The sequence below is a fragment of the Camelina sativa genome, chromosome 16 (assembly GCF_030686135.1).
Source record: "Camelina sativa cultivar CO46 ecotype springtype chromosome 16, ASM3068613v1".
In the NCBI taxonomy this organism is placed as follows: domain Eukaryota; kingdom Viridiplantae; phylum Streptophyta; class Magnoliopsida; order Brassicales; family Brassicaceae; genus Camelina; species Camelina sativa.
The window spans coordinates 26502920-26913384 of NC_141895.1; the positions used below are offsets into that span (position 1 = coordinate 26502920).

At 35.3% G+C, this 410465-nt stretch overlaps 84 protein-coding genes, 6 long non-coding RNA genes, 1 other non-coding gene and 13 pseudogenes across 186 annotated transcripts; 64 read left to right on the top strand and 40 right to left on the bottom strand.

Moving 5' to 3' along the window:
• Nucleotides 1-2244: 2244 nt before the first annotated feature.
• On the top strand, nt 2245-3200 carry LOC104752123 (protein GLUTAMINE DUMPER 4). The gene has a single exon (XM_010474193.3). The coding sequence runs from the start codon at nt 2545-2547 to the stop codon at nt 3022-3024; it is 480 nt and encodes a 159-aa protein (XP_010472495.1). The 5' UTR covers nt 2245-2544; the 3' UTR covers nt 3025-3200.
• Nucleotides 3201-5617: 2417 nt separating this feature from the next.
• LOC104752124 (ADP-ribosylation factor 1) lies at nt 5618-8030 on the top strand. Its single transcript, XM_010474194.3, has 8 exons — nt 5618-5933; nt 6042-6080; nt 6185-6247; nt 6810-6828; nt 6955-7066; nt 7411-7458; nt 7620-7750; nt 7865-8030. The coding sequence occupies exons 1-8, from the start codon at nt 5831-5833 to the stop codon at nt 7896-7898; spliced, it is 549 nt and encodes a 182-aa protein (XP_010472496.1). The 5' UTR covers nt 5618-5830; the 3' UTR covers nt 7899-8030.
• An 860-nt stretch (nt 8031-8890) lies between these two features.
• LOC104752125 (zinc finger protein CONSTANS-LIKE 3) lies at nt 8891-10394 on the top strand. Its single transcript, XM_010474195.3, has 2 exons — nt 8891-9793; nt 9896-10394. The coding sequence occupies exons 1-2, from the start codon at nt 9197-9199 to the stop codon at nt 10202-10204; spliced, it is 906 nt and encodes a 301-aa protein (XP_010472497.1). The 5' UTR covers nt 8891-9196; the 3' UTR covers nt 10205-10394.
• Nucleotides 10395-11027: 633 nt separating this feature from the next.
• On the bottom strand, nt 11028-12678 carry LOC104752127 (peroxidase 18). Its single transcript, XM_010474196.2, has 4 exons — nt 12245-12678; nt 11975-12154; nt 11702-11867; nt 11028-11616 (listed from the first exon to the last, which is right to left on the bottom strand). The coding sequence occupies exons 1-4, from the start codon at nt 12479-12481 to the stop codon at nt 11201-11203; spliced, it is 999 nt and encodes a 332-aa protein (XP_010472498.2). The 5' UTR covers nt 12482-12678; the 3' UTR covers nt 11028-11200.
• A 1414-nt stretch (nt 12679-14092) lies between these two features.
• On the top strand, nt 14093-16202 carry LOC104752128 (protein TIC 55, chloroplastic-like). 2 transcript variants are annotated; one of them, XM_010474197.2, is made up of 3 exons: nt 14093-14655; nt 14783-14885; nt 14972-16202. In XM_010474197.2, the coding sequence occupies exons 1-3, from the start codon at nt 14264-14266 to the stop codon at nt 16091-16093; spliced, it is 1617 nt and encodes a 538-aa protein (XP_010472499.2). In that variant the 5' UTR covers nt 14093-14263; the 3' UTR covers nt 16094-16202. The 2 variants fall into 2 exon arrangements, with proteins under 2 accessions (XP_010472499.2, XP_087348026.1); XM_087491900.1 differs by having other exon boundaries at nt 14116-14655; nt 14969-16202.
• A 1772-nt stretch (nt 16203-17974) lies between these two features.
• LOC104752130 (protein TIC 55, chloroplastic) lies at nt 17975-20231 on the top strand. Its single transcript, XM_010474199.2, has 3 exons — nt 17975-18694; nt 18823-18925; nt 19004-20231. Exons 1-3 carry the CDS (start codon nt 18291-18293, stop codon nt 20123-20125), a joined length of 1629 nt encoding a protein of 542 aa, XP_010472501.1. The 5' UTR covers nt 17975-18290; the 3' UTR covers nt 20126-20231.
• LOC104752129 (zinc finger CCCH domain-containing protein 22) lies at nt 20165-22507 on the bottom strand. Of its 2 annotated transcripts, none has more exons than XM_010474198.3 (4): nt 22278-22507; nt 21792-22073; nt 21431-21491; nt 20165-21299 (listed from the first exon to the last, which is right to left on the bottom strand). In XM_010474198.3, exons 1-4 carry the CDS (start codon nt 22401-22403, stop codon nt 20284-20286), a joined length of 1485 nt encoding a protein of 494 aa, XP_010472500.2. In that variant the 5' UTR covers nt 22404-22507; the 3' UTR covers nt 20165-20283. The 2 variants fall into 2 exon arrangements, with proteins under 2 accessions (XP_010472500.2, XP_087348027.1); XM_087491901.1 differs by having other exon boundaries at nt 21431-21519; nt 22278-22502.
• Nucleotides 22508-26774: 4267 nt separating this feature from the next.
• LOC104753976 (agamous-like MADS-box protein AGL61 pseudogene) lies at nt 26775-27456 on the top strand (annotated as a pseudogene).
• A 990-nt stretch (nt 27457-28446) lies between these two features.
• LOC104753977 (F-box/kelch-repeat protein At4g39753-like) lies at nt 28447-29787 on the bottom strand (annotated as a pseudogene). Its single transcript, XR_015585377.1, has one exon. The product of XR_015585377.1 is annotated as an F-box/kelch-repeat protein At4g39753-like (transcript).
• Nucleotides 29788-34916: 5129 nt separating this feature from the next.
• Nucleotides 34917-36695, bottom strand: LOC104752131 (uncharacterized). Its single transcript, XM_010474200.3, has 3 exons — nt 36278-36695; nt 35395-35544; nt 34917-35260 (listed from the first exon to the last, which is right to left on the bottom strand). The coding sequence occupies exons 1-3, from the start codon at nt 36473-36475 to the stop codon at nt 35183-35185; spliced, it is 426 nt and encodes a 141-aa protein (XP_010472502.1). The 5' UTR covers nt 36476-36695; the 3' UTR covers nt 34917-35182.
• A 2749-nt stretch (nt 36696-39444) lies between these two features.
• Nucleotides 39445-40663, top strand: LOC147925985 (uncharacterized). Its single transcript, XR_015584714.1, has 3 exons — nt 39445-39644; nt 39730-39767; nt 40194-40663. It is a non-coding gene; the product is annotated as an uncharacterized LOC147925985 (long non-coding RNA).
• A 1745-nt stretch (nt 40664-42408) lies between these two features.
• On the top strand, nt 42409-42993 carry LOC104752132 (putative steroid-binding protein 3). Its single transcript, XM_010474201.3, has one exon. It carries the CDS (start codon nt 42506-42508, stop codon nt 42809-42811), a length of 306 nt encoding a protein of 101 aa, XP_010472503.1. The 5' UTR covers nt 42409-42505; the 3' UTR covers nt 42812-42993.
• A 4323-nt stretch (nt 42994-47316) lies between these two features.
• Nucleotides 47317-50937, top strand: LOC104753978 (L10-interacting MYB domain-containing protein). 4 transcript variants are annotated; one of them, XM_087491903.1, is made up of 8 exons: nt 47317-47891; nt 47971-48121; nt 48206-48552; nt 48643-48793; nt 48880-49217; nt 49286-49436; nt 49682-50094; nt 50253-50937. In XM_087491903.1, exons 1-8 carry the CDS (start codon nt 47559-47561, stop codon nt 50760-50762), a joined length of 2394 nt encoding a protein of 797 aa, XP_087348029.1. In that variant the 5' UTR covers nt 47317-47558; the 3' UTR covers nt 50763-50937. The 4 variants fall into 4 exon arrangements, with proteins under 4 accessions (XP_087348029.1, XP_087348028.1, XP_087348030.1 ...); XM_087491902.1 differs by having other exon boundaries at nt 47318-47891; nt 50238-50937; XM_087491904.1 differs by having other exon boundaries at nt 47364-47891; nt 48629-48793; nt 50238-50937.
• Nucleotides 50938-51793: 856 nt separating this feature from the next.
• Nucleotides 51794-53215, top strand: LOC104752133 (F-box protein DOR-like). Its single transcript, XM_010474202.2, has 2 exons — nt 51794-51921; nt 52031-53215. The coding sequence occupies exons 1-2, from the start codon at nt 51904-51906 to the stop codon at nt 52976-52978; spliced, it is 966 nt and encodes a 321-aa protein (XP_010472504.2). The 5' UTR covers nt 51794-51903; the 3' UTR covers nt 52979-53215.
• On the bottom strand, nt 53197-54772 carry LOC104752134 (uncharacterized). Its single transcript, XM_010474203.3, has 5 exons — nt 54587-54772; nt 54398-54493; nt 53896-54018; nt 53597-53636; nt 53197-53421 (listed from the first exon to the last, which is right to left on the bottom strand). Exons 1-5 carry the CDS (start codon nt 54707-54709, stop codon nt 53348-53350), a joined length of 456 nt encoding a protein of 151 aa, XP_010472505.1. The 5' UTR covers nt 54710-54772; the 3' UTR covers nt 53197-53347.
• Nucleotides 54773-54948: 176 nt separating this feature from the next.
• LOC104752135 (uncharacterized) lies at nt 54949-58442 on the top strand. Its single transcript, XM_010474204.3, has 12 exons — nt 54949-55329; nt 55706-55834; nt 55928-56020; nt 56134-56213; nt 56305-56418; nt 56652-56725; nt 56897-56973; nt 57114-57197; nt 57292-57384; nt 57475-57582; nt 57709-57780; nt 57870-58442. The coding sequence occupies exons 1-12, from the start codon at nt 55024-55026 to the stop codon at nt 58248-58250; spliced, it is 1611 nt and encodes a 536-aa protein (XP_010472506.1). The 5' UTR covers nt 54949-55023; the 3' UTR covers nt 58251-58442.
• A 6059-nt stretch (nt 58443-64501) lies between these two features.
• On the top strand, nt 64502-66313 carry LOC104752136 (putative WRKY transcription factor 60). Its single transcript, XM_010474205.3, has 5 exons — nt 64502-64777; nt 64873-64938; nt 65166-65465; nt 65649-65765; nt 65868-66313. The coding sequence occupies exons 1-5, from the start codon at nt 64721-64723 to the stop codon at nt 66135-66137; spliced, it is 810 nt and encodes a 269-aa protein (XP_010472507.1). The 5' UTR covers nt 64502-64720; the 3' UTR covers nt 66138-66313.
• A 680-nt stretch (nt 66314-66993) lies between these two features.
• LOC104752138 (protein MAIN-LIKE 1) lies at nt 66994-69134 on the top strand. Its single transcript, XM_010474206.3, has 5 exons — nt 66994-67205; nt 67303-67959; nt 68048-68197; nt 68281-68667; nt 68757-69134. The coding sequence occupies exons 1-5, from the start codon at nt 67122-67124 to the stop codon at nt 68991-68993; spliced, it is 1515 nt and encodes a 504-aa protein (XP_010472508.1). The 5' UTR covers nt 66994-67121; the 3' UTR covers nt 68994-69134.
• Nucleotides 69135-69613: 479 nt separating this feature from the next.
• On the top strand, nt 69614-70795 carry LOC104752139 (putative glycine-rich RNA-binding protein 1). 2 transcript variants are annotated; one of them, XM_087491906.1, is made up of 2 exons: nt 69614-70171; nt 70268-70795. In XM_087491906.1, the coding sequence occupies exon 2, from the start codon at nt 70337-70339 to the stop codon at nt 70673-70675; it is 339 nt and encodes a 112-aa protein (XP_087348032.1). In that variant the 5' UTR covers nt 69614-70171; nt 70268-70336; the 3' UTR covers nt 70676-70795. The 2 variants fall into 2 exon arrangements, with proteins under 2 accessions (XP_087348032.1, XP_010472509.1); XM_010474207.2 differs by having other exon boundaries at nt 69698-70056.
• Nucleotides 70796-71357: 562 nt separating this feature from the next.
• LOC147925986 (uncharacterized) lies at nt 71358-74672 on the top strand (annotated as a pseudogene).
• A 3933-nt stretch (nt 74673-78605) lies between these two features.
• On the top strand, nt 78606-80270 carry LOC104753979 (chaperone protein ClpB4, mitochondrial-like). Its single transcript, XM_087492831.1, has 6 exons — nt 78606-78875; nt 79033-79223; nt 79297-79351; nt 79467-79617; nt 79718-80011; nt 80134-80270. Exons 1-6 carry the CDS (start codon nt 78606-78608, stop codon nt 80268-80270), a joined length of 1098 nt encoding a protein of 365 aa, XP_087348957.1.
• Nucleotides 80271-80477: 207 nt separating this feature from the next.
• Nucleotides 80478-81559, top strand: LOC147925987 (chaperone protein ClpB4, mitochondrial pseudogene; annotated as a pseudogene).
• A 38-nt stretch (nt 81560-81597) lies between these two features.
• On the top strand, nt 81598-81873 carry LOC147925988 (chaperone protein ClpB4, mitochondrial pseudogene; annotated as a pseudogene).
• Nucleotides 81874-84558: 2685 nt separating this feature from the next.
• On the top strand, nt 84559-85230 carry LOC147925989 (chaperone protein ClpB4, mitochondrial pseudogene; annotated as a pseudogene).
• A 71-nt stretch (nt 85231-85301) lies between these two features.
• On the top strand, nt 85302-85793 carry LOC147925990 (chaperone protein ClpB4, mitochondrial pseudogene; annotated as a pseudogene).
• A 126-nt stretch (nt 85794-85919) lies between these two features.
• Nucleotides 85920-86875, top strand: LOC104753980 (chaperone protein ClpB4, mitochondrial-like). The gene is made up of 2 exons (XM_087493423.1): nt 85920-85999; nt 86674-86875. The coding sequence occupies exons 1-2, from the start codon at nt 85920-85922 to the stop codon at nt 86873-86875; spliced, it is 282 nt and encodes a 93-aa protein (XP_087349549.1).
• A 1533-nt stretch (nt 86876-88408) lies between these two features.
• LOC104753981 (chaperone protein ClpB4, mitochondrial-like) lies at nt 88409-96681 on the top strand. 2 transcript variants are annotated; one of them, XM_087491907.1, is made up of 12 exons: nt 88528-88638; nt 89361-89554; nt 89687-89932; nt 90014-90121; nt 90208-90300; nt 90714-91307; nt 93851-93922; nt 94018-94168; nt 94259-94570; nt 94671-94936; nt 95138-96049; nt 96187-96681. In XM_087491907.1, the coding sequence occupies exons 1-12, from the start codon at nt 88605-88607 to the stop codon at nt 96496-96498; spliced, it is 3294 nt and encodes a 1097-aa protein (XP_087348033.1). In that variant the 5' UTR covers nt 88528-88604; the 3' UTR covers nt 96499-96681. The 2 variants fall into 2 exon arrangements, with proteins under 2 accessions (XP_087348034.1, XP_087348033.1); XM_087491908.1 differs by lacking the exons at nt 93851-93922; nt 94018-94168; nt 94259-94570; ... (1 more) ...; nt 95138-96049; nt 96187-96681 and adding an exon at nt 92542-92822 and having other exon boundaries at nt 88409-88638; nt 90714-92428.
• On the top strand, nt 93246-93799 carry LOC147925991 (chaperone protein ClpB2, chloroplastic-like). The gene is made up of 2 exons (XM_087491909.1): nt 93246-93521; nt 93602-93799. The coding sequence occupies exons 1-2, from the start codon at nt 93246-93248 to the stop codon at nt 93797-93799; spliced, it is 474 nt and encodes a 157-aa protein (XP_087348035.1).
• Nucleotides 96682-102168: 5487 nt separating the features above from the next.
• On the top strand, nt 102169-104584 carry LOC104753983 (uncharacterized; annotated as a pseudogene).
• A 25-nt stretch (nt 104585-104609) lies between these two features.
• Nucleotides 104610-105289, bottom strand: LOC109129610 (uncharacterized protein At4g04775-like). Its single transcript, XM_019238067.2, has 2 exons — nt 105077-105289; nt 104610-105010 (listed from the first exon to the last, which is right to left on the bottom strand). Exons 1-2 carry the CDS (start codon nt 105245-105247, stop codon nt 104732-104734), a joined length of 450 nt encoding a protein of 149 aa, XP_019093612.2. The 5' UTR covers nt 105248-105289; the 3' UTR covers nt 104610-104731.
• A 508-nt stretch (nt 105290-105797) lies between these two features.
• LOC104753984 (formin-like protein 18) lies at nt 105798-112841 on the bottom strand. Of its 6 annotated transcripts, none has more exons than XR_015584817.1 (17): nt 112189-112841; nt 111083-111786; nt 110763-110984; nt 109075-110417; nt 108866-108992; nt 108656-108727; nt 108405-108503; nt 108228-108269; nt 107837-107917; nt 107693-107743; nt 107513-107594; nt 107293-107387; nt 107116-107187; nt 106906-107017; nt 106753-106821; nt 106566-106632; nt 105798-106434 (listed from the first exon to the last, which is right to left on the bottom strand). XR_015584817.1 is itself a non-coding variant. In XM_087492032.1 (17 exons), the coding sequence occupies exons 1-17, from the start codon at nt 112259-112261 to the stop codon at nt 106292-106294; spliced, it is 3459 nt and encodes a 1152-aa protein (XP_087348158.1). In that variant the 5' UTR covers nt 112262-112841; the 3' UTR covers nt 105798-106291. The 6 variants fall into 6 exon arrangements, 2 of the variants coding, with proteins under 2 accessions (XP_087348158.1, XP_087348159.1); XR_015584819.1 differs by having other exon boundaries at nt 108656-108735; XR_015584818.1 differs by having other exon boundaries at nt 106901-107017; nt 108656-108735.
• Nucleotides 112842-115194: 2353 nt separating this feature from the next.
• Nucleotides 115195-116527, top strand: LOC104753985 (early nodulin-like protein 14). The gene is made up of 2 exons (XM_087490546.1): nt 115195-115574; nt 116008-116527. Exons 1-2 carry the CDS (start codon nt 115391-115393, stop codon nt 116358-116360), a joined length of 537 nt encoding a protein of 178 aa, XP_087346672.1. The 5' UTR covers nt 115195-115390; the 3' UTR covers nt 116361-116527.
• A 227-nt stretch (nt 116528-116754) lies between these two features.
• On the bottom strand, nt 116755-119807 carry LOC104752141 (putative protein phosphatase 2C 21). Its single transcript, XM_010474208.3, has 10 exons — nt 119360-119807; nt 118881-119003; nt 118708-118771; nt 118329-118437; nt 118084-118237; nt 117735-117984; nt 117562-117638; nt 117431-117483; nt 117286-117340; nt 116755-117201 (listed from the first exon to the last, which is right to left on the bottom strand). The coding sequence occupies exons 2-10, from the start codon at nt 118995-118997 to the stop codon at nt 117013-117015; spliced, it is 1068 nt and encodes a 355-aa protein (XP_010472510.1). The 5' UTR covers nt 118998-119003; nt 119360-119807; the 3' UTR covers nt 116755-117012.
• Nucleotides 119808-123750: 3943 nt separating this feature from the next.
• LOC104752143 (phospholipid hydroperoxide glutathione peroxidase 1, chloroplastic) lies at nt 123751-125580 on the top strand. The gene is made up of 6 exons (XM_010474210.3): nt 123751-124108; nt 124284-124360; nt 124472-124533; nt 124890-125008; nt 125088-125255; nt 125351-125580. The coding sequence occupies exons 1-6, from the start codon at nt 123854-123856 to the stop codon at nt 125378-125380; spliced, it is 711 nt and encodes a 236-aa protein (XP_010472512.1). The 5' UTR covers nt 123751-123853; the 3' UTR covers nt 125381-125580.
• Nucleotides 125503-127514, bottom strand: LOC104752142 (CBL-interacting serine/threonine-protein kinase 16). Its single transcript, XM_010474209.2, has 2 exons — nt 126756-127514; nt 125503-126330 (listed from the first exon to the last, which is right to left on the bottom strand). The coding sequence occupies exons 1-2, from the start codon at nt 127448-127450 to the stop codon at nt 125655-125657; spliced, it is 1371 nt and encodes a 456-aa protein (XP_010472511.2). The 5' UTR covers nt 127451-127514; the 3' UTR covers nt 125503-125654.
• A 3114-nt stretch (nt 127515-130628) lies between these two features.
• On the bottom strand, nt 130629-132420 carry LOC104752144 (uncharacterized). Of its 2 annotated transcripts, none has more exons than XR_015583927.1 (2): nt 132083-132261; nt 130629-131985 (listed from the first exon to the last, which is right to left on the bottom strand). It is a non-coding gene; the product is annotated as an uncharacterized LOC104752144 (long non-coding RNA). The 2 variants fall into 2 exon arrangements; XR_002035989.2 differs by lacking the exon at nt 132083-132261 and adding an exon at nt 132287-132420 and having other exon boundaries at nt 131393-131985.
• A 5942-nt stretch (nt 132421-138362) lies between these two features.
• LOC104752145 (ribonuclease H2 subunit A-like) lies at nt 138363-142468 on the bottom strand. 3 transcript variants are annotated; one of them, XM_087490235.1, is made up of 10 exons: nt 141932-142468; nt 140932-141068; nt 140624-140722; nt 140460-140531; nt 139740-139863; nt 139563-139650; nt 139314-139451; nt 139137-139224; nt 138943-139063; nt 138363-138808 (listed from the first exon to the last, which is right to left on the bottom strand). In XM_087490235.1, the coding sequence occupies exons 3-10, from the start codon at nt 140706-140708 to the stop codon at nt 138634-138636; spliced, it is 891 nt and encodes a 296-aa protein (XP_087346361.1). In that variant the 5' UTR covers nt 140709-140722; nt 140932-141068; nt 141932-142468; the 3' UTR covers nt 138363-138633. The 3 variants fall into 3 exon arrangements, with proteins under 3 accessions (XP_087346361.1, XP_087346362.1, XP_087346363.1); XM_087490236.1 differs by lacking the exon at nt 141932-142468 and having other exon boundaries at nt 138363-138484; nt 138623-138808; XM_087490237.1 differs by lacking the exons at nt 138363-138808; nt 138943-139063; nt 141932-142468 and having other exon boundaries at nt 139565-139650.
• Nucleotides 142469-144361: 1893 nt separating this feature from the next.
• LOC104752146 (stromal cell-derived factor 2-like protein) lies at nt 144362-147157 on the top strand. The gene is made up of 7 exons (XM_010474212.3): nt 144362-144460; nt 144796-145424; nt 145544-145684; nt 146005-146145; nt 146511-146560; nt 146656-146785; nt 146927-147157. Exons 2-7 carry the CDS (start codon nt 145317-145319, stop codon nt 147011-147013), a joined length of 657 nt encoding a protein of 218 aa, XP_010472514.1. The 5' UTR covers nt 144362-144460; nt 144796-145316; the 3' UTR covers nt 147014-147157.
• Nucleotides 147158-149876: 2719 nt separating this feature from the next.
• On the top strand, nt 149877-154423 carry LOC104753986 (ASI1-immunoprecipitated protein 3-like). Of its 3 annotated transcripts, none has more exons than XM_087493475.1 (6): nt 149877-150042; nt 151864-152093; nt 152404-152466; nt 152540-153268; nt 153728-153811; nt 154041-154423. In XM_087493475.1, exons 2-6 carry the CDS (start codon nt 151896-151898, stop codon nt 154083-154085), a joined length of 1119 nt encoding a protein of 372 aa, XP_087349601.1. In that variant the 5' UTR covers nt 149877-150042; nt 151864-151895; the 3' UTR covers nt 154086-154423. The 3 variants fall into 3 exon arrangements, with proteins under 3 accessions (XP_087349601.1, XP_087349600.1, XP_087349602.1); XM_087493474.1 differs by having other exon boundaries at nt 149901-150042; nt 151843-152093; XM_087493476.1 differs by lacking the exon at nt 149877-150042 and adding an exon at nt 151415-151464 and having other exon boundaries at nt 151843-152093.
• Nucleotides 154424-160026: 5603 nt separating this feature from the next.
• LOC104752148 (uncharacterized) lies at nt 160027-161672 on the bottom strand. Its single transcript, XM_010474213.3, has 2 exons — nt 160890-161672; nt 160027-160596 (listed from the first exon to the last, which is right to left on the bottom strand). The coding sequence occupies exons 1-2, from the start codon at nt 161438-161440 to the stop codon at nt 160449-160451; spliced, it is 699 nt and encodes a 232-aa protein (XP_010472515.1). The 5' UTR covers nt 161441-161672; the 3' UTR covers nt 160027-160448.
• Nucleotides 161673-163283: 1611 nt separating this feature from the next.
• LOC104752149 (chaperone protein ClpB4, mitochondrial) lies at nt 163284-168039 on the bottom strand. 4 transcript variants are annotated; one of them, XR_015584816.1, is made up of 11 exons: nt 167474-167984; nt 166925-167381; nt 166550-166745; nt 166387-166441; nt 166159-166309; nt 165587-165895; nt 165408-165493; nt 165174-165357; nt 164013-164942; nt 163452-163752; nt 163284-163376 (listed from the first exon to the last, which is right to left on the bottom strand). XR_015584816.1 is itself a non-coding variant. In XM_010474215.3 (10 exons), exons 1-9 carry the CDS (start codon nt 167747-167749, stop codon nt 163465-163467), a joined length of 2982 nt encoding a protein of 993 aa, XP_010472517.2. In that variant the 5' UTR covers nt 167750-167929; the 3' UTR covers nt 163284-163376; nt 163452-163464. The 4 variants fall into 4 exon arrangements, 2 of the variants coding, with proteins under 2 accessions (XP_010472517.2, XP_010472516.2); XR_015584815.1 differs by having other exon boundaries at nt 163284-163752; nt 167474-168039; XM_010474215.3 differs by having other exon boundaries at nt 165174-165493; nt 167474-167929.
• Nucleotides 168040-169656: 1617 nt separating this feature from the next.
• Nucleotides 169657-180165, top strand: LOC104752150 (CHD3-type chromatin-remodeling factor PICKLE). Of its 2 annotated transcripts, none has more exons than XM_019238354.2 (31): nt 169657-169823; nt 170413-170558; nt 170663-170800; nt 170889-171043; nt 171154-171315; nt 171584-171798; nt 171890-171985; nt 172094-172230; nt 172326-172538; nt 172628-172735; nt 172899-172949; nt 173042-173141; nt 173272-173414; nt 173523-173626; nt 173724-173862; nt 174670-174839; nt 175212-175278; nt 175363-175485; nt 175689-175798; nt 175938-176019; nt 176599-176793; nt 177175-177322; nt 177413-177515; nt 177659-177733; nt 177881-177945; nt 178053-178129; nt 178586-178716; nt 178822-179161; nt 179244-179376; nt 179450-179523; nt 179604-180165. In XM_019238354.2, the coding sequence occupies exons 2-31, from the start codon at nt 170418-170420 to the stop codon at nt 179958-179960; spliced, it is 4152 nt and encodes a 1383-aa protein (XP_019093899.2). In that variant the 5' UTR covers nt 169657-169823; nt 170413-170417; the 3' UTR covers nt 179961-180165. The 2 variants fall into 2 exon arrangements, with proteins under 2 accessions (XP_019093899.2, XP_087348036.1); XM_087491910.1 differs by having other exon boundaries at nt 169720-169898.
• Nucleotides 180166-180911: 746 nt separating this feature from the next.
• Nucleotides 180912-184126, bottom strand: LOC104752152 (two-component response regulator ARR12). Of its 2 annotated transcripts, none has more exons than XM_010474218.3 (6): nt 183688-184126; nt 183044-183196; nt 182486-182866; nt 182318-182394; nt 181246-182220; nt 180912-181154 (listed from the first exon to the last, which is right to left on the bottom strand). In XM_010474218.3, the coding sequence occupies exons 1-6, from the start codon at nt 183812-183814 to the stop codon at nt 181080-181082; spliced, it is 1788 nt and encodes a 595-aa protein (XP_010472520.1). In that variant the 5' UTR covers nt 183815-184126; the 3' UTR covers nt 180912-181079. The 2 variants fall into 2 exon arrangements, with proteins under 2 accessions (XP_010472520.1, XP_087348037.1); XM_087491911.1 differs by having other exon boundaries at nt 180912-181148; nt 183688-184102.
• A 4030-nt stretch (nt 184127-188156) lies between these two features.
• LOC104752153 (putative defensin-like protein 298) lies at nt 188157-188718 on the top strand. The gene is made up of 2 exons (XM_010474219.2): nt 188157-188283; nt 188370-188718. Exons 1-2 carry the CDS (start codon nt 188235-188237, stop codon nt 188633-188635), a joined length of 315 nt encoding a protein of 104 aa, XP_010472521.1. The 5' UTR covers nt 188157-188234; the 3' UTR covers nt 188636-188718.
• Nucleotides 188719-190250: 1532 nt separating this feature from the next.
• Nucleotides 190251-191919, top strand: LOC104752154 (deSI-like protein At4g17486). Its single transcript, XM_010474220.3, has 3 exons — nt 190251-190661; nt 190979-191266; nt 191344-191919. The coding sequence occupies exons 1-3, from the start codon at nt 190523-190525 to the stop codon at nt 191637-191639; spliced, it is 723 nt and encodes a 240-aa protein (XP_010472522.1). The 5' UTR covers nt 190251-190522; the 3' UTR covers nt 191640-191919.
• Nucleotides 191920-193857: 1938 nt separating this feature from the next.
• LOC147925992 (uncharacterized) lies at nt 193858-195418 on the bottom strand. Its single transcript, XM_087490275.1, has one exon. The coding sequence runs from the start codon at nt 195132-195134 to the stop codon at nt 194073-194075; it is 1062 nt and encodes a 353-aa protein (XP_087346401.1). The 5' UTR covers nt 195135-195418; the 3' UTR covers nt 193858-194072.
• Nucleotides 195419-197776: 2358 nt separating this feature from the next.
• Nucleotides 197777-198488, top strand: LOC104752155 (large ribosomal subunit protein eL39z/eL39x). Its single transcript, XM_010474221.3, has 3 exons — nt 197777-197908; nt 198019-198122; nt 198224-198488. Exons 1-3 carry the CDS (start codon nt 197906-197908, stop codon nt 198270-198272), a joined length of 156 nt encoding a protein of 51 aa, XP_010472523.2. The 5' UTR covers nt 197777-197905; the 3' UTR covers nt 198273-198488.
• Nucleotides 198489-199771: 1283 nt separating this feature from the next.
• On the top strand, nt 199772-200407 carry LOC147925993 (uncharacterized). Its single transcript, XM_087491915.1, has one exon. It carries the CDS (start codon nt 199858-199860, stop codon nt 200080-200082), a length of 225 nt encoding a protein of 74 aa, XP_087348041.1. The 5' UTR covers nt 199772-199857; the 3' UTR covers nt 200083-200407.
• A 1-nt stretch (nt 200408) lies between these two features.
• Nucleotides 200409-202922, bottom strand: LOC104753987 (putative receptor-like protein kinase At1g80640). 2 transcript variants are annotated; one of them, XM_019238478.2, is made up of 8 exons: nt 202197-202922; nt 201985-202124; nt 201797-201860; nt 201604-201700; nt 201409-201511; nt 201106-201224; nt 200939-201028; nt 200409-200766 (listed from the first exon to the last, which is right to left on the bottom strand). In XM_019238478.2, exons 2-8 carry the CDS (start codon nt 202016-202018, stop codon nt 200638-200640), a joined length of 636 nt encoding a protein of 211 aa, XP_019094023.1. In that variant the 5' UTR covers nt 202019-202124; nt 202197-202922; the 3' UTR covers nt 200409-200637. The 2 variants fall into 2 exon arrangements, with proteins under 2 accessions (XP_019094023.1, XP_019094022.1); XM_019238477.2 differs by having other exon boundaries at nt 201985-202117; nt 202197-202465.
• On the top strand, nt 202464-202887 carry LOC104752156 (uncharacterized; the record flags this gene model as incomplete). The annotated part of the gene is made up of 1 exon (XM_010474222.3): nt 202464-202887. A coding segment is annotated over one exon (297 nt), but the record flags the coding sequence as incomplete, so codon positions are not given.
• A 768-nt stretch (nt 202923-203690) lies between the features above and the next one.
• On the top strand, nt 203691-206806 carry LOC104703053 (uncharacterized). Of its 2 annotated transcripts, none has more exons than XM_087491914.1 (5): nt 203691-204355; nt 205777-205830; nt 205920-205982; nt 206073-206144; nt 206249-206806. In XM_087491914.1, exons 1-5 carry the CDS (start codon nt 203966-203968, stop codon nt 206423-206425), a joined length of 756 nt encoding a protein of 251 aa, XP_087348040.1. In that variant the 5' UTR covers nt 203691-203965; the 3' UTR covers nt 206426-206806. The 2 variants fall into 2 exon arrangements, with proteins under 2 accessions (XP_087348040.1, XP_087348039.1); XM_087491913.1 differs by having other exon boundaries at nt 203773-204355; nt 206076-206144.
• Nucleotides 206807-207088: 282 nt separating this feature from the next.
• On the bottom strand, nt 207089-209317 carry LOC104753988 (hydroxyproline O-arabinosyltransferase 2). The gene is made up of 8 exons (XM_087491912.1): nt 208781-209317; nt 208633-208700; nt 208246-208447; nt 208065-208162; nt 207894-207963; nt 207733-207804; nt 207520-207633; nt 207089-207429 (listed from the first exon to the last, which is right to left on the bottom strand). The coding sequence occupies exons 1-8, from the start codon at nt 209174-209176 to the stop codon at nt 207370-207372; spliced, it is 1080 nt and encodes a 359-aa protein (XP_087348038.1). The 5' UTR covers nt 209177-209317; the 3' UTR covers nt 207089-207369.
• Nucleotides 209318-211198: 1881 nt separating this feature from the next.
• LOC104752160 (uncharacterized) lies at nt 211199-214200 on the top strand. The gene is made up of 9 exons (XM_010474225.3): nt 211199-211516; nt 211886-212082; nt 212180-212361; nt 212456-212740; nt 212829-212887; nt 213018-213054; nt 213133-213204; nt 213288-213612; nt 213697-214200. The coding sequence occupies exons 1-9, from the start codon at nt 211411-211413 to the stop codon at nt 214066-214068; spliced, it is 1635 nt and encodes a 544-aa protein (XP_010472527.2). The 5' UTR covers nt 211199-211410; the 3' UTR covers nt 214069-214200.
• LOC104752158 (uncharacterized) lies at nt 214151-216610 on the bottom strand. The gene is made up of 8 exons (XM_010474224.3): nt 216263-216610; nt 215894-215978; nt 215745-215813; nt 215517-215629; nt 215328-215439; nt 215089-215232; nt 214729-214903; nt 214151-214501 (listed from the first exon to the last, which is right to left on the bottom strand). The coding sequence occupies exons 1-8, from the start codon at nt 216312-216314 to the stop codon at nt 214376-214378; spliced, it is 876 nt and encodes a 291-aa protein (XP_010472526.1). The 5' UTR covers nt 216315-216610; the 3' UTR covers nt 214151-214375.
• A 253-nt stretch (nt 216611-216863) lies between these two features.
• LOC104752162 (uncharacterized) lies at nt 216864-221638 on the top strand. Of its 2 annotated transcripts, XR_015584719.1 has the most exons (3): nt 216864-217445; nt 217663-217799; nt 221093-221638. It is a non-coding gene; the product is annotated as an uncharacterized LOC104752162 (long non-coding RNA). The 2 variants fall into 2 exon arrangements; XR_015584718.1 differs by lacking the exon at nt 221093-221638 and having other exon boundaries at nt 217663-217955.
• On the bottom strand, nt 217995-220960 carry LOC104752161 (protein PHOX1). 2 transcript variants are annotated; one of them, XR_761900.2, is made up of 3 exons: nt 218663-220960; nt 218337-218567; nt 217995-218257 (listed from the first exon to the last, which is right to left on the bottom strand). XR_761900.2 is itself a non-coding variant. In XM_010474226.2 (2 exons), the coding sequence occupies exons 1-2, from the start codon at nt 220794-220796 to the stop codon at nt 218404-218406; spliced, it is 2298 nt and encodes a 765-aa protein (XP_010472528.2). In that variant the 5' UTR covers nt 220797-220955; the 3' UTR covers nt 218334-218403. The 2 variants fall into 2 exon arrangements, 1 of the variants encoding a protein (XP_010472528.2); XM_010474226.2 differs by lacking the exon at nt 217995-218257 and having other exon boundaries at nt 218334-218567; nt 218663-220955.
• Nucleotides 221639-223002: 1364 nt separating the features above from the next.
• Nucleotides 223003-223643, top strand: LOC109129621 (putative defensin-like protein 80). The gene is made up of 2 exons (XM_019238110.2): nt 223003-223140; nt 223385-223643. The coding sequence occupies exons 1-2, from the start codon at nt 223077-223079 to the stop codon at nt 223558-223560; spliced, it is 240 nt and encodes a 79-aa protein (XP_019093655.1). The 5' UTR covers nt 223003-223076; the 3' UTR covers nt 223561-223643.
• Nucleotides 223644-225194: 1551 nt separating this feature from the next.
• LOC104752163 (uncharacterized) lies at nt 225195-225781 on the bottom strand. Its single transcript, XM_010474229.2, has 2 exons — nt 225549-225781; nt 225195-225472 (listed from the first exon to the last, which is right to left on the bottom strand). The coding sequence occupies exons 1-2, from the start codon at nt 225712-225714 to the stop codon at nt 225420-225422; spliced, it is 219 nt and encodes a 72-aa protein (XP_010472531.2). The 5' UTR covers nt 225715-225781; the 3' UTR covers nt 225195-225419.
• A 1784-nt stretch (nt 225782-227565) lies between these two features.
• LOC104752164 (uncharacterized) lies at nt 227566-228039 on the bottom strand. Its single transcript, XM_087491916.1, has 2 exons — nt 227897-228039; nt 227566-227804 (listed from the first exon to the last, which is right to left on the bottom strand). The coding sequence occupies exons 1-2, from the start codon at nt 227994-227996 to the stop codon at nt 227668-227670; spliced, it is 237 nt and encodes a 78-aa protein (XP_087348042.1). The 5' UTR covers nt 227997-228039; the 3' UTR covers nt 227566-227667.
• An 883-nt stretch (nt 228040-228922) lies between these two features.
• On the bottom strand, nt 228923-231568 carry LOC104752165 (hydroxyproline O-galactosyltransferase HPGT3). Of its 4 annotated transcripts, none has more exons than XR_015584722.1 (12): nt 231194-231548; nt 230998-231061; nt 230860-230909; nt 230592-230776; nt 230447-230510; nt 230284-230364; nt 230029-230152; nt 229815-229902; nt 229686-229736; nt 229520-229591; nt 229300-229412; nt 228923-229218 (listed from the first exon to the last, which is right to left on the bottom strand). XR_015584722.1 is itself a non-coding variant. In XM_010474230.2 (12 exons), exons 1-12 carry the CDS (start codon nt 231328-231330, stop codon nt 229196-229198), a joined length of 1044 nt encoding a protein of 347 aa, XP_010472532.1. In that variant the 5' UTR covers nt 231331-231568; the 3' UTR covers nt 228923-229195. The 4 variants fall into 4 exon arrangements, 1 of the variants encoding a protein (XP_010472532.1); XM_010474230.2 differs by having other exon boundaries at nt 230284-230356; nt 231194-231568; XR_015584721.1 differs by lacking the exon at nt 229815-229902 and having other exon boundaries at nt 230284-230356; nt 231194-231563.
• A 74-nt stretch (nt 231569-231642) lies between these two features.
• LOC104752166 (ER membrane protein complex subunit 7 homolog) lies at nt 231643-233911 on the bottom strand. Its single transcript, XM_010474231.3, has 7 exons — nt 233690-233911; nt 233466-233515; nt 232912-233011; nt 232623-232686; nt 232410-232526; nt 232218-232326; nt 231643-231983 (listed from the first exon to the last, which is right to left on the bottom strand). The coding sequence occupies exons 1-7, from the start codon at nt 233782-233784 to the stop codon at nt 231889-231891; spliced, it is 630 nt and encodes a 209-aa protein (XP_010472533.1). The 5' UTR covers nt 233785-233911; the 3' UTR covers nt 231643-231888.
• A 125-nt stretch (nt 233912-234036) lies between these two features.
• On the top strand, nt 234037-236524 carry LOC104752167 (3-isopropylmalate dehydrogenase 2, chloroplastic). 2 transcript variants are annotated; one of them, XM_010474232.3, is made up of 11 exons: nt 234037-234410; nt 234514-234643; nt 234743-234854; nt 234939-235014; nt 235130-235218; nt 235311-235397; nt 235490-235606; nt 235703-235810; nt 235898-235951; nt 236043-236195; nt 236307-236524. In XM_010474232.3, the coding sequence occupies exons 1-11, from the start codon at nt 234197-234199 to the stop codon at nt 236379-236381; spliced, it is 1215 nt and encodes a 404-aa protein (XP_010472534.1). In that variant the 5' UTR covers nt 234037-234196; the 3' UTR covers nt 236382-236524. The 2 variants fall into 2 exon arrangements, with proteins under 2 accessions (XP_010472534.1, XP_087348043.1); XM_087491917.1 differs by having other exon boundaries at nt 234075-234410; nt 234514-234854.
• A 1575-nt stretch (nt 236525-238099) lies between these two features.
• On the top strand, nt 238100-238823 carry LOC104752168 (uncharacterized). Its single transcript, XR_761902.3, has 2 exons — nt 238100-238228; nt 238611-238823. It is a non-coding gene; the product is annotated as an uncharacterized LOC104752168 (long non-coding RNA).
• A 662-nt stretch (nt 238824-239485) lies between these two features.
• Nucleotides 239486-246100, bottom strand: LOC104753989 (uncharacterized). 2 transcript variants are annotated; one of them, XM_087491918.1, is made up of 11 exons: nt 244544-246057; nt 243903-244367; nt 243511-243812; nt 242630-243343; nt 242263-242541; nt 241951-242112; nt 240928-241866; nt 240608-240823; nt 240219-240479; nt 239740-240121; nt 239486-239646 (listed from the first exon to the last, which is right to left on the bottom strand). In XM_087491918.1, exons 1-10 carry the CDS (start codon nt 245889-245891, stop codon nt 239783-239785), a joined length of 5025 nt encoding a protein of 1674 aa, XP_087348044.1. In that variant the 5' UTR covers nt 245892-246057; the 3' UTR covers nt 239486-239646; nt 239740-239782. The 2 variants fall into 2 exon arrangements, with proteins under 2 accessions (XP_087348044.1, XP_087348045.1); XM_087491919.1 differs by having other exon boundaries at nt 239486-240121; nt 244544-246100.
• A 1427-nt stretch (nt 246101-247527) lies between these two features.
• LOC109129549 (WAT1-related protein At2g37450-like) lies at nt 247528-250855 on the bottom strand (annotated as a pseudogene).
• LOC104753991 (uncharacterized) lies at nt 250244-254618 on the bottom strand. Of its 3 annotated transcripts, none has more exons than XM_087491920.1 (7): nt 252642-254618; nt 252072-252518; nt 251708-251994; nt 251181-251618; nt 250800-251020; nt 250563-250724; nt 250244-250482 (listed from the first exon to the last, which is right to left on the bottom strand). In XM_087491920.1, exons 1-5 carry the CDS (start codon nt 253372-253374, stop codon nt 250940-250942), a joined length of 1986 nt encoding a protein of 661 aa, XP_087348046.1. In that variant the 5' UTR covers nt 253375-254618; the 3' UTR covers nt 250244-250482; nt 250563-250724; nt 250800-250939. The 3 variants fall into 3 exon arrangements, with proteins under 3 accessions (XP_087348046.1, XP_019093880.2, XP_087348047.1); XM_019238335.2 differs by having other exon boundaries at nt 250800-251081; nt 252642-253867; XM_087491921.1 differs by having other exon boundaries at nt 250800-251081; nt 252072-252670.
• Nucleotides 254619-258098: 3480 nt separating this feature from the next.
• Nucleotides 258099-259054, top strand: LOC104752170 (uncharacterized). Its single transcript, XR_002035832.2, has 2 exons — nt 258099-258333; nt 258725-259054. It is a non-coding gene; the product is annotated as an uncharacterized LOC104752170 (long non-coding RNA).
• A 401-nt stretch (nt 259055-259455) lies between these two features.
• LOC109129658 (putative defensin-like protein 137) lies at nt 259456-260498 on the top strand. Its single transcript, XM_019238190.2, has 2 exons — nt 259456-259555; nt 260105-260498. The coding sequence occupies exons 1-2, from the start codon at nt 259495-259497 to the stop codon at nt 260281-260283; spliced, it is 240 nt and encodes a 79-aa protein (XP_019093735.1). The 5' UTR covers nt 259456-259494; the 3' UTR covers nt 260284-260498.
• A 492-nt stretch (nt 260499-260990) lies between these two features.
• LOC104752171 (uncharacterized) lies at nt 260991-263434 on the top strand. 2 transcript variants are annotated; one of them, XM_087493542.1, is made up of 9 exons: nt 260991-261303; nt 261404-261478; nt 261648-261734; nt 261920-261976; nt 262259-262351; nt 262606-262678; nt 262796-262871; nt 262968-263058; nt 263144-263434. In XM_087493542.1, exons 1-9 carry the CDS (start codon nt 261253-261255, stop codon nt 263264-263266), a joined length of 726 nt encoding a protein of 241 aa, XP_087349668.1. In that variant the 5' UTR covers nt 260991-261252; the 3' UTR covers nt 263267-263434. The 2 variants fall into 2 exon arrangements, with proteins under 2 accessions (XP_087349668.1, XP_087349667.1); XM_087493541.1 differs by having other exon boundaries at nt 261142-261303; nt 262259-262355; nt 262610-262678.
• Nucleotides 263435-264162: 728 nt separating this feature from the next.
• Nucleotides 264163-266366, top strand: LOC104752172 (E3 ubiquitin-protein ligase RSL1-like; annotated as a pseudogene). Its single transcript, XR_015585359.1, has 4 exons — nt 264163-264573; nt 264827-265565; nt 265690-265905; nt 266003-266366. The product of XR_015585359.1 is annotated as an E3 ubiquitin-protein ligase RSL1-like (transcript).
• A 7511-nt stretch (nt 266367-273877) lies between these two features.
• Nucleotides 273878-276136, top strand: LOC104753993 (E3 ubiquitin-protein ligase RSL1-like; annotated as a pseudogene). The gene is made up of 4 exons (XR_015583378.1): nt 273878-274271; nt 274595-275340; nt 275426-275681; nt 275775-276136. The product of XR_015583378.1 is annotated as an E3 ubiquitin-protein ligase RSL1-like (transcript).
• A 3425-nt stretch (nt 276137-279561) lies between these two features.
• On the bottom strand, nt 279562-281113 carry LOC104752173 (F-box protein DOR). The gene has a single exon (XM_087489780.1). The coding sequence runs from the start codon at nt 280993-280995 to the stop codon at nt 279697-279699; it is 1299 nt and encodes a 432-aa protein (XP_087345906.1). The 5' UTR covers nt 280996-281113; the 3' UTR covers nt 279562-279696.
• Nucleotides 281114-283673: 2560 nt separating this feature from the next.
• Nucleotides 283674-285278, bottom strand: LOC104752174 (F-box protein PP2-B11-like). Its single transcript, XM_010474236.3, has 3 exons — nt 284842-285278; nt 284319-284437; nt 283674-284237 (listed from the first exon to the last, which is right to left on the bottom strand). Exons 1-3 carry the CDS (start codon nt 285082-285084, stop codon nt 283826-283828), a joined length of 774 nt encoding a protein of 257 aa, XP_010472538.2. The 5' UTR covers nt 285085-285278; the 3' UTR covers nt 283674-283825.
• Nucleotides 285279-286845: 1567 nt separating this feature from the next.
• On the bottom strand, nt 286846-291900 carry LOC104752175 (receptor-like protein 8). 6 transcript variants are annotated; one of them, XM_087491926.1, is made up of 6 exons: nt 290569-291900; nt 290358-290426; nt 290087-290158; nt 289941-289994; nt 287210-287255; nt 286846-287144 (listed from the first exon to the last, which is right to left on the bottom strand). In XM_087491926.1, coding segments are annotated over exons 1-6 (429 nt in total). In that variant the 5' UTR covers nt 290756-291900; the 3' UTR covers nt 286846-287143. The 6 variants fall into 6 exon arrangements, with proteins under 6 accessions (XP_087348052.1, XP_087348051.1, XP_087348050.1 ...); XM_087491924.1 differs by lacking the exons at nt 286846-287144; nt 287210-287255 and adding exons at nt 287748-288427; nt 288533-289139; XM_087491925.1 differs by having other exon boundaries at nt 287083-287255.
• A 326-nt stretch (nt 291901-292226) lies between these two features.
• On the top strand, nt 292227-292299 carry TRNAR-UCU (transfer RNA arginine (anticodon UCU)). Its single transcript has one exon. It is a non-coding gene; the product is annotated as a tRNA-Arg (tRNA).
• Nucleotides 292300-295434: 3135 nt separating this feature from the next.
• Nucleotides 295435-300368, top strand: LOC104753995 (topless-related protein 4-like). Of its 12 annotated transcripts, none has more exons than XM_087493346.1 (15): nt 295435-295855; nt 295997-296176; nt 296467-296580; nt 296663-296855; nt 296988-297052; nt 297130-297309; nt 297673-297831; nt 297917-298130; nt 298587-298694; nt 298793-298984; nt 299071-299193; nt 299286-299381; nt 299454-299651; nt 299744-299919; nt 300000-300368. In XM_087493346.1, exons 1-15 carry the CDS (start codon nt 295767-295769, stop codon nt 300175-300177), a joined length of 2265 nt encoding a protein of 754 aa, XP_087349472.1. In that variant the 5' UTR covers nt 295435-295766; the 3' UTR covers nt 300178-300368. The 12 variants fall into 12 exon arrangements, with proteins under 12 accessions (XP_087349472.1, XP_087349482.1, XP_087349473.1 ...); XM_087493356.1 differs by having other exon boundaries at nt 295446-295855; nt 296992-297052; nt 298814-298984; XM_087493347.1 differs by having other exon boundaries at nt 295455-295855; nt 298814-298984.
• A 790-nt stretch (nt 300369-301158) lies between these two features.
• Nucleotides 301159-303882, top strand: LOC104752176 (putative clathrin assembly protein At2g25430). Its single transcript, XM_010474240.3, has 2 exons — nt 301159-301545; nt 301682-303882. The coding sequence occupies exon 2, from the start codon at nt 301708-301710 to the stop codon at nt 303661-303663; it is 1956 nt and encodes a 651-aa protein (XP_010472542.2). The 5' UTR covers nt 301159-301545; nt 301682-301707; the 3' UTR covers nt 303664-303882.
• A 2253-nt stretch (nt 303883-306135) lies between these two features.
• On the bottom strand, nt 306136-308812 carry LOC104752178 (uncharacterized). The gene is made up of 4 exons (XM_010474244.3): nt 307997-308812; nt 307753-307905; nt 307251-307547; nt 306136-307174 (listed from the first exon to the last, which is right to left on the bottom strand). The coding sequence occupies exons 1-4, from the start codon at nt 308300-308302 to the stop codon at nt 306287-306289; spliced, it is 1644 nt and encodes a 547-aa protein (XP_010472546.1). The 5' UTR covers nt 308303-308812; the 3' UTR covers nt 306136-306286.
• Nucleotides 308813-310639: 1827 nt separating this feature from the next.
• Nucleotides 310640-314675, top strand: LOC104752177 (receptor like protein 21). Its single transcript, XM_019238147.2, has 6 exons — nt 310640-311193; nt 311361-311516; nt 311602-311670; nt 312020-312091; nt 312221-312295; nt 312399-314675. The coding sequence occupies exons 1-6, from the start codon at nt 310785-310787 to the stop codon at nt 314537-314539; spliced, it is 2922 nt and encodes a 973-aa protein (XP_019093692.2). The 5' UTR covers nt 310640-310784; the 3' UTR covers nt 314540-314675.
• Nucleotides 314676-315186: 511 nt separating this feature from the next.
• On the top strand, nt 315187-319492 carry LOC104752179 (receptor like protein 21). Of its 4 annotated transcripts, none has more exons than XM_087492143.1 (7): nt 315187-315414; nt 315699-316026; nt 316348-316503; nt 316592-316660; nt 316777-316851; nt 316981-317055; nt 317186-319492. In XM_087492143.1, exons 2-7 carry the CDS (start codon nt 315765-315767, stop codon nt 319345-319347), a joined length of 2799 nt encoding a protein of 932 aa, XP_087348269.1. In that variant the 5' UTR covers nt 315187-315414; nt 315699-315764; the 3' UTR covers nt 319348-319492. The 4 variants fall into 4 exon arrangements, with proteins under 4 accessions (XP_087348269.1, XP_087348270.1, XP_087348268.1 ...); XM_087492144.1 differs by having other exon boundaries at nt 315385-315444; XM_087492142.1 differs by having other exon boundaries at nt 315390-315552.
• Nucleotides 319493-320254: 762 nt separating this feature from the next.
• Nucleotides 320255-323560, top strand: LOC104752180 (receptor-like protein 8 pseudogene; annotated as a pseudogene). Its single transcript, XR_015584868.1, has 4 exons — nt 320255-320742; nt 320898-320966; nt 321167-321238; nt 321323-323560. The product of XR_015584868.1 is annotated as a receptor-like protein 8 pseudogene (transcript).
• LOC147925994 (receptor like protein 21-like) lies at nt 320442-321590 on the top strand. The gene is made up of 6 exons (XM_087492833.1): nt 320442-320742; nt 320898-320966; nt 321083-321097; nt 321167-321238; nt 321323-321417; nt 321519-321590. Exons 1-6 carry the CDS (start codon nt 320442-320444, stop codon nt 321588-321590), a joined length of 624 nt encoding a protein of 207 aa, XP_087348959.1.
• A 273-nt stretch (nt 323561-323833) lies between the features above and the next one.
• On the bottom strand, nt 323834-324440 carry LOC147925995 (protein DOWN-REGULATED IN DIF1 11-like). The gene has a single exon (XM_087490215.1). The coding sequence runs from the start codon at nt 324405-324407 to the stop codon at nt 323940-323942; it is 468 nt and encodes a 155-aa protein (XP_087346341.1). The 5' UTR covers nt 324408-324440; the 3' UTR covers nt 323834-323939.
• Nucleotides 324441-326840: 2400 nt separating this feature from the next.
• On the bottom strand, nt 326841-330112 carry LOC104752181 (EIN3-binding F-box protein 1). The gene is made up of 2 exons (XM_010474246.2): nt 329651-330112; nt 326841-329317 (listed from the first exon to the last, which is right to left on the bottom strand). The coding sequence occupies exons 1-2, from the start codon at nt 329673-329675 to the stop codon at nt 327447-327449; spliced, it is 1896 nt and encodes a 631-aa protein (XP_010472548.2). The 5' UTR covers nt 329676-330112; the 3' UTR covers nt 326841-327446.
• Nucleotides 330113-332459: 2347 nt separating this feature from the next.
• LOC104752182 (uncharacterized) lies at nt 332460-334344 on the bottom strand. 2 transcript variants are annotated; one of them, XM_087490034.1, is made up of 2 exons: nt 333977-334344; nt 332460-333207 (listed from the first exon to the last, which is right to left on the bottom strand). In XM_087490034.1, exon 2 carries the CDS (start codon nt 333192-333194, stop codon nt 332574-332576), a length of 621 nt encoding a protein of 206 aa, XP_087346160.1. In that variant the 5' UTR covers nt 333195-333207; nt 333977-334344; the 3' UTR covers nt 332460-332573. The 2 variants fall into 2 exon arrangements, with proteins under 2 accessions (XP_087346160.1, XP_019093745.2); XM_019238200.2 differs by lacking the exon at nt 333977-334344 and adding an exon at nt 333617-333968.
• A 1951-nt stretch (nt 334345-336295) lies between these two features.
• LOC104752183 (putative sugar phosphate/phosphate translocator At2g25520) lies at nt 336296-337899 on the top strand. The gene has a single exon (XM_010474250.3). The coding sequence runs from the start codon at nt 336525-336527 to the stop codon at nt 337566-337568; it is 1044 nt and encodes a 347-aa protein (XP_010472552.1). The 5' UTR covers nt 336296-336524; the 3' UTR covers nt 337569-337899.
• A 1386-nt stretch (nt 337900-339285) lies between these two features.
• LOC104753997 (uncharacterized protein C115.02c-like) lies at nt 339286-342692 on the top strand. 4 transcript variants are annotated; one of them, XR_015584725.1, is made up of 13 exons: nt 339286-339599; nt 339672-339808; nt 339893-340035; nt 340121-340266; nt 340384-340463; nt 340545-340802; nt 341059-341169; nt 341252-341374; nt 341458-341579; nt 341672-341829; nt 341905-342032; nt 342241-342382; nt 342470-342692. XR_015584725.1 is itself a non-coding variant. In XM_087491928.1 (13 exons), exons 1-13 carry the CDS (start codon nt 339476-339478, stop codon nt 342551-342553), a joined length of 1761 nt encoding a protein of 586 aa, XP_087348054.1. In that variant the 5' UTR covers nt 339286-339475; the 3' UTR covers nt 342554-342692. The 4 variants fall into 4 exon arrangements, 1 of the variants encoding a protein (XP_087348054.1); XR_015584726.1 differs by having other exon boundaries at nt 341106-341169; nt 341667-341829; XR_015584727.1 differs by having other exon boundaries at nt 341106-341169.
• Nucleotides 342693-343092: 400 nt separating this feature from the next.
• Nucleotides 343093-345422, top strand: LOC104752184 (adenine nucleotide transporter BT1, chloroplastic/mitochondrial). The gene is made up of 3 exons (XM_010474251.3): nt 343093-344049; nt 344256-344417; nt 344657-345422. Exons 1-3 carry the CDS (start codon nt 343462-343464, stop codon nt 345131-345133), a joined length of 1227 nt encoding a protein of 408 aa, XP_010472553.2. The 5' UTR covers nt 343093-343461; the 3' UTR covers nt 345134-345422.
• Nucleotides 345394-351268, bottom strand: LOC104752185 (putative cellulose synthase A catalytic subunit 10 [UDP-forming]). The gene is made up of 15 exons (XM_087491927.1): nt 351245-351268; nt 350406-350775; nt 349746-349944; nt 349471-349643; nt 349293-349362; nt 349006-349195; nt 348642-348908; nt 348150-348495; nt 347912-348049; nt 347693-347818; nt 347369-347581; nt 347008-347272; nt 346730-346923; nt 346292-346642; nt 345394-346203 (listed from the first exon to the last, which is right to left on the bottom strand). Exons 2-15 carry the CDS (start codon nt 350484-350486, stop codon nt 345625-345627), a joined length of 3192 nt encoding a protein of 1063 aa, XP_087348053.1. The 5' UTR covers nt 350487-350775; nt 351245-351268; the 3' UTR covers nt 345394-345624.
• Nucleotides 351269-354995: 3727 nt separating this feature from the next.
• Nucleotides 354996-358315, top strand: LOC104752186 (uncharacterized). 2 transcript variants are annotated; one of them, XM_010474253.2, is made up of 2 exons: nt 354996-355357; nt 355993-358315. In XM_010474253.2, exon 2 carries the CDS (start codon nt 356156-356158, stop codon nt 358157-358159), a length of 2004 nt encoding a protein of 667 aa, XP_010472555.2. In that variant the 5' UTR covers nt 354996-355357; nt 355993-356155; the 3' UTR covers nt 358160-358315. The 2 variants fall into 2 exon arrangements, with proteins under 2 accessions (XP_010472555.2, XP_010472556.2); XM_010474254.3 differs by having other exon boundaries at nt 355038-355357; nt 356001-358315.
• A 300-nt stretch (nt 358316-358615) lies between these two features.
• On the bottom strand, nt 358616-359463 carry LOC147925996 (uncharacterized). The gene has a single exon (XM_087493359.1). The coding sequence runs from the start codon at nt 359234-359236 to the stop codon at nt 358616-358618; it is 621 nt and encodes a 206-aa protein (XP_087349485.1). The 5' UTR covers nt 359237-359463.
• Nucleotides 359464-359823: 360 nt separating this feature from the next.
• On the bottom strand, nt 359824-362022 carry LOC104752187 (uncharacterized). Its single transcript, XM_010474255.3, has 8 exons — nt 361844-362022; nt 361629-361757; nt 361380-361495; nt 361189-361270; nt 360885-360944; nt 360684-360791; nt 360386-360431; nt 359824-360196 (listed from the first exon to the last, which is right to left on the bottom strand). Exons 1-8 carry the CDS (start codon nt 361931-361933, stop codon nt 359964-359966), a joined length of 864 nt encoding a protein of 287 aa, XP_010472557.1. The 5' UTR covers nt 361934-362022; the 3' UTR covers nt 359824-359963.
• Nucleotides 362023-362130: 108 nt separating this feature from the next.
• On the top strand, nt 362131-364402 carry LOC104752188 (pentatricopeptide repeat-containing protein At2g25580 pseudogene; annotated as a pseudogene). The gene is made up of 2 exons (XR_015584728.1): nt 362131-364053; nt 364230-364402. The product of XR_015584728.1 is annotated as a pentatricopeptide repeat-containing protein At2g25580 pseudogene (transcript).
• Nucleotides 364403-365127: 725 nt separating this feature from the next.
• LOC104752190 (uncharacterized) lies at nt 365128-367387 on the top strand. 4 transcript variants are annotated; one of them, XR_015583385.1, is made up of 7 exons: nt 365128-365347; nt 365455-365530; nt 365747-365817; nt 365905-366003; nt 366420-366471; nt 366898-366986; nt 367217-367387. It is a non-coding gene; the product is annotated as an uncharacterized LOC104752190 (long non-coding RNA). The 4 variants fall into 4 exon arrangements; XR_015583386.1 differs by having other exon boundaries at nt 365455-365817; nt 366086-366471; XR_015583383.1 differs by having other exon boundaries at nt 365455-365817.
• Nucleotides 367388-367682: 295 nt separating this feature from the next.
• On the top strand, nt 367683-370579 carry LOC104752191 (uncharacterized). 21 transcript variants are annotated; one of them, XR_015584744.1, is made up of 8 exons: nt 367683-368002; nt 368139-368551; nt 368632-368961; nt 369101-369382; nt 369449-369546; nt 369858-369936; nt 370025-370122; nt 370225-370579. XR_015584744.1 is itself a non-coding variant. In XM_010474263.3 (4 exons), the coding sequence occupies exons 2-4, from the start codon at nt 368150-368152 to the stop codon at nt 369529-369531; spliced, it is 1236 nt and encodes a 411-aa protein (XP_010472565.2). In that variant the 5' UTR covers nt 367683-368002; nt 368139-368149; the 3' UTR covers nt 369532-369694. The 21 variants fall into 21 exon arrangements, 2 of the variants coding, with proteins under 2 accessions (XP_010472565.2, XP_010472558.2); XR_015584740.1 differs by having other exon boundaries at nt 370240-370579; XR_015584742.1 differs by having other exon boundaries at nt 369101-369374; nt 370240-370579.
• A 1760-nt stretch (nt 370580-372339) lies between these two features.
• Nucleotides 372340-376739, top strand: LOC147925997 (potassium channel AKT6-like). 2 transcript variants are annotated; one of them, XM_087491929.1, is made up of 12 exons: nt 372340-372894; nt 373035-373400; nt 373590-373647; nt 373732-374049; nt 374167-374412; nt 374502-374600; nt 374686-374718; nt 374798-374983; nt 375072-375266; nt 375387-375462; nt 375565-376143; nt 376326-376739. In XM_087491929.1, exons 1-12 carry the CDS (start codon nt 372665-372667, stop codon nt 376607-376609), a joined length of 2670 nt encoding a protein of 889 aa, XP_087348055.1. In that variant the 5' UTR covers nt 372340-372664; the 3' UTR covers nt 376610-376739. The 2 variants fall into 2 exon arrangements, with proteins under 2 accessions (XP_087348055.1, XP_087348056.1); XM_087491930.1 differs by having other exon boundaries at nt 372393-372894; nt 374686-374722; nt 374802-374983.
• A 202-nt stretch (nt 376740-376941) lies between these two features.
• Nucleotides 376942-378588, top strand: LOC104752194 (uncharacterized). 3 transcript variants are annotated; one of them, XM_010474268.3, is made up of 7 exons: nt 376942-377290; nt 377455-377497; nt 377605-377697; nt 377783-377845; nt 377941-378036; nt 378121-378198; nt 378312-378588. In XM_010474268.3, exons 1-7 carry the CDS (start codon nt 377148-377150, stop codon nt 378396-378398), a joined length of 603 nt encoding a protein of 200 aa, XP_010472570.1. In that variant the 5' UTR covers nt 376942-377147; the 3' UTR covers nt 378399-378588. The 3 variants fall into 3 exon arrangements, with proteins under 3 accessions (XP_010472570.1, XP_010472571.1, XP_087348057.1); XM_010474269.3 differs by having other exon boundaries at nt 377024-377290; nt 377605-377685; XM_087491931.1 differs by having other exon boundaries at nt 377069-377290; nt 377586-377697.
• Nucleotides 378589-378846: 258 nt separating this feature from the next.
• LOC104752195 (V-type proton ATPase subunit c''2) lies at nt 378847-380267 on the bottom strand. The gene is made up of 4 exons (XM_010474270.2): nt 379941-380267; nt 379778-379855; nt 379393-379563; nt 378847-379288 (listed from the first exon to the last, which is right to left on the bottom strand). The coding sequence occupies exons 1-4, from the start codon at nt 380060-380062 to the stop codon at nt 379123-379125; spliced, it is 537 nt and encodes a 178-aa protein (XP_010472572.1). The 5' UTR covers nt 380063-380267; the 3' UTR covers nt 378847-379122.
• A 2569-nt stretch (nt 380268-382836) lies between these two features.
• LOC104752196 (putative protein phosphatase 2C 22) lies at nt 382837-385450 on the bottom strand. The gene is made up of 4 exons (XM_010474271.3): nt 384880-385450; nt 384406-384612; nt 384095-384306; nt 382837-383625 (listed from the first exon to the last, which is right to left on the bottom strand). Exons 1-4 carry the CDS (start codon nt 385066-385068, stop codon nt 383049-383051), a joined length of 1185 nt encoding a protein of 394 aa, XP_010472573.1. The 5' UTR covers nt 385069-385450; the 3' UTR covers nt 382837-383048.
• A 3213-nt stretch (nt 385451-388663) lies between these two features.
• LOC104752197 (protein CHLOROPLAST VESICULATION-like) lies at nt 388664-389615 on the top strand. The gene is made up of 2 exons (XM_010474272.3): nt 388664-389014; nt 389108-389615. The coding sequence occupies exons 1-2, from the start codon at nt 388923-388925 to the stop codon at nt 389469-389471; spliced, it is 456 nt and encodes a 151-aa protein (XP_010472574.1). The 5' UTR covers nt 388664-388922; the 3' UTR covers nt 389472-389615.
• Nucleotides 389616-391006: 1391 nt separating this feature from the next.
• Nucleotides 391007-395018, top strand: LOC104752198 (uncharacterized). 2 transcript variants are annotated; one of them, XM_087493054.1, is made up of 6 exons: nt 391188-391331; nt 391507-391749; nt 391938-393400; nt 393611-393731; nt 393926-393985; nt 394234-395018. In XM_087493054.1, the coding sequence occupies exons 3-6, from the start codon at nt 392022-392024 to the stop codon at nt 394855-394857; spliced, it is 2184 nt and encodes a 727-aa protein (XP_087349180.1). In that variant the 5' UTR covers nt 391188-391331; nt 391507-391749; nt 391938-392021; the 3' UTR covers nt 394858-395018. The 2 variants fall into 2 exon arrangements, with proteins under 2 accessions (XP_087349179.1, XP_087349180.1); XM_087493053.1 differs by having other exon boundaries at nt 391007-391331; nt 391507-393400.
• A 1247-nt stretch (nt 395019-396265) lies between these two features.
• Nucleotides 396266-396607, bottom strand: LOC147925998 (uncharacterized). The gene has a single exon (XM_087492834.1). It carries the CDS (start codon nt 396605-396607, stop codon nt 396266-396268), a length of 342 nt encoding a protein of 113 aa, XP_087348960.1.
• A 392-nt stretch (nt 396608-396999) lies between these two features.
• On the top strand, nt 397000-398475 carry LOC104752199 (GLABROUS1 enhancer-binding protein). Its single transcript, XM_010474273.3, has 2 exons — nt 397000-397545; nt 397626-398475. The coding sequence occupies exons 1-2, from the start codon at nt 397297-397299 to the stop codon at nt 398274-398276; spliced, it is 900 nt and encodes a 299-aa protein (XP_010472575.2). The 5' UTR covers nt 397000-397296; the 3' UTR covers nt 398277-398475.
• A 20-nt stretch (nt 398476-398495) lies between these two features.
• Nucleotides 398496-409998, bottom strand: LOC104752201 (protein TIC236, chloroplastic-like). Of its 6 annotated transcripts, none has more exons than XR_015584292.1 (23): nt 407751-409998; nt 407288-407486; nt 407148-407207; nt 406815-406919; nt 406366-406506; nt 406110-406172; nt 405726-405956; nt 405555-405638; nt 404699-404856; nt 404097-404607; nt 403635-403805; nt 403470-403529; nt 403072-403194; nt 402466-402741; nt 402251-402316; nt 401945-402076; nt 400919-401725; nt 400511-400791; nt 399991-400247; nt 399611-399882; nt 399338-399529; nt 398976-399248; nt 398496-398871 (listed from the first exon to the last, which is right to left on the bottom strand). XR_015584292.1 is itself a non-coding variant. In XM_087491208.1 (23 exons), the coding sequence occupies exons 1-23, from the start codon at nt 409655-409657 to the stop codon at nt 398725-398727; spliced, it is 6387 nt and encodes a 2128-aa protein (XP_087347334.1). In that variant the 5' UTR covers nt 409658-409897; the 3' UTR covers nt 398496-398724. The 6 variants fall into 6 exon arrangements, 4 of the variants coding, with proteins under 4 accessions (XP_087347334.1, XP_087347333.1, XP_087347336.1 ...); XR_015584293.1 differs by having other exon boundaries at nt 407153-407207; nt 407751-409845; XM_087491208.1 differs by having other exon boundaries at nt 399644-399882; nt 400087-400247; nt 407751-409897.
• Nucleotides 409999-410465: the final 467 nt, after the last annotated feature.

Consider the following 410465-nt stretch of genomic DNA (forward strand, 5'->3'; position numbering starts at 1 on the left):
ACGTGAACAATCGAGACCATGTAAAATTTTGCGCATGATACATCTTTCAACAGATATAAAGAGTTAAATACATAAAACTTTGTTCATAGGTAAAATACATAAACAATCGACAACACTAACAACACAAGATATTTAGTATAATCTTATCCATATCTTATGATGGAAAGATGAAATCACCAAGAGAGAGAGAAGCATTTAGATCACATCTGAGGCACCAATTGAGAGAATATGGAAGATGAAGACGAGAAGCACATATTGGTTTGTTGGGACTTTAACCCACAATGCTCATTCCCTCTCGTCCTTTCGCTATCATTTCTGTCTCTCTTATTATTGTGCAAACATTGTCATTTACCACTAAAGCACCCAAATGTGCTATTTCACTGTGCCTCATGTCGTCGCACTAATATCTTGTGGGCCTCTATAATCATCACAGATTATTGCCAAAACAAAAAAAAATCATCACAGATTTCTCGTTATATCCTGACGGGAATAAAGTGACGATACTAAATATATTATATAGTATATACATATATATATACACTAAACTACCATCTAATACTGATATGCATTTGTTTAAGCACTTTTAGAAAAACCTGATCGGTTAAATTTGTTTATTACTGAGTAAAAGTTTTTCGATCATTGATTTGTTCAAAAGTGATTTCTGGTAATCACCGATCATAACTTTTGTTGAAAAAAAAAATGAACTCAGATCAATTTCATTATTCAATATTTGATGTTTACTGCCATCTTAATGCATCGTATCAATGCCTATATTTCAGAGGTAACTGAAAATAAGAGTTAAGTTTTTTTCATAATTAATTCGAATATATACTCCCTCCATTTCAAAATATAGGATGTTTTAGTTAAAACACGCATATTAAAAATAATTATTTTTAAAAAATTGAACCAATCATAAACAAGACTGTATAATATAAAATATAAAATTAATCTAAAAGTTGAAAAAATCCTATATTATGAAACAAAAATATTTTTTAGACATTCTATGTTAGGAAATGGAGGTAGTATCTGACATCCAAGCGTGAATACGTAGATGATTCCAAAATAGGCCTTCGTAAATATTTGTAAAGATTGCGTATACCATATAAACTTAACAGAAAGAAAGAAAATAGTGTGGTCCTTTGAAATGGACCGATCATCTGAAATACATAAAAGTTTAACGCTGGGACACAAATAGGCACCTGATAACTTACATATTTATCTGAAGACAGCTTTTTTGGACTATTGAGCAGCTAGCTATACCTGGTGCGGGTAGTTGGTGTGACAAGTGAGTAACAGTTGGAAACACAAAATGCCCAAAAATGTATATAGCTCCTTAAAAGATTGTAAAAGATTTAAATTGTTCGACTAAATTTAAGTTCTAAAAGCAATTTCAAGTATTTTTTTCTAAGTATTTCAAGTGAGTTCAAAAACTTTGGTTTTTTTTAACATTTTTCAAAAACTGTTTTAAGATGCTAATTTGCTCTTTTAATATGTCAATTGGATAGTTTTAACTCTATTGATGACTTTTGTATTCCTATAATTATTGCTAAAGAAAATAACACATAAAACTATCTGGTGGGCTCAATCGATGGCGAGAAGCCGAGAACCTTGATGTTGCCGCAACTTTGTGGTTCTTGAATTTTCCGGAGTCTTTTGCGTATTTAATTTTGTAATATATATATGATTTAATAAATTAGGTGTAGGTAACATTCTGTCACAACCCGATTTCTCGTGATTTGATTCGTGCGACCTTAGCTCGTAAAAGATAAATAAACATACCATTAGGAGTAGGAACGTAAAAGATCAAACTTATAACTTAGAGAAAGAAAGTAAAATTTTATTAGAAAATACTTGGATAATTATAAATGACCCATTTAATTATATACAAATTCACCTATACAATGGATCATATGGATAGAATCGATATAATGGTAGAGATCGATTCTCTGGATCCTCCTAATTATATTGGATATTATACTTCTTCTACAAGGCTTTCTGCTTTGTCTCCAAGGCTTCTACAATATTATAGTTTCTTCTCCTAACCTTCTACAATACTCCAGAAAATGTAAAAAGAAACAAGACTTAAAAATACATAAAAGCCTAAGCTCTCTAATTCGATAGATCAATCCGAGTTTATGCAAAAAAAATTAAACGTAACAGTACATTATTATTATTTTTAAAACAAGCACTTTACGTACATGTATATAAGTATATATGTGTCCCTAACAAAATAAGTTTGACATGGCATGCATATGCGGCAAAACTAAAAGTAATAAACCACTTGTGACAAAATACAAAAAAAAATGCTTTAATTCAGATAATTAAATATTCGGAGTAACTCACTTTCGTTTTCCTCAGGTAACTTCTCACCTATAAATATAACACCTCATCGCACTTATTTCATTCATCTTTCCAGCTTTCTTCTTTTTCTTCCATAAAGTCAGAGTGATAAAAATTAAAAAAAAAAATAGTTAGAAAATAAAGAAGAGAAGAAAAAAAATCTGAGAGAAACAGAAGAATTACACACACACAAAAAAAAAAAAAATGAGGCCATTGAGCATCAAACAAGCATCGGTAGATGTTGTAGCGAGACATGCCACGTCAATAAAGACACTCGAGAATCACGGACCGCCTCTGTCGCCGTGGCACTCCCCGGTGCCGTACCTTTTCGGTGGTCTTGCGGCTATGTTAGGACTCATAGCTTTCGCTTTACTTATCCTCGCTTGCTCTTACTGGCGCTTGTCCACCTCCGGTGATGACTCCGGCGAAGGAAACGGTGGAAGAGTCGACGAAGGGAAAGAGAGTCAGTCTGGAGTGAAGGCGGAGAGCGTGGCGTACGAGGAGAAGATTCTTGTCATAATGGCCGGAGATGACTTGCCGAGGTTTTTAGCCACGCCGGCGGCGAACAAATGCATGTGTGGTCACGAGGGTAATATGGTAATTTCAAAAGCGGAGGATGGTGGTGCTGCCGTGGAGAAAATGGGTGAGAAAACGAAAGGAGATGAAGACACAACGAGTCACTGAGCTTTTTGTTTTTTTTTTTCTTCTCTCAGTTTTTTTTTTTTTTTGGATTTTACATTTTTGCTATTAGGTCTTTCTTTTGTTGTTGGGGGATTTTCTTGGGAAATTTTCCGAGGAATGTAAATTTTACTGAGAGAAAATTTTGAGTTATGATGATTAATGAATGTTTTTGTTCGTAATTTCTTATTCAAAAGCTTCCAAATGTTTCAATGGAAACGTGAATAATCCTATAAACACTGTAATTTTTATATACTTATATTCATATATGAATTAAAATACATTCACCTTTGTTTACGTATATATTCTCGACATTTTCTTTCTTTTTTCTTCCAAAGATATTCGTTTATTTACTTTTTGTTTTTCATTATGAATTTATTAAAATGGCCTGGTGTCTCCTCTGTGTAGACGTTACTTGCATTTGTGTATTTTTCTTGCCAAAGAATAGTTGTTTGTACTTTGTACTGATGATGGTGTACTTATATCTGAGAATGTGTGCTTGTAGACACAAGAAAGAAGAATCAAATTCTTTTCTAGTTAAACAAAAAATTAAAAGCACATTTTATGGTATTTTATGGTATCAATCCAAAATAATTCGATTACTTGCCCCGTTAACCTACTTTGCATTTAATTTGACAATGTCCCATCAACAAGACCAAATTTTCTTCTGTTCTCACGCTATTAATGCAGAGAGATTTTGAAGTGAAGTGCACTCCACACAAACGTCAAAAACTTAATTTATGCATTATTTTCAATCAAAATTGTTATCTTGATATAGTAACGGCTTTTTGCCAACTTAAAACTCGTCGATTAGATAGTGATTTAAAATAATTCAAATCAGAATAATCGACTTTTAGATATTTAAATTTTATACATAAGTAGTAATATATTAAAACCTTCAGGCTATATAGACCACTGATTTTAATATTTGTCCATTAGTAGCAGCTAATTAATTTGAATACGTTTGTTCTCTAAAACAAGGGAATGGGACACGTGTCATAAACAGAGGCAAATATGAAAGCAAAGACAATGATTCTGTTTTGACTTATTTGTCACTTGCTGAGCTGTCTCTAGAGGCGCCGAGTAGCCGCGTCTCCCGCAAGAAAGTTCCAAAGCAATACTATAAACCATCTTAAACTTTGTGCAGCATAAATAAACATACAAAATAATTAAAGGAGAACGAACAATTTACTTTCGCTTTTTCCATATAATATGATCATAGTTAGTAGAGTATGAGGTTTTAGTTGTAGAAGTTACATAGGGATGACAATGATGCTCGATTATAAAATTTCTTACTTTGACATAGGTAAACTACAGACTGAAAAGCTTATATTTAATTTTAAAATATATTAAGTGAACACTTGTGATCCAAATATATTAATTTCATGATTAGTAGGATGTAATTTATTTTTTATTTATTGATTGAAATTTCATATTTATTAAGTTATAATTAATCAGTCATATTTTATTAATTAATTCAAATTATTTCGTATGTATCAAAAATTCAAAACTATGAAATTAATTAATTTATAATAATATAAAAGTATTTTCTTTAGTGTACATTTAGTGTTGTCGTTTGATATAGAAAAAAAAAGATCAATGTAACACTAAATCTGATGTTTTTTCCAACACCAATATTTTGGTGTTGTGAGTGGAGTTACGTTTAATATGGAAGAGGTTGAATATGATATTTTGATTGTTGTATGTTTCTAGCATATAATTCTTATTAACCTCAATGTTATACGCTTTAGTTGTTTTCATTTCCCTATTAATTTTGTCTTTTAGAGAGATTATTCCTGTTTCTTTTTGATTCCCTAATCTAGAAGACCACTTTTGCACCTCACAAATGGAGGATCCAAACCTAGTCAAGCTAGGAGTGAAAATTCTGTTGATAAATATTGATACATGCTAGTGTACTTCTAATTAAATTTTTAAAAGAATTAGTTATTCAATATTTATTTAATTATGAAAATATTAAGAGATTTTTTCTTATTATGAATGTCCATCCATGTATAACTACAAACCTACATTACAATCAAATTAAAATGTTATTATCCAATACATATTCTTTTTTTCATTATGAATAGATACAAAATATGTAGTGATGTTAAAATGAGTCTACCTTGCCCATTAAAGCAGAATTAAGGCTCTGCCTCTTTAGTAATATATCCTTTAGAGTTTAGACCATTTATGCTACCCTTTTAGACCTTGCCCATTTATCTTTGTTGTTTTTCCTAGTGCCTATTTAAGCCTGTTTATGACTTTTTTTTTTTTTTCTACAGCTCATAAAGTCATAATGATCTCGACCAAAAAACGCAATCAACCTCTACGAAATCCATGGAAAACCAACATCGCTTTTAAAAACTCAAACACTTTCTTTGGCGGATATCATGAAGCTTTAGGACATCACTCAACTCAACCGAAGGGGGCATTCTAAGAAAACCTATATGCCAAAGCGCATACGAACGACCAACCACATTTTTCTTACTAGCAATCATCATCAATCATGGCCGAGCGATGTGTAGGAAGGTAGCCTATAGATATAATAATGGGCTGGAATGATAACATTAAAGCCCAACACAAAGCCTCTCTCTGGATCAGAAACAACGAAAGAGAGAGAAAAAAAAATGAAATAAACAAAAACGTATATTTCTCGTCCTTCTCGGGATTGTTTTTTTTTTTTTTTCAGTCATCGCATAAACTCACATAGAAGGAGAAAGATCTGAGAGGTCGAATGATCCAAGAGAAGAAATACAATCTCTCTTAGATCGTTTGATCTGATTCGAAACGAAGAAGAAGAAGAAGAAAGAAGATGGGAATCCTATTCACGCGGATGTTCTCTTCCGTGTTTGGCAACAAAGAAGCTCGTATCCTCGTCCTCGGTCTCGACAATGCTGGAAAAACCACAATCCTCTGTATAAATCACTACCTTAATCTTTCGCATTTCGTATCTCTATTGACACATTCAGTGACTAGGGTTTTTGATTCGATCGTTGATTTTTTTGATTCTCTGTGATTTCCAGATCGGCTACAGATGGGGGAAGTTGTCTCTACGATTCCGAGTATGTTATCTATCTCTCTCGATGTTGTTTAAACTATGGATCTAGTTGATGTGTTTTCAGAATTGTGATATTGTGAGGTTGTGATTTTGATCTGATCTTTGCAGCTATTGGATTTAACGTTGAGACTGTTCAGTACAACAATATCAAGTTTCAGGTCTGGGATTTAGGTACGTTTCTTAGAATGTCTTTGCATCGGTAAACTTCGAATTTGAGCTACTAGGAAGGATCAAACCATTTTCTGATGGAATCAGTTTGAGATTCTCTGAGTTACTTAGTATTCTTTCCAAGTTGACTAGCTCCATGTTATACGATCTTCATTGACACATTTGAATGATTGGAATGTTTTTGTTTGAGTGATTTGCCTGAAACCATGATTAGGATAGTCCTTAGATTATATAATTCTTCATAATGATAAGTAGTTGTGGTAGATTGGACTAGTATTATTCATGTTATTACCTCTTTTATGAGTAAGCTTGAAGACGCAGACGAAATTCTCTATATTTGAATATGGGTAACAAAGAGTTCTGTATTATCTTAAAAGGTGATGGATTGATGATAAGTAGCACATTTCTTGCTATGTAGTTTGTTGATTGTTTTGCATAAAATGTATGTTTCTCTTGCTGTTTTAAATACTTACGTATGGTATGGTTGCTATTTACGATTTACATTTTTAATAACTAAATTGTTTTGGCGAAACACAATAAATTAATTACTACTTTCTTGTGACAGGTGGACAAACAAGCATCAGGTAGCTAAATGAACTTTTTTCTCATTTTCATTGCATATTCTGTGTGAAGGCATGATGAGCAGAAATGGCTACATCAAGATTATACTAGTTTGTGTTTTTCCCAAAATTTAATGGTTATTTTGACAGGCCGTACTGGCGATGCTATTTCCCGAATACACAAGCAGTGATCTATGTTGTTGACTCGAGTGATACAGATAGAATCGGGGTGGCGAAAGAGGAGTTTCATGCAATTTTGGAGGTAAACTACTGCTGCGGCTTCCTTTTCATACACTGCTGTATTGTTTTCATGTTAGACTTCTTGCATCCAAAATTAATCTAGGAGAACCTTTTTCTGCCAACGTACAATATAAAGAAATACAATCTTTGCTCAATTGCGTGTATCAAGTATTCTTAAATTATCAAATGAGCTTCGAGTAGTATCTAGGTTAGTGCTGGATGGAAAGGAAAAAGTGATCATGTCGCTCTGTAGATCTTAGAATCTATCCTTAAACTGTTTCATTATGCAACAAAAGCTCACAACGAAGTGTACCTCTGCCACTGTCAGCATTTGAATCTGACTCTCTTGTCAATTGTCTTTTATAGGAAGAGGAATTGAAAGGTGCGGTGGTTCTGATATTTGCAAACAAGCAGGTTAGTAGTATCTAATTTTTAGATCTTCTGATAAATTTTGACTGTTCGCATTGGTTTTCTGTTGCTAAAAAAGCTTTAGTTTGTTTGCATGCGTTATAAACACTTCTGCTGAAAACATCTACAGTAATCTGGTCTGAGTTTTCTTAAATCTGACTAAACAGGATCTTCCTGGTGCACTCGATGATGCGGCTGTTACAGAAGCTTTGGAGTTGCATAAGATAAAGAGTCGTCAATGGGCAATCTTCAAAACTTGTGCTGTGAAAGGCGAGGGACTTTTTGAGGGATTGGACTGGTACGCACATTCTGAAACTGAGCCTAACCATTTATTTGTCCTATTACTGAAAGTGAACCCATTTCGTTATGCGTTTGTTCTCAAATATTCTACTTTCTCCATCTTGGTCTTCAGGTTGAGTAATACGTTGAAGTCGGGCAGTGGCTAAAATCATCTTCATACACCAATTGGTCATCCCTCAAAGAGTGTATCTTCGATCATTTATACTTATTGGTTTGTTTAGTATGTTTTATCTTAGTTCGTCATCCTATGAGTTAATATCAATGACATGTTCACTTAATATTGTCTCTTTTTTGTTGTTGGTGTTTTGTTTCCTTCTGAAAAAAAAAAACTCAACGAGGATTTTTGATTGAGACCCATAAGGGATACAACACCTTTTAACATGAAATTGAACTGATTTTAGACGAAGCACTGATAGGCGTCCAAGTGATGTTTTGTCGACTTGGACTAATAAGCTCAAATGTTGAACTGTTAAAGAGTCTGAATAATGTTACATTTGTCTGCTCCTACGGCTTCTCTTTCTGGATATTTGCTTGTGTTTGTATGAAATTCCTAATTTGGTTATGTTTGTATAAAAATTCTGAATGGAAAAAAACTAAAAAAAGTTTCAAGTTTGCATGTGTTGAAATAAGATACGAGACAGTATTGAAAAAAATCTCAAGCTTGCATGTGTTATAAATTGCCAATTTGATTGAATTTTGCAATTCCTATTATAGTGAACTGTTGTTGAGCTTGAAAACACATATTTAAGTCGTCTGACTAAATTATTGGGTTTGGTTGTTAGATACATCAGTTTGGTTATGTATTTATATATGTACAAATATTTGGTTCTGTTATCTTTTAAAAAGAAAATTTGGTATAGTCTAGGTTACTTTGCTCTAAATTACTTTAGAAGTCAATAAAATGACCAAAAATGACAAAATGGTCGGTTTGGTTTATTTATTTTTGGTTCTAGTGATCGAGGGCTTTAAGTTATCTATATCTGTTCTTGATGGTCTCGTCCAGTGAAAAGCTTTTTTTTTTTCCGCCCCAGTGAAAAGCTTTTCTAGTGATGATACTAGTAATGACTTGCATACTGTACACAGTGTTACTTGTTTATCCGAATTTACTTCGTTGCCGACAAAAAAAGAAGTAAAAGAAAATTCCGAACTTTCCATATGTTCCTTTTGTGAAAGTTCCGAAAGGAAAATAAAGCACAACCTTTCACATCACAATGACTAGGCCCACTTCTCCTCAATGTCTCACTCTATTCGGCTAAGGTTCGCTAACGTGTCATCTACCTATTCGTTACTCTCAGATCTCCATGACCCAGCGCGTTCCATACAATCGCCACTTCCACAGCACCAAGAGTCAATTAGAGAAAAAAAGCTGACTCAGTTCAATTATTAAAATAATCAAAAACAGTAGAGAAGAGAGAGAGACAGAGAGAATAAAAAAATAAAATCAATGGCGTCGTCGAGGCTGTGCGACTCATGCAAATCGACGGCGGCGACTTTATTCTGCCGAGCTGACGCAGCGTTTCTCTGCGGCCAATGCGACGGTAAGATCCACACAGCTAACAAACTCGCTTCCCGTCACGAACGAGTCTGGCTATGCGAAGTCTGCGAACAAGCACCAGCACACGTCACCTGCAAAGCCGACGCCGCTGCTCTCTGCATCGCCTGCGACCGTGATATCCACTCAGCTAATCCGCTCTCTCGCCGCCACGATCGAGTCCCGATCGTTCCGTTCTACGACGCTGTTTCGGGATCTGCCAAATCCGCCTCCTCCTCCATCAATTTCGTTGACGACGACGGTGGTTACGCTGACGTTAGCGTCGAAGCTGCGTCGTGGCTTTTGCCTAAAGAAGGAGGAGTCGAGATCTCTAATTTGTTCTCCGATCTTGAGTATCCGAAGATGGAGGTTACGTCGGAGAATAGCTCCGGTAACGATGGAGTCGTTCCTGTTCAGAACAAGACGATGTTTCTCGGTGAAGATTACTTCAATTTCGATCTCGCTCCTTCCAAAACTTCTCAACAAGGATTCAATTTCATCAACCAAACTGTACGATTACGAATCTTCTGATCATGTTTAAGATCTAGATCTTGGAATTTTTTTTTGGATCTGAGTGATTTGTTGTTGTGGGAATGATTTTTTTTGTTTTAGGATTCGTCGAGATCTTTAGATGTAGCATTGGTGCCTGAAAATGGTGGAGTTACGGCGGCGATAGCGACGGTGACGACGCCAGTTGTGCAGTTGTCACCGGCGGAGAGGGAAGCTAGGGTTTTGAGGTATAGAGAGAAGAGGAAGAATCGGAAGTTTGAGAAGACGATTAGGTACGCGTCGCGTAAAGCTTACGCTGAGATGAGGCCGAGGATCAAAGGACGTTTTGCTAAGCGTACAGATTCGAGAGGTGAAGATGGTGGTGGAGACGTCGGAGTTTATGGCGGTTTCGGCGTTGTTCCGAGTTTCTGACCCTACCGGTTAAAGAAACTTGGTGGTAACGTAACGGTTAATAGAAGATTAAAATTACTATAATGTTTTCCTATTTTAATCAGGGGCTAAGTTATTAGAATATTGTTGTTTTTAAACAATTAATTTTTACCATATTTTATAGTAGTAGTTTACTTGAAGTTGAACTAATAAATTTTGATTTACTATCTCAGTAAACGATTTTAATATATATATAAAAATACTGGTACTATATAATTAATTTTTGTCGACATATATATAATTAGTCTTAATATCAAGGGTTTGAATTGAACATAAAGATTATCAGAAGCAAATTGTTGTCTTGTTTCTGTCGAGCTGTCTACCAGAAGTTGCCAGTTTGTTCTAAATCTCGTTATATTCTTAACATGTTTTACTTTATAAATTTGCATATTCGTTAATTTTGAATTACAATCTAAAATTGTGTTTTATGTGTAATTAAAAAATAAAAAATGTCATAATCAAACGTCTACACTAAACTTGGATGAGTTGATTTGTTTTTAAAGAAATCTTGTGGGGATATAAAAGTTGAATTTTGATCGTTAAAATTTGGGTTGTAGAAAGATAGATATTAGGAAAATAGAAATTTAAGAAAATAGAAATTTATCGTTCATATTACAAGACGTTCATTAGTCTTTTTTTTTTTTTTTTTTTTGGGCGAAACATTCATTAGTCTATCATTAAACAACCTCTTGTACTCTTTTTCCAAACCAGTGTGTTTCAGCACATGAAAACAATATAAACCTGCACTACTAGTTTTGTCAACACATGAAAATCCTTGATAAGTAAATTTTACTTTCTGCCACTCTTTCAGTAAAATACTGTGGAGTAATAATTAATTTTGATTTTTGCTAAATTCGTATTTGTCTACATTGAGCTGAAAATAAATAAATAAAGAAATCGTATTTCACTATTAAATATAACTAATACACTATTTTCCAGTTGTGCTCCCCTCTGTTTAGAACTTGGTCTCATCTTCTTTTAATTAACAGCAGAACAAGAACGTCTGATCTCACCTTCTTCACCAACTCGCACACCTATCACACTCATCTTCATAAACGACTCAGTCCATCTCTCGAAGAAACTCTCCTGATCATTTGCAAGAATCTCAACAATCTTCCTCGTTCGATCATCTTCCATGAGAACTGAATCCGTCTGAAACAAACCCTTGTGAGCTAGCAGATTCTTGTAGTACTGATTATCGAACGTCGAAGATGTCTCTGGATCGTTTTCAACGACCGTGGTTGTCGGATCCAATGACGATGAACACTTGTTCATAAGTGTTTGGGCATAGGAGTTATCAAGAGACGAGTCTATTAACTCTAAATTTCCTTTGGGATCAAGCTTAAACCTACTGTTGAACGTGTTGCAATGCGCAGCTCCAATAGTGTGCGCTCCTGAGACCGTAACATAATCGAATTTTTCAGACGTGTTTGGAAAAATAAAACTCTTCTTCTTCGAATATCAAGAAACAGAACATACCAGAGAGGACGACTATATCTTGAATAGATAAGCCTTTAGAGGAAAATATATTGATCATTTTATCAACTGTGAAATCGGTATCGATGATGTTTGGTCTGACGTTTGCCGCCATTGAGACCGTCCCGTCTCTTCTCCCTGTCGGTATCGGAACTACCGGTCCTCCAAGCTGTCCGAAAAATAGTATTCACAACAACAAGAAACAGAGTTTTTAAAAACCAAAAAAAAAGAAACAAACAGTTATACTTATGTATGTGAATTTGATGAACTTCTTACAGCTTCTACTGCATCTCGAGCAGCAAGAACAAGGATATCAGCGCAAGACACTGTGCCTGGACAAAAGATTTCAAGAACATTTTTGATGCTTTCTATAACAGCGAATCCTCCTAGAGACGCGTTACCAGGGTCACTTCGCTCTGTACCGTTCCCTCGAATCAAGACTGAACCATCACAACCCTAAGACAGCAATGACGACAAAAAAATCTCAGTTTAGTGGAAACGCCTTGTTACGCAAGTAAGAGGTGGCCTTGAAGCAATGTAATATACCTGAACGAAGCAGTCATGGAAGATGAGGCGGAGAAGCTTCCCAAGGACTGATGGATCAGAGGAAGAAGCAGATCTAACTGTGTTCCTCACGATTAACTCAGCTCCAGGGCAAGAACCGGCGTAGAAGTTGAAAGAGAGGTCAGCTACTGAGGAAGAAATAAGCAAAAGTAGTGGAAGACATAGGAGAAGAGAGAACAAGGTCGATTTTGGTCTGCATGAAGAAACTTGCAACGCCATTTTTTATTTGTTTGAAATGTGTCTATCTCAAGAGAGGGAAAGAGAAGTTGTTTAATCTACCCAAAGAGAGAGAAGCGGTAGTTGTTGTGATAAATGATAACTGTAATTGCATGTGTGTTCGTGTCAGATGGAGAGAGAAAGAGTCAGGGATGGTTGAGTCAGGAGAATTTAATGACGGTATCTTTACTCTCTCTTATGGGAGAGTCATCATCTATGCCGATCATCAATATGCAAAACAAGATTTGTATTTTTAGTGTTAATGCCACAAGTTGAAAGTAGTGAATCCAATCACTGCAAGTAGGAGATCAGGAAAAGGAACCCTGAAATAGTATATGAATATTTTCTTCAGCATTGTGAAAAAGAAACTAGACAACTTTTTTTTGTGTGTGTACCTTTCAGATATTTCTTCTTTTGAATGAAAAATAACTCACTCTAATCATTTAAGGGAATTCATCTTTTTTTTTCTTCTTTTTTTTGGCTTGTTACAGTAGTATATATCACTTTTGTAGAGAACTGAAAGAAAAAAGAGAGTCTATAAATAGAGAAATTGTACAAAAAGATCATGTAATGTGCCTTGAGAAACTCTTCAAATGTATATATTTTACAAGGAAAACAAAAATGACAAGCGAAGGAGAGATTTGGATTTGCTATATATAAATACAGTCTATCTGATTTTACTCACGGAGAATGAAATGTTAATAACTAACCAGTACTACTACTGTACTACTTACCAGTTACCAAGTACGGAATCATAGATCCGCTAAGGTCCAAGAACCATTAACAATAAAACAATTTTTTGTTGGTAGCCTTGTCCAAGATTATTACCATGTAGTTTTCAAGTTTGCGTATCATATCAAACCTTAAAGGGGTCATTCGGAGGGCTCTAACCTGATTTCGTGTAAGAGGGAAACCACAATTGAATTTTTAGTGTTACCGCTACTCTACTAGTCACTCTTCAGTCTTCACCATATAAAACCTCAGAGGGTCCAGGCTCTTACTCGATTTCTGGAATCGATAGATCATCAAACCCATGCAAATTAACCCCTTGATGCCCAACTTTTGTCTCTTATTAGTTTACGCTTTCTTTTATTTCATATATTTACTCTACTTGCAACCGTGACACAAACCAAAACCCTCTTTTATATTATAGTTCTAGCTTTACGTCGTTCTGAAGGACTTGTATTACAACTTCTCTCTGTGGAACTGGATTCTTAAATACTACTTCATATGATTCACTGTGCACTTGCAGTAGTCTGCTCTTTTGAGGTAAAAGATTTAAAATGAAAAACAATACCACATCAACGATTTTACCATTAACAATTCTTTCCGACCATACTAGATTCCCATACAAATGAAAGTGTAAAAGTAGAAAACCAAAAGTCACAGAACCAAACTAGACACAAAAAAATACCAGAATATGATTAATTCTTTCCTTCGCATTACCAGAAATTTGTATAGTCTAATCCACCTGCAGCCCCCTAGACACAAATCTCACGGAAACATTTTAATCTTGGGGACTGTTTTTATTGCCCAGACTCTCATTCAGTTTATTTGTCATCACTCATCCGCTTCTGTGCCACCAATATAGGCTCTGATGTCCTCATTTAACTAGTGTTTAGAAACAAAATAACAATGCACGTTTACAAACCGACACCGTTTTCTCTAAATTTTCTACTTCTCATATATGTGGTGGAACGAGGTCCAACGCTTTGGACAAGCAAACCTTTATGATCTATTTAGCAGAAGCGCAATGCCATCGATTCTTGTAATAAAGAGTCCGCCATGGCTGTTCCTTTTCTAAGCTCCTCTCTTCACCTCACAGCTACTTCTCCAATCCTCTTCACTAAAGTAACAACAACACCCATAATCCACAGAACAACATGCACAGCACCGACGAAACCCCGTTTCCATCTCCTCCGCCGTTCCGCCGCCGCCGGTACCGCCGTGGTTGATCAGACAGAAGGAGGAGGAGGAGAGGTTTTTATAAACCCTGAAGAAGAGAAACGTGTTGAGGTGGCTGATTACGATTGGAGGGAGGAGTGGTACCCTTTGTACCTCACCAGAAACGTCCCCGAGGATGCGCCGCTTGGCCTCACCGTCTTCGATAGCCAAATAGTTTTGTATAAAGACGGCGAAGGAACATTTCGCTGTTACGAGGATCGTTGTCCTCATCGGTAAGTGATTGATCTAGCAACCACTCGTTTTTTCTGATCTCTACAGAATCTTAGTTACTTGTTGGAAATGTAGAAAAGGACAAAGATTTCGTTTTTTTTTTACTAGTGTGAGTTTTGTCTTTTTAAGGTTGGCTAAGTTGTCTGAAGGACAACTAATTGATGGGAGATTGGAATGTCTGTACCATGGTTGGCAATTTGAAGGAGATGGCAAATGTGTCAAGATTCCTCAGGTTTATTTGTTGTTCACTGATTTTGCTACTGACGTTTATCAAATTTTGGAGATTTTGTATTCACTTGATGTTTTTTTTTATAGCAGCTTCCTGCAAGTGCCAAGATTCCAAAGGCGGCTTGTGTGAAGACGTACGAGGTGAAGGATTCACAAGGAGTTGTATGGGTTTGGATGTTAACAAAGACATCTCCTAACCCTGAAAAGCTTCCTTGGTTTGAGCATTTTGCTAGACCTGGTTTTCGCGACATATCCACTACTCACGAGCTTCCTTATGACCATTCCATTCTTCTCGAGAATCTGATGGATCCGGCTCATGTCCCTATTTCTCATGACAGAACTGACTTCACTGCTAAAAGAGAAGATGCGCAGCCTCTGGTTTTTGAGGTCACCGAGAGAACTAACCGAGGTTTCGCAGGGACTTGGGGACCGGCGAAAGACGGCGGGAAGGGTAGTAGTCTACTTCGGTTTGATGCTCCATGTGTTCTGCAGTACAATCGAGAATTTGAGGGGAAGGACGGGGTGAAGAACTACTTTTCAGCGCTGTTTCTTTGTAGACCTACAGGGCAAGGGAAGTCTATGATTATTAGTAGGTTTGGGGTCACGAAAAGATCACCATTGGTTTCAGTGTTCCCTCAATGGTATTGGCATCAGAATGCCTGCAAGATCTTTGAACAAGACATGGGGTTCCTATCGTCTCAAAACGAAGTTCTGATGAAGGAGAAAGTACCAACTAAGGACTTGTATTTAAATCTCAAGTCATCGGACACATGGGTTGCTGAGTATAGAAAGTGGATGGACAAAGTTGGTCATGGTATGCCTTATCATTTCGGGCATAGGACCATATCTCTCCCCAAGGTTCCTCCTGTAGTGGAACATGCCCCAGCAGGGCTCATTGCAGCTCTCTCAGCTTCTTACCCTGCAAAAGGAGGAATTGGAACTATGCACGCTCCCAATTTGGCTAACCGGTACTTCAGACATATTATCCATTGTAGAAGCTGCAGCAAAGCGATCAAATCTTTTGAGCTCTGGAAAAATATCCTCTCTGCCACGGCAGTTGTTTTGGTGACTTTGGCCATTCTGGTGGTTAGTAGACAGTGGAAGGCTGTCCTGTTAGGTTCAGCAGCATTGTGCTCAGCCGCAGCTTATGGTTGCTTAAGAGCTATAGAACTAAACACCAATAACTTCATTAGAACACACAGAAGACTATGAAAATGTATATTGGTATGTCTTTCTTCTTCCAACATGTATTTCATGGAATACCATTTTGCTTGTAAACTCAACTATAATTCATTCAAAAGGCTCCAGTGTTTGCCATAAATCATACAGTTTAACCATGACAAGGTTCTATGTTCTTTTTTTTTTTGGTAGGCACAAGGTTCTAAGTTCTTGATAATTATGAATATGATGTCTTTGAAAGTAGACTAGCTCATCATCTAGATCTTCTAATTATCTTATAATATTATTGGATTGTGTCTAAATTACACTGGCCTAATTTAAATCCGGATAAATATATTAATTTATAGCTATTATTAATTAATTTACCAAGTATATTAATTTATAGAGGTTTACCGTACTTCGTGTATTTAGGAATTAGAACTACGTATTAAAGTTGAAGTCGAAAAAAGAAAGCGTCGGTATTTGTATATATCATATATGTATAATAGATAAATATGCTTTGCTTTGGTTATTTCAGTTATGCTTCAGTTACTCCGTTACTAACCAAAACCGATTTCTAAAAGATATTAATATCCAGTCGGTTATTCAATGATATCTAAACTCAAATCGAAGCCGATTTTTCGATTCGGTTAATTGGTAACCAGTTTTTTTTTCTCAGGCCTAAAATGATCCATCTAAAAATTAAATAGCTATTTGATAGTAAAAGGAAACAAAGTCTATCATATTAAATGATGATCTATCTGCACTAGACAAAGTTTTTATTTGATCATGATCAATCCAGAAAAAAACATAATATATAATATTTATGTTCTAATAATATAAATTAAAACAATTTTAATTCTACTTACCTCGTAAAAGCTAAAGTGGTAAAGATATCATGTTAATAACGTATTATAAAGAATAAAGAAAAGACAATTATAAAGAATAACGTATTATATATATAATCCTTCTATATGTATAATAGTATACACAGGACCGGCCGAAGGCGATGATGCCTAAAGCACACCAGAACATGGTTGCCCCTTAATCCCAAATAAAATTTTCTAATAGGAAGTAAATAAGTTTGCAAAAGACACCGAAAAGTTCACTTGTTTAAGAAAAAAAAATTATACACAAACATCAATACATTACTTGTTGACAAAAGAACAAAAGAGAACACATAAAACACATAATCAACGAATAACTGAAATTGCATTATCAGATTACACACCAAAAACACAAGCAATCCAGGAAATGTCACATTATCAAATGGACAAATAGTTAGTGGAGACTCGATCTACGAAGGTTAAATAGGAGTTAATATAATCACTTATCACTTTGATGTTTGAATTACTTGTAACTTGTAAAATTATGACTATTCTGTATGAAAAAGAAGAAAAAAAAAACATTGTTGCAGTAGCGTTTGATGGTGCTTGATGATGTTCTCTTAATTCTTTCGGCGAAATTTGGAAGAAGAAGAACATGAAATAGGAAAAAAAAATCTTATACACTGTAAAAGCAAATATAAGACCCACTGCACTATTAATGGAGCTTATCAAACTTTGCTGCCCCTAAAATGTCCACAATATTTGGCCCATAAAACTCTTGTTTTACGGGTTTTAGGTCAGGACTGGCTCTAGATACACTAGTATGAACTATGAAAATAGAGAGATCGAAAGAGTGAAGTGAGAAAAGTAACACTTTTTTTTTCTCTCTCTTATTCTTGTATGAACTATGAATATAAGAAATTAACTTTTGAGCCTAAGTAAATATGATAGAAGACATTATATAAAGTAGATAAGCGTAAGTGATGGATTATCACCTACATAATTATCCATATATAACAAAACAAATATAAGACTTTTCAAAACACGCAAAAGCGACACCATTTTGCTAACTTTTCAACATCTCATATGTGGTGGAACGAGGTTCAGCGGTTGGACAAGCAACCTTAAAGCATGAGAATCGCTCGTCTCTCAGACTTGGGTTTCTCGGCCGACATATGTCAACACAATTTTAAGTATAAACACAAATTATATTAATATTTATTGGAAATTAGCTATAAAAGGCAAGTGTCAGAAACTTGTAAGTAACGTTTATGCTGTCTTCCACTCTCTCTCCTCCTTATTCTCTTTTTTTTCCTTTATAGTTTATTCTGATAGTGATAGACTCTCCTAAATATCATCGATGCTCTTTATGATCTATTTAGCAGAAGGGAATTTTCATCGATTCTTGTAATAAAGAGTCCGCCATGGCTGCTCATTTTCTAAGCTCCTCTCTTCAACTCACAGCTACTTCTCCAATCCTCTTCACTAAGATAACAACACCTATAATCCACAACCAATTCAACCACAGAACGACATGCAGAGCACCGACGAACCCCCGTTTCCATTTCCTCCGCCGTGCCGCCGACGCCGCCGTGGCTGATCAGACAGAAGAAGGAGGAAGAGGAGGAGAGGTTCTTTTAAACCCTGAAGAAGAGAAACGTGTTGAGGTGGCTGATTACGATTGGACAGAGGAGTGGTACCCTTTGTACCTCACCAGAAACGTTCCCGAGGATGCGCCCCTTGGCCTCACTGTCTTTGATCGCCAAATAGTTTTGTATAAAGACGGCGAAGGTACACTTCGCTGTTACGAGGATCGTTGTCCTCATCGGTAAGAGATTGATCCAGCAAACAACAACTTGTTTTCTGATGTCTACAAAATCTTTGATTAGTTGCTGGAAATGTGGAAAAAGACAAAGATTTTGTTTTTACTTGTTTGAGTTTTGTTTTGTCATTTAGGTTGGCGAAGTTGTCTGAAGGACAATTAATTGATGGGAGATTGGAATGTCTGTACCATGGTTGGCAATTTGAAGGAGATGGAAAATGTGTCAAGATTCCTCAGGTTTTTTTTTTTTTCGTTCACTGAGGTTAATCAAATTTTGGAGATTTTGTATTCACTTGATGGTTTTTTTTATAACAGCTTCCTGCAAGTGCCAAGATTCCAAAGGCGGCTTGCGTGAAGACATACGAGGTGAAGGATTCACAAGGAGTTGTATGGGTTTGGATGTCAACAAAGACACCTTCTAACCCTGAAAAGCTTCCTTGGTTTGAGCATTTTGCTAGACCTGGTTTTTTCGACATATCCACAACTCACGAGCTTCCTTATGACCATTCCATTCTTCTGGAGAATCTGATGGATCCGGCTCATGTCCCTATTTCTCATGATAGAACTGACTTCAGTGCAAAAAGAGAAGATGCTCAGCCTCTGGTTTTTGAGGTCACCGAGCGAACTAACCGGGGTTTCGCAGGGACTTGGGGAAAGGAGAAAGACGGCGGGAAAGGGAGTAATTTACTTCGGTTTGATGCTCCATGTGTTCTGCAGAACAATCGAGAATTTGATGGGAAGGACGGGGTGAAGAACTACTTTTCAGGGCTGTTTCTCTGTAGACCAACAGGGCAAGGGAAGTCTATGCTTATTGTTAGGTTTGGGGTCACGAAAATGTCACCTTTGGTTTCAGTGTTACCTCAATGGTTCTCGCATCAGAATGCCTGCAAGGTCTTTGAACAAGACATGGGGTTCCTATCGTCTCAAAACGAAGTTCTGATGAAAGAGAAAGTACCAACTAAGGACTTGTATTTAAATCTCAAGTCATCGGACACATGGGTCACTGAGTATAGAAAGTGGATGGACAAAGTTGGTCATGGAATGCCTTACCATTTTGGGCATAGGACCATATCTCTCCCCAAGGTTCCTCCCGTAGTGGAGCATGCCCCAGCAGGGCTCATTGCAGCTCTCTCAGCTTCTTACCCTGCAAAAGGAGGAATTGGAACTATGCACGCTCCCAATTTGGCTAACCGGTACTTCAGACATATTATCCATTGTAGAAGCTGCAGCAAAGCGATCAAATCTTTCGAGCTCTGGAAAAATATCCTCTCTGCCACGGCAATTGTTTTGACGACTTTGGCCATTCTGGTGGTTAGTAGACAGTGGAAGGCTGTCCTGTTAGGTTCAGCAGCATTGCTCTCAGCCGCAGCTTATGCTTGCTTAAGAGCTATAGAACTAAACACCAATAACTTCATTAGAACACACAGAAGACTATGAAAATGTATATTGGTATGTCTCCTCTACCTCCAACATGTATTTCATGGAATACCATTTTGCTTGTAAACGCAACTATAATTCAAAAGGTTCCAGTGTTTGCTATAAATCATACAGTTTAACCATGAAAATTATGTTAACCTGGTGCAAGGTTCTATGTTCTAAAACTTGACCCATTTCTTCTCTTTCTCTTTGATTTCTACTGCATTGGAGGCAGCTGCTTGAGATGCTAGTGTACTCGCCAATGCCTTTCGGACTTGGTTCAGTCTTTTTGTCGCAGCATCTGACACGACTTGATCTTTCTTGTTTCTGTTGACCATCTGTTCTAGTTTCATTAGTTCCACCTTCAAGTCCTTGATTTCGTCTTGGTATGCAACCAAAGCTTTCCTGTCTATTGGACCACTGTTTTGCTTCTTTTTTACGGACTCCATCCTGCTTACTTTCTCATGGCTTCTAGGAAAAATTTGTTCGTTGATAAAGCTAAACAAATCTGGCTTCGATTCCTCTTTTTGTTTCGCTGCTCTAGCTGCTTCTGCAAACTTCTTCTCACGCTTCGTTTTCCCACCTCTGCTCCTTTTCTTCTTCTGCTTCTCGCTTTTACCTTCTCCGTTTTTGACATGCTCAAGAGCATAATCCAGCGACCGCTTTGCTGGAAGCACTTTTACTAAGACAGGATTTAATATCCCTTGACCAGAGGCACCAAGACCCATCCCTTCACGGTAACCCATACTTGCCATCATCTTCGAAGCTATTCCTCTGGTGTGATTCTCCCACTTAGCAAATAAGGCGGTGTCAGTTTGGACGCCTCTTGGTTGATTTGTGCTTTCTAGAAAGCCTATGCCTTGTGGAGACTCTTCATCATAATCACTTGAAATAGATTCGCCAGAATCTGAATCACCACTCCCTTCTTCGTTCTCCTCCTCCTCTTCCCCGTCATCATCAGTCATCTGAGCGTATTCTGACAATGCCATAGCATCAGATCCTAGCTTTGCGGAGCTTCCATCATCTCTGAAAACAATTCCGCCAACTTGCAACTCATCATCCCATGATTCAAGTTCAGCCTTCCTCCATATGTCGTCTTTACCGCCAGAAACGGCCCAAATCTTGGAGCCTACCATCGATTCTTTCCACTCAGTCTGTGCATAGTTCTTCAGAGAAGATAACGGCACATCTAGTCCTGCATTGATATCTTGCAGTTAATCACCAGAATGACAAATTGACCACATTCCCGACTTATAAAATCCTAATGTAGTGACACTATACACATAAACAATAGCGATAAATCATCTAATCAAGCGTGAATCATACCATGTGATGAACGACAAGAACTACCAAACCGACACCTCTGTTGCATGAAAAACTTGCACATCTGAAATAGTGCGGTGCAGCGTTAGTATCTGAGACACAAAAACAACAATTGCACAAATAGCAACATTAACAATCTCAAAATTCATAGCCATTTAATAAACGCTTGTAGCAGAACCTAATTAAGCTACAAAGACAAGCACAACTGAGGCTTTCAGTAACCACTAGCCACCATAACTTTCAGAAACCCAGTTCGTATAACTATTGTAACACAAACTAACCAATAGCTCATGCGGATAACAAAAAGAACTGAGGAAAAAGTACCAAACAGATGAGACTGAGTAAAAGACTACTAATTTCTCACCGTCATACTCTCAGATGTGGGTGTAAGGAAAGAGATCTTGGCAGTATCAGAGCCTTCAAACCCAATAATGCGACCATTATACCAACGACCATCAGTATGTCGAAACCTACATTGCGATCCATCCAAATCCTTTTTCTCTGGCTCCAATTCATTTAGATGCTCTCCAGCATCACGACTCAACCCATTCAGCACTATATCAGCTTCTTGCAATAACCGAGCACGCTTTAAGTGGAAAAGCCCTTCCTCTGTCTCCTTGATTGCTTGGAGAAGTTCTTCATGAACCTTGAGAATAACCAAAACCACACACATGAAAGTAAGAATACAATCAGCATTCGGCTAATCCATACATAAACTATAACTAGGGATCATAAAATTGTTAAACTTTAGGGGGTATTGGTAGTGATAGAGATAGTAGTGAGTTACGAATTGTGGTAATCTTAGTTCTACAGATAACTAGGGATCTGATTTCAGAGAAGAAAAATTTACCGAGAGGAGTTCGGGATTAAATGGGTCAGAAGCTAGGGCTTCGTCGATGGCGGAAAGAGATTCTTTTTGTTCATTGAGCTGAACGTCAAGAAGGTCTTCAAGGGCTTTGTCTTCTTCGCTCGCCATGGGAAGATGATTCTCTCTCGAGGAGGAGGAGAAGGCCAGAGACGAAGAAGACAAAAGATGTCAAAAGAAGAAGAAAACTTCTTGGTTTATGTATGTACCGACCCGGAAACTTAACCGGCTTACATTTTATTATTTTCTCTTCTTTTTTCATAAATCTTTTTTTCTTTTCCATAATTTGGTTTAGCTTTGGGTTCGGTGTATGATATCGGTTCCGGTCAATTTACTTGGTTTTGTTTAATTTTTAGTTATTTCGGTTTGATTTGTTCTTTTACAGTATTCGGTTTTGTGTTTGGTTGGTTTTCAATTCAGTTTACCATGGAGTTGAATTCCTAAAGATTTAAAAGATGCAAATGCAAGTTTTTTTTTTGTGTTTTTCTGAAGACATTATTTAAATGATCTTTCATCATATACCTCTAGCAAAAATCATTTAACATATTCAACCAATAAAAAAATACTGCAGAATTTAAATAATCAAAAATTATTAAATTAATATTAAAAAGTGCATAGAAACTTCAGAAAATAAAAAAGGCTAACAGATTTTATATATTCATAATAACACTATGAGTAACATCAAATTTAAATTTCATTAATAAGTATAAACACTAAAATTATGTAAAATATAAATTTTCATATATTCATGTACTTTTTTGGCTGGAAAAACTTCATTAAATACAAAATTTATTACAAAGATATATACGACATAAATATTGTAACAATTTTTATTATATACGAATATCACTATATACGTATATCACTAATGTATCATTCTATATATGTGGGCTATGTTAAATTCGAAGGTTGAAATGTCCAATCTACTCCGACCAATTTTAATACGCACATATCATCTTGGACTAGACCGATCCATCCTATGCTTAAATGTAATTTTGATGCAGCTTTTGATACACACAGTCACACTACTACAAAATGCATGGATAATCAGAGATCATCAGGGAGCTGCTCTGGTTTGGGGAACAACGGCTCTATCTCTATCTCTCAGTTTGCTCTAGAAGCAGACGCATATTATCAACATTAAAACACATGCATGGATCCAGGGTTATACTTCGATGATTTTTAAAGAGACTGTGAAACTTTAGTTAAAATCATCAATGGTCACCAAGTGAATGCTACCATTTTGAATGTGATTCGGGATATTAATCTTTAGAGATCAAAATTTCATAACTTTGTTTGTAATTTTACAAGAAGGTCATATAATGTAGGTGCTCATACTCTTGCAAAGTTTGGTTGTCAAACTAATGATTCTTATGTTGAGTCTGTAACAAAGCCTAGTTGGCTCCTTGAACCCGTTTGTAATGATTCTGGTTAAGTAATATAGTATTCTTTTTGAGTAAAAAAAAATTCGAAAGTTGAAAGTACACATTTTTAAATCAGCGTAAGCATAAACTATTGGACTTAGATGATATTCCATTTGATTAGTTCGTCAAGAATATTGAATGGATGGGATATAACATTTGTAGGCCTATACACATAATTTGTAGCATTACGTTAATCCAAGTTATAAACGGATTATGTTACCAAAATATCAAATTTTGGTTTTTATTTGCTCGAATTCATTTATACCAAGAAATTTGGAATTACTAAAGAAGTGAGCGAAATTTTTAACTACCTTTCAAGTCACCATACCGTTAAACAAAAAAAAATATTATTGCAGTTATCTTCATTTTGTGTCTAAAATTTTAGCTCAGAGACATGTTGGGAGGACAATTATGAATCATTACAGTAATAGATCTCAGACTGTCCTCCGCATGGTAATAGAAAGTAGACAAAATACAAGATGAAGTTGTTAGAAATGCTTCTGATGTAGTCCATCTCTCTCTTCTCGTATGATCTCTTTTTCTATCACCCTTTTATGGAACATGTTTAACCTTATGTTAGGAATGGATGGGACACAACATTTTTTGGCCTATGCACATAATTTATAGCATTATGTTAATCCAAGTTCGTATAAATGGATTATGTTACCAAAATATCAAGATTTTGGTTCTTATTTGCTCGAATTCATTTATACCAAGAGATTTGAAATTACTAAAGAAGTGAATAAAATTTTGAACTTCTTTTCAAGTCAGCATGTCGTTAAACGAGCAAAAATAAGTATTATTGCAATTTGATCAACTTTTCAATAGCTGCGGGATTAATAAGTTTTAAAGGTTTCGAAGATGGTGATGACATATTGGGTAAGCCAATTAATGAAAAACCTATAATATGTCATTTTCAATTATTCTCACTATAGAAGATTCAGTTTCAAACACTTCAAAACTTGAAATATTAAAGAAATAATATTCTATGTTTTTTTCACATTCTTATTACAAATCCCATTACCCTTAATATTCTTTGTTTTGTTTTCAACTTTATATTAACTATTCTTTATTCTTCCCTTAATATTTACACACATTCTTGTGTTTTTTTTTTCTTTTTTCTAAACCAAATATCGTCCCTATATATAAACAAGAAGGGTGGTCATATTTTGGCAATTTGGATGATTATACATTTATACCCTTCAAATATCTTACACATACCATGTCAAGCGAGTGAGACCTTAATTACTCTTCTACTTATTAAATCACAAATAAGCTATATATATATATATATATATAATAGAGATTTTGATTTTCAAATTTAGTTATGAACGTAACGGTGATATGTCAAGTGATAGATTGACATGTGTCAAAATTAGTTGGTAACGTGATACATGACAAATTATCAATAAGAAATTACGACATACGTAAAAGAAATATTCTAATTTTTAATTTATACGAATGATTGAGCTCGCTGATTCACAAACCATTTACCAAGTCAAAAACTACATCACACTGTACTTTAATTTTTCCAAGAGAGCCACAAACGCATCATGTAGTAAAAAGACAAGCTTGTGAAAGTTTAAAGTCATTGGAGTATGTATAGAGGACGTAGCACGTCTAACGGTTGTGCTCCAGAAAAATTAAAGAGCTAAAGAATTTTCGTTTGTCGTGCTAAAAATTCGACAGATTCATTCTCTCATTAAAATTGTTCTTCATTACGTTAACGTGTTATTTCAACAAACGTTTAGATCACGTAACGTTAGAAGAAATATACATTAGTAGAAACTTGTATATATAATATCCTTTTTAAAAAACAAAAAGACTTGTATAGTGTTTTACTCAGAAGCCTGGAAGAAATTGACGTGAAATAATGATGATATATGATTTTGTATAAATGATAGAACATAACAGAAGAATGCATGGGAAACAGCCTCCATCTAGCTGCGACTAAGCTCATCAAGAACATTGATAATATAGTCTCCAATCGACTCTCTACATTAACGGTCCAGGGCAACGGCAAGGAGCAAGTTGGCCGATGCATTGCGAGAATAGTTCGCAACAAGGCGTGTCTAGCTAATCTTCTATCCATAAGTTATGTTTTTTTTTGGTCAAGTAATTTATACTTACGAAAAATGATGCATCTAATGTTAACATATATATTTTGAATATAATTTTACATTCGTACAAAAAAAAGAACTATTAGACTCTAATTTAAAATGAGTTTCAATGACAAATTACTGTTTCTTTACCAAAACAAAAAAATGAGTTATTTCTTAGTAGTTAAAATTTAAGAAGAGCACTGTTGTCATACTTTTCGAGATTCAAATATTAATTTTTGTATTACATTATTGTGTATACATATGTTTATTAAAAAGAAAAAAAAAGTAAGCAACAACATATATAAATAACTTATAACACTACTTTTATTTTCATAATAGTTTAACATGTGTATATATACGTTTTGATTTACAACCTTTTTTGTAACAGAAAACCCCCACTCATAAGCACAATCATCCATTTATACAGACAATAATAAAAGTTAGGAAAAAAATAATTGCATTACCAAGTAAATATTATTATAACTTACACAAATCTTGGAATTTTATTATCTATCCGCAAAATTAAAGACAAAACCAGTAATTACAAATAGATGTTACAAATATGAAAACAAATGACCAACTTTGCAAGTTGATCTCATAATAATGCCACGCTAGACTCACTCATTAGGACACAACCTTTTTTGTAACATAAAAGAATCACTCATTAGGACAATCTTTCATTTTATACATATGACAACTATAAAAAGTAAAGAAAAAAAAATATCATTGCATTACCAAATTAAGATTTATAACTTACACAAATCTTGATATTTTATTATCTATCCACATAATTAAAGACAAAACCAGTAATTGCAAATGGATGTTACAAAAATAAAAATAAATTACCAACTTTGCAAGTTGATCTCATAATAATGCCACACTCTAGAAAGCATGTATATAAACAAGCATTCTCTCCACCAAATATACCAACAAAGAAAGGAAACTAAAACCCGCCACTAAAAAAAAAATTATGATGTCAAAGAAGAAAGAAACCATCGGACGACAAAAAATTCCAATGGTTAAGATAAAGAAAGAGAGCCACAGACAAGTCACGTTCTCGAAACGCAGAGCCGGTCTCTTCAAGAAAGCTAGTGAACTTTGCACGTTGTGTGGTGCAGAGATTGGGATCATCGTGTTTTCTCTCGCCAAAAAGCCTTTCTCTTTCGGTCATCCGAGTGTTGAATCTGTATTGGATCGTTACTTGTCCCGGAACAATATATCCTTAGCTCAGACTCAACAACCGCAAGGGAACCCTGCAGCAGGCTGCGAACTGAATATACAGTTAACGCAGATTTTGAGCGAGGTAGAGGATGAGAAGAAGAAGGGTCAAGCAATGGAAGAAATAAGAAAAGCGAGTGTGAGGCGGTCGGTGATCAATTGGTGGGAGAAACCAGTAGAGGAGATGAATATGTTTCAGTTACAAGAAATGAAACATGCATTGGAGGAGTTGAGGAAGACGGTTGTGACAAATATGGCCTCATTTAGTGAGGTGAAAGAGGATGTGTTTGGTTTCTTGGACAACAAAGTGACAGCTCCTCCGTACATGAACATGTCGGCTGGTCTTTCAAGTATTTATAATTTTGCCAACGGAAATGGTTGTTTCTGAGTCCAAAATTGTTTTTATTTTTTGTTTTTGGGTTGCATTAGTATGAAAGTGAATCAAATAACTTGTAAGCTAGTATCTTGCTAGCTTATTTTCTTTTTGAAATTAGTTTTGTTGCCTTACAACCACAAAAATGATATTGATAAAGGAATTAATGTGAAAATATCAAATTTTTTATTAATATTATTCGTTTAAACTACTTGAATGGTCGATTATATATATGTTAAATGGATTTAAGCTTCTTTTGGGTATAACACATATATTTGAAAAAAATTAAAGGCATATCCGACAATCAGAACAGAGGAAGAGATGCATTGCTCATAATACGGCAACAGTCTCACGTCTAGTATAACAAGGAAGCAAACTCTATAGCTAGAGAAAATGGTATCTTCGTATTCACAAGGTACTTTTTTCTTTTTTTTTTCCTTTTCTTAGTAGCACCAGAAGGGAAGTGAATCAAATATTTTATAGGCTCATTAAATTTTCAGATTTTTTTTTCTTTAGTAACATAAAGAAAACTCTTATATATATGTACGTATATGCTAAATTAAATGGATTAATGTTATGGGATCAAAGCTTTACTAATGTTATCTAGTTGAACTACTCCAATGATCGATTATATATATGTTAATCAGGTTGAATTTTCACCGAGTTTATGGTGCGTTTCATCATTTTCTGGAATGTTCTTTGGCTTAATTCGTTTTTGTGATTGTGTATTCCACTTAAATGTAAACTATGTATCTACTTAGGTGACTTATCAATGTTGTCTAAGCCATCTACTCATGCATGTCAGAGCGTTTCAAGAGTATCGCAAAAGATGATTTTGATTTCTAGACTTGTCAAAATGTTTTACTTTTATTGCTTTGGTGTGGTTTGTGAATGACTAAGTGAGTTAAATCACGCTATTTAGAAAGAGTATATTAGAAGTCGAATGATACAAAATTGATTAGACATTATCTAACATAGTAGTCATGCATGACATGTATATTTGAAACAATTGATCGTGATACTGATAAATATGGAGGTAGACAGAAATTTTAATCTGGGCATGTAGCATAAGACGACGACAATCCCACGACAGAGACTACGAGCATCGAATAACTTTAGTGATAATACCTGAATATATTCCTCATTGATGTTACAAATGATTTAAGCGAGAGATTATACTACTAGGAACCTTAAGCATAACATGTTGGCAAATGATCAAGTCAGTATCACTGTAGAACGCAAGAAGCGGTATGAACTAGGAACCTTAAGCATAACATTAGACCATTCAACTTTCCCCCAAACCTGACCATTTTTGCGCTTTTCAAACGCAATCAGTGCACCCCAAATATTCTTCTCTTCACAAATACGACGACGAGGCTTCGTAAACTTGTCCCACAAGAGTAAGAGTTTTCCATTGAAGTTAACTGTATCCATCAAACCACTACGACGACTTTGATTCAGTGAAGAAAGACCCTTGACAACTCTCCAATCACTACATTCTTTGTCATACCACATAAAACTATTGGGACGGCAAGAGTACCACACATTATCTACCACACACCTACTACCAATCTCAAGTACTTTGGCTGCAGCGTTCCATTTACCTTGTTTTGGATCATAAACAGAATCCTTGCTCTCATTGCTCCTAACGTAAAACTTTCCTTGGAATACTTGTATCCCTCTAATCATTGTAGAGAAGCGGAGCTCGGGATTAGGGTTCGGTAAAGGTTTCCAAGTTTGAGTCTTTGTATCGAAAACCTCACCCCAAGTATCATTCTCACCAAAACCTCCCATTACATATATTTTCTCATCGAAGAGACAAGCAACGTGATTGGCTCGAGCTACAGACATTTTGGGAGCTAAACGCCAAAAGCAAGCATCCTTTTTACGAACCAACATGTCACGAGACGGAGGATATCGTTGTCTGAATGCATAGACATCTAAACCAACATTAAAGATAAGCAATGGTTGAGAAGCATAGGAAGAAGGTACTTGTACCAATGTAGACTTCTCTTCTTCTTCTCCTCCTCCTTGTCGTCGAAATCCTCAGGTTTGATCCAGAGCGAGTACCAAGTAGGAAGAGGACGATCGGGAAACTTTAAGCAGACGTAAAAGAAGGGCTCTTGTGTTTTGTGGTGAAACCGAGCGTGGTTAAGATCAAGGGATGAGATGAGAGAGCGAAAGGTCTTGGAGACTAAGGAGAGTTTCGGGTAGTAGGATTTGGATAAACGGGATAAACAGTTTAGGATGAGAACATCTGGGAGTGACAAAAAGGATAGAGGAGGTGATGGATTCGATTTCCTCTTTTTCCATGGCGTTTCGGCTAAGGAACTCGTTGCCGCAGAGGCGGCGGTGGTTCCTACCCAGAAGTAGATCATTAGGTTAAAACAGAATTAGGGCAATTCCCCTCAACACGATTAGGGCTTATAAATGTCTTTTATTTTTTTTTTAACTTTAAAAACATTTTTTTAATAATATTAAAGGTTAAGAGTAGCCAAAGCCCAAACCAATTAAAAAAAATAGACGACTTTTCCCCTCAATTAACAAAATTCATTTTTCTTGTTTTTTTCTCGTCTCTTCAAACCATGCTACCACCCACAGAACCTTTCTACTGTAAGATATCTCTATCTCTCTCTCGCTATCTCTTGAGATATTCTGATCGATCTGTCATGCTAAATTAGCAAACTATCGGATCCAATCGTCGATCTGTGATTGTGTTTTTTTTTTTTTTTTTTTTCGTTTTGTGAATGTTTTATGCCTTGTTCGTATTGTCAAACCTCGCTGCGCTACTCGGCAATGCCCTTACTTTTGGCCTTGAGAACCCTTTGGTGGCTCAAGGATACTTCTTTAGCTAATACTAATCTATGAAAGGATTTGATGTTTCATCTGTGTTTGTGTTTGTGTTTGTTGTTGCATCTCACTATGTTTTTTTTGCGTTTGTCACTGCATCTATGAAAACATTTTGATGTAAAAAAACAAAAATAAGTTAAGGAAAGCCTTTATAAAGTTATTCTTATTTTATAATCCATTCGAGTAACTATCACCAAAGTTAATGACCATTGAGTTCATAGGTTATATAGCATGACGATTGATCATAAAAACCTTTTATCTGTCAAGATTTTCTTCTACCACTGATTTGTCGGTTCTGATCTGCCCATAGAGCCACGCCTAAAAGAAGAGATAATTCTTAAGGTATTTTGGTTTAAGTCTTTGTTTTGCTGAGCATGATTAAAACATTAAAGTTTGTTGATGGCCGGTAGACTGTTGTGTATGGTCTTTGTTCATTTTAGCTTTCTCTTTTGTTTCTTAATGAGCATGGTTAACACTTGTTGTCATACTTTTGCTGAGTTCAAACTGTTATCATAAGTTATAGACTTGAAATGTTTCCTATTTGTGAGTGATTCAAAGGTTAAGGTCGATCTGTAATTGCAAATATCAAACCTCGTTCTGTGATTGTGTTTATGCCGAAACGTTTATGCCTTGTCCGTTTTGTCAAACCTCGCTGCTGCTCGGCAATGCCCTTACTGTCCAAGCTGCGGAAAAACCCTTTGGTGGCTCAAGGATACATCTTTAGCTGATATACATTAATCTATGAATATATGAAAAGGGATTTGATGTTTCATCTGTGTTTGTTGTTGCATCTCACTATGTTGTTTTGCGTTTGTCACTGCATCTATGAAAACAATTGATGTCAAAAAAAAAAAAAAGGTTAAGGAAAGCCTTTATAAAGTTATTCTTATTTTACAATCCATCGAATAATTTATCACCAAAGTTAATAACCATTGAGTTCGACAGCTTATGGCATAACGATTGATCATAAAAACCTTTTAATCTGTCAAAATTCTTCTTCTACTATTGCTTTGTCGGTTCTGATCTGCCCATAGAGCCACACCTAAAAACTTCCAACAAAAAGTTAATAGAAATAATTAAACCATTGATTTTGTATATTAAACCTCACTGATGTTCTATACTAGATCATGAATCAATCATTTAAACACATTTTTTGTATCATTATAGGAGGAAGAACTTGGGCGTCCCATGTCATTTGGAGAAATGTTTATGAAAACACATACAAGGACATGCATATAGATCTTTTGTTGATAGAAAGAACAAACAAGTTGTTGAGGCTTATGAGAAGAGAACATGGAAAAGAGAATGTCTTGGATGAGGCTGGTCCAGAAACTTCAGATAATTCGTATCAACAACCAACTCATCTGACACTCACCCTTTAGGTAAAGAATGAGATAATTCTAAAGGTATTTTCGTTTAAGTATTTGTTTTGCTGAGCGCAAAAGCTTTGTTCGCTGAGCATGATTGTACTTTGAGTTTGTTGATGGCTGGTTAATTTTCTTGTATGGTCTTGACAATCTGATCTCATCTTAATCTTTAGAGTGAATTATTTGATAGTAAAATTATTTGAACACTTCCATTTCACAAGAGTGTTATTTTGACACATTTCACACAAGTTAAAGAAAACATTGAATTAAACATATATGCCCCTATTTAATAAAAAAATTAGGGCAATTTACGTATATTAGCCACATAGTGAGTTTTTTAACTACCTTTGGTCAAAGTCAAATACATTTTTCATACATTAGCCATTAAAAAAATTTGGACAAAAAAGTCCTTGTATGAAATTATACTTATGTGTATGTTTAGTTAGAATTTGGTTCGACTGTAAACATATCAGTTAGCTGTCACGTACAATACAAGAATTTTGTCACTACAACTAAAAAAAAAAAATTATAATTATAATTATAATTAAAATAATAATTTTATTATTTTTCACCACTAAAAGTTTTCTCATTTATCTCTTTTCACGTTTATTATTATTTTTTATTTTTATCAGTTTGAGTTAGAATTTTTTTTTCTATTTTTTAAGATCTATTTTGATATATTTATTTTAAATTTTAAATTTTAAATTATTATTCATTTTTATTATGAATTGTGATGTTAAAGAAAATTTTAGATATTAGAATTACCATGTACGTACATACTAATAATTTGTATTATTATGTGTACGTACACATTAATAATTTGTATTATTATGTGTACGTACACAGTAATAATTTGTATTACTATATGTACGTACACAATAAAATTTGTATTACTATATGTACGTACACATAATAATACAAATTTTATTGTTTACGTACACAATAATAATTTGCCAAAAAGAAAAACAATTAGTTCATCTATGGAGATTTGTAAACAGTTTAAATCTTTACTTTCGGTTAATAGTTAGTAGTTAAGGATATGATATACAAAATTATATAGTATACATATTTTAAACATAAGATATTAGATAGTATAGATATATTATGGCAATTTACTTACAAATTTTAATTAAAAAAAAATTGACTCAGAACTTGTTTATTAGTATAATCATTCACATATATGGTTTATAGTTTGCAATTTCAGTTTACGAAGTCCTACTAAAATTTATTTTAACGTTTCATCCTAAAACATGTAGTTTGACAAATTAAACTTGCAACATGATAACTAATCCAATTCAAAAAAGTAGAATGACAAGGACATAAAGTAAAGCTAGGAAAGAGAAATTAGCTCAAATGCCCAATACCATGAGAGTGTACGTGTTGGAAAAAGCATCGATGAATTTGGAGAATGGTGACATTCAACCATCTAATGGTATACATATACACAACTCAGATACGTACACAACATAATGTGCACAACTAACTATATCAGACCCACCAATTAAGTTTATAATGTACACAACTAACATACGTACACAACAACATAATAAATGTTTGGTACACAGACAAAAATCAAACTAAGAAAAAAGCCTTGGATTTACACAAATTCAACCTAGAGTACAATCGATATGTTGTGCCAAACTATGTCAAATCCAAAAAAAAAAAACATATCTAATGTACAATATCTCTTTACGTACACTACAAAGGAATATATTTTTGGTACACAAAACAAATCGATTTGGAGTGAAATTACATTATAATCTCTATTCGCCGGACACCACTAACTGAAATTATTCTCGCTAAAGTGTTCTCGCTACAATAAAACACACATAATTATAGCTACTTTTAATTATAACTCTTTTTCTAACTTTTAAGATCTATTTCATTATATATATTTTTTTCTTTAATTTTTTTGAATCATGTTATTAAACAAGTTAAGATATTAGTATTACCATTACCATGTACGTACAAAGTAATAATTTGTTTGTTCATGTGTAGGTAAACATTAAAATAATCTCTATTTGTTTGTTCATGTGTACACATTAAATATTACGTACACAAACTTCACAATAGTAGATAATCTAACGTACAAACATACATTTTCACATAATTAATATTACGTATACCGTAAATTGCATACACGTACACAAAATAAATTCTCTAAAGGGTGAAATTGTAAATTTGCAATCATTTTCAACCTGAGTATCCTCTTTTGCAACCCTAGTTTTGTAGCGGTAATTCACAGTTTTTTTCATAATTCTTTGGTTTCTTTATTTTAATATTTTTTAGACATAAATCTTGTAAATCTAGCATATATTAGCATATTTAAATTCAAAAACGAGATTCTGGAATGCTACCTCTCCTCTTCTAATTTTCTTTGGATTACTCTTCACCCAATTTTCCTGGAATTTAGTCGTTTGTTGCTACTAATTATTTGTTGAACAATCAATTATTAGCTTTCCTATTAGATGGTTTGAGAAAATAAAATACACAAAGATTTTTCACTAATTTCCAGAATTTTTTTTGGTGAAGAAGTCAGTTTTTTGAACTACTGTTTACTCTTGTTCTTCTTTCTTTTTCTCATCTCATAAATATATATATATATATATATATATATATATATATATATATATATTTTATAAATTGAAACAGTGCAACAGTTGGTTTGTCCCCATATAATTAATTATTTTAATCAAACTGGATTTCAATACATCAGTTGGGTAACAAAATTAAAGTCTAATTGCTCAGTTACAGGGTATAGTTGTCTTATTTTTACTAGGTGGCTAAAACCTGGAAAGCTTTTTTGAGTTTGCCTATTATTTAAAAAATTAATGGTTTAAATTTAAAGATAACTTTTAGATAAGGATAAATTAAAAAAAATTGTATAAAAATTACATTGAAATATACAATGACATTCTTTGTTAAACCACAATAAAACTCTAAAAATGATTTTTTTTTTTTTTTTTTGAACCAATAGAGTAAAAAATAAGGTGTTGATAAATCAAACCATTGTAAACAATCTTTTATAGTTAAGGAGTATATTTATTTTGTTTTCATCTTTTTCTCTCTCTATATATATATCTAATTTAATTTCTGGCTCGTAATACTTGATTTCAGTTTCACCTTCGTATGTTCTTTTTGACATTTATTTAAGTTTTGTAACTCCGGTAATCTAAGTTTATTGGTGACCAGACCAAAAAAAAAAAAAAATGCAAATGGTTTACGCAACCACATGAAAATGTAAGATAAAAATTACTAAAGCGATGCTTTACTAATCGCTACTATTGTACTTCGTTGAAATATGCTCTATCTAATGAAATCGTAAAAGTCACGTTTGTTGATTACAAGAAATCTTCATGTAGCCCTTTGGTTATTCATAAAGAAATGAATAAATGAACATATACCACATACAAACATAATACTTGTGAAAAGATATACGCATATCTAACTTAAGATTCCACTCGAACCAATATATAGTGATTGATAGACACATTTTAGCTCCACAAACAATCATTAAAGATTAAAACCCTCACGTAACTTGCTTTTCGCTCTTCAACTACGACGGCACTGGAGGCTTTTCTAACCACTTGGCACGAAACCCAGTTCCTTTGCAATCCCTACAGCAAGCAGATCCCTGAGACCAATGAACGAATCGAGTGTTCATACTTTTGAAGATATATAATCAGGAAGACACATCGGGCAAGGTCTATACTTTTGAGGACAAAAAAAACGATTAACCACTCTGTTCTTTTATGTTGGATTACAAACCTGTCCGGAGCAGATCACGCAAGAAGTATTCCTTGAGGGTACTTGGCAAAGCATGTTATCACCGAGGATGAAGAATCCTGTACCCGCACACCATTTGCATTCAACATGACCCTTTGAATTGCAAGATGAGCATCCAACAGGACTTGGTTGCTGCAGTGATTAAACAAAAGAGAAACAAAGCAAATAATTGAGTCACACAACACATATAAATCTTGTAACACATAGAAACAGAAGCGATCTACTGAACTCTTAAGAACGGTACACGAGTTCAATGTTAAACCTTGACGAAACTGCAAATGCTAGAAGAAATTAAGGCTTCCTAATCTTAATTTGTGGATAGATTCTTTGCAATCAATGGAAGAGAATAAGCAGATAAATCCAACAAACAAGCTACAAAACTATAATGTGCATTGCGAGATATTAGTCAAGCAAACCTCATCCCTCAGAAGCTAACGTGTTGTCATCATATGTCACAAACCAAATGAACTGTGAACACAAAATCTTTGATAAACATACAATACAACTTCTTCTTGCCAGAAACAAACCCAAAGGTACATAGCAAAATCACAGTGTTTTTACGATATCAAACTGCTCGTACAAAAAGGCCATTTAAACATGCTGATTCTATAATTCACCTCTTAATCTGGATTTAACCATATCTCATTACAAATCCAAGTTCTTACAATCTCATACGAAACTGCAATTAGCACTTTCAATCAAACATGACTACAAAACAGGTATACATAAGACACAAATCATACAAAGCAAGTACCAAGCATGAAAAGGGATCAGTTCTTCTTTTTGTAATTACTCAAGAAGGATCAACAAAAACCAAACGAATCAAGATTAACAAGTAGGGAGCAATCGGAGAGAAAAACAGAACCTGTGAGATAATCCAAGCTTGATCCATACGCTTGGCGAAATTTGAAGAACTCTCAGGCGAATCCACCGCCGAAGCCTTGACGTGAAAGCGGCGAAGAGCCGGTACAAAACCTAGCTTCGTTCTCCTCGGAGAGCTCCATGGTGGATTCAAAATTGGTTTTGTTACGAGGTGTGCATCGCAACACATACAAATCTCCATTTCCTTCTTCTTCTTCTTCTTCTTCTTCTTGGCCGAGAAGGTTGAATTCAGAGGTTTAAAATTTGTCTTTGCAATTTTGTTTTGTTTTGGGTATACCAAAATTGGAAGACGAGAGGAGGAGAAAAGTCTCCGAACAAAGAAATTGGTTTAATTGTATGGGCTCATTAAAGTCCGGTCTCGTCAAATGACCGATTCAAATATCTCTAACCAGAAATGAAATACGTAATCTTCGCATTCAATGTGTATTCCTAAATAATCTCATTTTTCAATTATTCAACCATTTCATTTTACCAAGTTCAATGTTAGCCAAATTAGTTAACATTTATATGTTTCGATGCAACAACAAGATGTTATTTGTAACAAGTAGTTTTGTTGGTTGGTTAATTGGTCACATTTTATTCATGAAATGGGTTGGATTGGTATTAGTCTGGATACAGCAAAATAATTCTATTAAGTCTAATGCACTTATTAGATCTATTAAGTATAAGTTGCTTGTGTCAGAATTGAGAAATTCTATGGCTCGAATCTTTAGTATTCTCTTATTTATTACATGTGTTTACTATTTAGGCAGAATACCATCACCCATTTTTACTAAGAAACTAAAAAGAACCTCAGAAACGGATAGGACTAAACAGGACCAAGAGGTATCCACTGAAGAAGCTCCTTTTCCTTCTCTTTTTTCGGAAGAAGGGGAAAATCTGGACAAAATCGATTAAATGGAAGAAATCCGAATGAATGGAAAAGACAAAATTAATAAGGATGATGAATTCCACGTTCGAACATACTATAAAACAGTTTCTGAAAATCTAGATGGAAATAAAGAAAATTCGAATTTAGAATTTTTCAAAATAAAAAAAAAGAGGATCATTAAAAAAATCAATACATAGGACAAATATAAGAACATATAAGAAGAGATGCGACTTCCACCTATATATTTTGTTACTTCTCCTACAAAGAAACTTGTAATACCTACCCCGTTTGTAATTCCATCAATGATTCGTTTATCAAAAAAATTCGTTTGTGTTGCTAATCTTCTTATACTTTCAATGAAAGATGTTTTAAAAAAAGCATCTATGTAACCACGATTATATGACCAATTATATACAAAATTTATTAGTTTTTCCCAACGAATTCGTTTAGAATTCCATTTTTGAAATGAATTAAGTAAGGTTAAATTTAATAAAGATGAATAAAAAGGCTTATATAAACAGTATGCTATAAATATTCCAAAAAAAGCTATACTGACTGAAAAAGTTGCATTTCTCAAAAATTCATACCAATCTACAAAATTTTGTGAGTTTTTATGCAAAAGGTTTATTGACTGCGTGAATAATTTTGATAATATATCAAAGTCTATTCCTTCTTGATTGAAAGGAATTCCTATGGCTCCAATAAACAAAGTAAATAAAAGCAATATAAGCATAGGAAATAGAATAGTATTGTCTGATTCATGGGGATAATAGAAAGTTCTTTTATTAAGTCCAAAATTTTCAACAGTAATAAAAATTTGATTTCTTACATTATTACTAATTTTATATGTTTTCTTGCAAAAAAAAGAAGCTCTTTTCGTATTATTCATTGTTAATAATGGTACTAACCCAAAATTTTTATTAAGTCTTTACCCCATAAAGAGAGTGAATAGAAGGAGCTACTTTTTTTTCCACTGTAATTTAGAAAATAAGTGTTTGAATGTCCTTCGAAAGTAAGTAAATAAATCTGAAACATATAAAATGCGGTTAATCCCGCTGTTGAACAAGCTATTATTGCAAAAATTGGCGAAAACTACAAATTGTCAGTAAGAATTTCATCTTTCGACCAAAAACAAGCAAGGGGGGGAATACCACAAAGAGAGAGTGTTCCTATTAAAAAGGCCGTTTTTGTAATCGGGACATGTTTTGTCAAACCACCCATAAGAATCATATTCTGACTTTTATCGGGAGAATATCCAACTATAGCTTCCATTGAATGAATAATGGATCCAGATCCTAAAAACAACAAAGCTTTTGAATAAGCATGAGTAATCAAATGAAATAAAGCAGATCGATAAGACCCCATACCTAGAGCTAACATCATATAACCCAGTTGAGACATTGTAGAATAGGCTAAACCTTGCTTAATGTCTTTTTGAACAAGAGCTAACATGACCCCTAAGAGTACTATTATTATACCTATCAAAGATATTATATACATTATAGAAGGGATAACTATAAAAAGAGGAAGAAGCCGAGCTACAAGAAAAATTCCCGCCGCTACCATAGTAGCAGCATGTATAAGAGCCGAAATGGGAGTAGGGCCCTCCATGGCATCAGGTAACCATACATGAAGAGGAAATTGTGCGGATTTAGCAATAGGACCTACAAATAATAGAAATGCACACAAAGTAAGGAATAAGAGATTTACTCTATTATTTAAAATTAAATTATTGAATATTTCGAACAAATCCTGAAATTTAAAACTGCCAGTTATCCAATAAAGACCTAAAATTCCTAATAAGAAACCAAAATCTCCTACATGATTAGTTACAAAAGCTTTTTGACAAGCATTCGCTGCAATAGGTCGTGTGAACCAAAAACCTATTAATAAATATGAACACATTCCAACTAATTCCCAAAAAAAAATAAATTTGGATCAAATTAGAACTACTAACTAATCCTAACATTGAAGTATTAAAAAAACCCATATAAGCAAAAAATCTCAGATATCCTTGATCATGCGACATATAATTGTCACTATAAATCAGAACCAAAATCCCAACAGTTGTAATTAATATTGACATAATAGAAGTAAGTGGATCGATAAAGTAACCGAACTCAAAAGAAAATTCATTATTTATGGTCCAAGACCATACATTTTGATGAATGCAACTTAGAAAAATTTGTTGAATAGATAGATAGAATGAAAAGATCGTAACTATACTTAACAAAAATACTAAGAAAAGTCCAGATGCGGCGAAGGTTTTTTGTTACTGACATAAACCGTCGGTTGGAGAAAACAGGAACATTTACAATGACTAGGAAAAAGCTGTTCCAGTTGGTTGGAAGGTCTAATTCTTATCTGGCTGATGTGATTCTGAAGCTTGGTCTGTTTGAGAGGTAAAGAAGTCGAGAGAGGGAAGAAGAATGGATGCCCTGTCTTGGACAAAGCATCCGCAACAAGGATCTTTTTTAAGGTAACCTTTGTCATTGCATGTGTGTTGTGTAGTTTACACGTTTGAGCATAATCTATCGAATAACGAACGTGGCGTGATTCATCAGATGTGTCCGAAAATGGGTATTCAATCGAAAAGTTCAGGGTGAGTCTCGCTGCTTTAAATTCTTTGTACTTTATAGTGTTCTGGGGTTTGAGAAAGTATTCATTTTTTTCTATGGAGAAAGTTAGATTCCTAGGACTTGAGAGTTCAGGGGTGAGTTACTGTCTTTACTGTACTTTTATAGTGTTGTGGGGTTTGCGAAAGTATTCATTTTTCTATGACAAAAGGGTCAATGGCTAGGACTTTAGAGTTTGGGGTGAGTTACTGCCTTTATTGTACTATATAAGTGTATTGTGTTTGAGAAAGTATTCATTTTTCTATGCTTTAAGAGTTCCGGGGGTGAGTTACTGCCTTTATTGTACTCTTTAGTGTTTTGTGTTTGAGAAAGTATTCATTTTTCGATGGTGTAAGTTCGATTGCTATGACTTGAGAGTCTTCTGTTTCTGATTTTTTTGGATGCTTTTATAGGCGCGGAGAACAAAGGCGTCTTTCATTATTCACAAGCAGGCACAAAAATGGGAAGAACAAAGATGCCAATGAGAAATCGAACAAAGAAAAGCTCAAATGTGTATCATTTCCGCCAGGGGCAGATGCTATTCTACATGACTTAATTACTCATTATCCACCTTGTGACGGAGACACTGCTGCCACATCATTTAACAAGTACTCCGGGCACTCGGGTAAACAAGGACAATGGAAAGATGATTTTTTCGGGAAACCAAAGATTAGCAGTGAAGAGATTCTAGAAATGGTGGCGTCTTTGAGTTCTAGACTTAAGAAGGACAAAGCTCTTAAGGAGGTTAGGAACACCCAGTTGTTGAGATGTATTTCTTTTGTTTGAAAGGACTGTAATATTGATTCCTTATCCAGAATACAGACTGAGAAGTTATAAATCATGCCAAGTAGCAGCAAGTGAAAGGAAATTGTTTTTGTTGATTTATGTTACAGATCGTGAAGCTGCGGTCAAAGATTCCCATCACTTCCTTTAGAGACGCAATTAGAAGGTTCTTTTTTTTTACACCAGATGTTGGACATGTAAATTTATGTTACCAAGCTAATTATTTTCCTTATAAATTAGTTTTATTTTAATCAAACACATCTTTTCCTTTCAGTCTGCTACTACCATAGAAGGATCCACATTCAATGTTAAGTTTGTAAATTCTGTCGTGATTCCTTATCAACAAAATAAAATAATAAGACAAATTTTGCCACCCAAGAAATCGGAAATTCACTTAGTTTACGCCCACACCACGAACTGAATTGGACTCCGTCAACTGTCTCCTCAAGATTAATAAAGAATCCTCGACAATCAAAACCATAAACTGTAATCGGAGGATGAAAATATTGCAAGCCAAGTCCGTACAATCAGAGGATGAAAAAATGAAGAAGAAAATAATTACAGAACACTTTGAATTGAGAACATAACCAAAAAAATCTAAAAAACAGAATAAGTTAGACCCAATACTAAAAAACAAATAGGCCCATCAAGTGAAATAAAAAGCTTTCGATAATTGCCTATTTAATGAGCCATTTTAACCAAATGGTAAATGAGATAAAATACTACCAGAATTCGGCTAAAAAAACTCAAACATTCCAAAAATTGCCAAAAAAAAATATAAATTTTTTGTCTAACCAAAAAAAGAATTCAACTTTTGTTGACTTTCAAATATAATAACAAACTTTTCATTGACTTGCAAAATCAACATGCCGTTTATAAAAGTTAATAAAAAATTTAACGTCATTAACAACACGTTCACTGTTGGGATTAAATCATACGATGCCTTTTTGAAATTCTTAGTTTTTAGAAAAAACAACTACATTACCAAGGCTCTAACTCGAGATCTGAACGTGCATAAAAGAGAATGTTTTCATGAAATATATAGGTTTTTTTAATAATATACCAATGAATCTATATAAAATTTTAGTCAGGCCTAATTAGCATACAACCTCGCGCAACGCGCGGGTTCTCATCCCTAGTGTAATATAATAAGTATGTATTAAGCCTGGATATGGCATAACAAGTACAGATCAAGTAGATTTGGTGGTTTTAAAAAAAGCTGTGTTTTTTTTTTTGTAAACTATTGCAAGTAGATTTAGTTTTTACTTCCTCTCAATCGAATTTTAGTTCTCGTTGTTACCCATTTCGACGAATAACAAAATGGTTTCAAAATCTTAAGAAATATGCTTATTAAACCGAAGTAAGTAAACTTATTTTTTTAATTAAAAAAAAAGTAAATCATGCACCAAACTAGGAAGTGAAGACCAAATTTTTTTTGATGAAGTTTATAGTTTTCATGGACATCAAAACAATCTCTGATTTCGGAGAAAGACCAATGAATATGATTAAGATTTAATTGGTAAAAACTTTGGTTTAGCGGTTTTGATTCAGATTTTTCTAATGTTTTTGAAAATTGACTACCTTCTTAAGGTTATTAACTCCAGAAATTTCAATATTTATTAATTGAACTTAGTTTCAATTTTTTTTTTTTTTGCAGGAATATATACATAATTTTACTATTTTAAATAAAATTTGCAGTGATAGAAAAACTCATTTTCAATTTTTTAAAAATTACCAAATAATGGTATTTTGCAATTTACTGTAAATTTATTCCAGTTATTAAAAAATAAAAAATGATAAAAAGATATATATATATATATATATATATATAAAGTTATTCTGCTATAAGGATATGCCTAAAAATATATCTCTCAACCTTTTATAAATTTTATTTGGTTCTTTCCACAAAAACATTCGATCCAAAAGCGTAAGAAACAAAAAAATGGAGTTCACCGCAGAGCAGCTAAGCCGATACAACGGCACCAACGAATCATCACCGATCTACGTCGCAATCAAAGGCCGCGTGTTCGACGTCACCACGGGAAAATCCTTCTACGGCCCCGGAGGCGATTACGCGATATTCGCCGGAAAAGACGCGAGCAGAGCTCTAGGTAAGATGAGTAAGAAGGAAGAAGATGTCTCTCCTTCTCTTGAAGGTCTCACTGAGAAAGAGATGAACACTCTCAATGATTGGGAGACGAAATTTGTAGCAAAGTACCCTGTCGTTGGCCGTGTTGTCTCCTCCTAGATCTGGGATTTATGATGATGACATGTAACTATGGTATGGTTGTGTGAGGGGATTTTGTGTGTGTTTGTATGTTTCTGATTTCGTATGTTTTGGATCTGATCGTTTTTGATGATGACGGTTTGATACAATGAACACATTAAGTACCAAAATTGTCTAATTGGAATAAATTGGTGTTGATCTTACTTGTTGAATTTGTTGCTCTTAATCGAATTGGATTGATCTGTGTTGAAGATTGATGATATGTTCAAGGTTACGGATTTGGCAATTTTACTTAATTAGAGTTTGAGAAAGTTAAAGTTAGCATCTTTTAATTTCTGTTAATTAATACGGTCTTCATATTCTCTCGTTCTAAGGTTACTTTTGTTGTGATTTGGAGTTGAATCTTATATGTTCGATGGGAGATTGGTGTAGTTCATATCTTTTTACAAACATTTGGGAGCTAACTGTGCGGGGTGAAAAAAAAATACTGATGATTTCTGAAATCTGAGCAACATCAAACTTACCGGATTACAATGCAAAGTAGGCTGTTATCGGTTTTCGATTCTCTCTTACAAGTTCAAGTTTGTTGTCAATTATAGAAAGTGGAATCTGATATTTTGGTGTTTTGGGTTTTGAGATCTGAAAGAATGTAGAGAAACTTAAACCACATAGAGAGAGGCCTGACTTGTGAGTTCATTCCAGTTTAACATCCCCAACTCTATGTAACATCATTAGTTAAAGCTAATAGATAACGGGGAAGAACTTAACTGATAATCTAAACCCGCACTGCACTAACAAATTTGCATAAAACCAAGAAGGGAAGTTGTTGGGATATATGAAAAATAACAAAGGGTCTTGTATTACAGAAAATAAAAAACAAAAGGAACAAAGGCAACAACCCAAAAGTAAAAGAGCTATATGTCTATTGTTTAAGATCATCTCCAATGGTTTACTTCATTTTTTTTTGCTCCAATAGTTGCTCTAATTCTTGCTTTAAAATAAATAATTTAAGTATATTCTATCTTAATATTCTATTTTAATTTCTAACATAGTCCTTTACTTTTAAAATTTGCAAATTTTACTCACTTAGACCATCTCCAATGGTTTTCTCTATTTTTTTATTCTCTATAATAGAGGTGAATTTTATTTCAACCCAGTTCTATTCTTACTTAGATATTGCTATTTTTTCCTGTATATATATATAGGGTAACTCTATTTTTTTTCCCTATAAATAGAGGATAATATAACAATCTCTATTTTAAAAGTGAAAATAGAGCTGTGTTAGAGCAAATTTGCCTCTAAAATAGAGATTACTATAGTATATCTGTCTCTACATATAGAGATAAATATATAGATGAGTTGGAGATGCTCTTAGTTATTTATTCTAAACAAATATCAAATACATTATGATTATTAAAAATAAAGTTTCATTACAAAACATAAATTGAAGATAGAATGATACAGTTTTTGTTTTTAAAAAATTTGTTTAATTTATTAACTATGATTTTTAATTTAACTTTATCTAATTATTAACTATGTAGGCTGCAAATGGTGATTAACAAACTGAACCAGCTGAATAGGTTAATAATGATGGGTTGAATAAAAATGAGCTGAACCATCAAAATGAGCTGAAGAAATTGAATGAGCTGAAGAAGCTGCAGAGAAATAAATTAGTATGTTAAATGGTGACCATTAAGTTGAATAGCTGAATACAAAAATATAATATTAATAATATCTCTATAATAGTATCTGAAATTATATATTTTAAATATAAGAAATATATTTTTTTAAAAAATAATATATTATTAGTTTTTATTTGGAAATAAATTTTTATTGCATAATATTATTACTAGAATATCTTTTATTCCTAACAAATAATTTTAAATTATTTAGTTTAATATTGAACATTAAATAATGTGAAAAAAATTTGCAAACAAAAAATATAATTAGATAGTGATGATTCGTTTGTTACATATTTCAAAATATAAATATATGTATATGTTAAGCTTCTAACTAGTAAACTCCATGAACAAAAGCTTAACCTTAGGGAAACTCCATTAAACCTCCATTAACATGTAAATGCAAACTCAAAAGGTTCAATAACTCTCAGATTACAAGATAGAAATGAAGAACAAAGTGAAAGATAAGATCGGCAACCCTCGCTCACATCCCTCGGGTTCCTCTCTTCCCAAGCAGCCTCATGTCGGCTAACCCCTCACAACATTCATCATATCCCCTTGTGATGCTTCCCCTCTTTATTTATATAGCTTAATCATCTTCTAGGTTCTTCTTAGCCTCCTAGGCAACTTTCCTCATCTCTCACGTGTGAACTTTGTTGCACATGATCCCAAATAGATTCAGCTCTCCTCACACGTGTGACTATCTCTTTTACAATTCAGTCCCTGCATCTTATCAGTATAATAATTAAAAAATATAAATATAATTTTAAAAACAAATTTTTAAACTCACCATCTTTAACTTTCCTAGATTATCGAAATAACAATCTAGATTTCCACGTTTGTTTTGTTAATTGATATTTTTTTAAAAGCTAAAATATTAATTCAAATATGTAAATTGAGACAATGTAATTTTTTTTCTAAATTTTCCATTTCATTTTATGGTTGAACAATTTTCAGCCAAAAAGTGCTATTTTTTAATCATGGGATGGAACCCAATAAATTTAAGTTGAAAACATATTTATCTTAAATGGTGAGTGTTTGGTTGAACAATGTTAAAAAACATTGTTCAACTCATTCAACCAGATTGAAAAATACAACCATTTACCGCCATAATTTTGTTACGGTAATAATAACAGCATCTAAAGAAAAAGAAAAAACACTTATGTTAATTGGGCTTTATGTAAGATTACGTTTTGGCCTAGATGACAACAAATTAGGGGTTTGAACTTCGAACCATACATTTTCTTTGTCGACGATACTTAATTTCTCGCGAAGCTGTTCCAATTTGCGATATTTCAATCAATGGAACCATCTCCGTTTGTATCAAAACCTCTAAACAAAGCCGGATTGAAACTGAAAAATTTCCGGCGAACTTTGTTGATCTTTAATCTCGCTCTTGCAGGTTAGTCGAAAACTTTTCGTTTATGTGCATAACATGTTTGATTAAATGCCCAGCTGAATTTTTTATTTTATATGATCCTATTCCTATGTTTTAGTAATTTACCACGAAACGAGACTATTTATAAGCAGTTTTAACTTTTAAGTAGTAAGTATGTTATATTGTTTTTTGCTAACTTTATATTTCATTGTTTTGGGTTAGGCGGCTTATATATATACAAAAACAGAAGAAAGGAAAGCAGAGAGTGCAACACCAGTCCTAGAGAAGAAAGAAGCCAAACTGGTCCTTGAACCTGATCTGCTGTTTGAATTTGCACAGAATTAATTGGTTACTGTCACAAAACTATGGATTGATGCCATTTTTACTGCTTCGATTGTTGACTCTAAGCAACATATAAATTGAATAAGATTTTCATATTTTATAAGAAATTAGAATATATATCATTCCAAAGCAAATTAAGCTGTTATTGGTTTTGGTTTCGGTAGTCATTCAAAGCCTACGGATATTTTCAGATGGTGTCTAATATTTCTTAAACTCCAATGTTAGTATGACACTGTTTCTTGAATCTTGAATATACGTTTAACCACACGATATTTTAACTAATAAAGATTGAGTATTTACGATTTTGGTATTAATCATTAAAAATATGATCAGTATTTGTTTCTTAACTATCGATACTTTTAGAGGTTAGTTGTATAATTTTAGAAAACATATCATATATATGAAAATAATTCGGATTATATCTGATTCTTTGCTTGACGAATAAGCCGAGGAAGCAAAATCAAGTTACAACTTACAAGCATAAAAGATAAGAATTGTGGGATTACATCACATAAGGGTAAGCCTACATTTTCCTTTCTGAAGGATACTTAATTTCTCGAGCTATTACGGTTCAACGAGAGCCGGATCGATACTGACAACTATCGGCCACCAAGCTATGATCATGTTCATTAATCATTATTATCGGTACTACAGGTTAGTCTAGTTAGTACTTAGTTTAACGTACATAATATGACACATGATACGCTCACAATGTCGCAATCGTCATATACTGTAATAGCAAATCTAAAAAAACTTTAACTCAAATGTCACATAGAGGGTTTGATTGGTAACCCCGCACCACTTTGGTATAAGGTGTATTGCTTCGACAGTTACCAATCACAAAAGCGATATATATCAAAAGGCAAAAGCGTTTCTTTTGTCCAGCTGGCATGCATATATATATATATATATATTTTTTTCAGTTTTACACTATTTCATAACAATTTATCCTTTTACCTTACATATAAAAAAGAAATGATTTGGTTCAAAATGAGTTTGTTGATTTCTAAGATCTATCTTTTATTCTTCTTAACTATGGATCGAAAAAGAAATTTTTTTTTCTCTTTTTAAAAATTTGTTGATAAAATCGATGGCTTTATAAGGTAAAGAATGGCTCACCTACTAATAGAAAAGGCCCATAAGTTATATTATATAAAAAAAAAAAAAAAAAGGCGAGAGAGAGACGAAACAGTGGAGCCAAACAGATACACAATTCAGGATTAGGGTTACTCTCTCTCCCAAACTCTGCCCAATCTCTTCTCTCCGCCGCGCGCAACTGTAACCGTTTCCTATATATATATATATATATAGACACACACTTGTTCAATCTCACGCTCATCGTCTTCGTTGTGTGATTTCACGAGCTAAGATGAGTGGTCAAGTCACTTGTTGCAACGATCGAACGAGAATGTACTGGACTCCGACGATGGAACGATTCTTCATAGATCTAATGTTAGAGCATTTGAACAGAGGAAACAGAACAGGTCACACTTTTACGAAGCAAGCTTGGAACGAGATGCTTGGTGTATTCAACTCCAAGTTTGGGTCTCAGTACGATAAAGACGTGTTGAAAAGCCGGTATACGAATCTGTGGAAGCAGTATAATGATGTCAAGAGTCTTCTTGATCATGGTGGTTTCGTTTGGGATCAGACTCATCAGACTGTGACTGGTGATGAGAGTTTATGGAGTTTGTATCTTAAGGTCTTGAAAAAAAATTTACATTTGGATTTTGGATTTGGTTTATTTGATTTTGAGTTGTGTGTTTTTGTGATGTTGACAGGCTCATCCTGAAGCTCGGGTTTACAAGACGAAACCGGTTTTGAATTATAGTGATTTGTGTTTGATTTATGGGTATACGGTTGCAGATGGGAGGTATAGTAGGTCAACTCATGATTTTGAGTTTGAAGATGAGGTTAATGGAGTCAACATTGGTGTGTGTCTATGTTCTTTACTGAATTCTTGTTTGATGTATACTTTTACTGTTGGATTGGTTACAATGTGTGTGTTTTGTGTAGGTGAAAGTAGTGGCAGTGTGGTTCTCCTCTCGAGTAAAGAAAGCTCGAAAACTGAGTGGACTCCGGTTATGGACCAATACTTCATTGAGATTATGCTTGATCAAATCGGTAGAGGTAACAAGAAGACTGGTAATGCTTTCAGTAAACAAGCATGGACAGATATGCTTGCTTTGTTCAATGCTAGATTTAGTGGTCAATATGGTAAACGAGTTTTAAGGCATCGGTACAACAAGTTTTTGAAATACTACAAGGATATGGAAGCTATTTTGAAAGAAGACGGTTTTTCTTGGGATGAAACTCGGCTAATGGTAGCTGCTGATGATGCTGTTTGGGATTCTTACATCAAGGTTTTTAATTCTTAGGCTAATATATCTCTTTTTTTTTGAATAAGCTTTGTTCTTCAGTCCATTAGTTTGAATCTAGATGTGATGAGGCAGGAGCACCCACTTGCTAGAACGTATAGGATGAAATCTTTACCGAGCTACAAAGATTTGGACACAATATTTGCTTGTCCAGCTGAGCTAGGGACTATACCACATCCGGTCCAAGGAAAAGATCATAGAGATGATGGTTCGGCTGCCCAATCAAGTGAGTTAAATCTTATCTAGGTCTAAATTTTTTGGATTAATCCGACTGTGAGAGGTGCCTAGAGTAAATAAATCTTGCTTCTGCAGGTGGGACTAAGGCAAGCCAAGTGCAGCATTCTGACCGCACAAGGACATTTTGGACTCCTCCAATGGATTACTATCTAATTGACTTGTTAGTGGATCAAGTGAACAATGGGAACAGAGTTGGGCAGACTTTCATAACAAGTGCTTGGAATGAAATGGTTACAGCATTCAATGCCAAATTCGGGTCTCAACACAGCAAAGACGTTCTGAAGAATCGGTACAAACACTTAAGGAGGTTGTACAACGACATAAAGTTTCTACTCGAGCAAAATGGGTTCTCATGGGATACAAGGAGAGATATGGTGATTGCAGATGATGGCACTTGGAATACCTATATACAGGCATGCCACATTCTTCTTCTTTTAAGATACTAGTTATATGGTTATGCTTACAACTAAAACATGTGTAGGCACATCCAGAAGCTAGATCATATCGAGTTAAAACTATTCCGAGCTATCCAAATCTTTGCTTCATTTTTGGGAAGGAAACGTCGGATGGGAGATACACACGCTTGGCTCAAGCTTTTGATCCCAGTCCGGCAGAAACTGCGCTGATGATCGGTAAGCTTCTCCTATAGCATTTTCTTTTCTTTGTGATTCAATGCAAAGTAAAAGTTAAAGCTAATCTGATTTTTATTTTCTTTTTTTTTTTTGAAAAAAAATCATTGTATTGTCTTTATCTAAGTTTTATAACTCTATCGTTGTGCTCTCTATTTCCTTTGGATTCCTAAAGCTGTGTATGTGAGACTAGCTATGCAGAAGTGATTAATGACTGATCCTTTGGTATTCATATGAATCCTTTTCAGAAAATGGAAGCACAGATGGGTTTAAAGATACTCTGGGGGAAACTCACAGTTTCCAGATGGTGGTTTATTCCAGCAACGAGAAAAATGATTACCTCTGTAGCAATACCGGTCCTCCTTGTATAGAATGGACACAGGTCATGGACTGCTGTCTTATTGATCTTATGTTAGAGCAGGTGAATAGAGGAAATAAGATTGGTGAGACATTTACAGAGCAAGCTTGGGCTGACATGGCAGAATCCTTCAATGCAAAGTTCGGATTGCAGACTGACATGTTCATGCTGGAGAATCGTTACATATTGATGTTGAAAGAGCGTGACGACATCACCAGTATCCTCAATCTTGATGGCTTTACTTGGGATGAGGAGAACCAAACCATCGTTGCAGAAGATGAATATTGGAAAGCATATATCAAGGTAAGGCTTACTAATGATACTCTTTTTTTATTTGATCATGTGACACTTTTGGGGTTCTGTCTTTGCTTTCTTGTTCGATAAAACTTGTTCTAGATAAGAGAAATATGTTAAGCTGAACAAAAGGTTTGATTTTAAGCGATTAGTGTCTGATTTTGCAGGATCATCCAGATGCAACTATATATAAAGGCAAAACCTTGGATAGTTACGGCAATTTGTGCAAGATACATGAACATCTCTCCCAAGATAGTTTCAATTGTGAGAATCTAATGATAGAGTTGGAAAGCTATGGCCATGAGATGGAAATAGTCAATGACTTTAGTTCACCACACAAGCAGCAGAATAAGCGACCTAATCCAACAACTCCACCTTTGGAGCTAACAACTGTACATAAGGCTCAGAAGACCGGACTTGAGACGAGGAAGCCTCTGTTTGAGGCAGAAGGTGATGATGATGGTTGCACAAAGCCAATTCCTCGGAACGAAATTTACTCAGGAATAGGAAATGCCATTGATGCATTGCAAGCTTTGCCTGATATGGACGATGAGTTTCTGCTGGATGCTTGTGATCTTTTGGAAGATGAGAGGAAAGCAAAGACATTCTTGGCTTTGGACGTCTCGTTACGTAGGAAATGGCTGGTGAGAAAGCTTCGCCCTTCATCTAAATTTTAAACCAATGGGTCTCTCTCTCTTTGAAGCCAATCAGCAACCAAGTTATAAACCAAGCTTTGAGCACAATACAAGATTAGTTTCTGTAAGGTTTTGTAAAAATAACAATCTTTGTTTTGGTTCAAGGGTATTGTAAAATTGTGTAATGATCTTAGATACTAACGCATAATTTGGATAATATGCAGAGGCTGATCAGAACATAACCATACACATGAACATCATCAATTGGTATGAACAATAGAATAAGAAAAACTATTGATGTCTTCGTTATCTGCCTCGTATGTCTCTCCCACAGTATCAGAAACAAGAGGCAGCATTCACGAATAAAACACAAAAGTGCTCGATCAGCGAGAATTGCAGTTCATAAAATTTACATAACCAATTTATTTGCAGTGCATCAAAAAAAATATGGTAATACTGTAATTTTTTTTATCTTAACATCTGAGCAAACTTTTATTAGACTGTAAATGGATGGTACAAATAGTTTATCAACCATGATGGTGGTACAGAATAGTTGTGGTACAACTACAAGGGATCCAAATCAGTAACTTTCTTCACTAATTTTGACAGCGCTTGTTTATTTTTGTGTTTATAATTTATTTTATTTTTTAATCCCACTACACATATTCTTAAGAATTATAAAGATAATTAATTATATATGTCTAAAAAGCTTAACTTTCCGTCAAAGTTCGAAAGGTTATCTTTAAGAAAGCTTATCTTCCTTAAACTACAATGAGTGGGTACACTAGCAAAAATGTTTAGTACAAAAGTTATACTTATCATTGAAAACGTTGAAGAATACATTTAAAAGAAATTGTTTTAAAAGTACTAAAAACCTTGATTTGCAGAAAACAAATCATCATTGAAAGTTTCAAGAATACAGTACATTACCTTTTATTTATAAAAAAATGAAAAGAATGTTGTAAAAGTTTCCAAAAGAGACCGGAGCATGGTAGGTAACACTTGCAATGATGCTTGTCGTAGGTTTGTTAAAGCAAAGGCTGCTTCATGCTTCGTCTCTATCAATTAGTAGTGGCAATGTAGTATATACATACAGCTTTGGATGGCCTTTCAGTTCCATTGCCTTCTTCTCTTTCCTCTTCCTCCTTAAGTTTAATACCTCTCTAGTTCATTGACCACAGCCATGGCTCAGATTCCACAGGTTTTTTTTTGTTTGTCTTTGCTTTAGTACTGTGATTACAATATTTTATTTAGTTGGTAATTAGTTTGCTTTATCTTATTTAATTGATTTTCTGACCAAATCTTGACAGTTTCTGTTCGCTTGCCAAGAAGAAGTAAACAGTGACGTGACCTTTTTCTCCTTGCCGCCTCAGGCTCAAAATGTTGCTGAGAACGCACCTACTGCAGCTACCAATCAAGTCATGCATCTTCCCTTGAATGCCGTGAATGGTTCTAATGAAAAATTCAATTCCATCAGAGGATTTGTTTGTTTTATATATCAGCGGCGTCTTGTAGATGGAAATATCGAACATGTGCAGATGATATGTAAACCTAACACTCAAGAATCCTCAATCTTACCGACTATGAACACTACTAGGGTTCGTATGATGACCTATTACGGGTATGATGAAGTTTATAACCAGTTGAAGGTTTTGTCCATGACTTGGCGAAACGGTATGAATTATGATAATCATCAAGTTCTGACTTTTGGACCTGGCAACGCATGGAGAACTATCCCTTGCAGCGTACCCCATCATTCATCAAAGAAAGGGATATGCATCAATGGTGTTTTGTATTATCCAGCTATCGATATGTCTACTGATCATGATATGATAGTTTGCTTTGACGTAAACTCTGAAGTGTTCAGCTCTCTTCCAGACATCATGGAAACAATGATTGAAGCAGTGAAGTATGGGTCTTTTATACACTACAACGGTAAATTAGGTATACTTCAGTCTGAAAACATTCTTGGTGTTGATAATACAAGTACATACTTTACGATGTGGCTTCTAGATCATGAAACGCAGGTATGGGCTCATCAGATATATGAGTTCCCTGCTTCGTTTGAGGATACAGTTGGAGAGGCCATGTTAAGGTTTGATGGAATGATCACTCTAACAAATGAAGTTGTGTTCTCGTCTTACTATCCTTCCAACCCGTTTTACCTTTTCTACTACAATATCGTTACAAATACTTTCCGAAAAGTTGAAATCGAAGGAATGGAGGCCTACAACTACCGTTACACCTTTCTGAACTAAGTCAAGGTCTTAAAGCTTATGCAAGTGCTTATGTACTTCATAACTTCAGACTTTGTTTGGCTCAATGTTCTCATCATATCATCATCATCATCACACGATCTTATTGGATATGGCTGTTTTCTGCATTGGACTTTTTATCCCTTTCCTTGTTTACTCTTTATTGTAAGGTTTGGCTTCTTTTCTTGCTTTGTACTCTCTTCTCTTTAAAAGCAATAAACTTGTGTGTGTGTTTTCGTACTTGATATTAAATTTTGCAACCAAGATAAAACTCGAGCACAAGGAAATACATAGATACAAAAATCTAGGGCACAATTTTGATTGTATGCAGTGGTTGTGAAAATCTAAAGATAATCATGAAAATGAACATACTCAATTGGTATGAACAATAGCAGAGAAAAGCATCTTATTGATGTCTTCTTTATCTGCCTCCCCTATCTCCCCCACTGCATCAGAAACAAGAGAAGCATATGTAAACACAAACACACAACAGATTGAAGAACTTGATCTGCAAGAATTGCCATACATGGCACCTAGTCTTTATACGCACACATAGTCTTTATAAGCACACATGCATAAATGTCAATATTTCAATGATATTTAATGGCTTGTCCTGGTTACCTGTTCTCGATCTAACTTGTGTTGTCCACTCGTCGATAATCTGGTCAAAAACAAGAAATGAAACAAGCAAAGAGATTATGGAATGTCTAAAAAGCCTCTTTGATTTTAAAGGTATACAATACAGAGAAGCTGAGCATTAGATATTGATATTGACTGTGGGAAGGTTAAAACTTTGCACAAGCAATTTATTTGCTAATAATGTTCTTGCCATCTTCTCAACGTTTAGCATTGGGAAATTGCACAACCCCGAGTTGAGCAAGACAACAACATAGTACCAATAAAAAAAAAGGAAAACGAACCTGATTAAAATCAGCCAATGCATCATCTGCATCACCATTTGTTGATTCTCCCAAGGATGCATTCATTTTCTGAATAAGGTTGCAATTTCCAACAAGTGTTGTCTGTGCCTTATCAATCAAATCCTGTTATAACAAAATCAACAGTCACTTCTATAACAGTCAAGCTCTGTTTTAAAATGCCTAGCTTTGCAAAAGCCTTAGCAGATCTGACCATCGATGACAGCTATTGAAACTCCATACAACAAAATTTTACCATTTCTCATCACAGTCAATAAAAACTCATCCTTTTGGTTCAAATTACAAAATATCTAATCCCTTGATTGCACAATAAACTGTCTACAACAAAATCAACCCTTTCTCCATTGGAATCCATAAAAATCCCATCTTTTGTTTCAAATAACTTGGAATCACTAAGATTGAATCGTTCATACACAGATTCCTACTGCTAAAATCTCCACTTTTCCTAATTCAATCAGCCGTTACGAGACACACACACACGAACCTGTTTAGCAGACAATAGCTCCAAGCATTGGTCTTTAAGAACAGTCACATCTTCCTGCAACTTCTTCATTCTCTGAATCAGCTTCATCGGATTCGCCTGCGACCCAACAGTTAGTTATTTCCGAGCTTGGATTCAAAGTATTGAACTTTAAAACAAATTCGAGATTCCAGAATCGAAAATTCCACTTACGTTATCAGGATAAGTCTGCTGGAACTCCTTGTCGAGCTTTGAATGCAAAACAGTAAGATCATGAGAAGCTCTCCCTAAAAGATTTATGAGATTATCAACAGCTTGATGATGACGATGACTCATCTTCTTCACTCTCTCCTCTCCTCTCAGTTTCCCCCTCTCTTTGCTCTGTTTTAGGGTTAATCTATTATGTTCTCCCGCCTCTTCTCACGGAAATAAAACAATACGGAGTTCTTACGTTAACGTTAAAAACAACACAGAGTTCTTGCGTGAACATTAAAAACAACACGACGTTTAAAATTCATTAGACCAATCCAAAATCGAACCGGTCTTGTAAACCAAATAACCGATACCGGTTTAGTGAGAAAAAGGGTTTTATACTCTTCTTCCTTTGATTCTCTCTCGCCGGTAATTTCGCCGCCTCTCTGAAGGAAACGATGGAGGAAGTAGTCGTAGTAGAAGCGCCACCACCGAGTTCTGCTCCGGTTATTGGATACGTAGAAGAGGTTGAAGAAGATGATGAAGATGATCTCTCGTTTTCTTCAGATTCCGATATCGCTGAAGCTCTAGATTGGCTAGACGGTAAAGACGATGACGAGCTGATTGGTGGTGGATTCTCTCTCCATGCTCGCCGTCCTAATGCTCACGGTGGACATGGTTCACGACCTAACTCTAGTTCTCTTCAACCTATATCTAATAAGGCTCAGAAGCTTACTGGTCACGTTCGTGCTTCTCCTTTGGAGGTATAAATGTTTCTTATCTTGGGTCTTCGATTTGTGTGGTTCTTTGCAAAGTGATCGACTTTATTATCAATTGGTGTTCATAGTATCTGAAATTTGATATTTTGCCTTCTCCTGAGCCATTTGTACTTGGTTCTATTGATTTTGAGTCATTAGTATTTGAAATTTACTGTTTTTAATCCGTATATTGGACATTAACGTTTAGAGTTTGGAATGATTTTGTCAAAGATTATAATTTGAAAAAGCTTATGGATTGCTCATAATCTCTTGCTCAAATGAACATTTAGGTTATAGGATTTTTATGTTCAGGGAGCTTTTGTACTTGTAAGGTGGAGAACTATGTGGTTTTATGATTGATTTAAGATGATTGCGGATGTAGGGATGGGAAGGAAGAGTACAAGTTGGGATGTCGAATTCTGTGACAACTGCGATTCGTGGAAGTTTAAGAGAGACAGAAATTGGTAGAAGCAGAAATACTGATAAAGCGGACCGAGCAACAGTTGAACAGGTGAGGTTTTGATTGTTATAAAAAAATTCGGGTCTGGTCATTTTGAGTGTTTAATGTAATGTGCTGATGTTGTTCGTTTGCTCTTTGTTCCAGGCTCTTGATCCAAGGACACGTATGGTTTTGTTTAGAATGCTTAATCGGGGCGTGTTCAATGATGTTAATGGTTGTATTTCGACAGGCAAAGAAGTATGTCACCACTACTTTCATATTCAATGGTTTAGTTATTTATTAACAGTCACGAAGATGATGTGTTTGGATTTCGTTGTTAACAGTGCTCTCTTTTATTATTTATCTTACAGGCTAATGTTTATCATGCCACAAAATCTGACGGTTCAGAACTTGCAATAAAAGTGTACAAGACATCCGTTCTAGTTTTCAAGTAAGCTTATAAATGTTGTTTATCGTTGCTTCAAAGAAATTTAACTTGATGATTTTGTTTTTGACCCCATTTTCAACTTTGATGATTTCAGGGATCGAGATCGATATGTACAAGGAGATTACCGTTTTAGATATGGGTACTGTCGCCACAATCCCAGGAAGATGGTGAAGACGTGGGCTGAAAAAGAACAGAGAAATCTTAAGAGGTAATTCCTATTATTTTTTGTTGGTGTGTGCTGAATAATAGTACTTACATGAATTAGAATAACGAATCTTGTCAGTCATCTCTGATCTACTGATCCATATTGAATCTAGTTAATTTTGGTTCACATATCTTGTTTTCCAATTAAAAGCTGGAGATGTACTCGCTGTTTTTCAATTATATGTTACAATAGTTTTGTAACTCCTTGGTTGGTTTATATTCGTGCTTCATTGGCAGGCTTCATGCAGCAGGAATTAGATGTCCAGCTGTTATACTTCTACGCCTTCATGTTCTTGTGATGGAGTTCATAGGTTCGCTCTAATTCATTATCTTTTCTTTTTGGTCACTGATTCCAGGCTACTCTTCTCTGTTTACTCTGTTTCATTAACATATTTCAATGAAACAGAGAAATGTTGACGTAAAGATATTTCCAGCTACCTAATCAAATAGACTAATATTGTTTTATTTATTTATATTTGCAGGGAGGGATGGTTGGGCTGCACCGCGTCTCAAGGATGCTGCATTATCACTAGACAAATTACGTGAATGTTATCTAGAGGTATGTCTGATTTTCTCGCAGAGAAAGTCCAAAGTGTCTTATGGTAGTACTTTAATATCAGGTGGCATTACAGCCATAGTTAATCTCTTCAGGATCTCATCACTATAAGTAACTCTAACATCTTTTCGCTTGCATTTCAGTTGATAATTCAAATGCGAGTATTGTATCAGAAGTGCAAATTGGTGCATGGGGATCTCAGTGAGTATAACATACTTTATTTTGAGGTGAGTTTTGAGTTATTTGTTCATAAAGGATCTCTGAGGAAACAAAAGCAAAAGTTTTTAAACAATAGAGATGATATCATCTTGACTTTTTCAGGGCCACCTTTATATTATTGATGTTTCTCAATCTGTGGATCTGGACCATCCTCTTGCCCTGAATTTTCTACGGGAAGATTGTGACCATGTCTCAGTAAGTGCGAATAGTAGCATGATTTAACAATACGTACTCTGACTGGGAAAAAATGTCTGATGTGTGCATTGTTTTGACATTCACGCGCAGGATTTTTTCAAGAAACATGGTGTGGCTGTTATGACAATAAGGGAGCTATTTGACTTCATAGTGGATCCGACAATAACAGACGAAAATGTTGATAGCTATTTGGAAGAGGTAATGTATAACTTTTTATTATATGTTACTTTTGCTTTTGAATCAGTGGGGAGCTTCATGTTTAAAGCTGTAACGTTTGTATTGGTAATGTCAAATTAATGTAATGAAGTATGTGACAATGAGCAGGTCCAACAAAAAGTTATAGAGCGAGGAGAGATATCCGTAGAGGATGAAATCGCGGATTCAGTATTCATGAAGGTTAGTGAAGTGTATCCAGTCATCAAAACTGATGTGTGAAGCTATCTGTAGAATCATCTTTCTTATTGGTTTTGTTATGATGATCACAGTCATACATACCGAAATCTCTGGATGCTGTGAACAATCCGGAGGCTGACGTGGCAAAGATAACGAGCGGACAGGACACAGGAGACATGCTATACCAAACGATAACGGGGCTTAAGGATGCTCTTCCTAAAGTAAAAGATCAGCAAATAGAGGTGAATGCTGAAGCAGGGGAAGAGGAAGGAGAAGAAGATGATGAAGAAGAAGGAAGCGAAGAAGAAAGTGAAGAGAGTGAAAAAGAATTGGGTCCCGAAGACAAGAAAGCTGCAAGGAAAGAGCACAAGAAGAAAGTGAAAGAAGAGAAACGAGAGTCTAGGAAGAATAAAACACCCAAATCTGCCAAGAAGCGAAAGAAGAAAATTTCTAAACCCCACAAGACTCGTTAAGTGGAACAACAGGTTATCATGTTTTGACACCCCCCTGGTTTTTATTTTATTTTACAATTATTATTTAAAGTTTTGTGTCAAATTTTGGGAAATTGAGTATTGGACCCCAAGAGCTTCATTAAAAAACAGTAAGTTCTTGTAATATTTATAGTACGATTATGAATGATTAAACCCGGAACAGGCTTACTACTATTGTTTCGAGTAAAGGACTAAATACTGTAATGCACTTTGACGTAATTAATGCAATGTAAGTTAGGATTACATAAAGATAAAAATTGAATATGCCGGTCACCGGTCAATGACACGATGGGTCAAGTCAATCGAAAGGTCTAAGTTTTAAAATCAAACCAAATTCAGAATACGATAAAAGAGAAAACAGATAGGACCTTACAATGCAAGTTAATGTAGGGGAGTACTAATTTTTCTTCGACATGGGACAGCAGCCGAAATTGTTGATTTTGAACCGATCTTTTATTGTTTTCTCCGATGGCAACAAAATTATAACAATTCGATTGCGATTTAACACCTAACCTATTTTAATTTTTAGGACAAGTGTTTCGAAACAAGACAACGTATTAAATACAACTTAATTTTTTTTTTTTTTTTTTTTTTTGTAAATACGTAAATACTATTAATTTGTTAAAGAATTTTCCTGTATTTTGTATTTTACACAATTTCATTTTATTTATTTACAGTCTTTTTGTTTTTATGTTCTGACCAGTTTCGTTTACTTCTTTTTTTGCTACAATTTTTTGGTTCTTTCCAAACTCTTCTCATCTTTTACTATCTTTCCTTGGCCTGTTTAAATTTGTAGGTTCTTTTTGTTGTGTTTTGTAGCTTTTCAGTCTTTTCACTGTTCATACTCGAATAATAGTCAATCAGAAAATCATAAAGTAGTATAATAACTTTAATGTTGGTAGCTAAAAAACCATTATCACTATAGAATCAGAACAAAGAACTTCAAGAAAAATAAGAACAGAATATAAAAGAATTACTCTCTTTTATTAATCATTAGAAAACTTTCTCAAAACCTAAAGCTCTCTCTTATTATTTCTCAAACTTATACATAATGCAATATCTCTGCATCTCCTTTTATATAAAAACCTTAGACAATATTTCCTTAATCCAAACAGGAAAACTAACTTATTTTATATATCTCCTAAAACTCCAATATGTATATTTAGCTTTTCTCCTAAATATACTCTTCTTGGGCTTCAAGCTATTTCAAGCTTAACCCAACAATCTCCCTCTTAAGCTTGAAATCTTCTTCACTCATATCCTTCAAGCCAATGAGTTCCCTCATCTCTTTATGCTTAACCCTTCCAAATGCTTTTGTTAAGATGTCCGCCCTTTGCTCATCTCCGGGAACATGCTCAACTTCAATCTGTCCATTCTCAACACATTCTCTTATGAAATGGTACCTTGTGTGTATGTGTTTGCTTCGGCCATGGAAAACTGGGTTCTTGGTGAGGGCAATTGCAGACTTATTATCTATACGAATAACAACCTTTTCTCGTGGTAACTCGGTGATCTCACTTAGTAAGTCTTGTAGCCATATCACCTGTTTTGCCGTCTCTGTAGCTGCCATGAACTCAGCCTCACATGATGACAATGCAACTGTTTCTTGTTTCTGAGAACACCAAGAAATCAAACTCCCTCCAAGATAGAATACATGGCCGGTTGTGCTCTTACCATCGTCCGGATCCACATTATGACTACTATCACTAAACCAAACAGTTTTGGAACTGGATCTTGTGAACTTGAGTCCTAGCATCAACGTTCCCTGCAGATACCTTAAAACTTGCTTCATCGCCACTCCATGGGACTCCTTAGGATTATGCATATATCGACTAAGTACTCCTACACTGTAAGACAGGTCTGGTCGAGTGTGAAGCAGATAGCGAAGACATCCCACAATTTTTCTATAGCTCGTGGCATCAATGTCTTTCTCCTTCAAAGCCTTTGATAATTTGAGTCCAGCCTCCATAGGTGTCTGCGTCAAGTTACACTTCGACATTCCAGCTTCCTCTAGGATTTTAGATGAATATCGCCTTTGACTCAATGTTATTCCCTCTCTGTTTTGGCATACTTCAATCCATAGATAATAAGTCAGCTTACCAAGGTCACTCATATCAAATTTTGACGACATCTCTTTCTTGAACCCTTCTATGGTCTTAACATTGGTCCCTAAAACAAAGAGATCGTCAACATAAACGGCAACCAGAAGAGTATCTTGATTCACCTTTCTCCGATAAACCGAGGGTTCCTTTGAACACCGTTTGAACTTAAGCTCATGGAGAACTTGATTCAAATTATCATTCCATGCTTTTGGAGCCTGCTTTAGTCCATATAATGCTTTGTTGAGTCTATAGACTTTGTCTTCACTTCCTTTCATAACAAAACTCTCCGGTTGCTTTACATAAACAGTCTCCTTTAAATCTCCATGAAGAAACGCCGTCTTAACGTCTAAGTTATGGATTTCCCATCCATTAGCCGCTGAAAGACTGATGAGGAGCCGTATTGTCTCAATTCTTGCCACCGGAGCAAAAACATCTTCATAGTCTATCCCATACCTTGGTATGTATCCTTTGGCGACGAGTCTGGCTTTGTATTTATTAATGCTTCCATCGGAATTCCTTTTAAGCTTAAAGACCCACTTTAAGCCTATTGGTTTTTCTCCTTGTGTAAGTTCAACAAGATCCCATGTATAATTTTTTGTGATCGAATGAATCTCATCCTCACACGCCTGCATCCAGTTTTCCGATTCTCTTGCTTCCTCGAAGTTGTATGGTTCATTGTTGAGACACATTAACAGATGTTCTCCTTCTTCCTTGGCAAGTAACACGTAATCATTGAGATACTTGGGTCTACGTATCTCTCTTTGTGACCTTCTCAGCTCAACAACTCCTTGATCATCATCCTCGCTACCATCGTCTCTACTTTCGATAGCATCTTCTTCGATACTTCCAATCTCTCTTTTAACCATAGTTTCTGATTGGACATTGTTATTGGCGGTTCTACCAGCTTCGTCAAGCTCTTCTTCTCGATAGACTTGCTCTGTTTCTTGAATACCATGGTTCCCGTAAACTCCAAACTTGATCGTAAACTCTCCAGCTTTATTCTCCTCAGCTCTGTTTTGATTCCAGTTCAAGCCCTTTTCTTCATCAAAAATAACATCACGGCTTACGACTATTCTCCGATTTTGTAGATCATACATCCTATAAGCCTTTGATCCTGGTTCCGTACCCAAAGAAACCAACATTCGCGTTCTATCATCCAGTTTCTTTAAGTGCGGTACCTCTGTTTTTGCATACCCGATGCAGCCAAACACTCGGAGATGGTTGATATTGGGTTTCTTCGATCGAAACATCTCATATGGAGTTTATTCTTTGAGTGCTCGTGTAGCAATTCTATTCAAGAGGTATGTAGAATGCCTCACAGCTTCTCCCCATAAGTAATTCGAAACTCGCATATGCTTGAGAATACTTTGAGTCATCTCCATCAACGTCCTATTCCTCCTCTCCATAACTCCATTTTATTGTGGAGTATAAGGAGCTGTGAGATGTCGTTTTATACCCGAGTTGGCACAAAACTCATTGAACTCTATTGATACAAACTCACCTCCTCTGTCCGTTCTGAAAGTTTGAACGTTCAATCCTGTTTCTTGCTCCACCATACTTTTGAACCGTTTAAACTTGTTGAAAGCCTCACTCTTCTCCTTCAACAGAGTTATCCACATATACCGTGAATAGTCATCAATGAGCACAAAAATGTATTTGTTTCCAGCCATTGTACTCGGTGTTATGGGACCACATAAGTCACCGTGTATCAACTCAAGTGCTCTAGTTGCTCGATAAGTAGTGGCTTGCGGAAATACATGCCATGTTTGTTTTCTGAGAAGGCATGATCCACAGATTTCTTTCTCAAGCACAACATGTGGTACTCCTATCACAGGTTCCTTTTGTATCATGGACTTCATAGTCTCATAGTTAACGTGACCCAACCTCACATGCCATCTACTTGAATCGCTTGTTGTCATAGAATAAAGGCTTATTTGATCTTTAATCGCCATTGTTACCTTGTAAAGCCGATTTCTTGATCTCACTGCCTTGATTAGCAACTTTCCATCTTGATCATGCATAGTTAAGTTGTCATCTATCATTCGTATGTCACATCCACACTCAGTAGCTTGTCCAAGACTAACAATGTTACTCTTCAACCCCGGAATGAAATACACATCGGTCATTGTTTGTAGCTCTCCATGCCTATCAACAAACTCAATCAACCCCTTATCTTTGATGTCTATTCGAGAGTCATCACCAAACCTCACTTTACCCCGAATAGATGTGTCTAGTTTCGAGAAATATCTTTGGTCCCCAGTCATATGATTGCTAGCTCCATTGTCTAGGTACCACGTATTTTCTTCTCCGCTATTCGTTTCATACTTGCTTGGCACAACCTTCTCTTCATTGAGATATACTACCTCGTGTATCATAAGTTCGTCGGCTTCCCTTGTACTCTTGTCATCACTTTCTTGAGCTTCTTGAAGTTTCAGCATTCGATCAGGACAATTAGAGACGAAGTGACCAGCTTTATCACACCGATAGCAAACTATTCTTGAAATATCTCGTCCTCCATTATAGCATCCCCGGCCTCTTCCTCTGCCGAGAAACCGTCCTCCTCGTCCTCTGCCTCGATACTCTCCCTTGAATTCACGCTGCTCATGAGGTGATTGAGATTCCATGTTAGCGTACATCAACTTACTCTGTTCTTCCTGAGCCTCCTCTTCTTCAGCGATGCGTTCTTCATAAGTTTTGAGACGTCCAACAATGTCTTTGAAGCTAGTGTTCTTAAGGTCCAAAACTTGCTCAAGCGAGGCAATGATATGTATGTATTTTCTGCGAGGAAGACCCTTCAAGAATTTCTTAACAAGCTTCGATTCCTCAATATCCTCTCCAAGTGATGCCGATTTCGAAGAGATTTCAGATAACTTGCCAGCGAAGTCATCTATTGTCTCAGTATCCTTCATCTTCAATCGATCAAACTCATCCATTAGAGTCTGCAACCTTGCCTCCTTAACACGTTCTGCTCCCATGTGCCTTGGTTTAATGGCTTCCCACACCTTCTTTTCCGAATCTAGCTCTCCTACTTGTAGAATAAGTGCCTCCGGGATTGATTGGAACAACAAAGCAGTAGCCATGTTATTCTGATCAACATCTCCTGTTGGATCTTCGATAATATCCCAGACCTTATGAACTTTAAGTAGGATCTTCATGCGCATAACCCATACCGTGTAGTTGGTAGAGGTTAGCATAGGACACTTGATCGAAGGTGAACTTCCTTCCTTTAGGTTTGTTGTCGCTGTGTTTGATGCCTCCATAATCTCTCCCATGATGTCTTACGAAAAAAAAACTTTGAACAAAACCTTGAAAAACTTTCTAGCTCTGATACCAAATATAGAATCAGAACAAAGAACTTCAAGAAAAATAAGAACAAAATATAAAAAAATTACTCTCTTTTATTAATCTTTAGGAAACTCTCTCAAAACCTAAAGCTCTCTCTTGTTCTCTCTCAAATTCATACATAATGCAATATCTCTGAATCTCCTTTTATATAAAAACCTTAGACAATATTTCCTTAATCCAAACAGGAAAACTAACTTATTTTAGATATCTCCTCAAACTCCTAAATATATTCTTCTTGGGCTTCAAGCTATTTCAAACTTAACCCAACAATCACAAGCACATTAGACATTTGGTTACTTCATATACTTTCCTTTCTCTTTAAACTTTTCTTAATATTAAATCTGATTAACCAAATATAAAATCCTTACGTTAAACAAAATCAATTTGGACTATGATCATTTTTTTGTTTATTGTAATCACAATTTTATATTTTAGATAGTAACAACCAAGTGATAAAATTACATTTTATTATTAGAAATTAAAATTTTATTTTTTGAGATTCTTTAATGTTGTAAAGAATCATGTTTGAGTTATAACCAAAATATGCAGAACAAAATGAAAATGGAATGATCATGTTAACAAATGTGTTGCGGATTATTTTTGTATATTTTCCGGCACTGTAAAATGACTTTCTCAATCACCCATCTAGATGGGTTGTTATAAAAAATAGACAATTTGTTTAAATATATATATATATATTATATATTTTGAATTTATTTTGTACTAACCCTATAAAATTAAATCATGGTTTTATATATAACTTTCTTAGAAGTTTTTCAAAAGAATAAATAAATGTATGGACACCAAATGGTCCAAATCCCTCCACGAGCTCTTACTTAATAATTGATAAGGTCACACATTACACTCCCTCCACTTACTACTTTTACTATAAAACCCAAAGGAGACCAAATCTCTCGGCGAACATGGATTTGGTCTTCTTCGCTTTAATCTTTAGTTTCTTTCTCACGTAACACTAATTATTTGTTCTCTCGTCTACCAAAATTTATGGACTATGATCCCAACACCAACCCATTTGATCTCCATTTCTCCGGTAAACTTCCGGTGAGTTTCATCTTTCCACATCAATCTCTGCTAAATCGGAGTTGTGCCCATCAATCTTGGAGGGTTCATGTTTCGTTTCTCTTTTTGTGATTCAGAAACAGGAAGTCTCGGATTCGGGTTCTGCAGATGTGAAGCCAAAATGGTTAGTGAAAGACGACGAGGTTGGTTTTCTTTTCATTGAACACTTGGTGTGCATCTTTAAACATTAGATTTTTTTTTTTTTACTCACTCAGTGTGGTTATGGATGAATAGATTAGTTTAGTTAGCTCGCTGATGCTGAAATCAAAGCTTTGTTCGTTTAGGGATTTAGTTTGGTAAATGCTGATTTTTTTTTTTTTTTTTTTTTTTTTTTTTTTCATTTTATGGTTTTGTGAATTTTGAATTGAAGACATGTATGTTACAAGAGGAGCTAAACCGGGTTAATTCGGAGAACAAGAAGCTAACCGAAACACTAGCCAGAGTCTGTGAGAAGTACTATGCTTTACAGAATCTTTTAAAGGAGTTGCAGAGTCCTGAAACTGTCAAGTTTCAGAAGGAAAAGTTAACGAAGAAACGAAAACAAGACCTGGATGACTTTGTAAGCTCCCCTGTTGGACTCAGTTGCGGCCCAACAATCGAAAAAATCACCAGCGATAAAGCAACAGTTTCAACCGCTTACTTCCATACCGAGAAGTCTGACACTAGCTTGGTAAGTTGATAAGTTGTTTACCTGAATATTGTAGTCTCTACAACAAGTATTGTTCTATTGTTGGTGATAGTAAACGTATGTTTTAAAGACGATTTGGTACTTTTTTCATAATCCATAGTCTTGTTCTTATTAAGCACCTTTGAGTGTACCAAAACGAATGTTTTTTTGTGGATATACTTGTAGACTGTGAAAGATGGATATCAATGGAGGAAATATGGGCAAAAGATTACGAGAGATAAACCATCTCCTAGAGCTTACTTCAGATGCTCGTTTTCACCGTCTTGTCTGGTCAAGAAGAAGGTAATTTACATTGAACTCCGAGTTTAAACTTGTTAAAGAGCACTTTGATATTTAATTGATTAAGATCTCTAGTGGTATCTGTGTTTGTGTGTGCATGTGTAGGTGCAACGAAGTGCAGAAGATCCATCGTTCGTGGTAGCCACCTACGAAGGGACACATAACCACCCAGGCCAACATGCAAGTGGATCTAGGACGGTGAAGCTTGATCTAGTTCAAGGTGTTCTTGAACCAGTTGAGGAAAAGAAAGAGAGAGGCACGATTCAAGATGTCCTGGTGCAACAAATGGCTTCTTCTTTGACCAAAGATCCTAAGTTCACTGCAGCTCTTGCGGCTGCCATATCTGGGAGATTTATAGAGCAATCAAGAACCTGAAAGTTCTGTAGAATATATGATTTTGTTTTTTCTATTTTATTGCTCATCCCAGTTTAAGGAAATGTGGGTTTTGGGGTGATATTGATTAGGAGATAAAGACGTCAAGTCTAGTAGTGTGTATATTTACATCAAATCAAAGTATCCAAAAGGACCAAAATCATACACTGATTTTCAAACGGGAAAGAATCAAGCACAAGTCAGTAAGTCATGATTACCTGAGTGTTCCGGGAGTTTTGATGCTAAAGAAGGCACAGGACGGTAAGTTGTGTTTGCGGACATGTGGAGGTTGATCAGAAGTCAAATGTCCAGATTGTAAACTTTAGTTGTCTCAGATTCAACTCAACTTGGCCTCCGGTTCAGTCGAAGTTGATTATGGTGATGGTCTGATGGACAATTTGGTTGACGTCCGAGATAAGAAAGAGATACAATGTTTTCGGCTTTGAAAAGAGATACCTATGATCTGGATGAAACTGAGCCTCGTCTGCAACCTCTTTGCATTCTATGTTTCTGTTGATCTCCTTTCTTCTTGTACTCTTGTTTAGACGACGCCATTGCCCACTGTAACTTGTAAAATCGGTTAGAAACAACTTGCAACCTCAAGATTCAATAGTATATATATATTGTGACTCTATAAACCCACTACGACGTACTCCTCATCAATCAGGTAACTCACAAATTGAATCAAACCTGCTGAACTCCTCGTTCGATTACAATTTTTTTTTTTTTTTTTTTTTTTTTTTTTTTTATATCAATTTATATGGTTTACATAATCGGTTTAACATAACCAAACAAAAAGAACCGGTACAGCATCACGAGCCAAAAAAAAAAAAGAAAAGTATTGAACCGAGTCCAATTAGGGTACTCCTTAATTAGAGGTTAGTTCAGTTGTTGAGAAATTGGATTCGTGTCTTTGAGAAAATTCACAAATTTGTTTACGCATTCGTTCGTAGTTTTGTGTCTGAATTTGTGAGTTTAGGATTCGCCATGGACATCGATGTCGGACCAGTTGATCCATCTGTCCTCTACGAACAAGATCTCCATGTTTCTTCTGCTATTTGGGAAGGACAGGTTTGGCTTCTTTTTTTTTCCCTCATTCCCTTTTCTTCTTCCTCAAAATTTCAAATTTTGAATTTAGGGTTCATCTTAATCTCCCATCTTTCCTTAGGAACGAGGTCTTCTTCGTTGTCAAGAACACACTTCATTACTTCATCAATGGAAACTCACTGACGAACAAATCAAACTCGTGGACAAAGCTGGTTTCGGATTCTTCCGCAAAATCGGTCCAATGAGTCTAAACAATTCACTAATCTCTGCACTCGTTGAGCGTTGGAGAAGAGAAACCAATACTTTTCACCTTCCTTTAGGAGAAATGACTATAACCTTAGATGAAGTTGCTTTAGTACTTGGACTTGAGATTGATGGAGATCCAATTGTTGGTTCTAAAGTAGGTGACGAGGTTGCTATGGATATGTGTGGTAGACTCTTAGGGAAGTTACCATCTGCTGCTAACAAAGAAGTTAATTGTTCGAGGGTTAAGCTTAATTGGCTTAAAAGAACTTTCTCTGAGTGCCCTGAAGATGCTTCTTTCGATGTAGTTAAATGTCATACTCGAGCTTATCTCTTGTATCTTATTGGTAGTACCATTTTTGCTACCACTGATGGTGATAAAGTCTCTGTTAAGTATTTGCCTTTGTTTGAGGATTTTGATCAAGCTGGCAGATATGCTTGGGGAGCTGCTGCATTGGCTTGTCTTTACAGAGCGCTTGGTAATGCTTCCCTTAAGTCTCAGAGCAACATTTGTGGCTGCTTGACATTGCTACAGGTTGGCTGCTATGTGTTTCGTTTTGTGTCCATTTGAGATTTCAATATCTTTAGGAAAAGTAACATATTATTGTCTTATGTATGTATAGTGTTGGAGTTATTTTCATCTGAATATCGGTAGACCAGAGAAATCCGAAGCGTGTTTTCCTCTTGCTCTTCTGTGGAAAGGTAAAGGGAGCAGATCCAAAACCGACCTATCTGAGTACCGCAGAGAAGTAGACGATCTTGACCCAAGCAAGGTAAACCCCTTCAGCCTTCACTTCATCCTTAAGAATTTGTTTATGTCTCTTCTCATGTTAATCGTTTGGTTGTGAAAATGCAGATCACTTGGTGCCCATATGAAAGATTTGAGAACTTGATCCCACCACAGATTAAAGCCAAGCTGATCCTAGGGAGATCAAAAACGACTCTTGTATGTTTCGAGAAAATAGAGCTACATTTTCCAGATAGGTGTCTGAGGCAGTTTGGGAAACGCCAGCCGATACCTCAGAAAGTGAAACGTCGTGACAGAAAGAACAGGCGAGTCGATGACTTGGACACGTCAATGAGTCTAGCATGCGAGGAATGGACTGAACGTGGGGATCACATCATGGACAGTCCTGGAGGCAGCAATGTGGTCGATGATGGAGCGTACATGGAATGGTACGCTCGGATTAGTATCACCAAACTTTATCGAGAAGCGTTTCTCGAGTCCCAAGTCATGAATATGGTAAATAAAAAGGATGAATATTTATCATGTGGTTAGACGTTTTATAATTGAAACCCCGCAAATTGATTTACATTGGTTTATTTGTGTAGATTGCTTGCATGAGGGAATTTGAGGAAGCTGCTTCAGGGATTTCGATGGAGAGATTGTCTCCGGTCGAGAGGGAAGTGATGGAGAGTGTGAAGGATACATTCTCTAATAACTTGACGTTTGGAGGATGGCAAGAAGTGGCTGTTAATAGTGGTTATGGGAAGCGGAGGCGTCGGAATGAACAAACACCAACGAGTGGTAATGATATTTCATCTCTTCTGCTTCAAAAGGACACATGAAATCTTTTTTTTATGTATTAGATTTATTTTTCATCTATGAAACGTTGCAGTGTTTATGTATACTGTATATAGTATTGGCTATTTGGTTAGAAGGTGCAACAACATAACTTCAGTTAAGTAACAATGTGTTTTTAACTCTGATACACAAACTCTGAATTTCGGCCAATGGCACGTAGAACAAGATGCAAAGGAATGGTTAGGTTCAAAGGACTACATCAACAATTTATCTCATTGACATTTGACATGGTACAGTTCCAACAAATTGAAGACCCCAGAATATTGGGTCAAATCTATATTAACGATGGCTAGATGTCAATGGCACTATCCCCTCCAAAGCTGAATGGATCATACGAAATGGAAATGGTACCTATCTTGGTTCAGGTCAAGCTTGAGAGAAAACAATGAATCCTGTTGAAAGCAAATTTTAAGCTCTCATGATTCCAATGCAACAAAGGTCTGATTTGAAGGAGACAATAAATAATAAGTGGTAATTTGTTCTTAAATATATTGGATTAACTTTATAAACCATCCCTCATCGATTAAAGAAAAAAAAACAAATCCGACGTGCAAGAAAGTACAAATCTTGTTGTTGTATATTTTAATGATGCTGTCTTTTCCAGTTCTAAGATCGAAACACATGTCCTTAGTGAGAGTCCCCCACCCCACACCATCAGATCAGCGCAAGATTTTAATTTCGCATTCTTGTTGTGACGTGGACCAAGTCATGAATGAACCGTTGCATCCAAGAGTGTGTTTGTTTGGTAACAGATTTGTGTTATCACTATAACCAAACACACATGCCTAAGCACCGAGTCAACGAACGAACCATGGTTTCACGGGCTTATCTATATAGAAACGTCTTCTCTTGGCTTGGGCTTCGGACATAGTCATCATCATCTATTCCATCTTTCTCGTAATTCCCGAAAAAAAAATCAAGAATCATAAGGATATGGCTTCTGCGGAGAGCGAGTACAGGTGCTTTGTCGGAGGCTTAGCTTGGGCCACCGACGAACAGTCTCTGGGGAGGAGTTTCAGCCAGTTTGGAGAAGTTCTCGACTCCAAGGTCCGTTAAGACGACCCGGATCCGAAATTCTGACCCGAATCCGTGTGACTCTGTTTTCTCTATCTCTTTGTTACTCTGTTACTATGTTACTTTCTCTGTTACTTAACCTCAATCGGTACGTTCATCATCGAAACAATCGTCCGATTTTGTTGTCTTTTTATAATATCTGTTTCTTGTTTCTGTGATTTAACTCAGACGTTTTCTGGATCAGATCATCATTGATCGTGAGAGTGGGAGGTCTAAAGGGTTCGGATTCGTGACTTTTAAAGATGAGGATTCGATGAGGACTGCGATCGAGAGAATGAATGGTCAAGAACTTGATGGTCGTAGCATCACTGTTAACGAGGCTCAGGCTCGTGGTTCTGGTGGTAGTCGCGGTGGTAACGGCGGTGGATATAACCGTGGAGGAGGTGGTGGTTATGGAGGATCTGGTGGCGGTGGTTATGGAGGGGGTGGTGGCTACGGAGGTAGACGTGATCAAGGTGGTTATAGTCGTGGCGGATACGGTGGTGGTGGTTATGGAGGTGATCGTCGTGACGGTGGTTACGGTGGTGGAGGTTATGGTGACGGAGGTTACGGTGGTCAGGGACGATCTGACGGAGGAAGCTGGAGAACTTGAGCTTTGTGTCTTTCACTCTTTTGTTGTTTACTTTTGGTTCTGGATTTGGTCTTTGTTTATTTGGTTTCTCATGTTTAGTTTCATACATAAAAACAAAATAAAAGGTTGATGCTTTTGGTTTTTCCCACGTTCAAAGAGTTAGGTTGCAGATTGAATCAATTCAAAGTTAGGGTCCTATGACTGTTCTTTAAGAATTGGTAAGAAAGTTAGGGTCCCTTTTCACACACATATAAACATATATATATATATATATATTATGTGTAATTTACATATTTCTTGAAAATTTATATTTGATATAAAGTTTTGAATCCGGTTTAATCGGGGCAAACTAGATTGAAACTCATACATGTTATTGTAAGACATAATTATTGTATTGGTAAGTATGTAAAAAGTAAATTATAACGTAATTAGATATTTGCTGACGTTGTCAATGATTCCACATATCCAACAAACATGACCATAACTTTACTTCCATATCCACGAATGCTCACAATTTTTCAGTATTTCTCCACTTGTTTACAAAAAGAAAAGTCACACAAATCATTAGTATCAATCTCAACTTTGCGTTTTAACTAAACCACTCTTGTCAATGACAACGAATTGTAAACCTGAAATGTGTTTGAAACTGGTTCATTTTGTCGTCAAACAGTTTCATTCAGGTCGAAATCAGTAAGAATAAAACAAAGGAAAAGCCATCTTCGATCTGAATGAAACTGTTTGGCGACAAGATGAATCAGTTTCAAACACATTTGAGGTTTACCATTCGTTGTTATTGACAAGAGTTATTTAGTTAAAAGACAAGGTTAAGATTAATATTAATGATTTTTGTGACCTTTTCTTTTTGTGGACAAGTGGAGAAATACTAAAAAATTGTGAGCATTCGTGGATATGGAAGCAAGGTTCTGGTCATGTTTGTTGGATATGTGGAAGTGGAAATTTGGAATCATTGACAAGGTGAGCAAATATCTAATTACGTTATAATTTACTTTTTACATACTTACCAATACAATAATTATGTCTTACAATATATCTATATTTGAGTTTCAATCTAGTTTGCCCAGATTAAACCGGATTCAAAACTTTATATCAAATATAAATTTAAAAGAAATATGTAAATTACACATAACTAATATATATATACGTTAATATGTGTGTGAAACATAAGGGACCCTAACTTTCTTACCAATTCTTAAGGGACCCTAACTCTGACCTTTCTTACATCCTATGACTGTTCGTAGAAAATAGAGCCGGCTCTTAAGTTTACGAAGACCACAAGTAAATGAACAAAATGGACTGCTCTTGCATATTTTTATTATAAAAAAATAAACAAAAAAATGCCAAAACAAATTAGATGTTAAACAAAAAATTATTAGTTATTAGTTTATTACGAAAGTTCAAAGACATTGCACTCTCATTAAACAAGATCGAACCACTGCACTAAAGATTTTTTTTTTCTGAAATTAATATAGGACCCGAAATTGTCTATATTATTTAACACCGCAAACAAATGTTTCATAGACTTGTTCCATTGGTTTGCTTTGCATGAAAACATCATTGGTAACAAATCAGACAAGAAAATATCATTGGTGCACGGTTTAGCGAACATGAAGCACGTCAATCACTGGAGTTTGTAGAATTGAAAAAGTTCAGTAGGGTTGTCAAATCGAAAAAGGGTGTTTCACAATGGAAAAGTGAATAGTATTGGATACAATATTACATGATAAACAATATTTTTTAATTACACTGGAAAAGAGAAGATAATAAAATACAGATACATCTCTCACACTCACACTGTTCCATTATACAATATACAATGATAAGATAATTTTATGAAGAAAATATACAGAGTACTAAAGAATGTGTGAGAACGTATTGTATATGTATCTTATGGTGGTACATTACAAAATTTACAAGTGTATAGGAAGTGATTAATGAATTTCTTGTAGTGTTGGAATATAAATGGGATGACTTATGTGCTAGTTGGTACCACAAAATACTTCTCATTCATAAAAGTACATAATTTTAATAAATCGATAATGATTTTCAAAGGTTTCCTCTAATCATCAAAAAGAAAATCTTAAAATTCGTTAGAGGTTTCACAGTTTCGACATCACATTTTAGATTTTTTTTTTCATTTCCTCCCATAAGTTTGTTGTCCTTAATAAACTCATGCAAGACATCATTAATGATGTTGAACATCTCTCTTATATTGTTTTTGTTAATATCCCTATGATTCAAAGATTTTGTAGCCTCTTAAATACGAACAACAACTTGAAAACTCTTATAACTTCTTTTGTTCATTTATCGAAGAAGACAAACATTTAAGAGAATGTCTTTAATCTTCCGAAACTTTTGTACCAATGTTATCGATTTATCGTATAAAATGCTTATAAAAGTTGCTTGATGCCCAAGAAGAAAAAATTCTGGCTTGTGTTCTACTGCTTCATAACTTAATTGCTAGGATCATGTAACTATTTTTGCTGAGTAGAAATTGAGCAATAGAATGGCATTGACCTTAAATCCATCAAACACTTAAAAAGAAACAAAATAAGTTCAATATCTATTTGAAATCACCAATAGAAGTTTATTATTATGGTTCCTCACACGGTATCCTTAAATGAAATTGACAATGAAGCACATCTTTTAAAATTTTAGAACTTGAGTTATTGAAAACAATCATTTAGGGGTATATTGTCCCAATTAGAATTCAACAGTTAAGCCCATCCCTTATGTTATTTTGGTATAGTGTCCTAGTAAATAAAATCTTATGCGGCATCTTGATACATGTAAAAACTTTAATAAAACTCATAATTTTATTCCTCGAATCAGTCTTTCTGTTGAAAATTAACAAGTCAATGAATGTTTAAGTCATTAAGATAACCTCCCTACAAAAATATGAAGCTTTCGTACTCCTGTTATCAAAGAAATTGTTGGAGAATTGCTTAGGTGCCTAAAAAATAATACTTTGGTTTTAAAATGTATTGTTTTAAACCTCTAATTGTTGAGATCGAGTATAAGTCAAGCAAATTGACGTTATTGAACTTCAACTGAACAAATTATTTTTTCTAAAGTTTAAACATCCAGTTTGGAAACACCAATATAAACTTTACTTTTAAGATGCTTTGTAAGGTAAACCTAAGTTGACATGCAATTAAGCACATTTTTTTAAATATCAGAACTTAAGTTAGAAAGCAACCATTTATACAAACCAAATTGTTACATTGATAGTTGATTATTTTGATATGATGAGATTTCTAGAACTTAATGAAAAAGATAAAGATAAATGTAAATTTGGATTAGATAGAGTTACTTCAATGATGTAAAGGTGACAGTTCCTAAATATGAGTAACTTGCATTTCCTTTTCCTCAGGGAGTCTAAAATTTGTATCATTGGAATTACTTGATCTGAATTCACATTTTCCCTCATCCTTTGCACAAAACTATTATGAAATCTCATCATGTTGAGATACTCAATTTTCTATGCAAGAACTTGGCTCTCGAAACTCTGCATTCAAGCTCATATATCTATAAAAGCATTCTTGAAGATCAAATTAATGGTGTATCTTAAAAAACAACTAAATACTAATCATCTATTTGTGCTTCCAAAATGGATGTTAATTAACTTTTGTAAATTTTTTTTTGTTGAATTGAAGGTCCATGACATCATGTTGTTTGAGATCTACTCGGCCAATGCTAATACCCGATCTAAACTATTATAAGTTTTAATGCAATAGATTTTAAACCAAAGCATTATCTTCCTAGGCGCCAAACAATTTTCCAACATCGTCTTAGATAACAGTGGCACAGAAGCTTCATATGTTTGTAGGGGCATCACTCTTAAACATTCTTATCTTCAAAAGAAAAACTAATCCAAAGAACGAGATGATGAGTTTTATGTATCAAGACGCCAAATAAGATTTTACTCGCTGGGACACTATAACAAAACAACAAAAAGAAAGTTCTCAACATTCTTAATGTTGTTTTACTGAGTTTATAAAGTGCAACCAGAATAGAAAAAAAAATAAGAAAGTTTTGTGAATGTATTAATGATGATACAAGAGAGATTACTTTAATGAAGTAAGAACACTAACAAGTTTAACTATAATAAAAAAAGAAGAGTTTTTTCTTGAAGCCTGAGGTTGATGGTCGTTATAGTGGGAGACTGAAAGAAACTTCGATGGAAAGTGTTTCAAAACCTAGTCTAAGCTGAGAAAGAAGAAGATTGACGAAGTAATAGGGTTTATACAAATATGGATTCTTGAGCTGATTTTAAAGAGTTTATACAAGTGTCTTTGCTACAACAATATCTAATATATAATTTTTAAAACTTTCGTGATTCATTTTTTTTGTGGCATCCATCAGATCGCTCTTGCTGATGCGACAAGGATTATTATGTTCGACGTTATCACTAATCCTTTTATAACTCAACATGTCATATAACTGACTTATAAACTTATAGTAGAGAAAGAAAAAAATACCAATTTCTTTTGATATGTGAAATTCAAGACTCCACCTTTATGAATAAAAGAAGAAAAAAAAAACTTACTTGGTCAAATATACTATAGATCTTTTGTGAAAGACATGAATTGGCGACAAAAAAAAAAGAAGAAGAGATGAACTTATAAAAAGTTAAGTTGATTGATAAGTTGCATCAGTTTCTGGTGAGTATTTGAAGCAACTGTTTATCAAAGGTAGTGATGTTTGATTGATTTGCAATTCATTAGCTTAATCAAGTTATTTAGTTTAAAGAATATATAATCGTTCATACTCTAATAAAAAATAACTCAAATTACGATAGAAAAATCAACAATTAAAACTAACCTTTAGTGTGTGACATCGATTTTACCCATCATCCGAGAAGATATAGGATAGTAATCATCAGACGTTTTCTGACGACAGAACCAACTTTGTTTCCCGTAAATCCAAATTTCAGAATCTATCTCTCTAACGACCGGAATTCAATCTTTGTTTCCAGATCGTTTACATATCTTTTCTATCTCGGTTTCTCAATTCTTTTTTTGGGAGCAATGCGACAACCCTTAATGCGCCGATGAGAGAACTCCTCGATGCGGTTTTGACAGAGAGAAAATGACTTGTTTTTAGTTGTTATCTATATCGTATATGATGTGTTTATATAAAAGAAAATAAAGAAAACAAAAAAAAATAAATTACAGGATAAGGCTAATTTTTTTAAAAAAATTGAGGAAATACACCATTTTCGAATATCGGGTTTATATTTTTAGGTTTAATTTATTCATTTTTGGGGTTTATTAAAGTATTAGGCTATAAAGTTAAATAATTATGATTTAGGGGGTTTAGTTTTAGATTATTTAAATATATCTTTATGACTCTTTTTGTCAACAATTTTTTTAAACTGACTCAAAAGTGTTATTTGTTATTATTATTATTTTTTATACTCAAAATTGTTATTTAGTCAACTAATTTTAATACAAATACAAACTTAGCTATTTAGTTAGTACCAATAAAGAAAACATTGTTACAAATTCATTGTAGTCAACAAATTACAATAGGAATTATTCTGGCTGTTCTTTTTCTTGACTTGACTATTCTTTAAAGTGATAATAAGTAAAAATATAGATTTACCACAATTTAATTGTTTTCACTTCTAACACATATAAGCTTACTAGGAAAAACACTAAGAAAGATTTTTTTTACTAGTAAAAGTACTTTTATATACACTTATAATAGAATATTTTTTCTTATATATTAATTATTAAAACCGTAGTTATAAAATTATTTGTAAATTTTTTAATTTTGGAATATAACTTTTGTGATAGTTATAAGTTTATAACATTATAAAAGAAAAAGTTTTAGTAAATCATATGCTTAGATAGCTCAGTTCCATATAATGCATGTGTTCAAAATGGAGAGAGGAGGGTACACGAAAATTTTAATAAAATATGGCTTGTTGTTGTAACATATAATTTTGCCAAAGCGAATTCGTAATCAATTTTAAAATTTGTATGGTAAAACCTTAAAAGTACTGGACAACAATAGCTTTATAATTCATTAATTCCTTATTACTTTTTTTTGCACGTTATAAACTACATATGACATTGCCAAATAATTACAACATGTATCGGCTGTTTTCAAAAATATATAGTTGTAAATAATGTCTGTTTGTGATATGCGTTACATTTTGTAACTTCCAGTACACTTCTTGTTTTTTTTCTTTTGTATAAAACTATTTTGTATGCCAGCTACTTACAACATGCATTTGACGTTTCAAAAGAAGATAAGAGTTACATTTACATTTTGTCTTCATATATTCTCAATTTGTGATAAGCGTTACATTTTGTCTTCATATATTGTTTATGCCAGCTAATTGTAACATGCATTGGCTGATTTAAGAAAAAGATAAAATTGTAAGTAAATGTCTATTTTTGATAAGCGTTACATTTTGTCTTCACTTCTTTTCTTCTAACTTCCAAGTCTAGACACATTTTTTTGCTTCCCCTGTAGAAAAACTTTTCTTTCTTCGGTATATGAAAACAGACAAAATGTAAATGTAACGCCTATATTTTTATGACATATTACACTAGATACAAAATCTGTTACAATTTAATATTTACTTTTGTATTATGTGTGTGTCCAAAATGAATATAAGTAAACCCAAATTCAATTTTTCTGTTTATTACAAACACTTTCCTAGTTTAATATATGAAAATCAAAATAGCCGCAAAAATTTGATCTAAATTTTGAGAAATCGTTATTAATATTTTTTTTGATGCATAAACAAATAATATAAAACTGATGTAAATTTAAAAAGAACGTTATTTAAAAAAATCTTCATTAAATTGGAAATTATAAAATAAGTAAGAATTTCAATAAGTTTAAATCTCCATTTGTGATAAGCGTTACATTTTGTCTTCATAAATTTTTTATTCCAGCTAATTGGAACATGCATTGGACGTTTAAAGAAAATAAATAAATAATTGCAAGTAAAAAAAATTTAGTTGTGATAAGAGTTACATTTTGTTTTCACTTCTTTTCTTCTAACTTCCAAGTCAATATAGTCATTTCAGTTTATTATTAATTTAATACATTCTATATAAAATCTTTTACAATTTAATATTCCTTCTGTCATTTTAACACATTTCACCCTTTGTGCACATTTCAAAACCAGAATTTTGGTTCATGGGCATTACAATAACTAAAAGGTTCCGGTTCGAAGTCCATACATCTCCTCAGCCCTGAGATTAAAGCAGATTCTATGGTCTTGTTCCAAGTGCCACTCGAACCAGCGCCCTCTAAGTTTTTGCTGCTGCTTGTAACTTATTAAAAGTATTAAATAGATGAAAACAGAGGTTAATCCAACGTTATGTTTGTTGCTTTTGACATTGTCTTCTTCAGCGGATTTATTTTTGGGTTCAAACTCATAGCTCCTGTCATCATATCAGACTAATAGTTGCCGCTGCATCTACATACATTGATCCGGACACCACATTCAACAATCTCGTCGAAAGTCACAGCTGAAAATTTTATAATTTTATTTTAGGTTGGACCTTTGAAAATTCAATATTTCAATCTATCACATTAGTATCTCGAACATGGATTTAAACAGAATTACGTCAAAATATCTTGATTTAAAATGCAAACTTAGTTTTAACAGTGTATATTCTGCAGTTTTATTCATAGTTGGTTGAATCTTTTATATTAACTAAAAAATAAAATTATTTAAATATAACATTTACATTTTGAATAGGAGACAGTAAAATTTATGCACGGTTCCTTACCTTATGTAAAGCATATACTATTACAAGTATAAGTAAACCTCTTGGGCTTTTCTTTCGGACCGCATATAAATTTGAATTATTTTATTTGAATCTAATGTAGTATATAAACCTAATCTATAAACTTTATTGCTTCTTCTCCAAGCATCACGAAGTAAATACCCTAAAACAAGTCAATGGCCTCGAGGAGATTGTCGAAATCTGCTGCGGCAGCGATCAAGGCACACAATCTTTTGTCAAGGCCGTCCCTCCACCTCCGTTCTGGCGCTATCTCTGCCTCGGGACACTTCAGCTTGCCTTCTTCCTCTCCCAATTCAATTATTTTCCGGCCTAACGTTAACAGCTTCTCTTCGGTCACTCAAGCCGCAGCTCATGGCCAACTGTTCCCTATTTGTTTACAATTCCCTACTCGGCGTTTTTTTTCCTCGGATACCACCACAGCTAAGGTTCGTGGTCAGTTACGTGTGGATTTTTACTTTACTGTTAGGGAGTCAAATTTGATCGTTACTACTGTTCATAAACTCAATTTCTTTTTTGGTGGTCCCTTTATTATATTATCTTCCAATCATGGTTATTATATTGGCGTTTTTCTTGTATATTTAGACTGGTAAAGATGGTGCACTGTCAAAGTATGGACATGATTTAACTGAGATGGCCTGCCAAGGTAAACTACGTCCTGTGATCAGACGGGATGATGAAATTCGGAGTTGCATCCAAATACTATGCAGGATGACAAAAAGCAATCCTGTTATCGTTGGTGAACCCGGTGTAGGCAAAACCGCTGTTGCAGAAGGGTATAACTCTCAAAATTAATGTTTCTCTACTCATACTTAGTAAATTTTACTAAGACATTTTTAACCTTGGCAGGTTAGCGCAGCGAATTGTGCGAGGGGATGTCCCTGAACCTCTATTGAATCGGAAGGTTCTTTCCTGGAAACTATTTTTAGATCCATTTTTCTCTTTATTTAAAGGGATAGACGAAAAATTTTAACATATTTTTTTTTGGCGTGGTTGCTTCATATATACATATATTGTAGCTGATATCTCTCGACATGGGTTTGTTGGTTGCTCATGTCGTATATACGGGAGACTTTGCAAAAAGGTTGATAGAAATACAGAAGGAAGTAACTGCTTCTAATGGGTATACAATCTTGTTCATTGATGACATCCACTCTCTTTTTCGTGAAGGTGCGCCCTTTCACTATTTAACCTTGTTTACTTGTCATTAGAAAAAAAACTGCATATATCCCCAGTTGAGGGTTAATGTTTTGCTTCTCTGTATATATAGCGTCTAGTCGTGTAGGCCTCTTGAAAAAAATGCTTGGAAAAGGTGAACTACGATGCATTGGTGCAACCACGCAGACTGAATACCGAAAATACATAGAGAAAGATCCAGCTCTCGAGTGTAGGTTTCAGAAAGTGTTATGTGATCAACCATCTGTCGAAAATACCATCTCGATTCTTGGTGGGTTAAGAGAGTTGTTTGAGTTTCACCATGGTGTTAAGATCTCATATGGTTCACTTGTTTCAGCAGCGGTTTTGGCAGACCGCTACATCACTGAACGTTTTCTGCCAGACAAAGGTATAATAACATATATATATATATATATATATTACCAGTTTTTGTTCTTGGGAATTATATATTTTGTTGGCCAAAACACATACCTCAAGACTAGTATTGTTAATTTTACTTTTTCGTTTCAGCTATTGATCTTGTTGATGAAGCTGCTGCAAAGCTGAAGATAGAGATTAGTACTTCTAAACCTACAGAAGTCGATATAATAGACAGAGATGTGATCACACTAGAGATGGAAAAGCTTTCTTTGAAAAAAAGATACTGATAAAGCTTCTAAAGAAAGGATACAGAAGATTGAGAATGATTTGACCACACTCAAGGATAAACAAAAAAAAATTAGTGAGCTAATGGAGCAAGAGAAGTCTCTAATTACCAAAATACGTTCAATTAAAGAAGAGGTAAAATCTCTAACTAATTATGCTTTGATTATATGAACATTAATGTCCTCCTAAACATATTTTATGTTTAATAGATGAATGGAGTGAACCAGGAAATTGTATCAGCTGTTTGTGATTCTGATCAAAACAGTGTTGATGATCTTAAGTATGGAACACTTCCGTCCCTCCAACCCCGGTTAGAAGATGCTGAGAAGAATCTCAAGGATTTCCGAGAGTCTAAACAGTCACTAGTCCGAGAAGAGTTGACAGATCGTGACATAGAAGCAATAGTAAGCAAGAGGACTGGTATTCCACGATCAAATCTTCAGAAATCAGAGAGAGAAAAGCTGGTCATGTTGGATCAAGTGCTCCATGAGAGAGTAGTCGGTCAAGACATTGCTGTACAGTCAGTTGCAGATGCTATCCGTTGTTCGAAAGCTGGTCTTTCTGATCCTAACCGCCCTATTGCTAGTTTTATGTTTATGGGTCCAACAGGTGTTGGTAAAACCGAGCTTGCCAAGGCTCTAGCTGGATACCTTTTCGACAACGAAAACGATATAGTGAGGATCGATATGAGTGAGTACATGGAAAAACTTTCAGTCTCACGGCTCGTTGGTTCACCACCGGGCTATGCGGGTTACGAAGAAGGTGGATTATTAACTGAAGCTGTTTGGAGGAGACCTTACTCAGTTGTTTTGTTTGATGAGATCGAGAAAGCTCACCCTGATGTCTTTAATGTCTTGCTACAACTACTAGACGATGGAAGAATAACTGATTCTCATGGGAGGACAGTAAGTTTCACAAACTGCTTTGTAATAATGACTTCTAACATAGGATCTCAACACATACTTGAGACTATTCGCAACAAAAATGAAGATAGCGAAGAAACTGTTTATGAAATGATGAAGCAACAAGTTGTGGAGTTAGCAAAAGAAACCTTTAGGCCAGAGTTCATGAATAGAATTGATGAATACATTGTTTTCCAACCCTTGGGTTCAAGAGAAATATCCAAAATCGTGGATTTGCTGGTATACTACTCTTCTTTTTTTTTTTTTTTTTTTTTTTTTTTTTGTATTTAGTTTTCACAATTTTTATTTCAATCCATATATTAGTTTGTGCATATATACTTCGTGCCCGTTGCTCTATTCGGTTTTTCTAGTTGTGCAGTTTGGCATAACTGTATTGTTAATTTGTTATTACCATTTGGTGGTGCAGATGATACGACTGAAGAAGAGGTTGGAACAGAATAAAAAAAATCTTGAGTACACAAAAGAAGCGGTGGATCTCATTTCTCAGCTTGGGTTTGACCCTATCAATGGGGCAAGACCGGTGAAGCGAATAATTGAGAAGATTGTGAAGAAGGAAATCGCCTACAAATTTTTGAAGGGACAATTTTCACAGGATGACACAATACTTATCTATGCTGACCAGTCTAACAACAAATTGGTCATCAAGAAGATGGATAATAATGCTCATGTCAAACAAAATTAGACCATTCGTGTTTTGTTCTATGTTTTTTAGATTCATGACTTTAGTGTTCTGTCTTCGTCTTCGTGCATAAGCCTTGGAATAATGTATTAAGATTAATCTATGGATCGTTTGTATTGACATTCTAGTGTTGTACTATTATAGTGCACCTTCTCTGGAATGACGCGGATCTTTCTCTTATGTGGCTTCCGATATATTGAAATCTTTATTCTTGTAGTTTTCGTATTAATTCAAGATTGATACAATAACAGATTATTAAATTAACCATGACTTTTTTACAAATAACTCAAAGATTTGGTGGACACATCAATCTACTGTATAGTTTTCGTTAATTGTGTTATTATAAAGTGCACTTAACATGAAGTTCTTGCGAGATGATCGACTAAAATCAATTCTTTGAAATGTACTTCGGTGACATAACAACTGTAACATTCAAAGAAGATGTTACAGTTGTACACCAAGTTTGATATCACACTGATTTCAAATTTAACTACATTAAAAATAAAAATAAAAATAAACTATATGAATTACCAAATTTTTTATATAAAATTAACACTGACCGAAAATGATATTAGTCAACCATGTTGAAAATTGTCTAGTAACTTTCCGCTTAATCGGATGTCACTTGTCTAGTTGCTAAATTGTTTACCACATCTAAAAAATAATTCTTGTCGCAAACCGATAAAATTGTTATTCATGACACATAAACTAAAATTATTTTTTCTTTATATTGAAAAGTACAAATTTCCAGTTTATTACACTATTTCTAAGATTATATAAAAAAATATATATATATACATACAAAAAATGAAATCTTCTGAGACTTCTTTTGTAAACTTTTATTTTCTGGTTTAGGCAACCAATCTTGGAGTTATTTTCTAAATTAATGTTTGGTTGAAAAAAAAAATGAAATAATTATGGTGAAAGAAATTTTGAAACAAAAGAGTAATTTAGTTAAGCATGAAGCCATGAACCCTTACTTTAGGTCAACTCTTTTTGTCCGTTTTTTAAATTATCAATTGTTTCATGTAAAATTAATTATCCCAAACAACAACAAAAATATTTTTCTAATTAACAAATTCAATTACAAAATAATTCTCTTCTATCATATAAATCTACACATAAATCTACACAGTTCTTTGCCTTTTCTCCAAGAATCCTAAAGTTAAAAAAAACAAAACAAAAAAAAAACAAAACAAAAACCTAAACCAAATCCATGGCGTTAAGGAAATTATCGAAGTCTGCTGCCTTAGGCATCAAGGCTCAATATACTTATTCAAGTCCCTCTCTCCTCCTCCGTTCTCGAGCTATCTCTGGCTCTGCTTACTTCAGCTCGCGTTCCTCTTCCAATTCATTTCTTCTCCGGCCAAATTCCTTCATCGGAAACTGCTTCATCCCTTCGTTCACTCAAGCCGAAGCTCATGGCCAACCCTTCCATATTTCTTTTCAGTTACCTTCTCCGCGCCACTTCGCAGCTTGGGTTCGTGGCCAGTTACAAGTGGCTTCTCAGTTTCTTTCAGTGTTACTGTCAAGTTTGATCCAGTTTGTTCATTATGTCGTTTTCTATATGTATAGACTAATCAAAGTGGAGCACTTGAGAAGTACGGAACTGATTTAACTGAGATGGCTAGACAAGGAAAACTCGATCCTGTCATTGGACGTAATGATGAAATTAGGCGCTGCATAGCGATATTGTGCAGGAGAACAAAGAGCAATCCTGTTATCGTTGGTGAACCTGGTGTAGGTAAAACTGCTATTGCTGAAGGGTTAAAGGCTTGCAATTATATATCCTTTTGTAATATCTCTTGAAAACTTTTACTAAGAGATTTTTTAAACCTTGTTTCTTTAGGTTGGCCCAACGAATCGTAGGCGGAGATGTACCTGAGCATCTCTTGAATCGAAAGGTTCTTTCTTGGACATTATTATATTGCTCCAGTTTACGTTTCACCTTTTCAATAATAAATGAAGAGGCAAACGAAAGATTTTTAACATTCTTGGCTTGATTACTATATAATATAATGTAGTTGGTATCTCTCGACGTGGGTTCAATTGTTGCTGGTACACAATATCGAGGTGATTTTGAGGAAAGGTTGAAAGCAGTACTAAAGGATGTAACTTCTTCCAATGGGCAGACAATTTTGTTCATTGATGAATTTCACACTCTTGTTGGTGCAGGTGCGCTTTCATTAGTATACCGTGTTTATTAGTTTTTATCTAAATGCTTTTTTTGTAGAACCCAAATTAAGAGGATAATATTTAATGGTGAAATTGTTACGCTTGTGTAGGACGTACTAAAGATAGTGCAATGGAAGCGAGCAACATCTTGAAACCAATGCTTGCACGAGGTGAACTACAATGCATTGGTGCAACTACGCTGACCGAATACCGCAAATACATAGAGAGAGATCCAGCTCTGGAGCGTAGGTTTCATCAAGTGTTATGTGATCAGCCATCTGTTGAAGCTACCATCTCGATTCTTCGCGGGTTAAGAAAGCGTTACGAGTTACACCATGGTGTTAAGATATGAGATGGTTCCCTTGTTTCGGCTGCGGTTCTTGCAGACCGCTACATTACTGAACGCTTTCTGCCAGACAAAGGTACCTAACTTGCACCTTCTAGAAAAATTATTTTGTTGGCCAAGAATGCATGGCTTTGTTTCAAAAAAGTGAAAAGTTCTTTGTTTCAGCTATGGATCTTGTTGACGAAGCTGCTGCAAATCTTAAGATGGAGACCACTTCTAAACCCTCTGAACTAGATGAAATAGACAGATCCTTAATTACTCTAGAGATGGAAAAGCTTTCTTTAAAAATGGAAACTAATAAAGCTTCAAAAGAGCGGCTACAAAAGATTGAGAATGATTTGAGCACGCTCAAGGACAAACAGATCAGATTCAATGAGCAATGGCAAATTGAAAAGTCTCTTATTGCTAGAATACGTTCATTTAAAGAAGAGGTAAAATATATATATATCTTCCTTAATATGGTACAAAATACTTGACCTAATGTCCTCTAAAACATATTCAATATTGTACAGATGGATGAAGTAAACCAGGAAATTGAGTACGCTGTATGGGAATCTGATGAAAAACGTGTTGATGAACTTAAGTATGGAACACTTGTATCCCTTCAACTCCAGTTAGAAGAAGCTAAAAAGAACCTCGTGAACTCTCGAGAGTCTGAACTGTCACTAGTCGAAGAAGAGGTAACTGACCTTCACATAGCAGCGATAGTAAGCAAGTGGACTGGTATTCCACTGTCTAGTCTTCAGCAATCTGAGAGAGAAAAGCTGGTCATGTTGGAACAAATGCTCCACAAGAGAGTTATAGGTCAAGACTTGGCTGTAGCCAGTTTTATGTTATAGGTAGCAGATGCTATCCGTTGTTCGAAAGCTGGTCTTTCTGATCCTAACCGCCCAATAGCCAGTTTTATGTCATGGGTCCAACAGGTGTTGGTAAAACCGAGCTTGCCAAGGCTTTAGCTGGATATATTTTCAACAATGAAAACCCAATAGTGAGGCTAGATATGAGTGAGTACATGGAAAAACTTTCAGTCTCACGGCTCGTTGGTTCACCACCGGGCTATGCGGGTTACGAAGAAGGTGGATTATTAACTGAAGCTGTTTGGAGGAGACCTTACTCAGTTGTTTTGTTTGATGAGATCGAGAAAGCTCACCCTGATGTCTTTAATGTCTTGCTACAACTACTAGATGACGGAAGAATAACTGACTCTCATGGGAGGACAGTAAGTTTCAAAAACTGCTTTGTAATAATGACTTCTAATATAGGGTCTCAACACATACTTGAGACTAGTCGCAAAAATAATGAAGATACCAAAGAAGCTGTTTATGAAATGATGAAGCAACAAGTTGTGGAGTTAGCAAGACAAACTTTCAGGCCAGAGTTCATGAATAAAGTTGATGAATAATCGAAAATCGTGGAGTTGCAAGTAATTTACTTTTTTTACACATTTGCATGGTTTTATTTTTTTTTTTACTTTTTTTATTAGCTTTGGTTTGGCATAAAATTTTATTGGTTACCATTGGTGGTGCAGATGATACGAGTGAAGAATAGATTGGAACAGAATAAAATTAATTTTCAGTACACAAAAGAAGCGGTGGATCTCCTTGGTCAGCTTGGGTCTGTGTTTAAAAAAGCGTCGCCTAGGCGCGCCTGGGTGAGAGGCGAGGTGATTATAAGGGTGTAGCGCTTCTAGTAGACGAGGCCAGGCGGTAGACCAAAGGCGCTCGCTTCGGGACGCCTTGCCATGGAGCCCGCCTCATCTCGCTTAGCGCCTGCAATTGTAATAGGTAATATATAGTTAAACCTCAATATCTTCTCAATATTTTCTCAATATTTGCTTACTTAAAATGTTTCTAGAATGATTTTGTTGATTGCCGTGAATTTATTGCTAGAAGCCCTAAACTTTTGATGATGATGAGACAGATTTTTAGGCTTTGTGTTTAAGTTTTAAACTTTCGTTGGATTTGCTTCTACTTTGTTTTCATTTCTCTGTTTCAGACTCATGATTGGCTTTGGCTTTGGCTTTTCCTTTGTTTTCAAATCTCTGTTATAACTATTATTGGGTTTCTCTCTTTCTCTATGTTTCAATTTCAAATGATAAGCTATTGGTTTTAGACTCAGGTTGTGCTTACATGGTAACGAATCGATAATTTATGACTAACTTTATGTCTGTTTTTTGCAGTTGCGCCTCATACACCAAATGCGTGGGGCGAATCTCGCCTAGGCGCAGGGCGCCAAACCTACCCTCTGTCGCCTCACCTCGCCTCTCGCCGTTTAAAACACAGGCTTGGGTTTGATCCCAACAATGGTGCAAGACCAGTGAAGAGAGTGATTGAGAAGATTGTGAAAAAGGAGATCGCCGTAAATGTTTTGAAAGGAGAGTTTGCAGAGGAAGACACTATTCTTCTGGAAGTTGATCACACAAATAAAAAACTGGTCATCAAGAAGCTCGAGAATAATGCTCCCATTGAAGAAATGGCAGCTTAAATTATACAAACAAAATTAAACTAACGCTGTTAGAATAAATTATAACTCGTTTTTCCTATGTTTTGTTAGACTTTATAAATTTAGTGCTCTGTCTTCTAAAACGTACAGATGATGATGTTTAAAGGAGTTTGGTCGAAAGCACATAGAACCATATCAACTTATCCGTTTGTACAAGGTGATATTTTGAGATTTTTTGCTTCAAGAATCAACTACAATAGAACCTCTATAAATTAATACTCGGTAAATTAATAATCTCTATAAATTAATACTCGGTAAATTAATAATCTCTATAAATTAATATATTTATTCGGTCCCAAGTTGGGACTACTGTAATTTTATACATAATTCGATAATATAATAAGATAATAATTTTTTGAAAATTATTTGTAAATATATGGTTCCATCAATAATAGAAATTAATAATTATTTAAAATTATCTAAATAGAAGTGTATATATATATATACACATTAATTTTTATTAGAGTTCATTTTTAATATTTTTACTATATAAAAATCTTTGAGTACTATCTTCAAAACATGATAATTGTTATTTTCATTTTAATTAATTTTACAAAAATATTAATTATAACGATTATATCTTATTTTAAATTTTTTTACCAAATTAGGAAAATCTCTTTAAAATTAATAATTATTAATTTATCGAGAAATTAAAACTTCTATTAATAAATTATCATTAATGTGTTATTAATTTATAGAGGTTTTACTGTACTTCAGCTAGTCAATGCAACTAAGTCGACTTTGTTATTGGGCTTCTGAATTGGCGGTTATTTGTTGTGGGCCGGGTCATTTGTTTGGGCATTCATGAGTTATCAAAAACAAAACAAAAAACTATGTCATCCATGTGCATGGAATGTGACAGTTATTTGTTAAGTGCTTAAACCATCTCCCATGGTATATTTGTTAAGTGCTTCAAATGTATTCTTCATACATGTACTGGAAAATAGCTGTCAAATCTTTTCTTGTAACTGCTAAATAAATTAAAAAAAAAAAAATTCCTTGTCAAATGTAGCTATAACTTTTCCACAATTTTCTTATTACATTAGACACAAAATAATAATAAAAATTACTATTTACTTCTTCTTTTATTTTGGGAAAATATCTACTCTCTCTTTTTGTGTTATATTTGTATCCAATTAAGAATATTTTTTTCCTTTCCTGCTTATGGATTAAATTTAGTTTTCTATAAAAATAATAATAAATAAATAAATGTAAAGCAAAAACAAATAAGAGAAAGAGTATCATAGATTTAAAACTATATGTAGTAACCAAATTATCCAATAACAAATAAGTTAGTTGTTAAGTGAATATGATAATCAAATGGTATTTCAAATGTCGAGCGCGGTTTACAAATTATAGTATTTCAAATGTTCCCGCGTAAAAAAAAAATCACAATATCTATCGGTCGTTGTATAAGTAAATTTATAGATTGTAAAAATCTGGTAATAAAAAGTGACTTATACTAAATTTAAACATTTATATATATATATATATAGATATATATATTAAAGGATTGTATTTTATGTTTTATTTTTCACTTGCTTGTGTGGACCAATCAGTAATCCTTTTTTCCCATCTTAATCCTAATTTTTGATATAAATCAGTAACTAGAGAACCACTAGTTTTACATATCATAAAGTTTTTGTCAAGAAGAAATCTCAAAAATCTGAGAAACTTTAGTTTGAGTTCTAAACCTCCATTTCGTTTCAATATGGATGGAAAGAGGAAGTCGTCACAAGAAAAAGGTATGGATCTTTGTTTTTTTTTTTGTGTGCACCGGTATAGATCTTTGTTTGTATCTATGGATTCATCATACATATTACTTGCAGTTTAGTATTGTCTGATACTCTGATTTTTGTCGGACATGTCGACTGTAGTTGTGTCTATACTATCTTTTCGAGTATATTTTCAAAAAAAAAAATAAAAAAATAAAAAAATAATGATGTCCTTTGAATTCTTTATTTTTTATTTTAGAGAGTGGTCGATGCTGTTCATCCGATTTTTTTTTTCTGTCAACAATAGTCTGAAATTTGATTAGGAGCTTATCAGATTGTTTTGTCTAGACCTGGATATTCCGGTTTGGGGTATGTATTTCGGATTTTCGAGTAATTTGATAAAATGGTTCTACACCTATTTGGGTATTTCTAGTTTTTGGGTCGGATATCGGATAGTACCCAATCAGATTCGGATATCCGATCTTAATAGATTCTAAACCCATTCATATATTTTAAAATTTTGAATATGGATTTGGATCGAATTTTTTGGATCGGGTTTCGGATATTTTGTCCATGTCTAGTTTTTGTCTGTCAACAATACTATGGATAAGAATTTCTTACATGGGAAACTTGTGTAAATATGTGGGAGGCCATTAGGATAATGATTCATTGATTGTTAAGTGATTTGTGCCATATAATTATAGTTTACAGATTGAAAAAATGTAAATAATCACTCTATTTTATATGTTCAGACCTATGTCAAAACGACAACAAAAAGATAAACTTTGGGACACCAGAAAATCAAAAAGCCGATGGAAGCGGTTGCGATGATATTGTAGCCCATGCTTTCAACGCACCAATTGTGTGTGTTAACTTGGAAGAAAATAAGCTTAGCGGCCGAGGTGATAGCAATGATAACGGGCTAGCAAATGATTCGCGTTCAGATGTAAGTGTACATATATATCTCTATATAATAAGAAATGTGGGGATAACAAAAATATTTAATTGTTGTTATGATCTTAAATCTAACATAAGTTCCGTACTCTATTTATTTTTATGTTACTTTTCGTATGCGTAGGAAAATCAATTGGTTGAAGCTTATGTGAGAGGTGATAAAGAAACAAATATAAGTCAAGACAAAGGAAAAGCCATTTTGGACGAAGCTGTCGACGGATTAATGGACGTGCCAATCGTAGATTTGAGTTCGGAAAATGATAGACCTAATAATCGTACCATGGGAAGCTCATTTAAACATGCCATGGTTGGTGGTAGCAGCAGAGGTGGTAACAGTGGTAAAGGGCTAGACAACAATATCTGTTCAGATGTAAGTGTACATATCTCTATATATAAGAATTCTGCGGTAGTGAAAGTCTTTTGTTGCTGAATTAGTTTTTATTATGTGTAGGGAAATGAATTGGTCGAAATCCATAAGAGCAAAGACAAAAGAAAAGCCATCTTCGACCTGAATGAAACTGTTTGGCCAGAAGATGAACCATTTTCAAACATATTTGAGGTTTACCATTTGTTGTCATTGACAAGAATTGTTTAGTTAAAATTGAGATTGACACTGATGATTGTTGTGACTTTTTCTTTATGTAGACAAGTGGAGAAATACCGAAAGATTGTGAGCATTCTTGGATATGGAAGGAAGGTTTTGGTCATGTGTGTTGGATATGTGATATCATTGACAAGGTCAGTAAATATATAATTACGTCATAAAATAATATATTCTTTTTACATGATTAGGATATTTTAAAAATTAAACCAAAAGCAACCGTATTTGGATCTAAGTTCAATCTAGTTTGACTGGATCAAACCGGATTCATAAAGTTTTATCATATATAAAATTAAAAATAAATATATTTTACGTAATTAATATAAAAAATATATGAAACGTAATAATTTGTATAGTTTTATCACCCAGTTCACGAGTTTTTGAATGTTTTTTCTTATGGTTCAAAAAGCTATTTGGTTTTAGAAAAATCACCAATTGAGTTAGCAGTCAAGGCTCTGACTGTAAGCTCAATGCACATTAAAAAAAAAAAAACTGTTTGATTAGATATTGCTTATTGACTATTATTCAATATAATTTGTTATACGATCAGGGTCATCCGGTGCCACCCGGGTTTGGATCGAATAACTCCAGAGATGTTAACCCGGCGGGTTTAGGAACTGGCATTTACCCTCACCCGTTGCACCAAAGTTGTATGGATCTTCGTCACATCGAGATGTTCAACTTTTTATGCAACAATTTGGCTGTGGAAAACCCAAATGGATGCATTCTAGCTCAAGCTCCTGTTTCTGAAAAGACATTCTTGCTTGTCAATTTCATCTCTGGTTACCTTGCGAAGCATCCAGATAGTAAAATTCTCTTCGTGCTTCCCAAGTCGATGTTTGATTTTTGGAAGAGCGAGTTTGAAGAAATGAAGGTAACTGACGTAATGCTGCTAGACTTCTACTCGGCCAAGGCGAATACCAGGTCTCAGCAACTAGGGGTTTTAAACCGGTGGATGATGAGTAACCGGAGTATTATCTTCTTATGCGGCAAGCAGTTTTCCAATATCGTGTTTAAGAGCAGTAGTGGTGTTGAAGTAGAAGCTTCAAATGAATGTAGGAGTATTCTCGTAAATGTTCCTTCACTGGTCATCTTTGACAGAGGAACTGATCCCAAGAACGAGATGATGGGCGTTCTTAGGGATGTTGCTCGTATCAAAACGCCAAAAAAGGTTCTACTCACTAGCACGTTATACCATACCAACATAAAGGAGGTTTTCAACATTCTTGATGTTGCTTTCCCTGAGTTCCTGACACATAACCAAGCTGGGAAACAAGTCTCAAAATTCTTGAAGGTTGAATCTTACACTCATGATCAACCTTTAATGGATTTGGAAGAAGCTTTGCTTAGTCAAGATTCTGATCATGGAGACAAGATTGGTTACTTAACCGAACTAAGGATGTTGACTAACAAGATCATCTACAATCACAATGGAGAGTTCCTTCATGAAGACCCGGGATTGATGGACTTCACGGTGGTCTTAAAACCAACATTAAGCCAAAAGTCAGCATGGGAGGTTGAAAAGAAATCCAAAACCAAGGGTTTCAAAACATGCTCTAACTTGAGTTCAGTCACGCTTCACCCGGTGCTAAGTGCTTTCTCAGATCGTGCTAAGGGTCTTCCCGCCCCTAACAAAGATGAGATGGATGAGATTATCAAGTCAATCGACGAAACAGATGGCGTAAAAACCAAATTCTTCTTGGGTTTGGTGAAGTTATGCGACTATACAAATGAGAAGATTATTGTCGTGAGCCAATATGTCATCCCATTGATATTTCTCCAGAGGCTTGTGGCTAAGATTAAAGGCTGGGAAGATGGCAAAGAAACCTTCATGATTAAAGGTGACACCAGCCATTCTGCTCGTGAAATGTCAATTAATCAGTTCAACAACTCGTATGATGCGAAGATCTTCTTTTTATCAATCAAAGCATGTAATGAGCAGATGGCTCTTACTGGTGCAACAAGGGTTTTAATGCTCGACGTCATCTCCAACCCTTGTATTGCTCGACAAGCCATAGAGCTGACGTATCGTCGAGGACAGCTAAAGAAAGTTTATTCCTACAGGCTGGTGGCTGCGGACACATCAGAAGAAGACGAAGAGATCATCGCAGCTCGGAAAGAGATCATTTCTGGAATATGGTTTGATGGCAAGTCTTATCCCGTTGATGGCAAATTTTGTATTCCGACCATCGATGGAAACTACAGCAATGACTACCTCCTTGGAGCTTCGTATATGAGGGACGACATCAAAACCATATACAAAAGGTTGGTTTAGGGTTTAAGTTTATGATTTATTGTTAATTCGGGTTGGGTTTTTTTTTGTCTATTTGGATGTTCTTAACCAAAAATATTATGTGTTTGCTATTATTCGTTTCCAGGTAAAATAAGAGGCGAGCTCGCATGAAACTGATACAAGTCAAGTCAACAATGACTCTTTTATTTCTGTTTTTTTCTCTCTCTGCGACTGCGTTGGCTTTTTGCTCTGTTTCTTACTTTCTTTCTCAATCGCCCCTATGACTCTTTTTATTTATATGGATTTTATTTTGTTTTGAAACAGAAAAACGGTTGTTATAATAATTCTGGATTGTCGATTTATGTGTGAAAAAACCATATTCATTCTGTCTTTTGTTAATCCAATTTTAAAACTTTTGGCACAAAATATATTAAAACTGATGATATATGCATTATCTTTTGTAATTGACAACTTACTTTCTCAATCAAATTAGCATTTTACATGATATTTTAGTATCAGAGAAAAATTATAATTGAAATATTCTTTTTTTTTTTTTTTTCTTTGCTCTTACGATTAATTGGAAAAGTTACAAAAATGAATTCTTCTTTATGTTTCTGAAATTTTTTTTTTTAAAATATAGGTTTCTGATATATTCTTCTATTTCATTTTAAACTTTCTATTTCTCTACTAGACAAACGTTTCCTTTTTAACAAATGTACGAATATTTATTACACACTCGTTTGCTTTTGCTTCTTCACCAAACACTAATTTGCTTCTTCTCCAAGCATTCCTAAAACATCCTCTTTTAAAACACTAAACCAAGCTCCTCCTTGGTCAATTCATCTTCACATGGCGTCCAGAAGATTGTCGAAGTCTGTTTCTGCAGCCATCAAAGCACACAATGCTTTTTCTAGACCTCTCCTTCCACGTTATCGCGCTATCTCTGCCTGTGCTCAATTCAGCTCGCGTTCCTCTCCCAATTCCTTTTTCTCCCGGCCAAATTCCTTCATTGGAGTTCCTGGAGACGGTATAACTTCGGTCACTCAAGCCGCTTTTCGTGGCCAACTGTTACCTCTTTCTCTCCAGTTCCCTTCTCTGCGCCGCTTCTCTGATAAATCAGATCAGGTTCCTTGTCCATTTTAATTCATTAGAAAAGGGTGGTTATTATATGTAATAAGGTGATATTTTTTTCTTTCTATATGTAGAGTAATGATGAAAAGGAAGCACTTGTAACGTACGGAAATGATATAACAGAGATGGCTAAACAAGGAAAACTCCCTCCTCTCATTGGACGTGATGATGAAATAAACCGTTGCATTCAAATACTTTGTAGGATGACAAAAAGCAATCCTGTTATCATTGGTGAACCCAGTGTAGGCAAAACCGCTATTGCAGAAGGGTAAGGCTTTGTACTTATATCTATCCCTTAAACTTATGATTGTATGTACTGAGAGATGTTAACCTTTTTCAGGTTAGCCCAGCGAATTGTAAAAGGAGATGTCCCTCAACCACTCTTGAATCATAAGGTTAATCACTTTTTTTTTGGGTTTTTTTTTTTTTTTTTACCTTTTCTCCTCAAAGGGTGAGAGCAAAGATTGTAAACTGTTCATTTGTAATGTAGATTATATCCCTCGACATGGGTGCACTGATTGCTGGTACACAATATAGAGGAGAATTTGAGGAAAGGTTGAAAGCAATACTGAAGGAAGTAACTGCTTCTAATGGGAAGAAAGTCTTGTTCATTGATGAGATCCACACTCTTGTTGGTGCAGGTGACCTTTTCATTATCAAACAATATCTAAATTAAATGCACCATTGCCTCAACAGTTGACTGATATGTTATTAGTATTATCCTTATGTAGGAGCTTGTGAAGGTGATTCAATGGATGTGAGCAACCTATTGAAACCAATGCTTGGAAGAGGTGAACTGCGATGCATTGGTGCAACTACGCTGACTGAATACCGCAAATACATGGAGAAAGATCCAGCTCTGGAACGTAGGTTTCAGAAAGTGTTCTGTAATCAGCCATCTGTTGAAGATACTATATCGATTCTTCGTGGTTTAAGAAAGCGGTACGAGTTACATCATGGTGTTAAGATATCAGATGGTTCCCTTGTTTCAGCAGCAGTTATGGCAGACCGCTATATAACTGAACGCTTTCTACCAGACAAAGGTATACAAACTTACACCTTCTTCTGATTCGATCTTGGCATGTTTTTCTTGGGAAATGGTTTTGTTTTGTATATAAAGATAAAGTTTCTTTGTTTTTTCAGCTATTGATCTTGTTGATGAAGCTGCCTCAAAGTTGAGGGTTTCGACCACTTCGAAACCAACTGAACTCGATGAAATAAACAAAGCTGTGATCAAACTGCAGATGGAGAAGTATTCTTTGAAAAGGGATAATGCTAATGCTTCTAAAGAACTTCTACAGAAAATGGATAATGATTTGACCAAACTCAAGGATAAACAGAGAGAACTCAGCAAGCAAAAGGCGGAAGAAGAGTCTCTCATTACTAAATTACGTTCATTTAAAGAAGAGGTAAATTTCCACACTATGGGTTATTATGTTACTATCATACTTAAATATAATTCTTAAAATATAAGAAACCAAAAAAAAAACGTTCGACCAGTTTCTTCTTATGTATATAGTAGTTGTAGTACTTGTGGTGGTTTCTTACGTTGCATGATATAAATGGTCAACATTAATGAACAACTAAACATGATCTATATTGTTTTACAGATTGATAAATCCGCTGAACGTGAATGTGGTCTAAACCGTACTGCTGAGGTGAAGTATGGAACACTAATGTCCCTCCAACGCCAGTTAGAAGAAGCTGAGAAGAATCTCACCAATCCCGGAGACACTAATCAGTCACTGCTACAAGAAGAGGTAACCGATCTTCACATAGCAGAGATAGTAAGCAAGTGGACGGGTATCCCACTATCAAACCTTCAACAATCAGAGAAAGAAAAGCTAGTTTTCTTGGAAGAAGTGCTTCACAAGAGAGTTTTTGGTCAAGACAAGGCTGTCGAATCGATAGCAAATGCTATCCGCTGTTCAAAGGCTGGTCTTTCAGATCCTAACCGTCCTATTGCGAGTTTTATGTTCATGGGTCCAACAGGTGTTGGTAAAACCGAGCTTGCCAACGCTCTTGCTGGTTACCTTTTCAACACTGAAAACGCGATAGTGAGGATCGATATGAGTGAGTACATGGAAAAAAACTCAGTCTCACGGCTCATTGGTGCACCTCCCGGTTGTGCTGGTTTCGAAGAAGGTGGTCAGTTAACTGAAGCTATTCGGAGGAGACCTTACTCGGTGGTTCTGTTTGATGAGATCGAGAAAGCTCACCCTGATGTCTTCAATATCTTTCTACAGATACTAGATGACGGGAGGATAACTGATTCTCAAGGGAGGACCGTAAGTTTCAGAAACTGTTTTGTAATAATGACGTCTAATATAGGATCACACCCTATACTTGAGACTTCCCGCAACAATAAAGATAGCAAAGAAGCAGTTTATGAGATGATGAAACGACAAGCTGTGGAGTTAGCAAGACAAACTTTTAAGCCAGAGTTCATGAACAGGATTGATGAATACATTGTTTTCCAGCCGTTGGATTTAACAGAATTATCCAAGATCGTCGAGTTTCAGGTACTTTACTTTATATACACACTACTGTTTAATACAAATCCTCTCTTATTGGGTTTATAGGCCTAGGCTATTGAGTTTTGGCTTTGGTCCAGTTTGGTTTGTGTTTGGTATAAATGTAATGTTACTATTTGGTGCAGATGAGACGAGTGAAGAATTTGTTGGAACAAAAGAAAATAAAACTTGAGTACACAAAAGAAGCGGTGGATCTCCTTGCTCAGCTTGGGTTTGACCCAAACAATGGGGCAAGGCCGGTGAAGAGAGTGATTCAGGAGATAGTGAAGAAGGAGATATCCTCAAAAATTTTAAAGGGAGAGTTTACAGAGGAAGACACTATTCTTCTAGATGTTGACAAGCCAAACAACAAATTGGTCATCAAGAAGCTCGAGGGTAGGGCTCCTGTTGAAGATATCTCTTTTTCTAATGATGATCATGTCTTAATTAAGGATTAATTATATTTGCCGACAAAAGAAAATGGGAACATTTTTAATCAAATGTTTGAGCTGTGACTAATGAGATAATTTGTGGGTTAAGTTGTAAGAATTATTTGGGGTTCACAAGAGTATTAATCAGTGTGTTCGGGTTTTTACTTAAATTATTAAATTTTATATGATCGTAAGGAAAGATATTTTATGTCTTCCGACTGTATATAACGGTGCTAGAATATAATCAAAAGGAAAGGTAATTGCACTGTTTTTTTCCAACAAAGGTGTATATTGAAATTGACCGGTAAATTCAAGTAGTTCTGAAAGTTTTTTTTTGCATGAGAAACGTTTTCATTAGAAAAACCCGCTTTAGAGCTTCATGGCCAGTTTTTCACAGGGTTTCTACCTATTAAAAGATTAAAAAATAATTATAAAGTAGGAGAGAGAATCATAAATGGTTTGAAAAACTCTGAAAACTTTGAGCAAAATTCATATGATACTTGATTCTATACAATTGGTTAAATAAATATTTTATAATCTATTTATTTTTTAAATGTTTTTTACAATATAATTAAAATAATATTTATGAGATACCTATAGAGTTTCTTAGCGAAAAAGACGATCTTAGCATTACATATAAGAGCTATGCGAGGCGAAAGCAAAAAAAATATATATTATATGATTTGGGGCCGGAGGTAAAAAAAAAAAAAACTATATGCACATAATTGATGAATACATTGTTTCCAGCCGTTGGATTTAAAACAATTATCCAAAATCATCGAGTTTCTGGTAATTTAAATTATTTTAACTAAAAATTTGTGCCTAATATTATATATTAGTTAAAATTAGAAATAAAAGTAAAAATTTACATAAAACTCAAAGTTTTATTTATATATATTACCGAGCTAATATTTACTTTTGGAACCATCTCAAGACAACTGTTTTATCTTCCTCTAGAAAAATAAAATATACGTGAAATATTGAAACTCGTTTAATATACATTTCTTAGTAACACCTGCATTGTAGTGTAAATGGATGTTTTTTTTTTGTCAAAAAAAAAAAAAAAGATTCTACAGTCAACATAATTTAAATTACTTACCTATAAAGCCCATAAAAACATTGTTACCAGTCAATTTTTTAAAAGTGGATGCACATTTATTGTAGTCAAACTAATATAATAGGAATTAGTCATTTTTTTGTTGACTAGAAAAAATGAATTATGCTTTGTAGTATTATTTATTTATATAATCACAACTAAGTTTTGTGTAAAAAATAAATAAATAAATGTAAAGCCAAAAGCAAAAGCAAAAGTATTAAATTTGACCATATACATAGTGTAACATCATGAGCCTGAATAGGTGGGAGTCGGTCCATACCAACAAAAATTTTAGGGTTGGTCGATTTAGTTTTATATCGCCCGGTTTAGCGGGTATTGGAAAAACCCTAAACTTCTCCTATAAAAGATTGGCGCCCTAGTTGTTTTGTGGCAGAAAAGCATGTGGCCGCCTCCTTTAGAGAAAGAGAGAAAGAGTTTTTGGGTTGTGAGATCAAGTGATAGAGAAAAGAGAAGAGCTTTTCTTGGTTTGGTTCTTGCTTTGGTGTGTGAGAAGGAGATCATAGTGTTGTTGTTGCTATGTTGGGTAGTCTTTGTCCAGATTTCGTTCTTGTTTTGAGGTGAGTGTATGACACCATAGCTTATCTAAGCGTTAAGATTGCTTAATTTGTTGTTTCTATGATATATGTGGATTGATTCCTTTGTTTATGTGTTTTTGTTGGTTGGCCTTGTATGGTTGCTTGTGGTTGTTTTTTCGTTGGGAGAACGAAGTGGTGAAGAATCCGTCGTCGAGGATCACTCGGTATTTCGTTAAAGGATTTGGTGTCGACTGACATCAAGGGTGGGTATCAACTAACACTAGCCCGTGTTCATGGTGGAGTTTGTGTTGGTGTCATTTGACACCATGGGAGGATGTTGGTATACACCAGCACGATATCAAGGAAGTTTGGGAGGTGGGACGAACAACACAAAGGGTGGGTGTCAATCAACACCAACAACCAGTAGACGTGCTATGTGTTCTGATTGCTCTGGTTTGATTGATTGTTTTGATTTATTGATGGTAATCTTAATTGTTTGTATAACTCAGTAGATGAGTGGATTGCCTCAATAAATATTTTTGATAATATTTAAGTATCTTTTTTTTGTTTCAGGCAAAGAAACGATGTGACCGTGAGATCATGGTAAGGAAGAGGGGATGTTCTAGGGTCTTAGTTTCATTTTGTTGATTATTTGTTTTTGAATATTTTAGATTATTGATGGTTTTGCATCTTCTCTAATTCCTGATTTGTTGGTTTAATAATTATCATTTAAGTTGGATTTTGGTGGTTAGTTTATTTTGTTATGGCATAATTCTTTATTGGAGGAATTAGTTAATAAGTATAGGATATTTAAAAAATGGTTGTGGTTGTTTCATATAGTAACATATTTATCTAAATAATAAATAAGTTAGTTATTTAGTGAAAAAATAAATATTAACGGTATTTTAAATGTCGCACATAGACCATTTCAAATGATAGTATTTCAAATTTTCCCGCATAAAAAAAATAAAATAAATTAAAATAAAGTTAAACATTTTATCAATATTTTTTTTATAATAATAAAGTTTTTTTTATAATAAAGAAATATATTTAAGATATTTTATCTGCTGGTTTGATTGGAAAAATAACTATGTTCTTTTTCATCTTATTCCTTGAGTAGAGAACATATATCTGTACATATAAGAACGTTTTTGCTTCCACTAACATATCTTTACAGAAAATATATAGCAAATCTAGAAACCATAGTTTGAGTTCTATAGAGGAGGTTATATCACAAAACAAGGTATGGATAGTTTTTTAATATATATATGCCTCAACATATTATATCATGTAGATTCATTTATACATATATTACTTGCAGTTTAGACTGTTTAGTATTGTCTTAAAATATGGTTTTTGTCGGAGATACGGTTGTTTCTGTATTGGTAGTGATCGGTGAACAAAAACAAACTATTACAAGTGGTACAACTTTGAATTTTTACCAATCACAAAAATTTTACCAAAAACTTTATTAAAAACTTTACTCTCATCTTTTTTTGTACAGTTTTTTCTTACAGCTTTGCACTATTCTGTAACAGTTTACAGCTTCAGCTTACAGCTTCAGCTTACAGCTTTTCTGTACAGCTTTGGCTACGTTACCAATCAGAGCCATTATCTTTATAAAGAAATCCTTTTTAAAAAGATGTTAATTCTTTTTTTTTTTTTAGATTCCTAGCTCTTATCTATCTGATTTTGTTTCTTTGTCATCGTTTCAATAACGTGAGGTTTGGTTGTTGTTATGATCTTAAAGCTAACATAATTTTTCATGCTTAATTTGTTTGATAATTAGTTTCGATTATTTGTAGGGAAATGAACTGGTCGAAGTAGTAAGGAAAAAAATATGAGTCAACACAGTACAAAAAAACATATTCGACCTTACGAAGCCATTTTGCCACAAAGAGGTTAATATTTGTCATTAACAATTTATTTGGTTAAACAGGAATTTGAGATTGGTATTAATAATTTTTTTAGATATGGAAGCAAGCGTTTCGGTCATGTTTCTTGGCTTGGGTATGTGATAATCCAGGTACTATCACACAACAAGGTTAGTGATAGTAAAGTCATTTTCTTTTGATTGGTAAAGAGTAAAGAGCAGTAGTAGTTTGTGTAGGTAACTAAAACTCAGAACTTATGTCTTCTTTTTCTTTTTATATAATACTTTTCCTTGATGTTCTGAATCATCTTCAGAAACTTTAAAAACCCTAAACCAAACAAACCATGACGTGTGTTTTTCCTGACATTTGTTTTCTCACAATTTATAGGTGTCTGTATCTTGTATTTCGTTCTAAATTGGTTGGTTTGTTTCCGTTTTTGAGAACTTTTATTAGCATACCTTTTGATCTCGTTCATTTTTAAAGGAAAATTGTGACTAGGATTTTTTGCAATTTATCTATCTTTGAGCTCTCTACCTTCAGTTTTTATTTAGTTTGTTTTTTCCTTATATTTTGATGATATAGATTACTTGTGATAAGAAAGACAAATGGTGGGTAGAAAGAAGAAAACCAAAGTATATGACAAATTAAAATGTCAGTGGATGAAGAAGATATGTTATATAAATTATTTCTAATATCAAAGGTTCTTCTTAAGTGCCTTAACATTTATTCATCCACCGACACTTTGTCAAATTCTTTGGCTTTTTTCTTTCCACCCACCATTTGTCAACCTTTACACAACTAATATGCATAATCAAAATTTAAGAAAAAAAAAAAACTAAACAAAAAATTGAAGGTAGAGAGCTCAGAGACATATCTATTGCGAGAAATCCTTTTCATAATTCTCAAAAAAAAAATGAACGAGATGAAAAGCGATATTAATCAAAGTTCTCAAAAACTAAAACAAAACCAACCAATTTTGAATGAGATATACAAGATAAGAACACATGTAAATTGCAACAAAACAGATTGGGAAGAACACACGCCAAGACTTGTTTAGCTTATAGGGCTTTCAAGGTTTCTGAAGATGATCTAGATATCAATGAAAAGTATAAAAAAGAAGAAGAAAGCAAAAGATTTTAATGTCCGCTTCTATGTCAACTTGCTAACACATTCCCATGGAACTACTACTACTCATATTCGTTGTGTCTCTCTACACTAACAACTACTACTACTCTTTACTCTTTACCAATCAGAAGACAATGACCACAACATTTTATAAACTGAACCTGAAGCAACCGGAAAACGTTTGGTATTGGGTCTAGTCTAGTTAGACCGAAACCGGATTCACAAAGTTTGTTTATCATTAATACATATATTGCATTCTAGGGGATTATATAAATTTGATATCGATAAATATGGATTTATCTTAACAAACAAAAAAAACAGAACATTGAACAAAATATACCAAACAACATATTTAACAGGTATTTTATTTTAAGATATTGTTGTCTAACATTAATTATCTGTAACTTTAGTTATACTTATTCTATTCTATTAATATTTACTTTGATATGCTTTCTAAATATAGGTCTGTATTATGTAGATATGTGATTCACTCTTCTTTTTTTTGCTTTTATTTTCAAGAAAAGAAAATGATATACATATTTTAAATAAATAAAAAACTGAAAATTTTAAACTACGTGCGAAAATATGATTAATTAATTGAAAATATTAAACTATATACATATCTCAGTCTTGGACACTGATGATAGGGAAGAGGCACAAATAGAGATGATTTCTCAGTAGAACGAGTCATAACTCATACAAGGGGCCGACGGTTTATTTCCCCACGAGAAGTATTGTATCGAACCAGATAGATCTCGTTCTTTACCCTCGGTCTATATGTCCCCGAAATAAAATTTCGAAAGCTATATTCCCCCGATCCAAAGTTCGAAAGCTATATCTCCCCAATTCTGGATTATATTGGTTTACCGTCTAAACCTGAGACCAAACCAGATATGTCCCGAATGTAAACCAGATGTTGAACCAGTTTGATGCACAAACTTAGATTAAACCAAACCCGACCCGATTTCGACCCGTTTATCTTCGATTTCACTATCCATTATCCCCAAAATCCCTAAAACTAAAAATCCCCAAATTTGCGAAGAACCCTAGATCGAAACCCAATTCTTTGCTTAGATTTCTTTGGGAAAACAGCTTCAATGGCGATTGTCCTTTCAGATGCTGACTTTGGAGGAGATTTCGATGAAGAAGCACATGACAGAGATGAATTTCACATCGACCAGTTGGTGAATGAGTTCGTCGATGAACCACCAGTCCGCCATGATGTGTATCCGGAGAGTGATACCGATGAAAACGGTGACAGTACAGAGCCAGTTCATACACATATCAGGCGCGGTGATGGGCATTTGTACGATAAGCAGACATTCTTCAGTGGAGTCGCTTTCAAAGAAGCAGTGACGGACTATGTTCTCAGAACTGGAAACAATCTGAAGCAATACAGGTATGATAAAGATAAAATTGGCTTTATATGTGTTGGTTGTAATGGAGATGATGGTTCACGGTGTGAGTGGAAGGTGTATGCCGCAATTCTGCCAAGTGATAAGATGTGGAGGATTGGAAAGTTTAATGATAAGCATAGTTGTATCCCTAATGGAGAATGTGAGATGTTCAAGGTTCCACATATAGCTAGGTTGTTTCTTGATAAGATTAGAGATAATCCTGAGTATTTCATGCCAATGAAAATGGAAGAAATCATAAAGGAAAGGTGGAAGATTAGTGTCACTAGGCATCAATGTCAGGCCGCTAGAAAGAAGGCACTAATTTGGATTGATAAGGAGTATGATGAACAGTTTGCTAGATTAAGAGATTATGCTGCTGAGATATTAGAATCTAACAAGGATTCACATGTAGAGGTTGAATGTGTGACGACTGATGATGGGAAAGACATGTTCAATAGGTTCTATGTTTGTTTTGACAACATAAGAAGAACATGGAAAGAGACTTGTAGGCCTCTAATAGGAATTGATGGTTGCTTCCTAAAGAATAAGGTGAAGGGACAGCTTTTGGTAGCTTTAGGTAGGGATGCAAACAATGGTATTTATCCAATAGCATGGGGGGTGGTTAAAGTTGAAAACACAGACAATTGGGTTTGGTTTATGAAGTTGCTAAAGACTGACCTTGGATTGAATGATGGTGATGGCTTTATACTGATTTCTGATAGGCAAAAGGTAATTTCTTATCTCTTGGCTTGTAATTGATGTTGATAGTTCTTTTGTTTATGGTAACTAACAATGATTATTCTTATTGTTTAGGGATTGATCAAGGCTGTTCAGCTGGAGTTACCAAAAATGGAGCATCGAATGTGTGTGCAACACATCTATGGGAACTTGAAGAAGCATCATGGTAATAAAACCCGAATGAAGCCATTATTGTGGGATTTAGCATGGTCTTACAATGAGGTGGATTACAAGCGGCACTTTGAGAGGATCTACTGCTATGATACTAGTGTGTACAATGATGTCATGAGGACAAATCCAAAAAGTTGGTGCAGGACATTTCACAAGATTGGGAGTTATTGTGAAGATGTTGATAATAACCCCACAGAGTCTTTTAACAGCTCCATTAACAAGGCAAGAGAGAAACCATTCATTGCTATGCTAGAGACAATCAGACGACTTGCGATGGTGAGGATTGCCAAAAGGTCTGCAGAATCTTATTCCCACACAGGTAATTTCCTCATTTTTCTTATAAATGATGATGTTTGTTTATGGTTGTACACGATAATGATTGTGTATGCTTGTTTGCAGGGATTTGTACTCCATATGTTGCATTGTTTCTAGCTAAAGAGCATAAGTATGTATCTGAGTCGAAGGTCAGCTCAAGCACCAATGGAGCATATGAAGTAACGCATGGCTTAGATAAACACAGAGTCTGCCTGAAAAAGATGGTTTGTTCTTGCATGAAGTGGCAGATATGTGGCATCCCATGTGAACATGCCTATGCAGTCATCATCGACAAAACACTTGTAGCTGAGAACTATGTCTGTCAATGGTTCCGGACAGCTATGTGGAGAAGGAATTACACCGAAGGCCTCGTTCCACAGAGAGGTCCACGGTTTTGGCCTGAAACAAAGACTCCTAATGTGTGTTTACCAGATGAAGATAACGATCAAGCTAAAGAGAAGAAGACAAAGCCTCACAAAAAAGGAAGAAGGGTGCTAATGAGTCGCCAACTAAGAAGAAACCAAAGGAGAAAAAACGAATCATGCATTGTGGCATTTGTGGAGCAGCTAATCATAATTCTAGGTTCCACAAGAATGAATTTTCCAAGGTGAATGTATTTTCCTTTTCATGGTTTCAGTTTATGGAGCTTGTTTCGGTTTACTAATATTTCAATGTTTTATATTTGTTTTGCAGCCAAGTCAACCGGAACCAAGCCAAGGTTCACTCACTCAAGCTTAATCAAACTAGCTAAGTAGAAATAGGGTTCTAATTTTGTGGTTGCCTTGAATGTATTTTCGACCACATAGACTTGTAATTCCTATGTCTTTTGTCAAAAATTGAGATGTCTTTTGTTAACTGTTTTGTGAACGATTTAGGATTTCATTAATGATCATAACTTCTTAACTTTCGCTTCTCATTACCATCTCATAGTCTTTTAATAGCAACATATTACAACTGAAACAAAAACATAGCAACAACAAACTAAAGGAACAACACTCATCCCGTTCTTCAACCTAGTAGCTTAGTGAGACCAATCATGATCATACAAAAGAAGACTAAGACAATCATGATTTTCTTATGGCTTGCTTTGGCTTCAGACAAACCATCTTCAACCTTTTCAAATATCTCCTTCTCCATCTTCTCATAGACCATCTTCTCAAACTCAAACCTCTCTGTTCTGATCTCTTTCAGCTGCTTCTCAAGGTCAGCATTCTTTGCATTCAATGTGTCTATCTCATTGACAAATGCCTCATCAACCCATTTGAAAGTGTGTTCATCATTCCTAAGCTGCAACAATCCTAATGTTATACACGAAAACAGAAAAAAATCAAAAATAAAACAAAATCGACTTACCTTATTAGCTACGGCAAATTGACACCGATAATATCTCCTGTAAGGGTTGGAATCAGACTTCGATATCAAAGATATGATTCCTTCTCCGCACCAACATCTCTTTGGCACACCGATAGCCCTTCCTCTTCCCTGCAAACTAGATTCAGTGGAATTGGATGATACATTACTCATTGTGATACTCAAACTCGTAAATGAAAGAAGAAGTAATCTCAAGAAGAAGAACCAAGCTCAATAAAAGGAATCGATTATGAACAACGAAAATCGATTTTAGGTTTTATTTGGGGATTCTGGGTTTATGATCAAACGGGTCGGTTTGGTTTAATCTAGGTTTGTGCATCAAACTGGTTCAACATCTGGTTTACATTCGGGACATATCTGGTTTGGTCTCAGGTTTAGACGGTAAACCAATATAATCCAGAATTGGGGAGATATAGCTTTCGAACTTTGGATTCGGGGGAATATAGCTTTCGAACTTTTATTTCAGGGACATATAGACCGAGGGTAAAGAACGAGATCTATCTGGTTCGATACAATACTTCTCGTGGGGAAATAGACCGTCGGCCCCTCATACAAGTTAAAGCTCGTAGATTTCTATATCTAGGCCACAAGAATCAAAGCACAAAATTTTGTAGCTTTCTTTTTTACTGCAGAACTTGCGGTTTTTGTTGTCTTGGTAGTAGTAGTATTGAGAACAAATTTTGTAAATTTTAGAACACAAAAAAAAAAAAAACCCTAAATATATCATTGGATGTAAAATCATAAATGTTAGTAAGACACACACAGAACACTCACTCAATATTTACACATCTTATAATCCCTCCCAAAATTTATACACAAGTAGTTACATTTCTGTTTCTGTAGTAAACTAGGAAGGGACTCAAAACTCCTGCATAAGTTGTCACTCTAATACTATTCCCATCAAAATACAAAGCTAAAACTTCTTCTGCGTCTCTCCTTCATTACCTAATCACCGGATTCCAGCTTTTTTCTTGTTACCTACCAGAGGAACAAAGTTTCCTATTTTTTCTTCTAATCTAAAAGACTAAATCCAAAGCTGAGTCTTGTCAGATGATGAAACTATATCTGGGGAAGTTCTCTATATTTGGGTAAAAAACCCCGAACTAGGAGCCGCAACATGTAGTTTCCGGTTCCCAGGACTGCCAAAGGCAACTCAAGGAGTAGAAAACAACATACTTTTGTGTGTGCAGTTGTTTTTCAATTCTCATTGTACACACCTTTCTTAAGGTTTTCATTCTCTGCTTCCTTCTGTGCTCTCTTCTTCTCAAACTCGACTTGCTTGCAGTTTTCCTCATGTGACCGCACAAATATTCTAACAAAGTTTTGTAGAGTGGATACAACTGCAGATTCAAATAAAATGTAAGGAATTGGTCAGGGAAAAAAAGGACAAGCCTCCAAATACCAAATGGAGATGATTATGTAAGAAGAGAAGAAACCAAACCATATTAGTGAGTTTACATCAAATTGTTACCTTGCTCAAATGGGACACGAGCTGGATCTTCTCCAAAGTATAACGCCAATGCATCAGCGCTTCCACCCTAATAATACAATGAGAAATCAATAGTGGTAGCACCAAAGAATCCTTTACCACAGTAACGTAAAGTGGTTCAGAAAAGTAATTAAGACAGAGAGAAGGTAAGGAGCCAAATAATCCTTACAACAGTTGAATAGAGGGAAGCCAAGGACTTTACTTCTCCTTCAGCAAAGCTAAGAAACTCTTTCAAGTTCTGCATAAACAAGTAAAAGTGTAAGCAACACAAGCAATCAATAACTAAACAAGCTTCTTGAATATCTAATTAATTTTACCATACGAAAGTGTTTTGATATTTGACCATCAGTTTCAGATGCAGTAAACTCTTGTATAACTTTCTCCAAGCCTTTGCTAATTGCTTGCATCTCCTCTGCCAGGTATTTTAGTTGAATCTATCATCAAGGAATGTTTTCAGAGAGATTATCACCAAAGGCACAAAGTGAATTGAGGTTTTCTTCTTAAACGCCGAGCTAAGGAATAATTAAACTACCTTTGTTGCAGCCTCCAAGCTAACCAGGTCTTTTGGAAAATCAAGTAGCTCTGGAAGTTTCTCGGCAAGCACCTAAAAGTACAGAATATAGCATACTAGTTAAGAACAAAGAGATTTTAACATCAAACCCAAAAAAAAAGAAAAAAAAGAGTGGTAAATGATTGAAAAATCTCCTACCTTACAGAGATAATGCATCAGAGTCATCTTACTGTTGCGGGATCTAGTGTCAGTGAGTTTTAAAAGACTATCCAGGCGAAATCCGATAGCTGAGCCTGTCAAAAGAGAAGAAATACATAACTTGACATTGTGGAGGCCGAATTAGCTCTTGAATAGAAACAATGCCTCTCTCTAAGATATACACTATTTGGCAGTCTAACAGTAATAGATACATGCTCACCCCTTGCAGTCCCATGGTTCAATGCATTGCCCAAGGAAAGTATAGTTTGCATGATTCTTTTCAGTTTAGCCGAGCATCGAACCTGGAAAGTGAGACATGCAATAGAGTCAGATTGGAATATCACCAACATGAATATACAGTATGTGGTTCACAAACTATTTGCATGAAAAAACGACTTGCCTCATTTGCTGCACTATGTATGGTATTCAAACCTCTTCTAAGATCAGTAACCTGAAGGATAACAACCATTTACTGATATAAGATCCAGGTTTTTCAGAAACTAGAATGCATTACAAAATTACAAACTCCAGTCGATTCTCCTACCTGGGATTGGAACTGAATCTTGTATGAGAAAACCCTTAGCTTAGTCTCCACTCGAGGAACTTTCAGTAGTTCTAAAAAGAACTATCACCAGAAAAGTCAGAAAATAACTATCAGTACATCATCCAGAGATGAAAGTGAAATTTTTATGAAGGTATCACTCTCAATATAAACAAAAAATACTATTTGGTTTTCGACCCAAAACAAATACCAGGAAATCAATAACTTAAGAATAGTTCTGACTATTTATGTGCACATCTCTAAGATTGTTTGTTTGCATCTTCTTTAGAAGGAATGGTGGTTGGTCTGCCAAGAAATATGAGAATGGTCCTAGAAACTCGAAATGGAACACTCAGAAGATTGTTCAAATATGAAAGTGGAGCACTCGACTAACCTGCTCACACCGCCCCAAATTATCCTTATCTCCAGTGTAGCCCTACGGAAAGTAAGAAAACCAAGACAGGAGATGTATTACTCACAAAAGAAGCTATCGCCGGATGATAATAACTTCAAAAAATTTCGTGGTACAGAAGCAGAAAAAAATTGGATAAGAACCAAAAATAAATAATACCTTGAGCAATTCGGCTTCTTCTTTTGTTGGACAAAACTTAATTAGATTGTCAACTTGATCAACATCTATCACTGACTCATCCAATGCAAGAACAGAACTCTGTAACCCAAGATTTATTCCAATAAGAAAAATATGGTTTGAACAGCTCTAGCATAACAAGATGAGGCCAGATTATCCTTTGCATTTAATTAGCAGTGAAATGTAAGATAGACCGAGTCAAGAACTTGCAAGAAAAAAATATTTGTGCTTACCATCAAATCAGGCAAAGGTATTTTAACTTTGGAAAGCATAATCTCACAGTTGTATGCTCTTCTGAGCTCAATCTGCAAAACTAATAGACAAAGTTAGAGGACGAAAATAGAGTAACCGTCAATGGATCTTAATTTCATGTTATGAAACTTCCGAAATTAAAGGATTTACAAAAGTTCAAGAACAGTTGAATGCTCATTGCAATCAATTACCAGCTGCACTTTCTCAACTTTAGGTCGGGCACGTCGACCTGATTTCCCACCTTTACTTTCATTGTCAGAGCTAAGATTCACTGCTGAGAAGAGTTTCTCAAGCTCAGAGATATCAAAATCTGGAGCACTAGAATTAGAAGATGCCGGAGTTAGAATAATAAAGAAAATCATAAACTTGTATAAAGGATGTATTGAAGATATAACCATACGTTGCAGCTTCATCAGGTTTATGCGTTTCAGCCCATAAACTTCCTTGTACTGCCCTAGTAAGCTTTAACCAATGATACGGTTTCAAGTTGGCCTTTCTCGTTTGAGCCTGACCTCTAAGATTCTGTAAAATCCCACGGCCCTTTAAACCCAATGGTGGTCCAGGGACTGGAGGGATGGTTCCATTACAACCCCCATTATGAGAACGAGACAGAGGTGCAGGGGCTGGTGGGGGAGGAACAGGAGGAGATTTCGCCGCCAAAGAACTCGTGGGGACTCCTGGTCGAGAATTAGAATGCAAAGGTGGCGGTGGTGGCGGTGGAGGATTATTTGTAGCTATCGATTTCTTTGGAGGTAACGGTGGTGGCAGAGGTAAGGTTGAACGTGCAGAACGCTGAGGTTGTAGTTGAGGTGGAGGCGGAGGTGGAGGTGGAGGAGGCCCTTGTATTGCTATGGAACTGCTAGTGGAACTTGGTGAAGGAGTGGAGCGCAGAGAGGATATGGGAGGTGGGGGTGGAGGTGGACGAGACAAATTCCCAAGTGGCTTCAGCGATGGCAATGGTGGTGAAGTCACTGCTGCTTCTGCTGAAGGATGGCCATTTGAACGAACAGGTGTGGGCGGCTTTGAAAATTTTGGAGAAGCTTCTTCTTTAGGTAGTGATGGTGTCAGCTGATGCAATGTTGGTCGAAACGAAATTGAAGGTGAGGCTGGTGATGATGAAGTAGCATCTTCGCCTTTACATGAACCATGATCGTGTAATATTGAAGTGATCCCAAGAGTAGAAGGGGAGCTGTGAAATCTGGATACTGAAGCGGGTGATCCTAGCGTGGGGCTACGGTTTGGAAGTGGTGATGTCACTGGACTTTGGACCACTCGAGGTGAAATTATCTTCGAGTGAACATTTCTTTGGACTGAAACACGAAGTCCATGCGACTCATCAACCTTCTTAAGAATTGAATTCGGATCTGCATAAGACTTATGACCAGACACTGTATCTTTCTCTTTCCATTCAGGAGAGAATGCATCAGGACTTGAAGCAATATTTTCAGATATCATCAACTTGGTTTTCTCCTTAACTTTCTCAAGTGCCGATTCCAATAGGCTACGTGAGTCAGGGCTTCGAGGAGAAGAACCTGAATCCAGGCTTTCTTGAAGGATATTTGCTGCAGTTATTTGGTTGAAAACAGTCACAGCAACATCAGAATTGGGATCCAACCATTCAGCTTCACTAAAAATCTCCTGAACCTTAGCAAATGCTTCCATAGGTAGAACATCTTTTTCCTCCATATGCGACATATCAATAGAGACAAGATTCTTAACAGCATCCATCTCCGAAAATATAACCTGAGAGCAAACACACAGAATGCCACACCTTCATTAAGATAATTAGCTTATGTATTAACATAAAATGCTTCTAACAAATATGCCAGGCTCAAAAATTGACCTCGCTAATATTGATCTTTAACAGCTTAGAAAAATGTTGAAACCTTTAATGAAACAAAATGTATAACCTAAAATGCATGCATGAAAATCCTTGACTCAGAAAGATGTATTACACAAAAGTACTTCTAGACTAGTCTCATACTGAGCTCTCCACAACTTGCCATTTCAAGCTTGAACAACATGAGACTCTTTTAATGACCAAAAAAAATCGTATAATTATTAAAGAAAAGTAGGATAAGTAGTCACCTCAGCTCTGAAATCCTTGGGGAACCGATCCGTTGTGTTCCACAGTACATCAATATCATCACGGTTAAGTGTTAGAATATTTGATCTAAGAAACGCAGTATTGAACACAACCCGAAACATCATCTGTTCTCTCTCATGATCACTATCTAGGGTAATGCACTCCAGGACAACATCACCGAGAATATGGCAATGGATGTCAATCTTTACCAGCTCACAATCTGCCTGAAACAGAAGACGAAAAAGTTAGGACATAACGGTATGATAATATGGAGAGAGACTGAATGAATAAACAAATGGATTAGGAAAGCTCTCAGTATCACCTGCTTATATTGCCGAACAGCTTTGCTTCTCTTGGACATCGAGAACAGAACTTTTGAAGTCCGATCAGATGCCAAAAAAGGATCTTGACCATATATTCTGAATATGGGACGGCAACCACCCTCACCATCAAAATCAGGAATCAATCTAAGATTGACACAGGCTAATGTAAGGGCACGTTCTAGAGGTGGCCACTGTGACTCAACATCCCTACTCGAAATGTACTGAAGAAACCTCAATTGTGAAGGCAGTGGATTAAGTGGAGACATTAGCTGTAATAACTCACGAGGAGCCAGCTTATATATCATCTCTAGTGTTTTCTGTTCTCCACTAAACTGTTTGCGGTATAACAAGAGCGAAGCAAGCATAAAGGCTAAAGTCGGCCAGCCGCCAATCTCACAGTGCGACAATAAGATATTCTGTGGACTTAACAATAACCAACTTTCAGCAGACTTAAGAAAGTGATGAACCGTTTCCATTGTAAGCAAAGGGCAACCTTCATAATGGCGAGGATAGTCCATGATGGTCATGTCATACTCGGTAAGTACACTCTCCATCCGGCTTCTGCTGTCTTTATCTCGGAAATTAAAGACCATGAACGATGCACCTGGAAACTGTTCTCGCAGCTGACTCATTATGCGGCCTACATAGACTCTGTAATCTTCTTCATCTTCCAACATATCCGTGGTTAAGCAGCAATCAAAGACTGTAAACATAGACATCAAAGATCAGCAAACGTATAGTAGAGCAACCTTTTGTATCATTTTCACTGAAATGGTCTGATTTCTCAAGAAGCATAGGATAAGACAAGCAAAAGAATCTGAGAAGTCATACAACCTAGTGAACATACATAACCTTTAAAGAAACATATTAATGAGCTAAACATCTTAAGCTATCAAATGCTAGATTCAGTTCAATCAACAAGCCTGACAAGAAGTAGAAACGAAAACAGGACACACTACACTATGAACTTAGGCAGGAATAACTCGGTAAAAATCGAATCTTTAAGACCTAAAAACTCAAACTTTCTAAAAAAAATTAATACTCGAAAGGCTAAAGAAGAGCAAGAACGCTAAACCCAAGACTTAAAAAAGAAGGAAGAACATACCGTAAACCCTCTCAGAGATCTCAACCAAACCTTCAGGAGGCTTTCTGTGAAAGAACTTTCTAAACAACGCCATTGAGGAGATTTCTTTAAATGCTTTACCCAAAAAGGCAGAGAGACCACAAAAAAATCCCTAGAAATTATTAATCACCACCTACCAAATGAGACCCACAATTGCAGTAATTGCAATGGAAATTAAACCCAAATAACCAGAAAACAAAATACGAGGAAAATGTCAGGAAGAAAAGGAGGAAGCGTGAGATAATCTCCTTGTTGGGTCTTTAAGGAACAATGCGGTGTGGGTTTTGTTTTGTTTTCTTCTAGTTTGGTGGTTTGTCTTTACAAACACACTTTCAATTTCTTCTGTTTTGGAATTGGAAACTTAGCTTTCAATCAAAAACAGATGCTTTTGTTGATAGCTCTGCACATGCGAAAGAAGAAATGATGCAGACAGAGAGAGAAAGAGAGAGAGAGAGAGTTAGGTTATTATGTATAGAAAGAGAAACTAGGGTTTGTTTGACCAAGAAGATGAAGATGATAGATAGCTATGGCTGATTCATTTGAAACAGAGATTGGGAAAGAAAAAAAAAAACACACGAAAGGAGGACCCAAAGAGATCTGTTACTTTGTTTTAGGATTAGGACTATATGAGATACATGTCTTCCAATATTCATGTCTTTTTTGTGTTATAGAATATTTGTTTTATCTTATTTTTGTTTTCTTTCCTACTAAACACGGAGAAATACATTTAATTTATTAACCTTTTTGCAAATGGCTTCATTTAAATATTACTCATAATCTTTGAACAAGTACACACACTAGATTTGAAGATACCAGGTAGTTTGGTTATAAATAATTTATTAAAAAGAGAAGTGCCTGTTTTCTATGAAGTTTTTTTTTGTGTGGGATGATTTGTTTAGGCTATAAAATCCGATTAGAATGACACTAGGCAAAATATATTTTCTTAATGTCCCTATGGCTAGATGGACCAAATTCACCAAAACAAAACTTTAGTTTATAGGGTGACGCTAGACATGATACATGCCTTTAAATAGTTTCAATCAATGGCAAACGTTGCACAAACAAGTCAGTTGAACAAATGAGTTTATTATGTCTCGTTGGTAAATCTTAAATTGATGAGCCATTCGAGGGTCGATCATGCTAAAGTTCAACCAAATCGATCCCTTATATAATAAACACGCCTCTTGTAGATATATTGGGTGGATCTTATGCCTTGTTCTTATGGATAAAACTCATCTTGTATATTCGTTTTAGCACTTGACGATGGTTGAGAGGTGAAGACTTAATAGTTCCTACTTTGTAGTTTCTACTTTGGCCATCTTCTCTCCAACCTTTTGAACGACTAGTTGATCAACATGAACCTTCTTTGGTGCTTTCTAACACAAGTTAACATATACAAGTCCGACTCAAATGGGTAAGACATAAGGGCAGTGAGGATCTATTACGGCATCTCCACTAGCAGATACTAATCAAGAAAGTTGCTGAAAAAAATAATATAATAATGAGAAAGAAGGGAAAAAGTAGAGAATCGTTTCTTGAATTGCTTACATAAAAACAAATTGGAAATGTGTAATCTTTTTAATGGAAGCTATTAATGAAAAATAATAAATATATATATGATTAAAATAATACTTTTTTTAAGGAAACATTTAGTAGGTTGCTGTGCTGGTGATGGTCTTAGTTTTTTTTTAAATTTATTAATGTTTAACGGTTTATATAAAGCATAACTTTTTAACATTTAAATGCAAATTATGATATCTTTTTTAAGAATAAACTTAAAAAAGGAGTCAAACCAATATTTTTAAATAAAAATAGGACCAAATACTAAAATTTTAGTATATATATATAGTTAGAGCATTCATACCGGTGGTCTCACTATATATCTCATAATTTAAATAATTAGAAGTAATGATAAAGCATATATAAAAGAGAATAAAATATGTTTCTCTTTTGAGGGATTAAGAATTTTTTTAGAAACTCATTTGACATGTGGTTCTATGTAATTAGGCAAATCTTTTAGTTTAAAACTAAAATCTAAGTAAATGATTAAAGTATATTAAAAAGAATTAAAATACTATATATGAGAAATTGAGAGGGGTTTTAAACAATGTGGGTGCTCTAAGGGTGAAAACAAATTACTTTTGTGCTAAGACTCTAAATATTATTGGGCCAGGATTGATCATAGGACTGCATTTTACTTATGAGTATAGTTTTCTGCTTCTACCATTTTAGATCCAGTAGCTCGAGCAAACCATATTTTTTTGTAGTTGAAAGATCATATATTGTGGGGATTCCTTTACTTTCTTGTTTAAACGGGAGAAAAAGCATTGTTAACAGAGAGCACATCATCTAACAATAGTGTAGTGAACCGGATAGTGTTAATAAGGCGTAATCTAGTATATGATATGAATTTTGGCAATGTAGTTAGGTTTTCATGTTGATCTAAATTAATGTTTTTTTCGCATTCGAATAGTGAATTTTTGCATGCTTCTAAAATAAATCATCATTACGAGAGCGGCATACTAGACGAAAAGTTCCTGAATCCTGAGGGATCTTACCTCCCGAACAGTTCCCTTCCTTCGGCGATTGGTCTTTTACAAAAAAAAAAATCTTGTTAAAAATTTGGAAATTTATATTGATTTGTGCCAAAATAAATCTCTTGGGCCCAAACAATACATCCGAAATTGTAAAAGCCTAAAAGGTATATATGTCTTTCGTATTACCGAACAATACACTGTTTCTATACGGGTGAATGACTGGATTTCACTTTTTACTTTCGTTTTTTTCTTGATATTTATTTACTTTTAATTTTATTAATTTGTCAAAATTAAAAGAGCGAGAAAACGAGAAACACTCATAGCAATAGCATGGCTGACAACACACGACACATGTCAGTATCCATAATTACACGTTTCAAAATTTCTCTAACGGTTACATCACTCAACACCTCTTCCCAACGGCTACAGTAACAACATTTCTTTACCATTTCAAAATTCATTTCTTTCTTGACAAAAAAATAAAAGTAAATAATCTAACGGCTAGTTTTCGATTTTGCACCATTATAAAACATCACTAGAACCTCCTCGAAACTTCAACAATCTCCAAAACCACTCTAAAAACCCAAACAACTAAGTAGATCTTTATTTAGTTAACATTTTCAATACTCTGTTTCCATCTTCACTCTATGGCTTCTTCTTCTTCTACGCTTCCCCTAGCTATCTTCTCCTTCATCTTCTTATGCTCTCTCGCCGCTGCAAATGAAGTCACCGTCGGTGGTAAATACGGTGACTGGAAGATCCCTCCTTCCTCTTCTTACTCCTTCACTGAGTGGGCTCAAAAAGCTCGCTTCAAAGTCGGCGACTTTATCGGTAATTTCTCCTCCCCAGCTTTTGAGTTTTTTTTTTTTTTTTTTCCAATTTTGATGAAATACTAAATAAATAAAATAAGAAAAAACTTATATTTCTATTTTATATAGTATAGACCAAATTGAAAATTTTAATGATAGATCTAATGATAAAAAATATTGTGTCAGCCGGGGAAGCAGGAAAAGGGGGAATTAAGTGATTCCCCTTTTTTATTCTATCTTTGAAAGGTTAAAAAATACTATATGTTCATAATCTACTAATCTAATTAAGTTCATTTTTCAAAAACACGATAAAAATTTGTTCTGATTCATAAATACTCTGTCCTTACTACTAGATACACTGTTTTCTACTAAGAAGCTCTGTTTTCTACTAAGATGCTCTGTTTTCAACTAAGATGCTCTGTTTCTGACATAATCACTTCTGTATTTTGTTTCAGTTTTCCGGTACGAAGCTGGTAAAGACTCGGTTTTGGAAGTAACAAAAGAAGCTTACAACAGCTGCAACACTACGAACTCTTTGGCTAACTACACTGACGGAGAGACTAAGGTGAAATTGGACAGGTCTGGTCCATTTTACTTCATTAGTGGAGCTAATGGTCACTGTGAGAAAGGTCAGAAGCTGAGCCTCGTCGTGATTAGTCCTCGTCACAGTGTCATCTCTCCTGCTCCTTCTCCGGTTGAGTTTGAAGATGGTCCAGCTTTGGCTCCAGCTCCTACAAGTGGCTCAGTTAGGCTTGGTGGTGGTCATGTTTTGTTAGGTCTTGTTCTTGGTCTATGGGCTTGGTTCTAATTTGGAACCATGTGGTTTGGGGTTTGCTTTTTAAGATGAGCTTTTGGTTTCGAAAAGCTTTTTCTTTTAGTTTCTTTTGTTATGATGATTACATGTTGTGTTAGCTAAGTGGTCGTTGTACTTGGCTCATCGCTACTATTTTATTATAAATTTAATTTATTATAACTCGTCAAGATTGTCAGAAAATTAAGCCTTTTAAAAAAAAAGATTTGTCAGAAAATTATAAAAAAGATTGCCAGAAAATATTAAAAAGGAAAGCAAAAAAGAATCTATAAACATATTGGTTAAAAAAAACTATTCTCAAAAAATTAAATCAAGATTGCATTATGTGTATCATTTTCTAACTTTTATGAGACTATAGAAGAAAACATCATCAGAAGAAGCCATGTCCATGTGAATTTGAAACTATATGATCAACAAGAAAGCTATCTGAAACGACTATACAAAGTCATTTTTGATTACATGAACCGATGAAACAAGAGGTCTGTGTGACATACCAGAAGCTGGAAAATGAGAGTTAAAAACTGAAATCCCAAAAAAACGCCAGCTTCTCGAATCTAAGCCACTCAAAAGGATTTACAATGTTGAACCCAAAAGTCAATGATAAAAGAGACTTTCACAAATCTTCTTCCTCTTGGCTCTTTAAAGATATCTAGGTTGACGAGCTCGGCTCATCCTGGTTTGGTTCTGGTTTGGGTTCTTCTGGTTCCGTCTCGGTTGGGATAGGCTTCTTGAATTGAACCAAGATGATCGTCATATTATCACAACCTTCACCACTCGCAGTGTCTGGAGCCAAACATCTATCAGCAACTTTTTCGCATACCGTGGAAAGTTTTGTTTCCTGAAAGGTTTAACCAATGTTACAAACCAAGGCAGGAACAAAAACTGTAATAGAGAGAGAGTAGAAGGAAAGGGATTAGCTTACAGATTTTAACTGTTCATGGATAAAGTCCACTAGTTCCTGACTAGACATACAATCCCTGAGGAAGATGAGATAAATTCAAATTATCATCAAGAAACTAACTTATTATATATGTGGAAAATGAAACAATTAGTGAAATCTTTTTTACCATATTCCATCGCATGCAACAACAAGAAAATCATCATCATCACATAGGTCAATCTGAAGAGAGGATACAATAACAAGTCAGGTTTAAAAAAACAAAATCGAGCGGTAAACACTAAAAAGTTAGATTCTTACAGTGTTTACATCTGGATCAGCAGTAACCATTTGCTTTTCAGATGGTAAAAACTTATTCTGCTTGAATTCCATGTCACCTGTGAAGAAGAAGAAAGGATGTCTCGATTAAGATTACATGTAAAAACAGAAATCTCCAAGTAATGAAAGTGGCAGAGAAAGAAAAAAAAGCTTACCAATGGCTCTTGTCAGATTCAAGCTTCCATTGATTCGACCAGCGTGAATGAAGCCACCAGCTTTCAATATCCTTTCTTTTTCAACTTCAAGATCAGGCTTGTGATCTTTAGAAAGATTGTAAGCCTGAGCCTTCCTTGATATCACACAACGTGAGTCACCAGCATTTGCAACAAAGAGCTTCTTATCTTTAATAAGAGCTACACATGCTGTACACCCAGAATTTGGTCCCGTGAAATCAGAATGAGGACCCTGGATAAGAACAAAGGCATGGGTGCTTTAGAGGTCCCAACTCAATCATGTACAGAATACGGGAGAAGCCAAGTGAAGCAAGTTTATGAGAATACTTACATCCTCAAGAGGCCAACTATCGAGCTGGTTATTGTTGTCACCGCTTCTTGGTGACCAAATAAATCCTTCTATCATGCCACTAAATTTATTCATCTTGTCACCGAGTACAGCTAACTCTCGCCAACCTCGTTGTCCTTGCATCATGTCATCCATTCTACAATATTCACAATAAACGCTTTTCAGTGGAACACTCTTTTGTTGTAAAAGTAAATTAATATACAAGAATGTCAAAGAGGAAGTAAAACCTAAAAAATGCTCTTCTAAGAGATGTCTCTACGTCTCCAGATTTATATGCTTCATTACTGATAACCTGCTGGTGTAGATACTTGGCACAGAACTTTGCAACAACTTTACCTACAACATTTCATAGAAATTACTTTAAGTTTCATATGAAAAACGAATGTAAAGGATGAAACATCGAAAAATGTACCAAAAGTATATACTATAAGCAACAGTTTCCAAGTCTTTGCCATGGTCAAGAATCACAAGAATAACTTCCTTTCCCTAAGTACTTTGATAAATCTTTCATTCCATTTAGCTTCCAAATTCTAGCTTAAAAAGAATCTCAAACTAAATTAAACTGAACTAGATTACGATTTAGAAGCATAAACAGTAATTGCTAACCTCCATGGCCATCGTACACACCGAAGAAAGATGTCTTATCATCCAAATCAAGAATTGCAGCATGCTAGTAAAATCAAACCAGTTACAATCAAGAGAGTCAGGTACACAGATGCAAGGTTTCAACTTTAAGATGTTTCATAAGTTCAACAAGAAGAAAATAGTTATTGACTCACCGCATCTTCCATGGTAGCACGCCAACCTTGCATAGACGTTAAACCATATCCGAGCTTATCATTCTCACCATCTTCTGATAACTTATCAGTTTTCGGAGAACTTAGGTATGTACCCATCTCTTTCTGCCAAAAAGAACAACATCACTCTTGTCTCCACAATCCAAAACCCAGAAAAAAAACAAATAAAAAAGCTAGCTTGAACAATTCAGAATCTTGTACAATCCGTTTTCTAGCTCATTGACTTGTACAAGATTCAGAGTTGACCTATCAACTCAGAACTACTCAACAAAACAGAATCAAGAAAGGAACCTAGCTTGACCCAATCAGAATCCTACACAAATCTAATATCTTGAACATGATTCAGAATCGATTAAAAACAAGGGTTTGAATCGATTTGACCCAGATGCGAATATTTGACTATCTTGGATCGATAAAAAAAAAGATTCAGATAGTTATGGCGGAAGCTAGTAGCAACTTACATCTCTGGATAAGAAATATGAAAAAAGGAAGAGCCTTTTGAGAGATCTTCAAGACCAAATTCTGGAGTTTTAGGAGAATAAAACTCGATCGGGACGAGAAAAAGGAACAGAACCAACCACTAGAAAAATTTACTTGAGATCAGATGTACAATTCAATCCATAAGGACAAAAAAAGATAAGCTAAATAAAAAAAGGTCCCAATACAAAAAAGTGTCTTCTTTTATTTTTAAGGTCACACCATTTTTCTTGTTACTCGTTACAATAACTACTTAAACTAAAAACTTGAGATTTGTAATCTTTACAGCTGTTATTTGATTCATCATCACAGCTTCAAGAATACATTTGTGATTATCATCATATTACAGAAGAATTTAACTAATTGTGGATTTCCTCCATGTAAATTGTCATCTTCATAACTTTCATATAAACCGTTTTTTTGTGGCTGGCTATGTGTATTTTAAATATTAAAACATAAATATTAGATTTTCTTCAAAAGAAAAAGAATATTAGACCAAGAAAATATTTTCTTCTATGGTAGGGAAAAATTGCACACACAAATGAACATATGCCACTTTTACATGGCATTTAACAAAAGAGAAATATATTTAAATAGTACTCAAATAAGTTTTATAGACAAATATATCACACACTCCAAACTTCCTAAATTAACATATTTGATACAATTATAGTATTTCAAATTGTTTTTTTAGAATTCTGTTTTAGGTTTAAATTCTGTTTTAGGTTTAAATTCTCTATTATACATTTTTTTTTAAAATCAACCACAAATTAATTAAAATAAAACTCCATGATTGGTTGAATAAGCCGAAGGAAAAAAGTTTTCAAAAGTGACAATATGAACAAACGATCTGGTTGAATAAGCCAAACAATCAACTTGCAAATTACAAGAGCGAGAAATCTTAGATAATAAGAAAAGAAGAAAGGAGGTACAAAACAGGTGAAACTCATCTAGGAGGTTGGAGAAGTTTGGTCATTCTTCATGATCTTGCACCATTGCAACTAGCTTGCACAATCCAATTCGAAATTTAGACAATCTATTTTTCTCACCAAGATAACCTCCATGGTCCATAGTAATGCTTCCATCTTTGTATGAAGGGTCTTATGTCCACTTCTAACATGTGGGTCCATCCATATCTGACAGTTAGTTTGTTAAGTTCGAGAGCTTTTAAAGATTTGTTTAGTGATTCTACAAATCATTACATAATATTTCCATATGTTTTGTCTTTACTAGCATAGTTCAAACAATAATTTTTTGGAAAGTCATCCATCCTGAAACTTTCTCAGCTCAAACATGCTTAAGTGTGGAGTTCTTTGAAGACTGCTAACCGAATAGATAAGTGTATTTTGGTAACATAAATAGTCAAATCAATTCTTTTAAACTCTAGACAAACGGGTATCACAAAATACAGTAAAACCTCTATACATTAATAACTTTGGGACCATGAAATTCTATTAATGAATAGAGGTTTTAATTTCTCGATAAATTAATAATTATTAATTTTAAAGAGATTTTCCTAATTTGGTAAAAAAAGTTTAAAATAAGATTTAATCGTTACAATATTTTTGTAAAATCAATTAAAATGAAAATAACAATTATCACGTTTTGAAGATAGTACTCAAAGATTTTTATATAGTAAAAATATTAAAAATGAACTCTAATAAAAATTAATGTGTATATATATACCTATATTTAGATAATTTTAAATAATTATTAATTTCTATTATTGATGGAACCATATATTTACAAAGAATTTTCAAAAAAATATTATCTTATTTTTTAATTGAATTATGTCCAAAATTACAGTAATTCCAGCTTGGGACCGAATAAATATATTAATTTATAAAGATTATTAATTTACCGATTATTAATTTATAGAATTTCTATTGTATATATCAATTTTCCTTTCCATCACCATTCTCTCTATTTCCCATCACTGATCTCAATTATGTTCATTTCCATGTGTAATCCAACTTGTGGTCGTCCTTTTATTCCTAGATCTGATCGCGGGTTTATCAAAAGTTATAACATAGAACACTCCAAAATTTAGAGTAGAAATATCAACAAAAAGCTTTTCCAAGATGCTACCGGTGTTTAAGTTTTATTGTTATGTCATTTGGTTTGATAAATATCCAGCAATATTTTATGAATCTAATAAACCGAATCTATATTAACATTTTTGAAGTATATTTTGGTTTATGCTCTTAAAATTTATCTTATTTAATTTGTTTTTTGCAACATTAACCTCTACAGATTTTTCTAAAATAACATTTCTACTTAATTAACCCATATAAATTTTCCTAAAATAACATTCCTACTTAACTCAATTAATGGAACTATATTAATCGATCAAATTTATTTACGCTTATTGCCATATGCAACATAACACCATCATTTAAGAGATCGAGAAGAAATGTTCAAAACTTATTTTAATACATCTTTATGATACTTGAATGTAAATCGAGGGACTTTGAGAAACAAAAGATTACATTCTCGATTATACTTATGACGAAAATAACGTTCATAAACACGATAACCCATATTAAGAAAATCAAATTTTAGCAAATATATAACTTTGTAAGTAAGAAATACATTTATTTATGTATATATCTCCTTTAGAAACTGAATATTGTTCTGCATGACATTTTTGAAGTATAATTTGGGTTCTGCCCTTATAGTTATGATTATTATTTTTTATTTTATTTACAACTTTAGTCCTTAGTGTGATATTTACACACCTAATAAATATTATTTCCGCAATCATTCAATTATAGCAAACATAAACTAATAAACTCTAGACAATATAGCCAATGGAAACTAATTAAAAAAAAAAACTGAAATCAAATCTACATTTCTTATTCGTATTATACATTAACTCGATATAGTATAGAAATTAATTACTATAACAACTTAATGAAATATTTGTTGCCTTAATCATAAACCTTTTGCATTAATTCAAAATTGTCATATATATTTTTAGATTTTTTGCTTGCTTACCAATATATTATCGATCTCATATTACATCTAATTTTACCATCTTCAAAGAACTATATAAATAACGTCTCAATAGCAATACAAAAATGCATCAATTCATATACTTCAAGTAACCTTCCCGGTTGAGACACGTAATTTGGGTTTAGCGATAAACAGGTGCACACTTATTCCTTTATTAATTTATTGGTATAAAATGTTTATGCTTTCTTTATTTCATCTCTAATACCCTTCTTTTCTTATCTTAGATGGGTTAAAATCGATTTATTTGAAAAAAAAAATTGATTTCACATGAACATGCAACCTTCCGATTAGTGGATAATCAAAATATTTTTGTTTGATTTATTTCATATCTCCACCAATTTTTTGTTTTAGACTCCATGTAATTATGTACTTATGTCACAAATACAAGTTGAGAAAGAAACCAATTTTGAGTTTAGCTCACGGTGAGCTGCCCACCTTTCTAAGTATCCTCTTTATATTTACTATTGTATATATACTATCATTTTGCACTTACCAAGCTTTTCGGTTTTTGGTACACCCCAGGATTTTGCTTTGATCCATTTGTATATCTTTTCAAACAATTGAGAGTAAATTAAAGGAGCCTATGTTGAGGCCACAGAGGAGGAAAATATGTTGGAGGAGGAGAAAAGAAAGAGATACGTTTGGCGAAGTTGTTCATAGTTTTTGTTGAATGATAATTGTTTAATTGATTCCAAAGTGACTATTAAATGCTCTATATACTTTGTAATGATTTAATAGAGTAATATATGAGCATGATAATCATGTAATTTATATGATAATTTAGGATTTTTTTTCATGTAACTAGACTAATATTTTATTGTATATGTATTAACGAGTTGAATCTAAAAATAGTAAATAAAGTTGATTTAATTACGACTGTAAAAAACAAATCATCTTGAAGGTATACGGGTGAAATCCTAGAATTAACATTCAAAATACAATTATACAATATAAACAAAAAAAAGAAAAAAAATAAGAAATAAATAAAATTTAAAAAATTTTAGTTAAAAATTGTCTCGCGGTGTACCGCGGATTAAAATCTAGTACCGAAATATGTTTGCAACATATCAACAATTTTGTTATTGTGTTTATAACGGTATCTTTAATTACTCGAACAGTAACAATAAACAAAAAGTAAAAAAAAAAAAAACCCAAATTTTGATCACTCACTAGAAAAAAAATCAAATTTTGATCACTCACTAGAATAAAATAAACTTTCATCTATAAATTAATTAAAAAAAGTAATTGAGAATAAGATTAACAAAAGGATCAAGGATTAAAGTATAGAACCTCATTGAAGGTAAAAAAAAAAAAAAGTTATGGCTCAAAATCTGTTTTATTTTTTAATATGTTTTTGGCACTAATAATATAAAAGGCTCTCGAGTCTCTCGCCGAACAGCTCTGAGTGTATCCTTTAACTGGTCGAAAGCAAACAAAACTAAACTCGTCTCCGGTAAACCAAAATGGTTTCTATGACTGCTTCTTCTTCTTCTTACGCACCATTCTCTACAGTCTTCAACAGTTCGAGACCCAATTCATCTTCAACCTTTGTCATCCCTTCCTTCAAATTCTCCACCGGGGTGTCCAATTTCGCGAATCTGAGTAATGGGTTTTCTCTAAAATCCCCGATTAATCATGGGTTCCTCTTCAAGTCTCGTCCTTTCAGTGTTCAAGCTAGAGCTGCTGCTGAGAAGACCGTTCACGATTTCACCGTTAAGGTTTTGCTTCTTTTACTCTTTTCTTTAGGGTTGTGTCTGCCTCTTTACTAAAAATTGGGGGAATCTTCAAATTTGTAACAAAGCTTTACTGATTCATATTGTTACTGAGTTTTTAGGTTATTGTGATTGATTCTACTAAATCTGAAAAAAAAACTGAGATGTATTTTGGAGGCAGGACATTGATGGGAATGATGTTGCTTTGAACAAATTCAAGGGGAAAGTTATGTTGATCGTCAATGTCGCTTCAAGATGGTAACTTTTTTTTTTTTATCTTTCTTCATCCTCTTGATTGCGATTTCTTCTGTTCATAGTTCATGTAGAGGTTTCTGATGTTAAAGATTTGTGTTTCTATGAACAAAACAGTGGTCTCACATCATCAAATTACTCAGAGCTATCACATCTGTATGAGAAATACAAGAGCCAAGGTGAGCTCTAATTCTATAGATCCTTGTATCTATCATTCTTTGTGTCAATCAATATGTTCCGGTCCTATTCTTGCTACTGCCAATGTTACTAGTTCGCAGTTCAACTTAATATATTGAATTTGAATTGTTCTGCAACTTTTGAACTGCAAGTCAATTCAGTATCTTTGTTGGGTTGATGGATAATCTCAATCCATCAGCTCTTCATAACTCATTTAGATTACGAATCTTGTCTTTATGCATTTAGCAAGGGCATCATAACCAATCAACGTCTATTTTTTTGTTTTCCGATGAATTTTGTAGTGAGTAAGACAATACTACTAGCACATCACAAACCTTTCCTGTTGTTCTGATTACAGGATTTGAGATTCTAGCTTTTCCCTGCAATCAGTTTGGTGGCCAAGAGCCTGGGTCAAATCCCGAGATCAAACAATTCGCTTGCACCCGGTTTAAAGCAGAGTTCCCTATATTTGATAAGGTAAAGATAATCTCTAAAAACATTCACTCTTCTTTTCTGGTTGGTTGCAGATTAGAATAAAGTTTTGAGATTCCTACAGGTTGACGTGAATGGACCGAGCACAGCGCCCATCTACGAATTCTTGAAATCAAACGCAGGAGGATTCTTAGGTGGTCTCATTAAATGGAACTTTGAGAAGTTCTTAATTGATAAAAAGGGAAAGGTAGTTGAGAGGTACCCTCCCACTACATCCCCTTTCCAAATCGAGGTACGGTTAAGGGATAGATACTTCATGTTTCGGTTCATAGCGGTGGTTTGGTTCAGGGTTTGTGACCAAACAATTTTGTTTCGGCTGTTTTACAGAAAGACATCCAGAAGTTGCTTGCCGCTTAAACACTTTTGCTAATGAGATTATGAGAGAGCATATAGAGGACTGATGGTAAAAATAGCTGGAAATTGTGACATAAAGTTTCCGGTTATTGCTTGTATTATACCTTCCCATAAGTAATATATTATTTAATAAAGAACCAAAAAAACATTATTATTTTGTTACTTATAAAAGTTCTTGTCGATATATATATGCAATTTCACAATAAGACAGTCTCGCTCTCGCACATCCCATGCCAAAAATCAGAATATTACAGCTCATGAAGAATTATTTAATTATTCAGTTATCATTAGTGGTAACCTCATCTTCATCATCATCACCTTGCCAAGACCAGACAATGTCTTTAAGCGCTGGCCTAACGTCATCCTCACAGAAGAGGTAGTACTCCAAAGTGTCCCCGGAGGATTTGCAGAACTCGACGACAGAGACTTCAGGAGCAACTTCGAAAACTTCCGCCGTCACGGAGAGCCTCCCTTTACGGCCTTCTGTTCTCCTTTGTAGCTTCATCTTGCAGTCTTTGACATGTTTAACCCTCATGTTCATCTCACGAGCCGCCTTCTCCAGCCTCTCCTTGACGGATATCGCGGGGTACTTGGATGTGAACATCCGCTTTGGCTTCCTTTTTATCTCGAATAGGTTGGAGAGGTCGAAACCTGAAGACATTGAAGTGATGAATTGGAAAGCGTTGAAAGATCTTGGAGAAACTCCGTCGTCTTCCTCCTCCTCGTACCTGTCTTTCTTCTTTTTCTTTGCTGGTGGCTCCGGTGGAGATGGGATTGTTTCGTCGATTGAAAAAGCTACTGGTGGTGTAAAATTCTTTCGGAACCATGGAATCAGTTTGATCTTCGACATTGAAATGCGTTGTTCAGGATCCGGCACAAGCAATCTTGAGATTAGTTCCTTAGATTCTGAGGAAAACCACGGTGGGAACTCGCATTCAGCCTTGAAGATCTTCCTGTTTTATTATTATAGAATGCGCGAAAATGTTCAAATCAAGCAAGAAACAAAACTTTGATTTTGATTGGTTCACATTCCGGTTCAACAATACTAGTAAGTAATAACCAAACAAGAAACAATACTGTCACTATTTGACATGAAATTTGGATAACATAACGAATTAATATACCCAAAATTAATATACACTTTGATAACATAACAATGTTCATTTTTGTATCTATTGGAATAAGTTAAATTGTCCTATTCAAATAATTGACCTAATCAAAACAAAATACATATTTTTTTTTTAATTGAGAAGAATCTGGAAATCCAAGTCAAAGTGGACAGCCTTGGTTTTAAGTTCTCATTTGTCTTTTTAAAATGAATAAAAAAAATTAAACGGTTTGAATTGGTTAACCCAAAACCCGGTCAAGGCATACTTACGTGTACAATGTCATGACGTTTTCGTCGATAAACGGCAAGAAGCCAGCAAGGAGTGCATACAAAACAATCCCGCACGACCAAATATCCGCCATAGCTCCGTCGTATCCTTTATTCCGTAAAACCTCCGGCGCAACGTAAGCCGGCGTCCCGCACCGTGTATGTAAAAGGTCATCGCTGCTGCTACGTCTTCCACCTAGCCCTTCCGGCATCATCAAAGCGGAAAGTCCGAAATCCGAAACCTTGAGATCGCCTTCTCCGTCAAGCAACAGATTCTCCGGCTTGATATCCCGGTGGAAAACACCGCGGCTGTGGCAAAAATCCACCGCAGATATCAGTTGTTGGAAATATTTTCTGGCTAGATCCTCCGGGAGCTTCCCGTCTCTATCGATCATCTCGAAAAGCTCACCTCCGTTGACGTACTCCATAACGAAGAAGATCTTCTTCTTTGTAGCCATCACTTCACGGAGCTCGACAACGTTGGGATGACGGAGGAGACGCATGACGGAGATCTCACGTTCGATTTGCTCCATCATGCCACGACGCTTGAATGCGCGGTCTTTTTTGATGACCTTGATTGCCACGTCATCGCCGGTGGAGATCTCTGTTCCGTGATAGACTTTGGCGAAGTTACCGGTGCCGAGTAGTCTTCCGATCTCGTACTTGTCGAACAAGACAGTACGGTTTGATTCCTCCATTGTCTCTGCACTTTGTTATACTAGTTACAAGTATATGTGAGGATACTTATGTCAGAAAATTTGTGACTTGTTATATTTATAAGCAGAAATGATTTAATTTATAAGTGTTATCTACTTTGTTTGATATGCGACGACTAAGTGAACTGTGAAGAAATGTTCTGTCCTTATCTAAACAAACTGATGTGCATAAGCTCTGCCAGCGCAATAAAACATGACCGAAGCCAAAAGAAGCGAAGCGAAACTAAATCCGGAAATTGAATTCAGTTTTACTCGATCGGCTTTTTGCTCTTTGTATTGAGTGCTTAAAAATGGAAAAACATGGTTAAAGACTAGTATGATCAAAGTATATATTAAGTTATTAACAAAGTAAAGCATGTAAAAGAAATACTAAAGAGTGAATGGCCATTTCTAATTAGGAAGATGCAAAGATAAAAGAATAAGAGGAAAAATCACTCTAAATACAATATAAAAACATTAGGAATTTTTTCGCATTAGGATTTGCATAAATTATTAGAACATATATCCAAAAAAGAAAGAATTGAATGCCTCTTTTTATAAGTTTTAAGCTAGTGAAATTTGTTCTTTCAAATTATATATAAGACATTCTAAAAAGATTAAATTATTATTTCTGACATCAAATATATATATATATATATATATATATATATATATATATATATATATATATATTGATAAAGGGCTTTCAATTAAAATGAATAGTGACCATTACAAGCTATGACACTGAGTCATACAGTTTTCAATTAAAAGTATTTTTTTAACTATGTCCAGAATAAAAGTCCTCTTCAACTAGTTATAATAGTGTTCTTGCGTATTTCTGACACTATAATAAGTTGTGAAGAGTTTTCAGAATAGAGTTAAGTATTGATATACTAGTAGAGTATAAATAAGAAGAGTAAATCCCAATCCTCTTGTATATTGGACGACATGAAATTGACGTGGAATCACCGTTAATGCTACGCATGTTTTGATGTGGATACGCATTAATTAAAAATAGTAACTTATCCCGATAAAATTTCAATGAACTGTCTTTTTTTGGTAAGGCAAGATGTGACCTTTTCTACTTGGCCCTTTAATAATTTTTAAACATTTTTTTGACTTTTCATAGAGGATTTTCTCATTTTCTTTCTTTTCTCCCATATTTTTCATGCTTTGGAAGATCATATCGGAAAGTTAATCTCTCTCATACAATAGTAATAGTAGCTACCAAATCTTCCTTTTTGCATCTTGCGTTGTAAGATTCTTCATATTTTTCATACACAACGCTACAAAAAAAAACTCAATTTTGCTCAATTGTTTCTATCATTTATTTATATGAATGATTTTCATTAACTCGAGTACATTTCCATATGAAGAAAAAAGGCAAAAATATTGGCCAAAAATCCTGAATGACTTATTAAAAATAGAGAAAAATCTTCATGTGTAATCCTCAAATTCAATCCGATTTATAGTCATATTTAAAAGAATGCATGTAGCCGTTGTTTATTGAATTTGAAAGTATGTTTTGCTGAAACTCTCTTTGTTAGAAAAAGGTTTCCATAATTCGCCTACAAACTTTCTTCCTTCCTAAAGTATCCAATCTAACCGATATTTTATAACATATTGATTTTGGCCACCTTTATCTAAACTAAAATGAAGATAGATCGTAGATCAAATACTTTCACATAAAAAAAAAAAAATACATAACTCAATTAATTCTTAAATTTCATTGCCAAAAATGCTATAAATGGTCAACAACAAAAAAAAAATCACTGTCTTATAATGAACGAGTAGCCAAGATATAAGAATAACAAATAGTCATATTTTTCTCCTAATTCAACTAGAAAAATATAAGCAAACTTCGAGTAATTGAATTTTTTTTGTTTGCTGAGTTTTTTCTCGCTATTAGGTACATGTAAACAAATTCTCATGATAAAAGTAGATACTTGAAATCTGATACATTTACGCATGCACCATTCACAATCGAAATTTGAATATAGGGAGAAAAAAGAACTAAGGTAAATCTTATTCTCACTTGTGGTAACAAGATTATAAAGAAGAGGGAGAAAAAAATATCAGTTCTACCAGTCGCCACACTTGATGTTATGTGCTAACAAGAACTAATGATTCGTTGAAAATGAATGGATCGGACAGGGGAGTTTATATATGGCTAAGATATAAGTACTCATTTTAACGAACTTAAATAACAAATCCAAGAAACTTTGTGATATGTGTCATGATTTGGACCCACGATTAATGCCAAATTTGTTTTGTTCTTACGCAAGTTCATACTATAACAAAATATGTACTGAAAACGAAGGGTAACAAGGTAGTTTCACAACCGCTTATTTCATTGTTTTATGGCTAATGGCTAGATACATATGGGGCTGCATGCCCGATTTGTTTGTATTTTGTGGATCACTAGCTCGTCCAAACTAGCTACCAAAGCATGCCCGATTTGTTTGTATTTTGTGGATCACTAGGTCGTCCAAACTAGCTACCAAAACCCGACCATGCCATGAATTTCGTAGGACATCATTAATCAGTCCAACTCTATTAAACCGTGTATATATATAGTTGATTGTGAGTATACCGTAATCAGAGTGAAATGATTTGCCAAATTCAGCTAAATAAGCCATCATTTGCACCGAAAAGGTTTAAATATTGCATTACGTAGATTTTTTTTGACCAAATGTTTAGGTGTTTCTACTTCAAAAAGAATCTAAAGATTAACTTCAATTACCTAGCTTTTGTCCCGATAAAAAAAACCTAAAAATGTTGTTCGAGTGTATCTATATGTATTCTGCCAAAATACGGATCAATCCATATGATATAATTAGAGAAAGTTAATTAAGCTAAGAAGAATTTTATATGGAGCTTCGAAAATGTCTTGAACTAGATAAAATAAATTAATATATAAATTGTGTTGTTGATTAAACTCAACATGTCAAGAAAATATCCGACTGTTGAGTACATCTTAAAATTGTATAACTGTATACAGCTACATAAAAGAAAACTAATTGACTCTCGGAATGAATATATTGGGTGAAAATGGAAGACTTGTAAGAAAAATAAGTTTTGTTGATGAAACTTGGTGATAAAGAAGAATGCTTTAGTCTTTTTCTTTCAACGAATTGTATTTCTAAAAATGGTTTAATTTCTCAATGAACTAGGTCTCGGCTCTTAATTTTCTTATTTTTTTCACGTTTGCGTTAGCATATGATCAAACAGAAACACAAAGTCCACTGTCTTCTAAATTTCACAATCGATTCACAAATATCAATACTGACTTCAATTAAAGCTAGAGATGATGTGAGAAAGATGCAATCATCACCAAACTGCAAAGAGATACATATATTTATTCCTGCAAGATATATACACACACACACATATTTGACCACATAATCATCGTGATTTCAGTCCAACGACTCACTTACCCAAGAAAAATGAAAGGTGCAAACAGTAGGACAACAAATTAATTGTAGTGTTGATATTTTCTCGACAAACACCAAAAGAATTCAACAGCATTTAACAGTACAAAAGCGGAAAGACATGACACATCAACATGTGGCACCAATACAACAAATTCATACATTATGGGTTGTATTAGTTTGCATACAAAATGCGTGTTTTTTTTTTTGAAGCAGTTGCATAGGAACATGTTCTCAAATTAATCTAACAAACCAAACCCTTAAAAAGAATATTCTCACACTATTCATGTTCACAAATGTAACATGGAATCAAATATTATATATATATATAAATGTTAAGTACAACTAATGATATACTACCATTTAACTTTTTTTGTCAAATAATAAGCTAATCATGTACCTCATGGAATAAAAATGTACGAGCAAACCATTTAAATAACAAGAAGAACAACGACTCATTCTTATAATGCAAATATCATGACAGTACTCTTGCAACACGCAAAATTAGATGATATGATCGCGTGAATCAAATGACATATATATAGATATATAAAAGTATATATACAAAGGGAACTACTAGGGATTAAAACGCCTCGAGAGAGACAGAGAGGAAAAAGAAACGATATAATTAATATATACATGAATCGAGAAAAAATTAAGGACCATCCTATTAAAAAACTAGGTTACCATGCTAATCTAACTAAACCACGCGTTAACTCATAGATTAAGCTTTTTCGATAATACCCATCTCTTAAAATATAATGAATGTTTAAAGGCTAAAGGTCTAATCGAGCATGCAAGCAGATCGAACCAACATCTATACACAAGAACAAACCATCGTTTAGATCGTCTCTTTTTACCTTAATTTGGAGATGAACAAGAAAGAGAAAGAGAGATTGTATATGTGAGAGAGATTGAGACAAAGAGAACAAAGACAGGCCAAAGAGATCAACACCGGAATCTGACAGAAAGAGCAGTGAGCACGCAAGAGAAGCAAATGCAATGATATGCAAATTGCCTTTGAGTGCTCACTCTCTTCTGTCAGTTTCTTTGCGTTTCTTTTGTCCCAACCTTATTCACTCACACAATCCATCCAACTTCAGAGATCTACAAGATGAAACAAGGAACAAGAGTGAGACATCTGGTGTCAGATCTGAGTTTTATAACAAGAGAAGCAAAGAACCAAGAGAGATAAAGATTATACATATATGATAAGAAAAGAGAGATTCCAGTTAAGATAACCCTTTGGAAGATCAAATCTAGGGTTTTTTTATAATGTCTAAATCGAGGAAAAAAACATAACCAAAAAAAGCAAAAAAAGAAAAGAAAAAGAAAGAGAGTAAAGAAACAAAGATCTGATGAGAAGATAAGAGAAAACCTTATCTTTCTCTCTTTCAAAGAGTCTTACCTTTCTTTATGGCTTTTGTCGCTTTCTTTATCTCTCTTACATGGCAAAGGGAACAGATGTCTGGCAAGGCATTGAATTGAACAGAACATTTGAATTTATAGAGACCTAAAAATGGCAACCCACAAGACTCCAATGAACTTGAGATTTGAGAGTGAAGGTATGTATATAAGATTAGGGACGAGTTTGCCTTTTTCCCGTTTTTTTTTGGCCAACAATATTACCTCTAATATGACTATTTAATATTTATTAATGGTCATTTACTTCCTCCTTGCCCTTAATTTGATTATTAGTAGTATTATTTTCCTTTTAATGTCTCCTATTTCCTTTGTTGGCGGAAGACCAGCACCAACAAGCCCTAAAAAATGGAAATTATAGAAGGTAAATTAAACAAAGTGTACGAGTTGATAATAGTTACTAAATGAGAATTTTGTTTCAACTATTGAACCTTTCCCTTCAAAATACTAGCACCCCTCGTTTCTAATTAATCCAAGTTTAGAAAAGAAATTGGTTTAATCTTTTTAATTTTTTATGCATGCATGCATGCATTCTTATGAATTGTAAACTTAGAAAAAAATAATAGATGCATATACAGTGCCGATCCGGTATAATCGGATGCCCTATGTACAATCCAGTTTGGAGACTTTAGAACAAATTTTTTTTTACCTCTTATACTAAAGAAAAAAAAATTGGACCTAATTTTAATAGATTCAGACCAAAAGTTAATTTTTTTGAACCAAATTCATACTAAAATCTGAATTTTGGGACAAAATTTCTTTATTTTCTATAAAATTGAGCATTTTTTCTAGAGACTTAATCAAATAAAACTTAAAAAAAGGCTTTAATTATTAAAGAAAAAAAATGAAAAAATTTGGGACCCCAATCCTTTGCTTAGGTTGCTTCCCCTCTCGACCGGCACTGTGCATATATAAACCAATTAAATTATGTTTTTTTTTCTTTTGTCAAGAACCAAAAAAAACAAGACTTTTTTTTTGGTCAACAAACAGACAAAAATTTATGCTATATACTTAACAAAATGTCGACCAGATACCATTTACCTGACTTTCTATTAATGTTCATATATCAAATATTGGTTTCTATTAATGTTTTGGGGACAAGTTTCCCTTTTTGTTATTGTTTTGCCAACAAATTTTCTTATAATAGTCTCAAATAATGATTAACAAAAAGTGTCATTTTGAAAAATTTGTACGTATCTTTTATAAATAGATTTACACTTAAAAGCTTTGTCTTCTAATTAATAAAATTATATAAAAGGAGATTCAGTTTTCAAATTTACATTCGAAATATAAAACAACACTATTTGTAAAACAGAATAAAACCTTAAAATTATACTATTTGTGGAATGGAGGAGTAAATATATATTAATTTCCAATTACTGTATAATTGATTATATTATTTCTTTGTTTTTTTAATTATTTCCTTTGTTGGTAGAAGAGTAACAATAAGAAGCTCTCAAAAGTAAAATTGTAAAATTATGTGCTTTCTTAATATTCTTTTACTGAAGAATAATTATGTATAACACTTTAAAATAATGAATTCATGTAAGTACCACATTCACATTATCGTTTGATAGGTAACATTGCATAATAAAATAAAGAAATAAGTGAAAACTTGCAGAATGAAAAATCTCACAATGAAATTACAGAAAAAAGATATAATTGCTTGGATATATTTTTTGCAATGGCAAAATGTAGTATTACATAACCAATATATAATAAATTTTAAGTAATATTTAGTGATAAAAATATAGGAGTAAAAGATATTTCTATTTAAGAAAAATAGTAATGGAGTCAACAAAATATTTGTCAATTATATTTGGATGAATTTGAACCACTTAATCTTTTTATAAAATGGAGACTATATTTAGAATTTTGAGTTAATGGCTTAGTATATTGTTTGTACTCCACCACATAAGAATATGCTATCTATTATGAAAAACACCATTCATCGTCCCTGGTTAAAATTAAAAAATTTATATCTAACAAAATACTGATCACTTTATTCCATTGCTATTTACCTAATTAGAAATCCAATAATTACCATTTTTCCTTCAACTGGTTTTTCATTTTCTGCCACTAAATTGATTCTTTCTTTGTAGCAATAAAAATTTATATTAGTTATCGACCTTTATACTTGTTTTCTTCACAAAGTAAAGAAAACAATTTGAAGTAAAAGAAATATTTTCTTTTGCTTTGATATTGTATGATTGATCTATAACCATCGCAAGATATTACATTGTATCGGTTTTTATTTTTAAAATTTTAATTAACATTTAGTTGGCCAAAACTAATATATATTCAGCCATATATACTATATCTTTCAAAAAAATGCAACAATGAAATACTCCCTCTGTTTTTCAAAAAGTGTTATTTTGATACAATTAACACAAATTAAGAAAAAAATATAACTATACATGTTTGCCCTTATTTAATAAGTGATTAATGGTTTAAATTCAATCAAATGAACTTTGGGTTGAGGATAAATTAAAAAAGTTAATATATTGGAATTGTAAAGAAGAAAAAATATCTAGAATGAAATTCTTTATAAAAGAGAGGAATTACATATAATTATCTATATTAAAAAAGTTCAATGTTTTCATATTATTTTGGATTAATTTTTACATAATCTAAACTTAGTTATTATGCCAAGGAGAATGATTGCGGCTACAGCATCTTCTTCCAAACGTTGGCAACATGCATGCCAACATCTTGTCTCTATAATTGCATGCAAATTAAGCATTTGCTTCTCAATTACTAAATATATTTATAATCTAGGTGAACTAAAGACATATAGAACATCGAATATTATCTTTGCAGAATATTGAAATTTTTAGTTACACATTTTGCAATCGTGGTCGCATAAACTTCTATCGACTCAATCTAGATCAAATATATATAAGTAAAAAAATGTGTGGTGTTTTGTTTTTTTTTCAGTCCGACCAAGGTGTGGTGTATGTCTGATAACTTGACAGAAGTGATGTTGTCACTTTCAACTTGCACTGTGAAGTGATGATATGCTAATTTGGGCTTCAATTTCAAATCTTTAGATGATTAGTATTCTGGTTATTGTATAGTTAGTTCGAAGAACCATTATTTTCGCCGGTTATTATAGTTTCATGACTCTTAGTTGGGTCAGTCGGATGTATTGTCCGTTTTAGGTTTAAGATCCCAACAGTGAAAGCCGGAGAGACCAAGCTTTTCTGATGATGCATCTCTTGGTGTTGAAGCTATTGAGACAAGCTCTACACGTCGATCATGAGGATCTTTTAGTTGGGATTTGATCTGTTTTCAGTATTGGTTAGGTCTTCTCTGTGTAAGTATTTGTTTTTGTGTCATTAGGTCAATTTAGGTGATTTAAGAGATGATTTCACTTCGAATCGTGGTGTGTTATCTATCTCATTGTGGTTAAAAAATGCAATGGTTTTCGATTAGGTAGCGTTGGATCTGCTAGTGTTCCAGGATTGTACTTGATCAATCATTGTATTTGTTTTGATCCAAGTGTATAGAGGTGAATGTAATGTGCCTTTGATTTGGTTGTAACAATTAGGTTAATAAAAAATTGATGTTGAGTCAAAAAAATATAAGTAAAAAAATGTTAAAGAAAACTATAAAAGGAATAGCCGAATAGGTAACGAATAGATTCAATGGAATATGTCTCGAATACACCAAAAGAATACCAAAGAAAACAAAGATAAAGTAGTGAAGCTTTATCGAAAAAAAGAGAATAAGAAAAAATTGTTGGCATGCATTGGATGGAGGCATATTAAAGTGACGTGGTGTCACAATAAACCAGAGTCGCATGAAACAGTCTGACCGTTGATTTGAGACATTCATTCCCTACCGTTGGATCTGTCACTTTTACAAGACACCTTTCCTTGTTTTCTCAGACTTTTCATAGTGGCCAATGGACTTTTTAAATTAAAAACAGAGATCAAACAAAATTACTGTAGTACGATTAACTGGATATGATGAAACCGTGCATTAAATGGGTAACGATTGAATAATTATTATTATTTTTTTTTTGTCAAACAAGACTTGTATTTCATCATTCAATCAAACTCCTCAAGGGTAAAGTTTACAAAGTTTTCAAGCATAAAAGATTACAGTTAACTTCAAAAGGCATATATTATAATCAGTTGGATAAGCCAAAGAGAATTGGAGATCGCAACAAACAAGCTACAAGCTACAAGCAACGTCATGGTGTGTCATAAACACTTTCACAATCAAGTCAAGGGGTTTTGAAATAGTCACGATCAAAGATGATTCATATGACGCTGAAAAGTTGGGGCATGTTTGAGTACACTCGGTATTCAGATGGAGCAGGGATGAGAGATTGAAGGAGTTTCGGTAATCGTTGCTCTTTGGAGACAAGATCATAATGTCGTTCTTCTTTAAAATCATCTCCAACTCATCTCCATTTCTATCTGCAAACTCCATTTTAGAAAAAACCTTCTCCAACCCCACTCTATTTCCATCTGCAAAATGGAAATATCTATATTTGTCTCTATATTTTGAGACTTTTAATTTATTTCTCCATTTTGGAGTTGAATTTTTTTATTTGCAAATCAATCCCTTAAATTTATATAGATTTATAATTTATATCCAAATATAGTTAATTATTATTATTTTATACTTAAACTTATATATAATAATTTTTAAATTCTATATTTAACATATATTACATAGAAAATAGACAATACAAACAAAAGTACAAAATAGCATTACTACTGTTGGACATAATTTTATCATCATAAATAAATAAATATAATTTATTTAGTCAACGCATATTTTGCTGGATAAATTCAGCGTAAATAAGAGTTTATCTTATAAAAGGAAAATCTTCCTGATTAGTTCAAGGAACCGAGAATCTCGTGACTGACTCTGTCAAGCGACCAAGAATCTCGTGACTAACTCTGTCACGAGACCGAGAATCTCGCGACTAACTTCATCAATGGACCGAAAGTCACGCGACTAGATCTGTTAAGGGACCAAGAGTCTAACGACCGACTTTACTAATGGGCTAAGAGTCACGTGACCGACCCTATCATAGATAGAGTCGGCAAGCCTAAGACAAATCCTAAGGGATTAGGGCAAATGAGTCTCTATATAAAGAGAGCGGCCTCCATGAGAGACGGAGGAAGAAAAAAAGCAAGAGACCTAAAACACAAGACACACGACTCAACTCTAGAACGCAGCTAGGGTTTATACATTGATCGCTGTCTTGAATTCTTGTATTTGAGCTCGAAACTTTGATCAATAAAAACAACTATTCAACATATGTTTCTTGTTTCCGTAGTCTTTAAATAAATCGTTTATTTTTGTCCAAACAACTACCAATAAAATTTAAAATACATAATATGACTTAAACTAAAGATTAAAAATAACTTAATACAACAAACACTAATAATTAATGAATGTTGTGTAATGTAATGTTATTCAATAATAAATTTTAAATATAAATAACATGCTATTTTTTTTTTTTGCTAAAAAAAATAATTGGGTCAAGTTTGTAATTTTAATAAATAAAAAATCATTATATAAATTAATAATAAGATATAAGATGAATATTTTTAGAATATTCTCTTTTGGAGTTAAATATGGAAAAATAGGTCGGGGTAAAACCATCTCCAAAATAGAATTACTGCAAAATTGCAAAATAGAATTAAAAATGAAGAAATGAATCGGAGATGCCCTAACAATATTTGAAAGAATTGGGATGCATTATCACAAAGTGCTGGGTTGCTTCAGGATTAATCTTGCAACGAGAAATAATCGAAAAATTTATCCACCAAGTTTTGAGAAAAATAATGCCGTATCCAATCTAAAACTATCTCTACTGTTCTATAAAGGAATTTTCTACCTACAGTGAACGAGGAAATCAGTTTTCAAATTGGACTTAGCAAGGGAAGACGAAATTCAAACCTGGGCCTTATAACAGATGGGCTTTTCTTAGCCTTTTTCATTGTAGGTTGGTATGAATTGTAAATTGGATTGTAAGGGGGAGGAGTAGAGAGTTCTTGGATGGTCCGCTGTCTCCTTGGAGCATCTGGTCAATTTGGTTATCCCGCAACCAACTGGTTTTCATTAAAAAAAAAGCAATTACACATGAGGAGGCAGTCCAGCTAGCTGATTAGTAAAACATGCCAGAGTATTAATCGGCTTGACGATTCCCCTATTACCCCTACAAACAATTACAGAGGTTCAGAAAATGGACAAAAAGCTAAGAAAAATAACGAAACAACAATCACCAAGTGAATGAAACTAAGACACACTAGAGACAAAAAATAAGCTAAGATATCTTCTGGAAGCTGATTCAGACTTGTACTGGGATTAAAACTGAGTGAGTTGTTGGATTTTGCGAGTTTGGAAAAATTTGCAGCGCCCTTTTCCACTTGACTCGATTTCTTCGCTCCTACTCTCGCATGTTTTGAACCCAAAACTGCTTAGTTTCGCTTGTCGTTTGCTGTTACTTCCATTACCACTCTCTTCAGTTTCATCTGCTTCCCTGCTCAAGTGCACAAAACATTACATTCAGATTCTTACAACAGATTGAGATAAATGAAGTGTTTTAACAGATCTCCAAATGCTTGATCATAGCTAATAGAACATAGAAACAAACAGACAAAAAAAAAAACTAACCATGCAACTTCAACCTCTCCCTTCAAAAGTGCGGTGCAAGTTCCCCAACTGAAGCGGACCAGCGATGGGAATCCAAACACAGAATGTTTGTGTTGCACTAACCATGCCTTTGTCTCAGGATCTGAATTGCATTACAAACATATCAGAGTGTAAGTATTGCTTAAAACATAAATGATTTGAGGAAAGAATTGTACCTCCAGGATATCCAGAACCAAAGTTTCTGTTTATATCTTCTCCGATTTCCTCTACCAACCATTCTCTCAACGCTCTGTCTCTTGTCACCTGAGTAAGTAGTAGAAATTTAGTGACGTTTAGCAAGTGGAAAGCTTCGAGAGATAGATATTGACTAGCGAGAAGCCATAACATATCACCTTAGCCACAATACTTGCCCCACTAACAATAGGGAATAGACTGTCAGCTTTCTTTGAAACGACAAACTTGATTGAAGCAAACCTCTCCGACAATTTTATTCTGTATTTCTCGGGATCTCCCACAGTATCCAGATATGCCTGCAAAGGTAGTCAAGGGTTATAAAGCTTGAGGATATGCATATATGGTAAATAACTTGATCACTCAAAAGATGATGCATCTGTTTCCATCAAAAGCTAATCACCAATCACCTCTGTTAGAAAAAACCCCATGTCCAGTACCCTTTTGATAAGCCCCATCGCAGAGTTATGTGAAATCTCGTTTAAATTAGTCTTATTTCTGTAGAAAAACAAACCAAAGCTATAAGATATAAGAACCATATGAGCCTCTCAATCTATTAGCTTCAAAAACATTAAACTAGTACTAACTTTGCGAGCATCTTAGCTGAGAGTTCCCTGGGATCAATGACATCAACAGCCCATCCAAGAGAATTGTCAAGCTTTAAGTTTTCATACAATTCTTCTCTTTTCTCCTCTTTTAGAGTCTTTGAATCTGCAAGCATATCGGCCAAAGGCTTGAGGAGAACAAAACGAGGCAAGAGACTGTAAATGTGATGAAAAGTTTCATGCTTTACTTATCCCCTCCCAAATTGGAACGTCACAGCACATGGTTATACTCAAAATATACAAGCATTGTGCAGCAAAAACCTTAAGGGAAACAAAAAGTGCCAAGAGATTATAAATGTGATCAAAAGTGTCATGCTTTTTTACTTAAGATCTCGTCGCAGAACCATAAGATTACACTAACAACTGAAGGGTTAAACAATATAGAAACACAAATGTAATCCAATAGCAGAAGAAGAACCTACTCCATGCAATCTCAAACCTCAAAACATACATCTCAATTATTCAACACAAAGGCATAACAGCAAAGAACATTTATAAATGTGAGCAAAAGTCTCATGCTTTATGACACCCTCCCAAATTGGAACGTCGCAGTAATATATGCTAATACTAACAACTGGTTGCTTTTAAGAATTCCAAAACGTTCCACTAGCAGAAGAAGAATCTACTAATTGCATCATAAACCCAAAAAAGCACATCTCAATTCTTCAACACAAAGGAATACAATGTGAGTGTTATTTTCACCTGCAAAATGGAGAGAAGCGAGAGAAGACTGGTAGGAAACAGGACAATACATACATCCATACACCATGGGACCTATTTCGTCAACACAAATTAATCAGATTATTCTTCTCTCACTCACTACAAAGTTTAACAAGATAGATAGATAAGAGAAGATAGAAACTAACCTAGAACAGGACCCCTTCCGGCTTCGTCAATCCCAATGAGACAAGGCTGAGAAGCCCATTCTGGTGTCAAACAATCCGATCCCATTCCTTTTTAAAATCCTTTCAAGAAACATATGTAAATTGGAGTTTAGCCGCAGTTCTGGGCAGATTTCAAAACTAAAAAAAGCATTGAACTTTATGACAGACTAGTCCAGAAAAATTCCAACTTTACATGAAATAGTAAATCGCTTGTGCAGGTTTGGGTTACAAGGGATATTGAACGACACAAGCAATGTTGTGTGAGATGATAGTGGGAAGGGGAAACTCACCAGAAATCAAGAGACCTAAGGAAATCGGCGAAGATATTAGCGGCGAATAGAGAGAGTGTCGACGGTCGCTTCACGGTTCTCTAAATTACACTGCTTGCCGTTTCGTCGTAGCAATGTTGGTAAGAATTGCCTACGTGCTACAATTTAATACTGTAATTTTCAATCAAAAAGAAAACAAAAATTTGGGTGCACAAACCAAATAAAAATAATAAATATATATTCATAAAATTTCACTAATTCAAAAAGAAAAAAAAAATCAGAAAAATTCTTTTTTTTTTTTTTAGCAAAAATGAATTATATTAATGAATGATAATAATCGTTATACAACTGATTTGAAAGCTAATCAGGGGGTGAAAAACACTGAGTAAAAAAACATCAAAATTACAACCAAATTTTGCTAAATTATTAGCAGAGTTGTTACAATTTCTTGGAGTAAAAACAAAATTTGCAGCCCTAAATTTTGATGACCAACTCTTTATATCCTGAACAATGTTGTCAATTGATACTTCTAAGTGTTTGCCATTCAACATTTTGGTTAATGTCTATTTTATGCTATACACAAATAAATTTTAAAAAACTCATAAAATACCCATACACAAAAAAAATATTATGCTATTTTATAATGAATTAATGTTACAGTCTTACTACGTAACTTACATATCCAATGTATGATATGTATTGGTGTGATAGATTTATCGTATATCGAGATCAAGTAGTGCTTATATGATAATGTTTAGATTTATTGGTACAACGGAAGAATGAATCTTCGTTTATAAGATAATAGAACAAATATATTAAGTGGTTGAAGGTTTAGATTGAAATTGAGTTGAAACTGAAAAGATTGGATTCTCCCATTTAAGTATGAAAGTCATGGATTACATTGACATATTATAGCAGAAAGCACAAAAAACATTATTAAAGACACACATTATTAAAACATAAAGTGACAACCAAACATTATTGAAACGAATAAATGAAAATAAAAACATATTTGACTTACAATTAATTTCCAAATAAGTTGTGGTTCAACTTCTGCAATAAGAATTTGCTATGATCATCTAGATGCTCTTTTTCACTTAGCTTCGTAAACATCTTCATATTGCTAGTCATAATCCTATTTTTCATCAATTAGTTTGCCTCTTCTTGCCTCATGGCTATTTTGTCTAATCCTTCTAACTCTTGCTCCTTCAACTGTTTAACTTCATTCCACTCTTTGTTGACCACTTCCAATAATGCACCTTTACCTTTCTTTTTTGCATTTTTTGTAGCCACATCCCTCCCCATTGAATGAGCATTAGTTCCTGTAGAGTTGGAATCACTAGCATCATTATCGTGGGCTCTTTCACTAGTTCAAGAGACAATGTTCCCTTTTACGGTAGGTGGATAGTCTTCCTCTGTTTTGTTTCGACGCTCCCTAAACCGGTTGATGATATACCTCTCTTCAATTTCATACTGTCTTTTGTCAGCTTTGATATCAAAAAGAAATTCTGATGGATCATGAAAATTTATTTAGTAAGATGAGAGTTGTGATATTGGTACATTAATGGAAAAATGAGTCCCCATTTATAAAATAATGGAACCAACATATCAAGTGGTTGGAGGCTTAAAAAAAATTGAGTGGTTGAAATCAAATGGATTAGATAAGAATTGGATTCTCTCTCCAAAAATCATGGATTACATAGACATAATTTTTTTTTTTTTTTTTGGTCAAAAACATTGACATAATTAAAGCAGAAAACAACAAACAAATATTATTAAAGTCAAATACACATTAATAAAGCAGAAAGCGACAAACAACATTATTAAAGACAAACATACATTATTAAAGCAGAAAGCGACAAAACAAACATTATTAAAGCGGGAAATAATGAAAATACAAACATACACTTGACTTGCAATTAATTTCCAAATAAGTCGATGCTTAACTTCTCCTACAACAGTTTGCTCCGATCATTGATATGCTCTTTTCACTTAGCTTCATAAACATCTTAATCTTTTTAGCCAATGTCCTAAAAAATCTCATTGAATTTACTAGTTCATTATGAAAAAAAATTGTAAAAAATGGGCCGATTTTTGTTTATAAAAATATGGGCCACAAGCTGTTGCTTCACCACCTTTCCCTAAGAGCCAGTTCTGTTCTTGTAACATCTTGATTTAAGGGACATGAGGAGAAGTTTAAAAGATTTGATTTGACCACCTGAATAACCAAAGTACACTTATCTTTTCGGTCAAATATCCTAAGAGAACTCCGCAGTTAAGCGTGCTTATGCTGGAGTAGTTTCAATATGGATGACCTTCAGAGAAATGATTTTTGGAACCGTGAGAGTGAGGATAAAACACACGGAAAGATCATATGGTGATTCGTAGAATCAGTAAACAACTCATTTAAACATCTCAGATATAGCAAACCCACCGTCATATAAGGATGAGCCCACGGGCCGATAATGGACATGGGGTCTACTAAGACAGATGGGCCCATGAGCCATAAATGGATATGGGCCCACTTATGGTGGTGGTTGGGCCAACTAAGGCTCTATGGTGTAATGCCCCGACCGCCACCTCTTAGTGGGCCCTATGTCAAATCCTTGTACATGGGTCCACCTTCCTTAATGGGCCTCACGTCCTCTCACTAGGCTCGTGAGTCCATCCATATCCGACAGTCGGTTTGCTATGTTCGAGAGATTTTAAAGACTTGTTATCGTCCCTACAAATCACCACATGATCTTTCCCTGTGTTTTGTCCTTACTCGCACAGTTCCGACAGTCACTTCATGGAAGGTCACCCATCTTAAGACTACTCCAGCTCAAGCACGCTTAACTCTGGAGTTCTCTCAGGACCCTTGACCGAAAAGATAAGTGCACTTTTGTGGCATAGGTGGCCAAATCAATTCTTTTAAACATCTCCGCAAGTCTCTGAAACCGGGGTGTCACATAAGGCGTCGACTTCAATCTTAAATATGAATCCTAGAACTTATCCCATTAAACCATGCCAAGCCAAAAAAATTTAAAATAACCCAAACACTAACTGATCATTGGTGTCGACCGACATCCTCCATGATGTTGATCGATACCCAAACCGATAACCCAATTTACGGACGTTGCATGAACAACGAACATATAATTTTCATCTGAAACATATAACTTATACATTAGTTTACTAGTTTTTATATATTAATAACTTACATACCTTTTAATACATAAGAGAAAACATTTTTAAAAGAATATATAAAACATACCTTACTTAATCTCCTATATATTAATAGAGAAGTATTCTCAAAAAAAATGCTGATGTGTCGTCGCTGGAGAGCTCGAGACACCAATGAATTTATTGCTCTCAATTTTATGGATATTTACCCATAATTGCTATTGAATGATTAAGGATTTTTTTTTTCAATTAATTAAAAAATCAATAACATTATTAGATCTAAAATATTTTCAAAACCAGAATTTATTCAGCTATTAAAAAAAACTGATTTCTATTCACATATTTAAAATTTCCAAAATAAAATTATCACAATAATCATTTATAGGTAATTGACTTATTTAATGTAATTGGTATAATATTTCACGGGTGAATCATATTTTTACACAAAAAAAAAAATCTTGCATAGATTGAATTAAAAACGGATTATATATTTAGTTGATACATAATAGTTTGATCTAAACATAATCTCACAGGTTATATATTTGGTTTTTACACAAACAAATTTTAGATCTTCGATAATAGTTTTACTTATAACACTAATTTTATCTGCATAGATTTATCACACATATAATGCGGGTTGTTACCTAATTTATATTTCTAATTCTTTGATCCTATGAATTTGATGAATGAAATGTTAAATGACAAGAATCATCTATTTAGGTTGATATCTTCAAATAAAGTAATTGAATACACCCATCAAATTCATAGGATTGGCTAAATTGAGGATTCAGAAAGAAAAAGGGAAAAAAAAAAAACACATAAAACTAGTTTGCCTCTTTTGCAACATGATGCCACCATTCATAACACGCCATCTCATCAAAACGACACGTGTTAAATTGTCATTCGCCATCTAAACGTACACCTCCGTGTCAACCAAAAAAAATAGAGAAGTTACTATTAGACGAAGACGACGACGACCCTCTCATAAGCCACGACGACGAGAAAATTACACAGATTTTTTTGTCTCCGGCGAGATCTCAATCTGATCCTTCACGGTGGCGTCGACGTCAGGGCAACAACAAGCTCTCTCGAGAAGAAAGCCATTATCATCATCTTCTTCATCTCTTCCTTCGCCATCAGCAGCAGCTTCGGCTGTTCGAGCTCCTCCGACGAGGAAACCGAGTAGTCCTCCTGAGTATCCGTTTTGGCAGCAGAACTGGTTTATCGGTTTGCTATTTTTCATGGCTTTAGGATTCTTCTGCCTCGCTATCTTCCTTTACCTAAGTCTCGATCCTGATTCTGGTTACACGTCTGCTTCTGCCGCTGCTTCTGGTAAAGAAGGTGTTGAGGTGTGTGTGTTTTAGATCCCTAATCTGTTTCGATTGTGGTAACTGCATTTGTTGATTTTGGCTTTAAATTCCAATCGTGTTTGATCGTACTCATAAAATTATGTTTTCGCTGTGAATAGATTACTTATGGAAGTGCGATCAAACTGATGCACGAGAAGACTAAATTTAGACTGCATTCTCACGATGTGCCGTATGGATCTGGAAGTGGTCAGCAATCAGTTACTGGGTTTCCTGGCGTTGTTGATTCCAACAGCTATTGGGTATAATTTGCTTCTTTCTTTGTATCTTTGTTGCTCGTGAGCAGACGATTCTGTTCCTATAGTATCATGTGTAATTTAGATTGAAGCAACTAAAAGATGTTAGAACAGAACATTCACTTGCAATGGGTATATTTGAAAGTATTGAAGTCACTTTCTCATCTAGAAAGATTAGCCAATGGATTGGATGGTTTTTTTCTGAACCAAAGAAACTGTTGCATATGATGTTCATCTCACACTTTAAATCCCATCTGTTTAGTTTGAAGCTATGGTGGAGTAATTGATTTGATGAATCATCTTGTTATGGATTATTTGTTTTACAGATTGTTAAACCAGTGCCTGGGACTACAGAAAAACAAGGTGATGCTGTCAAGACTGGGGCAACCATTAGATTGCAGCACATGAAGACCAGAAAATGGCTCCACAGTCACCTGCATGTATCCCCAATCTCAGGGAACTTAGAGGTTAGTATTGTCTTCCGTTTAAAGTTTTTGTACTCCCTGATCTCCTAAACTTGGTTGTAAAAGAACTATCTGTTGTTTTAAAACATTTAGACTCGAAACACAGCTACATTTAGGAAATCAATATTGAGAGCTAGTGCTATACTGATTTCAATTTGTAGTTGCAATTTCCTTCTTGCTAAGCTTAGATGTAAAAGAAGTATCTGGAGTTTTTAAAGCATTTAGACTCGAGACAGCTAGGTCTAGGAAATCGAGCTAGTAGTAAGAGGAAGTTTACTTGTTGTGTGTCGATGTCAATTGTGAAGGACTATACTGATTTCAATTGGTGGTTGCATTCTCGTTCTTGCTAACCCATTTTCATGGTGCAGGTTAGCTGTTTTGGAGATGATACAAATTCCGATACAGGGGATCACTGGAAGTAATAATCCTAAAAGCAACTTTATATTCTCAACTAATGTTTTGTCTAATCCACATCCACCGCTGAAACTCTCGCACTTAACCATCTGCTTGTAGGCTTATAATCGAAGGAAGCGGGAAGACATGGAAACAGGACCAAAGAGTCCGTCTTCAACACATAGACACTAGTGGCTACCTTCATAGCCATGACAAGAAGTACCAACGTATAGCCGGTGGTCAGCAAGAGGTAAACTAAATATCTTATCTAACCCCGTGATCTCTTCTGGTTTAGTCTTCAAAGATTATTGGCAATGTCTTTAAAACTCATGATTAGATAGAGATATTCAACAAGCTTTAACATATCTGATTCGGTTTTTCGGGTACACAGGTCTGCGGAATTCGGGAGAAGCGGGCGGATAACGTTTGGTTGGCAGCAGAAGGAGTCTACCTTCCTGTTAACGAGAGCAGCAAGTAAAGGTGAAGAGAGCAATAACTTCTCTCGAGGACTTGAATCTCATCTTTTTACTATCTAAACTCATAAACAAGAAAATAGAGATATATTTGCTAATTTTCGATTGAGAATACTTTTAGTCGCACGGATATATATTGTTTTGGTAAATATTTTGCACCCTGAGAGACACCATCTCACCATCCTGAAAGTCCAACAGAATCTGTTAAACATATAGTTGTCTTTCTAAGAAGTAAGAAGCCATCAGCATTACATTTGAGACCCAGTTGCTACGCAGCTGGTGGAATAGGATCTATATCCCTTGGATGATCAATAGCCAACGCTTTTTGCCACGTTAAAGACTTGTTCTCTACAATCTTTAACCTATCGCGAATCTAATTATTGCTACTAACTTTTCATAAAAAAAAAAGATACTAAATGATCCAAAGAAAGCTCAACTCGAATTATGGATTCACCATCTGTAAACCTTTCTACTGATAAAATTTGTCAAAGAGCCAATGTTTGAAACGCTAGGATAATAACGTTTCTTCTTCTCATCCTCACTTAGAACATCTGTTACTACAATTTTTACTACGAGTTTATTATGATAAAGCCATATATGTAAAGTGTTCAGTTTGAGGGATATTGTAGTATTCAATAGTGAGGCTGTAACTACGACAATCTTGGGAGTGAGAATTAGAAGGATTTTATCTCTTTTACTAGGCTAGGTTGGATTTGGATAAGGAGGATGGGGAGCCGAATCATCCTGGGAACGAAGAGTCTACAATGAAGCTTATCTCATATTGGCTGGTTTTTTTCCAGAGTTGTTTGAATCTTTTTCACATTCTTGTAAATCTTGCTTATTGATTTCTAAAGCCGATTGTTTTATATTGATGATCCTTGCCTCCTTGGACCAAACGTCTACTGTTGCTTGGATTCTTCAACTTTCGAATGAAACAACCAATATATAGGTCTATGATACAACCGTGTAGAGGTCTTTCCTCCCTTCATATGACATATCCTAATTTGGGTTATATCAAGCTTAAACAAAATTAAAGGAGCATCTGTACTGCTTTTGTTTGTTACAAGTTCAACAAATTTACTAAGCTCGACTCCTAAAGAAATATTTTACCTATTGTTAGAACTTACATTGTTTTATATTGGTTTGATGTTTCCAATTTTATACCATGTGACTTACCTAGAGGGGATCAACTCGTGACTATAAGACGAGTGGCTTAGGCTAGTGATTTCTATTGCACATTAAGGAAGGGTGCTATGCTTATGGTCTTCCCAAGAAGAAAAGTCTACGTCATTATTTGTGGCATAGGAGGTTTGCGTTCGTACAGTCTCTACCTTTTTTAAATAGAAAAATATTTACCGAAAAAAAATTATGTGTAATTGTGTATAGTCTATCTATTAAATAAATTATGGTGTTATTGGACTAATTTTAAGTTAACAATATAGGGGCGTTTGTCTATTTGGGCCTTTGTGCCACCAGAAATTTCAAATTGGGCATTTTTGTCCGTTTTTCTAGAATTAAGTTTTTTTCGTTTAGTGAAATGACGAGTAAACTCCTCATTCTTCTCAAAACTTTGTCATCACCCTCTCCTTCACCTCAACTCAATAAACATCTCTACCACCAATATCATCTCCGCTCATAAATCCAACAAATTCAATTGATTTTTTTTTTGAATAAAAGAATCTAAACCCTAAGGAGATAGTGTATAATGAGTCCAAGGAGTCTACTTTTAGACATTGATTGAATCAATTAAGAACTATTTTTATCTCAAATTTTTTACACAAACTCAAATTTTTGATGTTATTGTTTACAAAGTAAATCAAAACCTCCAATTCATCTTCAAATTTAAACCAAGTGTGAAAAATACAATGTTTGTGATTGACAATTCACCACCATCATAGTCGTCATTCATATGTAGAGATCTCACCACCGTAAAAAATAATCATTATCACCGAATCTCATCATTGATTCATCATCACTTTTTGATTTGAAGTATATTTTCGGAGGGAATCAAGATTCGTCATCTCCTTATTGAAGAAACTGAGAGAGAGAGAGAAAAAAAAAGAGAGAGAGAATTGCAGTATAAACGAGATATAAATAGAATAGAAGAAAGGCTGGGAAAAAACTATATTCTCTAAAGATTTTTTGGTGTGGGCAAAGTTACAAAAGATGATCTTCTTTCTGTATTAGCTCAAGAACTGAATTTTTTTGTCTGATGTTGGGTGAGGCGAGAGAGACGAGATGACGAAGCGAGAGAGAAACATGATTTGCTTTTTGTGAGCAGAGTAGTTTTGTCATTTCATTTTTTTTAAAAGCCTAAATCTATAATTATAGGCAAAAAATCCTAATTGAATAATAATCTTCAAAATAAATGTTTATCTCGTAATTAACTCTAGCAATATAACACATGTCTTACATTGTTTTTTTTTCTTCAAAGCTAAAGCTACTTTTTTTTTTGGGTGACAGCTAATTAAAACTACTTCATTTGTATAATTTTTTACTGAACTGTTTTATTGAATGAATGGTTGATACAAATATGTCTACATAAGCTGAAGATAACATAAATATGAATTAGTCCATACTCTCCATACACAACTAATTCTTCACCACTCAATTTTTACGTTATTTTTGTACAGCTCACCTATCCAAATACATTGTAATAACACTAAATGTTTCCTGTTAATTTATTTTGCTTTTATTGCTATTTAGGAATTAATTATACTTTCCTCTAAATATTATTTATTAATTTCAAATTCTTCCTTTTTAACCTCTTTTTCTATCTGTGAAATTATTAAACACAGATATCTAGTATTCATTTGTGGAAAAAATCTAGTATTCTATATATATATAAAATCTAGTATTATATATAATAAAGCACAGTGAGGATTGATAAAACCAGTTTAAAGAAGAGAGGCACACAAAAACATTAAGAAAAACATATACTTGAGAAGCTCTCTTTTTGTGATATGAGTAGTTTGATTTTGTAATACGAAGCCGAAACACATACTCAAGCATTGGTGGTGGAATAAGGGATCAGGTACAATAATATGAATAATTGAACTGTTCTTTTTTTTTTTTTTGTACAAAGTTTTAGTCTAATTTTCTTGTTGGTAAATTTTGTGTTTTTGCTAATTTGAAGATTTTCAATATATCTTTTGGGTAGTATGATTGATTTTTTCTGGGGATTCCATTTTTAATCATTTATTTGATGTGATATGAAGTGTGTTTTTCATGTTCCTAATGATTAAATTTTTTTTGGATATACTTGTCACTATATGGATGTCAAATGGTCTAATGACTATGGACTAGACCAGTCCAAATTATAATGGTTCTTTTATGGTCACACCCAAAATCGAAACAAATTATATAGGCTTAAAAACAAATTTAGTCGGTAACAATTGAGCGAAGTCATTTAGATATGGGCCGTCCAATAAACATTAAAAATTATGGTTTTTTTTTTTTTTTTTTTTTTTTTTTTTTTTTTTTTGGGAGATTTTTTTGCCCTGTATTTATTTTTCTCAAAAATGAGATTTTTTTCTTTACTTTTTTTCTTTCTTAAAAACAAAATAGTACAATAAATTTTTATAAGTTTATTTTTCTTCAAAACAAACAATTTCAACATGTAGATAATTAAAGTTTTCAAATGGTAAAAAACATGTAAAAATGTATCATTCGTAGTTAGAACCATAAACACAAACTATGATTTAAATTCTAATTATGACGTATTGAAGTTATGTATCAACTTAAAAGTATGAAATTTAGTTTGATTTTGGATCAAAATACTTAAAAAAATAAGTATAACTAGCGACGATCGAGTTATGTTTGAGAGTTTTGGACTTTGGTTATACTTAAAAATACCCGCCACACATGGATAACTAAATTTCATATTTGTTAAAAATAAGCTTACTTGTCTCGTCCCGTTACTCGTTATAAAGTAGCAAGCTAGCGACGAGTTATGTTTGAGTGTTTGGTTCACTCTTGTTTTACGCTAGCTTGAACTCTTAATTCAAATTATAACCTTATTACTAGTGTATCATACAAAGAGATAGAAGTTTTGTCCAAAAATAATATATATATATATTAATATATACATAGAATGATAGAAGTTTGAGTGAGTCCTTATTTATTTGTCTGGGCCATTAATTTGAGGTTGGATTTTTTATTAGTGTTTAGAAATACCTGAGATATGAAAGATGTTTTTCATTTTTTTTTTTTATGTTTTTCATTTTTTCCAATGATATGAAACGTATATATATATATATATATTTGTTAATATATATATATATATATATATATATATATATATATCAGATACTAACAACTAGTTTTGTACACATAGTTTTTATAATTGAAAAAAAAGCCATTATGAAATACCAAATATTCGTTAAAATTTTATTTACTTGTGCGAGATTACTTGCCTCGTCCCATTAATTACCCGCTAAAGTGGCCAACTAACAAGGTATTTACAAGTTACTTTTGAATTAATTGATTCGCTTGTTATACGTTTGAAGTCTAATTCAGGTTGTAAGTTGTAACATTATTATTAGTTTAATGTGTATGTAAAGTATGATTGGGTTCTTTTGAAGTTTTCTGGGCCATTCAAGTTTAGGTTGCATACTTGATTATAAAAAAACCTTAGATATATAATGGTATTTAGATTATTAGAACTCTAGTTTCTCTATTTATTTTCTTACTATTCTAATTAATCATATATCTATAAAGATTGTGTTATGTTGATATCTCAAGTTACTCTACCATTCGTATAGTATCTCTTATATACTATACAATCATTTTGATGTCAACTCTTTTTTTCTTTTCTTGTTATCTTCAATTGTAGGGTGAAAAAAATAATTTTTAGGCTATAAATCAAAGTTAAGCTCAAATTTCAACATGACGCCCAAGGAAAAGGATCAGGGGAAGCGGAAGAATGATTGCGAGGAAATGCATGAGAAAAAGAAAACAGAGCTAGAGTGGAAACTTAAGGACTGTGCGCAGCCACTCGGCGATGTGAGTAAGATAACTGGCGAGAGACAAAAGAAAAAAAATCATTTCAAGGCATTCAAGTTTCATGACAAAGATTATAAGCTGGTGAGTTTTGTTTTGCGTTTTGATTTATTAATTTAAAGTCTTTGACGACTTATTACAACATTATTCTATTTGGTTGCAAATTGAAATATAAAGATATTTTAAGCGAATTTATAATATATTATTATTTAATATAATTTCTAATGATATTAGTTCTCTAAATCAATATAGATAAATTGATTAAAAATTAGAAATATAGGTGTATTAGTAAAGAGTTATATGAGACAATTTTTTTTGTTTGTTTCGTTTGTGAAATTTTTTCAACTGTTTTCAACTGCATTACCATTTAGATTATATATTCTTTCCCCTATAGGAGGATTCAGTGCTATTGGTTTCAGAGGACCCAGACCGCAAGCCCTATATTGCCATCATAAAGGTTAGTAATATATATATGCTGATATGTTTTTCAGTTTTTATCTTGTTATTTAATAAAATTGTTTGTTGGACAGGATATTTATATACCAAACAAAGAAAAATATGTGAAGCTTGAGGTACAGTGGTTTTATCGTCCGGAAGATGTAGATACAAAATCTATGGGAAATTGGGAATCCAAAGGTACAAGAAGCATATTCTACAGTTTTCATCGCGATGAGGTATTTGCTGAATCTGTGGAACACAAGTGTATTGTGTATTTCGTGCCAGAGAATAAGCAAATTCCAAACCGTAAAGAGCATCCTGGCTTCATCGTGCAAGAGGTTTATGATATTGTCAAGAAAAAGCTAAGGAAGCTTAGTGATGATGACTTTGACGTGCATCAAAAGCAAGAAATTGATCATCTTGTGGCAGAGACAGTTTTAAGAGTTGGTGCTCTTCCTGACATTGGGGAGGAAAACCAAACTACTCAGACTTCAAGTTGTAAAGGATCTGTCCAGAAAAGGTATATCAGAAAAGCTGAGAGAACAAGTCCTAAAACCAGACTGAAATGTAAGTCGATCTTGGAGGATTTTAAATTGTTAACTGGTAATTTGGATCGCAACAAGACATTAGATGAGCTTTTGAAAGCAGTTAAGCACGAGTGTCATACAAAAAAGAAGAAACATGATGGTAAATCTGATTATTACTGGCCAGATGATGTTGTTCCGGTTGTTCGAGCTCTTGAGCAGGTTTTGTATGATTCTTTTGGAGAAGATATGTCAAAGTATAAAGAAAAGTTGGAGATTCTGACCGATGAACTCAAGGTTAGTTTTATTCAATATCTCCTCCATTTTTTTTAGTGTTCTATGTTTTACATACCTGTTTAATGATCCTACAAATCATCATGTGATCTTTCTCCGTGTTTATCTTCACTCGCACGATTCTGCCAATCACTTCCTGAAAGATCATCTATCCTGAAATTAGTCCAACATAAACACACTTAATTGTGGACTTGTCTCCAAACATTTGACAAAAAGATAGTGCATTTTGGTGATATAGGTGGCCAAATCAATTCTTATAAATTTTTCTACATGCACCTCCACATTTCCTAAAACTAGGTGTTATAATATATGCAAATATAATCGCAAGAGATATTGAAGATTATTAGAAATTAGTGTAGAGGTGTTCTCACTTAGTTGAGATTATCATTTTAAGTTAACTTTTATTTCATTTATTTATTTCACTTTTCAGTTAACTGTGTAATTCTTATTGTTTGTCTGTAGGAATCTCGAGTGCTAGCTTGGCGAATTTTAGATGGCGAATTAAAACTTGAACAAGTTATAAAGATGACGCATTATGAGCTAAAGGTAATCTCCTTCATTCACAAATTTCTTCACGGTTCTTCACAACACCCATTAATGTTTTATTAGTTTGTGGTCGACATTATCATGTTTATGTTGAACCAACAACACTGAGGCTGAATATGTTTACTAGCTCATAAACTGGTTCATTATTAGTCACATCTTAAGTGATATATTTTGACATCGTAAAGTGATTCTGATTAGCTTTCTTTTTTGCTTGTTTTGCCGGGACTAGCGTGGTTTCACTTTTGATGAAATAACGGCCGACCTTGATGAGTAAAAATTGAAGAAAAATGCTCCAGTCTACCTCCAAAAGTGTTGGGCACAAAGGTTTTCTCAAAGATTAAAGAAGAAACTAAACATCAAAAAATATATTTAATGATATCTTGCTCTCCTTTAAAAAAAAAAAATCTTAATTGCTAGAAAGTTTCTTTCCTAAATTTTGTTTTTTCAAGATCATGAATTTTATTTCATGACGTATTATGTAACTTAAGTTGAACTATGTTTAATATTTTCTAGTCATACATTAATTTTACTTGTGTGACATGTATTTAGTTGAACTATGAATCAAAAGTCCATCTGCCATTGTTTTTATTTTCCGATAATTTTTTGAAATAATTTGATTGTGTATCTAAATTTTTATAGGAAATTTGAAATATACACTAAATTTTTCAAGTATTTGAAATGTATCTATATTATTGCACAAAATAACCTTTTTACCCTTAATTAACAATTAAACATTTTAAAAACGAAAAATATATAAATAAATGAATTTCTTTAACAAATATTTTTTTTTATATTAAGGTACTCATAATTTTTTTTTTTAAAAAATAGATAATGAAGAATTAATTTGCAAAGGATAATATTAATAAATAACTAAATTTAAAAATAAGATTAACTAGAATTTATTGTTCTGGATTTAAGTTTAGTAAAGATTTTAGATTAGTATTAATTTAAATATATAAAAGTTTGTTTTAAATTAGTTACACACATATTTAAATTATATAATTACAAACTAATAAATTAAATAATTACGAATTTCAGCCATATAATTCAAATGATTTAAATTTGAGCTGTCTTTGTAAAATATTTATTTAATTTTATTTTAAATTAAGTACTTTAAATATATATATATATAATTCACTACATAATTTTCAAAAAATTCCTTTATTGAAACTTTAAAAATTATAATTATATTTCAATATACTGTTTATTTTAACCAAAATTTGAATATAAGTTAAATAGTTTCAATTTTTTTTTACTTATTTGTTTTTTAAAAACATTTAAATCTAAAAAACTCAACAGTTCAAAAAATTCGATAATAAAAAAAATCAATTGAGATAAAGATAAGTCAATCTTTTAATATAAGTCAGCAATGGAAACAATTAAATCGAGAGAAAAAGACTATAAGTCGACAGTTCAACAGGTCAACCATATTATAAGTCAACGTAAAATGAAATAAGTCTACTAAGACCAAACAAATCAATGAAAAAGTTATAAATCAACAAACAAAACAAATAAGTCAACAGTATCAAAAATCGACTATACAAAAAAAACAATCAAACAAAATATAAGTCGATAGTTTTAAATAAGTCGATAGAAAATAAAATAAGTCGACGAAAGTTAAATTTTAGTCAACAGTTCCAAATATCAACCTTATTAATATATCAAGGTAGATTTTAATAATTCTACTATGAATAAACAAATCTACAGAATACAAATTTAATAAGTCTACTATTAATATATCAAAGGATCGACCTTAGAATTCAATCAACATTGAATAAAATAAGTAAAAAAAAAGAGATAGAAATTATAGAATCTTAAAATACTTATTTTTGAATAAATTCAAATTTTAGATATTGATTATTTTAAATACAGATAATACATTTTCTTCATTATTTTTGATTAAATAATTAATTACGTAAAAATATTTTTATTATTTGTATTTGATTATTTAAATAATGTTTAATAAATAAAAATGTATTTTTGTCCATTTTCGTTTTAAAAAGTGTAGCTTTCAAATAATAGTAATATTAAAGGTAATTTTCAAATTTATTTTAAAAAATAGTATATTCTTAAAAATGTCCCTAATTTTTTTAACCTTTGATGTCTTTATGAAGGATACGAGGGGAGATAGGATCATAAACCAAATGGGTGACAAAATTAAGTTGGTAACGAAGCAATTAAATAATGGGAGGATTGAAGGAGTGTACAGACTAAAAGCACGTCTTGTAGCCAAATGATTTGTGCAAGAAGAAGGGATTGACTACTTGGAAATATTCAGTCTAGTGGTTCGAACAGCAACGATACGTCTAGGCCTGTTAAACAACTTGACGTATCGAATGTTTTCCTTCATGGTTAGCTTCAAGAACCAATGTTTATGTATCAACCATCAGGCTTTGTTGACCCATAAAAACCAGACCATGTGTGTCATCTCACTAAAGCTTTCTACGGATTGAAACAAGCGCTAAGAGCCTTGTTACTTTCTTGGAATACAATTTGAGTCTTACAAGAAGGGCAGTTTCTACATCAAGCAGGCATGTCAGAATGCAACTCCATGCCAACCCCTCTGCCAAAACACATTGAGAAGCTAGATAACACACCGTTTGTTGAGCCTACATATTTCAGAAGTCTAGCCGGCAAGCTCCAATACCTAACAATCACGAGACCAGACCTTCAGTATGTAGTGAACTTTATTTGTTAGAGAATGCACGCCCCAACAAACACTGATTTCACTCTCCTCAAACGGATTCTCAGGTATATCAAAGGAACCCTCAACTTAGGTTTACCAATACAAAAACACAAGAATCCAGCTCTCTCTGCTTTTTGTGATAGTGATTATGCGGGTTGCAAAGATACAAAGTGTTCTACTACTGGTTTATGTATCTTACTTGGATCAACTTTAATTTCTTGGTATGCAAAAAGGCAATTCACAGTATCCAACTCATCAACAAAATCAGAATACAGAGCTTTGTCTATTGTAGCTAAAGAACTAACCATGGGTCTCATCTCTCCTTCGTGACATTGGCATTTTTCAACATCAGCCTACTCGAGTGTTCTGTGACAACCTATCGATCGGCTAATCCAGCACTTCACAATCGAACTAAACACTTCCATAAAGACTTTTACTACATAAGAGAATGCATGGCTCTGGGATTAATTGAAACTCATCACATCCCAACCACACTCCAGCTAGCTGATATTTTCACAAATCCGCTACCTTGACTTTTTTTTTTTATCTTCGCGTGTCTGCTTCACCTGTCACACCCACGCTAAATTTGAAGGAGAGTGTAGAGGACAATCTACCTAAACCCAAACCCAAGACTAAGAATTACAAGGCCCAAGCCTAACAACAACACAAGATGAAAATTGAGAAACGGTCGAAACAGAGGAGCGGAGAAGACACACACCCTTCTCTCATGGAAACAATCTCAAGCTTCTGGAATCCTCATCCAATAACTCACCAAGCACATTTGTCGTTTAAGGATAAGGTTGATTTAGTATTCTAGATTGTTTTGTAATTGATGTATATGTCAACGATGTAAAATACCCTAATTATCCAAGTTAAAAAAAATATCTTTTTCACAAAGCTTCTCTCCAAGTTTTCTAAGTCCATTTCATTGTTAAGGAGACATTGCTTGTTTTTTTTCTTTTATTTTGGAGTACACGCGATAGGTCTCCTGTCTAGTAATCGATTTCAATCACCTAAAGCCAAGCTTGTTTGGTTGATCATCCCTAGGTTTGCTTGGTCTTGGGCTTTACTTGTTTCTCGTGGGTTAGTTGCTTCTGGCTATATATGGGTTAGTTGGGGTCATGGGTTTTATCTCAAGGAAGTGTTTATTTTGACGTGTTGTCTGATTTAGGTTTGTATTCGATTAACCTCCAATTTTGTCGGTTCAATCTTTGACTTTAGTCTCCTTCCATCACTTTTTAAGTTTAGAAGAATAATTAATAGGTTTTCTCCCGACGATTTTTTTTTTCTAATAAAGCTAACCTGTGGGGATGTAATTAAACTCCGTAATTTAGATTATCATCGTTTGTTGTTTTCTAAGTTCGACGCGATCATTTTAGTTGGGTTATTTCTTCGTGGTTTCCTATATCATTGATCTCATATATATGTTTTCTGTAGTGGAACACTATAATTCTGCGACCATTGTTCTCCTGGTGTGGTTTCAAGATATTTATTTTTGGCTTTAGTAATTCATCATGTGTTTCCCGTGAATCAATTATATTTTTCGGAAAATTCTTATTTTCCATCAATTTTGTATGTTAAGATCGGTATTAGTACAAATTTTTTTGGCAAAGTATAGATCTTGTCGGTTCGAGTAATGTTTAAAAGAGAACCACTATTAAAAAAAATATATTTCGTATTGCACTTTTTAAAAATTAATTTTTTAAACATATTCTCTTATCAAAATTAGTAGGATTTGTTTCTGTATTGTTTGTTGTATATTTTTTTTGTACCAGTTATGTAATTTTATTATTTAAATTGTCATTTTTGCTATTTTATAGAATCTCATTCTTAAGAATAAATCTTTCACGTGGGGCCCCTTTCCCTTACCATTATGTAGGCCGGTCCATGACCATAATATTGTTACGTAAAATAGGAATGATTTAATGCAACAACAGATTGTTGGCTGATCCGCACCGACCTGATCAGATGTATCCTCTTCTATTATTTCATCATCAGTGGGATTTTATTTTTAACAACATAAAAAAAAAAAGTAACAATATAATTGAGAGATGTATTTACATATATACTTACACGTAATCGTCCTTACACTTGGTTCACATCGTCCTTGTCTCGTTTATATTGATCATCCATCAATAATATAACCTACAAGAATCATAAAGGCCGTATCAGGTACGCCAATACTGAATAGGAAATTACACTTTTAAATTGCCACATCAATTACGAAACTATAAACTTTTAATTTGCCACATCAACGGATTTAACATTATCTAACAAAATAAGTTTAAATTTTTGGAAAAGAATAAAAATTCAGTCAACTTTGATTCAAAAATAAATTGAGAGCTTTTTTGCTCAGTAATTGAGCCGACGTTCATAGTTGCTACTTGCCATGTTAAAGTTATATGTATGAAGAGCTCCTGAAAAATAAGGTTGGGAGCCAAATGAGAATGGTGAACCATCTTATATTTGAGTGCCAACACATTTTGAATCGCACCGTCTAAAACTTCTCGTTACCAATCGAATCCATAGTAACATAAGTACATATATAACCATATAATGTCCATGCCTATACACTTACTCAAGTAACAGTCGTGTCCAAATAGTAAATATATATATATATTTCTATCGTTTGTCTTTGTCGTATACACTTAAATTATAAAGTTAATAAATATGCACGTCTCCTTTAAAATATTCCATATTACTAACACTGTCTCCATCACACACAAAGTTGTGCATGTGATCTAAGAAGATACTATGATTTTTACACATTTAAGGAAGGAAACTTCAAAGTAAATTATATAACTGTATAGTATATAACTCGTATTAGGTTTCATACTACCACAGCATAAATAAAATTGAAAGTGATGTAAACAATTGAGACGTACGTCACGTGGCTTCCTTCTTACCACAAATAAGTACAGTCGAAGTATTCAATTCCAAACTCTACTTACAATAATAAACCAGTGTTAGGATCGCAATAACAATTCAATTAAACCCCTTTAAATCATTATCCAAAACAAAAAAAAAAACAAAAATACTACATTTGAATCAACGTACAAATTTTGGAGTTTTCCAAAATTTGTCTTTTACGTTAAACAACGTACGAAAATGGTCGTCGGTTCTTCGCAAATCCCACCAGTGTGCAACGAACATTGGTATCAGAAAGTCTTAATATTTTAAAGGACACTATTATCAGCACGATCCACGAGTGGACCAATGCATGTTTAATACAAAAAGAAACTATATAATATTTTTGGTGGACAATATTGTAACTTGCGTTAAATTGGGGTCTCTTCTTAAAATGACAGTAAGAAAATATAAAAACTTACTTGGTGAATGTGAAGATCCCAATCACACTGTACCATCCCTCACCTTCCTCAGAATTACAATCGATGCTACCGTAGTGTCACTGACCTAACAACCTTGGTTATAAAAGTTAACTACTATTTATGGCTCTATCCTAATTCCAGAATATTAAGAACTTATAAATGATAACATTTTCAATTCAAAAATGGTGATAAGAATTCGCTTTTTCTAATAGAAACCGTAGTGTCGCTTTTTATTGGACAATGATTAACGATGATTCGGTTAATAGATTACACATTTTTTCTTTTTGTTTTTGGATTCAAAAAGTTAAACTCTTTGAGAAATGTTGTGAAGTAACAAAGTCATGAGGTAAACGAGCTCTCTTCACAATCCTCGTCATGTTGCTCTGTAAACTCTGTTGCACCAACTGCTTCACTGCTTTTCTCTCATCACTCATCTTAATCTCATGACCTCTCTCTCTACCCAATGAAGACGAAGAAGAAGATATTCCATAGATCGGAGCTGAGACTTGCTTCCCTTTGTCCACCACTCTCAAACACTCTAGTACCCTTGAGGCTCGCTTTTGCGCCAATGGGCTACCTACAAGTGTTAGTTCAAGCAATGAAGATTCAATACCCGCTTCAATCATCGCTCTCCGATCTCCATACCCCCTTGTAACCCTAGGAAATTAGCGACAATAGCCTCGAAAACCGCTTGATTCCGTGGCTTAGACGACTCAATTATCTTCAACATTTTGTGAACAGCACCTGCTTTAACAATGGCTGCTTTGTTCCTGCATATGTCATTGAAACAAATGATTGAATTAAATGCTTCCAAATTATTCTTGGCTTAAGAAAAAAAAAAAAGCAGATCAAACCCCAAAAAAAGCAAAGAAAGTGACATCTCTCTAAATAAAAACAATTAAATTTTCACCTAAAAGAAGCAAACCAACAACAACAACTAGTCAACAACAACCAAAAATCATTCATAACTAATTTAAAAAAAAAAAAAAAAAATCTAAAAAATCGGAGAAAATGTTCTGAAAGTTAAAGAATTAGAAACATGCAATGCAATGAGAAGACTCACACATCATTGCCGATTCCAAGATTTAGAAGAGAGTAAAGCGAAGCCACTTGAGCATCTTCGATTAGTGAATCATCGTCGATCATACTAACCAAAGGAGGAATCGCACCGAGCATAGCAAGTGTCCCTCTCACTTCACTATCATCTTTTGCTAACAACCTAACCTCACTCGCCGCCGCTACTTTCTTCTCCGCCTCTGCCTCCGCAGCTTGTAAATCTTTAACAACACGTTTCAGAACCTCTAACGTTTCTTCCTTCTTCTTTGTCTCGACACCACTCTCAATCACTGCTAAGTTCAACAGATCGCAGAGCTTCTCTGTTTTCTTTGCTATATCTTCTCCGATCGTTGTCGATTTCGAAGGGTCTTCTTCTTCTTCTCCTCGGAGTTCACGTTGGTAACGAGAGCTACCGCCGCAGCTAAGGGCGTCGAAGATGATTCTACGGAATGACGATCCGGAGAAAGTGTTAACAGATGAGGAGGAGGAAGAAGAAGCGGATGGAATGCGGTGGAGGATGAGAGGATTGACATTGTTCCGGTGACACTTCGCCATCATCGCCGATCAGTATAGCTTGAGGAAGAGAGAGAGTTTGCTCTGTTTTTATTTGTTTGTTTTATTTGGAGGCGAAAACAGAGGAAATGTATGTTAGAGAGATTTGGTAGTTTTTTTTTTCCTAGGAATATTATTAAATTCTTCTTCGATATGAGATCTTAGTAGTTGTAACAGATTATTTTGCGATTTAGAATTTTTGCACACTCAAGTTTGTATTTTATTTTTAGAAAATGATAAATGACAACGGTACAATACATATATTATATTAGTATGAGAGATGTTGAAAGTTATTAATAAAATTACATTAATTGGGAGGGACTTGAGTTTGATTATGTTTTTACCCCAACACAAAATCGTTTCAGAACTTGTTTGATGAAATTAATAAATTAAAAAAAAAAAAAACTGAAAATGAAAATAGTAATTTAAAAAAAAAAAACTTTTTTTTTTATTACTTTAAGCTATTTATAGTTTTTTTTTTAATGTAAATGAAGACTATTTGCTTTTTCTAGTTGAGTTATTCACTTTTTTTAATATTAGATTTGTATTGTTGATTATAATTTTTAAAATAATATATGATTTAGTGATGTATTATATATGCTTCCAACATGTATCCCCTTCCTAAACTTTATGTATAAAAATTGTTTTCATATTTCCAAATGTTTCGCTTCCACATACATGTTTCGTCTGTTTCTTTAAATCACATGTTTTTCACTCATATCTATTTACCAACCATGAATTTGTTTCAAGACTTGAAAATTGCAATTTTTTTAAAACGACCAATCCAAAACTAGGTATAAGTTACAATTAGTCGCTCAAAAGATAAAAATTGAGGCTCATACTAAAAAGTGGTTTTTAATTTGATTACCAGTTACATGAATGTATGGTAGACAAAGAAAAATGTATTTGACTACTTTCTTAAATACAATAAATTAATGGTAAGTACAAAGAGATGATTAGTGTTAAAATCTGATATTTAGTCGGAAGTCGCATGCAGCCTCTCGAGACGAAGAAGTCGCTGAGAAGAAGCTTGCTGAAGTTGAGGCAAATAGCCTTGTGCTCAACTGGAGTCAGCTCGAGCTCCTTCCTATTTTGACTTCTCTTGAGAACGAGATGACTGATGATTTCTAGGTGTACTTAAGTTTCTCTCTTGTTGTATAAATCTATCATCTATGCACCTTTTGTCGACAAGTACTCAACAAATAGGAGTTTTATTTTTGCAAAGACTACTCCCACTGTCCCACATAGGTATAGATTATAAAAGATAGATAAAAATATATAACCGAAACCTATAGAAAAATAATATAGGAGGAAGGAAAAATACTATATACGTCTAAAATTTCAGAAATGTTGGCTCATTTCACAATTTCAAGAGTATAATTTTGAAAGAAAGAAAAATGATAACTAGAGTTCAATTGTTATTGTTTACAGTGGATGTACCAGGTTGTTCCCCCCCCCCCCCCCCCCCCCCCCCCCCCCCCCCCCCCCCGTTACAAGACATGACTGACATTTCGACATTTCGAAGTAACTAAACTAATAAATATGCTAATGCGTCACTAGTGAGAATACTAATACTTGAGTACTTGACTAAACATGAGACAAAGGAATTAATAAGAAAAACTATATAGATAAACAAATACTTCAATGTTGGAAGCTAAATTAAGAGAAGGATCCGATTCAATTCTGGCGACAAGAGAACGTGATTAATTTTTTTAATTAATCTAAATCACAACGTTTGATTTGGTAAGCTTTGCAAGTTTAATCTCCTTAATTGAAAAATCAGATCTGGAACAAACTCTATAATACACGTACCACATTGGTACGTACGTCCTATTAAACGCTTCATAAATGATCTTAACATCCATTATTCACCGCTCCAAGTTAATATTTCAAATGCTAATGTCGGTGTGTGTTCCCATTTACTTTTGTCGGCAAGAAGATACTAAAACATAACAATCCGAACCTGTTAGAAGTACGAATCTACAAAGGATAGAACAAAAGAGTTTAAAACGCTAACCCGAATAGTCTAATTAAGCGGCCATTTCTTCAGTGGAAACATTACTCTCGACCTTCTTGATAACCAATTTGTTGTCACTAGCCAAGAGGTCAACATCGACAAGAACTGTGTCTTCTTCAGCGAAATCTCCTTTTAGAACCCCAACTGCAATCTCATTCTCCACCATCTGTTGAATCATTCTCTTGACAGGCCTCGCACCATAGTTCGGGTCAAAGCCAAGCTGAGCCAGGAGATCCACTGCCTCTTGGGTATACTGAAGATTAATTTTCTTCTGTTCCAACCTATCCTTCACCCGTCTCATCTGCACGTTACACAAATGTTATAAGATACGTTACACAAGCTAATGTTATTGGAAAAAATAAATTGGTTAGTATAACACAAAGTGATACTTCCATTTTTTTTTAATTAAAAGTCAAACTAGTAAGAGAAGTGGATGTTGTAAAATAATTGGTATGAAGTATATGTGCACAAGCTATTAATAAATTGAAGAGTTAAGATTTTAGTTTTAAGATTTTGAAAACTAAATATGCAAAACAAAGTGAGTGTAAAACGGTTTGTTACCTGCAACTCTACGATTTTGGAGATTTCATTTGAATCCAGCGGCTGGAAAACTATGTATTCGTCAATTCTGTTCATGAACTCGGGCCTAAAATTCTGTCTTGCTAACTCCACAACTTGTCGCTTCATTATCTCATAAACAGCTTCTTTGCTGTCTTCATTGTTGCGGAGGGTATCAAGTATGTGATGAGATCCTATATTCGACGTCATAATTACAACACAGTTTTTGAAACTTACGGTCCTCCCTTGAGAATCAGTTATTCTTCCATCGTCTAGCAGTTGTAGCAAGATATTGAAGACATCAGGGTGAGCTTTCTCAATCTCATCAAACAGAACCACAGAGTAAGGTCTCCTGCGAACAACTTCAGTTAACTGCCCACCTTCTTCATAACCAACATAGCCAGGTGGTGCACCAACTAGCCGCGAGACTGAGAATTTTTCCATATACTCACTCATATCGATCCTCACTATTGCATTTTCAGTGTTGAAAAGGTATCCGGCTAGAGCCTTGGCAAGCTCAGTTTTACCAACTCCTGTTGGACCCATGAACATGAAACTGGCTATTGGGCGGTTAGGATCAGAAAGACCAGCCCTTGAACGTCGTATAGCATCTGCTACTGATTTTACAGCCATGTCTTGACCAACAACTCTCTTGTGGAGTACTTGTTCCAACACGACCAGCTTTTCTCTCTCTGACTGCTGGAGATTAGATAGTGGAATACCGGTCCACTTGCTCACAATCTCTGCTATGTCAAGATCAGTAACCTCTTCTCGGAGTAGTGACTCTCCAGACTGTCGGAAATTCGTGAGATTCTTCTCAGCTTCTTCTAACTGGCGTTGGAGGGACATAAGTGTTCCATACTTAAGCTCAGCAGCTCGGTTTAGATCATATTCACGTTCAGCAGATTCAATTTCCAGGTTAACTCGATCAATCTGTAAAACATAAAACATGTTGTGAAGGACATCAGGGTCGATATATACCAACATGATTAGCAACCACCATAAGTACTACAACCACCAAAAGTACTATACAGAACAAGAAACTGGGAGTGTCTTGCATGATATTAATTTTATTAGACGTTAAGCCGAAACGGCATACATATGTTCTTAGATTTCAAGAATGAACTATACTTCAAAGAAAACAGTGAGAAAGAAAATATTTACCTCTTCTTTAAACGAACGTATTTTAGTCATGAGAGACTTTTCTTTCTCCCATTGGTCACTAAGTTCAATCTGTTTCTGTTTGAGCATGGACAAATCATTCTCAATCTTCTGTAGCCGTTCTTTAGAAGCTTTGTCAGTATCATTTTTAAGAGAAAGCTTTTCCATCTCCAACTTGATCACAGCTCTGTCAGTATCATTTTTAAGAGAAAGCTTTTCCATCTCCAACTTGATCACAGCTCTGTCTATTTCATCTAGTTCAGTTGGTTTAGAAGTGATCTCCATCTTCAGCTTTGCAGCAGCTTCGTCAACAAGATCAATAGCTGAAACAAAGAACGTTCATCTAAGAAAACAATGCTATGGTCAAATTTTCCAAAGAAAACTAATAAAAATTCAGGGAAAGTGAATGTCTATACCTTTGTCTGGCAAGAAGCGTTCAGTGATGTAGCGGTCAGCCAGAACTGCCGCTGATACAAGTGAACTATCTGATATAGTAACACCATGATGTAACTCGTAACGCTCTCTTAACCCACGAAGAATCGAGATTGTATCTTCAACAGTGGGCTGAACACATAACACTTGTTGAAACCTACGTTCTAGAGCTGGATCTTTCTCTATGTATTTGCGGTATTCGGTCAACGTAGTTGCACCAATGCATCTCAGTTCACCTCGGCCAAGCATTGGTTTCAAGAGGTTGCTCGCATCCATTGCTCCCCCCATAGCTCCTAAACAAGAAATAATATTACCTAATTCGTCAGTTTAATCTTACCAGTAACAATGTACTAAAGTGATTTAATATATTAGTAGATCTTTACAAAATCTTAACCATAATTTTCCCTCTCACAGGATATAAAGCCTTTAGATAGAGATCCACCCAACAATGTTAACATGGACAGCACAATACTGTATATGCATACATGTTTTGTGTATAAAAAGTAGAAACAAAACATCAATATTTATAGCATGTTGATAGAATGAGGAAAGGCACCTGCACCAACAACAGTGTGGATCTCATCAATGAACAAGATTGTTTGCCCATTGGAAGCAGTTACTTCCTTCAGTACTGCTTTCAACCTTTCTTCAAAATCTCCTCGATATTTGGCACCGGCAAGGAGTGAACCCATGTCGATAGAAATCAACTAATGAAAACGAAACCAAATCAAACACGTTAAAATATTTCTTCAGCCTTTCTTACAGAAAACAGTAAACCACTAACCTTTCGATTCATGAGAGGTTCAGGGACGTCTCCTCGCACAATTCGTTGAGCTAACCTGTAAAGGTAAATCTCTTAACAAAATTTGTCTAAAGAAAGTATAATCATAACTTTTAGAGACTTCACAAAAGAAAAGAAAAGCACGGAATATAATTAAAAGTTCTACCCCTCTGCAATTGCAGTTTTCCCAACACCAGGTTCACCAATAATAACAGGATTGTTTTTTGTTCTCCTACATAATATCTGGATACAACGCCGGATTTCATCATCCCGTCCAATGACAGGGTCAAGCTTCCCTCGTCTAGCCATCTCAGTCAAATCATTTCCATACTTTTCAAGTGCTTCATATTTGCTTTCAGGATCTACATTACGTGATCAGAGTAAGCAAAAGTCATTAACTCAAAAAATAAAAGGACACACGATAACAAAACATTCAACAAGATCTCAATACTATCTTTTGTTAGCTTGAGTACCAACACACGTCTTACATCATCATCTTTCCAAAGTATTTTAAACTGAATTCCAAAAAAAAAAAGCTTACTTTGATCAGTAACTCGTTGACTACCGCGGACATCTTTAATAGCATCCTTGAGGGCTTGCTTATCAAGTTTCATGTTCTTGAAAAACTCTTGTCCAAACCTCATATCCGAATAATAAGCCAGCAGAAGGTGTTCGACGGATACATAACTATCTAACATCTCTTTCTTATACCTCTTTGCGTTTTCTAATATAACACTAAGAGATGAACCTAGTATCTGACCACTGGTATCACCTGTAACCTTTGGTTGTTTAGATACGAAGTCATCTGTAGCCTGAAGAACAGAGGAATTGTCGATTCCGGCTTTGGTAAATATCCTCCTAGCCATACCATCTTTTTGCTCAAGAAGAGCTTTCATCAAATGTTCTGATTCCACAATCTGTTGGTTCGAATTACGAGCTGCGTCAAAGGCATTGATAACCCCTTCCCATGCCATCTCCGTAAACTCATTTTGACTTGGCTACAGGAAAAAAAAAAACGACAAAATTAACAATCTTTGTTCCAAAAATTGAGGAGCTAATACTTAAAAAGAATGAAATCGCCAGCACGAACCTGAGCTGTGCTGGTGGCGAAGCTTCGAGGAGAAGGGAATTGTAAAGAAAGAGGGAAGAGTCGGGAGTGAGAAGCCGCCGCTTGAGTGACGGAAGAGTTGTTGTTTCCGGCGAGTCCGATGAACGAATTTGGTCGGAAGATAGAGGAATTAGGGGAGATGTAATGGTGAGCAGAGGAAGAGAGATGGCGAGAACGGAGGAGAAGAGATGGTCTTGAGAGAGTATATTGAGCCTTGATGGCTGAGGAAAGAGACTTGGACAATCTCCTTGACGCCATGTTTGAGGTGAAAATTGAAGGGATTGATTGATGTTTTTGGTTTTAGGGTTTTGTAAGAGAAGAGGAAGCAATTGAAGGGGAGTTTTTTTTTTTTTTTTACCTTTGGAGAAGCTTGGAGAAGAGGCAAAAGGAAGTTTGTAGAAGAAAAAGGAATTGTATTACATCGCGAATGTTCGATTCGGTGTGGGTTTTAGGAGAGTTAAAAGGATTTTAGAGCATAATTAAACTGGGTTTCTCAGACTAGTAGCTCTTTCCGGTTTAGTTTAACATGATCCATTCAGATTCAGAAACGACGTCCTATTTCGAATTCCTTTTGGTTTATAGTTTAACCAAGTGTAAACCACAAGCCCACAATTATTTTCAGTTTTTTTTTTTTTTTTTAATTTATAATTACATTTTTCTTTTTTGGAACACTTTAACTCTACTATTTTCAAACAATATAACTTCATAATCTACAATTGGAGCAAACATTTTGACATGATCACCTACAATTGGATACCGAGGAAAAACAACAAATGTGCATATATGCTGGCAAAAAAAGGACTCACGGGAAATTCTCCTCTTTATTATTATCGTTATGCACCCAACTTTTTACTTCCTCTGTTACATTGTGAAGAACATCTTCGTCATTAATAAAGTTAGGTGAGTTAAAAAAAAAAAAAAGAATAACTACTAAAATCTTTTTTTCTACAAATATTTTAAATTCATATATTATTCCCATTATATATAAAAGTGTTTGGCCAAACTAACAAAGTTTACATAGTAGACTTCAAATAATCAAATACATAGTAGTAGACTGTAACATAAAAGAGATGAATAAGTATTTATAAAAATAGTAGTTAGTGACACAATTCATCTATCTAGGCTATACAGACAAACAATAAGATCTTTAAATAACAATCACAAGCAATTCATGATCAAGCCAAACCACAAAATAACACATGTAAATCGTCCGATGAGAACTGGTGTCTACCAATACATGCCTTATATCGATTGATGCAATGCCCTTACGTCGACCAATGCACACCTTGCATCTACCGACACTCACATCAACTACTCGCGAATTATCGTGATTTGCGTCGACCAATACCCTTCTAGTGTCTATCGATGCAGATGCTCTAGCGTCGATTCCAGATGCCGTCATTGACTACAACTCTACCACTCGTCCAAGAACATCACAGCTACCAAACAAGGCGGTAGGAAACACGAAAAGCACAACAAACAATGAATCAGTTCACCAAATCACAAAAAAAAACATAGAAAATTGAGAGATTTCATGTTCAAATAAACCATGGTCATGCATTCAACTTAAAAAAAAAAAATCTGATTGAAAATCTACATGGCGAACATTGTTTTTGAATTTCAGGTTAAAGCAAAACACCAAACCAAAGTATCCTTTTATAGATTCTTAATTTATGTTTAATATTTTTTCAAGCGCTATAATATTGTTGGGCGATGAAGTATTTGTATATTCGCATGGCATCTAACTATAGATCTAATGGATGAACTAATGAATCCTTAACCATGCGTAGCCAGTATCATTCATAAATTCCAGGCATCATTCAATCATCCAACCAACCATAGATCTAATTCATTTAACAAGTTGTTCATACTTAACATATTAGGGATGCGCATAATTAATGTCGTATTTCATTTTTAATCTGAATACTCGTTTTATAAATGAAAAATGCATTATGTATAAGGTTTTGAATCCCGATTAGAAATGTGATAAGACTATTGGACTGATCTGTTTGGTGGGAAATGTTTTTCATTTTAGAGATAATAATGAAAATTTTCTAAATCTTATTTGGAAAAGAATAAAATCCTAAATTGTATTAGGTATGAAATATATGTATATATATATATATATATGTCTATATATATAATATTCAGATATTATTTTTAACAATATTGGAGGAAATATTAAAAAATGTGTAATAAAGTGTATTAAAAAGTTTGACAATAGCCCTAAGTTAAATCGTAAGCTAAATGTAAAGAATCATTCGTGTCTGATTATTCAGGTTTGGGAGTTACTTTTCTCCTTCTTCAAACAGATCCCAAACAAAATTCAAAGGTTCTTCTTCTTCTTCTTCTTCGTCTCTTCCACACTCTCATCTGCTTCACTATTTTTTTACTCATTCTACGACAAGTAAATTGCTTTTCAACTTTTCAATTTCCGTCGAATCAAGTTACTGTCTCTTTCAATTTCTTTGTACAACAAAGTTGAGAGTTTGAAAAAATGTCGGGTCTGGGTTTTGCAAAATTTTGAATCTTTTCATGAAATTGCTAAAATGGGTTGTTAATTCGAGTTATGGGTACTCACATTTGGAAACTCAATTGGGTTTTTGTTTGTTTGATTGTATGTTTGATTTGCTTAGGTATTTTGGTTTAGGGTTTTTTGGGTTTTTTTTTTCATTAACTCTCTCTCTTTCTCTTTCACAAGCTTCTTCGATCTTGCTCGTGTGGTTTTATGAATCGATTTTTTAGTAGCTGAACCATCCCTAGACTGTGATGTTTACTTTAGGTATCAGAGCTTAATTATGGAATTTTGAATCCAGTAGAAACTCATAGTTTGCTTTAGCCTCAGAACTGGCACTGAACTGATTACTTATGTTGTCTATTTGCGTTTGAGCTTACTGATGGGTGACATGTTTTGTGTGCAGAAAAAATGAGTAGTCTGGTGGAGAGGCTTCGTATACGATCAGACAGGAAACCGGTTTATAATCTGGATGATTCTGATGATGACGACTTTGTTCCTAAAAAGGATCGGACCCTTGAGCAAGTTGAGGCTATTGTCAGAACTGATGCGGTTTGTCTCTTATCTCGAGCTTATTGTTCTGCTTTTACTGCTGCTTATTCTGTCTTTTTGATTCCTTTTTTCTTGTTGTTGTTGTTGTTACTCTGAATGCACAGAAAGAAAATGCATGCCAGGCTTGTGGGCAAAGTGCAAATCTTGTAAGCTGCAATACATGTACATATGCTTTCCATGCTAAATGCCTAGTTCCACCTCTTAAAGATGCTTCTGTGGAAAATTGGAGATGCCCTGAATGCGTAAGATTTCTAATCAACGTCCACAGTTTACTTTGGGATGCCATATCTTCCATTTTCTTACATGGTAGAACTGTTTCTACATTTTCAGGTTAGCCCTCTAAATGAAATTGATAAGATATTGGACTGTGAATCACGTCCTACAGTATCTAATGAACAAGGTTCCTCCGAAGCGGCACCAAAGCCTTGTTATGTCAAACAGTATCTCGTGAAGTGGAAGGGATTATCATACCTTCACTGCTCTTGGTAACTGCATTTTGTTTTTTCTGTCTCTATGTTTGAAGATGCTTATTATCAATGTTTCTTGTCTGTGAACATTATAACACATGATATTTGTTTCTTTTGACCAATCGCAGGGTGCCTGAGAAGGAATTCCAGAAGGCTTATAAGTCAAATCATCGTTTAAAAACCAGGGTGAATAACTTTCACCGTCAAACGGAATCAGCCAATAACAGCGAAGATGATTTTGTTGCCATTCGTCCTGAGTGGACCACTGTTGATCGGATTCTTGCCTGCAGGTCTAGTGATGGAATTAATTCCTTCGTTTATTTATCTGCCAACTTTTTTTTACATATATAATTTTTTTTTCACCATACTTGTTATCTAATAAACCGAACCTTTGATAGAGTGCTGCTTTGTCAAAATACATTTAGATGTTTTTTCTACCAAATCTGCTCTCTATAAGAAAGAAGATGTTATCAAGCTTTCCTTACTTTTTCTTTTCAGAAGTTCCTACATTCTTAGTTGTTTTCTTGTGACACTTGCATTGTTTCATTTGTGATATAGAGAGGAAGATGGTGAGCTGGAATATCTTGTGAAATATAAAGAGCTATCTTACGATGAATGTTATTGGGAGTCAGAATCAGACATCTCAACCTTTCAGAATGAAATCCAAAGGTTCAAGGATATAAATTCTAGAACTCGCAGAGGTAAAGATGTTGACCACAAAAGAAACCCTAGAGACTTTCAACAATGTGATCATACTCCTGAATTCCTCAAAGGTACTTGGGTCACTATAATTCATATACTATAAATGTTTCCCATCTTTGGTATCTATAGATGCTATGATTATTTTGTTTTCTGTTATTGAAGGCTTGTTGCATCCGTACCAGCTTGAGGGACTTAATTTTTTGCGGTTCTCGTGGTCAAAGCAGACACACGTAATTCTTGCTGATGAAATGGGGCTAGGTATATATTCAATTATTCCACCCTTGTGGTCAAATAGATCTTTTCATATAATGTCAGAGGCTTTTGTTTTCCATTTTTGTAATATTGTGAGATTTGTCCTGTTTACAGGCAAAACTATTCAAAGCATTGCCCTTTTAGCTTCACTTTTTGAGGACAACCTCATTCCACATTTGGTAATTGCTCCACTATCAACTTTGCGGAACTGGGAGAGAGAGTTTGCCACATGGGCCCCACAGATGAATGTGGTATGTATGCAGTTATACACGCAATGAGTTGTGCCTTTGCGGAAGGTTTTTGTTGTTTGTTAATGAAATGGTCTTCGTGATCACTTGACGGGTAGGTTATGTATTTTGGCACTTCGCAAGCCCGAGCAGTTATCAGAGAACATGAGTTTTACTTTTCGAAAGATCAAAAAAAGATCAAGAAAAAGAAATCTGGACAAATCAGTAGCGAAAGCAAGCAAAAAAGAATCAAGTTTGATGTCCTCCTCACATCGTATGAGATGATCAACCTAGATACAGCAGTTCTGAAACCAATTAAGTGGGAGTGCATGGTAACTCTTATTCCCTAATGAGACATTATTTCTCGCACTCTTCTCTCTTTCTCTCTTTTATGCAGCTTAGTAACATTTTTTTGGGTCAGATTGTTGATGAAGGCCATCGACTGAAAAATAAGGATTCAAAGCTGTTCTCTTCACTGACACAATATTCAAGTAACCATCGTATTCTTCTGACAGGAACACCACTTCAGGTTCGTCATTTGATTTTTTTTTCCTGGAGTTTATACTTTCAATAGTTGTATCTGAGCATTAGTAGCGACAATTTGCAATGAGAACTGTTATATATGATCCTGCACTAATTTCTTACCTGATTAGTTGCAATATGTTACTGATGATTACGTGGTGCCTTTACAGAACAACTTGGATGAACTTTTCATGCTCATGCATTTTCTTGATGCGGGGAAGGTATTCCAAGGATGGCAAAGATATATAAATTCACATACTTTACAGAATTTTATATAGCTAACACATTTTATTTGATTGCACAATACTTGCAGTTTGCAAGTTTGGAGGAGTTCCAGGAGGAGTTCAAAGATATTAATCAAGAGGAGCAGATTTCAAGACTGCACAACATGTTGGCTCCACATTTGCTCAGAAGTATTAACCAAAACCTTTTCTTCATCTTTTTAGTGTAGATGTGTTTCAAAAGTTCGTTCAGACGGGATTTTTCTAAGCAAGAATTTTATGATCTTAACTATGTTGTGTCGTATTTTGATTGATTTTATAGGGGTAAAGAAAGATGTAATGAAAGACATGCCCCCAAAAAAGGAGCTCATTTTGCGTGTTGATTTGAGCAGCCTGCAGAAAAAATATTACAAGGCTATTTTTACCCGTAATTATCAAATATTGACAAAAAAGGGAGGTGCTCAAGTAAGTTCTTATTAATTTTTGTATACTCTTCAGATCCATATCCTAATTGGTGGGGTACAGGTCCACTGTAATTCGTCTGGTGATTGTGTTGGTCTGATTCTGTTTCAGATTTCCCTTAATAACATTATGATGGAATTACGAAAAGTTTGCTGCCATCCTTATATGCTGGAAGGTGTTGAGCCAGCTATTCACGATGCTAATGAATTTTTCAAGTAACATCTCATTTATCGAAAAATGATTATCTGAATTTGTTTATAGTGTCTGTTAAACTTTGCATTAACTTTTTCGTATATGTATGATGTATCAAAGACAACTTTTGGAATCTTGTGGAAAGCTACAACTTCTAGATAAAATGATGGTCAAGCTGAAAGAGCAAGGACACAGAGTTCTTATATACACACAGTTTCAGCACATGCTGGACTTACTTGAAGACTACTGTTCCCATAAGGTATCTGAGCTTCTTATATATATATATTCTGTTTCAATAGATTTTCATTCTTGTTTTTCTGTAGAACACCATTTTATAGAATCAACTCTACCTTTTTCTCGCTAGTCCTTAGGCAAAATTATGGAAATACAAGGAAGTAAGTCAAGCCTGTACTGAAATTTAGAGTTAAAGAACTCTGTGTCAAAATGAAAGAATAAGGACACAATTTCCACATATACAGTTACAGTAGAAATAACAAGTTTATAAGTACAATCTTCAAATATGTCAAATACACAGTAGAAATAGCAAGTTTATATATATTATACGTATTATAATCTTCAAATATGTTTACAATGTGCTGAAACTGTGTACAGAGTTCTCATATACACACAGTTTTGACATGCTGGGTTTACTTGAAGACGATTGTTTTTAGAAGGTATCTGTCCTGTGTATATGAGATCTCTGTATTCTTACTCTATTAGTTTGATACATTGTTCACATATACACTCAGTTTCAGCACATGCTTCTATATACATAATTGTGCCTGAGGACTCTATCTAGAAAAAAGTAGTAGAGTTGATTCTGTAGGTAGGTGCAATTACTTTGGTAGAGTTTATGGTGTAACCTACTCTGTTGGCGCTATAGCTTCATTATTCCCTCAAAGATTACATCTTTTGTTACTTGAAATGTCATTATCATGACTATTGCTGACGCATGCACTTGAGACTACTTGTTTAATCTCTTTCTATCACATTTTTTTTTTCTCTAATATGCAGTTATGTAAAATCCTTCATATGACTTAATTGTTCATTTTCTTGTCTTTGTCAGAATTGGAGCTATGAGCGAATTGATGGAAAGGTTGGCGGAGCTGACCGTCAAATACGCATAGATCGGTTCAATGCCAAAAACTCTAACAAGTTCTGTTTTTTGCTCTCCACAAGAGCTGGTGGCTTAGGAATAAATCTTGCAACCGCAGATACAGTAATCATTTATGACAGGTATGAATTTCAGTTCTCTTAGTTTCATCTGTATGTTTTCCATAGTTGTTGTGTCAAGAAGTAAGAGGAGCTATTTGGCTTGATAGCATGAGATTTTGGTAGTATATGTTGATTTTCAAGTGAGTTGGATGCTTTAAGTAGATGTCTCATAGGTGATGATGAGTGATAGAGAGGCATTTGGAATATTTTCCAAATAACTATTTCTTGAGCATTTAAATTGTTAGGCAGCGGGAAGATCAGGAAAATTATTAACTGCTGTCTTGCTAATAATAAAATTTCGTGGGCATGCAATGTGGGATGACTGTCTGTTTTGGTTTACACTAGCTCGAATTTTCATACCTATGATTGAAATTGTTTTATCTGTCTCTCTAGTGACTGGAATCCCCATGCGGATCTTCAGGCAATGGCTAGAGCCCATCGACTTGGCCAAAGAAATAAGGTTTAACTATTATCTCTTACTGCTGTCAACTTGCATTTTTCTTATTTTTTAGTTTCGCTAATCTATCCTTATATTTTCCTTTAGGTGATGATTTACAGGCTCATAAACCGAGGCACCATTGAAGAAAGGATGATGCAGTTGACTAAAAAGAAAATGGTTTTGGAGCATCTTGTTGTCGGGAAACTCAAAACACAAAATATTAATCAGGTATACTTTTATTACTTGAAGGTACACCTATTCACATTATTAGAGATTTCTCAACAGATTGGAGTTAGAAGGTAGAAATACTAAGAACACTATTCGGTATAAGCACGGAGCTTAAAAAGAAAACATTAGAGAGAAGGGGTCCATATTTGTTGACTGTTTCTCACGTAGTATTTGTTTGTTTTGTTTTCCTGACTACAATTTAGGAAGAATTAGATGACATCATCAGGTATGGATCAAAGGAGCTTTTTGCTAGTGAAGACGAAGAAGCAGGAAAGTCTGGAAAAATTCATTATGATGATGCGGCTATAGACAAGTAATATACTCCTTACTCCTTCCCTCTTGTTTTTGGCTAACAAGGGTATCTGATCTTTCCGATTGCTCCTTTCTTATGGAAGCCTTTGCGGTCAATTGCATGGATATTTCATTATTTGTCTCCATCTTCTGTTCTGCAGATTGCTTGATCGTGATCTCGTGGAGGCGGAGGAGGTCTCAGTGGATGATGAAGAGGAGAATGGATTCTTAAAGGCTTTCAAGGTTTTCTTGCCTCTTATCTTCCTCTTCTATTAGTTTTTCTGGATCAGAATTCACTGATTTTCAATGCTCCATTTGAGTGTGGTTATTATGTTCTTAAATTCCTTAATATTCAGACTATGGGTGGCTACCGAATGAATCCTCCAAACTTAGCAAACCTTGAAAGCTTTTAAGAGCCCATGCATTGTCAAATTATTAGTTACTTGCTAAGTTTGGAGGATCAATGCAATTAAATCCAGTCCGTTTTGATGCGTATAGACAGTCTTTAGAAAGTGTCTTGACTGTTTCGTTCTGGCTCAAAGTGAAAGCAAACTCAGTGAAAACTAGTCTGAATATGGAGGACACCATAAACTCAATGAAAACTAGTCCGTTTTTATACTTGTGATGATGTTGATTGAGCCAATTTATTGACTTGGTTACATTTCTTTGAAGCCTGATTTTTTTATTTGATTGGTCTTTAGACTTAGCTGGAACATGAGGCTGTTTCCAGCGTTGCTGTTTTATTTGAATGCGATTAGGGTGTCCGGTATCTTTGTAGTGTCATTAACTCTGATGATTTCCTGTGATCTTCCTGTATATTAGGTGGCAAATTTTGAGTATATAGATGAAAATGAGGCCGCCGCATTAGAGGCACAGAGAGTCGCTGCTGAAAGCAAATCTTCAGCAGGCAATTCTGATAGAGCAAGTTATTGGGAAGAGTTGCTAAAAGATAAATTTGAGCTGCATCAGGCTGAGGAGCTTAATGCTCTTGGGAAAAGGAAGAGAAGTCGCAAGCAGGTTTAGTCTCTTTTTGACCCCCCTTGTACAATTGTGGCATCATATTAATAACTGGATTTGATTATTCACCATTTATATCTTTCTCATTCTGTTTCCTACTTTTTCCCTTTCGAATTCCTTAAGTAGCTAAATTCAGTAAGTAATAATTTAGTTGACTGTATCCAATAAACACTAAATGCCCTGGTCCTATCAATATTTTCGACAGATCTTAGGGGTTTTCATGTTGGGTCAAGTAATTGGGGTTGGTAAAGGCTCAAGTAACTATAGTCTTCTGTTTTCTTCTGCAAGAAATACGTTTTGCTTCACTCCCTATTTTACTTGATAAGTTCATATCATTTGTATTAAAGGCTGTTCTGATTCTTATATGCGATATTTTCATAGTTGGTATCCATTGAAGAAGATGATCTTGCTGGTTTGGAAGATGTGAGCTCTGATGGAGATGAAAGTTATGAAGCCGAGTCAACAGATGGTGAAGCAGCGGGACAAGGAGTTCAAACGGGTCGACGACCGTACAGAAGAAGGGGTCGAGGTATTACCACGACTCTGAATTTCTTTAATTCGAATGGAGCTGAAACTAGTGATATTAAAAGTGCAGTTTATTAAATGAGTTTTTCTGTAGATAACTCGGAGCCAACTCCTTTGATGGAAGGCGAGGGGAGATCTTTCAGAGTATTGGGTTTCAACCAGAGTCAAAGGGCCATTTTTGTGCAGACGTTGATGAGGTATCTTCTTTCCAATAAGGCATTTGGACACCATAAACTATTCTGTCTAAATTTTACACTTTTGTCTCCCGATGCATCAATATGATCCTCAGCCTCGCCCTGCACATGATTTACAAGTTCTTCTGAATGGCCAAAAATTGCAGGTATGGAGTTGGCAACTATGATTGGAAGGAGTTTGTTCCTCGCTTAAAGCAGAAGACCTATGACGAAATAAAAGAGTATGGGCTTTAATACTGTTTTCTTTTGCTTCTTTACAAAAAAAAAAAAAAAAAGCATCACGCATCACAATTAGAAGACTTTCTGGTTTATTCATTGAAAAGACTTAATCCTATTTCATCAACTTATTGTTTAATGACTTTTCTCAGGTATGGAGTAATCTTCTTGAAGCACATTGCTGAAGACATAGACGAGAATTCTCCAACCTTTTCAGGTGACTGATAATTGATCTTCTTAATGTTTACTGCTTTTCTCTAAATGTGATTTTTGCTTCTCCTGTTAACCTGTTATATGTATTACTATAATGGTCTTTGTCTGTAGATGGCGTGCCCAAGGAAGGGCTTAGAATAGAAGATGTTCTAATCAGAATTGCTGTTCTGATGCTAGTACAGGATAAGGTGATTCTGTCGACTGTAATCCTTTAATAAGTTCTCTATTTAATTTTCTGAGTTGTCTTATGAGAGCCAATGCAAAGTGTTGCCACTTAATGATTGGAATTTCTGTATCTATGTTGTACTGTTATTGGAGTTAGATGATGGCACTATTTTTTTGTATTTGTTGGTTCTAGGCTATAGTTTTAGTCCCTACCAATTTTTCAGTACAGTAATTATATGTTTAAACCACTCTTAAGATCTAAGGCCTACGATGTTTCTGTGCATTACTGTGGTAAAACGTTTGGGTATGTTCTGCTTCATTTTCTCTGTTTCCCGTCACTTTGTATAGAAATAATGGAAGCTGCCTTTTCGAACGTATTGTAGAATTTTCTTTTTGTTGTCGTTTTGTTTCTTAAGCTTATCACCCCGATGTTTTGATCCTGTGTTGCTTATGTTCTTTTTGGTGCTCTTGCCTGACAGGTGAAATTTGTAGAAGACCATCCAACGAAACCTCTTTTCCCCTCCCGCATCCTTGAAAGATTCCCAGGACTGAGAAGTGGAAAAATTTGGAAGGAGGAACATGACAAGATAATGATACGTGCTGTTTTAAAGTATGACCCTGCACCACTGTTCTCACCGAATAGTTTTCTTTTCTCTATGATATTCCATTACGTGCTTACATGTTCTTTTCCTTCACTGGAAATTTGAATCTTTAGGCATGGGTACGGACGATGGCAAGCTATTGTTGATGACAAAGAGTTGGGGATCCAAGAGCTTATCTGCAAAGAATTGAACTTCCCTCACATAAGTTTGTCTGCTGCTGAACAAGCTGGCTTGCAGGGGCAGAATGGTAGTGGAAACACCAACCCGGGAGCACAGACTAACCAGAATCCTGGAAGCGGTAATACTGGGAACAATAATGCTTCTGCTGATGGAGCCCAAGTAAACTCGATGTTCTACTATCGGGACATGCAGAGGCGTCTTGTTGAGTTTGTGAAAAAGCGAGTCCTACTTTTGGAGAAGGCGTTGAATTATGAATACGCAGAGGAGTATTATGTATGTTGTGTTGATCTGCAGTGTTGATTATTCACATGTCTTGCACTGAGTTGTTTAACTTTGATTGAATCTCTGGTCGCAGGGACTTGGTGGCTCATCATCTATTCCTGCTGAAGAGCCCGAAGCTGAACCAAAGGTCGCTGACACAGTGGGAGTTAGCTTTATTGAGGTCGATGATGAAATGCTTGATGGACTTCCTAAGACTGATCCCATCAGTAAGTTCCATGACAAGTTCCTTTATTTAACGAGTTGTTGGTTCTAATGTGAGCTCTCTAAATCTCGCTGCAGCTTCAGAAGAAATGATGGCGGCTGCTGTTGACAACAACCAGGCGCGGGTTGAAATAGCTCAACATTATAACCAGGTAAGCTGTTTTTATTTTTGGTTGGAAGGTTAATGTCTTGAACCGGTATATTTTACTCTAATCTCTCTGCGGTTATCCAGATGTGCAAAGATTTTGATGAGAACGCTCGTGAGTCAGTCCAAGCATATGTAAACAACCAACCACCAAGTAGCAAGCTAAGTGAGAGCTTCCGTTCACTCGAATCTATCAGTGGTAACATAAGCACAATCCTTTCGGCTCCATCTGATCAATCGAAGTCACATGAAAGCGACATCAAGCCAGACCTAAACAATGTTGAGATGAAGGAGACGGCCGAAGAAACAAAACCGTTGAGAGGCAGCGTCGACCTGAATGTGGTGGAGGGAGAGGAGATCATTGGAGAAGCTAGTGGCAATGTTGATGAGAAAATGGAAGACTCAAAAGAAGAAGAGAAACCACAGAACATGGTCGTGGATTGACTCAACTGGTAAAGTATCTAAAGATTCAAGACCAAAGGGGTCATGAAGTAGGAACTGTTCTTATTGTCTTTTATTAAGTTATGATGTATGGACTTATTCTTCCTTGTGTAAGACTCAGATCCTCAGATCTAGTTTCTGCTTATGCAATATTTGAGAAACATTTAGGCTAACTTTGATATTGTTAATGTTTATCTATCTTTAGAAAGGTGTTCCTGCTCCAAAGTTTCAGTCATGAAATTGCAGTTTCTCATTTTAGGACTAAGGTTGGAACTAAGGTTGGATTCAAATTGTTAATTTTTGTCTCTAATTCTGTACTAATTTAAAATATCAACGAAGGTCTACGCAAAAGTAGTTTTGGTATGGATCTCAAGCTTCTTAACAGTGCGCATTGTTCCAAATAAAGTTCGGTAACGTAACCAGTAAACATTGTCTGTTTTGGTTTTGGCTTAATGATACAAATGCATATATTTTAGTTACTGGTTTAGTTTGATTTGTGACACATGAAACCCAGACTCTCAAGAATTACTACTGTGTGTTCAAATTATAAAAAAAAAAAAAAACGAATCACTGTGTTCTGGTTCGTCCCATATTTAGATTTTTTTTCAATCATACCAAACTCAATCATCAAAGCAGAACTAAATAACGTTAAGTTGTTAACATACATAACACAGCAATGTTATAATAATGCAAACGTGGGTTGACCATAAAAATAATGGCTTTGAGTGTACGAAGGAATCTCAATTGCTTTAAAATTCGTCATCATCACTTTATCTTGAAGAACAATCATTCACCTTTTTAGACTTTTTCTTATAGGGGTGATGATCTATGAGTTGTTTTTTCAAAGGCTCGTGATATTTTTATTTATTTTTATTTTTTTATTAATTATTAACAGATACAAAAACTACAGAGCAATACATAAGAGACAAACTATGTATTAAAATAAGAAAAAAGTTTATTTATGAATTATTTTCTTTATTATTTCTTCGTAGGAGTCCTACTTGCTAGAACCAGTCGGAAAACAAATAGTTTACAGTATCAATACACAAAAAAGATGAGAAAAGAAAGAGACAAAAGCAATCACAAGATGATATTTGATTTTATGTCTAAATGTTTGTTCTCTCATATGCATGTTCTGAGTGAACTAAAGCCACCATATCCCATGTCTCCTCCAGACAATTCTCCCTGGCTCTGTTCCTGTCATTCACAATGTAAGTTAAGTATTCACACAATCTCACAGATCATATCAGGATGCTTTCTATTTGGACAAAGCTTTTTAATGTCACACCTGCTTCATTGTGGAGTTGACTATATCATCTAAGGAACCAGCATCTGCAACCATGAATCCACCGCTCTGTAACTTCTGCTGCCCCACTACGAACCCTTCTTTCGGGTTATTACTCAACATAGCAGCATCAGTGGTTGGACCGTAGTTGCCTGATTGTCTCATCTGCAATGAATCATAAAAGACTCCAGGTTGAGCATTTGCATTTGAATCGAAATCTGTGTTTCTGCTGAAAGCTCCCGGATTTGTTGTATCCGTGGCAGCAGAGTCACAGAATGGTATTGAGTAGCTTGATGACACGTTGTTCCATTCCAAAGGGTCGGGTCTAGAATGCGGTAACGGAGAGACATCGAACTGATGATGGATGCTATTACTGGTCTGGGGAGGAGGAAGAGTCGATGAAGATACAGCGTTTGACCAATGCTCCACACGTTTATTGATCTGGTGTCCAGGGAAGCCTGAAGGAGATGCTTGTGGGTGACCTTCTAGAACCACAAGATTATTAGGAGCACGTATGAGCGAGTTTTGTTGTGTAGAGAAGGTAGGAAAAGCCATGGAGCTCCCAGCAATGCTCTTGTTATTGTTGTTTGTCTGAAGCTGGTCAAACTCTAAAGGCATTGGCAACCCTTGAAGTATGTTTCCCCCATCACTGTGATTAAGAGGAAGTGAAGAGACATGGTGAAACTTTCCGAGATCATTTTGGTTTTGCAAGAACATTCCTGCAGGAGGAGAAGAAAGGTTGCGGACACCGATACCCGAAGGACTATTGAGTCGGCCAAGAATCCCATTTGAAGGGAAAGGTCTCATTCCGGGAGTCCCACCATGGAACTGACCGGATCCAACAGTGGTAGGGCGGTGGTGGAAACCGTCAAGTCCATTGAGAGAAGAAGTCATTTGCAGAAAATGTAAGTCAGAGTTTGCCATAATAGCTTGTTGATTAGTCACACCACTGATCCTCTTCAAGTAAAGGCGAAATTTCTGCAGCCACACAGCAAACAAAGGATTAAAGCTTTCGCGGTTTAAACACAAAACTTCAGTGTTAACATTTAAAGAAACATGAAAGATTCATTGTAACCTGAAGATGACTAGCCACATTTTCTCTAGTGAGCTTCTCAACATTCATCAGATCCAAAATCTTTTTAGGCATAGCCTCTGCAACCAAAACAACACACACAAAACAAAGATTAAAACCAGCAATAGAGTGTTCGATAACAAACCAATCAAGTCACATTAATAAGCTTACTCTCATATCCCAATTGGTTAACAGCTGCAACAAATTTCTTATGCAGCTCAACCGTCCAAACAACACGTTGCTTCTTCTGAGCTGATGAATCATCGTTATCATCTCTTTCCTCATCCTCTTCTTCATTATACTGATCTTTACGTTTCCTGTTGGCTCTCCCATTGTTCTGATCTGAATTTCCACCACCCTCATTGCCTGATCCATCTCTCTTCTCACCAACATTATTATTATTACTCCCACGGTTCTTATCACATCTACTTCTCACCACATGTTGCCATATGTTCTTCAGCTCCTCAATACGAACTGGTTTCAGTAGATAGTCACAAGCACCATGAGTAACTCCTTTCATCACATACTTTGGATCGCTATGCGCAGACAACACTGCAGAGTTAAAAACAACAAGACATCATCATCATAAAAACCAAAACCAAGTCTTAAAGATCAAAGCTTTACAAGAAATGAGGTACAAAAATCAAAACTTTTTCCTGTAGTCATTAAGGAGTATAAAAAAGGATGAAATAAAAATAAGAGAAAAATTAGAAATAATAATTGACTTACTTATGACAGGTAGGTCCATTTCAAGACCAACAAGCTCAAGGAGTTTGAAACCATCCATGTCAGGCATGTCAACATCACTAATAACCAGATCAAACTTGTTCTTGTTCTCTCTCAATAACTCTAAAGCCTTTTGTGCTTGGTTCGTCGTTGTAACTGCAGCAGCAGCAGAGAGTCATACATAAAGTCTCAGTTTTTAAGTTTAAAGAAGACAAAATTTCCAATTCTCTCTCTTTCTCTCTGTGACACACATGTAGCAAAAATTAAGATTTGAGTAGATCAGACACACATAACAAAATAATGGGATTGAGAAATGCCAAAATCTTACAAAAATCTAAAAAATTGAATCATTTTGTAGATTTTTTTTTTTTTTTTGTGTGTCTAGACATACATGTACTTAGGTAGATAGATAGATAGAGCTATTTTGAATCACCACATTTTCTTTCAAAGATTCCACATATGTGTGGTCGGTCAAACAAACACAAATCCAAAAAAAAAAAAAAAAACAGATCAAGTAAACAATTAAAATCCAAACTGAATCTTAACAAAAAAATAAAAATAAAGAACAGATCCAAGAAAAGAAAACAAAAATGGGTCAAATCAAGAAATAGAAAGAGAGAGAGAGAGAATGAGAGAGAGAGAGGAACCATGGTAGTGGCAGCGACGAAGCAAAGTTTCAAGGATTTTGAGACAAGTCTGGTCATCATCAACAGCAAGAACTCTCATTCCTGCAGGAAACTGATCCAAAGCTTCGAAATTTTGTTCCACTGTCATCTTTTCAACACACCCACAAACGAAACTTTTTTTTATTTTTCGGCAAAAGTGTTCAAGAGAGAGAGAGAGAAAGTGGGAATTTTTTTTGTTTTTTGGTTTGATGTGCAAGAACGTCGACGAAACAATGACTCAAATCAAATGAATAATAGGTCTAGAGAGAGAGTAGAGAGTAGTATATAATATTTAGATTTAGAGAGAGAGAAAAGATTTTTTTTTTTTTTCCAGCAGAGTAAAAAAAGGAATCTTATTAAGCTATCTATAAATGGCTATGAGAAACTGTGTGTGATCATCTTCTTTAGACTAGCCAAATCCACTTTTTCTGCAATTTTTTTTTATTTAATATTTTTTTTAATAATCTTTTGTTCTTTTATTACAAATAAAAAAACATTTGATAGGGAAACTCTGAAAGAATCTTTGAAACATAACCATATATATAAACCAAACCGGAAAATGAATATGTTTTGGTTGTATTCTTATATTTGTTAAACACAATATACTCAAATGTACCCATATATATCTGAAAATCTTGGAAATTACTCAAAAAAATATAGAATGTTCGAGTTTATAAATGTAATTTTTGTTTCAGTTATTACAAGTATAACAAATATTTTTAAATATGTAATTATATTCTGGATATTTTTGGATGTCTAGTTCCCCTACTGATTTTTGGTTTACAGGAATTCAAGATTGTTCAGATATTTTCATAAACCGTTTTGGATTCGATATCTCTAAAGTTTGGATCGGTTCGGTTTGGATATTCATTCAATTAACAAATCAAACATACTCTAGTTGAAATGAAACAAACTAAATTGAAGTATATATATTTGCCATTGCCGATTAAATTAGGAGAACTCCCGGTTAACCCCAACATTGGTACCTGTATTTCTACTGCTTTTTAGTTTCACAAAAATATCACTTTAGACCGAAATGGTAACCATATATACAATATTGTTCACAAGTCACCCTTCGGGTTTCGTTACTGAACCGGAATCAGTATCATTCCCTCTAGTCTTAACTCTTAACAAATAAAACATTAGTATTTTTTTTTAACTTTTCTGCAGCTAAATTGTGCTAAAATTAAAAACCAGTAAAGATGGGAAAGTGTTTTAAGAAGAAGATTTGGTTTAATCTCATTTATATCGCATCATTCTCTGGAGATACATTTTGATTCTTCTTAATCTAGGATTGTCCAACTGTTAAACGGACGAACGAAATTAAATTATTTTCCAAAAATGCAATCACTGTTAAAATACTTGTCGTAGCATTTGTTTCAAATTTATACCGATTCGTACGATTACTAAAAACGAGTGTTGTATAGTTTTGGATTTTAAAAAATATTGTGGTGTTTGATCAAAGGAAAAAATAATAATATTCTTTTTAGTATCACTTTCAATAATTGATAGTATCAAAATTTCTCGTACCAAAATTCGAAGTGATATTAAGTTTTTAGTTAAATTCAAACCATTTCCTCAAAATGCCCAAATTTTAATATTATTAATAATATATGTTATAATTTTTGTATTTTAGCTATAATTTAAAAAATATTTAGCATATTTAATAACATTAGATAACATAATCATCATATGATTCATCATCCCACTATCATTGTAACCTTTTTTAAGTATCCCGCAGCTCTCCAAAGTTGTCCGACTTCACTCTCTAATTCCCATTAAATAAACATGAAAGTTACATTTTCATTAAAATAATACTATTTATTTTCTCCTCTTTTCTTAGCAAAAGAAAACTCTTATGCAAAATCCTGACTATTATCAATCATACAAATATACTTTGTATATGCATGAATGTATACATATATCCATGCATGATTCTATGTACGTATGATAAACTGTTCATAGGTTGTTGAATATAAAACCCGGAAATCTATTTGGATTGAAATAAATTTTATATTAACATCTTGATTATCAATCATATAGTCCATAAACATAAGCTAATTCAGTTATTGTAATATTTTTATACTATTCAATGATACAAGAAAAAACAAAGTTTATTAGATGTTGGCCAGCGATGATTCTTTGTGTTGGGTCCCAATGATATCAGCCTTCAAGTTTGGTGGATGCAAAATAAGATCCCAATCAATTATTAACTCCAAAAATGAACTGATGAAAAGTTTGTAAATTGGGTTTGTGTGTGCATATGTGTTTATATATCTATCTATTTATACATATGTCAGGGTTTTTGCTTTAGGCAGCAATTTAAGTTAGGCCGTTCCTGATCAAGAAAATAGTCTTGTGATTTGAGTGTATACATGTGTTTTATATAGTTTTAATTATTATTTTAGTATTAGTCAACACCAATAAAATCTAAATTCCAAATCAAAACTTGAGCCAAGCTGAAGAAAATATGACCATTGGAAATTAAACGCAACTCAAAATGGCTCTTGAGTCATTTCTTGTCCGAACTTGATATGCCTGATCGAGCGAGGTGTGGTACACCTTAAGACGTGTAGATAAGTCTCTAGAGATTATCTCCAGGTTTCCAAATATGATATTGAGGTGCACCTAGATGATCAAAAAATAGAAACATTCCTTAATGGCTTCGTGCTGATCCTCGGGTAAGGATCAAAGGGTGACTTCGGGTCGGACCATATGTTGAGTGGATCTTCAGTGTTTTGGGCACCATAATGGATCAACGAGGTGGGCTGGTTTACTCCTGGGATGAACTTGGTTGTTGGGATGAAATACACCTTGCTAAGCAATCTGGTCTAGTACGCGTCAACATGTCCGTCAATAGGTACGTCAGTTTCGGTTTTGAGACGAGTTAGCGTTGAATTTCTTAGTTCAGTTAATTCTGTTCATGGCGTAAATTCTTGATTGATGTTGTGTCAAGTACGGAGAAGAAAGAAAAAAAAATTAAAATAATTTAGGAGGTTGATAGTAGTGTATTAGTAGAAAAGCGAGATATAAGTAGGAGGTTAATAGTAATAGTACACACGGTTAAATATTATTGGTGTTGCTATTATCGAGCTAAAAAGACTCGTTTCATATTTTCAAAATTATAGTGACATGATTCGAGAAAGCAGCAAAGTCTGAGGTTGTACAAGTTGTAGAAGCTACAGATATAGAAGCTGTGAAACAGAAGATGATCAATAGAAAAACGAAGTATTTAGATGTAGTTTCAGAAAAGTTGAGGATATGAAATTATCAATGAAGGAAGATTTTAAAATTAATTACTACTTCACACTCATAGATGAAGCTCTAGTTTCTTTTATGTCAAGGTTTGAGCAATTTTAAAGGCATGGACAAACTTTTGGATTTATGTTCAATTTAAGGAAATTGACATATGCAAGTGATGAAAATTTGATGGCATCATGTGTGAACTTTGAATCATCCCTTAAACATGGTGAACACTCCGACATATAACGTATGATTATGAACTAAACGTTTTACGAGAAGTATTACCAAATGAAGTTAAGAAACCTATTGAAGTGGTACATCTTTTGGAATAATGGAAGGTTTCTGAATTGAAGTGGTTAATTAAGTTTCTATTTTGATCATTCTAGTGTCATTTTCTTCTGCCGCGAGAAGCTTTATAAGCTGAAATTGATAGGAAATTATGTGAGCTATACTGTGTCAAAGATAGATTGATTGGGTTGGCAATATTATCAATCGAGAGAGAAAAGATCGGCTAGGTGACTTAAATGGATGAACCGGAAAAATGCAAGAAGGATCATATCCACTCAGTGTTTTTATTTCAAATGTTGTTTACCACGTGGTTCAGACTTATGTGTCCTCTCTTCTTTCTCTTGGTTTTGTTTTTGGTTTGTTTTGATGTCTTATATTTTGTATTTTTCAACTGTTTGTTTTCTTTGAAGTTGTATAAAAAAATTGTTGGAACTATGTATGATTCAAATAGCATTTTATAAATGCGAGGGAGGAACTTATCTTAAGTAGGGCGTTTATAAACGTCCGAACAGTACTATATAAGTGTTTTTTAAAATGTTTTACAGGAAAACTGGAAATAAAAAATAAATATTTAAATAGGTTTTAAATGTTTAAGAGATTAAGGTTTTTATAATTATTTTACAGGAAAATTGGAAATAAAAAGTAAATATTTAAAAAATTGTCTATTTATGCATAATATATTTCTATGCATTCTATGAAGAAATTTTGGAATGGTATCTTTTCTATTGATATTTTTTCTTTTTCTTTTTTTGGTTTTTAAGGTATTGTACCAAAATTATTATTGAATCGACAATCTAGTCAATGTTTTGATATTCAACACTAATAAAACTAGTCAACACACCAATTAAGTTGCCTTTCATGCTTCAGACACACAATATAAAAATATTGTCACCCACTACAAGTTAATAAACCTAAGTAAACATTATCAAACAAATATATATATATATTTTTTTTAAATCTTAAAACTTTTTTTAATAAACACGAGATTTCAAGTTAAGATGGCATCAAAGGCAACATTGCTCATTTTGTTCGCTCTCTTTCTTTCATGTAAGTCTTGATTCTTTCATGTTTTATATAAATAAAGTCGATTAGAAACATAGCTTGATTCCTATCAAATTGTAACAAATGAACAGATACCTTGTTGGCGAGTATTCCAAGTGTTGAAGCTCAGTTGATAGTTCCATGCAAGACATCAGAGCAGTGCAAATCAATTCGATGTTCGAACGGAAGCGCGCAATGTGTGAACAAACAATGCCAATGTCCAAGCGTCAAACAGATTTATTCGATGAATGTTAAGACTGCTGTGTCATGTAAGATGGTCTCTGATTGTTTTGCGTCTCCTCAATGCCCGGACGGTTTACGTGCTTGCATTGGAGGCAAATGTATTTGTTTGCCTTAGCATGTTCAATTTATGTATCGTAATATACCCAAAATTTAATTATTTAAAGTTAAGTTTGATCTATTAAAATCGTTTCTTACTAATAATAATCTCTATACATAATTAACAATGAAAATAAAAACAAAAATTATAGCACCTAGAGCTCTGATGAAATTCTCTGGTAAACATATGTACGTAGTCCGCTTCGAAGATCTCTAGTATCATTTATCTTGCGGATCCTAACATCGGGAGGTTAATTAGCACATTTATTTCGATTAAGGAATGTGAGGGCTTTGAATGAATCTCTTGATATGAAATCTGTATCGGGAGGTTAACATCGGGCTTTGAATGAATCTCCCGATGTGCTAATCTGTATAGGGAGGTTAACATCGGGAGGTTAACTTCTCTTTATATTAATTTTTGCATACAGATTTCATATCAAGAGATTAACGTCGGGATATGTTCTTTTAGTGTACTAATATGTATCTATATATCATATAATTCATATTAAATAAATAATTATTAGTATATTTTATTATGTTTTTAAAACAATTACAGTTAACAAATTACGGCTTAACTATGCGGTTAACTAACGGTTTTGATACGGTTACAGATTAATAGTTATGGTTGATATAATTTAACTATATATTTACATTTAACGGTTATAGTTTTTAACCGGTTTATACGGCTATGGACCAATTACGGTGTAGATACAATCTGGTTATGGTCTGAAATACAATTACGGTTTAGTTTTGGTTATGCTAAGAATAGTAGTCTAGTTACACAACCAAATGAAGCTTATTTACATAAAGAAATCTTATTTTATTTTGGTTAAATAAAATACACATAAATATCTAATTTGTATTTCTTCCATGTATCTAATATTTATTTTTATATTTCTTAACTTCTTTATTATATTACTACTATAAAATACAAAATACATTGTAATCTTAAAATTTATTTCCTTTTAGCCCAAAACAAAAAAAAAAAATAGAATTTGTTAGAAATACCCCTTTTGGGATATCCTTTTTCAATAATACCTATTTTTTGAATATTTTCAATTTTACCCTCTTTTACATAATTAAAATATGTTAAATTAATTTTGAGAATTTTTTTTAGGTTTGGATTCTATATTTTATATTTAGGATATAGTTTTGAGGGGTTAGACTTTAGTATTTAGAGTTTAGAGCTTATAATTAAGTTATTTTATACATAGAAAAGAAGTATTTTTGAAAATAGACAACATAAAAAGAGTATTTTTTAAAAATGACATAAGAAAATGTGTATTTTTGAAAATCTTCCAAAAATAAATGCAAATGGACGAATGGCACTGAAAAATAAATAAAAATATCTTACTGTATTTAAACATAAATATTATTTTATTTTGGTTAAATAAAATACTCATAAATATCTGAGTTGTATTTCTTACATGTATCTAAAATTATATTTTTATATTTCTTAACTTCTTTATTAGATTATATACTATAAAAATACAAAATACCTTGTAATTTTCAAATTTATTACCTTTTAGCCCAAAAACAACCAAAAAAGTAAATGCAAATGGACCAGTGGCACTGAAAAATAGATAAAAATATCTTACTGTATTTAATATAAATACCAGATTCAGTGAATTAACAGAAACGTATGGTAAAGTAGACAAAGCAAACAAGTGCTAAAAAGAACAACACAACATACGCCTTTTTGCTTTAAGCCCCCAATATTGTTGTCGATCTCAGAAACTTCATAAACAGTTGAGAGGAAGAAGAAGATGAAACGACGAAGAGCCCTTTAAAAAAAAAAAAACAGTATCAATCTTTTAAAAAATCCAAGATCTGCCCTTTCTATCTCCGGTTCTTAAAGAAGCTTCCCGATCTTGTGATGTATTGAAGAACCCGGAGAAAGAGAGAGATGTTGTGCTTAAAAGGTTCGGTTAGGCGGAAGAAGCAATCCGGTTCTGTTCCGGTTTATCTGAATGTCTACGATCTAACCCCTATGAATGCTTACGGTTATTGGCTTGGACTTGGTGTCTTTCATTCTGGTGTTGAAGGTTAGTTCAATTTTGTTTTCTGGGTTTTGGCCTTTTTTTGTTTCGAATCTACTTGTTTGGTTGCTAAAGAATGTGACTTTTTGGGTTTTTGAAACTTTAGATTTGTTGAGAATTGACTTTGGTTCTTGTCTGAATTGACTAAAGAGTATAACCAAAATCTCAAAGTTTTGATTTTTTATGATTACAGAACAATACTTGATTTGTTCCTTGTGCTTTATGAATTGTAGATGTTCTATTGCTTAGATGATCAAAATAGAATAACCAAAGGTTTGTAATGGACTAAGTTTATGTGTTATGTAATGTTTTGTTGTATGTAGTTCATGGAGTTGAATATGCATTTGGAGCACATGAATCTTCAAACACAGGTATATTTGAAGTGGAGCCGAAGAAGTGTCCTGGTTTCACGTTTAGGAAATCGATTCTTGTGGGGAAAACAGATTTGGTTGCCAAAGAAGTCCGAGTCTATATGGAGAAACTCGCTGAAGAGTATCAAGGAAACAAGTACCATCTCATCACAAGAAACTGCAATCATTTTTGCAATGAAGTTTGTGTTAAACTTACTCAGAAATCAATCCCTAGATGGGTCAACCGACTCGCTCGCTTAGGTAAACCAATCATACTGAGTATTGTAATGTGTAAGAAAGATCATCAAGTAATGCAAAACTTTATGATTTTTGTGTAGGTGTTCTTTGCAACTGTGTGTTACCACCGCGTTTAAACGAGGCAAAAGTGAGGCGAGTAGGAAAAGGAGAGCTTTCGGAAAGTGAGAAGAAGAAACTAAAAAATCGAACTCGATCAGGTCCATTGCTCTCTTCTTCTTCGTCTTCTTCGACACCTGATAATCATCGTTCACACATTCGAGCAAAGTCAACTGGTAACCAACCTTCTTCTTCTTCTTCTTCTTCATCGGGTTCTAAGAAAAATCAAAGACCTAGAGCTAAAGACCAGAAGTCGCCAAGCGTAAGCGTCAAGACTTGATTCATTATTTTAACATTTAATTATTGTTTATGATAAGGACGAAAAAAGTGTAAAGACAAAAGAAAAAAAACAGAGGAAAATGCCAAGCAAAGTATCAATCATACATGGGCATGCTCGTGCTTTTGTTCTCAAGACCATGTTTTTTAAAACCTTTTTGGGTGTGTAGATCTTCTCTTTCTTGGTACAATTGCTTATAGGAGACAGAGAGGTTATAAGTATGTACAAAAAGAACATGATTCATATATTTTTCTTTGTTTTATCACTCATTTGAGTTTCTTTACTCCAAAGTTTTCTACACATTTGACTCTCTTTGTGGTCATTTTGGTATCCCAATGGATGACGAAAATGATAATGAAATGATAATGGTGCCTGATTATATAATTTCCTTGATGTATCCTGTATTTAGATGTTGCTTATTAGTTTCTTCTTAGTTCTTTCTTAGACTTTAATTTTCCTCAAATTTAGTTGTTTGATTTAACTAAAACACGCAATCATCTATTTAATGTTATTGAAAGTATTATCTTCCTTAACCTTTTAACGAAAAGAAATTAAAAAAATGGTTCAGAAAAGTTATTTTCGAGGATATTCATCTCACAAATCTACAAAAACTAAAGATTAACATCAATATTAGCGAGGATGTTTATATGAGAACAAACAATATAATTTGCATCATGATGGATTTGTTTGTAATGATGTCTCTTAATGGTGGTTGTTGTCCTTTCTTTGGTTTTCAGATTTCATTGAAGTAAACAATAAACAATTATTATTTTTCAACATATGGTAGATTAGTGACTGCGAAGATTGAGATACAGACCGACCAGCATTCCGATTTGGAATCCCCAATTGAGGGATCTTATTTTTCAATTAATTAAAAATCAAACATTTTAATTTTAAAATATATTTTAATCATTTTTATAACATATTTAATTATTATAACATTATTAGATTCTAAAACATTTTCAAAACTTATTCACCTATAAAAAAAACTGATAACTATTCACATATTTACATTTTCCAAAATAAAATTATTACAATAATCATTATTATAGGTAATTGACTTATTTAGTACCATTGGTATAATATTTCACGGGTGAAACATATTTTTATAAAAAAAAATTAAACAAAGTAAAAAATCTTGCATAGATTGAAGAAAGAGCAGATTATATATTTAGTTGATACATAGTAGTTTGATCTAAACATATTCTCACGGGTTGTATATTTCGTTTCTACACAAACAAATTTTAGATCCTCAAAAATAGTTTTACTCAGAACACTAATTTTATCTGCATAGATTTATCCCGCACATAGTGCGGGTTATTACCTAATATTATTTTATGATCCATAAAGATTCAAGACATAGAAACAAGTAGCATCACGTTTTCAAATTCGGTTATATTTTCTTATTTAGAATTTTTATCACGTTTTCATATTCGGTTATATTTTATTATTTAGAATATAATCCATCACGTTTTTACATTCTAATAAGGTAATTTCTGACGTATCAAATTGGGTGGAGTCAGAACAAGACATAAACAAGTCGCAAACGATCATTTATTGAATATTATGGACTATGGAGGTCTTACCGGACGTCCAACCAAGAATTACATTTTTAAAAATTGGAATCATATTTTTATTTATGTAGGGGATTGTCAAATAGGAAGAGGTTAAAACTGCCTTTAGTGGAAAAAGAATAATTAATCATTCTTCAAACGATAGATTTGATCAACGATTAAACAAGACAAATACTGGTCTCACCCCAAAATTAGACCAATCAAAACTTTTTCAAAGTTTGACCTATAAACCCTTTAATTTGTATACATTACAAACTAAGGGGGAGGTATTGGTTTAGGATTTAGAAAGAATTTTAATGACTTTATGTTCTTGCTGATTGTTAGAATCATAGAAAATTGAAAGTTAAAAATGAAGGATTCTAAGAGATTGTTTATGAAGTTTTTAAAATCTTGATGATTTGTTTTTTCTAATCTTGTAAAATCTTTCTATTTGATGAAAGAGTTTTCATGACTTTTGTTATGAAAGAAATGATATAAAATCCTAAACCAATAACATAAAATTTGAATTCATTAACAATCCAAGATTCTTTTGTTTTACTTGAATAACATAAAACTTTTAATGACTTTATAAAACTCTTAATCCAATAACACTATATTTATCAAGATTTTAGATAACTTTTTACAAATCCACAACCAATAACACCAAATTTTTAAAGAGTTTTTAAAACTCTTGATTGAATAACAACATATTTTACCTAACTTTTAAAGTCATTAAAATTCTTTCTAAATCCTAAACCAATATAATATCAAAGTTTTCTTGTCAAAGAGTATAAAACTCTGATTCTTACACACTTTCGTGTACCCTCATATCCAGTTGATTGATCTATATACAAAAGAAAAAATGATAAAAATGATTTTCTTCTTACTTTCTCCAAGCGTATATCACCAAAGAGAACCAACTCTTACATCCGAAGCTCCTCTCATCTTCCTCTCTACAACTAGACCACTCCATCACAGAAGACATCCGAGAAGAAGGCCAATGACCATACGACGTCGCCCAAAACGACGGTGTTCGAGAGTTCTCCTTCCGCAAAACAACGTTGTCCCTTACTCGCTTGTTCATCATCAACGCGTCGTTTCCTTCAACCTCTTGGTTCTCAAACCGTAGTAAGAACACCGCGGGTGTCTTATCCGGTTTAACCTTATCCTTGTCACCAAAAAGCCAGTTGTACACATCCCACGATATTTGTATCGTCACACCATCGATCACTATCTTTGTGTTCCCTCTACATTTCCATTGAAGCTGATTAATCTTTAAAACACTCTTATTATCTACGCTAAACCGAAGACTAGCATCGTCGATAACAACCTTAACGTCTATGCTAATGTCTCTTAGTTTTCCTTGGATCTTGATTTTCGTAGAGTAAACTCTGTTTCCAAACAGATTCTCTCTCTTGGACACCAAGACTTGTCTCCTCGGCCTCTCTTTCTCGTTTCCATCGCCAACGAGAAGACCCACTTCGCCGGATACGATAACAGCTACGTAAAACCCGGATTCAGGGTCAGGTCCTAATCCAAATCTTGCATGAGTCAGGTCCCATACGATCCGAATATCGGGTTTTCGAGATATCTTCTTGGATCCATGTTTTCTCCAGAAGGTCAAGGGCTTGACTTCGAGCCGGAAAGTGAAGGGCACGGAGTGGCGGTAGCAATCCGGAGAGTGAAGATAGCAATTTACGGAGTGGCAGGAGTAGAAATGAAGGTGGAGAGAGCGACGTAGGAAGGCTTGAGACCATGTGAGGAAGAAAACACCGACGTTAGTGTGGTAATTATGGCAAGTGGTGGTAGGATTCGGAAGGTCACCGGAGAAATATGACGGCGATGGAGCAGACGACGGTAGATCATCGTTTGTCGCGGTGGCGGAAGGATGAAAACAAGCGGATAAAGGGGAGGAGCCACCACGACCAAGAGCAGATATTTTCATTTTAGGTCTCTTCAAATCTGAACAGCTGAACTACTTGGTTGATCTATTATACAGGCACATGCATTTAAAAAAAAACACTAATTATTTTATATGGGTATGTCATATATGACTATTTGATAGTATATATCTATACTTGAGGTTGCTTGGCTTATGTGTCTGAAAATGAGTTGTCATGTTGTAAAATTCAAAAGAGTGGGTCAAGTCGACAAATTGAAAGCAACTTTGTGGATAAATGTTGTAGACCAAAACATACATTCATTGATATCTCGTGCTGGTTCACATTCTGGTTATATTATCTTCAAGTTCAATTCTTTGAAAGTCACTTGACTTTTCCCTCCCTTCATATTAGTTTTTGTTTTTTGTTTTTAATGTTTTTTGGTCACAGTGAAAGCTCTTAGTTCTGTGCTTTAGGATCAAAGTATGCAAATATTTAATCGCTGACAGTATGTTAAACCTTTAATTTTTTGACACATGAATAATTTGTGGACTGATCTTAAGATATGAGCCCACATCAAATATGTTAAACTTATTATTTGATCGTCGTGCATGCTTAATTCGTTATTTTACCCTTGATTTGTTTGATTTTTAATGGCTCCTTTTTGGGTTCCAGCTAACAAAAGAAAAAGGTTTGAAAATGTCCAACTACAAATTAAAATATGGAAAAGTACACAAATTCATTGCGAGATTGGTGCATTACTCGCTGCTTTTTGTTTTATGCCCAGGCAGTCCAAAATATGTGATTGATTCCTGTGCTTTCATTCTCCAATCATTCACAGAATACCTACAAAAATTGTTTATTAGTCATTGATATATAAAAGAAAAAAATATAAGAATCTTTGACTAATAATTTTATTAACTTCATTTTAACTAAAACATTTTTATTTTCACATCCCAAGTACAGGGGGTATTGGTTTGAGATTTTAAGAGAATTTTAATGACTTTAATAAAATCATGGAAAGTATAATCTTGCTGATTCTTAGTGATTGTTTAGAAAGTTTTTTAAAATCTTGCTAATTTGTTTTTCCTAATCTTGTAAAATCACTCATAAAATCTTGTAAAATCTTGATCAAAAAATATTGCACAATATCTTTGCCAAAGTCATATATCTTTTTTATTCAACGCCTTTTGACATAATCGTTGGTTTTGGCTTTATCACAAAAAAAACATACTCGATCTCCAAGTTACAGGTACAATACAACTAGACTTGCTCATCTTCTTTCTATGCATTAAAGTATTCTATCTTTGGTTGAATAAACATATTGCAATTACGAGTGTTGAAGATCATATGTTAGGATGTCTTTTTTTTCGAGATGATGACTAACGATAGTTGCTTATCTCATCCCGTGTTCTTATATTGAATTATACGTTGGTTTTGTGTTCATGTATTATTATATATTCTTTATGTTATCTAGATTATGTACGTTGGTTTATGTATTATTATATACTCTTTAGAGTGTTTGATTTTTCGTTTCTTTGACTAGTGAGATAATCTAGTGATTATCTATATTTTTCTTATCATTGTTTACACATATATGCTTAGTTAATGGGAGATTCCCAAAAGAGTAAGGAAAAGGGTTCATATAGTCAATGGGGACCAGAAGAGACAAAAGTGCTAGTAGAGTTACTTGTTGATGGAGTTCACCGAAACTGGCGTGATAATAGTGGTAACTTTAGCAAGTTAATTGTGGAGCAAAAAATTTTACCAGTTCTTAATGAAAGACTTGGATGCCAAAAAAATCACAATCAGTACCTAAGTAGATGGAAATACTTGAGAGAAAGGTACAACCATTATTTAGACCTTCAACGCTTCAATTCTGGATTTGGATGGGATCCTTGAAGTACTCTTCACTACTCCGAATGAAGTGTGGGAAGAGTACTTCAAGGTATGTTTTTAATAAAAGAAAAAAAAAAGTCATGGACTATGATTCACAATTTCTCTATTTGATGAGAGTGTTTTCATGACTTTTTCTATGAAGAAAATGATATAAAATCCTAAACCAATAACATAATAATTGAATTCATTAACAATCCATGATTCTTTTGTTTTACTTGAATAACATAAAAATTTTAATGACTTTATAAAACTCTTAATCCAATAACACTAGATTTATAAAGATTTTAGATAACTTTTTATAAATCCACAACTAATAACACCAAATTTTAAAAGAGTTTTAAAAAGTCTTGATTGAATAACAACATATTTTACATAACTTTTAAAGTCATTAAAATTCTCTTAAAATCTTAAACCAATACCCCCCACTAATTAATAATTATTGCATGGTAAGGAGAATTGAAGTTGAATATTTTGTAGGTTATATTCATACAAAAATGGTTAGACGGAATCTTTAATTAAACATATACAATTGATCATAAACCCATTAATTGATTATCAGATCAAAACTCTTAACCATTGTATAGAAACATGCTATTTTGGTTATCGTACTATTCTTTTAACAATTTCGAAAATCTGATCGAACCTATTGAAATGGTCTAACCAAACCATCCAAAGGTCGATACTCAAATCGGTCCAATTTCAAAATCAAAGGGTGTTTAGAAAAATGGGCATATGTGGACTTGAGCCCAAAATCAAATGATGCCTAGAAAAATGGGCCAATGGGCCAATGTGGCCCAATAAGAAAGACTCTCTAACCCTAAAATCTCGTCGGCGTATAAATTCTCACCGCCACCACATTTACAAGCTTCTTCTCCAGATTTAGGGCTTCACTTTCGTTTCGGCTCGGTTCCAGAAGCTAGATCGCAGAAGCTTCAAGATGGTAAGTCCATCTCTCATCTACTTCAATCTTAGTCAATTTTAGTATCAAAATGTTAACGAAAAGTTCGAAACTTTGAATCATTTTGATGATCTCTTCATTATGTGAAACAGCCGTCGCACAAGTCGTTCATGATCAAGAAGAAGCTTGGAAAGAAGATGAGACAAAACAGGCCTATCCCTCACTGGATTCGTCTTCGTACCGACAACACCATCAGGTTTTGTAAACGAATTTTATAGCTTTTTTATGTTTTGATCGATGGGTTTAGGGTGGAATTAGTGAAATCATATGTGGGTTTGTTTCTTTGGTTTTTTGTAGGTACAATGCTAAGCGTAGGCATTGGCGCAGAACCAAGCTTGGATTCTAAGTGGGTACTGTTGCTTATTGTGAAAGCTTTGATCTTTTCTATAAAGACTTGTTTTTTTCTTTCAGTTTTGATTGTGTGGCAGTATTACATTGTTCACATTTTGTGTAAGACTTTATTTAATCATTTTATGTTTCCGAATCATTGGTTTAAGAGTACTCGTTGTAGTAACATTGTGGTTTTCACTAGTTTGAAGATTTGGAAATTACTTTTTTGTTATCTTGTTTTATTCACTACTCTTCAGTCAGTAGGATCAAGTTTGTCTTCGTATGATTATCTTAGGTACTTAAGATGCGTAGTTAGTGTAGCTTTTGAGGTTTACAGAAGTGCAGATGAAGTGAGACGAATGTGTTTGGTGCTTATGATCATTGTGTATGCCATCTTATCATTTTGGTAATTAGATAACTAATGGTGTTTCTTTGAGGCTTGAGATAATATTTGAGTATGGTGCTATCTATCTACACCTATTATCGATTCATTTGCTAGGTTCCTTTCTCTTATGGTTGCGATAAGACATCAACGTAAGTGAACACAAAGGAAATAGATTTAGGTAGTCTTGTGCGTTTTGCATTGAATCATGTCTCCTTAATTAGTCGAACCGTTAGAATTACTTGGATACTGGACCTTGATTACTCAAAACGTTTTGAATTACTTGGCTAATTTAGTTACTTGTTTGGGTAACTGAAAAACGATTATTTACATAAGAGTATATATTATTTATATGCTCTTGTTACTCTGAAAATTTTTCAATTTTTTTTTACTACTTATATATTCTGAAAAACATTATTATGGTTTTGTGCGATATTTACTCTTGTGGGTCGTGAGTGATCTCACTTGACAAAATGAATTTTGTATAAATTAGTTAAAATCGTGCTTTGTTAAAAGTATCAGTAAAGAAAAACACAATTGTTAATCCAAAAAGCAGTGAGGCATTAGAAAGTTCAAATGTAACAATTGTCATTTTGCTGTATAAATATACAAATCTCAATGGTTAAATACAAGAAGTGACGAGGTATTTGAGAGTTCAAAAGTTAGGTTTGACCTATATTTTAATCCAAGTGTACCCCATTTCTTGTTTTGGTCGGCCATATGTGTTGTTGCTTCCATTGCTTTTATGTTCCCACCGTCGCTATTGACTGTTGGCCTAGCTCTTCTGATGCAAAATTCTTCATGAAGACTAAAAGGATTTCTTAAAAAAGGATGATGTTATTGTAGTTTCTTCTAATGTTTGGTTGCTTATATAATTATAGTTGCAAAAACAGATCAACCCACCAAAATACAACAACGTTGATTAAACGTTTCTTAAAATTTATACGCTAAAGTTGAACTCAAGACATTTTACCACTCAGTTGTATAACAAGGAACAAGTCAATATTCTATAAAGCATCATTTTAAGTTGACAAAACATACCAATTTAGCATCATTCAAATCAATTCACTCTCTATTTCCTTATATATAGTACAGACCGAGATATACATATAGCTAGATCCATCAACGTTTTCTTCTTTCATTTTCATACGTTCCCTTCTTACCCAATTTGTTATATAGCCTTCGTGTCACATTTCAACGTTCCTTATTCAACTAAAGAATGTGGAGATTCATTTTGGTGATGTGTCTTCTAGCTTTGCTCGGAAAGGGAAGCTCGGGGAGACCGCCGATATGGGAGAAGGATTTGGGACGATGGTACGGTTTACATAACAAGCTTCAACGAGGACCGGTTCCTCCATCAGAACCATCTCTATGCCACAACAAACTAAACCATCTTTCTCATCCAGAGATTTATTCTTCCCAAACTTACGTTCTCTGCCCATGATCATGCTCATTCCATCCTTGACATCATTGACAAATGATAGTCAATGATTAAATTCCATTTGTTATTTTCTTTATCTTTGCTCAAACATAATTCATTGATGTATGAATCTATGACCTTTTGGTTCGACTAATCCAGAATCTAGAGGCATATGATACGAGAGAAGTCATTTTTTTTTTCAACAAGCATTGTATTGGAATTGAATCTAGATGATGATACCAATTTCAAGTCAGTTCGAATTCGAACCAGATCGATCAAACTTTATCATGTTAGATTGAAGTAATTTGTTTTCGAATTATGAATTTATGAAACCATGTTAAGTTTCCACATTTTTCATAACAACAAATTTAAGACATGTGATATATAAACAATTTACAAATTTTATAAAAATATATAGATGTAATTATAGAACCAAACAACCCTGGAAATTAAAACTTCTATTCTCGCATTCTTACCCCCAAACTTTGAGATGAGTGAATCACAACCCTATACAAAAATAAAAAAGAGGTAAAAGATCACTCATCATAACGGATTTGGATTTTTGGTGTCCGATGTCAATCATCTTGTTAACCGGTGAGTCCCTCCTAGCTCAACTGGAACCAGTGGAACAAGTGAATGAAGAACATCGGTTATCAACGGCCTGTAACTCGGTTCTGGCTGCACGCATAGCACCGCCATGGCTGCCACCTGCGAAATATTTAACAGCCTTGATTCAATAATCTACAAAGTATTTGCAACCTAACCATAACCGGTTTTACATCACAAAACCATGAATTCAAAGCCTAACTATTCAAGCAACATTCGAGTTTAGTCACACAAACAAAATAGACTTAAAACCGGTTCTATCTTAAGACCAAACCTGGTATAAGTGCTTGAGATCCATTGTATCTTTTATAACCGAGTCCACGATGTTTGGAAGCTTAGATCTATCAGTAAGTTGTGGCATTGCCTGCACCATCAACACACTATATACATCACAAACCAATTAATTTTAATAGAACGCTGTTAAACCGTATAAAAACATACCCAAGTCACAAGAGACTGGCATTGAGCTGGAGTCAGTTTCTCAACCGGCCGTCTACCCAACAAGAGTTCAAGCAGAACCACCCCAAATGCATAAACATCACTCTTATCTGTCAGTTTACCTACACACATATATCCAAAATCACACAGTTCTTTTCATCACAAAACGATTATTTGAGCTGAAATGTTAATGAACCCATGAGAGAGTGAGACTAGTACTCACAAGATGAATTATTATGTGTTACACAACTAACCTAAGATATGAGAACTGAGTCATAGTTAAGAATAAACAGTGAACATAATTACCGTCTAGGAGATATTCCGGAGCAACATAACCAAGTGTCCCAGATAGTTTAATGTTGGCCTTGCCATGCTCATCAAGCGATACAGCAAGACCAAAATCTGAAATCTGCATTTTTGGAACCAAACAGTAGTTTTACACTAAAACAAGAACGAAGATCTAATCTAACAACATTCCAAGAAAAAAGACTCGGTAGGAACCTTGGCGTTGAAGGAAGAATCAAGAAGAATATTCGAAGATTTCAAATCCCTGTGGATAATTGGTGGACGACAATGCTCATGGAGATACTCTAGCCCTCTGCGATCAAACAGATGAAAAACCGGTTCCTCAGAATCAAAACCGAGATTAACCGACGAAAAAACCGGTCAAGGAGTTGAAAGTGTCGGCTATTACCTGGCTGTATCAAGAGCAATCTTCATACGCATGTGCCATGTTAGAGCTGATCCACCAGAAGGCCCTAAGACATTAATTATATAGATAAAACTAATCAATCATGATTATTAATTCATATAATCATTTTTATTTTTTTACAATACATTGGGTTAAACAAGATTATACATATGAGAACATGTATTTTTTACCATGTAACTGCTCATCTAAGGATCCTTTTTCCATGAGCTCATAAACGAGGAAACTCGAGTTGATTTCACTTGCAGAGCCCAACAATGAGATAACGTTCGCGTGCTGGATCTTGCTTAACAAGTCAACTTCATTCTGAGATCTCCAAGAATCAGAGATTTACAAGTAATCAGAAGCTGAATCAGGACATATATATGTTTATGTTATTTTTTACCTGAAATTCACGTTTCGCTTCTTGGCTAACGTTTTCGATCTTCTTGGCTAAATTTACATCGAAGAAGACACACGCTGGCTAACAAATTAACAATCCTCTAGTATATAAAAAAAAAACTAAAACTATCTTCTTCACCATCTCAAATCATCATCTCTCTTTTTACAGTTATACCCTTCTTCTTCCCCAACTCTCTCATTTTCCTCCAGATAACAATCTTCTCAGAAATCGCCATGGAAGTCGCTGTTCTTCATCCTCGTGATTGTCTAAACGATCTCTTCTCCACAAACAACAACGTTCTCCCTCCTCATCGTCATAAAAAAGCCAGATCTGAAATCTAACCGTCGGATCGGGACAGATCCGGTGAATATTTCGACTCCGATCAGAGTTTCTTCGAATCGGAACTCGACGCCGGCTTTGTTTTACGCTGGTCCAGTAACATCGACATCTCCGCCGCCGAGTGAAGTCCCTTTACCGGCGTTCTTCGCTAAGAAAAGCGTCTCTGTGTTCAAACCAACCGATGCAACCAACGATCTCATCAGAATCCTACGCCTAGATATCGCGTGATTGATTCATTTCTGATTTCTTCCTCTGATCGTTCAAATAAACCGGTCCGATCTCGCATTCTCCGGAAGTTAGAAGATGCAGAGACATCTTCGTAATGAAAAAATTTCGAATTCTTCTCTTATTTTTTTCAAGGGGAAAGATCGAAATTATCTTCTTCTCAACAAGTCTTAAGTTTCACTTCTAGGGTTTAGTATTGTAGTATATGTGAATAGGCTTTTCGCATTTCTTTAAGTCTATTTTGAATAATGTTTGTCTTTAGAGTTTCATAATGATCTGTTAAGTGTGATTTAAGGTTCTAAGTAAAGATGTGGTTTTTACTGTCCAGTGGTATCCGATGTCATATGTAATCGTTTTGTTAGTGAAGAAGGTATATGAGACTTCATAGATTTGCAGTTTTTTGCATCATGTTTTAGTGAATAGAGATCATAATATCATTATACCAATGTTTAGATCAAAACTAAAGATTGGATGTAGTAATCAGTTTGTTCAGTTTACGAAATCATGTTTCTAGTGTTGGTTTTGGACCTTACGGTCCAGAGATAGCAAGCGAAGTATTAGTGAAAACATTGGTTTATAACTTATTTTATAACTTTGGTAAATGTAACTAAGCCTTTGTCAATCTCTAATTATAGTTGACTATGGGGTGGTTTTTGAATGTCAAATTGGACATTGGAGTATCAAAATCTTGAGGTTACAGTTCCACACACAAGAGGCTATTCTCATCTCATTCTAAGTCGGATCATAAGAGATGGAAGAGAGCTCTCCATCAAAAAGCAGATTCGGTTGGACTCTAAATATTGGGCCGTAGTTGGGCTTAGAATGAGCAAAGAAGATTTGTTTCCATCATCTTTTCACCTAGCTGCAACACTAATGTGGTAGGTCCCAGTTTTAACCAAAGACCCGATCTTAAAAACCATTGTGAGAAAAAATACAAAAAAGATTCTCAAAATTGAGATATAAAATGGAAAAAAAACAATTTACATAAATCAGGAAATTAATGACAAAAAAAAATAAAGAGAGAATGAAAGAAAATATTAATATTAAGGAAGGGAAGGAAGGCAGGCTCATATATATATATTCATTTATCAGAGACTCCCCTCACATTCTCATCTCTTCCTTCCTTCTCCTCTTTCTTTTCCATCTCTCTCTCTTATTTTTTTTTTCTCTTTATCGCCGCCGCTTCTGTTACCTTTGAGCCGATTTCGATGAGAATAACGTCTGTGAAGAAGCCTAAGATGGTGGATGAGTGGGTGGAGACGGCTTTAACAGACGACGTTATGTTGGTGGAGCTTCTTCTCCGACTCAAACACGCCGGAACTGTTAAATCCGATAATCAGGCGGTTAATCTACCTGAATTACGGTGGGGGATTCGTCAACGGCGGTCACGACCTTCGAGATTAGGAGGGGTGGTTAATGTTGGTGGCGTCGGAGGTTATCTGAAGAAGGAAACTGATTCGGCTAGAGCTAGTCCGATGACTCCTTTATGTTGGAGTGGCGGATCTGGTAGCGGCGGATCTACTTCTCCTTCTACCGCAACCGCCGATGGTTTTGAAGATACTAGTCGTCTAGCTAGCTGCTCTACATCCGGATCTAAGGTATGTGTTTGTTACTTCCTCCATTCTCCAAATCCTTCTTCTTCTTCTGGATCTTCGTTCTTCTCTGGGTTTTTTTTTTTTGTGTTTTCCGATCTCTCAAATACGGCGATTTTGCCGTTTTTTTCTTTTGAAATCCCTAAAGTACCCTTTCTTCTTCCGTACACGATTTTTCTCAGTCTTCGGCTGATGATGTCATCTCTCGTACTCTTACGTACGTCGTCTTCGGCTAAAATGCTTTTTTTTAATCATATCGGTTTTTTATTTTGTCAGTTACAGTTTGTTTGACCTTCGTCGGAAAAAGTTATCTTCGTTTCCGGTGGAAATGATTTTTTTTTTACCTTTTTACCCCTTACTGTACAAACGCATGAAAAAACCTTCTCTTAGAGTAAATCACAGATCCATTCACGTCAAAGTATTTTTTTTGGTTGAGTTGAGATTTGTTTGTTGCTGACCTTTTTACCCCTGTCGATCGTCGGAAAATATTCTCCGATGACGATTAACTTTTTTTTTTGGCTCAGATTTTTTTTTTTTTTTTTTTAAATTCCTTTTTGGTAATTTGCACGATTCTTGGGTGGTGCTGACTTGACTAAAAAAATCTAGAATTTACTCAATTTTAACTGTGAAAATCTTGAATCTATTCAGTCTGATAAAAAAAAAAACTTAAATGGGTAACTTTTGTGAACCGGTGAAAGCTTTATTTTTTTATTTTGGGTTCAGATTTGTTTTTTTAATAGGATTTAGGTAATTTGCAAGATTCTTGGGTGTGACTTGATAATATGATAGTTTCCCATTCCCACTCTAGTGAGTGTTAAATCTAAGATTTTTTAATTTTTTATTGTGAAAAATCTTTGAATCCAATCCACCACATTTAAAGGGTAATTTAGTAAACCGGGGAGAATTGACCGGTTTGGGGGACCGGTCTGGTTTTGTTTGTATTATCTCATATCCCACAAATTATGGGGGGGTGGATTTATAAGAAACTTGTTTTTCATACAAGTAGCGCGTCTTCAGTATATCGTTTTATTGATTAATAAAAACGATGTCGTTTTAGGGTAAAAGAGAGTTAAAAAAATTTATTGTCGGATTGAATTTGTCGTCACGTGATTTTTAAGTGTTTGATGATCATGATGGTGTCATGTGATGTTGCCACGCCACGGAATTATCATGATATTAAATCTCTCTTTATTTGAAAATTACCAACTTTTTTATTTATTTAAGAATGGCCTTTTTGAGAATTTGGTTAGCTTTTTCTTTTTTTTTTCACTTTTGCTCCTTTTTTGTTGTTTGGTTTTTAATAAAGATCTCTCGTTCGAATTAAAGAGTCTCTCTTTATCATCTAATTCTCTTTAGTTTCAGTTTATTATAAGCAATATACTTATATATTGTTGTTGTTAATCAATGCGTGTGTGTGATTTTTGCAGGCAGTAAATGAATTCACCAGCTCTTGCTTTAGGAGATCAAAGAAGAAGAAGAAGGTATATTTATAAATAAAAGAACTCAACAAATGTTTAGAACATTCTTCTGTATGATCGATCTCTCTAATGCTCATTTTGGCTTATTGCAGACATTTTTCGAACTTAAAGACGCAGAGCACTTGCATTTGAAGGAAAGACTTGACCTTGAAAAGGTAAATTATAATGTTATTTGTTTTTTTTTTTACTGCTCTTGTCTCCTAAATCGTTTTATATTCTAATACTCTCTTTGTGATCATCATCAGAAGATTGCAAATGTGCAAGCAACCTACTTTGAACGAAATGCAAAGAACCAAAGCTTGAAGAGAAGAATTAAGGTATTTCATGTCTCTCTTTAAAACCTTAATTACTACTACCTTTGTTCGTTTCCACTGATCCTCGAAACCTGATTCAGATTCTGTTCTGTTTTTTTTTTTGTCAGCTTGCATACGCAGATCGAGGCAAGACAGATCTGATTAGTAGTAAATCAAATCTAGAAGAGTCTCGTAAACGTAGGCACTTAACGATCAAAAACGAAGAGAAAGGTTTCTTCTTCCTCCCTGATCTGAATATGGCTGCACCCACTGACGAAGACGAGACTCTGTACGGTACAAGCTAAAGAAAGCAGGATAGCAGATAGTAAAAAGAATGGTGTTTTGCTTTTTTCGGTACAAGTAAGTGGTCGGGGGTGATCGAGTAAGCGAGTTCACCTGCATGTTTTTATTATCACTCAAGAAGGGTAGAAGAAGATTTTATAAAAAAAAAAAAAAAGGAAAAAAGAAGAATGTAATAAGAGATTTTTCATTTTTTTTTTTTTTGGTTCTTGTCTTCTCTGTTTTAGTAGTAGAATGATGTTTCTACTTCTTGTTTTTAAGAAGTAAACGGAAATTAAATTAGGCTTTTTCACTCTATTTTTTTTTTCCTCGGTCGTTGTAGTTATAGTACGCAGTTCAAGAAAAATATAGGCAACTTAAATGGACTTTATGTTTATTTTGGTAAATAGTTTATTTGTTTTCATTTTCTTACAAAATTGTCTTTATCGTCACGACCATGCTACATGAATGAAAGCTCTGCAGATCGAACGTTGAAAATGATAGCTTTTGAACTTTGACCTATGTGTGATCTGTGAAAGATAAGTGTTAAAGTGTTCTTTGTTAACAGAGATAATATATGCATTTGTTAAAGCTTTACTGTGTTCTAATGTTCAAAATGTTTGTTAATAAGTAAGCTAAACCATTAACTTACCAGCAGGCAATATCAAAAACAAAAATGAGAGTGAAACTGAAACATAACAGCAGTCAATATCACTCTCGTTTTCAAACAAGATACCTCTTCATGGTCATATCGTTTCTTTAATAAATGACTCAGAAGTCAGAACTTTGTTTCTGTCTAAACCGGTAGTGTCTTCGTACGTTTTCTACTACTAAATTTCTCCTTTTTTTTTTTGTTTCTTTTTCTTTTTCAATTCATAATTCTTGGACTTAGATATCGAATATACGAGTAAAGAAAACTATGGAACAGAGTCAAAGGAATTGAATCTTGCTTAGGAAAAATAATTTATTTTCAAGATTCCCAGTTGGGAATATTAGCCGTAGCTTCGTTCATCATTGTCACCAATGTCACCTGCATTGTGTTATGTCCACTTAATGATTAGGGCTGTGCAAGAGAAAGAATTAAAAAGAAACAAAGGAGAAGTTTTGTTTCTATACATACCACACTCTCGGGAACTCCTCGAGGAGGCAACGGAAGATTTCTTGGGGGCGGTTTACTCCCGTAAGATCGTTTATCGAATCTCCATTCTCCAATCTTCCCGATCATCATATTCCCCTGTAGATTATATAACCAATGGATACAATATATAACCAAGCGTATCTAATACATTCATTATTGCTAGTTTTATTGCTACTTGTTTCATGATTTATGTACCTTCATATCGAAATCGCACCCATAAGTGTAATGTATTATGTACGTATTATTTGTTTCAGGGTCCCAAGGAGGCTATACCAACAGACAAAACATGACTTGTTATGTTCCAAAATTCTGAAACTTTTGATATAATAGATAAAGTTTTATATATTAATCAAAACCTGAATCATGAAGTCTTTGTGTAGAATGTTGCTCACGCCGTGTAACGCTGAAGAAACAGCATATGCATACCTTGTAGTATAAATCAAACATAGGCCAATTAGAAAAACATTATTCATATATCTAGCACTAGAGGGGTCACATTAATTAAGGTAGAGAGAAAAAAAACTTACATTTCAAGGACCCAACCAAAAGCTTTATCTGTTTGTGGGTCATTCTTCATAGCCAAAGAAACGTTCATCCATGTTGGAGCAATTTTCATCAGTGATTTCTACAAAATCAAGAAAAGTATTAGTCATGGAACCATATATGCGGTCCGTGCAAATACTTTATTTCGTAATTTGATTATTATACCTTAGCGATAATCACTGGTGAATTACCAATGGGATCAATTCTTGATATCAATCCATTCTCTTTGGGGAAGAATTTGCGGAGAACTGATTCATATTTCTTCGGTTCAATGTAGAAAAAGGGAAACGCAGCAGCGAGGTTGCCTCTAGCTAAGTTTGGTATGGGTTTAACAATGATATGATCAGGTTCCGCCATGAGAATGTAACTGACATGATGGTCAATAGAATAATAATATATATGAGCATCAAAAGTCGCATTTCCGGACCAAAATGTTTGGGTTGAATAATATCAATAAACTCAAAACTACGAGGTATTACTTAAAAATAAATTTAGAGTTTTAAAGAGTATTAAGGAAATAATTAAGGGACTGAGAATGTAAATGATACGTACTCTTCCTCTATATGTGCTTGTTGTAGCCATTGCACAAACGCCCAAGGCCTATTTAGAACTACATATCCCTGGACATTATATGCAACATATCCCTGGACATTATATGCAACTCACCAATGTAACAAGAAAGTTAAATAAGATAAAGAACCTTGTCAACACCGGAGGGAAGAGGGTCAGCAACAAAGGTAGGGATCTCATCCATGAGCCCATCAGGTCGACCCGAATGCAAGATCCGGGTATACCCACCCATATCTGACCCTGGTTCGTCCCTGAACCTGTTGTACCAATAATACATGATCCGACACTGCCACGTGCTATACACCGAGTCCGTGGCTGTCACCGCCGTGTGAAACAGTCTCTTTGACTTCTTTGACCGAGTCTTGACGGGATTTACGACGACGTCATCGCCGGAAGAAGATGATCCACGACCAGGGAGATCTTGCCGGAGAGGAGGATCATCGGAGACTATGTAGTTGTATCTGATTATTAGAAATAGCGATAGAGTCATGAGTATTGGGAAGAAGTACTTCCCACGGAACGCCATTTTATCTTTTTGTGTAACAACAACTTATTCATGTGCATTTGCTCATATGTATATGTACAATGAACCTTTTGTGAAAGGAAGAAGACATAAGACACAGTTTCAAGTTGTAATAAAAATTGTAAAAGTCGTCGCTCGTATTGTGTTATTGAGAAATGAAAAGAGTAGTTGTTAGAAGGTGGCTGGTCCCACAACGTTCTGGTCTTCGTTTCATTTTTATATTTAATTATAGTTTGTTGTTTCTTCCATATGATTCAACTTATTGGTTTTTTTTCCCACTTTCTTCTCCTTGTCGAGGAATAATATTTTTCGTAAACCACCAAAAGGGGTTTGGGTTTTGGAAGAAAAGATGGGTGTATTACTATTGCCAAATGTTCTTAGGTGTTGGAAAGAAAAAAGCCCAACTAGGTGTGGGTGAATGTTGTGGAAGATGAGTATATATAATTTTGATTGGGTTTAAACTTTCTTTGAATATTTCACAATGAATAAAATGGTGACAACAAGAAGGTGATGAAATTGAATTCCAAAAAGTATGTGAGACTTTGGGAAAGAGTTAAGTGGTATGTATGATAATACCTTTTCTTCTTGATGATCTCTTGTGATATTTTTTGTGTGTTTACATTGTAAATAAACAATGTAAATCGATCATATTTGATTTGAACATATACCCTATATATTAATAGAGAAACATTTTGTTGAAAATGATAGATGTGTCGTCGCTAGAGCGATTTGAAGATTTAATTACAATTAAGCCTCTCAAGATAAACATATTTACAAAAATAAGTCTTTTAAATTTTGATTTATTAAATATGCCATTAAAATATATATGGAAATCTTTATTTCGTTATTATTTATATAAATGTGTCATTAGAATATTTAAGGTAATGTTTCTTTCTATTAGTTTTTTTAAAATGAAAGATTTCATCAACTATTAAAATATATATATATATATATAGTGAATAATTTAATTATCATTTTCATAACATATTTAATGATTTAAAGTAAATTACATTTCATAAACTATTAAAAAACTTATTCATTTATTTAATTTTTTGAAATACAAAACTTATTCTCCGATTTTAAAAATTTTGATGACTATTCAAGTACTCCCTCTGTTTCACAATAAATGTCATTTTGACACGTTTCACACAAATTAAGAAAATATTAGAATATACATGTATGTCCTTATTTAATAAATGTTTAATGGGTTAATTTAGTCATAGATTAAGAGTAAAACTAAAAAATCTAATGAAAAGATGCATTGAAAATATAAAATAGTGCATTGGAAATGTAAAATGATACTCTTTATGAAACAAAGAGAGTATATATTAAAAATTAATTATTACAATAATCTTAAAAATAAATAACATTATCACAATTATCACAATAATTAACATTATATTATATTTTTACACAAAATAATTAAATGTAAATTTGAATAAAATAAAAAAAATTATGTGTAAAATTATTTTTATAATACCTAAAATTTCAGATAATAATTTTACTTATAATAATTTTATTTGAGTCGATTTATCCCGCATATAGTGCGAGTTATTACCTAATCATTTTTATTAGGGAAAAATCTAAAAATACTGTACTTATGTTTTATTTGGACGTTTAATATCTGATACTTTTTTATTGGATGTAAATGATACATACACTTCCTCTATACACTTGTCTCTAATTTCTATTGTATTTCTAGTAGTATCCATGCATAACTACTACCATGATAACTTACAATATATGTAGTATCTACTTTTAAATATATTAAAAATCCTAATTTAAATAATAACAAATGTTAAAATTCTAATATACAATACTTTATATAGTAAATACCATAGAATTTGAAATTTACTGTGACTAAGATAAATATTCAAAATTTCTTAAAACATACTTTTGCTAATATTTTCCTTTTATAAGATATAGTAATAGATAACACACGCGGTAAAAGTTAAAACTACTAGATTCCATTGTTCAATAATTCACTTCTAAAGAAAACCTGGTTTTGTGTGTATCATCAATCTAAACTCATTACAGAAAAAACTGCAGAAAAGTCTTTAGTGGGTCACATAGATATTCTTTTTTTTGTTAAAAAGGGTCACATAGATATTCGAAAAAGCATTTTTGTGTTTATAATTATTTGTCTTTCTTCTTCTTCTCTCTCTTTGCTCTGCTTCACCACTGCAACTCTCTCTATCTCTTCTCAAGATTGCGTCACAGTATACGTACAGTTAGTAATGTCTCTTCTTCTTCTTCTTCTCTTTTTATGTTGCTTCTTTACTGCTCTTTCTATTTCTCATGGAGCTTCCACTATTCACATTTCTCCTACTCAGCCTCCCACAGGTTTGTGTTTCTTTCTTTCTTGAATCTTGAGTAAAGCCTTCTTCTCTTTCCCCGGAAAGTAAAAGTGGAATAGTTACAGTTTTTAGATTTTGTCTTCTTCTACATTCTCTGTTTCTTGTTTTCCATGAAAATGCCACACTTCACTATCCTCACAAGTTCAAAACTTTGCTAAATCCTTCACAGATTTTGCACTCATTCGTAATGGGTTTTGTCTATAATCTGAAAAAAAAAAAAAAGAAAAAAATAGAACTTCATTTTTTCTCTGTAGCTGTTAGGGCTTGATGACTCTTGACATTGTCTATGCAATTTCTAGGGTTAACAAAACAAAAGGTTATATTCTTGAATCTTTATGTGATTTGTCTCTTTCAGCTTCCGAGAATTTAGGTTCTGCAATGAAATTTATAGTGGCAGAGGCGCCATTATTAGGACCTGGTTACAACAATCCTCAAGTGAATGAAGTTGCTTCAGTTGCTTTAGCTGCTCAAAGAACTTTCAGAAAAGATCCTCTCAATGGTTTCGAGAAGTATACTGGAGGATGGAACATCAGTAACCAGCATTACTGGGCCGTAAGATCTTCCACTTCTTGAGTTTATCTTTTTACTTGTTTCTTTTGTTTGTTGTGCTAAGGTTTAGATTATGTGTTTGTGTTTTTTGATATTGCAGTCTGTGAGCTATACAGCTGCTCCTCTCTTTGTTCTTGCTGCTGTCTGGTTTCTCGGCTTCGGCATCTGTTTATTGGTCATCTGTATGTGTCACATTTGCCATAGAAGCAAATCTATTGGATACTCAAAACTTGCTTATGTTGTCTCCCTCATCTGCCTCCTCATCTTCACCGTTATTGCAATGTGAGTTCGGAGAAAAGATTAACACCACTTTGTTTGTTATGTAGAGTGCTTCTTGTCTTAAACTGATTAACATTTGAGTTTTTGTTTGTCACAGAATCGGATGTGTTCTGCTATACTCGGGTCAGATCAGGTACAACAAAAGCACGACGGAGACATTAGAGTATGTCATGAGCCAAGCTGATAGCACCATTTCACAGCTTAGAGCTATCTCTGATTATCTTGCTTCAGCCAAGCAGGCTGCAGTTCTTCAGGTCTTTTTACCTGCAAATGTCCAAACTGAAATCGATCAGATCGGAGCGAAACTGGATTCTTCTGTAGCCACCATCACCGAGAAATCGACTAGTAGCTCCAATAACATAAGACATTTTCTTGACTCCGTGTAAGAAGTCCTAACATACTGTCTGTTACAGGAACCTAATTATTGGTTCTTGGAAAACTATGTATAATGGTGATATCTGTTCTTGCAGGAAGGCGGCGCTTATTGTAGTTTCTATCGTCATGCTTGTCGTGACATTTCTTGGTCTCGGTAAATCTTGAATCCGTATCTTTTGTAATTTTCATCCTTTCTAAGACAAAACTCTTGGAAACGAACTTCTATATGAATTCTGTCAACTTATGTATTAACTCTAGTGATCTTGTTACTTCTTCTTTTGCAGTTTCTTCAATATTCGGGATGCAGGTCATCGTTTACACGTGAGTAAAAACCCTGAAATGTTCACTGTATGACTTTTATGAGTAAAAACTATCTGAATCCTTTTCCTCTTTGTGCAGCCTTGTGGTTTTGGGATGGATTCTGGTGACAGGTACATTCATCTTGAGCGGAACATTCCTTGTGCTACACAAGTATGTCTCATGTCTCTTCATCAACTTGTTCTTTGTTAGTTACAGTTCAAACATAACTGAATGTGTTTCTCTTTCAACACCAGTGCAACAGCAGACACATGTGTGGCAATGAGCGAATGGGTTGAGAGACCATCAAGCAACACTGCTCTTGACGAGATCTTGCCTTGTACAGACAATGCCACAGCTCAGGAAACTTTGATGCGTAGCAGGGAGGTGACGGGTCAGCTCGTGGATTTAATTAACACTGTCATCACTAATGTCTCCAACATCAACTTCTCTCCAGTCTTTGTCCCAATGTATTATAACCAGTCTGGACCTCTGCTTCCATTGCTCTGCAATCCTTTTAACCATGACCTTACCGATCGCTCTTGTTCGCCTGGTGAGCTCGATTTGAACAATGCTACTCAAGTAAGTCCCTCTGTCCAGTTTCTTTAGAGTTGAAACTGTCACTAGTTGTACACAAAAATCTTAGTGATGTCACAACACTCACAGGCCTGGACCAGTTTCGTGTGCCAAGTGAGCCAGAATGGAACCTGCGCCACAACAGGGAGGCTCACACCGGCTCTATACAGTCAGATGGCATCAGGTGTTAACATCAGCACGGGTTTGATAAGAGACGCGCCATTCCTGGTCCAGCTTCAGGACTGTTCATACGCAAAGCAGACCTTTAGAGACATAACCAATGACCACTGTCCTGGACTCCGGCGTTATGGCTATTGGGTATATGTGGGTCTGGCCATATTAGGGACAGCTGTGATGCTCTCACTTCTGTTCTGGATCATTTACAGTAGAGAGAGAAGGCATCGGAAGGAAGCTCTGCCTGAGTTTTCAGAAAGTAAGGAGATTGTAAGAGTAAACTTTTGATGAATGTTTCTGTAGAGTTTAAGCAAAGTGTGTGAAGTGTCAAGACACTTGATTTGTGCTTCCTTGTACGAACATAGTCTACTGAGGAAAAATGAAAAATTAGATATCAATAGAAGAGAGAGTCTTGTGCTTTTTAGTTGTTGTTATTACAGAGGATTGTAAGCACGAAACCTTTGGTTTTCTAAGGTTCTTTGCATTGTCAAATGTGTTTAGAAGATACATTTCGACCCTGAAAAAACCTTGAAACTAAAATGTAAAATAGCAAATGGGAATTTTTAGCACACCAAGTTTCCATCTTTTGTTTAGTTCAGGTTTCCAACTTGGCTGCAGCAGATGCATAGCTGACACTGCTGTCTCGCATTGTCTGGCATTGGCTTGACTGCTCGTACCGCAGGAAATTGATCTTAATCTTGCTTGAAGAATGTTTTATCATCTGAAGGTAATCACAAACATAAAACAGAAGCAATAAGTTTTGAGGAATATCTACACACCCGAAATGGGCTAAAGGTAGCCAAGTTGAGTACCAGATTCACCTTTTTATTCATCCATTACAATGGTTGCATCTAAAATTCTAAAAGTAATGTACATAGATCTAGAAACTTAAGACTAATTTTCATGAAGTTATTGACCATGGCAAAGAAACGGGTTAGGACTGCTTACATGGAGAAAAATACTGATCGGGTGGCGCCCACAAATCGTGTTGTCAAACTCCAGAAGATACTTCTTAAAGGCATCTGGATCTCCTGTCTCTATAATATCCATTCCTTTCTTGTCGAGAGCCTCAATAGATTTGTGTATGGCACCATGAGTGTTGTCATAGTGCATGTAGTTAAACCTAGAAGCCAAAACATACAAAAACAATCATAACAGAGGCCTTTAGCTCACTGGAAAGGCAATTAAAGAAAATTTCAGAAAGAGATAAGCAAAACATGATTTCTTGAGCAAATGTACAATAAAAGTAAAGTTTCATCAGAATGTGGTATTTCAATGAAAGAAAGGAGATGAAGAGCTAAGACAAACCTTGAGCCCCAGTGGCAAAAGTCAGAGGAAACTGAGAAAAAATTCTTGGGATCATCCACATATTTGGCAAGCAATTCACCGTACATGGCTTCATGTTCAGCACTTACTGCTCCAACCAAGATGGGTACAACTTTCACATCGTGCCTGATCAAATACGAGAATGGGCCAGTATCAGAAAACCATCCCCTTCACTATTTAAAGTTATATCTGAGCATTAACAGTACTACCCCTGTAATTACCCTTCAAATACTTTGGCCAAATATGGCAAGTGCATTTCCATGCTGTGCTCAGCCTCATCTACCCGAAGATCCATCATTCCAAATTTTCCCATAGCTCTTATCTCCTTAATCACTGGTGAGTTCGTAAGAAAACCAAAAAAAGAAAACATCTTTGTTTGGTAAAGAATAAGACAAGCTAGCCAAACTTACAGTCCACATCAACGGGTAGATCTCCTATGGGGGTTTTGTAAACTGTTGCAGTCGAAAGGGCACATTTTGGAGTATAAAAGTGGTGAGATGGACCAAGAAGAAATATCCGTGAACTGCAATGTACACAGCAATAGTCAGATAGAATTCATGGGTTCACTCTAACTCATTGCAAAGTATACCGCTCTAGAAAGCAAGGATTGCATGAAATTACAATCAAAGCTTACTTACATGTTGGTAGGATCAATGTTTGCAAAGGCATAGGCAGCTGCACGACCGGAGTACGAATAACCTGCGTGTCTGGAATCCTTTCAACAAGTCAGGAGAAGTTCAATCACATTTTAAGAGGAAATAAGATCAGCAAAAACAAACAAACTTACGGTGCAATCACGCCTCGAACATCAGGAGATTTAACCAAACCAGTTGCACTAAGCCATTCTTCCAGATCAGATGACAACTTTGTAGCTGAATGAATAAAGAAACATAAAACACGCTTCAGATTCTTCTTCTTAATCAAATCTTTCAATGCAGAAAACCAAAAAAAAAAACATTTGTTTCCAAAACAATCTCACAAATTTTCTTTTTTACAGAAATCAAATCCTAAAACCCAGATAATTATACTAAACATGAGATCAAATTATCACAATTATGAAATCGAAAACCTAATTATTCAACCCTAAATAGGATTGATTGAACATGCAAGTAAGAAATCGTAAGCAAGCGAGAAAATAAAGAAAAAGAGAACTCACGATTATCGGTATACCAAGAGCCTGCATGTGTTGGTTGTCTCACTTTCTCCATTATATCGCCAAGTAATTGAAGGATCGTGATCGAATTCGCAAACCCCTAATTTCTTCTGAGCTTTCCCTAAACTTGCGAGAGATGATGACTAGAGAAGATTCTCTACTTCTGTGTTTTTTAAGTATTCTTCTGGTTCTTCTGGGTCTTCTGGGTCTCTTCGCCAACTCTGGGAAGAAAAAAACTCAGAGAAAACATGTGTGCCGTTTTACTATTTATATTAAACATTCGTGCTGTTTTGTCGTACTGGACTTAAGAATAACATGCATTTCTACTTCAAATTTAGATAACAGCGTGCCGTTTACAACTGTGAGATGATTATTATTGATTTAACAGTTTTTTTGAGTGCTACAAACCAAAACCAAAACCAAAACCATTATCTTGTTTTTTTTTTTTTTTTTTTTAAAAGGCATTCAAATTTAAAGCATGAAATAAAAGTTTTATAGGGCCGAAACCCAATATTGGAAATCCAATTAGATAAGAAAATTAGAATTATAACTAAACCAAATTAAACCCATAGTTTAAGTAGAACTAGATTTGAACCGAGTAGTTGAATCCAAACCAGAAAAACGGTTAGGCTGTAGAAACTAATTCAAACCACTTCACGCACCATCAATGATTGGTAGAGAGAGAAGATCGTGTTAGAGATAGGGAGAAGCACCATCAAGGGTTTTCCTCTTTGAAAACTAAGATCCTGCAAGCCAAAATTGTAGCATGTTGGAAGACAAGATCGAGTTGGAGTCGCGGAAGCTTAGTGCTCTATTTCGCAGAAGGGAGTCAGTCTGTTTGACAATGAGGTCAGTAGACTTGAAGCTGCTTCAATGGAGGCGGTGATTCCTTTCTGTCCAGATATGGTAGATCGTAGCTTGCCAGGCAGTGAAGAGGAGGATCTTTGCATCACGGGTTCCTTGGAAGTTGATGAGTCGTTGGAGACAGTCGGACCAAGAACAGATAGGGGAAAAGGAGCACCGATTGGATATGAGATTCCAGATGGTCCAGCTGAACGGACAGTCGAAGAATAGATGGTCACGACTCTCCTCAGCCGAACCACACAACAGACATGAAGGATCTACCGATAGGCCCCAAGATCGAAGTCTGTCCCGAGTTGGACATATGTTCAACACAAAAAGCCATGTGAGGAATCTATGCTTTGGAATTCCTTTAGTGAACCAAACTATCCTATACCATGCCACAGTTGGTAAAGTTTCCTTTAGGGCGGTGTAAATATTCCCTGTTGATCGACCATCTCGCAATTGATCACTTAGCCATCAAACATACTTGTCCTCTTCATCTGTTAGCTGCAAGGTAGTTAACTCAATGTGATAGTTGACCTGTTTTTCGGATCGTGCAGGTTGTACCCTCCAGGAGCCTTGACACCATAGGTCAGCAATGGTTGATCTTTGCGGAATTCCAAGAGGTCCCTCATTGCTCAGATAAGTCGACATCTGTCCAAGATTACACCAGTGATCACTCCAGAACCTACACCTGGTACCATTTCCCACCTTCATCTTTATCCAGGGGTAAACCTTTTCCCGAAGTTTTAAGAGCTTGTTTGTTAGCTAGGAGAACTTGTTACTTGGCTTTCGAGTCCAGAAGTTGTTGAGATCGTTCGAAAGGACAGCGGATTTATCTTGTTCATAACAATAAGAATGTAACAATCATAGATAAGATAGATACACAAACTAATCCAAACAATCAATAAATAAAAAAATAAAAAAATTATGATATACTTAATTACATTACAAACCACCCAAAATGACATAATGAATAAACAAATATGATGAACTCATCAAAAAAAAAAAAACTCATCACGCACATCTTCTTCACGGCCATACCCGTCAAGAGATTCAAAAAGAAAAAAAGAATTGCTTCAATGCTTCCATAAGCTTAGAAACCAAACCAAAAATTGAAGAAAAATTGCGTATAGCTCTCACTGAATACAATACCTGCAATAACAGTTGTTGTAACATATCAATAGATTAGTTTTCCCATCAAACACAAACCCGGATAAACTTTTGAACTTACCTAGTAATACGTGAAAACTGAAGCCAGCCGATATGTTCAGGTCTGTATAATGTGATGAATGGTGTCATCACTGAGGCCCTGAAAACACATTCTCTAATATATCATGCAGTTTGGGTGACCGTCTCCGGAACAAAGGTTCTAGCCGGAAAGATGGGACACCGATCTGCCATCTTTTAGCATCATACATTTCATTCCATGCCTGTACTATCTCATCGATCTTGAATCCCATACCTACAGTTATTATTCGATTGTGATGATTTTAATTGGCTCATATTTGCAAGTGATTTCGCTAGAGGTTGGTAATTTATTTTACAAACTTTGATTACCTTCAAGTGCATTGTCGCTTGAGCTATGGTTCTTGACCATGACAGCTATATCAGTTGCAGAAGCCCCTGCTAATTCGAATTTCTCCACTGCTACTTCCAAGCACTCATCCCAAGTCGGTAGGCCAATCTTATACTCCACCATAGACCGTTCATACAGTAAAGAACCCCACAAAAGATTAATCTGGGATGTCATATTAGCTGTTTGCTCTGCGCTTTCTTCATCAGACGCCTCACTAAATACTCCATCCAAGCCTAACTTCTGCAGCAGTTCTTTGTGTTTGTCAAAATTGGAGATTCCATTTAGACGACGTTCTTCCATCTCTTCCCATATTTGCATACCCTTTTCCATGCTCTCCTCAGCTTTGTTGTAGAGCTTTAAAACATCCTGGGAAGCCTCGCTTTCAATATCTACATTGCCACCGAGTGCATGATACCAGCAAAGCTTAGCCTGCTCAAACTGTTGTTGCCCGAGAGCTAGAAAAGCTTCATAGAAATCAGATTTAATTTTAATCGCTTCTTCATATTTTTCCGCAGCTTTGTTGTATTCATTCTTTGCCCATTCAAATCCGGTCTCAACTCTCTCTAGTATAGTTTCTTTTGAACCATCCTCAGGAAAATAGATCTGCCTTCTTGCCTTGGACATATGAACATTTCCCCAGTTAAACATAGCAAGTGCAGCCATTTCTTGGAACTTATCAGCAGCAATATCAAAAAGTTCTTGCGCATCTTCGCCAGTGACGATATCTTCCATTGCTTCTGTATACAGTTTCATCCCAAGGTTATGAAGGTCCAAGTACGAATCTGAATCAAACCCGACATGATTCTTGAACAGTTGCGCAAACTGGAAAATCCAATGCTCAAGACCAGTAGACGCTTTCGCAGATTCAACATAGTCTCCGACGCTTCCATTATCCGCGACACTACTCGATCCCTTGGCAAACTTATCAACTGTTTCTTCGTTGTTCAAGACATCATAAGTTGGTTCGTGATTGGTGCTAACTTCAGATATATACAATCTAAAGGAACCAAGTTTCTCCCTCGTAGATGCAGCCAGCCTCAGCTCATCTGTCGTAGTAATGGTAACCAAATCACCCTCTGAGTCCCTATATTTGATCAGGAAACCATTCAGAGCAGGAAACCGATCCCTGATCACGTCTCGTACAAGTAAAACACTAGAATCCAACGGCAGTTGCGCCCACCGTATATCATCTCCATGAACCAACTTCACTGTCCTAGTCACTGTTGTGTCCTCCTTAACGTTCCCTCCTCGTTCAACAATCACCGAAGCAATGACCTCTTTGTCCATAACAGGACTCACTTTCTTCTCCTCAACCACAACCTTATCCTCTAGCTTCTTCTCTTCTCTCGCCACCACATTCCCTTTCTCTTTCTTCCCGCTATCAGCTTCCTCTCCATTCTCAACTTTCGCATCCTCGACGACAAGAGCTTCATTACTCTTATCTTTTTCAGCGATCATCATCATCGCCGTCTTCTTCTTCTTCTTCTTCTTCCGCAACCTCTCCTTAACAATCTTACGTAACCGAGCAGCTCCAACAGGCTGCACATTAACAAAATTCTTCTCCATTTCAACAACATCAATCCCTTTACCAACCAAAACCTTCTTCACCCTCTCGAAAATCTCATTAGCAGAAACATTCTCTGCTTCCATATTCAACACAACGCGAGAATCCCTAAACGCGAAATCCAGTTTATTCAAAGCCTCGTAACACCGAGCACGTTTCAACAGAGCTTTGCTATACCTAGGAGAAGCCTCTAGAGCAAGATTACATTCGTTAATCGCGTTAGGATACTCACCTAACCCCATTTGCATATAACAAGAAGCCATACTCGTTCTCAGATAAGCTACGTCCCCATGATCTCTAGGCAGAAGCTTAACGGCTTTATCGTACCTTAACATCGCTCCTTCGTGATCACGTTTCTGGAATAATTTGTTTCCTTCTTCTTTGAGCTCTAATGCTCGGTTGATGAAGATCGTCATATCTTCGTCGAATAACTTCGTGGTGGAACGATCGAAGGTTTTTCCGATCTTACCTCCGCCGCCGCTGCCGGAAGCTTCCGTCGGCGGCATTTCGGAATTGTTGTTGTTCTTCTTCTTCCCCGTCGGTTTCCCCATTTCGCAATTTTGAAAATTTCGAATCGCAAATCAAATCAGAGAATTCGGAATGTTCTAACTCAGATTGGGAACGTGTTATTTTTATTTTTATTTTTGGATTGAGTGATCTCTAATCCACGAATGAATATACGAGAGTGTGTATAACAATTTTATACCGACAATTTTTTTTTTTTAATTCAGAAAAGTCAAACTTTATAATAAGAGGGAGAAGAAAAAAATCTAAATCTGAATCCCGAACCGAACCGAACCCTGAACCCAACCGAAAAATTCTGATATTTTTTTTTTTGTTCCTAAAGTATTTCAGATATCTTCATTTGTATTAGTCCTGTCCCCTGTGTGGTGAGTGGAACGAGTCTCGGGACCACCTTTTCTTTGCCTGCCCGTACACGTTCTCTATTTGGTCAGCTTTGAGCATTCCACTACTCCGTCGCACTCCAAACCCTGACTGGTCCATCACTTCGAGGGTTCTCACCCGTAAAACCTCCCCATCCATCGACGTAGCTCTCCTTCGTCTCCTCTTCAAGACGGTGATATATTTTGTATGGCGGGAACGTAATGGGCGTATCCACAATAGGGGCCCCCCCGTAGCTACTTTGCCCTCACTTATATGGTTGTCGATGAGGTCACTCTCCGGTTAACAAGTCTCCAACGTCCGCGAAATGTTGTGAGTCCTCTTATGGAACACTGGTCTAGTCTCCTGGACCGTTTGTCCCATACTCTGTTTTTGAAAAGCTCTGCTCTGCTCTGTTTTTTTTTTTTTTACAAGCTTCTACCAAACTTTTTGTACATAATTTTCTTTTTTGTTTATCAATAAATTTAACATTTCAACAAAAAAAAAAAAACGTGGTCTTGTTGATTAATGAATTTAATGTAAGAGATTACAGCCCTGTTCGTTTTATTGTTGCGGCGATGGCGATCGGCGACCAATAAAACAGCTTTATTTCTCTTTCAAAATCTTCATCTCTCCCATTTTCCAGTCCCTGCGACTTAAATCTTAGGATTTCGGATCGCCAAAATAATTAGCGACACCACCTATACCTTGAATTAAAAGTAGCGACAGTCGCTGGTTTTGAATCCATTGATTAAGATCTGCGAAGGAGACGATGTACAAAATAACAATAGATTTTAATTAAAAATTTACAGAATTAACAGTTTTACCCTTTAAAATGCTTATATTTACGATACTAGATTTGGACCGTGCTAAAGCACAAGTTGAAATACATTTTATTATCTTTAAAATATTAGATATGTAATTGTTTATAATATTATTTGGATACAACTCATGCAAATAATTTTTATGGTAAATATCACTCATGAAATGTAAATCTATTATGTAAGTCTTATATTGTTAATTTTAATCTGTGCTATATAAAATTATTAACCCCTATTAGAGTGTGTCCAATAGCTTCCGTGCTAGAGTATATAAAAATTTAATCCGTGCTAGAGTATATAAAAATTTAACCCGTGCTAAAGTATGTAAGTTTTAAAATTATAATATAAATAAAAATTTTCAATCTGTGCTCTATCACAGGTCCTAATTTTTATTGAAAGTTGTGGTTTATCAATAAAATATGTAGAAAATAAATTTGTAATATTGTGTTTAAAAATCTTTGGAAACAACTTGATATCAGACTAAAATCTTCCGAAAATACAGTTTGGAATATCTATGATTTTATTTGTTACCATTAATATATCAATTATCAATTTGGAATATTCCAAATTAAGGTTGCACCCAATATTTAAGTGTAACCAATTAATATATAAATTATTCTATAACTTATCTATAACCTATTTGTAACCATTTGTAATCATTTATTAAAAATATAAAATCTACAAAAACTATGTTGTGTACTTCCCTTTTATTAAAAAGGGATTAACTTGCCTAAAAATAGTCGCAGGTGGGATCGCGCGACAGTAAAAAGAACAAGGCCCTGCAATGACATTTTAACTAATATTTCACTTGTTATAGTTATTTTATTATACAATATTGCTGAAATAATAATATAGATATATATATATATATATCTATATATGTATATAGATATATATATATCTTTTATATCTATATACATATATAGATATATAACTCTTAAAGCATGACATTTATAATATCTTTATATAAATATATATATAGATATATATCTTTTAAAGATAGATATTAATAACATACTGATTTGTTGCCAAAAGACTAAGATTTCAGAATTTGTGTATATATAGAGCTTTAAATCTTGACAACTACTCCAAAACATCCAAACAAAAAGGATTCACAAGACATTAGTAATGGTTTTTCGAAGATCTCCATGTGTTTTCATTGCAGTTTCTATCATTGCAATGCTAATCACAGGTTAGTCAATAACACATAATATATATGCTTATAGTTAATTATCATGATATGATCTACGGTTATTTAAAGTTAAAGTTTCAAATTTTGGAATTATTTTGGAATGATACTTTCTCTTCCCACACAAACAAACAAAAATTCATTCTTAAACCCACTTTTAAGGGTTATATAATGCCATTACATATACTAATTGTAGCATATTTGTGATATATAACGTATGCTTGGTTTTTTGGTAAAATACTTACAGGTGTAAGACCAGATCCAATAACGGATTTTTGTCCAGGGGTATGTTCTGTGGCAGCAGTACCAGACTGCGACACACTGTGCATTAGCTTAGGGTATCCAGGAGGTTATTGTCGAGCATTAAGGAGGTGTTGTTGTAATCCAAAATCTTCCAAATCCTCAATTGTTCCTCCTATTTAAGTTTTGTTTCGTTATCCTTGGTTACTCTTTTATCCTTTTTAATAAATAAACAGTAATAAACAAACTTAGACTTTGAAATGAAACACCTAATGTTTAATTAACCAATTATCACTTATATTTTTGTTGGTACTTACTTGGTAATAAACCATTGAATTCCAAACACTGGTAACCATTAGAAAAATAAAATGAAAAAATAAAAAGAACAATGCAGAATGAAATAAATAGTTTTTGAGGAATGAAAAGTAAATTTGTAGAGAATGAACAAAATACTAAATGGTAATCAAACAATAAAAATATTTAATAAATTAAATTTCAGTGATAATACTAATATTATTTGTAATGTACTTATGATAAATTTTACATTTGATTTTAAAAGAAAATTTGTCAATTAAATTTTAGATATATTATATTAACTATATATAATTAATATTAACATACAATAAAATTTTAAGAGTAATTTAAACTTGTTTAGTATTCATACAATTTTCAAATAGAGCCTTAAGATTAGTTAGACATAAAATTCCTATCAAAAATATTTTTTTCTGTCAATATTTGTGAAAATATAAAAGTTTTTATATTACAAAATTGAAATTTTATTAATAAACATATTTTTTGTTTATTTTGAAAGAAAAACGAATTTTAATATTTGTTCTTTTCTTTTTCGTTCTATTTGTTCCTCATCAATTTTTGGGATGAACATTTTTGTTCTATTGTTACTTTTTTTTTAGAATGTAAAGGAAAAAAAAATGTGGAATAGAGAGGAATGTGATATTCCTCCTTATTATTTTTCTAAATTTTGATCACCAATCGAAGTATGCATCTTTTTCAATAGTAACACGTCATTTTAAAAATTTAGCAATTGTGTACATATATTTTTTTTTGAACAACCAGCTTCTTATATTAAAAACTTAATATACCAATTGTGTATACAAAATAAGGAATTTTAATATATATAAATATATGATTTTGTTGTATTATTTTAGAAATAGGATAAATAAATATATATATATATATATATATATATATTTCCATTTAATAACACAATTTTTGTAAGATACTTATATCTTTCCCATAATTTTTTTTTTTTTTTTTTTTTTTTTAACAAGTTCTATTACAAAGAGATCTCACAAGTCACAGGCCCACATCTATCGTAATATATAATCAAATTTTATCATTATATATATATATATTTGTTTTGTCAACCATCCCTTTATTATCTTTATCACATTAATTTACGAATTAATTGTCTTTTCACACCACCTAATAATCTATACCCTAAAAATTATCGGATAATTTTTTTTCCATTGCTACAAACCAAGAATATTGGAAACTAGTCAAAGAGACTGGCTATTACAAATCTTGCGAACACCTAAAACAACATCACATAAAAAAAAAATATAGAATGCTTGAGCTCTGGTTCAATTCCTTATCATTCTTGTAATAAGTAGAAAGAGGTTTACAACTGAAGTTGAGCCAATAATATAAATTGCAGATTAATGATGACACAATTAATATTTTAATTAAAGTGTGGTTGACAAAAAAAATGCATATGCAATTACATTCAGATAAAAATTAATTGAAAATTTAATTATAAAACCATATAATTTGTTGAATTATGATGAAATGGATAATGATTAACCCATGAATTCAAATTATATATATTATCATCACAAAGCAAATATGTAATATTATTTCAAAAGTTATAATTCCATAAATATATGAATCTAATTTTATTAACAAATGTAAAACTATAAAATACAAAATATTTAACTGTGCACCCTGTTTATATCTTTCAAAATCAGTTCATCTAACCACCATGACCCATTGACGGCAATTCTAGTGTTCTTCTTTCACGCTAGCTAATGAAATTGGGGTGCGGGCCTTGAACCACTAGGTGGTGTTTTTATATTCACTGTTAGATAAATTAACATAAATCATATAAATTTACGGCAAAAATATATAGAAAAATATATACTGAGACTACTTACAAAGCTTGCGGATTTCATATGGTGGAGTTGAAGCTGCACACGAGAAAATTGCCAAGAAGAGAACCAAAAACAAAGCAATCAACCACAAGTTTCCCTTCATTTTCTTATATCTTAGTTCTACGCATGGACATGTATTTATAGTTATACTAATTGAAATTTTAAACATGAGGTGTAGAATGAAGGTAGCGTAGAGAAACCATATAGTCTGTCTGAGTATAACTAAGAAGAGTCTTCGACGTAGTCATGGGAAAACGAAATTTATCATTCTTATTTTTTTTTGGTTCACCCAAAGTTATCATTTCTATCAAGACTTTTGGAGATATAAGAAAATATTTGAGATGACTTTGACTTTAACTTTGAGTCATCTCTCAAAAAAAGAAGAATGAAAAGAACTCTTAAGGAGACTAAGTCGTTCTTATGAGTTTACTGACTCTTTCTGTTCAAATAAATGAGCTCATCCACACGCATCTAGTTAACGGTGGAAATTGTAGTCGAACGATACCAACCTATTTTTTATAATCGAAACCCTAAACCCTTAAGCACATTCTTGACATTTCGCCTCTTACATTGGTCAGTGCAACACCAAGTCACCAACACGTTTCTTTGAACTGATAACACATGGAAAGAAGAATTAAAAGTATTGTAGAGCTAGGACGATAGAAACATAATTTGGTCAAGCAGGCATGTCCTCGCCTGCAACCAAGCTTACTTACTTGACATCTAAGTTTGGAACTTCTTATTCGATTTACTTTTTTTTTTTTAGTTTTTTTTTGGTCAACTTGTTTTTTAGTTGAATGTACAATTATAGCAAGCAATATAGAAAAAATAGGAATATTAAGTAATAAATTTTGTATTATTTAATTATATGGTGGTAAATGTCAGGGTTGATGGTGGACTAAATGGACGAATTATCCCAACCCTAATAGACATCGATCCAATTACATTATTATAAAATAATCGAAAATCAGTTATAAACTATTTAATTTGTTTAAATATTATGACATCGATGTTGGATCAAAATAAACATAATGTCAAACAAAAATATGGTCATGACTCATGCGCAAATATGGATCTAATTTTCTTTATAACCTAAACTTCTGTAACTTCGGTACGTTTTATTAGTAGCTAATGTAAGAAACATATTAAAATACTTTTTTGGTTCATTTTCTGTGTTTTTCTTTCTTTCATAAACTACAAAATAGAATCAATACAGTAAAAGCAAAACAAAGTCTCTCCATCCTACCATATCAGTTTTTTAAAGTTCTTTTTTTTCTTTGTATTTGTCAGCTGACACCTCTCACTTGCAAAAGACAAACAATCAAATTTCAATAAATACACATTATTAGCTGTTTTAATTAGGATTTAATTAGAACTTATAGATATTTTTATTTTTATTTTTTGTCGTCTCAGACTGAAGATCGTAACGCCACTTACAAAGTTCGAGGATTATTCAGCTTGAAAAGTTGAAAGTTATTAAGCGTCTTGTCTTCTATGGAAAACCAAAATTTTAGTGATTGATGGCGATGTTACACGTGATCTCAACCCATTCGAATATATATGATTATCATTGATATATCCAACAACTCATGAATATATGATTATCGATGATATATCCAACAACTCATGAATATATGATTATCGATGATATATCGAACAACTCATATATGATTCTATATGATTATTAATGTACATATCCAACAACTCATGAATACATGATTATCATAAACCTATTTGATTTTTTTTTTTAATATCTTAAAAGCCTAATCATAGAATTATTTTGTGGTATGGTTTAAATTCATAGAACAACACTCTCACTTGTAAAAGTTTCCCATAGCTTCTCCTTTGTTCAAGGTTCATGCAAAAGTTCTTGTAAGATCATTGTTTTTCATGCATTGGAAAAAGGATGATCCATAAAAAAAAGGTAAGAGATGAACGAACACACGATCAAAAGTCTACACAAGTTGTAGTAACCAAATGATTGAGAAATAAATTTAGATTTGGAAGTAAATTACTAGAATTTGGACAAAACTTTTACTTAAATTACTTGAATTTGTACAAATATTACATTAAACCGAAAGTTAAAAAAAAAAAAATCTTGCGACATAACGCGGATACCCATCTAGTAATATTTAAAAATCAGTTCGTCTAACCACCACAACCCATATACAGCAGATCTATGCTTCTCTAGTTTTCTTTCTTGCTTGCTAAGATACTGGGGTGCGGGCTTTGAATCACTAGGTGGTGTTCTTCTATTCACTGACATCGTTGTTAAATAAATCTACGTTAGTCGTCATACAAGAATAAGCAAATATGGTTTAAATCGAATGAAAAATCATCAGACTACTTACAATGTTTGCGGATTTTGTATGACTGAGTTGAAGCTCCACAAGATGAAATCACCAAAGAGAGAATCAACAACAAGGCAATCAACCACAAACTGCCCTTCATTGTGCTTCTACCCTAATTTGTGTTTGTTGGTGTTAGGTTACAAACTTCAACGCATGTACATGTGTATTTATATCACTTCATATAATTTGACCAACGAATATATATATATATATATATAGTGTATTCTAATGCAACCTGTTCTTATATTACCTTTGCTGATGGTGGAAAATGTAGTCGATATGACACCAACTTTTGTTTTCATTATTTATCAAAACACAACTTTACATTAGTCAATTGCAACATGTTATCAGTATTTGAATATTGAATCATGACTCCAATGGGATGAGTGATTAAGTGTCCGACTCTTATTCGTATATATACATATATTTTCTTTCACTAGTATATGAAATCTATTTTCTTTCATGAGATACATATAAATATATTTATATCCTACATATATTAATTGAGGAAACATCGAAAAAAAAAAACTTATTATAATATCAAATATGTGTTCATACTTCATAGAGTGATTCAAGAAATATCCGTTAAAAGTTTGGTCACAAATCCATCTGTGCCAATGATAGTTTGGATTATTCCAGTACAGGTTTAATTATGAGATTACCGAAATAAACAAAACACATGTTTGCAAAATAATAAGATGTTTTGTTCAGATACTCGTTGTGAACTTTGTAATAATAGATGATATCACCGTAGAAGAAGCATATAATCGCTTGTATTAAAGAATTTTAAAACTTGTAATTTGCAGGTTACACTTATGCAGAAGATGTCCAGACTCATTTGGAAAAGTAAACAGACCTTATGGTCCGCTGAAAGCTAAATACATAATTAAATCTTAAAACCAAGACTACTTCAAAAACAAAAAAAAAAAAAAATGTAACTATATGACTGTATCACTATGTGCATCATCACATGGACAGCCATGAGCGTATCAATCATCAGAAATGTCAAAACAAGAGAGTAAGAAGAAGAAGTAAAGTATTTTTTCATTTAGAAGTTCCAAAGAAAATTACTCCATCACTCAAACTTATAGTTCGAAGCCGGGATTGAGTCTACTATTTGTGGTCAGTTATGTAACTTAATAATGTTTTTGTTTTTGTTTTCTAACTAAAATTCCTGAGTATACCCTATATGATAATTTGATTCTGAATCAATCTTAACTCGGGTAACATTCCAAAGAGCCCACCTCACAGAAGCGCCATGGATACACCAGAGGCTTTGCTGGAAGACACTCCCTTTGATCAAGCCACAGAACACACCTTGTCTGTAAAAGTAAAGGGTAATACTCAGATTTGAGCATATACATATGCAAAGTCAAATCATATTAAAGATATTAAAAACAAACCTTGTATGATGCTGCTGCAGCAAAGGCGATTGTCGTCTATGTACGTTGCCTGAACACCAATCATCCAAGACCCTATGGAGGTATCGTCAAACGCATATGTCTTCAATGATCCACTGCATTTATGTATATGTGAAAGAAAAGAACATGTGATGAGTGGTGAACCGAACATGGAACAATGCCAATGACATTCTTCAAGGGAATTTAAGATTGTGAGCCCAACCTGTTTATGTTTATATACTGAGCCAAATTCTTAGATAGTATTAACAGTGAACCAGCTGCATGATGAAAGTACCTAGATGTAATGAAGGAATAATATTGAGTTACAGCACAATACCAACGAAGATCTTGATTTCACAGAAGACCCTTTAAGTATTGCTTTCACTTACGATTTTTGATCCCCAAATTTCCACCATTCTGGCTCATACCATTGCTCTCCCCTGAACACAGACCCATGTAGATGGAAATTACTTAGTTCAATGACAGGCAAATATAAGAAAGTTGGGTATGATACGAACTTTTCAGAAACCACTTCCCCAGACTTCATACACCCTATATAAGCATTATCTTGACCACGTCGACTTTCAAGTAGGCTGATCAACCCCTCTACCATATTTAAAAACAATTTATCACACAAGTAAAATTGTTGGTATGGGATTGTAACCAAGATAATTCAGCATGAATTGCTAAAGCAGGATAAGACAAAACATCATTTCACAAGTATTAATTTACCAAGATCTAGGTCAATATTGTCATCAACTTTGATGTAAAACTCTGCATCCCAGTTTTGAACAGCAGCACTGAAGAAGAACTTTACTTTCTTGGATAACTCTTCTTGAGCCTCTTCATGATTATCCTAATATACCAGTAATGCCAAGAACAAAATTAAAATCCAAACCAGTAAACCCGAAGAAGCAAAAATTAACATAACACAATAAAGCAGGCAACCAAAAGATGCTTAATGCTTTTCATATATCATTTACTTACAAGAATCAAAAAATCTTTTTTTGCTTGATTTTCCTCGTCAATTTTTCGATCTAAGCTATCACCTCGATTTGGACTGGAATTCTTAAAACATTAACATCAGTATTATACATCAAAAACTTGATACATCAAACATAAAACAAAGATATAGTTAGTGGAAAGAAACCTTCGACCAATCACAAAACGAACGACAATTCCTCTCTCTTCAAGTTTCCTCAAAGCATCATCACCTTTAGAACAAAAAAAAAGAGTCAGTAATCATAATACCCCAAATGGGTAAAAATGAAAAAACAGTTTCTCGATGAATCTACCTTGTGGCATCCAAGACCCTCTAAATGAATTACGCCTTAGATGACTTCCAAAACCTGAATACACTCCAATCACAGCAAGCAATTTCTTTCCTGAAGAAGAACCACTTTTCGAGTTTTTCAGATAGCCTTGACTCTTTGCAAGAGCCAACTCCATTTCAGTTTCAACAATTCTTCTCTCAAGATCTCTGAGATAATCATCAAGTACACAACAATCTGTTATCACAAGCACAACGGGGAAAACACATTGCAACCACAAAACTAAACTTACTTGCATCCTAGGAGCATCAACTTGTCATCCACCGTAAGAACCTTAGGCTTCTACAACCTCCAAAGAAGATTATCACTTTAATATCTATTTTTAAGAAACAAACAAACATTTCAAGAGAGCACTAAGAATGGCACAAACCTGATCATAACTCGTCCTAAGAATATTGTTGAGTACCACTCTATTCTCTGCATCTTGCCATAACCTAACCATACATAAGAAACCAGTTCAATCACGATACCAAAACTAGGAGAAAATCGAATCCGAAGAACAAATCTAGAGTGAGATTCTATTCTATTAATCCATCGAATCAACTAACAAGGCAAAGAAAAGGTACCGGCCAGCGACGTAGAGCCAAGCGAGGCAAGAGAAGAAAGCCATGATAACTGAAGGCTTGGAGGAACTCTGAGAAGACTTGGAGGACCTCCCTCGTCGTTCTGATTTAGACGGAGCCGTCGTCGGTAAGCTCTCCATCTCAATCCACGATCAGAGAGAGGAATGAGATAGAGAGAGAGTGAGTCAGATAGAGATTCAAAATCAGAGAATCGAGAAGTGAAGAACAACAAGGAGGAGCTATGAATGCGTCTTCTTCGATTTCTGTGTTGTTTTGCTTTTGCTTCAGAGATCGGTTACTAGTCTAAAAGAGTTCATCTCATCATAGGGGGAATTGAAAATTTTCTGCCAAAAATATTAATTTATTTCTTTTTACGAGACTCGCTGCTTAGCCCAGAGGGTTAGGTTTTGGTCGGGCTAGTCTTGCCAAACACTGGTGAAGTCAACGCAAGATTTTGTAAAATCAGAATATTTGAAACATGTTACATATTCTCCCTCATTACATCAAGTAAAAATAAGTCAGCTAGAGAGTGTTATTTTAAGTATACAACAAGCCCTTAAGGATAAGAAGACCTCTTCTTCTTTTTTTACATGTCAGATAGAGAGATACTCAAAAGAGTTATAACCAAATTCAAAAGAGTCATTTCTTTCTCTGCTCCTTTCGTGATTACATCCATTTTACTCAACCGAGGGAACTTCTTAGCGGCTAGCCCCAGCGCCTGGCAACAAGCTCGTTAGCGAAGGCACACCTTGTCTCCTCATTTCCTCTTGTGCTTGCTTCATCTCCTCTGGATCTGTTTTTTTATGACACAATTTAGGTGTGCTTAACTTACAATGTAACAACCATTTCACGAGCGTTAAGAGCTCTAAGAATCAGTGACAAGCGATCAAGAACATCCATTGTGCACATTTGTATTGTATATAGGCAGAGCTCAGAAGATGAATGTGTTGGCTTATTGTGAGGTGCTAGTTATGACTTATGTAGTTGCAGAATGTTTCCATACAAGTCGAGGGTAATTAATGCGTACCTATGTTTTCCATCAGTTTGGGCATTAGGAACACAACCACGACCATGAATCCCACCATGAGACCCATTGGACTTTTCACAATGTTCATAACATTGAAAGGCTCTCGAATCTGTAGTATTTTACAGAATCAAGTAAGAAAAACAAAAGGCTTGGGAAAAATTCAATAATGACAAGATTCATGTGAAAAATCACCTCGTAGTACTGCTCTTCCCTCAATGGCTCCAAAACCATCTCAGTAAGACTCCTCCTGGTTTCTGTTAGTGTTGCTTGAACCTTGCCACGATGCCGAGCACTAACATCTACTCGTACCTAGTTTTGGTTAACCATAGTTACATTAGAACCAGGTCCTTACAAAGCTGCATTTTTGGAAATCATACAAAACCAAAAAAAAAAAAAAAAGCTTACAGGAGAAAAGAAGTAGCCCATTGCAGACACTTCAATCAAATGAGTCCCAGCAGGAACTTTGTGACTTTACAAACCGGTTAGTTAAGGACAGCAAAAATTAAGAATTATCTTCATTACTCTTCTTTTGGTGACACCATACAGTATTTAGTTCTCCTGATCTATTTCTAGCAACACCAAAAAAAGCTCAATACAGAAGGGGAATTTCTTTTGGCATATATATTAAAGGCAAGTTTAATGTGAGTAATATACTCAAAAGAAACTGTTGTAGCTGAAGGGATCAAAAGGATACAAAGTAAAGTAGCCATCAGGCCTGAGAAACGTAATCTTGTGCCCTCCATTGAGTAAAACTTTGACATTTGAGAACTTTTCTGTGTGACCAATAACGTTGCCTAGGAAATAACTTAAATAGATCAGTTCCATGGAGTTCAATGTATCATAGATTAAGAATGATAAACACGAGAAAGTATCATTCAAAACATATTACTCAGAATTCTTAAGCAAAACACACTTACTTCAGGCACAGTTGTATTAAAGAGATGATTTTTACTACATACCATTTTCATATACTAGGAACAAACCAATGTAAAGTTAAGGTAATATATGAAAAACATTCAGAGAATTGCTCCTACCTAACCTATGCTGATACAATTCAAGCTTCAATTAAAAAAATCATTGGAAAAGTGAATACAATAATTCGTAGCACCACACGGGAAGATCGCATAGCAGCAAATTATAAGGTCTAGAGATTTGATTATAAGCTCTAGACGATCCGATAAGGCAGTCGCATAACCAAACAATAAGCTAGGAGAAAAAAGCAGTAATGGTGTGTAATCAGAAACCTACTAGGTGGAATCTTCACTCTACCAGTAATGGTATAACAACTATCCTCAGACCTGCACAACAATAATAAACCATACAAAGAGCACATAAGAAGGAAGTAACCAATGATCTTGGAGAAAAACATCAAATGACGCCGCACAAGTCATCAATAGAAGGAAGAACCCTAGAAGAACTAAGGCTAAAACGAGAAAGAATTGAGATGGTTTTCCCAGAGAAAGATTCATTACCCAGAAGTGCATGTGAGAGTTGAAGCGAAGAAGATGAAGGAAATCTGTAAGGCGATGAAAGCGAGAACGGGACTGGATCTGATGATCTGCGTCATCGCCGTCGTACGCAGTGAGGTCCTCTCCTAAGCGATGAAGTTTAATATTTAGTCATCCAAACTGAGACCTTCTGAATGACTGAGAAGGTTATATCATTTTTTTTTGTTTTCACTTTTTTTTTTCCGCGGAAAAATTGAGTTAAACCGGAGAAAAAGAAAACAATAGCCAGCAAAAAAAAAAAAAAAATGACTAAAACTTAATGGGCTAAGTTAATAACGGCCCATTTAAACAATTATCAAACGTGGACAAGTGATCGTCTTCGTCATTATTTAGCATTAGGGCTTATTAAAAAAAACTCATATTCTCTAAGCTTAGCCGTCGGATCACAACCCACGATTCCGATTACAGAACACTATCACACTTCCAACTCAGTTTCGCACGCTGCAAAAGACCAATCCATTTCTCCCTAAAATGGCGGCGGCGGCTCTGCAGACGAATATCAGACCGGTCAAGGTTCCGGCTACGTTCAGAGCTGTCTCCAAACAATCTCCCTTTAGAGTAAGATGCGCTGTTGCTTCCCCTGGGAATAAACGATACAACATCACTCTCCTTCCCGGTGACGGCATCGGTCCGGAGGTTGTCTCTATTGCCAAAAATGTGCTTCGCCAAGCTGGATCTTTGGAAGGTTCTCTCTCTCTCTCTCTCACTCTCTCTTGTTCATCGTGGGTGTTTGTAATCAAAGGGGAGTGTTTTCTTACGACATTGATTGACTTTGTGCTCTGTATCAGGAGTTGAATTTAGCTTCCAGGAGATGCCCATTGGAGGAGCTGCTTTGGATTTGGTCGGAGTTCCCTTGCCGGAGGAGACCATCTCTGCTGCGAAAGAATCAGATGCTGTGCTTCTTGGAGCCATTGGAGGGTCTGTCTTCTCTCTCTCTCTCTTGTTCCAAGAAATCACTCTTGTTGCCTCTTTCTTTTTTTTTTTTTTTAATTTTCGTGTTGGTATAATTTGTAAAAGGTACAAATGGGATAACAATGAAAAACATCTGAGGCCTGAGAAGGGTTTACTTCAGCTTCGTGCAGCTCTGAAAGTCTTTGCAAACCTGAGACCTGCTACAGTTCTCTCACAGGTAACCCCATCCTCCTCAGAATGGTGGCCTGAATTATTTGTTTCGTGTGTGTGGAAGTCACTCAAATTATTGCTTGTTATACAGTTAGTGGATGCTTCCACCTTGAAGAGAGAGGTAGCTGAAGGTGTTGATCTAATGGTTGTTAGGGAGCTTACAGGAGGTCAGTTCAATTTTTTGTATTCAAACTTGTTGTTGTTTTAGTGTATTAGAGCTTATTGTAGTTCTTGTTATTTTAGTGGGACAATATCGTTAAATATTCTGCCTCATGGTAACAGGTATTTACTTTGGAGAGCCAAGGGGCATAAAGACCAATGAAAATGGCGAGGAAGTTGGGTTTAATACTGAGGTTTATGCTGCTCACGAGGTACCCCATTTAAAATCTCAGATAAAGATTCCCGTGGACTAGTTGTTGAGTACTACAGAAATATCTAATGAAGCATTTCTTATGTTCCTCAGATTGATAGAATTGCTCGCGTTGCCTTCGAGACTGCTCGGAAACGGCGTGGCAAGCTTTGTTCAGTCGACAAAGCTAATGTCTTGGAAGTACGGTTGATCTTTGACTTGTTTTCATCTCTCATTTTTTTCATGTGTAACGCATTTAAGACTGAAGCTAATGCAATTTTTCATCTATGCAGGCCTCAATTTTATGGAGGAAACGAGTAACAGCATTAGCCTCTGAATATCCTGATGTTGAGCTGTCACATATGTATGTTGACAATGCCGCGATGCAGCTTGTTCGTGACCCAAAACAGGTACGCGTATTTGCCAAACTGGTCAGTCTTGATAGCACATATTTATGTGGGACGAGTGTAAATCCTTACAACGATTTGATCTTTTCATAAATGCAGTTTGATACCATCGTCACGAACAACATTTTTGGTGATATATTATCCGATGAAGCTTCAATGATCACAGGAAGCATTGGAATGCTGCCATCTGCTAGTCTCAGTGATTCGGTATGATATAAAACAATAATCTGATCTTTTGAGTATGTAGCAGTATGATCTAGTCTGAACATAATAAACCTGCCATGTTTAATACAGGGACCTGGACTCTTTGAACCAATACATGGTTCTGCACCTGATATTGCTGGACAGGTTCTAACTCTATACTTAGAAACAAACTCGGGAAAACTACTTTGTATGCCAAAAGTAAATAGCACAATTTGTCCATTCTTTGAATTTTCAGGATAAGGCAAACCCGTTGGCAACAATTCTCAGTGCTGCAATGCTTCTGAAATACGGACTTGGAGAAGAAAAGGCAGCCAAGAGAATTGAAGACGCAGTTTTGGTTGCTCTGAACAACGGATTCAGAACTGGAGACATTTACTCCGCAGGAACTGTATGTCTCTTTATAACATGGTTACTTTTCCTTAGAAACTTTCCCTAGTTAGTGTTAGCAGGCAACAACAAACAGTACTAATGTTTTTTGTCTTTTTGAATGTGTGATCAGAAACTGGTTGGCTGCAAGGCGATGGGAGAGGAGGTTCTGAAGTCAGTGGACTCTCAAGTTCCAGCTTCTGTTTAATCTATCATCTGTAGAAACAGTTCATTATCTCTGGAGAGATTGTTTATTTCCAACAATAAATGTTGTAGGCAAAAAGACCATCAGCCCAATTTCATGTTTAAAATGTGAATTTTATTAGAGGGACTTATTTGATCGCATTGAAACTTTGGTGTTTTCTCCGGGTAATATATATCCTAGTGAAGTTAGTGACGTTGCACAGTATCATTGGATACTAATACTAGATTCTACTGTAATGTTTTTAAACCGTGAAATTAAACAACTAAATATATAAAATTTGAAAACAAAGGTATCATCCATATAGATATATAAAATAATATTTGAGTACTCTACCTATTTATTTTGTGTAAAAGGAAGAGAGAGTTTCCGAGAGTTCCTATAAGCTTTGCTAAAGGTTTTTGTGTCTGTAATTTGTATGTGATCTGTTCGTGGAGAAAGAGATCTGAGCTTGAGTGACATTGTGAGGTTGTTGTGGGACTTGGATCTTGTTGTTCTTTCATTCCACCAGACCTTCCAACACTATAACAAACGAATCAATTTGCTAGGAAAATTTAGAAGAGATGCATATGTTAGTAAATAAATTTACGAGGGAGTGCCACCTCACTAATATATAAAGGATTGGCTAGATACTGGTAAGTAAATTAATTTTCTCGCAAACTAAGAACGAATTTGCAAGGGATTTGCGATAGAATGACAGAGCCGTCATAACCTATGTTGCATGGAAACTCTTTTCGAGGTCCGGTTCCTGTTTCCGAAACGTTTCGGAAACGGAAACTCGGAAACAAGGCACAAAAACACGATTCCTAGAAATTTCTATTTGGAAACTCCATTTCCGTTTTGGTAACACGACATAAACTTTTTTTTAGTTTAAAACTTAATAAATAAATAATTTGGAAATATAAAACTTTATTATAGATATAAATATATAATATTATTAGTGTTTTAATTAAACTATTTAAAATTTATATTTTGAAGCTTTGTTTTTTTGAAGCTTTTTGATATGATTTTTATGTTTAGTGTTTTATTATATATTTATATATATATCTATAAATATATACATATATATACATGTTTATATCCATACGTTTTCAAAACGTTTATATTTCCTAATTTTAGAAAAAAAAATCGTTTTCCGTTTCCGAAACGTTTCGCTTCCGCATATCCGTTTCCGTTTCCATGCAACCTAGGTCACAACTTTATTGCAAATAAAAAAAAGTGTTTATAAGTTTTTAATCGAATTTATTTTCAAATACATTTGAGTGTTTGTAAAGTTCATCAAATCCTTCTCTGAATTCGTCCTATTTCACATCTTAAACTCCTTGAGGTACCCCTACCTCTTGATTACAATATGAACATTACTATATATTTTTCAAAAAATTTAAATAATTTGGAAAGTATCATTTTCCATATATTTTAAACATACGATATCATATTTATAATATATCATAAGTTGAAATAAAAGAATTTTTATCTTTGAAATATTGTGTTTATTATAGTATGTATAAAGATTTATACTACAAAGTCAAAGTTAATGCATACTAATTCAATTCATTTTCAAGAGACAACCACATCCTAATTCATTTTTACAATAATTTTGGTAGGTTTGACTAGAATTTTGTATATTTGACTAAATTTCAAAACAATAAATTTGGTAGGTTTGAATAGAATTTTATATATTTGACTAAGATTTCAGAATTTGACTATATAAGTAGCTTCAAATCTCTATACCTATTCCAAAATCATCCAAAAAAAAACAAGATTTAAAAAAACGAAAAATAGAGGGATGGATATTCGGAGATCTCAATACCCTTTCATTGCAGTTTCTATCATTTTAATGTTCTTGATCACAGGTTTGTCAACTACATAAATAAGACTAATGCATCATAATATATATATACTATGATTATTATTATTTTTGTCAACCAAACATTAATTAAATATACTATAATTAGTAATAGTTAAAGTTTCAAAATTTTGAAGAACATAAAGAATGTTATTCTCTTCCCACAAAGACACAAAATTTCTTGCTCATATTTTTTTCTGTTAACTAAACATTATTAAAATATCACTCCATGATTGGTAGCTCAAGCAATAAGTAAAATATATATATATATATATATATATATATATATATATTTATTAATTTAAATTTATTAGTTTCATAGTATACAATTACTTTTAAGGAATATAGTAATACTGCATAATAATGAGTGTATGCTAATTTATTTACAGGATCAGAAGCAAGGTCAGTAAATGATGAATTTTGTCCAGGGGTATGTTCACATGGAATTAAGCCAGACTGCAACTCAGTGTGCGCTACCTACGGATATCCGGGGGGCTATTGTAAAGGAATACAATGTTGTTGCAACCTACATTCTCAAATATCCCTACTCCATGATTGATAATTTATATTTCTGAATAAACACATAAAAATGATTCAAGTTTTTTAGCTCTCATATAAAACAACATATATATTTAATAGAAAGTTTATCTATTTTCCAAAAAATGTTGACTAAGCAACAATCATGTGTTGTTTGAAATTTTGCATTTTTTTCTAATAGAAAAAATTAAGTATTTTCGAAGGCAAACAAATTTTGGGTTCACCCATAAGACTGAACTTCTTTATTCACCTCCTTATAAAATAAGAAAACAAAATTTATATACATTATTGTAAAATAAAAAAAACTTAAACTGCTCTTTTATAAACAAACCCATATGTAATTTTATTCTAATTGTAAAATTTAAATCTTAACAATCTCATTTGTACACTCAAACCGATATATAATTCTTTAGAAAACTGAGATATAATTCTTTAGAAAACTACACAAGCTTTTCGTTTTACCTAAAATCTTACTTTTCCCTTTTGAACCGATCTATAACCGATAATCATTTAATCCGGTTTTATTTGATCTGAATTTAACCAATTTTTACAAGATTTCTCTCTAAATAAGCATATCTTAATAAATGCTAGTCTGCAAATTCAAACTTTAGAAAGTGTTTAGTGATCTACCAAATAAAAAAGCTTTCCTGTCAGTGCAATCCTCCCAAGCTTAGCTTATACCCGAATTCTGAGAGACATGAGCCAAAAAAAAAAAAAAAACAAAGAGAAGCAGAAGGCTCTTTGCATGTTTGCAACTGTTGATTCCAAAACAGCTTTTACAACATTTTTTTTTCTTTCACAGTGAAATTTGTGCATACGTATCCCATCCCTCTATTTTTTATTAATCTTCTACTTTGAGCCACAGCCAAAATAAGACCCCCGGAAAATCTCAGAGAAAAATAAATATATAAGGAAAATTAAACATTGATGATGTTGATTGATTGATTTTACCTCAAAAACAAACTCAAGAGGCCATCATACTTTTGTCGTAGTCTTCCTATGGAAAAAAGACGTATTTTTTTTTTTAGGTGTGGTGGCTAAACCAAGGCCTGACGGAACCGTTGATATGGCCGTTTGAGTGAACCCCTGAACCATTAGGAACAAGCTGAGGTGGCAAACCGATCGCCATTGGAGGAAGCTGAGGCGGTGTTGTTGGGTAAAGTGTGTGACCCTGAGGGAGACCATGTGATAAAGTGTGTCCCTTACGTTGTTGAAGGGAATGTATCTGTCTTAGCCCTTCCTCATGGATCCGAGCTATTGTGTCCAGTTCCTTCATCGATAGAGACTCTAAATTGGCACCGTACAGTGGCGCATGTCTTGAAATCTCTTCTCGAAGTGAGGATTCTAGTGTGTGGATGTATTGCTGTTGAAAAGTATCATCACATCAGAGGAGTTTAAGTGAGCTCTAAAACGAGAAACGCAGAAATAGAAAACATATATCTGTTCTGTCTCTATCAAACCTGGAAAGCTTGGAGTTTGGATTCCATTCCATCAATGTAAGCTTCACACCGAGCAATCTGATCTTCTTTCTCCCGTTTCTCTTCTTTTGTCTGCCCTACTGTCTGTGTCAGTTGCCTGATTTGATCCTCAAGTGACTTGCGTAAGTCCTCCCGAGTTACATTTTCAGTAGCATACCGTTTCAACTCTTCTTCAAATCTTTTCCGAGCTGCCTCTGTTACCTTTAGCTTCTCAGTTAGAGCACTTTTCTCTTTTCCTACCTTCTGTATTTTTAACAAAGAAAATGGCATCACTTGTTAAGTGAGATATACAATTTGCTGTAATAATAAAATATCTGATCATTATTCATTTTCTGCAACCATGTTCTCCACATTTTATTTCAAGTCCGTACCTTAAGTTCATCACGCTTTCGAGTTTTTAGCAAAGCAAGTTGCGTCTCTGCTTCGTGAAGGCGATCCAAAAGAGTTTTCTTCTCAGACGAGAGCTTATCTATCTCATCTTGACGTTCTGATCGGATCCATTCCAGCTGACTCTCTACATCCCGAAACTGTTCTACCAGATCCTTCTTTTCTCTAGCAAAGCGGTCAATCTCAGCTTTCATTTCAGACTGCCATTTGATACACAGTATTAGTAAGCTGTATGATCACAGAATGCCAAAAACTTCCAGCATCGTCACACTCTCACAGCAGACAAAATGAAGTAAGCACATACCTTAAGACGGGTGTTTGCAGCCTCAGATTCACTTAATTTTTGTGTGATGCTAAATTTCTCCTTTGTCATAGATTGAATCTCCGTCTTCTTTTCTTCCTTCAACCGGACAAGCTCTTCCTTGTTTGCACGCAATTGATGCCACAGGGCTGCCCTGTCAATATTTGCATGTTCCACAGCCTTTTTCAGCATGGCTAAAACGGGTCTAGCAACCTCTTGCTCCTGAAAAATCAGAATAGCTAGAATCTCCAAGTCTAAGTCTAAATCGTGGCTGCTACTCGTAGGGCTGGTGAATCTATCTACAAGTCTCCTTAGTATTTGAACCCTAAAGGGCTGATCCGGAAACCATTTGAATAATATTGTGTATAGCATTTTCACAAATCCCCTCACTTGAGGATCTCTAGAATGAGTTAATGTCTCAGCAAGATTAAGGATTGTCCTGAAATCAATCCCTCCAGTGGCTGGTTGCTCACTAGCCTCTCCCTCCAATACAGGATCTTGATGCTTAAAAGAAGCTTCCCCACTTGTAGCATTCTGATCTGGGCCCTCAACACGTTGTTTTTCAAGGACCATGGCAACAGCCTGAGCAACAATGGCTCCACGAGCAACAGCTCTTTCGAACGTTTGAGATGCCTCTTCAGCTAGGCTCGATATGGACAACATTTCCAGCAGAATGTAGACATCAAAAAACTGCCTATTTGCATAGAATTCATGTTCATCCATCAAATCCGCCATTTCGGAGGCAGTCTCATTTTCACCAATCAGAAATGTCCCGCAGGGTAATGTTGCAAAATTGCCAACTGGACTGTCGTCAGTATTGATGTCCCGAAGTATCATTTCAGCAATATCAGGCCAACTGTGTACAGTTTTACTTAAATAGTCAAGGACGCAAAGAGACATATCAGCACCCAGATTTTTGAGCCGTTCACGCACTGCACTTACCTGTTTAAGGAAAATCTAAGGTTAGCCGAGATTAGGAAATATTTACACACAACAAAGAAGAAAAACTGAGACATGAATGCTTACGGCTTCAGGTAGGTGTTGGCACTGGGAGGCAGTCTTAAATGTAAAATGAATGCCCGCCACAAGCGTTTCCTCATTTGAGTCATTCAGAAGCTCAAATGACTGAATAAGTAAGTGCTCCCACACTTCACTGTCACATTCTAACTGGGTAAGAGCATTGTATACCTGTTCCAAAGAAAAACGTCAGATGGAGGAGATGTTCAAACATCTGGATCATGATAAGAACTTACACTCTCTCATGCATTCTCCTAGGCCTCCAACATACAAAAAAAAGAGTACAACAAGGGAAAGAAAGGCTATAGAGAGACTACGTACTGGTTCACGCAACGCTGGTTCAGCTTCAGGCTTTTGAAGCCGTTCAATAAGTGCATACGCAGCCAGGGGGTGCTCTGAATGCTCAACCAATTTTGGAACCAGACTAACTAAATCTGGTTGCAAATGTTTGGGCGCTCTGTCTAAAACAAGAGCAATCTTTTGAGCAGAGTTTGGTCGTCGTCTAGGCTCTGGACAACCTTGAGGAACAGCCGCATCAAGGGTTTTAAGTGAATTCACAATCAATCCCAATAGCTCCTCAGACTGTTCCGGCCATTTTGTCTAAAGACCAAAAATATTTACAGATGGAAACTATTAGAGCAAAAAAAAATAGAGCTGCTAGATAGATTCAGTAGTATGAGAGCCCCACCTTTGATTGGAGTGAAGCATCAGAAGACTGCCCAGCAGATATGTTAGGAGGTGAAGTAGGCTCTATTGCAAGGGCTTTCTCAAGCATATCGATTCCATTCATATCTGAGCTTGGTACGGCTGAGGTACTGAGAGTAGCATCTGTATCAGATTTGAATCTCTCGTCAACAAGATGTTGTGAAGGTTCTGCTGCTCCATTTTCCCTCGTTGACTCCGATGAAGTTGCAGCCATGCAACCATTTGTCTTTATGGACAATAAAGACGACTCAGAGTGAGAGCCTTCCTCTGAAGGTTGGCAACACTCTACCATAATATCTAGAAGTAAATCAATAATTGCTTGCTGTAGAACTTTAACACCCATCAGCAAATTCATCAGGCTGGGTGAAGATTCCTCACTCTTTGTTAGCTTGCTTCTATCATTACAAGATATTTTAGTTGGAAGAAGTAAACGCTTTACTTTAGTAGGATCATCAAGATATACACGCAAGCCAGTAAGAAACCCAGCAATTGCACCCGCATCCATTAGAAGCTTCTCACGGAGAGTAACTTGTGGTTGTGAAGGATTCTCCCCGAACGTGAGATGGAATCCAGCTCGGGAAAGAAAATCTCGGAATGTATCTTCCTCATCTCCGCTTATGCCCTCACTTTCCTCAGAATCAATAATATCATCAGGATCAGTGGTTAAGGCATCTTGGTCATCATCTGAAGCCAATACCTGGCAAAAGAATAGACCAGACATAGAATCCATAATGTAAGATCAAGAATATAAAAGGTCTCCAAGGGTGCAAGAAAGAAAGGGAAAAACTCCATGATGCAGAAGATATATATACAAAGGAAGAGTTCGTATTAACTTGTTTATAGATAAATGGAGCATAAACTAACCTCTAGGTCCGAAAACTCAAACCAAGGACAACAATCCAATATTTCACACACAAAAACAACAGTGTCACGCAAAAGAAACCCAGCATCAGCCTCCAACATGTCAGACACCTTCATAAACTGTAGAACAGAATTATTCCATGTCTTGGTACATATAGATGACTCCTTCCACACACTTTTGGTCGGATTCTTTTGGTTCAGAATACCCATCTTGTACTTAACCCAAAAATTATTGTCCACATCTGTACCCGCAGATTGGTCACTCTCTAAATATATGCATATGGTGTCAAAGGACTCGTATACACCTGCATTATACAAAGCACACATTAAGCAATTGTAGTTCATAAACATTAATAATCGAAGATGGTAGATAAGGAAAAAGTCTAACCACTCACCAATCCGGAGTTCACACCCACCAGCCTGAAAGAATTTGCTAAAAATCTTTCGTGTTTCCATTATTTCCTTGAAGGCTAAGAAATTTTCCACTTTCCAAGTAAATGAACTTTTTTTTACGTTGTTCTCATTCTGTGAAACTGAATTAGCTGATTCCGCATCCACGTACTCTTTTGTTAAAGATGTCTCTTTTAAGATAAGAACCTCAGCGGAGAATACAACAGTGTCTTGAACAAGAAATCCAGAGTCTTGATCAAACAAACTAGTAAGTGTCACAAATTCACGCCAACCCCAATCCTTTGCAGCCTTCGAGTAACGATTCTGAGATTCCTTTGTCACCGACTTCTCCTCCAATCTCTGGTTCACAACTGATAGTCGGTGGCTAACAAAACAGCTCCAATCACTTGAGCTTCGTGAATCTGTCACTTCAAGAAATACAGAAAGATGGCATGGTGGCTGGGACTGCCCTGAGGCCATAAGAGTAAGACCATCAGTTCAGATATTGAACTCTACAAATGCAGCAATCAGACAACTCATTAAGAAGGAAAAGCAGAATTTTTGGAACCGAGCTAAAACAGCATAGCATAAAAATCTTGTGAATACACTACAATTCCAATGTAGACAATCTAGAGCACTTACATACCTCGGGGATAAACAATAAGTCGACAATCCCGGTTTCCAATTTGAAACCTCTTACTTTTTATGCAAAGACCTGTTATCTTCCGCTTCTTTAGAAGATCCTTCAACCTTGTGAAGTTTTCAATTCTCCAAGTGAATTTTCCCATGTGTCCATCTGACTTCCTAGCTCCAGGCCCATTCCTTCCCCCAACCAACCCTCCATTCTTAGTAAAGCTACTGAACTCTTTGATAACATGGAATGAGGTGCTAAATACAGCCATGTCATCGAGTAAAAACCCAGCTTCCGGGTTCATAAAGTCAGACATCTTCATGTAATCATTCCAGCCCAAGCTCGTATTGTCCCCACTCTTATTATCAGCAGCAAACCTCCCATAAGAATCTCTATGCATGTGAGTGCAGCCAGGCTTCTGATTCAAAGCTGACATCCTAAACAAACACCAACAGCTCCTATCCGAAACCAAAGTCTTCTCGGTCTCTTTACTCTCCAAACACATAGATATGTATTCTTGCGAATTAACCACACTCTGGTACACACTAATCCTTAAATTACACTCCCCAGCTGGGAAAACAGGGCTCATTATCTTCTGTGTCTTAATCATTTCCTTAAACAGACTAAAATTATTTACCTTCCAAGTGAACTTCCCACTCAACACATCCGGCATTGGCCCAGCTATGGAATTTTCCTTATACAACGACTGGCCCTCATTGTTACTATCACGGCTAAAGCTCACAGACTCGTTTAGAATCAAGATATCAGCAGTGATAAGCAACGAATCGTTGTTAAACAAAAAACCCATCTTAGGATCCAAAATACTCGAGTTTAAGGTGAAATCACACCATCCATGAGATTTCTTCTTACTAGAGAACCTATGCCAAGAATCCTTGTGGATTGTTAAAGAATCATCGACATGGTTAACGATAGAGAGACGGTAGCTAGCGAAACAATCCCAACGAGAAGAAGTAGTACCACGAGGGTCCATGATCTGAAGATAGATGCTGATGTAACCAGGAAGAGCCTGAGAATCACCTCTAGGGTAAACAAGGAGACGACAATCGTAGCCTCCTACATCGAAGTACTTGCTCCACAGTGCCTTAGCTTTAACACGTGGGAAGCTCTCAACCGTCCATCTACACAACGCCGTGTACTCTCCTGGCCGATCGACGGCTACGATCTCTTGCGCACCTCCGCTTCCATCTCTCGACGATCCAACCTGAAGGTCTTCCGCTGGAGAAATCGAAGAAGACGAGAGAGGCTTCTCCGATGAAGATGAAGAAACGGAGGGATGAGATTGGTCCGCGGCGGCTGATGAAGAAGACGATGACACTGCCTCCGATGAGCTTTGCTTCATCATTTCAATGGCGGTTTTTTTTTCTTCAATTTTTTTTTTTTTTCCTCTCACAGCTCTCTTCTGCTATTTTATCTAGGTTGATCAATTTTTTTTTTTTTTTTTTTTTCTTGTTAAGAGAGAGGGCAAAGACAGGATTTAACATACGCGTGTTGAGTTAACATGCGCCTCCTCGACTCCTCCCCCATGCCTGTTCTTTCAATTTCCTTAAACTCAAATTTGATTTTTGTTGTCCAAAATGCTTTTGTTTCAATTTTTTTTCCTTTTTGGGTAACATTTCCGACTTTTTCATAATGTATTATGAAATAATTAATGCAAAATGCGTTCTTTTGTTTTTGTTTTGTAGATGACACTAGATTTTAACCCGCAGTACACCGTGTGTATATAATTTTTATTATTATTTATATTTTATATTTCATTTGTTAAATATTAGATATTTTCCAAATAAAAATAAAGGAATAATTCAATTTCTCAATCGTTTATGCAGCTGAATATTTATATTAATTTTTTAACCCGCAATATACTTCATGACTATTTGTTATATTAGTTTGTTTTGTTTAGTGTTTGAGATTGATTTTTAATTATTATAACAAAAGATAAGGGATCTAATACATAGTAAGTCATTTATACGCTATGATTAAATCATTTATACGCTATGATTAAGTCATATTTTTCTTAATGATTTAATTATTTTACACAATCTTAGTTAAATCAACTTAATTTTTATATGTCAAATATTCTAATATCAGTAGTGTTGACAAATAATATAATGAGGATTTAACCCGTGTTAGCACAAATTTAATGATATTTTATTAATTTCAAGATCTCTTCTTTATAACTCATCTACTATCTAACCATATTATATAGTATTTTAAATTTTTTTAATTTTACATATTCGTAATATTTTAAAATTTTTATTAAGTTTATATATATTAATTATATTATTTAAATAAATGTGAATCGAAGTTCCTTTTATATTAAGAATCAAAACTCACAGGTTTTGGAAAACAAAATATGAATCAAATTGTTGTTTTATTTGTGTGCAAAAGATTCAGAGATAGAATATCTTCAATACATAATAGAAAGTGTGGTTAAATCTATCATAGTTTCGGTTTCCATATTGATTCTGCTGTATTTTTTAAAATTGGAATAGTACGTAAAATATTTAGAAAACAAAATCTAAAATAATGTTATTTTTAGAAATTTTTTAGAGATTAAATTTGTAAATAAGTATAAAATAAAAGGATAGAACCCAAAATGTACTTAAAAAATGTACATATATATTCAAAATAACATTTGCAGTTAACCCACATCATTTTCACAACATGTTGTCCAAGAAAAATTTGAGTAGTTCCTAGATAGTGGTAACAATATGACTATGTCGTTAACGCGGTATAATTTATTTTTCCATCAGTAATCTCTTCAATAAAATAATAAGTATGGAAGATGTTAAAATGGTTAATTTTCACGTTTCAAGAGAATGGTAACTTCTTTCTCGATTAATATATATATTCTCTACAATATAGGTATGAAAACATTTTGGTGTATCCAAAACATAGTAATGATTATTTTTATTGTGTATTGCATGAATCCAAAATTTTACTTCTTTTTCGCATCTCTTTTCCTCTAAGAATTTCTTTTTTTGTTGCCCCCATGATAGTTAGCAATTTTATCCCACAATTGCTCTGAACCCCGTATAAGTTTAACTTACACTGTTTCCACAACAATATGTCTTTGTTCTTCTTTCTTGTTGATAGTAATGACTTCAAGATTAATACTATCCTTCGTATTTCCGCTCACAATAGTGTTTTCCTTTGCTACATCATCATCTACTTGTGGAGTAAAAGGATGTTTGTAATCTTTGGCTTTGCCCCATATCACAAGATATAGTCCTGCACATATAATTGCTGCACCAAGAGCCCTGCCACATAGAACAAGATCTTTTCATTATTTTTGTTTTAATTAACTCTTGTCTAATGTTGGTGTTTTAATGTCTTTACTTACCTTCCTAGGTACATCTGCTCAGCAAAGATGATGCTCGACTTAATCGCTACAACGACATACAAAGAGGTTTGAAAGCTGTTACAAACACAGGACCTCTAGTTTTCATCACCACTCCTCCAATGTAGTAACCAAGTGCTGAGCACATTATCCCGTGCATGAATTTTATGTTCCAATAGATTTAACTTTTTATGAGGAAACAACCTTACAAGGTAGTCACTACTTTAGTAAGACATGCATGGTGTGAATCTTACACTGTAAGTGACGGTAAGAAGTTTGTTGTCCCAACCGATAGCCCACGCGGCAGGATTCCCTTTCTCTATCACTAATGCCACAACTGCTCCCTCTATTGTCCCCATTAGACATTGTTAGTGTAGAAGAGACAAGAGACACACAATTTTTAACGAGGTTCAGCAAATGCCTACGTCCTCAAACTTTGTTGGTAATACTTCTTGAGCACAATTACAGTTAGTGCTCAATATTGGACTTACACAAACCTAAGATCTTTTCTTAACTTGTTCCCAATCTATTCCCAACTCACTAAGAGATCCCTAAGATCAGCAACACTGATCTACACCCAAGACTCTCATTTAGAAACAAAAACCCTCACCCTTTTCCTCCAAAGATGCCAAAAGGACAAGGTTTTTCCTCTTTTTTTCACGTTCCGAAGAGATAAGTTTCTAAGTCCTAAACCCTCTATATTTAAGGGATTTCGTGTCTCTCCCAAGGCTAACAACTTTCCTAAAATCAAGAGGAAATATTCCATTTAACTTTATTCTTTGTTAAACGAATATTTTCTTTTTCCATTAAATCTTCTAAATATCTTCAAGCTTTCTTTTTCTTCGTGCTTTACCTCCAAGTAATATCCCAAAACGTGTCTTAAGTATATCTTCATAAATCTTCGAAACCAAGACATACAAACAGAATCAACAGGCCTCTGATGATCTTTTATCAGACAGACGCTTGTGCATACATCAGACGCCTGTGCCGAGACAGAAGCTTGTGCAGACATATTTTGTACAGCTTTTTGAACTTCATCTTCAACTTGAGCTAGCTTCTTGAACTTCATCTTCAACTTGAGCTTGTCCACATATACTTACAGGCATATCCATGTTGCCAAAGAAAGCTCAGCCGGGTATGTTTTCAACGTAATCGCCTAAAAAAAACATTTGATTCATCGTCAGTATCAATCTATAAGTATATTTTCTTTTATTTAAACAAAAATTGCCTTACTTGGAGAATCATGAAGCATGCATAACTGAAACAACCATTTGTCACCAAAATTGCTCCTTTGATGGAGCTATGAATATCGGTCCCAGTTGTGTTCTGTGTAGAGGGTCCTTTTGTCCAAAAGAGGTCGAGAGCTGGACCTTTAACAAGTGTCATCATCATTGTTCCTCCAACTGTGTAAACATATTCAAATTAAAAAAACAAGGAAGAAAAACGTTTAGAACAAAAAAAAAAAGGAATGAGAACTTTACTCGTTCAAAGCTGTTTCGTTTCTCTCAACGATCGTATTCTAAAGATTGAGAGAGATGTTATTTGTTATTTATTTTCTCCGCATACGTGTGATATGATTGTTAAACGACTGTTAATAAATCAGTCACTAGTTGTGGGCACTGGGCTGACTATTCAACGTACAAGTATCCATAAATTAATGCACACGTTTGTTTATTGACACAACGAATCTATTCCAAGGCCCAGTTGTTCAATTAACAAAGAACAAAGCATATACGTCTAAGTTTGCTTCCTCATGTGCAGTTGCAATTCCTAAATTTGCTTCCCATGAGACTTTTTTTTTTAAATAACTAGGAGGTTCAGGGTGGAGGCCCCTAATCCCCCTAAGATCCGAGGAAAACCAGATGAAAACCCCTGTCCAAATGGAAATAACTAGTGTTTCAGGCTTGAGGAGAATTGTTTAATGGTCTAGACAAATAGGGCAACTCTTTTCTTCAAGTGGAAACCACTAGACCAAGACCACTTGGTTTTCCATGTAATTTGTTATTTGATCTTTTTAGATTTTAGTGCCCCAGCTTGGTTACAACAACTAAGGTGGATCAATTTTATTTTTTTTCACCTGTGCAATTCCAGTTAATACATATAATATTAATGTTTCACTATGAAATTTCATTTACATAGTACATGGTTCTAAACCGAACAAAACTGAAACGATATCTATAGAGGTGTTATATAGTACTGAAAACCAAAACTGATTAAGACGACATGTATTCTACACAAGTGAAATTTTGAGGCATACAGATTTTAACTGAACTCTGATATCAGACAAAACTTTCTTCCCAAACATAATGGAAGATTTCTCAAGATTTTGGCTAAACCTTTGAATTGCACATGGCATAACAAAACCTGATAATCCTGACAACAAATTTCATATCTCAACATAGTGATAAATTGATAAAATAGAATAATATGTAAATCTTAAAACCAAAACTCCAAATCTAGAAATACAAAAACAAAACCCCAAAGAAAATGGCCTGAATCAGAAGTTGCGTAGACTGTCGTCACAGTTTTTGTACTTAAGTATCATTTCGGCAATATCAGCACCAAGACTTTTAGGTCGCTCACTAACTAACCTTACCTGCAAAGGAAAATTCTTAGGTTATCCAAGACTAGGAAAAATATTTCATCACAACTGAGACACCAAAACGAAATGCTTACGGCTTCAGGTAGTTGTTGGCACTTGGAAGCAGTTTTAAGTATGAAAGGAATGGTCGCCACAAGAGACTCCTCATTTGAGTTACTTAGAAGCTCATATGACTTAAGTAGAATGCACTCACACACTTCACTGGCGCATTCTAACTGGCTAAGAGCATTGTATACCTGTGCCACATAAAAACATCATAATGAAGGAGATGTTTATAAAACTTCTGGTTCATGAAATGAACTTGCACTTACTGGTTCACGCAGTGCTGGTTCGACTTTAGGCTTTTGAAGCCATTCAATAAGTGCATAGACAGCCAGTGGATGGTATGAGTTCTCAACTAATTTGGGAACCAGACTAACCAAATCTTGTTGCAAATGTTTGGGGGCTCTATCTAAAATAAGAGCAATCTTTTGAGCAGAGTCTGGTGGTCTTTTCTCTTCCGGAAAACCTTGTGGAACAGCCGCATCATCAACTGTTTTTAGTGAATTAACAATTAGTTCCAATAGTTCCTCTGACTGTTCTGACTACTTTGTCTGACGACCAAAACATTAATTTTACCGTTGGTCAGAAAAACAGTTGAGCAAATAAAAAGAAAAGTTGCTCGATAGCTTTCAGCAGTATGAGAGGCTTACCTCCGAAGTTGCAGCCACGCAGCCATCGCAATGAGACCCTTCCTCCGAAGTATTGCAACACTCAACCATTATATCTAGAAGTATATCAATAATTGCATGCTGTAGAACTTTAACACCCATCATCAAACTCATCAGGCTGAGTGAAGATTCATCACTCTTTGTTAGCTTGCTTCTATCACTACATGATGTTTTAGTCGGAAGAAGCATACGTTTTACTTTAGTTGGATCATCAAGATAAACACGCAAGTCATTAAGTAAACCAGCAATGGCATCCGCATCCATTATATGCTTTTCTAGGAGAGTAACTTGTGGTTGGGAAGAATTCTCTCCAAACGTGAGATGGACTCCAGCTCTCGAAAGAAAATCTCGGAATGTGTCTTCCTCACTTTCATCAGGACTGGTGGTTAAGGCATCTTGATCACCATCTGAAGCCAACCCCTAAAAAAAGAATGGCCTTAGAATCATAATGTAATGTTAATAACATTACTAGACTGTTTAAGGATGAAATAGAGTATATGTAAACTAACCTTTAGGTCTGAAAAATCCAATATTTCACACACAAAAACAACAGCGTCACGCACAAAAAACCCGGAATCAGGCTCTAACATATCAGGCATATTCATAAACTTTAGGACAGAATAATTCCATGTCTTGGTACGTATAGATGACTCCTTCCACACACTTTTATCCGGATTCATTTGGTTCAGAATACCCATCTTGAACTTAATCAAGAAATTGTTTTCAACATCTGTACCAGCTGCAGACTGATCACTCTCTAAATATATGCATATGGTCTGAACACACTCGTATACACCTGCATCATACAAGGCACACATTAAGCAATTGGAGTTCATAATAAACATCAATAGTAAAAAAAATCTAACAACTCACTAATTCGAAGGTCACATCCACCAGCCTTAAAGAATTTGCTAAAAATCTTTCTTGTTTCCATTATTTCCTTGAAGGCTAAGAAATTCTCCACTTTCCAAGTAAATGAAATTTTTTTCTCATTCTGTGAAACTGAATTAGCATCCACGTACTCTCTTGTTAAAGATGTCTCTTTCAACAAAAGAACCTCACCGGAGAATACAATAGAGTCTTGAACAAGAAATCCAGATTCTTCATCTAACAAACTAGTAAGTGTCACAGATTCACGCCAACCCCAATCCTTTTCAGCTTTCGAGTAACGATTCTGAGATTCCATTATCACCGACTTCTCCTCCAACCTCTGGTTCACAACTGATAGCTTGTGGCTAATAAAACAGCTCCAGTCACTTGAGCTTCTTGAATCTGTTACTTCAAGAAATACTGAAAGATGGGATGGTGGCTTGGACTGCCCTGAGGCCATTCAGAGCAAGGTACAACAGAAATTTAAAACAGTGGTTATATTGTCTCCACCATATAAAACATGTTATCAAAAAATGCATAACAGTTCCACTAATTGTAGATGCGCTTACATACCTCGGGGATAAACAATAAGCCGACAATCTCGGTTCCCAATTTGAAACCTCTTACTTTTGATGCAAAGACCGGTTATCTCCCTCTTCTTAAGAAGATCATTAAACCTTGTGAAATTCTCAACTCTCCAAGTGAATTTTCCCATGTGTCCAGTCTCATTCGTAGTAAAGCTACTGAACTCTTTGATAACATGAAATGAGGCTCTAAAGACAGCCGTGTCATCGAGTAAAGACCCTACTTCCGGGTTTACAAATTCAGACATCTTCATGTAATCGTTCCAGCCGAGACTTGTATTGTCCCCGTTCTTATTATCAGCAGCAAACCTCCCATAAGAATCTCTATGCATGTGAGTGCACTCAGTCTTCTGGTTCAAAGCTGACATCCTAAACAAACACCAACTACTTCTGTCTGATACCAAAGCCTTCTCGGCAGCTTTACTCTCGAGACACATTGATATGTATTCTTGTGAATTAGTCTCACTCTGGTAAATACTGATCCTAAAGTTACACTCCCCAGCTGGGAAAGCAGGGCTCATTATCTTCTGAGACTTTAACATTTCCTTAAACAAACTAAAATTCTGTACCTTCCAAGTGAACTCCCCACTCAACGCATCAGGCATTGGTCCAGCTATGAAATTCTCCTCATTGTTATTATCAAAACTAAAGCTGACAGACTCATTCAGAAATAATATATCAGCCGTGATAAGCAAGGAATCCTTGTTAAACAAAAAACCCATCTTAGGATCCAAAATACTCGAGTTTAAGGCGAAATCACACCATCCATGTGATTTCTTCTTACTAGAGAATCTATGCCAAGAGTCCTTATGGATTGTTAGAGAATCATCGACATGGTTAACGATAGAGAGACGGTAGCTAGCGAAACAATCCTAACGAGAAGAAGTAGTACCACGAGGGTCCATGATCTGAAGATAGATGCTGATGTAACCAGGAAGAGCTTGAGAATCACCTCTAGGGTAAACCAAGAGACGACAATCGTAGCCTCCTACATCGAAGTACTCGCTCCACAGTGCCTTAGCTTTAACACGTGGGAAGCTCTCAATCGTCCATCGGCACATGCCTGTATACTCTCCTGGCTTATCGACGGTCATGATCTTTGGCTCTCTTTGGCTCCCGTCACTCCACGAGGTGAGAGACTTCTCCGATGAAATGGAAAGGTCCGCGGCTAACGAGAACATTGTCTCGCACGGGCTCTGCTTCATCATTTTCTGTGGCGGTTTTTTTTTCTTTATTACATGAACATCGACAACTCCGTTATATTATCTAGGGTTTAGGGTCAAGTAATGTAAGGATTTAGATAACAAATATAAATTATTGAAAATATAAATCTAAATCCTAAAAAATCCGACCAAAAGAAAAATCGTAAAAAAATTGTTTTAAAAAGAAGGGTGAATTTGGTCACCGACCAAAATAAAAAAACTAATGTAATATATAACTAACTATTTGAAAAAATTAGAAAATTGGAATTAAGGATAGGGAAAAATATCATTGTAGTGTTGAGGATTGTGGTAGTTGATGGTGCAATGGTGGCCGGCGGAGGTGGTCGCCGGAGTTAGTCGCTGGCGGTGGTTGCCAGAATTGGTCGCCGGCGGTAATCGCCGGAATTGGTCTTCAGAATTCATCACCGGCAGTGATCATGGAGTTGATCGCCAGAGTTGGTTGCTAGAGTTAGTCATCGGAGTTGGTCGCTGGCAATGGTCGTCGGAATTTGTCGTCGGCGGTCGTCACTAGCGATGATCGACGGAGTTGGTTGCTGGCGATGGTCGCCAGAGTTGGTCACCGGTGATGGTCGTTGGAGTTTGTCGCTGGCGGTCGTTACCGACAATGGTTGCCGGAGTTGGTTGTTGGCGGTGGTCACCGGCAGTGGTCGTCAGAATTGGTTGTCGACGATGGTCGTCGGAGTTGGTCGCTGGCGGTAGTATTCCGGTGGTGGTACGATGGTCGAAGGTGATGTAATGGTGGTAGAGAGTGGTTGTTAGAAAATAGAATATGTGTAATTTATAGTAGTAGAAATGTGTATAGCAGAGACAAATTAGTATATATTATATATTATACAGAGAATATTATAGATATATGGTTAGAGTAGTTAGTTGGTTAATTTTGTTTTTTTCTTGGTTATTGTTACCAATTTCCCTTAAAAGAACCGGTTATACAAAAAAAATTCACTAACACAAGTGATGTTCTTATATTCATTTTGTCAATTTTAGCAAATTATATAATTAAACTCAAATATTTTTAAATTTTCACAAAATAAAAAAGAATTCAATTTTTTTAACCCTTTAAAAAAAACAGATTTTAAGTATTTAAAAAAATTTTCTTTTTAATTTATAATATCCAAATAAAAATAATATTTCCCCTAAAGCCCCTTTTCTAAATATATTGGCCCGGAGCTGCTTTAGTGTTAGTGAATATGTTTGATAAGAACAATATTATTGGGTTCGAATTAAGGAAACAATATTATTGGATTCGAATCACTCCAAACTATATGGGTTCGAATTTCGAAACTGTCCATATGTTAGTTTATGGGAGAATTTACGTGTTGAGCATGTTCGGTGTGCGCTAGCTTTGAATGACACGTCATCAACATATTTGTGTGACTAGCTTGAATAATTATGTTTCTCGTACTTATTCTTCATGAGGTGCGCTTCTCATGCCTTATTACCAACTCGCTTACGCGCATGGGTGTGAACCCTTGTGTGACCTGACCTGACCTCGCACGCACAAAATCTCAATACAAACATTTATAAATACTGTCATAACTCATAACAAGAATTCAATCACTTGCTTAGCAATGAAATTTTCACTTCCACGTATGCTATAGATATTTTTTTTTAAAATTAGCTCATTTCATATACAGCAAGCAGAAACATGTACAAGATGAGATCTCTTAGCTGCACATGCACGAACGAATACACACAACGAAATTGCATATGACAGACTCAGATAAACGCAAGCAGGTAGAGTTGGTCCATGGCAGGCAAAGGCCACAATGGTGTATATGATCACCAACAATACTAGTATTAAAAGTAGCCTGCAAGAAACATAACACATGAGAGTGCATCAAAAAGATTAGGCTTTGCTTGGTGCTTTCTTCCAATGTTCTCGAGACTTAGAGCTAATATAATATGCTTAGTTGAATGTGTTCTTATTCCAAAAGTGGCTATATAGCAAGCTGTTATTTTCTTCGCTTAAACCATTTGCATTCATGATCAAGGTATATAATGAACATGGTAAGGAATTATGGTTGAGGAAATCAGGAAAACATACATGAGCTTGCAATTTCTCCACCTCGTCATGTTGATGAAACCACGAGTTTGCTTTCGAAACCGGAAAGTATTCCCTTGCATATTTTCGGTTTTGTCGACAAGAAGCTTAAGACGTTCGCCTCTATCAAGAACTTCGTCAATGTTCTCTATCACGGCATCCCTCACCTATTCATTACCAAACCATACAAAATTCAAAATCCGTTGACGCATATAGTAAACAAACCATCAGATCTACATAGAAAAACATAACCTGATGCATTTCAGATTAATCCTATCGGCAATAGGATCATTAGAGTAATACTCAATCTGTTGGCTGAGAACTCATCATTCATTGCATAAGCTTGTGCTGAATGAATTGCGCGTCCATAAGTCCGAACAAACCTCTCATGAATATCCTCTAGAAACGAAAATGGAATCATCCCTGAAAATTAACACTCAAAACAAAAATATTAAGACATAACAAGTTACCAACACCAACCAAAAAAAAATCTCAATTTCTACCTTTTTTGTTGTTGTTGCTAAATATGTGAATTTTCATTAAACTTGAAGTTTTAGAAAAATTACAAAAGCCTTGATACATATTCTCATCCCTTGTCCAAAAAAATAAAAACTAGGGAGGAGATAGACTGAAGAATTTTGAGTAGGATTACTTAGTCAAATTTTAACCAGACCAAAAGCAGATCCTTAAATTTTTTTCTCCTCTGTTTTGCTAGAATAACATCTCTGATTTGCCTGTCCAGACCTTTGAACAAGATCTGGACCTCCGTTGCAATGCTGTTGTGGTATCGATTATTTCTCTCCTTCCATAAAGCATATAGCGTTGCTTGGGCGGCGAAACGACGCAAGCATCTCGGCACTATGTGATCATTTACATCTAGCCAGGCGGTGAAAGCTTCCCAAGTGTGAAAAGAGAAGGGTATGTAACCTAATCTCCTTGTCACTGCAGACCATATTTCCTCGCTAACTTCACAGCGGAGTAAAAGATGCAAGCATCTCAATTTCTACTTGACAACACTTTTGGGAATTATTCAAGTCATAGAACCTAGCTCAATCTCAATTGTCTCTATTCTCAAAGGTTGTTATTTATCATAAAGACCAAAATCATATAACTTAACGTACATGGAAACTTAACAATTGATTTCAAGAATTCGATCTCTTTCATCTAAGCCAAAGATTAGTTTATTGATCATTAAGCAAAATAAAGACTTACTTCCGGCGTTTTCATCAGACATGCGAAGGACGGTGAGATCGGTACGTTTTACGTGAAAGACTTAGCGATCTTGAGAGTAGAACATGTGGCTGTCGCCGTTACCAGGGATTGTTTTAAGGATCTGCTTCGCGATCGTGATTGCGTTTCGTGGACGTTGCACTTAACTCAGCAAGAACCACTGTTCCAATTTCTAATAATTAAATTGAATTTAGATTTTTGGTAGTTTATGGGTGATGTTTATTGCATGCTTTGTTTTGAGGGAGTTTTGAAAATTAATTAATATTTATGAGAATATTAGTAAGTTAGTTATAAAAAAAACAGATGCCATTATTTCACTAATGTAGCGTATTCAGTTATGATTTGAAAAGAAAATCGAGCCGGAGAAATTTTTTATCTTATAAAGCACAAGTCATCTGACCAATAAAAATTTGCCACATCAAATATTTGTTTATATTTATTGTAAGCAAAAAATCAAATAAAAAGAATTATAATTGATCGTGTGAATTGTGAAATGAGGAAAAAAAACAAAAAATAACTGACCCAATTTTCATGTTTTACGAAATTGAACAAAATATTGGCAATGGTAAAGTCTAAGCCCATAACTTTGTGTGTAAACCTTAGAGAAACCAGTTAATTTTATTAACAAAAGCTGTAAATAATTTATCCCTAATTTTACTCCCACTAACACTTCCACGTTAAGAGTGATTTACAACCGATCCATCTCCTATTTAAATCCAAATTCGGGTTCTTCACAATCTTTCTTTGTATTCCTCTAATCTACATCGATTTTTTTTCCTTCTTCTGGTTGCCATATAAACTACTGTCAGTTAAATTTGACAAATCTATCAAACAAGTCCGTTCAGGTTTTCACTACTCTTAATTCAAATTTATTTTCTCTCGGTAACGCATAGTTATTCTCTATGGTTTTACATGAGTTTGGTTAAAAATGCTGATTATAATTTATGGTTTGTGAATCTTTGAATTCTGCTACTAGAAATATGATATTTGTGTATTTACACACTTGTGTAATTTAGAAGCACGTATTGTATCTTCAGTTTGGATCTTATTCAAGTGGACAAATCTAAGCATTGTTTGATTTATTTGTGACAGGTATGAGTACTGCCATGATGCATCGGTATTCCATATTCGATAACGAGAAATACATAAATGATAAGTAAAGAGAGTTGGTGAACCTGATGAACGTAAGAGCTCTTAGTACTTCCAGTCTCAATTTTTTGTGTGCTATTCAAATGCTTATTTGAATATTAGATCATCTAGAATATTTGCTGATTGAAAGATATATATTCATAATGTGTGTAGTTTTCTATTTCAAAACTGATATGTTTCCCTAAAATAATTACTAGGTGACTTATAATGAAGATATCAAGGATCAGTAGAGCCCATGTGCTAACTTTGTTATATCTTTAAATTACTAAATTACTTGATTGTGATTTCATTTGTTCTTCATTCAGTATTTGCCTAATCTAACTACTTCTAGATATGGCTCTGACTTTCATATACTCTGTTTCTCATTTCTATATGTTTAATATCTCTCTCATCTCACCCATCTGACTTCAAGTTTCTTTCTTGCAGGTGTTGATTATTAGTTTCAGCCATTACAACAATGTGGATGGAGAAATGATTTCCTAGCTAAGGTGTAGGAAAACGAGAACAACAGCATCAAAATATTACAAGAGGAGGAAACAAAATTCAAATTTTTTATCTTCCAAACGTTAGTATTGTATTTTGCTCGGAAAAATGAGTGAGTGTTAATGGGATTTGCTTCATATATAACAATGTGAATCATTTGAAATAAATTGATTCATAAAATCAAAGGAAAGACCGAGACGAATATATCTAACTATTACTATTACTTTTTTGAATTTTTCATTCTTACATATATCTTACTTTAGACTTTAGAGGCTCATAATTCAAGGCATTTTTTAAGTATAAAGAGTATTCTATGTATGATCTTGATCTTAAAACTATCCCGTACGATGTACGGGTCTAACACTAGTCTATAAATAAATCATACATATAAATTGACAACAAAAAGAAGGATAAGTTTGACTAAAATGTCTTCTTTTATTTAACTTATCGTTTTCTTATTGAAAATCAATTCTTTGTTTCTTTTAAAATTTAAAATTAATGGTCTTGTGATAAAGCAGAAAAAGTGCGAGTTTAAGGCGTTCACATGTCATATAAGCAGAAAAACTGGAGCTTGTGTGTTAGGAATTTACGGTGGCACATTACTAAAATTAGATATGTTTAGATGAAAGTTACACTGCGTTATTATATAAACCTACACTCTCTTCTCTATTTTCAAATAGTAAAATACTACCAATTCATTTTTAACATTTACGATGAAGAGAAACTTTCAACTCTCGTTCATCACTTTGATTATCTTCACTGTTCTTACGCTAGGTTTGTCTTTAAGTTTATAATTGTGATAGTTTACACATATCATTATTTAAGAAATCACCTCTTTAATGTCATAGTATCACAAATATATTTTTCTATGTCAAAAACATACCTAACAAACTGGTCCTAAAAATATTTTAGGAATTCCGGATTTGGTGAAGTCATATGGTCTTAACATATTATAAGGAACTATTGTGACATGAATTGATTGAACATAACTGTAATGATTCATATTTTGTTCATCAGCAAAATTCATCTCTTTTCGCACTGCATGTATATAGTTTTTTATAATGATTATTGATATCAATTCAGTTTTTAAAGTGTAAATTAATATGATAATTTCAAATTATCGCCACATAATTTATAATTTTAGTAACAATCATATGCTTTTTTAAGGAAAAAAAATGAAATTATGTATTTGATGTTTAAAATCTTTTACTAAAATAAACAATATCCATAAAATTAAATATCTTTTTGAAAAATAGATATTTTTTTATTTTTCTATTTATATATACATATAGACTAAGATATTATGTTTTAAACATATGACAGAAGTGATAGGCGACATGAGTATCGAAGGAAAAAGATGTTTTGCAACGCTAAAAGAAAAAGATTGTTGTGACGATGAGTGTAGGTCCCTGTGTCACAAAAAGAATCCCAAAGGATATGGTAAATGCCTTAAATCAGTCGGAGGAAAAATTATTTGTTTATGCAGTTATAATTGCCGTTAAAATTATTTTATTACAATAACTCTCGAATCATATTTTAAGGCGTGAGTTTTATGATAAAATAGTATAATAATTAATGTGATTTGCTAGTTTAATTTGTATTTTCTATGTTCTTGCTAAAATGTTTTGATATTTTCACATATATTAAAAAATGTAAATTTTATTTCTATCTTAATTTTAAAGTTTTCTAGTAAAAAAAAATGAAATATTAAATAACATACTATGTGGAGAAAAGCATAAATTAAAAAATCATATCAATTTTTAATCTACAAAATCAACTTTTCAGAAACAAGAAAAGAAAAACTCAAAATATTAATATTTCATGAGTATTGTTATCTATCAAGTTATAATTTTTAATCTAATGTTTTGGTTTATTATTTTTTGTTTTAATTTAGCTTATGATTTATCACAAAATATGTTGTTATAATTATATATTAAACTAAAAATTATTACTAGCTAAATAATTATTTTTTTATCGTTGTAAATGTATTTAAATTACATTTTGTTGATTCAAAATATAATTATACAAATTTATAAAAAATAAAATAAGAATTAAGTGTAAAATTATGACAGAGTCAGTAAAATGAACACAAAACCAACCCGCAGCGATAACAATAGCAAAATGAACATAATACATGCGGTAATGGCAATAGTAGCGAGTCAACAACATGTGGTAACGTTTGCTACTGCTGCTGCCGCTGCAGCGTACTAACACACGAGACGAACAGAATCTCACCATTGGTAAGAAATTTGTCACTAAACCGGGAGAGGAAAACAAAATAACCACACCGGTTCATTAAACCGAAACAAACCACTCATAACCATATGGTTCGGGGTTCTCATCGTCTTCTTCTTCAACAACATCTCAAAGCAATAAAACTCTAGGGTTTTAGATTTTTCCAGGGTTTCTACTCTTCTCTCTATCTCTCTCAGTTTTGCTCCATTGCTTTTGTTATTTGTTAGCGACGAAAGATGGGTACTGAAGTTTCCACCTCGCCGACAAGCCTAATTGATCAGACCGTCGTGCGTATTCTCTACAAAAAAAATCTCCGCTTCTTTAGTTATCCTTTTAGATTGGGATTAGATTGAAAAAAAAGATTAACTCTTTTGAGATGGGTTTCAGGTTCCAGGTGATGTTGTTCTTGATTTGTCAAACATGACTAACCAAACAATCAAGCTCGGCAGTGGTCTCCGTCAGGTTTTTTTTTTTTTTTTTTGTCTTTTCTCAAATCAAATCTTCCAACTTTTGCTTTAGAGTTTGACAGCTTTGGTTTTTCCCAATTCTGTGTTTGAGTTTTGGATCTAACATTGTTTGTTTACTTAGTTGAGGCTATAAAAGATTGACATATGATTTTTTTGTTTTTCAGGACAATGATGCGATATCTGCTATGAGAGCTGGGAAGTTGAGGTACACTAAGCCAAATAAGTATTGGGTTGAAAGTTCTCATAAAAGGGTGAGAACAACAGACCTATAAAACCATACTGAACCTAGTTTCTTGCTTGCTTATTGATTTTCGTGGAGCTTCTTCTTCTTGATAACTACTGGTTCTACTTGTTATTGATATTTGGATTGTTTTCAATCAATTATATTCATTGTTACTTTTTTGACTCAGCTATTATGTTTTTTTTTTTTTTGCAGTATATACCACGCCCTGAGGATGCAGTTCTTGGCATTGTGGTAGATTCTAAATCAGATGTAAGTACTCTGTATACAGTTTATATCTTGGAAACATCATTTTCAGAGAATGTTGATCTCTGGTTCGCTGTATTAGTTATTATCAAAGACTTCAATCATTGTTTCTCTGAAGAGCATCAGCGCCAAGAGTAGGTGGTAAAAGTGTTTGTTAGTTAAGCCTGGATGGGTTAATGTTGAGACATTATGGACGATATAGTTTAGATCAGATGTTTATCTAGGGTGTTGCCCCTAGTTTTCTCAACTAAAGTTTTGTTGATCTTCTTGACTCTTGTTTTGTTGCAGAATTTTTGGGTAGATATTAAAGGACCCCAATTGGCTCTTCTACCCGTGCTAGCATTTGAAGGAGGAACGAGGAGAAATATACCCAAGTTTGAGGCAAGTACCCTTCTGAATATGTTTGTTCAATCTGAAACATCGTCAGAATAGTCTCTAGCTGGTAGCTGCATTCAGTTGCTTGAGATGCTAGAATGGCCTTTACAGTATCTTGGAAAATGCCCTGGAAATACGTTTGCTGTGCGTGTGATATTGAAAGGATTCAGTACTTCATTTGGTTTGTTTATACGCATAATAGGCAGTTTAACTTTGTCTGACGTGTTTTTGGGGAGTTTTTTAACAACTTGTTGAAACAGGTAGGGACACTGCTTTATGTTCGGGTTGTGAAGACAAACACAGGAATGAACCCGGAGCTGTCATGTACCGACGGTAAGTGGTCCATGCATTTTGTTTTCTTACGAAACCTCAAAAGTTACAACGTTTCCTTTGTTCGTTCGCCGCATTAATGTTTAGAACTAAGCAATTGCTTGTTGGAAAATGTAATAGCAAGTGGAAAGGCTGCAGGATTTGGTCCCTTAAAAGATGGTTTCATGTTTGAAACTTCCACTGGTCTATCAAGAATGTGAGTTTCTTCTTAGTCTTCTTCCCATATATAGCCATCTCTATATGCAGCTGCCTCTTCCCTACCTCTTCTTGAATCACTTGTTTTGCTTATTAGGTTATTGAGTTCACCAACTTGCCCAGTCCTCGAAGCTCTTGGGAAGAAACTCTCTTTTGAGACTGCATTTGGCTTAAATGGGAGAGTCTGGGTAAGAATAACAGTGATAGCTTCCTAGGATTCCAAACAATGTAACTGGAAACCGCATGGTTTAATATCGTTTTGTCTGGTTTCAGGTGCATGCGGCTGCTCCTCGTGTAGTGATTATCGTCGCCAATGCGTTGATGAATTCTGAAACTTTAAGCGGGACACAGCAAAGAATCATGGTAGAGAAATTGCTGGAGAAAATTTCAGAGTGAAAAGAGCGTTTTGCTTTACTACATTTTATCTCTTCAGTATAAAAAAGATACATTTGTGATTCCCATCTCTGTTTTTTTAGTATTCAGGCAGAGACATGTAGGCTCGTACTACTGTAAGTCCCCTAGGCAACACAATCTAGCTTCTAAAATTTTGAGAAGAAAAGAAAAGATCAAAGAGCAGACCACTCAATAGAGTTAGAGAGAATATGTATGTCAGATTTGAAATTCTATTTCAAATAGCCAAGGTAATCCTTACACAACAGTCCGTAGATCGGTTCGCCTCAACTTCCACTCAAGTGAGATCAGGGTCCATGTCTCCTTTATGTATCTGAAATCAAGGTCCATATTGTCGAACCATGATCTCCGCAGTCGAAAATCATTAAAACTAGGCCTTTTTTACTTTTTAAAGTTCTCTCTATATATCAACAGTTTAGAGACGCAAATATTTTAACAAAGGCAAGGGACTCTATGAAGCGACACGAATTAACTTCCAAACCGGATAATCATCATAGAATTAACTTCCGAAAACTACATACCAGTTTACTAAACCGATTCCATATACTGCCAAGTGCCAAATCATGGATACAAACCGATCACCCGGTAACTATTAAAGAAAACATTAGGGGTTTGTACAAGGCGGGATTCGTCTAATCATGTTAACGTCAAAAGTATCATTAAATGGTATATTATTGGGGATTAATTACTTATCTTTTAGGAAAATCAATCGATAACAAACCAAAAACGGTTACACATATTACGGTGCTTTAATAACCAATCAATTAATTAGAAATATATTTGGCAGCTTCTCAAGGACGCTTTAGTACTATACTAGTCTAGTACTTCCTCTATATATTAGTCTTCACATTTTCAGGAGAAAACAACTTGAAAACCAAACAGACATGGAGAGACACGATCAACATCATGACTCGAGTTCTAAAAAAAGGCGTGTAGATTCTGAGATAACCGGAGATTTCCCAAACCCTAACGGCGAGGGTTCTTCTACGGTGGCCAAATTTTTGGACAATATCACGTACCTATTGTACATCAAGGGTTTGGTGAGTGATGATGTGACCGTGGTGGATGGTAACGAAAAGACCGTGAAGGTGGCTGGATTTGGAGTTGCGATTTGCGATGAGATGGATAATTTGCTGTATGAGATAAAAGAATCACTTAGCGACTCTCAGATCTCTCAGATTAGCCGCAGAGGAGTAGAGATCATGGGACTGATCCGTGGGCTAAGTGAGTCCTGCGATTTGGGGATCAGAAACGTTTTGGTTTATTGTGATGACCAGTGGATTTACCAATCGGTTAGTGTTTCTCTTCTTTGCTATTTTTATTGCATTGGTTTAGTTAATATGAATCATTTAATTAGGTTATAATAGTGTTGAATGGGTATAGGCTATATACTGGTTGTTGCTATTGCATGTTACACAATACTATTTATTTCTTTTGTTTGGTTGTGTTACTTTGAAGTTTCACTCGAAACATAAGTTGACATATCTAGTTATTTGAGTGATCAAATTGATACGATGATTATTTTGATTGTGTTATCCGTTGTAGATAATTGGTAGAGCGAAGTCTAAGAAGAAGATTGACCATCTTGTTGAAGAGGCTCAAAGCATTCTAGAAAAAATGGATTGTAGTGACGCTGTTTTGGTTGCTCGAAACGATGTTAAGTTTGCTTTTAGACTTGCAAGAGAGGCCATAGTTGCTCAAAGCAGCAGCCTTGATGGAAGGGCAAACAAGGAGAAGTTTGTGTCATTTGTCTTGAAGAAACCGATGAGGAGCGCATGTTCTTTACAGACAAGTGTTCTCACCGTCATTGTTTTTCTTGTGTGAAACAGCATGTGGAAGTGAAGCTCCTTAGCGGAATTGTGCCCACATGTCTTGACTATGGATGCAAGTTTGAGCTCACCCTTGAAAGCTGTAGCAAGGTTTTGAGATCAAAGCTGATTGACATGTGGAAACATAAGATGAGAGAGGACTCTATTCCCGCAGCAGAGAGAATCTATTGCCCATATCCGAGCTGCTCAATGCTGATGTCCAGAACCGAGCTTTCTAATGAAGTTGAGCAATTCAGTGTCAAGTCGTGTGTCAAATGTTGTGGACTCTTCTGCGTTGACTGCAAAGTGCCATCGCATACTGGTTTGTCGTGTGCTGATTACAAGAAACTTCACCCTGACCCTCTAGTTGATGACTTGAAGCTACAGTGCCTGGCAAACAACAAGTTGTGGCGTCAATGTGTCAAGTGTAGGCACATGATTGAACTTTCTGATGGCTGCAACCACATGACTTGCAGGTACATATATCTATATATTACTCGATTATGCTACTATATTTGTATATCTATATATTACTCGATTACGCTACTATATTTGTATACTTCTATTTCATAATTTTTTCTTTGTGCATGCATTGTGTAGATGTGGATATGAGTTTTGTTACCAATGTGGGATCCAATGGAAGAAGGACCAAAATACTTGCCCTTCTGGTTGCCGAGGTATTGGCCATGGTGTTGATGATGATGATGATACTGACTCAGAACATTCTTGTGAAGAGGATATGTGTGAGTGCTATTACGATGAAGATGGTGTCCGTTGGCGTGACTGGGAAGATTTTGTGGATCACCAAACCACACAGTGATGTTTTGCACTCTTATTTAGCTCACTTTCGATATCCCTTAAGTCCTCACTGCAGCATTGTTGTTATTTAACTAATGTTTTGGTGGTTTTGCAGCTACAACGTGCCGCAGCAGCTGATGATTGATGTGGATGTGGTATGTGGGTATCCTTCTCCTGAGGAGATTTCCATTGAAGAAGGCAATGCTGATGGAAATGATGACAATTGTGACGACTACAACAACTACGGTGGTTTAACTGATTTTGGCGATGGAGGCTTTGATGAGGACTTTTACAGAGATTATTATACTCTTTAATTTCTGTTTGGATCATCAACACAAAAATTAGACTTTGTTTTTGGAACACTTTTTATTATTTTCTTTGGCACTCTTCTTTCTTTATGATCTTTTGAGAAATTTTTAAGGACACTGTAGTGGTGTATCTTCTTTTAGTTCTTTGGGCTTTCCTTCCTTAATTTACAATAATGACGTATAATTTTATCAAACTCAATTTTCTAATATCATAATACTTAACAAAAAAGCTAAAGGCCAAAACTGAAGACTTTGGATTAGCCATGTCTCAACCGCAATGGCTGGGTTTTTTTATTCTGATAGTACATCACTAGCTTTTTAATGTAAAAACAATTTTGAAAAGTTTAAATTAGTTTAGTTTTAGTTTTGTGCTATTCTCCTACACCCCTTGAAGCGTGTTGTATCCTTATTCCTTAACATTATCTCTACTTTATAAATGAAAGTATTTTGATTCCCATCTTTGTTTTGAAGTATTTAGGCATAGACATGTGTGTAGGCTAGGCTAGGCTCGTACAACATGTACATTACACAGTCATATTCATAAATTTTCTCTTTGACAAAAAAACAAAAGCAAGATTAAAGAAAAGTGACATGCATGATTTACAATTAATCATTAATACAATCAGATGCATACCACATTATTCGGTTATTACTTTTGTCATATTTTGTTAAATCGCTAGCTTAAAATCTTCAAACAAAACTAGCCACACAGTTTCCTTATTTTGGTCAAAACACAAGCTTGAAAGTTGAAATCTTCAAAAGCCAAATCAGCTTTACAGTTCAAATACCCTTCAGGTTGATTCGTAGAAGCTATTCCTTTCTCTAGGATTCTCACTTTTGTATCAACAGTAGAGTATAGTTCTCTTCGCACATGTCCCTTTTGTAGACAAAGGCAAGTGACTCTGTGAAGAGACACGAATGATGTTTTTTTTTCATGAGAAATAACTAAACCCGGTTCAGTATATACCAAATAATCAAAGCAAACAGACTATAAAACCAGCACTATCCGATCGCCCCATTAGTTGCCAATAATTATATCAATTTAATCAAGGTTGTTGGATATGGGCTTTGCCCCATATGCCAACTCGGCCCAACAAAGACTCACTAGAGATAGAAGGAAATGGGCCAACTTCGGAGGACAATCTCGAGATTTCACACAGAAAACCCTAGAGTGCTCTAACTCTACATTCGCTTATAAATAGCTCGAGACATCTATTGGAGAAAGGATCCTGACCCGCAGACAATACCTACAGAGCAATACTTTGCATCGAAAACTGCTATTGTCTTTCGTATAATTCATTCTTGTTTTCAGTTTGTCACTTTAAGCTTGCTAGTTCGCTTGTGAACTAACAAGCTCTATCTCGACTCGTTTTAAGTGACGATCTCACGTTTTCCCCGATTAATAAAAGAACTTGCTTGCTCTTTCCCACAAAATCTTTATTTGTTTAAACTGTGTAATCCCCGGTACAAACAATTGGCGCCCACCGTGGGGCAAGAGTAAAGCGCTTCTTTTGACGAATCAAGACCGACGATCCTCACTTCCTCGAAGTTTCAAGACTCATGACGAACCCCAGCGAAAACCTCAACGAAGTAACGGAGCAGCCAACGGAACAGCAATGGGGGCGAACGAGAACACGAACAGTTCCCCCGCTGAGCTCCCTGCCGAACTCCTTGGAAAGCCCAACCGAAGGCTCCCTGCCGAGCCCAACCGAAGGCTCACTGCCGAGCACAATCTTTCCACCAGCGCCCGACGCGCCCTCTGAGCCTCTCGTAGCTGCACACGCTGAAGCCGGACCTGCTGCAGACCAGCTGGTCACCAACACTGCCACTCTCTCACCTCCACCTTCCGCGACGACAACAGTCGAGGGCGCTACTCCGAACAACACAACCTCTACACCAGCGCCCGATACGCCATCAGAACCTCTTGTTGCCACACATGCCCAACATCTCCAAACCATGGCTCTAGTTTTCACTGACGGTGCCGCCCTCTCAGCTCCCTTGCTTGCTGGACGCAGAAACAACTTCGAATATCTGATGTAGACTATCATCGACAGTCTCGTTAGCCAGGACATGCGAACAGCCGAGCGACTTGACACACTCGCTACAATATAAAAAAGCTTACCTTAATCAAATCAACTGACTCCAACAATAGAGGAACAAGCACCGAGACACCATCGACTTTGGGAGCGCTCAGAGTGCCCATTCTACCTCCAGTAACAGCCATGGGTGATGTAGTAGGCCTCTCGTTAGCCACAGAAAGATCCATGAAACCACCACTTTTCACCAAACTCAAGAATGTCGTCAAAATCACGATCGTCGGTCAAACCCTTGTTGCTGAAACCAAAACTCCACTCTTCCCTAATATCAATATCTATACCGTCGAAAGAATCACCATGAGAAGTGCCGACCTCATGAGAGGTGTCGCCAAGCTCGCGACAACCAAAGCCGACATCACCGCTCAGCTCCACATCCTCTCGATCGATCTCAAAGCTAGCCGGATCCAGATCGGCAGATTCTCGGTCACTCCGCCCTCCGATTAACAAAGCATCACCACAGGCAGCCTCGCAAGAGATACCGATCTCACGAAATGTACCAATCTCACGAGAGGTGCCGATCTCACCAGCGTTCATGCCTTCACTCTCGAGCTCACCATCCCTTTGCCTATCTCACCTCCTGGTCGCAAAGCCGATCTTTACCTCGCTCCCAACCAAGCGAGAATCACACTCATTATACCGACCTCCCCTCTTGCTCCTATGAGCCATCTCCACCCAACGAACCTCGAGACCAACCTCGAGAGCGGTCGCCGCCCAAGTCGAGATTGGGGACGACCTCATGATGGCCATCCTCGCCAACCTCAACCTCTCGATCTTGTTCCAAGGAAGATCCGCATGCAGCCTGCGCCGACCCCCGTTGTAGAGTTCTCTCCCCCTCGTGGCCCTATGCCGACCTCAGATTTGTTTCTTATGATGTCGACCTCAAAGTCTGTGCGCGCGGGCTGAACCAGGGCGACCGCCAACCACCATCAGGTCATCTCGATCGACGGTCAACGGAATATCCTGCCGACCTACTATCGGCAAAGAAGCGACGAGCGGCGGCTAGGTTTTGTTCTTTGGAGAATATCCTGCTGACCTCTCTCGCTCATATCTCCCAATACGCCTCCAATATACTTGTATAGTCAACCTTGCCACCTCCAATTATGAGCCGACCTCGGAGTTCACCCTAACGGTTAGACAAGTGCCGACATGGATTGGAGATATGCCACCCACACAGGGACGACCTCTAGGGCACCGTACAACGCCACACTGACCTCCATTGGCCGACCCCCTCACCCATAGTGTCGATTTTGCCAACTCTGACGCACAACCGCTCACCCTCAAAGCAAACTGCCGGTTTCAGGAAGCAGGTGGCCGTCCCGGCCGAAGGACCGTGATTGGCCGGACCGGCTGAAAGATTAGCACCAATCGATGCAGCACTAAGACCCAAAACAGCTGAACGAGGACCAGGATCCTCTACCGGGACGACATCCATAGGACTCCCACCAAAACCACTGTCGTTATCTTCACTGAACTCGAGAATATCAGCAAAATTGTAGTCGTTGGCCAAACTATCGAAGTCTCCACACTCCGCTCCAATACCGACACTAACATCATCAAAAACGTCTTTATAAGCCGCGAACTCTTCGGTAAAAGCACGCTGGATTCCCGCAAGAGTTTTACCACGCGTATACGTTAGAACTCGGGAGCTCGTCGAAGGACGACCTTCCTTTCTGTTCGAAATACCGACCTCGTCCGTACCCCCTCGCCGATCTCTCTCGCTTGGGGCCTTATCGCCTGACGACCGAAAACCGAGACCTCCACACATAAGATCAGCGTCGCCTTCATCAAAATCAGAACCAACCGCAATTCGGAGATCAGTCGCGCCAAGCTCGTCGCCGCCGAGCATGGATGTGCCGAGCACACTATTGTGCCGATCTCCCGTCTCCCTCTCATTGCTTGGCCGAACCCTGCGAGTGTCGCGAGTAATGTCGATCTCGTCAAGGTCGGCGTCGAGCTCACAAATGCTGACCTCATCGATCCCAACCGGGTCGCAAGTGACCCCACATCGCCGATCTCCCACATCGCCGATCTCGCACAAATGCCGACCTCGCCGATCTCCCACATCGATCATAACCGGGTCACAAGTGACCCCACATCGCCAATCTCCCACGTCGCCGATCTCGCACAAATGCTGACCTCGTCGATCTTCCACATCGATCCCAACCGGGTCACAAGTGATCCCATTCGCAACATGGTCGTTGTGCCGCGTTCTTCGACCAACCTCACCACCGACCTCTTGATTGACGAAACCTGAGAGTGGTGTCGAGCTCAGTTCGGCGAGATCGAACTCAACTCGATTGTCCGATCTCCGACAGCACAACCCTCTTCGGCGATCTCCCAGCTCCATCTCGCCGACCTCACCCAAACCAATTCGCTACCCTCTGATATCTTCAATATCGCGAGAAACGACCTCACTAGCTCTGATCTTCCCAACATTCATACTTGGCGATATGGCAAACAATTGACCTTTCAAACTTATCTATGTTGTCGACCTACCAAGCTCGTCTCTACTACCTGCAAGCCGATAATCAATCCAACGACAAACCACCCACGTAGGAGTCGGGTTCACGCAAGAGCTCCCCAAACCTTCACAATTTCGGTTTTACGCAATGGTCTGTCCATAAACCCAACCCAAACAATGGCCTCGCAGCTGTACATCGACGACCAACTCGCAGCTCAACACCGAAGATCAACGGTGAGTTAAACATCATAATATCATTAGCAAAAAAAAAAAAAAAAAAAAAAAAAAAAAAACGCTCACTTGCCGAGCTCATCAACTCTTCAAAAGAAGTCATTTACAAAAAAAAAATTACACTCGCAAGAGTACTCTTAGTCAAATAAGCTCTCTCGAACGAGTCCGTCTTAACGAGTGTCCAGCTTCTACATCGTCACCCTGGCCAGGTGTTCGATTAAAAACGCGTTCCACATGGATGCAGCGGTGAAATAATCCGCACAAAAAAAGCAGAGCCCAGTCTCGCATTCAGCTAGCAGGCGGTCAAGTTTGAATAAGCCAAGTTCTTACTTGCACACTCTTGCCGACCTCGGGGCACCCACAGGGTAAGCCGGATACCAGGGCCGCACCTAAAAGGTACGACGAGCTCATCTCAACTACCAACCTAAAACTTGGTATTCGAAACACGTAACAGGGTAAGCCGAGAGACGTCTCGCCCCGTAAAATATATCTCGAAACCAAGCAAAAAGCCGAGCAAGTCTCGCACTAATTTGAGGGCGCCTGGACTAATAAGCCAAGCTCCGGCTTGCAAGTTCTTGCCAACCCCAAACACCAACAGGATAAGCCGGACACAAAAGCCACACCTAAAGGTATGGCGAGTCCGCCTCGCCTACCACTTTACTCCAGTAAAGCACAAAGCCTTGTTGCATATCAAACATACGCTCAAATGCATGTCGCCCTCATGCTCGACGCCCTCATAGTCGACTCACTCGCGCTTGCCACTCTCACGCACGACTCACTCACGCTTGCCACTATCATGCTCGACGCCCTCACAGTCAAACGCTCTCACGCTAACTCTCTCACGCTTGCCACTATCATGCTCGCAGCCCTTACAGTCGACGCTCTCACGCTCGACTCTCTCGCGCTTGTCGCCCTCATGCTCGACGCTCTCACACTCGAGTCTCTTGGCACTTACCTACAGCTTGGTGCCGACCTCCAGCTTGGCGCCAACCTACAGCTTGGTGCCTACCTCAAGCTTGATGCCAACCTCTACCTAGGTGCCTACCTCAATTTCGGTGCCGACCTCCAGTTTGGCGCCTACCTCAAGTTTGGTGCCGACCTCCAGTTTTGTGCCTACCTCCAGCTTGGACGTGGAATGCGAGCGTACATCATGAACACCCATCTTAGGAGTTGACCTTGGAGCTCTCCCCAATGGTACGACAAGCGCCGACCTAGAATGAGGATTTTTCGAACTCCGGGGCATCGTGCAGCGTCCCGCCGACCTCAATCTGCCGATCTCGCAAGAACCAGCCTCAGCACTCATCAATCCTTGTCCACCGACCTCTCTTCACCTCTCGACCCCGTTCGACAATGATGATCTCACTCTCGCCGACCTCAGTCTCACTCTCGGTGGAAACCTCAATCTCACTCTCGGTGGCGATCTCAATCTTGACGACGACGATCTCAACCTCGACGACAATGATCTCCCTTTAAGCCGAGCTCAATCTCACTCTCGGCGCCGATCTCAATCTCACTCTCGGCGTCGAGCTCAGTCTCACTATCGGTGGCTACCTCAATCTCACTCGCCGATCTCAACCTCAACCTCGACGATGACGATCTCACTCTCGCCGACCTCAATCTCACTCTCGGCGCCGAACTCAATCTCACTCTCGGTGGCGACCTCAATCTCACTTTCTCGCTCGCCGACCTCAATCTCGGAGACCTCAAACTCATTCGCCGACCTCAATCTCAAGCTCGCCGACCTCAATCTCCGCATGCCGGTCTGGCTCAATTTCTTTGATCCTTGGTTACGAACTATGTGCGGCAACTCCGTCCTCAACCATTGCAGATCCATTATCAAGCACTACACTCTGTAAAAACGTGCTCAAGGCGCATAACATCTAGATGAGATCCACGCTCAACGCTCCACGCGCCAGGCGCCACGCTCCGCAAAGACGTGCTCAAGACACATAACATTCATACAAGCTTCGCGCTCCAGAACAACACACTCAACGCATACAACATCAGAACGAGCTCCGAGCTCAACAAAAACTATCGCTTTAACCATCACCACACAAAGTTAGATCTTCTTGAAGTAGTCTGGAACGCCTAACGCCGAGCAGGCATATGTTAAGACTCAAAGTACGCCCGCCGATCGCAGAAATATCTCGCTCGCCGGACTAAGGGGGGGACTATTGTTGGATATGGGCTTTGCCCCATATGCCAACTCGGCCCAACAAAGACTCACCAGAGATAGAAGGAAATGGGCCAACCTCGGAGGACAATCTCGGAATTTCACACAGAAAACCCTAGAGTGCTCTAACTCTACATTCGCTTATAAATAGCTCGAGACATCTATTGGAGAAAGGATCCTGACCCGCAGACAATACCTACAGAGCAATACTTTGCATCGAAAACTGCTATTGTCTTTCGTATAATTCATTCTTGTTTTCAGTTCGTCACTTTAAGCTTGCTAGTTCGCTTGTGAACTAACAAGCTCTATCTCGACTCGTTTTAAGTGACGATCTCACGTTTTCCCCGATTAATAAAAGAACTTGCTTGCTCTTTTCCACAAAATCTTTATTTGTTTAAACTGTGTAATCCCCGGTACAAACAAAGGTTTTGAATCTGATGATTTGATATGTTTACCTTTTTTCTTTTTTTCATTTTTTCTAAGTTTACATTACAAATATCATAAATGCATATGCATATTTAATGGAAATTTAAAATTTACTGAAAAACCAATTGATACTAAACCAAAACGGTTACAAATACCCCGGTGCTTTTATTATATCAAGCAATTAATTAGAAGTTTAATTGGCAACTTCTCAAGCAAGCTTTAGGAGTAGTCCCTCTCTCTTCTAATTCTTCCTCTATGTATATATATAAGTTTTCATAAATTCACGAGAGAAATCAACTTGAAAAAACTAAACAGACATGGAGGAGAGACACGATCATCAAGACTTGAGTTCTTCTAAAAGACGGCGATTAGATTCCACGACAACCGGAGATTTCCCAAACCCTAAAGATGAGGGTTCTTTTGCGGCGGCAATTTTTTTGGACAATGTCACCTACAGATTGTACATCAAGGGTTTGGTTTGTGATGAGACGAAGGCTGCTGGATTTGGAGTTGCGATTTGCGATGAGATGGATAATTTGTTGTATGAGATTAAGGAATCACTTAGGGACTCTGATATTAGCCGCACAGCTGTAGAGGTCATGGCACTGATTCGTGGGTTAAGTGAATCCTTCGACTTGGGGATTAGAAACGTCGTGACTTATTGCGATGACTATTGGATTTACCAATCAGTAAGTGTTTTCTCTTCTTAGTTATTGCTTTGGTTTAGTTAATTGTGTCGAATGTGTATAGGCTTAGGCTATATTGTTTTGTCTATAGCTATAGGTGCGTAGGTGGCATGTTACAATATATATTATCTATATGGTAACATGCATATCTAGTTCTGTGAGTGATCAAATTGTTTTGTTTGTGTTGTTTATATGTATGATAAATATATAACGTAAGCTTTTATACAAAAGTCTTGATTATTGTATAATCCCATAAGAGTAACGAAGATGATGATATAATTAATGTCTTAATTAGTTTAAGAGAATGCATCTGATTTACGTTGCAGTTAATTGGTAGAGGGGAGCCTAAGAATATTGATCATCTTATGGAAGAAGCTCAAAGCATTCTAGAAAACATGTCATGTAGTGACGCTGAGTTGATTGCCCTGGACGATGTTAAGTTTGCTTTTAGACTTGCAAGAGAGGCTATAGCTTCTCAAAGCAGCAGGAGCAGGAGCGTTGATGTCAATGCAAAACACGGAGAAAATTGTGATATTTGTCATGAGGAAACCAATGAAGAACGCATGTTCTTTACAAACAAATGCCTTCACCGTCATTGTTTTTCTTGTGTGAAAAAGCATGTGGAAGTGAAGCTGCTTAGCGGAATTGTGCCCACATGTCTTGACTATGGATGCAAGTCTGAGCTCACTCTTGAAATCTGTAGCAAGGTTTTAACATCTAAGCTGATTGAGATGTGGAAAAAAAAGATGAAAGAGGATTCGATTCCGGCTGCAGAGAGAATCTATTGCCCATATCCAAGCTGCTCAATGCTGATGTCCAGAACCGAGCTTTCTAGTGAAGCTGAGCAATCCAATGTTAAGTCATGTGTCAAATGTTGTGGACTCTTCTGCATTGATTGCAAAGTACCATCGCATACTGATTTATCTTGTGCTGATTACAAGAAACTTAACCCTGACCCTTTAGTTGATGACTTGAAGCTAAAGTCTCTGGCAAACGAAAATTTATGGCGTCAATGTGTCAAGTGTAGGCACTTGATTGAACTTTCTTATGGCTGCAACCACATGAATTGCAGGTATATATCTATATATTACTCGGTTAAGCTACTATATTTGTATACTTCTATTTCATAATGTTTTCTTTGTGTATGCATTATGTAGATGTGGATATGAGTTTTGTTACCAATGTGGGATTGAATGGAAGAAGGACCAAAATACTTGCCCTTCTGGTTGCCGAGGTATTGGCAATGGTGATGATGATGATGATGATGATGATAATGATGATGATAATGATGATGATGATGATGATGATGATCATGATGATGATGATGATTATGAAAAGGGTATGGGTAATTACTATTTCGATGAAGATGGTGTTCGTTGGCGTAACTATGAAGAGTTTCTTGATAACGAAATCGTAAAGTAATGTTTCGCTTTCTTAATTAACTCCCCTTTTGATTCCTTTAAACCCTCATTGTTGTTATTTGGCTAATGAATTTGGTTATTGCAGCAACCACGCGACTCTGATGGATGGATGATTATTGAATTTCCTTCTCCTGAGCAGTTTTTTATTGAAGAAGGCAATGGTGATAGAAATTAATGACGACAATTGGGACGACTACAACAACTATGGGGGTTTAACCGATTCTGGCGATGAAGGAGGCTTTAATGAGGGCGTTTTCAGAGAAATACTATTCTCTTTAATCTCTGTTTGGATCAACACAGAGATTAGAGTTTGTTTTGGAACACGTTGCATCTTTTCTTTCATTTATGATCTTTTGAGTTTTTAGGACACTGTAGTGGTGTACAATTCTATTAGTAACATCATCTTTGGGCTTTTTTATTTATAATGATGACTCTTATTTTTCATCATACTCAATTTTCTAATATTGTACGCAACAAAAGCTAGAGCCTGTAGAAAATTTCATCAAACTCAATTTTCAATGTTTTCATCAAACGAAAATGGATATCATAATTTTTGTGATATAATAGGGAAAAACAATAGTGTAAATTTGAAAAAAATACCTTTGTTTTTGTAGTAAACACGGAGATTAACTTTTCCTATAATTATTCAAATCCAAAAAGACAAACACAAACTAAGTACGGACAAGTTTTGGAAAAGCAGTTCCTTTGACATCATCCTCCAAAATAGACACCACATAAGGCGAAACCAAACTCTAGTGAATAATAAAACTCAATGGTTAAAGTAAAAACATAGTTTTCTAAGCCGATGGAAAAATACCCTCTTTTTGTTTACATTTTTGAGAAATATCCCTGTTTATTATCCTTTCAAAAAATATTTTCAGATATGTAAAAGTAATAAGATAATCTTACTTAAACAATAATAGTTAACCAAAAACAATATTTTAAATATCAAATCAATTTTTGGGAAGTTAAATGATTATTTTTTACAAAGCTGTTACATATAACTAACAATTTTAAAAATTTATCTCTTATATATAGCTATTCTATATAAGAGAATTATAGAAACAAATATTAATGATATTACTATTATTTTCATAAACAAATTTTTATAATTTAGTTATCTTTATTTTTAAGTTTTAAGTTTATGTTGTACATCAGAATTTAGTATTTAGTTAAGTAAATATGTTTAATTATATGGTCGACCAAATTTAGTTTAGTAATTTTTTTAAAAAAATCTAGTTTGTTTTGTGGACCAATGAAGTTTGTGATTTTATGTAGACAAGCTAGTTCAGTAATGGGTAAAATTTAGATGTTGATTTTTTTTTAAAAGATCAACTGAAATATTTGTAGTCTTGACATACGAGGAAATCTAAATTATGTTATATGATGGATCAAGTCTTCAATTTGTATTGACAAATTTAGTTTATGTTGTAGAATACTGTAGACTAAATTTGGGTGTTTAGTTTCTCTAGAAAATGTATGATTCATATCGCTAATCAAATAAGATGATAAATTATATCACAAATATATATAGTTTTTTTTACTTTGTAACATTAATTTGGTTGTGTAGGTTCACAAATCAAAAACCAATAGAGAATAAGCGGAAGATAACAGAGAGAGGGTTAGAACAAAAATAAACTAAAGAGTAAAGGGTAACCGAAACTATAGTTTATTCCAAGAGAGAACAACGCATATTTGTTTGCTTATATTTGGTCACCTCAAATTCCCAATCTATTTAATTATATGCATACTATATATAGTTCATGATGGACCAAACTTAGATGTTGAATATTTTAATTTCTTATAAAAAATCCAGAACCTTGAAATATGATCTAATTCAATCTGTTTTATATTGTGGAGACAAGTTTCATTCATAATGTGGATAAAATACTATACAAAGTTAAACTAAATTGTACATATATGCTTATTTTTTGCTTATACTTTACTTATGTTTTGATTAGATTTTTTTTATTTGTTTGTCTATATTTGTAAACAGATTTCTCTGTACCAACTGCTGCAACCATTTGAACATAAGAAGTAAAAAATAACCAAAACTATGATTTACTTCAGAAAAAAAACAACTGATATTAATATGTATACTTAAAAAAAAACGAGAGAAACAAAGTAGATCATGAAGCCATAAATGAAGCAATTCAAACAGATTTCACCTTATTTGAAGTTTATCTAAAGTGGCTTCCAGTCGTGAAAACAGAAATAGACGAGTTGAGTAATTCACAAGTCTGGATAACATCTGCAGGAAACAATGAGCCAAAAGATCTCAGTACGATAGAAGTTGGCTGGCATGTTTGGAATAATATAGGTATTGTTTTGTAGTGGAATTCCTTCCCTAATCAGTTAATTTAAATCATATACATGTGATTAATACAATAAATAATTTTGATTATTCAACAGTTTAACTGTGCTAGGGTTATACAAGGACAACAAGCCAAGATTGTTCATTTATTGGACGGTACGTCTGCTTCTTATTTTTTTGCACTTATTTCACATTTTCAAACAATCAGCATGTCTATGAGACCGACTGGTCGAACATAGACGAAAGTCGGCTTGCCTTTGAAGAAAGTGAATAAAATTTCTTAATAACACAGACTTTAGTACGTACAAACTTTCATTCTCTACATATATAATAAGTTTTGTTAATAATACAGACTTTAGTTTGTAAGTTATCATTTTTCCAATTTATTTTTAAACTTATGTTAAAATAGAAAAATAAGATTCAAAATCAACCCGTACTTGAATTTGATTTTTTAGTCTTTGTTAGAATCCAAAATATACAAAGAGTTTGATAAGTTCTAACATATTTTAAGACCAAAATGTAATGCTGGATTTGGGGTTGTGATTAACGACGACAGGGTGAGTTTTTGTGTGAGATAAAGAAACCATTGAGCAACACCACGATTAGCCGCAAAGGAGAAAAGATCATGGGACTTATTTGTGGTTTAAATGGATCTCTCGGTTTCGGGTTTACGAATGTGGTGATTTATTGTTATGACCATCGTATTTCCTCTATCCCAATATATAAGATTTTTAGACTTTTTTCTTTGTTATAATTTATAAAAAAATTCAAGTTTCTATGCATTTTTATATTAATTTAATAATTTTGGACTATTAAAATTCTCAATATGTTTTTCTACTGGTTGAATTTTGTTAAATAATACAATATTTATTGTTTTTTAATATTTGTGCATTTAGCCAAAAGTTCTTATATAATGGAACAGAAGGAATACACACCAATATGTAAGTGTTTTTTTTATATTACATTAGCATGAAGATCTTGGTTGTTATGTTACATTAATTAATGTTTTGGTTGCTGCGAGTTGATTGAGAGAAGCATAATAAAAAGACTGCCCATTTTGTGGAAGAAGTCGAATGCCTTAGAGAAAAATTGACTTCTAGTGAAGTTGTTTTGGTTGTCCGCAATGATGTTAAGTTTTCTTATAGACTTGCAAGATAAGAAATAGACTCTCAAAGCTTACGCAGTAGCGTAAATGTGGAGGAGGCATCACATGGAGAAAATTGTGTCATTTTTCATGAAGAAACCGATGTTGAGGGCATACTCTTTACTGACAGATCACAGATGCATTCACCGTCATTGCTTTTCTTGTGTGAAACAGTATGTGGAGGTAAAGTAGCTTAACTGAACTGTGCCCACATGTCTTGACTATGGATGCAAGCTTGAGCTCGCCCTTGAAAGCTTTAGCAAAGTTTTGACATCAAAGCTAATTGACATGTGGAATTAAACATAAGATGAAGCACAAGCGAAAATCTTCATTCAATTTGTATTGTTTTGCAAATATTTAAGTTCAAGGTTAAGAATATCAAAATCATATATTTAAAACAAAAACTGTATATAATTGTTATAACAACAAATCGTTTTATTATTATTACCCAACATATACTGTAATTCTACAATGAAAGTTTAATCCAAACTAGCTCTTGCGACCAGTGCTACAGAGTCTCAAGCCAAAGTAAGTAAAATCTTACACACTTCATATAAACTTCACATCCTCCACATAATCTACGAATAAATGAGGTATCGTACGAGTCTGAAACGATCCAAATCCTCGGAATTCAACTTTTCTAACAATGTTCATCTCAATATTGTAATAGACAATATAATAAGGGTCACATAATTCATACGGCGACAACAGAATCTCACACGTACCAGTCATTCCAAGAACGCGCAGCTTGGTGCTTCCGACCATTTTCCTCCATGGAATAGGCAAGACGTAGATACGCTTCGTCCATACATGTTTCTTGTCATCCTCAAGAACCCACAAATCAAAACTTTTAGTAGTGCTTCCACTAATTTTCCGGGAGTTGGAACACTGAATCACACCCAATCGACCCTTGCGGTTAACCAATCTCGAATCAAATTGAATCTGTCTCATCCCTTTAGGTTTGTGGATAAAGCTCAACTTCTCGAACCTAACATCGAAACAAACAATCACAACATCATCTGGATAGCTACCAAAATAATACAAAACACCATTGATACAAATCCCACCATCAAACACAGGACGATAAGGTTTCCAAGATTCGACCATTCTCCAATCCGTTTTACTACCATTTCCTAACGTCAGAACATAATGCTCTCCAAGAGTATTCAACGGATGGTGCGGTGACCAAGTAGTGCAAAACACCTTGAATTGTTTCTCAACCGGCTCATATCCCAAAACGCTTCTAGACCACATCAGATTCGATTCCGGTTTAGGTAGAGTAACAGATTCACCTGTGATTGGATTGCAAATCACAAGCATCCTTCGCTTATCTTCGATACAGAGCAATCCACGAACAGGTGGAGTGATCTTAGAGAAACGATCGATTTGTAGATAAGTATGGTGACGAGTGGCTTCGAGAGACGACGAGTCCTCGTGATCTTGAGGTGAAGTGAAGAAAGGTAACCGGTCTTCAATCATGAAGGCGAACAGAATCAGAGGCTGGTTAGGTGACTTGGTCAGGAACAGCTCGTCGAAATCGGAGCTGCGGAGTGTGGCCGCCCAAGATTTCGACACGCGGCGACAGTTGGGGATTGATTTTGCTGGCAGTCTCGAGATGATTTCCGTAAAGACATCGGGTGGGATCGAATCGGAGAGTGAAGAAGAAGAAGAAGAAGAAGAAGAAGGTGTACATGCGTTGCATTTTGAAATGGTGAGACGATCATCATCATCTGAAGCGAGCTGCTTCAGCTTTAGCTTTTTCATGGCGGATTTAGAAAAGAGAGAGAGAGAGAGAGACCTAATCCCTAAAACATGATTCCGTTTTTTTTTTTTTAGTGAGTGACCCATTGGGTTTTTAATTACTTACATTTTAAGGCTTTACTAATTCACACAATTTGTTTGTTTTTTTTTTTTAATTTTCTTTCCAAAATCCTGTCACGCAATAAAGATGACAGTCAACAAAAAAAAAAAACGTTTTTAACTGATTTGATTTAAATTTTTTAATTTCCTTGAACACCATTTTAATTCAACTTTTTTTCTTTTCTTTTAGTTTGTCCAAAAAAAATTACATATATTAGTGTGTAGTTGTGTACTGTGTGTACACTTAACAAAATTTATACACCCACGATCACCACAAGCTATATGCCTATATCAGTTATATTTTTGCTCATATTTCTATCTAGTAAAAGTATGTTCAATGTAAAAATCTATATAATAATAACAATTTGAAAAATGCAAGTGACAGTTGCGATTTTTTGTCGTATCTTTTTGTTATAGAAATATTTTTTGGAAAAAATCATACGGTTGTGTCGGTTTATCGTAGAGTTGTATCTTTTACCATAAAAGAAAATCATATGATTGTTTCTGTTCATTGTAGAGTTATGTCTTTTCACCATATTTTATTTACAACTTTTCGTTTCAATAATTATGTTTATCTAAATGTTTATATCTTTTGAACTCTCTCTCTATATATATATATATATATATATATATATATTTGTCCTTTCTTAGATAACTAACAAATTTTATGTTCCATGCTGAATCTAAATAGTATGAATTTCAATATTCAATATCCAACATTATTCTATAATCTAACTAAAGATTTTAGAAATGATTATAGTAATATAGAAATTTAATCAGCTTTAATTATATAACTTATAGGTGCATTTATTTATCGTAACTTTCGTAAAATATGTATTTTTAAAGATATGGCTATTTCATCTTTTATTCTTAGAAGTTATGTATTTTCATTATAATTATTAGTTGATAAATTTTCACTCAAGCTGAAATTTATTTTATTTTTAAAATTATTTTATCAGCAAATTGCATTTACTTATTATAATCATTCGTTTGATATTCTCACTTAGGAGTTAGGACCACTTCGTCATAATATTTATTTATAAGTAATATAACTATCAAAAACTGTTACTCTTTACAATAATTTTTTATACAAAATTTTATACTTCTAATACATAAAAATTATAAGTAGAGTTGCATCGATTCATTATGACTTTCATTTAATAATTTTTAATTAGAGTTGAATCTTTTTACTATACTAGGTTTTGAACTCACGCTACGCGTGGCTATATTTGATATATTTTGATGAAAACTATATATGATCGATAACGGTAGTAAAATATTATCTTATTAAAAATTTAAATTAGTATTAAGGGAAAAGTTAAATTTCAGATAAACAAATTTTTGAAATATAAAAATCATTTGTGTTATAAAATCAAATCTGATAAAAAATCATGAATTTAACTCGGCATCCAGGCGAGGCGAATTAAACTGATGACCTCACATATCTTAAACCATTTCTTTGATCACTAGAAAAACAAAACAATTTTATCATCATGAATTTAACTCGCTTTCATATTTAATTGATCGCTACCACCTATGTTTTCGTGTTTTTTATTCAATGTTTTCTTATTCTTCATATTCTTTCTTGTCATTTTTATTGTCAAATTTTGTGGTAATCGTCATCATTACTTTAACCATCTTGTTTTTCGCTATACTCTTTTTCTTCTTCATCCTCGTCAACTTCTTCACTTTCTTCCACTAAAAAACATTTTTTAGACTACCACAAAACTTGTTAATCCATCAAACTCCAAGAACAAAATCTTTTCTTTTCTCATAAAAATAAAAAATAAGATAAAAATAAAAAATTAATGAAAAATATCAACTTGTCTATAAAATCATACATAAAAATATGTATTACAGCTCATAATATTTTAAACTTTTAAAAAGTTTCGAAATATAAATTTTGAACCTTTTAAAAAGTTTCAATATTTATAATATTTTAAACTTTCAATATTTAAAAACTTTTTAAAAGCTAAGAACTTTTAAAAGCTTCAATATTTATAATATTTAAACTTTTAAAAAGTTTCAATATTTATAATATTTGAAACTTTTAAAATTATAATATTTAAAAGCTAAGAACTTTTAAAAGTTTCAATATTTATAATATTAAAACTTTTAAAATTTTTAAATATTATAATTTATTTTTTGAAACTTTTTAAAGTTTTAATTTGATCAAATAAAAAACCGGATGAAACCGAATAAACTTTTAAACTTGGACAGCTGATAAATCAAGTTTTTCTGCTCATTCGTTGTTGGAAGCATATTAATCTTATTTATACTGGTTCTGAACCATTGTCTAAAAATTTTCTAGCCGATGTGGGATATTGTGCATAGTTTTTTTATTTTCATAAATTTAAAATTTTCCTTTTTCTAAAACATTCTGGAAATTTAAAAAATGTTAATGAATGACATGTCAAATCCTGATTGATTGTTTAAAATAATTCTTAATATAGAAAATTCAGGAGATTTTAAAATATGTTAATTAGTGAAGTGTCTAATCACAATTGGAGGTTTAAAATCCTATGTGAACGCCTTTAGGAGCTTATAGCTCCTACTTGTTATTAGTATAGATTATTTTTATTATAATTTTTAATTTTGATGATTGTGTTTTTTAAACTCAGAGCTATATATTTTTAATATTTATGAAACTTTAACCCTACTTAATATTTTCTTCCTTTGAAATAAGTTTTAGTTTTATTATTTAGCATATATTTTTAAATAATTTTGTAATATATAATTCTAAATTTAAAATTTAATCTAGCTTATTTTAAAATACTTCATCACGGAGATCTGAGTTCTATTTAATTCTTCTTTTGAATTAGCCAGTAGGATGGGGCATAGGCCTAATCTCAATACCAGAAAGAATAAGGCCTTTCTTTACAAAAGGGTTCGTCTCCTTGAGGGTCATCTCTATCTCACCCATATCCCCTCTCCTTTTGAAGAAGTGTCCCAACTCCACCTCGTACCAACCATCTCGTCTCATAGCAGCGCAATGAGATTCTTCAGTGTCTGGATTTTGCAGGAGTCTGACCAGGGAAGGCTGAACATCATCATCAGTAATCTCGGTGACAAGGGATGCCTCTACAGGCTGGCGAAAACCGTATGGAGTATCGTCCCACTTAAAGACAAGGTAAGAGGCGTAGAGGGTGTCATCGGAGAGAAGGCTCATGTTAATCTTTCCAGTGATCTCAAGCCACCATACATAGATCAGATCAGCCACTTCTAAGAATCTGTTAAGAAGGAATGACGCAGACGAGGAGGTCAACGTCTAGACAAGGATAGGAAGGTAGTTTGTATGGAAAGAAATAGACCTGGTATTAGGTAGAGTGATCCACTGCCAGTATCTTTTGTCATTCCCCCAAGCAATACTCAAGGACCTCGCTGCCATCATGTAGCACTTTTTACCACTCTTTCTCTCCAGAGAAAAGCTCTGCTTTGGTTACATATATAAAGCAGTCAAAATATGATATCATAGAGGAAAACAAAAAAGGCATTCCATTGATCATCTTGAAGATATTATAAAGCCCAGTAAATTGATTACACAAGTTATGGATCTTTGACTACAAGGTTACATACGGAGATTTTCCTGAACAGAGCTTTTAACTTTTGCAGAATCATCTACTTATTAAGTATGAAGATGAAGATGAAGCAAATCCATTCGACCATATATATATATATATATATATATATACAACGTTGACTAGCTAGAATAGACAAACTTGGTTGTGGCAAAATGAAATACTTTGAGATATTTTGGAAAGTCTGATATGTATAGTAATACAAAACAAGATAGAAATCAGATCAGGTCAGATCAGATTGAAAAAAGAAGATTACCAGATGGGCGTCGTTGAGAAGAAGAGGGTTATGGACGAGGGAGAAGAAGAGTTGTTTCCTGGTGGGAAGACCAGCTGGTGCCGCAAAACCAGCGGGGAAATCAGACGGTAAGAAATGATTCCAGACATTGTCGAATTCTGCGGCGGATCTGAAGATCCTGGAGACCGCCGATGAGCGGCAAACGTCGGCAATCGTTGTCAAGGAAAGGATCTTGGCGATGCAGTCCTCTGGCAGCTTATTCATTTGCTTGCTCCTAACTCACACAGATTATCTTTTTATTTTTCTCGATTAATATGTTTGTACTAGGACTCAGATATGAGCATCATCAGTGTTTATATATATACTAGTATAGTCCCTCCTCAGAGATTTATAAATTTAATAAGTAAGACGTGGAAGTCGTGCATTGTACCTAAGAGTTAAGATGGGTATACACTATCAAAGTTAACTTGTGATGAAGCACACCTGTCTTTTTCTTACTTGGTTTCCAGATTTTGCATGACTAGAGTAAGGAAACCATCCACGTGTCCACATTTCTTTGCTTCCCAACTATTTTATTATACTGTATGTAATTTACTCTTATCCAGGTAAATCAATTTAATCGTTACATTCGAGACACTTGTGATGATTCTCTACTAAGCCGTGTATTCAGCTTCATGATTCAGGGTAAAATTTATAAATCCTATGTTATTTAATCATAAATTTTTAAAAAAATATATTAAATTTACTATTATTGAACTGGTAATTTAAAAATTTACTTTAAAATTTACTGTTATTCAAAAAAATTTGTAGATTTGGATTTTAATAACTTTTAGAGATTTGAGAAGATTTATTTAGTTTAAATTATACAAATCCAAATCTCATTATTTTAGATGATAATTATATATAATTGATGACAATTATGAAATATCTTATTATATAAACCTTAGTTTTTAAAGTTAGTAATTCATATAATCGCCACATGTGTCAAGTTTATCGATAATATTTTGACATGTGTGAAAAAAAATATTTAATAATTATAATAAAATTAAAAAATTTAAAAATTAAAGGATTACAATTAATATTTTTGAAAGTATATAAAACCAAAAATAATATATTATATCACTAATTCTAATAGGAAAGATATCTATTAGATTACTAATTTCAATAGGAAAATATGTGCAATTAATAAGGAAAATATTTGCAATTTAATTACAATTATTATTTATTATAATCATATAGTAAAAATAAATTTATACATAAACATGATTAAAGTATGAAAAGGTTTAATTTGTTAAAATTAGTAATTAACATAATGTAAGAAAAATAAGATAATCAAAATAAGAAATTAATGTAATTTTCTTAAGTTTTTCAAATCGGTGAATGATTTGATAGCGTATTCAATATTATGTTATTATATAAACTTTGGTTTTCAAAGTTACTAACTGATGTGATCGCGACACATGTCAATTTAACAATTAAAGATTTTGTCATGTCTTATACACAAACTTTGTTTTAACATATCTGTAAATTATAAGAAATTAAAATTTAAACAATTTAATAAATAGAAAAAGATAGTTCATATCTGTATATTGAAAAATAATGCTAATTTTAGATTTAAATTACTAATTATTTAAGAAAAAGAATTAAGAAAATTATACAATTACTTACTATAATAGCATAATTAAATTAATTATACTGTTAATTATTAATCCTAAAAGAAAAAAGATTGTAGATATTCACCTTTATATAAACAAATAATTTTCTTATAATAACGTATTTGAATTTTTGATTAATTTATGATAATGTTGGACAAGTAGTAAAACTATTACTTATGAGATTACAAAATATGAAACAAATATATTTAAGATATTGTTACTTTTTTAAATATGAGATAAAATTAATTTTCAGTTTTTTGAGAAGTGTAGAATCCGGTTTGGGTTCTAAGATAACCGGATTTTCATTCATGTAATTTGAGTATTTTCCGGTTTCAAATCGAGCAAATTAGCTTAATTAAACCGAACGGGATTGCAATATTATCACTAGACGGTTTACTGGGCTCAAGCGAAATACATGTTCGGTCCAGAGGAGAAAAATCCTTGATTCATCATCCCACAGGTAGAGCTACTGTAGTATGCAATCTGGATCAGCGTCTACTAAAGTTTTGAGACGATATAGTTTCCATATATTACCCAATGGGGCTCAGCATTTCTAAAAGTATCATTCTATATTCATTCAGTTCTATCTCTTGGAGTTCTTGCTAGCTTTTGACTTCTGTTTTGCCTGTTGGAACGCTTGCATCTGCTGCTTCTTCCTCGCTCTTTTCTCTGCCATGAGGTATATGTGTGAGGGCAAGTATAAGTGTATCACCAAATGATGATGGTATTCTTACTAGTCTTTATCCATATGCAACTTATAAATGGTCTTGGCTACATTCCCTAAAAGGAAAAAATTTCACATATTAGTATTAGATTCAAGAGAAGAAGATTTGCTTGAATTTGTTATAATGTTATTTGCAATATCTTGAATTAGTATGAGATTGAAGAGGGGAAGATGAGTGAATATGTTAATATAGATGGAGCAGGTGAAGAATCAAAAAAAAAAAACGGAATTGTATCTCCAATGGAAAAGGATCTTGTGTAATGTAGTTCAAAATACTATATAGATTGGTTATACAATTTATAAATACTAGTTATAATAACATAAAATTGATTTATTGATTAATTTTAGAAAACGTGGATACTCACATTTCCATTCAACTTAGAGATGTTTGAAGAACTAGATTGGGTCTTCTGACCATAAGTACTAAACTTAGTCCGACTTCATCGATTGTGTCGGCTGGGCATGGTTGATGTAAAGAGAAAGCCAATAGAAATGGTTATACATATACCTATTTTGGCCCGAAAGGGTTTAACGAGACAGAAAGAAGATTTTTATACTTCAACTCATATCTCTCTTCCAAAGTGTAGAGACTCTTATTCATAACCATGTAAGGTAAACTCCAAAGCACATATACATTATACTTACATATACACACTAACACACACAATGGAAACAACTGAGCTGAAATTACTTTAAGGAAACATACTTTTTCGCTGACGCGATGGAAGAGTCGACAATGCAGAGCCATGCCCGACGCCAAGGACAATCAAAGCACATAAGTACTAGAATGCATATCAACGCGACCACATAAGTTGAAGCAGTACTAAAATAAAAGACCAGCATGTCAATAGCAGCTTCACCGTCTCTTTCTTCTCCTCCATTACCTGCTTCCTTTGTAGTCTCACAACTTCTATCAGTTTGTGGTCCACAAAGAAGAGGATTGCCTATGTAGCTTTTCTCGTTGAAGGTATTGAACTGCTTTCCTTGTGGAACGATCCCTGATAAATTGTTGTAAGACACGTTGAACACAGCAAGAGAAGTAAGGCTGGTAAGCTGTTGAGGAATGCTTCCCCGCAACATGTTATAAGAAAGATCAAGGCTCTCAATATCCTTCAGTTTAGAGAATCTGGATGGTATGAAACTCGACAAAAGATTGTGAGAGAGATTCAACACTCGTAGTTTGGAGAGGTCTCCAAGTTCTGTTGGGATAACACCACCTAATTCATTGCTTGACAGATCCAATCCATACAAATAATAAAGTATTCCATTCTTGGGATTAGATGTTCCATTATAAGAATCGCTGAACCAAGATTCTCCAGTGTAGGAATCATACCTTTGCTTCATTGCAAATTTGATTTCAGTTTCCTGGAAGGTAACATAGTAAATCGTGAAATCTTCTACCAGCAATGCGGATTTGTAATATTCCGACTGAAAGCTCTGAGTACGAGAAATTGGAGGTATGAGCTTTATACTCATGTCATGTTGATCCAGTCCAAATGATAAATTGTAGAGGCATGAAGGTATGAAACCATTGAGCTTGTTATCTGAAAGATCTAAGAGTTTGATTCCTCTCAAATCACACAGTTGCCTTGGTATAGATCCAGTTAAATTGTTTCCCCTCAACAGAAGAATACTTATGCTCTCGGTATTGAGAAACTGCTTAATACTCCCAGAGAGTTTATTGTTCCGCAAATCAAGTATCTGGACACCTTCCAACAATGTGTCCGGAATTGGCCCTGTGAAGTTGTTGTCGTGTAGGAACAAATCTTCCACAGCAATCTGAGATGGTAAAGCTCCAGAAAGTAGGTTTCCAGAGAGATCCAGAAATCTAAGTGAAGGCATGGCCAGCAAAGAAGGTGGTAATGCACCTTCTAAGAAATTGTTTGCTACCAATAAGAACTTCAAATCTAATATTTTAGATATCCAACTTGGAATAGCACCTGTGAAAAAATTATTGGACATGTCAAGAGTTGACAACTTAAGGAAGTTTGATCCTCTAGGAAGAAAAGGGCCGCTAAATTTGTTGTGAGAGAGCTTGAGAATGTTTAGTGAAAAGCATCCTATGAGAAAGCTTCTAGGTAACTCTCCTGAGAAGTTATTATAAGACAGGTCCAAGAATGAAATATTCTTTATTTTACCCATAGAAGATGGAATATGCCCCTGGAATTCATTTTTCGAGCCATTCATATGTACCAGATTCGGAAGCGCACTACTGATATTATCAGGGAACAGCCCACTAATATCATTAGCTGAAAAATCCAAAACCTGCAAATTATGCATTATTGTAGGCATCTGAAAGATAGTGAAAAGGTTATTCTGCAACTGTAAGACTTCGAGCTTTGGATTATTTGCTAGCAGCCAGGTAGGAATGTCTCCGGTTAATCTGTTGCTAGATAAATCAACTAAACGCAGGTTCTTCTGGTACATAAGAAAGGAAGGGACTTTCTCCAAGCTGCAAACTCGTAGTACAAGAACAGTCAATTGAAACTTTGGCTGCCAAGTATCCTCTGTCTTGACTTGTACCATTTCTGATGTTGATGAAAGTTTTAAAACCTTGAGTTTTGTGAGGTTTGCAAGTGGATAGAGCGCGAATGAGCCAGTGAAGTTGTTATCTAACAATGATAGATATTCGAGGGACTCAAGGCTACTGAAACTAGATGGTAGATTCCCACTAAACTGGTTGGATGATAGATCAAGAACCTGTAGCTTGTTCAAACTACCTAAACAAAGAGGAATCTCACCTGCAAAATGATTTCCTCGCAGATCGATCTCCCGTAAATTCTTCAGTTTACAAACTATTACGAAAAAAAGAAACAACAAGTTAATGAGAATTTGTGAGTCACACGTAAAACTTTTATGTTGTTCAAATTGATAACCAGACACACACCTGCATGTATAGGCCCGCTGAAGCTATTCCCAGCAAGACTCAAGAGTTTCAAGTTAGTCAAACTCTTTAGTTCTGAAATGAAGTAAAACGCCCAAAAGATTTTCTTTAGAGAAAAAGGTCATTTCCAAATAAAAATAAGCTTGCTTTCAGTTTTGCCCATGTGCAAAGCAAGATATTCTAATTAATATGTAAAGATGTAGTTTGCTAGCTATGATATAAAACAATTCAAAAATTTATGTAGAGAGTAAATTACAATCAACGTAGATGCTACCTGGTATTGTGCCGATAAATATATTTCCACTCAGGTTTAGCAGTTCCAAGTCTATCAAGTTGTCTAGTCCTGAAAGGGAGTCAAGGTGAATATAAGAATGATAATGAAAAAAACTGTAGTTGATTGAGGAAACAGAAAAATTACAAAAGTTAAAAGACCAAACCAAAACTACACCATCAACAAGTAAGGCTGTACAAATGGAGTAACATACCGTTGACAGGAAAAGGGCCATCCATGTATTCATTAACGGAAAGCCCAACGATCCGGCCACTTGTAGGGTTGCATTCAATGCCCTCCCACCGACAGCAATCGTCGCTCTTTGTGTTATTACTCCAAGTAGACAAAAATTTATTGTCTGATTCATTAAGCCTTGAGACCATGAATTTCTTGAGGTCCATCAAAACTTCCCTTTCTTTTTCAATGCAGCTTTTGCATCCATGTAGGTGTCCCAACAGTAATATCACCCATATCAAGTATTTTTCCCAGAAAAAGCTTCCTTTCCATTGCTAATAAGTTGTTTTTATAAAGAAGAAGTAAATGAAATAGTCCCCAAAGCATTTTGGGAATGTGAGTTCAACACAAATACCTCCACGTTTTGTAAGAACTCAAGAAGATGTTACTGTATTTTCAAGAAAGAAAAAAAATCAAAGTTTCAACTAATCTTTTTAAAAGTCATGTGCGTAGGTGACTAATCTCTATCGTTTACTTTGAATTGTGTGATAGGCCAAGTCAAGGTCTTCGTAGAAGACACCCATAATCGGATGATTAATATATGTGTGGCTTAAACTCATCTATACATAATACATTTATACCACGAAATAAATTAAGTCAGGTCAAGTGAAGACGACGGAATGCCTTTTCATACGCAGAGAATGGTACCATGCATATATGAAATGTAAAGTCTAAACCAAAAAAAATAGTTCAAATCCTGAACCACGACACTTGTTGGCCGATTTCTACATCGATCTAAATGGAGTTTTTTTTTTTTGGACAAACATCAAACCAAGACACTATATTATATATTTATATGCCTCCTTCCTTAAAATCACAGACAATACAACTCAGTTCCCTTAATGTATATGCTTAGTTACAAATGATGATGACCAATAATTCAACTTACCATCTGAATTATTCCCGTAAAAGCATTACGCTAACTAAAATGTGAAACCTTAGAGCTTGTTTGAATTATCAAAGCTAGCATACAAATATGATACTAATCAAAGATGAATAAAATTTACACACTAGCCAACTCTTTTTGCATATTTCAAGAATCAACGAAGAAACGCTTTGTTAAACCGCGTATAAGACCAACATAAAACGTTGAGACTTTCTTGGTCACAGTTTTTACAAATAGGCCACAATTAAATTTTAACTAAGCAAACCAAAGAACATAAACAAAAAATCATTGATGGCGTTAATCAACTTATTAATGGCAAATCATTGAAACACTTTGGATAACTAAAATTGCATTTCATAATACGTACCACATTCATTGTTAAATATATATACAAAAAAAAAAAAAAAAAAAAAACATAAAAAGTACGGATAAACCAATCAACTTACCTAGACGACATAAAAGATCAAAAGATAAATCGTTATGAAGAAATTATTAAGTCTTCCTCAAATCCTAATATATCAAATCTTCTTTGTCATCGGTGGAGGAGATGGGATGTGGCTCCGACACGATCGAGAAACCCTAAATGAAAAATATTTTGAGTTTGGGGCTTTATGTTTAACACAGCCACACAGGGCAAGTTCATATACATATACTTCAATCAAGGACCTGAGAGGGGTTAGGACTTATTAATTAGTGTTACTACTAAGGATCGTTTTTATAATAATAAAGTTTGTCAGATTAGAAACAAGCAAGCACCCATGGCCTAATGGATAAGGCGCTTGACTTCTAATCAAGCGATTGTGGGTTCGAATCCCACTGGGTGTGAGAACATTTAATATATTTTTAAATGATGCTAACTTCTCTTTTTTTTTTTTTTTTTCTTTTAACCCTGGCAAATTCGAAATAGAGAGAACATACAAACTAATTAACGAAATATTCAATGACTTCTCTCATCGAGATTGCTCTTTCTAACATAGATCTTGTGCTTCTTCAAGCTTAACCACTCACTCATTACAAGAACTAGGGGGCTTATTGTTTGTTTTAGGAAGTCCTCGGGATTTGGGGATACCACAAAATCTGTTAGTTGCAGAAGCGATAACCTCAGGTTGGTGTTGGAGGTTTCGTAGACAAAGATCAGAAGCATTAATTACAACTACTAGTGATAAGCAGTCCCACGCGTTGCAATTCCTAACAATAAACAAATCCGAACTCCAGTCCCACGCTTCTTATTATATTCGTGTCTTTTTAGTTGGTTATCATATGTTTTTTTGGGCAAATATAGTTATTTTTTTTTAGCAAAAAAAAAAATATTGAGCCAATTTCAAATGATCTTCCATTCTTTCACCATTAGAGCTTTATAAAATTATTAGAAAGGTAACATTATTTATGTTTCTGAAGATATGATTTTAAATGTATATTTTTTTACATCCAATTATATAGTTATATTATTATTTTACAATACATCTCATGTTATAATATTTACCAATTTTAGAATTTATAGGAGTAAAATATTATGTATAAAAATAAATAAAATAGCAGTTGACAATAATATATATATATATATATTATATATAGCAGTGGCCGTTTTATATATATGTATATATATATATAGCAGTGGCAGTTTTATGTAATTTTATGGAATATTAAGGGTGAACAATAAATTTGGTACGGAGCTCTCTAGCGACAACACGTCAACTTTTTCTCGATAATGCTTGTCTTTTAATATATAGGGGATATGCCCAAGACTGATTCTGGCTTACGTTTCATGGTTATCCAGTAAACACTTAACTCTAAAACATATTTGAAGTAAAAGAGATGAGGACTAAACAAAGAATAGTATTTAAATGGTATTTCCTATTCTTTTATGTTTTATTTGGTGGAAAAATAAATGAATAAGTCGTCAAAACATTTCAGAAACGTTTCTGAAACTCTATTACCGCCGTCCCCAAAACTGCCGCCGTCCCTGCCTTGTTAGAAACGTCTTGGAGACGTTTTTTTGCCGTTTCTGTGACGTTCCCGTACCCGGGATGTTTCCAATACGGGAGACGTCATCAAACTGCCGTCCCCGTGCATCATAGCTTGGTACTTGGGGATGTGGTTCAAACATGTTACTTTGATCTCGTAATACCTACCGTTGTTTAACATGAGAAATATGTAAGCTAAGTTTACTTTTAACCCTAGTCTCTCTTGGAGATGAAGGTTAGTTCTTGTAAGTTGATTCTTTATTAATAGCAAGAGGTCTTTACAACTAAATTAAAGAAAAGAAAGAAAATCCCCAACCCCCAATCTAATGTCAAAAGAAATTAGAATAGCGTAATTGCTTAAATACTTAAGGGTCATTTGAACCAGTATTTATAAATCCATATCCAAATCTTTAATTTCAAACCATCAAGCTTTAGAAGACACAAACAAACGAAATACAATTCTACCAAAGAAAACAAACGTAATACCATCAACCTTCCTTTAAACGTAATACCATCAATTTATGTTAAATGTTTTACTGTTTTGAACATAATATATATATATATATATATATATATATATATATATATATATCCTTTATGTTATAAAGCACAAGTCATTGTGCCAATAAAAACTTGACATGTCAGCAAAACAACAAAATTAATTTAAAAAAATATGTAAAACAAAAGTGATCGCGGAAAGAGAAATTTTTTTTATCATTTTCATTTTACAAATAACTGCAACAGGAAAAAAAATCTCTTTTACAACTGTCTTCCCCACGATCTTACATCATATCCATTTCTTCGATTCAATTCTTCACCAACATGATTTCATACCAAATTTTTTTTGAAAAAATCTCTTCATTTTCCTTATTCCCAATAACCCAAAATCAAGAAATCTCAAATCTTTCACTATTTCTCTTTGTTTTACAACTACTTCCATTTTACTTTTCTTCTTCACCATGAATTGAGTTCGTTTTGCTTAACATGTTCTCCTTTTTTCTAATGTAAGAAATGTGATTATGTTTATTATCTTTCGCTCTTGATCTAATATAATTTTTTGTTGTCTCTCCCTAGAGAAAAGGACTTGACGTGAGGAAAACATGTATTTTGCTCTTATACAATCCAACGGAAGGAACGGGATTGAAAACCAAAAAAAATTAAACTATTGGCAAAAATGTATGAGCACAAGAACGTATTACGGCTCTCTACATACCTCTTTTTAACTAATTTTTTTAGAACTCTACTTTATTTTGCGGTATAACAACAAGGATGGATTCCTTTCAGTTTTTTCTTTCAAGTCTTTTAATAAATTATTCTTTGCAAAGTTCTCATTAAACAATCATTTTTCGTGTGTGCAGCAGATTGTATCAAATTCAAGATTAAAAAAGCATGCATAATTTTCTAAGGTTTGTTTTATGAATAAATTTGAACAGTTTTCATTTCACTTGCATGATATTGATATATAGCTATATCCATAATCCATGTCTGTTAAGTATCAATCTTTGCTAAGATTAATTCACGGCTGACTAATGATTCTTTTACTAGGCTTATGATCGATATATATATATATATATATGTATATACATGTATATATATGTTTATTAACTCATTTAGCAAATCGAGATATAATTAGTTCTCTAATGTCTCATTACCACTTCACCTCTGAATTTAAATTTTTTTGTTAAAAACAAGTTTTGAGAAAATAACCCACTGTAATCTCAAGTTTATTTTAGAAAATTAGAATTTTTTTTTTTGTTATCAGAAAACTGGAACTTTTAGATCATAATTTTGTTTTAACCAAGTGGAATATTACATAGCTCTATCATTAATAGAAAACATTTTATTCATTCATATAAAATCAATCTTATTTATTTTTCCGTACGTAATACGGGTGGTATAATAGTATATTAATGAATGGTAAAATAGAAATTTTAATTGTTTTATTAATTTGTGTGAAAAAAAAATAAACAACAAGTGAATACTACAACTCTAAAGTAATGATAACGTATGTGCAGTGATCACACTCCTTATATTTCGCTTCTCTGTCTTTAACCTTCACTGCTTCACACACACTGGACTGTCCCATTAGCGGATTAAACGAAGACGACGATAGATAGAAAGCTTTTTGCTGACTTGCAAATTTCCCATTCGTCTTTTTCTCTCCAATCTCGATACAAAATTTGGGGATTCTACTTGCCGTTCCTTGTGATTTTCATCTTCTTCGCTACTAGAATTTTGATTTCTCTCGGAACCCTAAATTTCCTCTGGAGCTAAGATTTCAGAAAATTTTCAAATGCTTGTTTGTTTCTTCTTCCCCTTGCTTCAACGATGATCTTAGACGAGAAGAATCGAAAAAACCTCGTATTCCTTATCTTACAGTTCTTTGATGAAGAGGGCTACGATGAAAGCTTACACTTGTACGTACGGTGGTTCCTCGATTTTTGGATTAGGATTTACAAATTCAAAGTTGCTTCGTTTCTTCTGTGTGTTTTGTGTATTTGATTAGCTCTAATAGCTTTTTTTATGTGTGATTTTTGTTTTGGTAATGATTAATGAAGATTGGAGCAGGATTCAGGGGTTTACTTTGATTTTAGCTACTTCTCTAATGCTATACTCAATGGTAACTGGAAAGACGCTGAGGACTCTCTTTCAGCATTCACTAGCCCAGATGCTAATACCTTTTCAGGGAAGATGTTCTCTGCCTTGTTCAAGTGGAAATTTTCTGAAGCAACTGATAGGTAAACAAACTCTACTCTTCTTGCATATCATTTTCTACGATAGTGATTCATTTTATTAGGATCTCTGGTAGAAGGAATTGGAAAAGAGTTTGATGTTGATTTAGTTGTGTCATTAGCTGGGGATGCATGGTGATTTTGAAGTTTGATAGTGTTCCACTATTTGCTCTAAATTTTAAAGAAACAGAAGAGCTTAACGGTTGTCTATATAATTGAATTGAAGGGAAGCATATTTCTTGTCATGTTTGTTTCTTGTATATGTTTTCTTATTCCTTTTAAGTAATGTTTTGCAGAGGTGGTGGCTCTGAATCTGTGAACATATTCTCCAAGGATTTGAGACGGATTCCAGTTTTAAAAGATGATAGCTTTGACGATTTGGTTGAGGTGATTGCTGTAGATGATTTGAGGCAAGGATTTAGATATATTAGCCATTAATATTTTTCCCCCAATACAGATCTCATAGTTTTTTAGTGGTGGCTTTGTTTATAGAATTCCTGAGCAAAGTTGTTGCGTGGACAAAGCACCGGGGAGAGCCAAATTGTGTGTTGATCTCCATGAACTAGCAAAAAGCAATCCTTCTTTGTGTGACAAACTCGATTTTCCGAAGTTGAATACATCTGCACTGCTCTCACTGATCTCCCTCATTTGTCCAAACTTTCATGGGAGAAAGGGAGGTTTGAAGGTAAAAATTTTACATATTTTCTTATATGCTTATTGTGAAGGTACCAAAAAACCTATGTTGAAATTAATAAAGGAATGGATGAAGATTTTGGCTTCTCGAGTTCTTTTGTTCTGATCAGTGCGTTTCTTGTAGGAAGATCTCATTTGCTTAATCCTTCAATTTCTTTATGAAGCAAAGTACAAGAACACTCTGCATAAGTAAGTTTTGCTGGGATAAATGTGATTTTTGGATATTTCGTTGTTTTCTTATTGCTTATAACTTTTTCTTTCTGAAGACTAGAGCAAGAAACAAAAGTCTTCTTCAACTTAAATTATCTGGCGGAAGTGATGAAGCTCGGTGAATTGGGCAAAGCTGAAGAGTACCTTGGAGCTTTTACAGACTCAGCAGATAATAAATACTCAAAGGCTATGTTTCTTGAAATTCAGAAACTGATATGCCTAGAATCTACAGAATGGTTGGTTTAGATATATTTATCTACATTTACTTATCATTATTTCATTATGAGATCCCAATTACTTGGTTAAGGACTTTGCATATGATGCAAACATAAAGTAGTTATACTGTACTCATATTAGAATGTTATTATCCCCAAATTCTCTTCTGGTCAGATTTTAGCTTTGACTTGTCTACTTTAAATACAGAAAACACCTCTTAAAAAGCTATTTTCTCATCCACTGTTTACTGATGAGCATTGATCTGTTTATCTCCTTGTAAAAAATGATTGAGCAATTCTAGTTTTAGCGTTCTTTAGTAAATCCTGTTAATTATTTATTCAACAGGCCACAGCTTTCACTCTGATGAAGTTTTTCTACCGCAGGGAAGTTGCAAACCCATCTGGATCTCTTGATAACATGTCGCCGAAGGTAAAGCTGCATGCCTCTGTTGCCATGCTAGCTAAGAAGAATCCAGCACTGAAAGATAAACTCAAGTTTCCTAGCATGGAAAAGTCAAGACTTCTAACACTGATGAAGCAGAGGTAAGGCTGCCAAAGGGGTTGTTTTCTAGTCTTGATTGTGTTCTCGCTTTTTCTTCTAGCTCTGATTTTTCTTCACCTCATGCAGTTTGGACTGGTGGACTTCTCGTACATGCAACAACTCTAGCTCTATGGAAAATATTCCAGTGGTGTCATACCTTTGTGGCACACCATCCTATTTTAAAAACAAATTCAGGAAAACAGGGCCAAGGAAGAAGGTTATTAACTGCAAACCAAACGAAATCAATGATATATCTCAGTGCAATGCACTCGTTCTTCCTGATTATTGCTCAGAAGAAAGGGTAAGGTTACTTTCTCCGGAATCTATTAAAATTTGATGTACTTCATGTCATCCAAGGCATTCGTTCGCAAATTTAGTTGATCGTTAGAACGGAAAAAAGAACATGGCTCTTGAGAAATTATAGCCATTGAGGATTGTGCTTTGTTGCTCCTAAGAACGTTACTTTGTTCAGAGAAATATTGTCAGTTCATTAAGGGGGAATGACTCATGTTAGCATTTATTATTTGACTACATAATTCCTGCCACCTGTGTATACATCCTCGGTAGTAGCATCATGGAGAAACCATATTCTCTGACACTTTATTTTGCTTGTTCTGTTTGGAATGAAAATATCACCTACGCTTGGTAGTCATTGATATATAGTGAAATGACAATGCTCTTTGTTGATGCATATAGTCAAGCTTGTCTTCTATATCTTCAACTGTTGGAATCTCATTGATTTTGTTCACTTTGTTAGATTGTACGTTTGACCTATTCCCCTTCTGGAGATTACATACTGGCTTTGGCAGAAGACGCCACACATAAACTCTGGACTTGGTCGAGTAGCCAAAATGATTTCTGCAAGGTTTAGTTTCAGATGACAAAACTATCTCTGCTATGTTTCAGCGCTGATGTCTTGGCTACTTACCCTATCTATTTGTTTCTTTAAATTTCTACTTATAGTATACTCCTCGAATATTGAAGGAAAATATATTTCCGAAGCCACGATTACATCAACCTCAAAGTGGGAAAACTATGAAAAACGAGATGGCCGCTTGTGTTCAGAATTCAACGTCATGTTTTGCGATCAAGGGTTCCTATCTTTTCTCTACTTCAGGAGGAAAAATAGCAGTTTTTGATCTTAAGAGTTTCGAGGTAATAAGCATTGTAGTGTTATAAGCTTTTTGGTCCTGCCTTTATGTCTGCATCATCAAATGACACTGTTTTCACAAATACTCCAGAAAGTAGCAGCTCTCGGAAGTCCTACACCTATGGCTACCTATTTTATATTTATTCCTGGTGATTTGCTTGCCGTTGGGCTAGATGATGGTTCTATCTTTATCCACTGTTTATCTTCGAGAAAGGTAAAGTTTTCGTTTTCGTGGTAATCGCCTGAAACCATTTGCCTGACTTTGTCTACTGCTAAAAGATATTACAAAAGCTGTAAATGTATTAGGTCAAAGAAAAGCTGGAGGGCCACGATCAGAAAATAACCTGCCTAGCATTTTCTCGCTGTTTTAATGTCCTTGTCTCATCTGACTCTGACGGAAAGGTTTGTACATGCATCTGTAGATAACCAAAATTGTTGCTTTCAGAACTTTTAAATTGTTTTTGTTTTTTCCAGCTCTGTCTTTGGAGCAAAAAGAGCTGGGTCAAGCTGACGAGTAAGAACTCTACGCATAATTGTTGCACCCGGTCTAACCTTGTGTCAATCTCTTTAGTAACTCACATCCAGTTTGACCCATATCAAATTGAGATACTCGTGGTCCATGAGGGGTGGATAGGTGTACACGATGCTCGAAGTCTTGATTGCCGTGTGCAGGTAAAAGGCAAAGACTTTGATGACACTCTTCTCTGATTAAATTCCTTTGCTTCTAGTTATCGTATCGACACTAAATAAAAAATGCTACGCAGTGGATACCTGATGAATCTGATACTTCAATAACTTCTGCTACATATTCTTCCGATGGTGAGACTATCTATGTTGGCTTTGGGAATGGTTTCATAAAAATTCTGGACTCCAAGACCTTCGTGACGATATGTCGAATTAATCTGACTTCTGTTGCTCAACCCAGCCCCAGCAACATCAGGTACAGTTTCCCTGCCCACACTTCTGTTTGATCAAATAATTATGTAATTAAATTGGCTACCATATTTGCTGGTGGCACAGGCACGAAGTTTATCCGACTGTCATTGCTGCTCATCCTTCACATCTAAGTCAGATCTCTGCTGGGCTCAGTAATGGTAAGGTCATCGTTCTTCAGCCGTTGTGGAGTAGAGGATGGGGTGAAACAGCTCCACCTGAAGACGATGGAGATTATCCTGATGACTCAGATCATAGTTACTGACCACAAAAGTTGTCTTAGTTTTCTGTATTTATCTCTGAGTTTACTGATCTTTTTGGATGTAACTGAGCTTACTGCTCTTTTTGTATGCAATTGTGCTTAGTTCTTACTGCCCTTTTTTGTCTATGTACGTAATTCGTAATTATATGTCTTTTTGTGTATTATTATTCGTAAAGCAAATGTTAAGAAGCTAACAACTTACTCTGCACCTTTTTCTTGTAGTCTTTATGACTTTGGTAAAGTTAATGCATTCTCTTTTTGTTCTCCAATAAGATTGGATATCTGCCATTTTGCGTAGTGTTCCTTTTTTCATTTTATATGACTGAAGATGATTATTTTGTTCCTGGTGTTGGGATAATTTTCAGCTATTTAGTTTACCACCAACCACAACGCAACATATGGATCCAAAACCTGTAATGAATCTGAGAATTGACCTCGTATGGATGGTTGCTCGTCCTGTAGAGATAGTAGAAACTCTAGAAGAGCCGTTGGAGGATGAAAGATTTCAAAAGAGTAGGCGGAACGGAACTTCCTTTGAGTGTTTTCGGACGGGTAACACACCTTTGAAGTGTAAACAAATTCCGGATGGTGACAAATCTTTGGCGAGTGAGCAAATGGTGAGAGACTTTGGGTTGGGGGGATAGCGAATGTCACAGAGGGATTATTTTACTTCCTTTTTTTTTTTTGTTTTCGGTAAGTGAAGGGGTTATCTAACTATTTTTACTTTTTAGGGTTTGTTTGTTTAGTTGATTTTTTACATACATCTCATTTTTTTATTAGTCCACAAAGATGTATAAACATGTGACATAAATAAATCATATACAAAAAGGCCGTGGCTCCAGCTCATACCCATTCTAGTGCCACCATATATTTTTCTTAAAAATAATATTTTCAACGCTTTCGAACTTCAATTCTTTCCACACTTTAAAAAAGAAGTAATATTTTCTAGCTAATATTTTCTCCTTTTGAACGAAACAAATATTTATTTTCTGTTAAATTTTAATCATAAGCCAGAATGAATCTGTAATTAAGCAAATAAATTACACAAATCTTTAACCTCCCGACAACTACAAGCACACAGCTCCCGACAGTTCCTGTAAAAAAAAAAAAAAAAAAAAACTTCGCATCTCCTTCCTCCAAGATCAACGACTTAAAAATCGCCACGTCATCACAGACTCCAACTCTCCTCTTAAATCTCTCTCTCTCTTTCTCCCAGCCTCCTCCTTTACTCCTTCCCCGAATCTCACACCGCCAAATTTGGCGTTTCCACAGATCTAAAAAGATCTCTAACAACTCCGACACCGTTTTGTTCTTCCGACGAAATCTTCCTCCGTAGATCTAGCCAAGGAACACCTCTCTCAATCCCAAACGGTATTTTCTAAATATAGCTCAAGACAAAACAAAAAAATCAAACACCATTTCGAATTTTTTCAAATTGTGTGTTTCCCGTTATCAATCAAAACGCACGAATCTTGAATTGTTTGTGTTAACTTTTTTTTTTTCTCAGAGATTTCGAAATCGTGATTCGGAGATATGGCGCCGAGTATTCGAAAAGCGATCGGTGCGGTTAAGGACCAAACAAGCATAGGAATAGCTAAAGTAGCAAGCAACATGGCTCCAGATCTTGAAGTAGCCATCGTCAAAGCTACAAGCCACGACGACGATCCCGCCAGCGAGAAATACATCCGCGAGATCTTAAACCTGACTTCTCTCTCTCGCGGCTACATCCTCGCCTGCGTTACCTCCGTCTCGCGGCGGTTGAGCAAGACTCGCGATTGGGTCGTCGCTCTCAAGGCTCTTATGCTCGTGCACCGACTTCTAAACGAAGGAGATCCGATTTTCCAAGAGGAGATTCTTTACTCGACAAGACGAGGTACGAGGATGTTAAACATGTCTGATTTTCGCGACGAAGCGCATTCGAGTTCTTGGGATCATTCTGCTTTCGTTAGGACTTATGCTGGCTATTTGGATCAGAGGCTTGAGTTAGCTTTGTTTGAGAGGAAGAGTGGTGTGTCGGTGAACAGTGGTGGTAACAGTAGTCATCATAGTAATAATGGTGATGATAGGTACGGGAGAGGAAGAGATGATTTCAGATCACCACCGCCGCGATCTTATGATTATGAGAACGGTGGTGGTGGTGATTTCAGAGGAGATAATAATGGTTATGGTGGCGTACCTAAGAGATCTCGGTCTTACGGAGATATGACTGAGATGGGAGGAGGAGGAGGAGGAGGAAGAGATGAGAAGAAATCTGTTACGCCTTTAAGGGAGATGACACCCGAAAGGATTTTTGGAAAGATGGGTCATTTGCAAAGGTTGCTTGATCGGTTTTTGTCATTGAGACCAACTGGTTTAGCTAAGAACAGTAGGATGATATTGATCGCGTTGTATCCTGTTGTGAGGGAGAGTTTTAAGCTGTATGCTGATATCTGCGAGGTTTTGGCTGTTTTGTTGGATAAGTTTTTCGATATGGAGTATACAGATTGCGTCAAGGCTTTCGATGCGTATGCTAGCGCGGCGAAACAGATTGATGAGGTCATTGCGTTTTATAACTGGTGTAAAGAAACTGGTGTGGCGAGGTCGTCTGAGTATCCTGAAGTTCAGAGGATTACTGGTAAGTTGTTGGAGACGTTGGAAGAGTTTGTGAGAGATAGAGCGAAGAGAGGGAAGAGTCCTGAGCGGAAAGAGATTGAAGCTCCTCCTCCACCTGTTCAAGAAGAGGAGCCTGAACCTGATATGAATGAGATCAAAGCTCTTCCTCCTCCTGAAAATTACACTCCTCCACCCCCTCCTGAACCAGAGCCTCTGCCTCAAAAACCGCAGTTTACTGAGGATTTAGTTAACTTGAGGGAGGATGAAGTCACTGCTGATGACCAAGGGAACAAGTTTGCGCTTGCTCTCTTTGCTGGTCCACCTGGTAATAACGGAAAATGGGAAGCTTTCTCCTCGAATGGAGTGACCTCGGCTTGGCAGAATCCTGCTGCTGAACCTGGTAAAGCTGATTGGGAATTGGCATTGGTTGAAACGGCTAGTAATTTAGAAAAACAGACAGCGGCTTTGGGCGGTGGGTTCGATAACTTGTTGCTCAACGGTATGTACGATCAAGGAATGGTCAGACAACATGTGAGCACCTCGCAATTGACAGGTGGAAGCGCGAGCAGCGTAGCTTTACCATTACCGGGCAAAACCAATACTCAAGTATTGGCCTTACCTGCACCAGATGGTACAGTCGAGAAAGTGAACCAAGACCCGTTCGCAGCTTCGCTAACCATTCCTCCACCTTCTTATGTCCAAATGGCCGAGATGGAGAAGAAACAATACCTTCTGAATCAAGAACAGCAGCTATGGCAGCAATATCAGCGTGAAGGCATGAGAGGTCAAGCCAGTTTGGCGAAGATGAACAACGGTCCAGTTCCAGCTTACGGAATGCCACCTGTCAACGGGATGGGACCGCCTCCGACGGGGTATTACTACAACAATCCTTACTGATTCATTCTTTCTGTTTTTTTTTTTGCACCCACTCATATATGTGTAGATGACTCGTCTTTCACCTTTGATCTCGTGTTTTTTTTTTTATAATTATATTCCTGGATTGTCGTTAAAACGATTCAATCTTCTTCCTCGTCTCTCTACTCGAGTTTGATTTGTAGTTTATGTACACTTTCTTGAGAATCTTGATTCCCTTATGTATAACAATATTTTGATATCTTTCATTGTGTTCCACTGTTTTAAAGTTACTTGAGAACACTTTTGTCGGGTAGTTTTGACTTGGAAAGTCTCCAAAGGACATTATATTTGGGTTGTGTTGTCCAAAATAGACAGGTGAAGTGAAACATAAGCCACTCTTTGAAGTTTGAAGCCATTGGCTCATTTGTAAATTATTAGGTGAAACAGATCTGTCGCTTTCTTACTTTATCTTATAATATTCCAAGTGATGTTTACCATTATTTAGTAGGGTTCCTATTAAGTAACATCTTGTTATAGTTGAGATTGGAAAATGAAAGCACGAGAAGTATGTGGAAGTCTCTGTTAGAAGAAAAGAGTTAGGTGACCCAATGAGTTATAGATATATTGACAGCTAAGATGGACCACCGTCCACTAAAATGAATATGTACGAAAAATGACGATTCCTTTATATTATTTGCCTGTGGAGAATATTAAAAAGCAAAAGCTAAGCTGGAGTCTCTTCATGACCAACTCAGGTAAGGGTGTTGTTTCATTTTCGTAACCAGGTCACGTAAACGTTTCTGGATAAATTTATCATTATCATTAATATCATTTTTTTTGGGGGAAAAAAACCGTAAGACTATTATGAATATACTAAATAATGATATTGAAAGAGCCAACAAACTAATATTGCTAAACAATCGATATAATTTGGTTATAAATGAAATTTTTATTCAAATTTTTGGAGCAGTTTGGATGGAGAGAAGAATGATTATTTTTGCAATCAGTTGTTGTGGCTATGCCAACATATGTCATGACTTGTTACAAACTCCCAAAATCAATAATCACTATATATTAATTAGCGAGGTACTCCTCGAATTGTCGACAATAAGTTCTTCAATAGCTACATAGATGGATTGGAGAATATGCAAATTAAAGTATACGGGAAGGGGGTGTTGGGTTTAGGATACAGTTGGCTTTATTAGTGAACAACTTTCGTGTTTCATGAATCTCTTTTTGTCAAAGTTTTCAAGGGACGTTACTATCGGAAAACGAATCGAATGGATCAGATTATGTCTTATATATGCTCTCTTTTATGGATAGAGAAGTATCATCACGACTAGACCTCTGACTAAAATTATAATAAATTATAGACTTGTTTCTTGATCCTTCATATAAGTTTTGAATGATCTTTGGATAATTTTGTATTTGCCCGAGACCAATAACTTGCAAGGGACACAATTTTTACCCTAATTTGACGGTCAATCAATAAAGTGATCCATCAACTTGATTGTGGAACATAAATTTGCTTAAAAAATCATTGTTACTGGAAGTTATGTTGATCATTCGAAGCTTTTCAATTTGCAGAATATACAAACGAGGTTACGTTCGGATGATATTTTACAAAATCAAGAAAATATACGGCTTTAACGGGATATGGGACAGGGCATTTTTTGCTAAATTTATGGACCAGATTTTCGGCTACTCTATATCCACTCTTGGAGTGGAAAAAACTCCACAATATGAAGCATTATATATGGTAAGTTCTTACGCGTAGCTTAGTGGGTCATATCAAACGTCAAACAGAGATGAATAAAGCATGACACTATATGTGTACCATGCACGTTGTGGAGCGGGTAAGGCCGTCAACGGTGAGTTGGGCTAGTGGTTTCAAATGGCCAGAGCTCCTTGGCTTTTAAAGCCATTTCAGCCCATGTATATAGTTTCAATTAACACTACTCACTATGTTTGTATGAACTTCAAGAAATCTACTCTTTTCGAATATCATTTACTTGCCAAAGATTAAAAAAATGGAAATACGGGTGGCTTTGCTAATATTAAAACTGACCCAAATACGTCTTTGAAATCTAAAATCTTTTTGATACCTGTTTCGACATTGAGCATTGATCTTGTCTCGACAAATGTTTGGATCAACTCTTGTCTACAAGAAACGACAAATTACCTCCTACGAAGTTTAGACGTAATAACAAATACGAAGCTATTTTTAGAATATATAACAGCAAAAAAGTTGATTTACCTCCCAGGTCAATCTGTTAAAGAAATGATATCTAAAAATCTTTTGTCCAATTCTCCATCATATAACATATTAGTAACCAACAAATGTGTAAGCATTTTCGAAGAAACCAGAACTCCTCATTTCTTTGGTGAATTTAGCTGATGCAGCTGCAATCACCATCTCTAAGAACGCCCGGATAAGTGTACTATACGTATATGTAGTCATTTGGTGAAAGACCCATTTGTCACTTTCTTAAACAACGTACCAAAGCCAGGACAAATAAAAACCTTTTTCCTTGACTTTTTCCAACACATTGTCTCAAGGTAACTATTTTAGCGAACCATATGCACAAATAAACTCTCACTCTATCTCACAATCTTAACAACTCTACACGAAGGAGTCACCAATCAATAGTCAGAAAACAAAACTCTAATCAGCACTAGTCAACATAATATGATGCAAATCAATCTGAAGTTTCTCATGAAGAAGAGACAAATCCACTACATTCCCTTTCTCCTCTTTCGCCGCCAATTCCGCCACCGGGATAGCCGCAAGAAACCTCTTTATATATTCTCTACAACACTTTTTACCCTCACAAACCAACTTCTCTGACGACATGTCTTTCTCATACATCAAACTCGAATCATCAAATTTTAGAATGTAAGCTTGCTTGCAACCTTCGAACAATCTCTCCCCTAACGAATCGATTACGCAATAACCATCTAAATTTGCCTTCACCACGAAGAAATGATCGTTCCAGCTCACAATATAAACCCTAGTTTCACCATTACTTGAGGCTAACGCAACCTCTTTCTCCACCTCATCCCAAATCTGATCAAACGACATCAGACCATCCAACGAAGCAAATCTCTCCCGGCTAAATAACCCGGTAAATGATTTATCAGTACAAACCCTAACCGGTCGTAAATTCGCGGAAACGATAGTCTCTAGATCGAAATGCTTGTTTGGAAACAATCTTAGATACGATTCTTTGTCGCAAAGAGATTGCCATAAAGAAGAGCCTTGCCTGATCAACGAATCGAACTCTGTTCCTGAAGGGTTGATAAGTTTAGGATTCGCGTGGAACCAATGAGCAACCACCACCGCAACCGCCGCACAAGCTGCTTCTCCGGCGGCTTGTTCGCTTCTCTGATCAATCGACGCTGTGTAAACTTCCGATTTAAGCTTCGATTTGCCATCGCGGCTCACTATATCCTTCACCACCCATCTGTTTGCCTCGATTGATGAATCAGTCTCTGCCGTCGCCGCCGGCTTTTCTTGTTCCGCCGTTGATATCTTTGTAACTTCATCCTCTCTCTGCAAAAACAAACCGGCACGGTTAGGGACCATTATCGAACCGGGTTTTGAAAATTCTGAAAACCAAAATACTTACCGGTTCTCTTCTCCATGTCACAGAAAAGCTTAACCGTCTTCTCTTCCACCAATTAAACACGGCTTTTTGACCCGGTTCAGACTGGTTCTCATCCGGGCTTGAAGATGACCCGATTTCCACAATTGGACTACGTCCACCTGAACTAGGCGCGGTGGCTGGAGATGAAGACGAATCATAATCTCTTACACCGCCGCGACGACTTGACATCTTTGTCGGAATTGCTGAGTCAACGGAGACCTGACCAAGTTGTATAAAGTCGTCTGGTTCGGTTCTTACCTCGGAAAAAGTCACGTTGACCTAAATTAAATAAACAACCGCGTGTCTTAATTAATTAAGGATTAGGATTAGATAATTAATTTACTTTTTTTTTTTTCATTAAAAAAAGTCTTCAAAACCTTTCCATGATATTTTCTAAATTAATTTAATATCCAATGAGAACAAGAATGATTCAAATTGGGATTAAAAAAATGTGATTAAAATTTAAATTGACCAGATTAATTACCACAAGTGTTGCTTCCTTCGAAAGCACGGAACCTTTTGACCGAACCAGAAGCTTTTTCTCCACCGTCGATTCAAGCTTCGACGCTAACGCCGACAAATCCAACGACGCCTTTCCGACCAAAGACTTCTTGCTTTTCGCATCCATTGTCTCTCCCTAATACAAAAAAAATATATAGATGAATTCAACTAATTGAATTTAATAAACTAATCATCCCAAAAAGAGATAATTAAGAAAAAAAACTCACGTAGAAGACATTGAAGGAAATGTTCCATGGGCCAACGATGCAACAAACGCGTTCGAACGCTTCCTCCCATTCTACATGGCTTACGCCTAAAGCAATCGGCTTGGAGCTCGTATGGTTGACCGGTCGATTAGACCGGTAAAAAGGGACGAGGCCTAATCCGAAACCGGAGACCGGTCCTTTCCATTTCACCTCCACCATCGTAGAAAGATTCTTTGCCGCCGTTTCGTGATCACCGGGAATAGACGGTAAACCATCAAGCCTCACCGGCTTCACCGCTACGTGAAGCTTCCTCACCTTCTTTGCCATAGGTTTCAGAATTTATTCCTCTTCTTTTATTTTGGGGTTTTCTCCTTTTTTTTTTGTTTCTTTTAGATATAAAAAAATGTATGAAGGAGGTGATATCTTTTAGCCTACTTTTATATATATACGTAGATAGAAAGCGTATATGTCTTCTAAATAAGGCATCGGAAACGTAGAGAACATTAAAAAAGAATCAAAGACAGCAAAGAAAGAAACCCTCCAAGAAAACACACAAATTAATTAAGAAAAAAAAAAAAAAAAGAGCGACTCGGTCATCAAACGCAGCAAATCCGTGTTCGAGGAACCTCACGTGTGATTCATATGGTCTGTTTTCCGCGGGCTAATGCTTACGTGGCTATTTCTAATTGGAGTGATGACTTCCGTACCTTGTTTGTTTTGGTTAATACAACAACAGAAACTTGGTCTCTCTCTGTCTCTATAGAAAACTTTTGCAAGAGGAGAAAGATTTGGAATGGTTCGTCTTATCAGTTTTAAATTTTCTTCAAATAGTTGGATAAAGTTGTTGTTGGTTATTATTTCACTAAAAATATTCGGAAACATGTATGAAAGTTCGTGGAAATAATAATTGTTTTGTGTTTTTTATTTATTTATTAAAAGGTAAGAAATCAATTCATGTAATTGACTTTTCTTTCCTAACTCATAATGCTTTATCGATAGAGGATGAGGAGGATAGGACCACTGGAAAGTTGTCACGTCAACACGGATTAAGGCAACAAATAAATGCACGTGCACACTTGTTTACTCACAGCAAGTTATGTACGTACTTGCTTCCTTCCTTCCTTATGGTGGTAGACGATAAGACGAGAGAACATAAGATTCTTCTGTCACGTGTTTCTGACGTTTTATTTTCTACACTAGCACGTTTTTTCTCCATAACGGCGTTCTTTGGACTAAACTGTTACCTCTGTAGTTAAAAGGAGCGTTGCATAAATAAGGGGAGCAAGTCAAGTCATGGGGAAGCATCCGCCGAGTATTATCGTTCACTCTTTTTCTGTTCTGACAATATGTTGTTGTATACATACTGAGTTTTCTCGAGCTTAAGCTTAGGTAGTTCTTTTTTTACTGATCTGAAATGTTGCTCGCGAATTATTTTTTATAAGATTCTCTTTTTCTGGAGTAAAATGCTTTTCCTTACTTGTTTCAAACATCAATATAGAGGTTGTGATTGTTGTGCAAAAAAAAAAAAGGAGCGTTGCATAAAACACACACAAAACCTTTTTTTATTTTTATTTTATTTTGTACTAAATCTTTTTTATAACAATTTTCACTCTTCCTATTTTTCAATGGCCATCAGTTTCCCCCAAATGATATGCTTTATGTTTTTAAAATTTAGCCGTTAAATGGAGAGAGATCAAAGGGTTTCTACTGATGGCAGATTCAAGAGTGCTAATTGCTAAAGATGAAGAGATCCTACAAGAAAATCGGCAGAGAAGCAAAGAATATCATCTTCTAGGGTTTCGTAGTTGAGGTAGAACAACCGGCGTGTCTATGTGCCTATTCAGATCTACTGAAACGAATTTCATAAACTACATCTTCATCGAATTCTATTGTGGAACTGGAAAAAATTGCCAACTTCTTTTTGTTTGAGTTGATGATTTGAGTCAGCATTTGTTAGCATTGACTAACATTTGTTAGTGTGAACTATGAAATCGGCACAAATTATAACGTTTGGATATGAAATTTGAATTTTATTTGGGTACGGATATAAATTGTCACTGTGAATTTGTACCGATAGAAATGGACACTTTTGAAATTGTACGGGTCCAAAATAACCATTTTCCGCATTCAGCTACACTAACGGTGTACTTAACAGCGTTTTAAAATTTGTAGGTTTTGACCACATGTATGTAGTAAATTAAAGTTATAAATTAGTTCATGTAGTTATGAGTACACCCGAAAATTTTGTGTATAAATACGATAAAACAACAAAATTTACGGGGGAATTAGCGTCGTCCCACTTCTTATGGGAAATGTAACATTTTCTTTTCCAAGAGCCAGATAACAAATATCTTTACATATTGTTGCAGGAACTTCTTAAAGAGGCAAATCCATTGTGCGTGCATTGGCTAGCATAGCAGTATCCTCTGCTTTATGGATCTCTCTGTTTCTGATTTAACTTCTCTTAGAAGCATGAGATGTGAACATAATAAACCCACGAATAAGTTTATCTTCTTTGCTTGGCTTGTGTTTACTTATGTCGTGGCCTTAATACACACATATGTCATCATCCGATTGTGGGCATTTTCTACAAAGACTTTGACTTTGGCCTATCATACAATTCAAAGTAAATGATAGTGATCACTCACTTAACGCATTACCCATGACTTTAAGTGTTTTTAACAACAGAGAGACTTCAACTTTTCTAAATATGCGATTATATACATCACACTCCTAAATTGCTTTGGAGTTCATATCATTTGTTTCTTCTTCTTTCTTTTTTTTTTAAAAAAAACAAAAGTTATTTGCAATGGATGGGAAGCTTTTCTGGGGCCAGTACTTAATATGGGTGATATTACTGTTGGGGCAGCTACGTGGATGCAAAAGTTGTATTCAGAAAGAAAGGAGTGCTTTATTGGAGCTCAAGAAATTTCTGGTCTCGAGGAGTGCAGAAGGGTACTCTGATTATGTTCTCACTACTTGGACTAATGATACAAAGAGCGATTGCTGCCAGTGGGAGGGTATTGAATGCAATCGTACAAGCACTCGGGTTATCGGGCTTTCCGTGGGTTTTATGGTCTTTCAAGAGTATTCCTTCCTAAACCTTTCTTTGCTGCATCCATTTGAAGAGGTTCGGAGTCTGGACTTATCATCAGGGAACCAATACAGCGAGAACGAGTTCTTTAACCAATTTAATGGCTTCTTTGATGATGTTCAAGGTATACCAGTATATCATGGTTTCTATTTAGCCTTTAGTGTCTATTTCGAAACATTTTTCCTATGATGTTATCTTTGGTGTCTATTTGGAAACATTTTTTTTGTAATATTTCCCTTCTAATTTTTTGGATACTTTGTTAACCGGATCTTTTTTTTTTTTCAATTGCAGGATATCAAAGCTTAAGGACACTAAAAAACCTGGAAATTTTGAATCTCTCTTCAAATAGATTCAACAACAGCATCTTTCCATATTTGAATGCCGCTACCTCACTTACAACTCTTTTTCTCCGTTCAAACATCATGAAAGGCCCTTTTCCTTATCAAGGTGTGTGTTTGGTGAGATCGTTTTGTTTTTATTTTAGGAAATTTGTTCAAAACTATCCTTATATTTTGTTGGATTATCCTTTCAGAAATAAAGGACTTGACAAACTTGAAACTGTTGGATCTGAGTCTAAACTATTTTAACGGTTCCATTCCAGGTAACGATCTACTTTTATTGTACGTTATAAGAGCAATACCACTCTGCTGCACAACAAAACATAGTCTGCAACCAAGTCAAGTTGACTGCTGGTCTCACATTAGCATTGGGCTTTGCTGTTTGGTTGTTGGGCTTGATGTCACTTGAAGCCTTGTCCAAAACAGAACTTGACTTGGTTGCAGACTCTGTTTTGCTGTGCAGCAGAGTGGTTGGTATTGCTCTTACGTTATTGTCATTGATCCCATGAGTATAAATTTTAACTTATTTAACTCCGTAAATAATTGTTAAATTAATTTATGCAATATCAAAGATCATCTTATCCATATTACATCTCTTTGTTTTGTGGGCAGACTTAACTCATCTGAAAAAGTTGAAAGCTCTAGATCTAGGTTGGAATAAATTTTCTAGCTCGGGATTGCAAGGCAAGCTAAGCTTATTTATTTTCTTGGACTTTTTTTTTTGTTATATATATAATTAATGAATGGAGATGATATTGAGTTAGACAATGATCATTTTTTGTAAGTAAAATTTTTGGCCTTTAATAATTTCAGAACTAAGCAATTTGACTAACTTGGAAGTCTTGGGTCTTGGTGACAATGATTTGGACGGACCTACGCCTATAGAAGGTGACATTTGTTTACCCTTTTTTAAGATTATGTACGAGAAGTGTCTATTGACTTCTCTAGAGGAATACAACTATTCTTATTATTCTCTATATTTTTAATCCAGTGATTTGTAAAATGAAGAATTTGCGGGAGCTCTATCTCAGTGGAAATCATTTTGTAGGCCAGCTTCCTCTTTGTTTAGGTAGCTTGAACAAGCTACAAGTTCTTGACCTCTCATCCAACCACTTTAGTGGGAATCTACCATCTAATTTTAGTAGCCTTGAGGTCCTCGAATATCTATCGTTGTTAGAAAACGACTTTACAGGCTTGTTCTCACTCAATCCACTTGCCAATTTTACAAAGCTAGAGGTGTTGAAACTTTCGTCAACATCTGATATGGTACAAGTAAAGACAGAAGGTAGTTGGAAGCCAAAATTCCAACTGAGTGTTGTTGTACTCCGATCTTGCAACTTGGAGAAAATACCTTCCTTTCTCGTGTACCAGAAAAACTTGCGTCTAGTTGATCTATCTAGTAACAGATTATCCGGAGACATTCCTGCTTGGCTGTTTGTGAATAATGCAAAACTCAAAGTCTTACAGTTGCAGGATAATTCGTTCACTACCTTACAGATGCCTACAGTAATGCATGGCTTGAAGCTCTTGGATTTCTCAGCAAATGATATAAGGTTATTTCCTGATAATATCAGCCGTGCGCTTCCGAATATGATACATATGAATGGCTCAAAAAATGGGTTTCGAGGGCATTTTCCATCGTCTTTGGGTGATTTGAAGAAGATTAAATTCATAGACCTTTCTTATAATAACTTCTCTGGAAAGCTACCGAGGAGCTTTCTTATGAGTTGCTTTTCACTTGAATACTTGAAACTCTCTCACAACAAATTCGGTGGCCAGTTTCTTCCTAAAGGAACAAACTTCACTTCCATGGAGGTGTTGAGAATGGACAACAACAATTTTACAGGGAAGATTGGAGTTGGTTTGCTTAGCTCCAACAATACATTGCGAGCTCTTGACGTGTCTAACAATTGTCTCATAGGTATTATACCAAGTTGGATATCAGCAATATCTTATTTGGATATATTATCGGTATCAAACAATTTCTTACAAGGCACAATACCACCTTCTTTGATGAACATTTCGTTTCTGGACATGTCTGGAAACCTATTGTCGGGAGCCTTACCGTCATATTCTCCTAGCTCAAAATTGTTCCTACACAACAACAACTTCACAGGGGTAATTCCGAACACATTGTTGAATGATCGTGTCACAATACTTGATTTGCGGAACAACAAGATCTCTGGAAGTATCCCGCAGTTTGTCAATACCGAGAGCATAAGAATTCTTTTGTTGAGTGGGAATAAGTTAACAGGATCTATTCCAAGACAGATGTGTGATTTGAGCAACATTGAAATTTTAGATCTTTCAGATAACAAGCTCAAAGGCTTCATACCTTCATGCCTCAACAATTTATCTTTTGGAAGAAGAGAGGAATCTAGTTACAATTATCTATCTGCAACCACAGAGATCCTTCAATTGGAATTTTACAAATCCACATTCATGGTGGATGAGCTTGAGGTATACTACTTTACTTTTCAGGAGATTGAGATCAAATTTGCTATGAAGCAAAGGTATGATTCTTATTTTGGCGGTTCTGGGTTCGCTAAAGGAATACTTGATTATTTGAATGGGATGGATTTGTCAAGCAACAAATTAAGTGGTGTTATCCCAGTAGAACTTGGAGATCTCTCAGAACTACATGCGTTGAACCTATCTCACAATTTCTTGTCGAGTTCTATACCTTCAAGCTTCTCCAAACTGAAAGATATTGAGAGCCTTGATCTTTCTCATAACATGTTACAAGGAAGCATTCCTCAACAACTTACCAGCCTTGATTTCCTTGGTGTCTTGGATGTATCTTACAACAATTTATCAGGGATCATTCCCCAAGGAAGGCATTTTGACACTTTCGACGAGAGCAGCTACTTAGGCAATCCTTTTCTTTGTGGACCACCGACCGACAGAAGTTGTGATGCTAAGAAGAGCTCAGAGGAAGAAGGCAATGGAAGAGAAGATGAAGACGATGAAGCTGCTTTTGACATGGTGGTGTTCTATTATAGTACTGCTTCAACGTATGTAACCGCGTTGATAGGAGTTCTTGCGCTTATGTGCTTCGATTGTCCTTGGCGTCGAGCATGGCTCCTCATAGTTGATGCGTCCATTGCCTCAGCGAAAAGTATGTTTTCTTAAAATCATTTCATCAGTTGTGACGTACCATATTCTGTTTTTATAACTACATACATATGTGCTTTGTATTTTTACCTTAATTACTTGGTTATTAATAAAAGTCTCTACACTATGGAAGAGCGAAAGGAGTTAACGAAAAGGTATAACCATTTTCTATTTGCTTTCTCTTTGCTCCAGTCTCTAATAAGTGAACTTTAAACACTCTTTAAAATCAGGAATTTAAAGGTTAAAACTTTATTTAGTGAATTATGGGGAGAAGTCTTCCCCAATTCAACAAAACTGTTTTCTACTCTGTTTTCTACAAACTTTTACTAAATTTGATTTTAACTTATATCGTGTAATATGTTCTCCTTCGATCACATTGGCTCCATCAATTCCAGATTCCTTTAATCATTTTCCAAATCTTAAATCACACAGAAGAAAATCGTAGAACTTACTGGAAACCACTTCTTGAATTTTTTTTTTTTTTTTTTTTCATTGACATTGTAAAAAGAAGTGGTGATGTATTCATTATTCAACTTATGTGGAAGTTAATTAATAAGAAATTGTAAGTCTCGTCATTTGTTATTGCGACTGAAGAACGAGTATGTTTTCCACATGAGCTGGTTAGATATATTTTGTTATTCAGCCTTTGTTTTGAATTCATCTGCGTACATACTGCATTTTCAATGGAGAGTTTGAATTCTTTTTTCTTTTGCCGGCCCAACCCAATGAAAGGGAAGGCGACAAGGTGTTCAAAATTCATCTGACTATTGCGGCAGCCACATGGAATACAAAAGTCGTATCCTTCACATAACAAATTAGCCACACATATATTATCCGAGCATGGTTATCTTCTTCAAAGACGACCTTCACTTGTCTTATCATACAATTTCAAAGTAAACGATAGTGATCACTCACTTATGCATGTACATGAATTTTCAATGTTTATTCTAACAAAGACTTTGACTTTTTTTTTATAATTATTATTAATAAATTCAACAATCATTTCTGGTTGAAATTTTATGACCGGGGAGGTATAATAGTGAACGATCACACTTCCAAATTGCTTCAATTGGATTTTATTTCATTTGCTTTTTTTTTTTTTTTTATCTCACTTCCAATGGAAGGGAAGCTTTTCTTGGGCCAATACTTGATATGTGTGTTGTTACTGTTGGGGCAGCTACATGGATGCAAAAGCTGCATTGCGAAAGAAAGGGAAGCTTTGTTGGAGCTAAAGAACTACTTGATGTCAAGGACTCGAGAATCAGGATTCGACTATGTTCTCCCTACTTGGACTAATGGCACAAAGAGTGATTGCTGCCAGTGGGAGGGCATTAAATGCAATCGAACAAGCGGGCGGGTTATTGGGCTTTCTGTTGGAAATATGTACTTTAAAGAGAGCTCTCCTTTAAATATTTCCTTGCTCCATCCCTTTGAAGAGATTCGAAGTCTGAACTTATCCACGGATGGATACAACGAATTCAATGGCTTCTTTGATGACGTAGAAGGTACACCACACTTTTTCCCGCATTTAGTTTTACCCTTGTGGTCTCTGTTTGGAGATATTTTTCCTTACATTGAAAATTTAGAATTCTATATAGGCTATATCAGTATTTCTTCTGATTCTTGAAAGTCAAACTATTTACTTAGATTTTCCCATGCATCAAAAACTTATAGTACTACCATTAGTTACATCCCCTCCTGGCCAGTCCCGTTTTCTTCTATAGATTCCATACAACTCAACTCTCTTAAATCCATTTGCATGTAGAGAAATAAGAACTAGTATATTGCAATCTTATTTTTCTGTTAACAAGATTTTTCGTTTGCAGGTTATAGAAGCTTAAGTAGATTAAAAAACTTGCAGATCATGGATCTCTCAACAAATTATTTCAACAACAGCATATTTTCTTTTCTTAATGCCACTACATCACTTACAACGCTTTTTCTCCCGTATAACGAAATGGATGGCCCTTTTCCTAGTAAAGGTGAGTTTTCTATTTCTAAGGAGGTGCCCATGGAGCAGAGTCAATTTTTAGTTTTAATTATAATTATTCTATTGGATTCCCCTTTCAGCACTAAAAAACTTGAAAAACTTGGAACTGTTGGATTTGAGAGCAAACACATTAAGAGGCTCCATGCAAGGTAGCATCTACAACAATTGTGACTACTTAATTGTATAATTGGTTTATGCCATCTCACTTATCATCATCATATCAACTTAAATTATTTACGGATGTCTTTTCTTGTTTTTTATGCAGAGCTAACTCATCTGAAAAAGCTGAGAGCTCTAGATCTGAGTTCGAATAAATTTTCTAGCTCAATGGAATTGCAAGGCAAGCTTGCTTCTTCTTTTTAACGTTTTTATATATTTATAAATATGAAGGGAGATGAATATAGCTTATTTAAATATAGTTAATGATTATTTTGGGACATACAATATTTTTGGCCTTTGATTATTTCAGAACTAAAGAATATGATTAACTTGGAAGTTTTGAGTCTTGCTCAGAATCATTTAGACGGACCTCTCCCAATAGAAGGTACCCCTATGTTTGCTTCACCTTCAAGATTATGTATGAGAAGTGTCTACTGACTTCTCGAGAGGAATATAATTAACTACTCTTATTATTCACGTTATCTTTTTGTTTTCAAAATTATATTTTTTTGCAGTATTTTGTAAAATGAAGAATCTGCGAGAGCTCGATCTCAGAGGAAATCATTTTGTAGGCCATCTTCCTCTCTGTTTAGGTAGCTTGTACAAGCTAAAGGTTCTTGACCTCTCATCCAACCAGTTTAGTGGAAATCTACCTTCTAGTTTCAGTAGCCTTGGATCCCTCGAATATCTCTCATTGTCAGATAACAACTTCGCTGGCTCTTTCTCGCTCAATCCACTCACCAACCTAACAAAGCTCAAGGTGTTCAAACTATCATCAAGATCTCATACAGTACAAGTCAAGACAGAGGGTACTTGGAGGCCAAATTTTCAACTAAGTGTTGTTGTGCTACGATCTTGCAGCTTGGAGAAAATCCCTTCCTTTCTTGCGTACCAGAAAAAATTGCGTCTAGTTGATCTATCCAGCAACAAGTTATCTGGAAACATTCCTAGCTGGCTGTTTGAGAATAATCCAGATCTTGAAGTCTTACAGTTGCAAAATAATTCATTCAGTATTTTCCAAATGCATACAATAGTGCATAATTTGCTGGTCTTGGATTTCTCAGCTAATAATATTGGGAAGTTCCCTGATAGTATGGACCATGCACTACCGAATCTGGAACGTTTAAATGGCTCCAATAATGGGTTCCATGGGCATTTTCCAACGTCTATTGGTGAGATGAAGAATATTTCATTCTTGGACCTGTCTTATAATAACTTTTACGGGAAGCTACCAAGAAGCTTTGTCACAGGTTGTGTTTCACTAATATTCCTGAAGCTCTCTCACAACAAATTTAGCGGCCCTTTTCTTCCGAGACAAGCAAACTTCCCTTCGCTTGACGTGTTGAGAATGGATAACAATTTATTTACGGGGAAGATTGGAGGCGGTTTGCGTAACTCTACTTTTTTACGAATCCTTGACATGTCCAACAATGGTCTCGGCGGTGCTATTCCAAGATGGTTGTTTGAATTTCATTATTTGGATTTCTTATTGATATCCAACAATGTCTTAGAAGGTACGATACCACCTTCTTTGTTGGGAATGCCCTTTCTCTCGTTTCTGGACCTTTCTGGAAACAATCTTTCGGGAGCCTTACCGTCACGTGTTGATGGTGTGTGGGGGATATATATGTTCCTACATAACAACAACTTCTCAGGGTCACTTCCGAATACGTTGTTGCAAAGTGTTCAGATACTTGATCTGCGGAACAATAAACTCTCTGGGAGTATCCCGGAGTTTGTCGATACCCAAAGCATAAATATTCTTTTGTTGAAGGGAAACAGTTTAACAGGATCTATTCCAAGGCAGCTTTGTTATTTGAGAAACATCAGACTTTTAGATCTCTCAGACAACAAGCTCAATGGCTTCATACCTTCATGCCTCTATAATTTGTCTTTTGGTCGTTTACAAGAGGACACAATGGCTCTCAACATCCCGCCATCTTTTAATCAAGTGAGTCTTGAGTTGGAATTATACAAATCCACTTTTTTGGTAGATAAGATCGAAGTAGACCGCTCAACCTATCAAGAAGTTGAAATCAAATTTGCAGCCAAGCAAAGGTATGATTCTTATAGTGGAAGATCTGAGTTCAGGGAAGGAATACTTCGTCTTATGTATGGGTTGGATCTGTCAAACAATGAAGTAAGTGGTGTTATCCCAACAGAGATTGGAGATCTCTTGAAACTACGAGTGTTGAATCTATCTCACAATTTATTGTCGAGTTCTATCCCGTCCACCTTCTCCAACCTAAAGGATGTTGAGAGCCTTGATCTTTCTCATAACATGTTGCAGGGAAGTATTCCCCACCAACTCACTAGCCTTACTTCTCTTGCTGTGTTCAACGTGTCTTACAACAACTTATCAGGAATCATTCCCCTAGGAAGGCAATTTAACACCTTTGACGAGAACAGCTACATAGGCAATCATCTTCTTTGTGGACCACCAACCAATAGAAGTTGTGAGGCTAATAAGAGCTCAGAGGAAACACTGATTGGAAGAGAAGAAGAAGATGATGAAGCTGCTATTGACATGATGGTCTTCTATTATAGTACTGCTTCAACTTATGTGACAGCGTTGATAAGCATTTTTGCACTTATGTGCTTTGATTGTCCTTGGCGTCGAGCATGGTTCCGCATCGTCGATGCTTTCATTGCCTCTACAAAAAAAATGTTTCCTTAAAATCATTTCAGTTCCGTTCAAAAGCTTGTATATATAGTGTTTGAGTTTCCTTCAAAAGCTTGATCAATATATGTACTGAGTTAGCTTATTTTGTGGTATATCCGTTACATCTTCTATATATATTAATAGAAAAACATTCTCAGAAGCTTGTATATCTTATATAATAAATGCACACAATGATTTTTTTTTTTTTTGTGTGCAAAAAACAATGTTCTTTTTTATTAGTTGTTTAAAATGAAAGATTTAAATAATTATTAAAATTTGAAATATTTTTAATTATCACTTTCATAACTTATTTCTTAATACTCGTATCTCACTTAAAACTCATTTTCTCCGAAATAACGACAAGGTGGCCCTTTTCCAGAAAGAGCCTAGAAAGAGGTGTGTTTCTCCATTGGTAATGAGGTGGCTATAAAGCACAACTCACCTCTTAGTGTTGGATTTTTTGATAAGTCATTTGAAAAATGAGTGAGACAGTGTTAATTTCTTTTGACACATCTAACGCTAAATATGCAATCCTAATATTGTGTGATAGATGTGTTACTTGAATTAAATTTAGAAAAATACTAAAAGTTTCTATTATATAACTTTTAATACTAAATTAAAATGCTTATAAAAATATAAAAATCCAATATCATTATATGTAAAAATAAAATTTGTAACATGGTGTACCAGGGATGAAAATTTAGCAACTTTTGCTTACATGGGAAGTAAAAGATGAAAACTGAACCTTCCGCCTCGGTATGCTTGGACGATCAAATAAAAGAATATTCCGGTTACTTTTTTTTTTTTTAATATTTGAATGGCCCATTGGGTTCTTTTGTCTTCTTCACTTGACTTGACTTGACTTAACTTATTTCGTGGAAAGACTGTATAGATGAGTTTTCAACCACACAAATAATCATTCGAGTACACGGGTGTTTTTCTACAAGGACCTTGACTTGCTCTCATACAATTATAATAAGTGTTTCAATTCACTTTGATCTTTTTCATCTTGTTGAACTCATATAAACGTGGTGATATTTTTGTTGAACTCGCAGTCCCAAATTGCTTTGGGGTTTATTTCATTTTCTGTGTGTTTAATCTTATTTGCAATGGAAAGGAAGCTTTTCTTGGGCCAATACTTGATATGGGTGATATTACTGTTGGAGCAGCTTCATGGATGCAAAAGCTGTGTTGAGAAAGAAAGAAAAGCATTATTGGAGTTCAAGAAACTGTTGGAGCTCAAGAAACACAAGGTCTCAACAAGCTGGGACGATGTTCTCCCTAGTTGGACTAATGACACAAAGAGTGATTGCTGTCAGTGGGAGTCCATTGAATGCAATCGTATAAGTGGCCGGATTATCGGGATTTCTATTAGTTTTTATAACATCGATGCCCCTTTTCCTGTTAAAGGTATGTTATTCCATTTTTAACAGTGAGGTGCCTATCATACACAGCTTACTTAATTTATGCTGTATCTTCGGTTAGTTTTTTTTTTTTTTTTTTTTTTTTGTAATATTTCTGTGTCCGTAAACTACAGTTTTTAATTCTCATTGACTCCCTTTTAGGACTAGAGAACTTGACAAACTTGGAACTGCTAAATCTGGGTGGAAGCGGATTTAACGGCACAATACTAGGTAGCATCTCTACATAATTATTGAATTGGTTTATGTCATAGCAAACTCTTCATCTTTAGTTTACATATATATGTACATAATAATTAGAAATATTCAAAAATATCTTTGCTTTGCAGCTGAGAAAACTGAAAGTAAGCTTATTTTTATTTGGAAATAATACTTCTTCTAAACTAAATATTTTGGCCTTTATTTCATTTCAGAACTAATGAATTTGACTACCTTGAAACGCTTGAGGCTTGAGGGGAATAGATTTAGTGGGGCTATACATGCAGGTTTGTGTGTGATTATCAATTTGAACAACATAACAGTTTTACGTATGACACAAAAAATCTCATTATCTTGTTTTTTTCTTTTAGTTTGTAAAATGAAGAATCTAGAGGAGCTCGTTCTCAGAAGAACTCATTTTGCAGGCGAGCTTCCTCTTTGTTTAGGTAGTTTGAACAAGCTACGGGTTCTTGGTCTGTCATCTAACCAGTTTAGTGGGAATCTACCATCTAGTTTCAGTAGCCTTAAGTCCCTCGAATACCTATCATTGTTAGATAACAACTTCAGTGGCTTATTCTCCCTCAGTCCGCTTGCAAACCTCACAAAGCTAAAGGTGTTCCAACTTTCATCAAAATCTGAAATGGTACAAGTCGATACAGAGGCTACTTGGCAGCCACAGTTTCAACTGAGTTTGCAGCTTGGAGAAAATCCCTGCCTTTCTTATGTACCAGAAGAACCTGCGTCTAGTTGATTTATCCAACAACAGAATATCTGGTCACATTCCTACCTGGCTGTTGGTGAATAATCCTGAACTTGAAGTATTACTGTTGCAGAATAATGTATTCACAATCTTTCAGATGCCTACAATAGTGCATAAGCTGCAGTTGTTGGAATTTTCAGCGAATAATATTACTGGACTATTCCCCGATAATATTGGTCGTGCACTTCCAAATCTGGTACGAATGAATGGCTCCAATAATGGGTTTCAAGGGAATTTTCCATCGTCTATGGGTGAGATGGTAGACATTACATTCCTGGATCTATCTTATAATAACTTCTCTGGGAAGCTACCTAGAAGCTTTCTCAAGGGTTGTTTTTCACTAAAACAACTGAAGCTCTCTCACAACAACCTCAGTGGCCTTTTTCTTCCAAGAGAAACAAGCTTCACTTCACTGAAAGAGTTGAGAGTGGATAGCAACTTATTTAGTGGAGAGATCGGAGTTGGTTTGCTTAGCTCCAACAAAACATTGTCAACTCTTGACATGTCCAACAATCGTCTCGTGGGTGCTATTCCAAGTTGGATAACTAACTTATCTACTTTGAGTACGTTATTGATATCAAACAATTTCTTAGAAGGTACATCACCACCCTCTTTGCTAACTATGCCCTCTATTTCGCTTCTTGACCTGTCTGGAAACCAATTATCTGGAGTTTTGCCTTCACATGTCGGTGGGGATTTTGGGATGCAATTGTTCCTAAGTGACAACAACTTCACAGGGCCGATTCCGGACACATTCTTGGAACGTGTCAGAATACTTGATCTACGGAACAATGAAATCTCTGGTAGTATCCCACAGTTTGTCAATACTCAGAGCATAAGAATTCTTTTGTTGAAGGGGAACAACTTAACAGGATCTATTCCAAGGCAGCTGTGTGATTTGAGCAACATTAGACTATTAGATCTTTCTGAGAACCATCTCAACGGTGTCATACCTTCATGCCTTTATAATTTATCATTTGGACCAGGAGGAGATAAGAATAAGGAGATAGGTGTATCAGAGTCGTCAGCCTGTGAGTTCAAATTTTACAAATCCACATTTGTGAACGAGAAATTATGTTTAATATCCGATGATTTTGAAGAAATTGAAATCAAATTTTCAACCAAGCAAAGGTATGAATCTTATTTTGGAGCAGCAGTTGAGTTCACTGGTGCCATACTTGATCGTATGTATGGAATGGATCTGTCAAGCAATGAATTAAGTGGTGTTATCCCAGCAGAGATTGGAGATCTCCCACAACTTCGAGTCATGAACTTATCTCACAATTTCTTGTCAAGTTCAATACCATCAAGCTTCTCCAATCTGAAGGATATTGAGAGCCTTGATCTTTCACATAACAAGTTGCAAGGAAGCATTCCTCAACAGCTAACCAGTCTTAATTCACTTGCTGTCTTCGACGTGTCTTACAACAATTTGTCAGGGATCGTTCCCCAAGGAAAGCAGTTCAATACCTTCAACGAGAAAAGTTACATAGGCAATCCTCTTCTTTGTGGACCTACGACGACCAAGAAAAGTTGTGAGGCTACTAAGAGCTCAAACGAAGCAGATGATGGAGGAGAAGAAAAAAACGATGAAGCTGTTATTGATGTGGTGGTATTTTATTATAGTGCTGCTTCAACTTGTGTGACCGCATTGATAGGTGTTCTTGCAGTTATGTGTTTTGATTCTCCTTGTCGTCGGGCATGGCTACGCATTGTCGACGCTTCCATTGCCTCGGCGAAAAGTATGCTGCCTTAAATAAAACTCAGTTCAGCTCAGTTGTTCCCCATTATGTTTCTGTAGCTTTGGATTTTGTATTATATGGTTATTAATAAGAGTGTCCACAAAACATATCTCTCTTCGTTACGCAATGAGTAGAAATGTTGAAATATTATTTGTGTATCGTTTAGGGGAAACAAGTATATATCTCTCTGTAGAATTACTTTTAATTCAACTAATTCTCTTCCGAGCTTTACAATTTTTAGTACAGCCGTGAAAAAGTTGTGTGTTGCGATCACAACCATGACGGAAAATGTGTTTTGGAATCAAAATGGACAATATGGTGAAGAATAGAATCAAGGCGTATGGATCGAGAAACTATGGGGGTCTAGAAGAGAACAAATCACATAAAAGAAAACGGATATTATATTATTGTATAAATCGTTGTTACAAATACAATACAATCAACTTAAAACCATTATTAAATAATAGTATAATTAATTTCGATTTCTTAACCAGAAAATGGTGCAATACCTCCCATTTGAATAGAACATTTTTTCCATATTTCGTCAGTTTTGGCCAAAGCTTTAGAACTAAAACGTTTGAATTGATAGAACTGAGAAAACAGTTTCATATAACTTATTTGGCATTGCTTCCCACCTTTCAGTATACTCCGACAACATTTTCTCGACGCACTTTTGTTCCGAAGAACTTCGTCCATTATGTCATGGTTACAATCACTCCCATAAAATCCCATCTTAATCGAACAGTCAATAAGATTTTTGAGATCTTTTATTGATTGTCTACGGATAACCTTGAAATTATAGTGATCGGGACTCGGCCAATCTTCTTCAGTCACCACCTTAAACTCGCTGTATAGCATCTCCTTAAGATCGTCTGCTATGGCCAAACTTGAATAAGAAAATGAGAGCAACACCGTGATTGCAAAAAATGCCATAAAAATGGTTTTCTTCTCCATTTTTTTTTAAATTTGTTTTGGAGCTCTTTTTAGTTGTTTTTCTTTTGTTTTATGCCATATATTAGGATTTATGATTGTATTTATAGTGCCCGATTGTTCGTTAATGTTATTACTAGTAACTTTTTATCAATAAAGAAAATAACATTTTTGTTTGTTTATTACTCATCAACATAATATCTTTAACTATCAACATAAATATTATCTTTTGACGTTTCATGTTTTCATAAATATGGTTAGTTTATTACTTTCAGTTTTTGATGAAATAAATTGAAGAAAACTTGTTAACGTATTATATAACAAGATTGGACAATGAAACTCTAAGTGTGTGCATTTCACGCTTCATTAGTAAATCTTCTGGTAGAATGTCAATGAAGTTTGCAAGAAAATTAAGAGAAAAAAAAAAGTAACCAATCTGATTAGGAGTTAGCAATTCAGTTTAGGGAATACAATTTGTTTTCCGTCTGAATTTTATGTTTACAGTAGAACCTTTATAAATTAATAAGGTCGGAACCATAAAATTTTATTAATTTATAGAGGTTTTAATTTATCGATAAATTAATAATTATTAATTTATCGATAAACTAATAAAATATTAATTTATGAAGATGATTTTTTATCAGAAATTCAGAGTTTAGAAAAAATTGTTGCTACTATTTTTCAAGGTGATGATGAAGTTGAAAAAGATATGACGGTACCTTTAGAACCAGTTACACGTAAGGAAACAATTTTCGCGTCAAGAACTCTCTACAATTTTTGGATGCGATTTGAGAAGACAACACCAGAAGTTTTCAATGTAGTCAGAAAGATTAGAGATGCTCTCCAACAAGAATGCAAATTCAAGAACAAAAAACAATAGATTCATATTTCACTAGATTTTCTTAGATATATATATATATATATATATACTAGTGTATTTGATTATTAATTTATGATATTGATGGGACCATATTTTTACATGGAATTTTTTAAAAAGTTATTAATTTATTATTTTATCGAATAGTGTCCAAAATTACACTAGTCCCAACTTGGAATCGGAAAAATTTTGGATACTATTCGATAAAATAATTTATTAATTTATATAAATTATTAATTTACCGAGTATTAATTTATAGAAGTTCTACTGTATTTGTAAATTATGTTCTTCAGAATATGATAGTCTTTATAATGTTAAAGCTTCCATCTCAAGTGTAGAAATGAGAGATTTCGTTGTTGTCTCACCTAATCCCCCTAAAATCAAACCCATTCTAAACCTGATGTTGAATTAAAAAAATTTCACGAACCATGGTTCATATCAATCATGCAGCTTAATATCGAAGTGACCCACACGGTTTAACACTTGAAGAAGCAAACAATGACATTTTGTATTATATATCTCCTTCAGACAACATGGTGTCACAAAAGATGATTTCTCATGATTTGCTCCAACAAACTTGTGTAACTATTAACTTCTCTATCTTATATTTGTTTGTTATTCAGTTCTCCCTTAAAGATCGATTCAAAGAGTCGATTCTCAACAAAATTTATCGACGGGTGAGAGTCTCTTGCCGACTTAAGTGAATGACCTATGTGGCTATTAAGATTTCAGCTTCTTAAATTTGAAATGATGGACAGAGTTTAGTATGATTTGATTAGAGTTTAGATCATTATCTAGTTTGTTAGATATGAAAATTTTGACATTTCGAATAGGAAAGATCAATGTGTTCTAACAGAATATATACATCAAAGATTCCGTAAACTTGTAAATTTTCCCAAAAAAAATTTCGTAACAGCTTGTGAAATTATTCTAAACACTTATGAACATTTTCAAAAATGTTGTTTTTATTGAAAACATAACATATTTATATTACCAAAACCTTGTTGCTATGTTTACAGTGTTATCAGTAAATAATGTTGTTTTTATGTTTAATCTTGAAAATTGTTGCATAACCATTTCGGTGTGATCGGTAAATAATGTTACAAGTAGAATTTATTCAAACTTTGCATTAGATGCTTAAGAATATATATGGTCAATGGATGTTGTGTGAACTAGACGCGCAATTCACTATGATTCTTTGTCTCTACTTCATAATTTTGGAAATCTGGCCATCTTAATGTATTAATTAAGATTAGACCACATTAACAATAATAGCGACAACGAATACTACTAATAATGACTCTTTTCCCCACTTTATTTTAATCCCACTCAAATCATATCGTATCGAGAAAAGTAATCGCTGGCCAGGTTCATCCCCTCGACAATATTCATTGAACACCACATTCACTTTTGAATGGACACAAACAAACGTAAATTAAAGTCAAAACTCAGGTTCACACAAAATCTGATTCTCTGTCCCACACATGTGATAAAGGTGTGTGTGTGTGTGTAATTTACTAATTTCTCAGATTTCGAAGGATATTAGAAAAATAAAAGAAAAAAGAAATGAAAACTTCATATTATACAACGAATTGAGAATTTTATTCAATACTCATTAAACCATCCCAAAGGTACATAATTTAGTACAGTGATCATACAGATTGCAATACAGCCTGGGAAAAAAACGAGGGCTCTGGCAAAAAAACAACAAAAAAACTCTTTAATAGAGTTGTTGCAACAACAGCCAGAGCAACCTCTGAGAGAACCAAGGCATGAACCAAAACCTGAACCCGTACAAATCATACAAGACCCTTTCGAGGAAAACCATACGCAACAAAGACAAACGACGCGAATAAAAGTGGGATAATAGGCTCGTAAAAGACAACAAGCAAGAAACAGGAGGATGATAAACCCTAAAATCTCGTATACCCGGTAAATATATTCTCAAGCAACACACGACCTTCCGATTTCAAGGTAAGCTAGAGTTTCCTTGATAAAAAGGAAACCCTGCAAAAAAACCATTGACTGGAAAAAAAAGAAGCCGGAAGCGAACTGCTTGGAAAAAAAAAAAGGAAAACCGGGTACCGAGCCTAGGACGCGTAGATCACAGAGCCTGAAAAAGGGTTGACACATGATAAACAAACTTGGACGGACTAAAATACCTTTCATTATAGTGGAATTATCGATCAGGAGAGGATGTCGCATTTGTAAAGGCGCTCGACTAAGAAGTCGACAGTTGAATTGGAGATGGATCGACACTGTTGAAGATTTAATCCCAATAAAGTGGAACCCAACCTCACGATGGCTGGCAAGCTCTTGTCTGTGACCATAGAGCAACCTGCCATGGATAAGATCTGCAGTTTGAGTTTTTCAGAGGAAGCCAATGCTTGGATCCCAGAATCGGAGATGGAGCATTTTGAAAGATCCAAATCACTGAGAATCTGGCAGTTCGCTGCAATGGAGACCATGCTGGCGTCAGAGATATTGGAACATCCATCGATGTTTAAGACTTCAAGAGTCCAACCGTTACGGGCAGTGATGGCAGAGATCACTTTGTCTGTCAAACTGGAACAGCCACTGAAGTTCACCTTCACAAGAGAGTTCTGAATCAGATGTAGAAAACCAGACTCTGTTATCCCCTTGAGCCCGCATAGATCAATTTCCTCGAGCTGAGGGCACAGCTTCCCGAGGGCTGCAAGATTTGCATCACCAAAGCCAGGGCAGTTACGAATAGACAGGGAACGCAGAGCACTGCAATGAGGTGAAGCAGGCAAGCCTGTTGTGAGATCTCTAATGCCCAAGCAGTTCACCAGAGAGAAAGCCTTCAACTTTTCACCACAGTTCAAAAGAGAACCAAAAAACCCAAATTGGGTGACCCTGTGGCACTCTTCAAGCTGAACACTCTCCAGTGATAAAGATGCTTTTGCAAAAGAAACCAACCCATTGTCGGATAACAAGGGGGATCTACTGATAATAGCTTTCTTCATGTTCGGGCAGCCCTTTCCCACAGATTCAAGGCCCGCGTCAGTCACTCCCTGGCAGGCTGTGATGGTTAAAGAGTTTAATTTTTGTAGCCCGACACCATTTCCCATGACCCAGAATCCCTTCTCACTCACGTGTGACAATCCAGAGAGCACAAGATCAGTGACTGACAAGCCGTAATGACCCACGACAGCAAGAGACACATCAGTGACATTTAGCATCTGAAGCTTAAGTTTTGCCAAGGAAAAGGTGGTGTTTGACAACAAGGATGCGATTCCTTGATCCCTGACAAGAGGACAGTTCTTGATCGAGACTGACTTCAGCTTGGAGCAGGATCGTGCAATGGCTTGAAGACCTTCATCTCCAATTCTTGAACAAGCCTCCAATGTAAGCTCTGTCAAGTTAGGGCAGCTCCTAGCAATCGCTACCAAACCCTTGTCAGTGATTGTAGAGCAGCGGTTCAGGTCAAGCTTCTCAAGTTGAGTGCAACCCTCGGCAATCTCCAAGAGGCCATTGTCAGTAACGGTAGATAGGTTCCACAGGGAAAGAGACCCGAGAGAAGGGCAGCTACGACCAATTGACCTAAGACCAATATCTGAAACCTTGCTAACAGAACTGCTTCCTCGTATAGACAACTTGCCAAGACCCCCACGGCCAGCTGTTCCAACAGCAATTGCAGCCAATCTAACATCAGTTGCCTTCTTCCCATCTAAACTCCTAGATAAACATCCTTCACAATCATCATCACCATCTTCAGATTTGTTGGAAGGAACAACATCTAGCTCCTTTTGCCGGATGCTACTTACAAGGGTAAGCCAGTGTTTAGAGACAAAAGCGCAAGAACTCCTCTCTTGAGGTCCAGGCAAACGCCTAAAGATCTCGAAAAGGCACTCATCTGGGAGGACATCAATAGAGACCGGCTTTTCCTCGAAAGCACTGAAGACCGTCGGTGCAACAACACGCGACCTCTTGCTAGGAGGGAAATAGACATCGACGTAACTACCAAGCGACAACAAAAGGCTAGCATCCTTGGGATTTGGGTATATTGCGCCACGACGGTAAAATTCATTTTCACCTGTAAATTACAAAAAGAATACAAATCAAAACTAAACATACAAAACTTGAATTCCTTAATCACTACTATACCTTATTAATTCCCAGATCCAAAAACAAAAACAGGAAAAATTTAAATTAACTCGAAATCTGAAAGTATCTAATGTAGGATCTATAGCCTAAGAAACTAAAACTCAGATCTACAGAAGTCGAATCTTATTCTCATCATACTGAAACATCTAAACAACAGAGAAACGACTAAATCGAACGGAAAGGATCAAATTCAATCTTCCTAAATCAAAATTTCCAAGATGAAGAAATCGATTGATTCAACAAAAGATTGGGGGAAACATACCAGCAAAACTATAGATCTGAGACATGATTGCAGCTCAAAACTCCCAGGAAAAACAAAAACGCTTGATTCCTCAAGCGAAAACCCGTGGGAAAGAGCAAAAACGAAAGATCTGACGACGATTAAGAAGAAAAGAACCAAAGAACGAGATGCACATGAAGATCGAAGATCGAGACGAGAGAGAGAGAGAGCGAAGAAAACCCTATAGATAGGGCAAAAAAAAGTAGAGAGAGAGAAGGAGAGAGGAAGAAAAAAAAAAAGGAAAAAGGAAATGATCGGTCAGTATGAGGTCAAGATATGAGTTTATATACTTAAATTGAAATTTCACATGCAATGTATCTGAGCTGAGAGAGTTCGGATCGTAAATTAATTTGTTTTATTTTATTCCCTACAAAAAGTTGCTTAAGATAGACCAGATTTTTTTTTTGTTTTTTCACCCTTCAGAGCGCGTTAAGGCAAGCAAGCAAATGAGGTGGTGTTTGGTTACGGACTTTATAAATCAATTATTTTTGTTTGCTTCCTCGAACAAACCTACTCTCTTGGCCGACTTTAGAATCGTTTATGTCGTGTTTTAAAAAGACGACAAACAAAACAACTCTAAGAAATCAAACTAGAATTAACACGACGAACTCACTCAATAATTGGATCATGCATGTTGTTAGATGTTGAGGGCATGACTTACTGAGTTGGATTGATTGTATGCATGTGTTTATGATGAGAAGAAGAGATTGGGTCGATGAAGATTTGTATGCAACAACTTTGAAGATTCCAAATCCTTACATGATTCTCCTTCCTACATAGTTTTCCTTTTACAAGCACCTTAATTAGATCTATGAATTCACAACACTTTTTTGAAAAGTATATTATATACAAAAGTGGACCTCGTTTAGTCATCCAAACAGCACACCTAGGCTGTACAATTTCAGATCCGTAAAACAGATTTGGGAAAACGGGTATAACTTTTAAATTATTCAAGGTAAGGTGAAATACCTTCTTTGGAGTACTTATTCCAAAACTGGTTGGATCTACGAAACGACTCAAACAGTAGTAGAGTCCAAATTTCTTACATTAAATGGGATAAAGATCGTATATAGACAATATATAAAAATTTGAGATTAGTTATACCACATTTCCAATATGGTACCAAAAACAATGTACGAGCATGAGTAGGGGACTAGGAACACTATTATCCACAAATCACACTTAAGAGTTAAGAATAGTTTTGTCATGTGTATGTTTGATATGTGAATATAATAGATTTATTTAATACTACCGGCTGGCGAATTTTTAAAAAATATTTTCTTCAACTTATTTCTGTACCTACAGAATCCCATGTGAGACAAAAAATTGAGATAAAAAGAATCAGATTTGATGAACGTAGAAATCCTTCTGTGATTGATTCATCTATATAATAATCTCCTACACCAACAAGATTCTCAGAAGGTTCCCTAATACATATCACCACACTATATCAGGATTCCATATATTCAACCTTCTCTGTAAAAGAAAAGGTCAAATTGTAAATGATTAAAATTGGAATTTGAATGTATCTGTGGAGAGGACCCCATTGCCCATTATAAACATATGTTATAAAAAGAGAAAGTGAACAAAAGACACCCAAGTGGTCGTGGAAGCATTATCCATCCTTTTCAGTTTTCATCGCATAAACAGCCCATGTTCTTATTATTGCAGTTCTTCATGTCTCGGTATCAACTAGGACATTATTTATCGTTCGAAAAACACATATTAAAATTGTTCGGGCTTCAACTTATATACGATCTTTTATTTCCATTTTCCTATGTTAATATTCAAATTAGTTTCAAATTTGTAGTTATAGACCATCAATGAAACAAACCAAAGAAACAACTGCATAGGACCCTCCCATCACTAGCATGCCAATAAAAATTCCATAAACTTCTTGATAATAAAAGAGGCAACAAAATTTAAAACTGACTATAATCTCCCTAAGACGAGGTTCATGCATTTTAAGTTAGTGACACCATATGATAAAGATGATTATGACAAAAATTACAATAATCTATATATTTAATGGTCCAGACTCCAGTACTTGGTTATGGAGTTAGTGGGCCGGTTCCGCAAAAACATGCTACAATTATGTAAATTGTATGTTTAATAGACAATTTGTAGACGTAGTTAAATAATATAATCAGAGAAAGTTAACGGGAAATAATACAATTCGTTTTTGTTTTGGTCATAATATATAAGAACATACTGGATCAACGCCTGAGGATTACTATATTCTAGGTGTGGAGTTTAAGATATTGACAAAGTCCAAGTCCGATTCGGTGTCTTTTCGTGACTTGGCTATTGAGCAAGGCCTTTCTCATGTTCCAATTTAGGTAACGAACTAAAGAAAATAAATTTCTCTGGTACAAACTTTTCCAAGCTGGATCCGAAGGTACCGATTCATCGGGATGAACTAATCGTTATTGTAACGATAGTGATATTCTGGTTTTATACTAAATCATGTATCTAACCAAAACTCAAGAGGAAAGACAAAGATAATGTAACATGTCTTGTAAAAATACTGTCACCCGAGGGATGTGCTTTCCAAAGACCATGGAACATACTTCAAGCCAAAGAGAGACTCGGAACATAATGTAACAATAGAGCATGCGCATGAGATGTTAGGCAAATGCTTTAAGATTTGAGTATTTTAAGTCGTAAGCATGTATTCACTCTCTAGAATGTTAGAGAATTGTTCTCGGAACATGTAATTGTTGTAGTTCTGTGTTACAAATATTTTGCCCACTTTTGAATCAGGGAGAATCTCTTTCGTAGTCTTGATATATTTGATTGCCATCATAACTTTTCTTTTGACACATTTCAAATGATTTCAAGATTGGTTAGATATACAAAAGTATTTATATCTAAACCTTCCTACAACAATCAAAAGTGGCTTGAGCTACAACACATCGTTGATGAATTTTTCAGTGAGTTCTTTAGGAAGTCCCATAACTGTATCAACTCCTCCCATCACGGAATCGATAAAAGGTGAAATGAGGGGATGCTCCAGCATTAAACCTCCAGCAACCTTGAAAGTGATTGCATCATCAATGAGGTCGTCGATGACTTGCTCTGGTATCTCATGGAAATAAACCTCTGCTTTTTCCCACCCACCTCTTCTAACTCCAGTTTGCAAGTTTCTTACAATAACAGATCCCACAACGCCACCGTGTGAACCGGAATAGCCTTTGATAAACTCGCGAGCTTCTTCTTTACTGGTTGGTTTTTCTCTAATGACACCTTTGTACACAACAACAGTATCTGCAGTAATCAATAGAGTTGGTTGATGATCTTGTGCAAACTGGCTTTCACCTCCCAGTTTCGATATAATCTCGTTTGCTTTGGCTTCAGCAACAGCTACAACCAAATCTTCAGGCTTGTGTTTCCTAATAGCTTTCTCATCAATATCTGCAGTCACAATAGTGAAATCATATCCCATTTCAGCTAGAATCCGCTTTCTCGCCATGGATTGAGAGCCCAAAATCAGCTTAAATCCTTTCTCCATCGTTTTCTTCACCATTCTCGGTGTTGTACTGTTAGCAGAAAGAGTAAAGAAGAATTAACAAACAAATCAAAAGAAGAGCAGGCAAAGATTTTTCACAAGATGTCACATAAAAACACCTATTATATTACTTTTTTTTTGGTTTGTCAGCAGAATAATATCTTAGTAATCAGTTCTATGACTTATATTAACTGTAACATATAGTTTTTTGTTTTTGTTTTTCCCATTAGCTAATGACACCAAAGCACACAGTGGACAAGCCCTCTCCATTGGTCAGTCATGGACTCATGGTGGTATAAAGAAAGATTATAAACGTTAAGGCCACAGACAAGGAAAGTAAAAAAAAATTCCATGGGACAGCATATAAAAATACAAGCAAAAGCTAAACTGCGTTGAAACCACCACACTTGGCTAAAAGCTAAAAAAAGTTTGATACTTACCCAATTTACAGAGTCTGATAAGTGTAATCCTAAAAAAAAACACATTTTGTCCGGAAGAAGTTATCCTATACCATGTAAGAAAACTCTAAATATTCAAACTTTCAGAATCGTTACAAGGAACAGGACAATCAGAAAAAAAAAAAAAAAAATGCATTTAGGATGAAGAACTCCATCAAATTAATCTGTGACGACGATTCAGTTATAGACGCGGCAGTGGACAGATAGAAGAAATCTCACAATCTCTATTACAATTGACGATATGCTATATTACTATCAATGACCCAATCAAATCTGCGGAACTGAAAATCTAAGAACAGAATTTAGGGTTTCGAGATTGAGATTGAGTAGATTCAAACTCACCGAGAAGAGATTCCTTAAGAGGTAATACGAATTCGATTGCAGATGAGTGAAGAGGAAAGCTCGAATGAAAGCTGGAGATAGCGAGTGAGAGACAGAGAAAAACAACAGATGGCTGTAATTTTGGCAGGATTAGTTTTTTTTTTTTTTTTTTTTTTTTTTTTTTTTTTTTTGTCCCCTGCCTAAGAATAATTAAAGAACAATAATTTGGGTACAATTTTTTTTTTTTTTTATAAAGATTTTATTGATGGAATGTGTTTGAGTTATACAGAGCCGAAAGGATCAAATCGGCTGGTACCTAAAAACCCCGAGAGACAAACATAATGCTTTTTGGAAGATAATTAAGACACAAGGATAACTAAAGGGATCATAGTTAAAGCTTCCAAAACAACAACACTAAAAGTTCTTTCCTACGATCAGTCGACTAGCGTTTCTACGGAACGGTTTGGGCTGAAGAGAGGCTACTAGAGCCTGGATAAGAACCCACATAAGAAAAGAAAACTTAGGTGTAGCCCCGGAGAACCAAACTGTCTTATGTCACAATTGTTGTTGTCCCACTGATCAGGTTTTCTTAGATGAGAAAGCTGATTTGAACATACTGTCACTCTTACCACATTAATCTCCTGTCTCCTGAATATAATCTCAATCGTTGACCTTCTTGAGTTCCATCTCAATTGGATTCAGAAGTTGGACACGGTGACGTACGTCTATACTTGCGAACCAAAGCCTCTCCAACAGTAATCCCAACATTGACTTCCATATGACCATATCAATAAATCATGTGCCACTCCTAACAATCGGCTAACTGAGAGGACTCCAATAATTATTACCAGAACGAGGTTTGGTTTCCACTCCTAACGTCAAAGATTTGAAAACTCTTAACTAGTGCACAGTATTTTAGCAGGTGTTTGAATCTAAGGCCGGCTCTACTGACATGTGGGGGAAGTGCATTTGCACAAAGTGTATGTAATTTTTTGTCATTTTTACAGTAAAAGTAGGGTCTATATTTTTTTTATTATTATTTTTAACATGAAAATAAGGGTCTATTTTTTAAGGAAAAAAACTCAGGGTACTTCAAATGAGCCGGCCCAGTCAACAAACCCAGTCTGGACTCGAAGTAACCCAACAAACGAACGTTGCGACAACTCCAATAGCACCACCAATAATAATACAACAACGTAAGAGGGACGCAGCACTGCAAAAACTGTCGCGATGTGAGATCCACGCGCTCGATCTAAACGTTGACTCTTTGTTTCATAGTTACTCTTAAATTCCCTTTATTCACTTTTCATTTCTTCGTTGCAAGTTTCCATTTAATTACTCAAACTAATAGCTTTAGGGATTCGCAATTAGTTTTAGGCAACGTAAACTAAAAGGAGTATAGCAAAAACAGTCATTTCAGGAAACAACATTAATAACAGGTATTAAAGATACATAAATACCGTGTATATTCATAACTGATAAATTTTATGTAAATATTCTTTTTGTTTTAAAATAGTTGTTGTTCCAGACTTAATATTTTGTTTAGTCATTATTGTCATTTTAGTTTTTCAATACACATATTTGATAACGTTTCAATTTAATTTGAACTATTTTAGTGTATTCACCAATTAAAAAAATAGATCAATGTTCTATTATATCCCTTTTTTAATATATTTTCTAATTTTTATTAGTCAAAGCATTAAAATAATTGAAATAAAATTAGTATTTTATCAAACATATGTATTGGAAACTTAAAATGATAAATATTGGAAAATAAAATTTTTACTCTATAATGACAACTAAAAAAAATGAGAGAGAGTAATATTTTGTTTAGCCATCATTATCATGTTTGATAATGTTTCAATTTAATTCCAACTATTTTAGTGTATTCACCAATTAAAAATATATTAATAAAAAATAAAACAAAAATCATAATAGTTTTTTTTTAATTTGTGTAAAAAGTCTTTAACAATAATTAATTTGAGTCGGAGAGAGTAAGTTATTTATTGACTTACAATCATTTAAACAATTAATTGTAAGTTATTTTAAAATTGATGGTAAGTCAATAAATAAATTATTTCCAAATAATATTAATTTGACTAAATTAGTTAAGGAATAATCAGGTTCCTTTCTGTGAGCTTTCCCCAACACTAAGAAAACCATGGAATTAAACAATTTTGTATCACATTTACAAAACGTAATTAACTAAAAAGAGCTCAAAAAAAACAAAACATTTTTTACATAATTTATTAATTAAAAAAAGACTATTAAAGTAAAAAAAAAATACACTAGAAAACAGATAATTAAATTATGGATCCCACAAATATGCCAATCGTCAAGTAATCGCGCACCTTTTCGCCACGTAGCATACAAAGTCACGTAAGCCCTTCCTCTACATTTAGACCAAACTCAAAGTCTCTCTTCTTCCCCCAACCAAACCCAAAAAAACACATTTGACACAAAGAGAGAGAGACTCTTCTAACGTGCGCAGCTCTCTCTCCCAAATCTTATCCTACGCCGCACCACCATCTTCTTCTCCGGCGAAAAACAAAAGAAAAAAACCACCACCATGGGGAAAGGCCGTGCTCTTTCCGACGGAGTGATAAAGAAGATCATCCTCTCATACACCTATGTCGCAATCTGGATCTTCCTCAGCTTCACAGTCATCGTCTACAACAAGTACATCCTCGACAAGAAGATGTACAATTGGCCGTTCCCAATCACTCTCACCATGATTCACATGGGCTTTTGCTCTTCCTTAGCCGTCATTCTCATCAAAGTCTTCAAAGTCGTCGAGCCTGTCTCAATGTCTCGCGAGACTTATCTCAGATCCGTCGTACCAATCGGCGCGTTGTACTCACTCTCCCTCTGGTTATCAAACTCTGCTTACATTTACCTCTCCGTCTCCTTCATTCAAATGCTCAAAGCCCTGATGCCTGTAGCAGTTTACTCGATCGGGGTCTTGTTAAAGAAAGAGACTTTCAAATCTCAGACTATGACTAACATGCTCTCGATCTCGTTTGGTGTTGCTATTGCTGCTTACGGTGAAGCCAAGTTTGATGGTTGGGGTGTTTTTCTTCAGCTTGGTGCTGTTGCTTTTGAAGCTACGAGGTTGGTTTTGATTCAGATCTTGCTTACTTCTAAAGGAATCAACCTTAATCCAATCACTTCTCTCTATTACGTTGCTCCTTGTTGCTTAGTTTTCCTCTCTGTTCCTTGGATCTTTGTTGAGTTCCCTGTTCTTAGAGATACTTCGAGTTTCCATTTCGATTTCGTGATTTTTGGAACCAATTCGGTTTGTGCGTTTGCTTTGAATCTTGCTGTGTTCTTGCTCGTTGGAAAAACCTCTGCTTTGACCATGAATGTGGCTGGTGTGGTTAAAGATTGGCTCTTGATTGCATTCTCCTGGTCTGTGATCAAGGACACTGTCACACCTATCAATCTGTTTGGGTATGGACTTGCTTTCTTGGGTGTTGGATATTACAATCACTGCAAGTTGCAGGCGTTGAAGGCTAAGGATGCTCAGAAGAAGGTTCAAGCAAGTGATGAGGAAGCTGGGAAGCTTTTGGAAGAGAGGGAAGCTGAAGCTAAACGAAGCGAGACCCAAGATTGATCTGATCTGATCTGATTCAAGAATGCAATTTCAGAGAATAAGAGCTTCAAAGGTTACATTTTGGAAGAGATTTTTGGATTTTGCTTCTTCATAGGTATGCATTATCATTGTCGGTGTTGTTGGTCTACGTTTTTAGTTTTTGGATCATATTATTAAGTTATGGCTAATTATATTACATAGCAATTGATGGTTTTTAAAGGTTTCATGAATCTTTGAACTCCATTGTATCTTCTTTTGTTTTTTACTTCCACGTTATGAACCTATCTATTTGGGTAAACAATTGTTGTAGTAGTAAACTTTTGTTAAATGTCAAATTGAAATTCCCTTTTTATTTCCTCTTTCTCCAATGAAACCGTTCTATGTAGGAAGTCAAAGGATGGTCATTGCAAAAAATGTTTCAATACTTTATGGGTTGTGGGATATTTAGGAAGCAGGATCCACAATTTCAGGCGATAAATAGCCATACCGACGTTACAATAAAATATATGTTACATCATCAGATGATTACAATGGTCTCATTTAACCTCTCGAAAGATCCTAACTATAGAGTCTAGCCGTTTGGCTCAATGTGCATTGTCACCTCAACAAGTTTCTGTCCTAGATAAAGGAACAGGCCAAGCAGGTGTTACATGCTAAACTAAAAACATTCAAACAAGTCACGGATTAGGCTTTGCTCAACAACGAATATATGGGAACTTCCAACACATTCGGATCTATTCTCGTTTGGCATATAAAGCTGTTTGGTTCCAGAACAGAATTCCTAAAGCATGCATTGGGTTGTCGTCTTATTGTAATTAGCATACATACGCTGGTTCTATTACTCAGCTCCCGTGACACGAAGTCGGCATAGGGGTGGGCGTTCGTTTTTTCGGTTTGGTTTCGGTTCGGATTTTTCGGTTTACGGTTTTTTTGGTTTTATAAAAATCGAACCATAAAGAAACCATATGTAATTCGGTTTGGTTACGGTTCAGTTTTTTCGGTTTCATCATAAATGAAACCATATAAAAACCATATGCGGTTTCGGTTTGGTTCCGGTTTTAACGGTTATTTCATGTTTATAAAAAATAAATAGTTGATACATAACTAAAAATAAGCATAAAAGTAATTATGAATATATATAGGTTCGGGAATAGAGACTTAGGTTAAAGTTTTGTAATTCGATAGATTAATAGGAGATCAATAATTAAAGCCCAATAAAGAAAAACACTATTGATATTGTTATACAATATAAATTTATAAGCTTGAGAAACTAATTAGTAATTATATTTAATTATCCTAAATTTTTATAAAAATCCAAAAAACCATTCGGTTTTACGGTTTTTAACCAGACCAAACCTAAACCAAATGGTTAATTAAAATGAAAACCAAACAGATTTTTAGATTTAACCATAACTAAACCAAACCAAACCATTTATTTCGGTTTGGTTCGGTTCGGTTTTTTGGATTTCGGTTTTTTGCCCACCCGTCACGAACGTACATTTTCCACATACACCTATAACTAATGTTTCGTGTTATGTTATTTTATTTGGTTTCATATCCGATAGATTTCCAGAACTTTACGAACCAGTTCTATTTGATTTCAAGTGGGATCTTATGCTAGCTCAACTGGTATACTAGTTCACGGACCAGACCGGACCACCTCGAGTTTGGCAGATTGGCATAATCCTAGTTTTGAGTTTTGACATTTATAACCCAACTCACAAAAAGAAATCTACACGGACATTAATAAGCCAAATCAGCAATCCAACAAACGGTCCATATTGCACTACGTGGCTCTCATATGAGTCGTCACGTCGATACCTATTAATATACCGTTCTAATTCTTCACTCTCGTTTCGGAAATAGTAGTAGCTTAGCTGTGATCGGAAGCTTAAGAAGAAACCACAAATTGGAGTCTGAAGCAAATTATGCCTAATGTTTCTCAGATCTCTAATGTTCTACGTCTAGGGTTCTCCTCCAGAAGACAATTCTCTAATGGCTTACACTTCGTTGCTCATTCCTATACCACCTCTGATCCTCCCAAACCATCAGGTACCTTAATTGAATCTTCCAATTCGGTTGAGAATTATGCAATTGAGATATAATGCTTCGTTCCTTTATCAGGCCCACTGACGAGTTACAGTAAGTTAGTGGAGCAAGGGAGACTACAACATGATCCGTACCAAGAGAAGGTCGTTTCAGCATTCGAAAATTTGTTCGGAAGATTAGAACATTTCGAGAAGGAAATGGAAGATTATCATGTAAAAAATTTATGCTCAAAATTTAATTAAATTCGTCTGCGTTTTATGTGTACAATTTTGGTTTTTTTTTTTATTATTATTCAGGTGAGATTAGCAGAGTGGGAGAAGAAGAGAGAGGAAGAGCGGCGAAAGCTAATGGTGGAAGAAGCTGAGAAGAAGGAAGAAGATGGAATGTGGGCTTCTATGAATAAGCATGGGCAAAAGCTTTTGGGAAGATGGGTGTTAGGGTGAGGTTTTGATCAATGGTATCTTCTTTTGTTTGTTTCTTCTTTTTAAATATGGTTTTTGTATCTTTCTGGGGGAGTGTTTTAGGAGAAGACAGATGAATGTAGAACCTGGAGTTGGTAAATGGGTATCATACCTCAACCGAGAGAGAAAACTGGACTCGATTGTCGGTTCTCGTCCTGCAGTACCACCAGCTCCTAAAGGATTATATATCTATGGAAATGTAGGATGTGGTATGTTAATGGATGCTACATTATGCTATTATTGTTTCCTTTATATAAGTCTTTAATATACCGTATAACGCGATATGGTTTAACTAGTTGAGACCCATGTTTGGTGTTTTCATGTAGGCAAGACTATGCTGATGGATATGTTTTATGGCGCTACTGATGGGATTATCAGACATAGGCAACGGTTTCACTTTCATGAAGTGTGTGAGCCTTTAGAGGTTTCTTTATGTTTGTAACTTTAATATAAACTTTGATATTTTCCATTTCATTTTTTTCTGTAGGCTATGCTGAAGATAAATGAACAAATGCACAAGTATTGGAAGGAGAATGGTGCTGAAAAGGCATCGCAATATAGCATTTCGAAATGGATTATGAATCTTCCTGTTGATGAAAAAGTTAAGGAATGGCTAGCTGGAGAAGAATTTTATAAGCAGCAACTCCAAATGAAACACATTCTTCCAGCTGTGGCTGATAAGTTTCTCGTTGATCAGCAATCGAGTAAAAAAGGAGCCAGCATCCTCTGCTTCGATGAGATTCAGGTAATTTGAATACATGAAACTATTAAAGAAACTACAGTATCCTTATTCATTCTTCGAAGAATAGATTGTTGACTATGAGAAATTAAGGAAGTGTTTAAAACTTGGCTCGCTAAGTACTTGTGGCTCAGAAGTCATAAAGCCAATTCAGTGTCTAACTTAGTTGAGACTATACTTGCTATCTTTTGGCATCAACTGAAACTGCAAATAGTGTTCATTCTTCCCATAACTTGGACTTTTCTTCCATCTTCTGTTACAGACAGTTGATGTATTTGCTATTGTGGCCTTATCTGGAATTATGAGCAGATTGTTGACTACTGGAACTGTTCTTGTGGCCACCAGTAACCGAGCACCACGGGAGTTGAATCAGGTTTCTTTTCCTTCTTCTCTTTAACTGATTTCATGAAAGACATGTATCTTGATTAATTCTCTCGCTGATGTTGTTGGTACAGGACGGAATGCAGAAGGAGATATTTGATAAGTTTATTTCTAAATTGGAGAAACATTGTGAGATAATCTCAATTGGAAGTGAAGTAGATTACCGCCGAGTTGCAGCCAAAAACTCAGTTGAAAATGTGTGCACCACATATTCTTTACTTTGTTTATTGCTGTGTTTTTTTTGCTTCTGTGTGATGAAATTAAAAATGTTCATTTATAGGTTCACTACTTATGGCCTTTGAATAATGCTGTTCTGGAAGAGTTTGAGAAAATGTGGTGTCAGGTCACTGAAGAGTACGGCGGAGAAATAACTTCTGAGACTCTCCCAGTGATGTTCGGAAGGTACTAATGAGAGAAGTGGTTTTTCTTTTTGTTATGAATAAAAAACTAAATCACATTGGTTTTGTTTTTTGGGTGTGTATCCATCAGAACAGTGGAGGTTCCTGAAAGTTGTAATGGAGTGGCAAGATTCACATTCGAGTATCTATGTGGTCGACCTGTAGGTGCAGCAGATTATATCGCAGTGGCCAAAAACTATCATACAATCTTTATCTCTGATATTCCAGCAATGAGCATGGAAATACGCGACAAGGTATAATCAAAATCAAGATTTTGGCTTTTGTGGTCTGTGGATTCCTTCCTCTGAAGGGATTTTGATGTTTCTCAGGCACGTAGGTTTATAACCCTTGTTGATGAGCTATACAACCACCATTGTTGTCTTGTCTCATCCGCGGAGACACCTATCGATGAGTTGTTTCAAGGAACTGCAGAGGGAACGCTCTTTGACCTGGAAAGGTAAGAACACACAATTGACGAGTGGGAAATTTGGTTTACTGTTTGATTCTGTTCAGGTTATTTGGTTTTCCCAGCTTTATTGAAAGTTTTGGTTTTAATATGATTTAGTTTTTGGTTTGGATTTGGTTGGTTGATCATTTTTATTTGGTTATGGCTTAATCGGTTTGGTTTATATGCCAATCCCATAAATTTATTGGAAACGTTGCAGCTTCCAGTTTGAGACAGAGACCGAAGATTCAAGATTAAGGCGAGATGTGCTTGCAGAAGGTAGTATAAGTGCAGCTGGATCGCCTTCTTCGATCGTATCAATGCTTTCTGGCGAAGAGGAAATGTTTGCGTTTGCTCGAGCAGTAAGTCGTTTCTCACTTTCTATAATAGTCTTTTTTCATCCGAAAAAGTGGTTTAAAGTATTTGGTAAGTTATGTTAAACGGTGCAGGCGTCGCGGTTGATTGAGATGCAGACTCCATTGTATCTCGAAGGAGTTCGTTTCTTGCATGCTTATTTCCATCAACAGAAGTAAATCAATAATAACAAAATGAATAATTGACTTATATTGCGCCATTAATTTTTCCACTGTGATTATTGTTTGGCAAAAACTGACCAACCAAAGGTTTATTATATATACTAAGGCGATTCATGAATAAAAATGTTCTTTTACTTTTGACGTTCCATCACAAAACGTCTGGACTGGGAGTAACTCTTTTAGTTTTCTTATGTTTAGACTAATCTGTTGAGTTGTACCCCCAACTCCAAGGAAATCAAAACTTACGAGTAGACTAATCTGTCAAGTAGATTCAATTGCCTTGGACCAAGAAAAAATAATTTTCATGCTAAGATTACAGTAGTTATGATCTAAGGTTATGATAAACGCACGTGACTGTTATATGCATGCACCTACCAACGAGTCCATCGGAATTTTGATAGTTATTTGGAATTTTCTTTTTGTTGACATCAGTCATCATAGTTATATACTGTATACTGGCACTGTTTTGACCAATTTTGACGAATTTTTCCATCATCTTCGCTAATAAAACAAAAAAAAAAGGATAAAGCTGAATTAAAAAAGAAAGTACACCTAAAACGAATAATAAATCATAGAAATTAAAAATATAAATACCTAAACCGCCGCCTAGCAGCCTCCGCCCCCAACCACTCACCCATTCAAAAGGCCAAAAAAAAAACATCAGGCTGCAACCAGCTGCAGCTGTAGTAAAACCCTAACAAGGGTCTCGACGAAAGTGAAACAACACCAATTTCGTCTCAACACACTAAACACTCTCGTCTCGTCTGTCGTACTCTTTCCGCCCAAATTTTCACTTTCTTATCCTTCACGAAGATGTGGATGTCGTGAATTCGTGATCAGCCTCTGGGAAACGAAGACTGTGTTTTTACCATTATTATTAATCCATACGAGAAACTGTAATTCATATGGGCAAGACTGGAATCCATTTGTTCGACGATACGAGGAATGGGTTTTTATCCGTATCCGATTTGGGATCTGATTGGAGCAGTCTACAGAACCCCAACTACCTTCCTGTTGGTGGATTGTTCGCGAGTGTTAATCAGCTAGGAGCTGGATTCGGTTCAGGACTCGGGTCCGGATCTATTTCGTCTCCGGATCCTCCCAACAGAGGCAACAACAACAGTAGCTTCGCTGCCCAGCTTAATGATTTGTGCACAAAGTACTTGCCTTTTAAAGAAGATGATGAGGAGGAGGAAGAAGAAGTGATTGGTGAGAAGAAGCGTAAGATGAAGAAGAAGAAAGGAGGGTTGAACCTGAAGCTTAAGATCTCTAATCCTTCGTTGCGGCGGCTGTTGAGTGGAGCTGTGGCCGGAGCTATTTCGAGAACGGCCGTGGCTCCTTTGGAAACCATTAGGACTCATTTAATGGTGGGAAGTGGTGGCGACTCTACCACCGAGGTCTTTCGTGATATCATGAAGCAAGAAGGATGGAAAGGACTATTCAGGGGAAATTTGGTCAATGTGATTCGAGTAGCACCCGCTCGTGCCGTTGAGGTACCAATGATTTTATTGTAGAATAGCTGTGGAACTTTAGATACTTGGTGAATTGGTTCGGCTTGACAGTTTTGTTTTGTATTGTTAATATGAAGCTTAAGCTCAAGTCAGAATTCGACTAAGCAGTATTTGAGGATTAGTTAGTTTCAACAGTTTTTAGTAAATGCTAATGAGCCAATGGTAACTTCTCTTTCAACTCTGTTCAGCTTTTTGTATTCGAGACTGTTAACAAGAAGTTGACTCCAAAGCTCGGAGAAGACTCGAAAATACCCATCCCAGCTTCATTGCTTGCTGGTGCCTGTGCTGGGGTTAGCCAGACACTCTTGACATACCCGCTCGAATTAGTCAAGACCCGCCTTACAATTCAGGTATGCTCCTTAAAGTTTCCGAAGTTTCTTTTTTCGTAAAAATGGTTTTGAGAATAGGTAATTTGCAGTCAACGTGAGAGATAATTTGGCAAAATGTAATCAAACTCTTGCTGTGGAAGGTATTTGAGGGTTTTAGAACAATTTACTTATGGCACTTCTTTTGAACAGATGGTATATTGTAAGGGCGGATAGAGTTTTTAGATATTGGCTACTAATGTGTCTTCAAAACCATTTTGCAGAGAGGTGTATACAAGGGAATAATGGATGCGTTTGTCAAAATAATAAAGGAGGAAGGCCCGACAGAACTTTACAGGGGTCTTGCCCCGAGCCTTATAGGAGTGGTTCCATATGCAGCGACAAACTACTTCGCCTATGACTCCTTAAGAAAAGCATACCGTAAACTGGTGAAGCAAGAGAGCATTGGGAATATTGAGACTCTTTTGATAGGTTCTTTAGCTGGTGCATTATCAAGTACCGCAACTTTCCCCTTGGAGGTTGCTCGGAAGCATATGCAGGTGGGAGCAGTTGGTGGGAGGGTGGTTTACAAGAACATGTTGCATGCTTTGATACGCATACTCGAGCAAGAAGGTATTGGAGGTTGGTACAGAGGACTTGGACCGAGTTGCTTGAAGTTGGTTCCTGCAGCTGGAATCTCCTTCATGTGTTATGAGGCGTGCAAGAAGATACTGGTTGAGAACAACAACGAAGAAGCCTGAGCTCTATTGTTACAACTCACATGAGTACTTTTGGGTTTGATCAGACTAACACGATGGCTCTGGTGAACCAAATTTGATCCTGGTTGATGATTCTGCAAGTATCTGAGAATGGCGTCGTGCCAATTGAGATTCACAGTTAAGGAGATTTGAGTTTTAAAATTTTGGGCGGCACATTATTGATCCAATTGGAACTAAACATCCAAAAGATTCATTTTTTTGTTTTGTTTTGGTTCCTGTATTGTGTTGTGGATCTGACATAGTTTTGTTTTAAATTCTTTTCGTTGGCTCAGTTGAGTTTGAATTACAGTAATTACACCCGTAACCAACCAGGACCTTTTAGAAAAAGAAGAAGATTAAAGACATAGAAAAACGCATTAATACAGGTAATCATATCATTGGGTTTATTATAGTAACGTCCCACAAGACTAATAGATTTCCTATACTCACACACACTCATTTATAGATAGGGGTAAAGCATGACACTGGGCAGGTCACTCACCTATGAAATTGTTGCTCCCAACCCCAGTAGTGGAAATGAAGGGGTTGATTCGGACCCAAAGTAATGAGAAGACGGATGCAAGAAGCGCAGACCAGACAATGACAATGGTCGGAGTTCGGTTCTGTCTTCCCAAAAGACCCTTCAAGAAAGGGTAAAGATGAGCAACAACCCAAAAAGCAAAAAAGAGCTTTCCCATGAGCGGTCCCCATGATTGATACCCGCTGTTTATGGCATAAGAGACACCAGCCACAATACCGACAAGGTTGACAAGTAAGATAGTGGTTGGTGGGATGAGAAGAGATGTCCATTTGAAGACGTAGAGCTCTGCAAAGTCTCCATCTTCATCAGAGGCTTTTGATGTGACTGTGAAGTTTGTGTCTATCCCTGTAAACACTTTGAGTAGACCTTGGAACACTGCGAAAAGATGAGCCGAGGTTCCACCGATTACCCAAAACTGCTCGTTCCTCCACCAGTCTTCAAGGGCCACACCACTCCATCTGAGCTCCAAGACTGCTGATACATAAATGGATATAAATAGAAGTATGAAACACCAGGTTGCAGAGTTGCTTATCTGCAAATTAAGAACAAACTGAAGTAATGAAAAAACAATGCAATTTCGGAAAGTGAATTGCAGTAAATGGATGAACACCAGGTCTTACCTCAGGTATGATGAACTTGTTGGTGATGAGGCAAAAAGCTGGAAGCATACAATAGGCAAGGAGAGGGATGGATGTAATTGGATAGACTATGGTATTGACATAAGCAAGTCTTTCCAAGAGTTTCAACCTTCCATTATAGCCGTACCATATAGGGCAATGTCTGCTCAGAAGAATCTCGATAGATCCCAAAGCCCATCGAAGAACTTGGTTCAAACGATCAGAGAGATTGATGGGTGCAGATCCCTTGAACGCAGGGCGTGGAGGCACGCAGTAGATTGATATCCAACCCCTCGCATGCATCTTGAACCCAGTGAGAATATCTTCTGTCACAGAACCGTAGATCCACCCTATCTGAAACCCAAAAGATGAATCAAGTTATATCAGACAGAGAACAAAATACTGGCTTTGTTGTTTGGACGGTCTTCTATAACCTCTGACCTCTTTCCCCCATGCAGTCTTGGCCTCATAACCACAACTTATGACATGAATTGCCTCCTTCAGAAGAGTTGTTGGGTTGGTTGTTGGTGGAAGACCTCCTTTTTCCATGAAGGTGGCCGCAATAAATACCGGCGACTGACCAAAACACTTCTCTAGACTTTTTTGGGAGACTAGAGATATCTCATCATCATAGCCTGCAAGAACAAGAATGTTTTGTGATGAATTGCCTTAGCATGCGCAATATGTTTTCACGTAGAAGTCGTGGGACACAGACAGACCTTCAACACCCTCGTCAATGTCTTCCATATTGAAAAGTGGAGTACTGGAGTCACTTCTCTTGATGCTTCTATTTTGTTCATAGTGGTATTTCTTGCTACTCTTTCCTTTCTTCCTTGAGCCGAAACAGCTTTTTACAATAATATTAGGTTCAAGATCTTCCTCTGTTAGCACAGGATCATACCCATACAGGGCCTGCCTGTTGAAACAACAACCAGTACCCACATACACAGGACCCTGGATACCATCCAACCCCTTCAAGTTAATCTGCAACACATAATACAAATTTGAGTCAGCTCAAGTGGACAAGAAATAATCGAGAAGAAAAAAAAAACAATGATTGGAATTGAAGAGCTAACTTACGTCAAAGAAGACAGTATTTCTGTTGGCGTATCGATCATTCAAGTCAATGCCGTCGAAACGTTGTGGAAACTGCACATAACAGCACTTCTTTCCGATTGCAGGGTCCATCAAGAAACACATGGCTTCCTTAACCGCCTTGCTGTTGTTGAAGTAATGATCACAATCCACGTTCAAAAGATATGCCCCATTAGTAAGAACAGCAGAGACACGGATCTGCCGAATGTATGAAAAGCTCGATTAGGAGAAAGTAACAGTAATGGACTAAAGGCATTCCCTAGCTAGAGATGTAGTCATAATCAGCATTTTGTAATGGATAAAACGAACCAGGGCATTCATAGCTCCAGCCTTCTTGTGGTGCTGAAATCCAGGACGCTTTTCACGGGACACATAGATGAGCCTAGGTAGCTCATTTCCTTCAGTATCCAGACCTCCGCTATGGCCTAAGAAAACCTGAATTGAAATCAAATCCTTAGCATCAAGAAACATTCTACAATAGTCCATCAACGAGAAGTTGAATAAAAGGAAGGCATTGTACTAGTGTACCTGAATCATTCCAGGATGGTCTCTAGGGTTGTTACCAGGCCAGGGCGTACCATCCTGCATTGCCCAGCCATCTTCAGGCATCTTCTGTGCTTTAGCGACGAGGATATTGATCCTCACTTTAAACTCCTCATACTCTCTCTGCCAGTGACATAAAAAGAAACATGACATACACTCTTTAATCTTGTAAATATGTTCAATGGATAAAACGAGTTTGTGAAATTATAGTAGTCCAAGTGACCTTCATTGCACGTCTCTCTTTGACAAAAGAAGGTTGGATCTTGTCCTTCAAGTAATCTATCTTTAGGGAAAAATAGAACTCAGGAGCTCTAGGTTCAATGTTGAATTTTTTGCAAAAAGGAACCCATTTCTTTGCAAACTCGGCCGTTTCAGAAAGGGCTTCAAAAGTAAGCATAGCTGAACCATCATCTGAAACATAACACGCAACTTTATCCACTGGGTAATCCACAGCAAGAATTGAGAGAACCGTGTTTGCTGTTACAAGAGGAGGCTCTTTCATTGGGTCCACCGTACTAACAAACACATCCACAGGAGCTAGCTGTGATGGTTCACCATCTCGATCGTATCTACAATTAAAAAAAAAAAAAAAAGACAAGTAAAAATTTAAATGCCAAAGAACAAAACACTATAGAAGTTCTTATTCTCAAATGCACTGATACATAATCAGACATTGCAGATAATAACAACCAATAATAAACATATAAAGACCAACCTTAAAGTAAGCCTGTCAAGAAAAGTCTCCCTGTTAATGGGATACCATTTTGGAAACTGATCAAGAAGCCACGAAAAGGCAAACCAGATCTCACAAATAACTGAGGTCAACCACAGGGGATATGCATCTTTCACCGGATGAGTCGTACGATAATGCAAGAAGACTCCTAAAATGATGAGCCGGAGAACTATCACTATACGATAAGGTGTCATGCGAGAGGATGGGAAATGAACCACACGGCTCATAGGAAGCCGAGCATCATCAACCCTGTAAGTACAAGATCCATCAATAAACAGATACAAACAGTTCATGCAGATTTAAACTAAACCAACAAAGTTCTTGTATCCAGCACTTTTAAACGTACATTTGGAGTTCTTCACCATTTGACCCTGTCCCTTCAAGTTCTCCTCCCTTCCCTTCATGGTATTTACCAGTCATCTGTAACATATTCTTCTCCTGCTTCATCTTCCAACCTTCGATCCTTTCTTTCCAGTCAACATTCCCAAGTCCATAAGAGTTCAAGTCTTTTGATGGGTCCAGGATTCTTACAGGCACTGCCATATTTGTATTAAACAAACATGTGAAAACACAAGATATAAAATCTGTTGAGTGTTGAGGACCAAACACAAGAAGCAAAAATTTGATACATACCAGGTATCTGTGGGTCAATACAAGGAGACAGAGCAGGTTTCCTATCCGGCGTAGGAATCTCTCCAGAAGCCTAAGTATAGAAAATATCAGTAAAAAAATCGATGCTGTGAAACATTAATTTTATCTAGAAAAGGACATTATATCAACGTTAGAAGACAAATGATAAGTTAGTTCCTACGGGATGGCCATGAGTAAGAAGAGAAACTTGTTGAGATTCAAGTCGAGATGATGAAGAGAACTCTCCAGCGCGATCTGGGAGTCTTGCCTTGTTGCTTTCATGGGTATAACCAAACTCATTCTCGATATCATCAGCATCATCCTCTTTTCCATCTCTTTCAACTCCAGGACTCCCTATACCAATAAAATGTGTCAGAAATTCATAAACAAAGAACTAGTAATTAAAAGAGACGACAAACAGAAAGACAATAGCAAAGCATACTACTGAGTACTGACCATTGTGCCGTCTGATCAATCTAGACTTGCATTGCGGGCAGCACTGAGTTCCATCTTTCCTCTCATACTCATAACAAGATCGACACAAAGGGAAGCCACATTCATTACAAGAGACAAAGACATTTCCAGTTTCAGTGAGTCCAACATCATCACCACAGATCTGACAAACCAGCCCATTCAGATTTTTCAGGGGTTTCAGCTGCACTTTGAGCACAAAACGATGTTAGAAAGGAGGAAAAACAGAAACAAATTATTTATGCATCTTAACCAAATCATGTTACAAGAACCATCTCCAAGTTATTAGATATATCAAAATTTTGGTTACTTTCAATTAAAGTTAATAGATAATTTTTGTGACAAAGCAGAAGTTATCTACAGAAACTTTAAGATAATATTAGTCACGGTCGCAATCTGTGAACTAACGAACATGGTTAAGCTAGATTACAAAGTGTTAGTAAGTAGAGGTTTAGAATTTTAGAATCAACGATCGAGCAAATCAGAGTGAGTGATAGTCTATCCAGGAAAAAAAAAAAAGTTCACAACTTTGAGCATCCACTAGTCACTTGGGGTTCAAAAACCAACCAACCAAAGAAACAGAGATATCTGAATTAAAAACCCTAAAGCAAAAAAAAAAAACAGAGAAGGAAAGAAGAAATCAACCCCGTCATCAGAATCGTCTCTGTTCCGAACAAACTCATTTCTCCGGTAAGAACCGGCAACCATGCCGGCGTTTTGCACCATCAATTAAACGGCAAAAGAGAGAAGTAACACAGAGAACCCTAGAAAATCGCCGTAGATACAATGCGGAATTTAAAGAGCTCTTGTGACTACGGTCTATGTCCACACTGCTCTCTCACACTTGTCTCTCTTCACCTCATAACCTCTGGCTTCCACTTCTAGTAGTGTTCATTTTTATGTTTACGTTTCCATATTGTTTCTGTAATAAATTTTACTTGGGAATTAAATATTTCAGACGTCGACCGTTCTAAGTCGCTGTCAGTGCCATAACATAAGGTTAGCCACCCACTACCTTAAAATCAAACAAAACGATAATTTAATACAAGATGCCAAAGGAAAACTATAATTAGATGGAAACTATTAAGATAGACACGTCACATTAGTCCTTAATAGGAATATATGATACCGATGGGTCACCAAACCTTCGTAATTAAACAGCTAACATTATAATTATCATTATTATTAGTTTTTAACTATTCTTTTGCTAATTTGAAAATTCGGCATCTAAAACTTGTACATTTTTCATTGTTCAAAACAACTTTTAATAAATTACTCGGTTAGCACGGATGTATTGTTGGATGAAAGGTATAGTTAAGATATGATCAATCAGATTAAATACACATTTTGTGAAAAAAAAAACATCATTGTTGTAAACAATAACGCAATATTATATATGTATATATATATGTATGTAAAACTGTATATACACTATAATAATTAATAAAGGGGAGAGACGAGAGGTAAGTAAAGGAAGTTATTACTTCTTCTTCTCTACTTATGCTTGTGTTGTTACATCGAAGGAAATGAACGTATATATAGGGAAGTTAAGGATAAGAAGATAATAGTAAAATACTACTTGGAGACCAAGTTACTTAGAGTTAGAGGGGAAGTATGTAATGGATAATCATATAAGTAATTATTTATTTTATAACATTCTCTTTTTGAGTATTCTTCATTATTAACATATTACGTACTACTTCGTTAAAAATATTATCATAGAAAAATCATATGTAATAATAAAATCCATGATAAAGACTAAAAAATACAATAGCATCTCTCCTTAGAACAGACGAGTTTTGTTATCTTCATAAATTTCGTAAATGATTTATATTGATCATTTTTTGCCTTGAACAAACGAGTATACTTTTCCTCATAACCTTCATAGATGATCTATATTGAATATTTTCTTCACTTTTATGATCTCTTCGATGTATGATAAAATTTTTGGAAGAAATATGTGGAGAATAACTATTTTCTCATAAACATTTCCAACCACAATATTAGCATATAATTATACCAAAACTACTGTACAGAGATAAAGCTTATTGAGTACGTGTGAGTAATCGTTGGTGATGGAGATGACATCGGAGATGGTCGAAGATGGCATAAACATTATTTTTTTTTGTTCTCTCCATTACATTTAGAGTATAGATTTTAGAGAGTAGAGTTTAGTTTTTATAGTTTAAGGTTTAATTTTGAAATTTCCAAAAATAGGACTATTTACATAATTTCAATATTATAAATTCATTTTTTTTTTTTTTAGTTTGAGTTCTCTAATTTCTATTTATGGTATATTTTAGAGGGAGTAAGGTTTAATATTTTGAATTTAGAGTTTGATTTTGAACTATAGTGTTATATTATAACTTTAGTGGCAATATGCTAATTTGGAAGTAAAAACTTATTTTTGTGCCGTTTGTGAGAATACTCTTATATCATTGTCTTTTTTTGGAGCATTCTTTGCTTAAAGATTATAATCATGCTTCTTATTTTTTTATTAATTTTTATTGTTTTAGTCAGCTTTAGTTTATATTTTTTTTTGTTTTGCATTTACTCAGGTAAATATTACAAGGTATGAGAAGAAATACAAAAATGTGAGACTTAGAGAAGAAAAAACTGGTTTTAGGGTTCTTAGATTTGTTTAAATAGTGTTTATTTGTTGATTCTCTAATATTGGTTCTAACGTAGATACAATTTACCTAATAAGCCATAACTTTCACATTTACCTAAGGTTTGTATTTGGGGAAAAAATATAAAGTCCAAAACATTTATATTGATTGAGTAAAACAAATTATGATCCAAAAATATTGATTTGAAGGATATGTCAATATTCTAGACTCACTAGGTGAATGTTAGTTTTTTTTCTAAAGTTTAAAAGATTTGTTAGTTATAAATTCAGTAACTATATAATCCATTTAAAAATTTTCAAATATACAAAACCAATTAAACATTTCATTTACTAAATACTAAAAAGTGACAACCAAAATAATGTTTCAAAATATTTTTAAAACATTATATATATTTTCGCTAAATATCTCAAACTATTTTTGTTAAGTACATTTGGTCGCGCATGCTCGCGAGTAACTCCCTTAGCTATGTTACTTTATGTTTATATTGGAAAAGTTACTTCCGTTTCGAAAATTTTGCCGATATAAATCAAGAAAGATTAAATTATGGCATCTCTTTTGGTTAATTCTTTTCCATTTACTTTTTTTGTTGGAATCATTCTTAGTATTATAATTAAATAACATTTTGATTTGTTAAATTACTTTTTTTAAAAATATTTGCCCTCACAAGCGTACAGATAACTTTCCTAGTTTATTATAGAAAATTTGTCATTAAAACCCTGAAGTTTACATTTTTGTTGATTTAAAGCATGAACTCTTTATCTGATGGAAGAAAGCCCTATTTTTTTGTTGACTTCTAAATAATTCACGAATTCTTGTTGAATTGGTCTTATGAAGCACAATGTTAAATGGCCAAACGGAGAAATCACATAGGGTTAATTAGCCATTAACGAGATCTTGTTAATCACAAAATGATATTGTTTAATCATACCTAAAATCCCCAAATTAAAATTTGATTCCCATTTTCCCCAAATCAGAAACCTTAGCGTCTGATAAACGATGTTGTTTTGTTATTAACGGGCTATCGTCAACGACTAATTAACCATGTATAATTTTTCCGTTTGACCACTTAACATTGTGCCTTATGAGGCTATGTCAATAAAAATTCATGAATTATTTAGAAGTAAACAAAAAAATGAGGTTTTTTCCAGCAGATGAAGAGTTCATGCATTAAATCAACAAAAATGTAAACTTCACAATTTTAGTGATATTTTTCTCGTGTATTATATATGTATATTACCAAATTATTCTTTCCTTCACTAATAAATGAAACAAATTAAGGGAGTGTATTCAATATAATATTCCAAATTATTTGAATTTTCATAGGATTTTAAATGATTTTGATGATTTTAGAGAAGTTCTATACACTCCCTTTTATCTATTTTTATATACTCAACCTTGGATTTTAATGGAGTTGGGTGTATTTCAAAATTCAGCGTTATTCAATTAGGTATTTTAAAAAGTACAACAAAATCTGCTGTTATTGGATTTAACATTTGTTAGATAATTTTAAATCACTTATAAAATCGTTGTTATTCTATTTCCAATGGATTTTGTTTCACTTTAGATTTTAACGTGTTTTACATCCAAAACATAAACAAACACAATCCTAACAATTTTTAAGTATTTCATCTCTCTTTTCATAATTATCTCTCCCAATAAAATCAATTCGTTGTCGTCGACGATCATCGTCATCGTCATCGTCGTCGTTATCGTCGTCGTCGTCATCGTCCTCATCATCATCGTCCTCGTCATCGTCGTTGTCGTCGTCATGATTACGCGAAATTTGACTCTCAAATTTTCTTCATGTTTACCTCTTTCTTGTTTCATAAGTTATTTGAGAGTTTTGTTCTGCATAAGCAGCTATACCCGTTGGAAAATAAAATTAATGTTTTATCAACATTGATGATAAAAGAATAGAATAACATGGCCAAAGGAAAGGCATACATCAAGCTATCAACATTTACTCAAAACTTTGTGAAGGACCACCTGTTACCGAAAATGTTTGTGGATTACAGGAAAGGCGTACAGCAAGCTATATCAAGTAACCCCATAAACTATATAGATTTGATCATAGATGCTAATGCAGATGCTTATATATTTTAATTCGATATAAGAATTGAGTTGTTATTAGTTTCTCCTAAATTTAGTTTGGGAACAGAAGCTTATGGATTGTGTAGTATCCTCTCAAAAGACCCATGGAAGAAGGACAATCAAGCCTACTCAAAGAGCCCAGTAAATGCAATGGACTAAAGGTAGATGGGCTTAACATAATTTAACAGTTGCATTACCAACTAAAGATAACGTAATTAAACAGTTCCATTAGTTTAATTATTTGGTTTTAATTCACAACATAATTTATGGATAAATTATATTTTTTTTTATTTACTTTCAAAACTAAAATAAAAAGTCCACTAGTAAATGACTTTCAAAACCATGAGTAAAGCTTTTTAAATCCACTAATGACATTTAAATCCACGTTTAAAGCATTTATAAAACCATTTGACTCTGAAATCCACTAATATTTTAAATCTCTTAAAAACCTTTGTTGAATAACACCCCTAAATCTTTTTAGTCCTTATTTAATTTAATATTTTTAATCCTTTACGTAATTAATCGAACCGGTGCTCCTCTTTTCACTTTTTCAGTCCCAAGATATAAAACAAAGTTTCGTACTAATAAAATTGAAAAAAAAAAAAAAACAATCCACAGCAGCAGTGTGACAAACATCAATTCAGGAATTGAGAGAACCGCCGCCGATTTTTTTGTAAAAGATGATCTAGTTCCGATATCGCTAATCTCCCTTCTCAATTCCAAAAATTGTCTTCTTTTTCTTTTTTTTTTTTGGTTTGGGATCGCTTCGCTACTTGTGTGATTCCATTCTACTCGACTCGGAATCTGTATCGTCACAACAACATAAAAAGTTCCTTCCTTTACCCGTTTCGTTCGCTTCTCTGGTGTCGTCTACATGTAAGATTCAATTCAATCTCCTTAGCTTCTGTATTTTATTACTTCTGGATACTTCGATCCTTAGGTTACTACTGTGAGTTAATTAATACCCACTTGGGATGGGAGTTTTAACATTCGATACTTCAATTTTGGGAAATCTGGTGAATTTCAATATCTTTTTTTTTTTTGAGCGATTTATAATAATTGCTTCAGAATTACGAGTCTTGTCCCTTTAGGTTTAGGATGTTTTATTTTTTAAGACATAACTGCTGAGTTCCTGTCAAAATTAGCATGTTACTTATCCAGACGAGGTTTTACATATCTGGCGATTTAATTTTTAGGGTTTTATTTTATTTCAAAATGGATTATGCAATGCAGCATATGTTTGTTAGTCAAAGATTAAATGTGTCCATGGAATTAATGTTCAATTTGCCCAGTTTATCTTGAATTTTTTTTTTTTTTTTTTTTTTATCATAAGTAGTGCCCTTCTGACATGTTTGGAATCTTTGCTCTTGAGTTGGATCATTTTTGCATTTTTTTTTGATGAGATGTATCCATTGTGACTTTACTTGGGATTGCTCTCATCATTATTTACCCTGTCCGTCCTGTCTATAGATTCCCCCTTGCTCTAATTAATTAACTCATCAAATGTATAGATTTGCAGTGTGTTGGTCCTCAATTCCCCTTGTATCCTATCCAACTACCTGAAGTTTATCTAGAGGAGTGTGTCCAATCCATCTATCGTTCAACCTTTATACCAGTAGCGTTACTGAGAAGTCGCTTTGGTTTCCGAGGAGAGAATAAATTAGGAGACCCTTAATGGACTGTAATAAAGAAGACGCTACGAGGGCTAGAGAGATTGCAAAGAAAAAGTTTTTAGCAAATGATTTTTCGGGCGCCCGGAAGTTTGCCTTGAAGGCTCAGTTCCTGTATCCTGAACTCGATGGAATTGCTCAAATGGTGGCCACGTTTGATGTTCACTTATCTGCTCAGAATATCATATTTGGGGAGATAGACTACTATGGTGTACTTGGTCTGAACCCTGAGGCTAATCAAGAAACAGTGAGGAAGCGCTACAGAAAGTTAGCTGTAATGCTTCATCCTGACAGGAACAAGTCGATTGGAGCAGAGGAAGCCTTTAAGTTTCTTTCGCAGGCTTGGGGTGTGTTCTCTAACGAGGAAAAAAGAGCTGACTATGACCTCAAGAGGAATGTGGGATTGTATGAGAAAGGGAGAGCTTCATCGTCAAGGACTCCAACCAATGGATTTCAGAAAGTTACTAAAGCTAGCAGTAACGCAAACGCAACAAAGGTAAAGAGTTCAAAGAGAGGTATAAAACGGGCAAGTGATGCCTCTGCTGCTGCTGCTACTACTACTTCTACTTCGGCCCAGAAAACAACTGCTGATGGGACCTTTTGGACTGTATGCCGTACTTGCAGAACACAGTATGAATATCATCGTGTTTATCTAAATCAAAACCTCCTGTGTCCCAACTGTCGTAAGCCGTTTATAGCTGTGGAAACGGATCCTCCAGGTTCAGGTTCGATTCGCAAGACCTTTCACGAGCACCAATTCGACTCTCTCCGTCACACAACGGACGGAAGAAAGAAAAATGTATCTGGAAGAGACAACAATGGGGTGTATGGTGAATATGATTCCTTTGAGTGGGGTGTGTTCAATGGAACCAAAAATGCTGCTCATGCTGCACAGACCGGGTCACGAAAAGATGAGGTTGTGCGTAGAGAGTACACCAAAAGGGTGGCTGGTCTCTCATCGACAATTCCTCCGAAAAGAAGAAAGGTTGTGGAAAGTGCAGTTTCTGGTACCAACATTGCTAGTTGTCTTCCTCCCAAGTCACCTGCTGTAAAAAAAATATCAGAGGATGAGCTGAAGAATTTATTGAAGAAGAAAGCTAAGTCAGTAATCAGCAGAAACCTGCAAGAATTATGCACCATGGTCGTTGACACTGATACTGAAACTGATGCAAAGGAAAGGGGAGAAACTGAGGATCTCAATGGTTTTAAAGTAGGTTCTTCAGTAAACAAAAATGCCATTGATACATGCTGCATGGACTATACTTCTGCTACCGAGACGGATTTGAAATCCCTGAGAGCCTTGACAGTAGATGTTCTTGATCCAGATTTCTGTAACTTTGAGAAGGAACGAACTGAAAAGTCATTTAGGGATGACCAGATATGGGCTTCTTACGATTCTCTTGAAGGGATGCCTCGATCATATGTCATGATACATAAGGTTATCTCCGTAGATCCATTCAAGGTCCGTATGAGTTGGCTTACTTCAGTAACAAATGGTGAGCTTAGCTCAACAAATTGGCTTGGTTTTGGTATACCAAAAAGTTGTGGAGAGTTTAGAGTTGGGAAAACCGAAATCTGCAGGTCACCTTACATTTTCTCACACAAAGTAAACCTGGTCAAAGGGAAAAATGGAGAATTCCTTATATATCCTCGAAAAGGCGAAGTATGGGCTCTGTATCGGGAATGGTCCCCTGGCTGGAACTATCTTACAGGATTTGAAACAGTTGAGTACGATATAGTTGAAGTAGTTGAAGGATATACAGAGGGATACGGTGTGTCAGTGGTTCCTCTGGTTAAAGTTGCTGGTTTCAAAGCCGTGTTTCATCACCATGTGGATCCCAAAGATACCAGAAGGATCAGCAGGGATGAAATTTCAAGATTCTCTCACAAGATACCTTCGTATTTACTCACAAGTCAAGAAGCACCCGGTGCTCTCAGAGGTTGCAGACAGCTTGACCCGGCAGCAACACCGTCACAGCATCTTCAAGTTATCGATGATCATCGGTAAGGTGTAAAAGATTCAAACTTTTTTTGTATCTTGGTAATGTAATTTTGCCTAAACTTGAACTGAATGTTTTGTTCCAATTATGGTAACATAGAATCTAGTAGAGCCTACGATGGAGTTTTCGTTGTCTTTATAACTAAAAAGAGGAGCTTTAACAAATCTAAATATTTTCATAAAACTCGCGGCAAAAAAAAAAAACAGTTTAAATACATAGGCATAGACTACTCAAACTATATGTGTCACTACTCCTCGAACTGTGTTCGACGGCAGTGTGCAAGAAAAATTTATAAAGTGAGCTTTTAATTGTACTTTTACTAAGAACTAAAGGTATATTGTTGTATTGATATAACAAACTCCAACGAATGTAGCAGCAAAAGCAGTTTCAATTGCAATACATTAAAAAGACAAAGCATAGATTAGAGTCATAGACTATTCATGAATAATAACAATAGTATATAACTATTGACTCTCCTGCAGCACAATTTTACGGCAGAGAGGGCAAGAATCACACCTAATTAACCACTCGCTGATACATTCTTCATGAAATCGATGCAAACAATGTGGCAATGTTCTAATTTTGTCATCAATGTTGTCGTCATCGTTTAACAAATTCTCCAAACAGATGGGACATGGCGACTTGTTCTCTTCTTCTCGGGTTTCTTCTTCCGCAAGACAAGAAGCGGGAGTCACTGAGAACAGCTTTTGGGTAATAACAACTTCAACGGACATGAGCATCGAGTGTAGAGGCCCAACGCTTAGATTCGCTCGAGCAGCGATCGCCTCGACGATATATTTGGACAAGGGACGATTATGGAGAGGAGAATTGATGAGCGGAAAGAGATGAAGTGGAGTAAACTCGTTGTAAGAGAGATTCAAACAGATTTGTGAGACGGGGAGAGGAGATGCTGGATCAAAACCAGTCCAAGGGATGCTTGTATCGGGTTTGCCGATAGGAGACTTCTTGAATCGCTTAGAGAAGTTGATGCAAACATTGTTGAGGTTCAAGGGTAAAGATGAGGTTAGATTGAACGTCTTCGTAATGAAATTGATTTTCACATCTCCAGACTCCATAGTATCCATTGTCAACAAACTTGTAAAGCAAACACAATAAGAGATGGAAATCGTTAGATGTTGTGAGGAGAACAGAGAAGGGTTGCTGATGTTGTTTATATAAGTTTATGAGAGAGGAGAGATTCGTGCGCTCAATGGTAAATTCCCTTTTTTGTCATTCTTACTTATTACCCTTTTCCTAACTTCTGTTTGTTATTATTTCCTTTTTTTTTTACGGGAACCCTGTTTTTGTTATTTTTTTTTATTTCCTTTTCCTATTAGAACCTGTAGATTTGGATGATTTTATGGAATGAGTTAGTAAGTTAACAGTGATTGGTAGTTTTTAGTGAGATAGATGTGAATCTCGTAAGATAAGGTTAAGAGAATATTGATGTATATCTTAGTTATGTGTATATCAGGAACGTCTCCCAGAACAATAATACAAGCCGATTGGACAGTAGTTTTACTCGGCTTGTTCCCAAAAAGAGTTGTTAACTCCTTTTGTAAATTACGAAATTGCTGCTATGTTGGATCAAATTCAAATTTGAAAATTTATACGAAATCGCTTGATAACTCCTTTTAAAACCATCAAATTTTATGTTTTTAAGAGTTGAAAAAGGCAAAAAAAAAATGCTCTCTTTATTTTCTTCTATAGACAGATCTTTTTTAAGCGGGTACAACAAAATTTGCACCACAATACATTGCTTGATGATTCGCACCACGGGACTGTAGTATTACATGTGCAAATACATCATACTCATACATAGGCACATTCGTTATCTTGTTCGCTCGTAAGAAGTTTCTCTTCCTGCTCCACCCTTTCCAGCCATTTCAGCCCCAGGTCGCATCCTGCTCTTGCAGCGATTTGGAACTGCTCTTTTGCCATCTCTAATGGATTTATCTCAGGATGTTCTGAGTTCTTTCTTGATCTCTTGGGCGGTGAAACTCCCACAGCATTCACTTTGGTTAGAGATTCTGGAACTTGCACACCTGTCCAGTTGATATTTTTAAGCAAGTTAAGTTAACCCACAAAAGCCATAAACGAAACGATGTTGTTGCGTTCCTATGATATAAAGAGTAAGTAGTGACCAAAACAAATGAACTTTGGATAATTGTTAAAGATCTGTTGTAAAAGAAGCAAGATGGGTCTGTACTCTGTGATGAAAGAAAATTACTAACCTCTAAGTAATAGAGATCCATACGCTATAGCAGCACCGGCATGTCCCTGAACATATGTGAGTCAAACTATGGAAACTACAAGAAGATGTGTAACACTTTGCATACTTGCTCTTTCAGATTTATAAAACATTTTGACATCAGACAATGCTTGTTTCGTCAATATTCACAAGTAGAAGATATGATCACTATAGCCCAGAAATTACACTTCTGAGGTTATAGTGAAACAAAAACAGAAACTCACTCTTTTTAAACACTCTTGCATACAAAATAAGAAAGAGTAATCTCGCAAGTTTATTACCTTCTCTGAAGCTCTATGGAAACACCAAATAGCTGAATCCACATCTTGCTTCACACAGTCTCCTGTCAGATACACTGTTCCTAAAAGATAGAGGGCACCTGGATGCAGCTGCAAGTTACCAACCCCCAGGTGAGGTTTCTATGAAACTGCCGCATGATACGTTCGTACAGTTCTCTGAGCAGACAAAAAAATCATTCATACCTGATCAACAGCGTTCTCTATATAGTGAAACGCCTGTTGATCCGACTGGACATGATCATTCTGAAAGAAAGATTACAACTAGTATGAAATGTTGGGCAAGTTTAGGGATGAATAAGAGAAAAATATTAACTACGTAAACTTTCAAATCTGGGGAAACAATGCTGCTCAAGAAGCAGGCATTTCTCAGCTGAGAGTAGCCGACTAAGATAAAGATGAAGATCTAAAGTATCTACATCTGAGGTTCTTAATCTCTAAGCAGTCGGGAACAATTAATATTATACGACAAACTGTAAGGAAGCCTGACCTCGACTCTTAAACGACACCCTAGCTCATATTGAGCATCTGCATTCCCCATGTCTGCAGCTTCGACTAACAAAGCAGCTCCACTGTGATGATCAAAGACAATAACATATGGATGACCAAAAACCGTCTTGCATACATGAAAAAGTTCTTCAAAAAATTACAAGTAAACTATTTGACTAATGATTTAATTACACGGCTTTACACGCTCCAGGAACATGGTACTTCAAGTGCAACTTAGAAAGCCAATATCTAGCATGAGTGTTCAAATTATCAGCTTCCAGAGCAAGTTCAAAGTTCTCTTTAGCTCCCTGAATCATAAAATCATACTTAGAAATATAACCAACAATATAACACACTACATTCAAACAATTTTTTCTTATCCTATAACACAAGATTGCATTTGGAACTTATAGGCATACATAGAAAAGAGTTTAAGCGTACCCTGAGGAGAGGGATAAGGCGACGATCATTGAGTTCACAGTAATCGATAACTCTGTCTACTTCCTTAATCGCGCTCCATCCTTTGGCTACATACTCCATTGCCTTTTTGTTCCTGCTGTGTAATCCTCTCTGATTCAAAACCATAAAACACCACAAACGTAAATCACACAGAACCGATACAAAGAGTTTCCAATGTAAAAAAAAAAATGTTATACTCGCTGATCGAATCCATGGAGTTGATGACGAGCAATCTTCGATTCCGCGGCTACGACGGCTGCTTGCCGGAGAATTAGACGACGAAACATGATTTGATTTGGCCGGAGAAGAAACCTAACCGCCGGAGAATTTTGAAAGAAGCTCGGCGGAATTTAACAAGGCTTAGCTTAAAGTAGTAGCTTTAGTCCACTAAAATTAACTAAGCCCATTAAGGCCCATCACTTGATATTGGTCAATTACAACTTTACCCTCGAGCGTCGATGCTATCGGATTTTCGTTGGAAGTTCATCGCCGTCAAGCCAAACTCACGCCGAACCCCCAAGTTCCGACCAAACTGAGATTCAACTATTATCACTTTGGTCTCTTCTGATGTATAAGAAGATAGCTCGGTTTCCCAGAACGAATCATGTTCTCTCTTTACCCAACGAGAAAAGGATCCATCAAGTTCTGAGGAATCTCTCCACAGCTGTTGAAAGGTTAGATTTTGGAAACTCTAATGAATACCAGATAGAGGATTCGTCACATATGAACAACCCTAGAGAAGGGTTTAAGGGGAGCAGTGGAAATGGGCAAAGCCAGAACCCAACTGGGAGCTATGTGAAAGTTAGTGAAACTCAGAGTTTGGGCTCAAATCATGAGCAGCCGTGGAAGCAGAGTCCTGGTATGTCTAATAATTCGCAGGTCCAATCTCATTATCAAGGCAAATGGTACGGGACAAACTCTGATTATCAGAGTAGTAGTGTAGGATCGTCATGGCATTCTGGTAAGACTGTTGATCGTGACGTATTTGATATGATTAGGGAATTTGAAATATATTGCGAGCAAGAGAATCTAAGAATGGCCTTAACTACTATGGAAAAATTGGAGCTTAAGGGTTATGTTATGGATTTACGTGAACTTATATGGTTATCTCAGCTATGTGGGGAAGAAAATGCTTTTCAAGAAGATAGTGTTTTGCAAGAAGCCAAGGTTTCTGTTCAGGGGAAGATCAGAGCTAAAGTTAACAGTTCAGATGCGGAAGCATTATACTGATTGGACGATTAACGAATTTGATGCATTTTGCAAACAAGGTAAGGTGAAAAAGGCCTTGTGTACAATAGATACATTGGCAAGTCTGAATCATGTTGTGGATTTGATTAGACTTTTACGGTTAGCAAAGGTGTGTGGGGAAGCAGAGGCTTTAGAAGAAGCCAAGGCTGTTCATGGGAAGATTAGTGCTTTGGCTTACCATTTAGATGTTAGTGGTTACCATGTACTGTTAGAAATGTACTCCAACTGTGGGTTGGTGAATGAAGCTGCGAGTGTATTTGAGAAAATGCCTGAGAGGAATTTGGAGACTTGGTACATTACAATAAGATGTTTTGTTTAGCCGCTTCAAAAAAGAAGGAAACAAACCCACTGCTCAACTATTTAGAGGAGTTTTCTATGCATGTGGTATGCTAGGTGATGTTGATGAGGGGCTGTTGCACTTTGAGTCAATGTCCAGAGACTACGGCATCGTCCCCTCCATTGAAGATTATGTTAGCCTCGTTGAGATGTATGCGTTACCCGGATTTTTAGAGGAGGCTGTAGAATTTGTAGAGAAAATGCCGATGGAGCCAAACGTTGATGTGTGGGAAACATTGATGAATCTTTCTCGAGTGCATGGGAATTTAGAACTTGGAGACCAGTGTGCTGATTTTGTTGAATTGTTAGATCCTACACGGTTGAATAAACAATCTCGGGAAGGATTTCTACCGGTCAAGGCATCAGATGTTGAGAAAGAGAGTCTAAAGAAAAGGTCAGGAGTTCATGCTCTTCCCGGAGTCACAAATAAGACGAGTGAATTCAGTGCAGGGGATACTAATCTTCCTGAGAATGATGAACTGTTGGAGCTATTGAGAAATTTAAAGATGCATATGATAGAGGTGGGCTATGTCGCTGATACAAAACCTGCTTTGCATGATATTGACCAAGAGAGTAAAGAAACAGCACTTCTTGGTCATAGCGAGAGAATAGCTTTTGCTCGTGCTGTTCTCAGCACCGCACCCCGCAAACAAATTACTATTTTGAAAAACCTTCGTGTGTGTATTGATTGTCATAACGCATTGAAGGTTATGGCAGATATAGTTGGTAGAGTAGTGACCATGCGAGATGCAAAGAGATTCCACCATCTTAAAAACGGGGCTTGCAGCTGTAATGACTATTGGTGATTAACGACAAAACTGAGGTGTGCTCTATAGAATATGCGTTGCAAAGTTTTTTGGCTCTTATTACTCGTAGATCATCATTTTAGTTTCGTGAGCAGATTTGTGTTTTCTGTCCGAGTCCGATACCTTAGAACACACAGACTCATTATGTATGTTGGAAACTCAGACTCATTATGTATGTTGGAAACTTGGGCAGTGTTGGAAACTTTGGCAGGATGGAAAAACATAAAGCAACAGAATCACAGAGACAAACTGAAATCATAAGCAGCAACTTTGCTATCACGTCTTTTTTTCAGGCAGTTACATCGGGGAGCTGCCATATTGTTGTCACAGATGATAGATCAATCTTATTCTCTTGACCATTTGATGCAGTTTTTCTGTGTCCAGGTTATGCTAAAATATATCATGATTCATGAATGCTATGTAATATGTATTAAACTTGATATTTGTAAACTTAGCACTATCCATATATCACTATAACCCCAAATAACATAGTATTTGTTAATAGAAAATTAGCACTGTTAGTTCCTCATATAAAATATTAACTAGATGTTCACCCGCGGTACACCACGGGCTATTTTTTACTTTTAAACAATTTAATTACTGTTTTATAAATTTTAAGTGAACAATATGTTAACTCAATATTATGTACTGCATAAGTAGTATGTTTGTGGTGTATTGTGTTATAGTGAAGTTAGAATATCATATTGTTAATTAAATTTTATGTGGTATAAAATGTACAGATTTTTTTATGTGTCTATTTTATTTGCAATGTATAGATAATAGTATTTGAAATTATTTTGATTTTTTAAAATTATATGCTTATAATATATTGTGACATTGTAATTTAGTTTGTTTCATCTATTTATAATTAGATACTTTGGAATATATAGTTTTGTTGTGCATATAAATTCTATGATATAATCTTTTTAATTTTTGATATTTTAAACTTTCATCCATACTATGATACGTATGTCTATAAAATAATAATAATTAAATAAAATAAAAAATTTTGTTATACAGAGATATATGAGTCGTATCTTCTTCTTCTAAAATTGGGAAAGTTGATCTTTTATTATTCATTATGGTCTTGATCGACTAAATAAGTGAGATATGGGAAAACAATGTTCTCATATCTTCTTCTTCTTTCCTTAGCAACAAAGCGCACCTCTATTATTTAAGTCAGAGAAAGTAAATCGGGTTAAAATTCATTTCATGATTTCAGTTTTGAGTAGATTAGACAAAAAGAGTACCGATTTCATCACATCCTAATCGAGAATTCCAAATCTATTCAAATTTTGGAATAGTTCCAAGGTAAATTACTCTGTTTCTTTCTCTTTCTTTTTTTTCCTAATAATTCGATCCAATATAGATGTAATTACATACATATGTTAATAGATTGTTTGGCAATTTGAATGTAGATTCTCAAATATGGAAAGAAATTAATTGAGGATTGCTTTTCTGATAAAGTGAGCGAATGATTTCTACAATTCTGAGGTGATGACCCTATGATGATTCACCGAATATGATGTCCTGCAAATATTAGATTATGGCATAGATAAATGACTTCCAAATCATGTCAACATAAATAATGTATTCACATCTAAAACCCAAGCTGCAATTAGAAAGCTAAGTACATTTTAACTTCACACTAATTTGTCATCAATAAGTTAGTGTATTCATAATTTTAATGACTATTGCTTAACTTTGCAGGTTACTTTTATTTCTATGCAAGAGATAATATAAGTATCAGTAATAGTACATCAAATGGAAAGGAAAAGATGGTGAGTAATAGAGGAAGCTGTTTCAGTTCTAATTATCAAGCTTTACTGTTAGTTTTATATAAAGATAATTGTTTTTGATTTCGTCAGGTGCAAGCTCATAAATGTAACAAACTACTTGTGCCAACAACAACTGTCTTCACCTTACCAAAAAAAACAACAACTGTCTTCAGTTCTATACAGATTCAGGTTAGTATATGTAGTAAATGTGTTTGCTTGGTAATTCTATCTGTAAATTGAAGATTTCATCAGACCATACTCGCAAATGCAGATGTAAACAATTCATCGAATAGGAAATCAAGTGCAAGAACAAAGATGTTAATGGACTAATATTGAAAAACATTGTAGATTAGCGATTGAGGGTTGCTTTCAACATGAAATCATCGATTGATTTAGGCTTGTAGGCCAATCAAGGGTAATTGAAATTATCTTATGTTCAAGAGAATCAATTGTAACGGGGTTATAAGGTTGTTTTTCTTCCAAGTAGCTCTAAGTGTGGGTCGATTCTTATGGTTGTTATGGCTCTTTCCATGCAAACCTCTGTTCTTCTTTACTTGTGATGCGAGACCTCTAACCTCATGATGCTTGTGAACATGGTTATCCAGTTGATTCTCATTTCGTTACAGACTGCGTTATGACCCGGAAAAGGAAAAGAAGGTGAGGGAAAAAAATAGAAGTGTTATTAGTAGTTCATAAATCGGATTTCTAGACTCGAACACAGCCACACTTGGAGCTACCTAGATGGTTTTGTTTAGTTAACATGACTTATATGTTGATTAGATAAGTAACTTAAAGAATCAAATAAAGTATAGAAAGAGAGCAAGATGTTTAAGTTCTAATCATCAACCTTTATGACTACCTTCTTCACCCAAAGGTCTTAATGAAAACCCATTCACCAACAGGGAGCCTATTGATATATTTGGAAACCAAATCCTTCTTTACTAAGGAATGAATTTTTGTACCCTGAAATGAATAAAGAAAAACTGTATTAGTAGTCGTATTTAATAGGTAGATCTTTACCACTTCATCTGACAAAACCATAAAATCATCTTCGAGAGTTTCACCAGTGGCTTGTGTGTACAGATGCCACGAATGGAGAATGAACCCTCCAAGCTGTTTTGTATGATCTGAGGAAGGCAAAAGTAGCAACCAAGCGATCTTCAAGGTTTTAAGTAAGCTTTTGTGTGTTTTGTATTAGTGAGGATGGTAATTGGCGTGATGGTTTATAGTATTTATAGGCTAATCATTAGGTCGATAATTCTTATAATCTTTTGATGCCAAAATCACGGCTTTAGAAACTAATTAGGTAGAAAATCTTTTGTAATCGGTTTTATTTTGGAAGATTGAAGGAATATTATACTCTTTGGCATTTATTATTGTTTCTTTAATTTGATTTTTCCAGATATTAGAGGAAAAGATGGAAAGAGATATCTTGTAAAATCTGGTTTGTTGGAGAGAAGGAAAAGCCGTGAATCCGTGATATCGGCTAGGAGATCTTATACTCGACAATTAATTGTGTTAATATATAGATTTCTGTAAAATGTAAATTTTGGTTGTTAAAATTTATACATTAAATTTTAAATATTTAATATTAAATGATAATAGCAGTCTTGTAAATAGGTGGCAAATTTAAGATTTATTTGCTAAATATACTTGAAAAAAAAAATATATATATATATATATATAGATGAATTCTTTCAGTGTTAAATCTGATATATATGATACTACTAAATAAAAAGTGGATCTGCGCACCAGATCATTATGGATTTAATGGGTCAGATCAATTCATTTTGGCCCAGTAATGCAATGAGCAGGCAAGTAGTGGTACTTTTTTTTGGCATATCTCCTCTAACTAATAGTGTATGTTCAATTTTAAAATGGTAGAATATCTTTCTAGCTTGTGGGATTAATTATCTACTAATATTTGCCTATTATTCTACAAAAAAAATAAAACTAATATTCTACCCAAAAAAAAAAAAAAATATTTGCATATTTGTCAAATCTTGGCTTGGTAAGCCTGATTTCAAGAATTTAATGACGCCAAGTTTCGTTTGTATATTTTATTTCATTAAGAAGTGAAGCCCTAATTCCCCAATTCCTCTTCCGTTAGTTCGTTCACAAAACCCCTTAGAAATACAGAGGAAATAATTCTCAAAATCTTACGGTGATCATCAAACTTGCTTACAAGGTATGTTCTTATCCAATTCTTCTACACCCTTCATCGATACTTTTTTTAGTTGCTTTATTGGTTTTTTTGTTTTTCTCTCAGATTCTAAAGAAGTGTTTGATTTTTTTTTTTTTTTTTTTTTTTTTTGTGTGTGCAGGAATAAAGATCATGAGATTCAGAAAAGGAAGTAGAATTGAGGTGTTTAGCCACAAAGAGGCACCGTATGGTGCGTGGCGATCAGCGGAGATTATATCTGGTAATGGTCATACTTATGGTATTAGATATTACTCTTTCGAACTTTCCAACAATGAGGCTGTTGAGGAGAGAGTTCCAAGGAAGATGATCAGGCCGTGTCCACCTCAAATAGATGTAGATAGATGGGAAGCTGGTGATTTGGTTGAGGTTCTTGATAACAATATTTCCTGGAAAGCTGCTACGGTTCTGAAGGAGTTGTCTGGAAGATATTATGCGGTTCGGTTGCTTGATGCCGCGGTCGAACTCACAGTTCACAAAGTGAACCTCAGGGCTCGGCAATCTTGGCAAGATGAAAGATGGGTTGTGGTTGGAAAGGTAAGTCTTTAACTTTTTGTATCCTTTGATTGTTAGTGGAGTTACACGATGACTAAACTGTTTTATAATAATCTTTACAGGTATCTTGTTCTCTTAAGTCCTCCACGCTGACTGGATCAGATGTACACCAGAATCTAAACCCGCTTTTGAACAGTGTGGTGCCTCAGGAGACTAGTATTGCTTCTTTGAAGAGATCTTCACCTTGTGATTGGTCTGAGTCTGCTGAATCATGTACGAGAAGTCCTAAGAAGGTAAGAGCATTGGAGGGAGAGAGATATCAGCACTGGTTTGCTTCTTCTTCTTCTTCTTCTTCTTCAGCGGAGAAGGCTGCTTCTGAACGTATGGGTGGTAAATTGAATGTGCAAACTTCGTTTAACAAGAAGAAAACTGGTTTCCGACAAATGGTCAGGGTAAGATCAAAAAGATTTAGTGAATTTGTTGGTACAGGAAGCTCAGTCTCTAATGGTTGTTATGATACTGATGCATGCTCCGTTGGTAGTTGTAGCCCTATTAGTTATGATGAGAATGACATACCAACTTGTTTTCTAGATGGTCCTAGTCAAGGTGCCGACTCTTGTAGTAGTGATGCAGAATCTTCAAAAGAAGCATTTGGGCTCAGAGAAGAAGCTAGTTGGGAACATTCGTTAGCAAGTGGTGGAGCAGTGAGATCCTCTAGGCCTGAACTATACACTTACTGCAGAACTCTGGGGAAACTATTTGCTTCCGGTCCCCTTAATTGGGATCAGGAAGCATCACTAACCGATCTCCGACTTTCTCTTCATATATCAGTTGATGAACATCTGATGGAGCTAAGAAATCTAAAGTCGGCTGGTACTTATAGTTAATTTTGTTAGTATAAAATCTTCTCTGTTTGATCCTTGACAGTCTTATCTACAGGTGTTGGACATACTTCCCTGCAATGTGGAATCAACTGTTATATGTTGTTCTTTTTACAGAGGGTTCTTATAATGATTGTATAGACAGCAGAAGGGAAAGTATGTACGGAAACTCTGACCTTAATGAAAATTTCCAATCCTTAATTGTATTTTATTTCTTCTTATAGTCAGGCTAATTCCTTTGTTGTAATTTCTGGATAATTATATTTAAAGAAAAGTTATAGTATCCAAGCTTTAACTTGAGTTATATTTTGGAGTCTTCCGTTGTTCGGAAGCTGTCTTTTATTCATATATATGTAGCTATCTTTTACTGATATGTATACCTCAGTTTCTTGTGCTTAAGCTTCTTGATGAGATGAGTTACTTGTATATTTAGTGGTGGATTATTGAACTTCCCCTACATTTTTCAGGAACAGCTTAGCAATGTCAGGTGCCTGCAGATATGATTGCTTCTAGAGATCTCTTACTCTGATGCTTGGGGTTTGAATGGTGTAAAACACAATGCCCCTTCTTTCTCAAATACATAACTGGAATTGTGCTAGGTGTTTTTTGGCTAGACATAATTGATTTGTTTCAGGTTTTCTTGGGCTAGCTACGTGCACAGGCTTTGGACTGGTCCTAGCCTAATGAGAATCATCTACAGTTTGGTTGAATAAGTTTGTGAAAGATTGGTAGGTAGGTATTAAGTGCACTAAATAGAGAGTTCATCTTCATGATAACATATGCCCTGTCTATACCTGAGAGAGTATTGAGTTGTGCCAAATATTTTGATAGTAGTCTTTGCTCTTTCAGGTTGTGACATTTTAACCTGACTTACAGAGGTGCGGGGTTCATATGTTAACATAAATCAAATTTATCCAGCTACTAATTCCTCTAATTGGGCTGTGGCATACTCACTTGTTTGTCAAGTATAACTTCACTCTTCAGCTAAAGAAATTGAGAAAAGGAAGAGGAAGAAGACAGAAGAAGAATCCTTGTGAAGATGTATCATTCACTTTTTAGGTTTTATACCTGTCATATGTAATGATGTTCGTATGCCTTGACTACTTTTTATATAATATCTGTTTTGTACTAACTTACTCTAATACCCCAATTTTAATACTAACAATAAATAGTGTTTGTGATTCTCTAATAACCCAATTTTATGGTTGCTACAAAACTTATAAACAACATTATCGAAGTCACAACTGAATAATGTCTGACTTATTTTCAACGGCTGACCACTTAAATTGATAGGGTACAACAGTGCACTCGATAAACCAAAATTACAAGTAATATCTTTGTGACTATATAGGTCAGTAAAATATGTTTCTTAAGGTTCGAATCCCACAGCGTGATAAACAGTGAATTTTTGTGGAAATTGGGCTTATGGACCTTTTTTTGCTTGGAAGAATTAGGTTGTTAAAGAGTTAAGATGTTAAAGAATTAGGTTGCTAAAGATATATGCTAGGTTATTATAGAGATAAGCTAGGTTGTTAAAGAATTAGAGATCTGATAGGATCGATGATAGCGAAAGTGATGAGATGAGATGTGAGAGGTGTAGCCTGTGAATATGGGGTTAGGTATATTGCAAGATTGTTTGTTCGGTTTGGGGTGCATCGTCATGCATATTGTGTTTTGACCAGGCTACGGCTTGGTAACAGCTGATGAGCCATAGATGGAGACATATGCTTATCATATGTTTATTCACTTTTCAGTCATGCTTTGATTGTTGTTTGATGCTAAATGCTTTAATAGATTATTTGAAAGCAAATTATTTGACTATTATATGTCTATGTGATCTTTGTGTATGTCTTGTGATTATATGGATCATGTGGACAAGAAGAATCGTTATGATTCACTTGTTGCTCACATTTCTATTAAAAAAAAGAGCATGTGAGGACTACTAGAAGTGGGTGCCTTAGGAAGATTGTAATGTTTCGTTTAAGACTCTCTGTCCTTAAGTTTATGATTTCAATTGGACTTCAGTTATTTCAGCTAAGAGTTTTAAAACGCATGTATTGTTGTTGACATCGTTGTTTTCAAATACCTTTTATAAGTATCCATTGAATAAAACTCTGAGATTTTTCTATGTGGTATTTTGGACACGGATTGGGTGGGGTGTCACATCAGCACTCAAATAGCAATAACATTAGCATATACAGCAAATCACGATGAGACAAATATTGCACTTTGTGAATGGGGACATTGTATGCTATAAATATCAACTTCACTTTAAAACAAGACAACCCGGTCAAACCAATGCCTAATGGATCTTAGATGCATTAATAAAAGATTGAATGTGTCATGTGTGCGTACACAATGGTTGTTGAAAATTCTGACGCTTTCCATTTTTCCACATATAAACTATGGTGGTTGATGAATTTTCTACAGAAAAGGAACCACTATATATGCAAATCATTGGCGAAATCATGTAAGCTCAATATGTGGGGGTAAAGCATTGTCCTCGTGCAGGTGATATAGAAAGAAAAAAAATTGATGACGGATTTCAACTTAACACATTTTAGCTGAAACGTGTACATAATGGCCGTAAAGAGAGGTAATGTTGTGCCACCTTTCATGTAACAATTTAGTGAGACTTTACATAAATGGTGGTAAAAAGAGGTAATATGGATTATTGAGTGAACATTACAAAACTTAATTATTTTTATTTTAGTTTAAGATAGTTTTAAAACCAAAGTGAATATAACTTTAAGTTCGCAAATTTTTAAACTTTTTACTTTTTTTCCGCAAACTTTTTTCTTTTTAAAAAAAAAATAAAAATTTCACAACTTTATACAAATAATTTAGTTTTTTTTTTACAGAGAAAAATCCGAATATAACATTTAACGTTTCTTCTGTGTCAATCCTAGATTACCAAAGTATATAGATAGCAAGTAACAATATTCTGTTGCCTAGAACAAAATGGTAATAAATATGTCAATTTGTTAATTTTGAAAATTTCCACGATCATTTAGAGACCAGTTAACCTAAATTTACTTGCTATTTTTATGGCTAAAGAAGAGAAAAATGGAGGGAAGAAAAAAAAAACAGTTCCGTGTTGAGAGCCCACAAGAAAACAAAAAGATAGAAACAAACGTAATTAACCAAATAATAATAAATAAGATATAAGAAGAAAATTAGAAACCGGCGATTTCGGAGGAGATCGCAAACCTTGCGTGTGTCTCCGCAAGGGATTTTGGAGGAAGAAGAAGAGATCGAAAGATCTAAAAAAAAAATGGAGAAGAAGAAGGTATGGTTTTGGGGTGTGAAGGACGACGAAGAAGATGGAGGAGGAAGAGCCAAGGACGCAGAGGATGAAGTAGCTGACCATTTGTCTCGAGATGGAACCATGAGTCAGTATAGCCTTAGCAAAGGCCTTCTTCCTCCTCTTGGAGCCAGCGCTCTTTCCTCTCGTGATGTCATCCTCCGTCGCTTCATCGTCTCTCCCTTCGATCCCCGTTACAGGTCTGCTTTTTACAAAAAAAAAAACTAGGGTTTCAATTCTATCGACGCATATTGCTTAAGATTTTGCACTTATATAATAATGTTGGAAAATTCTGAATATTATGCATTGCTAAATCTGTAAAACTATGTTTTTTTTATAGAGCGTGGGAGACGTTTTTGGTGTTTTTGGTGCTCTACACAGCTTGGGCGTCGCCTTTTGAATTTGGGTTTCTGCAAAAGCCAAGAGCACCTCTCAGTATTCTCGATAACATTGTCAACGGGTTTTTCGCTGTTGATATTATCTTGACGTTTTTTGTTGCCTTTTTAGACAAGGTAACTTATCTCCTTATCGATGATCCAAAGAAGATAGCTTGGAGATATACGTCGACTTGGCTTGCTTTTGATGTGGTTTCCACATTTCCTTACGAAAGTTTCGGGAGTTTGCTTCATGAGAGTATTCAGGGTTATGGAATTTTTAGTATGCTTCGTCTGTGGCGTCTTCGGAGGGTCAGTAATTGTTTTGCCAGGTGAGTTTGGACTAGTGTTATAAGTATATATCATCTATGGTTTTCGCCGGTTTAAGCTCGATCGCTCTTATTCCAGCTAAAACGTTTGAGTTGCAGCTGGTATACGTAGATGAATTATTGTGTACTTCAGTTTCCTGAATCTATTATTCTCTATATATGGTGAGTGTGACATTGAACTCTTCTTTTCAGGTTAGAGAAAGATAGGAAATACAGCTACTTTTGGGTTCGCTGCACGAAGCTTCTCCTTGTTAGTAGCTATATGTCTACTTGTTACACTGACCATTTTTTTAGTTGTCAATTTACAGTACTGATCGGGTGGTAATGCATGCAGGTTACTCTATTTGTGATTCATTGTGGTGCTTGCTTCCTTTATTCCATTGCTTCACATTATCCAGACCCTTCCAAGACATTTATTGCATTAACAGATGAAAACTGGAAACAGTCTCCTATTGCGGTGCGGTATAACACGGCAATGTATTGGTCTATAACTACTTTCTCCACAACAGGTTATGGTGATATACATGGTGTTAACTCAAGAGAGATGACTTTCATTCTTTGCTACATGGTTTTTAATCTTGGATTATTAGCATATATAATTGGTAATATGACCAACTTGGTGGTTCATGTAACCGGCCGCACCAGAAAATTTGTAAGTTCTGTTTACCCGTACAGTTATCTCATAAGGAATAATCAGATACTTATGTCAAAGAAACAAAAGATGTTGAATGCATTTTTCATGAGTCTTATGCATTTTGCATTATTTCAGAGAGATACCATCCAAGCCGCTTCTGGGTTTGGTCAAAGGAACAATCTGCCAGTGCGCTTGCAAGATCAGATGGTGGCTCATTTGTGTTTGAGGTACAGAACTGATTCAGAAGGCTTACAGCAGCAAGAAATCATCGATTCCCTTCCCAAAGCTATTCGCTCCAGCATATCGCATTACCTGTTCTATGAAGTTGTTGACAAAATCTATTTGTTCCATGGAATCTCCAATGATCTTCTTTTCCAGTTGGTAATGTTTCCCCACAGCGCACGGAGCACCGTATGCTAAAATGTGGTCATTTTATTCACAGTAAGTTTTAATTTATGGTAATATTGTAGGTTACTGAAATGAAAGCAGAGTATTTTCCTCCCAAAGAAGATGTGATTTTGCAGAATGAAGCACCAACAGACTTCTACATATTGGTGACAGGAGCTGTTGTAAGTGTTTTGAGTAAATCAGTTGAACAGTCTTTCTAACTATAAAAATATTGTATTATTCTTAACACATTCCTTTATCCTTCAGGACATAATTGCACGTGTAAATGGAGTGGAGCAGGCAAGTCTAGTTTTAAGTATTTTAAAAGATACGATTGTGTTCTTATGTGGTAATGTTTGTGTGTATGTGTTTTTTACAGGTAGTTTCTGAAGTACAGAGAGGAAGTGTATTTGGTGAAGTTGGGGTACTATGTTACAGACCGCAGCTGTTTACTGTTCGTACCAAGCGATTGAGTCAGTTGCTTCGTCTGAACCGTACAGTACTCTTAAATCTTGTTCAGGCAAATGTAGGAGATGGAGCAATAATTATGAATAATCTTCTTCAGGTATGTCTGAATCCTCTCTTCCTTTCTATTTGGTAAACGGTTGACAGCCAAGAGCAGTTCCATAACAGATATGTTCTGGTTGATGCAGCATTTAAATGACTCAGAAGATCCAGTGATGAAAGGAATTTTGGCTGATACAGAACACATGTTGGCTCAAGGGAAAATGGATTTACCTCTCAGCTTATGTTTTGCTGCAGACAGAGGAGATGATTTATTGCTGCATCAGTTACTAAGACGAGGCTCAAGCCCTAATGAAATTGATAAAGACGGGCGAACTGCGCTGGTAAGCCCCAACCTGCCTCTGTATATATATATCATATACCATCATCCTCATTTTGATGCCAAAACAAGAAAGAAAATAAAGAGTTGCTTACTCTCTATGTTTCTTATCTGTATATCTCAGCATATAGCAGCATCAAAAGGGAGCCATTATTGCGTCGTTTTACTTCTTGAAAATGGAGCAGATCCTAACATTAGAGGTAAGTAGTAAATAGTGTCTCACTTGGTAAAATTAGCTAAGATCATGTAGTTGGATTGAAAGAAAACTAATTTATCGGTTGCTCGTATACATTTGTTTACAGATTCAGAAGGTAATGTACCCTTGTGGGAAGCAATCATAGGGAGACATAGCGGAATTGCTAAACTCCTTGCAGAGAACGGAGCAAAGTTAAGCTTAGACTCAGTGAGCTATTTCGCGTGCTTAGCCGTGGAAAGAAACAGCTTAGACATACTCAAAGACATCCTCAAATACGGCGGCGATGTCACACTCCCTGACGGAAACGGAACCACAGCCTTACACAGAGCAGTGTCAGAAGAACAATTGGAGATTGTTAAGTTCTTACTAGACCAAGGTGCTGATTTGGACAGGCCGGATTCTTACGGGTGGACACCTCGTGGTCTTGCCGAGCATCAAGGGCATGAAGATATCAAAACCTTGTTTCATAATCATAGGCCCGTGGAGAAGAAACCGAAACCTATCCCTGGAATACCTCAGGTTCCTGTGACAGGAAAGCCATTGATGAAGTATAGTAGTGAGCCTACAATGCATTCAGGAGAAATGCCTCTTGTCAGAGAAGGAGGTCAGGTTGTGGTTTCTCAGAGACGCAAACTTAATAACTTCAGAAACTCGCTCTTCGGATTCATTTCAGCTGCAAATACCGGTAAAACCCGCCTCACCTCTCCATTTGATCTCCTAATACTCGTTGCTTTCTCGTCAAGTAACCATAATTTTCAGAACTTTTCACACAACTAGAGCCATCTCTTGTTCTATTTCGACATGGTAATCAAGGCATTTAGCAGAATTCAAAACTTGGTCTTGAGTGCGTTTATTTATTTTTAACAGCTGATGATGGAGGGGAGCCTTCAAGAAGCCCAGCAGTTCCTATAGGAGGAGGAGGAGGAGGAGGAGGAAGTATGTTTTATCCGGCTAGAGTGACCATTAGTTCGCCGGAAAATAACGGTGGAAAAGTGATATTGTTACCGAATTCAATGGAAGAGCTATTGGAAATTGGTGAGAAAAAGATGGGTTTCGTGCCAACTAAAGTACTTACAAGAGAAGGAGCTGAAATTGACGACATCACTCTTATTAGAGATGGTGATTTTCTCATTCTTTCAAGAGATCCTTGATTCAAACTCTCTTTCGTTTTTGTTTTATTTTAAACAAACAAACAAAATGGCAGCCTTAACGCAAAACTCGCAAACCATGGTCAAGCTGAATTTATTTAGTGGTGATATGATAGCATTATTATAGCGTAAATCGTACGTAATTAAGCCCCAATCAACTCCGCATTGAAACATCTTTTGGATTTTTTTCTTTCTTTTGTAGAAATATTCTCTAACAACCTCACAATAATAATAATAATAAAAAAAAAAAAACCTCACAATAATAAAGAAAAAGAAAAAAAAAAATGATTGGTGTTAAAAGAGTGCGACCGGTTGTGGTTCAACTTCTAGCGAGTGTGACTTGTGGTGTAGATAATATCTAAACCGGATTCAAATTCAAATCTAGCTCCGGTTAGCTTTTATTTTTTAAACCTGTTTGCTGGTTTGATTCCGTGTCTATCTCTCGGCGTCGTTGTATCGGACGGACGAAATTAAAATTGAAAGGCGCAGTCCGGCGAGAGCAAGAACACAAATCAAAGATCATAAGAACCCGAGTCGAACGATGTCGTTTGGGTCTCTCGTCCTTCCATCTCCACCTTCATCCTTTTCTGCTACGCTCAAGCCTTTCAATGGCTACGGAAGGCTCCATCTTCATCTCGTGCGAGCTTCTTCTTCTGATGTTCCCGATTTCCTCTCTGCCGATTGGTACACCTGCCTTTAGTCTCCTTCTTAACTAAAATTTCGTCAATTTCAAGCATACTTGGTTTTAGTTAGGAAAGAAACGATCAGATCCTAAGAAATTTGATTTTGCAAAGGCCATAGCATTAGAGATCAATTCTATGTTTCTTCTTCACTATTTATGTTTACAGGTTGGAGAGCCGTAGGAAACGACCGTTTGGCCCGAGACTTGATGTAATGACTCTCTCTATTTACTGCATCAGCTTGGAACATTACATTGCTTTGTCTCTACTGTTGTTGTGTATTGATCCCTCAGTTTTAGATTTTTTTTGGTGTAATAGTTTAGTGCTGAAGACGCTGTTCGACATCAGCTTGATGCATTGAAGTATAATGTCCATCCTCGTGATGATTATGGCATTGAGGTCATGTATCGGGTATATCATGTTAACGTCCTTGATGCTTCTTCTGATTCTTACAACTTTTTGTGATGATTTGACTATCTTTTTGTTGATATAACAGTTTGCTGGATTCGATCCATTCGAGAGATCCACCTATTTTGGTCCTTTCTTTGATCTTGGACAGGTTACTTTTTTCATCATTTCTTTACACTGATGGTCATATTGTTCCTTAGCTACTAGCTAAGATTCTTATCCCCTGGTCTTTATTGGTTGGTGTAGTTTGAAAGGTTTAGGCGTATTTTTCATCACTCGTCTTACCGTGTGTTGCTTGGTCACAAGGACAGGAAAATCTTAAGCAGTTTGTTCGTGGAAGAGGTATCATCTCTTTTTTTTTGAAGATGTTACTATCATCACAGAGATCCATTGTTGTCTCACGATACCCTCTTTTCCAATATACAGAATCGTTTCAAGCAGAGGATATGGATTCAGGGAAATCGACCTGAGGAAGAAGAGATATTTGAATTCACAATGTTCCAGGTTGGTTCCTTTGTTACTCAATAGACACCCTAAAATTATGTGGATTTTTCATCTACAATGATGAATTGATGATGATGATGATTAGATATGAAATCGTTTGTGTGTAATGGCAGCGGATAGGCGGTTCATGGGATGGTTATTGGTTGACGGAAAGCTTGCTTCATGACGGAGATGTATTTTCAGGAGGGTTGGCTTACTGATTCTAAAGCTGAGCTTCATCTCTTTTTTGGGTTATCGATTTGTTCTGTCTGATTATATGCGTGGTAATGTGTGACACTGTCATGTAAGTTAATGTTAATATTAAACACGATTAGAATTAGATGTTGCTGTGTGTAGTAAACAAAACGAATGTAGTAGCTTCTTATGAATGCAAGTTGTATATTTATGAAATCCAGGTTTTTCTGATTGTTGCATATAGCGGTAATGGCTAATGGGATCTTTAAATGTTCTTCTTTTTTTTTGCGTTTTTATTTATGTATGTGTGTTTCGAAATGAACCCATATCATCTAGTGTATGTATCAAAACTATTTTGGTGATTGAAAAGGCAAAGCGCATGCTGTAAAGTAGGAAAAATGTACGGTTTCTTATGTATTTTTCTTTTCACATATGTACACTCAACACACACAGGTTGAGTTTGAGAACAGTAGAAGCCTGAAGAGTTTAAGTTCATTCAATGCTCAACATGAAAACATATACAAACTCATATCATTTGTCACAAAAGAACCAAAGAATACAAACATGAAGAGGTTTCTCCAAGTGACTTATTCCCAAGTTTGAACATTACCAAAAATAGGGATTCAAAGAGAAACATGATTTTCTTCTACACAAGTGATATAACAGCCAAGAAGATAAACAAAGATGTGTAATTCTTCTAGGATTTGAAAGATAGATATTAAAAGGTATAGAGTACAAGTCCAGAAATACCTATTTCGTAGGCCATGTAGCTTGAGCTGACATAATGATCCCAACGATAACTCCAAATAACCCGAGAGCACTCCCAAAGATCTCAATCACAAGAATCTTAACAAAGAGCGTCGAGTTCTGAGCATCAGACAACGCACAACTGCTTCCAATGATTCCTACACATAACCTGCAACAAACAAAATCCCCATAAACAGTGAGATTTACCATGTTTACAAAGGTTCAGAAGATGAAAGAGAGGAGAAAGAAGAAGAAGAAGAAGAAGATACAGACCCGCAAACAAGGTTAGCAAATCCAACAATGATTCCAGAAGCAAAGATTGCATATCCAGCTCTAAGAGACTCAGCGTCATACATCTTCGATGATGGCACACTCTCCAACTTGGTTTGCAGTATGATAGCAACAATAACGCCGTATATAGCCACGGCTTCACAGAAAATTACACTGAAAGACAATGAACAAACACTTGATTCATTACATAGTTCTAGCATCTTCTACTAGGTCAGAGCCAATGTGATCTATCACATCATATAAAGCCAATTTCACCAATCCTAGCCTAGGTCAACCACTGTATGCTATAATCTAATGGCATTTGCATCGGGTTACAAAAATTTACACAATATTTCCTGAAATTGAAATTGAATCGTGTGGGCAAAACCTGATGAGATTCTTGGAAGTGATACGAGGAGCTTCAATGGCGGCACCGATCAAACTACTTCCGGTAATGTAAATTCCCCTACACCATAAAGAGAGCTTTCGTAAACACGATGCTTTCGTAAATCAATTTGGGGGAAGAAGAAGAAGAAGAAGTGGATATTTACCAGGCAGCACCAAGAACGGAGACGCCGATGGAGATGGCGATTCCGATGGCGGAGAAAGTGTACGGAGAGATTCTCACCAGAGCCGCCGCCCATGAACTCGCATGAATAGCCGCACCGGACATTTTCGCTCTTTTATCTCTCTCTCTTTCGGAGGAGGAGACAATAACAACAGAGCCTGCGATCTGAGATTGAGCAACTACCTTTCACGCGCGCGTGAGTTTACTTACCATCATAATAGGCCTTGTAAGCCATTTCAATAGCCCATTTTCACTAAAATACTACAGTACCTTTGTTTTTATTATATCTAGGATCTCATCTGCCTACGGCGCGAAAGAATATTTGCGGACATATAAAATATATAAATTTTAATATAATTAATTACATTAAATCATATATTTGTGTAATGGTTTTAGATAAAATAGGAGAATGAAAAAAATGGTAATATTAAATCTTCTCTCTTCTACCAACAATTATTTTATCTCAGCCAACATGTCTTTTTCTCTTCCTTTCATGCAAAAGAAAGTCAGATTTGTTTTTCAAATTTTTGAAAAATATGTTAAAAGGCATTAAATATATGGCCGTGGAATGTGTTTATTTGTCAAATTGAAGCACATAAAAACAAAAGCTACACTCAAATTTGTATTTTTTTTATAAAACCATATTATTTTTGGATACATTCCAATTTATTTTTGTATCCTAGTTAAACACAATCTATCATCAAATCATGACCAAAGAAAAAAAAATTGGTCTTTATATAAAAACTAACAGATTGACACATGAGCAAATCATTGCTATCAAATAAAGAGGATTCAAAAAAGCACCATATGTTTCATTGAAGTGATTCAAGAAACATGTATATCTCATTTGAAACAATGCAATAGTGATTGTTTCGACATAAATTAAAAATATCAATAAAAATAGAAAAGTTTCAATGATTAGTGAGGAGTGAATATGTTAGTCGACTTCTATATTTATAGGATAAATAAAGTCGGTTTCAATATTTAGGGTTAATTAACATTTTCATAAATATGATCTTAATAGTAATATATTTGTGAATCAAATGTTTAAATATAGATTCGAGGTATATGCTCAATTTCCAAAAAAAATGAAATCTATATTTATGATTAAAAAAAATTCCACATAATTAAGATTAAGATTATATTTGCAAATATAATAACTATTGTGATATGATTTTGTAAACTATTACGTGTAACTGAAAATTTCATTTTATTTTGGTTAGTTTGTAGATTTGAAATCAAATTATACACTATTGTTCCCAAAAATATCAAAATCAGATTATTCATTTAATTTTCAAGTGGTTATGTCAAGTGGTTATGTGACTTATATCAAGTGCTAATTATTAGGGTGATTGATTTTATTTAGATTTCCTTATTATCTATAAACATTTTTTAAATATAGTTAGTTTATTTCTTCATAATCCGAATAATTAACAGTAAAGGTTTTTGGGATTTGAATATATTTATAATTGTATGTTAGGTACTATATTTGGGGAATGCTAAATTTAAATTGATCTTCTTAGATATTTCCTTAAATCAAAATTTTAAAATATGTTTTAATTATGGTAAGTTTGTTTAAACGATAATCCATTAAAGGTTTTGTGATGGTTTAGAAAATTAAAATCATCATATAATTAAATTATTTTCTATTTGATGGTGTAGATAAATTACATTATCATTATTATGTACTTTATTAGAATTACATAGATAATTTTATAACAAACTCAATATTATTTTTGTAAATTTTTAAAGTTTGTTTTAAAAAATATTCTCTTTTCAAAAAAATTAAAGATTTTTATTAAATTATTTCATAGTAAAATTTACATTTTTTCTTTATTAGTTATTAATAACTTTAGTCATATAAGAAATATGCTATTTTATAAATAATAAATATGATTTTATTTAAAAAATTATATATATGGGTTTCCTAAAAAATAAGAAAACCAATATTCTCGTAATTAATATGGTTTTTTTTTGTTTGAAATGTTTATTTAGGTTTCCTTTGGGGTATAATTTAAATAAATATTGCAAAATTTAAATATATTTTCAGATTCTAATCCAATAACCCATTATAAATGAAACAGATATTTCTGATTTGGATCCAATTTGGTTGATTTCGGGTAATTTTCTAATTTTGACCCGACTCATTGTTGATTTTGTACTTCTCTTTTATTTATATAGGGATAAAATGTATAATGTACTTTTGACATTTTGTGATATATATTAAATATGTCATAGGTTGAATACTAAATTGAGAAATTTACTTGCGATTGAATGTGTGTTTCAATCGTACAAAGATAATTTATAGCGAAGAAAATAGAAAAATACTATTGTGATAGTAAATATCAATGGGCCCGCTTCATCTTCATCTCATTACATCTTTTGTAACAATTTTCATAATATTTATGAGTCCAATTGGTAACACGACGGAATAGTGCAAAACAACGTTTTTGTGATGGGTAACTGTCAAAGCGGTTTACCTCATACCAAAACAGTATTGAGTTACCAACTAAACTGTATACGTCATAAAATTTGAGCAGTTTTGTAGATGAGTAACTTACTAGTTGGTGGCACAAAGCCACAAATTGTCAACTTTTGTGTTTAGCTCTACAATTTCTATATCAAAATTATGATTTGATCTTTCTCTTCAGATCTTCAGGTTGGGATGTCCCAAACATTCTCATCACTCATCAGTAAACCGACTTTTCCAGTATCGAAGCACAAACTCTCAAAAGCCATTTTTCCCTGCACCATTTTTGATCATACCGATTATTGGCAATGTGTATTAAGCGGCCCTCTCCTTTCAGCCTAGTCAAAATTTCACTACGATTGAATCCGAAGGAATGAGGATTCCGATCTAGTTACAAAACAAACCAGACTGAAGCAAAAAATATTATTAAGCAAAAGTGAGAGTAAATATATCCTACCAAACAATATATTATTGTATGCCGCCTCATGTTTATATAAATTACTCAAATTGCAAGAATTATAACAAAACAAAACCTCCAAACCCAAACTATAAATTGTAAGAAAAAACAAAACAAAAGAGAATCAATCATTCGTCACCATCCCAGGAACCCAGGTCACCCAATTAGTCCCCCAAGCCATCCAAGAAGCTCTGTAAATCTTTTAAACCCTCCGCCGAGAAGCTCCGCTGAACCCTCAACCTCGGTGCAACCAAGTTCGGTGGTGGTTGTGGCTGAAGACACACAACCACCGCCGTCACATTATCCCCACTCTTCCTCTTTATTGCTTCCTCGACTAACTCTTTACTACACATGAGCGGGTCATTGTGCTCCTGCAGTCTCCTTCTAGCAAAATCTATGGCATTCTGGCTCATGAACACATCCCAAACCCCATCACACCCGATTATAAGGAACTCGTCCTCTTCGGTTAGTTTAGTTGTCATGAGCTCAGGCTCTGCAATGAGGGGTCCACCGTCAGAACCATCTTTCTTCTTTTTCATGCCTTCCATATGAAAGTCCCCAAGCGCACGAGCCACATTAAGTTGTCCATTTAGATAGCCGTCGTATACATATCCACCCGATGCCTCAATGCGTCTTCTCTCCTTACTGCTCATGGGTTTGTGGTCTCTTGACATTTCAATGGCTTTCCCTTGACGGGATAAGACTGCTCTACAATCTCCAGCGTTTGCTACCACCAACGACCTGTTACCACAAAAATAAATGTTAACATGGTACAAAAGGGTTTCATACCTGAATAATAATAGAGTATGAAACAAAACAGAGAAAATACAAGACTAGAAGACCTAATTTGTATTTGTGTGTCAATATACTACAAAATTAGTCAACAGGTAAAGCTAAGGGCCTAAGGCAATAACTACATTAGAGCAGCAGCAAATACGGGTAGAGAGTACATCTACACGCAAATAAGTGGCAAGAGAGTAACTTATAACATACACCTATTCCCGAATACTTTTTCTTACCTAACCTTACCAAGATGTAAAGGCTTAGGAGAGAACAACTAATATGGGAGAAGATGACCACACAACTAGTTGGACAAAAATAAATAGAATGTCCTGCAAATTGCTAGCCTACCTATGAAGTCTTAGGTAGTAGTCATTTAGAGTTTAGGTTAGACGTAACTTAAACGATAATAAGAGTTGAATCAGCTAACCTCCCAAAAAGAATAGCTGCCAAAGCAGTAGTTCCTGAAGCAAGGCTCCCATCCAATGAACAAGCCTCTAGGAAGGCAGTGTCTGTTTGAAGAAATGCTGAAGACATCACCTTATTAATTTCACTAGGAAACTCTTGATCCCCAACAATGTACCTCGGTATATGGTGACATGCAAAATCAGCAGCATGCTTCCCACCATGTCCATCGAACACCTAATATAAAACAAATCGAATCAGAGATTCAAGACCCTTCTTATGCTATAAAATGCATTTACAAAAATCAGGGAAAGTGAAAAGAACAAACAAACATACCCCGTAAAAGGCACTCGGACCGGCCTCAGAGTTCTGAAGGCCAAAGCTATCCATGAAATTATCGACGCACAGAAAAGCATCTTCCATGCTTGACCTGGAGCCAATATCAGACCAAGCTCCAGAACGCATAGAAGGAACAAACTCAGACTTATTCTTCTCTAAAGTAAACTCATTCTCAACAGATATATCTGACACCTTCGTCTTCACCTACAAAATGAAGCAGTCAGAAACCTCAAGCATCTCATAATCACACATTAAAAAAAAACAGATATTGCAGTCTTAATCATACACATTAGAGAGACAATAATTCAATTTCATTGATACAAGCAGTTTTAGGAAACTAATACTAATGATCCAAATCCAAAGCAGAGCAGTAATTACAACTTAAATTAAACATTCAATACACAAACAATATCGCATTAAATAAAACCAGAAATATCCAAGAAACCCAAGTTGAAGAGAAAGGAATCTTACGAGAGATTGGTGTCGAACAAGCGACCTCTTATTACACGGAGCCAACGATCGCTCACCGTCGAAGCTTTGCCTGTAAACGGCGGCGACAGCGGCGGATGAAGAAGAAGAGAAGGAGAGAGGATTCGGCGGTAAACCGCCGTAACTCGAACTCCCATTCTCCGGATCAGAGATTCCTCTAGTTTCTTCCATATTGCACCATCATTAAAAAAATAAAATTCCGTAAGCAAAAATAGCGAAAGAGCTGACGAGTCAACTCACGAGTCAGTGAGTCGATTAAAACGATTTCACGTGGAATGTAGCTGTAGATGAGAGATTCTTAGACGATGGGTACAGATTCAGCGACAAAATTGAAGCAATTGTTTCAGAGTTACACGAATTATTAGGGTTTTAGAAAATTAGGGTTTTGTGGCACAAATTATAAACACGCAGAGAGCGAGAGAGAGAGAAGAGAGATGTAAAAGCTGTTCGCCGGCGGAGGCGAGAAATACGAGTCCGACGGTTATTAAAAAGGCCCCAAAAAAAAAAAAAGATGCTTAACGTGAAAAGTGAAAATATAAAACGTCGGCGTATTATTGACATCTTTCCTTTCTTCCTTTATAAAAAAAGCAATGTTTTCATGACCGGACCGATAGGTGAACCGGACTGCCTTCTGGGTCACCGGGTCATTGGATTAACCGGTTTCAACCGCGAGTCAATTAGTTATGATTTTGTTTACTATATATATAGAAATTATATAGTTTTATATAATACTTAAATAAAAATAATCATACCATAGTTAACAAATTATGAAATCTAAAAATAAAAATAAAGTGAATTAAACCTTTTGAATAAGATAAAAAACACTAAGTAAAATATCAGCAATGAAATATATAAAAGAACATCACCAATTCACAACAACCAATCTTGGTTGTCTCTATCACCATTCCCTTCGTGTTCTTCAGGTGGCAAAGTGAAGTCTTTATCAAAATCTGAAACATCTAAAAATCACATAGTTGAATCAATATATTATAGACAACTAAAAGGAAATTCAAAAAGCGAAACAGAAAATAATAAAGATACCATTAGACTTTTCAGGTTTGTGTCTTCATGATTTGGGATATTCCTCAGCAAGAGCATTCTCTAATTCATCATATTCAAGTTCACCTGTTTCTTCTTCTTCAACGATCCAAAACTCTGTTTTATCAATAGATTCATAGTCAACAGAATCATATGATCTTTTTCTTTTTGACTTGTACATGTAAAACATGTATAACTTGTTACAAACTAAAGGTAAAAAGACAATTTTTATTTAATAATAGTATAATACTTGAACCGTAACTCGGCCGGTCTGGTCCAGATTACTGGATCACCGGTTTATAGAGGTTTTTTGTGGGTTTTACCTGTTTTATGATCCCCGGTTATTAGTACTAGACCCAAACCGGAAAATTGTCTGGGTCGCGAATCAACCGGTCGAACTGGCCGGTCCGGTCCGATCGTGAAAACATTGCAAAAAAAGGAATAAAATATTTACATTTCTAACTAGAATAAACGTTATATATATATATACTTTTTTTTATAACGTAATATTTTATGAATAGCAAAAAAGGAAACATGGCATTTAAGAAAAATAGCAAAATGATTTTAATTTTAAATGAACCTTTTTTATTTTAACGTCTGGAAGATGATTTTTTAAAAATTGTTCCAAAATATTTGATATATGTATTTATTTAATTTATTGTCAACAATATTACTAAAAGAATCAGGTCAAAAAAGTTAATCTTATTGAACATTATTTACTTACATTAGATATTGGACTTGTATATGATCTGTTCATGCAAATTTGTCTGTTTTAGATTTCTCACATTACTGGAGTGTTGAAAAAAATGTTTGATTATTTGTTTGTACGATGATATTCTTATATGTATAGTTTTACTGCGTTAATTACTTTTTCTTAGATTCATTGGTGGTCACCAAATTTTAACTCTGAGAAATTAAAGAACCACTCGAATAGTATATGTTGGGGAAATATTCGAATATTGTTTCGCCATTAGGAACTTTTTGTGCGGATTTTTCCAGCACAACGATGGTTACTTATCTCGTAATTTAATTAAATGGACCGACAAGAAGCTTGTTGACGTGGGAGCATGTGATGACACATGCTAATTGGCTATCATTATCAAACAAAATTTTCTTCAGTAATGTGTTTGTGTTGTGATACGTGTACGTTTTATTTAAGACGTAGCAAAAATATTCACGGCTTTTTGTGTTCAATTTCACAATTTGTCTTTCGTATGGACCTTCTATTTCCAATGTTAATGGGTCAAGTCCATTCCATTCTCTGGGCTTAATTTAAGTATAGAGAAGATATGTACATAGCTGGAAGGAATATATTTATTTAGATGTGTTTTGAACTGTGTACAGCAACAACTAAAGGAACGTTGTGAATGTACTGAATACATGTTATAAGGAAATTATACTGGATGGAAATGTTTTACGAACATCGTATCGTAGTACTCGTTTGTAAAAAATATTTAGCATTTTCGTATAACCTGTTAGTACATTCCAGTTTCAGTTTTGGTACATGCATAAAAAATTTACAATAATTGATTTGATCAAATATATCAATTAACATATATTTATTTTTTGGGTCAACTATTCAAAAAAACCCACACAGCTAAACAAAATTAATTTGAACTGAAACAATTTAAAACTGGATAACTTTCCGGAAAGGACTATATATCAAAAACATGTAAATGAGGATAAAGCACAAAAGAAACCACTTGATTTCATATAATACAAAACAAACTATTGTCATTCCTTTTACCCATACAAAAATCGCACTTACGCCATCACATTTTGAATATTGGATAAATATTTTTACTTTAATCAAAAATTAGAATTAAAGGTGATTTATTAATTTTGTAATTTTTTAAGTTTCTTTTACCAACAAAAAAAAAAAGAGAGAGAGAGAGGATGAATTACCTTTACATTTGACTCAATGTTTTGTATTTCTAGTCTATTGTTGTCAGTTACACAATTTTTTGTGATCCAAAAAAAAGAAAAGTTACACACTTTTCTAAAAATCAAAATATTTGAGTAACTTCGTTTTATATTTAAAATGCAATATACATGATAATTTCTTTGGTTTCTACTGGTAACCATTAGAGGAACAAAAGGAAAATGAATAAAAAGAACAATAAGGAACGGAATAAACAATTTTTGAGGAATAAAAGGAAAAAATGCAGAGAAAGAACAAAATAATGACTGGTAACCAAATAATAATAATATTTTTAAAAATAGATTAAATATTAAATCAATCAATGAATAAAAATACTAATACTACTTTTAATGTATATAAAATAAATTTTACATTTGATTTTAAAATAAAATTTGTGAATTAAATTTTAGAGACATCATATTAAATACTAATAGTTAATATTAACCTACAATAAAATTTAATTTAAAATATTCTTTAGTTTTTATTTATGATATACACATCTTTTAAATTTAATTTACTATTCATACAATTTCCAAATAAAGCTTTCAAATTAATTTAACATGAAATTTTGTATCAAAGATACTTTTCTGCCAATATACTTTGAAAGATATGAATATTATTGTATTATAAAATTAAAATATTATTAATAAACATATTTTTTATTTATTTTAAAATAAAAAACGAATTTTAATATTAATTTTTTTTGTGTTCCATTTGTTCCTCATCAATTTTGGGGAAGAACATTTTTGACCTAGTGTTCTTTATTTTATGAAAAATATAGAGGAACGATGAGGAAATAATATTCTTTATAAATGGTAAAAATTTGGAGGAATGAAGAGGAATATTATATTCCTTCTCATTCTTTTCCTAAATTTTAGTTACGAGTTGGAGCTTTTGTCTTAAGGAAGAACTTCAAATTATATTATTTTTATTTTAAAGCCGTATATTGTATAGGTCTGTCTAATCGAGTTATATATATATATATATATATATATATTGGAGAAGAAAGAATAAATATTTGCTTTTGGTAGATTCTAAAGAGAAAAACAAAAACAGAGGAACAACAATGGCAGGGAGAATAAGCTGCTGTCTGAATCTTCCTCTCTTAGATTCCAACTCTTCACAATCACTTCTCAAGAAAACGTCACAGATCTCTTGGTATCTTATTCAATTCAATTCATGAAAAATCATTATATCTACCTGATCAGTTTTCACATATCAATGATCATTTTATATTCTTTTATTCTATAGTACTAGTAGGAGAACAGAGCATGTGACTGAGCCACGGAAGAACAACAACAAGTGTTCTCTTGTCTTTGGCGTGGCGGCGACTGTCCTATTCGGCGCGATTCAAATCAGTTACGTGGCATCGGTTGCAGCTGCGTTTCCTGTGGAAGAGATGGTCACCGGCGTGGTGCCGCCACCACGGAGGTGGAGCGACAAGAGGACGTGTCCGCCTTGGCTTGAGAACTCGTTAGAGACTATCGTACCGGAGAATCTTCCCCGTCCGTCGGCTCATCGACGTTTGGAGTTAGCTGGATTAGCTAAGGGTGATGCGCCGCCGGTCGGTGCGATGGGGACACGTGTCAATAGGACTGCTTGCTTCTCCGTGTAAATTGGAAAGTTCATTACACGTGTAAGGGACGTTGTTAGGCAGCTGTACAAAATCAATTAGAAACAAATACTATTGTAAATAAATTAAATTTCAATATTTTTATTTATATACTTGCATAAATAAAAATTGAAGTATTTGAACAAATTAAACTTTGACATTTTTTGTTTTAAATTTATTTGACCAAAATTTTGAAAAAAAAAACTTAAAATCATTGAGATTGTTTTTATTTGCACGTTTGTCTTCTTTTTCTTTATTTTGTAATCTTGTAGCCTATTCTTAGGGATGTTAAGAATGGGTTTTAACCCGATGGGTACCCGAGACTCATGAAAAATAAGAAATCCAAAGATCTGATTATTATGTTAAAATTTCATGGGTTTTAAATAGTTCGGGTACCCATTTTAGAGAGTTCGATTCGGGTTTATTTTATTGGGTTATGGATACCCATGAAACTTCAAAAAAAAATCATATGTAATAAAAGATGTCCTTAGTGCAGTGAAGTGACCTTAGTGCAGTGGCCAAAGGTAAGTCCTTAATGCACAAGGCACCATCACACCAGGGATCGAGTCTCGCTCCCTACAAATGTAGGGATTAGGCTAATGGGCCGGCCTGTTGTGGCCCAATGGTTGACAAAAAAAAAAAAAAAAAAGATGTCCTTTCTCTTCTTTAAGTATTTTTTTGACTTTGATTAGATTTAGAAACTGTTTGGAAAAAGTACTCTTCGCCCAGAAAATTGGAAAAGACGAATGAATTTTTTTCTTTTCTTTGTTAGCTTTGTGTGAAATTGAGATTGTGATGGGTTGATGATAAGGCTGTGGATGAGAGACACGTGTACGAACATGATTGAGGAATGGGTTAAGGCGCGTGGCAAGCTTGTGGCAAGTATCGATCGTTATCTGATGCAAAAATAACTCCAAGAAATTTTTCTTGGACTTTTTTTATTTTTGAGGCTTCGCAAAATTTTTGTTTTATCTGATGAAAACTGAAAAGTCATTAGTTACATAATAATCTTGTAAGTTTTATCATTTATTCGATTAATAATAATTTCTTGTAATTTTTGAAACTCTTAAATATATTTGGTATACTTTATCTATATAATATAAAATTATAAATTTTTGAAAATTGTCATAAATATAATAAAATAAACAATATACATAATATAAATCATATTTGGTACCAAAAAGCTAAAGACACAAAAATTCATAATGCAAAATGCCAAATACATCATATAAGATAAAAAAAATCGGGTATCCATGGGTTTATCCACAAAAATAAAAACCCGTTCGGATTTACCCACAAGACCTAATACCTATTCGGGTTTTATGAAATCGGGCTTTTTCTGGATGGGCTTTTTTCGAGTTCGGGCCGGGCTGGGTTTTTTTACCCACCACAACATCCCTACCTATTCTTACCAAAATTTTGGGAGCTTGCAGTTTTGAGTGTTGGAGTAGTACTCTGTTGGATGTGAGATGATGAAACAAAAGTAGTACATGCGTGTTTTGTAGTACAAAAGAAAAGTACTGCACACTGAAATCAATGAGTAAGTCGGCCCATTATTGATCCAGAGTTATTATACTGTATGTCAGTCCAACCATTAATTTAATTTCGGCCTCATAATTTTTCCTTTTTAAGTGCAAAAGAAACTACGTAATGTAACGGGACTACGGTCGATACTAGGGACAGTAAGTTTAATAGATTAGAGATAAGGTTAATAATAGAGCTGACATCTCTCTCAGACTCCTCACTCTCACATTCCTCTTTAGGGTTTTTTTTTTTTTAATCTTCTTCACTATATCATCACCACTCATGGTATCTTCCAATCGCCGCCTCTGAGATCTCTCTTCCAGTTGCTTATCAGATTAGGTATACACATTTAACTGTTTACACATTGATAATGAAGTAGATGCTTGTATTCATATCATTGCCTTTTGGTCAAAAATAATCCTTTCTTTCTCAAAAGTATCATCTAAATCAAATGTTTATTGAAATCTTGAATCTTGACTGAATTGGTTTTTTTTGTCATTTTTCCTAATCGCAGCCTTTGTTTTGTGCTACATTGCTTTGCCTGTTATGTCCAACAATGTCTTGCCTCAGCCTTTTATGCAAATGGGTCAATTCATTAATGTCCCTACTATGCCAGACCTGATTTGTAATCCGGATATGAGATTGTCACAACCGATTTGTAGTCCAATCTCTGGTGGGAGTCAGGATTCTCATGTCATGGTGCCTAGTGTTGCTGCTGGTTTAGGATCAGTTAACATGGATACAACTATGTTACTTGGTAAGCGAAAATCTCCGTTGCATCCTTCTGTGCAAAATAAACGTATGGTACTACCTATGGAGCATCGACCACCATGGGTGTCTGCTCCAATGTCTGTGGAGTCATCTTCTGTTTCCCCCAGAACACAGTATTTGCCTGCATCATTTGTTACTAATAATACTTCTGTTATGTGTAATAAACCTGGGAAGCAAACTGCGAGGAGAAAACAGAGTTCGCACAAACCGCTGCCGCTGAAACCTCAGAACGAATCATCTGGAACTGTGAGGTCTAAGATGAGAGATTCTTTAGCAGGTGCCTTGGCAATGGTACAGTGCCAAATGGAAGTTCCTACGGAGTCGAAAAGGTTAGATATTGAGACTGCATCTAATCCTCTCGAAGTTCATGTTAGTGAGCCATTGCCAGTTGCTTCTGGAGTTGATGTCATGGTATCTGATGGTAGCACCGCAATGCTGAACCTCAGTGATCCTATTCCTGTTGGAGGTATCTCTGATCAGACAGAGTTGCCAGAGATTTTGACTACCAAGCTAAGTGATGCCAAAGAAGAAGCTCTGGCTGTTAAACCTTTTGCCGTAGACAATGTTTCATATAGTGACAATGTGTTTTCAAAAGATGATCTTTTGCAAGGGAATGACCTCTCTGGGGATCTTGAGTCGGATATTGAGTTTACAGAAAATTTTCAAAATGATATGATTGGAGCAGTAGCTAATGATAGGTGCCAGGAGAAATTGTTACTGGATCCACAAGTTTTGGCGTTTAAAATAGAGGCAGAACTCTTTAAGTTATTTGGTGGTGTGAATAAGAAATATAAAGAGAAAGGAAGGTCACTCTTATTCAATTTAAAAGACAAAAGTAATCCTAAACTCAGGGAAAAGGTTGTGTATGGAGAAATTGCAGCTGAGAGATTGTGTTCCATGTCAGCAGAGGAACTTGCTTCAAAGGAACTAGCTGAGTGGCGACAAGCAAAAGCAGAAGAGATGGCTCAAATGGTTGTTTTGCAGGACACAGAGGTAGATATTAGAAGCCTGGTAAGGAAAACACACAAAGGAGAGTTCCAAGTGGAAGTTGAACCAATGGATAGTGGCTCAGTGGAGGTCTCTGTTGGATTAAGTTCGCTTGACTGGTTTCGGCCAAAAAATAGTAAGAATAAAACCCCAACCATCACTAAAACACATGGAAGCAAGAAGGAATTGAACGGCTCTGATGAGGGCATTAGCCCCAAAAAAGGAGTCACAATAGATGATGAGATGCAGGCTGCCACTGGTTCTCTTCCTCCAATCGTCTCTCTTGATGAATTCATGTCATCCGTAGATCCATCGTCTCCGTCTTACTCTTCGTCTCCAGATACTGAGGAAAAAACTTCTGTTTCAGACAAGCATGATGCAGAGGCGGTTTTAGTTTGGACATCACCCAAAGATAGAGCTAATGTTGATTTTGGTATACCACCGATTAAGGCTGATGTATCATCATTAGTTAAAGCTGAGGCATTATCACCTATTAAAGCTGAGCATAGTGACATGGTATCGCCAAAGCCTTATTCTGATTTGAAATCTGAAACTACTTCGGTTCTCATACCTGATGGTGAACACGTATGGGAAGGTGCACTCCAGCTGGGTACTTCTTCTTTGAGCTCTGTCATTGGCAGTCTAAGAAGGTTTGTAATCAATGGTTCAGTGAGTGGTAGCAAACCTATCTCAATATATCTTATTCTGTCTACTTTGACAAATTTGGATTTGCATATTATTAAAGCTTTCTTTCTCCTGATTGGTCAAAGACCCTTAACATGTTAAACCAATTGGTTTATGTCAAAGTCCATACATTTGTTGACATCACGGTTACCAACCTGACTTTTTACACTTAACAGTGGCGAAAAGACTACTACTAAGGAATGGCCTATGTTGCTTGAGATCAAGGGCAGAGTCAGAGTAGACGCATTTGAGAAGTTTGTTCGAGAGCTCCCAAATTCCAGGAGTCGTGCTGTTATGGTATTATCTAACGTTTACCTTATATCCTGACTCTACCCGTTTTTGTGCACATTCATAGATAGCTGTCTGCTTGGTTAAAATAGAAGTCCTTGTTGTGTCTGATAATTGTTAAGAGTTTACACATTGTGTTTTGAGCCCTTGCAAAAACTCTATTATCCATCGTGGGTATTATAAAGCTTGGTTTTGTGATTCAGGTTGTGTCTTTCATCTGCAGAGGGGAGTGCTCAAATACAGAACAAGAAAACATTGCCGAGGTATGAGTCCTAGTAGTTAATCAAGATTCTGTGTAGATGTGTTTTATCCGAAACAAAGAATCGATTAAAAACTTGATATATTTGAACCTTTTTAAATAAATGTTTGATTTAAAAATTGATATCTATACTGAAACTGAACCTGTACAAACTGATTGATTTTAATTAGGTTCTTGTTTTTCACGAACCAAGGTTATGTGGATGTCTGGATAAGTAACAAATTTGGGAAATGTGAATTCGTTTTTTCACAGGTGGTGGATTTGTACGTTAAAGATGAGAGGGTTGGTTACGTAGAACCAGCTTCAGGAGTTGAGCTTTACCTTTGCCCAACCGGTGGCAGAACTGCCGAGATTCTAAACAAGATTGTTCCGAGAAACCAACTTGATTTCTTGAAATCTTTAAATGATGGTCTTATAGGTGTTGTTGTATGGAGAAGACCACAAATTAAAAAAGCACCATTATATAACTCTCACAAGAACCACCGTGAAAAGGATTATTCATTAACCACACTTAATATTTCTCGTTACAATAACATGCGACAGGTCAACCATGATGATGTAGATGATGTGCCACCGGGGTTTGGTCCAGTGACCATGGCTCGGGATGATGACGATGACTTGCCTGAATTTAACTATTTTTCTGGTGGAGATGTAATCATGAACCGGACACGCCGGTCTGAATCTGTAAGAGAGCTTATTCAAAAATATGGAAAATCAGAACCTTTGTGGAACCAAAGTTTTAATGATGACAATGACATACTACCAGAGTGGCAGCCTCAACAGAGCCAGAGACTTGGCCTTAATGATGTTGATGGTGGCTTAGTGGTTAGACCACGTCATGAGTGGTGGCCGAATCATGCTGGCGGAGGATATTAGTTACATTTTTGTTTCACCTTAGCGATTTTGTTTTGTTTTTGTCTCTCAAGTTTGAAATTGTTTTCTATCAGTGAACTTTGAATTGATCATAAGATGGGTCTTTGTGGCCCGCTAATCTATTGCTCTTTGCAGTATAGTGTTCAATATATTTCTTTTGATCACTCCTAATGTTCTAAAGTTAATTACTAAAATTTAGTCACTCTAGTCAATAAAATGCAGAGAAAGAAGAACAAACGGAAGCGAACCAGAAGTATGCGAATCCAGCGGTTAAGTCGAATTATGTTGCCTTCTTTTTTTTTTGTACAAAATGTTGCCTTCTTCTAAAATTTGAAATGAGCCCTTTATTCTACCTTTCTAATATAAATAAAATAGATAACTTTCCTACTTGTTGAATTGTACACGTACGTAAATCCAAAAAAATATAAGGTTCATTAACTAAAATTTTAGTAAGCCAAATGACTAATGAGCTATTAATGATATAGTCTTCTTTCTTATTTTGAATCTTAAATTATTCAAATCGCCTGTAAGTCTTTTTAAAAAATGATCCTCAAAATTAACGAAATTGTTTGGCCATGGTACATTTGCACCACTCTATCACTCTTGGAACCGCTCTGGTGGCTGTGCTAGTATAGTTACTGTGTTATCACTAGATTCAAGTCTCCATCAGATACATAATACATTGCCTTGCCTGCTCTTCTTTGACAACTACACTCATCATCTAAAATAATAGTTGGTCTTCATTTTTGCACTTTTGGTAAAAATATCCCATAAATGCTTTAAAAAGGATGATTATAACTTGATTTTCTAGATTAAAAGATAATGTATTGTTTGAAAGAGAGCAAATCTTGCTCAATTAAAAATTTTGGTCTGCCAACAGTTTATTAGATGTTAGAAAACTTTACTAGAAAATACTATAATTGACAAGAGAAATAGCATACTCCGAGTAAATGTAATTTTTGTCAAAATCTTTTAGTAATGCCAAGTATGCCAACAGTCTAGCAAGTGTCTACAACTACAACTGAGTTAGTGTCCCCTTTATAAATCATGCCAAAACAAATGGATTATTATGGATTTTGCTACTTTTCATTCCAATTATTTTGAGTATGTCATTTTTTTCAAATATTTTAGATTTACCACTTTTGCTCATTTTAAATATATATATTTGGAGAGTTCTCTCTCTTCTCTCTCTCAATTTTTGAGAGAGAAAAACTCTCATCTAGGGTTTCCTCCGACGGCTGGTATGTTCCGGCACGGTTGTCAAATATTTAAAATATATTTATTTGTGAATGTTTTTTTTGTTGTTAAAATACATGTTTCATAACAAATAAACTCAAACATAATATGTAAAATTGTGTTGTAAAATCTTTTTTTTTTTTAATTATTTTTGACAACAAAGGACAATATTGGCTCAAACAAGCCAATAGGAAGGAACATTGTTTACATAAATAACTAAGTGCGGAACAGTGCAAACATGTCGCGCCAAATTATCCGCTTTACCATTCTGAGAGCGAGTGATGTGAAACAATGAAAAAGAAGCAAATTCCTCTCTATCTGCCATTATGTCCTCCAGATAAGGCGTAAAAGCTGGCCACTCGGAAGGCGAAGACACCATCTTCACTAAGTCGGAGCAGTCGGTAAGAAAGACGACAGATTGGTGATCCGCTCCAATCATGCAGCGCATCGCCCAGATAAGGGTTTCAACCTTGGCATGAAGAGGGGATAGACTACGGCGAAGGTTGGCAGCTCCCATAGTAGGGGCGTCAGCTCAGGATGACATACAAAACCATCCTCTACCCGCATAACGATCTGTTGCTTTCCAAGAACCATCTACAAAACAAATACAACTCGACAAAGACCTAGAAAAACCCAAACCCCCGCTTCCACAAGGGCCAGTTGTATTGGTATTATCCGAAGCTAATATCATATCCTCCGTCTATGCCAAAAACCATGCTTTTGCCTCATCTTCCGCTAACCGTAAGATCGTAAGGGGGTTCGAATCCAGATTACTGAAAAGTTTATCATTACGTGCTTTCAATCTTCCGTCTTGTGTTGTAAAATCTTGAAAAATGACAAATCCGTAAAAGTTTGGCAAAAAATGACAAAATCCACAAATACACTAAGAAATGTGGCTTTTTCATAAGTGATCCAGAAATGATATATACTATAGTCTTATATGTTAATTTACTTTTATTACCCATTTTCAAATTGTTTCTGACCAATTAAACTAGTTTCCCAAACGAGTGATTCAAGAGAGGTATTTTTACTTTTTATCTCGGTCTGGATATTATTTTTACTGTTTTTAATTTTTTATTTTCAACGAGTGGCTGGGATTCGGATTCCTCTGTTGAATGGGGTTTCACAAAAATTGGGTAGCAGTGGTGGATTTGACGAATGTGATTTAGGGTTAGGGTTTTGTCTGCATGCCCCCTTACTCGGATCATGGTGTCTCCGAAGCATCTAGAATTATATTCATCCGGTGGTGCTGCTGACTCCGACGATACCTTCTCCAAGCAAATTTCACCGCGGAATCCTTCCTCAAAGCGTGCCGCTGCTTCCGACGCAGCAGAAGAAGAAGCGACTAAGAAAAAGAAGAAGAAGAAGAAGAAGAAGAAGAAGACGACGACAAAATTGGGTTCGCCGTTGTTCATCCGGATCTGGAACGAGGAAGATGAACTCGCTGTCTTAAAGGTTCCTCCTCCTTTTACTGCATTTACTTATTGATTGGATTGTGTATTGTGATTCCTGAAACCCTCATTTCAAATTCTCAGGGATTAGTTGATTACAGAGCTAAGACAGGGTTCCAAAGCAAAATCGATTGGGATGCTTTTTATCGTTTCCTCGGAAGTTCAATCGCTGAGAAATTCTCCAAGGAGCAGGTTTTGGGTAAGATCAGGAAGTTGAAAAGGAGATTCCTTGTTCACTTGGAGAAGATCAATCAAGGTTGTGATCCCAAGTTTACTAGGTCTAGTGATTCTGAAGCCTTTGGGTTTTCCATGATGATTTGGGGACAAAATGAAGTTGGTCATGATGATGATGATGGAATGGATAAAGAGATGTTGAAGGACCAGGAGGAACCCTTGAATGGGGAAGAGATGTTCAAGGCGCACGAGGATGTGGCTAATACTGAACGCTTAAATGAGAATGGGGCAGCCAAAGTAACGGAGACTGCTGGAAAAGAGAGTCATGACGATGATGATGATGAGTTATGCGCTGTGCGAGATGCATTTGAGACTGTTATGTCGCAAGGTTTAAGTGGTTATCAAAAGAAGCTGCAGCTTGAGAAGCTGATGAACATTGGAAATTGTAAAAGAAGAGAGTTGAGCGATGAGTGGAAAGCGTTATGTGTTGAGGAAAGAAAATTGAATATCAAGAAGCTCAGATTTTCAGCCAAGCTTGCAGAAGCAGCAAATGATGGCTAGATGAAACCAAGAAGCCCTTTTCGCATTCTGTCGTGTTTAGTTTCCTAGTAGTCATAAGTTTGGACTGTTCAGTGTAGTTATCTTTTGTTCTGTTGCTGATCTACGTGAGAAAGTTTTGTGTAAAATAATCTAGTTTCTCCTGAAGTATCCACATGAATCATGTCCTTTGTTGGATATAGTTTGGTTACATATTCCATAACATCTAGTGGCACCAATCAGTCAATGAAGTGTCATACCATTTTATATTCACTAACAAAAGGTATTTACAATGTAATTTTACATTTTTTAACACTAAAAAGGGGCCAAAAGAAGTGAACAAAGAAACACCTGACCAAATAATAAAATAATTTTTCTTGTCGGTAGTCACCAAACCCAGCAATTCACAATGGCACTTCCTCTGCAACAAACGGCTTATCCAGATGAATCCGACAGAGGAAGAAACAAAGCTTTAGTCTTGTGATGTTGCGGAGTATTCAAAAAGCAAACGTTTTGAAGGTGCAGATTGCAGAAGGACACGCAAGCGGCTCGTGAGCTGATAGATAAGTGTCCATTGCATTGCCATTTCAGAATCCTTCATCTGTCTTACCACAGAGGCCTGTAGAGATAAAAGACAGCAAGAACCGGTTGGTACTTATTTTGGTAGTTTTAAAATGAAGTTGCAAATGGAGAAGAGAGAAGATCTATGTGTTTATGCCTGACCTGAAGACGTTTTCCAAGCTGCACTTCAACTTCTGTTCCAAATGATATGTTGCTTGCCAGAGACTTGAGAGGATCCACAGTTGGATCAACAGAGAGTAAACTTGGGATTTGTGGGGCATACACCAGCCTCCATCTCGCCTGACCAAACTCTCCTTTTCCTTCTATCCTTGGCATTATGGTTTCAAGTGTTGCGGTTGCAAGTTTTTTAAAAGCAAGTTGTCCATCTCCTTCTAATATAGATTCTGCTAATTGGCTCTCAAACACCTTTGCAGCCTGCGAGAGTGAGATTAAAAACAGATATTTCATCAAGAAAAAAAACGCAACAACATTTCCAAATTTCAGCTCCATTTTAACTTTCTTACCTCGGAAGGTGAGAGAGCATCCTGTTCAACAGAACGAGTTGAAGTCACCACAAGTTTGTCCTGCCAATTGCTGGCACGACTTTGGATCCTAAATTGCCATTCTGAACCAACTAAGGCTAAATCTAGTTGAGGATCTAGTCCATGTTCAGGCTCAAATTTTGCAACGTTGAGATGCTCCCTCTTCAAACGAACCTGTGTTTAGAAAACAAAATAGATGTTGATTACTTGAAGACAGCTTGGCTTTGCAAGAAATTATGGAATGATTGAATTTACCACATAAGATCAAAAGAGATATTTAGACAAAACCTGAGTAGCCACAAGATTAACATCTCCATTCTCGAATGTTAGGACACCCTTTGGCTTGATAAATTTTGGATGAGCCATGCCATCAAGTTCAAGCTCACCACTAACAGCAAAATTAAGAATTAAAGGATATACTATCCTCAGCTCTGGTCCTAAAACAAGTTTCATATCACTCAGACGGATGTCCATATTTGGGTTCATTTTCACTTCTTCAATCTCCTTTTCAACAGAATTTGATTTACCTGTTGCGGGCAAAACAAGCAGAGATCATTACAAAGTTTTACCTACAAAGTCAAGATACTAAAAAGAAATAAAAATCATAGAATTTTGCTACTATATAGATAAGTTACCAGCAGACTGGGAGAATTTCATCCCTGAAGACGCCCGCTCTGTACCAAAAAATCGAGCAAAATATCTTGAAGAAACAGCTTGATTAATAGCAGTACCTGGAATCCTATATTGATTGGCTGCCAATCTATTTAAAGGGGCAGCTCCACCACCCTTATCATGAGGCAGATAAGCTTCTCCTTGGCTTAATTTAATATTCCCTGAAATAGTTGGCTGCAACATTGATCCAGTAATTTGCAGCTGAGTATCAACCTGCCCACTGATATGGCAACAGGATAACTCTCAGAAGGAATTAGAAATTGTAATAAGCTCAGTAACATGAGTCTCGAAGAGAAGAATGGAAGAAACCTAGACGATGCAGTATCTCAACATGCGGTTACCAGAAGAGGAAAAAATATAAATTAACCAACAGTGATAAGTATGTACCCCTCAGGATATATCAATAGTTAAAGTAAGAAAAATAAATTAAAATTATGAACTACAGGCTTGAAAAGATTGACAGCAGCGGTGATTGCAGAGTACCTTAAAAAATTCTTTGCTCGTACTTCTAGAACTTCACATTTGAGCTCTATTCCATCACCAGTAGATGCTTCATTTAATCGAAGGGGAAGATTTCCTTTAACAACCAGCTTTCCCCTTCTACTTACCCTGCTTTCTAGTGAGGTGATGCACAACCTGTTTGACTTAACATGTAAGGTTCCACCAAAGTTTGTGAGAGGTTTACGGAGTACAGGTGAAGAGATAGACGCCCTGTGGAATGAAGCAGACCCATCAAGCACTGGATGCTCTACTGTACCTCCGACCTGCTCAGCAAATAGGTTATGCGTAAATGAATTTGACTTTATATAATGTTTGAAGACATGGATAGATCAATTTAACTATCTTACAATGTAAAGACAACATAACAAGAGGTTAAGCAAATTGGCCAACCTGAAGCCTGATATCCGCATTTCCTTGGAGCCAATTAGCATAAGGAGATATGGCTGTCAACAAAGTCATTCCCCCATCCTTGATGTCTGCCTCCAGTCTAACTTCTCCTGCATCTAAAATATTCCAGTATAAACCCTTGAGACTCTCAGCTAATTGGCTGTCCCATCCCTCTTCGCTCCTATCCCTTGAGGTTCTCTTCTCATCATCTTCCTTTTCTTTTGCCCAGCTGGGGATTTTGACTGCACCACCTCTATCGGTTTCTCGATCTTCCCCCTCAGAGATACTTTTCTGCGAAAAGCTAACAGGAACACTCCCTTGTATATGCACATGACCATTTTGGACAAATGGTTCAAAGTTGGAGTTGAAAAGAAAACGACTGTTAGATGTAAGAGAAGCAAAAACTTCAGCTCGTCCAAGGTCTATACCACCAACCGCGCCATCCAATAATCTAACTTGTACATCACATTCTGGTTTTTCAAGACTCCCCCTAAGATCTCCTTCCATGTGCAAAATTCCTTTGATTGGTGACAAGAGTTTTCTCAAAGAGTGAACAAGATCAGTAGCTGATGACTCAACAACCTCAACCAAGGTAGGTATCAAACTGACAGGGAAATTCAGAACAGCAAAATGAAGATTTGTTTTTGGCCCCAGTAAGGTCCCATCTGCATGCAGTGTAGCGTTTCCTTTTTGAATAAGCATCTCCTTAAGACGTAAACCATCATCATTGCTATATGAGCCAGTAGCCAGAACACGCTGTGTTTTGTAAGTCCCCCACTCCCAGTCATCTCCATGGAAGTCGAATTCGGCCTGATATAGATGTACGAGGTAAACGTTTAAACAAGAGCACCACTAGAAAAGTTTACTTAATTATCCCAGTCATGTTTTTGTTTATTTTTTCATTTTTAAGACAGCTGCACACATCCCCTTGGACTAGAATGCTCATGAAAACCAATTTGGAGTCCCTTTAGATGATGACAATGTTTATCCTTTCATTCTAAAAACGACATGACAAAGTTATGTTTATACCAAGGTGTCTCCATTGCCTCCACCACTAGCATCCAGCGAACCATGCCAATGACCTTTGAGTTCAGCTAAACCTGGAAGACTTAGATCTTCAAGAACGACTTCACTTGGTGGAGTATAATACCCACGTATCTCCTGATTTCAAGGAACAATGAAATTTACTATGGGAAAGAAATAAATAAAGAAAGAAAGAAAGATGAGCCTAATAGTATCTACACAGTTCTTTTATGTCATTATAGAATCTGCTTACTACCTCCGAAGCCTGTTAGTTACTTTAGAATGAGAAAGACATCATATTTGGTATATTACCTCTAACAAGTCTCGAAGATTTTCAGCTTGTAGACAGAGATTTTGCACACTTTGAATAAAAAGATCCTGCCATATAACCAATAAACCCACATAATCAGAGGCATCCAACTCAAAGAGTATATAAGAACATGCAGGTTGAATTTCTATTAAACAACCATTTAGGAATATGGCTACTCACAATATAAGCATATTATTTAGCAATAACATTAGCCAACCTTTGATCTTGAGTGAACAGCTGGATCTGTACTTCTTGAAAGAAGCCTTGCGAGAGGAAGCATCTCAGCAACCTCTGCCTTAGGCACTTCAAGTCTCATTCTCCATCTTCCCATGGAAGATATAACACTTCCAAGATGACCCGTCATGGCTCTCATTAAGAAACTGCCAGCTTCCTTCTGACCAAGGTCTCGGTCACGGGAACCCGGCAATACATATTCACCTTGAAGCTCATACCGGCTATTGCTTTGTTCCAGAATAGTTTTCTCAACAGTGATCTTCAGTAAGAAAGATAAAGAGGATTAGCAGAAATATCATTATGCATATTCTCATATTGCCTTCACTGGTAAAAGTATTAGTCAATTATACACAGTTTCATCTCACTATTACCTTAGTCTTCCGGACAACATGAAACACTTTAAACAAAGTAATCAAACATAGAAATGTGAGATAGGCTTTGAGTTTTTTATGGCCATATATATGGTGGCAAATGATGTACTATGAGATGAGTAAACTAGACAACATCGATATAATATCTCTAGTTAAATCTCTGCCTACACTATAAAATGATCAATCTATATGGTGGCATGTACGGTTAAACTACATACCACATCACCGCTCCATCTTATTGCAACATCTAAAGCTTCACCCAGAACTCCACTAAATTTTGGCCGAATTACAGACAACAGGCCATGTCCCCTTCGCTTCTGAAGATTTAGTTGAATCTCTGCCTACAAGTAAAATGAAAAGTAAGATATTATTGATAGTTATAACAAGATTTAGTTTCATATTCCTAAAACTAACTCATGATACTTGCAAGACGTGATCTTATGAACGTTTTATTAAGTGAGACTAATCTTCCTTGACATTGGTGTTACCATGCAAGAAAATATCCTAAATAAACTGAAGCTGATAATACAGTAAATAACAGCTGATAATAATCTATCTAGACTGAACCTGCACCCAGCACTAACACAGAATAAATAACTCATATGATTGTGTTTACCTTTTGAATCACCCCTCTCAGTGAGGCCAACTCCAACTCATCCAGTGGAAAGTTGCGTATCTGGGACCAGAGATGAGGACAAAATGTAAATTATCTGCAGCCGATTCTCCTTTTCTCTTCAAAAGATCAAATAGAAGCATGTTTGTAAACAAGAGAAAGCAATACCTCCAAAGTAGCAGACTGTTGTGGTTGAAAACAAGCGTTAGCTCTTAGTTGTCCTTTTTGAAGAGAAAAGGAGAGTAACTTTCCACTTTGTACATTTTCGCCAGAATTAGGCTGTAGTGGACCTATAAAGTCTAGTGTAAGACTTTCATCAGGCCGGCCCACGGCATCAAGCTGGATATGCAATACTAAAAAAAATTAGTATAAAATTCATGGATTAACCTTTGTATACCTAACAATTATCTAGACGCTGTTCGAATCAGATATATGAGACCTACTGATACAGTTTTAATAAATTGACAGAAAAAAATTAAGAAAAAGCTTCAACAGTTAGAAATCTCATATCAATCACAGATCTTTTACTGCCAAACAGAAAGGTTTGTCACAAGGATAGCTGCTACTAGTGCTCCGGCTGTTACTAATACTGATGATATGGTTCACAGAAGCAAGAATTCAGTACATTACCTTAACATGATCACGTGAAACGCTCAAAAATCCTGCTAGTTGAGGGGCCAAAATCAACTGATTCAGCTTGAGACTTGATATGGAAATCTCACCATCGAGGCTAGAAATTGCATCTGCATCTTCATCTTCAGATTTGCCTGACTCAACATCTCCATCTTTTGTAGTGCTGTGTTGTTTTATCTTCCCTAGAAATTTGATCCTTCCTGTTGCTTTTAAATGTGTAGGTCTTGGCGAATCAAATGGATAGGAAGAGACCAAGCTGAAAAACTCAAAACCACGCATACGTAAATCCAAGTCAAGCCCCTCAACAACAAATGGCATGGCCTCCCCTTGGGCAAAGTCTTGGTGAGACAAACACTGGTCTTGGTATGAGGTATCTAATTTTGTGTATAAATCAAAAGCAATGGATGATGAATTGACAATAATATTATCATGTGATATCACAATATCTCCCCGAGCATCAGTTAAGGAGCCATCAGCTTTAGGTGCTGCCCATTTAATGTCAAACCTCCTGCATTTAAAATTTAAATGAGCACAATAAGACAAGCACACACATTAATGAACACTCCATATGGCCCAAGAGAATGGCAAGGGAATCTTACGGTTTCAAGAGGGCACCAGAAAGTTTTGTTTCCCCAGTTAAATCACCCAATTTCAGCAGCTCAAGATTTAGATATTCAGGCATATAACGATGCAAAACCTTATCAAAAGATATGTTTCCTGAAAAGTTCACATCCAGTGCGGTATCATCTACCTCCCCCTGTAAAATATACCTTAGTCAGCATAAACTAGAAAAACAGAAACACAAAATGATAACCAGTAGTCCAGTACTCAAGAACAAACAAAATGCTAAATAAGATGATGAACGAAGACATTAGATTTTAAGATGTTATACATATTGTCCTTCAGATTAATTAGGGGCGATAAAACTGAAACTTCCATATAATCCATAAACGAAGGGAGACATGCTGATCTTTGTGAGACATAACCATTTTCCTACAGTTAATAAATTGAGTCGATTATGATGGAAGGCATATTCCTACAGTTAATAAACTGAGTCGATTATGATGGAAGGCATACCATATGCTCCATTCAGAAGAAGAAAAAAAAAACAAATCTAAGACACAGTTACCACTCATGCCTACACAGGTATTACACATGCCTGGTGAAACACACAATCACAACAATTTATTTGGATGAAATATGGGACTTGATGCAGTTAAATGATAAACCTAATAGGCTATTCATAAAATCAGCTGGAAAGAGTAAGCATGCATCTGCAGATCCCTCAAGAGAAACTCAAGATTGAGCCACATATCTTGGTCATATCGCCAAGCTCACTGCTTGGTGTCCCGTTTTCCCTCAGCCCAGTACTCACCCAACCCAGACACACTAATGTTGCCACGTCAATTGGCGTAGGATTATACTAGGAATGGTAGGTAAGTCAATACAACATACCTCTGGACAGATCCAAGCATTCCCTGCTCCACGAATCTCCCCACCATCAACAAGGGTAGCTCTAATACCATATAAATCAGCAACCTATTACATGAAATAGGCTAATTTGAAAATATCCGAAAAGTTAATTCATACCTCACAGAGATGGAAACAGACAAAGAAATTACTTACACAGTTGTCAGTGTTAAATGTGAAATTAGCAGAAAGATAGGAAAATGGAACACGGTCAAATGCTGCAACAGCACCAGCTTCCTTGTTTTTAAGCATTGCCTCATATGCCAAAGATGAAGGGAGATCTGGAGACAAATAAGCTATCTTCCTAGATACCATGCAACTTCCCACAAAAACGGGAGCATCAAGCGGGCCTTGACAGTTGAATACAGCTGTAACAGAACCAGCTAGCTGCAGGCCAAGATAAGAAAATGAATTGGGACTAGACAAAGGAGTTACGCAGAAGCAAAAAAAAAAAGAAAAAAAAAACGAAATGAAAATGCATATAGCGTTATATAAATGGTGAATTTTAACAGAACAAGCAGAATGCAATATTAATTATACCGGGAAAACCAAGGGCTTCATCTTGAACGTTTTCATCAAAGCATTAACTTCCACATAGGGAACCTAAAACAAAATAGGGACAAATTAACAGCTTTGATGGGGAAATTAGGAAAACACATCATGCATTAAGATGAGGATAGTCATCCAATGTAGCGAGAATATTGACCCACATCAAATCATTTCGTTTAGTCTTTGACTGGTAATCTAGATAACAAAAATTGCTCTCTAGATTAGGGGTTCACATAACAAATGTTACCTGACACATGAGATGAAACTCCCCGTCATCAGGATGTATACCGAAATCTCCAGAAGCCTCCAAAGGAACCTTTCCAAACCAACCATTAGCATTATGAAGGAAAATGCGCTGGCCCCGGAAAGACAGACTAGCTGAGACATCCTGTAAAAACGAAATAAGATTATATGAGGCAAAAGGTAGCCTGAGTGGCTGAGTCAGCAACTGTAACCTTGAGCTGACATCTTGCGTTTACTAGCTAAAGATAACGACAGGAGAAGCATTATGTCTTAGGAATTACATGGAAAGCGTAAAACCCAAGATATATATATATATATATATATATAGATATTGAGAAAACATAGTAAAGCGTAAAACCCAAGATATATATATATATATATATAGATCTTGAGAAAACATAGTATAGAAACATGAGAAAGCATATTCAGGATATATTAAAACCCAAGACTTACAGAAAACCATGAAGGTGCATCATTTATATGAAAGCCTAGTCCTGTGACATCAAGTTGGCCATGTAGGTTTGGAAATATTTCCCCTCTAGACATACACAGATGAACCTGCAATGCAGTAGACCAAGGGAAAGCCAATATTATTTCGGAACTTTGCTCAGACCCCTCAACTTAGCCAGTGGTATAGTTGGGCATATTTAACAGCTCGTAGAGATGTTGTACAAAGAAACTACTAGAGAAAAAATGGAGAAGTTAAAAACATAAAACGTAGACTGATAACGAAAATAATAAATTTCAATTGACTACGAGGACACACAGTGGACATTAGAAAAGCACCTCACCAGTAGCTCTTCCCTTAGACCACTCAATTGGAATTTCTAGAATTCTTTCAAAAATCTGCAGACATGTAGAAGTATGATAAGCCAACCATTACAACTGATACCAAGCATACGTCATCTATTCATCTGCTACCTTACCGGGACAAAGAAGTTGGTGACATTTAAATTTGCATGCCAGTTCTGCTCAACAGTATCAACAAAAACATCAACGGACAAAAGCCCACCATCTTCAGATGTTACATCTGATCTCCACATATTACAGTTTCCACCAAGTTGCACATACACACGACCATAGTGATTCTGAAACTTAACATGTCCATGGACGTTCCTCATTTCTCTACATAATAAATGTTGTTTACCAAAATCAGTCACTTTAAATCTTAAAAAGACCTCATCCTCACTCAGCTTGAACTATGTAAATAGAGATATTAAGACCATACTGTTCTCAGAGGATAGTATAGGGTTTGATATTCACTTAGACTGACGCTAAAAGTAAAAATGTTATGCTACAAAATTGATTATCGAAAGGTGGTGGTAAAGAGTAAAAGAAAGGCCTAAATGGCGACTTAAACATTAGATTTACAAAATAAATGACCCTCACCTGGGCTCTGTATCGCCATACGCTAATAGAATAAGTGTCCCAGCTTTAAACTGTACAGAGTCAAGCATAACTGGTAGTGTCTTCTCAACATAACCAGCAGGGAGCTTCTCCAATCCATCACTCAAATGAGAAGCATTGTCAGTAGCATTTGGATCTGCCCCTCCTGTTAACTTCTTAGAGGAACCAATTAGACTATTAAACACCATTTCCTTCAACTTTTTGCTCCATGGCCTAGTAAAACGCTGATGATTTGCTACATGTTGATGCTCATGCTTTTTGAAAGTAACGTCACGACGTTGATTTTCACTTCGATTACCATGTGGAACATTGTCCGCATTCTGATCCACAACATTCATAGATATATCCCCTCTCTGATTGCTTGAAGTCTCAGATTCAGCAGAATTCACATCTTCACCAGATGGGCTTCCTTTAGTTTGTACGAGTGCACAGAGTATTTCAACAGTCTTAAGGAATGGATCACATGATACAGTGAACTTGTCTAACGTGGAAACCTTTTTTACACCAAGGAGCCTTTCTCTCCTCCCTCGGTAATCTTTCCCACCCAAATCATTAGCTAATGATTGCTCACCATACGGCACACAACGATCATATTGATTACTGATTTCTCTATCACCTTTAACTAATAGCATATCCAAACTCAACCCATCATAATTTGTTGATATCACTGAAGGCTCCTCAAGCTTTTGTTGTGATAGACTATGGAAATAACATAGAGCTGCTGAAGCACTACGCTCAAGAATTCTCTTCTTGGCACTAATATTAGACATTGAATTATTATGTGATTTTGAATTCCACTTGAATTTGTACTTCCTTGGGACCTTTAACACTTTGGACAAGAACTTGAGCCCTGAACCAGGAATTTTTATGCCAAATGATTTCTCCAATTCAGCATGCTTCACGTCATAATCAACACTTGGGTCCATGCAATGTTGGTCTGCTGAATGCATCTTTCCATCCATGCAAATAAAGGAGTTGGGATTTGCTATTTCAGTAAAAGTCCTATCGTGCCTCACCGCATTATCTTTAGCTTGAGAAATATCTTTGCAAGGGACAATATAGCCCATCTCTGCAGCTTTTCTTGCATTATTATCCCTTTCTTCATCCCAACGGATCCCTGCTTCCTCCCTTGAAATTCTTCGAGTTCTGGTGCGAAAATCAATCCCTTCTTCAGAGGACAAATGGCTTGGCAAAGTAGCATCAGATAGAGGTATCCCTAACCATGTAAAATCTTTCTTTTGCGCAACCAAAACAGTTGGATTACTTAGAATCGCATCAACCACTATCTTCCCCCTCCTAAGACTAGCAAAAGGACGGACACAAATTTTCATAGTCGGAACCTCACCACAGGAAAATTCTTCACAATGAGAACCAATGGAGCTCGCTTCAAGTGTTATGGACAATGGTGAAACTCTTCTAACCTTTCCAAAATCAACCTCACGCTGAATAGTCTCACTAAGCACAGAGCAAACTGATGGCAAAAGCTTAGTCTCCACAAAAGTACGAGCCTTGTTCTGTCCATACCACACCAAGAAGCAAACCCCAGAGATCACAGCAAAGAAAACAGAACACCTCAAGAAAAACAAACCCTCTTCCCAAACAGGAGCCAAAGACCTAACCAAACCCTTACTTCGTGCAAAAGGCTCTTTCAGACATTTTACCTCCATTCTACTTCTAGAATCAAGAGACTTCCTAAGCAATTGTACATTTTTCCCACAAAACTGAGAAAATTTGGCAACTTGGGCTAACCAATCATTCTGCTTCTTCTCCGAACATATACGCCTGCTACGAAACGCCCTTCTAGCAACATTGATTCTCTTGTCTCTGCGATTAAAGGAACCATGAAGCAGAGGAGTAGAAAGAAAAGGGCTTTGCAATCTCAAGCTCATTATCGCGCTCTCATCAGCTGGGGACCAAGAAGTGTGGCTCTTAGCCCCCTAAAGCTTCAGACTTTAAGACAACCCACTTCCGAGAATCCTGGCATAGGTTGAATGGTTTCTGAAGGTGTGGAAACTAGGGTTTCCTCTACTAAGAAGAGAATCGAAGAAGCTTACGAGTTTGTGTGTGTGCAGGTGATAGGGGAAGAAGAAGAAGGACAAAGCAAGCAAAGGTGCGTATAAATGTGGTCCGGTTTAACCGCAATTACCCACTCGCAATTTTGATAACGCCTGTACCAATATCTTTAAACCCGATTTAAGATTTGAAGAGATTTTAGTGGATTTATTTCAATAATTTATTGGAAAAATTTTAGTGGATTTATTTCAATAATTTATTGGATTTTCTTGTAACAAAATAATCGATAATTATCGGGGTATCTGGTGAGATTTACTGGTTAGGTTTCGTGAAACTTTTTAGATTGGTATATGGGGAAAACCAAATTTTAAGAAAAACAGCTACGACCAAATTTATCATTAGATAGTTTAAGGAATTACATTTACAAGTCTATAAATACCTTTTCTTGTATAAAATTTGGTTTTTCAAAGTTAGTCAAGAACATTATCATAAGATCTATGAGTCAATCCATCAGAGATTTCTTCATGTATACAAATGTTTCATCCATTAGTCAAAATTTTGGAAAATAGATGAATAAAATAATAAAATGTAAACTTCATTCAATTAAGAATAAGAAAACATTTATAAAAAAAAAGAATAAGAAAACATAAAATATCTAGAAATATGTGAATAAATTTAATTTTA

Excerpts from the sequence above, each read along its gene's own strand:
- LOC104752123 (XM_010474193.3), top strand. The coding sequence starts at position 2,545 with ATGAGGCCATTGAGCATCAAACAAGCATCGGTAGATGTTGTAGCGAGA.
- LOC104752124 (XM_010474194.3), top strand. The coding sequence starts at position 5,831 with ATGGGAATCCTATTCACGCGGATGTTCTCTTCCGTGTTTGGCAACAAA. Across the intron at positions 7,067-7,410 it reads AGTTTCATGCAATTTTGGAG|GAAGAGGAATTGAAAGGTGC; the intron begins GTAAACTACTGC and ends TGTCTTTTATAG. Across the intron at positions 7,751-7,864 it reads CTTTTTGAGGGATTGGACTG|GTTGAGTAATACGTTGAAGT; the intron begins GTACGCACATTC and ends CTTGGTCTTCAG.
- LOC104752125 (XM_010474195.3), top strand. The coding sequence starts at position 9,197 with ATGGCGTCGTCGAGGCTGTGCGACTCATGCAAATCGACGGCGGCGACT. Across the intron at positions 9,794-9,895 it reads TCAATTTCATCAACCAAACT|GATTCGTCGAGATCTTTAGA; the intron begins GTACGATTACGA and ends TTTTTGTTTTAG.
- LOC104752127 (XM_010474196.2), bottom strand. The coding sequence starts at position 12,481 with ATGGCGTTGCAAGTTTCTTCATGCAGACCAAAATCGACCTTGTTCTCT. Across the intron at positions 12,155-12,244 it reads TCCATGACTGCTTCGTTCAG|GGTTGTGATGGTTCAGTCTT; the intron begins GTATATTACATT and ends TTGCTGTCTTAG. Across the intron at positions 11,868-11,974 it reads CTCGAGATGCAGTAGAAGCT|CTTGGAGGACCGGTAGTTCC; the intron begins GTAAGAAGTTCA and ends TTTTTCGGACAG.
- LOC104752128 (XM_087491900.1), top strand. The coding sequence starts at position 14,264 with ATGGCTGTTCCTTTTCTAAGCTCCTCTCTTCACCTCACAGCTACTTCT. Across the intron at positions 14,656-14,782 it reads GAGGATCGTTGTCCTCATCG|GTTGGCTAAGTTGTCTGAAG; the intron begins GTAAGTGATTGA and ends TGTCTTTTTAAG. Across the intron at positions 14,886-14,968 it reads AATGTGTCAAGATTCCTCAG|CAGCTTCCTGCAAGTGCCAA; the intron begins GTTTATTTGTTG and ends TTTTTTTTATAG.
- LOC104752130 (XM_010474199.2), top strand. The coding sequence starts at position 18,291 with ATGGCTGCTCATTTTCTAAGCTCCTCTCTTCAACTCACAGCTACTTCT. Across the intron at positions 18,695-18,822 it reads GAGGATCGTTGTCCTCATCG|GTTGGCGAAGTTGTCTGAAG; the intron begins GTAAGAGATTGA and ends TTTGTCATTTAG. Across the intron at positions 18,926-19,003 it reads AATGTGTCAAGATTCCTCAG|CTTCCTGCAAGTGCCAAGAT; the intron begins GTTTTTTTTTTT and ends TTTTTATAACAG.
- LOC104752129 (XM_010474198.3), bottom strand. The coding sequence starts at position 22,403 with ATGGCGAGCGAAGAAGACAAAGCCCTTGAAGACCTTCTTGACGTTCAG. Across the intron at positions 22,074-22,277 it reads TTAATCCCGAACTCCTCTCG|GTTCATGAAGAACTTCTCCA; the intron begins GTAAATTTTTCT and ends GTTATTCTCAAG. Across the intron at positions 21,492-21,791 it reads CCACATCTGAGAGTATGACG|ATGTGCAAGTTTTTCATGCA; the intron begins GTGAGAAATTAG and ends GCACTATTTCAG.
- LOC104752131 (XM_010474200.3), bottom strand. The coding sequence starts at position 36,475 with ATGGAGATTTGTATGTGTTGCGATGCACACCTCGTAACAAAACCAATT. Across the intron at positions 35,545-36,277 it reads AAGCTTGGATTATCTCACAG|CAACCAAGTCCTGTTGGATG; the intron begins GTTCTGTTTTTC and ends TAATCACTGCAG. Across the intron at positions 35,261-35,394 it reads GCGTGATCTGCTCCGGACAG|GGATCTGCTTGCTGTAGGGA; the intron begins GTTTGTAATCCA and ends CATTGGTCTCAG.
- LOC104752132 (XM_010474201.3), top strand. The coding sequence starts at position 42,506 with ATGGAGTTCACCGCAGAGCAGCTAAGCCGATACAACGGCACCAACGAA.
- LOC104753978 (XM_087491902.1), top strand. The coding sequence starts at position 47,559 with ATGAGTGGTCAAGTCACTTGTTGCAACGATCGAACGAGAATGTACTGG. Across the intron at positions 48,122-48,205 it reads GGTTAATGGAGTCAACATTG|GTGAAAGTAGTGGCAGTGTG; the intron begins GTGTGTGTCTAT and ends TGTTTTGTGTAG. Across the intron at positions 49,437-49,681 it reads AGAAACTGCGCTGATGATCG|AAAATGGAAGCACAGATGGG; the intron begins GTAAGCTTCTCC and ends AATCCTTTTCAG.
- LOC104752134 (XM_010474203.3), bottom strand. The coding sequence starts at position 54,709 with ATGAGTCATCGTCATCATCAAGCTGTTGATAATCTCATAAATCTTTTA. Across the intron at positions 54,019-54,397 it reads AGCTATTGTCTGCTAAACAG|GATTTGATTGATAAGGCACA; the intron begins GTTCGTGTGTGT and ends TTGTTATAACAG. Across the intron at positions 53,422-53,596 it reads ACAAGTTAGATCGAGAACAG|TGGGGGAGATAGGGGAGGCA; the intron begins GTAACCAGGACA and ends TTTCTGATGCAG.
- LOC104752135 (XM_010474204.3), top strand. The coding sequence starts at position 55,024 with ATGGAGGAAGTAGTCGTAGTAGAAGCGCCACCACCGAGTTCTGCTCCG. Across the intron at positions 56,974-57,113 it reads TACGTGAATGTTATCTAGAG|TTGATAATTCAAATGCGAGT; the intron begins GTATGTCTGATT and ends CTTGCATTTCAG. Across the intron at positions 57,198-57,291 it reads ATAACATACTTTATTTTGAG|GGCCACCTTTATATTATTGA; the intron begins GTGAGTTTTGAG and ends TGACTTTTTCAG.
- LOC104752136 (XM_010474205.3), top strand. The coding sequence starts at position 64,721 with ATGGACTATGATCCCAACACCAACCCATTTGATCTCCATTTCTCCGGT. Across the intron at positions 64,778-64,872 it reads ATTTCTCCGGTAAACTTCCG|AAACAGGAAGTCTCGGATTC; the intron begins GTGAGTTTCATC and ends TTTGTGATTCAG. Across the intron at positions 65,466-65,648 it reads AGAAGTCTGACACTAGCTTG|ACTGTGAAAGATGGATATCA; the intron begins GTAAGTTGATAA and ends ATATACTTGTAG.
- LOC104752138 (XM_010474206.3), top strand. The coding sequence starts at position 67,122 with ATGGACATCGATGTCGGACCAGTTGATCCATCTGTCCTCTACGAACAA. Across the intron at positions 67,206-67,302 it reads CTGCTATTTGGGAAGGACAG|GAACGAGGTCTTCTTCGTTG; the intron begins GTTTGGCTTCTT and ends ATCTTTCCTTAG. Across the intron at positions 68,668-68,756 it reads AGTCCCAAGTCATGAATATG|ATTGCTTGCATGAGGGAATT; the intron begins GTAAATAAAAAG and ends TTATTTGTGTAG.
- LOC104752139 (XM_010474207.2), top strand. The coding sequence starts at position 69,943 with ATGGCTTCTGCGGAGAGCGAGTACAGGTGCTTTGTCGGAGGCTTAGCT. Across the intron at positions 70,057-70,267 it reads GAGAAGTTCTCGACTCCAAG|ATCATCATTGATCGTGAGAG; the intron begins GTCCGTTAAGAC and ends TTTCTGGATCAG.
- LOC104753979 (XM_087492831.1), top strand. The coding sequence starts at position 78,606 with ATGGCCTCGAGGAGATTGTCGAAATCTGCTGCGGCAGCGATCAAGGCA. Across the intron at positions 79,352-79,466 it reads AACCTCTATTGAATCGGAAG|CTGATATCTCTCGACATGGG; the intron begins GTTCTTTCCTGG and ends CATATATTGTAG. Across the intron at positions 80,012-80,133 it reads ACGTTTTCTGCCAGACAAAG|CTATTGATCTTGTTGATGAA; the intron begins GTATAATAACAT and ends TTTTCGTTTCAG.
- LOC104753980 (XM_087493423.1), top strand. The coding sequence starts at position 85,920 with ATGATACGAGTGAAGAATAGATTGGAACAGAATAAAATTAATTTTCAG. Across the intron at positions 86,000-86,673 it reads GCGGTGGATCTCCTTGGTCA|GCTTGGGTTTGATCCCAACA; the intron begins GCTTGGGTCTGT and ends TTTAAAACACAG.
- LOC104753981 (XM_087491907.1), top strand. The coding sequence starts at position 88,605 with ATGGATGGAAAGAGGAAGTCGTCACAAGAAAAAG. Across the intron at positions 90,122-90,207 it reads CATTTTCAAACATATTTGAG|ACAAGTGGAGAAATACCGAA; the intron begins GTTTACCATTTG and ends TTCTTTATGTAG. Across the intron at positions 91,308-93,850 it reads TGATGGGCGTTCTTAGGGAT|ATGTTAACCTTTTTCAGGTT; the intron begins GTTGCTCGTATC and ends ATGTACTGAGAG.
- LOC147925991 (XM_087491909.1), top strand. The coding sequence starts at position 93,246 with ATGGCGTCCAGAAGATTGTCGAAGTCTGTTTCTGCAGCCATCAAAGCA. Across the intron at positions 93,522-93,601 it reads TCTCTGATAAATCAGATCAG|AGTAATGATGAAAAGGAAGC; the intron begins GTTCCTTGTCCA and ends TTCTATATGTAG.
- LOC109129610 (XM_019238067.2), bottom strand. The coding sequence starts at position 105,247 with ATGAGTAATGTATCATCCAATTCCACTGAATCTAGTTTGCAGGGAAGA. Across the intron at positions 105,011-105,076 it reads AATTTGCCGTAGCTAATAAG|CTTAGGAATGATGAACACAC; the intron begins GTAAGTCGATTT and ends GGATTGTTGCAG.
- LOC104753984 (XM_087492032.1), bottom strand. The coding sequence starts at position 112,261 with ATGGCGTTGTTTAGAAAGTTCTTTCACAGAAAGCCTCCTGAAGGTTTG. Across the intron at positions 110,985-111,082 it reads CTGTTCGGCAATATAAGCAG|GCAGATTGTGAGCTGGTAAA; the intron begins GTGATACTGAGA and ends CTTCTGTTTCAG. Across the intron at positions 110,418-110,762 it reads CCAAGGATTTCAGAGCTGAG|GTTATATTTTCGGAGATGGA; the intron begins GTGACTACTTAT and ends GTTTGCTCTCAG.
- LOC104753985 (XM_087490546.1), top strand. The coding sequence starts at position 115,391 with ATGGCTTCTTCTTCTTCTACGCTTCCCCTAGCTATCTTCTCCTTCATC. Across the intron at positions 115,575-116,007 it reads CAAAGTCGGCGACTTTATCG|TTTTCCGGTACGAAGCTGGT; the intron begins GTAATTTCTCCT and ends ATTTTGTTTCAG.
- LOC104752141 (XM_010474208.3), bottom strand. The coding sequence starts at position 118,997 with ATGGGTACATACCTAAGTTCTCCGAAAACTGATAAGTTATCAGAAGAT. Across the intron at positions 118,238-118,328 it reads CTTAGAAGAGCATTTTTTAG|AATGGATGACATGATGCAAG; the intron begins GTTTTACTTCCT and ends TGAATATTGTAG. Across the intron at positions 117,639-117,734 it reads GAATCTGACAAGAGCCATTG|GTGACATGGAATTCAAGCAG; the intron begins GTAAGCTTTTTT and ends TCTTCTTCACAG.
- LOC104752143 (XM_010474210.3), top strand. The coding sequence starts at position 123,854 with ATGGTTTCTATGACTGCTTCTTCTTCTTCTTACGCACCATTCTCTACA. Across the intron at positions 124,361-124,471 it reads GTCAATGTCGCTTCAAGATG|TGGTCTCACATCATCAAATT; the intron begins GTAACTTTTTTT and ends TGAACAAAACAG. Across the intron at positions 125,009-125,087 it reads AGTTCCCTATATTTGATAAG|GTTGACGTGAATGGACCGAG; the intron begins GTAAAGATAATC and ends AGATTCCTACAG.
- LOC104752142 (XM_010474209.2), bottom strand. The coding sequence starts at position 127,450 with ATGGAGGAATCAAACCGTACTGTCTTGTTCGACAAGTACGAGATCGGA. Across the intron at positions 126,331-126,755 it reads AACGTCATGACATTGTACAC|GAAGATCTTCAAGGCTGAAT; the intron begins GTAAGTATGCCT and ends ATAATAAAACAG.
- LOC104752145 (XM_087490235.1), bottom strand. The coding sequence starts at position 140,708 with ATGGGATCGGATTGTTTGACACCAGAATGGGCTTCTCAGCCTTGTCTC. Across the intron at positions 139,064-139,136 it reads TGGTTCTGGATATCCTGGAG|ATCCTGAGACAAAGGCATGG; the intron begins GTACAATTCTTT and ends AATGCAATTCAG. Across the intron at positions 138,809-138,942 it reads GGAGAGGTTGAAGTTGCATG|GGAAGCAGATGAAACTGAAG; the intron begins GTTAGTTTTTTT and ends GCACTTGAGCAG.
- LOC104752146 (XM_010474212.3), top strand. The coding sequence starts at position 145,317 with ATGGCTTTAGGATTCTTCTGCCTCGCTATCTTCCTTTACCTAAGTCTC. Across the intron at positions 145,425-145,543 it reads CTGGTAAAGAAGGTGTTGAG|ATTACTTATGGAAGTGCGAT; the intron begins GTGTGTGTGTTT and ends CGCTGTGAATAG. Across the intron at positions 146,786-146,926 it reads TAGCCGGTGGTCAGCAAGAG|GTCTGCGGAATTCGGGAGAA; the intron begins GTAAACTAAATA and ends TCGGGTACACAG.
- LOC104753986 (XM_087493475.1), top strand. The coding sequence starts at position 151,896 with ATGACGCCCAAGGAAAAGGATCAGGGGAAGCGGAAGAATGATTGCGAG. Across the intron at positions 152,094-152,403 it reads ATGACAAAGATTATAAGCTG|GAGGATTCAGTGCTATTGGT; the intron begins GTGAGTTTTGTT and ends TTTCCCCTATAG. Across the intron at positions 152,467-152,539 it reads CCTATATTGCCATCATAAAG|GATATTTATATACCAAACAA; the intron begins GTTAGTAATATA and ends TTTGTTGGACAG.
- LOC104752148 (XM_010474213.3), bottom strand. The coding sequence starts at position 161,440 with ATGATGGCGAAGTGTCACCGGAACAATGTCAATCCTCTCATCCTCCAC. Across the intron at positions 160,597-160,889 it reads CTTGGAATCGGCAATGATGT|GAACAAAGCAGCCATTGTTA; the intron begins GTGAGTCTTCTC and ends TGACATATGCAG.
- LOC104752149 (XM_010474214.3), bottom strand. The coding sequence starts at position 167,749 with ATGGCGTCAAGGAGATTGTCCAAGTCTCTTTCCTCAGCCATCAAGGCT. Across the intron at positions 165,896-166,158 it reads CCACACTGTTGTTGGTGCAG|GAGCTATGGGGGGAGCAATG; the intron begins GTGCCTTTCCTC and ends TTTCTTGTTTAG. Across the intron at positions 165,494-165,586 it reads ACGCTTCTTGCCAGACAAAG|CTATTGATCTTGTTGACGAA; the intron begins GTATAGACATTC and ends TCTTTGTTTCAG.
- LOC104752150 (XM_019238354.2), top strand. The coding sequence starts at position 170,418 with ATGAGTAGTCTGGTGGAGAGGCTTCGTATACGATCAGACAGGAAACCG. Across the intron at positions 173,863-174,669 it reads AAGACTACTGTTCCCATAAG|AATTGGAGCTATGAGCGAAT; the intron begins GTATCTGAGCTT and ends TGTCTTTGTCAG. Across the intron at positions 175,799-175,937 it reads GATGATGCGGCTATAGACAA|ATTGCTTGATCGTGATCTCG; the intron begins GTAATATACTCC and ends TCTGTTCTGCAG.
- LOC104752152 (XM_010474218.3), bottom strand. The coding sequence starts at position 183,814 with ATGACAGTGGAACAAAATTTCGAAGCTTTGGATCAGTTTCCTGCAGGA. Across the intron at positions 182,395-182,485 it reads TAACCAATTGGGATATGAGA|AGGCTATGCCTAAAAAGATT; the intron begins GTAAGCTTATTA and ends TTTTGGTTGCAG. Across the intron at positions 181,155-181,245 it reads TCAACTCCACAATGAAGCAG|GAACAGAGCCAGGGAGAATT; the intron begins GTGTGACATTAA and ends TGTGAATGACAG.
- LOC104752153 (XM_010474219.2), top strand. The coding sequence starts at position 188,235 with ATGGCATCAAAGGCAACATTGCTCATTTTGTTCGCTCTCTTTCTTTCA. Across the intron at positions 188,284-188,369 it reads GTTCGCTCTCTTTCTTTCAT|ATACCTTGTTGGCGAGTATT; the intron begins GTAAGTCTTGAT and ends ACAAATGAACAG.
- LOC104752154 (XM_010474220.3), top strand. The coding sequence starts at position 190,523 with ATGTTGTGCTTAAAAGGTTCGGTTAGGCGGAAGAAGCAATCCGGTTCT. Across the intron at positions 190,662-190,978 it reads CTTTCATTCTGGTGTTGAAG|TTCATGGAGTTGAATATGCA; the intron begins GTTAGTTCAATT and ends TGTTGTATGTAG. Across the intron at positions 191,267-191,343 it reads CAACCGACTCGCTCGCTTAG|GTGTTCTTTGCAACTGTGTG; the intron begins GTAAACCAATCA and ends ATTTTTGTGTAG.
- LOC147925992 (XM_087490275.1), bottom strand. The coding sequence starts at position 195,134 with ATGAAAATATCTGCTCTTGGTCGTGGTGGCTCCTCCCCTTTATCCGCT.
- LOC104752155 (XM_010474221.3), top strand. Across the intron at positions 198,123-198,223 it reads CGTACCGACAACACCATCAG|GTACAATGCTAAGCGTAGGC; the intron begins GTTTTGTAAACG and ends GGTTTTTTGTAG.
- LOC147925993 (XM_087491915.1), top strand. The coding sequence starts at position 199,858 with ATGTGGAGATTCATTTTGGTGATGTGTCTTCTAGCTTTGCTCGGAAAG.
- LOC104753987 (XM_019238478.2), bottom strand. The coding sequence starts at position 202,018 with ATGGAAAAAGGATCCTTAGATGAGCAGTTACATG. Across the intron at positions 201,701-201,796 it reads ATTGCTCTTGATACAGCCAG|AGGGCTAGAGTATCTCCATG; the intron begins GTAATAGCCGAC and ends GTTTGATCGCAG. Across the intron at positions 201,225-201,408 it reads TCCGGAATATCTCCTAGACG|GTAAACTGACAGATAAGAGT; the intron begins GTAATTATGTTC and ends ATATGTGTGTAG.
- LOC104703053 (XM_087491914.1), top strand. The coding sequence starts at position 203,966 with ATGAGAATAACGTCTGTGAAGAAGCCTAAGATGGTGGATGAGTGGGTG. Across the intron at positions 205,831-205,919 it reads GATCAAAGAAGAAGAAGAAG|ACATTTTTCGAACTTAAAGA; the intron begins GTATATTTATAA and ends GGCTTATTGCAG. Across the intron at positions 205,983-206,072 it reads AAAGACTTGACCTTGAAAAG|AAGATTGCAAATGTGCAAGC; the intron begins GTAAATTATAAT and ends GATCATCATCAG.
- LOC104753988 (XM_087491912.1), bottom strand. The coding sequence starts at position 209,176 with ATGGCGTTCCGTGGGAAGTACTTCTTCCCAATACTCATGACTCTATCG. Across the intron at positions 208,701-208,780 it reads TTCCCTCCGGTGTTGACAAG|GGATATGTAGTTCTAAATAG; the intron begins GTTCTTTATCTT and ends TATAATGTCCAG. Across the intron at positions 207,634-207,732 it reads GGTGCGATTTCGATATGAAG|GGGAATATGATGATCGGGAA; the intron begins GTACATAAATCA and ends TATAATCTACAG.
- LOC104752160 (XM_010474225.3), top strand. The coding sequence starts at position 211,411 with ATGTCTCTTCTTCTTCTTCTTCTCTTTTTATGTTGCTTCTTTACTGCT. Across the intron at positions 212,362-212,455 it reads ATCTTCACCGTTATTGCAAT|AATCGGATGTGTTCTGCTAT; the intron begins GTGAGTTCGGAG and ends TGTTTGTCACAG. Across the intron at positions 213,613-213,696 it reads ATTTGAACAATGCTACTCAA|GCCTGGACCAGTTTCGTGTG; the intron begins GTAAGTCCCTCT and ends CAACACTCACAG.
- LOC104752158 (XM_010474224.3), bottom strand. The coding sequence starts at position 216,314 with ATGGAGAAAGTGAGACAACCAACACATGCAGGCTCTTGGTATACCGAT. Across the intron at positions 215,814-215,893 it reads GTTCGAGGCGTGATTGCACC|ACACGCAGGTTATTCGTACT; the intron begins GTAAGTTTGTTT and ends AAAGGATTCCAG. Across the intron at positions 215,630-215,744 it reads AACATTGATCCTACCAACAT|TTCACGGATATTTCTTCTTG; the intron begins GTAAGTAAGCTT and ends TGTACATTGCAG.
- LOC104752161 (XM_010474226.2), bottom strand. The coding sequence starts at position 220,796 with ATGGGGAAACCGACGGGGAAGAAGAAGAACAACAACAATTCCGAAATG. Across the intron at positions 218,568-218,662 it reads AAGCGACAATGCACTTGAAG|GTATGGGATTCAAGATCGAT; the intron begins GTAATCAAAGTT and ends TAATAACTGTAG.
- LOC109129621 (XM_019238110.2), top strand. The coding sequence starts at position 223,077 with ATGGTTTTTCGAAGATCTCCATGTGTTTTCATTGCAGTTTCTATCATT. Across the intron at positions 223,141-223,384 it reads CATTGCAATGCTAATCACAG|GTGTAAGACCAGATCCAATA; the intron begins GTTAGTCAATAA and ends AAATACTTACAG.
- LOC104752163 (XM_010474229.2), bottom strand. The coding sequence starts at position 225,714 with ATGTTTAAAATTTCAATTAGTATAACTATAAATACATGTCCATGCGTA. Across the intron at positions 225,473-225,548 it reads ATATGAAATCCGCAAGCTTT|TGAATATAAAAACACCACCT; the intron begins GTAAGTAGTCTC and ends TTTATCTAACAG.
- LOC104752164 (XM_087491916.1), bottom strand. The coding sequence starts at position 227,996 with ATGAAGGGCAGTTTGTGGTTGATTGCCTTGTTGTTGATTCTCTCTTTG. Across the intron at positions 227,805-227,896 it reads ATACAAAATCCGCAAACATT|TGAATAGAAGAACACCACCT; the intron begins GTAAGTAGTCTG and ends CAACGATGTCAG.
- LOC104752165 (XM_010474230.2), bottom strand. The coding sequence starts at position 231,330 with ATGGAGAGCTTACCGACGACGGCTCCGTCTAAATCAGAACGACGAGGG. Across the intron at positions 229,592-229,685 it reads AAATTTGGGGATCAAAAATC|GTACTTTCATCATGCAGCTG; the intron begins GTAAGTGAAAGC and ends CATTACATCTAG. Across the intron at positions 229,413-229,519 it reads CAGTATATAAACATAAACAG|TGGATCATTGAAGACATATG; the intron begins GTTGGGCTCACA and ends ACATAAATGCAG.
- LOC104752166 (XM_010474231.3), bottom strand. The coding sequence starts at position 233,784 with ATGACGCAGATCATCAGATCCAGTCCCGTTCTCGCTTTCATCGCCTTA. Across the intron at positions 232,687-232,911 it reads CCTGATGGCTACTTTACTTT|TCACAAAGTTCCTGCTGGGA; the intron begins GTATCCTTTTGA and ends CGGTTTGTAAAG. Across the intron at positions 231,984-232,217 it reads CAAACTGATGGAAAACATAG|ATCCAGAGGAGATGAAGCAA; the intron begins GTACGCATTAAT and ends ATAAAAAAACAG.
- LOC104752167 (XM_087491917.1), top strand. The coding sequence starts at position 234,197 with ATGGCGGCGGCGGCTCTGCAGACGAATATCAGACCGGTCAAGGTTCCG. Across the intron at positions 235,607-235,702 it reads TTGTTCGTGACCCAAAACAG|TTTGATACCATCGTCACGAA; the intron begins GTACGCGTATTT and ends TCATAAATGCAG. Across the intron at positions 235,952-236,042 it reads CACCTGATATTGCTGGACAG|GATAAGGCAAACCCGTTGGC; the intron begins GTTCTAACTCTA and ends TTGAATTTTCAG.
- LOC104753989 (XM_087491919.1), bottom strand. The coding sequence starts at position 245,891 with ATGATGAAGCAAAGCTCATCGGAGGCAGTGTCATCGTCTTCTTCATCA. Across the intron at positions 243,344-243,510 it reads TTGAGTTTTCGGACCTAGAG|GTATTGGCTTCAGATGATGA; the intron begins GTTAGTTTATGC and ends TTCTTTTGCCAG. Across the intron at positions 240,824-240,927 it reads CTGCAAACACCCGTCTTAAG|TCTGAAATGAAAGCTGAGAT; the intron begins GTATGTGCTTAC and ends ATCAAATGGCAG.
- LOC104753991 (XM_087491920.1), bottom strand. The coding sequence starts at position 253,374 with ATGGGTTTTTTGTTTAACAAGGATTCCTTGCTTATCACGGCTGATATA. Across the intron at positions 252,519-252,641 it reads GCTTATTGTTTATCCCCGAG|GGCAGTCCAAGCCACCATCC; the intron begins GTATGTAAGCGC and ends GAATGGCCTCAG. Across the intron at positions 251,021-251,180 it reads GCGTGGCTGCAACTTCGGAG|TTGATGATGCGGCTGTTCCA; the intron begins GTAAGCCTCTCA and ends CACTAAAAACAG.
- LOC109129658 (XM_019238190.2), top strand. The coding sequence starts at position 259,495 with ATGAAGAGAAACTTTCAACTCTCGTTCATCACTTTGATTATCTTCACT. Across the intron at positions 259,556-260,104 it reads CTTCACTGTTCTTACGCTAG|AAGTGATAGGCGACATGAGT; the intron begins GTTTGTCTTTAA and ends AACATATGACAG.
- LOC104752171 (XM_087493542.1), top strand. The coding sequence starts at position 261,253 with ATGGGTACTGAAGTTTCCACCTCGCCGACAAGCCTAATTGATCAGACC. Across the intron at positions 261,735-261,919 it reads TTGAAAGTTCTCATAAAAGG|TATATACCACGCCCTGAGGA; the intron begins GTGAGAACAACA and ends TTTTTTTTGCAG. Across the intron at positions 262,679-262,795 it reads GGAGCTGTCATGTACCGACG|CAAGTGGAAAGGCTGCAGGA; the intron begins GTAAGTGGTCCA and ends AAAATGTAATAG.
- LOC104752173 (XM_087489780.1), bottom strand. The coding sequence starts at position 280,995 with ATGGGTCACTCACTAAAAAAAAAAAAACGGAATCATGTTTTAGGGATT.
- LOC104752174 (XM_010474236.3), bottom strand. The coding sequence starts at position 285,084 with ATGAATAAGCTGCCAGAGGACTGCATCGCCAAGATCCTTTCCTTGACA. Across the intron at positions 284,438-284,841 it reads TTCTCAACGACGCCCATCTG|AGCTTTTCTCTGGAGAGAAA; the intron begins GTAATCTTCTTT and ends TAACCAAAGCAG. Across the intron at positions 284,238-284,318 it reads ATCACTCTACCTAATACCAG|ATTCTTAGAAGTGGCTGATC; the intron begins GTCTATTTCTTT and ends CCTTCTTAACAG.
- LOC104752175 (XM_010474237.2), bottom strand. The coding sequence starts at position 290,755 with ATGGACCTCAAGAAATTCATGGTCTCAAGGCTTAATGAATCAGACAAT. Across the intron at positions 290,159-290,357 it reads ATTTATCGGCACAATACCAG|AACTAAAGAGTTTGACTAAC; the intron begins GTAGCATCTACG and ends ACTTCATTTCAG. Across the intron at positions 289,995-290,086 it reads CAGCGGGCCTATACATGCAG|TTTGTAAACTGAAGAATTTA; the intron begins GTGTGTGTCTGG and ends TTTTCGTAATAG.
- LOC104753995 (XM_087493346.1), top strand. The coding sequence starts at position 295,767 with ATGATCTTAGACGAGAAGAATCGAAAAAACCTCGTATTCCTTATCTTA. Across the intron at positions 297,053-297,129 it reads TACAAGAACACTCTGCATAA|ACTAGAGCAAGAAACAAAAG; the intron begins GTAAGTTTTGCT and ends TTCTTTCTGAAG. Across the intron at positions 299,382-299,453 it reads CATCTGACTCTGACGGAAAG|CTCTGTCTTTGGAGCAAAAA; the intron begins GTTTGTACATGC and ends TGTTTTTTCCAG.
- LOC104752176 (XM_010474240.3), top strand. The coding sequence starts at position 301,708 with ATGGCGCCGAGTATTCGAAAAGCGATCGGTGCGGTTAAGGACCAAACA.
- LOC104752178 (XM_010474244.3), bottom strand. The coding sequence starts at position 308,302 with ATGGCAAAGAAGGTGAGGAAGCTTCACGTAGCGGTGAAGCCGGTGAGG. Across the intron at positions 307,548-307,752 it reads CGAAGGAAGCAACACTTGTG|GTCAACGTGACTTTTTCCGA; the intron begins GTAATTAATCTG and ends TATTTAATTTAG. Across the intron at positions 307,175-307,250 it reads TGACATGGAGAAGAGAACCG|AGAGAGGATGAAGTTACAAA; the intron begins GTAAGTATTTTG and ends TTGTTTTTGCAG.
- LOC104752177 (XM_019238147.2), top strand. The coding sequence starts at position 310,785 with ATGGATGGGAAGCTTTTCTGGGGCCAGTACTTAATATGGGTGATATTA. Across the intron at positions 311,517-311,601 it reads AGGCCCTTTTCCTTATCAAG|AAATAAAGGACTTGACAAAC; the intron begins GTGTGTGTTTGG and ends TTATCCTTTCAG. Across the intron at positions 311,671-312,019 it reads TTTTAACGGTTCCATTCCAG|ACTTAACTCATCTGAAAAAG; the intron begins GTAACGATCTAC and ends TTTTGTGGGCAG.
- LOC104752179 (XM_010474245.3), top strand. The coding sequence starts at position 315,639 with ATGGAAGGGAAGCTTTTCTTGGGCCAATACTTGATATGTGTGTTGTTA. Across the intron at positions 316,027-316,347 it reads CTTCTTTGATGACGTAGAAG|GTTATAGAAGCTTAAGTAGA; the intron begins GTACACCACACT and ends TTTCGTTTGCAG. Across the intron at positions 316,661-316,776 it reads ATTAAGAGGCTCCATGCAAG|AGCTAACTCATCTGAAAAAG; the intron begins GTAGCATCTACA and ends TTTTTTATGCAG.
- LOC147925994 (XM_087492833.1), top strand. The coding sequence starts at position 320,442 with ATGGAAAGGAAGCTTTTCTTGGGCCAATACTTGATATGGGTGATATTA. Across the intron at positions 321,239-321,322 it reads TAGTGGGGCTATACATGCAG|TTTGTAAAATGAAGAATCTA; the intron begins GTTTGTGTGTGA and ends TTTTTCTTTTAG. Across the intron at positions 321,418-321,518 it reads GTAGTTTGAACAAGCTACGG|TGGCTTATTCTCCCTCAGTC; the intron begins GTTCTTGGTCTG and ends TAACAACTTCAG.
- LOC147925995 (XM_087490215.1), bottom strand. The coding sequence starts at position 324,407 with ATGGAGAAGAAAACCATTTTTATGGCATTTTTTGCAATCACGGTGTTG.
- LOC104752181 (XM_010474246.2), bottom strand. The coding sequence starts at position 329,675 with ATGTCTCAGATCTATAGTTTTGCTG. Across the intron at positions 329,318-329,650 it reads TCAGATCTATAGTTTTGCTG|GTGAAAATGAATTTTACCGT; the intron begins GTATGTTTCCCC and ends TGTAATTTACAG.
- LOC104752182 (XM_087490034.1), bottom strand. The coding sequence starts at position 333,194 with ATGGTGAAGAAAACGATGGAGAAAGGATTTAAGCTGATTTTGGGCTCT.
- LOC104752183 (XM_010474250.3), top strand. The coding sequence starts at position 336,525 with ATGGGGAAAGGCCGTGCTCTTTCCGACGGAGTGATAAAGAAGATCATC.
- LOC104753997 (XM_087491928.1), top strand. The coding sequence starts at position 339,476 with ATGCCTAATGTTTCTCAGATCTCTAATGTTCTACGTCTAGGGTTCTCC. Across the intron at positions 339,600-339,671 it reads TGATCCTCCCAAACCATCAG|GCCCACTGACGAGTTACAGT; the intron begins GTACCTTAATTG and ends TTCCTTTATCAG. Across the intron at positions 339,809-339,892 it reads AGGAAATGGAAGATTATCAT|GTGAGATTAGCAGAGTGGGA; the intron begins GTAAAAAATTTA and ends ATTATTATTCAG.
- LOC104752184 (XM_010474251.3), top strand. The coding sequence starts at position 343,462 with ATGGGCAAGACTGGAATCCATTTGTTCGACGATACGAGGAATGGGTTT. Across the intron at positions 344,050-344,255 it reads CACCCGCTCGTGCCGTTGAG|CTTTTTGTATTCGAGACTGT; the intron begins GTACCAATGATT and ends AACTCTGTTCAG. Across the intron at positions 344,418-344,656 it reads AGACCCGCCTTACAATTCAG|AGAGGTGTATACAAGGGAAT; the intron begins GTATGCTCCTTA and ends ACCATTTTGCAG.
- LOC104752185 (XM_087491927.1), bottom strand. The coding sequence starts at position 350,486 with ATGGTGCAAAACGCCGGCATGGTTGCCGGTTCTTACCGGAGAAATGAG. Across the intron at positions 349,945-350,405 it reads GAGACGATTCTGATGACGGG|CTGAAACCCCTGAAAAATCT; the intron begins GTTGATTTCTTC and ends CTCAAAGTGCAG. Across the intron at positions 349,196-349,292 it reads TATTGACCCACAGATACCTG|TGCCTGTAAGAATCCTGGAC; the intron begins GTATGTATCAAA and ends CAAATATGGCAG.
- LOC104752186 (XM_010474253.2), top strand. The coding sequence starts at position 356,156 with ATGGACTGTAATAAAGAAGACGCTACGAGGGCTAGAGAGATTGCAAAG.
- LOC147925996 (XM_087493359.1), bottom strand. The coding sequence starts at position 359,236 with ATGGATACTATGGAGTCTGGAGATGTGAAAATCAATTTCATTACGAAG.
- LOC104752187 (XM_010474255.3), bottom strand. The coding sequence starts at position 361,933 with ATGTTTCGTCGTCTAATTCTCCGGCAAGCAGCCGTCGTAGCCGCGGAA. Across the intron at positions 361,271-361,379 it reads CCTGGAGCGTGTAAAGCCGT|TGGAGCTGCTTTGTTAGTCG; the intron begins GTAATTAAATCA and ends TGATCATCACAG. Across the intron at positions 360,792-360,884 it reads TAGAGAACGCTGTTGATCAG|CTGCATCCAGGTGCCCTCTA; the intron begins GTATGAATGATT and ends GGTAACTTGCAG.
- LOC104752191 (XM_010474256.3), top strand. The coding sequence starts at position 368,150 with ATGAGATTCAGAAAAGGAAGTAGAATTGAGGTGTTTAGCCACAAAGAG. Across the intron at positions 368,552-368,631 it reads GATGGGTTGTGGTTGGAAAG|GTATCTTGTTCTCTTAAGTC; the intron begins GTAAGTCTTTAA and ends TAATCTTTACAG. Across the intron at positions 369,375-369,448 it reads ATGGAGCTAAGAAATCTAAA|GTGTTGGACATACTTCCCTG; the intron begins GTCGGCTGGTAC and ends TCTTATCTACAG.
- LOC147925997 (XM_087491929.1), top strand. The coding sequence starts at position 372,665 with ATGGAGAAGAAGAAGGTATGGTTTTGGGGTGTGAAGGACGACGAAGAA. Across the intron at positions 372,895-373,034 it reads CCCTTCGATCCCCGTTACAG|AGCGTGGGAGACGTTTTTGG; the intron begins GTCTGCTTTTTA and ends TTTTTTTTATAG. Across the intron at positions 375,267-375,386 it reads AAGACGGGCGAACTGCGCTG|CATATAGCAGCATCAAAAGG; the intron begins GTAAGCCCCAAC and ends TGTATATCTCAG.
- LOC104752194 (XM_010474268.3), top strand. The coding sequence starts at position 377,148 with ATGTCGTTTGGGTCTCTCGTCCTTCCATCTCCACCTTCATCCTTTTCT. Across the intron at positions 377,498-377,604 it reads CGTTTGGCCCGAGACTTGAT|TTTAGTGCTGAAGACGCTGT; the intron begins GTAATGACTCTC and ends TTGGTGTAATAG. Across the intron at positions 377,846-377,940 it reads CTTTCTTTGATCTTGGACAG|TTTGAAAGGTTTAGGCGTAT; the intron begins GTTACTTTTTTC and ends TGGTTGGTGTAG.
- LOC104752195 (XM_010474270.2), bottom strand. The coding sequence starts at position 380,062 with ATGTCCGGTGCGGCTATTCATGCGAGTTCATGGGCGGCGGCTCTGGTG. Across the intron at positions 379,856-379,940 it reads TCCGTTCTTGGTGCTGCCTG|GGGAATTTACATTACCGGAA; the intron begins GTAAATATCCAC and ends TTTATGGTGTAG. Across the intron at positions 379,564-379,777 it reads ACTTCCAAGAATCTCATCAG|TGTAATTTTCTGTGAAGCCG; the intron begins GTTTTGCCCACA and ends ATTGTCTTTCAG.
- LOC104752196 (XM_010474271.3), bottom strand. The coding sequence starts at position 385,068 with ATGGAAGAAACTAGAGGAATCTCTGATCCGGAGAATGGGAGTTCGAGT. Across the intron at positions 384,613-384,879 it reads TTGTTCGACACCAATCTCTC|GTGAAGACGAAGGTGTCAGA; the intron begins GTAAGATTCCTT and ends TTCATTTTGTAG. Across the intron at positions 384,307-384,405 it reads GTCCGAGTGCCTTTTACGGG|GTGTTCGATGGACATGGTGG; the intron begins GTATGTTTGTTT and ends GTTTTATATTAG.
- LOC104752197 (XM_010474272.3), top strand. The coding sequence starts at position 388,923 with ATGGCAGGGAGAATAAGCTGCTGTCTGAATCTTCCTCTCTTAGATTCC. Across the intron at positions 389,015-389,107 it reads AAAACGTCACAGATCTCTTG|TACTAGTAGGAGAACAGAGC; the intron begins GTATCTTATTCA and ends TTTATTCTATAG.
- LOC104752198 (XM_087493053.1), top strand. The coding sequence starts at position 391,539 with ATGTCCAACAATGTCTTGCCTCAGCCTTTTATGCAAATGGGTCAATTC. Across the intron at positions 393,401-393,610 it reads GTCATTGGCAGTCTAAGAAG|TGGCGAAAAGACTACTACTA; the intron begins GTTTGTAATCAA and ends TACACTTAACAG. Across the intron at positions 393,732-393,925 it reads CCAGGAGTCGTGCTGTTATG|GTTGTGTCTTTCATCTGCAG; the intron begins GTATTATCTAAC and ends TTTGTGATTCAG.
- LOC147925998 (XM_087492834.1), bottom strand. The coding sequence starts at position 396,607 with ATGGGAGCTGCCAACCTTCGCCGTAGTCTATCCCCTCTTCATGCCAAG.
- LOC104752199 (XM_010474273.3), top strand. The coding sequence starts at position 397,297 with ATGGTGTCTCCGAAGCATCTAGAATTATATTCATCCGGTGGTGCTGCT. Across the intron at positions 397,546-397,625 it reads ATGAACTCGCTGTCTTAAAG|GGATTAGTTGATTACAGAGC; the intron begins GTTCCTCCTCCT and ends TCAAATTCTCAG.
- LOC104752201 (XM_087491207.1), bottom strand. The coding sequence starts at position 409,657 with ATGAGCTTGAGATTGCAAAGCCCTTTTCTTTCTACTCCTCTGCTTCAT. Across the intron at positions 402,742-403,071 it reads TAAGATGGAGCGGTGATGTG|ATCACTGTTGAGAAAACTAT; the intron begins GTATGTAGTTTA and ends TTCTTACTGAAG. Across the intron at positions 400,248-400,510 it reads CGAGCAAAGAATTTTTTAAG|TGGGCAGGTTGATACTCAGC; the intron begins GTACTCTGCAAT and ends TTGCCATATCAG.